Source organism: Zootoca vivipara, chromosome 5 (genome assembly GCF_965207765.1).
Source record: "Zootoca vivipara chromosome 5, rZooViv2.hap1.1, whole genome shotgun sequence".
NCBI classification, from domain to species: domain Eukaryota; kingdom Metazoa; phylum Chordata; class Lepidosauria; order Squamata; family Lacertidae; genus Zootoca; species Zootoca vivipara.
In genome coordinates this window covers 13,040,448-13,603,815 of record NC_142588.1, presented here as the reverse complement: position 1 = coordinate 13,603,815, position 563,368 = coordinate 13,040,448, and the positions used below count along the sequence as shown (strand labels likewise).

The window sequence follows — 563,368 nt, the reverse complement described above, 5'->3', positions numbered from 1 at the left end:
CCAGCAAGTGGCTGAAGAGGGGTTTATTGCTTGGGAACTGCGGATCTGGGATTCTCCCTTATTTGGATTAAGCCTACAAGTGGCTGAAGTATTTGGCTTCTTTTCTCTTTCTTTTTTGGGTTTTATTGGAGCGAACTGTGGATTAAGCCTATAAGTGGCTGAAGAGTTGCGAGACTTGGCTTCTTTGTTTCAGGTTCCAAGGGTGACTTGACTGTTGGAGGGATAAAGAAGGAACTTGCTAGAAGGGTTTGATTTAATGTAACTAGAATCTGCTGGTTCTCTGTCTCTGGGAGTGGAAAAGTACTGGTAAGACTTGAGGTTTCAGAGTAATCCACCCAGTGGCAGACGGAATAACTGTTGATTCTAGGTATTGGAATTTATTACAGCGCCATCTGGGGGTGGTTGGGTTATTGCAGGTACACTGTAGGAATTTATTAATACTGGTCCCCCTAGTGGTGAAGAGGGGAATTTCCCCTCTTTTCTGTTTTTTTGTAGAAGAATGGCTGGTAAAGAAGAAAAGAAGTCAGCAAGCACACCAAAAGATAGAAGAGGTTCAAAGCAAGAAGAAGTCAAGGATTTAGAAGCTCTATGGCAAAAAATTAAAGATGAATTTAAACACAGTGAACAACGAATGGATAAAAAATTGGGAGAGATCGATAAGAAGATTGAAGGAGCTGTGGGAGAATTATCAACCCAAATAAAAGATTTGTCGGTGAGATCCAAAACAATGGAAGAAACAATCAAGAAGACCCAAAAAGAGGTAAAGGAGGTTAAAAAAGAGACTGACAAAGTGAAAGATAGTATGAAGAAAATGGACCGGGCACATGAACAAATGCTTGATAATTTGGCATTAATTGAAATGAAGCAAAGGCAATTGAATTTGAAATTAAGGGGTATCCCTGAAGAATCGGGAGAAGATATTAAGTCAAGGATAATTGCCGAATTGGCGAAATGGATGGGAAAGACGGATGAAGAAGTGAGCCAGACAATTGTGAATGTATTCAGAATTAAGGTAAAATCAGCAAAGGCCAAGGCAAGGAAAGCACCTGGTGATTGCGTGGTGGTTCTCAACACAATGGAGATGAAAAATGAGATTTTAAGTTTGAGCTTCACCAACAAGCTAATCATCGGAGGCAAGCCTATAATCGTGTTTAAAGAAATTCCAGGAAGATTTTTGAAAAAACGTGACAATTATAAAGCAATGGTGGCCCTGCTTAGGAAAAATGGAATCCAGCATAGATGGGAATACCCCGAAGGAATAATGTTTTTCTATAAAGAGAAAAGACATGTGCTGACAAGTATGCATGACATTGGGAAATTCTTGAGAAAGTACGAAAAATTTTTGGGAGAGCTGAGCCCAGACCTGGTTATCCTAGCTGAAGCGACTGCAGAAGAGGAAGAAGAACCAAAACCACAAAGAAGAAGAAGAAAGAAAAAAGAAGGAGAGGAAGAGAAATCAGAAGAAGAAGAACAGAAAAAAGAGGAAGAGGATAAAGAGTCAGAGAGTGAAGAAGAGGAAGAAGATAAAGATTTAAGTAAAGAACCCGACCAAGACTAGATAAAATCTTATCTTCCTGATATTAGGAAGTAAAATGGCATCATTGAAGATACATACTTGGAATGTACATGGATTGAATAACAAAGTGAAAAGAAATAAAATTGATCATATTTTGAAGAAGAAAAATTTGGATATAATCTGTCTTCAGGAAACACATGTGGCGAAAAAACACAATTATATTCTTAGAAATAAAAGGTTGGGTAAAGAATTTATAAATTCAGTAGAAAATAAAAAGAGAGGAGTGGTTTTGTATATAAAAGACAAATTGGATCCAAATCTGATGTTTAAAGATGAAGAAGGAAGAGTGATAGCGGTCCAAATATCGACCCAAGGAGAAAAAATGCTGGTGGTGGGAATCTATGCACCGAATGAGAACAAAGCGGAATTTTATAAGAATTTGGAAGAAAGGTTAGCAGAGTATATGGACCAAAAGATAGTGCTTATGGGCGATTTCAATGGAGTGACAGTACCAGAATTGGATAGGACAAAGAAAAGGAAGAATGAAGGCAAGTTACCAAAATCCTTCTTTGAATTGGTAGAAAACCTGGGCCTAGTGGATATTTGGAGGTTAAAGCATCCTACGCTTAAACAGTTTACATTCTTTTCAGAACCAAATCAAAGTTCTGGAAGAATTGATCATATATGGATCTCCAAAGAACTAGTACCCAGGGTGAGTAAAATAGAGATAATACCACGAACATTATCAGATCACAATTCAATATTTATGGAAATGAAAAGCAAAGATCAGAATTCCTTTAGGTGGAGAATGAATGAGGAGCTTTTCGAAGATAAAGAGGTGGTAGTAAAAGCTAAGAATATCCTGAAAGATTATTTTCATTGGAATCTACATAAAGACACTGGACTTGATATGGTATGGGACGCAAGTAAAGCAGTAATGAGAGGCTTTCTAATACAGCAAAATAGTTTCCTGAAACGAAAGAAAGAAAAGAAGAAGGAGGAAATCCTGAAGTGTCTCATGGAAAATGAGAAAAACCTGATAGATAAACCAGAGAATCAACAAATCAAACATAACATAAAGATGTTACAGACACAATTCTCTATGTTGATCAGTCAGGAGATAGAATGGAAAATAAAGCAGATGAGACAAAAAAATTTTGAATCAGCGAACAAAACAGGAAAATTATTGGCATGGCAATTAAGGAAACGTCAAAATCAAAATATGATAGTGAAGATAAATATGGAAGGAAAAGTGACTGAGGAGCCAAAGGAAATAAAGAAAGCCTTTCAAAAGTTTTACAAAGAGTTGTATTGTAAAAAGAAAGAAGAGGAGAAGAAGATCAGTGATTATTTAAGCAAACATGGACTGAAACAAATCCCAGAAGAGGAAAGAAAGAAACTTAATAATAGGATAACAAGGCAAGAAGTACATCAGGCAATAACGAGAATGAAAGTAGGAAAAGCCCCAGGACCAGATGGATTATCAGCAAAATACTATAAAGTTTTAAACGGACAGCTGATACCGATTTTAGAAGAAGTGATGAATGATATTCTTGCAGGAGGAAAGATCCCAAATACATGGAAGGAAGCGTATATTACATTGATTCCAAAACCAGGAGCGGATGGCTTAGAAGTCAGAAATTATAGACCAATTTCTTTATTGAACAACGATTATAAGCTTTTTGCAGACATTATGTCCAAGAGATTGAAAGAAGTTTTGAATGAAATGATACATAAGGATCAAGCTGGTTTTCTTCCTGGTAGACAGTTAAAGGACAACGTCAGACATATAATAGATGTAATAGAATATCTGGAAACCAAGATAGATAAGCCAGCAGTATTAATGTTTGTGGATGCAGAGAAAGCATTTGACAATATATCTTGGCAGTTTATGAAGAAAAATCTGGAATCGATGGTTGGCAAAGATTCTTTTTTGAATGGGATTGAGGCAATATATTCAGAACAAAAAGCAAGATTGATAATTAATAACACATTAACGGAATATTTTGACATCACAAAAGGAACTAGACAGGGGTGTCCCTTATCCCCTTTATTATTCATCATGGTCCTGGAAGTACTATTGAATAGATTAAGAGATCTTTCAACTATTAGAGGAATTAAAGTAGGTGCAAAGCAATTTAAAGTGAAAGCCTTCGCGGATGATTTGGTCTTAACTCTAGAAAATCCTAATGAAAGTGTTGCAGCGGCTATAGAAGAAATTGAGAAATTTGGACAATTAGCAGGATTTAAATTAAATAGACAGAAAACAAAGGTGATGGCAATGAATATGACGAAAGAGGAAAAGCAAGAGCTACATCTAAAATATGGTTTTGATGTGGCAAAAAAAGTAAAATACCTTGGAATATGGATGACAGCAAAGAACATTAACTTATATAGTGACAATTATGAACCAGTATGGAGAGAAATAAAGAAAGACCTGGAAAGGTGGACTAATATGAACATGTCATTCTTAGGAAGAATAGCAGCAATTAAGATGAATATCCTACCTAAAATGTTATTCTTATTTCAAACTATACCTGTGGTGAAGGGTACAAGACAATTTCAAGAATGGCAAAAGATTTTGTCAAGATTTCTCTGGCAGGGGAAAAAACCTAGAATAAAACATAAAATCTTGGTAGACAGAAAAGAAAGAGGTGGTTTCTCCCTGCCAGATTTAAGACTTTATTATGAAGCGTCTTGTATGTGTTGGATTAAAGAGTGGATAACGTTGAAGAATACTGACCTGCTAGATTTGGAAGGTTTTAACAATAGATTTGGGTGGCATGCATATTTATGTTATGACAAAAAGAAGTCTCATACTGGGTTTACCAATCATGTGATAAGAAGATCTCTGTACGAGGTGTGGGAAAGAAATAAAATGCTGTTAGAGACCAAAAAACCATGGTGGGTTTCACCAGCAGAGGTATTAACAGTGAAGAAAGTAAATATGGAGGGGAGGTGGGCCACTTATGAGGAAATTTTGATAAGAACTGATAAAGGATGGAGACTTAAACCCTATGAAGAAATTAAAGGAGTTTTAACAGGATGGATACAATACCATCAAATAAATGATGTTCTTAGGGAAGACAGGAAAATAGGTTTTGAGGACAAAAGGTCCAAATTCCAAATAGAAGTGCTAGAAGGCAAAACAAAGCTTCTGTCAAAAATGTACAATTTGTTATTAGAATGGTATACGAAGGATGAGTTGACAAAAGAAGTGATGATCAAGTGGGCAAAAGATTTTGGGCACAATATTGATTATGACGCGTGGTTGAAATTATGGACTCAAACGTTGAGATTTACAGCATGTACTGCTTTGAAAGAAAATGTGTATAAGATGATGTATAGATGGTATTTAACACCAGTTAAATTAGCCAAAATGTATAGAATGAGTGACAAAACTTGCTGGAAATGTAAAGAGAGAGATGGTGAATTTTATCATATGTGGTGGACATGCGATAAGGTAAAAAGATTTTGGGAGATGTTATATAATGAGCTGAAAAAGATGTTTAGATATACTTTCCCAAAAAAACCTGAAGCATTTTTACTAGGAATAATGGGAGGAGAGATTAGAAAAGAAGATCAAGTATTGTTTATGTATGCGACAACCGCGGCTAGGACTTTGTTAGCCCAAAAATGGAAATTACAAGAAATTCCAACGATTGAGGAGTGGCAGATTAAAATGATGGACTATGCTGAACTCGCAAGGATGACTTGCAAGATCCGCGACCAGGGGGAGACAAGGTTTCAAAAAGACTGGAGTAAATATGTGGATTATATGGAGAAAAATTGTAGATCTTTAAAAACACTTGCAGGATTGAAATAAATCCTACGAATTGACCAAACAGTTAAAAAGGAACTGCAAAAATGTAGTAAACAAGAAACCCGCATGAAGGGAGGGGGGGAAGTCGTAGCTCGGCAGAGCAAAATGTTAGATGAAAATTTATAATGTTGTGTATAAAAGAATGTTTTTTTTATTATTTTAATTGGATAAATTGGAAATTGAATAAAAATTTATTTTAAAAAAAAAAAGAAGTGGCCTTGTCATGACCTGGAAGCTGTACGCCGGCTCCCTCGGCCAATAATGCGAGATGAGCGCCGCAACCCCAGAGTCGGTCACGACTGGACCTAATGGTCAGGGGTCCCTTTACCTTTACCTTTAAACATTTTTAAGGCGATAAGCAAAAACGCTGGGCTGGAGTATGAAAATGCAGAATGCTAAACAAACTAATATTTTTTTCCTGGAGGGTAATCCTTTCACCCTTAAATGTCAGGCCGTTGTGTTTCTTGCTAGTAGACAAGCACCGGCTATTAAGAACGTTCTTATTCTGTTTTTGTCTCAACCTTCCAGCACATACCCCTCAAAGTTGCTGTTTGAAATCCATCGTTTGAAATTAAGAGCCACCGTCATTTTGACTTGAGAACTGTTTAGTCAAATCTACCTGCCACCGAGTGACAACAGTCACAAAATTAAAAGATGCCCTCGGTGCCCTTACCCGTGGAAAAACATTTTTTCGAAAACATCCCTAACCCGCAGGGTCACGATTACACCAAAAATCTGACGTTATCCAATTCACTGAAAAAATGGCGCCAAACTATTGCAAATTCTCCCCTGCAAGGTTTGGCGGTGCAAAAAGCACCTTTTCTCATAGACCACAAAAACCAGCCCTCAGTGCCTTAACCCGTGGGAAAACATTTTTTTCTGATTGCTGCAGGCGCCCCGGAAATAATAGCTGACAGCCGCATCGGACATTCGGTTTCCGAAAAACGTTCAAAAACCGGAAAACTTACTTCCGGGTTTTTGGCGCTTGGGAACCAAGGCGTTTGAGAACCAAGGTACCACTGTATATCGCCCAACTGCCTCCCGCCTTCCAGTTGTTTAGGTACTATCTCAAAACTGGGAAGCTTCTGTCTCAACTGGGCAGCCACTGAATCTGCCTGTCTCTCTGCTTCAGGAAACACTGGAAAAGGGGGGGGGGCGGGTGGCGCAAGTATTCCCCCTCCTCTTCTGTTAGAAGCTGATCTTCCCACGCTTGCATTTCCCAATCCTCCACTCTAGACCAGCCGCTGACACTGTGACTCACTTCAAAGCGGGCCCAAATGCCAGCACAAAGCCCCCCCCCTTCCAATACTTGCCAGTGAAAACACCATGTTTCACAGGACCCCACAAAACGAGCCCTCACCGCCCTAATCCGAGGGGTCAAGATTTTGCTGAAATCTGACGTCTTTTAATTCACCCGAAAGCAGCGCCAAACACTGGCAAATGCCACCCTGCAACGTTTGGCGGCGGAAACTCTATGCTTCACAGAGCCCCCCAAAATGAGCCCTTGGAGCCCTAAGCCAAAAACCCAATCTTGTCCGAGCGAGGTTGAAATTTATTGTTGAAATGCTTTCTTCTTTTTTGTTATGATCTAAAATGATAAATAATGTAATAACAATAAAGAATATTCACCATAGACTGAAGGGGAAGAGAGAGCAATATAGAGCAATGAGCCTAGGAAAGGAGAGGTCAGGAAAAGTGAGAGGGGGTGTGGCACAACTGCAGCCTTAGATTGTGAACACCATACTTTCCCATGTATAAGACGCCCCCATGTATAAGACTATTTTTAGGGACTCAAATTTAAGAAAATGCAGGGAGATGGCTCAGAGTTGTTGAGCTTTTTTGGGTGGGGGTTGCACGAGGTTGTTGAGCTTTTCTTAGGGGGTATTGCCGAAAATTGCTCACCAGCACGCGGCACAAAATCCGCCTCTTGTCTGTCCCCTTGCCGGCAGAAGCTGCCAATCGCCTGCCCAATTGCCTCAGCATTAGCCAATCAACACCAGCCTTTGATGTGGCAACCAATAACACGCCCAATAGCTGCTGACAGCCGCAGAAGCAACCAATTGAATGCCCACTCTATGAACTACCCATGTATAAGACGACACCCCCACTTTTTAGCATAATTTTTAAAGAAAAACAACTAGTCTTATACATGGAAAAGTATGGTAATTGCATAAAAAGGGATCAGCAGCAAGTCCCAACAGTTCAATGAGACTTGCTTCCAGGAACGGTTATTTATGGGACTGTAGCCTAAGCAGCCCTTAATAGTGGAGAATCAGGACTCGAATCCAGAGCCCAGACCATACATATATATATGTTAATGCTGTGTTTGAGGAAACAATTTAGCATTGATAAGCACATGAGCAGACAATGTGAAACCAAGTCAGGGTTAAAATAACCCGATTTGACCTTCCCACCACAAGGAAATGAATTCTGGCATGCTTCATGTAAAGACCCCGGAACATGTGGGATATGTGTTTGCGGCTTACATCCGCCGCAAAAATACAAATCGGCTTTCAAATTTCATCACAGTTGAGCTTTGAAATAATCAAAGAGTTGCACTTCACATGCTTCACCCCAATGTCCACCGGCAGCCGTCCGTTGAGAATCTCAATCTAATGAAGCCGTATTGATTTCGACTCCTTAAGCCAATATTGTAATTAGGCTTAAACAAAATGCTCTTGGTAGGTGTGCCCCCCCCCCCCGGTATTGTGCACTTATAAGATTGGCAATTTATAAAGAGTGACATATCCATTAAGATCTAGATAGTCTGGCAACTAGACCAAGTATTTTAGCCAGTTAACAAGTTCAAAACTGCCACTAAGGGAATATGCAGAAATGGTGAAACTTGGCGGAAGAGTAAGAAATCAAAATGGCAATTTTTGTTATAAAAAAATAGAAATGGTTTGTTGAATATTTACAGATAAATTATAAACAGATTAAAACATTGACAGGATTATTGTAATAACCTGTGGTTTTATATTTAAAGATGATGAGTAAATGAGCAAATTAAGCTAATTTGGGTAGGCAGAAGATATTAAAAACTAATTTAAAGAACTGCAGAAAGAGGAAGTTTTGAAATGTCAAAACGACTGTAAAATTAGTGAAAGGTATAAACTTGAAAAGTATATAAAAAAATTCAAACAGCAAAAAAAAGAGAAAAAAGCTCAAAACTGCCAGCCATATGCAGTTCTGAAATTTGAGATTCTACCAACGCTCAAGCAAAGTGGAAGCTAAAAACAACTTTTAAAACAGGGCTTCTTTTCAGCAGAGACCTGTATTTAATATTAAGGTAAAAGGGACCCCTGACCATTAGGTCCAGTCGTGACCGACTCTGGGGTTGTGCGCTCATCTCGCATTATTGGCCGAGGGAGCCGCCATATAGCTTCCAGGTCATGTGGCCAGCATGACTAAGCCACTTCTGGCAATCCAGAGCAGCACACGGAAACACCGTTTACCTTCCCGCTGTAGCGGTTCCTATTTATCTACTTGCACTTTTGACGTGCTTTCGAACTGCTAGGTTGGCAGGAGCTGGGACCGAGCAACGGGAGCTCACCCCGTCGCGGGGATTTGAACCGCCAACCTTCTGATCATCAAGCCCTAGGCTCAGTGGTTTAACCCACAGGACCATGAAATGCAAATTCAGGGAGTCTCGGCAGTCCTAGTTCATAATCTTACCGTAAGATCCAGTAATTAGTAGCAACAATTTTTTTTGGACATTCCTTCATGTACCTGCTTTGTCTCATTAGAAATGACCAAATGAGTGCTGTAGACATGCAGAATTAACCCAACCCCAGTGAAAAAGGAGAGGCAGCCTGCTCTGTATATAAGTACTGTTGGCTCACAGGAGCCTTGAGAAATTGAATTCTCATCACTCAAGTCATTCGCTTGTGGCATGTAGCTTATGAATGACCATTCTAGATCCTGAAAATTTTACAGTGTAAAAGCTGGACTCAAGGGTACTGGTCTGTAGTGAATTTGGTCTGTAATAGATGACTCTTCAGTTGAAAGGTGTCTCTGGCGTACTGTGTTTAAAAATAAAAATAACTTTTATATTTAATGCTTAAATTGTCCTAACCTACATATAAAGGGGGGGGGGGTTAAAATATGTATAACACACAGGACCCAGTCATCTAAACATTTTAACTCACCTTAGATTTTATTTAATGTTTCAATAGCTTAATACAACAAATACAAAATATAAATTAAATCAGGTTTCAAATTTAAGCAAAATCCACCTTTATTTACACATCTGTGCTTCAAACATTTCTGCAGTAGGAATATTCAAGCCTTCAAATAACACTATGTTTTCTAGGGGCAAGAAAAGAGTTCCAAAGGAATGAGTCTGCGCCAAGCACCAAGTCAATAACATTCAACCAGCCTTTGTTCTCCTCGTTCCCTGGTTACACTGAGCATTTACTGTATGACAGAAATAGGACTGTAGAACCAACCCCTTTTTTAATGGAATCTCAAGCCATGTCAGGTCTCTTGGAACACAAGCAGAGGCCTCCACTACAATGGAAATGAATTCCTTGATATTAGGTCATCTTGGTATACCCAGAAAGGTTTAAAGATGTCTAGGGACATCTCCAGACTGTGCTTGGCTCTGCAATCTACTCTGGATGAAGTTCAGATCTCCCAGTTTAGGACTTCATCAACAAAACAAAACCACGCAAAGATGTTCTCAGTTCCTAAACAAAAAAATGCAGTATTATAATTTTTTACACAACCCAATTTCGTCACAGTGTCTTTAGGCACGGCACTGTTATATAAGTCAACACTTAGAGGATTCCTTTGCATTAATACTTTGTGCTTTCCTTTACTGTACAAGGAGTAGTTGCGAGGATAGCTGGGTATATAAATATATTGATTTCTACCAATAAAAATTTATAATTAGCACACTACAGATTGAGTAATGAATTCTATACTGGGGGTAGGAAGGTTTGAGTATAGTATTGGTTTATCCATTTCACAGCAAAGTATCAAGGAAATAATCCAAAATTTATTTGAGGGGGGGAAACACCTTCATCAAATTGCAATGTAGTGTTAAGGATACCTCTTATCAACAGTCTGTATCAAGTCACAGCATTTCAAGATGGGCATCATTTGGTACCAAAGGCAGGCAGACATATCTCACTTGGTATAGACCACAAAACTACAAACCAAAGAGTGGGCAAAGCAATTTGAAGTTGGTTACTGTGCACTGATATTTGGTAAACAGATGAGATGTTCTGGTTATTGCTTGGAATCTTTCAGACGCCTTGCTCTGAATTTTGTCTCCTTTACCACCAGCATTCCATACACTAATATACTATACAAAAACAAAAAACCCACCCCAGTGCCACTTGGTAGTCTGACATAAATGACAAGTGCAAAATGCTTTTCTAAAGATTGTTGTTTAAGCACATTCAAAACAGAAATGATAAGAATTCCATACCTTACAACTCTCCAAATTGGGAAAATTTTGGGAGGGTTGATGTGACATATCTTCCCACAGAAAATACATGTGGAATTAAACCAAGGAAGATATACAAAGTATTATATTACTATTTTAAGTACAATAATCCCTAGGATGGCTAGTTTAGAAGTGCAAATATAGTCCACAAAACGACTTCTAGGAAGATTTTTTTTGGGGAGGGGGGGGGAATGTATTTCATACTAAATACTATTCAAGTAATTGTTTACTTACTACATCAAAAGCCAAGATGTTCTGGTTACTACTCTGCTCACCTCTTATCTGATTCATCGTGTGAAGTAAATCTATCTAATCTGGGTCACAACTGACTGCAAGTCTATGCATATTTCCAAGTAAGTCCCACTGAACCCAGGCTTTGCTCTAACGGAAGGTTGTAAACTAGGGTGAATCCTCCTCTGTGGTGGTGGTGGTGGGGAGTCCCTGCACATAGAAAAATAGCAGCTATGGGGAAAGGGTTCTAATAGTCTCCCCTTCCTGACGTTCTAGTTGTCTGTGTGGGTTTAAAAATAAAAAAACGGGGCAATCCTTCATTCAGCCTTAAGTGGCATGGCCCAGGCGCACCACCTCTGTTAGAACAAAGAACATTGCTCCAAGTAAACAGGCATAGAATTACGCTGCATGTCAAATCCCATAGGAAGCAGCTGCTCTTAACAATAACCGGATGGAAACCATTGTGTTCCTTTGGACAGTTTAATATTGTGCAGCCTGCAATGTAATGTAGACCTGAACTGTAAACTTTTCAAACACACTGTTGCGGGTGTGCCCTTTTCCTTTCCAAAAGGAATCTGTAAACCTAGGGAGAGGCTGTCTCTGTCGTGAGTTCCCAGTGGCATTTCGAGAGCTGCTTTAAGCAACCGACCATACGTGCCTTCAAAGGATGCTACATTTCCCCTTTCCCCATGCAGCAAAGACCGGGGGGCGCGGTGGGAAGAACGGGATGGTTTGCCACTGCAGTTGGTAGAAGCACCTCAGAGCCTGCCTCTATACTGGTGACAAAAAGAAGACCATAGTGCATTTATTATGTATACTTCTGGACTACCTGCTGCCCAGATCTTCAGACACCAGTCAGTGCATACTAGCAATTCTGAACATATCCTGTGCACCTTAAAAGCCAAAGCAAAAAGGAACGTTTCTGCAAAATGCATTCAGCTGGATCACTGACTCTGCAATAATTAGCAGTTTGTGAATAATAAGGCATGCTCCGAGACAACAATGTTTTTTTCCCCTTTTCAAGTGGCACGTAAAGATACTGGAGTGGTCATTTAAGTGTATAAATATTGTAATACTGTGATGAGATCAAGTAAAGCCAAAAGCTGTACAACAGCAGTTATATAATTTGCAGCTACTTCTAATTTGCAGATTTGCAAATTTAACTACACTTATTTCTAATTCATCACATTGGCCCGTGCATTTCTGCATATAAGTATTAATCCATGTGCAGCAGTGTTTTACACAGAACCAGAAAGGAATGTTTACACGGTCTATTATCGCAGTCTTAAACAAAGGCAATAAACCTGACACCCTTTACTTCTCTTTAGAGCTAACCTATTAGTAGCTCTCGGCTATAAGAGCAATATATACCTTTTAGGTCTGGTTCACTTGTTACCAGGAAGAGGCACTGGGGAAAGGGCATAACTGGCTGCCAGTGGCAACACTGCATCATATAACTTCTACCTGAAAATTCAGTGTAATTATTCAAAAGATTTTCAGCATACAAGATAGCTGCTGATCTTCTGTGTTGTAGACACTTAGTGTATTGCATGGAAATGTTCCAATAAATTCCTGCGATAGTTTGGAAAAGCTTACATGGCCATTTGAAAAAGCAATGTCAGCATCAACACAAACTACCTACTCTGAAATTATCTATTTCAAACTCATTCTTGAATCTATGTGCTAATCACAATTACTGTTTTAAACTAAGGTGTCCTTTTTTGAGCATTTACAAAAGATGGCTTAGGTGGTTAAATGCAAACCTGAGCAACTTATCCAAGTTATATTTCACAGAAAAATGTTGTGTGTTCCTCGACTGCCAAGTGCTACACTTTCAGGATTCCTAATACTTTAAGCTCCAGCTCTTTTCATGACCATAAGAAAACTCTGTGAAGAAAGTGATATCTACCACAAAGGTTAAGCCAATTAAGGTAGTTTAACTTGCAAGAACTAAGAATACAAAGAAAACATTCAATGAATACACTATCCAACATTCCTCAGCTAACCGATGAAATTTCAACATCTGTTAATGCTACATGGAGCCTTATGACAACTGTGGTAATGGGCAAAGTAAAATGATTTGTATGTACTTTCTCAAAGCCACTGTTCAAAACCTCGTCATTTGCCCAAACAAAATAAAAAGAACACCACGCTTTTCATTTATCTCCTGGGACATCGTCTGCTACTACCCCCAATTTTATGGTATTCTTCTTCTAAGAGCAGTGTTTTAACAGCATGCAGAGATTTTTGTTAGTGTTTAATACTGTGTTCAGAAGGAAGAGTTGTGGCACTAAAGCTAAGTCAACCTCATTTCAAAAAGGATAAGGTGTTTATTTCTCACCGATTTACTGAAATGTAAACAAGGAAAACCTCGGGATGGTACAATAGCATGAAGTCATGTGATCCAAGTCAATGAAGCTCTGTTCACGGTTGTCGTTTGGGTACCAAGACAGCAACTTTGCCCCACACAGCACAATTTCTTTTACTAAAGGCTTTGGGGCCCCTTTTTGTCAGGGTGCAATTCCCTCTCATGATTTCCCCTCCCAAATTGCACCCTATTCTCATTAGGCAAACAATTATTTTAAAGGTATGACACATGTTAGTTTTTGTTTGAGACAGCTAGATAGGTTGCACTTGATGTTATATAGATCCGATGTCTTTCCTTCATCCAAAGACAACTTGAAGTTCTCCAGACGTTAAAGAATTAGTGGCTTAACTTTGCTGCATTTCGACGGGTGCCTTGTAGCCTTGCTGCACATGAATAACATACCCCTTTTGTGCAGCTGTTCCCGTAGAAAGTTAATCACAAATACTTCACAAAGATGTGAATTCAAACTAGTCCTCTTTAGCCAATTAACCTTTTCAATATCGATGGCTTTGCGAAGGGCCAGCAATACTCATTTGGAACGGTGCCATTTACGTTGCATTCAAAAAAAGAGAACATAGGAAACCAGATCCTGGCCCTCCTACTCTGTTGATAGGCTCTTGTATTTGCCAGTGTGTGGTAGTACAAAAATAGTCTCGTGGTGATGTAGAAGGCAATGAAGACATCTATGGAGTAATGTTCATGGGCTGCCAAAATGAAGAAGATCCCAAAGAGATTCAGCACCCAGGACAGTGTGTGCAAGAAATTCCAGCTTCTTGGCGTGTCTAAGGAATAGAGAAGAGCATTCAGCCAATCACAATTTATCAGGTTTTGCTATCATATGACAAAGGGGTGCCCTGGATTGACCTCCAACTAGGAGCAATCAGGAAGGTTAGCTATCGTCTTCTGGAACTGTCAGCTTCCACATGGCTGCAGAGGGTAAGGGAAGAACAATGCCAGTCACCAGCCAGAGGACCAAGGGCTGCTTCGAGGTTCTTCCTATTTCCTTCCATAAAGGGAACGACAGCAAGGCCCTCACTAGGGCTGGGCATTATCTGGTTTTCAACATTGTGATATATCCTCAGCTAAACATCATGATAAAATGATGTATCACGATGTCTGAAATAAGGTGGAACTATGCAGAGGCATTGGCCGGCTTCATGGTTTCCCCCACATTTGGATTTTGGCATAGCAAACACAAACACACACACACCATGATTCACAATATATAGCCAGGTCAAAAATTATAAAACCAATATCACAATATGGATTTCAAACCAGTTTTGGACAATTTATTGCCCAGCCCTAGCCTTCACTGAGCTGAAAAGCCCATTTAATAACTTGCCTTCTTGTTACTTTGCATTCTTTAAGACATCTCCCCCGCAACACTTTCTTCCTCCACTCCTCTTTCTTGGTGTCTTTTAGATTCTAGGATGGCCTTGTGTCTTTTCTTTGACTAGCTTACTCATTTGCTAGACACCAATTAAGCACTGAACACAGTAAGTAAAAAATCCCCATCATCCCCTCCCCCCATGTAGCAATAAAACATTGTTTTAATGTAACATCAGTACACGGATCATGAAGTCTGGTGAAACTGAAATTTGCTTTGCTTTCACTTTCTAAACAGGAATGACAGATACAGTATCTGAGCATTCATAGCCATTTTAATCCAGTCAATCACAAATCCCACTGCCAGTTAGGCAGCTTTTGTCCCCCACAAATGCTTGTTTTCCCTTCACTGAAACCTTCACCTGCTATGTAGGAAAATAATTCACAACACCAAGATGCAAAAAAAGGAGTGACATACTAGATTCATGATGTCATTTCTTGTACTTACATTCAGTGACAAAGAAGTTGAGCATGGTTAGGACAACCGTATGGCCGCTGAACATGTAGTCTCCACAGGTATGTACTCCTGTTAGCGTCATGCCAAACCCACTCCAGATTGCAAAGGCTCGCTGAAGTTTTGCCCACACGTTGCCATACAACTAGAAACAGAAGTGTGCAAAACAAATAAATGAATAAGGAACACATCAAGAATACTTGAGATGATCTATCAACTTTAGAACAGCACTGAATTGGCCCCTAGTTCACATAGCATGGTTTCCATAGGTAATTGAAACACAGTTCATTTTGTTTGTACATTTGGTCTATTTACATCTACACTTAAAAATACACACCAAGCATCAAGTCTCCAGGATTTTCCCTACTTCCCACAAGGAAAGCACCAAGCTTTAACCTTCTTAGAGATATTCAGCCTAAAAATACATGTTCACATTTTGCCCCTGAATGCATCGTGCTCTAAACATACACATATATAATGTATCTTCAGAGTAACATATAATCAGGTTAGAAAGGATGTACTTTCACAGACCTTGCTCTTTCAAACACTCTTTTCCGTTTTCCGAATGCATACAGCTTTATCAATATTGAACAACTTAGCATTTTAAAGTGTTCAAAGTGCTCCATATACATTCTCTCAGTATTCTGTGCAACACCCTGTAGGGTAGGTCAGTATTATCTCTCACCCTCTCCTTAGATTGCTAAGAGCACTGAGTGAGTTTGTGGTTGAGAAGAGATTTATGATTGTGTGAGACCTCTACAGAATACCATAAAAAAGAATTGATTCAAGGCTGGAGTAGATAGCGTGGGATCAGTTCATTTCTCAATTTCCTTTAGTCCAGGAGGCAGGATGAGCTATCTAGCTTACTCCGTGGCTTTAAGATGCAGTCATCCCACTCAACTTATGCTACCCAGTATTTCAGACTTCCCAAACCTGGTGCCTTCCAGATACTCTGGACTGCAACTCCCATAAGCCCCTGCTAGGATGGCCAATTGACAAGAATGACAGGAGTTGCAGCCCAACACTATGTGGATGGTACCAGCCTGAGGCTGCACTAGAATTTGTTGCCTTAACATGGAAATATTGAGAGTATTCCAGAGAACTTGTGTTGCCTAAATAGGCTAAAGAGAAAGGCACATTCTGGAACTTTATTAGCCTACTGCAGCAATTTCGACAACCTGCTTTCAACATAGATGGGCTAAATTTTGGGGAGGGACCCTAGTTTGGTGGTAGAGCATATGCCTTGCCTGCATGAGGCTCCACATTCAATCGATGCCAGCTCCAGTTAAAGGCGTCAGTAGCAGGCAATGGGAAAGACCTTTGTTCAGGACCCTCTGCCAGCCAGTGGACAATATCAGGTTAGATCAGGCATCCCCAAACTGCGGCCCTCCAGATGTTTTCCTACAACTCCCATGATCCCTAGCTAACAGGACCAGTGGTCAGGGATGATGGGGATTGTAGTCCAAAACATCTGGAGGGCCGAAGTTTGGGGATGCCTGGGTTAGATGGACAAATAGCTACCTTTTGGCAATTCTAATTTGTTTGTCCTAAGTTTACTTCTATTTCAATGCTGTGGCCAATGCAGAAGTAAACCTCAGAATTTGGGTTGGGCAAATGGTTGCTTACCTTTCCAGAACACTGCAGATGTTGGCCTGGCACAGATAATGAGGTCACAAACATTGTAATGCAACGCAACAAGAACACTGTCCCCATAAGACTGCATAACCGCCGTAGAAGGATCGACCTAGAAACAAGCAGGAAAAGTCTGAGTTGTTCAATGGAGGGCTTGGATGCAAAGATGTTAACTTAAGGAAGTTATGGGATGGAAAGTTTTCAGGTCCTTCCTCTGTCTCAGCAGCTCACCCAAACATACTCAGGAATCCCCTCCCCTGCAATGACCCTCTAGAGAGATTTTTCAGAGGTACAAGTGGCTGCAATGGGGAGGATAAAACAGTAACCTTTCCTTCGGGAAGCTTCCTTAGCTTTTCTTAGGATTCACGCTTTTGTTTTGACATGGCTCACATGTTACATTAAACCATGGCTTTAAAACATAAAATTTAATGGAAATGTGCTGGTTCATGCTATTGAAAAGTTCTCACTCCACTTAAAAACAAGCTGTGATTTAACATGAGTGAGCAGGGTGCTAGCAAACACAGTTTGGGGGTTCTCGCTCTACCATCTCTCTCCTCAGCAATGCTAAGCACAACCAAAATACATTGGGAATAAGCAATGTGCTACAGTTTGCTACACAAGCCTGGGACCATTTTCTCATACCACCACACCACTTGCTCAACAGTTTTATGGGAGTGATGGAACCACAGTTCCCATTGTTGCACATCAACCTCTCAACATGTGTAGTAGCTGCCATGGATTCAACCTGCTATTTGTTTGCATGGTGTGGACTTTAGTGTTCCCTCTTAATAAGGAATCAAGTCTCCTTCTATTTCTATTTTTCTCCAGAACTGCAGCACACGACAGATACACACAAGATCTTCAAACAAGGTTGTCTGCAATTTCCAAAATAAAGACAACTGAACTATACCTGTGTCTGTGAAGTAGAAGAACGAGCAGCCAGATGTAGCAGAGAACCACACCACATACTTCAGTCATGGCAAAAGCCCACGGTATCCTAGGAACACTAAAAATGGAGGAAAGGAAAATCAAGATGCTATGTGCTACTTTGACATCTGCAATTTCTGGGCAAAAGAAATGCAGACAATGGGTAAGAAGCACCTTACAAAAAAAAACAACAACACCCCATTTGATTTAAAACTGAAACTATCGTTTAGGTACCTAATCGCTCAGCATAATTTCTAGCATAGCTGATTGGTTTCAAACAAACTTGGCATTTGCCAGAAAGATCACATTTTTCTGCAGTTTAGTATCTTACCCTTCTTAAGCTTTGCTTTACTGCCCTAAAACTGGGGAAAGTGAAGCAGCAAGAAGCAAAACAGCCGAACCATTTGCTGAAACTTCTGTAGCCTTAAAATCAATGGGTTCAATAGGCTCTGTTGAAACAAACAGATTTTTGGAATTTGATCACTAGACAAAGCAAGAGCTTGTTCTAGTAATCTTAAAAGTGCAAAGGCACCCTTGTTCTATCCTACCCAAGAGGGGGCCCCGCCTTGGGAGACAGTTGGCCTCCACAGTGCTGGGGAAAGAGAAGAAAGGGAGGGAGGGGGAAACTTGGCCTTGCACCATAAATTCACACCATGTATCTACAAAAAAAGAGCAAGAGTCTGCAAGTAATATCTGACAGTTCCAATTTCCATGTCTGCATCCTAAGCATAATCACTCTCTTCAACAGGAGAGAAGCAGTAAATGCCAGGTAATTCGATTCAATACTCTTTTGCCAAATTACAAAATCAAAATCTTCATACATTTTAATGGAGCATCTACTTACGCTTGCCTGCTCCTCAAAGCTATGTTTTCCACAGTTATATTTGAATACTGTTGACTGGGGCTAAAGATGCTTTATCACACAATCAAATCAGCTGTCTTTTCTGAACTTCAGTGCTTTCTTGCAATATCTTTTCTTCTCTAAGCCGAGTATACATTTCCTTTTACTATTATAGCCCATTTCTTTTGGGCATTTACTTGTCTACACACTCCCTTCTTGTCCTTCACATTTTGTCCACCATTTAACAAATGTATTTCATGCCTGTTTCTTCATTTAACAGCAGTTGAATGCTGCACCATCAACAGTTCATTCTACCACTCAATCATCCTCTTATTTTACAAAATGATAACCTTCTCTTCAATGCACATACTTGCAGGGAGGCTAAGAATGCATACAACAAATAAGAAAATCAAGAGGACAAGTACCTAAAAAGAGCTGAACAGTAATGTGGATTTTCCAGGGGGGGGGGATGAATATTATGATTTGAACAATGTAATTTACATTGGAAAATGTTCCATTTACTCTAGAAATCTTTTGATGCCCTAGTGATCCAATCCAACATATTTTACTTCCATTTAGAAAAAAAGCTAAGCTTTGAAACAGCTAAGCTTGTTCAACATTGTATTTGTCATTGACATTCATTTATTTTTATGGATATATTTATGAGACGGAACATCACTGGGTCCAACTAACAGGACCACTAAGAACAGAAACTCACCGGCAGCACAAAACCAGAATCAAGTTCTGAACTCTGAGAAGACAAGCAAGTCTTTGCCTGGTATCAAAAGGGGATAAAGAGCACCAGGCAAAGCTCCCTGGGAGAACACTCCACAAGCGGGAGGCCAAAACCGAGGAGGCTCTGCCCTCAGATACCACCTCCTTACCTCCCACGGCTTGTGCATCCAGACAAGAGCAGCCAAACTTGACATTTGCACGGGCAGACACAGACAGAAACAAGTAACCCTTCAAATATCCAGATCCCAAGCCATTTCAAAGATAAGCACGAGCACTCTGAATTGTCTGCAGAAACAGAACGGGAGCCAGTGAAGCCCCATTGTTCCACTTTAAGCAGCCAATTCCAATTAGCAGTTTTCAATCAGCCTTCAAAGGTTGCCCCACATGTAATGCATTAGGGCAGCTTACTCTGGAGGTCACCAGAGCATGGATAACTTTGGCCAGGCTCTGGAGAAGTGTGTGTGACACAAAGTTGGGAGGGAGCTCACTCAAACCTTTCGGCAGTGGGGTGCGCCCACCGGTTTTCCCAGTTCCTTCCTCTCAAGATTTCTGCCTTCTGCTAGCAGGAATGAAACCTAATAGTGTAGCTTATTGTCCTTCAGCCAGTGTAAAAGAACACTTAATTTTTCAAACACTGCCAGTAAACAGCCGTAAACATTTCAAAATGCTCTTAAATGTCCTTTCCGTGAATATTGTTTTAAAAAAGCACAGAATGGAACAGATACCAACATATCACTCAAAACATCATCTAATCACAAAAAGGAACATTGCAAAGGAATGAGAGCCAAGAGATCAATTTAACAGCTAAAATCTGAGCTACTGATGACCTAATCTGCAATAATAGTTCCTCTTCTATTCAGCCGCTTGCCTCTTGTTATTCCATCTACTATTCAGCAAATTGTAATCATGGGAAAGTTTTGGCTTTTTTGCTGGCCTACGAAGTCTATGTATTAACATTTTAGCCTTGTTTTCAAGTGCTTTTGCAAACACTGCCCACAACCCATACTTCTTGGGAACAGAATATGTGCACTGTAACACCACAACAATATGCAATCGCTTCAGTCGAAGCTATTCTGCAGTCACATGCCTTTGCTGCTAAAAGGGTAATAACGAAGGCCAGTCACTGAGACGACTATTGTAATCTTCTGACCTTGTTTTCCTGATTATGGTTTCTATTCTAAATCCTTCCTTGGTGCCCTGATGACAGTAATTCTATTCTAAAGCAATATCTAGCATCCAATAGTTTCTCTTCTTGCGCCCTGCTGGGATTTTTTACAAAAGCAGTTCTTTAAACAAATAGTGCCCACATTTAGTATCAAATTTTGTAAATGTTACATTTCCTGACTGAAAGTCAATAATAATGCGCCATGGCTAAAGAAAGGACAATTTCACCCCAGCCACCAGTTAAGAGGACCAAGGGCAGTTGCTGACAGATTGCATTCTTCGCTCCCAGCAGGAAAATGCATAAGACTTCCCAGCAGCTCTTGAGATCACTGCTGTAGGGGCAGCTCAGCGTTTTGGAGGCGTTTATAAAATTGTTTTGGAAAATTCCACTTTCTTCTTCTTGCGGCGTAATCTTAAAATGGACTGTGGTTTATTTGTTTCAAACAAGCCACGCGTGATAAGGCAGAAATAAACAAGGGCAAACTTTGGTTTATTTGTTGCTTACCTTTCATGGCTTCTCTGAAACAAACAAACCATGCTATCAATAAGCCATAGTACAGCTTCAGTGACCAGAGTCTGGAGGGTGTTGTGGGTGCAAGGACAAAGCATGTTCTCAATTAATTAAACTATTCTTTTAAGACGAACTGTGACTTATCATGATGTGCAAATCAGGCCACAGACAGTTAAGTCATGCATCATGGCTAGCCACTGCACGCTCAAAGAACTGGGGACAAGTCCACCATGAGCCTCTGAATTCAGGGAGACGAAAAGCAGTGCAGATGTTGTGATCTAGCCATTTCCCATATTTCATGGATTTGCATAGACCAGGCATCCCCAAACTTCGGCCCTCCAGATGTTTTGGACTACAATTCCCATCTTCCCCGACCACTGGTCTTGTTAGCTAGGGATCATGGGAGTTGTAGGCCAAAACATCTGGAGGGCCGCAGTTTGGGGAAGCCTGGCATAGACCTTGAGGTATTTTCACAAAAAAGTGGGAAATAGCTGGTCAATGAATTCCCCAAAGGTGGTGGGAGTTGTTAGTATCCAGGGTGCTTACAACACATGCTTTCATGGAAAAGAAAAGAAAAAAACTGGGGGAATAATTTTATAAATTCTTATTTTGTGAAAAAATAATATATATATTTTTAAAAAATTAAGAATGGGAGAAGCAACACGAAATTCTGCAAAACACCTAGCTTGGCAGTTTAGCAATTCTGATTTTTAGCACTTTTTCCTAAGCAGGTTAAAGCACTTACCTGTCTAGGAATATGTCTGGTAGTGGTGGGTATGTCTGCATGTCAGGAACTCTCTCGTGCACGATAACCATGACAAATGATGTGAAGCCAAACACAATAAAAACATATATACAACTCAAAGCTGTCTTCCAATACTCTGGGTTCAGTCTTCGCATAGGATGTTTGTTTTTTCCATTTGCATACTGATACTGGTCAGTGTTCAAATCGGCAACAGGCTCACAGTCATCACAATCCCGTTGAACCTCGCCATTGCAAAACCAGTCTGTTCCTTGAAGGGAGCCAGGCGACAGGGAACCAATGGGACTATCACTGTTATAACCAAGCTCTTCCAAAACTTCAATGTGGTGCTTCTGTAACTTGCGAATTGACAACATGAGCCGTTTGATATCACCTAGAACCTTGATTTCCAGAGGAGGAGACCTCAAGTCGTATTCAGTCAGCGTCAGTAATGTAATTCCATCTAATCTGTGCTTGTCACACAAAATTTCCACATACTCACAGAAGCCTTCTTCCTTCAGCCATTTGGCTACATGCCTGGTAGACCAACGCTGAATGCAAAGCTGGCTGTTGCCTTCCATCTTCTCTACCTGCTAAAAATCAGATGTTTTAAAGACCGAGAAGATAGTGCCCACATCAATATAGCATCAAGTTCTCAATGTTCTGGGATATAGCTTTAAAATGTACTTCAGACAGACTTTCCTATGAAGTAACAAAATTACATTGTATTGAGTAGATCAGCTACTCCTGCTTACCCTTTTCAGATTTAATTTTTACAGCCCAGAGACCTAGTGCTTCCCAACTGGTGACTAGACTGTCTGCTTAGGATGGACTAACTGTATTCTAAATCAATTTACTCACCTACAAAAGCATTTTTTCCTGGCCTGTCCACCCACCCACACCTTTCTTAAACAATGGTGGCATACTGATTACATGGAAGAACTGCATTTCCCTGACCCCCGTTTTAAAGGAACATTCACAGCCAATTAGTCATGGGACAATTCTTACTCATCTTGAGCAAGTGGTTATTTCTGAACCTGATATATTATGTAAAAGTGTCAAACCCAACTCATTCTGAACCCTGACTTCACTGAGGAAGTTGACCATGTGACGCAATGCAGGCCATTCTCACTGTGGAGGAACGGCACATCTCCAACTAGGAGGTCCTCTGCTGTGCCGTGTTTTGCCTTTCCAGACAGCATCTTCTTCTTTCTTTTCTACCCACCCCATCTCCAATAGCTCTGTAGTATTACTATTGCTATTATTATTAATTATAAAATTTGTATACCACGCTTCATCTGAAGATCACAGGATGGGTCACAACAGAAAAATAGAAAACGAGAACACAAAATACATAAGAAAAAGGCAAAAACAAGAAAAAGCTTCAAAAGAATTGGAAAACCATGGTGGTAGGATAGAAAACTAAGCGCAGCCATTTCTGAGATAGCATAAGCCTGTGTATACTCTGATTATGGCTTCAGTGTCTGTTAACTATTAGGAAAATACGTGCCATTTTTACAGTAACGTCTACAAGTCAGTGTTAGAAATTTAGATATGAAAGCTAGGAGCTAAATGGCACCTTGAACCTAGGTTATGGGAGCAACAACAGAATGTCCAGGCACATATTTTTTTAATAAAAAGAACAAAATGAAAAAGCTGAAAATGAATGAACTGCAGTTAAAATATTATGTTCATTTTTCACAAGGTCTAGTCCTTATGCCTTCCCCCCTAATATTCTTAAGTGGGTCTCTTCTCCAGTCTTCAGAGAGTAGCTGGAAGTGGGTAGGCAGAAAAAGCTCCTCCTTTCCTTCCACTCTGCAGTTTTAATCTGAAATCTTAGGCACGGTACTGCGCCCAGAGCTCAGAAACTGCTTGCGCTAATGAAATTCCCTGTTGCAAAATGCACCTAGAACAATGGGAGTTTTGAACACTGCTCCAAGTTCAAGAGATGCTGCTATCTTACCCTCCCAAGGGCAGGTACCCTCACATCACACTTCACCTGTCCAATCAGGCCCAGTATACTCTCAATGTCATGTAATCTTTGGAACACTAAGCCAGAATATGATCAGAGGAGGGAAGTGGTGATGCTCATCATGGTAGTCAAAGTAAATATACAGGTGCAAGTGACTAACATGTCTACATTCAGAAACATGCAAGGAATCTAACTGCCACCAAGCCACCCAAATGCTGACCTCCTTGACCCAAACACTGGCATTTGTGCTGATGAGTGTGTTCTTCTGAGGAATGTTAGTTGGTTTTGGTCTGAGAAATAGGGCACAGAGTCTTGTGATATCTTAAAGACCAACACATTTATTATGGCATGAACTTTCATGGGCAGCACCAGAGTAAGGTCTGTTTCTTTTTTAGTTTGGATGATCTGCATGTGGAAACCTCTCTCTGCAGTGACAATAAACTGCCATGAAAACTTAGATGGTGCTAAGGGCAGGACAGAAATCTGTAGATTCTTACTTAAGAAACTTACTTTACTTACTTACAGTACTTAAAAGAACAATTGCAACAAAACAAAAACTCCACAATCTCAAGCCTTCAGAAGATCACTTGCACATTCATGTAAAGGTAAAAAAAGGTGAAGGACCCCTGGACAGTTAAGTCCAGTCAAAGGCGACTATGGGGTGCAGCGCTCATCTTGATTCAGGCCAAGGTAGCTGGCGTTTGTCCGCAGGCAGCTTTCCAGGTCATGTGGCTAGCATGACTAAACTGCTTCTGGCACAACAGGACACTGTGACGAGTGCCACAGCCCACGGAAACGCCGTTTACCTTCCCACCGCAGCAGTACCTATTTATCTACTTGCGCTGGTATGCTTTCAAACTGCTAGGTTGGCAGGAGCTGGGACTCAGCAACCGGAGCTCACTTTCTCATGCGCATTCAATACATTCATATATCACTTAACCAAGAATCTACTTTTCATTTTCTACTGACATTGCAAATTGAGTTTCAACATTTTCTTGCCTGAAGGGTTACAAACGCTTCAGGTTACAAACTCCGCTAACCCAGAAGTAGTACCTCGGGTTGCGAACTTTGCCCAGGATGAGAACGGAAATCATGCAGTGGCAGCAGCAGGAGGCCCCATTAATGAAAGCGCGCCTCAGGTTAAGTAAGAACGGTTTCGGGTTAAGAACGGACCTCTGGAACAAATTAAGTTTGTAACCCGAGGTACCACTATATCCTAATCCTTACTTCAACCAATGCAGACAAAAGGTTCAGAGAAAAATAAAATACAGACTCACCAGATTATTCTCAAGATTTTTCAGAAAAAAAATCAGAAGACAGATACCTAAAGGGTTGACCAAACAAATGCTCTTGATGCAGAAATGCTTCAATTAGGACTCCTTTAGAAGAGATGTCAGACAACAGGTTCTTTGCTTGGCAAAGCAGGAAAAGGAGCACCATCCTTCAATTTTCACACAGTATGAGTCACTCACAATGCTGATCAAGCATACATACACTCATACATCAAAGGTCACATGTGATAAGTCTTGTACTTGGGAGTAAGTCCACAGTGAATTCCAAACACTGGAAAGGTGGGAGGGTCAAATGACTGAAGAAATCATGCTCTCTCAATGGACTTCCCAGATAATTATTTGTCAGTAGCTGTTTAATTTTTTTCGCTACATTTGTACAAGAACATGCACTCAAAGCATATTACAAATCTTGTGTAAGGAACAGTTAACTTAACAATTATTTCATACAGCTCCAGAGGAAACAAACACAACAGTAAAAAAATAGTAGATGTCAATCTGTACTGTAAACCAGAGACATTACAATAAACAAGGGAAACTCCTGCTCTTAGGCCCATAATCAGTTGCAAACAGTGTTACAAACTGAGATATGAAAGCTAGGAGCTAAATGGCACCTTAAATCTAGGTTATGGGCGCAGAAACAGAATGTCTAGGCACCCTTTTTTTAATAAGAATACAAAGCTGAAAATGGCAGCTAAAATATTATGTTCATTTTTCACATGGTCTGATTCTTCCCCTGCCCACCCCCTCATATTCTTAAGAGGGTCTCTTCTCCAGTCTTCAGAGTGTAGCTGGAAGTGGGGAGGCAGAAAAAAGGTCCTCCTTTCCTTCCACTCTGCAGTTTTAATCTGAAATCATAGGCGCAGTACTGTACCCAGAGCTCAGAAACTGCTCACGCTAATGAAATTCCCCATCGCAAAATGTGCCTAGAACAAAGGGAGCTTTGAACACTGGTTGCAAACCAGAGAAACTGTCATGGGAAATACATGTAACCAAGCCTACACCATAACCTGGTCTACTGACTGCAACAGAATGCTTCTTCCAAGCCTAATTTCAGTGAGGAAAAAGGACTCTGTGGATGCCAGGGAAGCACTCTGCAGGTAGGTGTGGACCTTCTGAAACCATGTTGATGACATCTGCAAACAGGTTTCACCTGCTGGGTTCTACACAGGGTTAGGCCAGCACCTCAAAATAGAACCAACTACATCTAGACACTCATCAGAAGAAACACTGTGCTATACATGTTGGCTACTTAGGTAAATACCACGGCTTGCTCTTTCAAATAAATTTACTGGGGAGTAGGCCCTGCTATTTGAAGCAATACATTTGTCCCCATTTCAAGCAACACGTGGCCCACCTTTCCCAAGATGATCTTCATAACTGCACTTGAAACAAAGCAGTGGCACAGGAACAAAGAGACCAATCAAAATAAAAAAGCCAAAGGAATGTGTTCCCTCAGCTCTCAGACAGAAGAAACTGCAAACAGTTCCAAAGAATTTCTATCTAGTTTTGCTTTCTAATAATTAAAGTTGGATTACAATATCAGAGACAGTATCAAGCTTAGTCATCATTTGGGACTGGTCACGTTTAGCAGTAAGGCTACCAATTATAGTAGTAAGGCTACCAATTATAATCATTTCAAATATGCAGTAGATGTGTAACAGCTACAACCTGGGAAAGATTCCAAATTTTATTTGGCCAAATATGGCCAAAACATCCAGATTTTGAATTTATTTGAATTCCTATGAGATCTGTGGAGGGTAGGCTAAACATCCTCTATTTGGGGTTTTTCTATGCAGAGCAATAGTAAGAATTCAAGATAAGATAAGATATCTTTATTGTCATTGTCCCCTTGCGGGAACAACAAAATTACTCGGTTGCTACATCCACTCAGAAAAAGCATTCTGCATAATCCAAAATTACTACAAAACCTAATTAAAAACAGTAAATATGATACAAAATAACAAGTAAAGTATCAGCAATTTTAAAAATTTAAGCCATCAAATCCACCTACCCCCCAAATAAAAAAAAATAGAGACCTACATGGATGTTTCCTTCCAAAATGCTTGTTTCCAATTCATCCAATACTCTTCCTGAAATTCCTGCCCCCTGCCTGATTAAAAATAAGTGTGTAAATTGGTTTTACAACTATAAAGTTTAGCCAACTATAGCAAAGTACAAAGACTCATTAAAATACACACTGCCAGTACATATAAAGAGCTGGAATAGAGTTATGGAAGGAATAAATACCCCTACTTTTACAAAATACAGAAGGGATGTGACTACTGAGAGACCATCCAAGTTATTACACCTGGTCTGGTTCTTAAATAACTGTCATAGCCACTTGCTATTCACATTCTAAGCAAGACAGATTAATTCATGCAACACCTACTGTATTAAGTGAACTGCACCTAATTTGGACAACAGCCTGGATTGAAAGTGGAATGAGGTCAGGAGGGGCTGTGCTGGTAAATAGACAGTTGGAAAACACATACTTATAACAAATAAAGCTGTACTCGATGGATGTAAGGATATATGACATTTGACATGATTGAGAATTGCACAGCCAGAGACGAGAACTTTAAAGTGGTCAAATCGGAATGTGGGAAATAGGAGAACAAGAAGAAGAAGAAGAAGGAACGAGACATGAGAATGCTCTTCAGGACGTCCAGACTATGGGAAGCTCGGGGGGAATAATTTGAACTACAATTTGGCTCTCTCTCTTTTTAGTTAATTGTTTTTAATTGGAATATGGTTATATGTTAATTGGCTGTTTGTATTGGAAAACTAATAAAAATGATTTTTTAAAAAAGTTAACTGCACCTAATTAAGTATTACAACCAACTCTGTAACAACTCCACTGATATACTGTATGTCGGTGGCAACCTATTGCTTTTAACCTTATTGAGCATGGTCCAGGCCATTTGCAATGGGTACATGACTGATGCTTTGGATGTTCTGCTTGTCTACTTATTTAAATTGCTTTTATTAACAGTGATGTTACAAGGCAAGCTAAGGTTTGTTTTAATAAAACAGATATAAATAACACAAGTTATACCTGAATTTTCAGAAGCTAGTTAAAAAGTACATACTGTGCTATAAAAACTGGATTGTGTGTCTTCACTGGCTGGTTACACTGATCTTTCTTTTATATTTAGTTACCAGGATATCCAATCCGATATGGCTTTCAAGAGAAAGAAGACATTGAGCCTCCTGCAGAGGGAGAGCTTGCCAATATACTGTAGAAAAGGAACATGTTCACACCTGAAGCTATCTAAGTTTCAAAACTATTCACATTCAGCTGATACAAAAGAGGCAATGCTGCACAATACACAGAAATCCTTGGCAGGGGAACAAACCTCGATTCCTCCAATTTCTCAAAGTTAATGACACTATTTGATTTCTCACACCTGTTTGAAGCAGTGATATGCCAACTCTAGATAGCAGAATTACTCCCATGATCTTATATTAACAGAGGACCACCATTTAACAAGCAAAATAATTGCAAGCAAGTTGAAGGATTAAGAAACATTAAGGGCCAGGTCAAACAAAAGACATGACAAGTTAATGTCCATAATAAATGTCTACTTGGGTATATATGAAAAGCCACTTGTCCAAATGTACATAAATGTTTGTGCGTTTCACAGAGTATGCCATTTTTATGCAGTTCACTAACCAATCTACTCCAAGGGCTAAGTATGTGGAAGCTTCCACACTTCTTTGCCTTCCTGGTCCTCATTACAAGTGCCAATGTGTTTACTTACTCCAGGAAGAAACACTAGCATAGACACACATATTTCAATGAAAATTGATCTTAGGACTGCTGACTGATGTAATGACAATCTAAGTTTATATTCCAAATGTTAAATGTTTTATGAGTATGAATGAGTGGCATAATGCAATCTATACATTACCAAAAAATGTGATATTGATAAGCAGCAACATCCTCAATACATTCCCCTGCTCTACAAAGGGGAAAAAACGAAAACCTACTTTTAAGTAATAGCTGTGCTTTAATCATCATTGTCCTACAGATCTACTGAATAATATATGGCAATGATTCGCAGGCTGAATCAGCTCAATAGCAAAGCAGATATACACTAGACTAGAGCAAGCAGAACTGCATGATCTTTCTTCATTTCACGCAACAGGAAAAAGCTGGGAATGCCCCTTTGATTCTCTGCTAAGCAAGCTGCCACAAGTTTTCCTTACATTGGCAGCACCCTTGCAGGAAATCTGAAAAAAGGAATAAAGTTTAACTCAGCAAACCTGAAGAACAAACAACTACAACAGTTCCAAGTAATGCAAAAGGCATCGAAGGGAAATTTATAGTAACCCAAAGCTTCTGTCACCTATCTGGTAGACACACAGCAATGTTACTTGGAAAAATACAGGCTTACTTTTCAAGTAATTCTAGAGTGTTCCCCAGCATATAAAAGTATGCAAACTCAGAAAGCTAACCAAGTTATTTGAAAGGCATTTACTAGTATTGCTACTAAAAATTACTGGGCATCAATAAAAAAGAAGAAGATGTGACACCAACTAAAGCAGTATGGATATGATCTTGCAATTTGATCTCTCCTGCAGGAATGAGATATGAAGAATGAAGGAAAAATGGTTTCCCCCTATTTTTTCAATGGGGAAAAATACATTGAGGAAAAGTGGAAACACTTTTACACAATACTTTATCTCTCTTAATGAAAAGTGGAATATTTGCAAGATCAACTTGTGTAGTGAAGTACAATGCACATATTATTCCATGAACCCTCACATTAACCGGTAGGAGCTGTCCCAGGATACAGCAAGACTTCCTTACAGAGAAGATGGCAGGACTCACCTGCAGGCTGCAGCCCTGTTATTCTAATTATTTTAAAGCCCTTTCACCATCTCCCTTTAAAGCAGCCTGGGAACACAGAACAAAAGCTTTTACAGCTTATGAAAATACTTGGATAAGATACAATATTGATTGCTGGCACTACTAGCAGCTCTCCTCCCATGCCAAATAGTAGCTGGGAGGCAATTTTCCTCTGGAGCCTGATTTCAAGCTCATAGCTGCCAAATTTTCCTTTTTCTCGCGAGGAAGCCTATTCTGCATAAGGGAAAATCCCTTAAAAAAGGGATAACTTGGCAGCTATGCAAGCTGAAGGGTAAAACCCCTTCATATTCTCTGCCACCCCAATTCTGATTGCCTCTGCAACTGCAAACTGCAGTTTAAAAGATTTCTGCAACACTGAATTGTTTAAATGCTTCATGCAACATGAAGTTTGTCCCAAACCCACTGAACTTCAAATGCCAATACAATACAGGCTGTTGTTGATTACAAAATGCAACAGCCAGAGCACATGTTGTTAAACAGCATGTTGAACATTTAAGTTCAGGTAAAAGATAGCATCTCAAAGGCAGTGATCATTGGTGCCAATTAGGCCTGCAGACACAGTCAATATTTTATCTCTAATAGGTTGGGAGGATATGCTTTCCTCCAAGCAATTTCACATACCCATGGACTTATCCATGACATCAAACCCCAAAAGAGTTTCATACAAAAGACTGTTTCCAACAAGAGTTAGCCAGGTACTCTTGAAATGCAGAAGAAGGGAGTGATTATTTCCCATCTCCTGCCCTTTTGCTCCTGGAACCTGGTATTCTAGAAAGCTGCAATTGTACTCCAAAGGTCCAGGGGCATAAAATAAAAACAAAGTTGTAAACCCCCCCCCCCCTATAGCATATGCAGCGTTCAAAACTCCCATTGTTCTAGGCACATTTTGCGACAGGGAATTTCATTAATGCAAGCAGTTTCTGAGCTCTGGGCACAGTACTGCGCCTAGTATTTCAGATTAAAACTGCAGAGTGGAAGAAAAGGAGGACCTTTTTTCTGCCTCCCCACTTACAGCTACTCTCTGAAGACTGGAGAAGAGACCCTCTTAAGGATATTAGGGGGGTGGGCAGGAGAAGGATTAGACTAAGTGAAAAATGAACATAATATTTTAGCTGCAGTTTGTTCATTTTCAGCTTTGTATTCTTGTTGTAAAAGCGAATGGATCCAGGCTTTCCTCAAAGTAGAAAAAGAACAAGGTGATCACACAGAAGAGTGTACCAGCAGCCACTCCCCCTGTTGGTGCACATCATTCTGGCCGCCCTGGAGAGGCTGCTTCCCAGACACGAAGGTGCTCTTCAGTGAGCAATTTAAAGCTGCGCCTTCTGCCAAAAAAATAATTCTGAAAAACAACCCTGCCGGATTAAACTTGTAAAGTTTGGGATGTTTTTTTGGGTGTGTGTGCATGTTATTGGGTGGTTGTTGTTGTTTTTCTTCTGATTATGCATTTTATGGTTTTATATTCTGATTGTATTGTGTGAACCACCCCGAGACCTCCGGGTATAGTGCAGTATATAAATTCAACAAATGAAAATAAATAAATAAAAATAATAAATAAAGTGTCATCCAGCCTACCTATCTTGTGTCCGGAATACCCCAGTAAGCTCACAAGCAAGGCAGAGATAACCACCCAGCCAGTGCTGGAGCAGGGCTGTTTTGCACCCCTAAACCAGCCTATTTTGCAGCCTTAGACCACATTATTTTGATTGATTCTATTTCCATGCCACTTTTTATTCAAATCAATCCCAAAGTGGCCTACAAACAAAAGATAAAAATAACATAATGAAACTTATGAAAACTGTGTACAGCATAAATGGTATAGAACACTTAACAAATCATCGGTAAAACAATCCCAAATAAACAATTACCATCTATGTTAACACTATTAACAAAACAACTAAAAAAATAAGCTAAACATCACAGTTACGCCCTTAGACCAGGCTATTTTGCACCCTTAGGCAAGGCTACCAATTTGTAACCCCCCCCAATCAATCAATTTCTAACTTCATTTTTCAAAATCAAGTATCTTGCAGAAACGATAGCATCCTTCAAAATATAAAATCCTTCGAAATAGGAAAGCCCGCGCCCCGATAGATAGAACCCGCCACCCCTTTTCTTCGGCTCCCTCGGGAGACGCAGTAGCTAAGCCTGCGAAGGATAGACTGCTCCCGGCTGTGGAAGCTCCCTTCGGCTCCACACAGCAGCGGTTGCGAAAGGCAGAGCCGGTCGGCCGGCCAGCGAACGAAACCCGCCTCCGTCGCCTCCCCTTCACACGCCCCTCAGAAGCCGAAACTCCCCTCGCAAGCGCCGAGGCCGAGCCAGCCGGAACCTACCCGCTCCCTCCTCGCCGGGCGACGCGGCCCCGCTACGTGTCGGTAGGGAGAGGCCGAGGGCTTCGCTTCTTCGGTCGCCGCCGGTGCGTCTTCGCCATCGCACGGAGGGGTCGCCACTGAGGCTGAGGTGGCTGTGAGCCGGCGGCAGCAGGGACTGCGGAGCAGCTCGACCCTGCCAGGCAACCGACCCACCCACTCACCAACCGGTCGCGGCCACGTAGCGGAAAAGGCAGGACCAGGCACTGACGCAGCTTCCGCAAGAAAACAAACAAACGAGGGGAGGAGACGGGGAGCGGAAGTGGGCGGGGCTGACGGGAGCCACGCCCATGTCCCCACCTCGCCTGCGCGTGCAGGATTCGCGTGCAGCCTGCAATTATAGTACTGTACATATGTTTGGCTTAAAGCAATTAATCAGCAGTCTGGTCTGGTGCAATGCATTTTTTTGTATTTGTTTTCTTTATCATCATTATTTTATTTTGACAAAGTAATAATCATAAATAAATAAGAATAAAAATGTGACCATTCCATTGTAACTATCCAACCTCCCAAAATGTCAACACCTCTTGCGATGGTTTGACCCCTTTCCGTTTTAACTGTACAAGTTTGACGAACACCCTCTATATCTCTTCCAGATCATTTCTCCTTTGTATTCCCCGTCTTACCTTAATGGCACATGTTACCGTAATTTATCATTAATAACTATATCCCACACCTCTTTATAGCATTCTTCCATTTTATATTCTGCTTGCCCCTTTTTTGAATTTGTTTTCTTCTTTTATTTAATAATTAAGAATAAAAATTTGCACCCTGCACCTGAGACCATTCCATTGTAACTATCCAGCCTCCCAAAATTTCAACACCTCTTGCAATGGTTTTGCCCCTTTCCGTTTTAACACTACAAATTCGACAAACACCTTCCAGATCTCCTTGAAATCATTCCTCCTGCATATTCCCTGTCTTACCTTAATCACAGGTGTTAATTTATCATTAATAGCAATATCCGACACCTCTTTATACTGTTCTTCCATTTTATATTCTGCTTGCTCCTTCCACTTCCTAGCTATCATAGTTTGTGGGGTGCAATGCATCTTTCTGAAGAGCTCAGCATTAAATCTCAGCACGGGATGCCCAAGGCATGATGGAGAACAGCACCAACCAGGAGAAGGTAGAGATGACATTTTACAAGGGCAGGAAGAAACACCACAGGCAGAATTAATTGCCCCACACAGGAAGGAGGATATAGTTTGAGTGCCTCACTTGTAGTTCTATAATGCGTCAACACAAATGGAAGTTATTACTATTGCAGTTGTTGTATAAGGGATTATGATGATGACCGGAATGTAATGGAAATTAATAAGATTTTGGAATGCAGAAAATCAACCATCAATTCTCACATGCGGGTGGCCACCTAAATAATATAATTAAGTATTTGAATGATTGGTTTTTAGTAATTTTATTATAGGTTGGTGTTGTTATAATGAGGCTTTTATTGGAACGTAATTGAAAACTAATAAAAATTATTATTAAAAAAATAACGATCTCAGGACAGGGTGTTGGACTAGATGGGCCCCTGGCTTATTCCAGCAAGCTCTTCTTAGGTTCTGAATATTCATTCATTCTTCTTCTTCTTTTACTACTACTACTATTTCTACTTCTTCTTCTAATGGATATCGTCCTTTGCAAAAAGAAAGAAAAAAGCTTCATCTTATGCTCTGTAAAGCCCACCTAAGACTTGCAAAATCTTCTTTTCTTGCACTGCTGCTCAGCTTGCCCGTCCAATCCATGGCAATAATGTCTGAATGAAGAGTGCTTGATTGAGAGGGAATTAAAAGCTCCTGTGCAAGAGAACGCATGAGACTGGAGAGATAATCTCTGGCAGAAATCATGCTTCAGTGTATTTCCTTTTCTGTTCAGCAGATTTTGCCTTCAGCTACAATGACCATTGCTGAAGGACTGTTTGCTTTCAGGGGGCGCAAAAATGCCCGCCCTTGATTTAACAGGTTGCATGCTTTACTGCTGCCCAGCACCTGTCCAATAAATTCAAAATGACAAGCGCACAGGCTGAGAGAGCACATTAAACAAGCAAGCCTGGACCACTTTCTCAGGTTTCAGAGGGAACAGTTGCTACTTTAATAAGGATGGCTGAAGAGTGTGCCTCACTCCCCAAAGACCCTGAATGTTCTGGAACATCCACAGCTGAGACCCCCACTGTTAAAGATCTAGAACAGCTCCTGAATACTGGGAGGTCTTCCTGTAACCATGTTGATGAAGTATGGCCTAACCTTTTCTTAGGAGACCAGTAAGTATATCTCTGTGGAACAGCTCAGCATTTTTTTGGCAGTCCTTAAGAGCTACCCCGACATAACTATTGCAGCCAAGTCAATGCACCTTCCAAGGAATGTGTCATTCTGTGATCTGATTGGGTCCAGCACCTTGTTATGCATGACTACCCCTCATTTAAACCAATTGGTCATTCTGACACGTAACTGGTGGTAGGATTGCACATAATCGTGGCTTCTTTGAGAAGACAGTCTTGCAATTAATTGTTACGCAGCCCTAAATTTACAGTATGTACTTTACAGTATGTACCCGGTACTTTATTTTATGTGCATTCAGAATGCCACACAGAATCTGGAACAAAATGTTGGATTCCTCAGTGCATCACCTTTCTTCCCACCACCTATTCCTTTAAAAAAAAAAAAGCAATTTCTAGCCCTCACAGTTGCGGCAACACATGGCTGAAGACCATGCAGTTGGTATATGAAAAAGGCAAAAGAGTTCAGTCAGTGTGGCTTCCATCCCCTTCAGAGAGACCTAGTCCTCCCTTGTAGCTTCCCATTACCTTTCCCTGACTGCTTCGGTTGCTTTAATTGTCTAGCTCTGTTTCCAGTGTAAACACACTTCTAGAGTTGTTTATTCATTCTCAGTAACCAATTATCCGTCCCATTGCCGGTGAGGCTGAGTCCAAGATCACCCATTGAGTTTGATGGTTGAGTGGAGATTTGAACCATGGTCTCCCAGGTCTTAGCTGGGTACCCTAGCCATGACACCACAGTTGCTCCCAAGTCCATGGATGTGCTGAACTGATTCAGTGCCTAACGTAGGGTTGGAATATCACTTGTAGTTTAATGGTGAACTTTGGACACAATGGAGAGGTAAAAGATTTGGACTATCATAAAAGATGCAGGAGGAAATGATTAATAACAGGACCCACAAAGCAGAGGACGGAAGTCCAGGAGATTCCTTGGAATCTTGTTTTTATGTTGTATGTTGGACTGTAAAAATTTAATCTGAAAAACAAAATAAATAAAAAAGATTCAGCGCCTAACACTGCAACATGGGGGTTTCCAACAAAGCTGAATGTTCAAATATCGAGGACAGGCAAAATGAAGCCCTTCGCTGCACAGCACAAAGTTAGATTTTGGAATCTGCTCTCACAGTGACGGCATCAACTTAGATGGCTTCAGAAGACAATCAGACAAATTCATGGAGGAGAAGGCTATCAATGGCTACTGTGTTGTGCCATCAGTCTGAGACAGTATGATTCCGAATACCAATTGCTAGAACAGCATGTTGTACTAGATGGGCGACTAGCTTATTCCAGCAGGCTCTTTTTATGTTCTGAATATTCATTCATTAAATCTTACTGAAATATTTATTCCTTAACGTGGGCTATTTTCTTCATAGAATGTGCGTGGACCCGGACCACAAGTTAGAGGGGAAAGCCTGAAAGGAAAATGGGACTCTTCTCGTATCTGCCTGCCTCTCACTTTCTGTTTTGTCTTTTCTTCAGTGTTACGGCACACAGCCGATTTGGTTTATGGAAAATGGGCATTAGCCATGTTCTAAATGCTGCACACGGCAAAATATTTTGCCACGAATCCCATGATTTTTACGGCACAACGATCGAATACTATGGTGTACCGGCCGATGACCTTCCTGATTTTGATATGACTCCATATTTTTACCCCGCGGCAGAATTTATACACAAAGCCTTGACCACACCAGGAGGTAGGGAATCAACATGCATCACAAATGTTCATATTATGTCGTGTTGTGTTGGGATTTTGGCACTTCACTGCCATTTCTTTCTGGAGAGCTGGAGATTTTCAGCTCTGGTGTTGCTGTTGAGTTTGCACTTTATAGTCTCATGGACTTAAATAGCAGATATTTAAGGTCATGTTTAACTCTCCCAGAGCAATAAGTAAACAGTTACCCCATTCAGGACCAGGGAGTCCTCCACACCCACCCGCCCCCTGTCCCCCCAAAACAGTACTTCTGTCTTGTCACGATTCAACCTCAATGTATTTGTGCCGGACTTTGGCGGTTCTTACTCAGCATTTCCATATCAGCTGCAACAGATAGCATCCCTCTCCTGTTTCTTCATTTACCATCAACTGCAACAGTACTATCCAATTGATTCTCCCAGCTCATAGGACTCCCAAACGAGATTATGGCTGCAGTGCTTGGGAGGCTTGGGCTCCAATCCTAACCCATTTTACCCAGTAGTAAGTAAGTGAATTCAATGCTGGTTATGCCCAGATAAGTGGGGTAATGATTGCAACCTTTACCCCAGGCCAGTTTTGTTTTGTTTTTAATAAAAAAAAAGTATTGACCAAGAAAAACAGACAATACACACAAAGAAAACAAACAAACAGCAACAGGCTAATAAAAGTTCGACACAAGGAGATTTTGATAATCAAAAGAAACATAACAAATATATTAAAGCTACAAATATAAATGAAAGTAACGCAAGCTAAAAAAGAACTTTGTAAGATAAGTGATGTGTAGTGACTGGGAAGTTAACTTTTTTAATAGAATCAGTTGTATATTGGAATCAGTTGTATACTAAGATCTATACAAACATTGTATCTTTTTTTTCTTTTATGGTGTTGTATTTTAATGAATTCAAATAAAGATCTTTTTAAAAAAATTTAAAAAAAGATACATAACAAATCAAGGAGCGAATGAAATGGGTACAATTATAAAATTATAAATGGGGTATAAAACACATATTAGGTTGTGCAATAAAAGAGAAAGAAAAAAAGAGGTTTTGCCTGTTTATAGACACTGCCAAACGAAACCATCTTTTGTAGAAATTCACCTGTGTTTTACCTTGTGTGTTTGTTTTGCGAGTGTGGATTAAGACCAAGCAGATCTCAAGTAACCAAAACTTCACACAAACTGTGTAGAGCCCCACAATTTAGGTATAAATGAGAATAAGCTGCCTAATTGGAGACTAAACTTATTCAGTATTACTGTACCTGCTGGGATTAGATGCAACAATTGCTAAAAGTACTTGTTTAGGAAACATTTGAATTCTCTTTCTTTGGTAGTTTAAAATGCCACCTTTAAAGAGGCTTTAAAAAACAACAACACGTTTCCTTCATTTGCAGCTAAAATCTTCGTGCACTGCGCAGTGGGGATAAGCCGGTCGTCTTCGTTGGTGCTGGCGTATCTCATGATTTACCATCACTTCTCTTTGGTTAAAGCCATTCAGGCAGTGAAAGAACATCGGTGGATTTTCCCCAATCAAGGGTTTCTGAAGCAACTGAGAAATTTGGACATTCAGCTAAACAAATGCAGCACTAAGCAAGAGAGCAAGGAAACAAATGCCTGATGATCAGGAAAGCAGGTTATTTTCAAGCTTCAGTGTCATGGAATGTTTTCATTAAAGTGTGTTCTTCGTTATCTTTTTCTATCATCATCAAATAATAATAATAATAATAATAATAATAATAATAATAATAATAATTTTTATGTATACCCTGCCCATCTGGCTGGGTTTCCCCAGCCACTCTGGGCGGCATTCCACAGAAAAATAAAATAATCGATTAAACATTAAAAGCCTCCCTAAACAGGGCTGCCTTCAGATGTCTGGTAGCTGTTTTTCTCTTTGACATCTGATGGGAGAGCATTCCACAGGGCGGGCGCCACTACCGAGAAGGCCCTCTGCCTGGTTCCCTGCAACTTGGCTTCTCGCAGCGAGGGAACCGCCAGAAGGCCCTCGGTACTGGACCTCAGTGTCCAGGCAGAACGATGGGGGTGGAGACGCTCCTTCTGTCTGTGCTCTCTCCTCTTATATATATAAGATTTTCTATGGTATGATGAAATAAAAATATGCCGGTGGGGGGGGGGGAGAACCCCTGGACGGTTAAGTCCAGTCAAAGGCAACTATAGGGTTGCTGGGAGCCAATGTAGTTCTTTCTGGACGGTATTAGATGGTCTCGGCAGCCGCTCCCAGTCACCAGTCTACCTGCTGCATTCTGGATTACGGTAATTGTAGTTTCTGGGTCACCTTCAAAGGTAGCCCCACGTAGAGCACATTACAGTAGTCCAATCAGCTGACTGGCGCTGGGAGCTTACCTTCAAATGCACCTGGTTCTAAGTCAGCATCCTGCTTTGAACAGTGGTCAGCCTAATGCTTCTGGGAAGTACAGAACTGGGCCCTGAAGGGAACAGCCTTCTCCCACTTGCGGTACCCAACAACTAGTCTTCAGAAGTAAACTTTATCTGTGGGGATTCCACTAAGCAAGAAGTCAGCAACCTTTTTCAGCCGTGGGCCAGTCCACCGTCCCTCAGAGCATGTGGTGGGTCGGACTATATTTTTTGGGGGGGGGGGGATGAACGAAGTCCTATGCCCTACAAATAACCCAGAGATGCATTTTAAATAAAAGGACACATTCTACTCATGTAAAAACACACTGATTCCCAGACTGTCCATGGGCTGGATTGAGAAGGCGACTGGGCCGCATCCGGCCCACGGGCTTTAGGTTGCCTACCCCTGCACTAAGCTATCGTGGCTTAGAGTTATAGATAGACCTATCCTCCAAGATGTACGAGTTGTCTCATATTTAGGCAGCATGGTAATGGGTTATTACCCCTTTTATTTCAGAGTATGTGACATTAAATCCTTCGTTCTACAACTTGATCAGCCATTGTTGTGCTGAAGTCACAAATTCATCAGTTTAAAAATAAAGAAATGTATGGTATCTGAGGGAGATATTTGTATTGAAAGTGTTGCTGTATTGAGCTATTTTTTAAAAAAAACAACAACACCACCAGCAAATGCTCTTAAAACATATTGCTTTTCTGCAATTTAACCTTGAATGTGTCAACCACACCTTTGGACCTTGTTGAAATCTTACTCTCTTCTGAAATCAAATTCCCCCAACCTGCTCTAAAATATGAAATAGTGCACCTGCATTTTAACTTGTCGGCTCAGGTGGATTCACTGATGAGCAATATAATATCAGCAAGCACAGCAGGAGTGTAGAACCCTTAATAAATAACGGTTTTGCTGCTTGTGTTGCTCAAAATCCGTAATCCAGCTAGGAGAAGAAGTGATCTTCGGAAGCATCATAATCCACTTACTGTTCTGCCTCGCCATTACCATGTCTTTCAGAATCTCCTGGTCCATATGTCAATACTCAGTTCTACAATCTGGAATCAGATTTTACTTTTTGTGCATAAGGCATATAAAACTCATTGCACCTTGCACGTTCTTTCTAATCCACGATCCTTGTGTTGCTCAGCTTGGCAGCCAAGGGTCCAAAGGGAAAAAACTAAAAAAAAAAGCCCGTTCAATCCATGGCAATAATGTCTGAATGAAGAGTGCTTGATTGAGAGGCGGAGTTCCTGTGCAAGAGAATGCATGAGACTGGAGATATCATCTCATATATTGTTAAATTTTCTGTTTTACAATTTAAAAAACTCTTTTTACATACTTAAGATATCAATGACTTCCCTTCTTTTTCCATGGTTCATTTTACATATCATAAATCCCTGCATGTTTTACAAAAAATATACCAATCAGTATTCCATTATTGCATCCATCAAAACTTAATTACACTGTTGAATTTATCTTAATGCTGCCAGCATTTTCAGCTTAATGCAATTATTCCCCATATTCAATAAACGTTTTCCAATCTTCTTTAAATGTATGTTCTTCTTATTCTCTTATTCTATATGTTAAGTCTACAAGCTGTGCATATTATGTCAACTTAAGTTGCCATTCTTCTTTGGTTGGTACCTCACTCGTTTTTCCATTTTTGGGCTAACAAAACACGGGCCGTAGTGAAGAGAAGGCTTTGCTAATTGTATTATTGAGCCAAATCTAATCATATAGTTTCCTATTCCACTGATGCCTTATTTCTTAAAATGCTTTTCAGTGCCTCTGCATCTCTGCAGCAAAGTGTGTCAAAGTGCAAAGCAAAAGGAACAGGATGCCCAGCTCAAGGCCGGATGATGGCTGGCTTTGTCTGACGCTATCAGTCTGACGTGCAGAACAGGCAAGATAAGTCAAGGCTGCCTGAGGATGCTACTAGGGCAGCATGAGTCAGCATGTGTACGCACATGGCGTAATGTGTTTATGACTGGACACAGGAAGATCCATATATGGACTTGTGACCCCCTTGCGTGCGCACATTTACAGAGCCCAAGAAGTGTATAAGAAGCTTTGCAATTTGTGCTTCTTTACTCCTGTCGTGAGCTTGACCACCAGGAGTCTCTTAAATTTAAGAATTAAATTCTTTCTCTGGAACTCAACCCCGGTATCGTTTTGACTATCTTTGTCCTTGCCTGGGCGCAACTTAAAGGACCCTTAGTAGGTGATAAGGCTACAGTAGTAGCAGCATACATAAATAACCTTTTTTGACACCTGGGAATTTCAGGCTGAATTATCCCCAACAAAAAGGACTCTGGTTTTTTTGGGAAAGTACTTCTGAACATTTCCCCCCCCCAATTCATTATGGATCATTTCCCAATATTCTTTTACCCTTTTACAAGCCCACCACATATGAAAGAACGTTCCCACCATCTCTTTGCATCCCCAGCACTTATCTGATTCAGTCTTATACATCTAAGCAAACCTACTCAGAGGCAAGTGCCAACTGTAAATCATTTTCAAGTAGTTCTCCTCTGAAGAACAATATGCTGTTGCGCACTGTAAACTTAAAAGTTGCTTTTCCAGAGTTTTTCCCGGAGGTTAAAATCTAGATTGTGTCCTATATCTATTGCCCATTGTGTCATTAAGGCTTTAACAAGCTCGTCTTTTGTTTCCCAAGACTGGAGATAGCATCTCTGGCAGAAACCATGTTCCTGTGTGTGCGACGGTGGCCATTGCTGAATGACTGTTTGCCTTCAGGGTGTGCAAAAATGGCACCTCCTTTCCAAGCTTTGATTTAACAGGTTGCATGGTTTGCTGCTGCCCAGCACCTGTCCAATAAATTCAAAATGACAAGCGCACAGGCTGAGAGAGCACATTAAACAAGCAAGCCTGGACCACTTTCTCAGGTTTCAGAGGGAACAGTTGCTACTTTAATAAGGATGGCTGAAGAGTGTGTCTCACTCCCCAAAGACGCTGAGTGTTCTGGAACATCCACAGCTCAGACCCCCACTGTTAAAGATCTAGAACAGCTCCTGAATACTGGAAGGCCTTCCTGTAACCATGCTGATGAAGTATGGCCTAACCTTTTCTTAGGAGATCTGTAAGTATACGTCCGTGGAACGGCTCAGCATTTTTTTGGCAGTCCTGATGAGCTCCCCCAACGTAACTACTGTGGCCAAGTCAATGCTCCTTCCAAGGAATGTGTCATTCTGTGATCTGGTTGGGTCTAGTACCTTGTTATGCATGACTGTACCGCATTTAAACCAACGGGGCTTTCTGACACGTGACTGGAGGAAATTGCATCTTAACATATTATCTGATTTTTGCAAGGCAGTGTTGCAATTAATTGTTAAGGAGCCCGAAGCAGTTTATCTTTTTTATTTTGTGCATTCAGAATGCCACACAGAATCTGGAACAAAATGTTGGATTCTTGAATATATCATCTTATTTTTTCTTTTAAAAAGCCATTTCTAGCCCTCACAGTTGCAGAGACACATGGCTGAAGGCTACAGAGTTCAGTCGGTGTGGCTTCCGTACCCTTTAGAGCAGTGCTTTTTTCTGGGGGTATGCATACCCCTAAACATTTTGTGAATCTAAGTTTGGCCTCATTGAGGAGCAGTATTTAAATATGAGGAGGAAAATGAGAGTACCCCTAAACATTTTTTTTAAATAGAAAAAAAGCTTTAGAGAGACCCAGTTCTCCCTTGTAGCTTCTCATTGCCTTTCCCTGGCTGTTTGGGTCGTTTCAATTGCCTCGCTCTAACTCCAGCGTAAACCCATGTCTAGACTTGTTTATTCATTTCCGGTCTTTATAGATCTGTCCAGTTCTGGTGAGGCTGAGCCCACAGACGTTTCGGGAATAAGCAAGCCCAGCGAGCATTCTGAGGCTGATGGTATCCAGGCAGGGAGGACAGTGTTTCTGTCCAAGGTCAGGAACCATGAACTGGCAAACAAGGGCAAAAGACATGCAAAGATCACTGGGAGCAAACCAACTATTTCAACAGATTCCTTGGTCTTTTTTTTAGTCCATGGACCTGCCCACCTCCTCCTGGCTCCACCTGCTTCCCAAGGATCTTATTTAAATATTACATTTATACCCTGCTTCTCTTCCAAGGGACTCAAGATGGCCTACACAATACTTCCCACTCCCCATTTTATCCTCCCAATAAACCAGTGGGGCAGGTTAAGGCTGAGAATTGGTGAATGGCCAAACTCACCCAGTGGGCTACATGATGACTGAGTGGGGATTTGAACCCTGGTCTCCCAGGTCCTAGCCTGACCCCCTAACCACTAGACCACACTGGCTCCCAAGTCCATTGATGCACTTAATGGATTTAGTGCCTAACCCTAAAACTCAGGGACATCTAAGGAAGCCAGATGATGGAAGATTCAGGACAAACAAAGTACTTCTTCACATAATAAGACATTAAATTATGGGATCTGCTCCCACAAATAGCAGTGATAGCCACACCCTTGGATGGCTTTCAAAGAGAATTGGGCAAATTCGTGGAGGACAAGGCTATCAATGGCCGCTAACCCTGATTACTATGTTCTCCCATCCCTGTCTGAGGCAGTATGATTCTGAATACCAATTGCTGGAAACCACAGGAGGGGAGAATGAAGTTGAGCTCAGATCCTGCTTCGTGCTTCCCAGAGACATCTAAGTGGCCAGCATGTTGGACTAGATGGACCATTGACTTATTCCAGAATGTTCATTTCATTACATCATAATTGAATTTTCTGTTCCCTAACATGGGATATTTTCTCCATACCGTGAGTGGATCTGAGCCACAAATCAGAGGGAGATTCCTGAAAGAAAAAAGGGATTCTTCTCCTACCTGTTAGTCTGTCTCTCACTTTCTGTTTCATTCTTTTTCTTCAGCGTTATGGCTCACAACAGATTTGGTTTGTGGAAAATGGGCATCAGCCATGTTTTAAACGCTACACACGGCAAAATATTTTCCCAAGGATCCCACGAGTTTTATGGCACAACGATCGAATACTATGGTGTACCAGCCTTTGACCTTCCTGATTTTGATATGACTCCATATTTTTACCCTGCGGTAGAATTCATACACAAAGCCTTGACCACACCAGGAGGTAGGGAATCAACATGCATCACAAATGTTCATATTATGTTGTGCTGTGTTGGCAGTTTGGCACTTCACTGCCATTTCTTGCTGGAGAGCTGGAGATTAGGGGAAGATTTTCAGCTCTCTCATTGCTTTTGGCAATTACTTGATGGCCGCCTTGTGGTGATCACTGAGCACCTTTTGCCCTTTGCCTCTTCCCCGACCTTCTCTTTGTTTTCGGGCAGAGATTCTTTGCTTCTTAAATTCTCTGCCTACCTCCTGCTTCCATTTCTCTACTCATATGTATGCTCATCTGGTTCCCATTTCTTTATTATTTGTACATAGCCATAACGTATTGAAGGTTCCAAGTGTCTCCAAGGCCTGTGTGTCATTACCTGCCCCTCCTCTCACACTTGAGATCCTGATCACCTTGACGTCACTTTGCCATGACACATTGGAAACCACCCATGTTTAAATCTTCTGTCCTATGTCACTGGTGTTTTTTTTCTGGACATGGGTGGCACTGTGGTCTAAACCACTAAGCCTCCTGGGCTTGCCGATCAGAAGGTCGGCAGTTCGAATCCCCGCGATGGGGTGAGCTCTCATTGCTCTGCCCCAGCTCCTGCCAACCTAGCAGGTGGAAAGCATGCCAGTGCAAGTAGATTAATAGGTATCGCTGTGGCAGGAAGGCAAATGGCATTTCTGTGTGCTCTGGTTTTCATCATGGTGTCCTGTTGCGCCAGAAGTGGTTTAATCCTGCTGGCCACATGACCTGGAAAGCTGTCTGTAGACAAACGCTGGCTCCCTCGGCCTATAGAACCAGATGAGCGCGCAACCCCAGAGTCATCCATGACTGGACTTAACCGTCCAGGGGTCCTTTACTGTTTACTGCAAAAGAGCTGTGAGGTTTTATCACTGCTTGAGAAAAAACAATATAAGAACCCTTGTTGCCAAAAACAACTAGATTCACTGTTCTTTCGATCTTGTCCTAAGTACATTTTAAAACTGCAGTTTATCCCAGCACTGAAAATTCATCAGAACCCAACAAAGAAAACTGTTAAACATACGCACACACAAATACCTGTACATACACACAGTGCTTTTTTCTGGGGAGACGCACACATACCCCTAAACATTTTGTGAATCTCACAGGAGAAGAAACTAAAAAAATTTAAAATTTTGGTTGCTTCTCTAGCATGGTGAATCGTCAGTTCTGTTGCTACCCCCGATGGCGGCTTAATTTCCTTTCCCTGTGTTTCCTGAGTCTCAGGCAGGAGCGAGCATTTACATAATGTGTGAAGCAGTGTGGAATGTGGATGTGTGGTGTTTTACTGATGAAAGTTTGGCCTCATTGAGGGGCAGTACTTCAACATGAGTAATGCATGTTCTTTGTACTTTTGTCCATTTACTGTATTTATTTTCCCCAATCTATATATAGAGAGAGAGAAATGTAAAAAGGGCATGTGGGTGTGTCTCCACTTTTCACCAAAACCGTTTGACCTATTGAGGTGAAATTTTGACACAACATCACATGTGAAACTGAAGGATCTTATAAAGTTTGCTAAGACAGATGTGACACCTCCATCAGATAAAACCCTCAAAAACCCCTGTTTACTGAACTCACAAATCACCCTCAAGTGCATGCTGGGAGCACAGGAGATGTTGCAAAACAGCACCCTCTAGTGACGGCTACACTGGTACTGCAGCTAGGAAAACTCCCCTCAGAAGCTGCATCTCCGAGGGCAGGGCCAAATCATGATGTCACCCCTAGACATGCTATAACCGCCAAAACGGTGAATACCCCTCAAAGGCAGACCGCAGGAGACAGCCCGAACCCCACCGCCGCTGCACCCACCCGAGCCAAACCACCCCCATTTCAACTCACCCCCTGTTTCCGCTGGCACTACAACAACCCCGCAAGGCAGGCCAGGCCCAACGGCGGCCGCCGCCGCCCCAAGCCGGACCTCACACACCCAATACCTGACATACAGGCTGGGGAGTGGGGAGTCACAGGGATGAGCTGAGGGGTGGGGGGAGGGGGTACAGGGAGGGGACTGGGACCAGTCACAGGGATGTGATGGGGAGGGGGGGACGATGCCTCATGGGTCGGGACAGGGTGGGGACAGTCACAGCGATGAACTGGGGGTGAGAGGAGGAGGGGCAGAATAGGTCATGGGTCAGGACAGAGTGGGGGGAGTCACAGGAATGAGCCACAGCAATGTGTGGTCGGGCCAGCTAGTTTGAACTATAAAATGGTGATTTTTCTTGAGTCAAAATGAGAGTACCCCTAAACATTTTTAAAGAAAAAGATCACCACACACACGCATATATACTGAAAATCTGAACAATTATTAATTTCTGCCAAACATTGATTTTAGCTAAACTGTGAAGTGAGCCCAATAAGATTTCCATTAACTTGACACAAACGATGTACTGTAGGGCCCCACATTTATGCACGAATGAAGATAATATCAGAATTGGGGACTAAATTTATCCAGCATTACTGTAACTGCAGAAAGTTAAATGTACCTGTTTCAGAAATGGTTGAATTCTGTCTTCTCTCTAGTTTAAAAATGCCATCTTTTAAGATGATAAAAAAAAATGTGGTCTACTTCATTTTCAGGCAAAATCTTAGTGCACTGCGCAGTGGGGATAAGCCGGTCGTCTTCGCTGGTGCTGGCGTATCTCATGATCTACCATCGCTTCTCTTTGCTTAAAGCCATTCAGGCAGTGAAAGAACGTCGGTGGATTTTCCCCAACCGAGGGTTTCTGAAGCAACTGAGAAATTTGGACCTTCAGCTCAGCAAATAAAGCATAAGCAAGCATACAAAGAAACAAACCCCTGATGATCAGGAACGCAAGTTATTTTCAAGCCTCCCTGTCCCGGAACGTTTTTATTAAAACATGTTCGTTGTAGTATTTTTCTAATAGTAGCCATGCTCTCAGAAAAAATGGCTATTTCGAGGGGTGTTAGCAGGGTCCACCCATGAGGCAAGGCGAGCCCCCACCACCCACCAAAAGCAACCTCTACAGCGACCTCTTGGCAAACCAATAAACCCCTCTTCTCCGCCAGGAAGGACTTTCTTACAAATAAGCAGTTCAATAGTGGGGAAGATTGTCTGGGAAAGAAGTGGACTTCCCTTCTTTAGAGGTTTTTAAGCAGAGGCTGGATTGCCACTTATCAGGAATGCTGCAGCGACGGGTTTCCTACATTAGCATGGGATTGAACTACAGTGGTACCTTGGTTCCCAAACGCCTTGGTACTCAAACGCCTTGGTTCTCAAATGGCGAAAATCTGGAAGCAAGAGCTTTGGTTTTCGAACGTTTTTCGGAAGCCAAACGTCCGATGCGGCTGTCAGCTATTGTTTCCGGGGCACCTGCACCCATCAGAAGCTGCGCCATGGTTTTTGAAGATTTCGGAAGTCAAGCAGGCTTTTGTTTTTGCTATTTATTTTGTGTTTTTGTTTTTGAGGCTTTTTCAGTTAATTTTTTTTTTGTGACTGTGTGGAACCCAGTTCAGCTACTGATTGTTTGATTGCGTGACTGTGGAAATGGATAAAAGCCCCCCCCCCAATCCAAACAATGATTATCATCAGTGCAGGTAAGGGAAAAAATGTAATTTTAATTTTTATCATCTACAATACTGTCTTATCTATTTTATAGTACAGTACATTGATTATTGCTTTCATTTTATGTATGGATCAATGGTCTCGCTAGGTAGTGAAATTCATGTTAAACTGCTGTTCTAGGAGTTGATTTTAAAAGTCTAGAACGGATTAATCCGTTTTGCATTACTTTCTATGGGAAAGTGCGCCTTGGTTTTGGAACGCTTTGAACGGACTTCTGGAACGGAGTAAGTTTGAGAACCAAGGTACCCAGTGTAGATGACTTTCCAGGACCCTTCGAACTCTATGATTCAACTATCTTCCATAACGATCTTCAGAGGAGTGCAAAATAATAAAATTCAACTCAAAACAAGTATTTTTCCCTTTTGGAGGAAAAATAGGATGCTGATCTCCACTCGTGCTTATTGCATTTTGTGCTGTCGTGTCAGCAAAGGCTGTTCCCACGTTAGGCATGGGAATGGGCAGGGGACGAAAAGGGGACAATGTCTCTCAAGAGGCGCACCTGCTTCTCCCTGTCAAATGTCGAAAGGTAACTGGAGCTCATTGGGGCTCTGCAACGACTGTGTATCACCGCATGACAGCGGACGACCCATTTCCAAAGACGACCGCCTCCTTTTGCAAAATGATCAGCCGCAGATCCGCTGCACCCTCCGTCAAAGAGTTGGAGCATGTGATGGACAGCTGCAGGATGGAATTAAATGAGATAGATGAAGTGTGGCCCAATCTTTATATAGGCAACATGTAAGTGTGACCCGGAATGAAGCTGTGGCTTGAACGTGGGGTAAAAGGAAGGTACGGCAGTGTAATGTTATAACCAATGAATTCACATTGCTAATGGAGGACAGATCTGTGCACGCTGAAGTTAAAGTCTGAAAAGAGTTTCCCTTGTTTTTCTCTGTTGCTCAACATGCATGGGAATTCCTTGACAACCTTCATAACAGAAAGCACATTACAAAAACCTGTGTATTACTGGGGCAGGAATGAATGATCAGCACAGATGGTCCTATCCCAGCGATATTATTATGTGCTAAAATTAAAAATCTAAATTCTAGTGAAGGAACCCACCCTCTGCATTTGCGCTGCCCAGTATGTCCTGTGTTAGATACAGATTTTTTTAAAATTAAAAATAAGAATTTACAGTTGGATGAGAACAAGTTGTGATATGCAGACAGGTGGAGAAAGATGCAAAGAATGTAGACAAGGTAGCCTAGCAGAGTACAGAAATTCCAGTGGCTACTGAAACCTTATACTGGTGAATTTAAAATGCACGTCTTCAAGAAACATGAGCGGTGATGGACTTTCTAAATTGAAGGTTGAGTTTCTCAGGAACCCTAGCTGTGGGCCTGGTTACAGATTGTTTGTCTGAATATTCTATTGATTAGTTATGTGTTTATGCATCAAGAATTCACTGCTCTATCCATAGGCAATTTACAAATACAACTCATGTTGTTTTATCCTGCTCTGTATTTTGAAAGTATAATCCTCTTGAGTGATTATATGCATTTTATATTGGCAAATATACGGTGGATTAATTATACAGTTAGCATGCACTTGTCAACCTTTGATGCATAAAAAAAAATCAGATCTGAACCCTGAGGTAGGAAATAGCATAGTGTGCTCAACTGATCCCAACCTTTGCTCTTGAAAGGGATGCACAACCACTAGACTGAGCCTCTGTTTTCAAGGAAAGATGCTAGAGAGTTAAATGGTTTAGATATCTGCTAGAAGTCAGATGGCTGAAGGCAGAGGTTCTGATAAGCAAACACAATCCAGTCCCATCATGGCAACTGGCACGTTCTAAATTCTGGTGCAGATAGATTTCTCACTAATATTTCAGTGCAGCAGTCTGTCCAAGAGACGATCTGAAGTGGGGTAACTAAAGACATCCGCAAAATAAAATAAAAAAATAAAATTCTGTGTTCTTGCAAATTTGATACACTCCATCATGTGAAAGTTCTCCAAGTTACATTATCCCCTACCAAATTGTCTGGGTTGAGCAATCCTATACTCGCCGTTATCACAGAAATGCCACTGCTGCACGCCTGTCTCTTCTGACGCCCACTCAACCCAGGATGGGAAGCCAGGATGAGTCACCAATCAGGGGCAGAGGCATCCACATGGTGAGCCAAAATACAAGCAGCAAATGACTTTGGGATGATCAGAGCACTCCCCCAACAGCCCCATCCAGCATTGCAAAATGCTAAACGATACTACCCAGCGCCCACTCCATCAGCTAGCATAGTACTCGACAGGACACAGAGCTGGGAAGCTGGTGACAATATTTCAAGCTCTAACAGCGGAAGGGAGAACTGTTATGGCCCCAAAAGGTGGAGCGCCTGGGACTCAAACCTCTGCTGCAGACGCCACAGAGGAGCTCCCTTGTCACTCAACCACAGCAATAACCACATATGGTCATGGCGCATTAGTTCCCTGTGCCCCAGTCCCATAGAATCACGGAACATTGGAAGTTGGAAGCCACCCCGAGGGTCATCTAGTCCAAACCCCGGCAATGCAGGAATCCTGCCACAGCATTTGGCTCCATTGTCGGTCACTTCCTGTTACTAGCTGTTAACAGCATATTTTGTATAAAACTGTGCTATTTAAGATGTCAATGCAGCGCTTGCTATTGGTCAAAACGTCTAATACAGGGGTCAGCAAACTTTTTCAGCCGTGGGCCGGTCCACTGTCCCTCAGACCTTGTGGGGGGTCGGACTATATTTTGGGAAAAAAAATGAACGAATTCCTATGCCCCACAAATAACCCAAAGATGCTTCTTAAATAAAAGGACACATTCTACTCATGTAAAAACACCAGGCAGGCCCCACAAATAACCCAGAGATGCTTCTTAAATAAAAGGACACATTCTACTCATGTAAAAACACACTGATTCCCGAACCATCCGCGGGCCGGATTTAGAAGGCGATTGGGCCGCATCCGGCCCCCGGGCCTTAGTTTGGGGACCGCTGGTCTAATAAGTGAGCAGCAATAATTCATTAGGACCACATGTTCCAAGCTTGCTAAATAAATCATCCAGTTCCTCCGATATTTGCCGCCTCAGCCTCTTATCGGAAAGAAGAGTTATACCCTGTCACCGAACCTTTCCCTTTGCATGCTCCTAGACTATTTAATTCATCTGACCATTTAAAAGCTGGTGTTGAACTAATCCAGTGTTAATAGAATTAAGTAGATCTGACCACACTGAAGTCTACCCTAGGGAATAGAAAATATTACTTTAAAAAAGTTTTTTTTAAAAAAAAAATAGTTTCCAGCAAAAAGGTACTGAGTTAGACTCCATTAGTTTAGCAACTAAAGGAACTCAGACTTGGTAGAGATCTGGAGGAATTGTTCCACTTTAGGAAGTTTATACTATTTTTGCTATTGTTGTTGTTGTTTAGTCATTTAGTCGTGTCTGACTGTTCGTGACCCCATGGACCATAGCATGCCAGGCACTCCGGTCTTCCACTGCCTCCCGCAGTTTGGTCAAACTCATGTTCGTAGCTTCGAGAACACTGTTCAACCATCTCGTCCTCTGTCATCCCCTTCTCCTTGGGCCCTCCATCTTTCCCAACATCAGGTCTTTTTCAGGGAGTCTTTTCTTCTCATGAGGTGGCCAAAGTATTGGAGCCTCAGCTTCAGGATCTGTCCTTCCAATGAGCACTCAATGATTTCCTTCAGAATGGATAGGTTTGATCTTCTTGCAGTCCATGGGACTCTCAAGAGTCTCCTCCAGCACCATAATTCAAAAGCATCAATTCTTTGCTGATCAGCCTTCTTTATGGTCCAGCTCTCACTGGATGTGAGGGACAGGGGATATCGCGAAGTCCCTCCCCTCCTGAGTTCAAGCACATCCCCGAGCACAGGGGAAAGCAGAGGGAGCTCCGATTCCAGTGAGGAAGCAGGAAGTCGGGTCCGAGGCTCAGGCAAGGTAGCGGAGCCAGGGTCCCAGGTGGGACAGGAAGGGGCAAATAAGGGGGGGAGACCCATCCCCCCAACTCCGGAACTACGCAGAAAGAGGAGGGGCAAGAGGATGGGGCTTCCAAGGCTTTTGTGTTGGGGAAAGACGCGCCAAAAGTCATTCGGAGGTTCTGAAACCGACTGACCACATCACTCCGTGTAAATAGCAATGACTTCAGCACTGTAAATACGCAGCACCAATAAAAGAATAAAATGCAGAGCTGCGTAGCGTCGTTACTCTGAAGTAGCCCACTCCGGCCACTGTGACAGCAACCTCCGAATCTTTTTTTGGGCTACTTTGGAGTTGCCGGGATGAGCGTGTCAGAGGCGGAGAGATGGCGGCAGATCGCGGAGAAAGCCCAGCAAGACCTGCAGCAGCTGTCGCTGCAGGCGCAGGGGGAATTGAAGGCAGCTAAAGAAGAGACTAAGAAGGTCCAGGACGACCGGCTACAACTTGCGGAACAGGTGAGAGCGCTACAGGAAAGAGAGCAGGAATTAAGGGCGGTGGCGGTAGACCTCCAAAACAAGCTGGATGCAGAGAAAAACAAGGCGGGAGGGGCACCCCAAGTCCAAGTGCTGCCAGGAAGGAGAGCCGGGACCCTAGTAAGCAAGTTCAATGGAGACCCGAGGGAATATCAGGGCTTTGAGACTGAGATTGTGTATGCTCTTGAGCTGCACCACGATGAGTTCCCTGATGATGAGCACAGGGTAGCGTTTATTGTGGAGCACCTTACCGGGGCAGCCAGGGAGTGGCTAAGACCGTTAATCGCAACAAAGAATCCTTGCATGAAGAATGTCAAACTATTTCTAGAAGGTTTGAAAACGATGTATTCGTCCGATAGTCATATGGACCAGACTAAGGAGGAACTTCATAATTTACGCCAAGGAAATATGACAGTTCGCGCGTATTGGGCGAAATTCACCATGCTGGTGCACAGACTGGGGTGGGAACTAGAGTCACCCCCAATGCAAGCGGCGTTCTACTTGGGGTTGCATGAGGAGGTGAAGGATGAGCTCTCGAGAGGTCCAAAGCCCAGTAATATGGATCAGCTGAGCAAAGCGGCTCTGGCGGTGGGGGTGAGACAGGAATCCCGGTGGAGCGACAAGCAAGCAACGCGCACAAAGCGGGCTTGGTTCCCACGGTCGCAGGAGAAGCCACTCCCCCAACAACCCTTTCAAGCCACGCCTGGGGCCAGCCAGGACCAGGAACCCATGCAGATTGATAGCGCGCGCGCGCGGGCTTTTCAAACCCCAGCGGCGCCAAGACGCAAGGAGGGAAGGGGTGGGAATTGCTTTCTCTGCAACTCCCCCCAGCATCTCGTCAGAGACTGCCCACATCGCAGGGAGTGGCAAGGAAAGGCGGGAACGGTTGTGCCCTCCCCCACTGACGCAGCACCACAGCAGGGAAACGGGAAAGCCTGGCTGCAGGAAACAAGGGGCAGCAGCCAGGCACAGTCAGCAGACAACAGCCCCAGCCCGCCCACCCGCACAGAGAGGAGCAGAGCCAGCCCACCCCTCCCAGAGCAGGAGTGGTTCTAGAAGTGACGCTCACGCTCCCAAATGGCTATCCCCTGACGGTCCTCGCCCTAATTGACAGTGGGGCGTCAGCGAACTTCTTCTCGAGAAACTTTGCAGAAGAGCACCAGATCCAGCTTCTGCAGCTGGATTTTCCTCTGCACGTGGCAACCATTGACGGCAGAGAGCTGCTGGGAGGGGCCATCACTCATCAAACCCCCCCATGAGAATGACGGTGGGAAGGCACTCAGAGACACTGGCATTCAACGTCACCACCATCTCAGACCCCCCCATCGTCTTGGGCATGAGCTGGCTGGCGCGCCACGACCCCTCCATCAGTTGGCACCAGAGATGCATCACTTTTGGATCGGACTTTTGCCTGGAACATTGCATGCAGCACCAACCAGGGGAGGGGCCTCCGATAGCCACGGTGGCCACCATGCACGTCAAAGGGGGTGAGGCGATACCCAAGCCGTACTGGGACCTGCAGGAGGTCTTCAGCGAAGCGGAGTCCGACCACCTACCCCCGCACAGGCCTTTTGACTGCCAGATCAACCTGGTGCCAGGGGCAACTATACCCCCAGCCAAGCTGTACGCCATGTCAGACCAGGAACTGGAGGATCTGCGCGCTTTCATCGACAAGAACCTCAAGCGGGGGTTCATCAGAGAAAGCAAGGCAGCAGGGGGCAGCCCGGTCTTCTGGGTGGACAAGAAAGACACGCAACAGCGCCGTCTTGTGGTGGATTTTAGACGGCTGAATTCGGTGACAGAGCCAGTGGCTTTCCCCATGCCCAGAGTGGATGATCTCCTGACAGCGGCACGCAGGGGCAAGATTTTCACCAAGCTAGACCTGAGGGGGGCGTACAACTTGATCAGGATCCGGGAAGGCGATGAATGGAAAACCACGATGTTCACGCCTCTGGGCTCTTTTGAATATCTGGTGATGCCCTTCGGGTTGCAAGGGGGCTCAGCATGCTTCCAGGCCTTCATGCACCACGTCCTGGGGTCCCTCCTCTTCAGGAAATGCTTGGTCTTCCTGGATGACATCCTTATCTATTCCGATGACCCAGTGCAGCATGTGAAAGATGTCAGGGAGGTCTTGCAGCGCCTGAAGGAGAACCACCTGTATGTGAAGCTGGAGAAGTGCAAGTTTCACACCAAGGAGGTGGACTTCCTGGGCTACAAGCTGTCAGACAAGGGGCTGGCGATGGACAAGGACAAGGTGCAGGCCATCCTGGACTGGCACAGCCCCAGGACGCGCAAAGATGCCCAACGCCTACTAGGCTTCGCCAACTTCTACAGGAAGTTCATCAAGAACTTCTCTCGCGTTACGGCTCCCATCACTGACTGCCTGAGAGGCAAGCAGAAGTTCAGGTGGACACCAGAGGCGCAAGCAGCGTTCGAAAGCCTCAAGAGGGTGTTCGCCTCAGACCAGAACCTGTTCCACGTGGTTCAGGACGCGCCCCTACGCGTGGAGACAGATGCTTCTGATAAAGCTGTGGGCGCCATTTTGTTGCAACTGGACGCCAACAGAGAGTGGAGACCCTGTGCCTTCTTCTCCAGGAAGTTGACCCAGCCAGAGCGAAACTACACGGTGTTTGATCGGGAACTTCTTGCGATCCACGCTGCGTTCCAGCACTGGAGACACTTCCTGGTGGGCGCCAAGCACCCCATCCAGGTGTGCACAGACCACAAGAACCTGGAGTTCTGGAGAACTGCCAGGGTGCTCAACCAGCGGCAGATACGGTGGGCAGAGTTCTTCTCGAACTTCAACTTCTCCATACACTACATCCCGGGAGAGCAGAATGTCAGGGCGGATGCCCTCTCCCGCAAGCCAGAGTACATGGAGGAGGAGGCGCCACCGGCACCCAGGCACATTTTCCCCCCGTCAGCATGGTCCTGCGGAGCAGCAGTGGTGAGCGAGGCAGAACTCACAGCACTGACGGCAGCGGATGAATTTGCCAACCGCATCTTCAGAGAACTGAGAGGGGGGGGAGCAGGCAAAAGACTTTGCAGAACGCAGGGGGCTGCTTTTCTACAAGGGTGCACTGTACCTGCCCACCACCCAGCTTAGACGTGCGGTCCTCAAGCAGATGCACGACAACCCAACGGCGGGTCATTTTGGGAGGGACAAAACCACTCACCTAGTCATGAGACACTTCTGGTGGCCAGGGGTGCGGGAAGATGTTCGAGACTATGTACGGGGCTGTGACACCTGCCAGCGGGCAAAGGTGGTCAGAGCAGCGCCACCGGGCTTGCTGCAGCCCTTAGCCACGCCACACAGGCCGTGGGAAGTGGTGTCCATGGACTTCATCACAGATCTGCCTTCTTCCAGGGGCAAGACCGCAGTGTTGGTGGTGGTGGACCTCATGTCCAAAATGTGCCACTTTATACCGTGTGCCAGGGCGGTCTCTGCAGAAGAGACAGCCAAACTGTTTGTGGATCACGTATTCAGACTGCATGGATTACCTTTAAGGGTTATTTCGGATCGTGGCCGCCAATTTGTTTCCAGGTTCTGGCGGCGGCTCATGAACCTCCTGCAGGTGGAGGTCAGCTTGTCGACGGCTAGACACCCGCAGACCAATGGACAGGCGGAGAGGGTCAACGCCATTCTGCAGCAGTACCTGAGATGCTACGTCAGCCAGCGGCAAACGGACTGGGTGGATCGCCTGCCACTGGCAGAATTTGCCTACAACAATGCGGTGCACGTCTCCACAGGGGTGTCGCCCTTTAAGGCCAATTACGGGCGCGACCTCAGATCTTTCCCAGAGAGGGAGGGGGAGGAGGAGGAGGAGGGCCCACAGGCTGAGGATTGGGCAGAGGAACTGGAGACGGTGCACCAGCAGCTCAGAGAACATTTGGAGAGGGCCAAGGAAGCGTACAAAAAGGGGGCAGATCGCCACAGGCGACAAGGGGAGGTCATCAGGGTGGGGGACAAGGTTTGGTTGTCCTCGGAGGGCCTTCCCACCAGAGGGAGGTGCAAAAAGCTGGCACCCAGACGGCTGGGCCCCTTCACGGTCACGCAACAGGTCAACCCGGTGGCATACAGGCTGGCACTGCCAGAGGACATGAGGGTGCATCCAGTGTTTCATAGATCGCTGCTGTCGCCGTACAGGGAAAGCAACAGGCTCCGAGACAGCGAACAAACCCCCGAGGGAGGGGGGGAGAGGGGAGGCAGGGAGCAACTCAATGAGGCCACGGCCATCCTTGATTCACGGAGAGGGGTGGGGGGCCTGGAGTACCTCATGGCATGGGAGGATGCTCCACCGTCCCAGAATGAATGGGTCCCGGCCACTCAGATACAGGAGGAATTCTTGGTGGAAGAATTTCACGCCCTCTTTCCCCACAGACCCAAGCCCTGGCACATGGAAAGGGAGGGGGAGGAGGAGGCACGGGAGAGCAGCTCACCATGGCGCTGGGAAGCGGAGTTTGAGGAACCGGGAGACGAGGTATGGGTGTCACCGAGATCCACCCAGTCAGAGGCAGAAGCAGATTGGCAGCACATTTTTACCCCCACGAGTTCGGACGCCACGGACTTTTTGGGATTCCAGTCCTCCCAGGCAGAAGGGGGGGGCTCGCAGGACTGGGGGGAGGTGTTCACACCGACGGGCTCGGAAGGTACTGAGTTCTTAGGCTTCGAGTCGTCCCCGACACCTGGGGGGGACTTGGGGAGGGGAGAAGGAGAGCTTGGGAGGGGGGTGGATGTGAGGGACAGGGGATATCGCGAAGTCCCTCCCCTCCTGAGTTCAAGCACATCCTCGAGCACAGGGGAAAGCAGAGGGAGCTCCGATTCCAGTGAGGAAGCAGGAAGTCGGGTCCGAGGCTCAGGCAAGGTAGCGGAGCCAGGGTCCCAGGTGGGACAGGAAGGGGCAAATAAGGGGGGAGACCCATCCCCCCAACTCCGGAACTACGCAGAAAGAGGAGGGGCAAGAGGATGGGGCTTCCAAGGCTTTTGTGTTGGGGAAAGACGCGCCAAAAGTCATTCGGAGGTTCTGAAACCAACTGACCACATCACTCCGTGTAAATAGCAATGACTTCAGCACTGTAAATACGCAGCACCAATAAAAGAATAAAATGCAGAGCTGCGTAGCGTCGTTACTCTGAAGTAGCCCACTCCGGCCACTGTGACACTACCATACATCACTACTGGGGAAACCATAGCTTTAACTATATGGACCTTTGTCGGCAAGGTGAGGTCTCTGCTTTTTAAGATGCTGTCTAGGTTTGTCATTGCTTTTCTCCCAAGAATCCAGTTTGGGATTCATCTAGTCCAGCCTTTCGCATGATGAATTCTGCATATAAATTAATGCTATACTCATTTATAATCAGGTGCTGTTAGTTGCAGAAGATCTCTTTGGATCTCGTATTCATATGTGTTTTTCATCTGCTACTACCTGTATCTTTCCTTGGCCTTTTGTCATTGTTAAGGATTTTTCTTGCTGCATTTTTTTTTGCTGTTTATCTTAATCTAATTTGTGTATGGGCTCACCCACACTTCTATTTGCCCCAGTGCTTCCCTGTAGTTTACAACTGAATTGGACCAAACACAGACCCTCCAAGTGTCCCTATTTTCCAGGGACAGTCCCGGATTTACAGAATCTGTCCCAGTTTCTGATTTGATCCTGGAATGTCCTGCTTTTCCTTAGGATGTCCCTATTTTCATCAGAGAAATGTTGGAGGGTATGTAAACAGCTATTGTGTTTTCCGTGAATTGCCGTTCGTTCCAATTCAGTGGTAAAAAGTGTGTTTTCCAGGGGAAATCAGCAGAACAATTGCAAAACTGCTCGACCCACGTCTAGAAAGGATCGGACAGGGGGAAACTGCTATCTACTTAGAGACCAACCGTTTCATGCATCTGAAAAAATATCCTCAAACTACAAATGCTCCTGTCACAATAAATCTTATTAGGCTTTAAGAAGCCGCAGGACTCTCATAAGTTGCAACAAAACTGCCCCACTGGAATACGTCAGTACTGTATTAATTTATGAAATGTAGATTTCAGATTCGGTGATTCATACTACTATAGGCAGATCTGCCTTACTGGAATTTCATCCTACCCTACACTCTATTTAAACTTTCCCTGACACGATCAATAGGACGGAAAGAGATGCAACCCTTTCGGATCAGCGGAAATCATTTTGAAATAAGTATCAGATGAGATCCTGCCAGGGGAAGCTTACGCAATCCACAGGATTGTCGTAACATCAGGACCATACCCTATCCATATGTTCAAGGAGCCACGAATGAAAGGAAGCTTCCCCATTATGGAAATAAAACTACAAATCCAAAGAGCGATTCTGTTAGTGCAGCCTGTCTTCATTCCGGAGACGTAGACCTAGTATAACATTGGCACATTTCACATGCAACATCTGTTTCAAAAGGAAGGATGGTGACTTTCTGTGTGTGTGTGTGTGTGTGTGCCCTTCCCGTCCAGATGAAATTATGACTACATCTATATGAAAACATTATCCACAGCCCTCGGCTCAGAAAGCCCTTCATCTGTGCCAAGTGCAGCTCGGCAGCAGTTCACGGCAGGACACAGAGAATGCCTTGCGTTAATGATGACACATGGCGATATTTGTGCCCTTCGAATGTGATTCTCCCTACTGGAGGAGGTTTATCCAGATAATCGGTTCAAAGTGTGCCCTCTATTGCATCAGCCTTTACAGGAAAATCCTGCAAATCTTGATTGTGTGACAATGTCCCTCCCTCCCCAGGAAATAAGACGCAAGACACAGAGAATTGAATTTAAGTGGGTGAAAATGCCACAACTTTATTGGTTTCGGATGTTGAGCGGTATTGGCTTAGGCATTGGAACCTAACCGGCTATATCCGACTGTAACCCGTGTGTTACAGTCTGGGAGAAATTAACCACCAGAAAGGAGCCCGGTGATGTACATCTACTGAGACACCCGGGGACGGAAAGGCTGAGTTCCCGCCTCCGGCTTGTTTAAAAGAATGGAAGCCCCGCCTCTCGACTGACCCTATTGGTCAGCCCGGGTATGACAGAGGCAGGAAATCTTTTTTAAAGAAGCACTTTAAAAAAAATGTTGGTTGGGGGCAAGGAATTCATATTTCAGAGGCGTATCTAAATAGCAATTTTCTAAACAGATACCTGAAAGTAGGCAGGGATGATTCCTACCAAGCCTCTACTGGCAGGCAGTTCCACAGGACAGGTCCTGCCACAGGAAAGGCTTGGCCCACCAAACCTCAGGAAAAATGAAGATGCAGCTTTGGGTCTGGGATCTGTGGCAATAATGATAATGATATTTCTCTAGGAATTTGAAGTGGGATTAGCAGTTGTGTTGCCTGCTGAAAGGAATGCATATGGACTCACTATGCTCTTCTTACTTATTTGTTAATAATAATAATAATAATAATAATATAAATAAATCTCCAACGCTTTTTCATAAAACGGAAACTAAGCCCTGTATCACTGTTTGCACCATGATAAGATAAGCATAACGGATAGAGTGTGTGTATATATATATATATATATATATATATATATATATATATATATAGTTAAATTTCTGTTTTACATTTTAGAATATTCACTTAAACAACCTTAAAATATCAATGACTTCCCTTCCTCTCTTTCCGAGCTTCATTTTGCACAACACAAATCCTTGCATATTTTACATAAACTACCGTAAACCATTCAGTATTCCATTATGACATCCATCAAAACTTATTTACACTGTTGAATTTATCATAATGCTGGCAGTGTTTTCAAATAAACACAATTCCCCCCATATATTCAATAAACATTTCCCAATCTTCTCTAAACATATGTTCTTCTTGTTCTCTTATTCCATATGTTAGATCCGCAAGCTGCGCATATTCCATCAGTGTAAGTTGTCATTCTTCTTGTGATGGTTAGAGTGTTGGACCTGGGAGATCAGGGTTCAAATCCCCACTCAGCCATGTAGACCACTGGGTGACCTTGGGGCAGTCACCATCTCTTAGCTTAACCTAGCTCACAGGGTTGTTGTGAGGGTGAATCGGGGAGGAGGAGAACCCTGTAAGTCACCTTGAGATGCTTGGAAGATAAAGGTTGGTATAAAGGTAAAGGGACCCCTGACCATTAGGTCCAGTCGCGGATGACTCTGGGGTTGTGGCGCTCATCTCGCTTTACTGGCTGAGGGAGCCGGCGTACAGCTTCCGGGTCATGTGGCCAGCATGACTAAGCTGCTTCTGGCGAACCAGAGCAGCGCACGGAAATGCCGTTTACCTTCAGGGACCGAGCAACGGGAGCTCACCCCGCCGCGGGGATTCGAACTGCCAACTTTCTGATCGGCAAGCCCTAGGCTCTGTGGTTTAGACCACAGTGCCACCCGCGTCCCAAAGGTGGTATATAAATGTAATAAATAAATAAGGACATAGGATTCATTTCTGCTAACCTCCCCACTTTCATATCTGTTTCCTGGCAGCACAGCGGCACACAATAAGGAAGAGCTAAGGAAACGGGGTATTACTCACATATTGAATGCAGCACATGCTGCCTGGGGAAGCAAAGGTAGCCAAGCGTTCTATGGAACAGAGTTCCATTACTACGGAATAGCAGCAGAAGACTCCCCAGACTTTGACCTCGGCGTACATTTCCGCCCTGCCTCCGAATTCATCACCAAAGCCCTAAGTGTACCAAACGGTGAGTGCCTCGGGATGGAGCAATGGAGAAGTTTCTGAAACAACAAGGGGCTATTAGCTCTGCCTAAGGCATGATGGAGAACAGCAACAACAGGGAAAAGATAGAACATTTTACAAGGACAGGAAGAAACACCACGGACAGAATAATTGCCACACACAGGAAGAACAAGGATATAGTTTGAGTGTCTCACTTGTAGTTTTATGAATCATCAAATGTGTCAACACGAATAGAAGTTATTAATATTGCAGTTGTTGTAGAAGGGATTATTATTTTGACCGGAATGTAATTGAAATTTAATACACCTAAATTATATAATTTGGTATTTGAACGATTGGTATTTGTAATTGTATTATAATTTGGCATTGTTATAATGAGGCTATTATTGGACTGTAATAGAAAACAAATAAAAAATTATAATCAAATGGTGAGTAGCTGCCCTGATGGAACCGCTACACTGACGTTTTAGGTATTAGCAGCATCGTAGCATGGGTTGCTGGTGTCCAGGGCAGACAAGCAACCATTTTGAGGTAGGTCACACTGAAAGACAAAGTGAATGACTGGCCCTAGGTCACCCAGTGAGCTTAAGAGCCACTTAATTCTTTGGATTGCTTTAATACAAATCAGGAACCCCCAAAATCCCCTACTGCAACTCCCTCTGGTAGCCTGAAAGAGCTCAAAGGAATTCCCATTTGCTCTCTTCTTAAATCATTTCATCTCCGTTCCAGGAAAGATCTTGGTCCACTGCATTCTAGGCAGAAGCAGATCAGCAGCCCTGGTTCTGGCTTACCTCATGATCTGTCAGAACTTCTCTCTGGCTGACGCCGTCGGAAAGGTCCTGCAGAATCGAGCCATCTCCCCGAACCGAGGGTTCCTGAAACAGCTGCAAGACTTAGATCTGGAGCTACGGTACAAGATCAGGCTGTGTCAGCTTCTGTAACGTGAAGAAGAAAGCAAAACGGCAAAGTGACGACACCTGACAGAGAGCTTGGTTTCCGCTGCCAATCTCAGCGATTAAACTTGAGGCTGTGTTATTTATCTTCCCAGGAATTTCAAATGCTTACCGTAGTTTGGGAGCGGACCTTGACATCTAGAACATCTAGATGCTGGTTAGGCGCTTGAATTTTCTGGATCTCTTTAAGGATGATTGAATTTGAAGCTTGTAAGATTGAGAAGGGGCCACAGTGCCCCCATAGAGCATTTCACAGGCAGCTTTCAAAGTGCTTTCAGATTTTTGAGAACGCTCACATATACGTAGCATCTCACTAATCCTGGCTTACAACAACTCTGCAAAGATAAATCATTATATTTAGATAGATATATATAAGATTGTACAAGTAAGGAGCTTTTTGAATCCTAGCCATTATTGCTGGAAAGCCCTTTGCGCTGAAATAATAGTTATCTAAAGAACGGATGTGGGTGGCGCTGTGAGGATGTGGGTGGCGCTGTGGGTTAAACCACAGAGCCTAGGGCTTGTCGATCAGAAGGTCGGCAGTTCGAATCCCTGCGACGGAGTGAGCTCCCGTAGCTCAGTCCCTGCTCCTGCCAACCTAGCAGTTCGAAAGCACGTCAAAGTGCAAGTAGATAAATAGGTACCACTCTGGTGGGAAGGTAAACAGAGTTTCCGTGCGCTGCTCTGGTTCACCAGAAGTGGCTTAGTCATGCTAACCACATGATTTGGAAACTGTATGCCGGCTCCCTTGGCCAGTAAAGCGAGATGAGCGCCGCAACCCCAGAGTCGTCCACGACTGGACCTAACAGTTAGGGGTCCTTTTACCTTTACCTTTAAAGAATGGGAATGCATTTAAATCTCAAAATTGTAATGTGTTACTGGGGGTGGGTTTATCTTTTAAAGGGATAAAATAATCATAATAATCATAAATAAATAAGAGTAAAAATGTGCACCCCACCACCAAGACCATTCCATTGTAACTATCCAACCTCCCAAAATTTCAACACCTCTTGCGATGGTTTTACCCCCTTTCCGTTTTAACAGTACAAATTCTACAAACACCTTCCATATCTCCTCAAAATCATTTCTCCTGCATATTCCCCGTCTTACCTTAATGGCACATGTTAATTTATCATCAATAGCAATATCCCACACCTCTTTAAACCATTCTTCCATTTTATATTCTCCTTGCCCCTTCCACTTCCTAACTATAGCAATTTGTGCAGCTGTCAGTAAATTTGTGAGCAAGGTACTCACAGCCTGCGAACCTTCCACCCCATCATAAATTGATAACAAGGCTACCTCTGGACTTTCGGTCAGCCTTAACCCAGTGATTTCTGTTATCTCCTTAAACACTTTTTGCAAAAAATAAATAAAAAGAAATTGTACATACTGTATTTACACCCCCACCACGTGAACATAATTCCCAGTTTCCTGGCATACCCTCCAACATAACACCGAATATTCCTTGTTTATTTGATCTGACTGGTGTTAAATACCAAGGGTGGATGGATTTCTGGGGAAATACAGGGCTGGTCTTTCCATGAGGTAGTGAGGTGGCCACCTCAGGTAGCATCACTAAGATGACAGAGCTGTGGGTGTTGTGCAGCCTGCGCTGTGCCACAAAAGGATAGGCACACATTCCTGGCTTAAAAGGCCGCAGGTTCCTTTCCCCCTACTGCATTTCAAGTTGCATTTGCACTTGCTGCAAACACACACAAGAGTGGACAGGAAAGTCTTCATCCAAGGCACATTACCTGCCTGGTTTCACTGTGCCTGGCACTGTCCCCTGTCCCAGTTGCTCAAGGAACATATCTCCTGGGAAGAAATGGCTGCTTTGGATCCCTTCCTTTTCTGGCGCATCGAAAGGGAAATCCTTCTGGATCAAGACAAGGGAATGTCAGGGACCATGCTGAGGAGGGCTGCACTGAGGAGGAATGGTGGGAACCTCCCCCTGCCCCTGGATCTTCCCAGGAGCAAGAGGACAGTATAGATTTGGAACAGTGGTTTGCAGAGGGGCATAGTTCAAAAGGCAGAAGCTGGGAAATACTGGATGGGGAACAGGTAGGGAGAAGAAACACGGGGGGGGGGGAGTTTACAGATTCCCTGTTTCTGGAAGTCATTCCACTCTCCCCAAGGTCAAGAAGAGCTCAGAGAGTGGCAGAATAGAAAGCACACAAAGCACAGATTACAAGATGTAGAAGTGACATAGATTAATAGGGATATAAGAGGGTGGTATCCTTAATTGGGAGCACCACCATTCTAGGAGATGCGTTCTTTGTTCTCTCGCTGTGATTATTAAAGTTTCTAACTGGTAAGAAGACTCCTTTTCCTTTGTTCTGCTTATCTACTGCCACGGGTGGAGGAAGCCGATTCCCTGAAGCCTGACAGAGAATGTGTGATGGCGAATTTTGGATAGGGACTTCTGGTCTGCAGGAGAAAGGAGCCTAAAGCGCGGTGGCAGAAAGTTCTTCGCAGTAAACCCTATTGATCAAACACAGCTCCAATTCATTCCTGTAGGCTTTGCTCCAAAGAACTTCCCACTGGATTTGGCTGTAAGTCTTTGGATTTTTTTAAAATATCCGCAGGCTGTTGCACAGTGCAGTCAGATGCACACCACAACTGATGGTTGGCATTATAAATATCTCTGCTCCGTATCACTGTGGCCCATAGCAGCTGGAACAATTCAAAACCACTACAGAATTAGTAGTACCCCGGCATCCTCCTTTTACTAACGGCGTGAATAGCCATTGCCTAGGGAGAAGTTATCCTCTTTTCTTTCAAGGCTAAAGGATCGTTTAACATTCATCAAAGCTCCAGACGCTATGGTGAGATGCTTCGTCTTGTCTGCCAGAGACTTTTCCCTGCCTGGATTTTTTCAAAATAAAAAAATTCCTTCCAGTAGCACCTTAGAGACCAACTAAGTTTGTCATTGGTATGAACTTTCATGTGCATGCACACTTCTTCAGATACACATTGGATTTTTTCAGGCTGGGAAACTATATTAACAACTTTAATATTTATTAAGCAGCGTTTATAGGACACCCAGAAACAGTGTTCTCCGGCTGGTTAACATCGATGAAACATTAAAATACCGTATAATAATAATCACAGAACAATAAAAGCAACAGACAAGTCCCATTATGAGCAAAATAGCAAATCGACATATGTCTTTGAGGCTATTGTTGTTGCCATGAACTGGACTTTTCTAGTTTTGGGAGACTTTATCATCCAAAAAGGGTTTTGACAATGTCTGCCAGATCACCCCTGCCCTACAACCCTAGTGGGCACTGCTCAAAGAACTCTTTTTTTAAAAAAAAAACCACCACCAACCTGTTTATTTTTCGTTTACAAGCACTAGAGAACTCTTAAAAGATTTGCAAGAAGATAAGGGCAAATGACTTTGCTGCAGTGACATCTCTTGCCTGCTCTTTTGAAAATACTTGTCTTTATATATATATATATATATATATATAAAAACACAACGTCAAAGTCCTGCTTTCTTAATAAGGCCTTTTCATTGATTAAAAAGTTTTAAAACCAATCCATTTGATCAAAATAGCATTGCACTAAAAAAAGAGAGAAAAGCGAATGAACAAACAGTATGATGAGAACCCATGGGCTCTTAAAGCTGCCTGACAATTCTGTGTCTGAGTCATGCTTTCTCTGCCCATGAACTGCTCACAATTTCCCTGCCACACCACCCAAGCCATGCTCTCCCTCCCTCCACCACACCCATGTATTTGCCAGCTCTGTGGTGGCCTCCAAGCAAACATGATGACCAGTTTCCAGTGTGTTCGGCCATCTGAGTCATTTGCAGTGCCTGCCATTAGTCACCTTTAGGGGGACATGGGTGGGGATGTAGTCATTCAGCACACATAGGGTGCAGCAAAGGAGCAAAGGAAAGAGTAAAGTCTAGGAAATAGCAGGGGGGTTAGAGTGGATCTGGCACCCATCTTAACACCCTAAATTCATGACATTATATAGTGTTAAGGATCAGGGGCGTACCCAGGATCAAAACTAGGGGGGGCAAGAGAGGGGAAGAGAGAGGGAAGGAAGGAGGGGAGGGAGGGAAGAGAGAGAAGGAAGGAAGGAAGGAAAGAAAGAAGGAAGGAAGGGGTGGGTGAGAGAGAGAGAGAGAGAAGGAAGGAAGGAAGGGGGGAGAGAGAGAGAGAGAAGGGAGGGAGGGAGGGAGGGAGAGAGAGAGAAAAAGGAAGAAAGAAAGAGGGGAAGGAAGGGTAGAAGGAAGGATGGAGCTCCCGCCCGCCCCGCCCCCAGCTCAGGCTGCTCCTCCCCCCTCCCACGTTCCTGTCACTGGCTGCGACTTTCCCCCTTCAGGTTTTGGAGGGGAAAAGTGCGGGTTATGGTCCGTAAAATTTGGTAATTTTTTTTTTCATTTGCTTCTGGGGGGGGGGCAGCTGCCCCCCACCCCTCGCTGGGTATGCCCATGTTAAGGATAGGAAACACACACAGAGAGAGATACAGAAAAAATAAACTGAAGTCATATTTCATTTAGTCTATGGTTACCAGACGTCCCCGTTTCCTGGGAACAGTCCCCAGATTTACAAATCTGTCCCCGGACAAAACTGTCCCCGGAATGTCCCCGGTTTTCATTTAATGTCCCCGGATTTATATTTTAAGTGTTGTAGATTTATTAGTAGGGAATGAACGTTTCGTGATTGGTTCAACGGCACAAGGCAAAATGGCTGGCGCCACGGCACGAGCAGCTGCTGAAGCCAGCCAGAGCCAACTGAGCTACCAGGCTGGCTCCAGGCTGCTGAGACTGCTGCTGCCACCGCCACTGCCGAGGGGGAACCGGGAACGCCCGGCGTCTCAACTGGGGGAACCACTGACCCCTCCCACAACTCAAATCAAGCTGGGAGTGAGAGTGCCTGGCCACCTGGCTGACTGCCCAGCAGTGCTCCAGGGCCAGGAAAACCCTGGAGCTGATGCAGGGAGGAGGAGAGGAGAAGGAGAAGGAAGAGAGAGAAAGAGGAAGGAGGAAAGAGAGGGGAGCCCCGACCTTGCCACGTTGCAACCGCCACTGAGGAAGAGAGGTGGGAGAGCACCGGGAGGGCAAGGACATGTGGCCGAGCCCAGGTCCGACCCGTGCCTACTCCACGGCGGCTAGCACTCCAAGAGAGCAGGCTGGGGCCCAGAGGAAGGTCGCGCAATAGAGGAGACCACAGAAGAGAAGATATTACTTCTTCAAAAAAAAAAAAAAAAACCAAAAACTTTTTTTAATAACTTTTTTTCTCTTTTTTTAAAAAAAGTGTTCCCGGATTCTTTGAAAAAAATCTGGTAAAATTAATTTAGTCCATACGGTTAAAACAGTAAATCTAGAAGCTTTATAGTGGTCCAATTAAATCTACGAATCCAGTGGGCTTCACAGCAAATGAAAGTTCAAGAATCTACTATTATAACCAGGACCCACAGAATTCTGTCTTTAGTCGGGTACAGCAATTCTAATTTTCAGAATTCTGTTGATCTTACCTACATATTAACAATGAACAGGGACACCAAACAAGGAAGGCCATGCTATCAGTGTTGAAATTGGGGAATTATCGTCATAAGCGAGAGCAGCCATTTCGGTTATTGCTTCCTCTCATTTCTTATGTGGTCGCAGAGCAACATCTAGTGGCCAAAATGCAATCTCTAGCATTCTCCACGGCTGCCTTGTAAAATGAAATATTTCTAGACAATGACAAGGCACTGGCAAAGCCTTATGGGATGGAGAGGAGGGGGCAGAGAGAAGAGGCCGTCAAATTTGAGATGGTCTCGAACAGCACAGCGTGTGACGCAGTAAGTCTGTCTCCTTTAAGAGTGTGGACTGGGGGACCTGGTTTAAATCTCTAGTCAATTAGGTGATATTTAGGCAAGCCCCCCTCTCTCTGCCTCAGCCCCTCTTTGGTGGCCTGAGGATATTTTTATTGGCCTAATTTACCTTCTGATAAGTACCCTTACCATATGCTTTCAATGAGTCCAGGCTAAGTAGTTCGACTTCACTTTGCTCAATCATAAGTAACTTGCCAGGAGAACATGGGTGGGCATGGCTGCATGCAGGCGGAAAAATCTATCACTGCAGACCAGGCGTTAGCTTGTTAAAGATTCACACTCTTCAGACAGTGGGTGACACTTAGGAAGACCAGACTGGCAAACTGCTTCCTTGAAGCTCGCTCGAGTGACACCTTTCCCCATGGGTACCAGTTAAGTTAAAAAAAAGAGAGTAAAGGACCCCTGGACGGTTAAGTCCAGTCAAAGGCGACTATGGGGTTGCGGCGCTTGTCTCACTTTCAGGCCAAGGGAGCCGGCATTTGTCCACAGACAGCTTTCTGGGTCATGTGGCCAGCATGACTAAACTGCTTCTGACATAGCGGGACACCGTGACGGACACCAGGGTGCACAGAAATGCTGTTTACCTTCCTGCCGCAGTGGTACCTATTTATCTACTTGCGCTGGCGTGCTTTTGAACTGCTAGGTTGGCAGGAGCTGGGACTGAGCAACGGGAGCTCACCCCGTTGCAGGGATTCGAATTGCCAACCTTTTAATCGGCAAGCCCAAAAGGTCAGTTGCTTAGATGAAGACCACAGCGCCACTGGCATCCTATCTGTTATGGGTGGATCACAACATTTGGTAGGCACGCATGCTTGAAACAAGACACACAAACACACACACACACAAATCATACTGCAAAAGGTAATTTGGTGTCAGCGATCCACTTTTTCTGCCCACCACGGCAGTGCTGTTAATAATAGCCTTTGTATTTTAGTAGCAGTGCAGAAGGCCATTTTGCCAGGAGCCATCTTTTAACCTTCTGCAATGCAATGAAATACTTGCTGAAATTCTTTTGCTAACTCAACGATAGGATGCTGAGAGGCTGGCCCAATCCTGCTCTGTCAATGGATAGGAAGCCCTGGGGAGCACCTCTGCCACAAGCCTCATCCCAGGTTGAATTTTCATAATCTTTAGTCGCCTGCAGCTGGTGTAATCTCACCCTGAAACTCCTGCAGTTACCCAGAAGGTATTCTTTCCCTCGTTCTCCTCCAATTACAGGATGCAAAGCGGCCCGCACTGCTTGAAGTGAGGCTTAAAACCGCAAGCACTTAAAATAACAGAGTATCAGCAACTTAATCCACAAGCTCGCAGAGGAGACACGCTGTTTATCCCCGTGTTGGATATCAGCGACTAAGAAAAGAAACGGAGCAAGGAGGAGGAGGAAGGCCGGGAATACATTACTCACAGCAAACACAAGGGAGCCCAGAAGAGAGTCCAAGGAACTTGCAACAAGAAGACAGAATATTCAGTCACAAAGAGGTACAATGGTAAAAACTCTCCACAACTGCAGGAGGGCATTATGCCCAACACCTTGGAGGAGGCAGTGGTACACTCCCTCTCAAAGAGGTCCTCTCTGGATCTAGAGATTCTGGGAAACTACCATCCAGTCTCTAATATTGTTTTCATGGACAAGGTTGTAGAAAGTCAGTTGCAGGTATGCTTGGAGAGGGATCTAGGTCTCTTCCAGCCTGGTTTCAGGCCCAGTAGTGGCCTTGGTCTCCCTGATTGATGATCTCTATCGGGAGAGAGAGAGGGGTGTGTGTGATCTTCTTTATTCTTCTTGACCTCTCCTGAAGACACACCATTGACCATGGTGTTCCTCTGGAGCAAATGGGGGAACTGGTAGCTGGTGGTGCTTATTAAAACGGTTCTGCTCCTACCTGCATCGTCACTCCCAGGGGGTCGTTGCTTGGCTCGCGGCTTTTGGGCTGTGGGGTCCCAAAAAGGTCCGCTCTGTTTCCTATTAAACTGTTGGGAGCTGCCGTCTGGGGATTTGAAGCATGGTGTCATCAGTATGCTGTCGATACGCAAGTCTATCTCTCCATTCCACTGGAAACAGAAGAGGCTGTGAAGGTGTTGAACAAGTGCCTTGGGGCAGTGATGGAATGAATTGAGGGCTCAATAAATGGACACTGAACCCAGATAGGGCAGAAGTGCTGCGAGTGGGTGGTTCATGTGTCTGAGAATTTAGGTGCACATCCTACTCTGAGAGAGGTTATGCTCCGCTCGAAGAATCCAGCTCATAATTTAGGAGCACACCTGGATTCAAAATTTACACTTTTCTGTAGCTAGGAGTGCTTCATGCCCAACTTACGCCAGTTGGGTTCCTATTGAGGATATTCAGCGAGCCAACATGGCAGTGAAATGGGATTGAGGATTGGAGTGATCATTCTGTGATAATTATGGCAGTGGACAAAGCTATATTGTAACTTTTGAATATATTATGATTATGATTATAAAATAGGCTAGTTCACCAACCACAGCCATTTCTGGACCAGGTTGCCCGACCTCAGTTGTTCATGCTGTCTTCCTGCTTGGACTACTGGAATACACTCTACATGGGACTGTCCTTGAAGACAGGTTCCTATTCATGTGGAGGAAGCCTAAAAGGCCATTAACTTGGTATAGACAAACTTCCAAATTGCCCCCCTTAAAAATCAATTTTTTAAAAAAGTATATTTTATTGGTTTTATAACAAATACAAATAGATATAAAAAGCATGTAATATAAGAAAAAGAAAAAAGGCAAAAAAGAAAAAATAAGAAACCGCTCCATGTGCGTCCCTCCCGAAGCTGCGCGCTCGGTGGAAGAGGACGACCATCCCAGATAGAAGGAGTGTACCGTTCTTCGGTCAAGGGTATACGATACCTGAGCTCCCCTGCTAGAACCTCCAAACAAAAATCAATTTTTTTAACCCCCCACCTCTCTCTCATTTCCCAAAGGCCATTTTGGTTACACCTGAAGCTCATGAAAGCACAAAAGCAGGTATGAGCCATGCTGGAAACTCTGAAAGTCGAAGCCGTTATGAGACACCAGCACTTTCTGAATTGCAGCGGCTAGTTTGGAGCAGAGGAAGTTCCGACAACCATGTGGATCAAGTGTGGCCAAACCTCTACCTTGGAGACGGGTAAGGAAACTGAAGGATTGCATCTTGTTACCAGTCAGAAGGAGAGCAGAAGCTTAAAAATCCTACAAAATAGCAGCAAACAAATTAGGATCTTAACATCCAAATTCCACAAAATAGACTAGTATAAACTGGTTCTGTAAACGAACTCTGAGAGCCAGTGTGGTGTAGTGGTTAAGAGCAGTAGACTGGTAATCTGGTGAACCGGGTTCGCCTCCCTGCTCCTCCACATGCAGCTGCTGGGTAACATTGGGCTAGTCACACTTCTCTGAAGCCTCTCAGCCTCACTCACCTCACAGAGTGTTTGTTGTGGGGGAGGAAGGGAATGGAGAATGTTAGTTGCTTTGAGACTCCTTCGGGTAGTGATAAAGTGGGATATCAAATCCAAACTCTTCTCTTCTTCTTCTATCAGAAATATGGTCAAATTAAAACCGACATAACATTTAAATGCTCATTTGAAAAGGGAAAAACACAGATCAACCTAAGTACAACTAAAATGCCTATGCCTTACTTCCTGGGTGGGGCAGCCTTGGGTGAAAAGGGAAAGTACCCCTTCCAAGTGTCCCTATTTTCCAGGGACAGTCCCGGATTTATAGAAGCCACCCCAGTTTCTGATTTGATCCCGGAACGTCTTGCTTTTCCTTAGGACTCTCCTATTTTCATTGGAGACATGTTGGAGGGTGTGAGGCGAGTAAGGGCAATGTAATAATAATAATAATAATAAATAAATAAATAAATAATAATAATAATAACAATAATATATTTATACCCCACCCGTCTGGCTAGGTTTCCCCAGTCACTTTGGGCAGCTCTCAACAGAATATTAATTATTATTATTATCATTATTATTATTAAAAGTGATAAAACATCAAACATTTTAAACTTCCCTAAACAGGGCTGCCTTCAGATGTCTTCTAAAAGTCAGATGGTTGTTTATTTCCTTGACATCTGATGGGAGGGCGTTCCGCAAGACAGGCGCCACTACCGAGAAGGCCCTCTGCCTGGTTCCCTGTAACCTCACATCTCACAGTGAGAGAACCGCCAGAAGACCCTCGGCACTGGACCTCAGTGTCCGGGCTGAACGATGGGGGTGGAGACGCTCCTTCAGGTATACTGGGTCGAGGCCATTTAGGGCTTTAAAGGTCAGCACCAACACTTTGAATTGTGAATGTAACACAGAGAGACCTGTAGTCCAAAAGAAAGAGGGAGAACAGAAATTATTCCTCCAACTGCATGGCAAGGGAGGGAAGCCGTATAACTGATACTGCCTGACAGAGCAGGTTGTAAGGAGCCATGGTCTGGCAAACAGGGAATGTGTTAGGAATTAGAGCAGGGACCAAAAAGGAGGGGTATTAGTTATGGAGATGAGACACAGGTGCTCATTGCTTCTTGCTTCCTTGAGGCTCAAGAGGCCTCTTAAATAAGCCCATGTCAACATGGAGCAGGAGCAGCCGCAGCGACCCTTTATCATCTTTTAACAGATGGGCAGCTCGAAGCAAAGCCATTCTGCAGAGCCTCGGCATCACCCACATCCTCAATGCAGCAGACGGGCCGTACAACATCAACACGGGCGCTCGATATTACAGAGACCTGCCAATCGAGTACTACGGGGTGCAGGCGTTTGATGACACCTCGTTTGATATCAGCATCTTCTTCCAGGATGCTGCGAATTTCATCCACAATGCCTTGAAGGCTACAGGAGGTAAGAGGGAGATAGCGGGAGGAGGAGCGGCCTTCGAGATGCGAGAGGCACTCGGTTGCCAGCTGCGTGGGCCCAAAGCTGCTGCTGTTCCCTTTAATCTTGCCGCATTTAGCAAGGGGCTTAAAGCTACTTAAGGATGCTTTGCTTAATTGGCCTTTCTTGCTCAGGGATGGGCTTCCCCATACTAGATCTCCAGGAAAGGAGGAGGAGTGGCATGTGGGGTTGTGACGGCAGCTTTGCATGCAGAACTGGAGCAGGTGAAACTTGTCCTAGGGTAGTGATAGTAGGTGGCGTGGATAGCGTTGCTTGATTAATTTCTCCCTGTCTGGCTGAAGTTGAAGCTGCAGAAGCAAGGCTAGTTTTGAAAAAAGCAGGAAGTTATTCCCGTCTCTCAAATCCTACATAAAAAGTTATTGGGCTATCAACCAAGCTGAGAATTGTTAAAGTTGATTAACCACCTCTCTTCTCGTTGGCCAATGCTGACTTTACATAAACATGCATAACTCAACCATCTCGTTGTAGGGATGTGGGTGGCGCTGTGATCTAAACCATGGAGCCTCTTGGGCTTGCCGATCAGAAGGTCGGTGGTTCAAATCCACAGGATGGGGTGAGCTTCCATGGCTCTGTCCCAGCTCCTGCCAACCTAGCAGTTTGAAAGCATACCAGTGCAAGTAGATAAATACGTACCGCTGTGGCGAGAAGGTAAACAGCGTTTCCGTGCGCTCAGTTTCCGTCACAGTGTTCCGTTGCGCTAGAAGCGGTTTAGTCATGCTGGTCACATGACCCAGAAAGCTGTCTGTGGACAAACGCCAGCTCCCTCGGCCTGAAAGCGAGATGAGTGCCGCAACCCCATAGCCGCCTTTGACTGGACTTAACTGTCCAGGGGTCCCTTTACCTTGATCTTTACCTTCTCATTGGCCAATGCTGACTTTACATAAACATGCGTAACTCAAGTTTCTCATTGTAGGTTTCTTTTTACGATAACCCAGTGCAGGGCTTCTAAAGCTCACCACCAGTACATAGAATTAGCAGGAGGAACTGCATCTCATCATTGACCCTGGGTGTTGTATGGAGTCCTGTTCTGCCTCCGTCCTGGAATCTTCAATCTTTTCCAGGGTATCTTCAGATGGGTGTACCTTCAGGGAGAGAAATCCTCCCCACAATGACTATTGCATGTCAAGGCCCCGAGGCCTCCCTCTTTATGTTGAATAATAACACATGGGCACTGTATATTAGGTTAATGGGCAAAATTTAGGCCACAACTTTATGGGTTACAGAATGTGAGTGGTATTGGCTTAGGCATCGGAATTGAACCGACTATATCTGACTCCTGCCCGCCATGCAGGAAGTCTCACAAGGGTTAAACCACCAGTAGGGGGAGCCCTGTTGATGTACACCAACTCAGAGCTCCCTCAGGGTCACTGGAAGGTCGTGCCATGGCCCTAGCCTCCACCTGGGCTTCGGACAGGAACCACGACCCCCAGATTCCTTTAACGGAATACCCTTTAAATTGGAGGGGCAGGTGATGGCCACACCTCCCCTCCCCCCAAACTAGGCTTTACCAATGCCTAACCGCCAAACCTTACAAAAGTTGTGATGATTGCTACGAGGTAGGTGAAAACCAAATGGCCAGTGCCAATTTGCCAAGTGGAAAAATTCCTACCAGGCCCCTCAAGGGCGACCAACTGAAGTCCATAGCAAGGCCAATATGACGAACGCATGAAAAGAGGGCAAACCAGAAGGGAGACCCCCCCTAGCCGCGTGGCTGCTTATAAAGGGATAAGCCATGCCCCCCCCCACCAACCAGGGTCTCCCTGGCCCAACCTCCGCTGTGTGTGGAGGCCATGTGGCCTGTCCGCAACACCACCCCACCAGGAAGTGGAGCGGCCTTATCAGTGTTGGCCCAAATTTTGGAAGCCCCGAAGCTTGAATGCCTTAAACAGTGCTATTTTTCTAGAAAAAGAGGTGCTAGAACTCACAATGAACATTTCCCTTGTTCTCTTATAATGGCAATGTCACCCACCTGAGAGGAGCCGGAACTGAGTTGCAATGAGTTCCAGCCGCGGGCAGGGGGGGCAAGCACTGGTCTTAACCTTCTATGTTCCACATCAATTAAATGCTGTTCTTTTGTTATTTCTCTGCAGGCAAGGTATTTGTCCATTGTGCCATGGGGTTAAGCCGCTCAGCCACTTTAGTGCTGGCCTATTTGATGATCCATGAAAACCTGACACTCGTGGAGGCCTTGAAATCGGTGGATTCAAACCGAGGGATTTGCCCAAACACAGGGTTCCTCATCCAGCTACGAGCCCTGGACATCAGATTAAATAATGAGAAGAGAGGTGCCTCGGCACTCTGAGGAAAACATAGTGATGCAAGCCCTATAAAGACAAGCAACGCTGCAGCACCAATGCTTAATTTGGAATAATTACTTGGTGGAGAGGGTGGGGCAGTTCTTTAACTTCAATAAAAATAGAAACCTGGACTGAAAGGAAATTTTCTGTTTGTTTTTGATTGCTGATATACAATTTGTAAGGGGATCACAAACTATTCTATTCTCTAAAGAAGTTTCCCATAATGGAGAAGTGGCCATTAAAAAACCCAACCATTTAGACATTAAAACAAAATCAAATGAGCCAAAGCTTTTAAAGGGTTTTTTGTGCATGCTTTTATAGAAAACAATGTTTGTGTAGTGCTTCATGAACATTGTATAGTAATTTCTACAACCACTTAGAGGTCTTAAGTTTGAGCAAGCAGTATTTAAAATACAAAACAATATATAAACAAATAAATGTAAAAATAAACAAGTCCTTTCCTGCAAACTCATCTTCTAATGCTGCAGTTGCAAATGTTGCTAGACTACAGATTCCATCATCCCTGATCATTGGCCATGCCGGCCGAGACTGATGGGTATTGGAGTCAAACAACATTTGGATGGCTGCACATACCCCATCCTTGATCTAATAACATAATCTGTTTTACAGTGTCATGTTTTTAGATAGCTATTCCAACCCTGAACCTATGACAGAGTGGATTGGCAATATGAAATATATATAATACAGTGAGAGTTAAGTTTAGTGCAATTTGAAATTAATCCACAATCCTAAATGAGATTTTGGCATGTGCTTAGATTCCCACACACAAAATAAGGTGGCTTTAAAAGCATAGGTACGTTCTCATTGATCCTGAAGTGCTTTCACCCCAGAAATTAGGGTCTGATCCTGAACAACCAGAGTGCCACTTTGTTAGGCTGGAAATAATCCAGCTAAAATCCATTAGGGAAAAACAATCATTTGGTGGATAGGGTGGGAAAACAGAGGTGTTACGATTCTCTGCACCAGCAGATGTCAGTATAAATCCAGCGATTTATAGGAATGAAAGCCCATAGATGACCTATAAAAGATCTCATTAATTATATTAACAGCTGTAGGCATTATTTACTTATTTCAAGGTGATCCCTCACTGGTTGGGCTGGCAACAGTTACGATTTTCATTGTGACATGAGCGAGCTCCTCCAAATTACTCCCTTACCCCCCCCCCCCCGCAATTATTTAATGGCCATTTCAGCTTTGATGGTCACTGCACCTGTCCCCTTCTCTGACATAGCATGACACACATTTGCCACCTGCATCTGACTTCATAAAGGATTTGTGAGGTCATATCCTTGGCATAGCAAGGAGCCCATAAAATGTGGCATAGCAAGGAGCCCATAGTAACCTCACAGTTACGGAGCTGTCTCCTCTTTCGAAGCATTTGCAGCTTTGTTCTTAATCAAATATATGACAGCAGACGGAGCATTTCTCTTTACCACCCCAGTTTCTGCTGGCATAAAAAAAATATGCAAGCCTTGCTATCTGTTCAGTTGCTTTCCCCACATCCTCTCACCTGGGTAGCAGGAGTGGACTCTCAAATAGCCTAGGATGCCCTGATGATGCTAATAATTGATAGCTGAGAATCTGTTCAGGTCTGGGCTCCTCTCCATCGCTGGCCCAGCTGCCTGACACTCTGAAATGTTTGGGAGTCCGCTGGAAGAACACAGATCATGGTTTATAATTAACACAATTAAAAATAGCAATGGAATAAACCGAATGCAGCAGGACAAGGGGAGCTGTTGTGTAACCAGCAGCCTGGGAGGAAACGCCAGGAGAGTTGTCATCATCTAAAACAGTCGAGTGCAGTCAGCGGACCTGAATCCCCCCCTCCAAAAGGCAAGTACTTTTAAGCTTGTTGACAAACTGCTACTCGCAAATTCAGTGCATGCATTGCGGGGTAACACAATGCTTTCAGGGCGGGAGCAGTCGGACAACTGCAGCTGTGCGCCATGCCGTGTTGTTTGTTGTGAAGGACGTTCAGATAGAGAGTTGGTTGTGGAGTTGCCACTTCGTCGCAATTTGGACCGCACAACATGCACCGGTGCAAATATATGTGGCAACCTGTCTGTGCAGAAGGGGAAATCCAGTGCTGGCTGTTTCAAGGGTATCTTTTGAATACATATATGAAGAGAGAAAAGCTTTAGCCAGGCTGATTTCCCCGTCCCCCACGCACAAAGGTATGACCTTCTAGATACGTATCTGGGATCAGTGTTAGACACCGAGATATGAGAGCTAGCAGCTAGATGGCACCTTAAAACCTAGGCTATGGGTGCAACGACAGAATATCTAGATGCACTTTTTTATATATAACAAGAATACAAAGCTGAAAATGAATGAACTGCAGCTAAAATATTATGTTCATTTTTCACATGGTCTGATTCTTCCCCTGCCCACCCCCTCATATTCTTAAGAGGGTCTCTTCTCCAGTCTTCAGAGTATAGCTGGAAGTGGGGAGGCAGAAAAAAGGTCCTCCTTTCCTTCCACTCTGCAGTTTTAATCTGAAATCTTAGGTGCAGTACTGCGCCCAGAGCTCAGAAAATGCTCACACTAATGAAATTCCTCATCGCAAAATGCCTTTGGAATAATGGGAGTTTCTGAACACCCATTATTCTGACTGAAAAATCTGAGTGAAAAATGTGCATCCTTACAAACTTCAAATCCCTGATTTCAGCAGTGAGAGCACCTGGCTAATTGGTGCATAGCTCGTTTATAGTTTCGTAACAGGAAGAGGGTTTCAAAACATTTTGTGAGAGCAGAGCAGGAACAGATTTTGTGGGACTTCTTGGGCAGTGACTGGCTGAGCTGCTCTAATGTCAAAGAGGGGCAGGGCGGGCAGTCATTGGCTGAACAGGTCAGATCCTAAAGATGGGTGGAGAAGGAATGAAAGTCTATGGAAAGAGGGGCATAGGAGGCGAGGAAAAGTGGGGGCAGGGGGATATATAACCAGCACGACCTGATAAGTTGGGAGGTTACTGAGAAAAGAAAGTTGCAGTAGGTGATGGTCTGGAAGAATAAGGACAGAGGTGAAAGGCTTGAGCGAAGAGTTTGAGAGAGGAAGAACATCTCGGGTGGTGGTGGTAAAGAAATAAGAGAAATCCATAATGCTGCAGAGATGTAGGGAGCTGAAGTTCACGTGTTGATTTGAAACAAGTCCCATATTGGGCTTGTATTGCTTTAGTAGCATGCAAATTTCAGATGCAACCATTATGTCTTTTAAATGCACTGTTTGTGTTTGAGCATATTCCTAAATCTGGCAATTCACTTGGAATTTAAAAATCACATGTTGACACCCTGTTCTTCCATCTCAACTCTGAGATGTTTAGCAACAGATTGCTTGCCTGAAAAGCTGACATTTAAGAGCCGGAAAGATCCTTCACCAAAAATTTGCTTTAGCTCTTGGGGATTTTGTGTATGTGTGTGTTTGAGAGGGCGAGAATATCTGATGTCGTATAGTGAATGTTCTCAAGCAAAATGGGATTTGCAGCGTTCAGTGAATTGCAACTTAGAAGGAAGCCCCACTTATGAATTTAATTAGACTCACTCGCAGGTGTTATATGATTGCATTTGTTTGCATCTTTACAAATGTTCTCCTACAGAGGAAATGGGCTATCTGTAAGTCTATTTAAACAGGAAAGATGTTAAGATATGATAAGCAAGATCATGAAACTCACACTAATTTCTAGTAAGTGTCAGCATGATGTTCACACTTATGCAAGCATTTCACATCCTCCTCTGCTCAAGTTATCAAAGGGTTTATTTTTAGCAAGACATATTGGGGTTTGCAGGCTCACTCTGTACTTGACGTTCCTTGTCTCCAAAAAAGACGGCTTTGCACTTCCCACTTCTTCAAATTGCTGAAAGTTTAAAGGGCCAGCTTTTACAGGATTCTGAGGATGACTCATGTTGCCATTTCTAATACCCTATTTCTTTACGAATATACATTGGCCAGGAGTTAGCAGGCAGACTCCTAGAGTGATCGTACTCATCTTTAAAACAGCTGCTGTTGTCCCCCAATAATAAAACACAGAGCTCCTGCAGCTACCTTCCCCCCAGGTAGCTGCATGGAACTTAATATTGTTTGTTTGCCTATTTAAGGTATAGCAAAAGCAGGAGATCAGGGCCCTGCGGGATTTGACATCTTTCCGCAGGGCCTGCAAGACGGAGCTGTTCCACCTGGCCTTTGGGCTGGACTCAGTCTAATCCCCCCCCCATTTATTTTTTGATGGAACCCCTCATATGAGATTTTGTATATAAATTTTCCCTCAGCTCTTTCTGCTGGCCCATGTAGGACCAGCATGGATAGTTGGCCCCGGTGAATACCCTATTTGACGTTTTCTCCCCTTATAGCTTTGATCTAGGCTACCACTAAAACGAGGCTGCATTTTAAGCTGTATTTTAAACTGTATTCTAACTTATATTTTAACCAACTGTTTGTTTTTACTGTATTTATATTCAGTGTGAGCCACCCTGAGCCCGGTCTTGGCCGGGGAGGGCGGGGTATAAATAAAAAAAATATTATTTTTATAAAATTGGTTTCTTTGGCTCCCGCCCAAGCAGACAGGAGTCCTGTTCATGGATTGAGCTCAATGGTAAGAGCATATGCTGCAATCGCTGGTCTCCAAATAAGGACTGAGAAAAAGGCCTTGCTGAAACCCTGGAGGCCAGACAAACAGCGTGTGAATGGAGCACACTGGTGTGTTTACTTGGATTGTGCTTTTGTCCTGCCTCTGATGTCAAACCTCCTTCCTCAAGCAGCCACAGGTTGTCTGCAGTTGCCTGAAGAAAAACTGCAGTTCATGAGCTCCTGACCATGTGTACAGCCTCCACACAATTAGGATGCCTGCAGATAAAAAAGTAAAGAACCTCTGGACGGTTAAGACCAGTCAAAGGTGACTATGGGGTTGTGGCACTCATCTCGCTTTCAGGCTGAGGGAGCCGGTGTTTGTCCACAGACAGCTTTCTGGGTCATGTGGCCAGCATGACTAAACCATTTCTGGCGCTACGGAACACCATGACAGAAACCAGAGCGCACAGAAATGCCGTTTACCTTCTTGCCGCAGTTATTTATCTACTTGCACTGGTATGCTTTCAAAATGCTAGGTTGGCAAGAGCTGGGACAGAGCCATGGGAGCTCACCCCATCCTGTGGATTTGAACCACCGACCTTCTGATCGGCAAGCCCAAGAGGCTCAGTGGTTTAGACCACAGTGCCATCCGCATTCCATACCTGCACAACTGTGTGTCCCTATCACACAGAGCTCACACATTGGAGTTTTTCTTCACATAACTGCAGACAACTTGTTCTTTGAAACAGGAGATCTAACATCAAATGTGGGGCTAAAAGTGCATTCCACTCCAAGCAAACACAGTAATGCCCAACGTGTGAGAACTGGGCTTGTGTGTCTCAAACAGCAGCAGTTAGACATTACCCAGCATACAAAGACTACTATATTAGCATGGTTATATAGGAAACTTGTTTTAAAAACAGCAGCAGCAGCAACTCTTAGACAAAGGTAATTTTGCAAATTGCCTCTGAAAAAAAACATGAATAGCAAATAAGCAGACCCTCCAAGTGTCCCTATTACCCAGGGACAGTCTTGAATCTACTGAAGCTGCCCCGGTTTCTGATTTGATCTTAGAATGTCCTGCTTTTCCTTAGGAGGTCCCTATTTTCATCAGGCAAATGTTGGAGGGTATGGAGTTATGTCACTCCCCGATCCAAGGAGATAAGTAACTATGCAACCTTTAGAAGACATCTGAAGGCAGCCCTGTATAGGGGAAGGTTTTAAATGTTTAATGCTTTCTTATGTTTTATATATGTTGGAAGCTGCCCAGAGTTGTTGGAGCAACCCAAGCAGATGGGTGGGGTAACAACAACAACAACAGTTATTATGGAATAGGCCATCCCTATTTTCAGCCAAGAAATGTTGGAGGGTATGACATAAGGTTGAGCCAAAAAGGCACGGTTCTTTTTGTGACCCATATTTGGTAGCTTCAAAAAGCACTGCCCCATTCAGTATCATTTGGGAACTTGGCGTGAAAGGGTGGGCAGAAGCATTTGCCCATGTGGTGATTTCAGAGTGAGGGTGATTAACTGCTGTAGCCTGAACCTCAAGCTTGGAGGTGGAGGAAGAGCTGGCCAAGTCTGGGGCTGCTGTACCACTGGCTGAGGAACCTGCAGCCCCCAAGGGATCCTGAGCCCTGAGCCCAAACTGTCTGAGGAGCAAAGTACTTTCCACTCCACCTTGCTTGCCCACAGGAAAGAGAAGTGCTTTCCTTCTGGATAGATAGGGGCTAGCCCTTTAAGGATGTACACTATTCAGGCAGAGGGGTGGAGCTTAGGAGAGGGACTAGTGCAGACATCCCCAAACTTCGGCTCTCCAGATGTTCTGGACTACAACCCCCATCTTCCCTGACCACTGGTCCTGTTAACTAGGGATCATGGGAGTTGTAGGCCAAAACATCTGGACTTTCTTGGAATTAGTTGCTCCCTTGGAGCTCTCCGTGGTGCTGCGACCATCAGCTTGCCTTTCAGAGAGAGACCTGCTGTAGGCAGAGAGAACATCTGTGCCTTGTTTGGCTAGGATCACCCATGTTGCCACATAAGCCAGATGTAATTGGCAACATGGTATCATGATGTCATCACATTCGCTACAGGATCCCTGAGTGGTCGGGATCACACAGCAAAGGAGAAAGAAGGCTGGCTAAGAGGAGGAAAGCTTGCCAAAGTAGCAGGAGCCTGAAAGCAGTTACTAAATCAGTGTTTCCCAAACTCCGGCTGTTTCTGGACTACAATTCCCATCATCCCCAACCACTGGTCCGGCTAGCTGGGGATGATGGGAGTTGTAGTCCAAAAGCAGCTGGAGACCTAAGTTTGGGAAACCCTGTCCTAAACAAAGGCAAACTTTTACATTATTTGAGACATGTTGGGTTGCAAAATGTAGGCACTGTACACTCTGTAGAAATTAACCTTGAATAAAAACAACGCCCAGTGTTCATGTAGCATATTTAAAATGCCGACAGCACTTCACATTTTCTTAGTACTCCTTACAAGAACCCCAAAAGGTAGGGTAGTATTATTATCCCACCCCCACTGCAGATGGGAAGTTGAGCCACTTAGCGAAGATCACCTAGAGATTTGAACCAGGGACTTCTGGGCTCCCACCCATAGCCACTACACCTGCCAGAGTCCTGAATTGCACATTGGCAAATCACCCTAAGCATTCATCACAGCTCTAGCCAAGACAAAAAAGTGCCTCTTTATGATGGATTTGCAGGGTTTTATGTTGTCCCTTCAGCTAGCTGCAAAAGCCTCCTCCCTCTACCCTTAGCAGTCCTCAGTTGCCTTGTGATATCTCCCGTCAGCTCTGCCCCTTGACTTTCAGTACTTACCACCAACGCTGCCTTCCTTCTGCTTTTTGTTACATCTTTACCCTGCTGTTTCACTGTCTGTGTGATGCAGGAGGCAGAACTCGCAAGTCCCAGAGCTGCCTTTTGAGATGCAGGTAATTATTATGTGCATCTGTTATTATGATCTTGGCTTCGCTAGGTGGAAGGCATGTTGCTGCCGCTGTGATAAATTTGCAGCCCTGCTTTTCTGAATTCCCTTCCCCTTGATACTGAGTGCTGACTGCTTCTAATTCCATCTTATTTTTAAAAAAAGATCACACACAGTCTTAATCGCTACCACACAAGGCCTCCTAGTAAATATATTTCACAGGATTGAAATATAAAGGATTGGAGCAATTATTCAGAGAAAGCAAAATGCAAGTGGGGAGGAAGAAATCAAATGGCACTTCTGTTTCCTCCCACATTCCCTGTGAGTCTAAAGAGACAGACTGCTCAGGTTTTTTAGATTTACAGCAGAGAATTGCTTAACCACAACGATGGAAACCAAACCAAGAATATTTATAATCTAGCACAGTCTCTCTGTACTACTCCCACAATTCAAGTATTCACAAGTCCAGGAGGTATTACACACCCTCCATCATTTCACCAATGAAAATAGGGATGTCCTATTCAATAATAATAATAATAACAATAACAACAATCATCATCATCATCACCCACCCATCTTACCGGATTACCCTAGCCACTCTGGGCAGCATCCAACATATATAAAAACATAATAAAACCATACAGGGCTGCCTTCAGATGTCTTCTAAAGGTTGTATACTCACTCATGTGACACCCCCCGAGCCTAGGAGATAAAGAGGTAACACATTTGTTTCCAAAAAATTCTCATTTTCTAATTTTATTGCCAAGTATTGAATATTCAGAGAATATTCCAGTACCAGTAATTTGGAGAAATGTTGGAGTTATACGACGCCCTTCCCCCCAAGCCAAGGAGATAACTCCATACCCTCCAGCATTTCTCCAAATTACTGGTACTGGAATATTCTCTGAATATTTGATAGTTGACAATATAATTAGAAAATGAGAATTTTTGGAAACAAACACATTTTGGTTCTAGAATCTATTTGACACCTCCCTGGTTTCCATCTCTAAGATGCCCCTGTCCACATCCATATAGTTCAGACAGTTTTGCAGCATTTCGGGGTAGCCAGGAACTTTCGATTTCTGCCATACAAACTAGCCCCTTCAGCTTTTCTACCTTCCCTTGCAGGAGCCTCAGATATTCCTTTTCCCTGCCACATTGCTCGGACTAAACTCTCTTGCGGCCACATTTTCTTCCTTGCATCTCAGGGCTTGATAATGAATTATGTCTCTGGGAAGAGGCAGGTGGAGATTCCATCTATTTCACCGCATCGTTTAGCTTGCACTGCAAGGATGAACTAGCTGATCCCCAGTCCCTCTGGGCTGGCTTGACCTTTGTGCTAATTTGATTTATTATTTTTAGTGCATTATGCTACACTCAGCCTTCTCGGCTGTAGCAGGGGCTGTATGCTAATGATTTATGGGAGACATCTGGGATTCCATGGGCTAGCATACAGATTGTGTCACTGATATCCGAGAAGCCTCCATTGATCCATCCCAAAAACCCAGCAAAGCAACAGAGTGTCAAATTCCAATCAGCTTCAGTTCACAAACTCTAATTGAACAGGTGGCTACAACTGTTCTGGAGTTGACCGTATCCCATCTTTTAAGAATAAAATCAGAAACAGACGAAATGCATTCGTCCTCATTTCCCACCAAAAGATGATCTCCATATTCTATGCCTAACTAACAACAGCAGGGAGGAAAGTAATCTTTGCCACCTGCTCCAAAAGGGGTGGGGAAGCCTGAGTGCCTTGATTTTGAGATAAGATGTTTGGCCCTCCTTTGCCATAAAATAGTTGTCCAGGGGTGCGTCTAAACACAGGGGGAAACTGTTAGAAATAAGTAAGAAATTAGATCATTTTAACCAAAAGAAAAAAATCTCTATGGAAAATCATGCTTGGAAATTTCCTGCTCTCTGGTGCCATCTGGTGTTTCATGTATATAGCACATTCAAATCACTGTTTCTTTACTAATGTTAGCTGAGTCCCATGCCCCATGTGGCTGACATAAGTTAGTGCTGCCACAGTCAATCAAAATTTTCATATTTGATTTCCTCTCCCCCCCCCTGGTTTGGCTAGGATGGCCCATGTGAAGAGTCCAGGAAGCCCCACCCTCCCTCTCAGCTGGAGTTTCATGTTGCCACATAAGCCAGATGTGATTGGCTATATAGTATCATGATGTCATCATATTCGCTACAGAATCCCTGAGTGGTTGGGATCACACAGCAAAGGAGAAAGAAAGCTGGCTAAGGGGAGGAAAGCTTGCTAAAATATCAGAAGCACAGCCTGAAAACAGATACTAAATCAGTGTTTCCCAAACTTGGGTCTCCGACAGTTTTTGGACTACAGTTCCTATCATCCCTGACCACTGGTCCTGGTAGCTAGGGATGATGGGAGTTGTAGTCCAACAACAGCTGGGGACCCAGGTTTGAGAAACACTTCTGAGTCTAGTCCTTACTGCTTCCTCCATCAACACATTGGAAAGACTGTTGCTCGCTATCCAGACATGGGAATAGGTTAAGGCTGAGAGAGATACTGGGTGGTCTTGCATCAACCAGTGAGCTTCATAACTGACTGGGGATTTGAACCCAGGTTCCACTGGCCCGAGTCTAACACACTTCCACATTGCCCTCCCCAGACCTTTTTGATACGCCCGATTGTGACCTTTGCAAAGAGGCCATTGTTCTAGTGCTGAGGCTTAGCCAGACAACTTTTACAATTGCATCCAACGCAACGGGAGCAGCTCAACTCAATCTGCCCTGGGCTGCCCTGCAAAGGCACATGAACCGAGAAAGGCATTTATACGTTGTGCTCAGTGTGAGCCTCTGTAACTTCGTTTGACCTGAACTTGCTGCCAGATCAGCTGGCAGGCATTGTGGTAAGTTGGGCAATAAAATAAATAAATAGCATGCTGGGGGATAGGGCAGTAAAAAGATTACTCAGTGTAGGGACAAATGAGGTCAACAGAAATAGCAACAGGGCTTGGCTTTAACCTTGATAGAATAGTCAGAAAGTCTCTTAAACGACCGTAGTTCCTAGGGCAGCAGTAGAGAATCATTGGGACTCCAAATCCCATCAGTAGCAGCCAGCATAGCCAATAGTCAGGGATGATGGGAATGGAAGCTCAACAACACTGAGAAGGCTGCAAGTTCCCCGCTGCTGCCCTGGGGACTCATAAACAACTACAGTGGTACCTTGGTTCTCAAACTTAATCCAGTCCAAAAGTCCGTTCCAAAACCAAAGCGTTCCAAAACCAAGGCATGCTTTCCCATAGAAAGTAATGCAAAATGGATCAGTCCCTTCCAGACTTTTAAAAACAACCCCTAAAACAGCAATTTAACATGAACTTTACTATCTATTGATCCATAAAATGAAAGCAATAAACAATGTACTGCAATCACACAATCAATCAATCAGTAGCTGAACTGGGTTCCACACAGTCACAAAAACAAAACAAAAAAAGCCACAAAAACAAAAAACAAAAAAACCGCAAAATAAATAGCAAATACAAACAGATTTCAGTTTCACACTTAAAACAGAAGTGTGGCACTCAAAACGAAAGCCTGGCACTCAAAAAGGAGCATATTTGGCTTCCGAAAAAAGTTCCCAAACTGGAACACTTACTTCCGGGTTTGCAGTGTTTGGGTTCCAAGTTGTTTGAGAACCAAGGTACCACTGTAGACTTCAAGACCGATGCCTCCTTTAAGAGGGTGGCTTTGCTGGAAGATCTATTTCATTGTCCCAAGTACAGACAGAAATAACCCTCCAGTGTCTTGCAAGGAACACAAATTGTTGACATGGTATTTTACAAGCATATTCAGAATCCTTGTGGGGAACACAGTAGCCATAAGACCTTGCTCCCCACTGGAGGGGATGGGACAGGATGGAGAGAGAAAAATTACTCATTGCTAATAATATGCAATGGATAATTTAAAGCTGCGGTGCAGATAGATATGCCCTCAGAACGGCCAACTCTAGTTGGAAATGTGACCTTAAAGCAAACAGATGTAATTTCTTGAGCGTTCCTGCTTACTTTGGCCCTGGGGTTCACTATAAAACTTGGATCCAAATTATGTCTGAGCATACTGCAGCAGGCATCTAGCCAAAAATATCTTGTTTGAATAGTTAGAACTGACTTCACAAGTTGGATTGAAGCTAGCCCAAATACTTTTGCAAGCCTTTGCCCAACTTTCCTGGAACCCTGCTTCAACCAGTTTTGAACCACAATGGTTGAAGGAGCATATGTCTGAGAGATCAAGAGACAAAGAATAAGTTAAAAGTTGGCCTAAAATATCAGGCATATTAGAAGAAGTGTGAGTACAGTATACATTTTTGGGCAGACTTCATTAACAAACTGGTACAGCAGACCGATTTAAAAGATGAGAATAAGAAACTAAGAGAACCCAAAACTGGCAGATTCATCCAGAGGATTTATGATCAGCTCATATTTGGAAGAATTGCCTCAATCCAGGGACCATTTCCTCAAGAGAAAACCTACAGCTCCCTCTTCAGTGCTTCACTAAGGAAAAGGAAAAGTCCTAGTGAGATATTTACCACTTTCTGCACCCAGCCAATCACAACCCACTCAGCTAGTTATAACAGCTGTCAAAAGTCAAGTTCATAAGTGGCTGGATGTACTCTTCCAAGCATACTGCCAGCATCCTCTGACTGCAATAAACTAATCTAGGCTGAAGCAACCAGAAGGGTCTAAGATATTATATAATTGTCCTCCATCCAATATAGCAACAATAAAAATACAGTCATACCTCAGTTTAAGTACGCTTCGGTTTGAGTACTTTCAGTTTAAGTACTCCACGGACCCATCTGGAACGAATTAATCCACTTTCCATTACTTTCAATGGGAAAGTTCGCTTCAGGTTAAGTACAGACTTCCGGAACCAATTGTGTACTTAAATCGAGGTACCACTGTAATCATCATCATCATCATCATCATCATCACCATCATCATATACAGTAGTAATACCCCACCCATCTGGCTGGGTTTCCCCAGTCACTCTGGGCGGCTCCCAACAGAATATTAAAAACACGATAAAACATCAAACATTAAAAACAACAGGGCTGCCTTCAGATGTCTTCTAAAAGTCAGATGGGTTGTTTATTTCCTTGACATCTGATGGGAGGGCGTTCCACAGGGAGGGCGCCACTACCGAGAAGGCCCTCTGCCTGGTCCCCTGTAACCTCACTTCTCGCAGTGAGGGAACCGCCAGAAGGCCCACGGAGCTGGACCTCAGTGTCCGGGCTGAACAATGGGGGTAGAGATCCTCCTTCAGGTATACTGGGGCGAGACCATTTAGGGCTTTAAAGGTCAGCAGCACCAACACTTTGAATTGTGCTCAGAAACGTACTGGGATCCAAATCGGAATTGGATGCATGGAAGTGATTTTCTCCTCAAAGTGCTTTGCAAATATGTCTCAGCATGGGACTGAGAGTTCAGGTAAATTATCTGGCAGGAGGCCATAAGGAAGAAATGACTTGAAAGAATTCTGCTGGTTGCCACTCTGAAGATGCAGACGTAGTGGCAGAGAAGGAAACTGAATTTGCGGCCATCCCTACCGCAGATTGCCACATTCAGGAAGCACAGGCAAGCTAAGGAGGTGAAATCCAGATGGGAATGACATAATCGCCATCAGCGTGATTGCTGTATATGGAAATAGATTTCTTCCCTCTACTTTCCACGGCAGTAGTGTAACTAGGGTGGGAAAATAGGGACACCCATCCTGGAAGCTACCTGGGCAGGTATTCAACCTGGGCAAGAACCCATTCCGATAGTTTATATAATGCACTGAAAGCTATTAAAATAAGTTTACATCATGTTTCCTTTTCAATATATAATAATCAGACATGTTTTTCACAAAGGCAGGTGATGGCTTGGTCAGAGGGTTTAGGGAGTGTCGGCAACCTGATGAAATGAAACAAACCCACCCACTGAATATTTCTGGCAACGAAGGAACGGACTTGGTATTTCATCATCATTTTATTTGTATGCCGCCTTTCCATAGTTAAAACAATGCTCAAGGCAGCTTACAGCATGACGAGATTTACATAATTGCCAACATAACAAAAGTCATAAACAATATATAAAACACATCAGAAAGTACACAACCAAATGGAAAACAGTTTCCACATAATTCATGAAATCTAAAACTAAGAATGCAGCATTAATATCAATCACAATTTAAAACGACATAGATAAAAAATAATTTTTTAAAAAACAAAACAAAAACAAAAATGGAGCCCTCTTTGCCCAGCAGCAGCCGAAGCCCTCGTTTATGGAGCCTGTCAGGCCCCGCCCCAAGCCAGGTGGAGAGAAGGAGGGCAGGGCCCTTCAGGCTCCCAGCAGGTCAGTCCTGATAAGTTCACACACTTGCTCCAGATTTTGCCCAGCACTCCCTGCAATGCAAAGGTCCCTCCAGAGGTCGCTCCTTTTTTTCTTTTCATTTAGACTGCCTGCACTCCTGTGTCCATTTACCCGAGAGCAAATTCCATTTAACTCAATGAAACTCATTTCCGAGCAAACTTGCATAAGATTTCACAGCCTACATCTTTTCGCCTATTACATATAATCCTTTGAATTTGTGTTGTGCCTTGTTTTTTTTGGGGGGGGGGCTGCAGGGGAGCGCTTGCAGTCGGGAGCTTGCCCGAAGCATAGGAATGACAAGCTTTTGGGACTATTCGATGCTCACTCTAATCCTCTAATTCCAGGGAGCCCCTGGAATAGCTCCTCCTCCTAGAGGCTTATGTTACAGGGGAGTACTGCCATGGCTGCAATCATTTCCCTTCCATTCAGACTGAGTGACAGAGACTGTCATTCCTACCTTTGTGTTGTTGAGACAGGATTACGGCCGCCTGCCCTGCTCAGAGCTGCTACCCACAGTGACAATTTGGAAGCTCAAGTTGATACGCAGCATCCGCTGCCTCCTCCGATTCAGACTGGGTTGCCATTGGGCACATCTCACCAGTATCAGACACTGGTTCGAAGCTCTCCTTTCATCGGCCCCAACCAATGAATTGTGTGTGTGTGTGTGTGTGTTGTGATCTCACAAACCATGTCCTATGTAGTGACATCACAATGAAGGCAGTGTGCTGCGTGATTTGATTGTAGCTCACCATGACAGCAGCCTTTCCAGAGAAAGGAAATGAGCGGGGGGGGGGGGGGACGACAAAAAACAAGTGCCCACACCAATATATGCACACATAAAACAAGGAGCAAAAATACCCATTTGGTTTACAGATTGCCAGGGATGTGTGAAGGCTGCTTGAGAACTTTCACATCTTACCCAAGTTGTGTATTGCTGCTGTTTCTAAGCTCCCTTGAAAGTTCCCAGATGCTTCACTTGAAAAATGAACATTCCAATGTGGGTTGAGTTTCATTTTAACATGCACTTGAGACGCTTGTTTTACATGAGGCTGCCCTTTTCTCACAATCTCAGTTCTCAAGACTCCAGATCCTGGTTTGTTCATTGTTTTGTGCATTTATGCCCCACCTTTTCCCAGGGAGATCAAGGTGGGGCACGTGCCTCCCCCCAAAAAACCCACACTATCCTCAAAGTAACCCTGTGAGGTAGGGCTAGGGCTAAGAGACAATGTCTGGCCCAAGGGTGCCCAGTGAACTTCATGATCAAGCAGGGCTTTGAACCTTAGTCTCCAGGGTCCAGGGGCGTAGCAAGGGGGGCGATAGGGGCGGTCTGCCCCAGGTTCCACTCGGGGGGGGGTGACAGTCGGCGCCCCACCCAGCGACTCCCAAGGCGAGCCCCTCCAGCCTCCCAGTAAAAAGCCCGTGTGAGCTTTTTACATGGAGGCTGGAAGCTCGAGAGTCGGGGGGCACCAACTGTCACCCCCGTCCGGCTCCAGGGTGGCACCCGCCCGCCACGCCGAGTGATGCTTTCTAGGCTGGAGGCTCCATTTAGGCTCCATTTTGAAGTTGCGGGGGGTGCGCGATCCCCCTCTACGTAGTACGCATGTGCAGCGGGATGCTGCACATGTGTACAACGTAGAGGGGATCACACACACCCGTGACTTCAAAATGGAGCCTAAACGGAGCGTCCAGGCTTCAGGCAGATAGCCTGCTGGTGCGGCGGGTGCGCTGCGCCAGCGGGCTATCTACCTGGAGCCTGAACACCCTGTTTAGGCTCCGTTTTGAAGTCACGGGGGGTTGCGATCCCCCTCTATGTTGCACGCATGCATCATTACGTAGCGACGCATGCTCACTACGCCGCTGCCTGGGTCCCAGTTTGACTGGCTAACCACAACACCACACTGGCTCTTAGCTGCAGCTGGAAAGTGATTCAATAGAAGTTTCTATTTAAATATAACAACCCCCGAAACTTTCCTAAAATTAGGGCTTACCTAAACTTTCAGCAGTAATTCAACAGCACTTTCTAAATGGATGAAAGCCAAAATAACATTCAGCAGACAGTTTTGCAGCCGCTTCAGTTACAGGGTCCCATCTTGCAGTCGTTGCTCTGCCAAATATTTCACCCTCTTCAAAGGAAATATGGTCTGGAGGAGAATGGATTGCAGTGCCTGGTGGCCACTCGTTTCTTTGCCTCTCCTGCCAAAAAACCAAAAGCAGGCTGTGGGGATCTCTCTTTCTCCAGATGATGACTTCAGCAACACCTAGAGCTTGGGAAGGACACAACTCCCAGAGCAGGTTTGAAATGTTTGTGTTTCCTCGCAAATGCCGGTGACATCATCGGCACCGGAGGACTTGAACTTCACTTTTGGCACGCGAAAGCCCTCTGGGTGACTTTTACACCAGGCGTTCCTACTCTTGATGGATATTGATGTAACGACGCCTGTAATTAAAGGATTGTATATATAAAGGATTGTAGATATAACACATGCAGATGTAGTTAAATGCATCTGTGTTAAAATAGCACAGAACATTTGTAACTGGACAAGGAAATCTGCCAAGCAGCAACAAAATGTTTCAGAGCTTTCAGCAACACAAAAGAAAGGGAAATTAGGTGCTTGTCCGTGGATTTGTCAGAGTACAAGCTCAAAACAACATTAGCATGGGATTTGCTAGGGTACTCTATGCCGTCACTTGGGGCATTGCATCTTTATATCTTCTTCTTCTTTGGTGATCACACATAACCAAGTAAGATTGTCTTCCATGAACATGGTCTTAACAGTGAGTCCGTAAGTAACTGTGGAGGCCAATTCTGGAGCCACACGTCCTTCTACAGTGGGAACATAGGTTTCCTCAAAGCCCATGACACCTTTGGCAAAGGCTGTTCTCAAACTGGAGCGTTCGCAGGCCAGTGTTTCCCAGTTGTCAGTGTTTATACCACATTTTTAAAGATTTGCCTTGAGACAGTCTTTAAACCTCTTTTGTTGGCCACCACCATTACGCTTTCCATTTTTAAGTTCGGAATAGAGTAGTTGCATTGGAAGATGATGCTCAGGCATGCACGACATGACCAGTCCAACAAAGTTGATGTTGAAAAATTGTTGCTTTGACACTGGTGATATTTGCTTCTTCCAGTACACTGGCATTAGATTGCCTGTCTTTGCAAGTGATGTGTAAAACTTTTCGGAGACACCATTGATGGAATCTTTCAAGGAGTTGGAGATAGTGTTTATGAGTGATCACTAAAAGTCAGCATGGGTTTCTGAAAAATAAGTCATGTCAGACTAATCTGATCTCATTTTTTGACAGAATTACAAGCCTGGTAGATGAATGCTGTGGATATAGCCTATCTTGCTTTCAGCAAGGCCTTTGACAAGGTGCCCCATGATATTCTTGTAAAGAAGTTGGTAAAATGTGGGCTAGACAATGCTACCATTCAGTGGATTTGTAACTGGCTGGCTGACCGAACCCAAAGGGTGCTCATCAATGGCTCCTCTTCATCCTGCAGAGAAGTGACTAGTGGGGTGCCACAGGGTTCTGTCTTGGGCCCAGTCTTATTCAACATCTTCATCAATGACTTGGATGATGGGCTTGAGGGCATCCTGATCAAGTTTGCAGATGACACCAAATTGGGAGGGGTGGCTAATACCCCAGAGGACAGAATCACACTTCAGAATGACCTTAACAGATTAGACAACTGGGCCAAAGCAAACAAGATGAATTTTAACAAGGAGAAATGTAAAGTGCTACACTTGGGCAAAAAAATGAAAGGCACAAATACAGGATGGGAGGCACCTGGCTTGAGAGCAGTACATGTGAAAAGGATCTAGGAGTCCTGGTAGACCACAAACTTGACATGAGTCAACAGTGTGATGCAGCAGCTAAAAAAGCCAATGCAATTATGGGCTGCATCAATAGGAGTATAGCGTCTAGATCAAGGGAAGTAATAGTACCACTGTATTCTGCTCTGGTCAGACCTCACCTGGAGTACTGTGTCCAGTTCTGGGCACCACAGTTCAAGATGGATACTGACAAGCTGGAACGTGTCCAGAAGAGGGCAACCAAAATGGTCAAAGGCTTGGAAACAATGCCTTATGAGGAATGGCTTAGGGAGCTGGGTATGTTTAGCCTGGAGAAGAGAAGGTTAAGGGGTGATATGATAGCCATGTTCAAATATATAAAAGGATGTCATATAGAGGAGGGTGAAAAATTGTAGTCCCCCCAAATTATAGTCCTTCAAGATTCTTTGGAGGAAGTTGTGAGAGTTCAGCTCTCATAAAACCGATATGTTTGAAAGATCAGACATGCTCCGCAGGGAATATTTCCCTGCACGGACACTACAGACGCACAGCCATCGAATACCAGGGGACCCAAATTAATTCTGGCTCTGCACCCCATTGCATCTGGTCACCTTATACCAATCATGTAAGTGGAATGAAAGCTGCTTTTCGAAGAGCCCTCTCCTAAATCGGGAGACGTTATTTGGATTCCAGCTGCTGGGGAGATTCTCTTACAAACAGTTGGCTGCTCGAATACTTCTGCGTCCCAAGAAACCACCGGTGGCTCGGCTTTCAAAGCCAGCCAGCCCTACTCCAGTCATCACTGTGGGCTGAGTCATTTTGCTTACATCCCCGCAGCACTCCCAACAAGCAATAAATTGTGGCTGCAGGGAGGCAATCAGGTTAAGCAGTCAGTCACTAGCCCCAATAATGGCCACAAGATGTGAAGTTTGTGGAAAGGAGCCATAATGGAAAGAGAGAGCTTTCCTTGAAATGGATGGTGTTAGCCTGGCCCTGGGGGGCGGGGGGGGGAGGAATCTCCCTGAAGCCTGTTTCCTGAAAAAGACCTAGTTCTTCTGAGGCAGTAAACTTTAGGATGTGCCATTTAATGGGGGCTCCCACAACTGAATATTCCTCCATACCAAAGTTTCCACTGTACAAAGAAACTAAATACTACGGCAAACATCCTGGCTTTTAAACCACAACCTCTCATTTTCCTATGTGTAGGGAATTGTTTTATAATTAAATTCCTACCCTGTGGAAAAAAAAGTGGGGTTTAAATGTTTTAAAGAACAATAAACTAGGAAACACTGGTAATCAGTGAGGCTAGCACGGAGCTGGCATGATGTGGCTTGCTTTGCTGGTTCCAGATAGTAATCCAAGTTTCTGGACGATTTACAGGGCAGGATCAATCCAGAGTGCATTGCAGTAATCTAACCTGGAGCTGACCACCTGGAGCTGACCCAGGTGAAGACATCAATGGCATACCAGATAGAATCGGCAGAAGGCACTCCTGGTCACCCCCAGATCTATAAGCAGAAATGGAATAAGCAGCAACCCCAAACTGCAAGCCTATTGGACGAGGGGATTGAGAAGAAAGTTAAATATTTAGGAGTATGGATAACAGTTAAGAATACAGTATAAATATTTTTAAGGACAACTATACAAGAACTTGGAGAGAAAGAAAGAAAAACTTAGAGGTGTTGGGAAGGAGGAATTTATTGCTATTGGGAAGGATATCAGTAATTAAAATGAATGCATTGCCAAAAATGTTACTTCCCCCCCCCCCCCCAATCAATACCCTTGATCAGCAATGTGGGGCACTTCAAAGAATAGCAAAAAATATATTACTAGATTTATCTGGCAGGGGAAGAAGCCAAGGATAAAATATAAATTGTTGATAGATTCTAAAGACAGGGGCGGATTCTCCCTACCAGATTCAAGATTATATTATAAGGCATCCTGTCTATGCTGGATAAGGGAATGGATATTATTTTAATGGATATTATCTCGATGTTTTAGAGCAGTGGCCCCAAACTAATGCCCGGGGGCCGGATGCGGCCCAATCTCCTTCTAAATCCTGCCTATGGATGGTCCGGGAATCAGTGTTTTTTTACATGAGTAGAATGTGTACTTTTATTTAAAATGCATCTCTGGGTTATTTGTGGGGCATAGGAATTAGTTCTTTCTTTTCCCCTGAAATATAGTCCGGCACCCCACAAGGTCTGAGGGACAGTGGACCGGCCCCCTGCTGAAAAAGTTTGCTGACCCCTGTTTTAGAGCTTGAAGGTCATGATAACAGTATGGTTGGCATGCATATTTTTGGTATGAGAAGGTTAAAGTATATAGAGCTTTCTTGAATCATGTCATAAGAAAATTGGCGTACGAGGTATGTGAAAAAATATATATATTTGCTTGAATCCATTTCTAAAAGACCTCCAAACAGTGGGGTCAAAACTGCTGCCACCTCCCTGACACTAGATGGCAGAAATGAGATTCTGCCTAATTAGAATCCCCAAACATGGCCTGGATTCGAATCCCCCCCAATCCCCAATTCATAGAATTGGAAGGGACACCAAGGGTCATCTAATCCAATCCCCTACAATGCAGGAATCTCAGCTAAAGCATCCATGACAGATGGCCATCCAGCTTCTGCTTAAAAATCTCTAAGGAAGGAGATTTCTGTAGCAAATCCTACTCTTACAGGGCAATCTTTAATTTGTATGTATACTGCTTTGAAGCACTGGTTAAAAGTGGGAACAACAAGAACAGTAAGACATAGAAGATACCCAACAGTATACCATGATTTCTTTGACTCTAGGAAGTTCAGGGTGGTGGACATGATTGGGCTGACAGGGAAAGACTGGTCCATGGTTATTCTGTAAGATTTACGACTAAGTAAGGATTTGATCCAAGGTCTGCCCAGTCTAACTCTCAGGCCACTGGCTACCAAGAGGTCCAATGAGGAAAGTCTCTCTCCATTGTCTTTCAGAATGTCTTGGAATTCACTAAATGGGGATGACTTGCGGCGGCCCAATATACGAAGAGCTTCGAGCCTCACTTCCAGTAGCCAGGGAAGCTATGAAACCCCAGAAATGGGGGAACTCCAACGCATGTTGTGGTCGCCCATTCCCTGCCGCGGCAACGTCAACGAAGTCTGGCCTAACCTCTACATTGGAGATTTGTAAGTAAACTGGCTTAAACGGATGACAGCAAACATTCTGCCCATGTTATAACAACTTCCAAAGGCGGAGAGAAGGAAAAGACAGGCAAAAGGCTTATTCTGCCATCTTGTCCTTGTTTCCACATGGCATCACAGGCCTTTGCCTAGAAGCTGAGGTTATATCGCAGACTACGACTGGTATTCATTAGAGCTGAGGTTTATTAACTTACTTTAGGTTTTTTTTAAAAAAAAACACCAGACTTTTTGGGTTGATTCTTCAGTTGGAGCAAATTTTAATCCCAAAAGACATTGTTTGTTTGTTTGTTTTAGGGATTTTTGCTTTGTTTCTGTTGAGTTGTTGTAAGACAGCATTAAAAAGAAAATATCTCTACAGCTGAAAAGGCTGGCAGCATTCAGATAAATTCAACAGTGTAAATAGGTTTGGATGGAGGCAATAATGGAATACGGAATGGTAGCCTATAGTTTTTGTAAAATATGCGCAGGGATTTATGATATGCCAGATGAAGCATGGAAAGAGAAGGGGGAAGTCATTGATATCTTCAGGATGTAAAAATGAGTAATTTAAAATGTAAAACAGAAAATTCTATAAAAATTATATACAAAAAAAGAAGAAAATATCAAAGATGGCTGCCTTTCTAACAATGAGCAGTAGCTTTTGTTTATTAAGTCATAAGTCATCTGACATTTCCTTCAACATCCCCCAAATGTTACTATGCTTTGGTAATATACAAATATATTCCATGGCTACTGAGCATGTTCAGACCTCTTTGAGCTGCTTTTGTGTGTGTGTGAGGCCCCATTAGATTTTATATATTTACACACACACACACACACACACACACACACACACACACACACACCATTTTTACTCCAATTGTCTTGACACTCAGTGCTCATTAATTTTGGAGGGAGTGGTTGCCATTGCTGCATTTATTGGATGATTTGATGGATTGAATGGGTGATATTCAGTTTTAGCTATATTTGGAGCAGACCCGTTTAAACCCCTGTACTTAAGTAACCAAATCCGTCCATTTCAATAGGTCTGCTCCAAAAATGGCTTTGCTGGCTATCACCCAATGTTTTTTTAAAAAAATGCTTTTGTGCTTCTGGAGTTTTCACGACTTCATTGTGTTCCAAAGCGAGAACGTTTGGTTGAAAAGCAAATTGGAGCCTTCCAATAAATAAATTAAATGCCAGCATTAGTGTTGGGAAAATCCCAGACATCCAGGCACCATGCTGAGTGGTTGCTTAAAAGCTTGGTTCTTGCTACTGGGGTGTGGGTTTGGTTTTTTGTTTTGTTTTTGCAATTAAAAATGGGACAATGGCATCTAAGCTATTTGAAAGCATTTCCCAACACTGAAGAGTAATATCTCTCTTCCCAACTCTGCTTTCCCACTCCAATACATAAAACCATGCAGCAAAAACCGTATGAATAAGTTAAAAACAGACATCAATTAACAGTTATGGAAAGATGTATTCTTAATTGCCTGCATAGGCCCGGAGGAACAAAAAAGTTTTCAGGAGGCATTTAAAAGCTGAAACAGAAGGAGTTTGCTGAATGTTGGCAGAATATGAGCCAATGACATGATAACTTATTGTTTTGAAGTGAGCCTCACCAGCTTGAGGAAGACCAACAATGCTCCCGTAGACGGTTAAGGTGGGATATAAGGTTCAGGATATCCTTTGGACCTAAGTTGTTCAGGGCTTTGTAAATTAATGCAAGGAACTTGAACCTGGCTTGGTATTGCACAAGACATGTGGTTTAGTCTGATAAAAGGCATCATTGCACACTGGTCTCCTGGTCAAACAGGTTTAGGAGATTCTAAATCTAAAAGCACAACTCAGAAACCTGCCAAACATATGGATGGTGGGTTGTTGCACATGCGCAGCATAGGAAACAGGACGGCTGATGCGTCACCTTCCATAATCTTCCAAAAAACAAATACACACCAGGACTGCATTGACTTGGCATGTTCATGCTTCCCTAACGGTTAATTTCCATATTGTATTCAAGCTTTGGCACCATGTAAAAGCCACTTCCAGAACTAGTATGAATACAGTGCAACTATGGTGCAAATTTAGCACTCCTCCCCATATTATTTGCAAAGGGATTTTTTCCCCTGGAAGCAAGAAACATGGAAATTAGCACTAAACCGTTACCATGCTCTGCTATACTTGCAGAAGAGGTTTCTGCATGGTGTGAAAGCTCAGTATAATGTGGAAGTTAGGGAAAAGTCATGAAGATGGAATAAAGCACCATGTGGATACAGCCTGCCTGGTTTTCTATGGCGGTGTTTCCTAAACTTGGGTCTCCAGCTGCTTGTGGACTACAATTCCCATAATCCCTGACCACTGGTCTTGCTAGCCAGGGATGATGGGAGTTGTAGTCCACAAGCAGCTGGAGACCCAAGTTTGGGAGCTATGGGTTCCCAAACCAGCAAGGGTATTAAATCTAGCATGGTCTAGAATAGGCATCCCCAAACTTTGGCCCTCCAGATGTTTTGGACTACAATTCCCATCTTCCCCAACCACTGGTCTTGTTAGCTAGGGATCATGGGAGTTGTAGGCCAAAACATCAGGAGGGCCGCAGTTTGGGGATGCCTGGTCTAGAAAGTTAGCAGTTAATACGCTAGTTAATAGACAGCATATTAGCGCTGGATGTGGGGAACCTGCCTGGCTAGAGATTTGTTGTGTGGTCTTTAAGGGTCAGGAAGGATGGGTGCAACTAGCACAAATCTAAGGCAAATACTCTTTTCCCCACAGATATATAGCCCGTGATATAGAACAGCTTCGCCGAATGGGTATCACCCACATAGTAAATGCCGCTGCTGGAAGGTTCCATATTGACACAGGGGCCAAATTCTACAAAGACCTGCCTGTGGATTACTATGGAGTTGAAGCGGACGATGACCCAAAGTTTGATCTCAGCATTTACTTCCACCCAGCTGCTAAGTATATAAGAGCAGCACTGAACTCTCCCAGAGGTAAATATAACAGGCAGGGCAATCTATGTCATCTCTGGTGTCCTGGCAGCCTTACTGCATTCAAAGCACAGGTATGATGTGAGTGACTAAAGGACTGGCCCCGGTCCAAGAAGACCTGGGTTCAAATCACTGCTTAGCCATGGAGCTCGCTGGGATGGCTTGGGCAAATCCTTATCCCACAGCATCCCTAGTGAGGGTGATACAGGGTCTGGAAGCCAAGCCTTATGAGGAATAGCTGAGGGAATTGGATATGTTTTAGCCTGGTAAAGAGGAGATATGATAGCCATCTTCAAATATCTAAAGGGCTGTCCCATGGAGGGTGGAACAAACTTGTTTTCTCCTGCTCTGGAGGCTAGGACCGAAACGAATGGATTCAAGCTACAAGGAAGGAGATTCCAAGTAAACTTCAGGAAGAACATTCTGACAGCAAGGACCTCACACAAGAGGTGAGGCACTCTCCTTCCTCAGAGGGTTTTGAGCAGAGGTTCGATGGCCACCTGCCATGTATGATCTAGTGGAGATTCCTGCATCACTGGGGGTTGGACTTGTTGATCCTCAGGGTTCTTTTCAGCTCTACAATTCTATATTCAAATGGTCCAAGTGTCCATGAGAGATGCAACAATTATTGCCCCATTTAATCCTGATTTACCTCTTTCAATGGAAAATCCATTCAAAATAACAACTCCCCTGTGAAAATGGTAAATCTGAATGAATTTGGGTGAGGAATTTGGGACAGAATTTTGATGAGGACCATATTGTGTGGACTGCGGACACTATCTTTGCTATGCTCTATGCCGTATAGTGGCATTCAAACGAAAACCGAAGGTTTCCAGTCTATACTTTTTGTGCTTTCCTTGTTTGAAGCTCAAATTGAAAAAGAGAAGCACACAAACTTAGATTCTTCAACATGCCAAGTCGTTTGACATTTCAAAATCACAGAGATACACTGAATCATTTTGAAATCTAAAACACCAAATTAAGTTAATTGAACCGTCAGAAGGAATACCCAGCTAGATGTCTCTGTCACCTTCTTATACAGCTATATTAGGGATGGGATTCTGGTTTCTTCTCATGCCACTGAAGGGAAAAGGCCCCAGGAGAGACCCCAGGAGAATTAATCCTCCTTGGACATGGCTAATTAAGAACTCTCCCTTTCATCGGGGTGGCAGGAAACAGTAGCTGCATTGCAAAAGAGATAGGACACAATTGGGGCTGAGCTCCTCTGCATGTTACCATCCGCACAATAAGACCCACTTTTTGTGAGGCAGCTGGATGAACTGGTAGGTCTTAAGATTTTAACAGGCTAAGGGAAAATGACAGAAAGTTCTGATATTTACTGGTAAGAGTCAGAAAAGGCATTCAATCAACATCCATATACAGTGGTACCTCTGGTTGCGAATGGGATCCGTTCTGGAGGCCCGTTTGCAACATGAAAAGGCCGCATCCTGAAGCGCTGCGTCTGTGCAGGCGTGTGACATAATTTGGCGCTTCTGTGCATGCATAAAGCACAATTTAGTGATTCTGTGCATGCACGTGCTGAACCTGGAAGTAACCCATTCCAGGACTTCTGGGTTTGGTGCATCCATATCCCGAAAAGACGCACCCTGAAGCGGACATAACATGAAGTATGACTGTATCATAATTTGCTGGTGAAGGGCGCACACCAGGATTATGACACGAAGATTTCTGACATTCCCCACTGGGTTTCACAGTCTTGACCTACTGGCAAGTCTCAACATATACCATACCAAGAAACCTGGGGTCTTTTTACCCTAACATATATGCAATGCTCTTGTCTTCTCTTCTCTTGCAGGCAAAGTCCTAGTTCACTGTGCCATGGGCATAAGCCGCTCCGCCACCCTTGTGCTTGCCTTTTTGATGATCTGCGAAAACAAGACCCTCGTGGATGCGCTAAAGTCCGTGCGGGAACACAGAGGAGTCTGCCCAAACTCTGGTTTCCTCAGCCAGCTCCGAGAACTTGACATCCGGTTAACCAGTGAAAGGGGACAGTCAAGAGGTGATGCCTTGGTGGGTGCCCTGTGCTGTGGCTCAAGACGAAGCGGAAAGTCAGAGGGACAAAAGGAGGCAAATACCTGAACTCTGAGTCTGTGTTAGAAGAGGTGTCTGGGTAGTGAAATGAAAAGAGTTAAGTATTTCTTTGATGTTAGAAACTAAGTCAAGATTAAAGGCCTGCCAGGCATTTGGCATACATGTTTTTGATTGATGTATGGACAGGTGAGGACACTGTTGAAAGGGGCCATAACTGCAACAGAAGAATTAAATATACAAAGGGAAAGAAGGCAAGGCTAGGTTATGGCTGAGTCAAAACAGGAGAGGCTTATAGAGGAGAGCAAAGTGATCATAAATCAATAGCATTATTCGGTGAAACAAAAGGCTTGAACAAAGTTATTCTGTCGTTTCCAAGTCTGGCAATAACATTGCCAGTTGAGCATTTCACATTTCAGCAAGGAGGTAAGCTGGATACAGCCAGCGGGAGAAATTCAAAGGAATCCATGTACAGAAAAGCGTGAAATAATTACATTTCTTTAATCTGGAGCACACTGGCCTTCACACTGGTGGGACCCACAACTGAAAGGTGCCCCAACCGAAGGGTTGGATTTCTGGCACCACTGAATTTGTCATACTCTAAGAATTGTTCCACAGCAAGGGCAGCCATTATTGGACTACCACTCCCATCATCCCCAGAGAACATGGCCAATGGTTGGGAATGATGGGAGTTAATTTTGTTTTATTTATTAAATTTCTATACTGCCCTTCATCTGAGCATGACAGGGCAGTTGACGATAAGAGAGACACTAAAATACATAACATAGTAACCAACAAAAACAGCCCCTCCACACACAGTTTAAAAGACCATTGGTAGTCTAATTAGCCAAAGGCCCGGTAGAAGAGGAATATTTTTGCCTGGCACCTAAAGGCATGTAGCAAAGGTGCCAGGCGAGACTCCATGGGGAGAGCATTCCACAAGTGAGGAGACACCGCAGAAAAAGTCTGCTCTTGTCGCCTAACAACATGTGGAGGGCTCCACATCGACAGCAGTGACAGCTGTCTTTTTAAATCTTCCATGAAGCTAAAAGCAGCTAGGAGGCGGCACTATTCATTCTTGCCCTTCCCGCAAGGAGCCCATGTTTCCCCTTGCTATTTTCACATTAATCCCATAAATATCAGGCTGGGTGTGAGTGGGCGGGTGTTGCGACAATCTCAGTGGCAAGAGGGTATCAAAACATACGCCTTGAATATCAACAGCCAAACAGGAATGGCACATTAAGAAAGAGATGGTAAAAGGTAAAGGTAAAGGACCCCTGGATAGTTAAGTACAGTCAAAGGCGACTACGGGGTTGCGGTGCTCATCTTGCTTTCAGGCCAAGGGAGCTAGCCTTTGTCCACAGACAGCTTTTTGGGTCATCTGGCCAACATGACTAAACTGCTTCTGGTGCAACAGAGCACCATGATGGACGTCAGAGCACATGGAAACGACATTTTCCTTCCTGCAGCAGCGGTACCTATTTATCTATCTGCACTGGTGTGCTTTCGAACTGCTAGGATGGCAGGAGCTGGGACAAAGTGACAGGAGCTCACCCCATCGCGGGGATTCGAACTGCCGATCAGCAAGCCTGAGAGGCTCAGTGGTTTAGAGCACAGCACCACCTGCCGACCCTCTTCCAGGGTGTGACTTATCTCACTCAGGGGGCTGCTATTCACTAAAACAAAGACCTTGGAAGACCCCCCCCTTCTGTTTGGCGCTCGACCCACTGGGCCTTTCAGCACCAACCACAGGAGCAATTGGAGAAAACTTGGCTATTAGCTCTACCCACCCGCAACCCCCCTCTACTGAAAGCCCTAACCCTGCCCCAGGACCAGCATTTCCAAATCAAAAGTTGGCAGCCACCGCGAGCGTCTTGCTCCTTCCTGCTCCCTCCTTCCTTCCTGGCTCAGCTCTTTCCTCTCCATCTGGGTTTAGTGAGTTAAGTAACTTATTTGGCTCTGCTTTCTCCCTCCTTGGCTCTTCAGTTGACTGATTTATTACCTCACTTTCCTTCTGCAAATAAAGCCCCGTGTGCAAAAGCCAGGAGGATAAATAATACAGCACAGACATTTAAAACACCACAGATTCTAAACAAAAAACAGGAGACCTGCTTCATCTTAAGGTCATAAACTCCCACTGCAATTTTTATCTTACGGGAACCCTTCTCCCAGTGCGCACACACGCAGAGGAGGAAAAAGCAAGAGAAGTCTTTCCCCTTCCAGAGAGCTCAATTTCAGCCTTATTTTAGCTCACGGGTCACAAATTATTATTTTGATTTGATCTCTAGATTCTGGCAAGGAAGGTTATTGCAAAGTGACTGCCTGGAAGGACAATCTAAACAATTCTCATCTGCACAATGTTAGTTGATTTAAATGTTTGCAGATTTTTTTTAAAAAAAAATGCCAATTGCCCAAACACTGGTGCCACCCTCTATGGAAAACACAACCCAAGACCTGGCAAAAAGAAAGAAAACTAGTTGGTTTCATACTGACCTGAAGGTGATTTTGTTGACTGACAGCCTGTCACTCTCCCTGAGTTCTGCCCTCTCACAACAGGCAAGTTTTAACACCTGGACAACACTAGCACCAGGCTATATTGAATCACTATTAACTTTGGTTTCTGGATATGAGGAAGTCCCCAGAGCTGAGGAAGAGTCATAGCTCAGTGCTAGAGCATCTGTTTTGCATACAGAAGATCCCTGCCAGGTAGGGTTGGGATGGAGCACTGTCTGCAGACCCGGAGCTCTCCATGGTGCTGGGACAACCAGCCTACTTTGTTCCCCACTGTGTGCTCCTCAGAAACAAAACAGGAAACAAGCCACAACAACATTGCCCTGGTCATTACCAAAGAAGGAAGCAGTGGAAGATGGGAAAGGGTAGGGAAATCAGAGGAGCCAGGATTGGGGGAGCACACCCACAATAAACTACCCTTTTGTTTTGGTTGTCACAGAACCAAACCTTCATGTCTTACAGGAGAGGAAAAACAGACTCTTTAACATCATGCACACAAAAGCTCATACCAATGACAAACTTAGTTGGTCTCTAAGGTGCTACTGGAAGGATTTTTTTTATTTTGTTTCGACTACGTCAGACCAAAACGGCTACCTACCTGTAATCAGTTACAGCTGTCTTAGTAGCATTGCCAACAGGTTGGGATTGGCTTGGGGCACATAAGGAATTTCCAGTTCCTGTGAGACAATCTACCACATATATCAGGCAGGGCATGTGGCACACAAATGCACTTTCCCGAGTGCAGCGAAAAAAATAATACAAACATGGCCAAGGGTTGTGTCTGCATCACACTTGTATGTGCAATCAAGACCTATGTCAAGAAAAGGCGGGTTCTGCAACTGGAAATGCATTCTACAAACTGAGCAAATTTGCATGACATCTCATACGGTGCGTAATATATTTTGCATTTTAAAAACTATCTTGTGTAATGTATTTGGGCTACGGCTAATCTTGGAGGAAAAAGGCACCGAAACCCCTCAAATTCTGGGGGTTTGGAGGTTTCAGCAGTTATGAACCACATACTTCCAAAAGTATCAAAGGAAGGACCAGAAACATATATAATCTGAAAGCTGAGAGTCTCAGAAATGAGGCTTCTGCATCCGGTAATGCATTCAACACGTTTCCTGCATTCCTGAACATACTCCATCAAAGGGAATTTGCTAAAGAACAGGTATTTATTTGTTCACTTTTATAGACAAAGAATTTCTTGCCTGCTGCTCATTATATAATCCCATGGCGGGGTTACAGTACTACACAACAATAAAACGTCATTGCAGTGAAGCCAACGCAACACAGCTTATAAAAACAATGATGTGGAATGAGAAGCGGTCATGGAACAAATCATTCAGAAAGCAAATCCTAGGCTCCTGAACTAGGCAGTGTGTTGGACAGACCTGTGTCATATGTGCCCTAACCAAGATACCCATCAAATGTGGTACAGTCATTGCTCTGATGAGCGTACAGCTTCCTGCAGCGAAGGCTACCAAATCACCTCCCAACACTCTGAATATCACCCTCCCCCTCTAGTTTGTGAAAAGCCACTGACAAGGGTGTTTTTGTCCCCTGAGAAATCATCCCAGAACTTAACAAACAAATCTTCTATCGCTATATAGAGAAAATGTAAAGGCAAAAATATAACTTCAATCCCTTTCTCGTGCAACCTCCAATGTTATGACTCATGGGTAAAGGACCAGGACCCCTGGACGGTTAAGTCCAGTCCAAGGCAACTATGGCATGGGCGTACCCAGGATCAAAACTAGGGGGGGGCAAGGGGAGGGGCCAAGGCACGGAAGGGGAGGGGCCACAAAGTGGGCGGGAACAGCGAACTCGCGCTCCGCCGGGCTGTGCCCCTCCCTAGCAGCAGGGCTGGTGGGCGGAGGCGGAGCCCAGCCCAGCGGAGCGCGAGTTCAGCGTTCCTGCCCGCCGCGCCGCGCTCTCTGGTTCCCCGCCGCGCTTGGCCTTGCCAGAGGGAGCTGGAGGGAGGGTGCGGCGCGGTCCGGCGGAGCTGGAGGGAGGGTGCGGCGCGGTCCGGCGGGAATGGCGAACTCGCGCTCCGCCGGGCTGTGCTCCGCCTCTGCCCACCAGCCCTGCTTCTAGAGTAGGGCAGCTGCCCTAACTTGCCGCATGGTGGGTACGCCCTTGAACTATGGGGTTGTGGCACTTATCTTGCTTTCAGGCTGAGGGAGCCGGCATTTATCCACAGACAGCTTTCCAGGTCCTGTGGCCAGCATGACTAAACTGCTTCTAGAGCAACGGAACACCGTGACGGAAACCAGAGCGCATGGAAACGCCGTTTACCTTCCCGTCACAGCGGTACCTATTTATCTACTTGCGCTGGCATGCTTTTGAACTGCTAGGTTGGCAGGAGCTGGGACAGAGCAACGGGAGCTCCCTCCGTCACGGGGATTCAAACCGCTGACCTTCTGATCGGCAAGCCCAAGAGGCTCAGCCCATGTACCTTACGACTCGCAGGTACACTCATCTCTTTCTTATTCACATTTATGGGACGTGGCCATCCTGCTTTTGACATTCCTAGTGGTCCTTCACATCCACTTCCCCCACATTTTCTATCCATGTACAATCACCTGCCCCCCGAAGGACTGCAGAGCATATCAAAGCCCCCTTGTCCGCCGGTGCTAATATGCTCCTGTTGTTGCTTTTCATTCCATGTGTTCCAGGGATAACTCTGCTTCTGAGGCACGTCTAGCAACACCATGCCTTGGTATTAAGAGGAGCTCATGTGCAGAATAGCTTTATGCTTTACAAGATCACTTGTGATGTCCTAAGGCCGAGGAATGTACAGGCACTGTTGGGAAGCGTGTCAGCCAAAGGTCTTGGATCCCAAAAGTTTGGTCAAGTAAAATAATTTTTTTTAAAAAAATGCCCAATGCATTTACGAAATACAATGCTGACTAACAGAAACCGGGTTTAGGGCACTGAAGTCACCAAGCCATCCTGGGTCCCGTATAGACTGGCGGTTTTTGCGGGTGTATTCTGCAACATATTACTGATGCAATAGTAGTGCATTAGTGGTGGATTCATATGGGAGTATCCACACATTATTCTACTTCAATAGTTGTTCAGCAATGCTTCCCTAATGCTTCCACATTTCTGCATTCTGGAGGTAAGGTAAAGGAAAAGGACCCCTGGGCGGTTAAGTCTAGTCCAAGGCGATTATGGGGTTGTGGCGCTCATCTCGCTTTCAGGCCGAGGGAGCCAGCGTTTGTCCACAAGACAGCTTTCCAGGTCATTTGGCCAGCATGACTAAACCGCTACTGGCGCACAGAGGACTGTGACAAGTGCCAGAGCGCACGGAAACCCCATTTACCTTCCTGCCACAGCTGTACCTATTTATCTACTTGCACTGCCGTGCTTTCGAACTGCTAGGTTGGCAGGAGCTGGGACAGAGTGACGGAAGCTTACACCGTTGTGGGGATTTGAACTGCCAACCTTCCGATCAGCAAGCCCAAGAGGTTCAGTGGTTTAGACCACAGCACCACCAGCATCCTTATTCTGGAGGGGCACTCATGCACAACAGCATAACAAAAGTGGGACAAAAAGTTACAGGATTTCAGCAGGAAGTTACAGGTCATGCAACCAATGGAAATGGAGCAGTCTGTCCATTCTGAACACTGTTAAAAACAGGGCTGTAAATAACCACCTTGATGCCATCATAACCACAAATCTGTGGCAATTATACTTTACAGAAGTACAGTTTAGGGAAGCTTTTAATGTTTGATGAATTTCTGTATTTTAATATTTTGTTGGAAGCCGCCCAGAGTGGCTGGGGGAACCCGGCCAGATGGGTGGGGTATAAATAATAAATTATTATTATTATTATTATTATTATTATTATTATTATTATTATTATTATTATTATTATTACAGAGTTGCCCTGAGCCACTTGGCCCTTTTTAATAGTTCTCTTCCCCCCACCCCCCCTAGAAGAACCAGACAACACTTGCATTTTAAAGTTTAAAAACAGAATATTACTCATGGGCGTAGGCAGGGGGGGCAGGAGGGGGCAATTGCCCCCCCTAGAAGCAGGGCCGCTGGCCAGCCTGCCCCACTGCCCGCCCGGTGCCGTCTCCCTTCTCCCTGGCTGGCTGTGGGGCGGGCGGCGGGAAAGCACCAGAGCCGCGCAAAGCGTTTGGCTGGCTTTCCCTCCCTCCGCCCCACAGCCAGCAAGGGAGAAGGGAGACGTCCCTTCTAGCCGGCTGGCTGTGGGGCGGGCAGAGGGAAAGCCAGGCAACCGCTTTGTGTGGCTCTGGGGCTTTCCCTCCACCTGCCCCAGCGATTGCAGAGGGGGAGGAGGGGATCGGAGCAGCCCGATTTCGGGCTGATCCTGGCTCCCCCTCGGCCCTGCCGATCGTGGAGGGGGAGGAGGGAGTCGGAGCAGCCCGATTTCGGGCTGATCCTGGCTCCCCCTCGTCCCTTCCGATCGTGGAGGGGGAGGAGGGAGTCGGAGCAGCCCGATTTTGGGCTGATCCTGGCTCCCCCTCGTCACTTCCTATCGCGGAGGGGGAGGAGGGAGTCGGAGCAGCCCGATTTCGGGCTGATCCTGGCTCCCCCTCGTCCCTGCCGATCGCGGAGGGGGAGGAGGGAGTCGGAGCAGCCCGAAATCGGGCTGCTCCGATGTGGCCCCGCCCCCGCCCCTTGGCTCTCCGCCCCCTGCCCCCCCTGATTTTCATCCTGGCTACGCCCCTGATATTACTTTTCCTTGCGGTACTTTCTCCTGTCAGATTGAATGTACAAGTGAGGTAGGTAATATTTACTGTATGTCACTGAAACGTATTTACATGAATTTGTATCTGAGATTGACTGGTATTTACCGAGTGGCTCTGAGGCAGGCAGCAGCATAAAACAACACACTTGCTGCTCTCACTGTTAAAACTCAAACAACAGCTGATACCGTGTTTCTCCGAAACTAAGCCATACCCCGAAAATAAGCCATACCCCGAAAATAAGCCATAGTGATAAGCAGTTTAACCTTGCAGGTTAAACTGTACCATACTTAATAAAAAAAATAAGACACCCCCTGAAAATAAGCCGCCATGTTTTTTTGAGGAAAAATAAATATAAGACGGTGTCTTATTTTTTGAGAAACACGGTAACTGAATAACTGGGTGGGGACGGGGACGACTGCCTCAGTAAATATGGCATCACATTATTCTATGCTACAGAACTAACCCTTTGCATGGCATTTTGGATGCACCATTCCCACAAAACCATTACGGATGCACAAATTAACAAGGATGTCTGCAGACGCCCTTTGTTGCCACAAACTCTGTCTCCTTCGAATCAAGGAAACCGCACAATTTCAGGGGTTTTCAAACTTTCCCAGGCAAGCTCATGCCGGTGTCGTCTCATAGCTAAGAGCGAGCTGGAAATTTCCTGGTTCGTATCTCCTGAGTCATAAATTCAGCAGGCAGCCTTAAGCCAGCCACTCTCTGTACACATTGCAAAGCAGCCACATGTAAGCCACACGGACGGCTGGGAATTCCGAAGGCTTCCCTCAAAGACAGACAGAGACAGCTGGAGAAGAAGCAGAATCGCTGGTCAGCTTTCTCCATCCCCCAATACTTACCTCTGCTTGTCTCTTTAGCATGCCATGCTCCTTCCACTCCATCCCTGAGGGAAAATGGGTCATGAAATGAGGGATAAGGCAAGCAACAGGCAGGGGGGGGGGGAATGTGGCCAAGGGCTCTACGAACCAGGAGCTTCAGATTTTTTAACCTGGCTGGATCTACGCAGAGAAGGGGGAAAATGCTATAAGTAAGTCATAAATTAGACTAGAGCATTATAACTAAAGAAAAGAAAAAACCCTACGTAAAATCGCACAAAGTTTTTTGCTCCTCAGCACCCTCTGGTGTCTCATCTTTACAATGATATAACTGACTGAGTGTAGCTGAGGCCCCTGTCTCTGGGAAAGCCTGCATCCCTCTCAGCAGCAATCGCCTGGCTTACATGAGGCTCCATCGGAATCAGGCTATTAAGAGTCAGATATGCTTCCTGTTTTCCTTAAAACCGATTTTAGAAAGTCCCCAGTGGTTTTCAGGATCACAGCACCCAATGGCAAGAGGCTTAACTACTTCCCTGCCCAGCTACGACCTCCCTTCCACAATTACCACCTACATGGCTACAGGGCTTATTAAACTAAAAAGACAAGATGTTCCTATTGGCATCAACAGGAACTTTTTGTTTTTGTTTTTACAAAGGCTCATAGCTCCACAGGAGCAGGAGAGCAAGGAGGAGGGAGAATGGAAAGGAAAAATCTCCCCTTTGCTAAAATTCTAAAAACACTTGGTCATGAAATGAATGTAAGGCAAGCAAGAAAGGTAGTGGCCACCTTTATTAGAAATGTATTTAAAAAGATGGAAATGAATATTGCCGCCTACCCAGCACCATCAAAAACATACCCTTGCAACAACTTGCTCTTAGGGAAGACGCTTCTTGGGCTTTACTACTTTCTTACAATTGCCAGTGCTTTTTTCTCAAGAAAAATAGGTGCCAGAACTCACCATGAAGTTGTTACAGTAAGTTGCCAGGTGACTTGGGGCAACCCTGAACAGATACTGGTGCCCCTGGTTCTGGTGCAGGTCAAATAAATGTGCTGCTGCCTCCCTCATTCTTTTAAATTCAGGTGGATGGATAGGGCAGCTTAGAAGGGACCTCATGCAAACATGTGTGTGCAATTGTAGAGGCTTGGCTGGGCAGCTTAAAGCCTGCCACTGCAACACGGGAGGTGGATTGGAGAAAAGGAAGTATGAATTGGCCCTACGCTGTAGCTTGATCAATCGTGGTTAGGAGCTAGGTGGAGTCATAGAATCATAGAGTTGGAAGAGACCACAAGGGCCATCCAGTCCAACCCCCTGCCAAGCAGGAAACACCATCAAAGCATTCTTGACATATGCATGTCAAGCCTCTGCTTAAAGACCTCCAAAGAAGGAGACTCCACCACACTCCTTGGTAGCAAATTCCACTGTCGAGCAGCTCTTACTGTCAGGAAGTTTTTCCCTAATGTTTTGGTGGAATCTTCTTTCTTGTAGTTTGAATCCATTGCTCCCTGTCCGCTTCTCTGGAGCAGCAGAAAACAACCTTTCTCCCTCCTCTATATGACATCCTTTTATTTATTTGAACATGGCTATCATATCACCCCTTAACCTTCTCTTCTCCAGGCTAAACATACCCATAAATCTTTTTAAAAGTGTAGATTTGCACACTCTGCCCAGCTTCGGTTTCGACTTCCAATGTTCGTTTGGGGCTTCTCAGAAGTACGTAAAGGCAGGAAGCGGGCTGTGGGGAGCGGCAGTCCGCAATGGCGCCCGTCTGAGAGGTGCCGGAACTGTGCTCCAGCTGGAAAAAAGCACTGGCAATTCTTACTGTTGTATGCACACAGGTGCAAAATGACCTATGTGCCCGCACAGACTGAGAAAGGGTAGTGGAAAGGGAGGAAAAGGCTGGAAACACACAGCCCTGCCAAGTTCCGCTCACCAGCGGGGATGGCAGACAACAGAAGAGCAATTGCTGAAGTAGCAGGAATGTCGAGAAGCTAACTTTCCAAACAGCACCGAGAAAAATCGGAATGACCCCTGTGAAATAAGGCTCCAGTCTGAAGGCCTCAGTTCTTTTGCATCAGTTGCATATGTTATGATGAAAGGAGACAGCTTTTTGGCATTCTGCCTCCTGGCTTTGCGAAGATATACAAACATAGCACTGGGTGCAGCACTAATAAAAGTGCCTCTTATCACGGTTTCAGATGCATCCCACCTTATTAGCCATAGTGCCCCCCTCCACAATCTACTGAGGAGGGGGGAAGCCTCTGACTTCCAATGACTGGCTGTTACCATCACATTCTTCCACACTGAAATCTCTCCAGCTTTCCTTGCAGTCTCTGACCTATCTGCAGTTGACACTGTTCCCAGATTTTGGAGGAGTTGACCAATAGATTAGACACTACCATGTGTCAGCAAAACAAACAAACAAACAAACAAACCCAGAGTCCTGCTCCCAAGGAGTTTAGAATCTAAAATTAGAAAAGAGGACATGAGAGACAAGCAACATGACAGGTCATCGGGAAACTGGAGCAACAGAAAAAAATCAGCCCTATAATAATAATAATAATAATAATAATAATAATAATAATAATAATATATTTGTACCCCATCTGGCTGGGCTTCCCCAGCCACTCTGGGCACCTCCCAACAGAATATTAAAAACATGATAAGACATCAAACATTAAAAACTTCCCTATACAGGGTTGCCTTCAGATGTCTTCTGAAAGTTGCATAGTTCTTTATCTCCTGGACATCTGACAGGAGGGCATTCCACAGGGTGGGCACCACCACCGAGAAGGCCCTCTGCCTTCACATCTTGCAGTGAGGGAACCGCTAGAAGGCCCTCGAAGCTGGATCTCAGTGTTTGGGCTGAATGATGGGGGTGGAGACGCTCCTTCATGTATACTGGGCCAAGGCCATTTAGGGCTTTAAAGGTCAGCACCAACACTTTGAATTGTGCTCGGATACATACTGGGAGCCAATGTAGGTCTTTCAGGACTAGTGTTATGTGGTCTTGGTGGCTACTACCAGTCTAGCTGCTGCATTCTGGATTAGTTGTAGTTTCCGGGTCACCTTCAAAGGTAGCCCCACGTAGAGCGCATTGCAGTAGTCCAAGCGGAAGATAACCAGAGCATGCACCACTCTGGCGAGACAGTCTGGTAGGGTCTCAGACTGCGTACCAGATGGAGATGGTAGACAGCTCCCCTGGACACAAAAATGACCTGCACCTCCATGGACAGCTGTGAGTCCAAAATGACTCAGGTGACAGTTACCCCATCCAGGACCAGTGAGTCCCCCACACCTGCTTGTCCCCTGTCCCCCCAAAACAGTACTTCTGTCTTGTCAGGATTCCACTTCAATCTGTTCGCTGCCATCCACCCTCCAACTGCCTCCAGACACTGAACAGCACTGACCAATGTTCATAATTTCCCTCCAATTGTTCTTGCATGCCCTATTCCAAACCTGTGGAGACTTACATTTGCAGGACCCAATATCTGGATATGACGACTATTTAATAATTTAAAAAGGGCTGCTTCCAGAAGCCTGTCCTCTTGTTTTTGACCACTTTTGCTTGACCTCGCTTGCAATCGAGAATGCAATTTAAAACCCCAAGCTGGAAAGGTTTTCTCTCATTCAAGATCCATTAGGATGTTAAAGTAGTTCTCAAGAACCATTGTGGTTTAAATTGGGTATATAACGTGTGCATTTTTGAAAATGAGCCTCCCTCCTGCATTACGTTTAGCTGCGGTGACTTCACTATTGTTACAGATTGTTACAGACCCCTCCCCCTAAACCCTAGAAATTAATAAATGGTAGGATTTTGGTTATTTGGGATTTGAAGAAGAAATGCAAGCTGCAGGGGATTTCTTGGGCTAGCCTATGCAAAACTCTCTGGGCCAAGCTAGGGCCATTAAGAAACAAGGCAGGGTCATTGAAAGCCATTGGCAATGCAAAAGAACTGTACCTCCCTGTTGCCCTGAGGTTTGAACAGAGCCTGGGGATTTGGACGGTTGTCGAGGTAGCTGGGTGTGAGGGGTCAGCAAAAGAGTTTTGCACAAGGTTTGCTGGGAAGAAAAAGAAGGAAGTTTGGAATCCATGTTGGGCAGGCTGGCTGAAGGTTGGCTGGAAGAGATGCCTTGGAACATTGGGCAATAGAAATTGGTCATTATATAGACATGGCAGCATGGGGATGATTGTGGAATATGGATATGAAATTTATAGCATCTTATGGTCTAAGAGAAAATCATATGAAAATGATTTATCAATGGTATCTAACACCAAGTAAATTGTCAAAAATGTATAAATCTAAATCAAATAAGTGTTGGAAATGTAAAAAGAAAGAAGGTTGTTTTATCATATGTTGTGGTCTTGTAGTAAGGTTAAAGCTTACTGGGAAATGATATATAATGAATTGAAAAGGATGTTTAAAATAATGTTTGTAAAAAAACAAACAAACAGAAACTCTTCTTTTGGGAATTATAGGGACAGAACTACTAAAACTGTATAGAAACTGATTCATGTACGCTTCTACAGTGGCAAGAATGTTACTTACCCCAAAATGGAAAGAAGCAGAAGTCCCAGCAAAGGAAGAATGGGTACAAAAGCTTATGGGATATGCAGAAATGGCAAAACTTACCAGAAGAATAAGAAACCATAACAAACTTTTGATAAAAGAATGGAAATGGTTTGTGGAATACTTACGGATAAATTGTAAACAGATAAGAACATTGGCAGGATGTGACGAAAGTCCTCTACTTTCCGTCTTTATTGTACAACCTACTTCTCAGATTGTGCAAGGCTTTAATGGGGATGTCCTGAGGTAAAGTTCACTCCCACTATCCCAGTTATTCTCCTTATGAACCCCCTCACAACGCTTGGAATTTAAAGGTAAAATGAAAGTGCTTTTCCAGCCCAAAACGTGGCACGGTTTCTTTTAAGTTCTGAGGGGAAATATGAGACTATTCTTAATGCACACAACCATAAGGGGTTCTCCTCACTCGAGCTTTCCCCCACTTGAAGCTTTCCTCCCACCTGAGGAAACTTTGTGTCACCCTCGAACCAGTCTCCTTCTTCTTCCTCCTCTCGGTGCACTCAAGGGACAACAACCTATCCTTTCTGCCTTAGAAAAGAGGTTTTGTCCTTCTAATGAGTATCCCCACCAGTTGAGCCATGCTGGAAAGATCACACAGAAGATAGTACACATGGAACTTTAATTTAACATTTAATGGCTTATGAACTTAATGGTTGCATTCAAGGTTCATGTGTACAAGCATGTGGTTTCAATGGAACTGTTCTTGTTAAACTTATAACTTCAAACCTCACCAATTCCTCACCTAACACTACTCTATAAACCTATTCTACCATCACCCACGCTCACACTCTCCTGCTTCACCTCCCTCTCTCTCCCCAACTGCCAACTGTCACTAACGGCCCTTTTCTCCTCATAGAATGTTCGTAACCCCGCCCCCAAAAGCATGTGATGTAACTCAGGGTAGGAGATGCATTAACCCTTATACATCCAGGCTGCGACCAAATATATCATCCTAGGGTTATTTCGTTACACAGGATTATTGTAATAACCTGCAGTTTCATAAGGGTATATATTTAACGCAGATGAATAAATGAGCTAATTAAGTTAATTTGGATATGCAGAAGATATTAAAAATAAATTTAAGGAACCGCAAAAAGAGGGCGGAGGAAGTCAAGTTTTGAAATGTTAAAATGATTGTAAAATTAGTGAAATGTACAAACCTGAAAAGCATATATAGGATGAGATGCCTTGGACTCCATGGCTGCACTGCTGTGGGGTACAAGCCCCTCCTGAAATGACCCTGCGGTAAGATCTCAACTCCCTCCATACAAACTGAAGCTGTAAATAGGTGGATAAATGGTATTTCTTATAGCTACGACAGTCTCTGACGTGTCTCAAATCTCCACAAACCCTGGGTAAATGCCTGAAACCCCAGGGACGCTTGCTACCGCTCAGCGGAGAGAAACGGCGGCACCCAATTTTTGTAACATTATTATTAATAATAATTTTACCCAGCCACTCTGGACAGCTCCCAACAGAGGACTAAAAACAGAATAAAACTTCAAACATTAAAAACTTCCCTAAACAGGACTGCCATCAGATGTCTTCTAAAAAAAGTCAGATAGTTGTTTATTTCCTTGACATCTGATGGGAGGGCGTTCCACAAGGCGGGCGCCACTACCGAGAAGGCCCTCTTCCTGGCTCCCTGTAGCTTCACTTCTCGCAGTGAGGGAACTGCCAGAAGGCCCTCAGAGTTGGACTTCAGTGTCCGGGCTGAACGATGGGGGTGGAGGCGCTCCTTCAGGTATACTGGGCCGAGAGTTGGTGCCTGGTCCAAGGTTACACAGTGAGCTTCATAGGTGAGTGGGTGTCGCTGATCTGATACTCTAACCACTATACCAGGAGTAGGTGACCTCTGACTCAGGGGCTTAACTGGGCCTGGCATAGGTCCCCATTTGGTCCATGACGCTATTTCCCACAAACTATGGCTGTGACCTCTGATCAGCTGAATGGTGGTTACAGAGAGCCCATTTGCAGCAAGACAGGCAGGTAGCTCCATCCATATATTCAAATTTTCCCATGATGTGGCAGGGGATGGGGAGATTAAAGAACCAGCCCACCTGTCAGATCCTGTTCCCCACCCCAAGCACACACTAGCTAGTATAAGTAAACCTTTCAGACATCTTTGTAACTCCTCTTCTGTGCAAATACTTATATGGTAACATACCAGTAAATACTTTCCAATTTTTTTTAAAAAAAAAAAGTTCTTCAAAACTGACAACTTTTAATGATTTTCAAAATGGGCTTCTTTCCAGCAGGGAAAAAGCTCTTTTCATTTAACATGATCCGACCATCCTTAGCTAGGAATTACTTGTTCAGTTTTCCAGGCAACTGGCTGTTACTTGATAATTCTGACAGAGTTTTCCAGGCAACATCTGTTTCCACTTGGGCTCTTTTCAGCTTTCAGTTGTGAACAACAAAAACGAATTTTCATTCCATGTTCCCCATCCCCAACTGGCATCTGCTTGTGATGGCAAAGTTATTGTTATGCTGGACATTCCGGTCATCACTTAATACTTTTGAATCATAGCTATTTTTAGATCCTAATTAGCCACTTTTGGACCACCCCTTATCAGTCCTTGAGGCATCTGCAGCACAGCTAAACAGTTTCTTCTGGAGCCAACATCAGAAGGAGAAAAGAAACAAACCACATCTCTCCACTTAACAGAATGAGAATATTACTTGTGCGTCTTTTTGTTTCTCCATCTGCTCTTTGTTTGCAACCACCTCTGTGCTCCACCAAAGTTTCGTTGTTCCATCAAGTACTTTTTAGTTTGCTTGCAAGATTTGGATTCTCACTCCATCCAGAACAATTATTAGGACTACGAACATCATTCCCATTAACACCAAGGTTACTTCCCAACAATATAGGATTTCTCAGACTTCTGTATCTCAATTAGCCCATGCCTTGAAGTTGCTATGAGAGATTTCAACTTTTACCTTCTCCTGCAGCTTTGCTCTCTGCTTTGAAGCAGAGAAGAAGCACTCCAACACTCTATGCGACTTAACAGTGTTCACAGTGGATTCTAAAACACAGTCATCATGCTTCAAATAAAATGAAGTCTCTCCATCGCTAGATGCCTCCCATGTGACCAATGCTAGCCAATCACATGAGATCCACTAGAGAACTCTCTAGAATTCAGTTACCAACCAATCAAATTTAAGCACATAGTAACACATACAAGCAATTACAATTTCGGTGGATTAAGTTGCTATATTTAACATGAACTGAGGCAATTGCGGTGTTGCTCTTAACAGAATAATCTGAGTTTTGATGTCACTGTTCGTTTAACACATGGATTGGTTAGGGAGAAATGGGAGCCACAAGTTACAAAAGGTGTTGCACAAAACTAATATGAGGTATTAGATTACGTAGAATGATGCCTAATGACAAAGCCAGAATATAAAGCTCCTCAAAGGGTTTATGTTCAGATTAGCCATGCTAATCTGTTGCAGCTGAAAACAACAAAGAGTTTTGTGTCACTTTAAAGACTTGCTTTATATTTTATATATATTTTAGCAGGAGCTTTTTTCCAGAGACAGGAGTGTTAGAGACCATGGTTTCACATTCCATTACAGGTGTCCATTAACACAGCAAAACTGGGATTCTTACGTTATATCCAATTACTTCTTTTGTGAACGATCACTTTGCTTATCGTAGCGTTTACACAGACCTTCCCATTTCATTGCTATTTGATCCAATTCTTTTCTGACCCTGTGACAATTCATCTAATGAAGTAGACTTAAGTCCACCAAAGCTTATGTACAATACGTTTGTTACTTTTTAAGTTACCACAAGGCTCTTTATAGATTTGATTATATCTCCTGTCCCAATAGTGGGCATAAACTGAAACAATTCTTTTGTTATAATTTCTCCTTTACTCGGTGTCACTTAAATTTATCGGTATTTTCCTAGCCAGTTCCAAACATTTCCTAGTCCGTACATAATTGTCTCCCCCTTGTTATCAATTAAACAATTTTAAGATAAAGGCCGTGGGGCCGTGAGATTCCGGGGTAAATCTCACTGAACTGAGTTTTTTATTTTCCTGAGTAGAACTGCAAATGGTTCAGGCTTCAAGGTACAGGAGTGCAATATATGGTCCAGCAAGATAACGCTTTGGAGATTTCAGTTCATCACAAGAAAAGCTCTCCATTTCATTTGGATCCTAACCAAGCACCCTCTTCTGAGATTAAAAGGAAAACTGCTCTACAACCGGGCTTCCGTTCTTTTTTGATTTCCCTGAAACCAAAAGGCAAGTGCAATTTTGCTCAAGGTTTTTCCAGAAAGATTTGCAATAATCACTTGCAGACAGAGTAGATATTCAATTGTTCGCCCCTTCTGTACAGAGAGAAACATACTTCACTTGCTCGTCCTCAAGATTACCCTCATCTTTTTTGCTTCTAATCTCTTTAAGCAAATTATGAGCTGGGACCTTTGATGTGTGTGCCAGCCAAAGTAGGCCTAACTCATTCCTTGCTCGCTGGTGGAGCTGTGAGCATCTCCCATCTTTATGAGTGTGGATGATAATTACTACTTCAAAGCCCCTGCAGCGATGTTGAGCTCTTTGAAATTCCCGTGCTGAGTGTGTGCTCTGTGGGCCAACTCTGCTAAGATGTATTAACAGCTGCATTTGAATGCTATCTCCTCTCACAGTTTTGCTGTCTTTCACAATAAAACCATTTCTTCCCCACTTCCAGGATTTATTATATTCAACAGCAACCCAAGATAAGGAAGGGGATAACCTGTTGTCCATCCCTAACTGCAGATACCATAAAACCACCAGACCTGTGGTTTGCTTTTAAATGTTATTAGATGTTTGAAATGTGCTTAGATGGTCTTTTAATTGTTTTGAAATGCTTCTGGTTGGGTTTTTAAATGCTTTAAATATGTGCCATTCCGCTCCCCTCCAAACTGTAGTGTTTTAACTTTCTGATGTTTGCTGCCCTGGGCTCCTTTGGGCACGGGGCGGCAGTACCGAAATGTAACTTATAAAAAAATTAAAATAGGGATTTCACCAGAATTTGAATATAAATAGCACAGAAATGAACTTATCCAACTAACCCTGTCTGCTTGTATTCTAAGGTGAGCTTGTTGCCCCAGAAATGTTCTTCTGCCTATGATTTAAGTTGAGAATATTGTAAAAGCATGCTCCGATTCGGTTTCTGCGCAGAATGCATTCCTAAGACACACACTGCATGGAATGTTGACTTTGTAGTTTGGCCTTGAGAGCCAACTTACCAAAATATTTTCCAGAATTGGAGCCCCCAATTCTGATCAGGAGCATGGGACAGGGGATAGGGTAGCTTTAACCCTTCGCTCCCTGCTATGTTCCCAGCTAGCACACACCCCACCCTGCAATCGGCACAGTCAAAATGGTTCAGTATAGTAATTTAAATCACCGAAATTGTAAATGCTTGTATGCATTCCTATGTATTTAAAATTGATTTGTTGGTGACTGAATTCTAGAGTTCTCTAGCAGTTCTCATGTGATTGGCTAATCTTGATGATATGGGAGGTACCGTGTTTCCCCTTTTTTAAGACACCGTCTTATAACTTTTTTTCCTCAAAAAAACACACGGTGGCTTATTTTCAGGTGGTGTCTTATTTTTTATTACCACATAAGTACCGGTATGGTAAAGTAATCTACAGTACATTTATCCAGGGTACAGTACATTTATTTATTAAGGGTGCTGCTGGCGGGGCTGGAGCTGTTGCTCGGAGGCGCAGTGTCCAGCCTCGCCTCTTCCTTGGTGCCCTCCAGAACTGCGCCTATCACTATATCTTATTGCCAAGTCTTGTGGGGGGCGGTGCGGAAGTGACACCACCCGCTTGGCCACCTCCTGCGATGCCAGAATGTTCCCAATCGGAGGGGAGGCAAAGCGTGGTGTCCAAAAGCCCCCCCCCCAAAAAAGAGCTGGGTCTCTGAAGGTTTGTAAGTCCTACACACCAGATCCTCCTCCAGGAGAAAGAGAGAGAGACTATTCAGAGCCCGCCAGAGCCACTCCTCCTCCAGATTTGCAGTGGGTCTCTTGGCAAAACGAGACGGGGAGGGGATGTCAGTTTTAAAAAAAGCCAGAAGGTGCTTTTTAGATATAAAAACAAGCAGAAAATGAAATGAAGCTATTCTGAACCACCCTATGGCCATAGAACATCTGTAAGCAGCATTGCCCAGGAAGATACCATTACCTTCCCCATTGGGCAAATGTACACCCGACTGGAGCCACTTTATGCTTCCAAAAGCATCAGATTACATGCCATGACAGTTCACAGAAGAGTTTGCCAAGTCTGCCTCTACAATCTTCACATTTGAACTGTCAGTTCCTTTACTACTTTATTGGAAGTTTCATGTTGTGTATGTCACACCACCGGCCCTGCCTACTCTAGCCCTCAGCTGCAGTGCAGGATACTACGGTATATTGTAAACATCAGTGTTGAAGCAAGATTCAACCATGAATTCACTCAGCTCCTGAACAGGGAATTGTGGAGTGTGTGGGGAGGGGGGGGGGAGAGAGAGAGAGACGCATGCACACAGAGAGATGTGCACACAGGGGGGGGGGGGAGAGACGCGCGCGCAAACACACACACAGAGAGACAGACGCGCACACACAGAGACAGAGAGACACGCACGGGGAGAGAGAGACGCGCGCACACACAGACGGACGCGCGCACACACAGAGAGAGAGTGCGGCGCTGCTTTGCGCTTTGTCGGAAGCGGCGGTGGCTGCAGCGTTGACAAAGCACGAAGCAGCACCGCACTTAGGGGAAGATGGCCAGGGAGGGGTCTGCGGGGCCGAGGCAACGTGTGAAAGAGAGGGATGGCGATGAGGAAGCGGGGAGTGAACCGATTGGGGCTTTAACATGCCCGCACGCGCAAAAGGGAGGCTCGGAATGTGGAGATCGTTTCTCTTAAAGTGGCGCAAGTAACGAGCCTCTCTTTCCTCCTGCTGCTCGTGCCCTTGGTGCTCCGTGCGACGCTGCTTCGCGCTTTGTTAGCGTTGCAGTCGCCGCCGCTTCCGGGCGCCGACCCAACCCGACCGGCTTCCTCCTCCTGCCGCAGCCGGCATTGCAGGAGCTGGGTCCTGCTGGCTTGTGCCCTCGGTGCTCCGTGCAGCTGCTGCAGGCTTTATCGGCTGCTGTGCTGCCGCTTCCGGGCACTGTCCAGACACGGCAGGCTTCCTCTTCCTGTAGCGTCCGGCGTGCTGGGTCCCACTAGCTGGCTGGGGCACTTGGTGGTCTTGCTCCGCGCGGCACTGAAGTATGGCTTATTTTCAGGGTATGACTTATATGTCTCAAATGCATAAAAACCCTGCCCTGGCTTACTTTTTGACTATGTATTAAAAAAGGGGAAACACGGTATCTAGTGAAGGAGAGACTCCATTTATGTGAAGCAAGATGACTGTGTTTTAGAGTCCACTGTGAACACTGCTAAGTTGAAGAGAGTGTTGGAGTGCTTCTTCTCTGCTTGAAATAAAAAGAGCAAAGCTGCAGGAAAAGGCAAAAGTGGAAATCTCTCATAGTAGCTGCAAGGCATGGGCTAATTGAGATACAGGAGGCTGAGTGTTGAGCTCTGGAAAGAGAGGAAAACACAGCTGTTTGGAAGTTATAAGAAGAGACTACTAACCCATGTTTAGATAAGCATGTGCCTGTAAATACTATGTTTTAATTCATCTATGCAAGTAAAGTTTTTGAATGTTAAAGTAGGAACATTGGTTTAAATTCCAAAGAGGGGTATCGGTCATATATACATAGCTGTCAAGTTTTCCCTTTTCTCGCAAGGAATCCTATTCGGAATAAGGGAATTTCCCTTTTAAAAAGGGGGAAAGTTGACAGCTATGCATATATATGATTTGAGCTTCTTAGCTGCAATTTCACTACTGTTACTTCAACAAAAATGCAGCCAGTGAATTAGAGACCCTAGAATAAGTATTTCATATTATACCATGCTAGTAGCTGCAACAAAGGGGGAAAGATGAGATCAGTCCAGATCAGGACTGTGGTGTGGAAGGGGAGAGTTAATTTCCCCCTTAGCACTGAGCTCCAACCAAAATTGCCTTTCCTCAAGGCTTCTTTTATTTTTTATATACAGTGGTACCTCAGTTTACAAACAGTCCCGTTTACGAACGCCTCCGTTTATGAATGGTGTGGACCTGGAAGTGTTTACATCCGGGTTCCGCGGCGTTGGATGCGCAGACGCAATCTGCGCAGCTCGCGCATGCGCAGAAGCACTCTATCGGCGCTTCACACATGCACAGAAGCATGCCTTCAGTGAGCGAATGCCTCTGTTTACGAATGCCTTTGTGGAACGGATCGCGTTTGTAAACCAAGGTTCCACTGTTTATATATTTTATTAAATTTTCTGTTTTACAATTTAAAATACTCATTTTACACCCTTAAGATATCAATGACTTCCCTTCTTCTCTTTCCATGGTTCATTTTACATATCATAAATCCCTGCATATTTTACAGAAATATTTTACAGAAACTAAACCATTCAGCATTCCATGATTGCATCCATCAAAACTTATTTACACTGTTGACTTTATCTTAATGCTGCCAGTGTTTTCAGCTCCCATATATCCAATAAACGTTTTCCAATCTTCTTTAAACGTATGTTCTTCATGTTCTCTTATTCTATATGTTAAGTCTACAAGTTGTGCACATTCCGTCAACTTAAGTTGCCATTCTTCTTTGGTTGGGACCTCGCTCGTTTTCCATTTTGGGGTTAACAAAACATGGGCCGCAGTAGTAGCATACATTTTCAGCCTGAATTATCCCCAACAGAAAGGACTCTGTGGTTTTTTTGGGGGAAAGTACTTTTAAACATTTTTCCCCAGTTCATTATGGATCATTTCCCAATACTCTTTTACAAGTCCACCATACACAATTATTCCCCATATAGTCAACCTCAAGGCTTCTTTTACAGTGGTACCTCAGTTTAAGTACACAATTGGTTCCAGAAGTCTGTACTTAACCTGAAGTGTACATAACCTGAAGCGAACTTTTCAATTGAAAGTAATGGAAAGTAGATTAATCCGTTCAGACGGGTCCGTGGAGTACTCAACCTGAAGCGTACTTAACCCGAAGTATGAGTGTAATTGGTTCTGGAAGTCCGTACTTAACCTGAAGCATACTTAACCTGAAGCGAACTTTCCCACTGAAAGTAATGAAAAGTGGATTAATCTGTTCCAGATGGGTCCATGGAGTACTCAAACCGAAGCATACTTACACCGAGGTATGACTGTATTTAACAAATTAAAAATTGTCCAGATATCTGGTCCCAAGTCACAGATACTATTTCTGACTGACTCATTCAGAATCATAGGGTGCAGTTCATCCGAGAGTGATCCAAAACACACCCTTTTAGATGCAAGAGTGAAGTGTGCCTTCAATTTTATTTGAGACACACACACAAAAAAAACCCCTCACAGCTCTCAGATGCGAGGATAACATTGCTTTGGACGATGCAATTAAATTCTAGAATCTTCAGCTCACTAAGGCAGAACTTCAAGGGGGATGTTACTGGGTGTGGAGAGCAGTGAACATCTTCCAGATGGAAAGCTGCGAGTAACTTGTAAAACGGGGCTCTTTGAAAACCAATACTCTTGCTCTTGGGTTCATCTGCAATAATCCAGGAAAGTTATAGCAGTGCTAGAGTAACATGACGAGTCTGAAGCCAGCATGTCTGCGCTGGAGATGCATATGGATTTACTTTACGTTTAACCTGACCGTCGTTCAGCAGAAGATAAGGAAGTTCATGTATATATATGCTTTTCAGGCTAATGGTTTTGGCATGCTATCTGCACTGCCATGCCACTATAAACATCCATTAAGATAAGCTTACGGTATGTGATTCTAGTTGTAAAACTTCCTATGCAGTTGTGCAGGGGGGATCGTTTCCCCCACAAATAACAGCATATTTTGCAATAAAAAAAGGGAAATCTGCCAGCCAGAGAAAAATAATCTTTGCAATCAGAACTTCACTCGGAGGCCTTGGGTGCATCCAGATGTTCATTGCAGAAGTTCATTCACCACATTTTGTTTTGATTCATTAAATGTTCTCTCCGGAATCTGGTGCAGGGAAAACCAGTTCTGCCAGTTTGAGGCACTGGCCAGGTTGTGCCAAGTGCCAATTGGCTGGTACTCGTTACATTCGCAGGGAAACAAAAATGCTTGTTTACAAAGCTATTGTACCACTTATAAACACCATCACCAACTCCTCGAAAGATTCCATCAACGGTGTCTCCAATGTTTTTTACACATCACTTGGGAAGACAGGCAAACTAATGCCAGTGTAGTGGAAGAAGCAAAGATCACCAGTGTCAACACCAACTTTGTTGGACTGGTCATGTTGTTCAGATGCCTGATTATCATTTTCCAAAGCAACTACTCTATTCCAAACTTAAAAATGGAAAGCGTAATGCTAGTGGTCAACAAAAGAGGTTGAAAGACTCTCTCAAGGCAAATTGAAAAAAATGTAGTATAAACACCGACAATTGGGAAACACTGGCCTGCGAGTGCTCCAGTGGGAGAACAGCCTTTACCAAAGGTGTCATGGACTTTGAAGATGTCCGAACTCAGGATGAAAGGGAGAAACATGCTAAGAGGAAGGCACACTTGGCAAACCCTCACCATGATCAACTCCCGCCCAGAAACCTATGTCCCCACTGTGGAACGACATGTGGATCCAGAATTGGCCTCCACAATCACCGACACACTGTTAAAGCCATGTTTATGGAAGATAATCTTACTTGGCTACAAGTGATCGCCAAAGAAGAAGGAGGAGGAGGAGGAGGAGGAGGAGGAGGAGGAGGAGGAGGAGGAGAACCCATTACATCAAAGGTCCAACTGGCCCCTCCTCAGTTTGCCAGAGCAGCTTGTTGTGGTTATTTTTTATTTTATTTTTAATGGGTGTGTGTGTACACACGCGTGCTTATGTAGGAATGGAGAGAAATCTAAGTGGGTTATCACTGAAAGTTGAACCAACCTAGTCTGTAACTACGGTAGTCTAAAACAATGCAACAACAGAAACACAGGCATCTTTTCCAAAGCTCAGAGTTCTCTGAATATTGTAATGCAGTTCTCCAGTCAGCGTGTCCACATGGTAGGGTAAGTTGTGCATAAAAATGCATATGATAGTGAAGGTGACATGCACAGATTCATTATATTAGGGGAAATTGCTTTAGAATTTTACATACATGCTGGGAGAAAATTGTGCTGCAATGCCGGTGTGTTTCCATGAGATGGGCCAATGCTCTGATTCAATACAAGACAGCTTTCTCTGTCCCAGTACGCAATTCCCTGGCAACAACTGAAATAACACACTGATCTAACGAGGGAACTTGTTTTTGGTGACTGCATTTGTAATACTAGCTGGGGAGCCAGATTTCCACACTACCAAAATGGTGTCCATCGTTCAGTGGAAAAGCATATACGGTACCTCTGAGATGAATGTCATAAGTTATCTCCAGTTCAAAGGTTGCCACATGTTTGAGACATTGGAGAGCCTCTGCCAGTCAAAAAAGACTATCCTCAGGCAGGCAGACCAATAGCCCAATAGCCTGACTCCACATAAAACAGCTACAGATGCTCGGGACAATGGCTATGAACTATTCCTAGGATGCTACTCAATTTCCAAAGTTTGACATCTATTTTATATACACAAGTTTGTTTTCCGAAGTGTTCTATGGCTGTAGCTGGTTTAGGCTTTTGTCCTGAGTCTAGGACATTTGAAAGTAAAACAGGCTCAGGGCTTGCCCAAAACATTTTGCCATTGTCTAACACACTTCCCCGCACTTGACAGGAGCAAGCTACCTTAAAGAGACGCAGGACAGGCCCCCGCTCTCTGCATTATTCTGATAGCAATATAGAAGGACAACAGTTCTGGTTTGGCCTCACGGCTGAAGGAAACCATCATCCACCACAGGGTAGGCCTAGAGATTGATGTTCAAATGTGAATCATGTGACTTTGGGCAAGCCGCCATCTCAGCCTCAGTCAACCAGGGCTTAGAGACGAATAAATGTGAAGGAACTGCCAAATTAGTCACTATGTCCTTTTTTATTATTATTGAACTATGTTGCACACACAAACCATTAGAACAAAACTTACAGTCATCAAACAGATTAAGTAAATAAAAAAGAATAAAAAATTAATAAGTAAAATTATAATATAGAAGAAGAAGAAAGAAAGAAAGAAAGAAAGAAAGAAAGAAAGAAAGAAAGAAAGAAGTATGAAATAGAAGAAAAGGAGGGGGGGGAACCAAAAATGAAGAAAAGCATATGGCTCAGAAAGGGAAAGCATTCATTCCCCCCCACCCTGCCCAGACCCATCCTCCCCAAAGGCACAGCCCTCCTCCACTCAGCATCCCCGTTCCTCACCCCAGACGTCACAACACCTCTCTCTCTCTGGTCCCTCCCACGTGATGGTCATCTCTGGTCATCTTCCTCCCGCATGATGACACCCGTCACCCCGACCCCTCTCTCTCTTCCACCCGCACACCCCATGTGCATCTTTGGAAGGGCCTGGCCTGTTCCCCTGGCTGGGCAATGCTAGGCGATGCCATGTTATTGTGATGTCACAGATAGTCTGCAGCCAATGGCAGCAGCTGAGGCATCCTCTGCTGTGCTGCTTTGACATCCAGCAGATGGCGATGTTTTTCTGAAAAAGCATGTTCTTACCTGTCACAGATGAGACATCTTCTATATAATCTAGGTATATATAAACATTCGTGTACGGTGTGACAACGTTGTGTCAAATTTTCAAAGCAATCGGTCAAGTACTTTCGGAGATTATTGATTTTGAACAAGGTCATCTTTACATTTATATAACTGTGGGACGTGGTTGGTGCTGTGGTCTAAACCACGGAGCCTTGGTCTTGCTGATCAAAAGTCGGCGGTTCGAATCCATTGCTCGGTCCCAGTTCCTGTCAACCTAACAGTTCAAAAGCACGCAAAAAAGAAAAGAAAAGTGCAAGTAGATTAATAGGTGCCGCTCCGGCGGAAAGGTAAACAGCGTTTCCATGCGCTGCTCTGGTGTTGGTGTTCCGTTGCGCCACAAGCTGCTTAGTCATGTGGGCACATGGCCCGGAAAAACTGTCTGCAGAGCAGACAACCGTCGACTCCCTCAGTCTGTAAAGCGAGATGAGCACCGCAACCCTACTGTCATTCACGACTGGACTTAACTGTCAGGGGTCCCTTTACCTTTACCTTTATATATAACTAGGATACCAGTAAGGGACCCAGGTGGGGCTGTGGGTTAAACCACTGAGCCTAGGGCTTGCTGATCAGAAGGTCAGCGTTTCAAATCACTGTGATGGGGTGAGCTCCCGTTGCTCGGTCCCAGCTCCTGCCAACCTAACAGTTTGAAAGCACGTCCAAATGCAAGTAGATAAATAGGAACCGCTACAGCGGGAAGGTAAACGGTGTTTCCGTGCGCTGCTCTGGTTCGCCAGAAGCGGCTTTGTCATGCTGGCCACATGACCTGGAAGCTATACGCCGGCTCCCTCGGCCAATAATGCGAGATGAGCACACAACCCCAGAGTCGGTCACGACTGGACCTAATGGTCAGGGGTCCCTTTACCTTTCCCCCTTTTTAGGATAACAGTAAATCATTCATTGTTAGACTAATATTTTACAGATTCTTAAATTAAAACACAGAGAACTACATAAGAGGTTTACAAGCAGCATGAAAATTTAAATAAAAAACAATAAAACAATAAAACAAAACTACTGCCTTTCTTAATATTTATGTAATTATAGGAGGGGAGTCGGTCATGTGTATCCTGACCTGGAGTCTGAAGAGGAACAACCACAGCTCAGGTTTGGCACCTCGGGTAGCTAGGCCAGAATGCCTCAGTTGCTGGTGTCCAACTGAGTGTAGTGTAGATCTGAAAGCATTTCCTGACAAAGCAGAACCCGGTTCTCTACTGAAAAATGGGCGACAGGTGGTATAACATAGTCGCTTGACCAGCTTGGCTTCTAAATTGTTCATATTTTCAAGGCAGCAACAGGAGAGGTGGAAAGAGAAAGAGCTCACTGCAATAAACCGTAATGTCTCCGAAGCAGAATGCTTATCCCTAGGAGCCAAGAAACATTTGGTTTAATTCTAGAGAGGCAAAAGGAGCATGCATTGTTTTGACAGCAAGGGATAAACAAGAGTATCCATTTCAGTTTAATATTTCAGACACTCAAGAAGGTATCAGTAACAGAACAACAAGAAGCCACAATCTATTCATGCTCATACAATCCAACTGGTTTCCAAAAGCAAAATTTATACTGCAACTCTGAAAACGGGAACATTTCATCGTTCACATAAATAAAACCACAGGGCCACAGGTACCTAAAAAACAGCCAGTCTGATTCTCAGACTAAGAGGCTGGATCCTGAATATACGAAGTGGCAAAGAGTCAGGATGTTAGCTGAATTTTGCTTTGGTCAGCCCGTTGGAATAAGCAGTGCTTGACTTTGATATATGTATTATAGAGAGCAGCAGCAGCTTTGAAAAAGTAGCAAAGTTAGTAATAAAAAATATTTAAGCTAAATGTGGTTGCTACATTAAGACAATGATTTAATAATGACGGCAACAACAATTTCAAAACAAGGACAAACTCTTTCTTTAATTGATGCCAATAATTAATAAAAATAGACCATACTTTATATTTTGTTTGTTTGAAGCATTTCTGCACTACTCTTCAGTCTCCCAAATGTATTCTAATTCTTCCAAAGCAAAATTTGCCTTTTCAGTGATTTTCCTACACCAGTTTTGCACTTGCTAAACTATACCACTTGCTGGTTACTAAAATCTGGGCAACTCTTCAAAATGTTTTTATCTTAATTCGAATTGTGGTTTACTTAATATGTCATTTAAATGTCATAACAAAGGGCTGTAGATAAATGGAGGGGGAAATACAGCGAATTTCAGAAACACTCAGTTTACGAACACATTAAGGTGCCTTTCACCAACTGAGACTCTGTTGGTTCATTTTGCCCAGGGGTCAGCAAACTTTTTCAGCAAGGGGCCGGTCCACTGTCCCTCAGACCTTGTGGGAAACCGAACTATATTTCAGGGGGGAAAGAAGGAACAAATTCCTAGGCCCCACAAATAACCCAGAGATGCATTTTAAATAAAAGCACACATTCTACAGTACTCATATAAAAACACGCTGATTCCCGGACTGTCCACGGGCCGGATTTAGAAGGCGATTGGGCCGGATCCAGCCCCCGGGCCTTAGTTTTCCTACCCATCATTTAGCCTGTATTAGCTGCTCTATCTGCCAGGGCTTTCCAAATCTGGGTTTCTCTTTATGCAGAGCATGTCGTCTTCCATTGAGCTATGGACCCTCCTATGTTTTGGCAGTCATGTCGTAATAGCCACCATTTCCTGCTTGCATTTTTTTGTGCTATACTTGCTGTAAAAAATGTAAAAGGTAAAGGACCCCTGGACGGTTAAGTCCAGTCAAAGGCAACTATGGGGTTGCGGCGCTCATCTCACTTTCAGGCCGAGGGAGCCGGCGTTTGCCCACAGACAGTTTTCCGAGTCCTGTGGCCAGCATGACTAAACCACTTCTGGTGTGACGGAAACCAGAGCGCATGGAAACGCGTTTACCTTCCCGCCACAGCGGTACCTATTTATCTACTTGCACTGGCCTGCTTTCGAACTGCTAGGTTGGCAGGAGCTGGGACAGAGCAACATGAGCTCACTCCGTTGTGGGGATTTGAATCGCCGACTTTCTGATCTGCAAGCCCTAGAGGCTCAGAGGTTTACTGTATGCAGAGTTAAGTGAATGCTGCTTTCAGATTTCAGGTTGCCTTGAGGTAATACTAGCTGACCAGAGTCTTGGGCTTAACAAAAGAAGACTAATAGCTTGGGCTGTTCTTGTGATGTGCATCCATGGGCTGTATCTGCTGGGAGAGTCAGAGAGCAGTTCTGAACAGACACACACAGATAAAGGTGAGTTTAGGCTTTGCCAGTCTTTTCAGGGTGCTAGCTGCCTTGGATGTGGGAAGTACTGGACTTTGGAGTGTTTAAGCTGCCCCTCTACCTACACTCAGCCTATATACTTGTACATAAAGTCAACATCCCATAAGCCTCCAGTGACCAGCCAAAACAAAACCAAAAACTGAACCCGGGTAAGCACTGAAACCTCTCACTGGTTGAGCCAATTTACTTGACGTATTCGGCATTGGCTTCTGAAGGAAGATCAGCTAGTAAACCAACCGTAACGGTTGCCCAAGAATGTCTAATCAAACTTTAAAATTCCACCATGGACCTGGCTGTGCTTTTCAAAAAGCCGCAGCTCAAAACCACATTCAGCAATGTTTATTTCCTGGATGGGAAACAGGCTACAAGGATGGAGCAGAAAGGAGAGGGAAATGGTACACTTTTTCTGGGTGCGTTCGTTCAATCATATTTGATTTGAAATAAACAACTATCTGACTTTTAGAAGACATGTGAAGGCAACCCTGTTTAGGGAAGATTTTTATGTTTATCGTGTTTTTAATATTCTGTTGGGAACTGCCCAAAGTGGTGTATAAACATATTTGTTGTTGTTGTTGTCGTCAAAATGCCAGGTCTAAATTCTAGAGTGGGGATTGCTAACCCTTTTAGGACCACAGAAACATATTTTTTGAGTGCTACCCCTCTTTTGCTTCTCTCCTTCCTCTCCCAGATCAGAGCCACCCCCTCTCTAAAAGACAGAAAGAGAGATGTATACATAGGCACACACTTCAATTTTCCAAAGTAGCTGAACAACAGCTTCCTTGTCAAGGAGAGGCAAGGAAGGTAATTCCCCTGGGGAAGAGCGTGGGCGATTTCAGAGGTTTTCCAGGCAGTAGGCAAAGGCCTCAAGAGCACAATCAATATATTCCCAAGCCTTTGAACCCGCGTTCACTCCAGTTCCCGCCACCATTTTAAAAGGATCAAGCACTGTTGGTCCGGAGATGGAAAGAAGATAAAGTCCCTACAATGTAGTCTTGAAAGATCTACATTGGCTCCCAGTACGTTTCCGAGCACAATTCAAAGTGTTGGTGCTGACCTTTAAAGCCCTAAATGGCCTCGGTCCAGTATACCTGAAGGAGCGTCTCCACCTCCATCATTCTGCCCGGACACTGAGGTCCAGCACCGAGGGCCTTCTGGCGGTTCCCTCGTTGCGAGATGCCAAGTTGCAGGGAACTAGGCAGAGGGCCTTCTCGGTGGTGGCGCCTGCCCTGTGGAACGCCCTCCCAACAGATGTCAAAGAGAAAAACAACTACCAGACCATTATTATTATTATTATTATTATTATTATTATTATTATTATTATTATTATTATACCAGAGAAGAATGGCAGATTAAGTTGATGGATTATGCCAAAATGGCAAAAATGACCGGAAGAATCAGAAATCAGGAAGACCCAAATTTTAATGGGGGAAATTTATAATTTACCTTAAAAACCATTGTAAACACTTAAAATTGTTAATGGGATTGGAATAACACTCGTAGTTCAATGGTGAATTTTGGATATAATGGAGATGTAAAATATTTGGATTATTATAAAAGATGCAGGAGGAAATGACTAACAATAGGACCCACAAAGAGGAGGAGGAAAGTCCAGGAGATTCTTTGGAATCTTGTTTTTATGTTGTATGTGGGATTGTAAACCTTTAATCTGAAAAACCAAATAAATAAATGTATAAAAAAATTAAAAAGAATCAAGCTCTGGGGTTGGGTGGGACCCCTGGCGAGAAACCCTGGATAACTGCTGCAGTCTAAGTAGACAATACTGGGCCAGCTGGTATAAGTACTCTTACAATAGATAAATAATAAATACTTATAGCGTTAGGAGGAGCAGAGAAACCCTGGCAGCTCCAACGGGTTACATACTTTTGGCACTGTGAAAGGGATAGCTGGTATGGCCTCTGACCCGAGGCTAGCACAGATCCAACTATGCCTTTTCGCACACCACTGGAGCCTGCACACGAGCCTCTCTGCCTTGAACCCTGATCTGCTCCGGCAGCCTGGAGTTGCTGAACTGCCGAGGCCATTGGTTTCAGGTCACATTAGGGAGTCGTTTTAGTAGCAGATGTAAAGATTCTCCCCTTTGAGTGGGTATCACACAAGGTCAGTCAGCAAATCCTACTCTAAAAATAGATGCCAGTTTCAAAGTTGGCAAAGATTTCCTTTGCCGTCCCTGTCACACTCCGAAGATCCACGCTACCTACAGCTCCTGGATAAAGTCACAGGTAAGACAAGATGAGAGACTGCTGAACTCCCTTTTCGCCCTTTCCCTTAAAAAATGCTGGGAGAGGACAACCAGGCAAGGGGGGAAACTGAGCATTTAGCTGTCCTTTCAAAGGAGCTGGTGGCTTTGTAAAACCATTTCAGGGCAGAGGCACAAGTAATATTAGAGATTCATTCATTTGGGGATACAGTGAGGTCATTCAGCATGCCAAAATATTATACAATGAGCTGCACTTCTTTCTTTCTTATTGGACGAACATTTTTATTGTTTATGCTAAACTGAGATCTGTTTTGGGAGATTTTAAAATCTACTCTGGGGATCTATTAGATGCTCTCCCCTCCCTTCTCCCCTGCTCTTCGGCTCTTTATTTTCTTTCAATTCCCCTTCACTTACATCAAATTCTGTTGCCCTGCTTCTACTCTAGATGGCTTGTGTCTGTCATTCAGGAAATTTGAATGCCTTATGTCAGCCAACCCAGCTGAACTGGCTTCATGTTAACCACTTGCGTTGGCAGTGGAGACCAAGTGCAAAAACGATATTTTTTAAAAAGAAATTGCTGGCCTGGCGAATATACAAGGGAGTAGAGATGCAGACAGAGGGTAAAGGAATAGTGACATAAAAGAGATTATACTCAAACTCATTTTAAACTACAACTGCACGAGACACACAGAAAAACCTCCTCACAATGTTCTTCTAAAAAAACAACCACCAAAAACAGTATCTGAGAAATTCCAATGATAAGGATTGAATTAACTTTTTTGTTGTTGTTGTTTTAAGAAAGTTAAAGAGGATTCTTTTCAAAGAAGCTATTGCCATTAAATCAACCCAAAATCAATTTGGCAGGATTCTTAGCAGTATATTTTCAGACATCGATCTTCCATTCATTTTTTAGTTGTTGTTGTTTTAGTGGGACATGTGAAGTAAAGTCATCCCTGCGCCATGTTTGCAAATATTGCATCTTTGATCAGATAAGCATATTGAAATCCAGGGCCTGCCTTCTCTCCTAATAAGTGACAGGTACCTAGTGAGCCACGAGGCTCCTTTGGGTGGTTGCTAGGATTTGCAAAATATCATGTAACTGGAGTAGCACTTTAAGGTCTCCACAGCAGGAGTGCCATTTTGAGAGGGCAGTGGGGTTGTTGCACCTGCTCCTATTTCTCCTGCCATGCCTGTGGTTCCGCTTTAATACAGAAATTGGGTAACTGATCTGTGTTGTCAAAAATGTTGCTATAGTTACTATGAGCTAGAAACAAAAAGTAAATAAAACAAATACTCCAAAAACGCATTGCTTCAGCATTGTCCATTTTAAAACTCAAATATACCCAAGAGGTGGCCCTTGGACCTTAACTGAGACTCTTGCTCTCCCATCCCACCCCATTCATCATGCCTTGCAAGTGTCCCAGAAAAAAACGGGACAGGACATCCAATTTTCTCATGCAAGAGCACGGTGGCCATTGGGGGTACTGTGATCTCATGCCGAAATCTCACCCCTCCAATGCGCTTTTTTGGGGGGGGGAGAGATGCAATTATGCAATCCTGTGCAGCGCTCCAAAATGTGCAAGCACGGCCCCCCAAAAACACGTCTTTTGGACTCCATAATCTCACACTGATCAGACGCACATCCCAGTTTGGGGACTCTGGAGGTTGGAAGGTTTGCATTCAAACACACCATCTGTCTCCATATCCTAACAATATCTGATCTGCTGTGCTACACATGGGCAGCCATAGGAGTTGCCCTGTGGTGCCCCAAAGGGTTCCATCTTGTCCCCTGTGCTATTTATCATCTAAATGAAGCCTCTGGGTGTTGTTAACAGGAGATTTGGAAGTGCCATCAATTTCAGGAGACACCTAGCTCTATCTCTCTATCTCCACCTGAATCAGGAGAGGCTGTTGAGGTGTTAGCTTGGAGGAGGTGATGGGCTGGACATGGGCCAGTAAGCTGAATCCTGAAAGACCACCTTCATCCCTACAGGTGCTTAAATCAGCTGTTTATTCCACTACCCTCAGAAGATCGTGGGGTGGTGACCTGGGAGAGGGGATTTTCTGTGGCATCCCCTAAGTTGCGGCTCTCCGTCCCCACCTGGCATCTTCATTAGACAGCTTTCGGGGAACGCTGAAGACACACCTCTTTTCCCAGGCCCTTGACCCTTGAGATGTGCATTTTTAGGACTCACCTTATTTCTGTGATTGTAAGTTGTTTAAAACTGTTTTTCATACTGTGTTTTAATTGTTCTAACCCACCCTGGTACCTTAGGGTGAAGGGCGGATAATTAATACAACAGCAACTCCCTAGCAAACTTTGGCAAACAGATCAGGATGAATGCCCTATAAACAGGCTGCCCGGAAGCAATGTATTTGTAAATAAGTTTATATGAAGCATGATGGCTTCTAAAAACAGACAGCAAATCCCCAGAAAATAGCACCCTCCCCAACACAATGCCCCCAGTTTCAACTATCTCTAGAAATAAACCCACAGCTCTCTCTCTAAAACTGCTGGGTTTTGTCTCCTGATGGGTCTCTCTCTAATAACTTGAGAAATTCTGGGCCATCAGAAGACTGGTCAATAGCTTGTATTGGGGCTCATTTACACTTCAATATTCCCATGCAATTTCTGCAAAATAGCCAGCCAGCCAATCATAATTGCCAAGTCTCCCATTTTTCATGGGAAACCCCCAGATTTTAATCAGTTTCCCGCTGTTCTCCCGAATGGGAAAAAATCCCGTAAATCTCCTGGATTTCCTACCTGCCAGGGAGGCTCCATTTGGGGTCCTGCTGCCGCCTAATTTCAGGTGCCCAGACTTGGGTAGCGCGGCACTGGAAGTCGCTTCTACGCATGTCTGGATATGCCTAGAAGCGACTTCCAGTGCCGCTCCACCCATGCCTGGGCACCGAGAATCAGGCAGAGCGGCACAGGAAGTTGCGTAGAAGCGACTTCCGGTGCCGCGCCGCTGCTGATCCCCCATTTTTCAGCGGGAGATAACCAAGTATCATGGAATTTGGTTACCAAGGTATAAAAAGCCTATCCCAAGAGAACACCAGCCAACCCATGCATTTTACTTTAATTTGTCCATTAAATTTGTTTAAAACATCATCCTTTATTACACCTCTGTTTGACAGTTATTTTTGTGAACTCCCCAAAAGCAATAGCTTAGGTGCTGGCCTCTCCCAAACATCTTCCACAGTGAAGACCGAGACAGATTTTTTTTTTTTGCATGTTTTCAATTTCCGCATCTTCCTTTGGTATTTCTTTCATACCTTATTCTTCAAAAAAAGTCCCACTCATTTGCTGGTTTCCTGTCTTTTTAATGTACAGTATTTAAATATATGCTTTGCTAGAGTTGCCTTGGACACTATGCTAAATATAGCATCTGTGACTCAGCTCTCTTTTGACTAGATCCAGATTTGATTCCAGATCTGAAATATTTCCTCTTCTGAAATTAACTGAGTGTATGAAATTTTCTGAACAATTTCCCATCCACATACCTTTTAAATCTGTGAGCATTCAAGTCATTGTTCCCAAGTGATTTGAGGTCTTTCACGAGATCCTGGGTATTGCTCACACAAATGTGTCTCTTGACCGCGAACTAAATTTGCATTTATGCAATCAATTTGATGAGAGTGGAAGCCATTCTTGTAAGATCTCCTTTAGCTGCTTCTCTGATTTTTTTTAAATGTCTGTAAATCACCATCAAAACTTGGGTTAGGGGAGTATTACTATTTTCCTGACAAGTAATGGTTCTATGGCTAAATCTGTTTCTTGTACAAGTTCTGATTTATGGCCCTCTGTGCCTTCCTTGACATATACATCAATGCACTTCCCAACCCAATACAACTTTACTCTGCCCTTTTCATGGATTTTAAATCTAGAGATAAGCATCTTTTTGTTCTGCTAGTGTTCTCTGATAAGCCCAGAGAAGCCTTATTTTTTTCCTGTAAGCAAATGTCAGACACACTGCTTCCCCTAACTTGGCTCAATCTTCTAGCATTAGCATAGACACACACACATACATACATTGTGTTATCCTTCTTGAAATGTTTTCATTGTGCGTCATTTACCCAGTGACACTGCAGCCTATTTTATTGTCTGCCATTAGTTTCCATGTGCTCACTGTCAACTTCTATCCTCTCTTCATTGATTTATTGCCTGTCTGTAAATATACCACTTTCCTGCCAAGGCACTCAAAGCAATTAGGGCCCTAATGGTGGCTCAGAATGTTTTAGATCATCTTCCCCCAGCAGATGAGTCATCTTGAACGGGATGCCATTCGGCTTCTGTCAGGCTTTTCTCTGGAAGTCAGCTGAAAAGCTGCTCCATAATTGTAATATGATTATAATTATCATATTATCATCACACCAGAAATCTGGTTCCATTACAGAAGTCAAGGGCACAACGCTACCAGGAAGTTGCCCTATTCAATCTCCGCCGAAATTCTTTCTTTGGCGATCACTCGTAGCCGAGTAAGATTGTCTTCCATAAACACGGTTTTAACAATGAGACCGTAAGTGACTGTCAAGGCCAATTCTGGATCCACACGTGCTTCCACAGTGGGGACATTGGTTTCTGGGTGGGAGTTGATCACGGTGTGGATTTGCCAAGCGTGCCTTCCTCAGCATACTGAAGCTCTATGATGGAAGTTATAGTAACCTTACTCTTTGCTTTCAGCCTGCTCAGACTGAAGAGCTTTCCATCTGTTCGATATATGATTTCTACTCCAGTGGGGAGTTTCCCTTTGACAAACTGTAGGATCATGGCAATGGAAATAATGAATAGAGTTGGGGCAATAACACAACCTTGTTTAACACCTGATCGCACTGTGAATGGTTCTCTTTGAGAGCCATTGTTATCTGTGATTGTTGCTGTTATATTATCATGGAGGAGCCGAATGATGTTTACAAATTATCTGGGCATCCAATTTTCAGTAGGAAAGTCCACAGGGCATTACGATTTACAGTGTCGAAAGCCTTAGTCAGCTCAATAAACACCATATACAGGGGTTGGTTTTGCTCTCTGCATTTTTCTTGAAGCTGTCGAGCGGTGAAAATCATGTTCACTGTCCCCCTAGAAGGCCGAAAACCATTTTAGGATTCAGGAAGGGTCACCTCAGTTATTGTTACGAGACGTTTTGCTAAGATCCTTGCAAGAATTTTGCCGGCTGCAGCTAATAGAGAGATGCCTCGATAGTTTCCACAATCAGCTCTGTCACCTTTTTTAAAAAAGAGAGTGATAATTTTGGCATCCCTAAAGTCTGCTGGGATTTCTTCTCTTTCCCAGATTTTTTCGATGAGCTTGTGAAGTTGTTGTGTAAGTTCAATTCCGCCCACTTTGAAGATTTCGGCAGGTATCCCATCAGGTCCACTGGCTTTGTTGTTTTTCAGTTGGTTATTAGCTGTACACAACTCTCCCAGATTTGGAGATACTGCAAGCTCATCTCTAACTTGTTATTGTGGAATTTGTGAGAGGTCCTCAGCAGCTACAGGGGAATTAATGGAAGCTCAACAACAAGACAGCGAGGGGAGAGAGAATGGAGAGGCTTTTTTTTACTTCCAAAGCCCCTAAAAACCCAGCCACCGCTTCTAAATTGGAGTTTTGAAACCTCAACACAACTCTCAGAGCCCCTGCCTGCCTGTGGGGAAACCCTATTTGTCCAGTCCTACCTATTGGCAGACACAGCCAAAATTCCATGTTTGTAGATGCGCATTATTGTGAGGCAGAAGGTTCGCCATACAAGTCCAGCTACCAAGAGCTAGTCTGACATTGTTTGGGTCCATAAAGAAAGGTAAGCGGGGGGTGCTGGCTTCACCTCAGCAGCAGCCTTGCTGTAGGTCATATTATTATTGCGTTTACTGTGGAAATGACCAGTTTAACTGCCTCACAATGAGCATTCTAAGCCAAAAGCCACCCACCGGTTAGGCTCTCTTGGAGGAAGCCGTATTTAACATATGGAGATTGACTAACTTCTGGCCCAGGAGGTTACTTCAGAAAGGGGGAACAGGTACAAACCTAGACAGCTATTGGAATGAGCACTTTTCTCCCCTCCTCCACCCCAATTAAAATGTCACCCTGGACAGGGGCGAGTGCAAATAATAGGGCTGGGATCGGATTTCTTTCTAATCACTTGAAGCACTTTGTGAAATTTGGCAAACGCAACCCCTAATTACTCCACGGTATGTGTGGTGCTGTTGTTGGTTGTTGTTTTTATTTAAAAAAAGGTTTGAATAGAGCCAAGTACTTCAAACCTTCAGAAACACAAAAAGGATTTGGATGTTAGGTCCTCAATATTTGACTAACCTTTCTCACAATACCACTGCTTCGGCTTTTTTCATTCCAGAGACGAGAGGTTGAGTTGGCCAATATTTCAAATTTTTCATTATAAGCTCCTCCAGAGTCAAAGCAGAAACATATGTTCTGCCTCAGGGCAGAGTGAAGCCGAGATGCCTCTCATCCATAAATCTCCAGTTTAAATTACCCCCTCCGTGCTGCAAAAAAAAGCGCCACCCAGAGAGGTGCTTTTCATCAGTAAGAAATTGTCATATAAATAACCTTATCCCCCCCCCTTTTAAAAACTCAGTCCTAATAGGCCTGTTGTAAGGTACGAGAATGACAGTATCATCTCTAGGGAGAAGAATTTTGTTCACTTGATCTCTTAACAGCAACCTCACCTTCTGCTTGGTGTTGCAGGTTTTTGGATTTTGTTTCCACCGTCATCCATCAAACTCTTCAATGGCCCTGAAATCCGGGAAGATCAGTGCTTACGCAGCTGTGAAAGTGGACCCCAATGGGGACTACTGCACCCCTGGAGCATTCGACCTGGAGAGGCTCTTCTGGAAAGGCAGCCCAAAGTACACCCATGTCAATGAAGTCTGGCCCAACCTCTACATAGGAGATGAGTAAGTTATGGCCTCCAGTAGCCATGCAAATGGCCTCCAGTAGTCATGGAGATCATTATGCCTGTAATGACTGGATCACAGTGGAAAAGTGGCTCTGACATCATCCTCTCTGGGCTATGCTGTGCACATGCAAGAGTAGATTGTGTGTAGGGTAATTGAAAGATATTTATGGGGCGGGAGGTAAAAAGAAGGAGGGGGTTAGAGGTTTGGACTTCAAATGACCCCCTCAGAGAATTTGTCCCTTCTTCAAAATTCTAACCACTCCCTGCCTGTCTTATGTCAGCATTTGCTTAAAATCTGTACACATACTGATCCCCTGCAGAGCCGTGTATGGAGAAAAAGCAGCTTGGGCGGGAAATGTCTTTGAGTGAAAGAGCATTGGTGGGAAAGACACCCCTGGGTCTTCCCTCCCCACGCCCGCAATGCTGCGCCTCTGCTCCAAATCAAAGCCTCCCCAAAGCTGCTTTACATTAAAAAGAGAAGAAGAAACCCACCAAAAACTTGCATTCGTTTTGGTGCAACATCTAATTTGCCCTTCATTCCTTTTGTAATAGAATGCTGTTGTAGACACTGCCCAGAAGGAATGAAACTTTTACAAGCGCTTTCAGACATGTAATAAACAAAGCTTCGAGTTTCATGGGATGCTGCCCCTTCCAAAGTCTTTTGCTGGGGAGCTGCAAGAATGTAATGCCAAGAATTGGACACTTTTGTGAAAAAGCAGAGTTTTAAAAATAGGTGGTGCAGGGCTCCTCCTTTTCAGAACCGACACTCATATCGAACCTCTACAGAAATGCCTAAAAACTGCTTTGTATTTTCAACCTAAGTTTTAAAAGTGAGTGTCCTATCATGCAAAACTTTTTTAGAATTTATTTTTAAAAGAACACATGGATTTCACAATGTGGCAGCTTAATTAAAGGCCAGAGCCAAGTGACTAACAGAAAGCATCAATTCAGACACAATATATCAAACTTCTTTTGGGGTGGGTGGGGGTGGGGGTGGGACGGAGATAGTTCTATTAGGAACCCCTAACAACAAGGAAGTCCAAAAATGGGATTACCAGGAGGCTGTTGTGGCTGTTACCTAATCTAGTGGTTTTCACGGGAAAGTACTTTTGCAGCTACAGTTGATACAAAAGGGACTTCTCTCCCGGGCACTTCCTTTGCTGCCTTTAAACAGCAAGAGTGTGTGAACAGAAAGTCTGCTATTGCAGACCCTCCGAGTGTCCCTATTTTCCAGGGACAGTCCTGGATTTACAGAAGCCATCCCAGTTTCTGATTTGATCCCAGGATGTCCCACTTCTCCTTAATTTTAAGTTCCTGCAGGATCTGGGTCCTAGCAGGCAATCACCTCCCTGTGCCCTTATTAACCTGTTTTAGTTAGATAAATGTTTGCCCATCTAACTCACTGCGATGCTTTGTTGGCTGGGGCTATGGGCACTTTGCCCGATGGGGCTCCCTCTAACATGTGGAGCGAATGCCCTTGCTAGCTACAGCAGGCATCCCTGAACAGGCAATTTCATGGTCCAGCCTCTTGATGGGAACAGTCTCCACTGAAAAGCGTAAGCCATCCCATCCAATACACGTTACATTCAATGTGTGTGCCATCCGGGTACCTGCATACGCCATAGCTGAGTGGGCACTCTTTCACACAGTTATAGAAATAGATGGTGCTTGTGTTCAGCATACCATTGAGGTGGGGAAGAGACGAAAGTGATGAGTCATAGAATCAAGAGAGCTCTGGTGTTGTTCCAGCAACAGCCGCCCTTCAGCTCAGCCTTAGAAAGGAGCAGCATAAAATCATAGAATCAAAGAGCTGTAGAGTTGGAAAGGACCACGAGGGTCATCTAGTGCAACCCCCTGCAAGGCTGGAAACTTTTGCCCAACGTGGGTATCAAAGCCATGAAGGAGCGCCTCCATCCCCATTGTTCAGCCCGGACACTGAGGTCCAGCTCCGTGGGCCTTCTGGCGGTTCCCTCACTGCGGGAAGTGAGGTTACAAGGAACAAGGCACCCACTCTCTGGAACACCCTCCCATCAGATGTCAAGGAAATAAACGACTATCTGACTTTTAGAAGACATCTGAAGGCAGTCCTGTTTACGGAAGTTTTTAATGTTTGATGTTTTATCACTTTTTTATTTTTATTATTAATATTCTACTGGGAGCAACCCAGAGTGGCCGGGGAAACCTAGCCAGATGGGCAGGGTATAGTAAATTATTATTATTATTATTAGATCTTGAGATTAAGTCTTGTGCCATGCCAACTGAGCTATGCTAGCAGCCCTCTGCAAGTAACCACAGTGCCCTTGCCTAACAGCCTCTTATTGCTTTGACCCAGGAAAACAGCCCTTGATCGCTACAGCCTTGAGAAAGCTGGCTTCACCCACATCCTCAACGCAGCTCATGGCCGGTGGAACGTAGATACGGGACCAGAATACTACAGGGACATGGACATTGAGTACCACGGGGTTGAGGCAGATGATCTGCCCACCTTCAATCTTAGCCAGTTCTTTTACTCTGCTGCTGAATTCATTGATAGAGCACTCCGGAATGAAACAAGTAAGGAAAATGGGCTTCCATCCTGGCGTTATCTGCAACGGCCTAACTAGCATGGTGTGTGAGCCTGTCGCACCTAAGACCATGACCAGGCATGGGTGTTTTCTCTAACCCTGTGAGCCTGTGTGCGTATGGGTGGGAGGAGGTAATCTCTTGCAGCTACTATGGATGCTGCATCCCCATCTGCCCCCCCCATTTAAATCACCCCCATTCAGCACCACTCCTTCCCTTGTGTGGCTATGCTGCTTAAAAAAAACCAAAAACGGACACATAAACTAGAACAAGCAAAGAACCTCTGAGTATAGCAGAAGGCAGAGCATAAACAGCCTGCTCCCAAACACTGAGAGTTCCTTCTGAAGCAGGCAACAAATCTCCCGCTTTGAGCACCTCGTTTTAAAAGCTAACCATTTGAGTCAGCTACCTTAATGCAGGACCTGAAAATAGCATAAGCTCTTGGCAAGCACTCCAATCCTGCCAGGACGCTTTGCCCACTCCCTTTCATGGGCAGTGGTGGAAGTGACCGTGGTCAAGGGACAGGACTGTTTCACCTATTGGAGCTCCTCACCACATGTAGACATGGCAAACTGGATACACACATTTGTCACATATTAGTGTGCCCCTTTAAGAGATTCTAGTTTTCCCAAAAATGAATGGAGTCTGGGACAGCGTCTCCATAAGCCTAGATCCACTTTGAAACTGCAAGAGCCAGTTGCTCACTAGGTGCTGTCCGTGGTGCTGTAACAACCAACCTGCCTTTTTCCGAGGGCTCCTCCAAGCAGAATAAGACAAGAGTACTTTGAAATCCATGTTCCTGAGCCGCGCCAGGTGGGCTTTTCAAAATCAATCACCCCTACCACACATTCATGATCGGGGTGGGGTGGGGTGATCCTCCTTTAGTTGCAGTGCTTATGAGCCTGGCAGAGTGCTTAAAGGGTTAAGTCTGGTAAGGTGAGGTCTAGAGACCAGATCCTCTCTTAGTCAAACTGCAAAAGGAAGAGAACTGTGCCATACCAGAATAATTCATGTCATAAATCATAAGCCAATCTAAATACGATAAATAACTCAGCAATTTCCAAATCGTTCATCCTTCCCTTCCACCCACCTCCAATTTCCCAAACCCCCACTCCTTGTTAAACTAGGGGCTGCTAACCCCTGTCCCAGACCAAGTAAAGGCCTGATCTGGCTTTTTTCTCTCCCCCTTCTCCAAGAACCCAATTTTTGGAAGTGGCAGTAAAAAGGGAAAAAAAATTAGTAGGTGTGCCACTGAGTTGGGTGACCCAAACAGCGTGATGAGGATGCAAACTGCCTCTCCCCAGTCACCATTTGGTAAGTAGGGAAGGGGGTGATAATTTTTATCTTCTGCCAACTTGCATGGATCACCTGGGGGCCCTTGTGCATGTGTGTTGTGCCTGCACACAAGAGTGTGGGGTATCCACATCCACCACTCACATATGACCCTGTGTAAGTAGAAAAGTAAAGGTAAAGGACCCCTGGACGATTAAGTCCAAAGGTGACTATGAGGTTGCAGTGCTCATCTTGCTTTCAGGCCGAGGGAGCCGGCGTTTGTCCACAAGACAGCTTTCCAGGTCATGTGGCTAGCATGACTAAACCGCTTCTGGCGCAATGGAACACCAGAGTGCACGGAAACACCCTTTACCTTCCCGCCAGAGCGGTACCTATTTATCTACTTGCACTGGCATGCTTTCAAACTGCTACGTTGGCAGGAGCTGGGGCAGAGCAACAGGAGCGCACTCTGTTGCACGGATTTGAACCGTCAACCTTCTGATCAGCAAGCCCAAGAGGCTCAGTGATTTAGACCACAGTGTCACCTGCTTCCCTGGATTTGCCCAACACCAATGGCAAATGGGTAAGTGCCAGTGGCAAAGAATCTGAATGGTTTCTCTCTCTTTTTCTTCACTTCCACAGGCAAGATTTTGGTCCACTGTGCCATGGGTCGGAGCCGTTCAGCTGCCTTGGTCTTGGCGTATCTCATGATTTACAAGAACATGACTGTGGTTGATGCCATTGATCAAGTGCTCAAGCACCGGTGCATTCTCCCAAACCGTGGCTTCCTGAAACAGCTCAGAGAACTGGACATAAAGCTGGCCCTGGAGAGGAGCAAAGCCACAAACGGGATTGAGTGCAACCAAGAGGCCAGCACAGAGACGGAGATCTAACATTCCCTATTTTCTAGAAAAGAATTAGTTTTTAAAAGAAATGGGAAACTTGAAAACAATTAGGTCAAGGGAGTCATTTGCTACCAAGTAAAGCTGGGGGAGTGGGGGCGGGGAAGAGACTCAGTAGCACTTCAAATGCCTTAAGCGTATTTGCAGCTTCAAAATGCACTAACATGGTAGGGGGTCTTCAAAGAAACTTGAATAGGGAACTTGAAATACACAGAGAAGGCTTCCTTCATGCTGTTTTTCAGAGCTTTCTTTTACAGAGGAGGGGGCTTGGGAAGCAACCTGATAACCCAGTCACCCAAAGAGTCAATCAACAGGGCATAAGAAGAAAGGACCAAACGGGATTTACAAAGAGTCACTGCTGGAAACTGTTTGTCACTTGTTTTAACTTTGTGGGTTAGGAGGCCTGCAATTGGCACCCCTGTATTTCAGTACATGCACAAACACACAAAACTGATGGGGTTGGTAGATGGACCTTGCTGGGTCCAAATCTCGCCCTCAAAAACAGTGAAAGAGAGTATTTTGTTATTTGCATAGACACCAATGAGCATGTGCAAATGGTCAGCGACCACCTTTTCCATTGTGGGAAAAGGCAGCAACTCTTAAAAGCCTATTGACGAATCCCTTTCTCTCTGCTTTATCATGAGCAGCTTAGCATACTATCATCAAACCAGGAACATAGTGGGCTGTGTTGCCTGCCATCATCTGTATGGAAAGACAATGTGAATGAAATGTTCAGAGACTATGCCTTTCCTGGCCAGGGACCTAGTAAAGCTATGTTGCAGGGGCCAATAAGGCCATTAGCGGAGGGACCAAAGTCACTGGATAAAGCCCAGCACAAATTTGACTGCAGCTATCCACACAAATATTCACCCTAACTGGTCCTCCACCCCAACAGGGACACAGGAGGGTGCAAACTCTCATTTCAAGTACTAGGCGCACAATATAATGTCTCCACCATGCCCTCTTTGGAGGACAAGTTTAGAGCCCATTGCAAAAGTTGTACATCCATTGTGTTTCCTTCCTAGTACCAGTTTTGATAGCTGCCAGTTGTAGAAACTAAGGCAGCCTAAATATGTGTGTTGGACTCACATCCACAACCGTTGGGGTGACTTCAACCCTGCACTAACAGAACCTTTTATCTTCCAGTCCTGAAATACACATTCCACAAGGGAACACAATATATGCCCAAGCATAGTTTACAATTCCAACCACTTCTCTTGGCTTAAGCCTTCAACGAAGCCACAACATATCTGGATTGGGGCACCTAATGTAGTGTCCTCCAGATGCTGCTGCATGTTAATCAATCAACCCCAGCCAACATGACCAGTGGTCAGGGATGATGGGAGTTGTAGTCAAACAATATCCAGAGAATACCACGTTGACCACCTCAGATTTAAACAAAACCATCTGGGCAACCACTACTCCAGAGGTCTTCTCTAACCAGCTGTCCAGCATCTGCAAGGCTGGTAGCTTCAAATTAAATCCAGAACATCTCCCAGAAAACAGCTTCTTATAAAGCCAAGCTTAACATCCTCTGAAGGGTTTGCAAGATCTATGGTAAAACTCAAGTCTCCTTTACTTTTATTCCACATCTTCATGAAGAGTTCCCCACATTACACCAAGGCCCTCTCTCCATACAAAAGGTATTGCCTTCTGTCTACTGTGACCTTCACTTAGTCACTGATCCTCCAGGAGCCACACTTAAAAAAAGACAACACGAAGTGGCAAAAAGTATGGTATATCATGTGAACCTAGTCTCAGTTTCTTCCAATGTGTGTACAACTCTCCCTGCACCCCAAGCAATTAAGGCTCTCTTTAAGAGCCATTTATGTCATTTACAGGTCTTTGGGTTCTCATATATCAGTTAATCAAAAAAGGACTAAACGGTGCTAAAGTGCTATTCACCTGTTAGCAGGCAGGGCCATTTGTTTCACTTCATGGTACTAAGTGCTCTGTGAAGGGGGTCTCCCCCCCCCCCCCCGCAAAGGTAGGGAAATGAGGGACCTTGGCAGGGAAAGCTCTATCACTCTAATCAGCATGAGCGCTGAAATACTAAAAGCTGTGATGAAAACAGCCAGCACCTCCATCCATTATGTTCCACTTTCCAGTGACCTTTCATTCTGGGAAACAACAATTGCACTTTTGTGTAAGTTAAGCAAGTCCAGCCAATGATTAAGGGCCAATCTGTGCCATATAAGGGCCTGATGCTTCTAGCAATGTGAACAACACGAGGTACTAGGGAGGCTCACGTCTAGGTCATGGGGTAGAGCCAATAAAATGGAGTCATAATAATAATCCCAGTTTCTAGATCCCCCTTACTGGAATACTTCTCCTAGTGACCAGGGTCCAAAAATGATGAAACGAGAATCTAAAACTTTTGCCAAGCATTGTTAATACAGGCAACGTCTTTACATTTCAACATTAATTACACATACACTTCTCCCCCATCTATTTTCCCTACAAACAAGAGCTCTTTGAACTTTACGCCTCAGTTTGCCTCCGACGGCTGATGCAACTTTGCAAAAGAGGCTGACACAAAAGACTTCAAGTAATGATTCAGCAGAATCTTGCAAGGGATTCATCAACTAAGAGGAGATAACCAAAGGATCCTTTCATACATTAATGTATATTTTTTTAAAGCTGTGAAGTGTAAATGCATCAAAAGTATGCGCTTGGAAATATTATCTTACAGGTACCCTGATAGAGGAGCTATGATTGGCCATGTTGCAGGTAGACTTAGAGTAAACATTGGGTTGCCTCTGCATGATGTGATGCCACAGGAGTGTGAAAAGGCAAGGGGGTTTCTGTAGTGGAATTTCCTGAACCCAAAGTCAGGCTGCAACACTCAAGCTGATCTTTGATTCCTGTGTTCAGAACCACAAACCTTTACCGAAGAAATCTTGGTTGAAAGACAAGATAATTGCTAAGACCCTTTGAACAACTAAATACTGAGCACAGTTTAGCAGACAGCTAGAAAAATGTCTCCTAAATGGTAGAGGAATTTTCCATTCATAATAGGGCTCAAGACAAAGTATCTGGTATTTTAAGTCCGTCCCCCCCCCCCAGCTTGTGAGAAAAAGGCATTTTTCTTTCAGCAGCAAAGAATGATTTCTATTCAACACTGTAAACTATGTTCCTGCTCAGTTCCCATTCATTTATAGAACTCATGCAAGAGTTTGCCACCAAAGTGTACCCAGAGCTCTTGCTATACAAGACAATGACAGATCACATTGATGCTTTGTCTGGGACTTGTAGCACTTCAACACAGAGTATCAGGACCCAACACTCAAAATAGATATGTGTGTTTTCTTGCTGCTGCATAAATTTGCTTGATGTGTACTGCTGAGCAATAGTACATATTTTCCCACATCTAGCAGTCCCATCAGTCACAGCTGCTTCAAAAAATACTACTGTACTCCACTTTATATTTGCATTTGGAGACTTGTTGTTGTTTAGTCATGTCCGACTCTTCATGACCCCATGGACCAGAGCACGCCAGGCACTCCTGTCTTCCACTGCCTCCCGCAGTTTGGTCAAACTCATGTTGGTAGCTTCAAGAACACTGTCCAGCCATCTTGTCCTCTGTCGTCCCCTTCTCCTTGTGCCCTCCATCTTTCCCAACATCAGGGTCTTTTCCAGGGAGTCTTCTTTTCTCATGAGGTGGCCAAAGTATTGGAGCCTTAGCTTCAGGATCTGTCCTTCCAGTGAGCACTTGGGGCTGATTTCCTTCAGAATGGATAGGTTTGATCTTCTTGCAGTCCATGGGACTCTCAAGAGTCTCCTCCAGCACCATAATTCAAAAGCATCAATTCTTCGGCGATCAGCCTTCTTTATGGCCCAGCTCTCACTTCCATACACACGTTAAACCATAGCTTTAACTATACGGACCTTTGTAGGCAAGGTGATGCCTCTGCTTTTTAAGATGCTGTCTAGGTTTGTCATTGCTTTTCTCCCAAGAAGCAGGCGTCTTTTAATTTCGTGACTGCTGTCACCATCTGCAGTGATCAAGGAGCCCAGGAAAGTAAAATCTCTCACTGCAGCATGCAAAAACACACTCTATGTAGGGCCATTCTGAAAGCAAAGAGTGCTTCAACACAAGAAGGGGAGAAGGAGGAATCCCTAATTTTACAACAAGCGACACCCACCAAAATCAGCTTTATTACATTTTTCAATAAGCATTTAAGCATCTCAACAATCTATTCCATTGCCTGTAGGCTTTTCTCTTCTTTTTAAAGTCAAAACAAAGTTGCAAAGTGTCAGAGCAAGTGCTATAAAAAAGAAATCTCTGCAAGAATTTAAAGTAGCATTTCCAATTAATTACATTTTCCCAACAGCAAAATTGTTAAACCCAACGTGCCAACCCACCTATTCCCCTTACCCTGGCCACAGCACTCATTTGGAATTTGAAAAAAACAACAACAGTGGTTAAAGTTCCCTAACTTAAGAGCTGCCTGTCAAAATGTGTATTGCCGTGAGCTCTGGACCTACAACTTCTTCCTGTTGCCACCATCAGTCCAGCCCAGAACTTCCTTTCCTGGTGATTTTTCTTTGTACACTCCCATTGATTTTCCCGTTCTTTTATTCTCAAATCCCTAATTACCGGTAGTCCCCTGGCTGCACCTACCGTAATTCTCAGTTCCTAGGTTTACCCCTTCCCCCACTGGTTACATTAATGTTCAGTCCCCACCCCCTCCTTCCAAAACTCTCAGGTTTAGCAAATGGTTGGAACAAGGGAGATGGGGAGACCAAAGGCGCTGCTATCTTGAGACAATTCTCCGGAAGCTGCATAAACCAGCTGTGGCCTACTTGCTTTGTGTATCCTGCAGTTACCACAACTAGGCACAGTCCCACAAAACTGCTAAGCCACAGAGGAAACGAGCACAAAACCATATCACTTACTTGACATGAACATCAGTTCTGCTGGGCTTTTTGAGTCATGTTTAAAATCTTTGTAAGCATCCATTCAACTTTTAACAATCAGGAGACACCACACCACTCAAGGCTAGCTCGCATTTCTGCCACAGCATTGGCTACAAACGAAGTGAGAGTGGTGTGGAGGTACCAACACCAGGGTTGGGAAGGTTCAGCATGTGTCCCCCACCCAAAGATAAAAGCTAGAGAGGAAGCAGAGGGGGAGGGCAGGCCTGGACCCCATTATCAGCAGAGATACTGTCAGGTCGACACAGAGGAACAATACACTTCACCATAACCTTAACCTGTTGGGATTGCAGTCAATCCGGTGGACTCAAGTAACCATCCCTGTAAACCATCTGGGGAAAGTTCATAGCTGTTATGGAGCAACCTATGATGATGAGTGTTTCCTGCTTGGCAGGGGGTTGGACTGGATGGCCCTTGTGGTCTCTTCCAACTCTATGATTCTATGGATCTTGACCTGCGAGGCTGGTTCCCCATGGATCTGCAGATCAGACTCAGGCCTCCTGGGGTCCTGTGTTCCAGACTCCTTGCTGGACATGTCAGATACACTTAAGAAAGGTGCATATTTTTTTAATCACTCTTTTCCTTGTAAGGCAATATGCCTGCAAAAGCAGATGAGCATTTCTAGCCGAATGAGGGAATGCATAAATGCATATATGCATGGATATTTCCCAACTGACTCAGAAGTGGAAATACAATTGAACTAAACATATGCTTTTGGGGGGGGGGAGAAGAGGGGGGAGACTTAATCTTCCACTTCTTCTTCCCCTCCGCTAACATATGATCAGCACAACTGTTGACAATCACTCAAGCTTTCTACTGCCATCTATGACGTTTAATAAAATATTTTGGTCGATTCAGATTTTAAAACTCTTCACTTTCCTTGCAGTGGGCCGCATTAGGCATCGAAAGATATACCGCCAAGCAACAGAAGGCTTCCAAAAACAAGGAGGCTTGCAAGATTCCCGTCTTGTGAGCCGCACCCTGCGACCAAGAAGAATTGACAATGTGGCTCATCGGTCTCTACGCACGTCAGACAAGAGCACAAGAGGCTAAAAATGGCTCATCATAATTTATTTTATGTTAAAATGTACAGCTTGTCTTTGCTTTATTTAAGTGACTGGCTAAAAAGGTAACATAAATAGTGTCACTGGGTCTAGTTTTATACATGAATCAAGCCACTTTTTGGCCCTTACAGTCACTCTGTACAGGTACAAAGGCTACAAAAAAAGGAAGCCATATAAACAGACACAAATACCTTCTGGTGTTTTTTTTTATACATGCGCTCTTGAAGCTTCTTTTGATCTATTCACACGCTACTGCTCTATTTACTTTTCTTAAAAAATAACTCCAATATTTTATAAAGATAGAAAAATCTACAGATGGAATGAAAATGTAAAGTTAGAGGCATTTCCATAAAATAGCAACTTTACACCAAATTCACTTTTTTTTTAATCCTGCCAAGTATCTGGACATATATGAAAATGTTTCAAAAACTTGATAAACACTGATATGCTTTTATCAATAAGGTTTGTATTAAAAAACAAAACAGTAAGCTGCCTTTTCCCCCTACTCCAGAGGGGATCTGCCACCAGAACAAAAACAGGGCTCACTTTTACATCAAATATTTACCAATCAAGAATGCAATCCACCAGGGCACTCTCTCCTGTGCCAGACCCATAGAAAATAACCATATTTGTGCAAGAGCACAGCTGACACGCGAGAATTTCCCAGTGGGTTGCACTTAAAATGTTTGACTCAATCAATACTGGAATAACTTTCACAGCTTTTTTAAAACAAGATTTAAAAAATATAATTAACAAAAATATAATTTTTTAAACCCCTTAAACTGGGGTAACCTAATCAAGGAGGGGGGAATCACAAATTAAGAAATGGCTTACTGTTAAGCACAACACTTGTACAGTACTACGAAACGCACTGTCACTAACAAAGACATTAGCGGCATGCGAAAGTGTCACCTTGAGGAACAAAATAGTCCATGAATGCAATGCAAAAAGGCATTTACATGGTGGAGGAGATGGGGAGGGGAAGGACAGAACAGGAGGAAAGCTCACAGTCCAGCACAACATCAGATATACTCCAAAACTATGATCCACATTTCAAATGGGAGCAGGCACATAAAACATGGCTGTGAACCATCAGCTTGTTTCGCGTGTTTGCAGTACAATGACGAAGTTCTTCATCATCACAGAACTTCAGTTACGCCCCAAAAAAGCAAACAAAGCAAAATTACAAAACAAATGAAACGAGAACACATTTATATAAGGCCTTCCGCTGCATACAGTTTTTTTTTTAATGGTGCCTACAAATGTTTTTGCATTCACACCAATTGCTGGTTTTGAAATCGTATTCTCCAAAAGGACATATTTTTGTGCCGGTCAAATCCTAGCATGCCAGTTTGGTACACCAACCGTCTCCCCTCCCCACTCCCCCCAGATCCTACCTACGCATGTAAGAGCTATTCAGAGACTGTTTAGACATGCCGCTATTCATGTAACCATGATGTGCTGGCGGGGTATACATCATGTTGCTGTGGGGATTAGTCTGCATTGACTGCTGGGCATATGGCTGGCTTCCCATCATCCCCATTTGCATCTGCATAGGGTACTGGGCTGTTTGATTCATATAACCATGGTTTGCATGATAGGCTCCATTCATCATCTGTTGGGACATACCAAACCCATTCATAGCGTTAAGGGGGTTCATGTTCATGTTTACGGAACTGACATTGTAAGCTGGAGCTGGCATTAAGTTCACACTCATGTTCATGCCACGCTGCATGGTTAAGGTGCGTGCAGGCCCTTGCATGGTCACTGCCTGCGAGGTTCGCCCATAAATCTGTGGCTGGTGAGCTGCTGCCGCTGCAGCCGACGGCAAAGTGGCCGACTTAGTCCTAACCGAAACATGGCCCTTGCCAGGCATCTGCGTTTGCAGTCTTTGGGCATGGGACAGGCCAATATTGGATGTGGCCATGTTGCGCTGCAAGAGGGGTGGTGGCAAATTCATGGGAGGCGGAGTGAGGTTAGGGGGCGGAGTCATTGTGGTCTGGACCTGGCCTCCCCCTGGAACTGGATGAGGAGACTGAGAAAGCTGAACGAGTCCTGTGCTACTAAGAGTAGACAAAGAGGCACTATTTGCATAGGAAGTGACAGCAGCTGAGTGGCTGTAAGGCAACGAATGGTCCATAAGTGTGTTGGTTAACTGTTGCAATTTGGCAAGGCTGAAGGTGGCCGACGGTTGTGGGTAATGCCCTGCTGCAAAGTCACTCTGACCCATTCTTTCATACAAGCCAAGGTTGGCATTGCCACTCTCTGCGATTTCATTTAACTGCATAGGTGGGCTGAAGTTAGCAGCCATGCTGCACTGCGGAAGCTGCTGGTTGCTGCTCGGGGGCCTTTCGACAACACAGCCTTGAGGCGACTTCACATTGCAAGGAGGGGGAGAGTTGATGCTGGCGTTCTGCATCATGCTACAGCTTCCATTCACGTTAGACAGCTGCTGGGTCACCGCACAACTACTCTGAGTCATGTTGCTAGATGTGAGGTTGCTGTACGAACAGCTGTTTTGCGAGTTGTTTCCACAGATGCTGTTGCCCATCGTAGAGTCATAGCTGCTTGGGTTTTCATAGTTTTCAGTTGTGCTCTCAATGCTACCCAGGTCGCTAAATCCACTATCGACAACCTGCTGCGAATGGTCGGAAACAGAAGGAACGTCCATCATGGGACTGGTTTCCATGTTCTGCAAAGAGGGCACAGAGATCGCACTTTGATCGGGGCTGATTTGAGCATAACTGGTCTCTAATGGAGGCACATTTGGGCTATTAACAGAACGAACTGACTGGCTGGGATGGGACTGGACGGATGAGACAGGGCTACTGTGATCAGACTGCTGACAGTCATCCAGTGTGGTCATCTGTGGGCTTTGGTCAGTATTGGCGTAAGTCTGCAGGCTTCGACATGCCTCTTGAGTCTCTACACAATCCTGGAATGCATCTTCCTGTTCCGTTGTTTCCTGCGTTAGAGACTTCACTGCCTCCACTGTTTCAGAGTCTATCTCCATGGTTTCAGCATTTGTGTCCTTGAATGCAGAATTTAATTCATTACGGTCAGTTTGGTTTTTATTATCTGTATTTTCATTACCCAACTCGGGCACAGGCTCTGGAATAGCAGGAAGCTCTTTGTGCTCGCTGTCACATTCAGCTGCAAGGTCAACGCCACAGTCCATTAAGTCTTCCTGGCTTGATTTACCACTCTGTTCACTTGGGTCTAAAAAAGACTCCTGATTCCCAAGTACATCTTTGAGAGCTTCTGCTGGTACTTCCACCTGAGTTTCCACTTCCGTTGGACCCATGTGACTCTCATCCTCATCATCAGCATCATGATCCTCATTGCGAGATTGTTCCTCCTCCTCCTCCTGCTCTTCTTCCTCCTCCTGCTCTTCTAAATGCTCAGGCTCATCTTTATCCATTTCCGTTTCCTCTTGTGCGTCTTTATCTTGATTATCCACACTTTCCATTTCTTCTACTATGTTGTTTTCTTCTACTTCTGCTAAATCGTTTTCTGCTTGTTCTGTCTTGGGTAACTCCAGATACTCAGATACTGCATCTCTCGCTTCGTCCTCTTGTGGAAGGACGATTTCAGTGTTCTTAACCTCCTCCGTAACAGCAGACGCCTGGCATGCGTTGTTTTCAGCTATCTCTTTCAATTCCTCTCCCAATGCCTGATAGTCAGGCTCCATAGGAGTCTCAGGTGGAGTGTACAAATTAAGTTTAAAACCTGGTTTTCTCTCTTTGTTTTGTCTCCTTTTGGATGGACATTGCTTCACGCCTTTAGGCCATCCTTGTTTACATAGCATAGGTTCAGGATTGTCTTTATCATCATCTTCCAGGACGGCTACATCCTCTTCTGCATTAGCTGTGGGATAAGGAGAAATGGGGATTGGGGGCGGGGAGAGAGAGAAGAGAATAAGTTTATCATGTTATTCTTAACTGCTTAACAAAACCCTAGTCAAAGAAAATATATACTACTAACCATCTTATTCTAACCATCTCTAACAGCAACATGTTTGCACACCACCCACTTTTGGTTATTATTTAAACAGAAAAGCAGGGCACAAATATTGCTATTAGGTAAAAAAGAAGAAGAAGTAACCCTTTACCTTTATTACTATTAACTAAACATGGAAATTCATGTTGCTTTTATTGATGCATGCACACACGGGGATAGCTATGGAACATTTATCCCATTCTAGACTCTTTCACTACAGTCAGTTGATGTAAGTGCACATTGCTGGTGAAGGGCATACAATTAATTTGCTACTTGTACAAATGCACATTTTATCCACCTCCATTCAATTTTGCTTTCGTTGGTTTTAGAAATTTTACACTGAAACAGTTGAAATTTAAAAAAGGGAAGCTACAATGGAAGAGAGGTTCAGATTACAAAAACAGAAGAGGTATTTTTAATGTAGGCTTAGTGGTCACATTTATGCAAAGTCACATTTGTTATCCTGTATAGTGATCAAATCCAGCCAAATAATTTTATATTGCGAAGATCACATGAAGATTGCTCTGTGCTGTTTCTTACAGATGTAATAAACTACGGTAGGACTATTTTATTTGGCAAGTGTCTGTTTCTCATCACTGAATGCACATTCTTAAGACATTCAAAACATGAGTATCATTTATACTTGTGATTGGTCAGGTGTATTTCTGACCTACATATCTGGCCAACCAACTCCATTGAAGCTTGTGAAGTACATGTCTCCCTAATCCTAATCAAGTTTGAATATTCCTAAACTGCAAGGATAATTAACACCCTCCTTAACATTTGTCTTAAGAAAGCATAGTCAGAAATGAAAAAAAGAGAAGCAGACCTGAATTGCCATCTTCAAATATAGTGAAAAACTGCTGTAAAACATCTCTGAGCGGGAAACTCAATGTATATATGTATGGCATGCATGCATGCCTGTTACGCCAGGGACGCCAGCTCAGCAGAGGAGGCTGAGCGCATATCTGAGTGTGGCGCTGGTGGCCAGTTCCTTCTCCTCCTTCCACAGGGGGGAAGGAGGGTGGAATCAGCATCCTGCTGGTGGCAGCACCAGGAGGAGGTAGAGAAGGAGCCACTGGCCATTGAAGCCATGTGGCCATCACATTCAGCTCCGCCTCGGCTCCTCCTGACGTCAGGACATTGTGCCATGCACAACACCGTCCCTCCAATCGCCCTCACAAGCTGGCACCTCTTTGTGACAGAGTCACATTCTACTTTTGAGCACAGAATACATGTTGGACAATGGAAGATAAAGAAAAATAATCATGGGAATAATTCCTTGTTTAGAAGCCTGTACCATCCATTGAATTCAATTTATATAAATAAAAAAATTCCTTCAGTAGCACCTTAAAGACCAACTAAGTTTTTATTTTGGTATGAGCTTTCGTGTGCATGCACACTTCTTCAGATTTATATATCTATATATTTATAGATATATAAATAAGTTAACTGTTTCTTGAAAGATTTCTACCTCCTGACACATCTTTTGTTTTACCAAGCTTGTTCTGCAAAATAAAATCTTTTTTTCTCTGCTTTCCCCCCTAAGTCTCTTAAGTACCAGAATTTAACCAAAAATTAAGCAGTAGTTACTTTATTGGCCCAAATATAAGCCACACCTTTAAAATTTGGCGTCTTGGGGGAGGCTTAGGAGTGGTGGGTGGGCTGGGCACTGTTGCCCTGCACTGATTCCTGGAGGGGGGGGTTGCGCCGCTTTGCCGGTGGCGTAAGGTCGCGAATATAAGCCGCACTTTAACTTTTCACGATTGGAATTTGGGGGGAAAGTGTGGCTTATATTCAGGCCAATACGGTACTCAAGAGGGGGTTCACCACACTCAGCTGAAGTGCTTTCTAAATGCCAGCAAACTGTAACAAGCATGTAATATAGAATAAACCTCAGCCTCTTCTTATCAGATCCAACATTCAGAGGACAAACTAAAGGCATTAAACTGTACAACACCTCAGTTTAAACGTTTCACTTTAATCTATGCTAGCAGTAGACATATTCCCATGCACTTTACAAACACAAGGAAGGAGAATGGATCATCTTGCAAAGATTCACAAAGCTGTCTGGTTTTAGGAAAAAACAAATGTTTGTTTCTTAGCATCCAAAGCTAAGCAATGTTATTCAGCTGAAGCTGAACTATGAGCTTTGAACAGTAACCCTTCAACAAATTGAGTGCAGAAACCTAGGGCTACAGAACTAAATATTGGCACATCCATCACCCAGTCATGGAACCCAAGGGTTTCTTCATGTGTGACATTTTTCTTTTTTTAAATACAATTTCCCTATGGGGGAAAAAAATGAACAGCACTGCATTATCAAGTGAGGTGTGGAAGTTTGTTTTGCCATGAGTACAGAGATCAGGCATCAGAGCATGGGAGCATACATGCCCTTGCTTGTTTGTTCGCATAGATTATCTCAATGGAGAAAAAATGTCCAATATGTTTTAGCCCTAGTAAGTTGGAGCAGTCTTCTCTGACATGGCACCCTCCATTTGTTCTGAGTGGAAGCTCCCATTGGCCCCAGCCAGCTGTAAACTTAAGCTGCTGGAAAGTATCATGCATTTGTGTTTATATAGTGAACAAAACTTTGCCACATTGTAAAAATGATCTTTATTTTGATTACCTAAACACTGCAATTGAGAGGCAGCACCCCAACATTCGGTACCGCAGTTCAAAATATATTTATTGAGCAGTTTCCCAATGTCTGGTAAGCAGTTCCTGCTAGCATATAAATTCTTTATATAACATTGTCTTATTGTTTCCATCTGGTATATTTAATCGAGCTAATTTGGAGCATAATGCAATTCTTTTACCAGTAATTACATTGACTTCTCTAAATATTCTGTCTCAAAACGTATGTGCTGTTGGAAAAGTCCACAACATATGCATGTAAGAACAGAATCTTTGGGAACTTGTTGTTATATGTCAGGCATCCCCAAACTGCGGCCCTCCAGATGTTTTGGCCTACAACTCCCATGATCCCTAGCTAACAGGACCAGTGGTCAGGGATGATGGGAATTGTAGCCCAAAACATCTGGAGGGCCGAAGTTTGGGGATGCCTGTTATATGTTGTTTTTTGAGGGTTAGTATTCCATCTATGTATTGTCAATAGCATTCTGCCTCATACTGTATATGCTAAAACAGACTTCAAGAAAAAGGACAGCTCTCAAATCTGTAGCTGAAGGCAGAGAGGATAAGCCTGTGGCTTGAAGCAGTAGTAATGTGTTGCAATGGGTAGCCTCTCCCCACAAACTACAGGCAGTGTGTTGAAATGGGCTCCTGAAAGGAGAGGCTTCTATCCATGATGATCTGCTGGGAACTTGAAAAGCATAATCTATGGCAAGATTCACCAATCAAGGCCTTCACATGTGCAGAGAGAGACAAGCATGTAGAATAAAAGTGAGCCAAATGTTGCTGGACTCCAACTCCCATCAGCCTCAGCCAGTATGGCCTGTAGTCACGGAGTCCAGCAGACCTGGGGGGACACAGGTTCCCCACTCCAGTTGTAGAAGCAGCCTTGCACATGAGGTCCTCCCTGGTGGGACTACAGGAGCTACTGTAAAGGTCTGGAGTGGAATAGGGGCCCAGGGAACGCACTCTATTACACAACCATTGAACTTAACAATATCCTAGGGACATCTATGCATTGAGAGATCTCTGTGCCTGCATTGCAACCTGCATGATCTTTGGCTGCCTGTCCTTGGGGAAGGAGCAGCTTCTCTAGGTGACTCCAACTGCCTATGACTACAAGGAAGTGGGAAGACACTCTACTGGCTAGGAAACTGCAGTACCAGAGGTCAAGTCATTTGAGAATACTCCAGAGACCCTAGATTCAAGAGGAAGACTGCCAGTTACTGACTTGTGGGGGCCCTCTACAGGAAGTCCTTCAGAATGGCAGCATCACATTCCTCCGACTAAACGTAGCCCTCTGTTGATGTTTCTCGTCTGTTCAATTCAATGTGAGCCAATTTGCATGCTTGCTGCATCCCAATTACCCAATCCTTTTACCTGATTCAGAGCAAGCTGCTGGCATGTGGCTGCTTCTCTCTGTGCTAGCTTTGTAGCTTCTGCTCCCTTGCACATTGGTCTCCTTCCTTCTCTGCCAACTAACAGGTTTGGGGAAAGTAAGGGAACGGGCCAAAGGAAGGCCAAAAAGAAAGCAGAGGAAAGCAGCCCACTCCACTGTTGTGCTGAAGAGAACACTGGAGGGAAAGCACAGGAGACAAGCCCTCCTAGTGAATGTTGGAATAACTGGAAGATGATATAAATTGTAGGCAGCCAGCCAGCCAGCGCTACCCAGTGGAGGAGAGAATATTCCAACCTCTCATCCACTGAAGGAAAACTGTTTTATTCTACAGTGGCAGGACCAAGCATTCTTCAATTTGAAAGAAATTTCACAAGGAGTTGGTTACAGAATATGAAAAGGAACCTTGCAGATTAAAATGGCTAAATTGCAGTTTAAGGAAAGGGGAGAAAGAAAATTTAAGAAGCTATCCAGAATTTCAATAAAAGCAAGACACAGGACCAAGTGTCACTTGTCAAAAGGGCTTCACAGTTTAAACAACAAGCTGCAAAGTATATGTTAACAAATGGTACCAAAGCTATCACAAGTCTAATTCCTTTGAACTGATGTGAAAACAGCCTGTGAAAGACAATTGAAGACTCAATCCGATGCATGTTTATTCAGAAGCAAGTCCCACTGAATTCACTGGGGTTTGCTTCCAGTTCCATGTATACAGAACTGCAGACAAAATCTATTTTGCACTCACCTCTGCATGGAGTATCGTTTTGGTAACAGTGATTGTCTTTCTCCTGCTCCTCCTCTTCCAGCTCATTTTCTTCCTTCTCCTCAGACTGACACTGGAACGCTTCTTGAGTCTCAGGTTTAGATTCATCCTCTTCCCCATCTATCTCACAAGTGGGTTCCAGCCGTGCCATGGGCTGCTCTTCTTCCAAGTTATCAAAGGGCTCATCCAAAACCTCTGTGGTTTCAGAAATGGTCTCCGTCGTAACACTGCTATTAATCTTTCTGCGTTTACGACCCCTTTTCTTTTTCAAGATGAAAGGTCTCTAAAAATAATGTTAAAAATGTGAAAGTTGGGCAAAGAACCAACATCCTTTCTGCTAAACCAAACAAGTTTTGTGATGTATACTCACGGCAATCCAGCCTACAGGACAGTTCAAATGTCACTGGCTCTGTTCCAGCTAACTCTTCTACATACATTCCTCTTTACCACATTTAAATCTCAATCTCTGTTATTCACTCAAAAACAGCTCTAATGTGCTTTGGGAGCTGCTGCCAAATGCTAACATCTCCACCAAATACTTTATTGAATAAGAACACCAATACCAGTGTATACCACAGTGAAGAACAATGTGGACTAAGGCAACACAACCTACTGGTGCCAAAACAATACCATAGTTGCCTCAATGCGTATTTATAATCTATTTAACTCTAGCTGCACATACAACTTAGTAAAATAAAAAAATTCCTTCAGTAGCACCTTAAAGACCAACTAAGTTTTTATTTTGGTATGAGCTTTCGTGTGCATGCACACTTCTTCAGATGCGAAGGTATCTGAAGAAGTGTGCATGCACACGAAAGCTCATACCAAAATAAAAACTTAGTTGGTCTTTAAGGTGCTACTGAAGGAATTTTTTTATTTTACTTCGATCCAGACCAACACGGCTACCTACCTGTAAATACAACTTAGATTACACAGAAATGTAATCTGAATATTCACAGTGAAGATTCTCTAAATACTGTAAATATTGAAAGCCAACTAAAAGCTATGCTAAAGACAGTATTTGTGCTATTTCAAAGTTCATAGTTTAGTGGATATTGAATTAATTTAGGATTATAAACTGTTACTATGTGTGAGCAAGAGACCAAAGGGTAGTTAAAAGGTAAAGGGACCCCGGACCATTAGGTCCAGTCGCGGAAGACTCATCTCGCTTTATTGGCCGAGGGAGCTGGCGTACAGCTTCCAGGTCAGCAAACCAGAGCAGCGCACGGAAACGCCGTTTACTTCCCACTGGAGCGGTACCTATTTATCTACTTGTACTCTGAGGTGCTTTCGAACTGCTAGGTTGGCAGGAGCAGGGACCAAGCAACAGGAGCTCACACCATCGCGGGGATTTGAACCACCGACCTTCTGAACGGCAAGCCCTAGGCTCTGTGGTTTAACCCACATGCCCAATGCAAAAGGTGTGACTATGCACGTCAATGTATTAGCTAGTAAGAAAAAGAGGGAACATGACCAAGACTAGAAGGTACTTCTTCAGACAGGGCTAATTTAGGACTGGGGTGAGACACATAAGAAGCATCCTAATGCTAATACCTAACCTATTTTGTACTCCTGAATTCTACTATGCCGTAGACTAGCATACTGAACCTTCAAAAAACAAATATATGGTATTTGAATGGCAACCAGCAGAGGGCAATATTTTTATACAGCTCTTGATTTTATTGGTAAAAGTCTAAATGGAATGAAAATTATTAGACAACATACAGGAAAGGCAGGCATTTAAGATAGAAAGGGAAATATAAATGCATCCACCTCCAAAATCAGATCCGAAAGACCTCAGGTGGAGTTCAATGTTGCACTATTATGATTGCTTAATTAGTGCAAGCACTTCCGCTTGTCAGATGGAACAATCTCCTCTCCTCCAGCCCTCGTAAGCAGATTTTGGGGGTGTTCAGGCTGCATAAAAGAGGGAAGTCCCATTGTGCTAGCAGGACTCCTTGAACTGGCCCCTCTAGTAGAGAAAGGAATTTAGGGCTGATCTGGAGAAATTAATCAGCTCATCTTCCGTGAAATGGGTATTCAGAATCAGATTACAGAATAAAAATGTTGGATCAAAAGAGTGGTCAGACTACATTTCTGCTTTGTCTTCAACTCAAGCTGTTGGGCATGTTTTGTCTTCTGTGAAATAGATTATTGCACAGAGATTTAGTTACTTATTGAAAACATATGCATCCTTATGAGTCCACGGCGTGCAAAGTCCTGTTAAGAGTCTTTGGACTGTCATTGTAACAGTGGAGTCTACCCCAATTTAAAAAACAACTGACCTTTCTCTTCACAGCAAGCATCTGAGGTTTTGCCAGCCTTGGAGGAGAATTTTGACGATGCCCATCCACATCCTCCTCTTCTTCTTCCTCCTCTTCTTCTTCCTCCCCACTGCTTTCTTTTGGTAGATCAATGGACTGCCCTCGCTCTGCTAATACTGTTATGTTCTCTGGAGGTCGCAGATACTTGTTTTTAGATTGCACTTTTGCAGGCAATTGCCTATTAGCTCTCGTCGAGAACAGCTCTTGCTCTTCCTTTTCCCAGCAGCTTGCTTGTTCCATCAGTCGCTCAGCCTGAGGGGCAGAGAGGTTAAAATAATGGGTCACCAAAACAGTGCTTAGCTGTTATTCTTTTAGTTCAGCTTTTTTAAAAAAAGTTACAATAAGTCAACCCTGATTAGTGCTGAAAGCTACCCAAGCAACAGCATCTAGGCCAATTCATCCTGGTGGTTTTTCTAAAACAGTCAGGATAATAAATCCCAAAAGACTGCATTCCATGGGATATTTAGCACTATTAATGAAGCAACAAATTGATTTTAGTTCTTCTAGCACTACATTACAAGCCCTCTGACATGGATCACTTTGAACAACTTCATAAACACAAAATAATTGATTGACACCATAAGCTTTTGAGCACTGCACCCAACTGGCTCAAGTCCATGCATGTAATAATACTTTAGAAGGGGGTGGGGGCAGAATAAAAACTATTCCATATTGATCTTTCAGGTTTTTCAGGCTTTATACCCACACTCCAAATTTCAAGGTTTACAACTTCTCTCTCAAGCATTTGTTCCAAACAAATAGATAGTACTGGAGTCCACTAGCTTACACTATTTCACTTCTTGAAATATGCTATTTTTATAGCTTAGCACCAATTATTTGTGAAACAAGGAACAGAATCTTGAGTTTAATTTTGATTATTCCCCTTCCTTTGCTGCTCATATCATGTGTGTCAGAGCCATTCCCCTTCACACCAGATAATATAATACTGTAATGAAAATTCAGCACACGTTTTCCTCTCTGTGCTATTGGCTATAATTCTGGGATATACCTTGGCCGCTTCATGCCTTGACTACTGCATCCTCCCTCCTTCTGGCCCTTTCTTATTGCATTCCAAACAGCTCACCTTTATCCACAACTCTGCTGATAAAATCTTTCGCCACTCTCTTATTATTCAGATGATTAAGACAAGCTTCCCATTCTTTCCCACACCCAGCACTAAATCCTCATCCTTCTCTTCAAAGCTCTATATGGCCCTTACTTTTCTACTCTCTTAAAATGAAACTACCCTGCCAATTCTTTGTCCTGCTCCTTCTTGCCTACAACTCCTTCTTAGAAGATTCACAATGCTAATTCGACATGGTATCATTCCTCTATCACTCTTTACTCAAGACCCACCTCAAAACTCCCTCCCTCCATGAGGTCTTTGGCTTAACCCTTAAGGCCTCCTCCCCAATTGAAATAAAGCCTCATAATGTGCAATGACATTTGCTTGTATTCATCTCCACAGGTTCATTTCCACTGTCTCTGCCTCACTTCCTCACATTGTCTAAATTTAGATCTTAAGCTCCTTGTCATTTCCTTATGCTACTATGTAGCACTATCTAGATCAATGGAGCTATATAAATAAACCCAAGAGCATGATGTGCCATTACCCAGCTTGCCGTATGAGCAGCTACAACATCTCCTATCACTTAATATGCTACACCAGTTGTCTTAGACATATCCACTTAAATGTTTAGGATTACATTAGAAGACTTAGTGTGTGTCCCCCCCTATTACCTCTTTTTCAGCTTCTCTCTCTTCCTCTGAAACTGCTGCATTAGGAACCAAAAGAGGAGTCCACCTCAAGCTTTCTGGATCTACTTCATTCATGCGTGGGTTGGTTTTCAGTTTCTCCATGTGGTTTGAAATCAGTCTCTCCCTTCTAATTACTATAAATCTACAATTTAAACACACCAGATATTAAGAAATATAAAAATATACATAAAGCAGATGGAAGCATATGTTTAGTTGTAACAAGTTTCGATTTGGGAGCTTGCTTATTAATTAAATGCATATCCACCTTTCCACGAGAGTGTGCTCAAGGCAGCTTATGGAAAAGAAGCCATTTATAACAGTCTATTACTCCCATTAATAAAACAGCCTGAAGTCCACAGACAATTAAGATAGCCACAGATCAAGCATCATAGCATAACTATGCTAGGAAGACAGAATAGGTCAAAACAGGTTACAACAGGTTACCTAGTACAAACATGCATGAGGTTTGATGAAACACCAATAATAAAATGAGAAGATGGGGGGTGGGAGAATGGATGAATTGGCAAGATCAGCTCATTCTTTATATATCCACACTGAAAATGGTGGTGCGGAAGGAAGGACAGATACTTGTTGAACTTTCCAGTAAATCTTTTTTCTTTCTTTAGAAAACAAGTCTCTCCTTGGGAATGACGGGCATGTATGTGTGTGTGTGTGCTGGGAGATAGGGAAACAACTCATGGATGTGCTACTCAGTTCTGGATTGAAAGACTCTGCATACCTCTTCTCTCAAAGGTGGTTTCCAATGAAGAAGGTCTACCTTGTAATACCTGCTCCATGTAAGGGGGCATGTCCACATTGCTGCCTGACATATATAGTGCTGGGAGGTAAAGACTTTTTCCCAGAAGACGGTGGCAAGTGCTACCCTCTCACTACGTGGGATCATTATAGGGCACAGACTCCCAGGAAATAACCGGCTGTGGAAATATATTCCTGCTGTCACCTGACTGTACTGACACTTTTTCGTTTTTGAAAGCCACAGTGGCCGAAAGAAACACTATGCTTATGAACAGGCTTTCTCTTACCTATACTGTACTTTCTAACTTGTCTATGCAGTTCCAATGAAGGAGCCTCTCTGAATCCAGAATGTCCTCCACAGGCACAATTGTGACTGTAAACCCTCATCATATGGGCTTCTCATATGCAAAAGGGAGATCAAAAGCTAGCAAAATGTATAAAATGGAAGCAGGCAACAGGGCTGCAATTCAGAAGGTAGCTATTCAAGCAACAATAATGTTTACTGACTTTTCTTCTTTTCTGTCTATCATGCTGTGGTGCTGCAGGGTGGTGGCAATGTCATGGGGACACATTCCTGTTGCTCGGCTCATGCCCTTGATGCTGATCTGTTTCTCATGATGGCAATAGAGATATTCCAAGACGACACTTTTCCAATAGGCTAAGTAGGAGACACGACCCAGATCAGAGAGTGGCTTTTCAGGAGATCCTGCTTGTCCCTCTCTTCTAGAAAGTAAGTAACCTAGCAGAAGAGGCGGAGGCAAAAATCACAAATATGTCACCAATGCAATCAGCCACAAGTGTTTAGAACCCATCCTTTAAAATAATAGCCATTCAAAGCAACAGTAAAATGAGTATTCCACAGCAAACAGCAACATCAAAGAACACTGGAGAATATTTTTCTCAAGTTTCTCATACCAAAGTACAGCGGAACCTCGGTTTTCAATCCATTCTGGAAGACTGTTTGGCTTCCAAAATGTTCAAAAACTGAGAATCAATGGGCTGGCTGCAAAGTCAATGGGGAAAAAATGAAAAACGCGCCTCGAAAGCTGTTCGATTTCCAAGGCATGTTCAAAAACATAAGCAATTACTTCTGGGTTTTTGGCGTTCGCGTTCCGAATTGTTCAGCTTCTGAGACGCTCGAAGACCGAGGTTCCACTGTACTGATGAGTGAACTCTTCTTGGCTTGCCTCAAAACTCATTCTTCCCTCAGGCTTTTTTAAAAAAAGTTTATTTAAGAAATGGATGGAGCTCACACATACCCCTTCATCTGCTACTCCCCACACACTTTCTCAAGCAAAACAGAAAAACACAACCCCTTCACTTTGAGAAAAGGAGGAGTAATTGGTCACTGAGAAAACTCGCTGAAGATTACACATTGGTCTATTTCTAAATAAATGCTATTGCTTTCAAGCATGCTCAGAAATATTGTTTACTGCCAGGGAGCATGGGATTTGGTCAGTGGCAGTAAGCTTCTGAATACCAGTTGGTGGAAACTGCAGGAAGGGTGAATTCTCTTGCACTCAGATGCTGCTTATAAGTTTCCCACAGGTATCTGGTTGGCCACTGTGAGAACAGGGCTGTGGACTAGATGGGTCATGCATCTAATCCAGCAGGATTGTCCTAAATTCTCTTCCTTCTACAAAAAAACTACAAATCCCATGCTCCCTTCCAAAACATGCCTAGGAAGCCCACAACACCAAGAGTCACTCATCTCTCTTTTCAGAGTTAAGTTTTTCCTTGGAAAGGAACAGTTGAACTGGTAGAGAAGGCTGGCTAGCAGTAGAGTGGAAACTCACTTCAAGCCAGATAAAAATTCAGTGGGACCTGGACCAAGGTAAAAAACGGGATGAGACTTTCTGAATTGGAGGAATTTGTATTTTGGAGTCTCCCAACTGGAAATTAGCATAATCATTACACAAAATATATACAAAGGAGGATGACCTGAACATTCACATCTGAATTTTTATTTTTGACCAGATGGAAAAATCCTTTTAGGGAGGGAACTCAACACAAAAAAACAAACCTTTTTGGTTTAATTCACATGAACCCTGAAGCTTGCAAGCAGGGCTGTCAACAGGGAATCCAAGATAATCCTATTGATCTCTCTGTCCTACATGCTTTTTCTAATGAAATGTAACAAGGAACTCAAAGGTGTTAAAATGTATCCATAGCTACAGCTATAAAAAACCTGTTTGTTTGTTTGTTTACAAAAACATATCCTTACCATCATTTAGTTTATAAAATCCAAATAAATGAGTTATCCAAACAAGGAAGCAGTAATCACAAATATTTCTCTGAATGTTAACGTCAATATATTGTACCTGTTAAAATCTTCAGAATATGAAGAAGCTTAAGTATAAAAACAAAGCAAAGATAATGACATACACACAACACTAATAGTATATTTATAAAATGAACTTTGCTATTAGCACTAACACCAGGCAAGTATTTTTTTCTATGCATCCATGTTGGACTATCCAATGAAAGAGCTAATAAATAATTACAGCTTCCTAGTACTGTATTTTAAAGTCTTCATCGTGGTGTACATTAAATTTCTGTACAATTTAGGCATCAAGATTCTCTTCCCTGCCAACTTCTAATATTGTCACATGACTTTTTGAACTAGGAACTCTTTCTGTAAGTACAACAACAACTCAAGTATATGCGCAATGTAAAGCTTAGGTTGTGAACCCATATAGACCGACCCCTTCTAGACCGACCCCTTCTCCTGACAAATGGATTTTGTTTCAATTTATCAAACAAATCTGATGTTTGAACATGAGGTTTGACATCTCTCAGAATGCTGGCTTGTTACACTCAACATTTACATAGCACTTCACATGAATTATTGTGCTGTAATTCTTATAATAAGCCTGTAAGATAAATCAGCATTATTTCCCCCATATTATAGATGTTGGAATGAGGCTGAGATAGTGGGTTGACTAGGACAACCAAGTGAGACTCAAATCAGAGATTCCCTCCATCACTTTAGCCACCAAGCTACACTAACTTTCAGCAAAATGAAAATATCTACTACTGGAGATACAGCATCATACAGACATATATTTATGGGCTCAAGTTCTGATACAACAAAAATTCAAAAGAGCTAATACTTTCAAAACCTATTATACCGGTAGTTTTCTAACATGAGCAATAGCTTGCTAACAGGAGCATTTATTAAAAATGACACACCGAATGGCAAACTGTTCAAACTGTTTTCTGGGGAGTCCTAGGGTTCCTTGGAACTTTTGGGGTTCTTCAAAGAAACATTATTTTCGGTAAAAAAGCAGGATATGCCCACTGCTCCCAATCTTCCCTTCTAGTGCGCAGCTTCAGGAGAGCTGGGAGAGTTTGAGGGCACACCCAATTCACATGAGCTAAATGGTGAGGCCCAAGAGGCTTGGCCAGTGCCCTAATTATCTGCATGAACTAAAACATGTCTCAGAATCCTCTGCAATGTACAAGGCGTCTGTTGCAGAAAAGTCAATGTAGAAATTGTTCCCCGAAGGTGTAAAGTTTGAACTGTACTGCTTAAAGGAAATATAACCTGCTTCAAAATAACTGAAATTCTGTAGACTATAAATAGCTACCCAAATTTGCACTCTGGCCTGTAGGATTCTTTTGGACAAAATTCACCACCTTCCTACTTTGGGGCTTGGAGAATTACTATGGACTTATAAAGGAAGGTAGGAGTAGTCTTTCAGAAGCTCACAGTACAACAAAGTACCACAACACTTTGTGACTTTCTGCTCCTACAGAGGAAGGCAGCTTCTTCTCTAGCACTTGCAACTTCACAAATGTCAACCTAAGTACGCGGAAAGCAACAACACATTAGCTACAAGGCTCAATTTACTTACAGCATACATTAGTTAATTGGTTGTGTGATTTAAGTTACATCCATTAAGTTAAACTTACCAAAAAGATTCCAAATAATTGATCTAAGTTGCAGGTAAATAAAAAACATTGATCTTGGATGCTCGTGTATTTATCCTGAAGTATCTGAAATAAGTACAACATGTCCCTGTTAAATAGATCACTCCAATGCTGTAATATCCATCTTGTCTAAGCAATGGATATCCTTAATCCTATAGGATTCCTCAAGAATCTATAGCCTAATTGGAGAATAGCCAAGCTGGCTGTGTTTTAATGAGCACAGTATTATGTCTGCAGCAGACAACTGTTAGATACAATTGCTTGTTACAAGACAAAATGAAGCTGGTGCCTTCTCTTCAAAGGAATATATGGCATTAGACCAAGACTGCCAGAGGTCTATATATTTTTAAAGTCTGTAATCAAGCTGTTAGCCAGAGGAACAAACATTTAGCAATCTAGCCCAATCACCTATCTTAATTAGAAAGATCAATCCAGATCACCATGGAATTCCTAGTTTTGTCATACTAATCTGTCAAATGTAAAGGTATTTCATCAGACCAAAAGATCCATTAAGCTCCGTACTATCAAAGCTGACAGACTGGGGTGAAGAAGGGAGCTATGGATCTCAATTTCAGTCCTCCCAGATCTCAGACAAAGGCTTCAACCTGTTCTGTCATCCAGAATGCTTCAATAGTGCAAGAATAAGATCTAGGGCTTCCATGCTCACAAAGCATGCAGTGAACTCCATACCCTCCCATATACTGTATTTCATTACATTCATCACGTGGATTAGTCAATTAGAAAAGCAGCACTATGGCTAGAATAGAACAAAATTGAAGAAAACTCATTAATGCAACTATTCTGGGCAGCTCATTTTACTATCATTAACTTTTTAATCTGTGATAAAATTCTTCTGCAATCTACACAAGCAGATAAACAATGCAGACTTTCTGCAAAATGCTAACTTTAACATGGTATCTGACATCCAGTTTATCATGCTTCAAAGCTAGCTAGATATACCCTGCTCTGGCCCATTTCTATTCCCAGGGCTTAAACTATCAAAATATTTGCATACAGCTGTTAAAATTTCCCACAATTCACAAAAAAGCCTATGCAGAAAAATCAAGTCTCTGGGGGAAATTGCCTAACAGCCCCTATCAGCAGAAGCCCTGGAAAAAGACATCTGTTTGCACAATGGATCTTCCACCCCCACCCCCGAAAATGGTTGGGGGGGAGCTAGGAGAACCCCTCAGAATAACACAGGGATGGGGAAAGAGAGGGGAATCATTCTCTCTGGCAAGCTGCAATGTTTGTGGGCCATTAGCACCCATTCAATGGGAAATGCCTCCCTTTATCTAGCATCTGACACATAAACACAACATAACTCTTGATTTCGGTCAGAAACTATTTCCCAGGATCAACCACTAAGATCCTCATTTAAGTTTCCTGTCTTGGAGCAGGGGCAGGAGAGTGGTAGAAGCAGAGATAGGCATGTAGGGAAAATGGCTGCATATTTTTAACCATAAAACACAAAAATACTAGGCTGGTCATTACCTTAAGATTTATAATTGGTAGCAGACAACATCAATTCCAAAAGCACGTCTTCTTTCTTCTCACGTGACAGTCCAACCAGCATAGATAGAAACCTTTGTTGGTTCTGTAACTGCCGACTATCTGGATGAACCAATTAGCCATGTATCTTTAAGAATGACATTCACAGCCCAGTTGGTTCATCAAGACAATTATACACTATTCACAAATATCAGCCACCCATGACTGAAAAGTGATTGGCTGCCCTAATGAACCCAATGGATTCAATGTTGTCTTTAAAAAGCAACAAGTTCTTTAAGACCTACATGACAATGGGGTGCCACTGGATCTAAATGTGTTTTGACAACTGCAAAGTTATATATAAAAACTGAAACAGTTCTTTAGAAGCGGTGTTCATATTGGTGTTTGCAGTACTTTACTTGATATTATACAAGAAACTGAGATGTCTATACAGCACATCAAACATAAGAAAGTATGCCTCCTATTACGTTAGGACAATATTTATGATATCATACATTTTGTAATAAAACAATACATACAACACTCACATACAGATCCATGGAGGTGATTTTATTTCTGTGATTTAATGAGCTAAGCCATAGTTTGGACCTGGGCAAATGAGTTGTAAGTCTTGGTTACAGCTCGTGTTTTGTCTGGAAAGAGCTAAAGGGGATCAAACAAATGGAGTGGTGTATTGGTTCTGAATGAAAATTTGATGTTCTTGAGCTTTATTTATATTTATAAACTGCCAACTACTAAGAAAAGTATCGTGGTGGAGTATACCAAGGACAATAAAATAAAATACAGCACCAAATGACAAACAATGAACTGAATCAATTCTCTAAAAATGCTTGATGGAAGCAAAAATGTTTTTAACAGTTGACAAAAGATCAGAATTGCTGGTGCTCATCTAATTTCAATAGGAGTAGCGGTTCAAAATACTGCTGAAAGACTTTACTTAAGCAGAAGGTGAACGAACATGTGGCTGCCACAGGATGGTCAAGAGGGCTTCTTTAGATGCTCACAGTGGTCTAGTATAAAGGACAAGGCAGTCCCCGAGTCCTGAAAGACCTCCTTTGCACGACTTTTCCAATCCAGCCTGGGATGGTGGGGCCCTAACTGACTCCAGCAACAAACGCTGAGACAGCTCAACAGAATCTTGGGTTGGGGCATTGTTTGGGTTTTTTTGCCACTGTATTATTATTATTATTTTGTATCTTATTTTTAATCTTGTTATGATTTGGTTGTGTACTTTTTGATGGGTTTTATTTATTGTTTGTGATGTTTTTTGCTTTATTTGTAACTATGTAATTTTGTCCGTGTTGTAAGCTGCCTTGAGCCTGGTTTTAACTACGGGAAGGCGGTTTACAAATAAAATGATGTATGTGGAGGCAGCCTGGTTCTGGGTCATTTAGGGCTTCATACACTAACAGCAATTATCTTGAACTTAGCTCAGTAATATACAGGGAGCCAGTGCAGAGCTTTCAGCACCAGTGTAATATGCTGATGTGGGGTTGTTCAAGCCAAAGGTTGGGTTGCAGCATTCACCATCTTCATCAAGGGCAGCTCTATGTAGAGTTCATTGTAATAGTTCATTCTAAAGCAGGCAGCCCCAAACTTCGGCCCTCCAGATGTTTTGGACTACAATTCCCATCTTCCCCGACCACTGGTCCTGTTAGCTAGGGATCATGGGAGTTGTAGGCCAAAACATCTGGAGGGCCACAGTTTGGGGGTGCCTGTTCTAAAGGTTAACAAGGCCTGCACCGCTGTGGCAAGCTACTCTTGTACAGGAACAGCTGTAGCTGGTGTACCAGCCCAAACTGGGAGAAAACACTCCTGGCCACTGTGGACAACTGTGCCTCCTATATCTAGGAGTGCTCCCAAACTACATACCTGCTCCTTCAGGGAAAGTGCAACCCCATCAAGGACAGACAACTGGCCTATTTCCTGAACTTGGGAACCGCTCATCCACAGGGCTTCCATCTTGCCTGGATTCAGCTTCAGTTTACTGGCCCTCATCACTGACTCCAGACACTGATCCAGGAACGCCCGGCCTCACCTGATTCGGATGTTAGAGAAATAGAGCTGAGTCATCGGCATACTGGCGACACCTTGCTCCAAATCTCCTAATGACAGCTCCCAAGTAGATGTTAAAAAGCATCACAGAAGATAGCACTCTATGTGCTCCCATAGTGCAAAGGCCAGGTGAGCAACGCCGGTCGCCCAATGCCACTCTTTGTAAACAGGCCTGTAGGTAGAAATGCAACCACTGAAGTACTGTGTCCATACCACAGAGCTGGTCCAGGAAGATACCATGGCTGATGGCATCAAAAGCTGCTGAGAGATTAAGTAAGAGCAACAAGGTCATACACCCCCTTGTCCCTCCCCTGATAAAAGATAACCCGACTGATTTGTTTCTGAAACTAGATCTGAAAGCAGCCTGAAATGGATCGAGATAGGGATCTGACAAGTAATAGGTGGGAGTTCTGATCCAGCAAATCACTCCACATGTTCCCATCTGTTCTGATACAGAGCATGCCCCATCACTAAGACAGACTTGAAGCAATTATGACCTAAGCACAAAACTGATGACACTGGTTGGAGACACTCAGACTCTCCAATAGAGTTGGAGACTCTATTGTTACAGGTGAAATCCTACTGTATCAACTTCACCAGTGATTATATTTGACAAACTAGAGGCTGCGTCTAAATTTGAAATGCATGAGCAATGTTTGCCCCCTGTACAAATACACAGTTAAATACCAATCTCTCAACAAGATATCTGTATCCCTTTTTCATTAGTGCTTCTACTGTTGGAATGTTAAAAAATTAGTGATAAAGTGGGTGGCAATGTATCTTTTTTTTTTTACAATTGGCAACTCGCTTCTCTCCGTTTGTGCTTTACCCACTCACTGCATGGCACACAGCGCCAGCAGAATGAACACTGGTATATCACAATCACGTCACAAAAAATGGGTAGTGTCCCAAGTTAATGTCATTGGGAGTTTTAATGAACATGGTGTCAGCCAGGTAAGACATCTACATTCTCAGAGAACAATCCATTAAAAAATTGTTTCTCTGCCATTCATCCAAACTGTTGTGTAGATTCCTGTTCATATTCTTTTAAAAGAAGACACGATGTCACAGAATGAGAAAGTGTATCTGAAGGTTGCTTCAACATAATGAGCAGGAGTAAGAAAGACGATTGGTCATCAGGCATCAGTCTGCTTGGGGTCTGACTTGGAGTACTTGCAGGAAAGTATTACATGCTATGGTTTTGTTTTCAAAATCTAGAAACTATTTTTACATTTCCTGTCCTTTTATAAAAACCAGTAAAATCTAAGCATGAAGAACAAAGCAGAAAACAAGTAACCAACCATTCATTCTTTTCAGAGCCTTCAACAACAACAACAAGCAGCAGCACCCGGAAAATGATTGGACAAAGAAAGTTGATTCATTATGTGCACTCAGCATCTCAATGCCCAGTTTGCATTCAGAATCGAAAGAATCATATGTACTGAGTGGAAGGTCCTATCCGCACCATCTATAGCTCAAATCTCAAAAAATTACAACAAATTTTACCTTTGCATGAAGGAACACCCAGCTAATTTTGGTTCATTGACGTTTTCCTTTGTCTACTATACAATACAAATGGCATTTTGAGCAAGTAGGATGAAACCAAGCAGTTTGCAAAGGCAAGAGTGAGCTAAAAACACACACAGAGGCAATCACCTCCTGCTTTATGCTGCTCCCTAAAAGTAAGCATTCGTTCTTTTCGTCATCTTAGACTGGCTGCACATTTCTTCTCCCTACCTTTGGTGGGATGCTAAGGAGGGAAAGAGTATTGATTTTCTTGATCAGAGTCATCCCATTGTCCCAATCTTTGGCAGCTCATTATTCTATTTGGGAACTGTGTTTATTAGCTCAAACTAGAGCCACTTAGTTTTTCTCCTAGACAGCACAAGACAGAACCTGACTTGTAGGTCTGACTTGCTTTTATAGGGTAGGAAAGCCTATTCACTCTTCTGCTTGCACTTCAGTACAAAAGTCATTTTTAATACTTCAATATCTCTAAATAAGAGGGAAAGTTAAAATGGCCCTCTTTGGCAAAATATTTGTGGCTCAATGCCCAGTGTATTAAGCTTTAAGCCATGATTTAGTCAGTGTGAGGAGAAAGGAGCTTGACCGCAGTGCATAAAACCTTACCCCACAACTAATAAATAAATAAATAAATAAATAAAGTCAGATCCATTTCCTGCCCCTACAGAAAGATATGGTCCTTGAAGCAAAGCAGGAACATGGGACACCAGGAAAAGGATCACTTTGCTGCTCGGACCAGAAAACTAGTCTGTCCTGGAAATTTCAACAGGGTCAGGGATTGTCACAGGGATTGCCTACTGCAGTTGAAGAGGCTCTTGGCTGGCATGGCTCATTGTCCCTATTTAAGCAAGAACTTGATCGTGGAGCACAACCAAATCTTTACCACAATTTCAAGATAGGCTGTGGGCTATCAGCAATTTACTATTTATTGTAAATTCTGGGCTGCTTCCAACAAAATATTAAAAATACAACAAAACATCAGACATTAAAAACTTTCCTAAAGAGGGCTGCCTTCAGATGTCTTCTAGAAGTCAGATTAGTTGTTTATTTCCTTGACATCTGATGGGAGGGCATTCCACAGGGCGGGCACCACTACTGAGAAGGCTTTCTGCCTGGTTCCCTGTAACCTCACTTCTCGCAGTGAGGGAACTGCCAGAAGGCCCTCAGAGCTGGACCTCAATGTCTGGGCTGAATGATGGGGGTGGAGACGCTCCTTCATTTACTTGGGTAATATATTTAAATAAGCACAGGAAAGCTAAATTGTTGAGTTTAATTTTAAAAAATTAATTTTTTTTATTAAAAAATGAAGTTTAACATGCTGTTCTCGCTAGCTTGCAAATGACTGTTTAAAAATAGTTGCCTTTGGGTATTTCCAAATTACAACAGTATTTTAAGGTGTATTCATCATTTACTTATTTGTCTTCCTCAAAGGTATCAGTCAATGGCCACCCTTCTAGCCCCAGGACTTTTCTCAATTGTCCATACGTACTGAAAGTTGTTTGCATACCTTGATTAGGCAGAATTTCATTCCAGCTGATCACATGTCCAGGACTGTGAAGAGTAACATATGGAGCTCAATTTGGTAGTCAATTAATGAGCATAGTTAGAAATTGAGCTATTAGTGCAACATATGCAAACCACGACGAGGACTGCCATGCTGGTTTTCTTCGCTTCATTATACAGCCTAATGACATGCATTGATGTCCTACAGCTTTCAGTCTGTGTGCCACTAAAGTTGAAAGTCCACAAAATGGAAAGTGGAAGCTGCAGACTCGTGTTTCTGAGATGTGCAGCAAGAACAGCCATTAGAAAACACAAGCAGGCAGGATAATTGTGAGGGGAAATGGAACAAAATCAAGGGGAAATAAAACTAATCATTGAAAATGATTAGTACTTGCGAAAATACCTGTTCTTACACTATTTGGCCACCCAAATTCTGGCTGTGGCAACATGAACGGTGGGCATCAGGTTCTCATATCTGATTCCTGCTCCACTCCTCATTGGTAGAAGTTAAGAGTGGAAGATCTCGCATGTATCTCCCTAACCCTGAAACAACTGCTAGAGCAACAGGGGTATCTGTAAGCCTGGTGTATGTGGCCAATCTCATCTTCAGGGCCAAAGGATCATCTGAACTGCCTACAGTATGAAATAATTCATATAACCCTTGCACTTATGAACATAATTTTCTGCTATTTGAATAGATTGCTGCACATGTCCTCAGAATATTGTTACCGTAATTGCTGTATCTAAAGAGACTGAAGGGCTGTAAGTATTAACACACTAAACAGAACATCTACCCTTCACACAGCACTGCATTATCTGAGCCAGAAAAACATAGTGAAGTGCTAGAGTAGCCAAACTTTTTATTAACCATTTACTGTATCTATATTCTGCATTTCTGCCAGGGCCATTCAGGAAGTTTACAGTTACAAGTAATGCAAGTAATCTGCGAACAGGATGCAACGGGTGAGCAAGGGGAAAGTAAAGTAAATGAACTAATGAACAAAAATCATTTCAGAATGCCCAGGTAAAGTGATCACTACAGGAATGTTCTGGGAGAGGAAGACCTGATGTGAGACTTTTCTCTTTGACTCAGCTAGGTGGAATGGCTGCAGATGGTGGCAACTCTGTGAGCAGAGCAGAGACCTCCTAGTCCAGAGTTCCCCAAACTCAGATCTTCAGCTGTTTTTGGATTACAACTCCCATTATCCCTAGCTAGCAGGACCAGTGGTCAGGAATGATGGGAATTGTAGTCCCAAAACATCTAGAGACCCAAGTTTGGGAAACCCTGATCTAGTCTAACCCATCTAATCCACCCTCCTGAATTTCTGTCCTCATGCAACTGTTTAGTTTTATTGATTTTTTTTGTGCTGTGGATTTTAGTGTGTTTTAATTGTTTATCACCCAAGGGACTCTAGCTATACAGCGACTGGCTAAATAAATAAATCCACAAGTGGATCTTCAAGTCCAGGGGCTGCTGTTGCTCCTTACTTCCCTTGTACTACAATTTGATGAAATCAGTCAATATTGTCACACAGCCTACCAGAGGCCTCTATGGACATTCTGCAAAGCCTAAAAAGTGCAACATAGATGCTCACTATTAAAGCCTTGCAGCACAACCCAGAGAAGCCTCCACTACATTACAATTTTGATGATTTTACTGACGCCACCCTTCAACACATTAGAAGCCTCTGCTTATGAAGAACAAAGCCCACCATAGCTTATACCCATTTATTTGGACCCCCCCCCAAAAAAAAACTATGTAAGCAGTCATGTTGTTCCACTAGAGCATGGGTAGGCAAACTAAGGCCCGGGGGCCGGATCCAGCTCAATCGCCTTCTAAATCTGGCCTGCAGACGGTCCGGGAATCAGCATGTTTTTACATGAGTAGAATGTGTCCTTTTATTTAAAATGCATCTCTGGGTTATTTGTGGGGCATAGGAATTAGTTCATTTCCCCCCCCCAAAATATAGTCTGGCCCCCCACAAGGTCTGAGAGACAGTGGACTGGCCCCCTGCTAAAAAAGGGTGGGGCAAATAAAAAACAGCATAAAACTTTGATTAGAACTCAAGATGTGCTTAAATATCCCCCTACCTCAATTACATTCTCAATTCATTCTTCACAATAGGAATTTTAAAGTAATTTTTCAGGCAGAGCAAGTAAATTTAAACAAATTTCATCTAACCCTTTTCAATATGATGCAGATTATTGCTTTTCTTCTTTTATCTTTCTGGCCTTATCCCCCTACCACAATGCAATGGTTGAAACCAACTAGAGGGGAACAACCATCTCCCCCGTCCCACCACAAGGATGTCACTATGAATGACATTCTGTCATAATGCATTGTCCCCATTGTGTTCTGTCACAGGAATGCAATGCTGCACAGCAGGGAGCCAATGCCTTAGCAAGGCTCTTTGGGAGGAGTTTGGGAAACTCTTTGCTGTTTCGTATTCGAAACAAGTATGATACAATGCATTTAAATTCACCTGCACCCCATATTAATATAACCTTGGCCTTTTAACCCCAAGCCTCCTTCAGCTTCATTTAAAAAAAAGGGGAAAAAAAGAAACCAGCTGAAAATCACAAAATACTGAGCTACCTTTTGAGTTTCACAGAACTCTCTCTCAGGTTGGATGTAAAAGAAGAAGTGGGAGGGGGGAAAGGAAAAGTGTGTTGTTGGTAAAAGGTTGGAATCCCTGTCTGCAATATATAGTAGGACATAGTGAGTCTGGAACCTTCTCCCCTTCCCAAACATAGCTTGTGCCTTGGGCTGTGCCAAAGCACACTGGGGCAAAATATGTAGTTGTTCAGATCTCCGTGAACATCCCTTGTGAGAGAGTGTGGTGGGGAGTTCTAGGAAGGTAACACTCTTCTCTATGGGATTCGTTCACCTTCTGAGTGAAGAATTCACTGGACATCTAGATTTAAATAGATGCAGACACCTTGTCCTCCCAGTCAAGTGAAGCCAGAAAGATGCAAATTTCAGGAACCAGAAAAGCCTTGGAGAAGCTTGTCCTTCTGTCTCCCTTAAATGGGGTATCAGTGGGTGAGTTTGCTGAGGACACACATCTCCCTGAAAATGGGTGCCTGCTGTGACAACAATCTGCCAAAACTTGCTGAGGCAGAAGATGCAGGGTGCTTGAAGGGATGGGGCTGCCTCCTTCTATCATAAGCAGGAAGCCTAACACATTAAGTATGAAGCAATAACTCATGATGGGCAACTGCCAAGTAAGAAATCCTGTTGGCTGCTACCTCCCTTCTTAAGATTTATATTTGATCTGCATCTTAATCACCTTGTATGCCCCTCCACCGAAGAAAGCCAACCACATACATACAGTGCTATATGTTTACTGTGAAGCTTTAAAAATAATTGGGTGCACTAACACATGGCTTCCAAAACCTGGCTTTCATGGCCTCTCTCCAAACTATAATTCAAAGTTCAGTTCAAAAAGTCAATGAAATCACTGAGCTGTGGCACTTGCCTGTTGAATTATACTATTTGTTTTATCAAATTGTTTTTTTACGGATACTGAAATATTATGAATAGCTCCAACATTTTTAAAATTATGTCAGATGGGCAACTGCATGATGAATACAAGATATAAACCCTGAATACCAATTTATATATTGTGCAGCAAATAGTAGCTTTTACTTCAGAAGTGAGTTAATGACATTCTTTAAAAAAAGAATAATAAATTGAAACATTACGCTCTCTCATCATAAGCATTGTTCAGCTAAAATGTACTCCATGTTAATAGACTGGGAAACTAGAGAATGCCTTGGACTAACACCTTCCTTTGCTTTAATCACAAATAATTGCTTCTCTTTGTACTAATGAGCAGCACAAAATGAATGCAATTTAGACAATTCATTCAGCGTAATAGCTCTGAGAGTTAATATTACTGCAGAGAGACACATTCTCAATTTCCTGCAGTACAACAGAGGCACTAGATTTTTCACTTGAGGGAGCTTTTCTGCCACTTCACAAATAGAAATAGAAAGCCCATTATCTGGTGATAAAAAAACGAACAACAAAACAGGTTAAATAAAGTTTTTATGTAGCTGTATCCTCATAACCACCAGCAGCTCTCAGGATTATGACTGTAAGCAAAGCCATTCACTTACTGAAATCAATGAGAAATCTTCCAAATCCTTGCCTTTGGTACTGGGGCATGATCATTATGCAGGAGACATTGTACTTCTGCTGGCAGAGCTTTTCCTGGGGGAAGGAGAAACAGATCAAGTATGTCAAAACACTGCTGAAGTGGGCAATTCCATACACCTGCCTCTGCCTTTGTAAAATAGCCCAGTAAGGTAAACAGGCAGCAGGTCAATACGAAAATAGAGTAAGCCCCTAGAAAGTAATGTCGCTGGTGAAGTATGACAGCAAATCAAATGTATCTTCCAAAAAGATTTATTTTACGAGATGACACCTCAGAAATTAACAACAGAAAAATACAAAAGGAACTGCATGAGTGAATTTCAAATTCAGAGAGTGGAAAGAATATATTTTTTCTCATGCTGCCCTGACTTTTGTGTCAGGAATGTACAAAAGGGAGATGATACCTACACGTTTGCTGAAGACAGCTGTTTGGATCATAAGTAATGGCCACATTAAAATAACTTACTGCTTTTCGCCAGCATTTCATCTGTCTCTCAGCAAATACTTCTAACTGACAGAACTGCTTATCTAAAGTAATATTTGAAACACATGCTGCTTTCATACAGTCAGGTGCATCCACCTTTGAATACCAAGTAAATTTCCATCAGAATATGGCACAGACCAGAAAGAAATATAATTTGATGTCTACAAAAACAGCAGAAGGAAAGATTAAACCGGCTGCCTAAAACAAAGCCAAACTCAGTAAGATGCCAGTGCAGTGGGATCTTCAGGGAGCAGAAGTCATGCTGGCAAATACACCCCAGAACTCTCCTTGAAATCCAGACCACGTGTATGAGTGGACTAACAGGGATAACTCAAAATCTCAGTGCCTCTGTGCCACTAACCACTATGCATCAACAAGCCAAGACGGCTGCTTCTTTACAAGGAAAACCTCAGAATAAACTCCAGTGTAACTTAACTACCGGTAAACCACCTAGACTGTCTCACTTATTCAAGCTGTCTTTATATGCACCTTCTATCTTGTCTCCTTCTTTGCCATTCCTACACTAGGCCAGGGCTGTGGCACTGGGACCACTTGAAATTGGCCTAAGGCTCAGTGGCACGTCCCATTCCACAGTTTAAGAAACATTTAGAATAAACAACCAGACACAAGACAGACTGGAATTAAAACTTGGGGTGGGGGAGAGCACTTGTTGTCAAAACTACAAACTATTATTAAAAGATGAACATAGCTAGAGCAAATTATATATATATGACAATGTAGACACTGAGTATACAGGGGGTGGAATCTCATGAGAAGACCTTAAATTTTCACTAAACAACAATAAGAGAAAACAGTAATAAAAGGCATGATGTGATGCTATACTACCTGAGTAACAAAACAAGTACAGTAATAACTATAACAAAACTGGAGTGCCAAACAAAACAGGAGATTTGTCACACCTGATGGAAACATTCTAAAGTGAAAAAATACTTTAGAATGATAAATAAAGCCCAACAGAGAATAGTAGAGATCTTAAAATGATACTGGCATTGTATTTGTTTGTAATCAGAAAACAGTGTTTGCTACCGGTTGATATTATGCATTCCAAAACAGCAGTGTTATTGCTTTGGCACAAAAGCAAGATATTCTCATAATGTTAAGATCAAACTTTTACCTTGGAGAAGTATCCAACTAAGTGACATCCTTTCTCATCATTCTTTGTGAGAACATAGAAAAGGAATGGCTCAACATCATAATATAAAGTTTTGTGGTCCAGAAAGAGCTTTGCTAACAAGCAAAGATTTTGGCAATAAATTTTGCTCATATTCCCATCAACCTATGGAGGAGAAAATTTCGCATATTAATATTTAAGTATGGAAGTGGATCACTGCACATAATATTTAAAGTGAACAAAACCAGATTTTTCTCAGAATCTCAATATTATATTAAATATTAGGCCATTAATATTTTTTTAACAAGTAACTTGTAAAATATAATTTTGATTTGTGGCATTACAAAAGTTTATTCCCCTCAAATTAAAGATACAAATTTGTAAACATATCATTAAAGATACGCTAAGCTGCTGGGTTTTGAAGGCGTTGTACTAGATGGAGGATAAAGTGAGTAACATTATTCTAAGTTTCTGAAGTGTTAAGTCTGCAAAGAGGAAGTTACTTTGGTATTATATACAATCAGAAGTTGTTACGGTAGATACAAAAGCAAATACTATCTTCAATGAAAAAAATGTTTCCAAGATCAGTTGAAAATAGTGTCACTTTCAGATTAATTCTTCACAAATTACATTTCTTTGATCCTAAATACATGGATAGAAAGATCAAAGGATGTAAAATAGCTGCTGCTCTTTACTTTACGTAGGGAAGGTCGATACTTCCTTGTGTTCTTTCTTAAGCATGCTTCTACCCTGTTTCTCATATTTTAAGGCATCCCCATAAAATAAGCCATAGCAGGATTTTTAAGCATTCAAGGAATATAAGCCATACCCCGAAAATAAGACACAGTGATAGGAGCAGCAGCAATGCCGGCCGCGGCAGGAGGAGGAGGAAAAAAATAAGACATCCCTTGAAAATAAGCCATAGTGTGTTTTTTTGAGGAAAAAATAAATATAAGACGTGTCTTATAATATGAGAAACACGGTACATTGAACGAGTATCCTTCTTCTTCAATTTATCTTACTTGCTTTCCATCATTTACTCTTTATCTTACCATATAGCCTGATCTGTACAGCAATAGATTACACAATACAGAATTTCCTTTTACACAGACTACTGGTCTGAAGTTCCTACCACAATTCTTCTAAACTTCTGCTAGGGTTAAAATAGATTTCCAATATCAGTGGTCTTCCAGGGTTCTAACATAGTGGGACAGGTTTACTTGGGAAATCAGGAATCTTTCAGGAGAAGATGGAAAACCACACTAAAATCAAAAGTGTTCCTCCTTGAACAACAAATAACTCATGGGAAATGGGTACCCTCTGGAGCCAAAAACATTGTGTGTGTGTGTGCGCGTGCGCGCTTGGGTGGGTGGGGGGTCAGGAACACCCACATTACGGATAGTTGTGGGTGGGGAGATTAATACATTTACTACATTCTTACTCTTCAACTAGCCTGCAGTACTACTAACACAAATAAAATGCTGCCTACCTCAAAGACTGAAAGGTCCTTCCTCCTGTAGATTTCATTGGCTGGAGGATGAAACCAGCCACACTTCTTTGCGTGCCTTAGCAAAATATTTTTACTTTTCATATATTTAAGACAGAATTCACACAGGAAAAGCTTTGATAGTCTGTTAAGTTTAAAAATCAGAGCAGTTAGTATACAATTATTTTTATTTTAAAAAGACAACATTCTTAGTCAACCAGGGCACTATATATATTAAACAAGCAAATAAAAAAACAGACAAGCTTAAAACATATCATACTTCATAACAAGTTGTTTATTAAGAGGCTGGAGTCATAACAGTTCTGTTGAGGTATTTCCTTTTTTAAAAAAAATTCTTTATTGAGATTAAAATAAAAAATATAACAAAAAAAACAATACAAATAATATAAACAATACAAATAATATAAACAAATAAACCATACCTAAAACACAAATTATACATAACCAAAAACTTCTACATCGAATATATCAAATAAATAGATTAAATCCAATATGTGCATCCTTCTTCTGTAAACCGACTTCCACTTGTCTTCCTCCCGGGCTAATACACTCATACCTTTTTACACTGCTTCACTTAGTTTCCCAATTTTGATCTGTACAGAATATTAAAAATCCAAGTTTTTATCATGGGACACTGCCTTTTAAGATATTCCCCATTTTTTTTCCAAATTTTGGATGAATTTTTTTATTACTGCCCCCTCTAATTGCATTTGTTAATTTAGCTAATTCCACATAACTTAATAATTTTTCTTGCCATTCTCCAATTTTGGGGGTCTGCTGAGGTATTTCCAAGTGCCCATAAATTCTAGCTGGACTTGGGAGCAAATTTATAAATAATAATAATAATAATAATAATAATAATAGTAATAATAATAATAATAATAATAATAATAATAATAATAATAATAAACCAGCTGTGAAGTCAAATCCCATCATAATATTGGAACATTGTTATATGTATTGTGAAAACACATCAATGTTATGATTCTGAATGAAGTTATCTACAGTATTCATAATTCAGCCTTTATCTAAATTAATGAACACCTGAATTTTTTTAAAAAATAAAACCTGCAATTAACAACCCCCCACTTTCCAACTTTTTAAATGACTTTTTAAATAATACAGTTGCATTTACAGAAGATACAAAACAAAGAAGATAAACAGAAAAAAGGGAAGAAGGAGACAACCGAGATAAAGAGAAGCTAGAAAAAGAGAAAAATAAAACAATAAAAAAGAAACAAGGCAACAGAAAAGAAATACTCTGATTTTCCATCTGCCAGTCACATAAAAGAGAATATGATTATTTAAAAACTTGGGTCAATGCGAACATCTACCACTTTCTGTTAATCAATATTTCCTCCCAGTTAAGGTGTCTCAGAATCATTTATTTCCTTTTCTCATAGAAAGTCCAAGACTAATTGTCATTCTTAATAAATGTTAACCATATTTTTCCTTCAATTTAACTTCTATTAATTCTCACCACCATTACTCCATATTGAATAATATAATTTTATCTGTCCATGTAACACATTGAGCCGATATTCCATTTTTTTCTTGTTATATATCCACTTGTTCATGTCCAGTTTCATATGCTCAGTTCTCTTACTTGTTATATTCCATTTCCTGTTGTATTATTCCATTTTTGTTTCTCATTATATATCTGCAAGTTTGTGTCCAGTTCTGTGTATTCAGTTCTATTTCCTGCTGTAATCTATTTTCTGTTGTGTTTACAATGGTATCCCGATCTCCTCTAGGACCTTCCATTTTTGCTTTTTTCCAGTCCTTTTCCAGAGGCAATACCATAACTTCAACATCACCATTCTCTGAATTCACTCCAAATCTGCTAACGCTACAGAAAGGCCAGGAGTGAAATCCCAAAGCTTTTTTTTTCGCCTCTCAGCTCCATCAACACTATGTCCAGATATTTCTCTAAATCACCATTTGTAATCTTATCTTCTACTTCCCCAAATTCTTGTATGGGGGTCATCTCCATTTTCATACGATGATCTGATTCCTTGAGTATGATTTCTTGATCCAGTCCTGCCAACTTTTCATCAGTTTGATCTGGAGCCTCTGCATATTCCCCTACCTTATATTCCTCTGGCTCAATTATTCCATTATTGTCTGACTTATTTTCTTGCTCTTCAACATTCATCTGATCATTCTTAATTGTTCCACCATCAACTGCTGAACAATACCAACAGTCGCTGGTTGATCCAAAAGTACTTTTGCCATACTGGATACTTTTTATGTTCTGGATATTATTGGCCATTCAATCCACGTTAGTATTTCCTCCTTAAAAACAAGCACTAGTCTTTGACTTCTTCAGCTGCAGCTGTTATCTCTTTCTTATGGTTAAAAAATAGTTATCCCACTTTCATTTTCTCCAGCTGCTTAGCAGCAGGGAAGAAACAGAAAAAGGTGCTGGCATTTCTATGATCCGCTTTAATCTTTCTTGTCAACCATTCCCAACATTAAAGGGATGAGTTATGGGGGAGACAGAGCTGCTAGGCTGTATGTAAGAGCACCACTGTGAGAAAGGTTTTTTAAAAAGAAAAGGAGGTGGAGGTGGAAGCCTGCCGATTTTCAGGTAAATCTCTCCGCCTCTCCAATTTTGTTTAACTTTTTCTTTTGACCCCTCCAAAAAATGATGAAAATATAAACCATTATTTGATCACTGAGGAACTGCGGCCCAATTTCAGGCAAAAGTAGAGCATACATGATGGTGAGCACATTGATGGCAAGTCAATTCCTTGACACGATATTGTGAAATAGGAAGCTATTTATTATCAACATTACTGTTTGCAGGGCTTGTCATATTCTATCCATGGCAAAATAGTCTCAAAATGTTGAACTATGAAGATGAAAATTTTGGTACCAAGAAAAATAACAAATTACATTTTACAAATATGTGGATTTTCTAATTGTGGACACTTTGAACACTGTTGAACTCTTAATTATTGATGATTATTTTTGATGTTTTAAGAGCACTATCTCAAGCTCCATGTCGGGACATGCATGAAGTAATTTGGGGCTAGCCTTTTTTTCTTAGCCACAAAAGGGCGTGCATGAGGCATTCTGTACCGAAACAGGCTTATCTGCAGCCAATATATATTTTTAATCTTTGATTTTTTGGCAGTGCCAAGCTGATTTTACAGCAACATTCGAAGATAATATGCAAGCTAGGAAAGAAAGAGAAGGAAAGTTATGAAGTTCTGGTTTCACTGCATGTCTGAATTTGAGAAGCTTTGCAAGTAAGTTGTAAAAGTAATATTTTTGGAGCTATGAGATGGTGTTTGCCATAAAGCAGTTCATAGGTTCATTCTCCTTACCTTGCATATTCTTGTGGGTAAGGCGAGGAATACCATGTTTGGATCTCATATTTCCCAAATTCTATCACTGAAGGGTAGCGTCCATTTGTTTCTCCACCATTTTTACAACCAATTTTCTATTAATCACAATTAAAGAACAAAAGTTTTGAAAGCGCAATAGAATTTTCCCCCATCACATTCCACCAGTAAGGCTATTACACTATGTTAGGTGTTAGGTGGAGAGACATCTGTTTACAGAGGAATGAAAATTAGCACAAACTACCAGTATCTACAGTACATCCTTAAAAATAAGGACCTCTTTCAAGACACTAAAGTGCTGTGAAACGTATTAACTCTGCACCATGCCTGAAGCTATATAGAGAACTTCCCATTCAAGTTTACTTTTACCCTAATGAGATATTTGGGTTCCAGATTAGATGTATACCATTATATACAAACTAGCCTCAATAAAAGGGGCATTAAGCAGAACTAAGCAGTAGCACAATTTCCTCCTCATATCAAGCAACAAGTTACCGTATCAGTACTGTTCACATGGCTGGCACATGTGAATCTTACCTCCATTGCAAGTTCCTGGGCCTGCTTAAACATTTCCAAATCTTCTTCTGTAATAATATCCTTTCTTCCCACCAGAAACAGATCTGAGTTTTCTTGTTTGATGCTTATTTTGATTTCTGTACCTGTTGTTTAAAACCAGCAGAGAGTTTATTCACCACCATTATACAACAAACACCTTTTGCAATCAGAATGTAGCTCCCAGACCATTTCCTGAGCAACTACTGCTTTAAAATCCTGCTTCCCACTGATCTTTCCACAGTTGACGTAGCAAATCTTTATTATAGTATCTACTAAAACATTTGCAGATTTATTTTAAATAAACACGACCAGGACAAACAGCAGCATTTTCTTTCATGCCTTAACTTAGAATTTACACTCTACTCCTACCCAATTAAAAAAAAAGACATTTTGAATACAAAACTATATCAAACAACTGAGACAGCAGCATAGATTTTGCATATCCTAATCATATATCTGAACCTCTAAGAAAAAGAAAACAAGCTTTCAACACTAAAACAATCTTAGGCAAAACTATTTGAAACAGATTAGAAGAAACTAAGGCAAGGAATAAAGACTTTTGTTTCTTCAAGAAAAAAGGAAAGATTTATTTTAAAACTGGGAAGAGTAAATTTCACAGCAGTACAAATCCAGTGTTGTGTAGCAGATGGAATGTGTCATGGAAAAGCGATGGAGGAGAGGGAAATGAAGAGTTGAAATGGTCATCCTAATAAATGCCATCAGCACTATGGCCAGAGAAAGGGCAAGGGACAGCATGGAGTGGCTACCAATACGCTACTACAAAAGGCATAAAAGCAACATTATGAAGACATTGGGGTGGGTGCTAGTGCCACTACATATGCAAAAAACTGACAAACAAGGCGGTACAGCATTAGTTGGAAAAACAATTTGGAGATTTAGTCAGCATTAGTTACAAGGTCAAAGTTCATTGCTTTTGTATGAGAGTGAAGTCAGAAGAGAAGTAGCCAAGACCTGTGTGACAAAATAAGAATTTGGATTTGGACGGGACGCAGGTTTGGTTGGCGCTTTGACCTGTTGCTTACCATCATCCTGATCAGGTTTAATCCTTCCGTCTGCCAAGTTCCCCTTCCCTGGTGAGGGGGTCCCCATCTGAGGGGTCACTTTATACTTTAATCTGCCTAGAATCCTGCGCTTTTTAAGGAAGGTTGTTTGCTTGAAGTGACCAATTGCTTTAAAAGCACGTCCTCTAGACATACCCCATCCAGAGGCGGAGGCATGAGAAATAAACCTACTTCTAATCTCTTTCTTTCCATAGAAAGCAGTTTTAGACTTGGATGTGGAAGAAAACGCTGCTTTACGACGCAAACGCTTGGGCGGTGCATAACTCGGGTGCCCCTTTTTTCGAGAGTGTCCCTGAGTGGAATAAATATGAGAAAGTCCATCAAAGAGTCCCTTTAGCTGACTGTTATTAGGAAGGCTGCTAAAGGAGGGTGCGCTTGACTGACTGGAGGAGCTTTGGGGAGAGTTAGAAGAGATGGAAGTGCTGGATTTTTGTGAACTGGGGCTCTGACCAGAGATGGGGGTTGGGGGTGGAAGTGAAGAAGGTTTTAGCTTTTGTGTGGTACCTGTAGCCAACACATGAGAAGTACATGATTGTTTCTGAGAGGCCATTTTCCTTGGACGATAATGCTTTGAAAAGTCTATTATTTCACCTCGTGATCTGCGACCATCGGGTGACGGTGTAAAAAACTTAGTAAGGCCATCAATAAGCCCTTTGGTTTTCTTGTTAACGTTAAGTGTAGAGGCAGGTATGTAGGTGGAGGTGGTGGTGGTGATTTTGGTGGCGGTGGCACCAGGCCAGGTGGGGTCTGTAACAGCCAATCTGCTGCTTGAATCCTTCACAGATGCAGCATGACCAGATGAAGGTGTGGTACAGACTTTAGTCTTTTGACCCCTACCAGGTGACCCCCTTCCTGTGAATGCATTCATGGATCCTTCATCGCTGGTTACAGACCTAGCAAAAAATATGGAAATTTTTAAGAAGCAGTCAGCATTAACAAACCATAAAAATAAACGATAGCAAAACTGCATATGAATTACTCATGCTACTTTGCTTAAAATCTAAACAACATCCTAACAGCTAAATACTGCTGGTGAAGCCTCACCAAATATAGATAGATATACATGTTAGTTCAAAAGCATCAGAATTATATATGTTGTTATTTTTGATAGTGTCAAGACTAAATGATGGTCGTCAGAGTGGTCTGGGGGGTTAAAAGGTTTAATTAAGGCTTGTGTTCAAACCAACTAAGCCATCAACTTCCTCGATGCTTTGGGGCAAGCCACATTCTCAACATTTGTCATAAAACAGTAAATATAACAGCGGCTCCACAGAGTTATTGTGAGGACAAGAAGCACAAAGGCTGTAAAGCACGCTGTCTATTAAATAAGAACTATAATAAGTGCAATTAACCAGTGCAGTTGCAACAACTGTGCTCAGCAGAGAGAGATTAACAAAAACCAGAAATACACATCTCCCCCGCATCTCCTCTCCTTTTTTTAACTACAATTAAAGAGACTGGTCAGCCTCAGGATTAACAACTGTAAAGGCAAACTATTATAGTCACTCATCACAGCCCTTTCTCACATGAGTTCAGCTGCTGGAAACATTCTAGAGCTCCAGCCAAGGAAACTGGTGTTGCTCCACTAATCTTATATGGAGCAACTAGGAGCTGCCACCACAACTTTTACTTGCTCCACTCACTAACCACCCACCATTTTGCCACCCCTCGCCCACCTGACCAAACACCTCCCCCACAGCTGGCCCCAAAGCTCACGCCAAACCCCCTCCCCCTTCTCCCATAGCTCATCCAAACAGCTCTCGTCTCACGACTTATTAAATGTTTAATGGAGGGGGGTCCAAATTACTCTCTGAAGCACCTCCTTTAAATGTCACTCCATCAGCAGCTCACCTGGGCTCCATCATTTAATGGAGGATGGGGACGTTTCAGACAAATGACTCCCCAAAGCATCCCCACCCTCTTTAAAAGTCACTGGAGGATGGTAGAAAGTGCTTCAGAGAACAGTTCGGCAAATTGCTCTCTGAGGCTCCCTAGTCCCGTTCAATGTTGCTCCCTCCTCAGCAGCTTGCCTGGGCTGCTCACCATTTGCAACACTTGCTTCCTTGCCTGCCCGCCATACTCTTGTCCTGTTGCAGTTGGTGTGGCTACTTAGTGTCAGCTAGCTACATGAACTACAGTGGGACCTTTACAAAAGTAAAGATGTAAAAGAGAAAACATAAACTCCAGATAGAGAAAGCTCCCTGAAATACTGCCAGTGTGTTTTTTTCTTTTAAAAAAATGTTTAGGTGTACTCTCATTTTCCTATTCATATTGAAATACTGCCCCTCAATGAGGCCAAACTTAAATTCACAAAATGTTTAAGGGTATGCATTCCCCTGTGTACCCCCAGAAAAAAGCACTGGATACTGCATTTGGTTTCGGTTATTCATCCCTCTCTTCAAGGCAAATAGCCAAAATCTTCTGTGAGCAAAAGTACATGAGCTCCTGTCCCTAGATTAAATATTCCTGAATATTTTTGCACAGTTTGTAGAAACGATATGTGAGACTGCATAGATGACCATGCAGTAGAACATTTCCAAAAAGCAGCTGTCCTGCTAAGACAGGGTCTAAATGGGTCAAAGTGTATTTCAGGTTTTTAAAAAGCGTAAGTATTTAAGGGGGGGGGGCATAAGTCCAGCTAAGAACCGTGCAGAAGGTACAAATAAAAAATGATAAAAGGAAAATAAGAACTGGGAAAGGTTTGACATGAAAGCCGAGAAGCAGTACTGAGTTTTACTGGGAAAGTGCATCTAGCTTGATTAAGGAAGTGCTGATTTAGCTAAAGGCTAATGCAGAAACCTAAAGCTAATGCTGAAGAACAGTCAACAAACGCCAAACCAAACCAAATATCTTATATTTGTGATAAATGCAAGCAACCAGGAAAGTTTATCAAACTGAAACCAACACAATGCTGCATAATTATTTCACATCAATTGTATTCTCTTCTCATTTCCATCATCTTATTATTGTTAAGCATTATATATTTTGTTTTGATAGTGGCGAAACTGAAGTAATGAATATAAACAGATTAGAGAGGGAGCAGCCTGGGGCAACCATCTGGTTTGCTGATCTCCAATAGCCAACCAACCCTCCATTTGGCCCCAAATGCATTCCCTACTCCAACCCATTACTGAGAATGGCTAGCAGTTAACAGTCACAATCTAGTTAAAATCTCCTAAGCCTTGCCCACATGTTGTTCGAATATTTCAATGCCAGAAGTTCAGCTCTGTTACTATAAAGCCTATCACTTGGTGCCATATATGCTAATAACCATCTGCCTACAGAGGTTAACAAGCTCCTGATGCTATATGATTTCACATTGCTGTTCAATGCCACAATAAAGGTCCATTAAACAGTGCCACTGCACAGTCAACTCTTTTAGGATGAATGATTCAGCAATGCACAATATTTGTGTCATTTAGTTAGGTACATTTCATTAAGCAAAATGGCATACACCTTTAAACACCTACTCACACCTCCCACAGCAGAATTTATTCTAAAATGGATTCAACAAGCTATGATTGACACTCTAGAGGTTCAATATTAATTTCAACCTTTATATCTATGTTAAATATACGCACCATGGTACTGGTACCACATGTCATCTTCCCAATGTTTTACAGTTTCAGTTTACATCTGATGGAAGTGCCACCACTGAGAAGGCCCTCTGCCTGGTCCCCTGTAACCTCACTTCTTTAAGTCAGGGAACCACCAGAAGTTTAGTAGAAGGAATATGTACTAACTTGGAACAACCCAGCAGTGAAACCATTTCTCATCGTAAGCATCTGCCTGTTAAGTGCAACACCACCAAAATGTAGAAGACAAGCTAAACCCAAAAACACTTACAACATTCGTTGCTTTAGTTTATTTTTTGGTCGCCCAATAGGTTTTGTGTATCGCCGCTTTATCTGTGATGCTCTCTCTTGAAGTAACTTCCTTCCTTTTTTCTTTGGTCTGCAGACCTGGCAAATCCACATCCCTGCATTAATGATTCAAAAAAGATTTCGTTCAGGTGAAAGTGCATGAGCATCAGGTTCCAGCCATTAATTCTAGAAATTTCTCAATGAACAACAGAGTGATGCTGGAACATCCAACGATAGGAAGGAGGTTTGTAGACTAGCAGCTCTTGGGTCTGTTACCAGGAACCTGAAGTCACGAGACAGCAGCAGCAGATAAAGCAATCTCACCTACTGAAGAATTTCAACACCCCAATTGTCAATGTTTATGGTATTTTAAATATATTGTAACCCATGCCAAGAACTCTTGTTAGTAGGTGGGGTAAAAATATTCCAATAGCACAGTGCAGTTGCAGAACCCATCTGTATGACTGTCCATGGACTACAAACAATGATTTTGCAACTGTGACTCAGGTCCTGGCAATACCCAGTCTAGGCACAAACTGATGTCCTATGACTTTTAGGAATGGCTATTATTTCTAAGGCTGAGAGATGGTAAATTAAAGTCACTGGGACTGCTGGCCTACAAAACAGCAAGACTGCAACTTGTCTATTTTGCTAGCATGCTGAAGTGCAGAAGACAAGCTGGTATGTTTATTTTAAGGATACCGTTAACTTTTAAAAGCTTTAAATTAAATATTAGAATAGAATACAGATGACATTGATGATACAAAAGATCATTTCCTTTGCAATAACAATAAACTGATTGCCTGAATCAGAATGCTGTAACCAGCATTATCAATACCGAAAGTTTTTAGTGGCTTGAACTATAAACGACAATAATAAGAATCACATTTTGATCGGCCGACAATATTGACAGGTTACTGTCACCTTCCATTTTAACATTACAGGTAACAACAATGTGAGCACATTTTCTTGCATTCATGTGATAAAGAAGGTGAGCTATATTTACGGACTTCTTAAAAAAAGTCCTATTATTTGAAAGGTAATTTGGTAGAAAATTAAACTTAGATGAGGGAAATCTGAGCTAATGGTCCATGCTCTGCCACAAATTTATACTGTGACAAATTCTTAGCTCTCCAGCTACAGAAGCTGCTACAAAAAGACAAGAACAACAAAAAAGAACCTGAACGGCCATCTTACAATTCAAATGTACTGTATTATGGAAGCTATAAAGAATACATAGAAAAAGAGGGACTATTTCAGAACCCTCCATCACAAACACATCAATGTATCCAAGAATGAATAGCTTATACATAAATAATTCACTGAATCAGTTCATAATACTGAACTGAAAATCAAGATATACATGGAATGTACAAAACATACATACATACAATCAAGCCATATACACTGAAAACATTTTCAGAGATCACCTTTTGGCATTCGGGAAAGAGGTGGGTCACAGCACTCCATGTGGAAACCTCTATCACAAGAATCACAGAAAAGCATATTATCCTGAAATTGAAATGGAGGGAAAACAAAAGTAATCTTACAAAAATATTTTTTCATGGAGTAACTAGCAAAAGACAAAAACAAACAAACCATCATCCCTTGCTATCATTTTCACTCTTTTAAAAAAGCAATTCCAACTAGGCTGTAAATGTGGTTCAACCAGACCTAAATAATTAGACCAAACATTATATATTATTTGTAATAAGGGATTAAAACTTACTGCATTTTTGCCTTGGATTCTACAGGCACTGCACGTCTTGCATTCAATACACTGCCATCTTAAGGCTTTTACATTTGTCGTCAACTCCAGACAAAATTTCAAACAGGATGGATGTCCTACAAAAAGGCAGTATTCATACATGAGGATTATTTATGTTCCAGATCACCTAAAGCTCTATGACATCTTCTCGAAGTACTATTTCATCAGTACATCTTCTCTCTCATGGACAGAAAGAGAGGCAGCTGCAATTACAAGACTGCCCAGAGAACCTCAATTATTTGGTGTCTAACAAATGTAACAAATAAAAAAGTTATATCCCTTACTATTCCTACTCAGAGTAGACTTATTTAAATGAATGGACCCAAGTCAGTCATGTCCATTCATTTCAATGGGTTTTCTCTGAGTAGAAGCAGTGTTAGAAACTGGGATAAAATAGCTAGGAGCCAAATGGCTCCGGGGACCTAACAGTATGTCTAGTCGCCATTTGGGAGGGCGCCATTTGAGAATTCCAACACTTTAGTTGCAATTCACATAAGAGACACATTGCTGATATCACATTTTTATCAGAAATTGTTAATACATGTTTAATTTGGTGTTGACAATAAAAATATTGGTACCATATTTCTGTTTTCAAAATACTCTACAGTACTCTTTATTGTTAAACTCCTTAACATATTGTCTATCCTTAATGTATACTTTGAGGCTTCAAAGCACATACATCTCAGTAATCCTTGAATGTTCAACTACTACTATTGTGAGCTTTAAAAAATGTATCTTACGTGCATTTTCATTGTATTTCAACTCTTTTCTCTACGAGAGAGAGAGAGTTAATTTGTGGCTATGCACATATATGTCTGGATGTAGTAATTCAAAATTATTCCTGCTTCCAGTTTTTTATTTATTTTCTAGCTCTAATTTACAGCAGCACACAAGCACCAGACATGCCTCAAGTGTCGTTTTTACAAGGTGCCCATTCAGCTTCAAGTATGTTTGGAAGAAGCCAATTATCTAGAACTATTTCAAACTAGCTTCAGGTTTGGTTTTGGCACTGAAACAGCTTTGGTCACTTTTATTGAGGACTTGCATCAAAAAAGGGACAGGAGTATGACCCTGTTTGTTCCCTTTGTTCTCTATGTGGCTTTTGAAGCCATTGAGCAAGTTACCGGTATCTGTTGGGTTTGCTCCTTTTGGGACTTATTTTCTGGGTTCTGGACAATGAGCATGATGAAGGATTTAAGGCAGAGCTATCCAAACTTTTCATGTTGGTGACACACTTTTTAGACATGCATCATTTTGTGACACAGTGACACAATTTTACCAGCAGACCAGAGGCTAAACTAACCCCTTTCCAGCCCTGGGAGGAGTGTGGGGTGCATTCATGCAACACACCTACACACTGCAGCCAACACACTAACGTTTCATGTTTGGAAAGCTCTGATTTAAGGGGTCAATCTTATTACCATAGAAGCTTTTGAGATACACATAGTGATGGGCCCTTTATCTTCCCTTTGAAGATGGGCATCTTCAAAGTATTACTGTACGTATTATGGGTATCTGACTGCTAGTCAAGAGAATCCTGGTTGCTCCTTAAATTAATTAAAATCAAGGAAAAAAGGATAGGCATTGCACCTTGGAAGCTGTCCTGTCTGGGCTGGAACACCACATAATTTTTGGTTAATTGGAATGAGGCTTTGAGAAGCAAACAAAATTGGGCTAAGGAAATAGTAGACTGCAGGTTAATGTCTTTGTTTTCAATATGATTCACACGGTAGGTGTGAATGGTTTTATGTAGCAGCTTAAATTGCCTTTGCGATGAATGATAGGTCTCCATCTGAGAAATGAGGTGAGCTTTGGTTTTTAAGTATCTCTTTGATTCTGGAACATTGCGCTCACTGGGTGCCTTTCATCTGAGGCTAGTGAGTTTTTCCACAGATGGCACTACATATGGTGGCAAAGTCCCTTATGAAGATTTAATGAGAAGGAAATTATTTAGGGGATGAAACTGGAAGGGAACAACCAGTGTCTGGCTGGAGATTAGAAGTAAGAAGGATTTCTTTCGGAGAAACACACAAAGAAAGTTGGTTCCCCCCGATCCTACTGTAACAATTTTTAGTGTACTGTACATCATTTTCTCTCCATGAATCACTCTTTCCCTCTCCTACCTTCTTTCTGGGATACTGAAAGCACGGTGGGTTGGTTTTCTTGATAGACAGGAGACCTTGCTTTTGGCTTCTACCTTAAGTCATTTTGGGAATATTTTTGTTCTGCTGTTACCAAGAGGAAACTTCGTCTAGCCCAATAGAGGTTAATTTTTTTAGTTAATTTTACCCTTTCTTTTATTTATTTATTTGTTTTCCTTGATTTCCATGGACTATTAATTATTTTTTCAGGAATCTTCTAACTGGAAAAAGTAAATTGCATCACAACAAACTTGGTAGATACAAGCCTTTTGACTATCTTGTAATTTAGGCAGTTATTAACTAGTTTTGGCTCCAGTGACTGCCTATTTCATTAATGAGTTCCAGTGTTCTTAGCAATTTGCTCCTCTGCACTCAACAGCCACTTAGTTTACACTCTATGTGAGAACTAAAGGGCTCCCCTTTCTCAGCAGGCTGCAAGGAAGCTCCACCCACGTTAGTCATATGCCCCAGCTCTGACCACTTTCCCTGAGGGTATTAAGCCCCCTCCCTCATGCCCTATGACTGCTTTAACCATGTGTTTTAAGACAAGGTTTTTGTCACAGAAAATGTATAGCATTATAATCCTTATGCCTAATACTCTGCAACATTAAATAACGGTCATATATATATATACATATACAATATATTAAAAATATAAAAAATACTCAAATACAAGACACATTTCTGCACCTAAACAGTGCTTCTTCAAAAGAGGCAATAAATATCTTCATGTTGTTATGAACTGCTGCTTGGCTCTGATCTCATTTGTGTCTGGTGTCCTTCTGACCTGGCCCCTCTCTCGTGTTCAACATATTCATCTCTCCCCTCAAACAACTGTGACACAGACACCCTTATGCATGTCTACTCAAAAGTAAGTCCAGTCCAGTCCAATATGATTATAGTCTAAGACAGTGGTTCCCAATTGGTGGCCTGTGGATCCCAGGTGGTCTGTGTAACTCACCTGGGGGTCTGTGGCACCAATCACAAAACAAAAGGTACCACAGAGGTTTCAAAATTTTCAAAAGTAGGGGGGCCATGGCTTGGTTTTTGAAAAAACAGGCTCTGCAGAATGTAGATAATTCGAACAACTGATCTAAGACATTTATACCTTTGAGGCTGAAAACTTATGTGCACATACCTGGGAGTAGTCTCAACTAAGTAGTGGGTATTATTTCTAAGTAAACAAACATGCATAGCTTGGTAAATTTAATAACTATACAAATGGTACAATTTTACATGATAACATACTTACGAATTACACTTTTTAAAAAAACAGAGGGGGGAAGCTTAGTTTAGATTTCTTTAAAAGTATTACCGTACACATATTTCAGTTTTCCCATTCCCAGTTTACTGAATACTAGTGACTTCTTACAATGATTTAAAATCTTCCAGAAATCTATACCCTCATCACTTAAGTATCACATATTTTGACTCCAAAAATGCATTGACACAGTAAAGAGATGACATACCCAAAGCATACCTAAGCCCAAAGTCATTTTCATGAAAGACCTCTGAACAGCATGAAGATTGGGGTGTTTTTGTTTTTTTAAAAATGATGTCACCTGCAGTTAAGGTTTAGCCATCTGGCAATTTGACTGCCAATATCAATGTCTGATATTGTATAGCTAAATAATGCTAAGTAACTAATTAAACATAATTTACCTTTAATGAGGCAAAGAGAATGCATCAGTGTTAATTCAAACTGAAGCTGAACCATGAAAGTTGGGCGCTTCCAATTCTGCTGTTCCTTAGAACTGTCAGTGAATTGTTATAATGCAAAAAAGCTGATTACATTATGCACTGATTAATGAAATGTTGTATTTGCAGACAGTCAGAGCATAATGAAAAGCCATATTTGCAGACAGCCAAAGTGTAATAACCAATCTCCAAAGAGCATCTTATACACATTTAATAGATACCAAATTAAATTGTATTTTCATAAGTGAATTGTGAAGCCAACAGATTTTTTTCAGACATCTGCAAGAACAAAAAACTACATCTTTTTTTGGGGGGGGGCTCTTGGCAAATGCATCCCTCATTTATGAAATAGATCATATCATCTTAAAATGACATCAATCTATGGTGGCATCCAGATGCAACGCCAAGCTATAAACTGCAGTTAAGCACATTAGTCTGTACACAAGCTGCCTGCTCATGGACAGAACTTGAATTCTCCTACTTTTCTCCTTTCCTCCAGCAGGGATCCTCCAGCAGGGATATGCTCAGCTTGTCACTCTGTGGTTTGATTCCCCACTGGAGAAAGGGAAAAGAAAAGTAGGAGTGCTTAAGCTGTGTGCACTAGCTCATGCACAAACTAATTTGCTCAACCGTGGTTTATGTTATACTGTTGCATACCCCCCCCCCCGCTAAATTCTTAAGTCTTAAACTGTAAGGCTTGCAAACGCAATTCCATCCCAACGTTTAGGGCCACTATGCAAGACCACTGTTTACCTATGTGATGCACGAAGCACATGTAGGCATTGGGTTTTATTCAATTAAATTCTACTCAGAAGACCCATTGAAATTAATACGCCCAAGTTAGTCATAGTCATTCATTTCAATGAGTCAAGTCTGAGTAAAAGTTACAGCCCATAAAATTTATATACACATGAAGGGGGGAAAGTAGCCCTTAAAAGGAATTCTACAAAACGCACAGGTTTTGACAACTGAGTTCTTTAACACTTGAAATGAAGACAACCATCTCTGCTGCTAAGACAGCAACCAGCAGCAGTATGTATTTTACAACTAAAGAACAACCCAGCAGACCAACCCCATGATATGGATTATATAGTACCACATAGTAAACTATAAAGTCAAAATGGTTTTCTCTTCTCTACGAGATAAGGCTTTTTGGCTACCAAATTATCACATTCTTCAGTTGTATCTCACTGCCTTGTATGCCATTTTTGCATATAGCATGGCAGAACTTCATAATGTCTTTCAATTCTTTCACAAGCACTAAACTACTGTATTGTGAAACATAAGGACTACTACAGCATTCAACCCTCTGTACCTGAATTAGATGCTCAGAAAACAAAATTCTGACCTCCTTTCAGGGTTAGAACTTGTCACTTTCCATTTAGCTTTGAAAGCTGGTTACTGTACCCACCCGCATCACCAAAAGTCGGGCAAGAATAGATAGATATTTCAGGACCACAGCAGGATATCCTAATTCTCAGCCCCACAAGTTTAAAATGATAACAGAAAAAAGAAAAGCAAGCAAGGGTTTATTTGAAAAAAAATGCTTTCAAGTTCACATATGAGGAATTTACTTTCTTCATAGGCAAAGTAGACTATCCTAACATCTCTTGATGCTTTTCATAAAGCAAAATAAGTAAGTGCTAGGAAGGAAAAAGTGACAGTAGTAATAATTAAATGCATTTTTAGAGTTCACTTTTGGTCTCATCCAAAATACATAAGGTAAAAAGAAAGTTAACAAAGAAAGTCAGAGAACTATACACGAATCTTCTAAAGTGTACATGTCAAAAGCACAGGAAACATTTCATTTTTATATACCATTTTAATTTAATGACTGGGGGTGGAAAATGCACATTTTGAACCTCATAAGGGAGAAATGTTGCTTTGATGGGGGAATACAACAGGGCTAACTAAGCACACCAAATTTCTCTGTCCCAAAGATACTTTTCTTGTTTTGTGCCTTTGTGAGTAACTGGTAGCTATTCTGACAGTTTTCAAAAGCTGGCAGAGTGAAACTGATAAGAAGTTACATACTTGCTGACTTAACATATATTTGTGGTGCTGAATGATGTATAAACATTAAAATCTCAATTTCTTCCAGCAGACATAGCTATAAACCACATTAAATTATTAGAATTTTTTTTTAAAAAAAAAAAAGGTAACTAAAACTCTGAACACACAAAAAGCATAATGGTGAGCTTTAGCTAACACTTTAACTCTGTGAATGGAAGGTGCTTCTCTTCCCCCAAAAGGAAAGCAGCACTCACAGAGGGAACACTTCAGCTCACAGAAATGATGTACCACACCCTCAAAGAACCACTGGCTTGCAAAAGCACTTGTAAAAGACCGCAAAAAGCTCTGCCTAATTTGGTCAGTGAAAGACTTACCACTACTGCCACAGTCAGCACAGGAAAGGAGTTCTTCTGGCTTTTTCTCACGATTTGATTCTTTTGTCCCCAAACAGAAGCTACATATTGGAATGGGATCTGCTCGTGGCTAGGGAAAGAAAGTGTTGAATCAATTATTGGTTCTCTTGCATACATAATCTTTTTTCCTGTTTTTGTGACCTCAAAATGTTACTCTCTTTTATTAAAACATGTTAGGCTTTTGTTTGGCAATGCAGAATAAAAATATCCTTAATATAGCCTCAGTTTACTAATACTAGATATTAATACCAGTTTGGTGCTTTTTCTTAGAATACTGAAAAAACTTCAGTGTAAAAATCATCTGTCAACATTTGGTTCTTCTTCTTTAATACACACACACACAGTTTTGAATACCAAGAAATAGCTGTGGAGACTGAAATTAAGAAACAGGTTCATGAACAGAAAAAGCTGCTTATAATAACTCTTTCCTTACATGAAAACCAGGCAATATTCCCCTCATCCACAAAGAGATCAGTATCTGTCATTCTTAAATTACACATGAACTATTTTCACACGTATGGGTTCATAAATTATGTAACTGTGGAGCCACCACAGAGCAGCTCCCTTCCTACTATCTGGTAGAGCCCCCTGTGCCACAGGCTACCCAGTTTAGCGGAGTCCCACAGCCCTCAAGAGAGGTCTTTTCAGGGGGCCGCTGGGTGAGAGGAGAGTGTGGCAAAGTCATCTTCTACTGAAACTACTGATTTCTCTGGATCCAACCCAATATCAAGAGGGAAATAAAAAAGAGAGAGAGGAAAGCTCCATTTTTAATAATTCCTTAAAACGACGAAGCTGACTATTTAAGGGGAGAAGTAAATACCGTAGATAAGGAATCATGAGCACATAAGCATGGAGATTGGTGTGATAGTTTAATAAGATTGGTGTTTGAGAAGAGGCGAAACCAACGAAGAACAGAGAGTATATACAATGAAAAGAGTACAAAACCATGAAAAGAAATGGTATAATAGTAGAGGAAGCCATGGAAGGAAAACAAGTATACTATGATTTTTCTGTGAACAAGCAGAAGAATTGTGAACAGACTATGCATTTTAACTCTGAGAGACAGGAAGACCTATCAACAAATCAAAGATTTATTGCAGTTACTGACAAGTAAAAAAAAACCCCACTTAAGCCAGAATTTCAAATATTAAGTCAATGTTGTCCCAATCATAATCCCATTGTATTTACAAAACTTTTGTGTAAAAAAAACAAAAACCCTCAATCTCTTAATTGCAGAAATAAAAGATCCAATTGAGTCGAATATTTCCTTAACTCCAACATTGATTTCAATGCGATTATCTCCATAAAACAGACAGTATATTAAAGCATGTGTAACAGAAATTACCTACCATCAGCTAAAGGAATTGCACTGGCTTCCTATATGCTACCAGGACAAGGTTAATGTCTTACTTTTATAAACACCTTAGGGCCAAGTTATCTTCAAGATCACCTCACTCCTATGCCCTGGACCAATCTTTGTGTTCAGCAGATGGGTGCCTGCTTGAAAACACAATCCTTTTCAGTAGATTTTTGAGATGTATTCAAATTCTGAGAAAGCACAGCACTCTTCTAAAGAACCAATTCAACTTATCTTCACAAAGCCAGCCAGTCACCTATGTGACTATAGTTACCTTATTTTGGAAAATATATCTCACGCATGACAGAGTAAATCTCTGGATACAAAAGATGCTGTCCTGAAATAGAAACCCCTTAGGCAGAAAGAATTGTGCTTAGACTGGTATACCAGATGTCAGAGCATTTCAACTTACTTTACTAACCAGATAAAATCTGAACTACGACAACTAGGATACAACTATAAAGCAAGTTTAATACAACATCAATAAATGATTGGTTAAAACTCAAACAGCAACACAGAAGCTAAGCCAACTAATCCAGTATCCACAATTTATGAACTAATGTCAATATAATTCAAATTACATTAGTTTGAACATACTGAAGGCTGTGTTCCAAAGACCAGTAAGAAAAACAGTTTTAACAAGAAAGCCTACTAAAGTAACTACATCCAGGCTGAAAGCCTTAGTCTGCAGCTGAGCACATAAAAAGTATGACCCAATTATTCAACACACAAAAACACATTTTATGATAACCTAATTAATCATAAACACAAAGTTTCAGACATTACATAATTTTACAGACTTGTTTTCCATCCTCTGCCAAACATAGCAATTTATACGAGACATAAATCTATACCTGAAAAGTAATATCAACAAAGTATAGGAGAGGGGAGAGAATACTACTATTATTTTAAAAAGTAGCAAACGAACTTTTACTACGTAGGGCACTTTTATAAGGATTTCAAATGGTGAGGTTGGTGTTATAACCAGGGGTGGATTTCCCATCATCATGACCATTGACCACACTGGTGGGAGCACAAAGGAGTTGGGAACAACCTCTGGAGGGACCGCAGCTTAGCCACTTCAGCCCATTCAAAGGGGGGGGGCAGGGACACCAGTAGTTCAAAATTCACCAGCCACAAGCACACCTGTCATCCACCTGCCTTCATATTTCATGTAATCATATCTTTTGGGATACGGAAACTATAGTCTAGCAACTGATTTGTCACAGGACAGAAGTTAATCAACACCTGCTTAATATCAGATACAAAACCTTAGAGACAAATCCCTGAGAATATCAGTCGTAACATGTGAATGAAGTCTGCAACGCTGGAAAAAACAGCTGGAATAATCTAACAGCAAAAGTTGTGTTAAGTACTATAAGCCAAAGAATATGAACACAGAAACATCAAGGTCTCTCTTCATCACTGCTGCCTCACCTGGCTGCAGTCTGGGCATTTACTACAGCCCTGTGATTGTGTTAAGAAATTAGCCAGGCATGTTTTGCAACTGGCACAGGTTCAATTGGGACCACGCGGAGATCTTTGGATGTCAGGCTGGCGAATGACATCTCCATCTGGCTGGTCCCTCTAGCTTTCTTAAGCAGGTAAGCAGAAGGGCTTATATATTGCATTTATATCCCACCCTTTTCTCCAAGTACAGTCAAACCTCTTCTTACACCCGCCTCCACTCGCGTTCATTTCACCCAAACATCCGCGGCAAACCTGGAAGTAACTGGAGGGTTTGCCGCTGTTTGCGCACGCGCAGGAGTGGTGATCGCTGTTTGCACATGCGCAGAAGCGGGCAATCGCCGCCTGCGCACAATGGCGCCTCTCCCAGCAACCCATTTCAACTTCCAGACGGGCCTCCGGAACAGATTGTGGTCATGAGTAGAGGTTCCACTATATATGCTTCACCCCCTCCTCAGTTAATCCCTACAACGATGACCCTATGGGGTAGATTAAAAGGCTGTGACTTGCCCAAGGTCACCCAGTGAGTTCCACCAAAGTCACTGCTAGGCCAACATGTGTTACATTTAGTTTAGCAAATTATTAATTTTAAAAATGCCATTTTTAAGGGAGTGAGGAAATTAGTATGTAAAATATGGAATGATTAAGAATCATTATAGATACATATTCCAGGTGACCAATTTGGACTAGATTTACTATGAAAGCTCTTAAAGGGTTGTAACTCCCACTGTTCAAAGACATGATATATACTTCTCTAAATTTTCATACAGCTGAGTTTAAAGGATAGATCAATGTGCTTTCACTTGACTAAGCAGTCCAATCAATAGTAACATGGACATTCTGCTGTCAAATGCAACATACTGTACTGTTGATACCATCAGCTCCCACAGTAGCTCCCCACAGGGGTTTTGTGTCACAAAACCATGCTAGCTAGATCCTACCCATCCATGCTCCGAATAACACTTAAGATTAGTTTATTAGATTTCTTCTATGTCTTTTTGACTCAAGGCATGTTACAACAATAGACAGAGGCCACTCTATGCACAATAAAGAATATTCCCGTCAAGCTACATCATGCTAATTGTCTAAATTCTGGTAGAGGGAGATCATTCTTTTAATCAGCGTTTACAGATGTTATCTGTATTGCCTACCACAGCAGGAAAAATACATGAAGTAATGTTTTAACACATTTCACATGTGTTCGTAAGCAAGCACCCAATTGGGATTTCTTCTCACAACAGCTGGAACCATTAGAATAAATTCCAAAGTCATGATTGATCACTAATCAGCATAAAATACACTTTTATAAATTAAATTTGAGCTAATGAAGATTGCATCTTATTTCAATAGGTTCTACTCAGATATATTTTAAACATGCTGTTTCAAATAACTGCTTTAAGTAAACTTGGGTATTTCACTGTAAGCCACTTTAGCTGAAAGGAGAAGCAATACCCAGATGTGTAATACTACTCACCAAAGTAGTGAGACTGCAGGAGTGATAAAACAGTGAAATATTAAGAACTACAAGCCAAAGAATGCCAAAATACAGATGTCTTACATCTGGGTCAACAAATTCACACTGAAGGAAACTATAAAATGGAGCCAACAGTTCTACCAAACTCTAGAGAACCGCAGAAGCAAAGCACACCTGGCATTTCTACATTGCACACTTTTCAATCCCCTTTACAACTGTGCCAAGTAATTTTATTTCAACAGGTTTGATGTAAACAAAGAGGGTTTAAGATACAGAAACAACTGGAACTATTCAATTGATTTTAAAAGGCCAGCCGAAAGTAGAAAGATTCTAGAAAAAACTTAACCACACAGAAGGATTAAATTATACTTAATGCCAACAAACCTTTTTCCTTAAATGACAGAAAACTACCTTGAGAAAGAGAGCTCAGACACAACCTGACATAGCTAATGTTACAGGTAGGTAGCCGTGTTGGTCTGAGTCGAAGCAAAATAAAAAAAATTCCTTCAGTAGCACCTTAAAGACCAACTAAGTTTATATTTTGGTATGAGCTTTCGTGTGCATGCACACTTCTTCAGATACCAAGAAGAAGTGTGCATGCACACGAAAGCTCATACCAAAATATAAACTTAGTTGGTCTTTAAGGTGCTACTGAAGGAATTTTTTTATTTTGACATAGCTAATGATTGACAAACTTCCCTTTGACTCATTTCAGTCATTTTCCTCAAAACATTTCTGGAAAATGCAAAAAGAAAAGGCGAAACCCTTTAGGTTTTTCATGAAAAATCAGAATGCAGATGAGTGGAGCATCATTTTCAATTAAGGAGAGAACAGCAAAGCCTCTTCTGTTTCCAGTAAGCGTTCCCACCCCAAGTCTTCCTTCCCCTTCAGAAATATGATGGGGATTTGGTTTAGTACAGTGAAACAGGCAGGGAAGGGTTCCTACGAGCAGCAGGGGCAAGGCCTCAGGATAGGAGTGCAGATAAAGGAGAGAACAAAACAAAAACTATGGAACAGGTTCCAACAATACAGTGGTTCCTCTGGTTAATAACTTAATTCGTTCCGAAGGTCTGTTCTTAACCTGAAACTGTTCTGAACCTGAGGTACCACTTTAGCTAAAGGGGCCTCCAGCTGCTGCCGCACGATTTCTGTTCTCATCCTGAAGGAAAGTTCTTAACCCAAGGTACTAGTTCTGGGTTAACGGAGTCTATAACCTGAAGCGTTTGTAACCAGAAACATTTGTAACCCAAGGTACCACTGTACAGTATTAGAAACAAAATCTGAAAAAATAAAAGTGGAAAGGCTCCCTACAGAAATATAGCTTAAATCCTCAATTCTAATAGAAGAGCTGAGAAGCAAAAAAGAATGATCCCAGCCGACTCTGTATGTATGTGTTTGGCTTAAGTTGCCTCCTGAGGAAAAGAGGAATGAGAATCATGTTCCTGGCTAAAGCTCTAGAATGTTCCTGAAACTGGCTCTGTGTAGGCATCAAATCCATGTGTGTAACTCAGGAATGGGGAACCTGTGGCCCAACCAGTGTTGTTGTAGCACGACTCTCTCCCATTGGAGGTTTTCAAGTAGGGGTTGGATGTCCATCTGCCATGGATGCTCATTGAGATTCCTTCACTGCAGGGGGTTGGACTAGATGACCCTCAGGGTCCCTTCCAACTCTACAATGCTATGAAGTGTCGCTTGCTCCAACTATCATGGTGAATGACAGAGAAGATGGATGCTGTAGTAAAACAACATCTGGAGGGCCGCAGGCTCTCCATCTCTGGTGTTAGTTGCAGCAAAATCAAGAACTAGACCCAGCCTTAACTTTGGAGCCACTTTATCACTCTACAACTCTTCCATTAAATAAATAAACAAAATTTATTTAAGATGATAAACTTTAGATGATAAACTTTAAAAAGAGGCATGCAGCAAATTGCTCCCTTCAAAGGCAAGCAAATCCTGCCAAAGAACAGTTCTCATTACCCATGGTACTTCCACAAAGAAGTACAGTATCAGCCTTATTAAATTACAACTATTTCAACAAGGTTAAGTACTCAGCATTTAATTTGAAGTATTTCCAGGTATAACACTGTCAGGTCAGCTTAAACAAGCCAACAGAGGCCTAGAGCCTAATTAAATATTAAAACAGAATCATTCACATCTGTTTTTATCTGAGAATGAAGTTACTGTACATCACTTGGAAGTAGTGCTCATTAATATACTCTACACATATCTCTCAAAGGTTACAGGAATACCAATGTTTTCAGAGGGATCTGTCATGAAACCTGCACAACATAACTAGAGAAGAGGACACTGTTTCTTTCCGCAATATATCAATAGTTCTTTAATAACAAGAGACAATCAAACTTGGCTATATTTTAAGTTAAAAGGGATAGAATCTCCAGTGAAAATAAACCAGTTACATTTCATAGGAACCCTTTTATCACTCATCTTATTTCCTTAGGTAAATCACTTGATAACAAGCATTCAGGAAGATGGTTTTGATCCAGGAGTAATTAAAATGAACAGCTGTCATGTTCAATTAAAGATCCATCACGCTTTTTGTTTTCATCTGCAAGGCAGTTTTTAATTGGTCTTAGGACCATATATTTAAAACACCAGGCATTTTAAATGAAGTTCCATGCCACAACAATGGAAAGAAGAAAAGTGATCTGAATTCGGTATGCACTGCCTTAAAAGTCATGTTTTTATTTGTACAGTGCTTCTGTCCCTAAGTGGCTTGTAATATAAACTTTGCTGGGGTAGGGACAGAGCGATAACAGCCCTTCCCAACCTGGTGCCCTCAAGATATTTTGGATTGCAACTCCCATTCAAGCAGTACCAGAGGGCAGCTGGAAATATAGAGGACCACCATGCTTTTTAAAAGGGGGGAGGGAGGAAAGAAATAAAAAAAGCCTCACCCACCTCTTAAGGTTAAGGGAAGGGAAGACAGAAAATCTCTTTAAAAAACTGGGAAATTGCCTACCGTGCCCCCACAGTCTTTGGGAAAAAATTTATTTCTTTTCTTTTTGCCACTACCCCCCACAAATTGCCTGGCACTGGAAGCAGTTGAGCAGTAGGCTATATCTGTGGGTTCTGTGGGAAATTTGTGGTATAATATTAAAGCACTTTTTTCTTGAAGCTGCTTCCCCCCGCCACCCAGTTGTTCAGAATCCATACACTGCTATACCCACAAGTGCTATGGACAGCAGAAGGGAGGGCATTCAAAATGGTCACCTTGTCCAGAATATTGGCAACATCTCCTTGATTTATGACTCAAATGAACCATAACGGTATGCTCTGGAGACTTGTGCTAGAAGAATGAAATTTCCTCCTGCAGCCTTGCAAGCTCTCAAAATCTGCTCCAAGGGGTTGAGGGATCCTCCAGAAAAGATTGGGAGAAGAGAAGCATTGGAAATGTCACTGAGCCAGTGGAATGCTTCACTACATTTGAATCAATATTAACAGTTGTAAAGATGCTCAATGCAAAACACTGGGTGGGAAATCCATGCTTTTACAGTGTTTCTTTATAAACAGTGCCTCAACTGAGGCCTTGATCAAACTTTGGCAAGAAAAACAACATGTGAGCATAAACCCCTGAGAGACAAAGATATCAGAAGTGTATATGACGTGTTTGTTTGATACAGTGTGTGTCCTTTGGAAATCTATTACTAAAGCAAAGATTTGAGTGTTCAAATCTTTAGATGGCTTGTTTGTGGTGGGGTGGAAGGCATGTTATTGGAAAGAAATGAAGTAAGCAGCCATGAGCATATCACAATGGCATATTGCCATGATGTTCAAGCATGAAATTGCCAAAAATCTGCAGTCTACATGTGTCTTGCTGCAGCAGGGAGCTGTAGGATTGTCAGTTCACCAAACTACAGTGGTACCTCGACTTATGAAGACGATCCGTTCCACGGCTGTCTTCGTAAGTCAAAGTCTTCGGTTGTCGAAGCACCACTTCTGTGCCTGCGCAAAACGGCACGCACAGTCAACGCACGCACAGAAGCGCGAAATAGCGCTTCAACAACCAAAGACTTCGACTTACGAAGACGGCCGTGGAACGGATCGTCTTCATAAGTCGAGGTACCACTGTACCAAGGAAAAGGGAAGTTGTTGAGCTACCCCATGGGTACAATCTAATATAAATGTGATCATCAATATGAAACACAAATAGTTGAGGCCCATTATGTGTGGTATTACCAAGGTATATATGTGCCTACAAATGTTGTAAAGGAGAGCTATCTCTTATTTGCAATCAGCAATGTGGATTTCATGGAGGATACGCCTGATAGGAAAAATACCCAACATGCAACTGCACTTGTAATTTATTTATCTACAATAATTTATAGACAAAAGGTCTATACAGCATATAAAAGATCCGCAAAGTGTATAAAACACAAAATAAATGATAAAATGACAGCAATAAAATCCACAAATCTGAAGGACTTACAAAATTAAAAATTAAAAAGCAGAATCATTACTCACTGAAGGATTGTCTAAATAAAAATGGGTCAGAAACAAGTGTTGGTCCATGGTATGTATTAGAAGGGAATGTGAACAAATACAGCTGTATGAGATAAAGTGGTCTGTCAAATAACCAGGTCCTAAGTTGTTTAGGGCTTTATATATTAACAATAAAACCTTGAATCTTTGCCCAGTAGCAAATTGGCAGTCAGTGCAGATCCTTTATTGCAAATTTTCCTGCACAATTATGCTAGGTATTATTTAATTGCCTCAGAGCCAATATCAGATTAGCCCAAGTACTAGAATTTCCTCAGCCCATCCAAGCACAACCTACATTTTGCAAGAAGAATAGCTGTTACATGACCTTGCAAGAGGAATCCTTACTGCCCTTACTAGCTTAAAACAACAAGCTTCAGCTTCATGATGATCAGAGAAGCGACGCATACATTCAAGATCTTTGAGGCACAGACCATAATGAAACATTTTAGTTCACTCCAAAGGTAAACACAAAACTAATACATTAATTGGCAAAATAGTCCTTGGTACTAAAAAAAAACTGCAAGTTAAAGTATGCCTTGTATATTTTGTTTCAAAATTTGCTTTTCAAAATGGTAATTGTTTGCATGATAGTATATGATCTCTCTCAATGTTCTTTACAACAGTTATGCCTGGCATAGGTTCTGATTGTGTTAGTATTGTTACTGTAACAAAGGACTTGAAAGAAAGAAGCATGTTTTGATTAGAAATGTCTTGTTGGGGGAACATAAAATGGCAAGTTGCTGATATTAATTTCAGAGTTTTAATGTTGAAAACTCTTTCATTGTGTGATATAGGTCTAGTAAGACACAACTATTTTATAACCCTTGCTGTTAAAAATATCTGTTATGATGACATATATTTTTTGATTAACCTCATATTTAAGTTTTTATTGTGCAATAAATGGACACCAGGAGGTGATACAGCAGATGAAGTTTAGTTATATGCATGGCAAGCATACAATTCAGTTTCTTTCACAGGATGCAGAAATTTGGAGAAGGTGGGATTTGAGAGCTGCATATCTATAGGAATTGCAATTACAGTTGTACCTTGGAAGTTGAACGGATTCCCTTAAGTCCGCTCGACTTCCAAAATGTTTGAAAACTCCTGCAGCCAATCAGAAGCTGCGGAAACCCCGTAAGACGTTCGAGTTCCAAAAGAACGTTCACAAACCAGAACAATCACTTCCGGATTTGCGGAGTTCGGGAGTAAAAATGTCCAAGTTCCAGGGCATTTGGGATCCAAGGTACGACTGCTCTCAATATAGTAGATTGGGTAACATAGATACTAGAAACTGAAAACAGTATTTTAAAACATTGCCTTAAATCATTTTAATTCACCTAAAAGAGGAAGTGTTTCGTAAAAGGTTCTCTCACTTTCCACTGGAAAAAGGGGAAATTCTGGAGGGAGGTTGAAACACATACATAAACCCCCATTGTTCCTCTCAAGGACCCTGCCCTTCACTTTCTTCCAGGTACAGTATAGAAAATTAGTTTCACAAAATCTTTGCAAAGAATTCCTGTGACTTCAGAGAGTAATGAAATACACTCCCATTTTCTTATGAGAGAATGTTATTGCCTTTCAAAGCAATCTATTTCGTTTCATTATTCTTTAAAATAAATACAGTATACCAAGTGCTCTAGAATCACAGTAATCACTCTTAAAACAATCTACATAATGTACACTAGTGAGTCTAAGTGAGCCCTGACAAGGCTCAAAATGCTTTGCCCTGCGGCCAACATAAACTTGATTTCAAAAGCACTGTACAGTAATTGGATTTAAGCAACAGAATTACTTAGAGAATCACATTGAGTGGTACAGTTTTTACAGTAATAGATTAGGCTAAAGAGCAGCATGAGATTCATTTACCTTAAAGTACCATGAATTAATATATTTAGTCCCTGTGATTGTAGTCTATAGGAACACACTTACCAATCTTGCATGTCGCAAGTGACAAGTAATTGCCGAAACCAACTTATACAGGGTTTTAAAAGTTTATTTTATTTTAAAGTTGTTAGACGTGTTAACCTATAAGAAAGGTTCCAATATCCTTCACGGGACAATAGATTTAGGGAAAACAAAATGTCACAAAATAGTAAAGATGCTTTTAAGTTTTCCAGACCTTTCCCATCACACTAGATTAGGCATCCCCAAACTTCGGCCCTCCAGATGTTTTGGACTACAATTCCCATCTTCCCCGACCACTGGTCCTGTTAGCTGGGGATCATGGGAGTTGTAGGCCAGAACATCTGGAGGGCCGCAGTTTGGGGATGCCTGGACTAGATAGAAAAGAAAGCAGAGGGGCTGAGGAGAAAAACAACAACCATGAAGCTGTGTTCAACTCTCTCTGAAGGAGCAGGTGCATTGTATGGAGGTTCTTGTGGGTGTCACTGGAAGTTTAAGTGTTCTCAGTTGCTAGGAGTACGTTTTACCAGCTTGGGCTACTAAGACAGCTATCACCATTCCTGGATCAGGAAAGTTTAACAGCAATTGGCCATGCACTTGTAACCTCAACCTTACTGCAAAACGTGCTCTATTTGAGGTTACTGTTGAATTTGGTTCAGAGAATGCAGCTGAAGCAGAATGCAGCAGTTTCACTGCTTGTGGGATCAAACAACCACCAGCGTCTAACTCCTTGCTTGTGGGATTTGAACTGGCTGCCAATCTGCTACCAGGCCAAATTCAGGGTTTGAAATAAGGCCCTGTACAGCTCAAGACCAGGTTACTTGAAATACCTTCTTATCCTTCATTTAAGTCAGTAGCTCACTGCAGTCTGAATAAGACTTTCTACTTCGCGTTTCAAAGATAGTAAGAAACCTAAAGGCAAAGGTAAAGGTACCCCTGACCGTTTGGTCCAGTCGCAGATGACTCTGGGGTTGCGGCACTCATCTCGCTCTACAGGCCGAGGGAGCCGGTGTTTGTACGCAGACAGCTTCCGGGTCATGTGGTCAGCATGACTAAGCTGCTTCTGGCAAACCAGAGCAGCACACGGAAACGCTGTTTACCATCCCGCTGGAGGGGTACCTGTTTATCTACTTGCACTTTGACATGCTTTCAAACTGCTAGGTGGGCAGGAGCTGGTACCGAGCAACGGGAGCTCACCCCGTCGCGGGGATTCAAACTGCCGACCTTCCAATCGGGAAGCCCTAGGCTCAGTGGTTTAGACCACAGTGCCACCCACATCCCACATAAGAAACCTACTCTATGGTAACTTAGAGCAGGGCTTTCGGTGTGACTGCCCTTGTTCTCTGGAACAGTATTCCTGTCAATTTACGAAAGGCGCCCAATATCTGCACTTTCTCGGAAAAACTGAATACATTTTCCCCCTACAAGCTTTCTTAACTGGATAAATATGTCTCTGCCATGGGTGTGTATTTTGAATTGTTTTTAAATCCAACTTGTTATTTTTGTGCTGTTTTTAACATTTTTTATTTTTATTATATTGCACACACCACCCTTGAGATATATATGCATGGAAGGTAAATTATAATAAACAATAAATATATAATCTACAGTATCTTGGATTTTATACATAAAAATCTGTATCCTTGTTGGACAGAGAACAGAAGGGCAGTCATTAGCTAAAAGTTTTTTGCCAAGAGCAACAATATCCCTGCCAACTACCGTAGGATGAAAAGTACATCAATCCACACCACTGTACTGTTAAAGATTATGATATTCTCTTTACTAGTTAACTTAAGAAATAGGAAGAAATCCCCTTCCAGCACTTCCTAAAGATGAGGATTTTTTTTAAAGCTGCTTTGATAATTGTTAAAAGGCAGGAAGAGTTCATTGGTGGAAGTGTTCATATGAAGATATTAAACTGCCTTCTCCATTGTTTCAGATAGACAGTCCTGTGCTAGACTTGCTTTCTTCTCTGAAAGTGACTCTCTGGGGCCTCAGATATTTTTCCTAACCCTGCTACCTTTCATTGGAAATGCCAAGAGCTGAATCAGCTGAATCACCACTGAGCTGAAGTCCCTACAGCCACTGATATCCAAATCAATCAAATTTGCTACTTTCCATGAAATTTCCTTTCTGCAAATTACTTGCATTCCAAGTATCTCTATGAGAAGGAAGTGTTCCTATCAGGGTGGATAAAAAACAATTGCGTTTTTAAAAAAAGTAAAAGCAAATGCATATTTCAGTTATAAATACCTTCCCATAAAACTAACATGGTTTCAAAATAATTCTGAATATACCAATTTACTAAAACTGAAATTGTTTCCTTATTTTAAAAAAAGCTGCTTTTCTTTATATAGAAAAAGCTGTGGGGAAAGCATGCATTGTACAACAGTTGATGTCCATACTTTAGAGCTTAATGCTGGGGCCAGCGGCGATCAAACCATGACAGGCAATCCAGGTAATGTCCTCCATTTCACAAGGATCACCCACTGAGCCCATGTGAAGGATTTTTTTTACTCCTAGTTTATGCCAAACTCCTGAGCCCCTGCAATTGACGAAAGATAGCACACACTGACTTTCATCTCATGAAGAAGGTTTAAGGTTTATTAAATTTGTATATTATTTCCCACTTAAATTTGTATTTTATTTGTATATTATTTCCCACTTAAAAGTCCCAAAGCAATTTTGGAGCAAGAAAAAAAAATTAACAAACATTTATGGACAGTGCGTGACACTTTTTACAGCCCAACCTTATGCAAGTTTCCTCAGTAGTAACTTCCATTTTATTCAGTGGGGCTTGTTTCTAATCACCTGAGGCCTTTTGTTGTGTGCCTCCTCCATGAGAGGTCTGTAGGGTGGGAACACAAGAACGGGTCTCCCCAAGGAGATTAATTAAAGGTGCACATGGAATGGAATCTTAAGACTTTAAGCAGTAAGCTGTCTTAGTATCTTTACATGTATGCATGCCTTGTCTGTGAGCAAGGCATACAGTACAAAAGGCATGAGAGCTGCAAGATTAAAGGTTCTGAAATATACATTTAGATTACAAATCAATGGGTTGGATCCAGACACACACGTAGGTCCAATTAAATCAGTGGTACTAACTCAAGACCCTTCATCTGAACAAGTCTGAGTATGACTATGTCTGGATCCAACCCAATATGTTTTAATTTGAATGCATGCCTGCTCAGGATTTATACTGCCTTGTTTTAAATCAACCCACCCTGATTCCTGCAGAATGTTTGTACCACAAAACACTAATATCAGTGCTTCAAGTATACATACTGACAGCAAAGTCCAAACATAGATCTTTTTTTAAAGCACATAAAGAACAATTTGACGGAGCTGAGAGGGAATACTTAAATCTTCTAATTTCCAGGATATGTTTAATCTGATCTCCAACGTTTTGCATCAGGAACCTGTCACCTGTATGGCAGGGCAGCGGTGGAGCACATTTGGCTCTCCAGATGTTGCTCCCAACAGCTATAGCAATCATGGCTAATAGCCAGAGATTATGCAAGTTCTAGTTCAGCAATATCTGGAGGACCAAAGATTCCCCACCTCTGTTATATGGCACAGAGAGTCAGAATACAACAAAGTGCCAGTTCATCCTCTTTGTAAAGACTCCACAGAATTTGCAACCAGCACAGGCAAGCACATGCAAGCTCTCATGACTGCCAATAAGTCCCAATTGCAATGTGTTGGCCCAAACTTCTGCAAAGTCCTGCAGAGCAGACACTATTATTCTCTAATCTTTGGGAGGGGGGAGAGGCTTGGCAAACAATTAAAGGAGCTTTTAAGACACTGTGTTCTCACTCTCACATACATTTCTGGCACAGCCAACTCTCCAGTATTTGGTGGGGTGGGGTGGGGGGAGGGGAGAGGAGAGGAGTGAATGCTTATTGCATACCCAGACTTGATTCAGCCAGTCCTGGCATCTTTTTGCCTAGCGCAAGACATCTGCTGCCCCGTTCCTAGAAGTATTGATGGCTCATGCCAACAGATTTGTGGACAGCTGGCTAAAGTACCAGGGGAGTGGGACTGGCAACTAAAATTGCTGACAAGCTCTGTCTGCCCTTGATTATTCCGCTTCAAGGTACTTTGGTGGGGTGTGTGTGTTTAAAATTATAATTTTACAAGGTAAAGGTCCACAAGTCTGTTTAGGTGGCAATCTGTCACACCCTTAGCCCTAGTAGGCTCCAAAAAACAAATGAGGACATACACTGAATAAATGCACTCATGTGTAATGGATGGGAAATCAGTACAGTACTTGGATGTGGCTATGAAGCATCTTTACCTAGTCCTTTAAAAAACAAAAACTTAGTGTGTGATAAAAGACACATTTGCGCAGTTTCACTTGAAAGGAAAGAAGCAGCAAGTCACCAAATAAATTTTACAGTCAATCTGAAAGTTGATGGGGGCTTTTAGGAAGCACATCCATTTGTAAGTTCCTGTACCCCACACTGGCCCGGGTTTATGTTTTTACACCATCTGAATACATATAACTCCATAACTATGAAGGCTTTCTTTTCAGGCATGCCAGGTTTATTACAAAACCTGACAGGTTGGATTTCCATAAGTCCGGAATATACAGGCTTCATAAACAATACAGAAGTTGGAAATGTTATTTTAATGTTCAGCACTCATAAGACTAAAGTGTGGTTCTTCCAGACCTCAGTAAGTTGAAATCTATACAAGAATACATACCATACAAGAATACATAACACACTAGTATTGACTTCTTCATTTTCTTGCAGAGTTAGTTCTAAATACTGTATAGTAGTAGTATATGAGTCAAATATATACAGAAAAATAGACAGTCCAGCTGGAACCAATAAATTGCAAAATCAGAGAACTTTAGCAGCATAAAGCCACACAAATAAGGGAAATGTCAGCCTTCCATCTTTCTATTAAAAACAATTACTTTGGATAAAGACATTCAGCATACTTCACTTTCAAATTCTTTTGGAGAAGAGCTATCTATCATTCAGCCAAATATAGGACCCTGCAAATCATTTTTACTAATCATGCACAGTAGTGTTAAAATGAGTTTTATTTTGTGCAAGGCTGAATACCTGGCACCAGCCTGGACACTCTTTGGCATAATCATTGCATACAAAAGGGGGGGGATGTTGGGTGAGAGACCCTAGAGCAGCTGTTCAGTGCCTGAGCTGAGGACCTCAATGAATGACAAAAGGTTACCTTAATTCAATGAGATAATCAGCACACATCCACCCACTATGAAGGGAGTTTCTACCATCTGCAAAGCGACAGGCCTAACTGCTTCTAAAACAATTGGAAGCATGCTGACATGCCCTCATGTCAGCATACATTTGTCTCTTAGCAACAGCTTTTTTAAAAGGCTGAACTCTGCAGAAATTTTAAGAAGCATCCTTAGCCAATGACTTGGTAAGCAGCTTTGATTACTCCTGTTTGCTGAACAGATGCCCAGCCTCACTGCTGAAATCTACACAGAGCAAACTTTTATACTTAAAAAGAGACAATGGAAACATTATAGCTGTATCACCTACCCTTTGTACACAATGACCTTAACAACATAAGAATTCCCTAGGCAAAATTCTCTTTAAAAATTAGTCATGAATACAATGATTTATTTAAATATTGTAAGTCAGCTTAACATAAAACATAAGGAGAAGCTCCCACCTCTTACCATTTTTCTTTAATTTTATTATCTGAAACATTTCAAAAATATTTCAAAACCTTTCAAAAATGTTTCCTCCTCCAGTATTTTTCAAGTAAAAATAATTGGGTTACGTCTATCTTTGTATTATTAGCTCTAAAAATGCTCTTGCTATTGAAATCTGATGGAAGTAAGACAGTCAGAATTCCAGTATGTACTCTAAACAAATACCAACTTACCACAGGTTAAATATAAATGTCATTCAATCATGACAACCATGAACCAGAAGTTAAATAAGGTTAGACAGCCGTATTTCATTGTCTATGGTCCAAATTACCTGTCCTTATAGTTTATAAAAGCTGCTGCACCAGAGATCAGAATTTGGATCACAGTGTTAAAGAGAGGATGGTAAAGCTGTGGACAAGATTCCCCACCCCCCACCCCCAATATAATATCTGCTGTTTGGCACAGAATGAAAAACTTGCAGGGTTTAAGTTTTTAAAACTTGTTTGAAGTCTTCACCTTCATGGTTAATAACTTCTGGGGCTGGGATTTGTTTCAGGGATGCTACAAAAGCCCTGATCAACTCCAGCTGCAGCTACTTTCATAAAAATAAATTTGAAAGCTCAACATGCAGTATGGCCCTAAATGATAGCTTTACTTCTTTTTTTAAAGCCATGAAGTTGTATTGGGAAAGGTTACGTTTTGGTCACAGGTAGTAAGTCATGCCAGACAAAACTCATTTCTATTTTTGATAAGAGTTACAAACTTGGTGGGTCAGGGGAATGCTGTGGATGTAGTATATCTTGATTTCAATAAGGCTTTTGATTAAGCCCCCCATGATATTCTTATAGAGAAGCTGGTAAAATGTGGATCGGATAACTGTTAGCTGGATTTGTAGCTAGTTGACTGACAGAACCTAAATACAGTGAGAAGAGATAGAATAGCCAACTCCATGGGCGTACCCAGCGTGGGGCAGGGGGGCAGCTGCCCCCCTAGAAGCAAAAAAGGGGGGAAATGGTATAAAACAGCTCGTGGGGCGTGCTGTTGTCAAGGCAGTTCACCTTCTTGGTCAGGTACACGATCTTGCCGCAGCGGGCAGGGCCGTCTTAACTATACCAGCCGCCATGGTCCGGCGCCCTGCCAGGCAGGGCCAGGCACAGTGGGCAGCTGGAGAGCACGGCACGACAGGCAGGGACGCTGCCAGCTATGCTCCACCTCGGCCTGCTTGGCTGAAGCGAAACGGCAGCAGCGGCAGCAAAGCTGCCTCCGTCGAGGGAAACCTGGACCTGGGCTAACTTCAGCTCACACTCCTTCAAGTCACAGCGAGCACAGCACAGAAAGTGCTGCCCCACAATGCTCCGCGGCACTTCATGAGGTGCCGCGGAGCATTGTGGGGCAGCACTTTCTGTGCTGTGCTCGCTGTGACTTGAAGGAGTGTGGGCTGAAGTTAGCCCAGGTCCAGGTTTCCCTCGATGGAGGCAGCTTCACTGCTGCTGCCTCGTTTTAGTCACCGCTGCCGGTAAAGGAGCGGGCGAGGCAGAAGCGCAAGTGCGGGTGGCTCCGTGTGCCGCCTCGGCAACGGCTGGAAACGGCCCCCTCCCCTCTGGGGGGCGTGGACGTTGACCTCGCCTCCTGGGGGGATCCCGGCTATGTCATCGCCAGCTAGCCAATCAGGTGGCATACCCCCCCTAGTTTTGATCCTGGGTGCGCCCATGGCCAACTCCAAATAGGGCTGTTACAGGATGGAGCAAATTTGTTTTCTCCTGCTCTGGAGGCTAGGACCTGAAGTAATGAAGTTACAAGAAAGGAGATTCTGATTAAACATCAGTTAGAATTTTCTGACAGTAAGAGCTGTTCAACAGTGGAACAGACTTACACAAGAGGTAGGGGGCTTTCCTCCCTTGAAGGTTTTAAAGCAGGGGTTAGATGGTCATCTATCATGTATGATCTAGCTGAGATTCCTACATTGGCAGGGTCCCTACCACAGGCAGTTGGACTAGATGACCCCCGGGACCCCTTCCAATTCTGTGATTCTATGAAATCTAGAAAGAAGAATGATCATTTACTGTAAGATAAAAAAAGTTCATGGCTTTATGAAGTGCTTTTGAGATAACATGGAAAAATTACACAATAAAATTGGAATGTGTGCAAAGCGATATTCACTTAAGTCCATACCATCCTTTAATATATAAAATTATATGCTGTGCTTTGGCAGCTGCAAAAGTTGGCTTTAAGCCATAACACATGTGTAAAACATATAAGTGCAAGCTGTGTAAATATGCCAAACCACACTATTTCATTTGCTAGCTAAATTCTACATGCTCTTAAAGCAGTATAGCTAAGGTGTGGAAAGAAAGTAGGTATGGGATATATCATTTCTTCCTTGGGGCTTCAAGAATTTCCACATACATTTTACATTCTGACATGGGAGTCAGTGTCATCATAACTGCTCAAGGGAACATAGTACTTCCCATTATTGTTACAACCACTTCCTCTGATTTTAAACTGTACCCTCTCTGAACAATATTTACATGTGGACACCCTGAGCATAATATTGCTTTTTTAAAAAAGAAAAGAAACTGACGTGTATATACATAAACATGGGGGGGGGGGAGGTGAACTAATGGAAGTGCAAAACTACAATACACAGACTACCACTAAAATACACCATAGGCAAATTTGTATTTTAAAACTCCTGAATCCAACATTATTTGCAAAAATCCCAGCAACCAGCAGGAATCACACGGTCCAACCAAAATTGCAAGTGGTCCTCCATTACCCGCTCTTGTATTAAATGAACTGAGAAGAATATAACTTAACAGTTGAAGAAAGAAGCCTCACAGTACTACAAGACACATATTGTGGATTTTCAGTGAAAATGTGTTTCCTTGCCAAGTATAACAATACATAGAAAGTGTGTGAAATGATCATGTTTTTACCATATTGTGCTTCAATATTAAACAGTGAAATTTGTTTTTATAATAGCTTTTCTAACTTGGCTTTATAAAAGATTGGCTTGGATTTAAGCTCATGCCACATTCCACCTTATCATAAATTGTTTTGTAAAGCAAGGTGCCATTTGTGGTAGAGGGAGCTTTTGGTCAATAAGTTCAAAGACTGTCTGGGTATAAACTAGTTACGCTATTCTTTGGTTCCTGGCTACGGTCCACCAAGTATCCCTGCCAAACCCGTAGAGCACAATCATCTAGTGAGGCAGAGGTACAGTGGTACCTCGCAAGACGAATGCCTCGCGCAACGAAAAACTTGCTAGATGAAAGCTTCTAGCAATTCTTTGTTGCCTCACAAGACGCGTCTTGCAAGACGATTTTTTTTGGCCACTTTTTTTTTTTTTTGCCGTCTGCCGATTGATTCCACAAGACGAAAATTTTCGTAAGATGGCACGACCCGCAGAACAAATTATTTTTGTCTTGCAAGGTACCACTGTAATCCTAGGGAAGGAGTGGGGAACTGGATCTGGCCGGCCAGATCCCTAGCCCGCCCACCCCCTGCTTGGCTGATGGCACCTGTCAATCACCTGATATCATTATTACATTAGATAATTGACACTGACAGTAAGTCCTGCTTGCTAAGGAACCATCACAGGTTCACCCTAAGTTCCTTGATGCAGCGGTACCTATTTATCTACTTGCACTGGCGTGCTTTCCAACTGCTAGTTCGACAGGACCTGGGACAGAGCAACGGGAGCTCACCCCGTCGCGCAGATTCAAACTGCCAACCTTCTGATTGGCAAGCCGAAGAGGCTCAGTAGTTTAGACCACAGTGCCACCCACTTCCCCGGCAGGTAAATATGCTGGTCTAAAGAGACTTGCATGACACTAGGTAGGCCTCGATAATCAACTAATTGTGAGAGTTGCAATGTGTCACACACAGAGCTATGTGAGCCCCAATAATCAGCTGGTCATCATGTCACCTAACATTGTGACAGATTCTGTTGAGCCTGTTCTAGAGGGGGGGGTGGGGGAGAAAAGGATCCAGTCCACCAGCTAGATCCACTTCCTCATCCCTGAAGTACAAATGTATTTTCTTAGGGGAATGATATCACGAGCGCACAGATAGCTTTTACATACTGTTTTAAACTTTATGTGTGCTCGTCCTTCCATGTGGCTTCCTAAGCAGAAAAGATTGGATCTATCTCCACAGAAGGTTAGCAACAAGTGAGACCCAACAAACATGCAGTTCTGGACTAACCATAGCAGCTCCAGAAAGGTACGGGAGAGTTAATTTGGTGGTACCACTCAGCACCTTCATGTAAGTACCATTCATAAAAGTGAGTGCAAACTAGAATAAATGAGTCCAATAGCCCTGCTGATTTTAAGGGTTACCCCAAAGTGATAAAGACTGACAAGAACTAGAGTCATAATCCAATGGATGACAATACCTTGAAATTAACTGTAGGAAGAGACCATGGGGAGATACCTAAAGGGAATCCATTACTGCATTTCTTTGTAAAGTATACATTTTCCTCTAATGTATACTTTAATATCAGAGAGAAACCATCAGCATTAAAGGATTCAGTATTCCATTAAATTCCTCAGCTGGAATGAAGTGTAACATAACAAACAGAAATGGATCCTCTAGAACAGACAGGAAATGAGAATGCAGTGGTGCCTCGCTAGACGAATGCCCTGTAAGACGAATCTTTTGCTTAACGAAGAGATTTTCTGAGCGGAGGTTGCCTCGCAAGACGAATTCGTTTTGTGAAAAATTCGTCTAGCGAATTGCGGTTACCCATAGGAATACATTGAAATTCAATTAATGCGTTCCTATGGGCAAAAAAAAGAATTTAAAAATAATTCAATGCATTCCTATGGGATTCGCTAGACGAATTTTTCGCAAAATGAATTGACTCACAGAATGAATTAAATTCGTCTAGCGAGGCACCACTGTATAGGAAGAATCTTCAAGGTGTCAAAAGCTAAAAAGGGTTATTTCCTCTTACACTTCTTAAGATACACGCACAAATTTCAAAATCCTTGCCCATCACACCACATCCCTCAGTGCAAGCAGCAATGACATCACATAAGTAGCAGCAATTTCTGCACAATTAAGAATTAAATTTCAACCACTGAAGAACCCATAGTTTATCTACAAAACTACACATTTTTAATGAGGTGGGGTGATTACACATGTAGAAGACTACAGTTCTTCAGATTTCCAAACTTTTCACATTTGCTTCAATTGGCACAAATCTTGAAGAGCAACAGAGCCCAATAGAACTACTGCCCACCCAAAAATAATTTAAGAAAATAAACATTAAGGAAAACCTCTCTGAATGATGCAATCAAGCTTACTAATATGGTAATATAAAAGTGAAACTTCCTCAAATATAAGCAAAACATATTAATAATGTTTCCTGTGAAACCCCCAAATGAACATGCCTGCATTGATATAATCTTTACACACTTACCTGGTCTTTTTCATGAGGCAAAAGACTGACAGGTGGGAGAGACATTGGAAAAGAACTGTATTTAGATGTTCCTTTGCCTTCCAGGCTACCATAGTTCACCCTATACTGAGGTCCTTCTTTCAATAATCTCCCATTATTTACAGCGCGTTTGGCCCCCAATCGTAATCTCCGTTGAAACACAGGGTTGTTGAAAATACCTGCAAGATCATGTTGACTTCTCAGGTATTTTTCTATGTTTCTGAGTGATGAGCCATTTGGTTCCTGGAGCCCTTCAATTCCTCTGCGCAGAAGTTTATTCCAATCCACATTCCGAAGCTCATTACAGGCTCCCCTAGATCCTTTAGCAGGCTTAGAAAGCTCACCCAGTTTAACAGATGAAAAACGCCCAGGATTATCTGGGTCCTTGTAGGAAGCAAGGCCTTTGTTGGTAACTTTGAGAATAGAACCATCTTGGACACTTAGCTCCAGCTGTTCTGAAACAGTCTTCTTATCTAATCCATGGGATGCGCACACAGCATGACAAATTCTCTCTTCAGATGGTCTCTGTTTTTGCCTTTTAACTTTTTGTATAGCTGCAAGAATCCACTCCGTGTAAAGTGGGTTGGCAAGTTTTACCATGGTTGACCAGTAATTTCTTGAGAGCAGGCGTTACCCATAGAGTTCCTCTCTAATCCTATTAGTGAGCATTCCAATAAGTATTCAACTCAGGAAGAACAGACCTCTTCATGCACTGTAACACCAACTCAAGAATCCATCCTTAGGATATCATAAAAAAGAGATGATGCAAACGTTTCTTTAAAATCCTTAACCAACATGAAAAGTTGGAATCGTTCTGCTATACCAGATGGAATACATCTCTGCAATTTGATGGACTTTTCTTTCTTGGCAATGCAAGTATCTCCGAGTCTTCACAAAAGCCTAAAGTGATTTTAAAAAGATGGATGTAGTTAGTCTCTTTAAAACAAAAGTCCAATGCTCAACAAGAATGCAGATGTATAAAATATTATTTTTAAAATTCCACCTATACAGGTCATGCATAGCCAAGATATTGAAGCTACTAACTAAAATTTGTGAAGGCATGCTGCACGGGAACAGGCATGCTGCCCAGGCATGCTATACATTCCTCCCTTAAATTTACACTCCAGACCTCGTATCAAAGAGCAATTGAAAATCCATTAGTAGACAGATCTTCTAACTTACTGAGCTAAAATAGTGTGTGCTTGTCTGCAAAGAGTATCTACTTTCAGTCAGAAAAAAGTAGAAACCGGTAAGAATCATGGTTTCTCAAAAGGAAATCCCACTAGGTTTTATACACACTTACTCTCAGGTCCCATTAGATTTGCAGCCTTCATGCAATTTGTAAAACCTAGGCTGCATACTTATGCATACTGACTCACATTGCCGGCACCAACACTGATCTTGGATCCTACAATGACTCCAGAGGCAAAGCCTACCACTCTGATTCAGCTTGTAAACAAGGCATTACTGCAAAGCACTCTTCCTTATCTCATCAGAACATGTACCATAATTTCTACAGTAACATTTTCAACATCAACAAGAATGATGCTGAATGTCAACTTCTCTTCCATTCTCCAGGTCGAAATCTATTCATGCCCATCAACCTACCGGTAGCATGACAATTTTCTATACCTTCTGAGAACCCTTTCCACATCAATTTACCTTTGGAGTAACCCTTGAGTCTTGCTGAGGAGTCTGGGGAATGTTCTAAGATTTCATACTCAATTTACGTGGGGCACAGAAAGGCCCAGGAGACCTGGCAACTGTTCCCAACTCTCCCCTATCCAGATATTTTGATGAAATAGTGGTTGTTAAAAAAAGCTGTCTTTCAGGGAATCTTGTCCACCATTACTGATCTTCTAATTGAGAAACTCCATAACCTTTCAATGAACCCCTGAGTTATCCTAAACATATGTAGAAAACCTCAACTACGGTCCACAATGTTGTCAGTCTAAGGCAAAGGTAAGGTAAAGGACCCCTGGACAGTTAAGTCCAGTCAAGGTGATTATAGGGTTGTGGTGCTCATCTCGCTTTCAGGCCGAGGGAGCCGGCATTGTCCACAGACAGCTTTCCTGGTCATGTGGCCAGCATGACTAAGCCACTTCTGGCGCAATAGGACACTGTGACGAGTACCACAGCCCACGGAAATGCTGTTTACCTTCCCACCGCAGTTGTGCCTGTTGATCTACTCACACTGGTACACTTTTGAACTGCTAGGTTGGCAGGAACTGGGACAGAGCAACGTGAGCTCACCCCGTCGAACCACCAACCTTCCAATTGGCAAGCCCAAGGGGCTCAGTAGTTTAGGCCACAGTGCCACCCACTCCACCATGTTGCCAGTCTACATTAACCCACACTTGAAATCCTCAACCAAATGGACTAGTAACTATGGAAAGAAGCCAAGAACTCTGCTGGTAACTAGGTCTCTGAATTCAGCAAGGATAGACATTTCACCTTCCTCTGCAACACAGCTAACAGAATATGCAAATTCTACCAAAGACAAGTTCAGCTTTAATTATAGAACCTTGCTGCTCTAGTCAATTAAGAGAATCAATTTTATAAATAAGTTTCAGTTTTGAGGCAATTTAAACTCTGTTAGAAGTCTGAGCAATAAAAAAAAATGCTCTCCATAACTCCCGCAGTGCAATCTAAACACAATTACTCAGAAGTAAGTTATATTGAGTTCAATCAGACTTATTCCATAATAAGTGTACTTAAGAGTAAACTGCTAATCAAAAACAGCAAGTCTGATAGTATTACAGCTGGGGCAAGAGAGATAAAAAGTTATACATCCACTGAAGGCAGCCATAGCTGTAAAGTCATTTGTAAGTTTATATTACTGCACTACTTTCACATATACAGCATCACTGTTGCCAATAAATTCCTCAATACATATACTGTACAGTAGTAGGGTCTTTGCAGTGCAGTCAGAGTACTGATTCAGGTTACAACACACAGTGATGGACTCTATGAAGTCAATAAATTTGTGTTGAGCCATCATCATTGCACATTGGGGCTATTGGACCACATGAAATGAGATCTATTGAAGCAGTGTGGGCTTTTTTTGGAGTGGGCCGGATGCATAGCACCATTTTGTTCTCCGCTGGCACCACTGCAATTGCTCCTTTTGTAAGAACCTGACAATAAGCAAGCATGATTGTTACAAATTATTATAAGGCAGTAAGAATTCTCACTCTCAACATCAGGGAGACTTTTCAAAAGTAAAAGCATCTACAGATTAAATCAGGGGTCCCCAGACTACGGCCCCCGGGCCGGATGCGGCCCAATTGGCCTCCCAACCCGGCCCGCGACGGCGCAGCGGGCACCAGCCCGAAGCCCGGTAAGTCTGGGGACCCCTGGATTAAATCCAGGATAACACATTATAGGTATTGTACAGCAGTTGATTCAGGCACCTAAAGGTGTAAAGGTAAAGGTAAGGACCCCTGACCGTTAGGTCCAGTTGCGGACAACTCTGGGGTTGCGGCGCTCATCTCGCTTTATTGGCAGAGGGAGCCAGCGTACAGCTTCCGGGTCATGTGGCCAGCATGACTAAGCCACTTCTGGCGAACCACAGCAGTGCACAGAAACGCTATTTACCTTCCCGCCGGAGCGGTACCTATTTATCTACTTGCACTTCGTGCTTTTGAACTGCTAGGTTAGCAGGAGCAGGGACCGAGGAACGGGAGCTCACCCCGTCACGGGGATTCGAACCACCGACCTTCTGATCAGTAAGCCCTAGGCTCAGTGGTTTAACCCACAGCGCCACCCACGCCCCTAAAGGTGTAGAGCAGGTCAATCTAAATAGCTTTAATTTTGCAATTCATAAACTTGCACTCGAAAAACAGATAAAAAATAATTTTCTAAGGCTAGTTACACACCAGTTGCTCATGGGACTCATCCTTTCTAACTTTTGAAAATCAAAATTGAAGTGGTTAAAGGTGATAGTAAACGGCTGCAGAATTGAGTGGTGGCTTTCATATGTGAAGGAACCACTACAAAGACTTCTATCCAAGCAACTCAAAGACAAGGCTTTTCAATGGAGTTAGTTCACATCAAGGTTCAGTTGAGTACCTCTGGCTGGGAGGTGTGTAAACACACAGCAGGAGAGCAAATAGGAACACACACCAGTCAAACAGAGAGGGAGTTTTGATGTGCATGGACTCCAATTCTCAAAAATCCTTTCTTCCTGAAAGGGGAACATAAGGAGGATATCATGCTTCCATGTGCAACACTCACAGGACACAGTGAGAGTATTGGGGAAACCTCTACCATATGTTGGAGACCTCTATAACTAGAAGAGTGATCAGCTGGTTAGAAACTGTAGCTGCCTTTATTCTTTACTTACATGAAGGGGCATCAAATGATTTTTAAGGAGGCTGCGGCGCCCCATGCCCCTACTCCTTGAGAACACTTGCAATTCTCTGTGTCCTACTGCTGCCACCAAAGCATTAGCATGGATAGCTGAGGCAGGGAAACCAACAGACATTCATTCATGCACTACCAGGCAGGTTCAGGGGAGCCTATACACCCATTTAATCACACAGTGTCCTTTCACATAAGTAACCTGTGAAATGGAGTCATGGCTGAAGCATTGGGTGACTCATTTCACGTGTGGGTGATCTAAAACAGAATTCCCATGCCACTTCACGTTCCAACCAAGGAAAGATTTGCTCTGCAGGAATTCTCTCTCACACTCTCACACACACTGTTATCAGCTTTACAGGAAAAAGCTCCCATCCTGCCAATGGAAGCTTTTTTTCTCTAGGACTGACAGGAAGATCTTTGTCAGAACTCTTCCCTCTCCTGTGCTGCAATCCTAACACAACCACCCCAGAACCTATTATACATATATCCTATCACAAGGCACTTCCAGATTACTATTTACGGGTGGGAATCAGTAAGATATCAGCAACTTCAGGTTGCACAATTAACGCTGATCTAATGCTCTCGTGCTACAAGCATGCTTCCCCGCTCAAAGGACCTTTAGCGATAAGGAAAGTGACAAGATAAATCCAGTGAAAAGTGTGGGATAACAACTGCTTGGCATGCCATCTAGCCTCCCCATAAATAAATCATGCTCAATAAACAGACAACATTGTCTAACCTCTCCACAAACTTTCTGCAAACAGATCAGGATGAATGGTCAATTTTCTATAATGTTAACACCCACATCCAATGGTTTAATAAGTGTTAACACCCAAGTTATCTTTACTTTCAACCTTAATTTTTAAAACCAAGTGTTTAATTGGACAAGCAAGTATATAATAATATATATGGAAACTTTAAGTAACTGACACTGTAAAACACTTAATGAAATTCTTCAAATGGGTCTAATGGCGTAATGTTTCAATAAAGAAACAATATAGATGAAAATATAAGAAAGAGTAACATGGCAAGTGTAGTAAGAACTTTTGAGGGTATCATAAAAAGAAAGCCTTGAATAGGTTTTCAATCCAAGATCTGTCTTACTGGATAACCTGTGAATTCACAACTTGGCACAGGTTTTCTGGGAGGGGGAAAGGTTGATAAAACAACTGGTAGAAAAATCTCTGAACAAGAGCGGAGGGAAAAATGTATCAAGAACCAAAATTATCTCTATGTGTACACATAAGAGAAAAACTTTATAAATTATTCTATCAATGGTACATGACTCCACAGACCAAATACGTACATGCAGTGGAGAGTGCTTGGAGATATGGAGCCTCAAAGGCAGATGTGAAACATTTGGGTGGAGTTGCCAATCAATTAAAATATGTTTGGGGGGGGTGAGGTGGGGAAATTGTATCAGTCATGACATCTCATAGTCCTTATAATATCATCAGGAATCTGATTGGATAAACAGGTCAAGTATTAGGACGTAATAAAGAATTTAATAGCTGTGACTCTTCTGATTTTGCAAAAATGGAAAAATAGGTCAACGTCACCAGTGAAAGAATGGCTGGTAAACAAACAAACAAAAATGGAGGGCAGGTGTACTGTATAAACTTTCATAATTATCAATATTGAATTATACCAAACAATATAGATTTTTTTAAACAAACAAAGAAATGGAATTCTCTAATTGAATTCATGGAGATTATTTACAACATAAATATTGAGGAGCTTTTCTATGTGGTAAATCAGCATTTTCTAATTCTTGGATGTTTACAATATTGATATTTACAGTGATGCTTAGAAAGATAGACAAGACACACATATACGGCATATTTTTGTTACATCCATGCAATCATCGTAGGTTCTAAATTAAGTTATGAATAATAATGATCATACACCTGCTATGTTTTTATGGGAGCCAATGAGGGAAGAGAGCAGGGCTTGCCATGTAATCGCAGACAAGTTGCCTTAGGGATACTTCAAGCCCTCTTGCTGAACTTTCAGCCTTCATTTTTCTAAAATTAAAACCCCCAGAGCCCTCATTCTCCACCCCCCAATTCCTGCCCTCCTCCAAGTGCCATTTACGGAGCTACTGACCAACAAACTGACTTCACTCATATACAGTACCACTTTCCACGGCAAAGTGGGCCACGGCGGCTCGTGAACGAAACGTCCAGCTCCTCACAATCCTACACAAGTGAAAAACGCAAAATAGCAAAATGCAGAGCTCGTCAGTCAACGTAAACAACCAACAAACAAATGCCAAGTACAACAATATTTGGAGCGCATTTGCACAACTATGGCAGGTTAAAAATCAACCTTTAATAGCAAATGTTAGGTAATAGATAATATGCCATATTTACTCGAACCTAATGCACCATCAAACCTAATGCGTACCTCCATTTTCGGAATCTTGAAACATTTGGCCCCAAAAGGTGAGCATTAGAGTAAATACGGTAAATATGTTAATTTGTATATGTAGAAGATATTTAAAATATATTTAAGGAACCGCAGAAAGAGGGGGAAAGAAGTCAAGTTTTGAAATGTAAAAATGATTGTATAATTAGTGAAATGTATAAATCTGAAAAGTATAAATGTTTTCTTAAAAAATGAATAAATAAATAGAGCAATTACAGTATATCCAGACTCAGCGACTCTAATAATGATATACTGCATACCTTTCCCTTTTTACGTCCTTGTTCAATTAAACTCTTCTTTTTTAAAAAAGGGGGGAGCACAAGGATTGAGTTCAATATCACAAAAACAAAGGCAAGGCAAATTATGGCCAGTGAGCCGAAGAAAAACGCATTTTAATAATAATAATGATGATGGTGATGATGATGATAATAATAATAAGGTAGATATTCACTTTATATTAAGCCCTATTAGTTAACTTCAGACTCTTATAATGATATATACCGGTAATACCTTTCCCTTTTGACTTCCTTGTTCAATTAAACTCTTCTTTATTTAAAGGGGGGGGGGGAGAAGCACAAGGTAAGCAATTCCATATTGACTCCAAAAACAAACAAAAAACTCACACGAGTCAAGGCAAAGTATGGCTGGCAAGCCGAAGAAAAACGCATTTTAATTAATTAAAATAAATAACAACAACAATAATAAGGTGGTTGACATTCACTTCATATGCAGCCCAATTAGTTAACTTTCAGGCGCCTCCCCTGCTTGTTTCTTCCTTTAGGTCCCCCGCCCGCCTCCTCTCCCTCAGGCGCCCCGGCGGATCCTCCCCTCATCCCCGCGGGGCGAAGGCCGGCCGCCTCATTCCCGCCACTCACCTCACCGGCGGCGGGCGGCCCTCGCGACCCGCCCCCGCGGCTTGGGAAGCGGCCCACGAGGGAGGAGCCTCGGCCGGGAGATGCCGCAGCTGCGCCCCCTGCTGCCGGCGCCCTAGACAGCGAGCTTCCCTCCGCGCCGCCGCTCTCGCCTTTTCAAGCCGCCGCCATTTTGTCTCGCAATCAACGCGACGCATCCCTACCTTGCCGTTCCCCGCCTCCTCCCCTCCTCGAGAGGCTGGGCTAAGTCCCGCCTCACCAGGGGTAAGCAGCCGCCTTCATTCGCGAAGCATCCCTGTCCATCATCTCCGCCTTCTTCCCCCCCCCCAACACACACCTTTCTCCGCCGCGTCCACAGCGATTGGAGGGCGTGCGACGTCAATCATGCCTCTTAAGGGAGCGGGTGGGAACGCACTTCTGTGGCAAAGGCTCCTCGGAACGCGGAGCACCGCCTCGTCCCCGGTTCTCATTGGAGAACGGTTACTAATGGAAAAGGTGGGAGGGGGGAGAGGCAACGAGACAGCACAGATAGGCTTCTTATAGGCTGCCGCGGCTGTCCACCAAGCAGGTTCTCCTCCACACACGTACCCCCCGCTGAAGTTTAAAGCGGCAGAGGCGCCTTATCGCGGGAAAGGAGGGCGAGAAGAACGCTTAAGCGTGCCTGGAGCGGACGGGCGCGCGACACACACTAATAAGCGCCCGCTTATGTCTTTGAGTTTCACGCCACGTGCCGCCGGAGCCTTTGGCTATCCACCCGGTCGGGCGAGACTTAAAAACATGTCCTCATCGCGATTCGGAAACCCGCCTCCCCTTAAGGTGCCTGGCACAGGCGGCAACAGCAGTAGCAGCAGCAACCCTTCGCACGACCGCAGCATAGCGGACAATTGATTCCCAGCTACACGACCATATGCAAGTCCACCGCCACCGATATACATGTATGCATGCATGCACACGCAAACCTCCCAGCTATATGCAATGCACCCGGGACTCCCCCGAACCCGCCCATTTTCTGCAGAAAACAATCGCTGCCTGTAAAGACACACGGTGGGGGGATGCAACACGCACGCACACACCAGATTGCTTTCGGCAACCGCCCCGCCGCTCTCCCAGCCCAGCCTGCTGCTGCTGCCGCGACTTGTCCACCCCCACCCACCCCCCTCACACCCTCCGCCCTCGAAATGCAAAGGGTCACTACAATACAATCGCGCGGACCCGGCAGAAGTGTCTGTAAACACGTGCACGGGCCTCTCTGGCTCGTAGAAAGCTTTGCAAAAGTCCCCGCACCGATCGTCAACAAACCCCTTCCCCGCGAAGCTAGTAAAAGCAGAAAGGGGAGTGGGGGGGGGGAAGGACAAATAGATATTGTTGCAGGACATTGCAACCTTGCCATCCAGCTCCCGAACGCGTTCCAACACCCATATACGGTACCATATATGGTATAACAGTACTGTATACGGTATACACGCGCTCCTGCAACTCTATAACCTCATTGCTGCAGGCTCTCGGCCCCGCGTCTCCCCCCCCCCCCCAACCTTTGCAGCTTGCAAATTGACCTCTTCTTTTTCCTTTTCTCTCTGCTCGGGGATGTTTCTGCAGAAGCGGTTCGGGCGAAATGCTGCCTCTTCTGCTGCTGCTGCTGCTCCTCCTCCAGAAAAGGCGATCGCGGCGGCGGCGGCAGCTCCTCGCTGCCTTTTCCCTCCGAGCCAGGAGCACAACCACCCTCGCGAGCCCTTTCCCCCTCTCCGCCACCCCCTTTCCCCAAATAAACGAAGAAGCCAGAAGGAAATTGGGAAAGGGGTGGGGTGCGGGGGGCGAGAGAGACAGAGAGTGCGGGAGGAATGGATATAGCGGACTTGGAATTTTTCCCCATAATGTTTTTTTTTTTTTTTGGCAATCAGAGCTTTCCGTTCTTTCTTTTTTGCGCCCCACCAAATCACACGCATCGACATTACGAGGAAAAATTAATACCTTTTTGTCCCCTCCTCCTCCTCTCGCCTTTGCGAAGCCTCTCTTCTTATTCTCCCCTCCCCACCCCAACCCCAAAAAGGGAGGGGAAATCACAGAGACGTGCGGAAACATAGATATATAGAAATATATTTACACCCCCGCCGCCGCCCCCCAAAAAGGTTGCAAGCAAACAATCAGATTGGGATTTGGGGGGTGAGGTTTCAGTACGTATTCAAACACAGGGACGCAGAATTAGGATTGTTCATCCCCTCCCCGCTCCCGCAGCCTGTCTCCCCCCTAAAAAAAATTAATAAAAAAAAATCCTCAAACCTTTCTTGATGCTAAATGGCCGCAGATCGCAAGGACTGGTTCTAAAACACAGGACTTGATAACAGCTAATTGAAAGGTTAATCTACATAGGCTCTGACAGACGAGGTCCCTCCCCGTTTCTGTTTTTTTTTTAATCTGCTACTGGCAAGTGGGAAATTGAGCTTCTTAGGAACAGGGGGGTTGATGGAGGGTTTGCTTCTGATGAGCCCCACCACCACGCCAGCCGGGTTCACACGTTAGGTGGCTAGGTGAACCCGGAATTGTTATTTTGATACATTTTTAAATGCCCCCAGCCTGGTCTTAAAGCACAGTTTACTCAGAAGTGAGCCCCTCTGATTTTATGGAGGCTTGCAGCATAGCCTACTCGGAAGTAAATCCCCAGTGTTCAGCTTCCTCCTAGGTAAACATTCGTAGGATCGCATCCTTTCTTTCCAAGGGTGCATAGAACTGCGACTGCTCAATTAAATAAAAGGCAGCGAGTACATAATGATGGAGAATCAACACTCCGTTTAAAGTTTCCCGTTATTAATCTTATTGAAGGAATTAGGACTTAATATGAACCAGACAGGAGGGCAGGTGAAGTGAGATGACATTGATCCGAATTCCTCATTCAGCACCTCGGTTTAAGAACAGTCCTGTTTACGAATGATTCGGTTTATGAACTCTGCAAAACCGGAAGTAGTGTCCCGGTTACCTCGGTCTAAGAACGGAATCCAAATGGTGGAAGGGTACTGTCGGCGGGAGGCCTCATTAGGGAAAACGTGCCTTGGTTTAAGAACGCTTTTGATTTAAGAACAGACTTCCGGAACAAATTAAGTTTGTAAACCGAGGTACCACTGTACTGAGTCAGGCCCTATTGGGCTCTCCAACCTGGAACTGTGCACTCTAGCATTCACCAATCTGTGTTTTGGACTACAACTCCCATCATGCTGTGCTGGCTGAAGTTGGTGGGAGTTGTAGTCCAAAAACATAGGGAGGGCGTCAGGTTGGCAAAGGCTGATAACCTCCGACTGGCAGTGGTTCTCTTGGGGCCTTGGAGCCCATAGATGCAGATGGGATCCTCTATAAAAATGTGGATATTTTTGTTTCTCTTCGTAGAGCAATCCTTTATCCACGTATAGACACATTTTTCAGACATTCACCCTACACAGATGTTTGACGCGTTCGTTCCCACCAGGGGAAGATTTTGCCATCGAGTTTGCGCAGCCAGGTTCATTTTCACAGTGAGAAGAATCTGACGGAACAGATTTGCTGCTTAACGAGTGTATTTTGAGACACTGCAATTTTCCTGGGGTGAGGACAGAGCCGATGTCACTCAGGGAATAAGTGGACTCCAGCAAGCCTTTCTGCAGTTGGCCACCACACAGTTGAAACCTGATGTAGCATTTGCTACACCTTTAAAGCACATTTGAAGCATATTTTGCCCCCCTCAAAGAATTATGGGCCCTGTACTTTAACCCCTCACAGAGTTACAATTTACAGCGACCCTCAACAAGGGGATTGGATTTTGGGAGTAACAGGGAATCAGTGGGAGGTTTGAAAGCAGAATGGACATGTTGATTCAAGGGGGGGGGGAATATAGGTTTAAAAATAGAATTCCTGGATGCCAAGATCCAGGTTTAGGGCAAGTACTCTTTGGTGAAAGAACCCCAGCACAGCTTTAAAATCACAAAATATACAGCAAAGCAAAGTGTGGAAATATGGGCTGTTAAGACTTTTAAAATACCCCCTTGTGAGTTCCAAAACTTCCATCTTCCCCCAGCAAAGGGAAAGACCACATGTTTAGTAAGTTAAAAATTGGTTTACTTACAATTTTTTCAAAGGTCAGGTTCGTGTGGTTTTCCATACACCAATCAGAAAAGACACAAAGGCAGTAAAACTTGGCTTAGTTCCAAAGGGGTGACAATTCCTAAATTATTGGTCTAGGAACACAATAATGGCTTGTGAAAGCCATGCATTCTGGTGTGATGAGTGACAGGAGAACATGCACAGAGATATCAAATGGAAGGAAGGAAGGAGCTGGGGCTAGTGGGGTGAGAGGGGCAAATTGTTGGTTAGGAGAGTGGGGAAGACATATCAAAGAGTTGAGGATAGGAATAAGTCACAGAGAATTCAATGCAGAGTCTAAAGAACACGTGGGCGCAAATCAAGTGAGAGGAGAAACAAATGCTTGCCTGAAAGCCACTGGATCGAGTGACTGCAGGTTCTGGAAGGAAAACAAGCACAGAGGGAGATGTGATCAAAAAGAGAGAATCGCAAAGCAGAGAGACGAGGGACGGAGCAGTTCTTGGCGAAGACGAGATCGAGAGATTGCCCAAGCAGAGTGTGGGGAGTAAGAAATCGAAGGAGACTCTTGGGGATAGAAGATAGGAGGCAGAGGAACTGAGATCACCAAATAGCAAAATTGGTGGGGTATGTGATTGCCGTTGTCAGAGGAAGAAGAAGAGGCAGGCACCACCATCTGAAATGCAAGCGTGGGGGAGGGGAGCCAGCCAGGGGTGCAGAGGCCAGCGGAAGCATCCCCAAAATGGACTTTAAAAAGCGGGTTTGGAAGATGGCCAATAGCACCCCCGAGAGCAACATAGTTCTGCCCTGAACAATTATACGTTGAATGAACCTACCTGCCAAAGGCACAGATCCCTTTGGATTTCGTATATTAAATGGGGTGTCCCGTACTGGTTAAGATGGCTACAGTTATTCATCATCAACATCATCATCATCCTCATCAAACCTTTTATAGGCATCACATACAAACATCCATAACAAATCAATACAGAATTACCACCTCCCCCGTGGCACAAAACATTAGCCAAAAGAAAAGAGGCAAAGCAAGTCGCTAGGTCTCCAGGGAGATCAGACGTCTGCAATGTGTTTCGACAGCAGAAAACCAAATAGAGATATTTGGCGACTAACTTGGTGAGCTCCTGATCATTCCCCAGTAATAGAAAATGCATGACCTCCAACTCTGGTTTCCATTTGGGGATGCAGAGTTGGTCTAGGAATTGCTGGCGGAGATCAGCATATAGTTTACATTTAAGAACCATATGCGTAAGGGTTTCCACCAGGTGGTCTTCACAGGGGCAAATTCTTTCTCCTTCCACCATGCCCGAGAACCTTCCCCAAAGGAGGTTTGATGGATTTGAGTTGAACCTGGCCAGCGAAAATGCCCTTCTTTCTTGGAGGTTAAGCAAGAACTCAAGATAATTCTGGTAAATTTCATGTGCCCAAGAAAGTTGCAAGTTGAACATGTTTTCTCTGCTGCTACTGTTAGTTCCTGGCGTTCAATATCCCACAACCTATTTTTTATTATAGCCCTGGCAGATGGTAGGGACATCGGTCACAAAAGTTCCACTGACAGCCCAAGTTGCTGTACCTTTATGTTAAACTGTTGTAGCCCTGGGGAAGGAAAGGGGTCTAACAAAACTTTGCTGAGGAGAGGATCTTTATCTGTTGTAAGGCAGGTGTTTAGCCAGCATAGAAGAAATCTCACCCAGGCGACAGTCTCTACCTTGTGCTGACCTCCCTCTAAACACAAGGCTTGCATAGGGTACACATCGTGGGACAGCAACAATCTTAAAAAGGATAGCTGCCTGCACTCATTCAACCAGCTGGGTAAACCCTAGCAGCCAGACTGGAATTCCATAAAGCAATTGAGCTAAAAATTTGGTGTTGAAGACCTTAAGGGCAGAGGGGAAATGCGAATTACCTCTTGTTATGAAGAAACACATTATAGCCTGCATAGACATCTTACTGGCATTCACCGCCATTGCACGATGTGAGGACCATAGAAGCCTATGATGGAATGTAATTCCCAGGTAGTTGAATTCGAATACCTGCTGAATGGGTTTTCCACCAAATACCCAGTGGCTACAGTTATTATGAGGTATAACACACAACTAATATTATAATACTTAGGTGGCATAGCATTTTTATTCCACTTCATTGTTACATGATCAATTGAAGCACCTTCCCCGCCCCCCATATTTTGAGCAGCGATCTGTAAAAATCCTCTTGACTTGAATCATAATTGGGTCACAAATTGCAAGCATTATTCTCGAGCACTCAGGGGTTTCTATACTGCTTTTTGCATAAAACTCATTGCTCTTCTGCACACACCTCCTTCGAGTGAACAGGGAATGCCAAAGAGCACAGGTTACCATGAAGATGCAGCAGCAAACAAGAGCAAGCCTAATAAAAATAGAAGGTAAAACGAGACAATCCTACCCAGCCAACTTTATGCCCAAATGTGAGCGTTTCGCTTCTTTATTAATTCTGTTTCTTACGTTTATATCCTCACTTTTTCACCAAATGGTTCTCAAAACAGCAATACCGTGTGTGTGTCTCAACGGCAGTACAAAGTAAAACAAAAACAGAAAATCAAAGCAGGTAAAACACCAACCCAAACAATCCAATAATAAAACCAATTACAATGTTTTTGCATCAGCTCATGGTCCGAAAGCATATATCGAAATAAAATTCCATTTTCCTGTCATCAGATGGTCTGTCATCCAGAGTCTGGGAGCAGCCACTGAGGCTGAAAACCAGGATCTTCAAGGGAAAGCAGAGAAGCAATTCAAGAGATGGCGATTTTCAGCAGGGAAGGGGCAGGGAAAAGTATTAAGTACCTCCATCCTGCGGCTTCTCTGTTGAAAATCACTTCCTCTAGAAAATCACTTCCAGCAAAGAAGCAGCCATTGGGGTTGACATAAATGCATTTGCATATAACACTGGTAGTAGCTGGTACCCACTGAATTTGTCTGGGGACAAACTGAGGTGGGTGGGGCAGAGTTCCATTTGCCCCCAAGGACCAACCTCCACCATTAACACAAAGTTCGGTGCAAAGCATCCAGAAACAATAAACCACACTTGCACATGTCTATCCAGCTCTACTGACTTCAGCCGGGCTTCCTCTTGGGTAAGTAGGTACAGCTCAATCATATGGAGGAACAATCTTAAATGGGTCTGGGGATTAGCAGATCATAGTGGAGTGGCAGAGTCATAGCCACACCTAAAACCTTGCCACTCACACTTGCCAAAGAAGAAGGTGGGTGCTCAAGCAGAGGGGCTCAAGTCAAGCCACTTTCAGGGGAGTGAAACAGCTTTGGATCCATGGTTCAGTGGCGTAGCATGGGGTGCCAACTCCCAGGGCCACACAGTGGATCCATGGTTCAGTGGCGTAGCGTGGGTTGCCAGAGCCTAGGGCCTAACAGAGCACGGGGAGCCACAGAGATAAGAGAAGAAGTTGTTCTGTTGTCTGGAGAGGTCACTTCCTGGATTGTGTGGAGAAGCCGTTTTCAACAGAGCCGAGCCATGCAAGCGCGCAGCTGCATTGAGGCAGCACTGGGTGTTGAAGTTTTGCACCCCTGATAATTTTGCACTCTGGGCAACCACCCCTGCACCCCCACACTACATTGTCTCTGCTCATGTAGCACTCTATTTCAGGCTCCTGTGTGGCTGTAGTTGCTCAGCCAGCCATGGTTTTGGGGAGGCACAGCAGTGGGACACATTTGCCAAATCCTACCTTCGCAAGCATTGCTTACCATGGGGCTAGGATTCTGCTGTTAAAAAACCCGTAAATGGGGTTGCTGAATTATTTCCCTGCTTGCTAACCTTCTGCTGCAGCTCCCCCCGCCCCTCCACACTCAAAGCAGTCTTCATACAGTGTAAAATTGTGTGGGCTACTTACATAAATATATTGGGAATCAAATACCTCCTAAATGCAGATTCTCCCTCCACCCCCACACATGTTTCATCTCTGCAAAAGCAATAAAAACTATGAGCATGCAGGGTATTGTATCAAAATTGTGGAGGATTGCAGCAACACTCATTCACATTATTTGCCAGAGTAGCATTATAATTTATTGAAAATCAGTACATTGCAGCTTGACATGAGTCACAACACAGCTTGGGAGAGTCAGTAATTGCTATTTTCTGTCCCAGAGAGAATAAACACATTTCTCCCAACATAATAATTCAATGCCTCTGACCTTTTCTCTCTCTATACGTTACAGAGGAATGTTTTGATATTTGACGATCCGAGATGAATTCTGCAAATGGACAAAAAGCTCAGCGATTCCCCCCCCAGTGAAGGTGCATTGGGGTGGCCAATGTTCAGATGCTGTTGCCCTAAAGCTGCCGTGTGGCCAGGGCTGATGGGCGTTTGACTCCAACAATATCCAGAGAGCATGAGGTCACCAACCCCTGATAGTTACCTCAATATGATTGTCAGTATTCACTGGTGTACATCTGGGAGCAGGGGACAGATATATATTTATTTTGGGACATTCACAAAGTTTGTCTGGGTTCTGTCCTCTCCCCCGTGCTTTTTAACATCTATATGAAGCCACTGGGAGAGATCATCAGGGGGTTTGGGCTGGGTGTTTATCAATATGTGGATGATACTCAGCTCTACCTCTCTTTCAAATCAGAACCAGTGAAGGCGGTGAACGTCCTGTGTGAGTGCCTGGAGGCAGTTGGAGGATGGATGGCGGCTAACAGATTGAGGTTGAATCCTGACAAGACAGAAGTACTGTTTTGGGGGGACAGGGGGCGGGTGGGTGTGGGGGACTCCCTGGTCCTGAATGGGGTAACTGTGCCCCTGAAGGACCAGGTGCACAGCCTGGGAGTCATTTTGGACTCACAGCTGTCCATGGAGCTGTCCATTAATCTGCATTCTTGTGACAGGGCCAAACAATTCCTAGTTTCATCAGACTAGTGCAAGTTGCACACATTGTCTTTGTATACTTGGAATGCGAGGAGGAGCACTTTGTCCTAAACCCATGAGTGGAAAGCAAGCAAGCAAGCGTTAAAATAGGTACAAAATGAAATTAAACAGGAAAGAAAGCCAATGCATTTTGAGCTACAGTACGCACTTCTACAGGACGAAAGCTCATTTTAAAAACAATAATAATTACAAGTTTAGGGAAGCTGTTTAGGGAAGCTTTTAATGTTTAACAGACCAATGTATTTTAATATTTTGTTGGAAGCCGCCCAGAGTGGCTGGGTTTCCCCAGCCAGATGGGTTGTTGTTGTTGTTGTTGTTGTTGTTGTTGTTGTTAATGCAAACATAGGGTACCGTTCTGCATGTGGCTTATTGTCTCTTATTGAACCTGGAAAGCACAGTTGGTTAGTGTGGTGCTGAAAATGCCAAGGTTGCCGGTTTGATCCCCGTATGGGAGAGCTGCCTATTCCTGCATTGCAGGGGGTTGAACTAGATGGCCCTCGTGGTCTCTTCCAACTCTGCAATTCTATGAAACTGATGGGCTTCAAAGTGTTTAACTCTGGCAAGTTGGCTCCCATATTCTTGGTGGGGCTCATTCGTGACCCAGAAAATGCACATCCTCTTTTGGAGATGTGCAGCAAGAGATATTGCCTGCTGCTCCCATGGGAAGATCACATTATGGAAAAGACTGTCACCTAATTAAGATAGAAAAGAGGGGGCATCTGTAAACCCTCAAGCTTCTGTCAGCTTCTAAAAGAACTAAGTAAAGCTAACAACATTAAACATGTTTTTTTGCAGCCAAACTGGTGGATTTGCATAACCATAAGGGCACTTAGTATAACAGGGGTGTCTAGATGTTTGAGGCTGGAATTTTCCTTGCTCCCAAGAGGGTCTTCCAGCAGTACCTTTCAAGATCAAAAGCATACATTTATTACGCCTATAGAAAGAAGTTGTATGGTCCAATTCGCCCTACCCTGTGAATGGTCTCGTTTCCCCTACATTGTGTCTCTTCTTAAGAAACTCTCCCCCAACCACTAAAGGCAAGGACAATTAGGTGAAAACAGTTTTCCACTTCCCAAAGAAGCAGACAATGTGCCTCACAGAGGACAAGGCACCCGTCAAATGCCAATTTCAGCTCCAGGACCGGAGAACTAACTGGATTTGGAAGAGTGGCCCAAAACCTCGATTAGGAAAGGAAGCAAACATGTTGTAGGGATGGGTGTTGGGCTGCATGAAGCATGCAAGGGAACGTCGTCGCATAGCAGCAGCAGAAAACTGAACTAGAAATCCCCAAACACAGCAGAAAAATACTGAACTGATCTGACCATACTTGGCTACAAGGATGCCTGCAGAAGTGTCACTGTTCAATCAATGCATTCAAAACATGCTATGGTTTGGTCTTCAGTGATGTGCTGGTGGGCTTCTTCACACGCCAAGCTCCAAGAAATGGCATTGTTGTTGTTTAGTCGTTTAGTCATGTCCGACTCTTCGTGACCCCATGGACCAGAGCACGCCAGGCACTCCTGTCTTCCACTGCCTCCTGCAGTTTGGTCAGACTCATGTTGGTGGCTTCAAAAACACTGCCCAACCATCTCATCCTCTGTTGTCCCGTTCTCTTTCCCAACATCAAGGTCTTTTCCAGGGAGTCTTCTGTTCTCATGAGGTGGCCAAAGTATTGGAGCCTCAGCTTCAGGATCTGTCCGTCCATTGAGCACTCAGGGCTGATTTCCTTCAGAATGGATAGGTTTGATCTTCTTTCAGTCCATGGGACTCTCAAGAGTCCCAAAACTATTTGTTTTATATAGCCTACAATCCTAGTAAAATTATTAGCCATGATGGCTGCCAGTAATGAGTACCTTTTGCTTGAAAAAAGGAAAAGAGACCTTAATTGTGTAAAAAAAGTAATAAAAAAATACGAGCAACAAAATGACAATGCAATTTGACAAATGCAACATATTCTGTGTGAAATAAAAGTTAGAGGAAGACGAAAATAAAATAGGTTCCACGGCAATCCTTTTTATTATGCCGCTGCATTGCTACCTAAGCTTCACATTTCTCACTGGAAGCTGCTCCTGTTGGAAGAAACAGGAACATACAGAAGGGAAGACCTAGGAAATGCCTCACATTCTTTCCTGCTGGTTGCTTAACAACAGTGGTTAAGTGACTAAGCAGCACCTCAGTATTTGCCTAATAAGCCTTGGACCATGGCCTCCATGTTTTCCTTTCTAACTTCCTTTATAAATACCCAGTTTACTCATGTTTACTCACCTCTAGGCACAGGAATAGCTTTTCTCCTTGTGCCATCAAATGTTTGAATCTGTAGTTGTGGGTGGAAGGGAGGCCAGTTGGTGGTATGGGGTCTTTTCACTGTGCTGTTGTATTGTGAGGGGAATAGTGGTTGTATGAGGTTCTTTTCTTTTCTTTACATTGCAATGTATTCAAAGCAAAATTCCAAGTATGGTTGATACTTGGCCAATAAATTATTCTATTCTATTCTATTCTTTTTTTTTTTATGAAAGCTACGTAAATGAATGCAAGGATGAACTAGAAATCATCCAAAGTCTGAACCCAAAATGAAATTAATTCACCCTAGTTCACCTGGCAACTATAGGAACTAGTTCCAGGTGTTGTTCAGATATTTATGAATCAGTTCCATGATCCCCGTTCAACTGAGTGAAGCCCTGATAAAAAGGGCACCTTGAAATGTGTCTCAAAGAAGCCAGCACAGGCAGGGAGATGCGCCAAGTGACCCCACTCTGTCAGGAAGCACGTTCACATTGTCTAGAAGCTCCAGGGGATACAAGCATCAAGGGCAATCACATTGCAGCAGGTAACGTAGCTTACATTTCCCATAAATATTTTCTTTCTTTCTTTCTTTCTTTCTTTCTTTCTTTCTTTCTTTCTTTCTTTCTTTCTTTCTTTCTTTCTTCTTTTTTTAAAAAATATTCCAATAAATCAATGTCTTTGGAAAATTTCAGTGGGAAAACATTTTTTTAAAAAAGTAATGGGTCTAGGCAAACCATTGCCGAGCACATTGCAATCTCTTTATTTCCAACTTATTGCGAGCAACACGAACCGTTGAGAACAAAAGCACCTTGCTTGTAAAATATACACTTCAAAACCCCTGCCAGCCTGCTAGTTTTGTAGCAATAAGGCCCTTTCAAGTCAAAGGAAGTTACTCACCTAGGCCAAGCAGGAGATGAGAGCTGCTCTGGGCCTCTGAAGGTGTTTGAATTCTGGGAAACAAAGCAGGAGAAATCAAATAAAGGTTTTCTGCTCCTCAGGTGCCTTCCTTATCTGAGGCACCTCAAAGGCCTCTGTGCAAAGCATAAGCAAATCAGTTTTGCCAAACAAAAAGTCAACGTCATTCGCCTTGAGCTTTCCCCATTGATTCTTGGTTTCTTTGAACTAAGTACTCAGGTTGCTTGAGACATTTTCCCTCAAGTGCCTGAAAAACATTAGAAATATATCCAGCTTGCAGACAACATACTCTCTTTTTTTTGTAGAAGGGGAAACCAAGGGACCCTCCATGACATAGAGGTATGCAGCATGAAGCCAGGACCTCACTCCATGTGGGAAAACCTCAAGTTGCAACTCCCACCCAGCAGCCCCCCCCTTCTAGAAACTGATGTAATGCTCACATGGGGAGAAAGTACCACAGCGCCACTTCAAGAACAACCTCAAGGTGCACATTGCCTTCGAAGAAGAAGAAGAGGAGTTTGGACTTGATATCCCTCCTTTCACTTCCCTTGTTGTTGTTGTTTAGTCGTTTAGTCGTGTCCGACTCTTCGTGACCCCATGGACCATAGCACGCCAGGCACTCCTGTCTCGCACTGCCTCCCGCAGTTTGGTCAAACTCATGTTCGTAGCTTCGAGAACACTGTCCAACCATCTTGTCCTCTGTCGTCCCCTTCTCCTAGTGCCCTCAATCTTTCACTTCCCTTAAGGAGTCTCAAAGCTGCTAACATTCTCCTTTCCCTTCCTCCCCCACAACAAACACTCTGTGAGGTGAGTGAGGCTGAGAGACTTCAGAGAAGTGTGACTAGCCCAAGGTCACCCAGCAGCTGCATGTGGAGGAGCGGGGGAAGCGAACCTGGTTCACCAGATTACAAGTCCACCGCTCTTAACCACTACACCACACTGGCTCTCTTAATTGATGGTGGGTTGATTTGGCAAAGGTCCCTGGTTCCTTGATGTGAACTAGCCACCACCCCAAGCTCGGATGCTGGCAACCTCTTCACTACCTGACCCTTGTCCTGTGAAAAATGTTCAGGAATTCCACCTGAGAAGCTAGGCCAAGTCTCCACATGCAGAATAATGTTATGGGCCTCAGCCCAGTATACCTGAAGGAGCATCTCCACCACCATCGTTCAGCCTGGAGACTGAGGTCCAGCTCCGAGGGCCTTTTGGCAGTTCCCTCCTTGCAAGAAGTGAAGTTACAGGGAACTAGGCAGGGGGTCTTCTCGGTAGTGGCATCCACCCTGTGGAACGCCCTCCATTCTGATGTCAAGCCTGATGCCCATTCTGATGTCAAGTCTGATGCAACTTTCAGAAGACATCAACAGGCAGCCCTGTATTGGGAAGTTTTTAATGTTTGATGTTTTATTATGTTTTTATATGTGTTGGAAGCCACCCAGCCAGATGGGAGGGATATAATAATAATAATAATAATAATAATAATAATAATAATAATAATGTATTACTTCACACCACAAGTGGGAAATACCATTTTTGAATGCTCCCCCACATTTTTAAAAGAACCCCCAAAGTTTTAATAACCACCTTGTAAATAGAAAAATAGCACATCAAGGCTAAAGAATCTAGCCCTGCCCTTAGTACTGTATGCTGGTTTTCTTTTAGCAGTGATCTATCTACTGTACCATAATAATGGCCTGCCATTTTGTTCTGCCACTTGGTATTTGGCACTGCCTTGCTGTGACAATCTTCTGAGTCATTGAGAAGGCAAGAGTCAAGCCGTCCCATAATCGTACAAAGAGAGTCAACATAATCCGTAAGAAGCCAAACAGACCTAAAGATAAGAGTGGGCAGTGATGGCCAACCAAACCCAAACTTTTAAATTAGTATAGTGCACAGTCAAGACAACAGAGAAAATAAAACCACCTTCTTCTACACTTTTGAACTACAAATATGAAGCTGTGTACAAAGTCAATCTCTATTTAAACATGCCATTTCTTCTTTTAAAGGTAAAGGTAAAGGGGCCCCTGACCATCAGGTCCAGTCGTGTCTGACTCTGGGGTTGCGGTGCTCATCTCGCTCTATAGGCCGAGGGAGCCAGCGTTTGTCTGCAGACAGCTTCCGGGTCATGTGGCCAGCATGACAAAGGTGCTTCTAGCGAACTAGAGCAGCGCACGTAAACGCCGTTTACCTTCCCGCCGGAGCGGTCCCTATTTATCTACTTGCACTTTGATGTGCTTTCGAACTGCTAGGTGGGCAAGAGCTGGGACCGAACAACAGGAGCTCACCCCGTTGCAAGGATTCGAACCACCGACCTTCTGATCAGCAAGCCCTAGACACTGTGGTTTAACCCACAGCGCCACCTTTTATCCCAGGATATATTTCTACAATGGCTGATGGGTAGCTGGTGATCCCGAGTTTATGCTGTCCCTGGTATTAAATGAAACGAAACGGTACTATGTCTTTTTTTTTTTAAAAGTAACCAATTTCTGATGTACCGGGGTCAACATGCAGTTGTTCTTACGGGTTTTTTTTCTCTCTCTGAAAGTGCAATTGTATTCCACCAGTAAAACCTGCTTTACCAATGGTTTATGGGCAACATTTGCAGGGGCTAAAGTAGCTCTGGTCCGAAACATTGTGCTGCCTGAAACTGAGGACAAAGAGCAGGCACTGCCTCTGCCCCCATGAACCCCTGGGCTAGCATTTACCACGACCCCAAATGGTTGCCCCATTCAATATCAGCTCCTACCATGACCTGTCCTCCCTCGATGGCTCTACCTAAAGAAGGCCACTTAACCCTGGGCTCAAGCCAGGAGCTCCCAACTCTGGATACAGTGTTTGCGATGGGCAGGTCAGACGTAAAGTACCCGTTTTGCTTCTAGAAGGTCCCAGGTTTGACCTCTTGCAAGAGTCCTGCCCGAAGGCCCCAGGGTGCTGCTGCCAGCCAGTGTCGACAATCCAGAGCTTGATGGGCCGAAGATCTGACTCCGGATGACTCAGCATCCTGCGCAGCTGTCAGAGGGCACACCCGATTTCAGGAGGGAAAGTCACCGTAAACAACATTTCATTTAACAGAAAGGGGAAAGAAATGCTTTCTCATGAGGAAAGCTGCAGGGAAATGAAACTACGCCTCTCTCTTTTGTTATTTCATGGGATACAAAATGAGGAGGGGATCAATCAGAGCAGGAGCGGAAATCCCCCCTCCCAAATACAAACAGGAGCACCAGCTGCATCCTTCAAACCACTAAATTAGCCAGTCTGTTGATGATGTTGTGTTTTTTTATTATTATTTTAATTTTTGTGTGAATTCGATAATAGGTCACAGATCTCCTGGCAACTCATGAATGAGGCTCTTTATGGAAGAATTCACCTTGGAGTGGAGCTGCTGGCAGATGCACTGGGCTCTTTCCATTAATTAAGCAATAGGGGAGAAAAACGTCCCCCCTCCCCATCACCCTCTTCCCCATTCTCCGGAGTAATCGGAGCCTGAGCTGTTCCTTGCTACCCGTTTTGGCCTCAGTTGCCCTTGGACTAGTCAAGCCACCCCCTTAATCATTAGCAACTTGTGGTGAGGGGAGGGAACAAAGCAGAGGGAAGGCCAAAAGATTTTTAGTTCCTTAGTTTAGAAAGAAAGAAAAAAGGTACCGGTAAGTGGCAGGGGGAAGCACGGCTGTGATGTATTTGATGACAGAGGAGAAAGAGGAGAAAGAAAGGGAATAGGGAGAAGTTTCTCTTTCTCTTCCTCTCTGTCATAACATGAAAACTCAGGACATCCATTAGAAGATTTGGCACAGATAAACGTAAAGACGGGGCACGAAGAATGGGATACGCGTGGCAGGAGAGGATGGCAAGTCAGGTGGGAAAATTCAAGGACAATCAATATGTTTTGGGAATGATTTGTGTTAGATATATATATATATGCATGCAAGTGATACAGAGAAAAAAGGAGGGAAGTGGGGGGGTACAAAGATATGTATCATCATCATCTGTCCATTTGGTCATTGCTTTGTGACATTTTGGTTAGCCATAATCTGATTTTTCAAAATAAAAGTGACAGTACAGTGGTACCTCGGTTTATGAACACAATTGGTTCTGGAAGTCTGTTCATAAACTGAAGCGTTAATAAACTGAAGCGAACGTTCCCATTGAAAGTAATGGAAAGTAGATTAATCTGTTCCAGACGGTCCGCGGAGTACTTAAACTGAAGCGTTCATAAACTGAAGTGAACTTTCCCATTGAAAGTAATGGAAAGTGGATTAATCCATTCCAGACGGGTCCACGGAGTACGCAACCTGAAGTGTACTTAACCTGAAGCATGGGTGTAATTGGTTCCGGAAGTCTGTTCATAAACTGAAGCAAACTTTCCCATTGAAAGTAATGGAAAGTGAATTAATCCGTTCCAGATGAGTCTGCGGCGTTCATAAACCGAAAATTAGTAAACCGAGGTGTTCATAAACCGAGGTTCCACTGTACAACACTCAGCTATGCATGCTAACATGACTTACCTCTTCCTTTGCATTAACTTATTTGGTCCAGGTCTACCTGTCCATTGCTTCTCAGTGGATGGACCTGATGTCGACCTACAGGTAGACTTGGCACCCAGATGTCTTTATACTCCTGCTGAAACCTGTACCGTAATTCCTCCTTTGAACCCTGTCACCCTTTCTAGGACTTACGGTAACTGAGTGAGCTCTTGCTACCATCAACTTCACAACCCTACACTGCATTTTGTAAAAACAAAACAATACATGTTAGAATAACGATTCTGGCGTACACTTTCATACAGTATCCTGACTTCCCGCACCCTCCAGCAACATTGGAACAATACTTTGCAGAAGTAGTGTAACTTGTGATCTCTCAGCTCCCCCCCACCCTGAAATACAAGTATAACAATGATGGACTTTATCTGCATTGGCAGAGCAATTAAAAAATATATATTTACAAACTAAAGGACACACACACACCCCGGGCCGGCCACTTTTTGTGTATGTGAAGTAAGACCAAAGTTTGATCATGGACTCTGGTACCTTTTGTTTTGGGGTTGTTGTGCTACTCCCCTGTCCCAGCCACACTAAAATTCTGAATACCTCAATTGTTTTCACTTCTCCACCAGCAAAGACCAGCAGAAAAGGCTCAAAAAGAAACCAAAAAGTGCTTTCTCCAAGAGTCTTAAGCAATGGGTGTTTCACTTTAGTCGTTTCTTTCTCTCACTGGCTAGACTAGCTTTCCTAAATGTCAAGCATTGGTGTGACTTCAATCACTGGCAAAAAAATACTGAAAGTTGCAGCATTTGCTGATCTGGGGGCCAAACCCACATGACTGCTTGTTCTTCAAAGGAAGCAGCAGAGAGAAAAAAGTGTGGGGCGGGGAGAAACAAAGGCTGCTGGGAGCCTGCTAAGCCACACCCACTGGCAACTTGAGCTCAGGGCTCAGGTTAACCCTTTCATGCACGTGAGTCTGTAACTGTATATTACAACACCACAGAGAAGATGTCTAGATACACAGCAAGCCAAGCAACCTATTTAATTGCTGTGCAATGGGTCTTCTACATCTGGAAAAAGTGGGGAGAGGGTTCATTATATTAAAAGGAAAAGTAGGATTTTCCGAGCTCTGGGGTGAAAAGTGGGACACCAAAAAGGAAAAGCATGAGGAGGAGGAAATAAATTCAGGCTGAAAGGAGTAGCGGTTGAAAGTCACATCTCTAAATGGCTCCATTGGCCGATCATTTGGTGTAACCAGAGCTGGTTCCAGCAAGTTTTCACACTTCAGTGAAGCTGAGCTCGAATTTTTCTGACTGCGGAGCAGAAGGCGATCCTGTAATAAATGCTTCATCTTTCCCCAATCATCCCAAATTATTCACATGAAAGATCCTGTTTCCTCTCTTGGACTCTAATGAAGCTCCCGTTGAACCAATTATTCACTTGCTATTCATGTATTGTCTCACAAGGAAATCTCTGAAGCGGCATCATTAGGAATAAGAGATGATTGGCTTGAGGTGCCCCCCCCCGACAACTTCCCATTTTTGCTCCAAAAGTCATTGCTTTGAGCTAGCGATTTACAGTGTGAAAATCTGATGGGAAGCGATAAAATGCACCCAACTGCAGCATTGAAAATGGCCATATAATTATGCTTCTCATGACATGTATTATTATTATTTTTTTAATGATAAAAGCAAAACAACCCCCCCACCTGTGCTGGAGATGAGGAAATGCTGAAAAACAACACTTTTACTTTAGTGGGATATTTATCCAGCAATTCAACTTATTTTACACTTTGCATTTGTCCTCCAGAGCACAACCATATACACTGTATGTGAAATGTGTGTTTGGTGCATGGCTGATGGGAGTTGTAGTCTCTCGCATCCAGATTGAGGATGGCTTGCTTTCGGTATGTTAGCAGCATGTATCAGGGCTATAGCCATCCTTGAACAGAAAGTTGCCTTACTACAACTGTCCCGGGCTTGCAGGGGAGGGGGCTCAAGAGGAAAACAGCTCCAAGCATTTTAAAAAGGTAAAGGGACCCCTGACCATTAGGTCCAGTCGTGACCGACTCTGGGGTTGCGGCGCTCATCTCGCATTATTGGCCGAGGGAGCCGGCGTATAGCTTCCAGGTCATGTGGCCAGCATGACAAAGCCACTTCTTGTGAACCAGAGCAGCACACGGAAACGCCGTTTACCTTCCCGCTGTAGCGGTACCTATTTATCTACTTGCACTTTGACGTGCTTTCGAACTGCTAGGCTGGCAGGAGCTGGGACCGAGCAACGGGAGCTCACCCCATCACGGGGATTCGAACCGCCGACCTTCTGATCAGCAAGCCCTAGGCTCAGCGGTTTAACCCACAGTGCCACCTGGGTCCCATCCAAGCATTTTAGGGGACCCGTTAAATATTTTAAGACGACTCGTCAAAGTGACAGACAGCTTTCGTAGGCATGTTTTATGTTTTGGCTCTTTCATTCTATGCTGCTTAAAACAGCACTGTGAAGTAGCCTTCAATACATTCGCTTGTCTGCTTGTCTTCCATGTTAGTGGTTGAGCGTGTAGACTAGCCGAGTCAAGGGACCAACGTCCCTTTGCGTTTTACAGGCCACCAGTGGCATCGTAAAGTGCAAGAGTTTGGCTTCTTCTTGCTGCAGCGCAGAACTGCCTGCCACCTCCCAGCTTGCGACATACATGTGCGCAGGCAGGAGTGGTAAAGTACACAAACCTGAATACAATACACAATACAACCAGCCTCAAGCCTCAGTCAATAGCTTCTGTTTTGAAAGGCAGCTCAGGTCAGCCACATTGTGATTGCGGGAGATGACCTGCCGAGCTGCGGCACATTATGATTTGTGGGTTTCTAGACTGACTTGGCTCCATTTTTACTACTCATTTTCCCTCTAAGGAACCAGGCTGTTCAGCAGCTTGGGCAGCTGACGGCTATTAACTGTCACACTCCAGTAACCAGGGGATAGTTAGAGCGGCATTAAATATTTGCACGGTGCAGAGAGGCTGCACTTCATCTTGCAAATCCCTGGGCTGCGGAGCACTTGAAGGAGACCCACCTTATTGCTATTCTGATCGCTCTCCTTTTCATTAGACGTGTGAAATCTGTCAGCTCCGTGGGCACAACCAAAAACTTTGTCCTTTATGCCCGTCCGGCAACACATGAATAACCAAGGCCACAAACCTTTATTTGGGCTGCTTTCTTGGTGAACTGACTTTAATTGCTTCCCCTGAACACTACACTCGCAAGGGATCTTTGTGAAACAGTATTCCTCTTCCATTATAAAGCTGAAATCCCAGGGCTCTTTTATAGATGTAGTTTACAGGGTGCTTGACGAACCCTAGTAGTCTGATGTACAAAAGGGGTGCATGGGGGTGGGTGGGCGGGCAGTGCCACTTTGGGAGAAAGCCCAGCTGCAAGTACAATGCCAGATCAGAGTATAGAAGGATCATAAATAGGGCTTTGTGTACTTCATGCTTCATTGTTTTTTTAAATGCTCGAGTCATCCAAAATCTGCAACTTTAAAACATTATAGAAACGACCATTTGTTTCCTATTACACATCCTTTCTCTTGGTTTTGATCATCACGGCGAGAAGCGGGATTTCCTTGTCCTGAGTAGAAGAGCAGAACTTGACTGGCGGGAGGCGGTGTCTGATTTTCAGAAGGGGGAGGCTCAGCAAATATAGTTCTGGAACCCATTGCATAGCATACAGTATATTATTAAAGAAAACCAAAGGCCTGGCTTTTTTAAACTGTTAAGGAAGCCAGGAATGCAATCAGGCCAATATACATGGCTAGCGGGTTTCATAGCTGGTTTCTGCACAAGACTCAGAATGTCAGAATTGGCTTTGATATAGGTTATGATCCACTTGATGAGAGTGGTGTTTCTATTCTGGCTTCCTCCTAAGCACATTCTCCTTGCCCACTGGCTCCGCGTCAAATCAGTCTTTCAGAATCCATATTTCCGACACCTTCCGTTTTTGTTATTATGGAACCAGACCCTCAGCTTTTAAGAGAACAAGCTTTCTTGGCTTCTTCATAAAATACATTTTTCCTCCTTTTCTTCTCAGATGTTTGATGCAATGGCCAATTCAGGCTCCTAACATATTAGGAATATGGTTCAGAAAAAAACTCCTCTTGCAGGGAATGATGAGCAAAGGAAAAATATTTTGGGGGGGGGAGGGGAGAAAATCTTTGCAACCATTTGGGATGGTGAAGTGCTCACAATAAGGCATGACTATCTGAAAATGATTAGTGTCACTGGCCCAGTCCTGTGGAACACCCTGCCAATAGACATTCAGTGCCTATTTTTAAACACCTGCTGAAATCTTTCCTATTCTGCCAGGCCTATGCAGGCAATTAAGAGTATACCTTCCCTCACAATGGTCTATGGGTGTTTGCTTCCCATGTCTTTTTGCTTTTAACTTTCTATGATTTTATCGTTTGGTTTTCTGTTTTTATATTGTTGTAAACCGCTGTGCTGTATATCCTTATGATACAGCAGTTGGGAAACCTTTGTTTTTAATAAATAAAATAAAAAGACCTTAAAGGTGCACGTATTTTCTCCAGGCAGTAAGCAGACTACTTAGAAATAGAAATCACCATAACACATGCCCTCCACCCAGCAAGTGCTCATTATTTGTTTAATCCACTGAGATGCTCACATAGTAGCAGTCAGCGGCTGAAATTAAGACTCCTCGCGCCTTCTTTGATCTTTTGTCAGGCTAACGAATTGTATAATCTCCCAAACCCTGCAAGCTCAGGAAGAACACTTCTACCTTTCGAGTACCTGTCCTGTGTTTCCTAAATAGGAGCTATATTTAACTACAAGCCAATCACATGATCACCGAACAGGAACAGCATGGACACACGTCGGCTTAATGCTCCCGAGCTTTGCCTGCCACCAGTTCTTTGCAAGGTGATTTCTTTCCAAACCCCAACATGTCCGTAGTACCACGGCTTAGTCAAAGATTTCCTCATGCAAAAGCTGCAATCCTTTTCTCTCACTGTCCGGCTGCCATTCTTCGAGAGTTTACTCCCACCTATATTGCCGATTGTGGTCCTGACAGTTTTATTTCTTTCTATTTTGGCCTCCTCCCACCTCAAGATAAGAATTTTTATTGTTCAGTGTGGGGGAGTGCTCTGCAACCCCCCTCCCACGATGATAAAATCAGCAGAAGCAGAGTTATGCAAAAAATTGAGGAATGAATCAAGCAAACAAACAAGAGAGAAGGGAAAAGCATGCAATTTATTTAAACGACGCAAATTTATGCAGGTTGCAGAATTCAGCTATGCTTGGCGCAGAATTTCCCAGGTTTCATTTCAGTTTTTGCTTTGTTTTAGTGCATGTGCCACACAGCCCCGGATAGAAATCACACCCTTTGTAAAAGGATGAAGAGCTGGCACATCACCGGATCAAATATTGTGACAGTTGCCCAAAAGGGGAAGACATCAGAATAAGGCATCAGAATAAGACATCAGAATAAGACATCAGAATACCACTTTTTCATGGCAGCCCAGCATTTAAAGAACCACGCTCAATGTTGGCTGTCCAGGCTGTTGCTTACATAGCCAAAACAGAACCACCCACACTCAAGGGGGAGGTATTAGCACGGTTGGGAAGCCCCGAAGTTTGCAGAAATACAAAAGAACATTAGGGAGGAAAAAAATCTTTTGAGTGGGGGAGCACACCAACCTCATGAGGACTGAATGTGGTCAGTGGATGCTCAGTGGCCAGAGATAGCTAACAGATACAGGTAGAGTTGGAAACAGAAAATTCGGTGGGAGCACTGACTAGATGGTGCAGGCTGCCCTTGTTTATATATCCAATTTTGAAGTTCTTTTTCTCTCTGTGCTGACATTTTAAACACAGAATTTTGGTATAAATGGAGGTAGAGACAAGGGGAAAAGCTAGATTTCTTTGTAGTGTGTGATTCAAGCTGTTTTGGTAACCGTATATACCTCGGATTTGCACTTTTCAAGAGCTGCTTCTTAAATGTACCCTTTTGACTCTGCCACTAAGAGTGTTTGCCACCAAATACGGTAATATTCCACACCCTCTAGCACCTTGCCTTTGGCGAGGGAATTGAAAGAGACAGACCTCACCATATGGTCCTGGCTTAAAAATATAATCCATTATAAAGCCACTAAGACCTTTAGTTTGTACTCCAGGGACAACCCCTAGATATGAATTACTGATACAGTTGAACTGTCTCTGTATTTGCTGGGGGTGTTTTTTATTGGAAAGTTTGTAGTTCTTGATAAATAACACCCAACCTCTTCCCCCCTTCTTTCTAAATGATGAAGCTGTTCTCAGCATCAAAGGGACACACACACAAATTAAAACAAAATTAAAAAAAAACACATTTGATATGCTAACTCACTCTACTTTCTGTCATAAGGTCACACAAATGAAAAGCCAGAGAACAACTGTATCACAATTGTTTTATTTATCCGTATCAAATTACATAGTAATGAATGACATTTTTGGAACATCTCCTCTTGAATACTGTCATACATACAAATAAAAGATCTCTCACTTACTTGAAGTACATTATTTGTCTTAAAACTGTGCGTTGAAATAAAAAGATTCCATTTTGGCATATCCTGATGAGAAAATCTGCACGAATATTTCTGTACTTCACACTTTCACAAATGTATAATATTATCTGCTTTGAGATGCATCCTTCAGCTCGCAACAAGAGAATATCCTGTTATGGGCTTTTATTTATACCATAAGAATACCCTGATCTTGCCCTGGAAGAAATGAGCCCCCTGCCCCCAATCTACAAGATCCTGTGTTTACTTAGAAGCCTAATCCTAAACCTCCCAAATTCAGCAAGCTTGCTCTGGACCACACAGCCTTGGGTTAGCTCCCTGAAACATGGGCAAATTCCTATGTCATGCAGTGGAAGCAGGAAGAAGCCCTGTGTGTGTGTGAATATAGCACACACAGGAGCAAACAGTGCAATTCCTCGCATGAGTACATTGCTGTTAATTCAGTCTTAGGCCAATTAAAGTTTTTGAGGATTTCTCACCTGCTCAAGCCGAGCAGGATTGGGTCAGGGTAGAATATACCAGACGACTATATTAGAAGAGCTCACATCACAGCTAAACAGGGGCAGGTGTTTTCCTACAGAGTTGCTCCTAGGAACTGTACGAAGGGAGTACAAAAGTGTCAAGCCGAACAGAGCCTGGCCCCTCAATGCAAAACGTGCAAGACACCGTTGTGCTGGAGACAGGGAAAGGGCACTCATACAGAGATGTGCGAAAGGTAAAAGTGAATCCAAAGTACAGAAGACTCAGTGCAGGGCAGCTGGGGAAAGGGGTCAATGGAGGGAAGGCAGGCAGTGTCTCCTCTTGACTCTCGGAGGTTGCCCAAGTATCAGTGGAAGTCGGGCTTCTCTGGGAAGGTGCAGCCAGAACGCTTTATGATCACGCTGGCGGCGTAGTGTCCTGCGCGGATGCACTCAGTCAGCGGCCGGTCATAGACAAGCTGCGAGAGGAAGCCTGCAGGAGGAGAGGGAAAGGAGGCATTATGGAGAGAGGGCTGGGGACCACCCAGGAACGTGCTGGGAGGCGGTGGTTGGAAGGCGACCGTTCTTAAGCCTGACACTCACATCAACTTGTTTTTTGGAGTCGGAGGCATCTACATGCTTTGGTAGCTAACTACAGCTAGACTAGCGCTTCGTCCATCCTCTGAATGCCAGGCCACGCAGTTTGGGGCTCTTCAGCAGATACCCAGGAAGAAAAGACCCAGGAAGAGGGAAGACCAGTGGGATCAGCTGAAACATCTGACTTCAGTCCACATTTTAAACTTGAACCAGCCTACTTCACCAGTCCCAGACTTTTATGCAGACTGGAATATACAACTATGAAATGGAGTGGGTGCCGCTTTGAATTTTGCTGTGCCATTTTGATTTTAAAAAGACGCACACAAAAATACCTGTTTTGCAAAACAACCCCACCCCACAAGATTATTGTCAGAGGGCCTGGTATGGCTACTCTAGAGTAACGACTCCAGCATGGTCTTTTAAGGTTTTTATTAAGTGATGATTATTTACAGTGTTCAGAGCAGTAAAAATGCATCCTTAAGGTGAGGTGTCTGAACTCCCGAATGGCGATTGGCGCGTTTTCTTCCAGCACCACAGCTTTGGCAGACCCAACCTCTTCCCCCTACGTTTGCGTCGCAATTCGGGAGTTGGGGGAATTGGCCTCCCCCCTGTGTGTCCAACTTCCTGTCCCACCTGCGGCCTGGGCTCCACAACCTTGCCTGAGCCTCGGACACCACTTCCTGACTCTCCGCTGGAGGCAGAGCTCTCCTTACTCTCTCCCGCGCTTGGGGATGGGCTGGAACTTAAGATGGGAGGGACTTCCCTGTATCCCTCGTCCCTCACATCCATCCCCCTCCCAGGCTCCTCTCCCCCCCTTCCTAGTGGCTCTCCGCTTGCTGGGGACGAGTGAAACCCCAAGAAGTCTGTGGCATCCGAGCCTGTGGGTGTAAAAATTTCCCCCCAATCCTGCGATCTTTCTCCTTCCCCCTGAGAAGACGGGAATCCCAAGAAGTCAGTGGCGTCAGAGCTGGTGGGAGTAAAAATGTTCTGCCAGTCCTCTCCTGCCTCTGACGTCGTTGACCTCGGTGAAACCCACACCTCTTCTTCCGTGTCCTCAAATTCCGCTTCCCATCTCCATGGAGAGCTGCTGCCTGCTATCCCTTCCTCCTGCCCCTCCCCCTCTCCCTCCCTTTCCATGTGCCAGGGCTTGGGCCTGTGGGGGAACAGGGCGTGGAACTCTTCCACTAAAAATTCCTCAGGTACTTCTGTGGCTGGTATCCACTCATTGTGGGACGGCGGAGTGTCCTCCCATGCTATCAGGTACTCCAGTCCTCTCACCCCTCTCCTTGAGTCTAAAATCTCAGTTGCCTCATTGAGCTGTCGGGCGTCTCCCGTCTCCCCCCCTCCCTCTGGAGGCTGATCGCTGTCCCTGAACCTGGTACTTTCCCTGTACGGCGACAGCAGCGATCTATGAAACACTGGGTGCACTCTCATGTCCTCCGGCAGTGCTAGCCTGAAGGCTACCGGGTTGACCTGTTGCGTGACCTTGAAGGGGCCCAGCCTCCTGGGTGCTAACTTCTTGCATCGCCCCCTGGTGGGAAGACCTTCCGAGGATAACCAAACCTTGTCCCCCACCCTGATGACCTCTCCCGGTCGCCTGTGGCGATCTGCCCCCTTCTTGTACGCTTCCTTGGCCCTCTCCAAGTGTTCTCTGAGCTGCTGGTGCACCGTCTCCAGGTCCTCTGCCCAATCCTCTGCCTGTGGGCCCTCTTCCTCCTCCTCCCCCTCCCTCTCCGGGAAAGATCTGAGGTCGCGCCCGTAGTTGGCCTTAAAGGGCGACACCCCTGTGGAGACGTGCACCGCATTGTTGTAGGCAAATTCTGCCAGTGGCAGGCGATCCACCCAGTCCGTTTGCCTCTGGCTGACGTAACATCTCAGGTACTGCTGCAGAATGGCGTTGACCCGCTCCGCCTGTCCATTGGTTTGCGGGTGCCTAGCCGTCGACAAGCTGACCTCCACCTGCAGGAGGTTCATGAGCCGCCGCCAGAACCTGGAAACAAATTGGCGGCCACGATCCGAAATAACCCTTAAAGGCAATCCATGCAGTCTGAATACGTGGTCAACAAACAGTTTGGCCGTCTCTTCTGCCGAGACCGCCCTGGCACACGGTATAAAATGGCACATTTTGGACATGAGGTCCACCACCACCAACACTGCGGTCTTGCCCCTGGACGACGGCAGGTCTGTGATGAAGTCCATGGACACTACTTCCCACGGCCTGTGCGGTGTGGCTAAGGGCTCCAGCAAACCTGCTGGTGGCGCTCTGACCACCTTTGCTCGCTGGCAGGTGTCACATCCCCTTACATAATCCCGAACATCCTCCCGCACCCCTGGCCACCAGAAGTGTCTCATGACTAGGTGAGTGGTTTTGTCCCTTCCAAAATGACCCGCCGTTGGGTTGTCGTGCATCTGCTTGAGGGCCTTACCTCTCAGCTGTTTGGTTGGCAGGTACAGGGCTCCCTTGTAAAAAAGCAAACCCCTCCTTTCCTCAAAGTCTTTGGCCTGCTCCCCCCCCTCTCAGTTCTCTGAAGATGCGGGTGGCAAATTCATCAGCTGCTGTCAGTGCTGTGAGTTCTGCCTCGCTCACCACTGCTGCTCCGCAGGACCATGCTGATGGGGGGAAAATATGCCTGGGTGCCGGTGGCAACTCCTCCTCCATGTACTCTGGCTTGCGGGAGAGGGCATCCGCCCTGACATTCTGCTCTCCCGGGATGTAGTGGATGGAGAAGTTGAAGTTCGAGAAGAACTCTGCCCACCGTATCTGCCGCTGGTTGAGCACCCTGGCAGTTCTCCAGAACTCCAGGTTCTTGTGGTCTGTGCACACCTGGATGGGGTGTTTGGCGCCCACCAGGAAGTGTCGCCAGTGCTGGAACGCAGCGTGGATCGCGAGAAGTTCCCTGTCAAACACTGTGTAGTTGCGTTCCGGCTGGGTCAGCTTCCTGGAGAAGAAGGCACAGGGTCTCCACTCTCTGTTGGCGTCCAGTTGCAACAGAATCGCTCCCAGAGCCTTGTCCGAAGCATCTGTCTCCAGGCGTAGGGGCGCATCCTGCACCACGTGGAACAGGTGCTGGTCTGAAGCGAATACCCTCTTGAGGCTTTCGAACGCTGCTTGCGCCTCTGGTGTCCACCGGAACTTCTGCTTGCCTCTCAGGCAGTCGGTGATAGGAGCCGTGACGCGAGAGAAGTTCTTGATGAACTTCCTGTAGAAGTTCGCGAAGCCTAGTAGGCGTTGGGCATCTTTGCGCGTCCTGGGGCTGTGCCAGTCCAGGATGGCCTGCACCTTGTCCTTGTCCATCGCCAGCCCCTTGTCTGACAGCTTGTAGCCCAGGAAGTCCACTTCTTTGGTGTGAAACTTGCACTTCTCCAGCTTCACATACAGGTGGTTGTCCTTCAGGCGCTGCAACACCTCCCTGACATCCTTCACATGCTGCACTGGGTCATTGGAGTAGATAAGGATGTCATCCAGAAAGACCAAGCAGTTCTTGAAGAGGAGGGACCCCAGGACGTGGTGCATGAAGGCCTGGAAGCATGCTGAGCCCCCTTGCAACCCGAAGGGCATCACCAGATATTCAAAAGAGCCCAGAGGCGTGAACATCGTGGTTTTCCATTCATCACCCTCCCGGATCCTAATCAAGTTGTACGCCCCTCTTAGGTCGAGCTTGGTGAAGATCTTGCCCCTGCGTGCCGCTGTCAGGAGATCATCCACTCTGGGCATGGGGAAAGCCACTGGCTCTGTCACCGAATTCAGCCGTCTAAAATCCACCACAAGACGGCGCTGTTGCGTGTCTTTCTTGTCCACCCAGAAGACCGGGCTGCCCCCTGCTGCCTTACTTTCTCTGATGAACCCCCGCTTGAGGTTCTTGTCGATGAAAGCGCGCAGATCCTCCAGTTCCTGATCTGACATGGCGTACAGCTTGGCTGGGGGTATAGTTGCCCCTGGCACCAGGTTGATCTGGCAGTCAAAAGGCCTGTGTGGGGGTAGGTGGTCGGACTCTGCTTCGCTGAAGACCTCCTGCAAGTCCCAGTACGGCTTGGGTATTGCCTCACCCCCTTTGACGTGCATGGTGGCCACCGTGGCTATCGGAGGCCCCTCCCCTGGTTGGTGCTGCATGCAATGTTCCAGACAAAAGTCCGATCCAAAAGTGATGCATCTCTGGTGCCAACTTATGGAGGGGTCGTGGCGCGTCAGCCAGCTCATGCCCAAGACGATGGGGGGGTCTGAGATGGTTGTGACGTTGAAAGCCAGTGTCTCTGAGTGCCTTCCCACCGTCATTCTCATGGGGGGGGGGTTTGATGCGTGATGGCCCCTCCCAGCAGCTCTCTGCCGTCAATGGTGGCCATGTGCAGGGGAAAATCCAGCTGCAGAAGTTGGATCTGGTGCTCCTCCGCAAAGTTTCTCGAGAAGAAGTTGGCGGAGGCACCACTGTCAATTAAGGCGAGGACTGTCAGGGGATAGCCATTTGGGAGCGTGAGCGTGACTTCTAGAACCACTCCTGCTCTGGGAGGGGTGGGCTGGCTGTGCTCCTCTCTGTGCGGGTGGGCGGGCGGGGGCTGTTGTCTGCTGACTGTGCCTGGCCGCTCCCCCTTGTCTCCTGCAGCCAGGCTGTCTCGTTTCCCTGCTGTGGTGCTGCTTCAGTGGGGGAAGGTACAACCGTTCCCGCCTTTCCTTGCCACTCTCTGCGATGAGGGCAGTCTCTGACGCGATGCCGGGGGGAGTTGCAGAGAAAGCAATTCCCGCCTCTTCCCTCCTTGCGTCTTGGCCCCGCCGGGGTTTGAAAAGCCCGCGCGCGTGCTCCTCCGATCTCCATCGGTTCCGGCTCTGGGCTTGACCTGGGCGGGTGTGGGGGCGGGCCCTGGGGTGGGGTTTGGTGATGTGGTCTGTCCTGGGAGCATGGGAACCAAGGTTTTGCTGCGCGCGTCGCTTGTTTGTCATTCCATCTGGATTCCTGTCTCACCCCCACCGCTAGCGCCGCTTTGCTTAACTCATCCATAGTTCGCGGTTTGGGACCTCTTGCCAGCTCATCCTTAACGTCTGCGTGCAAACCCATGTAGAAGGCTGATTTCACTGGCTCACTTTGCAGATCCCACCCCAGTTTGTGCACCAGCATGGTGAATCTCGCCCAGTAGTCCCTAACTGTCGATTTTCCTTGTGTTAAGTTATGAAGCTCCTCTTTAGTGGCCTCCATTTCACTGTCACTAGCGTACATTATTTTTAAAGCTTCTAGAAATAATTTTGCGTTCTTCATGCAAGGATTTTTTTGCGCGATGAGCGGTCTTACCCATTCTCGGGCGGCCCCCGTCAAATGCTCTATGATAAAGGAGACTCTGTGCGCGTCATCTGGGAATTCTGCTGCATGCAATTCCAGCGCATAATTTATTTCTGTCTCGAATCCTAGGTACTCCCTAGGGTCGCCGCTAAACTTGGTGACTAGGCTCTGTCCCCTTCTCACTTGGACTAGCTGCGGCTGGGGCACCCCCCCACCTCTAGCGGCTTTCTCCTCTTCCAACTTTTTCTGTAGGTCCAAAACCATCACCCTTAGCTGTTTCTCAGTCTCCTCTTTTGTCCTCACCTGGTCCACCAGCTTGTTCAGCTCCTCCTGCGCCCCTCGCGCTTCCTCCTGAGCGGCATGCAATTGCTGCTGTGCGTGCGCTGTGAGGTTCTGCAGCTCCTGCTTCGCTGCTTCGGCCTCCAGCCTCCAATGCTCAGCCTCTTGAGCGCTCATCGCTGCACTCCAAAGTAGCCAAAAAAAGATTCGGGAGTTGCTGTCAGAGGGCCTGGTATGGCTACTCTAGAGTAACGACTCCAGCATGGTCTTTTAAGGTTTTTATTAAGTGATGATTATTTACAGTGTTCAGAGCAGTAAAAATGCATCCTTAAGGTGAGGTGTCTGAACTCCCGAATGGCGATTGGCGCGTTTTCTTCCAGCACCACAGCTTTGGCAGACCCAACCTCTTCCCCCTACGTTTGCGTCGCAATTCGGGAGTTGGGGGAATTGGCCTCCCCCCTGTGCGTCCAACTTCCTGTCCCACCTGCGGCCTGGGCTCCACAACCTTGCCTGAGCCTCGGACACCACTTCCTGACTCTCCGCTGGAGGCAGAGCTCTCCTTACTCTCTCCCGCGCTTGGGGATGGGCTGGAACTTAAGATGGGAGGGACTTCCCTGTATCCCTCGTCCCTCACAATTATTTTAGAGGAAAATGCATTGAAAAGCATATTTTTTAAAAAATAAATACGATTCTTGTTCATCTTTTTAAAATACAGTAAGTCGGCAACTTATGCACATTTAACTTGTGTGCATTCAGCTTTACACATGTGGCAAGAAATGAAATGAAATAAAATGGGGAGGAAAGGGGGTGGGATCCAGCAAAAATGACTTTAGTAATCCCACCCACCATTGAACCTATTGGGTTTTTGACTGTACACCATTTCGGCTTTAGGTAGCCTACAATTCCTGGAATATAACCTAACCCCCACAAAAGTTGTGGGCTTATAGTATGGAAAGGAAAATTAGATCAGAAAGGACATATGCATGGGAAACTGACACAGAAGAATGACTGGCTGATCCATTCATCCATCCCTAGCTAGAGACAGCTACACAAAATAAAAATCACATTTTAAATACAAACTATTTAAAGAAAGGGAAAAAAGAGTCTCAAGTATGTGGGTGATAGAGAGCAGTCAAATGAGCAAGTCATGGACTCATGCATTCCTTCCTCTCCTTCCTTCACATGCTCCAATGGTTTGCACTGAATAGGAAGAAAACATTGTTGGCTGTTACATCCAAACAGTGTGCACTTGTCCTCCTAATCGGAACTGGAAGCTATTTCTAAATCATAGTTTCCAAATCTGCTTTGGAAAGCAACCAGAAACCGTAGCTTGCAGGTTTGGTTGTAACAGCAAACGATGGTTTGTTCTATATAGGAAGTACAGAAGTTGGAGTGACTGAAGAATGGGCTCACTCATGCAATCTCAGACCATGTGCAGATAAATCCATGGTATCTGCAACACTATAGAAGATTTAATAAGATTTCACTCCCAGGTCCCAGAATAGACCTCCTCTCTACCTCCAACTGTTCACGGCTGTCAGAAAAGGTGCTGTAGAGTGTGATGGGCTGTGTGGAGGCCAGAACTCTTGAATGACCACCTTAGACTTAAGACAAAACCTGATTTTATGAAGACTACAGGATGCAACACAGTGACTGACCACCAATTATGCCCGTGTTTAGAAAAAGGAAACCACATCCCAACGATGGCACGGTCTCTTTTCATATACAGTGGTACCTCGGGTTAAGAACTTAATGGGGCCTCCCGCTGCCGCCACAGCATGATTTCTGTTCTAATCCTGAAGCAAAGTTTTTAACCCGAGGTTAACTATTTCTGGGTTAGCGGAGTCTGTAACCTGAAGCGTCTGTAACCTGAGGTACCACTGTATACTTTCCCCTCAACCTCCATCAACGGCATAGTTTGGTCAAAGAGAGGCAAGACCCACAAGAAGGGAAGACCCAGCCTAAGTCAGATGACATCCCCAATGCATTACCAGGAATCCTTCATATTCCCATAAAACTTGTGCTCAGTAAATGCTTTCACTAAGCCAGGGCTCATCCTACTTTTGGCAATACTCTCTAAAATTAGAGTCTATAGATTCTGGCCTACTAATTGGTACCTTTTTTCTAATGTTCCCAAATGGCCCAGGAACCAGGCTTTTCCATTGCTCATTTCCCCTACAGCATCTCCTCAAAAATGCCAGTCATAGTGACACTTGTGACATCTGTTTCCTATTATGACACCACTAAGTGGGGAGTTCTCAGCCCAGGCCTCCCGCATGAGTGTCTGGGCGCACTGTGTGTGTCACCTCAACCCATGTCATATGGATGCATTTCTCATTAGGTTTCTCCCTTTCATTACATGCTTATGTGAGGTTGAGATTTACAACATGACAAAAGCCATTTAACCCAGATGCTGCCCTTTTAGCAAAATATCACCATGTGATATTATAAAAATGTAAACATAAACCAAAGTGCAGCAAAGACAAGGGTAGACAGCCAATACGCCGTGAAATGTGGCAGTGTTTTACAAAATAGGCTTGTCCCAGCCACAACTAATGTGGAAAAACCCTATAACTGCACACAGATGGATGGTTCTCACAGACACTTGATCATCCATTCAAACATTTTAAATCTAACCTCGTTCACACATTTAGTATACGAGAGGAAGGCAAAAGGTCAACTAAGTAGGTGCTCTAGTGGCAATCAGCACAGTGAATCCCACCAACACAGTGTTTCTCAAACTTGGGTCCCCAGCTGTTGTTGGACTACAACTCCCATCATCCCTAGTGAGCAGGACCAGTGGCCAGGGATGATGGGAGTTGTAGTCCAAAAACAACTGGACACCCAAGTATGAGAAACACCGCTCTAGCGCAAATTGGTTCAGGGTGGGTGGGGTCTGGACAGTCCCCCAGAGCAGTGCATGGGGGAGGAGAGAGCATTCTGTTATGCCGGCGGAAATGCTTGCGCTAACAGAACAAGGGAGCACAATGCTGAATTCCTCCCAGAGATTTCCCCTTGTGTGTGTGTGTGTGTGTGTGTGTGTGTGTGTGTGTGTGGACTTGGAATTCTGAGAACTACCATGGATCGGTTGGTCGGCGTTAGCCTTGAAAGACTTGCATTCTAGGTCTTACTCGACTGTGAGGCGGATGTTGGATGTTACCATTCAGACAACCAGAAGACGGGAAAGTTCGCTTAATGCAGACAAAGGGCTTCAATCTTGGATATGCACCCTAAGGATGCCTAGAAATTGTAGTGCTTAATTTTGGGCGTGGGGTGATGATTGGGAGGTATGTCAAGACTCAAGCCTGTTCAGTAATACCACCACTCTCCATTACACCCCCTTCCTCTGATCATAGATAGATAGATAGATAGATAGATAGATAGATAGATAGATAGATAGATAGATTCTCTGCAGTTAATAGTGACAGGAAAAACCTCTGCTCACTGTATTTTTGCCTATTATTGCTTCATATAGTCCAGGGTTGAAACCTGGCATTGAATGTAGATGTTGCAGCCAAAGTAGGAATTAAGCTCTGCAGAAATATTAGGAAACCTGTTGTTAAGAGAAGCTTCTGGTTTCTGTTAATTATTGAGTATTAAGCAGTCATGAGAAGCACAATGCTAAGAACACAGGAAACGTCCGTCCCCTTCCCAATTTGAGCCAGTCACTTGGGCAGATTCAAAACAGGTTTGTTTTGACAACGTTCTTCTAGACAACAATGGAGATTGCGATGAATGTAGATCAGAGGGCCTAGGAAAGGCTGCTGCCATCGCTGGGAAGAGAACAAAGTATTCCCAGGACAGGAGGAGAATACTTTGGGTCGAGTGTAAAGACCACAGGAATCTCAATGATGCACCATCTTCTACCTAAGGTTGCCAGGCACCTCCTAGCGGTGGCAAGACATTCTCCCTACGGACAACATCGGAGCAGCATGTCTGCACAAAATCAGATGGTTTCTGAGTAGCACAATGAAAACAATCTGCTGTCCGTTAACTTAACATGCATTCTTACAGGACAAATCACTGGATACAAGAGAGAGAGAGAGAGCGTCAGGCACGGAAACCCAACTGTCTGGAAGGCCTGAAGCTTGCCAGCAAGTTTCTAGGTGGTTAAAGCTCAAGAGCTAGTGGTGCCTTGCATGTATATAAAAATTAGGCAGATAAAAACAGCAATTTCTGAGTCAGTGTGTCTAGAATGCATTAGGCAGGTTGCCAAACGCACACAGACACAGAAAACAGAGTTTGGCAAAGAACAGGAAGAGTTCTGCTCTCCCCTCTCCCTCAAAGATGAAAAGTAAGTGTGTGTTTGTGTGTCCCATTTTGGCCAGTGCTCAAGAACATATACAAAAATAGCAAAGGGTGGGAAGGATCTTACAGACTGAAAACACAACAGCCATTCCTCACGACATCTAGAAATAAGACTCTTCCAGCCCACAACTCTTTAATGAACAGCCCACCCCGGCAATCGGAGGTCTGGTTGCATAGGTGCTCAACTTTTCCGGGAATCCTTTCCAACTGTAGTGCCGTGAGAGGTGCAGTGTGCGTGTGTGTTTGCATTAGAGATCTTTAACGGATAATTATCCGTATTTTAACCCATTTCCAAGATTCTGATCTCAACCTCAGCTCCTTTTGCCTGTCCCAATAGGTTTCCAAGTCTGCTAGGAATAGTGGGAAGACAAAGATGGCCACCCCTCCCAGGTGTTGCATATGGAAGAGCTGTTGTAATTCTATTCATATCTGTGTGGGTGAAAATCCTGGGCAAGATCCTGGCTCTGGTGTTTAGCTGCTGCTGGCTCTGTAGGGTGTTACATATAAGGGGCCTGAACTTTGGCAGCTGGGCTCCCATTTCCAAGGTTCTCAATCACACAGGGAGCCTCTCTGTTGAGGAAGCTCAGCCCCCAGTCCATGCTTTTAAATAAAAAAGCAAATTATAAACAAGAATTTTTACGGTGGGTTTTTTTTTTTTTTTACATTAAATGTGAAAGCTCAGATGGTTCAAATTATGAGACCTAACAGTTAAAAATCAAATAAAAAGCCTGGAGTTCTGGCAAGACTGTTTGGCTGAAAAATGTTTTGCCATTGCTGTCAAAAGATGTTTACTTTTAGGCCAAAAGAGGAATAGAAAAAATATTTTTTTATAAAGGAAGACCCTAAGCCAAATGAATTCGGCTTTGATAGAGAAAGCTGCTGGTGTTTGTCAATTTGTAATAAATCTTTTCCATCAATTGCATATAGTTTAATGCGTTTCTGCACCCCTGTTTCTGCTTCCTTAAATACTTTTTTAAAAAAGAAGAAGAAACATTCATGCCAGCCCATGAAATGGGGCTTTAGCCTTGTTTACATGACAGATCTTTGAAAAGTTCAAGCTGCAAAGGACTCAAACGTTTTCTTTTTGTTGTTAAAAAGACAATGTACTAAATATGAAACCATTGCCACCACCTTTGAATGCTCTCACTGGCATTTTGCATCACATTTGGTGGAAACAGCTGCTCACCCCAGCCAGCCATGTGTTATTTATGAAGGTGCTGCTGTGATATTCAATCATCCCCCAGCTCTTTGCTAATAGCGCTCTGATTTCTGGAAGACTTTCAGAGTCGCTGGCATGGATGATGGGCTGCCCACGAGGCAGGTCAACTGCAGTTAGGTGGTCAGGCACTCAGAGCTTCACGCAGACGATTTGCCATCTTAATCAGTGAACAAACCAACTAACACCAACACGATGCAATGTCAACGATTTAATTGTGTGGCAGATGGCGGCCGTGGCAGCCAAAAATTATGGCCGATTTGCCTTTATCAGACCCAGGCCCGGCTACTCTGAATCAAAACTTGCTTTCTTTTTAGTGTTTTAAAAGATGCAACTTGGCATCTAATTTCATGCCACTAGGAATGGCAAATAACTTTTAACATTAAACATTCCGGATTCGCCCTGCTGAAGTAAATTGGACCATGTTTGGGGTAGGACTTGAGGTTTGCCACATATTTGGCAATTCGGTCCATGGATTTTCAAAGAGTTGGAATAGATCTTCTATTTCTTAAAGGGCCCTCTCTCTTCTCTAAAAGGTGGAATGCAAACCTGTGCTTCCCCTCCAATTACTTTAATACGAATGGCTGTGAGTGACTTTGGACTAAAGGTGCCCCCAGAGTTTGTATGTTTGTATGAGTGACGTCTGAATTCTCTGCGCATGGTTTCAACACAATTAAAAAGGGGGAATTCCAATGGACCCCTGGGCAAAATGTGCACCTGAAAAATATATATGGAGCTCATTTTATTTTGCTGTCATTCACTCATCCTCTGTCCTGATTTGTTGTGAAGCCCAAGGTTGCCTCCTGCTGATTTGACAAGCATCTCCAAATGTTAACTTGGCATGGTACCCAGCAAATATTTCCAGCTGCCATTGATCTCTATCCTGCTGTACTTTGTGTGACATCAAAGATCCCAAACCCACATCCCTCTTTGCAAATAACTTTATCCCAGAAAACATTTTGTTGTTGGACAAAATAAACACTGGGGAGAAGTCCCCCATGATATTCTTGCGGAGTTGGTAAAATGTGGGCTGGACAAGGTAACTGTCAGGTGGATTTGTAGCTGGTTGACTGACTGAATCCAAGACGTAAGTGGAAACCACTGCAAACCATCCCTTCCCTCACCAGCCCCAACTCAAGAGCCGTGTAGTTAGCAGATTTTACAGCTTAAGGATTATATCAATGCTGGTGGTCAACAAAAGAGGTTTAAAGACTTTCTCAAGGCAAATCTAAAAAAATGTAGTACAAACACCGACAACTGGGAAACACTGGCCTGCAAGCGCTCCAATGGGAGAACAGCCTTTCCCAAAGGTGTCATGGGCTTTGAAGACACTCAAACTCAGGAAGGGAGAAATGTGCCAAGAAGAAGGCACGCTTGGCAAACCCTCATCATGATCAACTCCTGCCCAGAAACCTATGTTCCCACTGTGGAAGGATGTGTGGATCCAGAACTGGCCTCCACAGTCACTTACGGACTCACTGCTACAACCCTATTTTGGGAGATAATCTTACTCGGCGACGAGGGATCGCCAAAGAAGAAAGAAAAAGCTGTTCCACTAGGGCAACAGAACTTTCCCTTCCTCTCATCTTCTCCCCCTGCCCTCCACAACCTTAAAATCTGCTCCGCATAGTTGCAGGACCAACTGGAGCAGATTTTGAGGGCACATGGGGAGGAGAGAGGAAGGGGAAGTCTGTTTGCACAAGCAGAACTCCATGCATGCAGTGTTCGATATGACCTTAAATTTCTTGCAATTCTAACTCATCCCCTGGCAGCTTCACTTAGCTTTCCACATCCACGACAGACAACAATGAAAAACTGCAGTTTGGCTCATCCGCCCTGACACCATGCTAAGGACTTGCTTCCCCCTCACCAAGTGAAATCAATACCATGTTTGAGCAAACACACTTACAGCTTTATTAGGATGTCTTGCTTGTTCTGTAACAGCTACTTGAAGCTGTGGTGGCAAATCGACTCAGCTCAGTTAAACCTAGAGAGCTGGGTAAAGAGGCCCATCAATAAGGTTGTTATAAAATACTCTGCAGGAGTCCGGAAAGCTGGAACAAACAGCCTGAGACGCGTCAATATTTTTACTCAATATCAATATTTTTCATCTCCAAGAATGAAAAAAAAAGCACAATGAGATCATTGCTTATATCAAATGGACCGCATGCTAAATAGTAAATGCCTCTTTCCTAGCCGAGTTTGACCCAAACACAACATTTTAAAAGATTTCCCCCACATTTTGCTATCCATTCAACAGTTACACAAGGAGAGCAGAAAATATAAAATTTGATGTAGCTGTGGCAACAGAACAAAGTCAAATGGGAAAGCAATGCACACATGGCTCTATTGCAGGCTTCCTCAAACTTGGCCTCCAGATGTTTTTGGCCTACAACTCCCATGATCCCTAGCTAGCAGGACCAGTGGTCAGGGATGATGGGAACTGTAGTCTCAAAACATCTGGAGGGCAGAGTTTGAGGAAGCCTGCTCTGCACCTACTTAGTCTTAGTTTGGGATGGGGATGGTGGTTAAAGGGAGTTAGGGAGAAGTTTAAAGGAAGAGAGAGGCCGCTGCATAATGCAATTCTATGTATAAGGTCAGTGTGGGAGAAAAGGTGGAGCCATTAAGGGGGCAGGAGACCTCTGGGGAGATGACAGAGATGGAGCTGGACGGACAACAGTCTATATCAGAATAAAGGAAGGGAAAGGGTATAAAGGGCTTTGCAAGTAAGGACAAGGAGTCTGGGTCAGACCAGGAAGCTGACAGGAACCCCATGTACAGATTCAAGGAGTGGGGTGTCACACAGTCCAAGCAAAATGAAAAAGGTGACTGGCTTTGGGCATCGGAAGTTCGGCACCAGGAGCGAAGGTGGGCTTGTGACAATGGAAGGGCACATACAGAACGGAGAGCAAGAGGTGTGTGGGGATGTTGGCCTCGTACAGGTCTCTGCTGGAATCTGAAAGTCCACCCCTGATGGGAAGGGTGGGAAGGCCAGAGCTGAAGTGATGGGGGAGGCAAGCACAGTGATTTTAAAAATAATTACCCTGTTATAGCAGCATAAGAGTTCTCCCGTTCATTTGGAAATGGAATCTGATTCTGCAATTCTCATTTCTGTGCGGGTGGGCGGAAGTATTTGGTGATTCCAGATTTAGGACTGGGAAGCCTCTACCCCCAACAAAGGGGACGCCAGGACTAGACTACAATGCGGCTATCCGGAACGAAGGAGTCTGTCATCAAAATTGCAGTAGACTGAGATGTTACAGGAGGAAGGAACAAGGACATCCTTCCCAGACGCCCCCCCCCCAACAGAGCAATTAAGTGCTTACAGAGCACAGCATAGGAAGGCTGTGGGGTGGGAAGTAAAAAGGTGTTATTTATTCCTTTCCCAGCTCCCAAAGCTACAATGCTGTCTGGAGCCCACAGCAGGAAAAGCTCTCTTCCTCCTCCTCCTCCTGTGTGTGAGGTCCCACTTGCTAATACTGTATCTTTAAATGTGGCTGGAATCTTTAAAAGGAGAGGCAGCTTCTAAATGGCGATAACTGGATTAGAAAATCCATAGCGCTGTACAGCCAAAACATTTATCAAAATAATAAGGATCTTTCAAATATGACAGAGAAAAATCCACCGAAAGCATATAATTTGGCAATATTTAGTTTATGGAAGGCCAGTTACAGAGACCAAGAGGCCTCGGAGAAGCCTGGCTCGAGATATGGCATTTATCTTGGTGGGTTAAGAATGACACAAATTGCCAAGCACGGCCATAAGCGGGAAGCTGGAATGACAGCCAGCCCTTTCCAAGTCAAGACAGATGCTTCATCAGAAAGTTCAGCTATTATACCAGGGGAAACAGGCTGTCAGTCAAAAGGCTGAATTTTTATTTTCAACGCTTTATACAGCTGCAATAAGAGGATCCTCAGAGTCAAATCAGACGCCAGTGTTGAGCTAATCTCTTTGGCACTTTATCTTCACTTGGAAGGAAAGAGACCATAGCTAAAACATCCTTTGCTCTCCGCTTCCCCCCAACCCTGCCATGCTTCATTCATGAAGATCTTTAGAACAGAAAAAGCTATATATATTTAATGAATGACACAAAGCTAGCTAGCAGCTGATAAATAATGAAGTTCCTCAGAGCAATGCGAACATTTAAGGGATGTATTTCAGGGCTCTGACATGATATCCAGGGGGGGGGGGAAACCTCTTTTATAAATAATATTTGAAAGGGCTGTTGAAAAACAGAAGAAGCATAAGGAAGCTGTAGAGAAGTTGTGTTAACAACAACAAACCCAGAAGCAGCAGATATTATAAGCCTGGCCAAGATATATTTCTGAAGCACCACCAGTGGCAATGCGTTCTAGTAATGTATCTCTCTGGCACACCAAATGTGTTTTTCTGCAGTGTGCAAACTCCAACCTAGAGAACGAGGCAGAAAATGAAGATCTTGCTGGAAAAGCACAAAGCACACTTTAAGGCTTCGATGCACACCTTAAAAGATCTCCCAACACGGGTTCAACATACTTTGCCAGCTGAATAATAGCTGCTGGATAGTGTAGCTCTCCTGGACAAAGAAAGCAAAAGCTTTTATTCAGCCAGTACAGAAAGAAGAGCCATCCCACTGATCTAGGCCGGATGTGGAGATCATACCCGGAATCAGGAAGCCAAATTACAGCAGAAATATAGGAACTAGTAAGAGGGAAGGTTTGAGCACTTTAAGACAGGCAACCCAAAGGCACATGCTTCTGAACTGTGCAAAATGCTGGATTTCGCAGAAGCTTAAGCTTGCTAGGGTTCAGCACTTAAAAGGGCACTGTCATGCTTTAGCAGCTTTAGAGAAATTTTATAATTCAGCTATGCTACAAAAGTTCTGTAAACAAACAAAAGGAAAAATATTTCCCTTCCAGTTCAAAGTGTGTTTGCCATGAGACACCAGAACAAAACTGATCCCAATTACAGATGACCAAATGTCCACATAGTTTGACAGCTTCAGTTGGTCCTGTTGGCAGCTTTCTCTCACACACCCTTTCCCTGCAAAATAGGACCTAACGTCTTCCTTAGCTCATACAGCGATGGAAAACAAATGCTAAAGGGCAGTGGTAGAGAAGATGCTAAAAGCTGCTCCTAACCCTGACACTGGTAATCCATGCCTGCTCCACCCCAGGTAGCAGGGATGTGATATGCCCAGAAAAGCCTCGGCCCAGTATACCTGAAGGAGCATCTCCACCCCCATCGTTCAGCCCGGACACTGAGGTCCAGCTCTGAGGGCCTTCCGGTGGTTCTCTCACAGCAAGAAGTGAAGCTACAGGGAACCAGGCATAGGGCCTTCTCGGTAGTGGCACCCGCCCTGTGGAACGCCCTCCCATCAGATGTCAAGGAAATAAACAACTACCTGACCTTTAGAAAACATCTGAAGGCAACCCTGTTTAGGGAAGTTTTTAATGCTTAATGCATTATTGTGTTTTTAATATTCTGTTGAGAGCCGCTCAGAGTGGCTGGGGAAACCCAGCCAGATGGATGGCGTAATAATAATAATAATAATAATAATAATAATAATAATAATAATAATGTATTATTTCATACCACAAGTGGGAAATACCATTTTTGAATGCTCCCCCACATTTTTAAAAGAACCCCCAAAGTTTTAATAACCACCTTGTAAATAGAAAAATAGCACATCAAGGCTATTGTGATCTATCTATCTGTACCACAATAATGGCCTGCCATATTGTTCTGCCACTTGGCATTTGGCACTGCCTTGCTGTGACAATCTTCTATGTAATGTACAGGTCCACGTTCCCTCCATCACAGACAGTTGCTGCCACTTTATTTGATCCAGCCAGGTCCTCCTGCTGTCCCTCTCTTTTTCTGTTCATCTTCCTTAGACCAAAAGACTTCCAAACAGAAGCTTTGTGTTGCTTCCAGTGCTCAGCAGACATTTGGATGCTCTTGCAAACTAAGGGGTTGGCTCATGCACAGAAGCATAATGTTTACAGTTACCAACGTATTTAGTTTGTCTTGATAAAAAGGAAATGTCATCTGCCATACAGCTGAGTTAAAGCTGCTCAAGAAGGTCACTGAAGACATTCTGAGTTTTGCATTTTCCTGAATACTGGTGTGCTTATGAGGATCAGTCAGATGTCTTAATTCTGCACTCAATCAAGATTCTTGCCATTAAATGTTTCTGTGCTTTTGAACTACCAGGTTATCAGTGACAATGAACAGCATTTCTAGGCTGTTAAATGAGGGGCATATTTCCAGGTGAGGCAGCCTTTTCTCTATACCCTCTTTATCACCCTCACTCATGATGCCAGCCAGAGAATTCCCTCGAGAGCTGTCAAATAATCAGTTGGAAGGGATCCCGAGGATCATCTAGTCCAGTCCCCTGCAATGCAGGAATGTGCAACTGTCCCACACATGAGAATTTGCATTCTTTGTCCCCACTTTACAAACAGACAGTGCTCTCAAGTCCTTTTTCTGTCTTAGCGGAATCATTCAATTCTCCTCCCTTATCCAAATATTGATTTCTTTAAAAACGCACATTGTGCACTGCAAACCTAGTAAACCCAACTAGAAAGCTTCCAGCTTTCCACCATTTCTTGCTTAACTTTCTAGACTTCCATACAATTTTTCTGTCTGACCCCCTACTATTCAGTGGCTGCCCCCCATTAAACAACAACAACAACTCATTGCTTTCAATACTTTCCTGAAGGCAAGGCAATAAATATTTTAGTCCAAGTACAGTCGTACCTTGGTTTTCAAACAGCTTAGTTCCCGAATGTTTTGGCTCCCAGACATCAGAAACTGGGAAGTGACTGTTCTGGTTTTCAAACTATTTTTGGAAGCCAAACGTCCGACAGGGCTTCTGTGGCTTCTGATTGGCTGCAGGAGCTTCCTGCAGCCAATCAGAAGCCATGATTTGGTTTTCGAACGTTTTGGAAGTCGAATGGACTTCCGGAACAGATCCCGTTCTACTTCCAAGGTATGACTGTATTGCAAATAATTCTTCCAGGTTAAAATATGCCTTGTATGAAAGTGATTGATAGGTGCGACATAACATGGAATTGGGCCTTATAGGGCTTGCTCTTGAAATCAATTCTTTGGGTGGTGTTTTTGAAAGAAAAACTTGTCAGGTTCCCCAGAGTCTAAAATGATGTGCCATAGATCATGCAAAGGATAGAGCCTGGCTGGGCCCAACGGCTTAGGGTGGTGGCTAAATTTCTGAAACTTCAGGTCAAACCCTGAGACTCCGCAAGTCTATTTGGAGAAAAGCTAAGGTCCAATAGGATGCTTTGAAGCTCAGTGTAGTGAAAGCCTTCAAAAAACATATTGCAAGACACAGAGATTGCAGTAACCAAGAGAACTTGTTAGGGCTTATGTTGAGATATTTTGAACCACAACAGCTACAAAAATATAGATGTAACACTCTAATGCAAAAAAAAAATATTACGGTTGCAAATGGATATAAAAGTAGCAGCAGATGTTACTTTACTTCTGACTTTTAGCCTTTGTTTTTTAACTCTTTGTAGTCTTTTTGTATTCGCACATCAACTGCCTAGGAACCAGACGCACAGAAGAGGAGGGAAAAATAGTTCAAACGTTACACTTGGTTATTTACATACTCTTTAATATTCACCACAACTTGTTTAAAAGAACAGCAACGTGCTAAAATTTTAAAGCCACGAGGGATTCTGAGTACGCTGCATAACATATTTGATGCAGCTTGTTTATGCAACATTCTGACAGATACAATTAATCTCGTGAAAACAATGTGGATGCTGCATAGGAGCACATTATCTTTAAAGCCACAAAACACATTTTTTCCCTGGGAGAATTAGCAGTCTATTAAAACACAATCTTAGGAGGAAAATGGAAGCTTGAAAAGAACCATCTGACATTCTGTACTTCAGGAAAGGAACACCCTGCCACCACCTGCTCATGTTCTCTAATAAAGGATGGAGGGGAGGCACTTCTAAATAAAAGGGATAATGCAAATAGTACGTACCTCCCACGAAGGCATCTCCTGCTCCATTTGTGTCCACGATCTCGCTCTGGTCACTAATTAAGACCGGGAAGGCTCTTACTTCATTTTCTACAAGGGAAGAGGGGGGGGGTGAGAAAGAAAAAGATGCCTGAGGATACGATTTGATACCATCCAGAATTACTACGGTGCAAAGAAGGAATGATGGCTACATAACAATTGCTTCCCAAAGCACCCCAGTTTGAGCATGGATTAGATCAGAGCTTCTGGAAGCCAATGGATGCAATAAAAGATGCCTTGAAACAACCTCGGCCATGCGGAGAAGCAGTAAAGAGCATTGCCTCTGCGCCTTTCCAGACAAAACACATTGGAACAACATCTGCTTTGAAGAAAAAGCGACCCTAGGTGCTTGGCTTGGTTTTGCGGCCTTAATGGAAACATTTCCTAGTCTTGGTCCCCCTCCCCCCGGTATTACAGTTCTGCTAGCCGACTGTTTCAAGTGATTTAAAAATTGTGTACTTGAATGTAACATTCTCCATGTAACTTGCAATGTGTGGGTACAATAATTTTGGAGTGTTGGGGTCACAGATTAAATACGTACTACTAATTAATCAGCTAGGGCCTTCCAGGGGGTAATGCCATAAGGATGTGATAAAAACATAATTACCACCTTGTTAATGTGTAAATTACCAGAGTCATAGAAGGCTATATAAGTTCTGTCTCATAGTCATTGAAGGAATACACCGATTGGAATGAGCTTTGAGAGGCAGATGAAATGGAAAAAACAAGCAACTCCTCTCCCAAGAGACCATAGGAGCTTTCATTGGTGAGTTTGTTTGTTTAAAAAAATGTACATAGGTACCACTATAAGGAACGTGGCATCATGATGCAGCACACTACACAGTTGTCAAAATGTTTAGGAAGATTGAGAGCAATCATGCAAAACGGTTCAAGCAAGGAAGTTGGATAGAGCCTTGTACAGCTCCTTCTGGCAACTCCTGCAGCCAAGCTGGTGTCAAAAGTGCTCTGCTTTCCTTTGGACCACATCCGTGAGGCTGAGCAGCCCAAGACCTCCGTACACAATGCCCAGGTTTACGCCCTGGGGTGGTCACTCTGGTGCTAACACAACAGTTTGACTTCACCCCCGGAGGCACACTCCATTGTCTCCCGAGACAGACGGCTGCCAACAATTTCCCCCCCCCCCCCGGCAGATTGCGGTAGGTACCTGTTTACTGAATCTAATCTAATAAATCAATTAAAGGTAGCCCAGCTTTATACACATGGTAGTCTGCTGGCTGGGTAGATATCCCTCCATTTGCAGCGCATTCACTCTGAACTATTGCCATTAAAGCAGGGGAGGCTACAAGGGTCACGCACCTAAGAAGGGTGGGCCAATGTAGAAAAATGGCCAAGCCTTCTGCATATTTTTAATTGAACAGCAATAGAAAAGAATAAGTTACAGGTAGGTAGCCGTGTTGGTCTGACGCAGTCAAAACAAAATAAAAAAATCCTTCCAGTAGCACCTTAGAGATCAACTAAGTTTGGCATAGGTATGAGCTTTCGTGTGCATGAACACTTCTTCAGATACACTGAAACAGAAGTCACCAGACCCTTATGTACCCATTCCCACCACCCTTCTGAGTAATACCCCTCCCCACCCTCTGACTATACATAAGGGTCTGGTGACTTCTGTTTCAGTGTATCTGAAGAAGTGTGCATGCACACGAAAGCTCATACCTAAGACAAACTTAGTTGGTCTCTAAGGTGCTACTGGATATTTTTATTTCGTTTAGAAAATAATAAATTGACCCACAATGGCAAGCACCAGCAATGAGTTCCAATAATTAATGCCGTTTATTACGCATGCACACACATAGTTCAGGTCTCTCACCCAGAAATTTGCAAACTGATGGTTAGCTCATCGAGTTACGCTTGTTTAAGTACTGTGGGTGGAAGTGAGTTGTCCGTAAGGGGCGGGGAGAAAATGAATGGAGGCAATCTCAGCTGAGCACTGCCAGGAAACTTTAGAGTGTTCTGGAACTGGTGATTACAAGAATCATGAGAAAGGAAGGGTGCAGCAGGGAGACTGCAGAGACCTCCATGAACATCAAAAACAACGAAAACCCTCCGGAAGTGCCCCTAAGTGCTACAGCACTGTGTTTCCTCTCCCAGCCCTTTGTGCTCGAGTGCTGTAACAGAGAGCGCATGGTTTTCCTCCCGAGCCCAAGTGAGGAGCAAATTCACACAATAAGAAGTGTGTGCCTGCAAGAGATGGATTAGCCAGGGCTTGGGCTGAGTGGTCCTGAGCAGGCTGGTGCCCCAGCCAGCCTCAGCAGCAACACAAGGGCTGCCTGGCTCTTCTCTCTGTTCCAAGCAAAGTGGCAAAGAATCAGCATAGTGACAAAGACTTGGATCTCCTCCTCACTTCACACCGCACCCTGATGCAAATGGGGCAGGGTGTCTCTATACCTGCTCTCTGCAACATAAAAAGACTCCAGGAGCTCCAATCATGGCATGCCCATATTACAGTAGTTTGACCCTTAGGATAAAGGAGCAGAAACACATAACAGGGCTCAAAGGTGAATTCCAGCCCTGGTGTCCCGCTCTGTAGAAATTAAGGGCCAGCTACTCTCTTCCTTGCACAAAGCAAGTCATCCCCAAAAGGTTGAAGCTTTGAAAGACACTGAACATAAAAAAACTCAAACACTAGGCCAAATTTCATTCATTTAATTTGTATGCTGCCCTTCGTCTAAAGATCACACAGCGGTTCACGACATAAAAATCCAAAGTGAGAACACAAAACCCCGTCCCACAAACACATTTAAAAGGCCACAGAATGCTAATTAACTAAATGCCTGGTTATAGAGAAATGCTTTCGCCTGGAGCCTTCATTACATATCTTTAGGCACCAGGCAAGCCTCCCTGGGGAGAGCATTCCACAAGAGGGGAGCCACCGCAGAAAAGACCCATTCTCATGTTGCTACCCTCTGGACCTCTCGTGGAGGCACACAAAGATGGGCCTCAGATGATGGTTGCAGGGTCTGGATCAGCTCATATGGGGAGAAGCATCCTTGAGGTACTGCAGTCCTGAGCCGTTTAAGGCTTTATGGGTAAAAAACCACACTCTGAATTGGGCCCAGAAAGCAAACCATATAGGCATCATCATGCAGGCTCATCTCCTCCCCTGCCCCAAGGCTTAATTTTTGTGAGAAATCCACCCCAGAATCTGTTTCATCTGAGCCCTAAAACATGCAACATACCAATTAAGCAAAGTGTCCGTTAAACTGTGTGCAGTATATTTTCTTCCTTTCTGAAATTATCACAGGAAGGGTGACAGTACAGAAGGCAAGAACATACTTGCATTGCCATCTTTTGCTCTCCATTTAGCAGTGCTCAAGGAATGCCCAAGGCCAAGATGATCAATGCTTCTCCCACTGTCTTCAATGGATGATCCAACCAAGTTTGAAAACATCTCCACCTTTTGTTACACATTTTCCAAAGCTTACATTTAGCACTTCCTTTGTTTGGTCCCATCTTGCTAACATTAGGATATAAATTCAGGATGTGAACCAGTCAAAGGCATGATATTGCATGCCACACATGCTGCCAGACACTTTGGGATTTGTGCAGGAAAAAGATATTGTTAAATTTAGATAGTAAAAGCACAGCCCACCAAATGTCTTGCTCTAGGATAAAGCTGTATGGTTACTGGTGTAGCTCACGTGAGTCTTCTTTTATGTCCCACAACATCTCCCAACCCTTACGGGAATAAACTACTTTTGACACACGAACACATTTCACACACAGAACACAAGCATTTCAGACAAACAGGGAAAAAACCCACCCGGATTTCACCTTGCCTTTGGAATTTGCTCCACTTGTCAGGCTGATGTTTAGATTACAATTGAAAAAGCACCCTCTCCCCCAAGCTTTTTACAGGGTTTGTTGCTGCTGGCACTACCAAATTGCAATTAGTTCACTGTTTTTAAGTTTTAATTTCTGTTGTGGTTTTACAGTGATGTCTGCTTACCTCCTACTGTTAGCCACTTTGAAAATTCATTTAAAAGGAGGGATATAAATGTTTTAAATACAGGTAGTTGTTAGCTGATAGCTGTTGATAACACTACCATCTAACAACAGAGCAACTTCCCTCCCTGCCCTCAAAAGCCATATAAAATAGATGCAGCATGAGTTAATCACGCAGAGTGTGAGGGATAGTGGTTAGAGTGTCTAACTAAGACCTGGGAGATCCGGGTTCAAATCCTCACTTGGTCATGAAGCTCATTGGGTGGAGCCTTCGGCCAGTTACTGCCTCTTAGTCTAACTTGACCTTACAGGGTTGTTGTGGGGGATTATACAGCATGGACTATTCTGCGCTCCCTAGGTGCATACAGAACTTCCAACCCAAAACTTGTATATATCCTTGAAGTAAGTTTGTAATGGTCAATTTAGGCTTGAATTAAATATCCACAGGGGATAGGAGACAAGTTTTGTAAAGTGTGTGTGTGTGTGTGTGTGTGTGTGTGTGTGTGCGTGCGCGCACATGCAAGTTGCTTGATCTTATTTTGATGCCATGTGTCACAACATTTAAAAAGAGCAACAGTTAATATATATTGGAAAGGTCCATCTTTGCCCACTGGGTATGCTTTTCATAGAAGCTGGAATTGTTCCACTGAGCTGCCAAAACACACACTTCTCCATGCTATCGACACAGCCGCTCAAGTCAGAACTACAAGTTTCTGTTTATCAGCATCAAATACAATATAGGGTTATCAAGACAGCTGCAGCAGAGAGAAAAAAGACAAAATACCTGCACATATATTATGCCTTTTGAAACGAGAATATAACGAAATCCACAATCAATCAGAAACAGTTGAAAATGCAGGCAATTCTGACTTGTAACGCAGCTCCCCTTTAACCATTAAGACCTAGATAATTTGTGATAAATACATTTATTTCATATGGAGGAGGGTCAGATCCTCCTCTAGTTTCTAATGACACTGTTTCAGAATTAGTTCCACAAAGATCAGTGTGGTTTTCTGTGATCTTAGGCTTAGAATTTGCCCATTAAGATGAAGGAAAAGATTCATCTGAGGTCTCCAGATGTAAAGTCCGATAGTATATCCCTATACAAATTACAGTATAGCAGAACATGTGCTAATGTATAAAGTTACTTTTGTAAGGGTAAACTCTCAAGTGCCAACACAGCCCAGTTCCTAATTTGGATGCCATGGAAAACTGTGGTTAAGTGGCTTCCTGACTTGTTTGCCAGCTAGAGAGACAAATGAAGCAGGCAAATGGTACAGGTAGGTGAACAGAGCTTCTGCAAATATTGGGTTTATAAGTTAGGATTTGATTGTCTGAACACGGCTGCAGACATGCCCTACTACAGGTATACATTTAAACCCTTATTTCTGATTTTATCACTGATGTGTTTAGTAAAATTACAGGGTTATAATCTTCTTTTGGTTCCACCAATTCCTCCCTCGGGCTTTGTAAACTCTGTTTCCTTTAATTAAGATCTCCGCAGACTACTAATTTATTTTCTGCTTCTAAGAACAGAGGTTTGCTTACTAAGTAGCTTTTCTCAAGACTCATGTAGCTTTTATATCTATATGGAGGAGAAGATGATGCTTGTACAATGAGATTTGAATTTTGTGCTAATCCCTAAGGGTTAGATTCAGCTCCCAACTACCTCAAAACATGGAGTAAATCACACTGATCTCAGTCGAATTAATTCTGAAAGAGTGGCATTAGGAACCAGTGAAGGATCTGACCCTCCAAATGAAATAAATTTATTCATCCTAAATGAGTTGTTGATTGTTCCTTTGATAATTAAGTACACAAGTCTATGATCCTTTTAGGATCACCTAATTAGTATCCAAATGATTTCACTTAATTGCTGCTGTAATTGGAATGTATAGGATTTACCTCCCTTCAAAATAATTATATGCACATTTTAGTATAAATTATGCAACAGTTTATTTAGTTTATAGATTATTTCCCACATATGGAACACAACTCATTAGGATGCTAGTTATCATAATCACAGTTTTGACAGGCATTTTCTAGCAAGAGCTCCTGAATCATGCGTTTGCACAGCAAACCTTTAAAAACATAGCTCTGGGATAAAGCTACACGTAAAAGAAACAGAACGTGGCTTAGTAAGATACTCCCCTCCCCAACAATTTACAGTAAAACCTAAAACTTTAAAAATACACATCATGTTGCTCAATATAACTAGGCTAGAAGGCATAAATTAAAAATACCCCTCTTTCACTTTTCAAGAACGTAGTCAAGTTTATGACATAGCCTGTCATTTTAAATTACCCTTATTTCAAAACGTTTCTTTATAGCACTATTATCTAACTGCATTTTGGTTTTAGGTTTTGCTTTTTGACCCATTAATCTATTTATTATTTTTTAAAAATACCCCCCCTCCAAATTTAAGCAAGCATATGTGGAAAACAGCATGTTGGGAACATTCTGGCAAAAGGACAAAAACTAAATACTTTGTCAAATCTGTGGACATTTTTCTCCTTGGAGCTACTAATTATTATGAATGAAGAGCAAAGGGAAGAAAATAGAAATTGATTTACTGTACAGATAAGGGGCTACATTATCTGTGTGCGCTCATGCAGCGGGAATTGTCTGAAATCAATTGAGCTGTATCCTTTCATTTACTGTTCCTGTGTATTTGGCCTAATGTTCTGTGTTACTCAAATTATCAAGTCAACAAGCTATTGAGTTACAATAAGGGTTGATGTGTTTTGCCAGTGATAGGCAAAATGTTTGTGGGGAAACCTACTGCCCAGCCCGACAAAGTCCTCTAATGCAAGTTATTTCCTGCAATTTTTGAAATCGTGGAGATGATAGGACACAAACATGGGGACCCCTGACCTCCCCCATCAGCAATGGTTCACTGGCATGAACCCTCTTGTTAATTTATGCTGAAAGTAATTTTCTGTAGTGTATACTTGTGACTTGCAGGGAGTTTTCTGTGGTGTTCTCTGAGAGCCAGCCAGAAGCAGAAGATTAAAACGGCACTTCCTCCTTGCAGTAAATTGGATAGCTGAGAAATTCCACACCATTGCAATGTTTCTCAAATTTGGGTCTCCAGATGTTGTTGGACTACAACTCCCATCATCCCTAGCTAGCATGACCAGTGGTCAGGGATGATGGGAGTTGTAGTCGAACAACAGCTGGAGACCCAAGTTTGAGAAACAGCGTAGGCGAGGATGGGAACCTGTGGCCTTCCAGATGTCTGACTCCAACTCCCATCAGCCCCGGACAGCATGGCCAATAGCGAGGGGCAACAGAAGCAGGTTCTTCAATCCTGCTTTAACATAATGATTCAACTATCTAAGGCTTCAACGCTCTTTGGGAGTGAGGCCGTGCCATTTTGCCTTTAGGCCCTTCTAGGCCTTTGATTCTGGTTTCTGTTTGCAAAAATGAAAATCTACCAGGAGAGTTAAAGATAACATGGTCTTACGGGTGAGACTAGCTGGAATTACCTTTTGCCAATTGCCTTTAAATTTAATTTATTTATTTGCAATTTCACAGCTGTACTTGAAAGCGAATTTTCTAAAACAACCAATGACACGACCCTGAACTCGAACAGATTTTCTTCTTGCTATATATTTTTTTGAAGGCAAGATGTCCTTTCTGATATGGAGATGAAGCAACACGGTGCCACATGTACAAAGCGCCACATTTATACTGGCACCTGTTTTCCCCCACAGGTGTTTATCATCTTTTGGCTCACCTTGTTCTGTCAACATTTCTTTTATCCTTGGCTTTGTTGCCATTTTATTCCTGCTGACTGCCGAGACAGCTACTTGGGTAAGCTCAGCGTTCATCAGTTCCACATGCAGCTGAACACTGTTGTGTTTTTCAAAAAGGGCACATCTTGAATCTTTCTGCCAAGATGGGAGCGCTGAAGGCTTTTCACACAAAAAATAAATGCCGGCAAAGCCAGATCAAGCAGCCTGTTATTCTGTGTTAGCAGCCTTGGTGCTGCAACCAAGACATTAATTGATGAACCAGCTTCTTCAGAGAAGAGCAGGGGGTCAATGAAGTTGTTAGTTCTCTTCCTTGGCAATGTTGCATGAACTTTACATCTCCATTTACAATTGATCCAGCTATGATTATGATGATGATTATTTGAATTTATATACTGCCATATACCCAGAGGTCTCAGGGCGGTTCACAGAACAAAATAATAATAATTAAAAAAAAACCACTAAATGTATAGTCAAAATAAAAACAACCCAATAACCCCCTTGCCTCAAAAAACCAACACATTTTAAAAGGACATAGGCGACTTTCTATTCATAAATTAGCCAAATTTACAATTCTCTTTCCCTGCCTTAAAGGGTGCTGAATTGTCACTTATTAGCCAAATGTTCATGACTATGAATAGGAAGGAAGGGATTTTTTTTTGCTGCTGTATGCTCCACATAATGGCATGCATGGAACCTCCTTTTGGGATTCTTGTCAGCGATGGCCATGTCATTCACGGTTGTGGTACAAGACACATTCTGCTTTCAGTAATTCACTGGAAGATGGAATACTGCTACCGGTATGTGTTGTTTGTGGGGGTTGCATTTTAAAGAGGTACGGAAAACAGCTGCCGGATAACTAACCGGAACTAAACATTTGAACATATTAAGGCAGCGCTTCGCCATCTACACCAGCTTCCAGGCCCAATTCGAAGTGCTGGTTGGGGCATTTAAAAGCCTTTAACAATTAGGGACCAGGCTGCGTGCCAAAAAACCCCTCTCAAGTTTCTATGTGGCTTAGTACGTAGAAAGAAGCAATAGTTTCTCTGAGGGACAAGCATTTCTTCTCCAGAGTTCCAGTTCAAGACTGTTACAAACAGCAGCCTAGGGAGTAACTATACCACTCCCAGTTCCTTTCTGATTAACATCCTGCCAGATGAAAAGTTCTAGAGAGCTGGAAAACTTGATCATTACTTTGTGACATAGAGGTACCAAGCTCATTTGGAGCCCCAACGTAGGTTGTGGCAAGACACTTCCTCTGGTCCTAGAATACAGAGTGGAAGACTAAAGAAAAGGAGACTGCAAAGCCACAGCACCCTTCAGGAATTCTAGGGTAGGAAAAGGTTTGTTATAAATCAAGAGATCACTCCTACCTACTCTACATGGCTCCTTCAGTGGCATAACTGGAACGTTATTGGTGGGACTCATCTAAGGCATTGGAAAGCCTGAGGTGGGCAGATAGTGCAAATTGCCCTCCCTCCTACTGCAAGTCTGGGAGACCATAACAATGGATATAAAGAGCATCTTATGTTTCAAGGCTACAAATAACTTTTGAATCTGGAAGAAAGTAACTAATCATTTGCAAGCAAGTGAGCAGCATCACATAGTTTTTACCCTGTAGATCAGAGCACGTAACTCTGATTTGGGTCCAGCTATGTCAGTTACCTACTGGGCTCAAATTAAAGTGCTAATGTTGGCTTTAATGTTGACAGTGAGAGATTTTACTTTATTGGGCTCCATGATCACTGCAGATGGTGACAGCAGCCACGAAATCAAAAGACGCCTGCTTCTTGGAAGAAAAGCAATGACAAACCTAGGCAGCATCTTAAAAAGCAGAGATATCACCTTGCCAACAAAAGTCCATATAGTTAAAGCTATGGTTTTCCCAGTAGTGATGTATGGAAGTGAGAGTTGGACCATAAAGAAGGCTGATTGCCGAAGAATTGATGCTTTTGAATTTTGGTGCTGGAGGAGACTCTTGAGAGTCCCATGGACTGCAAGACGATCAAACCTATCAATTCTGAAGGAAATCAGCCCTGAGTGCTCCCTGGAAGGACAGATCCTGAAGCTGAGGCACCAATACTTTGGCCACCTCATGAAAAGAGAAGACTCCCTGGAAAAGACCCTTATGTTGGGAAAGATGGAGGGCACTAGGAGAAGGAGAAGACAGAGGATGAGATGGTTGCACAGTGTTCTCAAAGCTCCTAACATGAATTTGACCAAACTGCGGGAGGCAGTGGATGACAGGAGTGCCTGGTGTGCTGTGGCCCATGGGGTCACGAAGAGTAGGACACAACTAAACGACTAAACAACAAATAATGTTGGCTTTTAAAGCCAGCTCATTAATCAGGTCATCTAAGGCAGTGCTCCCCAACCTTTTTATCGCTGTGGACCAGTCAACGCTTGATAATTTTACTGCGGCCCGCTGAGGGGGGGGGCGTTTATTGTTTATATTTTATTTAGATTGTTTTGATTTAATAATTTTAATTTAATTGTATTTAATGATCCTTAGGCGGCCCGGTACCAATTGATCCACGGACCGCTACCGGTCCGTGGCCCATGGGGTTGAGGAACACTGATCTAAGGAATCAACTTTCTCAACACTTAATTAGGATCAGTTTCAGAAGTCTTGTTCTATGTCCTACTGATACATGGAATTAGACAGCAAGCACAAGACAATGGGACTTATTTGTAGCACCATGGAGGTGGGATTCCAGGAAAAACGACTTTGGCGATAGCAACCACCACTGGATCCAATGAGTTTTAGTTATACAATGGTACCTCGGTTTACAAACACAATTGGTTCCAGAAGTCTGTACTTAACCTAAAGCGTACTTAACCTGAAGCAAACTTTCCCACTGAAAGTAATGGAAAGTGGATAAATCTGTTCCAGACGAGTCTGCGGAGTACTCAACCTGAAGCGTACTTAACCCGAGGTACGGGTGTAATTGGTTCTGCAAGTCCGTACTTAACCTGAAGCGTACTTAACCTGAAGCGAACTCTCCCATTGAAAGTAATGGATAGTGGATTAATCCGTTCCAGACGGGTCCATGGAGTACTTAAACTGAAAATACTCAAACCGAGGCGTACTTAAACCGAGGTATGACAGTACACCGTTTTGGCTTTAGGTGCGAACCCCGGAATGAATCCCCTGTGTAAGTTGCTGACCTACTTTATACTGAATATCTTTTTAATTCAAAAAGCTTTCAGTACAGTATTTAGTTAGATACTGCTTGCTTTGCTTTTAATTGAAACGATATCTTCATGCTGCTACTTTATTATTCCAGTTATAGTTTTGCAGTTTTATTCTGCATTTCTGATTGTATTGTTTTATGTTTTGGTAACACACACTTTGAACATATACCACCCGTTTTCTTTCCAGGTTTCTAGCTCAATTACACATGCTAATCTTGTGTTATTGAAAGCCTCAAGTAAAGTGTCTAATGATTCTGAAACCTTTAAACCGTTCTGAGCAAGTAAGACAAAATCCTCTGGCAAGAGCCACAAACTAGTCACAGTAAAAAGCAAGCAAACATCCCCACCTGTCAATGCAAGGAGTAGTAAAAAGGAATATCATTAGTAGTTACTGCTTGCTGAAGTGCTTGCAGATGGAATTTCAAGAGATCCGTATAGAAACCGGCAGAGTGCAATAGGTACTGTAATCTAGCTGACTATAATTACACAATTATTGGTGGATTTGCTGTTGATAAACAATGCAAGCATTAGGATATTGTGGGTTGGTGGTTTTTTTTTTTACAATGAAGTGATTAAGAAAGCTGTTTATCCCCCTCCCACTATATCCTGTTAATAAAATCGGTGTTGCAGATGTTCATGTATGCGGCATTGATGTTTAATGGTGCGTGATGCTCTAGGTGGTTCCCATAACCTCGCTTTGTCTGGTATGAGCTTACTCAATTGATATGATAATAGAGAAAAGAAGGCTGAAACAAGCTGGGCTGTCCTAGCACAATTTGCATAGCTTTTAAATTTGCCACTATTTGATAGCCAACTGCTTATAGAATTCTTGTTCAGTTGTCACTGACAACAATATATTGTACAAACAGCACTATGGAACTGCCTGAGCAGGTGGCAATGCGAAGGGAGAGAGCAGAGAATAACCAGCTTATTGCAGTTTTTATATCTGTTATCCAAATTGAATTCTGCTACTTTTGTGTGTGAATAACTTCTAACATCCACCACATTTGGCCCAGGGCTTATTAGGGTTTAGCATGCAAATATTGCGAGCCGGATTTAGAATACTATGATTCACTAAAATATACACTCTAGTTTCCCCTCTACAATGTCAATTTATTTTGTTTGTTTGTTTAATCTGCATGCCCACCCTTCATCCGAAGATCACGGGGCGGCTCACAACATAAGAATACAAAATGAGCACAGAAAATGCATAATAAAAGACAAGCAGAAATAAACCAACAACCCCCCTCCAACAAACACATTTGAAAGGCCATAGAATGCAACTGGTGTCTCAAAATTAACAAAACATGAGTCAATGTATTAATTCAGAGGGAATTAATACAAAGGCACCTGACTTCCACCCATTTTATAGACAGGAACTTGCGTGAACGTCTGCATTTTCATGCTTGCGCATGAGCAACCACATTTCTTTCTCCAAAAAAACTGACTGCAAATACATGTGATGCTGCTGAAATGTTGCGTGCAACTGTGTGACTTGGGGCTGGGAGAGCCAATCTTCGATCTGGCTGTATTTGTTCCATGCCAGAGCTTGAAATGGAGGCTTTGAAAGAGTGAACCCCCCCAAAAAACCACGACCAAGGTGCTATGTCAGCTCACAAGCTCACCTGCAGGATCCCCAGTAACATTTGTTAAAAATAATCAAAGGATTGTATAGTGATCGTATAGTGGTTAGTACTCTGTGTTGTGAAGACAGCATCCTGGATCCGCTACAGACATATAAAATACCACCGGCCAGGCCTCTGCTGCCTTCTGGAACGCAACCACCTGCTTATATTGGACAAGTTTCCTGCTTCTAGTCCTTCAGATTCTCGGCTGCCACTTTTAGACTTGAGCTGTGCCTCCCCTGGATCACAACATTGCCTCCAACTCTGCTGGGTCCTTCTTATAAGCCCTGTTTCCGCAAGAATTCCCACAATTCTGTTTCAACTCCAGTCACAAGATGAGGGCTATAGCAACAAATTAAAAATGGAAATTAACCAAAGTTTTCAGGTAATTTTTCTAAGAAAATCGAGACTATACAGTATTTGAAACCTATACATGGTGTGAGGGTCACCGAGGGATCAAGCCCCTCCACCTCCAAACTTTAGCACCTTCTGTACAAAAGGTGAGCAAAGAGAATATCCAAAGATGAAAACAGTTAAGAACCATTCCATACATAACCTTCTCATTTTGTTTTCATGAGACTGTAAAAGGACTATTAGGAAGTGTAATCATTGTCATCATCAAACACGGAAAATGTATGACTCCGGTGGCATCAGCCGTAACTAAATATTAAATTATTTAATGTAAACTCACAAGGACCTGAACCAATGGCCGCTTTGTCTAATTGGATGACTATGATGTGAGCGATCAAATCCCAAAGGCAGTAAAGCAATTTCTGTGTGAATGTTTGTGTGGAGCAATAATAGCAAGCTGCATAAATATTTCACATTAAGGCTTCAAAGCATGGGTCTTTTGCTTGACAGAATTGTTAACTGCGGCCAAAGTATGTTAACCATATATCTCAAATCTATAAAAAAACAAAGCAGCAAAACATCATCAACCAGAGGTTGTTTTAAAAATACTGAGGCAATCGAAACATTGGGGGGGGGGCAGCATGTGCTACAGTCCTCCCGAGACTGCATCCCTTTAAAATGTAGGGGGAAGAATCAGCCAGATGTTTGGCATAAGGCTGTGCACATTCAGAAATGATATGGTCTCAATAGCATTGTTCCACACCCCTTTCTGAACATCTGCATTAGCTCTCAATAGAGAGAGCATCAGTAATAGTTTGTTGCATTACTAACAAGAACGTTACTGCTTAATAAAGACACTTATTTGTAAATTACCCTTCCCAGAATGCTTAAAACACACATGCACATTTGAGCTTAAATAATACCAGAACTGTATTCAATTGCTAATGTCTTCTACAAGGTAAGGCATGCCAGCAGATTTAATCACTGTTAACTAGAGGTTTAAATTCAAACCAGCCTCAACCTTGGGCAGTATGACATTATCAGAAAACCATTAATGGTCTGAAACAAAAGAGATGCACATTAATAAAAGCAAAAGCGTACGAAGGTAAAAGAAAAAGAAAAAAAGAGGAAGTTTTATTAAAAGTATTGATCATGACCTAAGGCACCCCAGACATTGATCTTTCTGCATCCTGCAAGAAAAAAAAGAAGTTAACAGCAACATATTATTGATCTATCATTAAGCTGGCTACAGAAGTCAGCTTTTAAATCTGAGTCTGTTATTACTGCAGAAGAAGGAAACTTGATAAATTTATGGTATGGTAAATTCATGACGTCTGCTTTAATTTCAGTGCCTAAATTTACAGGCAATCCCACTCCCCTTAAAGCAGGCATCCCCAAACTTCGGCCCTCCATATGTTTCGGCCTACAACTCCCATGATCCCTAGCTAACAGGACCAATGGCCAGGGAAGATGGGAATTGTAGTCCAAAACATCTGGAGGGCCGAAGTTTGGGGATGCCTGCCTTAAAGGAAATGACAGGGGCTGACTAATTTCAACACATCTGGATTTTCCCTTTATTACTCTCTCTATATTTGATTCTGCATTGTCTTCTGGTACAATGAATGTCAGCCACTATTATGAATATCCGAGTTGAAGAAAGGGGAGAAGTATGGGTCCTACGGTATTCCAAGGATTTGCTATAAGAAGTGGAGCCCTTCCCTTGGGAGCAACTATACAAAATTTTAGGAACGTATTTTAGCAAACAATACAAATGCAATATAAACACACATTTTCTGTGAGTGTGCTTCTATTGGGCTGTAAGATTTCACCCTACCCATAACTAATGGTGAAGTATCATTACAAGTGATTTTTGGGGGAGGAAATTAACTCCTGGGGAGGAAATTAACTCCAGTGATGTGGAACACCATCAGAGAATTCTGTCCTGGTATGTACATTCACAGGAGACCAGAGATGCCACACTGAGGTGGGGAAATTGACACAAATCCCTCTTCCACGTAGGTAACGTCCTGTGTGAGTGTGGGTTTCATACAAACAATCTATTATGAAAAGGCTTTATTCAAGCAATCTGCAAGGAGGTCCTGAGTTCAGGTGGGAGGCTTCTGATGAGATAGAGAGGCTTTCACTGCTCTTGAACTGTGCTATTAAAGTACTAAAGCCCTATGCATGAAAGAACAAGGACTACATTTGGATTCAAATAGTTTTAGGTGGAAGGGTGTCTTTTTTGGGGGGGGAGGCAAAACCCCCTAAGACCACAGCTTTCCCACACAATTGTCTGCTGCCCCACCTTTCATAGTTGACACATCTTTGCCCAAGACAGCACTTTCGGCATGTTTTTTTCCAGTACCTTTGAAAAGCTTGTTAAAATGCAAACAACTTACTGTTTCGATACACTGACCAATGGGTACCATTTTATAACAAATCGGCAAGCTATCTCTTTCTAATGCCTTGTCTGTCAGTGAACAACTTAACCTTGGCCTTGTCCAAAATCGAAGGAGCGCACGTTTTATATGGTGTCTTAGCTAATCTATCTGTAGAGCACGTTAATGTCAACCTAGTTAGAATGAGTTCCTTCCTCAACCCAAACTTAACAGTTTTAAAGAAATAATTCTCTGGGTCTGGATTATATTTACCGTATTTTTTGCTCTATAAGTTGCACTTTCCCCCTCCTAAAAACGAAGGGAAAATGTCTGTGCATCTTATGGAGTGAAGGCACTGGACGGCAGTGGGATCCCTCAAGTGGAGGGATGCCTCTGCCGCCGGAGCTATGGCTCCCAGCGGTGGTGGAGGGACGAGCAGCCCGAAAGCGGGCTGCTCCCCCCTCCTCCACCACCAACAGCAGCTGGGGGGGGGGCGGGCTGCTCCTCCCTCTGCCACTGCTGTCGACAGCAGCATTGATTCAGAATATTTTTTTATTGTTTTCCTCCTCTAAAAACTAAGTGCGTCTTGTGGTCAGGTGCATCTTATGGAGCGAAAAATACGGTGAGTTATAACTGGGGTATATCTTGGAGGATAAAGCCGTCAATGGCTACTTGCCATGATGACTAGGTACTACCCCCAAGAGTTGGAGGCAGTATGCTGCTGAGTATCAGTTGCTGGAAAACCTACGTTGCACTCAGGTTTGCTTGTGGGCTTCCCATTAGGCATCAGATTGGCCACTGTGAAAATTGGATGCTGGACTTATATGGGCCTTTGGTCTGATGCAACACATCTTTTCTTCTGTTCTGGGCTGCACGGTCTTCTGGGAGAATGCCATCTATCCTCATTAGATATTTTTTGTCAGTTTGCATTTCTTAGTGCAGAAAGTATTGATCTGATGTGTAGAGATTTTTCCTATTCTAATTAATTCAAGAAGGTTCTTGAAGCTTCTGTGTGTGAAAGAAACAAGCAAAGGTTCGTGATGTTTGGGTTATTCCTTCAGAGAAGCTGAGTACAGCTGGTTTAAACTGGTTCTATTATCTCTGTCAATCAAAGTCATGCTGACTATAAAAGTAGGGCCAGAAGGAGCCTGGGTTTCATTCTCTCTCTCTTCTGGTGTGCTGCTCTGTATATTAAGGTTTAGACTTATTATAAGTTATTGTAAGTTTAAGTTAAGTCTGCTGCAACTGGACTCCTTATGGAAAGTGCCAATCCTGAATGTATTGGATTTGTGCTCATTTGCCTTCAGTAGCAGTTAAAGCTCTGCTGGATGATGAAATACAATTACCTCTGGTCTATTTTTGGGGGGGAATCCTGCAATGTGTTTTTACTCTGCTAACTATACATTGGAATCTGCTCTGGATCAATATTGAGTAGAATTTCAATGACAGTTTTATTCTCCCAAAGTCAAACATTCACTGTTATCTAAGTTACTTGAGCCACAGGACAAAGGCTAGATTATGAAGGCAACTCGTCTGCTGTTAAAGAGTAGAGCATTCTCCCAACTGGATGGCTTAAAGCACACACCTTCATGAGCATGCTTGTAGTGCCCACTGCTATTAGCCCATCTCTCATAAACCATTTTATAATGTACAGTTTGAGGGGCTGGAGGAGGCTGATCCATATTCAAGAGGAGAGGAAGGGTGTATGAGTGTGTATGGAGGAAATAATAACAAATTGGTATATCTTTGGAGAATTGCCCCACAGGCCATGCATTTTTATGTTCTTAATCATTATTAAACGACTTCATGTCACACACTGCCTGGTGAATGGCTGCGTCCTGACACAAGAACGAATTACAAATGAAATGGAAGATCAAGCCGTATTAGAGGGACTGCCTCTGGGAAATGAAAATCTTTAATTCTCTTTTATTATTGACATTTATTTGGCTGCCACGAATAACAACACGGCAAAGAGATTCGGCTACGCTTGTGTGCTGAACAGCTTATCCCTGGGCTCAAAACCGACTTAACATTTATCATGTTTGCTTTTGGAGCTGACACTGTGGCATACACTTCTCTATCCATCTTGAATTTATTAGGCATATTTAGTTTTTTTTTAAAAAAAGAGGAAGGGCATCCCTTCTTTTGACTTGATTTTAATAAGGAACAAACAGCACAGTTTAGAAAACATTAGTCCGCAAATACACTTCTAATTACAAAAAAAGAGAGCATTTTAGAGTGGATTAATGGATATCCTATCATTTCCAGCTCGAAGAATGAAACAAATGCTTAGTGACAGAAGCTACTAACATGTATGCATAAATGGCCCTTATTATCATCTTGGTTCAGGCAGCCATAGAAGGCAGGGAGGTTTGTTTAAATTCTGAAGTTGTCCCAGAAGGAATGGTCATAAATTAATTTGAGAGGGAGCAGACTGCTCTCATACTGAGTTTTTAAAAGCTGGTTTAAGACAAAGCTGACTCAGAAGCAGAAGCAATATAGGAAGTCCCATAGCAGCAAAACTGAACATTGTGTATTGATACGCTGTGGGGTTATGATGCAAGTGTCTGCCATGATTAAAATTCACATTCATTGTGTGGATAGCTCCCGTATAACCTCTATGACCTATGAAATATCCAACAAAACTCTTGCCACTGGAGTGGATGTTTTAGCAGTAGTAGCGGTAAGGTTAGGGTTATGAAGCTCAACACCATAGAGAAGCAATAGAGTACTGAACCGTATGTACTGTAAATACATTTTGCTGCACAGAAACGAATGACAAACAACATTCCCTGCTGCATAGGTTAGCAAGCTACAGCACCGTTTAATAAACAAGCATGGGCAATCTAAATTAAAAAGAAGACATAAAGCCCCCCCCCCCAGACAGTCATGTTTGTAATGCTTAAATTGGAATATCACATATCATCACTTCTTCCCCACAAAAGTACCTCCTGCCCACTTTCAGAGGATGGGGAAATTGCCAACTGGGAAACCCTTAGAGTGGGATTTTCTGCATTTTCAAATAAAAGCAACTGGAAATTCACTTCACAGTACACACTTTCATTTCCATTGCCGCCTCTTAAAAGAATTAACTGTTTAAGCAGCTGTTGTATGATGAACTCCTGCTCGTGGCCAAGATAATTCAGTAGCTAATGCTCAATGTATAAAACCAGAATAAAAATCATTTGAATCAATATTTTCAACCTGCTTTGTAAGAAGCAGCTTACATCACAATATACATCACTGATCTTAAAATACACACACACACACACACACACACACACACACAAGCAGGTCTTGTGCCAGGCTGTACATGCAAGGATGATCAAAATTCCAAGCAGTGCTGGATTGTGGCCATTAGTACAATAAACTCAATTTTATGCAACATTTTGGAGAAGCAAAATATATCCAGTGGTATTCCCTCCGATGATGGGGAGCATCTGTCAGTGGAATGGGGAGGAAGGCAATTTATGGTGATTCTTCCCCCATACCCCAGCCTCCCTAAAACTTGTTCTGAAGGCTTCCCCCATCAGCAGAGGAAATACCATTGGATACTAACCAGAGTATATTAGTATTAAGATTTGTATTGTTATAAGTAATTATATCATCACAGTTTTCAAGAAACTCCTGAAGTACCATAGTACTAGTTCTGTCCTACAAAAGCAGGATTCCCCTAGATTTAAGCCATAGCTAACATACACTCAAATGTTCAGCCAATCTTCTCTTTGTTTCCCAGGAGAACAGCTGTTCTGATGCTTCTTTGCCGGTCCGCCCCCACCTTCTTTTTCACAACTGTACAAGTGCACTTCATGCTCATGCACCATATATTCCAAATCTTTAATCAACTTTGTTCCTTGCTCAGAACCCTTTCATTTGTCTGCATCCTTTCTGAAATGTGGTGGCCCACTGAGACCCAACCAATGCTGAATGGAGAGCTATTCCCTTATATACCTTGGATATAAGGCTTAAAAATTACGTACCTGTGGCCATAATAGTGTCTTCTTTCCCTTGGGTGAATACGACAACCCGCTGTCTTTTCAAGTTCGCTTTTGGCAAGGCTTGTGCTTTCCGGGCTATCTCCTTAATATCCTCAGTCTGGGTAACACAAAAAAGAAAAACAAAAGATGTATTGTACGTTAATACAAAACAGCACACTTGAGATTATAACTTTATTTAAATAATGTAAGAAAATTACTTCAGATATGAAAACAGACTTTTCCATTTGGCTTCAAACTGTGGTTTGAGAACCTTGTTTGGTTCAACTAACTGTGGTTGGATTCAGTTTGTTTTAAGATGAATGTGGGAACATCCACTCCACTTAGAAATAGGAGTGAAAAAATGTTAAGAAAAGGCGGCGTAGGGCACAAACCTACACCAACAAGGGTCAGTGAAAGAGAAAACACTACTTTCCTGATCTCTCTTGCATTTCTAACATACTTGGATTAACGTTTTCCAAAGCTGTACCACTTTACTCTTGACACTAAACTTCATGTGCATTAGTGTTGCCTACATTTTTCTAGAATTACAGTGTTTCCCTGTAACTTCATAATAATACAATTTTTCTCACTGTTCTCCCCAAAGTGAACACACATACCGGTACCTGCATTTATGTCTACTATGCATTTTAGGCAGCTTGCAGCACAAGGCGGGTGAGTCATGGGTTTCTACCCCAACCCTTGCTTTAGCCCTTACCCCTTCGAATGGCTTTCTGTTCACTGTCAGCCATCATCCTCATTGGCAGAGAAGAACAAAAGGGGCATCATGGATAGACTGGAAACAAAGATCTGTACCAAGTGATATTGGACAGGAGTAAGTCCCTCACGCTAACAGAAGTGTTTTCTGTCCCTGCCCTATGAGGCCTTAGGCTACCTCCTATAGTTACTTACAGATAAGCCCAGCCTCCAAGTTGTTCCTTTATTTTAGCTAAAAAGATGGAATACCTGTCAGTGGTGCCTGATCTCTCCACCTTGGACAATAAGAACAAATAAAGAATCAGGGCACAGTACTTGTGGAATACAGGGAGAGCACCAGTAAAACCAGGTCCCTTTCAAGCAAGGTAGGAGAAATGAACTGCCACTCTATGGGAGGCATAGCTGCCAAGTTATCCCTTTTTAAAAGGGATTTCCCCTTATGCTGAATAGGCTTCCTCGCGAGAAAGGGGAAAACTTGGCAGCTATGATGGGAGGGACGACTCAAATATCTTCTGGGAGTGATGACCTTTTCCCCCTGCCTTCAAGTGATAAGAGGATGACAAGCCACTTGGTGGCATCCCGGTGCCCACTTGAGAAAATGAAAAACTGAGTCTGAAGAATTTGACGCTATAGATGCTAGTGAACCTAGGCTCTTTGGCAGTGCAGAATATGGGGTGAAAATCCTCCACACGACTCAGTTCCACTCTTGCAGCACTGTGGGGATGGGAGGAAAAAACCATGAAGGCTGAAGAAATTACATGGAGGAAAAGGTTAAAGTCCCCCAGAATTATTGTTCTAATCAAATTTTGTGCCTCCTGTGTCTGATTAAACAAATAAAACATAGAGGAGATCCAATCAAAGATTACCCTCATCATGTATAAGTTGGCCCTCCTTTGGTACATTCGTTTACAATCTGTCAGTGTCGTTACAGATAAATCCAATCTATACTAATAAATCCAAAACTCTGGGATGATTGTACAAATCAGTCCAGCTCTATGACATACAAATTCTTGCACCTTATACTGTAAGCTGTTATCTGTTTAGCATGGTACTCTTATATTTGAAGCGGTTTTAATTAACTGTGCCCAGAATCCCACTAAGACCAATTTGACTTTCTTGCAATCCTACATCAAGTACAAAAGGCTCTTCGTTTTAAATCCTTAGCAGGGACATCTTTTAAGACATGTACCAGCAATTCCCATCACCTAGTTTGCTTTTTGCTTTGCCCTACTATGGCCTGGTTTGCGTATCACAGTAAGCCACACAAATATATGGGCTCCTAAAGAAGAGCTCTCAGCTGTCTTGCTTCTTCCCAGTCTTTTTTTCACCCCCATGAAGCACTAAGATAAGGCAAGCTTTGGCTTAGCATGTCATCTGATCCAGCTCGCTCCTTGGTAACCACAAGCTGTAGCCAAGAACAAGCCTTAGTTACAGCTCGTGGTTAGGGAGGAGAGAACTTAACCACAAGTTTGGGTTCAGATAACTTGCAAATCCAAATCTTGGCTTGTGGCTCAGTGCATTGCGGTGTGGGAGTAAAACAGACCTTACCCAGAGCCTGCATAGTCCCAGGAAACCATAGATCATCTTACAGGGGGTTATGTTGCTTATCTCACCAGCATGCAAATTGCCTTTTTTCACTGCATATTTCTGAACCCTTTTTATTGCCTGAGATTCCCGCCCCCCCCCCCTTTTTGATTTTTTTGTTAAAATATATATTATCCAAAATGTAGTGCCAGGTGTAACTGACCTTAACCAGGAAATAAAACCATTATTTTATTTGTCTCCAAAGTTTATGGCAGACTAATTTAAAAAGGCAAACAGATCATTTTATTAGAAGTTCCCACAGAAAGGAGGGAATGTAGAGCTGTTTTTGGTGGCAGTCATGCCTCTCCCATAATGTCTAGTAGTAGTCAGTCAGTCAAAGTACAAAGCTGCAGGTTTTACAAAATTTCTCTATGAAGTACAAACAGTTATGACAATCTTTTATTGCATCTTCTTTTGAGTGTTATACAAGTAGCTTGCCAGGCACAACGAATACCTAAAAAGGACTCTCTGCTCCCAAAGGAACCTGCCCAGTCATTAAGTACTTCTACACAGGTCTTTGTCCCCAGAGGCACATTGGGTGGTACTTTGAGACAGGTCCTTTTCTGTGGTGGCACCCCAATTGTGAAATTCTCCCCGGGTGCTAGTTTTGGGTGCCATGTGAAAATGGTTCTCTATGTCTCTACTTACAGTTGATTGCAAAGTTTGCTCTTTTTGCTACCATGGAATCATACTGCTCTGCAGTTTTATGTTAATTCTTTATTTTAATCCAGTTTTAGACAGCTTTTTGATCAACATACCACTTTAGAGTGAAGGTGGGGAGAGTGGATTTTCCCTCCAAATGGAAAGCCTCCCTGCACTTAAATAACTAGCACTAGTTTATGCCCTCCCAGGACGCATTAGTTTTCTAAGTGGATGTAACCCGCTATGTAGGGGGAACCTTAATAATGTGGCTTCCTCACCCAGCTCCAAAGTGGTTCAGCCCATTATCAAATATTACCAGAACTCAGACCTGTGATATAGCTGTTCAAGTAGTTTTGGGACTCTGGTCTGAATCAGAAGCACAATTTATACTAAGAGAGGATGATCTTAGTATATAGGTTGTGCTAAAGAAGAAAATGCGCTTATTTAGTATTTCTTATGCTATAGGTCCTAACAGCAACTGTGTACAGTGGACATCCAGGCAGCTTCTGATAATGTTCTCAAACAGCAGTCAATTAGAGCCCTTATTCTACTATAATTTCCCCTTTAGTTTTCATGCTTCTAAAAAGATGTAATGGTGAACCATTTTCATTGCTCCCTTTTTGCTGTGAGGTTTGGGGAAATGTTAAAGTTACAGAATAAAAACCCTCAATGGACACATTATCAAACATCATACATCACCGTTGGCAGATCTGATATGTCACTTGCTGCCAAGCAAAGGGGGCAATATGGGATAAGATCACAATCTCTGTGCACTTTGCTAATGCAGTGAAATCAGACGTGGCAGATTTAGGATGTTCAGCAGAAACTGTGCTAGGAAGTATAAGAAAGTGCTAATGGAAAGGTTAATAAAAAGGTGTTTGGCAGACATTTGCAAAAGCATTTTGTCACTCGGTGTTAATTTAAACCAGGCATGCCCCAGCTTTTCAGCTTAAGGAAGAAATGAAAACATAGAAAGGGCAAGACTAATACACAACTTCTATTCTTTGCTGTTCTACTATACCATAGTATAGATTTCAAATAAATTGTGCTAAATCATGAAGACCTAAAACACTGTTTTATTTGACAAATCATGTTTATTCTTGTTTATTCTAATAGACATTGTAAAAAACAAACACCTTTCAATTTGCATACTCTTCATTTCTACAAATGCAACCACCACAAAATAAAACTGCAAAGCATATTGCGTTAACATTATAAAGATGGTGCAGATGTGTGTTGCTTTTGAGTTATCTTGAAGCAATCCAAATTGGACATACACACAAAGACACACCACAGATGTGCTTCTCTTTCTTTTCCTTTGTACTTGCCCAGACCCAAAGGAAAGTATCAGATCAGCGTATGGTCCCCTAACTGTGTGGGTCTGATAATGCAAATGGGAACTGAACAGCCCAAGCATCAGCTTTCTCGATGCATTTGCCTGATGAACAAAACACTTGAGGGGTTAAGGCAGATGCACATGTACAGAAAAAGGCTTCATGCACATTGGACTGCAAGGATCGCTTAATATCAAACACATTGGCTGTCACGTTATATAGTGTCTGGTGAACGCTAGGAAACAGTCCCCATGTCCTATAGGTAGTAGTTCTCCTGATCAGGCTATCGGGAAATGGAGTACTGATAAACCCTCCAGAATCTGAAGCATTCGCAAATAAAAATACTAAAGTCAAGAGTAGACCCTCTAAAAATGATGCACAATAGACTAAACAAAAGACAGAGACTGTGTGTGTCTGTTAGGAGATTGCACATTTGTACAAACCCAGATGGAAAATACCACTTGTGCCTGTTAACAAAAGAACAGCCCACTTCTCCAAAAGAGACTGAGTGTAAAAGGCAGGGTTTACGTTAATCAGCTCTTAACAATTCCACATACCACCTTACTAAAATTCATTTGCATGACGATAATCCACATATGGCAGAGTTTAAGTTATTTAAAATGGTGTTATATTTCAGTATTTAGTCCTGCCTCACCAATGCTTTAGCAGTGGATCTTTATGGAGTGTAATTCAGCTAATGAGGTGGCTTTTTAACTGAGCAAACTGACAGGCCCCATATCTGCAGAGGCAGCTTGAAGCCGTGCCCAACCTCTCAGCTTCCCAAGAGGCTTTTCAAAATTCAATAAATAACATCTGTAGGCGATGTTGGGTGCAGACCTAGCAGAGTGCGTCATAACACTGAGCTGGCAGAACAAAGAAACCATGACGACTGCCAAGTTTCTATGGCAACTGCTGCGAGGCTTGGAGAGTATAATAGCACATCAATCACTGTCCAAAAGAACTTCATTATCAGCAAGGGAAAAAAAACCCTTTAGAATCTGTTTAGCGTGCAACATAGGTTAACTCACCTCAAAGCCTTGCGCTCTAGCAAAAGAGGCAGCTTCCTGAAATAATAATAAAAAGGGAACAGTTAATTATAAAGTGCTAGATAATAAAGAAATAACACATTTGGAAGCTCATTCAGGCAGTCTCCTTTTACATAATTATCTCAATATGCCCACATGCAGTTGTTCAGTTACTTGCGATGAAAAGGCTGCTTCTTCCTCTGACAAGATAGCAATGAAGTGTCAACACACTTCAGAGAGACAGAAGGAAAATGTGTGCTCTCCTCCCTACTGGCAAAGTAACTTTGGACTAATGGCCTTTAACAGAAAAGGGTACAGTTAACCACAGGACTTTTCGCTATTAATCATTTCTACCACACTTCCCAAAGGCCACAGCAGTGAGGCTGGAGAGCCAAATTTACAAACAGCACCCTTACCTTTCCCCAATAACGTTTAGGATCGCTTACCCCATGTTGTGACTATACCGCTGGTAAGGAAATTAACATGTGATGAAATTACAAATCAGGGTAAATGACCCTTGGCTGTTTCAGAGGAGAGCAGAAGAAAAATACAGAGGTGCCATTTCCAGCATCAGTTCAGTATAGTATGAAACATGTTGTTCCTTGCTCAACCTAACACCGAATTTTAACTCAGAACTGCTAAAAAGATCGGTCTACTTTATAGGTTTACAACCTTTTTGAGTCCACAGCTCCCTTGAGCAACTAAATTCTTTCTGCAGCAGCCCAGATATGCTACCCCTGGCCTGCAGAGCTGGCATCTTCTCACCCCTTTTTGAATGCCCTCCCTTGGAGAGTGTTCCCTCAGTCTCCTCTCCTCTCCCCTCTCCTTGGTAGTCTTCAGGGCAGCCGCAGCTGCCCCCCCCCCCAGTCTCTGAGCTGCCCCCCTGCCCCAAAGAGAGGTACCTCCTCACACTGCCCCACAGGGGTCTAGAAAGCATCCTCTGGCCAGCTTCAGAGGCACCATTCACCTGGGGAGCTTGTAGCCAGGGTTGCTGTAGCAAACAGCTGTGCAAGCCTTTGGGAGGCAGAGATGTGAGAGGACATTAGAGGAGGGAGGGAAGGAAAGAGGGGCCGAGGGCAGTGTTGCCCACGGGACCCCTGACCATCATTCAAGGCATCCCAGGGTGCCACAGCACACTGGTTGAAAACCACGGGTCAACTTGAAGGTTTTTAAGTAGAGGCTGGATGACCATCAGTCATGGATGCTTTAGTTGAGATTCCTGCGCTGCAGGGGGTTGGACTAGATGACCCATGGGATTCCCTCCAACTCTAAGAGTCTATGATTCTATGACCACACCTTTTCATCACATTTGCAGGCTTCCTGTAGGCATCTGGTTGAAAACTGTGAGAACAGAGTGCTCAGCTAGGTGGGTTTTTCGGCTGATGCAGCAGGACTCCTCTGATATTTTAAAATCATACAGTTTGCTTACAGCTTTATATAATAGTTATAAGCTTTAAAATATAATTTCAATCAACAACATTCATGGTATCATTGAAGGATTAGCCTGGTGCTTAGTTGCAAACATATTGAAAGCTATTTGTCATTGATTTCACATTAAAGAACCCCAAGTGTTTCAAATAAAACAACACATCCAACCATTAATGAGAAAATCCCTTAAAACAGTTTGATGTCTTATTCACAGCTCTAGGCAACTGAACTCTTCTTCATCCCTCAAGTAGGACTAGAGGATCAGAAGGTCATTATTTCATATTTGTATCAAACATTAATGGCTCCCCTTTGAATGTGTAATTTTAAATACAAGCACAGAACAGGGGAGAAAGCAGTAATGTTATTTCCTAATTGGTTCTAATATGAAGACATCACTGAAGATAATTGACATATACTGGGTGATATCCAGTGCTGCACAAGTGGATTTCCCTTTCCTTTCCTCACCTCTGCTGCCTCCACGCACCTCCAAATCTGATCCAGAGGGTCCTCCAACGCTCCAAAGCAGATTTGGTGGCTGCATGGAGGTGGCAGTGCAGAATATAGTAGAGGAAGTCTACCTGTGCAAGCAGAAGACCGTTCCTCGAGCAGACCTTCAGATATCCCTCACTGAAAACGTACCATTTGAAAAGATTAGAAGACATAAAAATGAGTACGTAATGCCAAACCATGGGTAAGCATGAATGCACAAGTGTGCTGGTACTCAGAGGAAAAATTGTGGCTATTTCGCTCCTTCTCCACATGCCCTGCTGCAGAACTAAGACATGGTTTGGCTCAGCATCACGGCAAAGCCTGGGCTCATGGTTTGTCTTGGCCCAGACAAACCACGAGTTATAGGGCTTGCTGCTTGTAACAAATCATGAGCCCAGATCTGCACAGAGCATTAGCTCCAAGTACTGTGGCGGCAGCAGCATCCGGACAGCAGCAAAGCAGCTGTGATTTTTTTCTGTAAGTACCTGCACACAAGCATGTTCCCACCACATGTCAACTGGGCCAACATATGAAACATTAACATATTTCTATGTGCAGAGCCCCGCTTGTAATAAAGCTTTTACTTATTTTCCAAAGTATCTTAATCATTTCCCCTGTTACTCACATTTCACTTCACAACAGGAGGTAACTTTTGGCCAATCTCACTATCACTTGTTCAGTTTACATTATCACCGGTGCCTTATTACCACTCCATTTTGCAGGGAAATAACATCAGCGGAGAAATAGTGATCTTTGCAGACTACTAAACATAAGCAATGCAAGTATATTCGGCTGAGAAGGACTGCTGATGAGATAAATGGGGCACTGCAAAAGAAGTGATCTTACAATGCTCCCACGCATTTCAGCGGGGCCTGTGTAGGTAGGAGAATTTTCTGGCGGATTGCGCCGCAAATAATTCAAGGAAGTATTTAATGTGCACATGTTTCTCAGGCACCGGTGACAAGGCATTCTGGTGGACATTCTAAGAAGCTGAAGTGGGAACAAACAATTACTGCAGCAGGAAGCTGAAGTTAATAAAAACCTGATAAGCTGAGAAAGCACACTTCCTCAGGCTGATCACTGAAGAAGCAGAAGGCCAGCCAGGTTAGCCTGAACTGAGTTTGACAGAAAAACTGAATCACAGCCTTAACAATTGGGTTCCAGCAAGGTTAGCCACATTGGCAATTTACTTACAAAAGATTCTCCCCCCCCCCATCCCCGTTGTCAGTGGCATTTGCTAGCCCAGCTGTCAAGGCAAAGTGTAAGGTTCAAAGGTATCGTGCCGTGTATTCTTAGAGCAGCATGCAATTAACAAAGCCAAGGCATACATGGAGTGGGTGGGGGGGGAGGGAAGGAGCCTGAAAGCCTCCAAGATAAAGAAATGCACTTCTAATGAACTACAATAAAATCCAGAAAGGCTTAGGTGGGACTGGGACACAGACGATGCAAAAAAAGGGGGGGAGGGGGAGGGAGAGGGAGAAAAGTAGTAATGGAAGCCATAAGTCCACAGAAAATAGGAACAAAAACTAAACAAGATGTATTGGAGCCAGATGATATTTGTAAGTTTTTAGTCATGCAATTGAAAAAGGAAGTTAGAAGTCTATCCTGAGGTGAGAGGGAGGGGAAGACATTAACATCTGTGCCAAACTTTTATTTGGCCAGGAATCTCTGATACTGCTCTGCGCCTATCTGTGAATCAATCTGTAGAGTGCAAGTTATTTTCAGTTGTTTAAAATACTTTTTTGCTTGGAAGATGGAGTTTTGTGCTGCTTTAAGGGCTATTGCAAGCACCACAGTCAATCTAGGCCCAATCCTGAGCATACCTGTAAGACTGACTTGGTTATTATAAACATCTGTTTGTAGTATTCATGCTTTACATTTGTGGTTGTATGCTTAAAAATTTGAAGTGGGAGAGAGCCCTGAAGTTGCTATGGTGCCAGACAAAAAACTCTGGTGGTGGAAATCAGAAGTGAAAGGGGACTGTCCCAAATGCTGTTAGGTGCCATGCAACAAGCACAGGTGGTCCCAGCTCCCTCCTCACCTCCAAACCTTCTCAAATATGAGAGCAGCCATGTCTGCATCAGACCAAAACTCTATCTCAGGCATCCCCAAACTTTGGCCCTCCAGATGTTTTGGACTACAATTCCCATCACCCCTGACCACTGGTCCTGTTAGCTAGGGATCATGGGAGTTGTAGGCCAAAACATCTGGAGGGCCGCAGTTTGGGGATGCCTGCTCTATCTAGTCTAGCATCCCATTTCCCAAATCAGTCAATCAGATACCTTTGGGAAGCCCACAAGGAGGATGTGAATGCAATGGTTTTCTCCTCTGGTTGCTCTCCGCAACTGGGATAGGGTGATATGCTGCCTCTGTAACTGAAGATCATGATGGCTTGTAGCCATTGATAGATTTATCCTCCATGAATTTGTCCCTTTAAAACCCATCTAAGATGACATCACAATACTCCATGGCAACAGACATATGAAATGTTTGCGGCATGCCATACTTTCTTCAGAATAGCTGTGATGATTTTTCTTACTGTACAAACAAACATGGAATGTTGGGTCACAATGCTGGAGCAAGAAGACAAGGGTGTCCCTTTTGAGAAATGACATGTTTGGCCACGCAGGAAAGCAGTAAGGCCGCACACTTAATCTTTACCCTGTTCTGTAGCCAACTCCAAATACGTCTTGTTGCTACTTAGTTTATACCAAACCACATTTTCTGTCCAAGGGGGCAGAAAAAAAATCTAATCTAAACACAGAGGAAAAAAGACTGGGCTTCCCTAGACCTCAGCAAAACTACCAATGCCACCATGGACAAAATTGCCCATAAATAAATAAGAGTCTATCTCAGTACTCAATTCCCAAAGAAACACCAGAATTTTGGGACATAATTATGTTCCTTTAAGCAGCATTCCAATGCACCATACTTCTTTTTCTTCACATTCCCATCCTTTGCTCTTGCCTCAGAACTCATATCCGCTCTGCTCCATATATTTCTTTCTACCATTCCTACTTCTGCGGCATTTTCCAAGGTGCTTATTACACGTGAAGAGCACTCCCCCCAGCTTGCTGTAGTATATGATGACAATAGCTGTAAGATCAGTCCTTCTGCCAAACAGTTTCTCTTGCCTCCTTTAAATCCCTCCTGCAGAATTTCCTCTCGCTCTCCCTCAGAAGCCTCTTTGGCTGCCGCAGAAGATTGGCTTCTTCCATTTGTTCCAGCTTAAAAGCACCTGCACTTTTGTGTGAATTTTATTATAGCTGGTTTCCTGGTATTTCTTAAGCGGGACTACCTGTACTCCAGGAGGTGGTTAAATTTGCTACATCCTAGTCAGATTTCCCATCTCTTCTTTCTCTGACAGCTGCACTCAGTACTTTTAGGAGTCATGTTTGCTCTACAGTTTTCGGCTTGGGGTTCACGCCTTTGCAACGACTGCTGCTAATAGATATTTGGCATGTCCCAAACAGCTCAGAAAGTTGAAAATGAAAGGATGCCTTTCAGAATTGATTGGCCATAAGTGCAAGATAATGAAAGAAGCAGTGGCCCATCTGTGCTACCCCCAAAGGCACCTAATACCAGGCTTCACATATGGGAGAAGGTAGTCAGGTTAAAATCTAACCTCAGAGAGGCAGCAACATATGGCGATTGCTAGGGTAACAACAGGCAGCGAGGACACTCCCTAGTGCAGGTGATAATAAGGGTGATAATATCTATATTAAAGGCTTTCCATTTTCTATCTGACATCAGGATTCACAAAGGAGAAGGGATTAAGGAAATAAACAATCTTCACAGAAGCTTTACAGCTCCTGGGAGAATTCAGCATTTTCGTTCATGCATGGCGTGTGACAACAGCAAAGCAAAGCAAAAGAAGGAAACACAAAGCCATAACCGCCCCACCCCAACACCAAAACACACAACCAGCAACCCAATCTATTCTTTTTTTTGGGGGGGGGGAGACAGGATTTGAACAGCAGTTGTTCTTCAGCCTTGATAAACTTTCTCTGTTATCCAGACCCACGAGCAGCGCACACTGCTTCCATCCTATTGCTTTAGCTGCGCAGATTGGGTTTCAACGGGAGACTTACACATTGGTACCTTTTCCCGAAGCCCCTACTCTTTGCCCCACTTCAGATCGCAGCACCGTTTATAATTAGTTGCATTTTAAAATGCAGGAGAAAACCCTAACAATCTAACTTGTTTAGCAATAATGAACATTTAAATGCACTGCAAAGTTGTTGTTTTAAGCATTTTTTAAAAACCAAATAGCACACAGAAATTCACACTGCATAGAAACAGTGTGCAGAGGAAGAGCTGTTGAAATACGTTCTGTCGCTTAAAGTTAACTCTCACCCTTTATTTTCAGCAGAACAGCAGCCATTTATGCAGGAAACTGGAGATAAAACTCAAGAGATAGCAATAAAAAAGGTAACTGCTATTTGTGGCAGGCTTCACTTTCATGTTGTTTCTAGTTTTCTTAGGTAAGTAACAATTTCCCTTATTTTGTTCTAGCTTAAAAGCACTTATACTTTTGCACAGATTTTTTACCGTAGCTGGCTCTTTGGTATTTATTATGTGGGACTATCTATACTCCAGAAGGAGTGAAGTGGCTGGAATGCAGCTTGTTAATGCTCAGTTTATAACCAGATGAAACCTGTTTAGGGCCACATTCCTAAACACACTTAAAATTAATGGGACTTGCTTCTAAGTTAACATAGGACTGAGATACCAGACACAACAAAGATATGAGAAGTCAAAACTTCCAGGAGCAGAACAGTTGTGTCTTAGCGTACTTCTAGGTCCGAATGCCACATATACTATAAAATTAAAAACCAAAGGTCTTGGTCCAGAAGAAGCCCAGGCGATGATGCTCTGTGAATCAATGCCAACAATTCTTGGCCTTGAATTGGTATATTTGTGAAGCTATTTTGGTTTTGCTGTATTGCTACAGTTAATTTATCCTTATCCCCCTATTTGATTTTTAAAAAACTTAAATATAGGTAGTGTCCCCCCCCCCCCTTTAACATTAGTGATAGCATTTATTTATTACAGGGCAAGTTTTTGCAAGAGAAACCGCTCCTTTCCTCCACAATCTTCAAAAGGGTACCTTCACTGAGGTTTTGCAACAGGTCAGTATAATTAAATGTGGTAATTTTAGTAGGTAAATACTAGAGAGTGTTTTTTTTTAAAAAAAAGGCACATCATATAACAAAGTTTATCAGATATGAGTCATGGGACACCCAGTGCATTGCTCCCAAACTGCATGGAAACTTCCTGAGGAGGAAGGAGCAGTGGTGGACTTGGGGCTCTCAAATTTCAGTGGCGCCCCGTGTGATGCTAAAATTTGGCACCCACCTGCCTCTCACACTCTGTTCTATAGCATTGTTGTGGGACCCCCTGCAGCGTGTCACCCGGTGCGGCTGAACCAAGTTGCTACTCTCTCCCAGCCAGTGCAATAAGAATGGTGGCATCCCTCCTCTCTCACTCTACAAAAGCTTGGTTATTATGTTTCAATCCCATTTTTAAAAAGTAGTTCAACTTATTTCTTCTAATTTACACCCCTCATATAATGTATGGTATCAAGTTTCCTAATCATAAAGGGGGGGAAAGCACTCGTGAGACTCGCTCGCCCTGCAGGAAAGTTGGCATTGCAAACATGCGCTCCTTTGGAGCATTTCCAACTGCAAAGGTGGCATCTGGATCTTAGCAACAAGACTGCACCCCACTGTTTGGGCTCCTACTCTGGCTCCCCTCATAGCTGCCACAAGCCCTCCCAAGCCTCCACCTGAGGCTCTCCGCTCTGCAGCAAAGTCAGGGGGGAAGTGCTGGCATCCCTGGTTCCTCTTTCCATGAGAATGAAGTGCAGATCCCTTCAACTCAGGCTTCCACCAATCAGCCCCCCCCGCCCCCCATTTCTTCCTCCTCTGGACTAGTCAAGGTCCCTTCCAACTCTACAATTCTATGATGGCAACTGATGAAATGTAGAATATCCAGCATCTAAAATAAAACATTAAGACCCTGCTATGAAGCTCTCCCTACTTGGCAGAATCTCAGCTATCAAAATGAACCTATTACCCAGGATGCTGTTTTTATTTCAATCAATGCCAATTGTTAATAACTCAGGCTGCTTCAAAGAATGGAAGAGGGGCATTTCTAAATTTATCTGGCGGGGGGAAAGCCAAGAATTAAACATAAAATTATGATAGATACAAAATAAAGAGGAGGCTTTGCCCTGCCAGATCTGAAAATTTATTATGAGACAGCCTGTCTGTGCTGGTTAAGAGAATGGAATACATTGGATAATGCAGACATCCTGGACTTATTGGGTAATGATTAAAATTCAGCCGGCATGCATGTTTTTGGTATGGGAGATTTAATAATTACATAATGCTCCTTAACATGCTTGTGGGACTCCTACCTATAAAGGGCTTCAGGAGCACAAATAAACACAGATGAACCAGCCCCAGCTACCCCCCCAAAAAAACCTTTAAGATTATCTTCAGGTGCTCAGAAGGCAGGTAGATTATCATGAAGAAGCAAGGAATGTTATTATCTCCATGAAAAGAAAAGGCTAGATTAATGTTCTCTTTGTCCAAAGAGAAAGACATCAGTTCTGAAGTTTGACACTCTCTAGCAGTGACAGTCTGTGCTCCTATTATGGATGTGCTGATTCCCATTTTTAAAAAATACAAATTATTTTAGGAAGCCAGGAAAATAACTAAGAAGATCATATTGCATGGAGTCTAAGCTGCTTCAGGTTTCCAGAGGCAAAATTTAAAAATTCCAAGGCTTTTGCTATCATTATTTAGCTGCATGCTATTACTACAGTCTCATTAATAATTATTTCCTTACTTAACAGCCTCACAGTTACCTGCCAGAAGATCACAGCTGAAAAGAAATCACTTAGAGCTAAATTGCCACTGTATCCATCTGCAATAAGTTGCAACAGCTCTATGCATCTGAGCCATATTGAAATTCTGCTACAAATAATAACTATTATCTAGACCTGTATTTTGTATCCCCAAACTGTAAAACCTACGCTACCAGCACTTCCTCCCTAGTCCAACATCTCTCATATGTTTTTGGCATACAGTTTATTATAATCTATAAACATCTATATAAATAGGACTGTTTTAAAAATCAAGGCACTGCATGAAGAAAAAGAAACCTTTCTCTTTATGAGATTCCACACTTCAAAAAGTATTGAAATGAAAACTGGTGAAGGATGATTAGAATCAAAAATACTACAGACTGAAAAGAAATTAGCACAATGTGAGCTGCCATTAAATCTAACCTAAAAGGACTTTAATGAGCGATAGATGTTTGAAAGAATGTAGAAGACTGCAAAAAGATTACTGGAAAGAGTAATAAAATTAGGACTAAAATCCTGGGGTTAAGAGGCCTTGTTTCATTGAAAGAACACAGATGAATCATATCACATTTTTCAGAGCATCTTTTTTCCCCTTTACACAAATGTTACGGGTTTGGACTGATTGCAATGAATGTGTTTTCCATCTTACTTCCTCTCTTGAAAATGCATGGATGAACAGGGCCCATTTTCAGACTTGCAATGTAGAATATATCCCAAATGCACTCTGTAACTGCTTCCAAAAGAAAAACCTCACGACAAATTAATAAACGATCCCCCAACAAAGTGGTGACTTAAACTGAGGTCTCATTAACTTCTGATGAAATAATGAAAACTGCAATCAAAAACATAAAAGAGATATTAAATTAAGGTGGATACACAAATCTCTGGAAGATCATTACAGAATTTATGTTTACACTTAGATATCTAAGTGTAACATGGGAATGGAAATATTAATATTTAATGCAACAAATAAAACTTATAGGAGAAATTCAAGGCATTCCCCAAGCCACAGAAAAAAGTTTCATAAGATTTTAAAAATTAATGATCAGTGTACACAGAAGCAAGTTCCTTTAAATGTCCAGAAATGCAGCTTCTTTCATCTACTGCAGATAAAGAAATTGAGATAATTATTTTTCTAATCTGAAGGTATGGGTCAACTTGGCAAGTAAGATCTAAGAGAATGCTGAAAACTTTTGTGTTTGTTTTCAAAGGGACCTAGAGAAGCCCTAGATGGATAATAGTTTGAAGCTATGGGTAATCAAAAGTTTCTTAGTGGTCCAGGAGAAATTATCAGGGTTGTAATCCCCTGTTCATCTCCTGACAAAAGCCATTGGCCTGAGTGACCGACGCAGTTTCAGTTCCAAAACCAGGGCAGACACAAGATTCAGAGTTCATAGTTCAGCTAATCTGTTCTCCTGCATGTTCTCCTTCTCCTAGCCATTCTGTATTTGTGTCTACCATCCATATGAATTCAAACCACCTGCTTTGGCCAATGAACACCATAACAAGATAACAAAAAATTGGAAAACGTAATTAATAATCTTTGCTGTGAGTCCTGGAGGACCTTCTCCCTGCAGGGGTGTAAAAAGGGTGGACAGAGGGGTCAGACTGCCCCGGGTGCCACTCGGGGAGGGATGACAAGATGGCCCCTGCCTCCCCCCAGCTGTAGAGCGGCTGAGGGCATGTGCAGTCCATATGGGCACTGCTCACGTGGTGTCCGTATGGGCTGCCTCTCGCATGGTGACAGTACGGGCTGCCACACATGTGCATGCACATACGGAATGCCCGTACAGACGCCTTGCGCAAGCAGCAGCCCGTGCAGAGTGCGCAAGATGCTGCACTGCCCCTGATGCCGGAGAGGGTTCCTTTGCCACTGTCTCCCTGACATGCCTGACGTGGGAGGAGAGGACTCCAACTACAGGAGCTGGGGCTGCTAAGGAGGCCAGAGACCATCTCATCTGTCTCATAGTGCAGGCCCAGGTCACCATTGGCAGCATTGGTAGCAGATATGTTCTGTGCTTAATATTTTATTCTCTTGTTAATTATGCTGTTTTAAATGTGCATTTTATATCTGACTTCCTTTAGCAATGCTTTGTTTTGAAATATTTAAGATAATATTTTAGTTTCCTGTTAACTGTGTTGCTTTGAATGTCTACTTTATATTTGACTTTCTTCAGTAATGTTTTATTCAAGATTTTTTTTTGATGTTTCAATTAATGTGATGTAAACTGCTTTGAATTTTTCTTTAAAATGTAAAGTGGTATAGAGAACAACAACAACAACAACAACCAACAACAAACCTCAATGATGCTTGTTAAGTAAATGTTATGTGTAATAATAATAATAATAATAATTTATACCCCGCCCATCTGGCTGGGTCTCCCCAGCCACTGTGACACATATAAAAACATAATAAAACATCAAACAGTAGCAATCTGATCCAATATAAAAGGTCACAATAACTTTAAAATAAACAACATTCAACAATCCATCGGAATCTGATGGTAAACAGTAAAATTATACATCAGCAAATAATAATTAAACAGTTTGTACTTATCAATAAAGATTTACCAATCTATAATCAATAAAAATAACAGCAAATCACAATGCATAAAATACCACAAAACATACAAAACCATGTAAAAGGATCAAATAGAGAAATAAGGACACACAACTTCTAAAACTATTTTTAAAATATCTCTTCCAAGCTGTTTCTGCTGTTCTCAAAATCATGTATTCAGGAACGTATTCAAGGTTTTGTTTGTTTGTTTGTTTTAATCATTAAATTCAATCTCTGGTATTTCCAGATAAACTTGGGTTTGTCCCCTGTTTGAAACCCTGGCTGCCAGTCAGTGTACGTAATATTGAGCTAGATGGAGCAATGGTCTGACTGGGGGTAAGGCAGCCTCCTATGCTTCTACGAAGCAGTTCTAGAAATGGGGCGAGGCAGTGCAATCTAGTCATCCTGTGTAATATTTAGTTTTATGTCAAGAACCAGTAGTGAAGTTGTGATGACTAGAACATTTCTGTTTGTTGCACAAAGAGTAAAAGAGGCAATGCAATGGCTTACTCCTGCCACCCCCAGCTTCTAGGGCTTTGAGTTGAGCCTCTTTTTGAAAGAGACCCTCTGGGGCCTGGCCTTAAAGCAACATTTCCAATACACTGCAAACATCTTAAAAGTTTCTATTAAGTCTGTCCACATCTGGACAAAAGGGAATGCTGAGCTGCTCCGTATCATATTACCAATTAATGTTTAAATAGCCCTTCCAATTATATGATTTAATTTTACAACCATTTTACAAATTGGCTTAGGTACAAAGATAATGTAAATTCTGCCAGTAGGCTTTATTTATATACCCTTAAAGGCAGAATTTTATTTTTTTTTGAAATATTCCCGGAGTCGATGGGAGAAGTGGGGCTCTGCACTCCTCAGCAGAAAAGGAAATTAGAGGGCCCCTTTCCCCACTATTTTCAAATACTTTGCTCTTTCCAAGAAAAACAAGTTGTAAATGGCTGGAGCAAAAGCTCTGAATTCCAGCTCCTAGAAAAAAACACAGTTGCTAATTAACTGAATTTTTTTTTCTAATGTAAAGAAGAGTGCTGTTAAAAATTATGCATCAGCAAATATGGGATTTATACTTATTACATGATATAATAAATTCAGATGCCAATAAACTGTGTGCCAGTTATCAAGGGGAGTGATTGCATGACCAACACAGGGAATCTGAAACACACTACATGTGTGGAACACTCCAGATTTGTATTCTGCTATTCTGGATATAAAGCCCCCACAATTTTACTTTTGAGTGTGTTGACTTTCTCGAAGAACTAACATTTCGTTGCTTTCCTTTACATAAACAAAGAGGACGAAAATGAATCTTGAAAGTTTAGAACAGAACTTTACTTGTTTTTAATTGCCCGTGCTCACTAGGAAATTCTAGCTGGTTGAGTCAGCACATCATTGGAACTATGTTCTTATGGCGCAAATCCAATAATAATTGAATAATGAAATACATCATTATGACCAGGGCTGGCTCAAGACATTATGCTGCCTAAGACAAAGGAGAAGTTGGTGCACCCTCATTCCATGTTCAGAAAGGAAATGGATTTGTAATTGAATCTTACTTCAACTGGTAACAGGGTAATGTTCCTCCAGTGCACCTGATGGCAGTAGGTTAATTTAGGAGATATATATATGAAAAGGCCTGTGGTACACTAAGCTCTGATCTCCCACAGATGGGAATGGCTGGGGGGGATCAATGTCTGAGGTGCGTTGGTGCTGACCTCCAACATCTGCCACCCGAGGCGATTGACTCACTCTGCCTAAAGGTAGGGCCAGACCTGATGGAGACCACCAATAATCATTCTGCAAATCAGAAACAAAGTAATTCACAGCAGGCCATGTCTATTCTGTTGTATGGCTCCAACAATAGCTACAGCTATAATAGACTGGCAGTTGTAACTGAACAATAGTTAAGAACACAGTTGCACTCCCAGCAATCGTGGGATCATGATAGTTTTGGAACATCTGCTGGCAGCTTTTAGCACACGAATTGTAGTACTGGATACTTTGGGGGACCAGATACCTATTTATGCTATTCACGTTTTGCTAAAAAATGTTTTGTTTTTTAAAAGACAACTGGGTTTGTTTATTATTCAGCAACGTATGCAACAACTTCAAGCTCAATACAAAGCCGTTGTGTGGAAAACAATAATAGTTTAGTTAACATGTATTTTTTTCTAGATCAGCATAGGAAAGGGGTGGCATAACAACAACAACAACAACAACAACAACAACAACAATTTATTATTTATACCCCGCCCATCTGGCTGTGTTTCCCCAGCCACTCTGGGTGGCTTCCAACAGAATATTAAAATACAATAATCTATTAGACATTAGATGGTTATGGTAACTATTATTTTATCATGAACACCAAAGTAAATAGGCTTATAAAACATGAGCAAGCTGGGCCACCATGAAAGAAGCTATTGTCTTAGAACTGGCACAAGTACTTCTTCCTTTGAAGTCCTTAGATCCAGAAATAAATATTTGGTGTGTCCTATCAGTTTATTCCAGCAAATGTGGTAAGGTGATATTTTACCTGCTCTTGAAAACCTTCTCGGACAGTACATTACTACTGAAGCAGCCCATTAAGAGAATCTACAACTAACTGAAAGGCTGTGATTAGCAATGTTATGGGGTACTTATGCTAATACCTTTTTAAAATTCTTGATCAGTATTCATAGGAGTATGCCTGCAGATCAGCCCTATGAAGGAAGTTACAGTGCAGAGCAGACTTAGAGCTTTGTCTACGGGCTGTTTGTACTTGGCTATAGTCCCTATGCATGCATGAGGGCACTGCAAAGTTTGCAACCAGACAGCATTCAGGTGCCATTTGCGTGAACCAGTGTCTCTGCGTGGAGGCTGCATTCATGGTCCTTGAAATAGCCACAGCGCTTTGGAAAAGGGCTGCCACTGTTGTGGAAATCAAAGGTGCCATTTATAGAGCTCCCATATGGAAGTCCTGGTTCAACCCACATGGTATCTTCATGGGAAAGCTGCCTGGTGATGGGTTTACTGGCAAGCTTGTGCATTCTCAAGGTACCCGTGTGATGTTTTAACATAATGGTCTATGGCCAGAGGTCCCCAGACTACGGCCCGGGGGCGGATACGGCCCAATGGACCGATTTATCCGGCCCCCGGCAACCCCCACCGCCCGCTCTTAGCAGCGTGACTCAGTGGGGCAGCCCACTTCCAGGTCGCCAGATGACCAGAAATAGCTTGCGTGCATGCGCATGCATCATTTCCGGTGCACTTCCGGGTTGGAGGAGGCCCGTGCTCATGCACACAAGCCATTTCCGGTTCTCCAGCGACCTGGAAGTGTGCCGGAAATAGCATGTGTGCAGGTGCATGGGCGCGCGCTCCCCCATCCTCTGCGGGATCAGCGCTTCAGGCACTGGCCCGAAGTGCAGTAAGTCTGGGGACCCCTGGTCTATGGCTCTTAAAGTTAACACATGCAGAATTCACATTTGGTGGTGACGAACGCCGGCAGCCTGTCTAATCTGTGTGCACTCCGGTTGATACTTCGTTCGACCTGTTGCTATCGTACTTTGCTGACTGCCACAGGAGCCTGACAAACAGAGCCTCAAAGACCATATAGACTGGTTTCGCCTTTTGGTATTTATTTGTATATGTTATCTGCTTTTGGCTTCTGTTTCAGCGTTTGTATATTGTTCTCTTTTTGTTCTCTTTTTGTACTAATAATACTTGAAAATCTGTTAGCAGCTAGAGTTGAAGAAGGCCTCAAAATGGAAGTATAAACACATTCCATCAATGAAACAGTGAACTGATCAATTATGGAATATTACAAACTTTGTTACGTTAACAGCCTTTGTTCATGCCAGAAAAAAAATCCAGAAAGAAATAATAATCACAATCAATTATTGGAATTATTATATTAGATACTGGACTATTTCTCATACATTATTTCTGAGTTGTTGGCATCTGTCTGTCTCGGGAGACAATGCAAGCGTATGCCTTTCAGGGTGAAGTCAAACTGTTGACAGCTCCTGCTGTGGTTGTAGATACCAATATGGGAGACATGTCTTGTTGCAGCTGGGGAAGATTAAGACATCCGGTTGAGCTGACGCAGGTGTACTATGGTGTTTCTTCTTTCTGTGCTCCTCACAGTGATCATTCCTCCTCTAGTAACTGCTGTGGCTACACAATCTGACTGATTGTCTCCAGGCACTGTGGTTGTTTGCAAGGGATTCCCACATGGCAGGGTTAATGTTGCCAGCCTTCATGTTTCACTTGCAGACATCTTTGTAGCGTGAAGTTGGACTGCCAATGGGCCTGGTACCTGAAACCAGCTCTTTGTGGAAGACGTCCTTGGGGATCCTGCCATCTTCCATTCTGTGGACATGACCAAGCTGGCATAGATGTCATTGAGACAGGAGTGCAAAAATGCTGGAGATGTGGGCTTGGGAGAGCACATATTTGTTTGAGACCCTGTCCTGCCATGTGAAGCCCAAAATCTTCCTGATGCAGTGCATATGGAATGTGTTGAGGCATCGCTCCTGGTGGAAGTAAGTTGCCCACTTCTCACTACCATAAGGCTCAACACACAATCTTGGTAGAGCTTCATCTTGATATTCGTTGTTAGCCTCACCTTCTCCCATACCCCTCTGGAGAAAGGAGCCATTGCCATAGCTGCCTTGCCAATACGCTTGTCCAGTTCAAAGTCGAATGAAATTGCTGGTTCTGTTGCACAAGTGGAAGTCATGAGCAGAACAGCAGCATTGGCCACAACCCTGTATTTTCCTTCATTTAGTTCCTTTCATTTTTCATTTTTCTCTTGATCACATTTATCCTACTTTAGATGCAGTTATTGCACTTACTGTATGTATTTGAATTTATTAATATAATTATTTCATTTACATCCTGCTGTTTAAACAAATTGTACTCAATTTGACTGTTTAAACAGTCAACCACGAAAATGATCTACTTTAAAACACAATAGAAATACCTTCAATGAACGAAGCATAGCAAAAAGCATTTAAAAAGCACAAAGAAGCCCCAATAAAAACAGCAAAAAATAAACTAAGAGAGTTTACACTTTTCTAAAAGCCTGTCCAAACAAATATGCTTCCCATCTGTGGGGTGAAAAAAACTTTCAAAACCCATCATATTACTTAGCATCTACAATGGGCTTGGTTTTATAGCTATCTGTAGCCTGTCAAATATAGAATTAAATGCTCCGATCTATTAGATTAACTGTCTTAGATTTAGGCCTCTGGCTTATCAAGGAAAAACATAAACAAACTAAAATCTTAAATCCCAGAAGTTGTACAATTTTGGCAACATGTTGGAGCTAGGTTTAATTTTTGCTTTCAACATCTAATTTTACTTGAAAATGTTAATCCTGAGACATTAATTTATTTATCTTAAGAACATAAGAAGAGCCTGCTTGCTGCCGGATCAGGCCAAGTCTAGCATCCTGTTCTCACAGTGGCTGAACACAGTGGCCCGTGGGAAACCAGCAAGCAGGATTTGAGCCCAAGAGACCCTTCCGTCCTGTACTTTCCAGCAATTGGCATTCAGAAGCACTGCTGCTTTCAGTTTTGGAGCAGAACATAGCCACCTTCTTACATTTGTGCCCTACCCTTCTTAAATAAGTGTCTAGATGTTCTTCTTCACCCCTCTCCTGTGCTCAGTTTCCTTTTTTTCTCTCTTCTTCTATATTCAGCCTTTTATTTTCTTGTCTGCTGTTTGCTCTCACAGCCTATTGACTTATTTTTTTACACCCATTTCCCTCCATTGGGTGAACTAGGGAGGGGAAATTGTATGTGTGAGTCGTGTGGGCTTTCTCATCATTATGTGCTTGTGTCTATTATTATTTTCCAGACTACAGGTGGGTTGTGCATTCTCAGCATGGGGGGGGGGGGGGGAAGAAGAGAGCCAAGCTGGGAGGATCTGAGAAGAGATGCTCTGAGGAGTCTGCCTTCAGTTACGGGGCTGTTTGAAACCCCTATTACAAAACTTGGAGGAAACAAAAATTCCTCATAAAAGTTACAGATAATACAAAAGCTTGGACAATTTGACATTAAAGAAATGGTTCTGATAGTCAAAAATGGTATTAATAATCAGGATTACTAGAATGTAGCACAGTTACATTTTAGAAAGAGGAAAATCAGAAACTTATAAAAATGAGAAACAGCAATGCGTTTCTTTTGCCAGAAAGGCAAATGCCATTTCAGTTTCTATGACAGGCGGAGCAATTTCAGTTTCATACGATATCAAGTCCAGTTTTCGTCACTACTATTTGAGGAGAGCCTAGCAGTTCGAAAGCACGTCAAAGTGCAAGTAGATAAATAGGTACTGCTACAGCGGGAAGGTAAATGCCATTTCCGTGTGCTTCTCTGGTTTGCCAGAAACGCCTTTGTCATGCTGGCCACATGACCTGGACACCGGCTCCCTCAGCCAATAACGCGAGATGAGCGCCACAACCCCAGAGTCAGTCACGACTGGACCTAATGGTCAGGGGTCCCCTTACCTTTACCTCTATTTGAGGAGGATACAAAACAAAGAAAGACTGCAAAGATCAACCAACATGCAAAAGGATTAGGAATGGCATATCGGAGGAAGACAGGCTGGGGTCTGGGCATTGATAAACTGAAAATAATAAAATTAAGAGGCTCGTTCAAATATCTAAATGGCAATTCTAATGGTGAATGGGTATATTTCTTTTTCTTTTGGAAACCTGTAACAACAAAAGTCAGGTGAGCCCCCTTTTTTTTTACTCCAGTTGAAAAAGGTTTTGCCTCAGTACAATTACCACTGAGGTGGCAAACTCATGTGCTTTTGGTTCTTTGTGCAGTTTTGGCAATTATGTCAATTTTACGGAAGCACCACTCCAAAGGCGCTGTAAACTTTTAACAGCCAAATATTATTCTTACCTCTGAAAAATGCTAGTGCACAGCAGAATATTCTCACAATATGACACTTCATGGAGCTTAACATTTTTATTTTAAATTTCCTTATCTAAGAAGCATCTAAGAAGGATCAACATGCAGCCAGAGAGCAGAGAGCAGCCATTGGAAAATATATTTGTTATTAAGAAGAAACGCTTGCTCTATACCACCGCTCACCTCTCTCCAGTACATTTTTCATGGTGGAAACATTGGTTTTTTAAGAAAGGGTGGCATAATTTCTAAATTAGGGTAATAGAACAGCTCATAAGGTGTGTGGTTGAAAGCAGCATTAAAGTATCTTAAATATCTGTGCTGCAGCTTCTCCTTTCCCTCACAGCATACTAGGTATATACTAGAATACCTACTGCACCTGAATTTTTACTGGAGCAATCGAGGAAACAATGCTAAATAGGAAGATTAATTGAAACAGGTGAGTCACAAAGAAATGTGCTGTTATATTTAGGATGATTAATTCCAAAGTGATTCAGATCGTTTCCAGTAACAGGGCTTTTATCAATGGCGGCGATAAGGCTAAGCTATGATTTTTAAGTATTTCATCTTTGTAAAGCTGCTGCAGCTAGCAGAAAGGAGGGGCGCAGAAAGAAGAGATTTGCTCCATAGCTGAAATAGCCCAGGGGTGCTTCAGAATCCTTCCCACAGCACATCTTTACAGCATGCCATTGACATTATGAACCTCCCCAGCACTGTAGAGTAGCTCATTTTCCAGCCAGAGACAATTTATCAGATACTCAGGCTGTGTGGAAGAAGATCCCTGTTAATTTAGCAGGAATGATAATGGTCCCACAACCTTTTGATAATTGAAAATTCAGTATCTTCCACAGAAAATAATGGATAAAATGATGTAAAGGATCCAAACTAGGTTAAAAAATAATAATTAAACCTCTAATGAAAGCAGCCTTCTTTGGGTGCTGCCCCACTCTTCTCTGTATTACACGTTACTGCAACAAGTTACTATTTGCTTATGGTGCATTGAGAAGCAAACCAGACATCAGCATCTATGAATCTGTCTTAAATGTCAGTATCGGTTTTTATTTTATTTTATTTTATTTTATATCCCGCCCTTCCTCCCCAAGGAGCCCAGGTTAGAGCAATTAGATTAGAAGATTCCCTCTTATACACATATTTCTATTATTAATTAGAATATGGAATTGACTCCCAAAGCTTACAAAATGTCTTTAATGGATACAGTATTGGCATTATTAGGGACTCTGAGGGAGGGGAGAGAAAAAATGCCAATTATTATTATTAAAACTATTACTACTACAAAATTATGAAAATGTACGGTACTTAGTAATAATAAAAATAAGAAAATGTTGTCCTCTGTGGAGTTCATGTGTTTGACACACTAATGTTTGGCAAGCCTAATATTTCCAAACATTGCTTTTTGTAAGATTCCCCGCCCCATTTTAACATGAGGACTCTGGGCGTGTTATTCGCAAACTGTTTCACGACTACATAAATTATTTGCGAGAGGAAATTGTTTCATTGACAGCTTGATCTTTGACTTTTATGTGTGGGCAGGGCTTTGCAGCTGGATTCTGGCATAATGTCAAAATGGCATTAATGAGCAACTCTTTGAGTATGTATTCTTGCAACTGTGCCAGGTTTTCATTATTTTAATTTGAGGAGCCTGAAAAAAACAACCCTACCGCCTATGGAAGATGCATGTTCAAAACCAGGCTCAGTTGTGGAAACACCAAGTCACTTATTTATTTAAAACATTTCTACACCACCTTTCATCTAATGGATTCAAGGGCAGTGCTTTTAAGACATAAAAACAATTCAAATGTACAAATACAATAACATATTTCATAGAGACTGAGAAGCGGCAGAAGATTATCGAAACTAAAAGCTGACTGAGCCAATATAACCCTTTAAACGGTCAGAGGAAATAAACATGTTTCAACCTGGTGCCAAAAAATGTACTTCCTGCACCAACTGGACCTCTTTGGGGAGAGCAGTCCACAGGGAGCAATGACAGAAAAGGTCCTCAGTGCATAGCTAACTCAACTCCACAAAGGAAGCCACTGGGTTTAGTCACCCTCCTCCAGCCTTACTGGTCTTCTTCGGTACAGCATGGAGACAGGGACCAGCCCCAAACCAACAGTGTGAGGTAGAACAAGCCAGAGTTCTTAGCTCGCGTAGTCACAGGAAATAAGAGGGCCCTACAATCTAAAACCAATACAACCTGCAGTTTGACCTCATGGCAAATAACCACGGATAAAATGATCTACCACGACTCCACTATATCCTTTCAAAAGAAACATCCAAGCTGGTTGCCTTCACTTCATAATGTTCATGTCCAACCCCCTCTTGTCAGGCAGTAGTTTTGCCTTTAATAAACTGAGCTGAAAAGGCTGGCAGAAATATAGGCCAGACTATGCCACCGCAGACTTTTCTGCTTCTGTTGAGCCAGGGAGGTTTCATCATGTAGCCCTCAGGGACTTTTTTGGCAGCATTTGACACCCCCACTCCACCCCGCAGCCCTCATGCTGCCTTCCCAAAGCCACGTAAGGAGGCGCTGGGTTTGGGGAAGGAGGCATGAGGGTTTTGACAGGTCCTGGAGTCCTCTTGCCTCCTTCCCAAAGCCTAGTTAGCACTTTCCCAGCTTTGGCAGTCCCTGGCAACTTTCCCACCAGTACTCGACAAGGCGGTGTGCAGCCTGCAGGTTTGGTGTCAAAGTATCCTTGTGGCCCACTTGGTATGAAAAGTTGGGCCGCCCTGGTCTAGACGTACTACAACCCCTTGGCCACCATGAGTTGGACACCCACGACTTCTACCATGTTTGCAACAATCCACCTTCTGATACTCATACTCCTTTCTGCTTACAAAGGCAATAGCATTTTGCTCATCAAGCACACGCCGTTTGGACATAATATTTAAAGTTTATGTCCTCTGACAACTTAAATAGCTCTGATTAGTACTGAAAGTTAGCTTGGGTTGCAAATATCTATTGAAGGTGAGCAGTTTTGCAGATGAATTAAGCAGCAACTTGTGACAAAGCTGTTACCATCAGGAGATAATTGACCTTATTTGACTGTTAAGCATCCCGAGGCAAAGTTGAGTGTGCTTAAATCCTGGCAGGTTAATTATCTAGTGATTACAGTAGGCTTGGAAGGTATTATGGCTAAGAACCATTTGCAAAATGACACTATCAGAAAACTAAATTTAATAATAATTAAAAGAAATGACAATAATCAAGGTCGCCAGTCATGTATCGCTGCATAATGAGCACTGAATAGCCATAATTGGATAGCAGCAATAATTACTTTTATACCAAATAGCCCACGTTTAAATTTATTATGTGAAGCCTAGTTAATAAATATCAATGAGCTAAAATTGCAAAGAAGTGATCAAGGCATCAGTTCAAATGTTCTAACTGATCTACTTCACTGAGCTACTGAAGTGGGTTTCAAAAGCACCCGTGCAGCTCATAAAATATGGACATTTATATCTGAAGAAATCATCAATGTCATTCAGATGCAGTTGGGTATTCAAAATTAAAATGTGGTATTTAAAGCTAGTTTGTTAATTGCTTTCAGGTGATAAATGACAATAGATTTTCAGTCTGCTGCTTTGAACTGTAATTTCTCTGCATCTCAAACCTTAGCTAGCATCTTTTTTTTCCCCCTCCAAAGGGGCATTCTGTGAGTTACACACAGCTAATCATTCCCACTGTGCTTCTCCCTTCACCAATCCAGGAGCAACAAACTATGAGTCCTGGCTTAGCGTAACATGCAAACCATTGTTTATGGTTTGTTTCTCCCAAACAAGCAACGATTGCTAGGTCAAAAACAAACCTTGGGTTAATATCATGGTTTGTTTAGAGAAAAATAAAACGTGTGCAGATTTGCATGTCACGTTAAGCCAAGGCTCGTGGTTTGTTGCTCCTCATCTTAGTGAAAAAGGAGTGATTCAGCAGTGTGCACTAGGACACTGCTAATTCACAGTGACTCTGATATGTGCAAGTGGCCAGTGAAGATATTATGTGGATTGAAAGCAATCCACAGAATCAAAACTATCCTGCAGACGAACACTGAAGGATGGGTAAGCAGGTAACAGATCTGCACTGGGTAGGTCACACAGGTACTGCGGTGGTGGCCCAAAGGGCCACAATAAATGTGATAATGTGTACTACTGGAAATCCTTGAGTGCGCTTCTAATAGAGAAATTATGGTAACCTGTTGCTTTATGAAACTGATGATTTTGCAAGTTGCCCGCCCCCCCCCCAAAAAAAAATTGGGGCAGAAATACAGCTAATATGTGAATCACAAAGATACAGCTCAAAGCTAGAACATAAGTTGCTACATGGTGCAAATGGCTAAACGTAACACAAGTTCCCAACATGCATACTAATACACAATGTAACAGAACACGGTGGGAATCAAAACTTAAATCAGCAGAAATTGCCAGTGCTTATTGCGCATGTGTATTAAACATGAAATGAGGTAATGATGTACATGATTGGTGAAAATTGAAATGATTTGTTTGAAACTTTATAAATACTACTGTCTGGACCACTGGACGGGGTTGCAGTTTTGTGGAACAATCCGACTGTAACCTACTGCTTTGCAATAAACAACGTTGGACTCCTAACTCCTCATGTTTCTGAGTTTTACAGTACCATTTCCATTATATTCCACCTAGTGTACTCTGTGTGAATTTCAGCATACATCAGAGGCCTCTAGGAGCCTCTGGGCCACTCTTCCATTGTGCACAAGGAAGGAGAGAGAGGCCAAAAACAGATCTTTCTAATGACCAGTCTGTTGAACCTAGAGTGAGTTTGCAAATAATCCCCACAAAGTTATCAGCAAAAGGGGGCTAGGCAGGGTAACTAGCCTGAAAACATATATATAGATGGTAGTAATTTTGAACCTATAAGAAAAGCAATAATCAACTTCTATAGAAAGAGTCCATGTTTGGTTGCCTGGACACAATTCCTACTCATACCAAGCAACCAGCTGTCTGCAAGACTGGATTACAGCCGCTTTTTACATTGGAGAGGTATCTTGCACGCCGTAACAAAAGTTACAACCAAACATATTTATCAATAAAGAGCAGAAATCAGAGTAGATGTTCTAACATTATACGCCGCTATAGGCCAGCAACACTCACCGTCTCATTCCCAAACAGGACGTCAACGTAAGGCAGAACTTTCATCATGGGCTCCTTGTAGAACTGGCTAATAAATGGTGCAGAAAGGTTCAGAGTGAAGATCTTGTTGTTTGCAGAAGCCTGAGATGCCACTTTCAGTATAGATTCCGGCGATACTGTCAAAAAGAAACCCTGCAAGCAAATGCAGAATAAATTGTTATTCAAATATGTTTTTTTTAAAAAATAGTATTTCTGTTGTGGAGGGGAAAAAGAAGCACACAAAGAAATAAGATGCCACAGTACCCCCAAATTCCCATTTCCTGGAGCCGGTTCACGGGGATACCATGGTCAATGGTATCAAAAGTCGGCAAAAGATCAAGAAGTAGGAGTGAGGTCACTTTCTCCCTGTCCCCATTCCCTGCAAAGGGCAACCAAGGCCGATTACGGAACAAATTACAGAACTATATGTCTAAAGAAGCCAGAGGTTTTGATCCTGCATTAGTCAAATCTGGTGAGCTGGGCTTGTGTTCTCTTTAAACAACAGCCATGTTGTTTTATTTTTAATAGGGGGGGGGAGGAATACTGTTTTTATTATTCATTTCTTACTTTTCACTTCCTGAAAAGGCAGCATAAACAAAGAAATAAAACACTTTACTTTTTCTGATAACAAAATAAAGGGGAAACCATTTCTATAATTTAATGCCCAATGCAAAACTCAAGTTGAAAAGCTATTAACACAATTCCGCGCACGCCTCCTCAGCCATAATTCCCACTGAGTTCAGTGAGACTTATACCCAAGAAAGCATGTACAGGAACCAGTGTCTCGCGGTGGGGGGGGGCTTGTTTTGCCCAAGAACCAGAGTAAAAATACCTAGAAAAATCCCAAAAGGTTTCTGGGATTTAAACTTTCGTCTGCTTGATTTGCGCATGCAGCTTCTGCCTAAGTTGCTTCAAGCCTTTCTTATATAAAATAATTACAAGCTGCTGTGAATTATTTACAGCATGGTTACATTTCGCATGTAATACCTGGTAAGTTATGTTGGCACTTGCAAGCCGGTGTGTTGAATTTGGATGTTCGTATAATTAGGGCCACCTTTGATGACTGTATAATTATGGACAACATTTACATAATGCATACAAGCAACATTTTAAAAGCGGAGTGCCTCACCCCTCTTTTAAAAGAAAAATGGCACAGCCTGAGTTGGCTTAATTTATTATAAACTACTGATTATGGAGCATAAATCTATGGAAGCTTGTACTATATTGCAGAGAGAGAGAGTTGTGAAAGAATTGTTGCATTAAGAAAACACAAAACATAAGAAGCTATCAGGCAACCTCAGCACATATAATCCTGAAACGTGCGATGATTAAGGCTGAGTGTGCCAAATACTGCTCTTTCAAAATGTGCTTGTTGTTGTTTAGTCGTTTAGTCGTGTCCGACTCTTCGTGACCCCATGGACCAGAGCACGCCAGGCACTCCTGTCTTGCACTGCCTCCCGCAGTTTGGTCAAACTCATGTTCGTAGCTTCGAGAACACTGTCCAACCATCTTGTCCTCTGTCGTCCCCTTCTCCTAGTGCCCTCAATCTTTCCCAACATCAGGGTCTTTTCCAAGGATTCTTCTCTTCTCATGAGGTGGCCAAAGTATTGGAGCCTCAGCTTCACGATCTGTCCTTCCAGGGAGCACTCAGGGCTGATTTCCTTAAGAATGGATAGGTTTGATCTTCTTGCAGTCCATGGGACTCTCAAGAGTCTCCTCCAGCACCATAATTCAAAAGCATCAATTCTTCGGCGATCAGCCTTCTTTATGGTCCAACTCTCACTTCCATACATCACTACTGGGAAAACCATAGCTTTAACTATACGGACCTTTGTCGGCAAGGTGATGTCTCTGCTTTTTAAGATGCTGTCTAGGTTTGTCATTGCTTTTCTCCCAAGAAGCAGGCGTCTTTTAATTTCGTGACTGCTGTCACCATCTGCAGTGATCAAGGAGCCCAAGAAAGTAAAATCTCTCACTGCCTCCATTTCTTCCCCTTCTATTTGCCAGGAGGTGATGGGACCAGTGGCCATGATCTTGGTTTTTTTGATGTTGAGCTTCAGACCATATTTTGCGCTCTCCTCTTTCACCATCATTAAAAGGTTCTTTAATTCCTCCTCGCTTTCTGCCATCAAGGTTGTGTCATCTGCATATCTGAGGTTGTTGATATTTCTTCCAGCAATCTTAATTCCGGCTTGGGATTCATTTAGTCCAGCCTTTCGCATGATGAATTCTGCATATAAGTTAAATAAGCAGGGAGACAATATACAACCTTGTCGTACTCCTTTCCCAATTTTGAACCAATCAGTTGTTCCATATCCAGTTCTAACTGTAGCTTCTTGTCCCACATAGAGATTTCTCAGGAGACAGATGAGGTGATCAGGCACTCCCATTTCTTTAAGAACTTGCCATAGTTTGCTGTGGTCGACACAGTCAAAGGCTTTTGCATAGTCAATGAAGCAGAAGTAGACGTTTTTCTGGAACTCTCTAGCTTTCTCCATAATCCAGCGCATGTTTGCTATTTGGTCTCTGGTTCCTCTGCCCTTTCGAAATCCAGCTTGCACTTCTGGGAGTTCTCGGTCCACATACTGCCTAAGCCTGCCTTGTAGAATTTTAAGCATAACCTTGCTAGCGTGTGAAATGAGCGCAATTGTGCGGTAGTTGCAGCATTCTTTGGCACTGCCCTTCTTTGGAATCAAAATGTGCTACTAAACGTATAATTAGCCAGTTTTCCAGGCCCACAAGGTGCTACAACACCTTTGAGCCACAAGATTGCAACCGTGATAGGAAATAAATGAGAACAAAGTGATGCCTTAAATAATTTAGATGAACACACAAGTAGCAGGTCTTTTCTTTTTAAAACTAATTTTAGAAATTTGGGTAATGCAACAAAAAATATCTTTTAGATTCCTGCAGCATGGGGAAGGAAGGAAGTTGAAAAGAATAGTTAACAGTATAAAAGCTCAGCTAGACCGTACACCACCCATTAGCAGACATTTGAGCAAGTCTATGAGGATTCAATAATATTTTGCAAGTGTAAGAAACTGTAAAAAGCAAGAAGAATTACTTTAAAAAGTGGAAATCTTTCCCAAATGGGAACAAAATGGGAATAACTGTACATACAAATACAGTTTGTATTATTTTAATCGCAACAAAGCCACATTCTGTCATCGCCATTTCAGACCTCACCCATATTTATTCATTATTGCCACCTTCAGAATTTTCTCCTCAATGGGATGGACGAATTTAGCAAAACAATTTTGGAATGTTTTTGTCTACAATAGGTTCTCAGGAGCAACCGCCCCACTCCTGCTGAAAAACTAAAGAATCCTAAACTATGGCACGATCTAACTAGAGAATCTTAAATTATGATACAGCCTATTTCCAAAACCTCCAAAATTCCAGTTTTGCTGCTGCATACTAACCACATGGCTGATGCAACAATGGCAGACGTTTCCTTGAGTGTGACATATTGGATAAATGAGCATTTAGTTTTGAAGAGAGTTGATAATGTTATCACTTGATTTCTCTCATTAGGTTCTGGAAGTCATTGCTAGTGGCAAAATCAGAAATCATGGCTGTACTCAGTGATGTTTTTTAAAAAGCTCTTTGGCTGAGGTTGGGAGCACTTGTTTTTCTCTACCCAATTATTGTTAACCTTTAGAACAGTGTTTCCAAAAGTGGGCGATATTGCCGCCGGGAGGGGGGTGCTGGAAGGATGCAGGGGTGCAATTGGGTGTGTGTGTGCGTTGAATAAAACATTTGATAAACTGTATACGTTTCATCTGTTGTGCAATGACGCTTACCAATGTAACATAGTTGTATTTATTTATTTCCAAATAAACACACAAAATGCAAGAGTTATAACAAATATAGATGCATAAAAAACACAAATTTGCCACTGCATCTTTCTGTTTGTTCACTAAAAGAATATAGATTTCCGTGGGGTGTGGGGCACTGAGCATTTTTGTTTCTGAAAAGGGGGTGGTAGGCCAAATAAGTTTGGGAACCTCTGCTTTAGAAGCTAAATGAACTTTGAGAAAAGTAAAATACCATGACTTGGCGGAGATAGCCTGGGACACAAGCATCCACAGCCATGCTTAAACATTGCTTCCTCCTCCTGTGGATTTAAACGCACTGTGCTTACAAGAACCACTTTCAAGTGTCCCATTACCAAAAATGAAACACCACTTAGTACCCTTAAAGGTTAAAGTTAACGAAGCTCAGGGTCACACCAGAAATTTATCATGAACCTCGCTTCAAAACATCAAAGTCACTGGCAACCAGGGTGGGGGACTCTGAGTGGTGCTCTAATAGGAAATTCCCTTGAACAGCAATGTAGACGCAGCCAGGATTCTTCATGTTTATTACATTTTAAAACCAGATTTTATCTAGTACTTTCAGCAAAAAGAAATTGTTGGTTGATTCTTTGATTTTCATTGATTTGATCCAGAATGCAGTTGTTTTAAATTGGACAGAGTACGGATGGCACGAAAGCAAAAATTTCTCTGAGTAATGATTTTGGCTTGCTGCAGTTTGCATTGTTTATTTTAATGGAAGCATGGCTTCATAAGTGGAAAATGACGAAGGTTTTAGCTATTGTTTTATTTCAAGCAGGCAGTGTTCCCATTTTTGATGAAAGCTGAATTTCAAACACTTTTCTGTACCAAAGTAAAAAGCTGAACTGTCAGTATGTGTGCTTATATTGACCCTGACATTTTCTTTTAAGTAAGTGCCAACATGTCAAAAGGAGAGGGCTGCTTTAAGGCTGGAACAGTTTCATTAAGGCTAAAGCAAACTCTTAATTGTTGCCACATTGGTATTTATCATTACAACAGCTGCACCGCAAGTTCTCGAGATACAGCAGCGAACATTAAGAACATCAAACTGTTATCTTATACATGCCTAAGATTATGCTTTAGAGATGCACATCCATTTCGAATTAAATTCTATGGTCACAGCCCAGGCAATGGCTTCAACATACACTCAATGGGAAAAGCTCCTCCCTTCCTTTTCAACAGCAACTCTCCAAGCAATATCACATACCACTTTCGAAATTATTAGTGAGTTCCAAAATGGGCTCGCTAAGTTTTCTGTCCAAAGCACTATTGGCATATGGAAGCCCAGGAATGGTTCCACAGCTGCCTGTCCTTCTCCTTAGGCTGCCATGGAAAGTTTGCATTAATACAGCCCAAGATGTCCGGGACCTTAGCCCACAGAGAATTCATGGTACAATGCATATTTCAAACTATCCCCGTGTAAATTGTACAATGCACTGAACTGCTTCTGCAATCATAACAGCCTAAGAAGAGCCGGCTGGTTGGGAATTCCCAGATGTCAAAAAAAGGGCTATTTATATATACCACCACTGCGGCCCGTGTTTTGTTAGCCCCCAAATGGAAAACGAGCGAGGTCCCAACTAAAGAAGAATGGCAACTTAAACTGATGGAATATGCACAGCTTGCAGACCTAACATATAGAACAAGAGAACAAGAAGAACATACGTTTAAAGAAGACTGGAAAATGTTTATTGAATATATGGGGGGGGGGACTGTGTACACTTGAAAACGTTGGCAGTATTAAGATAAATTCAACAGTGTAAACAAGTTTTGATGGATGTACCGGTATTAATGGAATACTGAATGGTTTAGTTTATGTAAAATATGCAGGGATTTATGATATGCAAATTGAACCATGGAAAGAGAAGATATTTTAAGGTTGTTTAATGAATATTTTACATTGTAAAATAGAAAATTTAATAAAAATTATAAACAAAGAAGAGCGTGCTGCATCAGGCCAATAGCCTACCAAGTCCAGGATCCTGTTCCCACAGTGGTCTACCATATCCCTATGGGAAGCATGCAAGCAGGAGCTCCTTCCTCTCCTCTCCTTCCTCTCCTTCCTCTCCTGCAGTTTCTAGCCAACTGGTTTACAGAAGTAAAATAAAAAAATTCCTTCAGTAGCACCTTAAAGACCAACTAAGTTTTTATTTTGGTATGAGCTTTCGTGTGCATGCACACTTCTTCAGATAGAAGAAGTTTACAGAAGAATACTGTCTTCAACACTGCTCTTACAACTTGACCCTCTTTGTGAACATCACCTTTCATTATATCATGCCTTCTTCAAAGCAGCTCAGGGAAGTGAATACACAAGAAATTTCCTTTTAAAATAAAATTAAAATTCAGAACAACCCTGTAAGGTAGGTTGACCTGAGAAACAGTAAATGTCATTAGCTGGGATATGAACCTGTGTTTAACAGCTGGGACAAGATTTAGCAGGTTGGGAACATTATATGTCAAAAAGGACCCACTCTCTCTCTCTCTCAATTTATTTTAGTTGCTAGGTTACCGGCTGAAAAAGGAATTGTTCCTAACAGATTTGCAAGAGGTTAATTTGGATTTTCATCATCCCCAGCTTGCTCTTATTACTGGTTAATCCAGCCTTGAAAGCACATAATTATTGCTATCGGTGTAAGTATTATCTTACAGTAAAGAAGCACAGACTAAAAATATTCCCGCCGTGTGAAATCAGACTTTGTTGCCCCGAGGATGTCCAGAGGAACACTACACAACCCTTCACCATATTTACAAGAAGCTCCACACAGTCTATAGGAGTCCTGAGAACATTGCTTTCTGATTATACTTTGGCCTACCTCTCACTGAGATGGCAAACCCATATCTGCCCTGTACTATGTAAGATTGCAGGTGAGGACTAGCATAGTTGAAAAGCTTCTCCCTACACAATAAGAAGATACTACAGGAATCCAGTTCTCATTCACATCCACTACTCTTTATTCCCATCTGAACAACACAGAAGGATGCTTCCGATTTCCCTCTTTTGATAAGACTACTTTTCTCATGATGCAATCTTTATTATAGCGAGATAATATGCTCTCTCTTTGGGGCTCTTGAAATTTATTCTGAAGAGGGTGACAATGGTTTTGACTAATATTTTTCCATGTTTTGTGCTGCTGTTACAGCATGAAAGCGATCAGCATTTGAGATAACATGTGTAATTATCTCTGTGCACACACTATCAAGATTACTCTTTAGGAAATAATGAATGATTACTTTAAGATGGCAACTGGTGTGTGCAACGGAAACAGAGTTAAATATACTTTACACTAAACAGAAATTCACTGAAAGCAGCTCAGAAAGCCAAAAAGTTACAAGAAAGTGATTTAAGGGGGTTAATTTTAAATCATAGCAATTGCTTTTTTAAAAAAAAATGATTTGATTTTAGTGTTTCAGTAGGCTGGCATATTGGACAGGAGTCACTTCTGAGATTCTCATGGGCAGAGGAAGATAAAGCAACTGAAGCTGAATTGGACAGATAAGGGAAAGAGGGATCAGATAGAATCATCAAACTGGAAGGGACCCTGAGGATCATCGGGTCCGACCCCTGTAATGCAGGAATATGCAGCTGTCCCATATGGGGGTTGAAGGGCTGACTCCTCTCCCAGTCCTCCTTTAAGCTGGGCAGTGGGGGGACTCTGGTTGTAATGCCAACAAGTCAGGAAGTCTGACAAGTGCTGCTGCATAATGTTAGGTCAAAGCGTGGGGGGAAATAGGCATAATCCAAGACTGGGTCCTAGATCTGACCTGGGTAGATGAGCTGGGAAGAGTTGCTTTATCCCAGCTTTATCCAGCTGGGCTTTTGATGTAGCACCACCACAGATCAGGCAGGTAGTGCTGCCTTGGGGTTTATACTGATTCCAGCTTGAGGTCTTGATCATGTTCTGGCTTTCAGTGTCTGCATCTAGAGGCAGATTTGAGTCAACCCCATTACCAAATAGTCGCCCTGGTTGAGTTGGGGGATAGGCAATGTTGAGAACTTCAGAAGGCTTGTGCTAGAGGTCTACAACCACCATATTGCAAAGGTATGGCATTTATAATAAACACACAGTCTCTAATCACTCTAAATAATGACAGTAGCAGCATTTACAACAACAACAACAAATCTGTTTATTGTGAGGACCATGCCTGTACACAAATATCAACAAAACAATAATTAAAAATATTAAAATTCATTGCATACTATCCCAACAAAACCTTCATCCCACAAAACAGGAAGAGAAGGAAAACAAGCAACGAGTTAAACAGACGATGAAGGGGTCTTTACATTGTCATCCATAAATCTTTCCCTGGCTTTCAGGGACCCAGGTGGCGCAGGGACCCAGGTGGCGCTGTGGTTAAACCACTGAGCCTAGGGCTTGCTGATCAGAAGGTCGGCGGTTCGAATCCCTGTGACGGGGTGAGCTCCCGTTGCTTGGTCCCAGCTCCTGCCAACCTAGCAGTTCGAAAGCACGTCAAAATGCAAGTAGATAAATAGGAACCGCTACAGCGGGAAGGTAAACGGTGTTTCCATCTGCTGCTCTGGTTTGCCAGAAGCGGCTTTGTCATGCTGGCCACATGACCTGGAAGCTATACGCCGGCTCCCTCGGCCAATAATGCGAGATGAGCGCGCAACCCCAGAGTCGGTCACGACTGGACCTAATGGTCAGGGGTCCCTTTACCTTTTACCATAAATCTTTCCCTGGCTTTCAGCGCAAAAACCGCTACCGCATGGGTAATACGTGGGTTTGCATCAACTAACAAAAATGTTACTCTATCTTCAGGATTGATTATAGAGTTGGGTATAATTTATAGTAAGCAGCATTTACTATAAAATAATTATTGCAATCAGATAATAAGTATAATGATAGATTCCTTAAATATTAGATTGTAGAATTTTTAATTTTCATGATGCAACAGCTACCATTTCATAAGTTGTAATGCTTTAATTATAGTGGGTGGGGAGGTAGGGAGTCCCAACCAGAGACTCCCTCCAATGCTGGCCAAATCATGCCCCCCCCCTTCTGAAAAGACAAGTTAAGGTGTCTCGGCCCCAAAGAGGTTAGGGAGCTAATTTGAGAATGAATCAGAAAATCAAACCATGGTTTCGTCCAGCCTTGTTCTTACTAACTATAGTTTAAACAACCTATAATTCCCTGTGTCTGGACATCATGTTTAAAACTGGAAACAGATGTTTCTGAGCTCCTCCTCAGTCACATAAAAGAGAAAAAGAAGGGAGTAGGGATCCAAAAGCTCATTGCAGCTCATTCATGTAGCAGGAAATGATGGTTTCCTGTTATGTCTGAAACCAATCCTCATGCTTTGCCAGATTTCTGCAGATTAAGGAATCACTATTGCAAATGCATATTGGAATCAAAGCATGAAAATGGAAACACTTGCGATCTCATACCGCATACTTCAATATGTCTGAATTATGAAAGGATTTGCTATTAAGGCTTTTAAAATTATGTAGCTATTATTAAACTGTTTTGAATTATATTCCATACAGATATACTATAGATAACACAATAGATGCATTTATATTTTTGCTTGGTGTTTTCTCATGCTCTGCTGTGTCCCCTTTGAGTTTAACAAATACCGAGAAGAAATGCACAAAATAAAGTGACAATGACTGTGAACAGACCCTTATCTTACAAACAGGGAAACAGGAATGTTTACCTTAACTCTTGTAAGGTAATAATGATGGAGACAGAGGCACCTCGCTAGGGATGACATTCTATGCAGAACCACCACCGAAAAGGCCCTGCCATGCATCAATGCTAACCAAGCAGCCCCCAGCAGCAGCAGCAGCAACTAGGTTTGAGACAGCTGATATTGGGGAAGGCACTCTTTTAGGTACTTGGGTCCCAAGACACTGGAGAGCTTAGTACTAGCACCTTGTACCTATTGAGCTTGGTAGCTCACTGTCAGAGTTTTAAGTCCAGTGACACCTGCTCCTGTCAGGTTGCCCCACTTACCAAGGCAGCAGCTGCATTCTGCACTGACTGTAGTCTGTAGCCTCAAGACTGACTTCAAGGGCAGCCCCACATAAAATGCATTATAGCAGGCATCCCCAAACTTTGGCCCTCCAGATGTTTTGGACTACAATTCCCATCTTCCCCGACCACTGGTCCTGTTAGCTAGGGATCATGGGAGTTGTAGGCCAAAACATCTGGAGGGCCGCAGTTTGGGGAAGCCTGCATTATAGTATTCCACATGAGAGCTATCAGAGCATGGACAACTAAAGCCAGACTATCCTAGTCCAGAAACATCTGTAGCTGATGAATCATCTAATCAGAATTATGCCTAAATTGGGCATTAGTAATCCAAGCCACAGAAGCCACTTGATATTCTAGTGATAAGTGGGAATCCAGAAGTACTCCCATACTACTAACATCTTCCTAACCCCTCCTAGAACAGGTTAAACACCTAACTCCTGGAAATGGGAACCACCCACTCACAATACTTTCATCTTTCCATTTATTGCCCCCCATCTTGTCCACCACTGCATCCAGACAACTGTCTCAACACCTTCACAGCCTCTCTTGATTCCGATGAAATGGAAAGAGAGGTCTGTGTGTCATCAGCATACTGAAGACACCATGCACCAAATCCCTGGATGACAGCTTCATATGGTTTCCTGTAGATGTTAAATGACACAAGAGACTGAATGAATCCTTGTGGAACCCCACAGCCCCAAAGCCATGGAGCTGACCAACAGTCTCCTAGAACTACTTTGCAGGTAGGAGCAGAACCATTGAAACACAGTGCCTGCAATTCCCAGCTTCATGAGTCACTCCAGGAGAACACCATGGCCAAAAGGGTCAAAAATTACAGAGAGGCAAGTAATTTTGCATTCCCCCATCTCACTTCCCAAAGAGATAATCAAACAGGGCAGCTGAGACTGTTTGGGCACCCAAACCTAGCCTGAAACCAGACTGAAATGGTTCTAGAAGCTGTGTGTGGAATGTAAGAGATGCTAAAGTGGCAGAGATTGCTGGGGACAGGATTTCCCTAGAAATTTTGCCACCCAAAACATACTCCTGCTGCAGCTTGGCAGATTCCATAATCTCCTACCTATAATTCTACAGAAAGCAAAATGCAGTTGTTGTGCAGCAGTTAAAACTCTTAGAATTGACGTGACTTTAAAACAAAGATTCTTCAGGAAATGCCACCCTCCCTCCAATCTCTACTAAAAGTGTCATATGTAATTATAAATTTTCACCAAAGATGTCAAATCCTTACGCTAATCTTCACGCAGTCTGACACTGCCATTCTTCAACCTTTACTGATGCGAACAGTTATCACTTTGTTTGTATGTCACCACAGACAACATAATCAACAGTTTTCATATCTTACTGTTCATACATTTTGTTACAGTGGATTCTGCACATGCTGTCTACTTTTGTTCGAGTATGAAACTTGAACAGGGAATAGTTATCTAGTCTGTGTTAAACATTTTAATACAAGATAAAGCAAAAGACAAGTTTAAGGTTGTTGTTTTTAATAAAAAGATTCCATTATTAGATGCTCTGTCCTTATCAAATATCATTCCAAACCTATACAAATGCAACACAATAGGAGACTTTGTTTGGCGTTAGTGTCTTAATTTGAGGCAAAACTTCTACTTCCCTTTACTTATAGAAGGAAAAGGAGTAAAGGCAAATTTTATGCCTTAACTCTTCATGGAGAAAGAAATTAAATTTTGAAAAATACTGATAAGGCAGCTATGACTTCCCCTTTTAACATCTTAGTAAGATTTAATCACTCTCTGGCTGAACTGCACTGAAATCAGTGAAAGCCAAATAATAATATACTAGCACTCTTGAAGAGTTCATAATAACTGCAATGTGGCTTGCACAGGAGGACTTCCTGGGAACCATTTTAACAGTTGGACTGGGTCGGTCGTTCCCTATAGGGTCACATGTATATCATGTGCTTTGAGGTTAGTTTGATCCCCATGGGAGTTTCTATAGTGATGGTGGCCTTTGTCCATTGCCTGCAAGTGACGTCCCTAAACAGGACAACCCTCTTTCTATCAGTGCCTTTTCTTTTACTCTGGATGTAATCCCAACGCAAATTTCGTAGTGGTTTCTCACCGAGACCTGCTGAGGCTGAAGGAGTGCTACTCCTTCGACACAAACTTCACACAGATGACAAAGATGATAACCTGAGCTACCAACCAACATTCAGATGCCTAGAGCCAGCTCTGCACTCCAACGCCAAAGTCCTAAATCTTCAAGATTCAGTACAGCAAAACAGATGTGCAACCTAGGCCAGATTCTTAGCAAGGGGGAGTGCAGCAGGCAAAATTTACCAATACTTTCATATTTCCTCATCCCTTGTCGAAAACCAAGACAGGAGGAGGAAGCATGAATAATTCTTCCTCACCGTCTGAAGACTGACTGTCCAATCGCAAATAAGGAACAAATAAGTTGAGCTAATGCAGCTAAACTCATTCCTTTCCAGAGCCTCTCTTCCACCAGCTGCTGACTACAGAGGGCCCAGAGCTCCCTACCCATCTCTCTTGAGGCAGAAACATTTTTTTAAAAAAAATTAAATGCACGAGCAACTTACAATATTTTAAACAACCACCTACATACATTAAAACAGCATACACACACACACACACACACACACACACACACACACACACACACACACATATATATATATGAATGACAATTCTGTTTTTTAAAAAACTAGATTAAAGCATCCCACCCATGCAAAAAGGCCATAGATAATTAAAAGCCAAATGTCAGATGAAAAGGGTTTTTTTTTGTCTGGCACCTAAAGACAGGTGTAAATATGTAGAAAAAGAACTGGGTCATCTTGTACAACTTTGCATTCAAAAGAAGCTGTATTTTTTTTTTTAATTCACTCGTGACCATTTTTTCTTGACAGTTATTAATATCAGCCACTAGCCTACCTATAAGCTGCAGTCATTTTTACTCCATGAGCCTGTGGATAATGAGCACCATTTCAACCATGAGTTGCTGGCAAAAGAATTTCCGCGCCTGCGCAGGAGGTGGAGTTGCAGGCGTCACGATCCGATCACGCGCACAGGGGCTGAAAGCTCAGCTCAGCCCCTGAGTGATTGGGGGGTTCCTGCCTGCATCATTTGAGGACCGACCAACCCTGTCGGCCGGGGGCCTGTCCTGCTTCCTTTAAGCAGGAGAAGGGCGGGAACCTGCCCTCTTTCACCCCGCTCACCAGCTGCATCGGTTCACCCGCCCACCCACCCACCCACCCACCCTTTAGGCTAGCTTTGACCTTGCTATGGACTTTGGTTGGTCGCCTTGGTTGGCCTGGTAGGACTTTTCCCACTTGGGCTAGCCAAGGGTTTTTTCCCGCCTACCTTGTAGCAATTCGTCACAACTCTTTGTTTTGGCAGTTAAGCATTGGAAATTGCGTTAGAGCTGAGGAGGGCAGGTAGCGCCATCACCTGCCCTGGAAATGGAGGAGTATTCCGTTAAAGGATTCTGGGGGCGTGGCCTGGTTCGAAGCCTGGGGAGGCTAGGGCCTTAAGGCACGCCCCTAATGGTGATCACAGGAGTTCCGGTTGATGTGCATCACCGGGCTTCTTACTGGTGGTTAAGTCTTCCTGGATGCCCAACACATGGGTTGGCGTCGGATATAGACGGTTAGGGTCCAATGCCTAAGCCAATACCGCTCAACATCCGTAACCAATAAAGTTGTGGCCTTTTCACCCATTTAAATCTATCTGATGTGTCGAGTGTCTTTATTCTCATGGGGAGGGAGGGACATTGCCACGCAAAGATGGCTATTTAGAACACAGTGCCAAAACACAGTAAATAATACCAAATGAAGAGAGTATTCCAGTGAACAGGAAAGCCTGCAAGATACCAAACACAGGCACCAATCTGCATTTCACTAAAATCAATGGCAATGCTCCAACAGATTTTAGGGTTCCAGATTGCACCCACATTTCTCAACATAAAATCATAATCACATCACAAAAGGACCGTGAATCCTGAATAACATACATATATATTAAAAGTACTCAAGAAGTGTGATATTAATTAAATTATTGCATTTCTCCTATAACCCCATTTTAATGAAGACTATAAATTTCAGTTTTCCCTTGCTGAAAATCTTACTTATATGCATAATAGTTTGCTGGAGAAATAATAAATATATGTAATAAAAGTTTTTTTAAGGCTTTTTAAGTTGGTAAAACCCAGCAAATTTAATTATGTGCTTTCTTTGCCTTTTAAACACAACCTTAAGAGAGTGTTCTGTGCCATAAATTTGATCTCAAAAGGCCTGCTGCAGTTCTCATTTTCCACTGTTTTTCCATTGGGCATTTATAGGGGTTTTTTTGTGTTACAGGGGACCAGTAAAGTGTAGAAGTAATCCTGCAGTTCCTGTGTATGAAATCAAGCTATTCCCTATTAGGTTATTACTTGTGTCCAAGACATTTTTTTAAAAAAGCAATCGAAGCACAGGCTTAATACCATAGGTGTGATATCCCCCCCCCACTCCCACTTTTTTTTGGTAACACTAACCAGATCTAGACATTCAAGTGCTGAAACAAAACAATTATTTTGCTGAGCCTGTTAAGGTGGCTGGGTGTACGTCTGCACTAATTGAAATCACAGCATGGCTTTTCAGGATGGGAACTGCATCAAAAGCACACAGAGGATGTGGAGATCTCAGATGTGTGTCTGCATTCTCTGAAGCACAAAGGAAACCAGATGCTATTGTTTATGCTCCATCCTGATGCTTCACTAAACCAATGACATAATGCGGAATGCTGTAATCTAAGTGTCCCCATCCCTTAATGAAAAGAAGGAAAACCATAAATTAAGGCAGTGTTAGAAACTGAGATATGAAAGCTAGGAGCTAAAGGGCACCTTAAACCTAGGTTATGGGTGCAACAATTGAATGTCTAGGCACGCTTTTTTAAGAAACCTCACCACATATGTTTTTTTTTAAAAAAAAAACCTCCCACAATGTGATCTCAGTATGGTCACAGTTGGGTAACGGGATTTTTTTAAATTTATTTTTTGTTCCCTTATTAGATGTGGTTTGGGAAAATCTGAATTAATTATGGGAGAAATGTGGGTTGCCAATTTGTGTGGGGGCCATCAAAAAAACTCTGAGATACAAGAAGCTTCAAATCCACATTAAATTCTTGTGTGGACAAGCCCACATAGAATTTCTTTACTGGGGCAACTTTGCATAATTTTGGAAAGATTTCTCAAATAAAGCTGAAAACCACCCAAACCATCAAATGTTTTTAAAAGTGCTTCAAAAGTGCATGTAAATTTTGCCTTAGGGGGACTGAGGTGCCAACTGCTAGGTTTAATAATATAAATTTCCTTCAGTTTTGACTCTACATTCTTTGCTTTGTGAAGCAAGTTGAAAGATATGGCCACAAAGTTTAAACAAAAGGGTGTTCATCTAATTGGAAAATAAACCTAAACACACAAATGTCAAAGCAATGGTTTGGATCTCCTCTTGTCTTGGCATCGTGGTATTACATATGTCCTGGATAAGATTACAGACTACCTTACAAAACTAGGAGGAATTTGTGAGATTCAAAACAGAACTGGTCTTTAAAGTTGAGAACCCTCAGTGCTATGGCTAATCTGCACAATAATTCAACCGCAAAAGTTCCAATTACTAACAGATACCATATGCAACTTTTAATGAAAACTGCGTCAAGTTATCTCTGTCCATGGGATAACATTATTTACTACTTAACATTTCAAGCTAACTCGAAATTAGCTATTTGGAGGTGAATGAAAGTAAGGCCATCACGTTGTACACAGTCTGAAATGAAGCTGCTTATCTTGACAAAACACATTTATTTTGGAGAGTAAAATAGATCATCTTAATATATAGCTGAGGTGCAACAGGATTGTTGCATATAAAATGATCTAATCCCAGGATAGGTTTTAAAAAGTTTTGTTCCTAAAAGGAAACAAGAAAGGCAGATACACAAACACACAGAGGGAAACATTATATGGCCTTCAACCTCTGGTTAAATAATGTCAGTATGTAGAGAATATCCACGCGACCTGCCTCTCCCAGGTAAAAGAAGAAACAATTTGTCCAGCAGGACTTTTGACTCATACTTGCGAAGAACATACCGCAGGAGAGTAATTCAAGGGCAAGGCAGCAAACCCATTTATGGAGAAGGTCAAAACATACAGAAGCATTTACAGTAACAGACAAATCTTCATTTCACCTGTAGAAAGCAGCAAGAATGCCAAACTTGCTTCAGCAGTGGTAAAATAGAAAACTGAGAGGGAAACCCTCTTTACTGGGATCTAAGCATGCCGTGGTGCCAGGAATTTCCCTCACTGGCTCAATCTGGGTGCGTACAGCCCATTTACAGCCCCAATAACTTAAAAAAAACACCTATTGTCACTTGTTACTAAAAAGATGTATTGTGGTGTTTTCTCGTTTTGCATAACCATCGCTGGTTTCATCACAAAACTGTAGTGTTGGAAGGGACCCTGAGGATCATCTACTTCAGGGGTCACCAACCTAAGGCCCATGGGCTGGAAGCAGCCCGCAGAGGCCTTTTGACCAGCCCACGAGCCATTCCCGAACCGAGCTGCCCACTCGTATTCTGCGCTAAATCAGAGCAGTGCAGTGCAGGGACTCGCTTCCGCGGTGCTGGAAATCGTGTCTGCGCAGACGCTGGCACTGGAAATCAGATGTGCGCACGCGATCCAGCCCACAGAGGGATCTCCACAGGAGCGATCCAGCCCAGGCAAGATAAACCTTGCTGACCCCTGATCTAGTTCAACCCCCTGCAATGCAGGAATATGCTGCTGTCCCATATGGGGAATGAAACGGCAACCTTGGCATTATCAGCACTACGCTCTAACCAACTGAGCTATCCATGTGTATGATATCTTTGCTACTTTAACAATCCTGTTTCAAACTCTTCATATGTACTTTTCATCACCTATCATTCCAACCCCCCCCCCGAAGTAGTTTAATAAAACATTTGAAATTTGTAACATCTTTGACATAGAACAGCAGATGCTGTTACCACGCTTCTGAAAAGGTTTTATAAAACCAGAGGGTGTGAGGGAAATATCATAAAATGATAGAAGCAATTTTTAAAAGCAGAATTATTGAACTATGATAATTACATTAGATGAAACGCTTTATAAAGGCTTTTAATTGTCTTAAATTTGTGGATAAATCCACCCAGGAGATCACACTCACATCAATGAACTGCATTATACCAGCAAGAGGAACCTTGGACCAAAGCCAGAAAGAGCAAATACAATGGACCTCACTTGGCTGCAAATTACCAAAAAGCAAAAGAGAGAGAGAGAAAGTGACAGAGCTAAAGTGACACGTTTGCATTGTGGGGAAAAGATCAAATATTGATCAACCAAGCTGAGGTAATTAGAATGGTCGTCAAGGAGATGAGATGTACATTCTTACTTCCACTCAAATGCATCTTTGTTTTACACTGAATTTGCTATCTGCTTGGAAGCATTTCAAGAATTTGTGCATTGTCAATTAGCTGCACATGTGTTATGCTCATTGTTTGTTTCAAAGATATAAAACATGTACGTATTCAGATTATATTACAGGGTTTTAATTTGAACATTTCTGGGCCTATTGATTACGAAATGGGGCTGCCACCAAACTTCCAGTCACTATTGGGTAAGACTTAAATTGAATATCAAGAACAAAACGGATGACACCAAACTGTGACTTAAGGCCTGAATTTAAAAGTGGCACTGAACATAATATCTGTGTTTATGTAAACATGCACAGGGCAAGATTTACCCATGGATGGGGCCACTTTGACATGTGTCTGCCAGTCACCATGTGTGCAGTTAGCATGCTAGGAATCCCGTGTAGAAACTGTTGAGCCAATCTAAACATGTTCTGAGCATGTGAAATGCCACAGAAACTTAATAATAATAATAATAAACAAACAACACATGTTCTTCCTTAAAAATCAGTTCAAAGCTGGTTAGAATCATGCGAAGCCGCAAGCTTAAGTGCAGGGGATGGAAACCTGTTTCAGCAGAGGTCTGCATTCCTTCATGAGCATCCTTCCAGGGGTAGAATCACAGAATTATAGAATCACAGAATTATAAAGTTGGAAGAGACCCTGAGGGTCATCTAGTCCAACCCCTTGAAATGCAGGAATCTCAACTAAAGCATCCATGACAGATGGCCATCCAACTGCTGCTTAAAAACTTCCAATGAATGAGAGTCCACAGCCTCGTGGGGGAATCCATTCCACTGTTGAATGACTCTTATGTCAGAAAGTTCTTCCTGATGTTTAGTTCAGAATCTGAATTTAGACTTGAATCTATTGGTTTGAGTCCTACCCTCTCTGGAGAATAATAGTAATAATAGTGATAATAATAATACATTTTTATTTATACCCCGCCCTCCCCAGCAAAAGCCGGGCTCAGAGCGGCTAACACCAAATATAAAACAACTGGTTAAAATACAACTCAACAATGAGACTAAATACATCAAAATTAAATTAAAAATTAAAAAAGTAAAAAGAAGGAGAAAAAGCTTGCTCCATCTTCCATGTGACAGCCCTTTAGATATTTGAAGATGGCAATCATATCTCTCAGCCTCCTCTTTTCCAAGTTAACACACCTATCTCCCTCAAACGTTCTTCATATGGCTTGGTTTTCAGACCCTTGATCATCTTGGTTGCCCTACTCTGCACACATTCGTTTGTCAATACGCTTCTAAAACTGCGGTGCCCAGAAGTGGACACAGTATTCCAGGTGTGGTCTGGCCAAGGCAGAGTAGAGTGTTACTATTACTTCCCTTGATCTGGACACTATCCCTTTGTTGATGCAGCCTAGAATGGCATTAATTTGGGTTTGTAGTTTGTTGTTTTTTTGCTGTTGCATCACACAGTTGACTTATATTAAGTTTGTGGTCCAATAAGACCCCTAGACCCTTTTCACATGTCCTACTGGCAAGCCAGATGTCCCATATCTTATATTTGTGCAGCTGGTTCTTCCTGCCGAAGTGTAGAGCCTGACATTTGTCCATATTGAATTGTATTCTGTTAGTTTGGGTCCAGTTCACCAATCTGTTAAGGTCATATTGAATCCCAATTCTGTCTTCTATGGCATTAGCTGCCGCCCCTCCCAGTTTGGTGTCCTCAGCAATTTTCATGAGCAACCCCTCAATTCCTTCTTCCAAGTTGTTTATAAAGATGTTGAACAACAGCAGATCAATGGATGTGACTTTTATCATTGTACAACTTGCCTTCATTCAAGCCTCACAAAAGTCAGACATTTCTGTGTGCACACAAACACACATGCCCATCTGTGAAAGCAAGAGGCATTATCAACGGCCCATTCAAACCAGGTAAACACACTTGAAAAGGGCATAGAGCAGGGCTGATGAGGGGAGTCCTGGGAGGTGGATAGCGAGGGTTGGGGGATCATGTTCAGTCTCTGCACACCTGCTTAGTGGGGAAATAGCCTTTGAATTCCGTGCGTCGGCATGGCCCACATTAAAAAAGCAACCTGCACCCAACTACACCAACATTTTACCTGCACCTATTAGCAGACCATTCTTCCCATGGGTTAACTAATATCTGAAAACAGGCCTGGGTCATGGAAAGCTTTGCCTGAAAACAAGGGCAGACTGATTCACTGAACAATGGCTAAACTCAATCTTTTTCAAATGCACACGCAATACGAAAGCTGCTCCCCAATCAAAGAATTGCAAAAGCGGAGCAGGACTTTATGGCAGCAAAGGATTACAGACTCCAGTTTCACAACAGCAGCAATCAAAATGCAGTCTTTAGGAAAGTTGAATGGATAAGTGCGTTACAGCCATGCTTTTTCCATAGAAGAATGGGATATTGGCACAGTTAATACATGAACAGCACACAATTCAGAGAAAGAAAATAGGAATTGCCATGCTGAGCCAGATCAATGGTCCTCGGTATTCTGTACGCCAACAGCAACCAGCAGGAAGATCCCCAGCAGGATATGATGCCACCATTATCTATCCCCTGTTGCTAATTCTCATAGAAATATTGGCCAAGATCCAAAGAACTAGCTAGAGGGGGCTTTGAACTTTTGTGTTTTCAACAACTGTCCCTGTGCCGCATGGCAAAGAACTCTGAAAATGGAGCAAGACTTGAAATCAATGTCTGATAATAAACTGGAGGTCAGCTGTTCAAAGAAAAGAAGTCAAAAACCTGACTTGGGGCACATAGCCCCAAGTAGCTCTTTGGATTTCAACCAGCATTTCTGAACATGGAGACGACACACCTGCACTCACACACCACAGTAACTTGGCTTTATTCGGATTCATCTGAAATCTGCTGCCCAGAAGGAAGGTTTCAGTTCCTGGGTCAAGAATAAGGAGCCCAACTATCAACTGGACAATGTGAAAGAATACTATTCTTCCCTCCAAAATAGTTCTAGCCCTTAAAAAGAAAAAGGGGGGGTTCCAAAGGTTTGAAACTGCAAGATTCAATGCAAGACTATTAGAAATGAAATGGTATCTGAAGAAGTGTGAATGCACACAAAAGCTCATACCAAAATATAAACTTAGTTGGTCTTTAAGGTGCTACTGAAGGAATTTTTTTATTTTTATTAGAAATGAAGTAAGCAATACATTATGTTGGCCTGGCACAGGCTGATTACTATGTATGCTGCACTCTTTGGATTTTATACTAGTTCATGTTTCGTTTCATTTATTATGTATTTTTAAAATTATCTGTGCACTGCCTTGAGATTTTCTAAACAGTGAAGTGGTACACATATGCCCAGTGGCGAACGGAGCCGCTTGGCCACCCGGGGCAGCAAAACTGAAGGCACGCCCAGGGGGCAGGGTTGTCCGCAGCGCACATGTGTCATGACGCACAACGTCACAACTCATGCGTGCTACGGACACCCCCACAACAAACCTTTCCATGCAGGGAGAAGGGAGGCACAGCAGCCCTGTGTGTCCCTCCTCCCTGCGCGCAAAGAAAGCGGCAGCCATTTACACGCGTGTACAGGCTTACATGCGCCACCAAGCGTGGGCGGGGCGGGCAGCCGCGATGGCTCCCTTGGGATCACGCTGCCCGGGGCGGAACGCCCCCTTCTTCCTACGCCCCTGCATATGTCCTCCTTTTCCTCCCCCTTTCTTTCTCTTCTTTTCCATTATCAGAGACCATCAGTTGTTGAGGGGCTGAGGCTGAATAACACCTGGAGGGCCACAGGTTCACCCCTCCCCTGTTTTAGAGCAGCTCAAGCTCAAAGTCCGTTTGAGCAAATGGACCTAGTTGTGTGGTTCCTTGGATGGTGATTTTACTTGCGTTTGGACTCTACTATGACGCCAACAGTAGAGCATTCTGAGAGAACACTGTTGAAAACGGTGAGACTTGAAAGGCTCAACAGAGAGCTCCCGCAGTATATTCACACCTAACAAATGCCTTTGGGTCATCTTTGCCAACAGAAGCTTTACACTTCGCTACTTGCTATCAATGAAGGAAGGGGAGCAGAAAGCACACAAGCTTGAAGCTTGCCATCGTATGACCTTCCAACAGAAACCATAAGTGTCTGAACTGGGTTGTGTTGCATTTAAGAACCAAAGGAACCAAATGAATCCATTAATGCCATTTTCAGCTGAAAGGAGAAAATCTTCTGCTGGGAAAACTGATCAATGCTTTGGTGTCCAACCTAAGCTTCTTCATCATGATAACCCAGAGCAATGGGCTGCTTTTCCAGACCCCATTATCTGTTTTACAGATGAAAAAAAAAACCGCTCTATTTTCATGGAATTAGATTAATGTTCCAACAGGAAATACTTCTGAGGTTAACCTTGCTCCATACTTTTAAAAGCTGGCTGTAAACTTAAAAGATAAGAGGGGGAGGGGGAAGAGAAGAGAACTGACAGGTCTGTAGAAAAATACTGTTTCCTGGAAAAGCTGTCAAACAACACTTGCTTTAAGGGCACTGTGCACCAGACACCCAGGTCTGGTTTTATCAGACATGAGGATTTCAGGAATACCAGTTTGTTCCATAGTTCCATAGCACCTTTGGGCTAGTCCTTTTCCCCTGCAGTTTTATGGTCCCACCCCACCCCCAGCATTCCCTCAGTTGTACACTAGTTGGTTGTGCCTCAGAGTAACCATAAACTACCAGACCTGCATTGGAGCCCATTGCCACTATCAGTGGTGCAGTCATTTTTCAGTAACATTTCTGAGAAATAGACTTTTGAGCCTTGTTGTCAAAGAGTACTAAAATTTCAAAAGGCAAAAACGGGAAAGTTGTGGCAGAGGCACCTTGAAGAAGAGTGAACGGAAATTAACGTCTCATCTGAAAAGAACGTTTTTGTGGCATGCCGGATTTGGAGATTCTTTATTAAGAACCTGAAACTACCAACGGATGAATTTAATAGTAAAATAATCTCCACAATATAATCAACTGCAGAGTTATTGCGTAATATTTAGGATAATTTAAAGGCCAGAATACAAGGAAGTACAGATTTTAAGCAATAGCCAAAATGGTAATTGCAACTCCACTGTGGCATGAGCTAGTACAGTGGAACCTCGGTATATGAACACCTCGGTTTACAAATTTTCGGTTTATGAACGCCGCGGACCCATCTGGAACGGATTAATTCACTTTCCATTACTTTCAATGGGAAAGTTCACTTCAGTTTATGAACACTTCAGTTTATGAACAGACTTCCGGAACCAATTACACCCATGCACCCACGGGTTAAGTACGCTTCAGGCTGAGTACTCCACGGACCCGTCTCGAACAGATTAATCCACTTTCCATTACTTTCAATGGGAAAGTTCGCTTCAGTTTATGAACGCTTCAGTTTAAGTACTCTGTGGACCGTCTGGAACAGATTAATCCACTTTCCATTACTTTCAATGGGAAAGTTCGCTTCAGTTTATGAACGCTTCAGTTTATGAACAGACTTCCAGAACCCATTGTGTTCATAAACCGAGGTACCACAGTAAAAGGATTCCAAACGTCTGCAAAATTGCAGATAATTGTGTAGAAATATTTGTTGTGGAAAGGTGAAAATGCAGTGCAATTACTAAATAAAGCTAAAATGTATGCAAAGTATTTATGTATGGGAATCCCAAGGTTTTAGATATTAAAAAACACACAATGCTTTTATTTGTAAAGCTTCAAGGTGGTAGATAAAGTGTAGTTCATGAGGCAGATCAGAGAACCTTCTGTTCCATTTGCTACTTGGCAATAGTTAAGTTTACTGTAATAGCCACTGAAAGCTATAATTGCTAAGTTTTGTCATCTGGCGTTTATTTGTGGTTTGCAAGTGGTAAGAAACCAACTCATTTCACCTTCAGAAGCACTTGCTTACATTTGTGCAAAAACTAATAGCTTGGTATTTCACACAGGAAGATGTATACACATATCTTGTTACTGTCATAGAAATGCAAAAAGGATAATAGAGTATTTTCAGGCATGTCCTTGAACTAAGGGTAATTTGAATTACTTAGTAAGAAAACTAATGGATTTAAAGCAATTACATTACTAAAAGGTATGCTTCAAAATGTGACTCAGTTGTTTCATTGTTCCTCAAATAATAATTTTATACCAATTTACATTTCTTTTGTGAAAATTGGATCCACTGCTAAACAAACATTTCAGCATTGTCAAAAGCTTGCGAGATACGGGTTAAGTAAAGATGTCTGTTTAGGTTATTTGAGTGCATGTGTACACAGTCCTATCATTTAAGAACTGTGAGTTTGTGATTCACAAATAAGCTCAGCCCAGATTCCTATTCACTTAACTTTATTCATTCCAACATAAACAAGAATCCAAGAGACATTATTTTCAAATGAATATCCAATGCTAATGAACAAAACCATTCCAACTGAACCTTTTAGTCAAACAATATTATTGCAGGGTTGTATACCTTAGTCTGCTATTCAGTTTTTCATAAAATTATTTGAGACTCTGACTTTGTTTCTACTGAATACAGATGAGCATTAAAGCTCTAGAATGTATTTCCTACACAAATGCAATTTTTCTGCAATATGTCAAGATTAAATTCACTGCAGATGTGTCTGGTTTAAACCTGGCTAGATTACTTTTACACCAAACTTGGATTTACTTCTAATGCCATTAATGCTTTTGTGTTGATTCACTACAGCAAACACTAATGTCAACCCCTGAAGAGCTAAAATTCCCATATTCACACAAAAACTCATTTTACAATTTCACCCTACATTTTTCATAAAAAGGCATGTCAGTACGTTGTGGCAGATATCCAGTTTTTATCTGCTGGTTGATGCACTAAGGACCATTTAAAACAAAGCAATTAGTTGCGAGTGTGGTTAGTTTAACAAGATAATATCATCATAATCCATGGTTTGAGGCTGGGTTCTTAAGAAATTCTCTAGAGTTTGTTTTAAACTAGAATCCTTTGTCCAAATGGAATGTTAACTGGTAAAAATGAAATTAAACTCTTGTGGAGTCAATCCCCAGCTGCATGAAAGAATAAGGGATGTGGGGGTAAGAAAGTATAATGCTTCAAAGTTTTTGGAGGGTCAATCATCTAGCGCTAAACCATGATTTACCATTTGTGTGGATGAAACAATTACCCTCAACTTTACAGAAGCTGCAACATTGACTAAGACTGATCTTCCCAATATTATTTGCAAGAATTTCCCTCGTTTATAACAACATCAATAACACCAAGCTATTTAGCTGAGTTTTAAATCAAAATGAATAATGGACAGATGTAACAAACTTTGTCTGAGATTTTAATTTATACTGTACTTAACATGGATGTGAAACAAATTATGAAGTAGCAAGAGAAAATGACTAAAAGAAGGGAAAATTCAAATCTGACTAATTCCTTAGTAATTTTCCTCAAATAAGTAAAGGCAGGCTTAGACTTTTTAAAATAAGCAACCAGGATATGGATACTAAGGAAAGGGTTTCATAATGCTTGCAAAAAGTAAATTTTGGAAGACACCTGAAGGCAGCCCTGTATAAGGAAGCTTTTTAAGGTTTAATGTTTTATCATGTTTTTATATATGTTGGAAGCTGGGTTGATTTCAAAAAATTCCACTGGAAAAATGGAGCTGGCAGTATTGAGTCTGTGGCTCATGTGCTTCTGGCTTGCACCCTGTATAAAGATTTGAGGAGTGAGGTTATTACCCCTCTATTATTGTCGCTCAACCATTTTTCTGGTAATGCAAGAAATGTAAATGTGTTGCCACTGTCTGCTGGTGTTACACATTCTAATATTTTAGGTATGAAATAATGTATCTACTTCACATGTCAACTATTCATGTATGTTCTTTAATGCTTCTAGTCAAGCTTCCAAGTATAAATTTTATACCTTTTATTTATAAACTGCCTTCAGATTTTTTGAATATTGTCCTGAAATGTTTGCCAGTCTTTAAATGCCCTTAATGCATTATACTGTATTTTTAGCTCCATAGGACGCACCTGACTGTAGGACGCACTTAGTTTTTTGAGTAGGAAAACAAGAAAAAAATTTTTTTTTGCTTTCTTGAATTGTCCTAGGCATAGCAGCCAAATCCTAGAGGCCTAGTGCCTTTACCCCCCCCCCAATTAAATAATTTGCAAAGGGGGAAAGCTCCATTTTTGAGGATCAGCTCAAAATTGTTGAGCTTACCTTGCGAAGGAAAAATATCCTGTTTTTATGGGGTTCAACTCAAAGTTCTGCAGCTTCTCTAGGAAAGGAAAGGGACCCATTTCTACAATTTCCAGACAGATAATCTAATCAGCCAGTCACATGTCGCTGGGGAAACAAGCAGCCTCTTCTCTGCAGACAACAATTGAGGCCTGGGCAAGGGGCTGGGTGGGATGGGAAGGGAGTTAGCTCCCTTATCTCCCCCCCCATCTCTTGCAATCAGCTACTGAGCAGGTCCTTTCAACACTCTCTTTCCCTCTTGTTAGCCTTTAGCTCTTTCAAAAAAAAAAAGCACGATCTGCCTTTGGTCCCTGGGCAATTTGGCTCCAGGGACCACACATTCACTCCATAAGATGCACAGACATTTCCTCTTACTTTTTAGGAGGAAAAAAGTGTGTCTTATGGAGCGAAAAATACGGTAAATCGGTTGTGAAAGGTATGAGTAAGGAATGGGTGTTTAGCTTAGAAAATAACATACTGCTGGCAGAAAATAAGCATCAGGCAGTGTTAGCTACGTCACTAAATTTGGTATTCCAACACTTCCAAAATAAAACTGGCCAAAGACTCCCGAGATGTCTAATTTACATGAAACTATAAGAAAAAAGGCTTAGCTAGGCCCCTGGGTGACCTCAATCACAAACAAAAAAACCATAGGGCACTTCAACGGGTTTTTCCCCGCAAAATCCACTCAACATGAAGTCACTTGACAATAAGCATTTCTGTGTTCCCTAACTTACATAGCCATTTTGCCAAATGAATTTATGATTCTGCAACTAAATAAATAACTGTATTAGAATGTTGCTTTTGCTTGCTAAAAAAAGCAATGGGTTACCACCATTCTTTTAATATTAGCTGCTAAGTTAATAGAGCTTGAACAGAAACTAGGAAACAAACATATAAAATTAACTGCACATTTTGATCTAATTCAGGAATTTGTATCAATTTTTTCTGTACTTTAATCAATTAGCTTAAGGCTAAATTAAAAGCTAGAATACATTATTTAAAATGTTAATATTTATATCAGTGTTTGGTTTGTGCCTGTAAACTGTTTCTCACTGTAGGCCACTGCTGAGTTCTTTTACCATTTCTAATGGTGCTCCTCAAACATAGACAAGGCACAAAATACATTAAGTCCAGTCATGTGATTTTTACTCATGTCCAGAAATGACGGTTCAATTAGGCAGATAAGGATCTACAGCACTTTGCTGAATCTGTTTGCAGTCCAGATTTCTAGTTTACAGAAGCACTTGGGGACATGATTACTTCTTAGAAATGGACGCTTACTACAGTTTTATTGGTGTCCAACAGGAATTTCCTTTTTACTCATCAAAAAGCCAACTAATCTTACCATATCAATTAATGTTTCCAATTACTCCTCAGTCTATAAGTCTTCTTTCATAATGGTTCAACGCCCAAAGGTTTATTTACACAAACAAATACCACATCTATGGGATTTATGTAATCGTCAAAATGTTGACAGTTACAGAAATTCTCAAGAATTTATCAAGTGTGGAAAGAAATGTCAGAAATACTTACACTGTGAGATTTTTTTCCATCAATAATATGGAAAACAGCAGAGCAAACAAGAATAATATAGGTCTCCCTTCAGAAACATGCCCAGTAAAGATGTTTTTCAGTTATATATGGCCTCTAAATGGACAGGAAGCTCATGCTGCCAATGTTTTATAGCCATCCTACTGAAATCGAAGAGGGCTGCAATGAATTCACATTTTGGTTAATATTTTAGCTCCCACTAGTGAGAAAATTGATTCCAACGATAGAACAAATATTGCATGAACCAAGATGATCAACTGAAGTACTTATCTCATAATCATGCTGGACTCCAACACCACTGCTGTGAAATTACATTTCTTTCTCATTATTAGATATCCAAAAGGTTTGCAAAATAGCTCTATCAACTCTGCTCTGTTTCAGATTAACTTGACACAAAAAAACTTCAATGGAGATTACTGATAAGAGACATGTCTTTAAGCAAGTGTTACAATGCAACTGATAACATAATGGAATACAGTGAAGTGCGAGAAAACCAGAGTACACCTACTGCAATTGCATGAATAAATGAAACACTCATTCAATACAGCACGACTGGATTGCTTTCTGCTTTGAGGTTATCATTGTTCCATTCGGCAGCTATGCTATTGGAAACTTGGTCAATCTCATTGTAATCTAATCCTTTGCTTGAACTGGAGAACCATATGATTAATTGGTTTTTCAGTCTATGTCATTGTTGTTCAGAATGTTCCCTTTTGTTGGACAACTTTCGATGCAGAGTATTGGTGGTAGCGTTTTAAGAAAACAATATTTTTGTTCAACTGTCTTCATGTTCTGAGGTGGAAAATGCTGACCAACTGTTGTTAGATAAATCAGGATGGCACCAGAAGCCATCCTGTCTTATGTTTATCACTTCAGTCTGTTCTGATCAAAAGGTTTTTTTTCAAGTTGCCATATAATGTTTGATCAAAATATACGACTATGTGCTACTGTAGACACCGCATGATGTCAGCACAAATAGTGTTAGATGTTGGGACAGACATTATGGAAAAAATACTTACTGACTGAGGAGATCTAGCATTCAGATTAAAAAGTATTTCCCCAGTTGCTTTAATACCAAACTTTTCTCAAAGAGGGCCGGGTTAGATGAAGTGAGCATGCGTGAGTGCCAACCAAACCTGTTGAGCTTTTTTAAGGATTTTACCCCAGGACATATGCTGCCAGATTAAATTGGCCGGCGGGCCGAATTAGGCCCCCAAAACGGCCTTTGGACATGCCTGGGGGATAAGGGAGTAGAAAGTAGGGTAGAGACTATGAAATTCAGAGTCCTGTTTTCACCCAAGGAACAATCTTGCAAATGAAGCAATGCCTGAATACAGCCAAGGTTCTGCTACAATACAATTTGAACTGGAGACTATGTCTGCATTATCCCCAAACCATTTCTCCTTTAAATAAGACTAGAAAGCAGATGACCTTAATAACATGTCAGAGTTCATAAAAAGCCCATGAATAGGAATCAACAAAAGATGAGCAGCTTTGGCTGTACGAACCAAGAAATCTGGTGTGGACGCATTTCTCCTTTTTCATATGATTGACAATTAAGTTTGACTAGTAGAACAGCAACAGTGGCAACTTTCTTCAAAGTTGACTCTCTCATCCCCATTCCCTTCTAGGAGTACAAATATTTATTTTTTAAATTTACATTAAAATAAGAGTGAAAAATCAGATCAGGTTTTTTAAATGCCTCTTTAGTTTTCTTGCCTTACAGACTTCATTACCCAAGAAAAGTATTCTTACAAATTATGGAAGAAGAGTCTGCATCAACATGGATTTATGTATTGAAGTTTCCCTGCCTAGCAGGACTGTTTTCAGTCAACCAGTGTTATGCAGTTAAAGCAGCTCATTCCCAATAGATCTGAGTTTCAGCATCTTCCTAATGAAATAAAGACTAGCCTTTTGCTTCTCCCATGTGCATGGAATGCATTTATGTATCTATAGAATTGGGGGTGGGGGTGAGGACTTGATAAAGAAACATTATGCCAATAAAGATGACATGCTGCGTTCATCTCTGTAGGTATCTGTCAAATGCAAAACTGTACACAACTATCTTCAGAGTAATAATGATGTTTTATCATTTTAATTATAAACACTTTTGGGGGGAAAATCCCCCAAAGTATATGTGTTGGGGTGGTCTAAATTAACTGTAGTTTGATAGCCCAAGGGTAGCAGAAATAGATTGAGCTAGCAAATTTCATAGTAGTTATAGCAGCTGTCTTCTTGCCTCGGGGAATCTGGGTATTTAACAAAGCAGACAGCTTGGCACAGGCATCTGATTAGCAACATGCCAATATGGCTGGATAGAATTTGCAGAGGCTCTATTGTTCCAGTATTTGATTAAACATCTGGAGAATTCTACTATTATATATTTCCCACATATATTCACTCACAATAATTTTGCACAGGTTGTCATGTCTTCCTTAATACTAGTAACAGGGCGTGGAGTCGCCCACGGTGGAGCAGTAAAGATGAATGAGGATGCACCGCAAATGAAGTTGTTTTTTTAAAAAAAGCAGAAAGGGCAGAACGTGAGAGTATGTTTCTAAATCACAGATCCATAAAAGCATTTAAAAAATAAATTCAAAGACATTCTATGAACAGAGATGTGAAAGTGAGGGTATATGTTGCAAGAGGAGTTTTATCATAACTAATACAAAAACAACTGTTTAGAAAGCTAATAACTGAGCTTCCAAAACATATTTGGCATACAGTCTTTGAAAATCTTACTACTCCTTGGGCAGTTTCTGAACAGCAAACTTTCAACAAAGAATCAAACATGCTCTCTCTCTCTCTCCTTGTCTCTCATGCTTTATGCATACACCACAAATTATTGGGGCTTGTCGGCAGAGTTCAAAGCACCAGAGTCTCTGCAAACTGCCTTCTTCATCTAGAAGTACATTCTTTTACTCTATCAAATCCATCTGAGGTAATAAGACTTGATGTTTTATTCAACAGAGCTGAGGAAAATTGTTGCACAATAGGTTAATTCAAAATGGCAGCATAGAAAATGCATCTGTCAGTGGGGATCAAATTACAGGGCAAGCTCCTTGCGATGCTTAGAAAAACAAGCCTGCAGTTTTACGGATTATGTGCACGCATGTGTTTAAAGGGGTGGGAAAGGAGCTAAATATCTGCACTAACCTCCAATTAAAGTCAATCATAAAAACAGCCTATTTAATGAGTGCAGATTTCTTTGGGTAATTATAACACCAACCAGTCCCCCCCCCCCCTTTTAAATCTGTAATTCTGCCTTCTTGTTATTGCTTGCTTTGTCATTAATCGCCTCAGGACCTTGATTTCCTAGCAACAGACTCTGCCACCAAACATTTGGCTCTTGTTCAACATTTTCTTTGTGAAAAATGGCACTGCTGTTGTTGCTGGGCTGCTGCAGCTAGACTGTCTCTCTAAGTGCTCTAATAATGCATTCTTTTATTTAAAAGAATCACACGAGAAAAGGATGAATGCCCGTGCCTCCCTGAATAGGGAGCAAAAGCAAGTTTACCTGCAATTTAAAGTTTGCAGCAGCCGCAGGAAAATAATCTGATAATTTCTCATGAATGCTATGATAGCACTTAAATATAAAAAAGGTCCACTGTCTGCCGCATGTTGAGGAAAATGAGGAGCAACACCTGCCAAATGTTATGTATCAGATTTCTTTTCCACCCAAGGGGACAAACTGGCTGGCTTGGATCCAGTAGGGCTTTTCTGCCTCTTCCTTCCCACTGTAGTCTCAGGCACCCCCCCTCCCCACAAAAGAGCAGCTCCCAAGAGCGAGGTCCCTTCAGAACAGAATGGACTGTGGCTCACACAAGGTGCCCCTCACAAGTCCCCACCAATTCTCTTCTCCCACTAACAACTCCATGCTATTTCCAACACAGCCCCCGCCCCACAAAGATTTTTCAGGTGGCGGAAGGGGCTGCGATGGGGAGGATGATACAGGAAAGATCTGCTGTGTTCTACAATCCAAGTGCTTATGTGGGACCAGTTCTAGCCATACCTGGTCCACCCCGCTGTGCCACAGACCTGTTTAACAGGGGGCTGTACAAATGCAGGGCTGCAGGGAGAAAGGTTAGCATGCTCCAGCGGTACCTGTATGGAGGTGCAGTAAGATTTTGTACTGTAGGTACAATTGCAGATGGTTTCTGAATAACAGTTATGCCCACCATTCCTCTCCCCCCACCCATTCTTCTTCTTCATTTCAAAACTTTCTAGTCTTCTTACAGTTTTTAGCTCATTGCATTCAGTCCCAAGTGTGCCATTCAGAACAGACCAAGATATAGTAATTTTGAAATGAGAAAACAGGCCGGCGGGAGGGGGGAAGAGCATAAATTAAAAATGAACAGGCTACTGTGGAAATATATATTCTGAAAAGATGTCTCGAGCATATGGCAGAAGCGGTTGATGTTCTGTGCTGCATATGATCTTTGCAGGATAAGCATTTACAATTATTGATGCAGCTTTGGCCATATGCAAGAATCAACAACCACCACCATGGAAAAGCCAGAGCACTGCACAATAACAGGCTGCAGGAGACATTAACACTAACTGAAGGAAATAACTTTTTTTTAAAATGAATTTGTTTCTCCCGGATAATCCATTTTCTACACTTCTCACCAGCTGTTCCCACATGGCTCAGGTAACAGGATGGCAGCAGCTGTCATACAGAATCCATATATTATACGCACATTACGTTCTTTAATCTGCCCTAGCTGCCTCCTATACTTGTTAATTGTGATCAGCATTAACAACATCACAGCAAGGGAAACACAAATCCGCAATTTATAGCACACCAGAATGCAAGTCTACATAAATATGTGAGTTGGGTTTCCGTCTATCTTGGGCGAGAGTAAAATATCCGTAGAATGAATTCTAAGCATTTCCTCCTCAGCTTCACTAGAACAGTGTTTCCAACTTGTGGGTCACGACCTCAATTGGGTTGCAAAGCCTGTGCAAGAGGGTTGTGGCTTTGAAAGTTAACTCCAAACAATTATTGCTCTTAATCCTTAGTTGGTATGATGAATACCTCTAACAACTTTTTGTTTTGCTGGCATATTGTAATGCTGTGTAGACAATTGTAACCAAGCGTCAGAAAGGCTCAAGTCTTATATTTTTGGCAGTGAGCTTATTCAAATTTTGGCTTCATGTTACCAACTCAGTTATCATTGAGTACCCTGAGCCTGCTGATGAAGCACTATCTGTGCTGCTATTTGGTAGCACGTATCTTTGCATGCTAGGTTTTTCATGATTTTATGATTTTATTCTGTGAACTGCCCTGAGATCTCCGGGTATAGGGCGGTATATAAATTTTTAATAATAATAATAATAATAATAATAAAGACAAAATACTGCAGCAGACTATATACCTCAATAATGATCTGTGGCTATGTGTGACAATCATCAAACACCACACTGACCTACTTGTTTAGCTATCCCACTGATACTTGCCCACATGGACTTCATTGTGAATAAAGCTATTAAAAACATTATAGCTAACACAGCTTTTATAAGTGTATGTTTTAAAGTAAAATTTTAATGGCTTATGAAGTAATAACCTGTGATCAGATGACAGCTATTCTTACATTCCCATTAAGAAAACAACAACCAGGAATAAGTTTGGAAGTTTTTATAAAAATGAATTCCACATTAATAAAAGCATTAAGTAATTTTTTGCTTTCTGATCATTGTCTAAAATTCCTGTGACAATACTAAATAAATTTGGACTTGTGTGTTGCAATACCAAAAAGGTTGAGAACCACAGTGCTAGAAGATGGCAGGTCTTGGCATCCCTGCAGATTCCAAGAAACTGCTCAAAAGTAAGCCATACATAAAAATGTAAACGAGATGTACAGTTAAGAGTTCAAATGCTGAATTTGATTCAAAATAGCTTCCCGAGTTCTTCATAAGTGAATTAAAGTAAGTCAACGTTCATGTCAATTAATCAAGACACAGTGCAACGGAAGAGTCACTTTTAGCACCCACAAAATATATGCCGTACTTGATGCAACTTGTATGAAAATGGTCAAAGTGTTGAACGCAGGTGCAAAATTAACCAAACCTACCGCGATATAATAAACTTGAGCTTTTTCCACCAAGTTCCAGTTCTTTTCTATGTCAAGATGCTTTTCCTTTTTATAACAGTTAGCAGCAGCCAGGTTAGCAACAAGAGACCTAAAATGACAAAAAGTAGTCAACATGATCAGATGGAACAACTGAGCCACAGTCTCATTCCTTTTGCTCCTACAAACTAATAATAATACTTAGAATTTATTTAGCAAGCTGCTTCAGATACTGTTCCTTCTTGCAACCCTTACAACAACCTGTGATGTAGGTCAGTTTTATTCCCATATTGTTGGTGGGAGGGGGCACTGGGGCTGAGAGGCTGCTCTGACTAAGGCTACCTGTTCAGTTTATGTGCAGGAGAGGCAAGAGGTTCAAACTGGGGACTTGTGGATTTGTACCTCAGTCTTCTAGCCACTTGTGCCAGCTTTCCAAAAACCTCCTACAGATATGGGAGTGAAAGTTTCAAGAGAACTTTCTAGTACAGTAATGCTAATTGGGATCAAGCAGGGAAGCAAGCTGCTGCTTTTGATGCTGATGCTGTTGGTTGGTTACACGGAGGCAAATTTGTAAAGATGGGGAAGAGCAGCAAGAAGAAGAGATTGTCAACAGCACAAATGGAGAGGAGAAGGAACTTGAAGTCAAAAGCACCTCAATTTGGCTTACAAATGCAGCTGCAGACATCTGCCATATTCCATGTCAAAATAGGAATTTTGACCTGGAATATGGCAGAGGTATTTGTATCCCAAGGAGAAAGATGACCTGTTGTCACTTGTGATGCAGGCAGCACAGGTTCCAGTTGGCTCTTCGCTCTGCTCATAATAATGGGCATCCACATGAGCTTCTTCAGCTTTCTTCTTCAAAATTGCACCAAACTTATCCGTTCCGATGCACCCAAAAAACGTTGCAGCTTTGTAAGGGCTCTGGATCATCCACTGCAGTCAGAGACAGAGAAGGAAAAACCAATTCACTTCAATTGCTTGGAATCAAATTGTTGTTGTTATATGTATGTCCAGCACTTGGCGTTAAAACGAGAAGTCCAATAGTACCACTGTAATACCTTTGAATTCCTTCAAATCCAGATGGACTTTAAATCATTTAAGTTCAACCTCCCTCAGCCTGGGAACCTCCTGATATTGTTGGACTCCAGCTCCCTTCAGTCCAGTTGTAGTCCAGTTTAAGGCTAACGTAAACTGCAATTCTAACCACTCTTACCAGGGAGGAAGCCCAGCTGAAACTTATTTCTGAATATACATGGCTAAGATTGTAGCTTTAGTCTATCAAAGTTTTGAGGGTTTATTTTATTTTTTACAATCAAGCAGTATATAAATTTTATGAAATAGAGTGAAATAGACATACTGATGTAGTTTGGGAAAATACAAATAAAATATTACCAATTATAAGCAAAATCAATAGATCTTTAACAAACATACCTTTTTGGACTTATGCTCCAAAAATGCAGAACCAGCAGTTCAGCTACTCTGAAATAACTGCTAAACAAAACTGCAAAACAATCCCAACCACCCCACTCTAAAGTTCGCTAACAGAAGCTACATAAACTGAGGCTGCTGAAGAGTCCAGAGACCATCTTGTTTGTCTCTTAGAGCAGACCCAGGTCATGGAGCCTGAGCTTCCACTGCCACTGCCTGCCATGAACCATCATTGGCAGGATTGGCAGCAGCAGCAGCAGCAGCAGCAGTTATGTTATTATTGTAATTATGCTGTTTTAAAGGTGCACTTTATATTTGACTTCCTTTGACAGTTTTCTTTTGAAATCTTTACATTTGCGTGTGCTAACTTTGCTGCATTAAACATGCATTCTGCAGTTGACCTCATTTGCAATGTTTTATTTTGAAACCTTTGTGATAATATTTTAGTTTCTTGTTAATTATTTTGCTTTGAGTGTAAACTTTATATTTGACATTTTCAATGATGTTTTATTCTGGATTGTTTTGTTTGATGTTTTAGTGTGTTGTAAGCCAATTTGGGTTTCTTCTTAACAATATAAAGCAATATAGAAATGAAATGAATAGTGATAACAATAAAAAGAAATGTGAGAAAATACAGAGATATGAAGGGACCACAAGGGTCATTTGGTTCAACTACCTGAAAATTTGGTTCAACTACCTGAAAATTGTAGCAATAAGTGAATACCATTTATCCAATGCCATATACTATTTCCTCTGGCAATCCAATATAGAAAACTAGAAACTTCACAAATAATCACCAAAATTCAACAATTTCCTTGGTTCCAGCGGCTGACTCCTCTGGAATTCAGGGCTCACCCTGCCTTCATAATCCCTTAAGCATAAGGTCATGTACTCCTTGCCCCTCCATATGGTGTGAACTCAGCCTCACAATAGGAGGCAGGAGGCGATCAAGGGCAGCACATACCCCAGAAAGAAATCACAGTTCTGCAGCTTCTCTAGGAAAGGGAAGGGACCCATTTCTACAGTTTCCAGACAGATAATCTAATCAGCCAGTCACATGTTTCTGGGGAAACAAGCAACCTCTCTCTGCAGACAACCATTGAGGCCTGGGCAAGGGGCCTGGGTGGGGCGGGAAGGGAGCTAGCTCCCTTATCTCCCTTCCTGATCTCTTGCAATCAGCTGCTGAGCGGGTCCTTTCAACACTCTCTTTCCCTCTTGTTAGCCTTTAGCTCATTCTAAAAATAAAAAAGCACGATCTGCCTTTTGCCCCTGAGCAATTCGGCTCCAGGGACCACACACTCGCTCCATAAGACACACAGACATTTCCTCTTACTTTTTAGGAGGAGAAAAATGTGTCTTATGGGGTGAAAAATACGGTAATATGTGACACAATGCGAGATAAAGTGAAACCATGGTGGATGCATCAACCAATGGGCACCATAATTTCTCCTAACTGCAGTTGGTAGTTTACACACTCAATCTATATTAAGAATAAAGGCTACACCTCTTCACCACCATATTACTAATATTGTTTCCTAATACAGTAGAGATTTATGCAAATGATAATGTCAGAATTTCAAATCAGCCCTAGTAGTAGTAGTAGTAATACTAATAATACTACTACTACTACTACTACTACTAATAATAATAATAATAATTTATTATTTATACACCTCCCATCTGGTTCAGTTTCCCCAGCCACTTTGGGCAGCTCCCAATCAAGTGTTAAAAACAATACAGCATTAAATTTTAAAAACTTCCCTAAACAGGGCTGCCTTCAGGTGTCTTTTAAAAATAGGATAGCTGCTTATTTCATTGACATCTGATGGGAGGGCATTCCACAGGGCGGGTGCCACCACCGAGAAGGCCCTCTGCCTGGTTCCCTGTAACTTCGCTTCTCGTAATGAGGGAACCGCCAGAAGGCCCTCAGTACTGGATCTCAGTGAACGATAGGAGTGGAGAGGTATACTGGGACAAGGCCATTTAGGGCTTTAAAGGTCAGCACCAACACTTTGAATTGTGCTCGGAAATGTGGGAGCCTATGCAGATCTCCCAGGACCAGTGTTATATGGTCCTGGCGGCCACTCCCAGTCAAGCTGCTGCATTCTGGATTACTTGTGGGAGATAACTAGAGCATGCACCACTCTTGCGAGACAGTCCGTGGGCAGGTAGGGTCTCAGCCTGCGTACCAGATGGAGCTGGTAGACAGCCGCCCTGGACACAGAATTGACCTGCGCCTCCATGGACAGCTGTGAGTCCAAAATGACTCCCAGGCTGTGCACCTGGTCCTTCAGGGGCACAGTTACCCCATTCAGGACCAGGGGGTCCCCCACACCCACCCCGTCCCCCCAAAACAGTACTTCTGTCTTGTCAGGATTCATCCTTAATCTGTTAGCCGCCATCCATCCTCCAGCCACCTCCAGACACTCACACAGGACCTTCACCGCCTTCACTGGTTCTGATTTGAAAGAGAAGTAGAGCTGGGTGTCATCTCCATACTGATGAACACCTAGCCCAAACCCCCTGATGATCTCTCCCAGCGGCTTCATATAGATATTAAAAAGCATGGGGGAGAAGATGGGACCTCTCCCCTTTCTAAACATGCTTTTGTTTGGAATTCATGTAGCCTCAAATACTCCCCCCCTCCAATACTGGCCTTTCCCGGCCATCAAGGTTAGGCTTTTTGTTTTAAGTTCTTTGACTTTGTACCTCTTCTGATGTATTTCACTGTTTACATTTTTCTGATCTAGTAAATGATTTTATAACATGTTATTGTGTTTAGTTATTTAATTTCTCATGCTATTATTTAAATTGTATACACTGTTTAACATCAAGCTGTCTAGAAATTTCGTATTAAAATAAATAAAATCCATGTTCTGAATATGAGTAGCAATTAGGATTTAAGAGATTAGGAATGAATAAAAATAGATCTTAGTACCGGTATGTATTTCATAGTACTATAAATACATGCTTTAAAGTTTCAGAGCATCTTACATTGTAGGTTCTAATCAGTTCTGCTGCTTCATACACACACGATCAAGTCTGTTTCTCCATCCCAGCTATAAGCTGTTCATTCAAATTTCATGCATAGCAACATCTGAATAGCAACTAAAGACTACGGTTGGAGATCTCTCTTATCTGTTGGGTAAAATTTTAAATGCTAAACATATGCCTATCAGCTTATATCTACAACAGTTATCTAAAACAGGTGATAAAGGTTAAGTGAAAGTTTATTGACAATGATGAACTCTGACAGCCTCTATTCAATTACTTCTTCCTTCAAGGTGTCTGTGATCAAAGCAAGAAAGTCGCCCCCGCCCCCCGAATCACAAGCTGTTTGTTCGGATTGAAACATCTGGTCAATATTCCCTAATGCTGCAGTTTTCATGTGGTGTTAGCAATAGGGTAAGTTTCCTCTCCTTTAAGTCCCATAAGTGAGACACATATGGCTGATCATTTGATCCAGAAAGGATTCAGTTCACAGCACCATGTACAACTCTCTCTGCACTTTATGGTATTTTAAGTCTGCTCTGTCATTGCACTCCATCAAAACTGCAGTCTGTTACAGGCTTCTGCTATAAAAGCCTGCAAACATGACAGAGCTTAACAGCATTTGACTATGGGAGACAGAAAGCATGTAGCTGTCTTTAAAATGGCAGATCTTCAACCCCTGCTAAGCATTCTCAAAGTGTAGCAAAGCAGAAAACAATATAAAGACCCTGTAATAATATCTGTTTAAAAAGTCATTCATTATTGTCATTCTAACATTTTCCATTCTGTAAGTCTAAACTAATAGAGCATCTTCTTTTGCCTACCAAAGCCATTATACGATTCATAAACATTGGCATTTAACATCATTTACATTTAATTTAGAAAGGTGTTACTAACAAATTACTATTTTGCATGTTAGTGGCACTTCACCCTCCCTCCAAATAGTGAATGCAATAGGGCTAATTCCCAAAGAAATTTACACACTACAACCTCAGTGTTTGAGGCAATCTTACAGAAAAGTTTGCAATCCAGAACAATTTTTACTGAATTGCCTGCCTGCATGTAGATATGTCCATCATTTATGGCTTAGAAAAGAAAGTACAGTGGTACCTCGACTTACGAACGACTCGACAACCACTCGACTTACGAGTGGGGCAAATGGCCGCACGCTTACGAATTTCTTGACATCCGAATGGAAACCACAGCGGTTTTAGATAGGGTTTTTTCGACTTACAATTTTTTCCGTTTCCAATGCATTACTATGGGAAATCGCGTTTCCAATGGCACTTTTAGACTTACGAATTTTTCGACCTACGAAGGTTCCTTCAGAATGGATTAAATTCGTAAGTCGAGGCACCACTGTAAAATATCAAAACATCCTAGGGGCACTTCTTATCTGCCACAGGAAGCAAGGTAAGAGTGCTTCAGCTCTCAGTGATTTTTGCATCTATATAATTATCATTTATTAGTAAAAGTTAGTCATGGATGTTTAAGCATCAATGGAGATCTTCCATATAGAAATAGGTGTCTGATCCTTGTGATCGGATAGCAGCAGGAGGTAAGAACTCAAAGCTTCTTGGAAAAGTTAATTGAAACTTTACAAATTGACATTTTGCTTGTTATGTTTCAATCTTTACTTTGTGTTTTACTGTTGTTAGCTGCCTTGAATGCCAACTGGTGGAAAGGTGGGGAAAAAAATTATGTACAAAAAGTAACATCAGAGATGTCAGTGATTTCCGTCACAATATCAATCTAATTGAAAAACTACAGCTTCACCCATGGTGGAATAAGCCATCTCTCTCTCTCTCTCTCTCTCTCTCTCTCTCTCTCTCTCTCTCTCTCTCTCTCTCTCTCTCTCTCTCATAGTTCTGTAACCTGATAGGCTCCAATACAGTGAGGGGGGGGGGAAGTATTTGATCCCCTGCTAAATTTGCCCGTTTGTCCTCTGATGAAGAAATGACCAATCCATAATTTTAATGGTAGGTTTATTGTAGCTGTGAGAGACAGAATAACAACAGGAAAAACCCCAGAAACCCAGAAGACAAAAGTCAGAGATTGATGTGCATTATAATGAATGAAATAAGTATCTGATCCCCTATCAACCAGCCAGATGTCAGGCTACCTGGTATCGTCACTGTATGTAACGAGCTGAGATTAGAAGCACCTGCTGTAAGAGAAGGTCTTACGTGTAATCCCAGCTCGTTACAGTACTGAACCAGCACAGAACTACACGGGGGGGGGGGGGAACTTGTCAATGACCTCAGGGCAACTGGGACCATAGTAATCATGAAAACAGTTGGTAACACACCATGCCGTGAAGGGCTGAGATCTTGCAGAGCCCGCAAGGTCCCCTTGCTCAAGACAGCACATGTACAGGCCCGCCTGCAGTTTGCCAATGCACATCTGAATGACCCAGAGGAGAAGTGGGTGAAAGTGTTGTGGTCAGATGAGACCAAAATCGAGCTCTTTGGCATCAACTCAACTCGCCGTGTTTGGAGGAGGAGGAATGCTGCCTACGACCCAAAGAACACCATCCCCACCATCAAACATGGAGGGGGACATATTATGCTTTGGGGGTGTTTTTCTGCTAAGGGGACATCGAAGGGACGATGGACGGGACCATGTATCATCAAATCTTGGGTGAGCACCTCCTTCCCTCAGCCAAGGCATTGAAAATGGGTCGAGGATGGGTATTCCAGCATGACAATGACCCAGTCTCCAGACCTTAATCCCATCGAAAATGTGGAGGGAGCTGAAGGTTTGAGTAGCTACACATCAGCCTCAAAATCTTACTGACTTGGAGAGGATCTGCAAAGAGCAGTGGGACAAAATACCTCCTGAGATGTGTGCAAACCTGGTGGCCACCTACAAGAAACGTCTGGCCTCTGTAATTGCCAACAAGGGTTTTGCCACCAAGTACTAAGTCATCTTTTGCAAAGGGATCAAATACTTATTTCACTCATTATAATGCACATCAATCTCTGACTTTTGTCTTCTGGGTTTCTGGGGTTTTTTCTGTTGTTATTCTGTCTCTCACAGCTACAATAAACCTACCATTAAAGTTATGGACTGGTCATTTCTTCGTCAGAGGGCAAACGGGCAAATTTAGCAGGGGATCAAATACTTCCCCCCCCCCACTGTACATAGCCAACTCCAGGGGGACATGGGTGCTTGGGCACTCACAATAATATAACTGTGGGGACTGGGCACCCACAAAGTCAATAAGCAAAGCCGGAGAGGGGCAGCCAGCCAGTCTCTGTGGTGCTGCCTCCGAGAGAGAAGCAGTTCAGCTCCACTCACTGCAGCCAGCCAGCTTTTCCAGGAGTGGGAGCCTCGGGTTTGGATAGTCTCTGCCTCCACATCCAAGCGCCCCCCCCCCCCCAGGGAACAGTGCCTCGCTGGCTGCGGAGAGTTGGAGGAAGAGAAGCTGCTGCTGCTTCCAGGCAGACATGTGACTTCACACGAACATAGCTGCATGTAGTGCGTGTGATGCTGCACATCTGCGTGGAGGCAATGGGCACCCACAATCCTGAGGCCGAGATGGCACCCCTGCTCCACTACAGATGCACGGATGCCTCCCAGTCCAATTTGGACCATTCATGCAATGTGCCACAGCGAAGGAAGCTTCCACAGCTGTTCCAACAACTTCAAATACAGGAATATGTACAGTACAAAACAGCTTTCAAAAAGTGAAGGCTCTTCAGCAAATATTCAGATTTAAAAAGGGGCATCTTAGGTCCCTCCAGATCTAGTCATCTATAGCACAAGGAACAGATTTCCCCATAATAGTGATTCTTAAGCAGTCATTTATACAATGCAAATAACAAGGAAATTTTAAAAGCCTCTACCAGAACCATGAGACTCATCTCCTTCTGTACTCTAACACAGCTGTAACTCAGCACATTCATCCTGAACAGACAACAGGCAAACAACATGGAGCATATTCAAGATACTCACTACCTAATAATGCTTTTCCTTGCTTTTTAACTTACAGACAGCTACAGAGGAATGGGAGGGCATCTGTATCAACACATTGAATGTATAAGTACAGATGCTTGTATCAAAAAGCTTGTCCTGTAAGTGTCCTAATAGTTGTTTTAATTTCACATAGGCTGTAAAAAAAGCCTCAGAATTCAGCTTCTAGAATGCTAAAGCTACATGGAACAATGGGTTGACCACTATGATGTGATGCAAGACGGATTGCTTTGACACATCTGCATCATCAGAGCCACTGTGACATCAGCAGATACATTAGCCAAAATTCTGTGGACATTGATCACAACTGTTGTGCTGATACTAGCTAGTAATTTTAGTTTCATCCAGAGAAGAATAGTCATAATACCACCAATAAAAGATGCAATTAATGCAAATCTGCATTAAAAGTCATTATTAGAAAAATGCAATAACACCCCGAACTTTAAAGTAAAGTAGTTCATCACGAAATGCTGTCACTGTTTAGTAATTTCACTGTTTCTCCAGTAGTTAAAAGAGAAACAATACACTATGTAATTTCTTTGCTAACTACTCTACTAATATGTTAATGATATCATTACATGATTTCACAAGTACAACATGTAATTTCATTTATTTATTCTCCATAGAGGCAGTGGGAAGGTGCAGATTAAGAGGCTGTCAAAATGGTAAAGTGACAGCTCATGCAAATTTATTTTTGCAATCTAGCATGTAAGGAATGCAAATGCTAGTTAAAACAAAGTAGCTTCAGGCACTCAAGGTGTGCTTCAGGCATTGCATAAATGGATGAAAAATGCTAACAAATTAGAATGTCAAAAGCAAAGTGGGGAGGGGAGGAAATTGAGGGTTTTATTTAAATGGCATTAAAATGATAAACTGACGGTAAATCAAGGCAAATATAAACACACGTGGGGTACTTTACCATCCCCAAACACTGTCGGAATTACCTGAGCTGGCACAGAACCAGGACAAGGAACAACTATAATGAATTTGGATTTGATTGAAAAATGAACTGCTATGAATAAAAGTTATTGTGTGTAAGCAATCTCAATTGTGTTTGTTAGCAACTTTCATCTTTGCCTCCTCGTTTTGTTCTGGAACACTTTCATAATGTGCTTGTTCCCTATCAGCTGAAAGCTTGGGCAAAATAATCACTTTGGGACACTATGCATGTCAAGATAAAGATGCACATTTGAAATATGCTAAAGGGAGGGGGGGGAAGCTGCTGGGTGTGACAATTAGGAGTGTAGAAAGGGAAAGATTAAGAACCTGTTTCCCCTGTCACTTCTCAGTTTTTATCTGCCTCTCGAAGCAGCTTTTCATGCTTAAAAAAGCGGTGATTCTATGTGGTTGCATGCAACATAGTTTGCCCCTTAGTATTCAGGCAGCCATGACCCAGGTGGCGCTGTGGTTAAACCACTGAGCCTAGGGCTTGCTGATCAGAAGGTCGGCGGTTCGAATCCCTGCGACGGGGTGAGCTCCCGTTGCTCGGTCCCAGCTCCTGCCAACCTAGCAGTTCGAAAGCACGTCAAAATGCAAGTAGATAAATAGGAACCGCTACAGCGGGAAGGTAAACAGCGTTTCCATGTGCTGCTCTGGTTCGCCAGAAGTGGCTTTGTCATGCTGGCCACATGACCTGGAAGCTATACGCCGGCTCCCTCGGCCAATAATGCGAGATGAGCGCGCAACCCCAGAGTCGGTCACGACTGGACCTAATGGTCAGGGGTCCCTTTACCTTTATTCAGGCAGCAACAATATATTGCTTCATCCCCCCCCCTCCCCGGAACTAGAAAAATTGACATATTTTTGTGACTTTGGCGTTGATTCTAATAAAGGTCTTATTCACCTGTAAATGTGGCCGCTTTATTCTTACTGACCACCACGACTACCTTTGCTTTTTATGTGCCTTGGAGAATACAAAATTTAGCTGTTCAGGTTGGAGTCTACAACCATAAGGAGATAATCTACCGCCTGAAGGTGTACAGGAATCTGAGGGTTACATCACCTCCAAACCTTAGGTAATACTATATTATTTAGCTTCCATTGGCTCTTTTACCTAGTACATAATCCATAAACAAACCCTGGCCTTGCTAGAATAAAGACTGCCCAGGAACCACTGTGTTTCATTTAAGGTTCAGGACAGATCTGGGTTACAAACCAGATTTCCATTTCCTTCAAATAATGGGGGGAAATAGCCATCCTAGGTGTGCAAACAGTTATCTCTAGCACCTGGGAGGGACTTAGCTGGCATTCTCCATCTTGGAACAGAGTCTACAAATTGCAACTTCTAGAACACTTTCATCGTTGCAACCTGTCTCTCTCATCCCACACTTCATCTTTGATGGATGAAGAATTCCAGAGTTTGTCATATTTTTGTGACTTTTTGGCTGATCCTAATGAAGTTCTCACTCAAGGGGAGACTTTGGAGTTTTTCCTTCTTTGGAGTTTTTCCTTCTTTGGAATGCAGTAGTGTCACCTGACTCTCTTTGCATAACTATGCATTTCTAGAGCAATCTTTCACAACCTGGAGCTTTCCAGGTGATGTTGGACTTTTTTTTTTGTCTGGTGGAGATGCTGAAAAGCTTAGCACTATTGGAAGAAGCAAGAAACCAGCCAGGAAGGTGGTTAGACCTTGAGATAGAGAGGGAGTAAAAAGGAGGAGAGACAGCAGAATAAGAGCTAAATAAATACTTTTATATCACTGCACAATATGTTGGACAGGTCCTCATCAGACAGAGCATCTAAAAAGCTACGTTAAATGGAGATGACAAGAGATGAAGTTGTAGGGCTCATTGGCAAATTAAAAATTAACAAGCCACCAGGTGTGGATGGCATATTAAATATTTCAAATGTGATGGCTGATCTTCTAACGTCAAATGCAACGTCACTATAATTGGCTTTTATTAAAGGACTGGAATGAAGCCAACATAACACCAATGTTCAGAAATGCTCTGTGGTTTTGTTTAATAACCCAAGTTGATTACTTTGGGGCTCTTCTGATGTAACCTTTTCCTCCAAAAGAGTGCTTTTAAAAGTATTCCTTTGGAGGGAATGCACATGGAAGACATTATAATGTAATCAAAAATCATGTGGATTTCCCCAGAAAATATCTGAGCAGGATAGCAGATTCTTCCTGTGTCTTGCTTTCATAGGTTTGGGGATGGAAGTCCACGTGAATTTAAAAGTTCCATGTTTTCCACATGCATTGCATAGGTTTATGGGAATTATTCCATGTGGAGAAAAAGAGTATGTTAAGATCGGATCCATTTTACTTTGAGACAAGCATGTTGTCAAGACACCTAAATTTGATTGTCACTTCTTACTATTTCCTTACTGCAAATCTCAGAGGTAGGAGCATATCAAGTGACCCACTTCAGCATTCCAAGACACTGACATCGGTACATCAATAAAATTTCATCCCTTAACAGCAATCGTTCTGTGTTATGATTGATCTACTGAGCCAGCACCATGGCAAGAGACCTACGGTTTTTCTTGTATCCAAGACAAAGAAAATATTTGGCCTTCTAAAACATATTTGTTAAAATTCCTGTTCTGAAGCAGGATTCTTTTTAGAAAACTGTGACACATGTAGGAAAACAATCTGGTTCTAGTCACTGTTGCAATTAAATACGACTTGCAATATGATAACTTCAGTTTTTAAATGTTTCCCTTCACTGAAAGCCAAAAGTAGCAATCCTTGATCCAAGAAAGGTATCTAGTTTCCTTTTTAATCTATTATCCGTTGTAATAATGTCTGGGGCCTTAATGAATGATAGCAGTACTAAAACCTTTGTAGAAACATAAATACTTTGGTAGAAATACCTTAATCTATTTCTAAAATAGCTACATTTAAAAAAGACACCCCCCTTTTTTACACTGCATATTTAATGCAAGTATCCATATGGAAGCTATTAATCCCTAAAATGTTTAAAGCCATTTTAAGTCACAAAGATTATGTGACCTTTAAAAGTTATTCGGCTTTCAGAACAGTAGAGCTTTGAAGATGGCAAATTATCAGTTTATTTGGGGAAGCAAATAGAACACAATCTTAAAGTGAGTTATACATTAAGAATTAATGGTATACAAGAGGAGGTATGTATTACAAACCAGAAGTAAACCACAGTTAAGGAAAAATTCCCCAGCAGTTGCATCCCAACATACCTAAAACATTTCCGCCAATGAGACAGCTTGGTATTTTATTCTGTCAACTAATGGCTTAAGGCAGGCATCCCCAAACTTCGGCCCTCCAGATGTTTTGGACTACAATTCCCATCTTCCCCGACCACTGGTCCTGTTAGCCAGGGATCATGGGAGTTGTAGGCCAAAACATCGGGAGGGCCGCAGTTTGGGGATGCCTGGCTTAAGGTATCATAGTGTTGATAACTCAGCCAACTGACTGTTTGTATATAGTCAACTGACTGCCCACAGAATCAAATATTTCAAAAATGCCATAGCGCCTCCTCAGAAGGAGGGTGGGGAATCCCTAACATAGAACTATACTACTACATTGCCAACCAAGTGCACCACATAATCCCATACATTCTAGAAGACGAAACAAAACTGTGGGTACACCTGCATAGAGACATAATTGAAAATACCCCCACCACAGCATACACATTCCTCCCAAGCAAACTAAGGAAAAACCCCACAACACTAAACAGGTTCACACAGACCATGCTGAAAGCATGGAAGGAAGAAGCAGGCAAACTGCCCCCAACCCAACCCAATCCTCACTAATCCCCCTGGCACACCACCCACTATTCCATAATGCAGCACAAAACTTCCAGAGGAAACTTGGGAGTGACAGGAGGCGACAGCAGTAGCAGCATCCTGCAAGGCCTTACAGCGGCAATGGGAGATGGCAGCAATAGCAGCGGCAGCCTGCAAGGCCTTGTGGGGACACAAGCAGTGGGGCTTGCAAGTCCTCCTGGCGGTAGCGGGGGGCGGTGGCAGAAGCTGTGGGAGCCTGCCTCAGCAAGGCTTGTAGGCCACCTCTGCTTCTGCCACAGTCTCCTGCTGCCACTGCATGGCCTCGCAGGCTGCCACTACTGCCACCGCCATGACTGTTGCCACCACAACAAGACCTTGCTGGCTGCCGCAGCTTCTACCACCCCTGCCCACTGCTGTGGCAAGACTTCACAGGCTGCTGATTATTGTGCCCCTGCAGCCAGCCTGGCGTTGCTTCTGCCCTCCGATTGTTGATTCTGCCACTGCCAGGCTGCTGCTGCTGCTTCTGTGCGTAGCAGGCCTGCTGGCAGTCCCAGATTATTTGTATTCACTATGACTCATCACCATACTTTGGATTGTCCTGAATACCACCATTTGGTAGCCAAGCCCCAAACCAAAAGTCTCATTTGGATGCATTTTGGCTTGCCTGCTGCTGAAAGTGACCATGAGGTGATTGGTAGTATCATCATTTATCATTTTTAGACCCTTAAGCAGTAGCAGGAGATTGTCCTGTTTGCCTCTGGGTAGTTCCTTATTTATTCATATATCACACTGTTTAGCATTTTGGCTTGCCCGCTGATGAAACTGAGGGTGTGATGATTGATAATATTGTCATTTATCTGTTTTAGTCCCCTAAGTATTAGCAGTTGCTAGGACATTGTCCTGTTCACCTCTGTATGGTTCCATCCTTATTTCAGACACTGTAGTAGATTGCAATGTTTAGCTGGTAATAACCCGTTCTGGACAATATATTGAGGTATCACCCAGCCCTACTGCCTGGTGCAGAGGTAGACAACCTGGTGCCCTCCTGAATTGTTGAGCTATAATTCCCTGACCACTGACCACGCTGGCTGGGGCTGATGGGAGTCATAGTCCAGGACCAGGAAGATCCAGAATCAAATCTTCATTCCGAATGAAGGTTATTGGCAGAAAGCTGGCTCTTCAGTGAAACACAGCATATTTTAAACAGCAAGAGTCTTAACAAGTGGATAATTAAGGTAGCAATTCAATTCAATTCAATATATTACCCATCAGTTTTTTAAGTCCTCACAGGAACTAGGATCCAGGAGTTACCTGGTCTGATCTCTAACAAGGATCAACCTTCTGAGTGCATCTGGGTAAGCCTGCATTTCTATTTTTTGCCTTCTATTTTTACGCCTTTAAGCTCTGTAACATGTTTAGCTCTCAGATTCTGAATATTTATAAATTTACTCAGTGCTTTTTTTCTTAAAAAATGTTTAGGGGTACTCTCATTTTCCTACTCATATTGAGATACTGCCCCTCAATGAGGCCAAACTTAGATTCACAAAATGTTTAGGGGTATGCATACCCCTGCGTCCCCCCAGAAAAAAGCACTGAATTTACTAATCGAATGAGGGTAACATTTATAACCTTATGGTGAAACACTGTGCAGCTCACTAAAAACCAGCCATTCCTAGGAAGTGCTAGAAACCCAACCTCCAAATAAGTGATCTTGCTTATTATTTCTGTACAAAGAAAAGCAGTATAGTACGACTGCATCTTACACGGGGGTTCAGCTCCAAAGGTTCTGTGGATATGCAAAAATGTGTCTATTCAAGCCACCTCCTTGGAACCATCCCTGCATGAGTGTTCCTAGACTTTGGAGCCCCCATGTCTGGTAAAGCAAGGAAGAGAGCTTAAAATCTCTTTTCGCACTGGGAAAATCCAGTGTAAAAATAGCTTTTAAGTTTTCTGCCTTATTTGCTTTTAACTTGCAGAATTTCAACCAGTCAGTACCAGGAATGGTTGAAATCATGCAAATTAAATGGACATAAGATGCAATCGTACTGTAATCAATTATTTTAACACATTCTTTTTCAAAGTTATAGTTCCAAAAGCTGCAAGAGAGTGTTGGTTCCATGAAATTTTTGGTTTATTAAGCTTTTATTTAATTGAAAAACTATGTTCCAATTGGAGTAACCAATTACTTTTCACAATTGTTTGGAAGGGGGGATTAATTATAAAATGATAAACTTGAATTAAAGCAATGCTATGGAGTGCCTGGCGTGCTATGGTCCATGGGGTCACGAAGAGTCGGACACGACTAAACAACAACAACAAAGCAATCAAATGAATTTGCAAGGCATTGAGTAGAAGTACAATTGGAAACTTCTTCCACAGAATTTAGTTTACAAGATGTTATCACAACTCTCTAAACCATTTTCCTACTCTTAATGTGGCAACTTCAGAAATCCTGAACACAAATCTTTGTAACTGGAGTATACCGGTATTTGGATTAATAAATACTGGTCTGAAATCACAATTGTTTTATAAAAAACTGTGAGTATTAAGAAGCCTGATGAAAGCTTCACTATGTCTATTGGCTAATAAAATTTAAATCACTCTTGAGTAACCTTCTAAGATAATACCTCAATAGGTTGTTAACACTAGCTCATAAAACAAGTTATTATTTTGAATGAGTAAAATGAAAATTCTATTCATTTTCCAATGGTAGTTTCACAGAATTTAACCTCCAAGTCAGACTGAGACGTGGTGGCAAAAATTAATTTATGCTTTGTTTTAACCTTACAGACCTCAGCATTATACAGAACTCTGAAGGGAAGAAATGCATGTCTCAAAACATATTAAGCAGCAAAAAAACTGCATCTCATCAAAATTATATAGTGGTTTTCAGACAATAGTTAACAACACAATCATATACATGTCTACTCAGAAGTAAATCTCATTTCATTACATAGCATTACTCCAGGGTACATCAACATAGAAGCATAAGGTATTTTTAGTAGCGTTGGGCAATATATTGATATAGTGTCGAAAACCGGTTTGAAGTCTATATCGTGATATCAGTTTGGTAATTTTTGACCTGGCAATATATCGTGAATCATGATGTTAGTGTGTGTGATATGCAAAAATCATGATGTGGGAAAAACCATGAATTTACAAAAGCAACCACTTGTGCTACAATTGTGAAAATGGACACAGTACACATGACAGCAAAGCATGTTTCATGTTGCCCTATTAGAAATACAAGGCAGCATTACCTACATATTTCAAAAAGTAATTTAATATATAACACTGGCTCACAACACCACTGTATTTTACTATTTATATTTTGTTCAGCCATTCATAGGAAATGAGAGTTGTAAAATGCTTTGATTACTTTACTTCCCAGAGGCACAACCAATGAGGCCTGTGCAGCAATGGGACATGGTGAGGACATGCCATGATTGAAGTGCATAAATCATTCTATGATTCCAAGGGAAAATAATTACAATGTTGCCTAGCTATGCTAACCTAATACACAAAGGAATTTTTTGCCAATACTTATTCATCAATGACAATTTATAAAATAAAATTACATCATGTGTATTAATTCTTTGTTGCTCTCAGCTGCAGTTAACGACATGGCATTGTTCCATGTCCATTTCAAATTGAGAAAACACAGAGATTAAGAGTGCTACAAAAATTTGCCGCAAAATGCCTGCAAGAAAAAAATATTATGGAGGGGTAAGGCAAATAAAATAAAATAAAATAAAATAAAATAAAATTCTAACCTTAGCCTCTCCTCACACACACACAAACATGTGTTCACTGAGCAGAAGAGTCGGCACACATTGTCAATTTAAGATGGACTAATTAATAATCCCTATGACAACTGTGTATGCATCCTATTAATATGCTACCTTGTTTATAAACAGGCACAATACTGAGATAACACATCTATCATCTATAAAGATCATCTATGCCAGAAGTCCCCACTTAGAGAGATATCACACTCTAAGTGGAAACCTAGTACAGATGATTACTTCAACTAGGGGCAGGGATCTATTATAATACAAGACTTACGGTAATAAAAGACTTACGGTAATACAAGACTTACGGTATAATACAAGACTTACGATGCTTTTGAGGAATTCTATTCAGAGTTTATAACAGGAGCTATTGTTTTTATTAAGTTATGCTTACGTTTCCAATAAGTATCTTTGCTTCCAGCAAACATTGGCTGTATAAAAGCCACTGGTGTTGCAGAAAAGAAAAGAAAAACAAAAGGGATTGTATCCAACGCTTCAGTTGCATGTGGGGAGCAGACTTCAGCTTGCACAATGGGCCTTTCCATTCCTCTCCTCGCCCCTGCAGTCTGGGTGCACTCAAAATGTGTTCTAGGATGGGGGGGGGACTCTTTGGAGCAGAGTCTAGGGGTGTGCTCAAGGCAGGGGAGAGCAAAGGAAAGTACCACTGAACACAGCCCTAAGGCTGCAATCGTACATACAGCTTAAATACCAGCAACATCAATGGGACACGTAACTCTACGCATCTTTTCTTGGAAGAAAGGCTCGCTAAATTCAGTGAAGTTTGCTCCTTGGAATTTCCATACACAATCTGCTTGGACACAGAACTGCAGCCGAAAGGAGAAGCAACATTCTGGCATAGCAAACCTGTGTCACATTTTTGAAGCCAAGTGCCATGTACTGCCATGATAGCACAGCAGGGAAATGGGATGGGATGGTATATACAAAACAGTAGGCTAAGTATATAAAAATGACCTCTTAGATTTAAGTTTAACTGCAAATAATATGCTGGTAAATGAGGCATGATCTACATTATGCCGAGAATTGGATGGCATTTAATTTAGAACGTAGTAGGTGATAACGTTTCAAAATCAGACATTCATCTGTGCTATTATCTTAACACCACAGAAGCCATTGCTATCAGCATTATTATTTTTTCATTTCTGTGATTGTCCTCCAGTGGATTCTCAAGAATTTCTAATAAAAGTGAATTGTTGTACTAATTAGTAAATCACTACTAAAAAAAAAAAGCTTTCAGTATAGTTTAGCCTGGATAATATTACTTTATCATCCAAATGTTAATACATCATAAGGATGAATTATACTGGTTTTCAGTGTTTTTACACACAAAGACGTAACTGACAATGAAGCTCGCACACCTTTAAAGATCAGTTTTACCTGCAGAAACAAAGCCGGCACAAGTGGTTGCCTTTAGTTAGCTTACCCGTACTATATCAGAGAGAATTGGAAAACTAGAGTAGCTACTACTTTTAGATACAGCAGAATTCAAATAATTCCCCCCCTCTTTGAAAATACTCTGATCATCTTACTTGCTTCAGTGCAACTAAGTTGCAGTTTTGTGTGGCTTTATAAAAAGCTTCCTTTAAATGAACAATCTCTTCCAAAAATTGTTCTATGGTATTTATGCATTTTTCTTTCATACAAAAAAAAAAAATCCTAATAATACGCTAGGGCTGTGGTTTTCAACCAGTCTGTGGTGGCACACCTGGGGTGCCTTGAATTATGGTCTGGGTGCCGCGCGCAACGGTAGCCTCTGTCCCTCTTTCCTTCCCTCCCTCTTCTGAGGCCCTCTTGCATCTCTGCGTCCCAAAGGCTTGCACAGCGGTTTGTTGCAGCAGCCCTGGCTACGAGCTCCCCAGGTGAATGCTTCCCAGGCCCCTGTGGGGCAGAGTGAGGAGGCACCTCTCTTTGGGGCAGAGAGAGGCAGCTCAGAGGCCAGGGTGATGGCAGCAGCTGCCCAGAGGACTCACAAGGAGAGGGAAGAAAAACACTTTGTATTTTGTTAGATCCCAACACTCCCCACTCTTCCTCACTGCTTGCTGAAGGACAAGATAAGAGTCCTGTTTTGTTTAGCCAGAAATCTAAAACAAATAATAAACAGTGTGTGTAAAAGGAAGGTGGAAAAAATGAGTCTAAATTTTAGGTGACCAGTTATCTTATACTGTACACTATTGTTGGCAACTACACAGCCCATCAACAACAGTGCTAGAGTTATGTTCCTATGATCTAAGATAAACAAGATTATGAGGAAAAGTTTGTAAAACAGCTACCTCCTTCAAATTTAATTTAATCTGAGGGATTACAAACCTGGGCCACTTTAACGGAATTCTGAGTCGATCCACCAGCATGGTACTCTACTTTGAACTTTTTCACAAGTTCTTCAAATCTGTAAGAAATCACAGGAAGAGAAGAGGGAAAAAAGGAAGTTACTTTTCTTTATTTTCCACACTTCAGAACGTCACACTACAAAACTATTTCAAGCTAAATGAAATTCAAGTATACTAGCTGTTGTTTTTTTCTTACAAGGGGGCACTTAATAAACACACAAGCACACACTTCACCAGTTCTGGCACTGTTTGAGAATCCTTGCTTAAAAGAGAAACAGCATACGCTGTGTGCACAGGCCTCTATCAAACAACATATATGTATTGTTTCTTACAGCCATGTTTTTCTTTCAGCAATTTTTCTGGCTGAACCACTGGAGTTAAACCCATATTCTCAAACAAATATATACACATGCTTGTGTGTTCTGGCGCACACACAAGCATGAGGAAAGTTATTTCTTTTCTTTTTCTTTTCCAGTATAAATGAGATATTTATTTGAATTATCTTATCTTTATCCAGCTTGAATCTGAGCATATACCCAAACAACTAATTTCTCATATGCCGCTATATTAAGCCCTACTCCAGCTGATTATGCACCTTTTAAGTTCTTTTTATATTAAGTCCCACAGCTTTACTGGAATTGCATCTTCTGCTCGACCCATTTAACTCGTGCACAAATTTATTGCATATGTCACCCAAGCAGATGTGGCTGGAGTCAGAGCAGACACCATGGGGCCAAATTAATAAGGACACGAGGATGGAAGGAAAAGGTATCCCACCCGAATATCTATTTATGATGCCAAACTTTCTCATTTAATAGCTATTTTACCTTTCAGTACAACATTAAGAATTATGGGTGAAACCAATGCTCCCAATCTTCTTAAAGAATGGTGTTTAATCAGGTGGAGGCAGCCCCTATGGCAAACCCACGCGCCATGCTGTTCTGGATAGTCCCCTAAACCTATGGTTCAGGGGCACATGGGAAAGGCAGGGGGAACTGGAGGAACAAACCAACTTTCAGATCTTAGTTTATTATGTTGGCATATTTCCACCACCTGTAGTTAAGGTTAGCCACAACTTGGGATTTATTATATTGAAAATCACAGCAAGCAATTCTTAAGTGAAGTAAGTAAATACTAGGATTTAGGTGCAATGTTAAACTGCAGTTAATCTAAAGCTGAAGCAGACACTTTTCATATCCTCCTGATGACTGTGGTGGAGGGAGGAGGGGTGCATACGCATGACACTGGGCCACTGTGTGGCTTTTCCATGGTGCATATTGCGACTAAGCTACATTCACAGTTATGGATATATCAGAACAGTCATAATGATCACAGGCTGCACGGGGGGGGGGGGGAGGAGATAAATGTTTCTGTTGATTAGAGCTGTACTAGAAGAGAACACATATGCAATAATTGATTTCTCAGAATGTTTTTATAGTACAACGAATTCAATTTATCTGGCTGATGAAAAGATTGAGAAGCTTATTGGGTGGCAGCTTTTGGTAATAGAAATACAGTACTGATCAGAGCTTCCATTGTGATACACACTGAATTCCCAAAGAAAAATAATTTTCTGAGCTCTCAAGGGTCTTTAGAAACTACAAGCAGACATATAGCTATTTCCCAGTTCTGTGTTATTACAATAATATCTACCATTTCCCCCCCACCTTTCTACTGCAACTGCACTGAAAGCGGCTCATAATTCAGAAATGAAACAAAATTACAAACGAAGCAAACAGTAAATAATTAAAATAGCAGTAGATTAACATAGCATAAAAGAGATATTAAAACAGGAAGAACACAGTCCTCATAGCCCAATAAAAAGCAGGCAGTGATGTATCAGATGTATCTCCCTAAGGCGGCTGTTGCACAATCCAGATGTTTTATCTGAGAAAGTCCTGTGTCTCATGCATGTTTGCAGCACTTCAGATGGAAATAGGACTTGGAAGATAGTCTCCAAAGAAGTATAGTGTTCTTTGGCAGGCAGTGGTTCCAGATATAACAGAGGACTTTGAAAGTTTCTCTCTCTCTAAAAGCAGTATGTTTGCATACTGAGGAGCACTACAAGATTCAGAATGTCTCCTGGATGTTTTGGTGACCGCCAGGAGTGTATTTAACCATATTCTCCTGGTAAATCAGCCATACCTAACCTAAACAAATCAGACCAGACCAGCCATTTAGGCTCTAATCACCGCCAAATTGAATTAATGCAAATTGCTCTAAATCTACCCATAAAGATAATTCAGAAACTTCAGATGGCCCAGGATAAAGCTGCCAAAGTTCTGGCTGGGCTCGGGAGATCAGAACACACTACTCTGAACCTTTACCTAACTTTGCTGATTTATCCATTTGTTTCTGGGCTCTATTTAAGGTGCCCATGTCATCAGCTTTCTCCAACCAACTGTAAGTCCATTTTGTCTTAAGCTGCAAGCTGTTCACCCCAACCAATCCAAAACTGCCTCCAAAAACAAGTTCAGAATTTCTTCTACACCCTAAAAATAGACCAAGGAAAAGTAGCCGAGTGTCAAATGTAAACTGATGGCATCAAAGTTAAAATCTCTGGGTGATCTTACCCAATTGCTACATGTAAATGTTAAACAGCATTGGAGACAGGATGGGACTCTTCAGTACTATTCCACAAATAAAGCAGAAATCCTCCTGCATCTTCTAGTGATGTGAAACCCTTATTGTCCTATTTAGGATCCCCTTGTTGAACGGCTAAATAAGGTACAGTGGTACCTCGGGTTACAAACACTTCTGGTTACAGACTCCACTAACCCAGAAGTAGTACCTCGGGTTAAGAACTTTGCCCCAGCATGAGAACAGAAATTGCACGGCGGTAGCAGTGGGAGGCACCATTAGTTAAAGTGGTACCTCAGGTTAAGAACGGTTTCAGGTTAAGAACGGACCTCTGGAACGAATTAAGTTTGCAACCAGAGGTACCACTGTATTCTAAATCAAACAGAAAATAAAGGTAGCAATGATTGCCCTTAAGAAAAATTCCAAAATCTGTATTATGGGAATATGTTATGACTTGGAGAACACTGCTATTTACTTGTTCAACAGTAAGATTCTAATCTGGAGGACAAGGATTCTATACCACTTGAAAACTTCATTTTCTTGGGGAACATTCCTTCCAACTGCATTCTATTGACTTTTTGTCTGGCACAACTCCTAAAATTAATCTCCACCATTGCTAACAAAAAGCCTGCCTAGTTCCTTTTGATTCCTGTTTTTCACTTGCTAAGGAATCAGTGCGTAACAGGTTAGCCTAATAAAGGTATTTATAAAGGGTAAAGGACCCCTGACAGTTAAGTCCAGTTGTGAACGACTCTGGGGTTGCAGCGCTCATCTTGTTTTAAAGGCCAAGGGAGCCAGCGTTTGTCCGCAGACAGTTTTTCCGGGTCATGCGGCCAGCATTACTAAGCCACTTCTGGCACAATGGAACACCAAAACCAGAGCAGCACATGGAAATGCCGTTTACCTTTCCACCGGAGCAGGACCTGATTATCTACTTGCACTTTTTGGGGTGCTTTCAAACTGCTAGGTTGGCAGGAGCTGGGACAGAGCAATGGGAGCTCACCCCGTCACGGGGATTCAAACCGCTGACCTCCTGATTGGCAAGCCGAGAGGCTCAGTGGTTTAGACCACAATGCCACCCGCGTTGTATTGCCCTAACACAATTTTTGGATTTTTTTCTTGTGGGCCAAAATAGCTGTTTTTACTTCTTTTGTGAATGAGAAAAATAAGGAATTTAAAGACGATTGTTTTTATTATCTAAGATGTCACGTAGCACTGACAAATTTATGTGCATGCTTCTATTTGCAACGTTTATTATTTTTAACATGTCATAATCTCAAAAATAAATTTTATTCAGTGTTCAACAGCATTTCAGGGCTTCATACATGGGAATTCTCAAAGATGAAGAGCAAAGCAGGGAGAGACTTTCAGGTAATAGCAAATAAAATGCAGCTTTTTTCATTTTAGGGCTTTTCACAAAACACATGGTTAAAGGTGGCTGACTTTACTGAAAAGAAAAAGTCTTTAAATCACAATCCTTAAGAGCTAATGTTTTAACCTTACTTTTGTATCGATGTTACTTTTTCCATCTTGTTCCAATAATGTTTAAATGCAACCATATGTGGAAAATGTTCTTTTGGCGTCCATCAAACTGACATTTAAGTGCATTTTTTCAACCTCTAATGTTTGTGGTAAGTATTTCAAAGCTATGAACCTTCGAAAATGCACAGGCAAATTGTCTCTTTCATATATTAACATTTGGTCTTCATAACATGCAACCTGTTTGGAATTACTGACTTCTGATTTAGTTGCTATTTGTTTGGATGAGGTGGTTTTGGAAAATATAGTATTTATTTGAGGTAATGCTAGTTTGCAGTAATAAATACTTCCAAGAGGAGTTGCAGTTTTCAGAAGTGTTCAACAGAAAAGGATAATCAGCTGTTTTAACTAGTAGTATATGCAGAGTCCTAAATGCAATCACCTTCTTAATGCAGTTAGTTGCAAACCATGGTAATTTTCTCTTTTAGTAAAAGGGTTTTCTTTCATTCCTAGGAAATAAAGAACCTGAGTGCAATCCTATACAAGTCCTCTCAGAAGTTCCATAGGGCTTATTTGCAGGCAAGTATGTATGGGATTGCAGGCTTAGGGAGGCAACAGTTATAGGGAAGAGACTTCCCTATAGATGTTTACCTATTAACAGCCATTCTTCTTTGCCTTTCTTCTTTTCTCTGTGAATGGCTAACTGGGTTGCAAGTGTCTTACGCCAAGCCAAATGTCCCTAACATGAATAGTCCTATCATTTAGAGCAGGCACCCCCAACCTCGGGCCCTCCAGATGTTTTCGGCTACAACCCCCATGATTCCTAGCTAATAGGCCCAGTGGTCAGGAATGATGGGAATTGTAGTCCAAAACACATGGGCGTACCCAGGATCAAAACTAGGGGGAGGCAGGGAAGCCACGGGGCCCAGCCACGCCCCCCAGCCACCCGATTGGCTTGTGATGACATGGCAGGGATCCCCCAGGAGGCGTGGTCAACGTCCACGCCCCCCGGAGGGGAGGCGGTGGTCACCCCGAGAGAGAGACCAAGAGAGTGGCGGAGAGGAGCCTGGTGGAGGTGGCAGGGAGGAGGAAACACACGCTCTCCCTCGCACACAACACAACTCAAGCGCTTTCTCTCCCGCCCTTGCCGCTGCTCCTCAGACTCACTCCGCTCTGCTCCTGCTGCGAACGCCAAGTTGCGACCACCGATTGCCGCCGAACTTGCCCGCAAGTACAAGGGCGAAGAGGGTGAGAGGAGCCGCTGCAGCCTCTTCCTCCTCAGCGTGGAGAGGTCGCTCCGGAGCCCGATCCTGTGACAGAGGCGACCGTGGCGAAGTGCGCACACACACACCCCCCTCCCCGCCAAAGCAGCTCAGGTTGGCTGGCTATGATGTCCACGCCCCCCCCCCCCGAGAGGAGGCAGCGGTCACACGGTTCTCCGCAACCACTTTTCCCCGCTGGCCACTTTTTGCACTGAAAAAAAAACAGTTCAATGCCACAGCTCACAGCGCGAGCTGTAATTTATACCTTTTCCCCCTTCCTTTTTAGCTTCTGGGGGCGCAGCTGCCCCCACGGGTACGCAGATGCCAAAACATCTGGAGGGCCAAAGGTTGGGGGTGGCTGATGTAGAGCAAAAGATGATAAAATCAATGCGTAAACTAGGTATGTTCAAATAAATGTGATCTTACTTTACTCCAGTGTTCCTCTTTCTCAATAACATTTCAGCAAATACCTGGCCCCAAAGAAGGATAAAGATTGAGCTGTTCAGTGTAACTTCCCCCCAACTTTTTGTGTTTGTGGTTTTTTTTTTTTATAATGAAAAATTCCCACAAAAGGCTTGCAATTCTGAGTGGAAAACGGGCACATCTGTTGGGGGTACTTAATATTTCACTCTTCATCTGTTTTACCCTCACTCCAAATGTCCTGTTATTGGCCTTCTGATATTGGGATGTATAGAAAGGAAAGGCAGGAGAAGTTTTGAATCAGCATGGCCACAAAACACATTGAAAGGCTTAAGCCAACTGTACTTGCTATGCATGTAGAAAACAGGGGTGGCTAACCTTTTTTAGCTGGAGGGCTGTATTTGCTGTTGACCAAACCTCTCCCAGGGGCTATCTGTGGCAAGTGTGGCCAATCCAGAGAGTATGTTGCAAAAGTAGGTGTTGCCACACACACACACACACCACACATCCTCTTTTGCACCCAACACACAAATACTATCCACACTTAACAGAATTTTCCTCTCCATCAAGCTCTCTCTGCTCTAGGAAGGGGCGATGGGGAGGAAAATCATCCACTCTCCACATGACAGAGAGAGAGACAAGGGAAAACCATGGAGAAAAAGCCAAACTATGTAGCAGCACCAAGTCTTGACCTCGCTCCTCCTTTTCCTCTCTTCTCCGTGTGTCTGTTGCCTGTTGGAAAGGAACACCACTGAGAGACGTGATGGCTACTGATCTGGCAGCACCAAAATACCTGCCAGCCTTGACAGCGTATCAAAGCACTCCAGAAACAAGAAAATACTCTCTGATCTGTTCTGGTGTTTCACCAGGAAACATTGGAGCAAGGTGGAGCGGGCCTTCCTGTTTTCAGGGTGTTCTCAGTGGCAGCTGGGGTTTTAGTAAATTTGGCCAAGGGGATGGAGAGGGCTTTTGAAAAGGGCTTGGGGCCAGGCAAATCAGGTTAATAGACCCCCCCCAGTCACTCCTAACCTAAAATATTTTACAATGCAATACCACCTTAACATTTATGCAGTCCAAACCAGCTTTTAAAGAACCTTGTTTCAAAACCTGAATAATTCATTCAGGTGGTTCCATGTTCTCAGATGGTTACAAGCTCACATCACTTTACACAGGGCTGCTTTTGAAGACTGCAAGTTCAGTATCCTTGCAGACAACACAGCCTCCTGAGGGATGTGGACCTATTACACAAATGCCTCAAAGTCTTAATTGTCTTTTGAGAGTTTGTATTACAGTTTAATCTTTGTACATAACTAAATTTGCTGCTTTGAACACATCCTGCTCCAATTGGCCCAACTGTGAATCAGAGCCCAATTTGGATTTCATCATGGGGGAGCCAGCAAGGCAAGACTTGAAGGTTCACAATGCATTTGTCTATGCTTGTGAAGCTGACAACCCCTCCTGCATTTGCAAATACAGTAACATCTGCATCAGCTAACAAATCCACTGCTGCTACAAAATTTAGAATTCTAAATCTGTCTCTCCAAGTCCTGTCACTTCAGATGAAAGTGTTGGGTGCTATATAACGACATTGGGGACTCTTGCAATCCAGTACAATTGAGCACATTTGATTCAACGCAGAGTGAAAAATTTAAAACATCATTCAACTTTTAAGCTAGAAATGCAATTTGCCTTTCAGTTAAAGTGTTTGTTATTTCAGGTCTGCTACCAGAGAGCTGTATGGCAAGGGAAGCTGAACTGCAGGGGGGAGGGGAATAAACACCCAGAAAATGTAGAATTAATAACCATAATCCAAATTATGTAATGCATCAGGTGAAATTTAATTTCCCATTTCCTCCCTGGAAGAGTAGGTGCTGACTGACACTGCAGTTTCATCTACTTACTTAGTCCAATCACTGTGGAAATGTGTTTCAGTAACAAAAACACTTAGTATTAGACTCAAAGAACAGAATTAACAGGAGCCAAGTTTGAGCTCTTTTCATATCAAGGACAGGTTCCCTTACATTGTTTCTTATTTTAATATTATGTATGATAAGATTCCAAGGGACACAGGTGGCACTGTGGTCTAAACCACAGAGCCTAGGGCTTGCTGATCGGAAGGTCGGCAGTTCGAATCCCCACGATGGGGTGAGCTTCTGTTGCTCGGTCGCAGCTCCTGCCCACCTAGGAGTTCAAGAGCACGTCAAGTGCAAGTAGATAAATAGGTACCGCTCCTGGCAGGAAGGTAAACGGCATTTACGGCGCTGCTCTGGTTTGCCAGAAGTGGCTTAGTCATGCTGGCCACATGGCCCGGAAAAAACTGTCTGCGGACAAACGTTGGCTCCCTTGGCCTATAGAGCGAAATGAGCGTGCAACCCCAGCGTCGTCCACGACTGGACCTAATGGTCAGGGGTACCTTTACCTTTTTTAATGATCAGATTCCCCTTCCTATCACCATCAGCTGTCCCTGCTCCTATTTTGTCTTTGGAGATGCCTTCTAAACATTTTAGCAGGGATCCAGGAAATGTGAGCAGAATACTGCTTGCACTTCTCCCTTCCCCACTGCAACTTCCAGTACTGAGGGTTTAGGGTCCTTCTGGAATGGCATAAGAAGAAATTGGGCAAGGGCAAGCCAATACAGATTGTACATCCCATGGACCATTTCCCCTGGAAAGTGTGTACCTTCCCTGGGAGGTGCTGGGCCGCCCAGACAACACAACACCCCTCCCTGCCCCCCCCCCCCGGATTTGCTGATATGGTCCAAAGGAAAGCAGAACAATATGTTTGGCACCAGCTTGGATGAAGTAGTTGCCAGAAGAAAGCATACAAGACGCCATCCAAGCATCTTAGGGACTCCACTCTAGACTTGTGTGGGGTTTATTCCTTAGCCTTTTCTTCTCTAGAATATATCCCACAAAGCAGCAGAAGCTTAGGATCAGAGTTTACCTTCTCCTAGATGAGCTCCCTTCCTAGGTTGATGAGCCCCATCTGCTCCTTACTTCCCTCTACAGCACATGCAGATACCGCCTTCTTGACCATTACAACCACTATTGGTCTCGTCTGCTCAATCCGCCAGAGCCTGTCTTCACATGCAGGGGAAGTCCCTAGCTCTCCAAGGGTTTGAGACCCTCACTTGGTTTAGCTGGCCAGTCAAAGCCGTTCCTGGGGTGTGGTAACTGTTGAATGCTGACAGCTTCCAGGAGCCACAGCTGAGAGCTGTGGTCCCCCAAAGGAGGAGCATAATGTGTCCCCCACCATAAGTGCTCCCCGTCCCCTAACACTCCATACACAAGGTATTATCAATTAGTATTATTTTATTATGATTACTATTGATGAATTGTACACCACTTTTCAGACCTCTAGCTCCTGCCCCAATATAAGTAATTAGACCATGGGAGGAGGAAGCAGCATGGGACATTTTGTGAGCATCCTCAGAGCTCTTTGCAAGCATTCAAAAAGAAAACTTGCAAAAGACTTGACCCCTTTTGGGACAAGAAGCAAGGTGCTCACACATCTCCAGAGAGTACACAACCAAGCAGGATTAAGTAAAATTATTTCATAAAAAGATTGAATATCAAATTTGTCACTAGTTTGTGATAAATATAAACAAAAGATTATCCCCCACCCCTTCATCTCCATTAACACCAGTAACTGATGATCCAAAATGACAGATTTTGGGAAGCATCAGATAAATGCATAAATGCGTATGCCGCATTTTGTCTTTAACCGATATTAATACCATTCAATCATATTCTAGATGAAAACAAATTAAAGATGTAAATTCTTCGTGGTTGAAGTAGTTTTGGATCAGATCCTACTTAGATAAGAGGAAATACTTAACAACAACAACAACAACAACAACAACAACAACAACAACAACAACTTAACAAGCTTACAAGCTTGGAACAAGAGCAAGTGAAGAATTTACCCTGATATTAATTTTGTTTACAAACACTTTTAATGTTTGGGACTGAAATTAGGCACATGCTGATCTTAGACAATTTCAAGTTAAATTTGGATTGTGGCTAAACCAAACTAACTTAGATCCTTCACTATGAAGCTGAAGTAATTGTTCTAAAGCCTGCCAAATCAAAACATGCAAACATACAAATGCAAGCTGCTTCTCCATTTCATTAACATGTCAGCAAAGTGACTAGAGTTTGTGTACTAGTGCTGGGTGAATTATGCAGCTAAAGTTTCCAATGTGTTTTGAGTTTAACTCTAGGAATATTATGATGCAGTTTCCAATGTCTAAGCTAAACCTGGTCTTTTCTTAATTTGCAAGAGCTAAACAACTCTAAATGCTGAACTGTGTCCTGCTATAAGAAAAACTCATAAGGTATTAATTTCTGTCTTCATATGAGTCAAGTTTAATTTTGTGTGAAATATTAAAAATAAGTTTTGAAAAACTTGTCATATATAGCTCTATTAAATGTGCTTTCCCTTCAGTAAAATGTTCTAATTAAAATCATGTTAAGAGTACATTATCAATTATAAAAGAAAATGCAAATGGTGTTCAAGTTCTTATTTTATTCACAGAACAATCTATAAAAATGTTTAAGTCCAAAGCACAAAATGAAGCGGGCATACCACCAAGTAACATCTGATATTAAAGAGTGAGATTTCATTCAATATCGAAGGTGCTCCAAGCCCTTGGTGAGTTTCACTGACTGTTTCCTTACCCTTTCTAAGCTTGGTAACTTTTTTCAAATGGGGTATCCAAAATTGTCCATGGTATTCCAAGTGTGGCTGCACTGTAGATCTATATGCAGATTTATTTATTTATTTAAATATATATAAACCATAATTTCATAAAAATATAGCAAGGTTATCTGCACCATTCAAAAAACCTTGAAAAAAATCTTCCATGCAACAGAGGAATAACTTAATCTTATTTTATTTTTGTAGCCTTGAATCCCAGTGATGATAAAGAGATTTTCCAGCAAACAAAAGGAAATTCCTTGGAAGTTTTGAATCTGTCAGATGGTGTAGTCCAGGATGGTGAAACTGAAATATCAGAGAACCATCTAAAGCAGAGATGGGAAGATCTGTAGTCCACCAGAAGTTTCTGGATGTTGCTCCCATCATTACTGACCACTGACCATCCTAGCTGGGCCTTATGCAAACTGAAGTCGTCCAACATTTGGAGAGGATGTCCCCTATCCAATATACCGTAAAAACACAAATTTGAACTTGCTCGCTTCCATCAAAGAATAGTAAGCATGTTCTCTCCAATCTGCTGCATTAAAGCTCAGCTGCAAACATACTCCAGCTTTGACTTCACTAATATCACCACCCACACTTCTGTCTAATTGGTAACAATAATACACACACAATGGTTTGGTGCAAGACACATCAACCATGAGACCTGTAGCAATTCAAAATACAATGTTCTCTGTCTGTCTGTCTGTCTGTCTCTCTCTCTTTTATTAAAAAAAAACATTTTATTAATTTTCCGATAAAACATCCAATTAATAAATCCATCAAATCATAATCCAATAAAAAATAAAATAAAAATAGCCAAATTAAATTAATTATCAGAGCCCCTGCACCGCCCCAGCCCACAAGTGCAGGAGGGAGCACAGCCGCTTCCGGCGCCTGAATTGAGGTGCGTGCCCAAATGCAGGGTGAGAGGGCGGCTTTCGGGGTGCCCAAGCTATTATGCTGGCCCCGGAGCAGAAGGGCGCCATTGCCGAATTCTGCGAGTGACTAGGAGGTCATGTTTTCTGCTATCTCTGCACTGTAAATAGTATGCACAATAAAACCCTTAAAGACAAAGCAGACTGGAGCGTCTTTACTCGAGAGTAGCCGCAACAATCCCCTGACAATTACTATTAATTTTAGTTTTATATCATTACACTCAAGAATATAATAATAATAATAATAATAATAATAATAATAATAATAATAATAAATTTTTATTTATACCCCGCCCTCCCCAGTCAAAACTGGGCTCAGGGTGGCTAACACCAATAAATTACAATAAGACATAAAAAACCCCAATCAATTAAAATACAGGTTAAAATACAATATAAAAAATTAAAATTTAAAATTCAGCCTCATTTTAAGTAGTCCATAAATCAAAACCATGAGGGAGGAAAACACAGGGGTCAGACTGAATCCAACCCAAAGGCCAGGCGGAACAGCTCTGTCTTGCAGGCCCTGCGGAAATATGACAAATCCAGCAGGCTCATAGTCACCCAGTATAAGTTTCCCAATCTTGAAGCCACTTGCTCCTCTTCCCAGAGAAGCAATCAACAATTTTATTGACTGTTGTTTTACCTGCTATATTTCTTCCAGTCTCTCCAGAAAGATAAAGCACTTTTTCCTCTCAAAGAAATAATTCATCACTGCAGTGTACTCTCTTTTAAAAGCAATTTGTTTTCCCTTACACATATTAATTACAGAAATACTGTTTCAAGTAAATCTGAAAGAGCATGACAGGGGGAAAATAGCTCTGGTAAGATCACAGGAATGATGCATCAGTCATCATTTCTGGCAACAGGGGAAGCAATCAATATAAAATGGTGATGATGTTAGATGCTTATCACAAAATTAGCCCCCCCCCGAAAAAAGCTTAGTAGGTAATACACACAGGTGCTGCAAACCTACCCACACTTACCTGGAACAGAGGGACTTATTTCTGAGAAAACATGCATAGGATTGGTTGACAATATATTATATCAAATTAGTTAGACAGAGAACAGTGGTAATGAAGGAAACTTTCCAAACCCCAGTTTACTTCCCTCCCCCAGTTCTTTTATTTCAATCACCATACATCCTGGCCAGAAACATAGGGCAAAGTTTAGAGCAATGGAAAAGGGGGGAAGTGCCACCCACAACATTTAAGTTGATGGACCGTATTATTATCAATCTTTTAAATACCATTTCTAGCATGCTTTTAGTACTGAGCCTTCTTTGTACTCACAAAAATGGGAGGCTGACGCCCCATCACAACCCAACAGCAGCAGTGGCAAATGCACTGGGTGGCATTTTGGAGGGGGGGGGAATTGTTATCATGGAGCAGCTTTTATACAAATTATGCACACAGTCCAGGTTATCAGCTTGTTCAAATGCTCCCTTTGTGACACCAAAGTCTAGTAACCAATGTCTCTTCTAGCCTGAATACCGTTAAACGCTCTACCAACTCTGAACATAAGACAACACACTTTTAAAGCATGATACCAAAAGACAGAGCAGGGAGGTGAGTTCAGACCCGACTCCCAAGTCAATACATATTTAGACTTAAAAGTTCCTTTCTTGAAAGAAAAGTAGACTTTCTCCAGTTGTGCATCACAAAAACATGGAAGCCAAGCTCTGCTTCTCCCTTAAAAGACTAGAAAAAGATACATAAAAAACTATTCAGAAAAACACACACTTTGCACTCAAAACGTGTCAGCTTGCTTTTAAGAAGAAAACACAACTTTCTTATAGCACTTTTGATAATATTTCCTCTTCTTTTTTCACTATTGAGGCACAACAATGAATAATGACTGCAAAGATGCACACAGGTCACCTTACTGAACAGAAACTGCCTCTCAGTTATTTATCTGTTTCTTTCTACAATTTATGAGGTTCAGTAAATGGGAGGTCTTGACTATGGGACTTTAAATACTGCAGAAAATAAGCTTGATGCAGATGAATGCCCCACCTCAAGGTTATTATAAAAATGATGGCTCTCGCAGCAGCAAATGCCAACATAAAGAACTGAGAGATCATTAGAAACAGCAATGAGTATCCTGATTTCATTGAAGCAAAGTGAGATTTCAATCAAATGCAAAATGTTAGTAAACATATATATAGCAGAGAATTTTATATTTACCGTATCATCCAAAGGTATCATGCTGTCCAGGACATATCACAATAAACAATACAGTCATACCTCGGTTTAAGTACGCCTCGGTTTGAGTATTTTCAATTTAAGTACTCTGCGGACCCATCTGGAATGGATTAATCCACTTTCCATTACTTTCAATGGGAAAGTTTGCTTCAGGTTAAGTAGGGATTTCCGGAACCAATTACACTCATACCTCGGGTTAAGTACGCTTCAGGTTGAGTACTCCACGGACCCATCTGGAACAGATTAATCCACTTTCCATTACCTTCAATGGGAAAGTTCGCTTCAGGTTAAGTACGCTTCAGTTTAAGTACTCCGCGGACCCATCTGGAACGGATTAATCCACTTTCCATTACTTTCAATGGGAAAGTTCGCTTCAGGTTAAGTACGCTTCAGGTTAAGTATGGACTTCCAGAACCAATTGTGTTTGTAAACCAAGGTACCACTGAAAAATTAAAACAATGCTAAAATGTGGAGGGCAGGTATAAAAATTTCTTTCCCCCCCCTTTCTTTCTTTTTCTTTTTTACTGTTTTAAGAAAAGCAGTAAACCCTCACTGCCTTTGTATTTTTATGGATTTGAACTGATTGGGTGTTTTTTTATGTGCTTCAGTAAGTCTCCTTGAACACCTGGGAGGTGGAAAGGCATAGTATAAATACTGTAAGAAATAAAATACAGACAAAGGCACCCTTGTGTCATCTTTGAAGAGCGTCCCTGCAGTTTTGTGAGCCGCCATTGCTTTGTAAGGGCCATGCATTTTGGCTCACTATCCAACCCAACGGCCAGGTTCAGACATATGGCCAGGTAAGCTTTGTGGTGCTGCATGCCTAGCCTCCTTTCAAGTCCACATCTTCCAACTTCTCCTCCTTGCTGCATGGTAGGAAAAGTTCTCAAGCTTTAACTTTACGGCAGCTTGTCACATCATCCCAAGTGGGAACTTTTGCTAGGGCTGCAACATTTAGTTGGAGATGTCAAAATAAACGTTAGGACATCATTGTGCCCTGAGGGAATAAGGTTTTAGCTATGATGCCCAGAAAGATAGCATGGCTATTAATAACATATGTTTTTCCACAGTATGGAATGGCTCAAGATCAATAGTGTCAGGGCCTGTTACCTTCAAGTACTGACTCCCCCATACTTAGGAAGAATATCTGTGGAACTTATTTCAAGCAATGAAATCCACATACCTTAAGGACAGATGCAGAAGCAAAAAAGTGGTTTTTGATGGTACCAAACTGAAAATATAGAACTCATTACTTACTATCTCCCCCATTAGATGTTGAACCAAATGGGGAAAATGTTATATATGCTGTTTCTATTCACGGAGGTTCAATTTTGTGATCATGACTAACTGTTGACAGATGCATCATCCATGAATTTGACTAAGCTGGTGGTCATTGCCACATCTTGCAGCAGTGGATGATGGAACTTAATTATGTGTGATGGGGGATTTGAAAGGCTTGGATCCATACTCATGTACAGAAAGGTGTCAAACACATATAAGAAATGCATCCCAGCATTCTACGCATGGAACCAAATTCAGATTACACAATTAGTCATTATCTGAGTGATGTTACATACCAAACGACTCACAACTAGGCTCAGGGTTTGCGCATAAAGCTGAAATCATGTGTAGACAGAACAGCCCCGGAATTGTCCCCACAAATCTTTCGAAGCCAGCGAGTCAAGTGGGCCTTGCTCTCTCTCCCTTGCTCCTGCAAGATCTCATGACAGTCTCCCAGAGCAAGACCTTCCCAAAGTGTGTGTTTAATTCGTGTGATTTCAGCTGGCCGTCTACCCAGTGCACAAGGCTGCCATCACACAAGTTAAACACATGCAATTTGTGAGTCAGCTGTACAGTAGCTCCCTCATTCAGTCACACTGTTGAGAATACGCTCCTAAATCTACTACTACGCATTTCCCTTTCACATGCAAACTGCCTTTTACAAGGGAACAACACTGCTATGCTGTGCCTTGGGACGTATTATTAGGATTTGCTTTGCCATCAAGCGTCTGTTGGGCTTTGATACCCTCACACCAGTGATGCAACTATACAAAAAAAATGTGGAGAGACTTCAAAAAATGGTTTGACAATCTTTGAGTTGGAAGAGTAGCAGCAAAAATCAAATAGACTGTTTACTTTGACATACAATTTCCTTCCTGTTTCATCTGAATTCCTCAAAGCAGGTATTGTCTATATACTTCCCCCCCCCAAAAAAAGCCTCACTGAAAGCTTTAATGGATAACCATTGATTGAGCAGGATACTTTTAGGCTCGACCTAGACACATTAAAGAAGTGTTTCCATTTAAAATATTGTAAATTTAAACAGGGAAAACGGGTAGAGAAAAACGGGACTCCATGCCGCCATCTGGTGGCACAATGTTATACTGAACATACAATGCACATAAATCACTTTTTCTTGGGTTTTTTAGTACCGTTTTTAGTCAGTTTGCCAATACGTTGGCATAATTTATAATTATTTAATAGTGAGTAGATGACCCATTTTTATGATTCTGTACCCCCACTATCAGCTCACTAGCTACCCCAGCATGGTTCCACACATTTAATGAGACAGTTGTGATTCATTTTTTTTTCAAACCCAGGGCTCACCTTTAACCCAAACATGCATTTTTTGGGGGGGGGCACTTCTTAACTTTTGGCCATGTAATTGTATGATGGCAGCGCTGCTGCTGTGACCTACCTTAGGTCAGCCTGAAACCCAGTAGTGGGACCCACCTGTTGGAAGACCACAACAATGAACTATGCCGGCTTGTCTGTGAAGAACAGTTAACTTTTGTGAGCTGCCGCTTACTATTGCTAGTTCAGTTTTTAAGAGAGTGAATCTGTTTACATTCCTAAATTTAACAATGCATTAGGACATGGAACAAGAACCACTGTTTTGAGCATATCGTTTCAATTGCGTCTGATCACAGTTCTAATTTTACCCAAGAATTAAGAAGTGTCACTCATACTTTTAAGATGAAGGATGAAACCTATTAATATAGCACACCCTTGAATACTGTCTTATGTGGTCTTCTCAGCATTACAAGTATCTTTATTTTTCCTCGTTATTTGAATGTCCCAAACCAGTTAATGTGCTAAATCTGTTATCCAAGTCTGAACCTGATTAATGATGCACTGTAGCTAAGTGGAATTAAATTAGTGTATAATTGATTAGTACGTAATTGGAACAGTGTTGTAGATTTACCAACTTTAATTAGGATAGCTTATTACAGATAATTTATGTTAGAATATAAAACAAATTAGAAACAAAGTGGTGAATCAGAAGCTTAACTTTAGCTAAGGTGAACACTTATAGATTTGAAACACTCTATATACTTAAGGCTTGCCAAGTTCTTCAAGACAAGTAAATCATATCAGGCTAAGCTATTTAAAATGCCAAATTGCTGATTAACCTTTTACCCTGGATTTTCTAAACAATCAGCACTGTTTATACTAAATTAGTATAAAACAGTCTCGCAGAAATAAGTGCACTTGCATACATCCAAACCTGTTCAGTCTGAACACAAATAGCAGGTCAAGCTAACTGATAATAGACACGCATACTAAAGTCTTTTATAAAACCAATTTAGTTGTAATCATAAATTTATTGATAGAACTAGTTTTCTTCAAAAACGATGCAGCAAAAAAAAGCAACGGTTTAGTGGTAAGAAGACACTGACAATACAAGAACTAAAACAAGACTGTTGGACATGAATTGCTATTAATTACCATGAGAAGAACAGCCACAATTATATTCATTATCTTGCATACTAATTTCACTGATAATGCCTGAGATAATATGCATCCGGCAGGTCACGTTTCTAAAAACCTTTACACAGTACAAATTGCAAAGCTTTTTCAATGTTACCCCTGCCTAAACCAATGTGGGCTACTTAGGTTAGAATAATCTCATCTATCTAATCTTCTTCACCAATAATGGAATTAGCTGTATGCTGTACCAGTAATTTACAAAGAAAGCAAAAAGGTTAATATTACACAGTAGGCCAGCTGAAGCCATAATGCTTAACCAAGGTGAACAAAATGTTACACAAAACTCAGATTCATATATATATATTTTGAGACCTATTCACATAATCAGTTCTCATATTTCCATAAAGTCAGAAAATAAGGTGATAAGGTATCACGAAATGTATTTCAACAGAAGCAGAAGCACACAGCTTGAAAGTGGTGATGTAAGTGAATTGGACTGAAGAGTCAGCTACAAGTTCACTAGTGGAAATCAGTACTCATATGAGCAGTGTAATAGCAGAGCTTGTACAACATTACAACTCCACTTCGATGTACAGCGAAAATCACTGCAACTTTCTACTTCAGGTGAGTTCATGGCTACATCATTGCACTGCTCACCTAAGTAGGGAGTGCGCATGATCAGTGGTGATTTGCATAAGTGAGCCGGGAGCTCAATGTGGGAACTGACTCAGTGGATGCATACAGTCAAGTATCATCTTGCATTTGTGTGTGCATTTGGCTTAACACAGTCTAGGAGGCAACTACTTAAAAATTAGTAGATTGCTGGGACAAGTGAATAGACACGACCATTTCAAGAAGCAGCAACTGACTTACTATTTCACATTCCAAACACTCCACATGACTACATCTTACCTGCTAATCTGGTTTGGTAAGACACAATGCAATGATACACCGAAGACAAACTCCAAGACATTATGACACATCAATCAGCAGTCTTGGCTTCAATCTTCCTCCATTTCAATAATTGTCTTTTGCTGTACTTACAAGCATTTAGGTTAGCAAATTTTAAAATGACTACATTTAAAATTGTTTCCTGAAGGAAAACTGCTATAATTTGTCTTGCAGCCTACACACATTACTTGATTCACAGAGTCAACACACTTCGCTAAGTTTCAAAGTCATAGAGAATTCCGTTTTGCATGACATTACAAAAATGTTTGCCATTTGACGGAGCTAGGTTTTTTGTCTTGTTCGTTAAGGAACCAGTTTGCATCTGCATAGGTAAGCAAGTCCTTTTCATCCTTAAAAATATTGTGTTTATATGTGTGGGGGGGGGGTTATGGAAAATGGGGCAATGGAGAAGGAGGACTGCTGAATAATGCATACGATAAGTGGGACCTGCAACAAAATATACAATGTAGAGTGCTCCTGTTTTGGCTAGCTGTGTTATCTTCTAAGATACTCTATGCCACTCTACCCAACCCCACCCTGAGTTTCTCCCTCCTATAGCCAGTCAGTATTCTGTGCTCAGGGAGCATGCTTAGTCTAAACAGAATAATTTTTTTATTCCCCTGCCTTCTCCCCCAGCTTGTCACAATACATAAACGGTGCTTCATAAGGTTCCATATTCTAATGAGTTAGACATTAGTATAAAGAACGTTTACTGGGTTTGCACTCTTTACCTTGTCAGTAAGATCCGCCTGGCAAACTAGCTTCAGGCCATTGCTTTCGTTACCAAGCATATTAATCATGAATCCATACATGTCTGTCATAGCTTAGTACAGCTTACAATTGTCAAGGTGTCTATGCACAGCCTCAGAAAGCTCATCTATCAGTAAATAAAGGAAGCCCTTCTTTGTTTACTGGTTAATTCAATTTTCAAGCAACTCCCAGAAAAAGTGACTGCTATTCCTTTCTAAACCAGGAAAGCATTCTAAACCAAGAAAGCGTTAAGAGCTCCCTCCATCCTCAGGCTTCTCAGCCATGTTGCCTGACTATAAAACAAATTCAAAACTTTACTCAGAAATTATTTTTACTGGAATATTTGTATATATTTAAGGCATGAAAACTCAGCACATAAACTTCATACATTATTTTAATTAAGAAAATGGAAAATTGTCCACATGCTAACTTCAGCATGCCTGAAATAAGTGCCCCCTAGGGATAGTGACCAGAAAAAAGGCAATTACATGTTTGATGTTTACGTTTGAGTAGTCTTCTGTCATTTCCAGTTGTCGAAAAAGGCCTTGTTTTGTATTCATTCATTGTGTTACTAATAGTTTTCTGCAACTTGATTTATAATAAAAATATTTCCAAAATTTCAGTAGTGTCAGAATTGATCTCTACATAACACAAAACAAGGTGGTAGACTAAGGGTCTGTAGGAGGAGATCCTCTGTAGGGCTGCCTCTGAATTTGGTTCAGAAACTTCAGTTGGTGCAGAATTCAAGGGTCAGGTTGCTCGACTGCATTGGCAGCCAATTGGTTTCTGGTTCCAATTCTGAGTGCTGGTTTTGACCTATAAAGCCTTAAACAATTCCGAACCACGATACCTCAGGGACCATCTCTCTCCATATGAAGCTACCCAGACTCTGCAATCATCATCTGAGGCCCTTCTTCGTGTTCTTCCTTCACGGGAGGTCCAGAGGGTGGCAACATGAGAATGGGTCTTTCCTGCAATGGTTCCGTTTGTGGAATGCTCTCCCCAGGGAGGTTCATCTAGTGCCTTCATTATATACTTTTAGGCACCCAGGCAAAATTATTCCTCTTCAAGCAGGTTTATACCCTTTTAAATGTGTTTGTGGGGGGTTACTGGTTTATGGGTTTTGTTTTATTATCCATTTTGTGTTTTTATCTTGTATTTTTATGTTGTGAACCACCCAGAGATCTACGGATAAAAGGCTGTACACAAATTTAAATAAATAAATAAATAAATAATTTTGAATACTAATCCCAAAGCTGCTGCACGTAGCATGTCAGAGTCAAATATTTAGCATGCCCCTTTCCCTGATATTCACTGCACAGAAGGAGCTTTTCTTGGTGGAGCATTCAAAGGTGCATGCCTGTCCCCAGCCTTCAGTCTGAAGCAGTGTAATTCAAAATGCTACCACCTTATTCAGTATATAAAGATGAGCTCTCATGTCCAATTTGCACAAAACAGCTTGCCCAAACTCATCACATGAGACGCTGGTACTTATGGCCAAAGCTGAGGTTCCATATCATGGACAGTAAATCTTAAGGAACTTCTCAAACGTGCATTTCATCAGTCTATTGTCAAAATAAAAACTGCTGGACTTAGAGACTTGTTATTTGTACCCAATCAAACTACCATTGGGATATTAAGAGGGGCAGTAACATTCACTCCACATGACACTTTACCCAAAGGTCACGAATATATAGGAATGGAAATCCATGACATATGGGGAGAACAGGTAAACAAGAAGGAGTTAATCCTAGATCGAGAATCTTAAAAAACCCCCAATATTTTTCAGGACCCTGGACAGGTCCCACTGAGCAGACTTGTTCCTGTGCATGCTTGCTTTCAACCTACATACTCTCTGGGCGGATCTGCCTCTCATGCGCTCTGACCCTGCAGAATGAAGTGTCTCAAAGGCACCATCATCTCTGGCCTGGAGCCTTGCATTCTGTCACTCCTCTGCTTACTTGAGTGGGTTGCCTGGACCTGTGAACAAGATCTGAAGTCCTAGTTCTCAAGTCCTCAGGGGTTATGATGACCACCCCTGCGGAAAGCCAGCCTTGAGGCTTATGGCTTGGAGGGTTCTGTGTGACTGGGTTCCACTCCAGTGTCAAGTCCATAGCAACATAGTGGAACAGAAGATCTCAAAGGCAACCCCTATATCTTCCATTTGAAATTGATGCAAAATAACTCCACTTGAGGATTTGGGAGTGCTCGTGTTACAGCAGGCAGCACTGGGCTAGAGGAACCAATAGTCTGGGCTCAGTACAAGGCAGTTTTATATCTATATGTTATGTATTTTCATTCCGTAATTTTATTGCAACTGTACTTTCTTCTGTTCTAGTAACAGCTCTAGCTCCATAATTTACTTTTCCCATTCAAGTACTCCTGTAGCCCACTTGAGCTAAATAAATTACGGTATCTCTAAGTATGAGGAAGCAGTTTCTATTATTCAATTATTAAATTTAGATAATTTTTCTAGCAGTTTGATTCAATGCCACTAATAGACCACTTTCAAGTCAATTTGATGCATGCAATTTACTATAAGCATGTCTCACTATTACAAAGCTAATCAAATTGGTTTATCAATGACCTCAACACTATTATAAGCTCAAAACTGAAACCAAGGGAACCTTAAGTCCATTGTTGCTTTATCGTCAGACGCACTGATACATAGAGATGCATTTACTAAAGTTTAAATACTTTAAACTGATTTCTTACTCTTGTTTAATGAAGATAAACATAGTAGTACTCCTACAAATTCCAAAGACTTCCAAATCCTCACTAACTTCATTATTACCCTTCAGTCAATTTAACTTTTAGTTACAACAACCTATTTGCTTTATACAAGTAATGACTTTTCCAGTCATTAAATGGTGGGAACCCACTGAAGCAAAAAATATGACCACAAACAGACACACAGTGTTGGATTTAAAAAATGCCCTCCACAAACAGAAGACTTTGGCTCACGAAAAGTCTTGTACCTTAATCTACTGCACAGTATGAAAGAAATGAAAACTATATCAGAAGATGCTCTTCTGCAAAAAGAACAAGAATAACTGCTAAACAATCTACCTATTATATACCTATTATATAGCACAGGATGAACCCTATCACAAGTCTTTATGGAACAGCACTAATACCTATTTTCTATCCACACAGTTATTTGAGCCTATCTGAATGGGCTTCTTTCCACTACAATTTTAGCATGCTTGATCTTTTGCTTCTTTTTGATGCTTCTCCAGTCCACAACATCATCAGAAGCTGTTGTGGGTCACACATCTCCACTGCGCACTTTGTCAAGATTTACTGTTGGTCAGGTCAGCCCCTAATGTTCTGCAATACGTGCAAAAGACACATCTGGAATTTGAGTAGTGCTACTGGAAACAGAGTTTGAGCCATTCAGCTTGCACCACTTTGAAAAGGAGCAAATGTATATTTCCAAGTGGAAACAGAAACCCCACGTTGACCATAGATTCTACCATTATTATGCAGTCTAGAATCAAACACACACATGTAGTATTGTACATATATGTACTCATCACAACCAATTTTCACAGAAGATTTAGGAGACATGAATATGGAGTAAGTCAATAAACATAGCAGTACAACATAAATAGCTTTTGGCATTAAAGGTTTGTTTGAAAAAGAGAAGAATCAGTATCTGGAAAGCACCAGGACCTCCATGGAATGCACTATGACAAGATGTGCCAAAGAAGGAAATTAGAAAAAATCCCTGGTAGATAAAGTTTTCAATGACAGCTAGTTATGATACCAATACAATATGATTGAAACCTATGCACATTTAATCTGCATGATTTCAATTTTACACAGATGAAGGCCGGCCAGGTGAAACCACACAAATTACACGCACAGAGGGTGGAGAGCTAAAAAACACTTTTTGCAGAGGGCTTTCTCAGTGCAGAAAGAGCTATTAAGCTCTCTGCCTCGCTTACTGGGTACTGAGCTGCTTTCGTAAGATCTTGGGAAAATCAGATGGCCCTACAAGATCTCATGAGAGCACCTCAGAGCCTGGTATGCAAGACAGAGAGCTTTAAAGCTCTTTGCCTTGCTTTGGGAGGAAGGCTTGGGACATAGCTCTGGAAAAATAGGGATATTCATGTGGGGGTGGTTTGCGTATACACATTTTTGCATATATATTTTTTTGCATATAAGTGTGCCATCCCCATATGTGTGTCATCCCCAGGACATAACCCCTGTGCAAGACATGATCCTACTGCAATCCTCTGAATACTTGTTGCTGAGAAACAATGGTTTATCGTGCTCATGTTGTACTTGCAAATTTCGTGTAGGGATCTGGTTGGTCACTCTGGGGGAAAAGGGTGCTGAACTAGCTAACCCTGCATAATTACAAACTTCAAAGGGCGTAGCTTGGGCTGACCCCTCAGGGCACCTATAATATCCAGACCTTTCTTTAACATAACTATTGGACTGAACTACAGATGATAATTCAGTGTGTAATTTAGAACTCCGGCTAAATACCCAGTATACGAAGTGCTGGTTTGTAACAGAAAATCAATTCAATGCCTCCCAAATAAAGCTTGCAAGTGGAACAAAAGACTGGCACAAGCATGAGGTGGCTGAGCCATTTTCCCTCTCCATTGTCTTCATTAAACAAAAAATACCCTCTTAAACCAAACAGGAAATGTATTTCCCTTTTGTGGTGGTGACATTATGTGCGATGACTGACTACTGTAGCCTTTGTTCTTCTCCCAATCTTGCCATAAAAGTGTGGTTTGTGGATTCTCTAGTTTTTCATTCAAGGCATTCAAAATGGATCCCATACAAAAAAAAAAAGACAAGACACTTTGCAATATATTCTAGCCATCAAAACCAGACAGCTGAGCACTTAAAAATAAAATGCAAACTAATCAAAATAAAAGAGAATAAAAAGGAGTGTAAATCATAATATTAGCAAACTTCAGCTTCTGTGGGAAGTGAAGTACATTTCAGTTTTTCCCATATTGTATTCCAAAAGATATACAATTCGGCTTCTCAATCCCTACCCTATTATTAAACTGCAGCCTTCAGATGGAAGCACACCTTTTCATATAATTGCTTACGTCTTGAAATGCAAATTTATATTGAGAACACATCTTTCTCTCTTACTTTAAAAAGTGAAGGGCTTTCAAAGCCTATTTACCTTCTCATCTGTATGGTGCAGTGCATTGTATTTGCATAAAGGAGTCAAAACTTTTTACCAAAAAATGTAATAGGTAGATAATGATGCACTCCCTGCTGTTTTAAAAGACAGCATCCTTGTTAGAAAGGCATTCCAAGTGACAATTTCAATAACAATATCTCTTTGAGGATAATTAGACATCATATGAATATGCAGATGTTACAGAGCTGACTGGGTGCATGTCCCTTTTTCCAGGCATGCCATCACTATTAAAGTGACTATGTTGTAGAATGGCAGGCTTCCTGCCAAGCTTATTTTAAAGATCTGTTTTATGATCCTTATTTGAGCTCTGCAGATTGTGTAACCCGAACAGATTGAATGGGGGTAGCAATGAATTATTTTCCCTGTTGTTTAGTGGTGCAATATCATCAGGTTTCCTTTTAGCAGGTCTCTTGTTACACAGCTTTTTCAATTTAATTTCATGGTGACCACATTAAACAAATCGCATAACAGCAGCACCATCAAGTGGTGGTCTATTCACATTCATTCAAAGTGACTGCATCCTATTTTTCACTGGCGACTTAGCAACTGCAACGTCCTAAAAGAGTTGAGATAAACTAAAGGGATTTATATTAAGTACAGGGATCCAGGTGATACATAGTTCAAAGCTGATGAGCTTTTGTAGAAGAAGCCAGCACGTTATTAATTCATTGAAGTGGTTTCAATAAGTATGTTGCACATCTACAGAAACATTGTATGCTTACTTATGTCTCTGTTAGGCAGTCCACTGTTGCTGCAGACTGGTCATTTTAGGTTAGAGCAGTGTTTCCCAACCTTGGGTCTCCAGCTGTTTTTGGACTGCAACTCCCATCATCCTTGGCTAGCAAGCCAGTGGTCAGGAAGTTGTAGTCTGAAAACATCTGGAGGTCCAAGGTTGGAAAACACTGGGATAGAGGACAGTCTGGAAGCAAGGACAGCCCTGATTCTCAAAGCCTGCAAGAGATAAAATATCATCTAGGCTGGCTTGTGGACCACCAATATGCTGAAATAGTTTTAGCTGTATCCTAGACCTAACAGTAAGCAACTCCCGGGTACCAGGTTGGGTCTTTTTGGCCAAGTTTGGTCTTTTTTACCTTCTTCACTTCTTTGTGTGCATACTATAGTTTTTTTTAAAATGCCCCATGAAACTCTTCAGGTGAGAGTCCCTGTCCAAGAGAAGTGGAACAAATTCCTCATAAGGGGAATGTTTTTTGACCAAGGATGTTTTAGTTATAAAAAGTTATAAAAACCATACAATTCTATTAACAGGGACCCTCCAGGTCTCTTTTTTTCTGTGCACTCATTATTACATGTGCTCAGGATGGTATCTGAATGGTTACAACCGATCTTGCTTTCAATACTGTTTGTGCCTGCAAAGGTTTCAAGGTGGTCATACTGCTTTGTTCCCAATCAGTGCAAGTCCTGTAGCTGTTTTCTGAAATGCTGCAACTTCTTATATCACAGGTGCTCAGGGTGAAGAAGAAGAAGAGGAGTTTAGATTTGATATCCCGCTTTATCACTACCCAAAGGAGTCTCAAAACGGCTAACATTCTCCTTTCCCTTCCTCCCCCACAACAAACACTCTGTGAGGTGAGTGGGGCTGAGAGACTTCAGAGAAGTGTGACTAGCCCAAGGTCACCCAGCAGCTACATGTGGAGGAGCGGGGAATCGAACCCGGTTCACCATATTACGAATCCACCGCTCTTAACCACTACACCACTGGCTCTCACACTGGTGAGAGGGGGTGGGGTCCCACTTTTGTTGCACTATAGTGCAAGAGAGCTCTTCCGGATGGCAATAATGCAGTAACACTGGGAAAGCATCGCAGAACAACTAATAGAGTGGAATGGTGTTTGGACAGTCCATTATAAACCCACCACTAATGCATTATTAATTACTAATTGCCAGTGCAGTCAGGCCAGAATTGGTGCAATATGCTCAAACCGTCTTTCTCCAGTATGCAAGCTGGCTGCTGAATTTTGTACCACTTGAAGTTTCCAAACAGTTTTCAGAGGCAGCTCAACACAGAATGCATTGAAGTAATCTAACCTATGAGCTGAACTAAAAATCGTATAGTGAATTCATGGCAGTGGTAAAGTTTGAACCTTTACCAATTCCCAATTCCCAGCTCAGTGCTAAAGTAGCTCTGAGAGCACCTTTCAGGTTTCCTTTTTTTTTTAAGAAACAGACGAACTGAAACTGCCAATCCAAGGTTATGTAACACTTGCACTTTTATTCTAACAAGCCAGGATCTTGCCCAGTAAAAAGCAGACAAGTTTACAATTGCACACTTTTGAAATAAACCGTAAACAAAAAGGAAGGAAAAGGCAGCTTCCGGTGATCTTATTCCAAACTGAAGTGCAATGGAATGAGCCTGGGAATGTATGCACTATATGGTGTATTTTTTGGGGGGGGGTGTTCTTAGCTGATGTGAAATATTCAGGTGGGCAGATGGTCACAGTGCAATATCCTGCCTCCCAGTTGAAAAGCATACACAAATCAACTGCACTTTAAATGTACATCATGACCTCTAGTGGCATCATCTATGTACTGTAGCTTATTAATTTCAAAATAAACTACACTGCACTTTCAAAAGTCTAACTTGTGCATTTGCATCATCAGCACAGCAAGATTTGATTAAAAGAAAAGAACCAGAATAATATACGTCTCTCTCTCTTTTTCAGCAGCTTGGGTACTGCAAAAGTGCATGGGCAGCATGGGCAGGGGGAAGACTTACAGTTAGCAGTAAGAGGAATAGGTCAATCCTAGCTGCAGGAAACTTCAGTTCCATTCATAGGTTAATTCAATCCAGTAATTAAAAGTCCAGAATGTAAGGCATATATTAAGAGCTTTTGCCCCCCATCGCCAACAGACAGAAATCTCTCAGTTCCTGCCAATGCTTTTGCCAGAACCCCCTTCGCGTAGGATAGAATCTACCTGTGCAAAGATATGCAGGGGGACATAGCTGCCACACCGAAATGGGTACAGAATGCATTTGGGGTGTGTACCTTCTTTCACTACGTTGAGTGAAGTACCATGCAATATATTTCTCATAACACTATCTGCTTTAAAACAGAGCTGTACACATTTTGTAATAAAGAACTAAATCCAAATTTAACATCGAAAGGCGGCTCAAGTTTTGCCATTTGAACAAAGTAGTTATAACAAACCTGTGTAATCTCTTTCTGATACCCACAAGGAAAAATTATTCAGAGCACTGAAGCACCACCTCTGACCACCAGAAATCTACCTCAGCTCCACACCACACTGCCCTCAATCTGAGATTTTGTGAGAAACTGTTTTCAAGTTTATTTTCACATGCTATTAGCTACACCAACCTTTCCTAATCTGTTGCCCTCCAGATGTTTTTATACCACAACTCCAATTGTGCTGACTATGGTTGATGAGAATTATAGAAAGAAAGAAAATCTGGAGGGCATACTTACTATAAAAACAAAACAAAAAATTAACATCCACCCACACCTGTTAATATTTGCAGTGGAAATATAAAGCTACACCATTAGCAGTCCAATTCTATACAAAATTTTGAAAGGTAAAGGTAAAGGACCCCTGACAGTTAAGTCCAGTCACAGATGACTCTGGGGTTGCGGTGCTAATCTCGCTTTACTGGCTGAGGGAGCCGGAGTTTGTCCGCAGACAGTTTTTCCAGGTCATGACTAAGCTGCTTCTGGTGAAACTAGAGCAACACACGGAAACGCCGTTTACCTTCCTGCTCGAGTGGCACCTATTTATCTACCTGCACTTTTTGGCGTGCTTTCGAACTGCTAGGTTGCCAGGAGCTGGGACCAAGCAACGGGAGCTCACCCTGTGCGGGGATTTGAACCGCCAACCTTCTGATTGGCAAACCCAAGAGGTTCAGTGGTTTAGACCACAGTGCCACCTGCATCCCTTATACAAAGTTAGGCTTAGCCAAAACAATTTGTTAGAATCAGGCTGCAAGATACTCTATAATTACTACTCTCCATGTACTCCACATTTATTTATTTTTACTGAAATTGTGACTGGTTTTTTTGCTGTTGTTCTCAAAACTGTATTTTCATTTCCTCTCCACTAATGTCCACTTTCATAACCTACAATTTACCAAGGCAGGCTGTTGAAAACCACCTAGAAAATTTATCATATCCACGGCCTACATTTGTAGCAAGCATCCACACCAGCCCCATGGCTGCCAATACATGCAGAGCTGGCACGCAGAGATTATTTGGCTCGCAAATGGTATGATCCCATGCAGAAAGTCACAGCATACAAACATTTGACAGCCTTTGCACATGGGATTTAACGTACAAAAGTCTTCCAGAAAGCTTTTCAAAAGTCGTGGCGACTTTGCAGTTCTTGTTTTACATCATTAAGACAGTAAAATAAACATGCTAAGCATTGGAAATGTTTTAAACATTTGCTATCTGCTGTGTGTGCTCTTCAGAATTCAAAGGATGACATATCTGGTTTCTTGGTTCCATAGCTTGGCAACCTGACACAGTGAACTGACTACATTGCAAGTGTAAGATCAATTAGAAATCAATTGTGGAGGGATTCAAGAATTATCCTCTACAGGGGAGGCTTTCACTTCCACTAGTGTTGAGTCATGAACAGCATATTGTCATACCAACACTTCAGCATGTGTTTTGAAGTGTTTAGGACTAGCAGGAATCTCATAAGGTTCCTGGCCACCAATATCAGTTTAAAACAAGTGGTCGGGTTTACACTTTCACGTGCAAGTAGCTAGGGGAAATCTCCTCTTCTGCTGAAAGATAAAAATGCATTTTTTTGTTTTCCTTCTTCCTAGATCCTCTGCTACCACAAGGAGGGATGGAGAAAGAATGTCATCTATCTAGCAAGCAACTGCCCTCATGCACAGGTCTTTTAATGAAGTCTCAAGAGGTTAGTGGAAGTTTTTGCTTTAAAATCCAAAAGCTTCTCTACCCTCCTTCTGGTGGTACTATCCTCACTCACTCACATTTGGGTTTCACACAAGACAGTAAACATTTTGAAGCAGTAAAGGTAAAGGGACCCCTGACAGTTAAGTCCGGTCACAAACGACTCCGGAGTTGCGGTGCTCATCTCGCTTTACAGCCCGAGGGAGCTGGCATTTGTCCGCTTCCACAGACAGATTTTCCAGGCCATATGGCCAGCATGCGTATGGAAACGCCGTTTACTTTCCTGCCAGAGCAGTACCTATTTATCTACTTGCACTGTATGCTTTCAAACTGCTAGGTTGGCCGGAGCTGGGACTGAACAACAGGAGCTCACCCCATGGCAGGGCCTTGAACTGCCAACCTTCTGATCGGGAAGTCCAAGCAGCACAGTGGTTTAAACCACAGCGCCACCCAAGTCCCTGTGTTTTTAGCAGGCTGTGTTGTTCTTAAGAAGCACTCACTAGTGCTTCTGTAAACTCTTTGGCTGTGAGGTGCTGATGTTCAGCTACTGCATCTCAGTCACTTCTGTGCCAAACTGACCTACTAAAAAGAGACATTTCAGAAATCCATCCTCAGTTATAAACTGAGCTTTATGGGGAACAAACCAGACTATTATCTCATTTAGTCATGAGTCAATCATGTGGCAGCCCGAGAACCACATCCCAGGCACGTAGCTGTAACAGGCAATTTTGTAGGCATTTTGAAAACCTTATAAAAATTTATCTGATCGAAATGCTTTTTCTTTAAATTACAAAGATCATGATACTATAGAAACTCTTTGGGCCACCTAGCAAGCTATGGCAAAGCGCAAATTAGTTATATGTACTCCTAAGTGCTTCCAGAATACCACGTGAAGGGATTAACTAACACTTATTTATGAAGAGATACCCAAGCCTCACAGACAGATTGTTCATGCATCTGCCTGGTGAAATTGTGTGTGTGTGTGTGTCAGAGATGGAGGGAGGGAGGGAATTACAACCCCCTGACAGAGTATTGCTCATGTAAGCACATTCTGTCTTTGCCCAAGGCATATTTTTGTGTGTCCCATGTTTTAAAAATGACACAAGCATGTAGGCTGCATTACTACGCATATTTTCCTTGAACTCAATGAAGCTTACTATATAGACATTCATGGGAGTGACCCTCCTATACCCTAAAAGTGCCCCTCAAAAAAACCCCAACTATGCACACAATTGGTGGGGGTGGGGTGTCACTGCAGTCCAGACTTGGATATAAGGGTCACATAATACAGCAAGTTACCAATTGTCTGTGGCATAGTCATCTCTAAGTTGGCAAAAGCTTCATCTACTCAATTATTGCTTGCTGAGAACCAGGTATTAAAAAGGCACAGAAATAAGCTGGGAACTTTAGCCTTTCCCTTTAAAGAAGATAATTCTTCATTGAACAGAAAGGCAAGAATTAACCACATCCATCTGAAATTGGGGGGGGGGGGGAGGACATCACAATATGGAGGAAGAAAGGATCTCCCTGTCACTTCTGCACTCTCACTCACACCCTTCCATAACCTTTTAATAAAAAGGACTACAAAGCTGTTAATAGTTCAAGAATATTATAGAGGAAGGGTGCTATCTGCTACAATCTCAAAGGCGCAGTTTGTTCACAAACAGAAGTGCCTATTTTATTACAGAAATGGGAGGTCAGATCTGCAATAATGAAAACTCAGCATGAAACAGAAAGTTTGGACGCTTTCAAATGGACAAATATCCCAGAGACACATGCACAATACTTTGTATGTGTCCAAAATAAGAACTGCAGGTAGGGGGAATAAATTACCTTCTTTCAGCTGGGATTTTTTTATATATATATTGCTGCAACAGAACAAATTTTAGAAATCAAAGTCCTTAAACATGCAACTCAAGTTCACTTCAAATATTCTCAGGAAAAAGATGTAACAGAGATTCAATGACATTTGTGGGGTTGCTGTTGTTTTAAAAAAGTATAAATCATTCTATGGTGTAAAACTGTACTTCTTGATTGAAGTATAAAGAGTATTTTCACCAAACAACTGATGAGCTCAAGTGAGACATTTATATTTACCATCATCATGTTTAAGAATCTTCATTGAATTATTATGTTCAGTGGAAGAGAAGCCACCAGAATGGGCAGCTAAAGAAAGAGTGGTAAAGCCTGTATTAATGAAGGGATTCTTGCAAATAGGAATGGAAAAAAATGTTCAAGGAATAAGTCAGAGGCTTTTCCTCCCACATTACGGAAAGGATAAACAGCACTTGGAAACAAACATAATTTTATGTGAGTATTTTTAAAACCAGACAGACACAGGTCATCCTCCACACTCCAAAACAAATAGAAACTGGAGTACAGTTCTCCTTTTACTTAGTTTTTCCCCATAACATGCACGGTTTAAGATGACTGCAGCCAGTACTTTTATTTTTAGTCTGCCCCCTTCATGTAAGTCAACGTGTCAATGCCATTGTAATAGCAGCGGCATATTTAGCTGTTGAGAGTAGTTGAACTGTAGAAAGATACAATGCTAACATTTTATCTAAGCTTTGAAATATCTTTCAGGCCTTGCCATTTCCCACTGTGCAGAGCGAGGTCCAGTTCAAACATCACACCAAAGCTTTGTTAAGAAAGGAAGCCAACTAGAATCAGAAATGATGAGTTTGACATGTTTCCAAACAAGAACAAGCTTATAGCAGGATTGAGTTTATGAAGCTAAGAGGAAGGCAGGCAAAAGAGCACAACCATGGTTTGAGCCAATGCTATTTTAAGTTTAAGAACAGAAGCTGCTAGATACAATTATCTGACTTTGCAAAATATCTTTTTATTGATGTCAATAGTATTTAAAGGGTACTTCTAACATTATAACTAATAGCCACTGTGAGAACAGGATTCAGGATTAGGTGAGTTTAGTTTTTTAGCAAAACCATACTTACAAGCACAAAGGAAGGTAACAGTTGCAAAAGCTGTGTATGCTTGGTGTGTTTTTGCTGGAACATGCTGTCATTCAATATTCCCACCCTCCCAACCAGCATGTTTTAGAGTTCTTCATCAGAAGTTATTAACTTGCAGATTTGATCTTAATTCATTATCTAACTTCTTGTCTGTGCGCACATTTCAAATAAAAAAATTCCTTCCAGTAGCACCTTAGAGACCAACTAAGTTTGTCATTGATATGAGCTTTTGTGTGCATGCACACTTCTTCAGATTTCAAATATCATCTTTTAGAAAGCAATATAACATCTCTCCTCTCTCTCTGTCACACACACACACAAAAGACAGCATTCAAACATATGACTGCAGCAGCCAAGAGAGCAAAGCAATTTTCACCACGACCACATCATAGTTTTAAAAGAGCAACTTTCCCAGCTAAAAACGGAGAAGCACAATTTTAAGAAATAACTTATTTAATATCTTACAGCTCTTTGTGTTTCTCCTCTGCCAAGATCTGGTCATTTGGTTTCAACCCATATCTGAAAATAGAGAGGGGAAAAGAGTTACTGAAATCAGAAATTTACTCAAATCCATTTTCAGTTTTAGAGCCTGGGAGCAAAAATATAACTGACTTCTTTATTATGTACTGGACACTCTAACATAAGTTTATAATAACAATAACCAACATTACTCGTATTGTTTATTAACCTGCTTCCACATATGTGATGTACAAAATTTAATTTTAAAAGCTTTAAAACAGTTGCAAAGCAGCACAAAAAATTTAACAGAATATGATTTTAAGGGGAAAAAACAGAAAATGTACACCTATGGGAGAGAGACCTTCTCATTCATCTGGAAAATCGTATCATGATACTTCTTTTTTTCCTTTCACAGCAACATCTACGTATGCACATTTTTTCTGTCTCTATCAAAGCCTCTACTTTTAAGACAGACACAAAACATTTAATACATTTGGGCTTCTAATTCATGGATCCATGTCACGTAAAGTGCTCATTTTACAAAATAAAGAAGGGGCTTAGTTTCTTCAGTCTTTCACATATATATTTTTCTTCTTGCCATTGTGTACTATGAATGGGAGCTACTCTTCAAGAAGGCAGGCACTATAGTTTGGGTGAACAAATTCTGAGAAGGATAAGAAGTCTCTATGCATCGTCCATAACATAATGCCATTTTCCTCCATCGCATGCTAAGGAAGTACTGTACAAAGAAAACAAGCAGAAGTAATAAGTCCATAAGGCTTGCAACCAAACTTCACTAGCACAAGCCACCAACAAACATCAATTGTCAAAAAGAAATAACGTGGCTCCCCTTCCCCATAAAACACATGTCAATACAAATAACATCCCCCCCCCCCCGGCAAGAAATGCTGAGCAGCAAGTGGTTGGGATTCCCTGCAGAAGAGTTCATCAAGAAAAGGAAATGGAACAAATTATCATTAAAAAAATGTCTCTTTCAATTTCATCTCTATGTTGAATGATTGTGTAAAAGTGTCATTATTGTTTCACTGTACCTTTAAGAGTCAGGAAAGATCTAGTGACTGGAGTTCTGCAGCTGTGGAGCAGCTCGACAGGTGTTTCTGTGAAGCTGATGATGCAGGGTATATCAGGGGTGTTGTGTGCTGGGCGATTTCCCAGTGTGCTCCTGGTGGGTGGTTTGGTTGTGTGGGTGTTTTGTGTAAGCCTAATTTCATTTTTGTTATTTTTACTTTCTCCATTAAACCAAGCATTTGTTTAAGCCTTGGTATGACTCTATTTGTAAGTCCCTCAACCAGCTTCTGCTGATGCAACTCAATTGCTTCTAACCCTAACACTCTAACCACTTAGCAATGCTGTGTTAGTTTTTCAGCAAGCACTGTTTTCTAAACCCTACCAAGCCAATTTTGCCTAATTAAGTGACAATCTCTCTTCCACAGAAAAGTAAGCTCCATAAGAACAGCCACCTGGTGGTGAACTATCAATGGTTTGAATAGTATGTTTTTATTAACTTCCTTAAATAGTGGCAGTAAAGCCAACTCAGCACCTTTAACCACTGTGAAATTTAAAATGTTCGAAATTGTGTAGGAAACATCACCCCAAAACTTAATAACGACCTGGCACTCTCACCACATATGAAGATAGGTACCATGGGTAGGGCAAACTCTCCAACAAAGAGGGGATACCGAACCACAAATGTGATGCAAATGCCCTGGTTTCAGTGACTGCTCCTTCAATAGCTGAGATTGGTGGGTACCCTCCTTTAAGGCAAAGATTATCCCATCTCCTTCAAATATTCTCCCCTCAGTATATGTTTCTCAAATTTCTCGCAGTCCTCCCTTGTCACAATACTGGTGGTCTAGAAAAAGCCAGTGAAAGGCTGTGCTTCACTCATTACCTGACCTGGGTGAGTATGGCACAATTTTTTGAAAACAGTGAGGGACCTCAGAGCATCCCATTTTCTAAAAGGTAAGTAGCTGCTAAAGACAGCACTTGCATCTTTTGCCAGCACAAAGCATGTACAAGTTCCAACAGGTTCACTAGCTGCTGAATAGTAAGAGGTTTTTCCTTTGTGCAGTAGCCTACTAGAGTGATTTACGCTAATGACCCATTTTCTGAACCTGGGTGTGTGCCCTGTATTTGTCCGTAAGTACCGTATATTCCGGTGTATAAGACTGGGTATATAAGACGACCCCCAACTTTTCCAGTTAAAATATAGAGTTTGGGATATACTCACCATATAAGAAATACGACCCGGCGTATAAGACAACCCCTGACTTTTGAGAAGATTTTCCTGGGTTAAAAAGTAGTCTTATACGCAGGAATATACAGTATTCCCTTTGCAGCACTGTGGCATCAGAGTGCAATACATAGCAAATCACATATACCACCAAAAGGGTACAGAGCTTGCAGCTAAATTGAAGGTCAAGTTTCCAGAACAACAGCCAGCTTGGGCCCAATACTCATCACTCACCCACCCACTCACTCGCAAAACGTATTGGAAATTAGGTTTCCAATAAATGGATGTGTGTGCATTTGAAAAACAAGGTGTATATGAATCCTCTTAACTGGCTAAGCAATTTTAAGTTTTATGATGGCCACCTACTTATGAAATACATCCTTCATTTTCCCTGCCTTCCAGTGAAACTGTTTAACTTACTAGCCTCTGATCCAAGGCTCACATTCACAGATAAGCAGCTTTTAAACCAGGCCTATCCAACCTATTAGTCATTATATACTACTGGCTCCATGAACATAGCTTCCAGACTTTAAAAAAATCAGTTCTGGTCATTAAAAATTAATGGACATTTTCAATGCACATTTTGAGTCTATTTATTTCTGAACCAATTCCATTTTGATGTATGAGGTGCCCCTCAGATCTTAACTACTTTACACTAAAGCAGTCATAACAAACACTTTCCCTTTTCTCATTTTAGAATGATTATGCATGAATGTTAGAAACTTCAAGATTCCAAGCTGGACAATGAGCAAATTATAAGCAAGCAGCTGCAGCCAAATGAAATATTATGGTACTTCAGCTCCTTTCCAAGCACTTAAGAGACACTTTGGAAACTAATGATCCTTGACTGAAGTTAGCATTTGGAAGATAAGACTTTTAATGGAGGAAATGGCTTAGATACATAGTACAATGAGAAGCAAGCTACATCATATTAAGCCCATCCCTTGGTAAACATACGGTAAAATGTGGATATTAGAAAATAAAGCCTGAGTTATGTCAGACGCTATTAATGAAATCCCAACAGGCCCAAAGCCCAAGGCATACCAACTGCCTAAGTTACAGGTAGGTAGCCATATTGGTCTGCCATCGAAACAAAATAAAAATAAAATAGAAAAATTCATTCCAGTCGCACCTTAGAGACCAACTAAGTTTGTCATTGGTATGGGCTTTCGTGTGCATGCACACTTCTTCAGATACCTGAAAATGCACATGAAAGCTCATGCCAATGACAAACTTATTTGGTCTCTAAGGTGCAACTGGAAGGAATTTTTCTATTTTATTTTTATTTTGTTTCAAGGATAGTTTAGACAGCCAAAAAAGGAGAATTTAACAAAAAAGGAAAACGCCATATCCATTATCTTATTACTAACAGGGTTGAACGTTCTAAACAACTAGTTTTGTTTGTAAATAGCACCCAATAGCAAGTCATGCAATATGTCAGAGATATAATAGCAGCTGCAAAACACACTTATCTGATTGATTGATTGATTGATTGATTGATATACCACTGATGTTATCAAGGCAATCCCATATAATTCATATAATTCAAGTGTCCGTATGCTACTGAGGTGGCATGGAGCCAGATCACAGGGCAAGCTGCATAGCATCTAGCAATTTCTGTGTGCAGTGACATGGTTGCTGACCAAGCAGCAGAGTTTGCTCTGGCCGCCATAGGAATTGCTGAGTGTAACTTTTCTTTGGGTGTTAGTGGAGTTTCTGCTGAATGATGATAATTTTAACTACAAGCAAAGGCAGAAATATATACAGCATGCAGCACAATGATGTACTCAATACAGTATCTCCATTTTCTTTTCCATAGCATTTAGGATCAGTTACTTCGTTTTGTGGCAACATTGTGTTAAATGCTTTCCTGCCCTTGCCAGGGGATATTAATGATGCTGCATGAGAAAATGCGCAATGGCAGGATGTTACAACATGTGATGAGCAAATCTTCCCAGTTATGCAGGAGAACTCAGCACAGAATGACAATTTCTGACAGCATCCCCACGTCACCAACACTTTGACCCTATACATGCATTATTTGTGAAACTATAAAACCATATTTTCACCTTCAGTGAACCAAAGGATCAGATTGCTCACATATATACACCCAATTGACCTTCTTTATTCTTTATATTGTATTTTTATGTTGTGTGAGATTTATGGATGGAGGGCAGCTGGTATACAAATTTAATAAATAAATAAAATTTAAAGGGAGCCGGTGTAATCCTGCTACTAATCAAATTTGCCCTGTGGCAGTCCTGGCACTAAAAGAGTTCCTTCAGGTACACATATCAATATCTTGTAGCCAATGAGCCATCATTTCAGCTGTTTTTTAAAAAATAAATGTTTTCCAAAGACCTGACTTTTATCAAGTCAGTGGAAGTTTGAAAGAGCTATTGGCTTCACAATTAAAGAGTTCAATGTAAATTACAATACAATAGCTTCTTGTTACATATACATCTTACTAGTCACTAGCCCTTCAACCCGTTTGCGAGATATTCACTTCCTTTTATTATATGGCCTAAAATATCAGTATCGCTTTATGTAGTTGCGTTTTATGACATATAATTATTTCTGTATAGCTTAAGTTTTGAAACTGCCCATTCTATCAAGCAGGCTCACTCTTATCATGCATTTGGACAACAAGATTATAAGCTGCAATCAATACTGTATAAGGTTTAAAGAGCTTTTGAACTTAACACCAAAATAATAGGTTTAAATGATTAAAAATGGATTGAGAAAGCAAGGAAAGCCTAAAGCCTGTTAATCATTTCACTGTGGCCAACTATGGTGCATTTCTTACATTCAGACAGGCCTTCGTCACTCTGGGTTGAAATACAACACAATACTGAGCCTTAAAATAAATTATGATTGCCCAATGGAACCAGAGGATTAGGAATTCAAGGCAAGAGACACAAAAGGGGCTTAAGCATCTCCATGTGTGGATACAAATACTACAATCCAATATCACAATTATTTTTTATGAGAGGTGGCAAAAAGAAATAGGAACTATGACCCCTTGTATTCTTTGTAGTTTATTAAAAACTTTATCTTGTCTGCCCTGCTGGCCTCATTGAAAAGCAGAAAGATGAAAAGCCTTGTAATAGTCTCGCAACAGCTGTTCAAAAGCTTCATGTGGTGACTGCAAGTAGTTTGCAAACTCCCAGCATTAAGCTAGTGTTACCACCCTTTGAAGGCACACAGAAACATTGGGGATTGGAAGTGAGGAAGAGTCCAAAATTCCCATGCAAATCACCTCACCAACAGGTTGAAAAGGGTGATGACATAAAAATGAGTAAAATGGAACATTAAAAAGAGTAAAATGGAAGCTGACCTGTACAAAATTTGAGGATGGACAAGGTCCGTTTTAATCTGCTACCCTGTAGGGGCATACAGCAGAGCTTCCTATTTCCATAAAACATGTTGTAGTTATATCAATGTACAACTGCCTCAGAAATTAGGAAGTTAAACTTAGGAACTCTGCCCAGAAGCATAAAATTCTCTAAATGCCCCAAAGGGGGAAGTTAAAAATAAAGCATTCCAAGTTTCAACCAATTATATCACATCTGCTCAAGGAGTATTTATCCTCAGCCACAAAGTCTTATGCCAAAAGCCACACATATGAAAGGGTACCAAAAACAGACAGAGGTGCCTTAGTTCTTCTCAAAGTGGCAAGTTATGCAACAACATAAAAGAGAGGTTATTTTGATTTTTAAAAAAATAGCAAGAAAAGTCATGATTTCCAAGCTAAGGCAATGCTAATGTTGAATTTTAAATTTGCTTTTCTTTTAGAAGCTGAAATTAAAAGTAACTGACAAACTACATTGTTGGAAAAAAATTAAGTAGAATATTTTTCTTATGTAAGTACCACTTATCCTTCTTACTACTCCACTAATGCGCCCTGTAGCAAGGTCACATAGTATAGTTGGTTAGTGCATAGTGCTGATAAGACCAAGATTGCAGGTTCGATTCCCGCATGGGACAGCTACATATTCCTGCATTGTAGGGGGTTGACATAAATCAGGCATCCCCAAACTCGGCCCTCCAGATGTTTTGGGACTTCACTTCTCATCATCCCTGACCACTGGGTCCTGTTAGCTAGGGATGATGGGAGGGCCGAGTTTGGGGATGCCTGATCTAGGTGATCCTCAGGGTCCCGTCCAACCCTACAATTCTATGATTCTATAGAGTATATGTATAAAAATAACTGGGAAAGTGGGGAAGGAGGGGAAGAACATTGAAAGTTAAGTTGTTAGCCATGGAAAGTGTTGAGTCTGAAAGGATTCCTGTGTCAAAATAATCTTGCTCTGTTATTTTCCTTATTTTAAAAGAGTTGGTCACTGTAAGTTGCTAAATACGGTAGTCCATGAGATTGGATTCCCTACCGAGCCTGTGCTTCAGCTGTGTCTAGCATGAGGCCTGTTCATAATGCGGATGCTGAATAAGTTTACCTACCTATGGTTTCAAATCAAGGCATACAAGCACTAAAGTGAAAGGGAGAAACTCATAAGGAGAATGCAAGCTTCTTTTTAATACCCTGCATCTCCAAGGAGAACCGTCACACTTTGAAGAGTCTGGTTTTAGAGGAGCTCAAATTTAGTATATAATTCTCGGTTGAGAATGTAAGGTCATATTTTGTTCCCCATCTCATTTTCTATAGAAGGACAGAAGCACCTACAGTATTGCAGAGTGAATAATAAAAGACTGGCAAAGCTAGGGTTGGCAGCCAGTCAACTGACCAGCCAAGCATTGTTCCAAGAATGTCATTGTATAGACTGCAGTTTACTTTTAAAATTTTCATTACTGTATGGTGTTATTTGTTAAGTGGAGCAGGAGTGAGGGCAGATCACCCTAACCCTATCATTCAGGTGCAAGCCTAGCAGACTAACAAACCTTCTCCCATGGCAAAAACTGGAACACAAGCAGTCATCAGCATCAAAGGCCCAGGGGAGTGTCAGATTAGAAACAGATACATCAAGGTTCATATTCTCACCCAGCCATAACATTTCATTAGACGGCATTGGGTCAATCATCACAGTGCTGCTCTGGAGAAAAATCAAGGGTGGGGAAGGAAGCTATGGGTGGTCTTCAACTAGGTTTTATTCAGAGTAGACCCAGTGAAATTAATGGACATGACAAACTGAGAAGGAAAACTCTGGTGCTAAACCTCTGCTGCCTTCTGGGACATCTGGAGATGGAGGCTTTATATTTTAAAATGAATGCCATTGTTTCACAGATGTTATTTTTGATAATTAGCCGAAGTATCAAACCTGCTCATATGATTCTTTGTCTTCATAGCACTAATTCTTGGAGCTAACTACAGTAACTTTGTCAGAGAAACCCCTGCACAAGGGCTTCTGCTTACAAAAAGGGGTTTCCCCTTCTGCACCATCTAAAATTGGCTTGGGACACACACACCCAACAGCATACTGGGAGAGGGGAGGGCGGTTGTTCCATCTGGCAAGCTGATATGCTTGCTCAGACAGAATGTTCAATGTATCGCAACACTGAATTCGACCATTGATCATTATTTAACCAGATTTTTTTTTGACAAGTCAAATGTCCAACCCCAAAATTGTCTATCCTAATTAATTTTATATTCTACTATCCCCCATCATAGAGGGACGCGGGTGACACTGTGGGTTAAACCACAGAGCCTAGGGCTTGCCAATCAGAAGGTCGGTGGTTTGAATCCCTGTGGCAGGGTGAGCTCCCGTTGCTCGGTCCCAGCTCCTGCCAACCTAGCAGTTCGAAAGCACATCAAAGTGCAAGTAGATAAATAGGTACCGCTACCGCGGGAAGGTAAACGGCGTTCCGTGTGCTGCTCTGGTTTGCCAGAAGTGACTTTGTCATGCTGGCCACATGACCTGGAAGCTGTACGCCAGCTCCCTCGGCCAATAACGCAAGACGAGTGCCGCAACCCCAGAGTCGGTCATGACTGGACCTAATGGTCAGGGGTCCCTTTACCTTTATCCCTCATCGTAGCTGAAAAGGACAAAATACCCATCATATATTAAATGCACTCCAATACATAAATGGCAAAAAAGAGCAGCTCTTCTGCATTCAGCTTGCGTCTCCACTGCTGTGAGTCACAGCACTTCAAGAGTGGAACCAGACCTTTGGACTCCTCTCATCTGGTTCCCTCAGTTTGCCATTAATACACTGAAATTTAATTATGACTAATGGAACATCCCTACAACCTGTTTTTCCTTTTTCCTTTCCAAAATCAAAAGAAAACCAAGTTATTAGTCATGTACTTCATCCCCCCCCCACTCATCAACTCCACAGAGTGTTTTTTTCTGAATGTGTCAGGGTTCCCTCACCCCAAACATGTCTGATTCAAGAACTTCATTTGAAGATAGAAAATTAAATAAGCAGCCACTTCAAACATATGCGTCCTTAAATTAAGAAGCCATTTACATATGACCTTTGCTTTTTTTAAAAATAAGATTGTTATCCTTGAGAAAGGATTTTTTGTATTTTTCAAATATGCTTTGCATAGCATTTGTCGAGTTTAAGAGCTTAATGAATAATTATAACCCTGCTTGTATTATGGTTAACTAAGCTCAGTTTCTATTTCCAAGTTTAAATATCATCAGCACATCTGCTCACCGGATGGAGCGGGCTGGGCTGGGGAAAATCAGTGCAGAACCATGGCAAGTATCCATTCAAAGAAAAGCAGGTGATCAATCCTCTGCCGCCACTATGCTCCACAGGAGCATGATGTCACTTCCATTCTGCCCAAATTGCCACACCAGTTTACATCTCCTGTTGCTGGCAGCGAAGAAACTGTGTTGATATTTGAATTCATTTCGTTTATGAACCACTTCCTGTTTTTAAAATTCTGTAGCAATTTAGCAATGAAAGCATCAACAATTAAGACCGTTTCAAGTCCAGTACAGTGGTACCTTGGTTTACGGACGCAATTGGTTCCGGGGAGCCGTTCGCTCCCTGAGCAGTCTGTAAACAGAGCGCCACTTCTGCGCATGCGCAGATCGCTTGTGCACATCCAGTCCGCGGAGTACTCAAACCGAGAATACTCAAACCGCAGCGGACGTAAACCGAGGTATGACTGTACAGATATACGGTAGATAGGGATTAAAAGCTTCCAAGGCTTGTTGCAAAAGAAAGGTCTTCAATAGGTGCAACAAAGTAACAGAGATGCCACCTGCCTGTTAAATACTTAGTTGCTGAAGTAAAGCTGCTGTTTCATTTCAAAGCGCTACTACAAATGTTCCATCTCCGCAAGCATATCAGCCCTGCTATAAGCCTGGGTCCTGCTTACATTAGTTATAAGTATTAACTCTAATCAGGCTGCCTAAAATAGGCCACTCTCGCATTAAGCAATAAACAGCAGCATAATTTCAATTTGTAGTTCTCTATTCCATTAGTCATTCCCCCAAACTCTCGCTGAAAATAATTATAAGATTTTTATTCCCAATGGGAAAACACGAGTTGCTTGTTACAAATAAACCAGAAATGTTTCTTTGATTTCCTAAATGTCAATAATTTTGTTTTAAATGTGTTTTGAGTTTGCATGTTTTCTAAAATGGAATAATCACAGGTTCTGTTTATACTGCCGGGGGGGGGGGGGAGAATGCAATTTAGAAAAACTGGATTGGGTGCAAACTTAATCATGCTTTGAGAACGCTGTTTCCATTTATCTGGATGGGGCAGGGAAGGTCAACATTACATAAATCCAAGGCAGTCAACACTGCATCCACCAGAGAAACTAACCAAGATCTGATTACTCCACCAGATCTCTATGTATAATGACATGTGTGGACCCAAGATTGGAGACAAATTATAGAGGTGAGCTGAAATAGCCTGCAGAGGAGCTTGTTACTATTCCTACCACACTTTTATGAAAATCACAGTACTGTACCTAGAAATCTCAAATGGTTGAATACTTGTATCTGTCATCAGTGGAGCATAACCAGGCCCTGCTCCATTCTGTATGAATTTGGGGCACACAGGCTAGGTAGAAAGATTTGTCTCTGGCTCCGACACTGATGATGATTAAGCACTGGCAATCAAATACAGGCAGCACAGCAGCAGCAAACATTAAGACTGCAATCCGAAGCCCAGTTATCTTGAGTAACTTTCATTCTTAGGGTGAAAGTAAACTGCCCCTTGTGACACAGTCTAGTACAGGGGACCCCAGACTTACCGGGCTTCGGGCCGGTGCCCGCCGCGCCGACTGCGCGGCGGGCCGGAGAGCAGGGGAGTGCGCGCCCGTGCGCATGCACACACGCACACGGTCGGGAAAAAATCGCTGAAAATCGCTTGTGCGCATGCGTATGGGCCTCCCCCGACCCGGAAGTGCATCGGAAATGACCTCTTCTGGGTCGGGAGAGGCCCATACGCATGTGCACAAAGGATTTTCGGCATTTTTTTGCCGATTTTGAAGATCACCGCCGCGCCGCGTGCTGTAAGAGCGGGCGGCGGCAGCGGGCGTCGTCGCGGGCCGGATTGGGAGGCTAATAGGGCCGCATCCGGCCCGGGGGCCGTAGTCTGGGAACCCCTGGTCTAGTATGTAGTCCCTAGAACATAAGATAATTCTAGTTACAGGTAGGTAGCCGTGTTGGTCTGACATAGTCGAAACAAAATTTAAAAATTCCTTCCAGTAGCAATGACAAACTTAGTTGGTCTCCAAGGTGCTACTGGAATGATTTTTTGTATTTTGTTTCAACAAGGTAAGATAATTTCAAACAACCCCGAACAGCAAAGATTCATTAGAGTTGGTTCTTTTGCCTTGTGGGCTTCAAAAAGTAAATACAGACAGAGCAGGGTTGGGTAGTTGCTTTTGCAGACTTATCTGTGAGGTCACTGTAATAATAATCCCACTGACTGACACAGCATGGAACTCTCCCAACACATACATGTGCAAGACAGAAAAACAAACTGTTTTTCCATGCAAGGAAAAAAACCCCACTATAGTCAATAAATGGGAAACTCCATTCCAGTCAGACTCTGAATGAACGAGTGCTTCAACAAAATATGATCTACAAAAGTGTATTAGAATGCCTGGAACATAATAAGTGAGGTACATAATTAATGGCCTCCTTGTTCTCTAACATAATTTTATTCAAACATTTTGGAAGGAACAAGTGATATTATAGGGGTAGAACTACCTAAACAGTATAGAAATTTATTCATGTATACGACTACAGCGACAAGAATGTCATTTGCCCCAAAATGGAAAGTAGTCCCGACGAAAGAAGATTGGATACAAAAACTCATGGATTATGCAGAAATGGCAAAGTTAATTTAGAATATGCAGGAAATGATAAATATAAATTTAAGGAACTTTTTTTGAAATGTTAAAATGACTGTAAAACTATTGAAATGTATATAACTGAAAATCACAAATAAAAAATTATTCTCACAGGGTGATCTTGAACTAGTAATACTCACTCAGCCTAACCTGATATGGTTGTTGCAATACTGAGAATGTATAACCTCCATGTACTCCACCTGATTACAACATTGCAGCAAACCATCAGAAGTACCAAACTGCAACTCTGCCTTTCAGTCCTACTGATGGAAATAAAGTCCAGTTGTCTTATATTCAGCATGCAAATAGAAACAAAAGTGTAGCCAACAATCAATGGATCGATGTTTAAGTGTAGCAAAAATAATGGATATTATTAGCTTTACCCTGGGGCCACATCTGTTCTCCTATTCTCAAGCCTCCCCAGGCCCCCAAGTTTATTGTAAAACTCAAAAATCAGAACGATAGCCAAAAAGGCTATCAATTCATGTTCTCTCAGAAGCAGAAAAAGGTCGGTGGGGGGCGGGGGGGGCAGATCTGAAATAAAGAGCAGTTGCTCCTGAAAATTAAGTTCTGCCTATATCAAACAAACAAGGAACACAGGCTTTGCTGTCCCTGTGCTTGTAGCTGAGTGGTAGGATACATGCTTTGTAAGCAAAAGGTAATAGGTTCAGTCCCTGGAATCTCTAAGCAAGTCCTATCTGAAACCCGGGAGCCATTGCCAGTGAGCACCATCAATAATGGGTTAGATGGACCTATGGTCTGACTCAGTATAGAGGCTTCCAATGCTGAACAAGCATTTTTTTGAGTCAAGTTAAGGCCCATTGCACAAGACTGGTTTATTGGAGAAGTAACATGCATGGCACTGGAAGCATGGACTTCAGGACTGGCACACCTTGGCTGGGGAGATCTGCAGCATGCAGGGGTCCCCAAACTAAGACCCGGGGGCCAGTAGCGGCCCACGTGAGCCAATTGTGTGACCCCCGACAACCCCACCGGCCGCTCTTATCGGCGCGCCGCGGTGCGGTTGCCCATCTCCGGGTCGGCACGGCGCCAGAAATAGCTTGTGCGCACGCATGGGTTGGAGGGCGGGGAAACACGCTCCCATACTCACGTGCACAAGCTATTTCTGGTGCCGTGATGACCCGGAAGTGCACCGGAAATGATGTCTGCGCATGCGCAGACGTCATTTTGCGTGCTGCGCCACGCCAGAAAAAGCAAGTGCGCGCGCATATGGGAGCACGTTTCCCTGCCCTCTAGCCTGCCGCGGGATCGGCACCAGAGGAACTGGCCCAAAGCCAGGTATGTTTGGGGACCCTTGCCCCAAAGTATTTCAATGTTTTATTGGGACTGGTTTTTCATTTCTGTTGATAGAGTCCATCAGACTGATTTGAAAGGGAACCTCTTTCCTTAAAAAAAAAGAAAAGGATTAGTGTCCAGTTCTAATGCCATTTAGGCTCTAAGGGTGCATTCAGAGGTGTAACCTTCTAGATAAGCTGCTCACGGAGGTGGTAGTCTTTACCAGGTCCATTTATCTATCCATCATTATTGCTATTGTACTTCCATGGAGTTTTGGAGTGAAGTGTTTTATCCTCAAAGCATCTCCCCCCCCCCCACATTTTATTATGGAGGGGGATTTCATGCTGTTCCTTCTTTTGGCAATGGCCCAATCCAACCTTATTAGATCCAACCTACCCAACCTTGCCTTTCTCAATTGTGAATTTTGATCATTGTACCCATTCACTCAGGACTTTGGCAGTTTCTTTTAGTGGAAATCTAAGCTGGCTATTTTCCTATTCTGCTTTAAGATATGCTTTTTGGCACGCTGAACTGAAGGCATACTGCAATTCTGCAAGCTCACAGTTATTGGAAGGTGAGTTTAAGAAACTCACCTAGAATTTGAAGAGAAAGATGTACTGTGAGATGTTCCCACAAGCTCCACATTTAACTTTGTGGACAAATTAAACATCGAAAAGGTTTAAGACTTACTTGTCAAGGAAGTCCTTGTCCACAACCGCACAGATATCCAGAAGAGGATTTCCCATTCCAAAAAGCACATTTTCACTGAAAGATAAAGTTGTCAGAGTTATTCAGTTCAAACAATTGCAGCATACTGGTAAAACAATTTTAAGATCACAAAGTCACCGCTGCCACCGGTGAACTGATAACGATTATTTGAGATAGAAACACAAACACCACATAGCTTTGTGGAGGGTGGGGAAAGAAGAGATATAATGGGCCTAAGCAAAGAAACCAAACAGCATTACACTTTTAAAATGATGGGGGCTGGGGTGGGGGAGCTTGATTTAATCCGAGGGCAGCATTCCGCCACGGGGAAACAAGGTGTGCCAGGGGGTGTGCAGACACAAAGCCCAAAGTGGGCAAGGCACTCCTCTCTCTTTCTGCCACACCCTTTTCCTCCTCCGTGGCAACTGGGTGAAATTAGGCTGAGAGTCTCATGTTGCAGTCCTGCTTTGAAAAGTATTTCTGCACTACTCAAGACACCAGAACCTGCCTGCATCTACCCACACCACTGTGCTGTCTGAAGCAGTTAGCTTCACAGTGTAGCATGGTGAAGCCAGCCTTGTGCCCTCTGTTCAAGATGAAGGTTTTATTTTATAGAGAGGACATTTCCTCTCTATAAATGAAATGATTATGTCTGCTTATCATATGAACCGGGGGGACACCAAATTTAGCCATAAAATGGGGAGGGTATGTTTCTGATTTAATAGTGATTTTCACAATCAAAAAGATCAAGTAATCACAGGGTATTCCTATAATCTTTCTAGTTTCATGGTCAGAGGACTGAGAGCAACTAAATCGTACAGAGCCAAGTCCTGAGCTCATATTCAAAAGACAGTTTTAAGGTAGCAGCCAATAAGTTGAGAGCAGTTGTTTAAGAAACACATCACAACAAATGATCCTGAATTCAGGCCCCTAAGTGAGCCCCACCGACTTCAGAAAAAGCTGTTTCCATGCTGTAAATTTAGGATTACAGTACAGTATTTAGTAATGTAAGCTAGTTCACAGTTTGTAAAACAGTGTTAACATAGCAAAGCCAGGTATTAATCATTTGCCAGCTTTTATTGGCTGCCACGTCACTTAAGGACAACTCTGCTACCAGTATAAGGTAGTTAGAAATAGAAAATAAAATTAATGATAGATTATGCACATTTTAAACAATTTAAAGGGCTTCGCCTCATGGAGTAACAAAGTAGAGCTATGTAAATGTTCTATCAGTGCAAGGATTTCTGCTTGTGCAACAGAATGCTCTCCTTGAGCTAATGAGAAATGTTAGTTGAATACGGCCCACAAATTCAGAATTCCGTTCAACCATCACAGTATAAGCTTTTTCTCTATTTACCTGAATGTCTTTGACACATATACTCTAGTCCTGGGCTCATGATTTGTGTGCCAGAATCCAAGTCAGCAATCAATGTTATACACTCTCTCATCTCTTTTTGTAACGAATGACCCCACACTGTGTCATACAAACAGAAGCAGAGATTAAATAGAGTTCTGGGCTAGGATTGGGGAGACAAGGGTTCAAATCAATGCTCAACCATAAACATTACAGGGTAATGTTGGGCAAGTCACTCAACTAACCGCAATAGAAATGTTGTGAATAAAGTGCTGAAGACTACCTGTTAGTTGCCCTGAGGCTCCTGGATCAATAAGTGATCAGGAGAAGAAGATCAACTTTGGAATTTTTGCTTATGAATGTCTGAAGTTGCAAAAAAATAGACAATATCTCAAGACTTTTCTTTGCTGTGCCTGCAAGATTATATTACTAAAATCTTTTTTGCTAATAAGTTATTATTGTTCTTCCCAGCTTCTCATGAGATCTTTAGAGACTGCCCAGAATTAGTTTCTGCTGTGTATGTCCATCAGTCACATACTTCCATGTAAAAAAGCTTAGGGAATGAAATGGGAGTTTTAGGTAAGCATGTGTCAATACTGAGGTTATCACCCTGGTCCTATTAAGAAAGTCCCAAATGAATTTAATGGGGTCTGTTCTTGGGAAGGTATATCTAAGATTGCAATCTTAATGCAAGTGTTTTATAATGCATGGAGTTAATTTGCTTGCTTCCTGCAAACTTAATCTTACAAGTCAGGAGCAGAGACGTGGAAGCAATTTTCCTCAAGTCACTGAGTGAGTTGCATAACTGGTCCCCCCATGATATGAAAATGTTGCACATCACTTGTGGGGCACAGTCTTGCAAAAAGAGTCAAATATCACTCAGCACTTCAGCTGCCAGCTTCTTTAAAAGCAAGGACTACAGACATTAAATCAATCAGAACGAAAGCTGTTCTATTCCTAGAGACATCTCAAAGCATGTTGGCTCAGTGTAATCTGGTAGTTGAACTGAATCATTTTTTCAGAGGGATACTGGTCTGTGCTGCTCAACTCGAGGCAAAGAGATATCTGATACACCAGATACTGCTGGTGCAAAGAAAAGTATCAGAGAGATATCCTTAACAGATAAGGAAATTCTGGAGTTGCAACTTTATACTAGTGTACATGTTCCAGTTCATCCCATGGTGTCTGACAAGCTATGAAGACCCCAGCTAATTTGGTGATTATTTGCACAATGGAAATTACTCAGGAGGATTCTTTTCTTTTCGAGAAACCACAGGGAAGCGATCTACACAAGAAAGGTCGATCCATTTACAAAGTGAACCACTTGGGGCCAGAACCATTTGCTCCTAATAGCATTAAGCCTGTGATGGAGGGGGGAGGAGGAGGCTATTTTTGCGAATTCTTTCTCCTCTCTATGCTCCCTGAAAATCTGCTCTGGAGGAGGTGGGTGGGCTCTGGAGCAGCATGAGGTGATGTGCATGGTTGGTGAGTATCACCTCCTGCGTTCCTCCAGCATGAAATCACCACTAGATCTTGGTCACTTCCATGAATGGAGCACACCTACCATTCACAGAACTGACATCCCTTGAATCCAACTGCTGGAATCTCCAAGAGCTGCTTCAGTATCAAACTTTTTAGTGGATACACACTGCAGCCCTGGATTATGTACATACTAAAACTCAAATTTTAAAAGCTGATATACATTGCCAAATTTAACTGCCTGGAAGGAAAGGGAAGGAAGCTGCCATTTGCCATCATCATACAGGAGACAAATGTTAACTCTTCAGATGCAGCCACATGTGGAGAATAAGTCTCCCAATGGGCATTAACCATAGTAGCTAAACGGAGTCTGTGTTCAGAAGCAGTATCTCTGTCCCCCAGAAACTGGGAGATGTTGAAATTGACTAGCAGAAATTCAGACTAGAATTCAATGTTTCCCAAGTTTGGGTCACCAGCTGTTTTTGGACTACAACTCCCACCATCCCTAGCTAGCAAGACCAGTGGTCAGGGATGATGGAAATTATAGTCCAAAAGCAGCTGGAGACCCAAGTTTGGGAAACACCGGACTTGATGGGCCTTTGGTCAATTGAGCTTTCATCACAACTTTATTCTTCCTTGAGGAGGCCCTCAGAATAGTATTTTACTCAGCAGCCAAATCCAGATTTTAATGCACTTGTATCCAAACAGTTTTCAGCAAAACACTGAAGTCCCCAAGAAAAACAATGTTTTCTAGTTTCCTTGAAGAGAAGATTTGTAAATGGTCTGAAATACAGTTTGTCCACCATTACTGGTCATTCCCTGCAACACACAGCTTCAGAATGCCTTCTAGGGGGCACTCTTAGTTTACACAAAGATGGCTAGTATCATTGGACCCAACATGAATTTAATGTGCTTCCTGGAATTTTTTGCAAGGTTCTCTGCAATACATCCTCCAAGCATGCACTTTTATATCAGCAACAAACATCTATATTTTGGGCACAAGATACTGACAAAGCAGGAAGACAGCAGCATGCCAGAATGCCTTGCTCACACTACTGCTGATGCAAGGGGTTCTTCTGAGCTACAGAACCGGTTGTAACTCGCAAGCTTGCACTTACTCCTTTGCCCAAAGAAGCTGATCTTTGAAAACATCTGAGCCGAGAGATCTAGAAATTCAGGACAAGAGTAGCAAGTGTTGAAGAGTTGACTCTTCACTCTTTTCTTAATTGGGAAGCCGAATAAATTAATTGACCCCACTCCACCCCAGAACGGCAAGAGCCTGCCTTTGGGAAGAAGCGATGGCAATTCCATTAAGTCGGTAGGCATTTGGAAGTCAACACCAGTTAATTAAGTTGAATTCTTTTTTAGAAGAAGAGTGCTTCTGGCTTGCACTCTTTATAAAGATTTGAGGAGTGAGGTTATTTACCCCTCTGTTATTGTCCATCCTGGGTCGCTCAACGATTGCTTTTAGCAGATGAAGATGATCAGGTGACAGCAAAAACTGCAAGGTTTTTAACAATTAGAATAAGATCTATTATTTGATTGGTGAGGTAAACCCTCAAAATGTATTTTCTATAGTTAAGTTTTTACCTCTAGGTAAGTTTTTAAACGTTTGATGTTTTATCTGTTTATAATATTCTGTTGGGAGCCGCCCAGAGTGGCTGGGGAAACCCAGCCAGATGGGTGGGGTATACCGTAAATAATATATTTTATTTTAGCTGATGCAAATAAAGATTCCTTTTCTTCTAAACTCAGCACGTGGGCATCCTGAAGCTTTTCGTTGCTGCTCCTTCTTCTCAATTACATTTTTTAAAAATACTTTTTTTCGTGTTGTGAACCGCCCTGCAGTCTTCGAAAGAAGGGCGGCATACGCATTTAACATACATCGTCACCATAGGAAGAATAACCGCGACACGGGTGTGCAGGCATTTCAAGGTGGGGAAAGGGAGCGAGAGGAACCAGGAAGGCGGCGGAGAGGATGCCAAGCCGCCACCCCTCCAAAAAAAAAAAGAGATCGCCGTTATCCCCCCGCCCCACGCTCCTGCATACACACGTACACGCGCATACACGCAACCCCCAACCCAATGCAAAGCGCCTCAGAGCCGGTTCAGGTGAAAGGGCGGCGGCGGCGGCTCCCTTGTCCTGGGGGAAGCCTCGCTGGCAACGGAGCTACCTCAAAGTGGGCATGGCGATGCTGTCGCTCGGGGGGGATCCTCCGGGGCTCGAACCTGACAGGCGGCGGTGGCGGGCAGCAGAGACTTCCAAACGAGCGCCGTCCTCCGTCTCTTCGACACGCCTCTCCCTCCCTCTCTCTCTCCCCACAGCGACTCGACTGACGGACTGAGCCGCCTCAAGCTGAGGAGGAGGAGGAGGAGGCCCCGCCACCTGCCAATCCCCGCCTCCCGCCGCCGCCATTGGCTGACACGCGGTGGGCATGAGCAGAAGGGGGAAAGCGCGGGCCGGCGGCCGCTGGGAGCCACAGCGCGCCTCGAGGCGGGCGTCGTTCGGGCGGCCTCGAAACCGCCGGCCCCGGCAAAGGGGTCGCGCCGTAGTGGCATTCGCGGGTCTGGGGGGGAGGCGCGGGGTCCGCCATGTCGGGTGCTGGCGAAGGTGGAGGGCGCCATCTTTGCTGTGGGCAACTGACAAGCGCATCTAATACCATACAGCCTCTCTCCGCCCCACCGCACACACGCTTTCTCCGCCCGTCGCGGCTTTCCCTCTTCTTAAAATTTAAAAAAAAAAAGACAAAGGGGTTTTTTCTTGGCTGCCGGGTTCAGCCAGGCCTCCCTTCACGTGGCGAAACAAGCAGGAGGGATGGGGCCTCCCTTACCGAGCCACGCCACGCGTTGCATAACCGGAGTTATCGATTTAAGTTTCTGGGGAAATGCTGGCTGACGCAGTTTAGATGATAAAAAAGATATTTTTGGGTGGGGAAAACGTAGCACAAGTCTGCGCAATAGGTCCACAAAGCCTTCTTCGCACACCTCAAATACAATCTTCAGCACCCTCACTTCACTAAACGAAGCTGCTTGAATCTGTCCCATCCACACGCTAACTATGGTCAAAAGTGCTTGTGCAGAACAGGGGTTTTCATCATTGGACACCTGCCACAGGTGGCATCTTGCGGCATCGATGAGGAATTGTGACAGAGGCGATTTTGCACAAGAAGTTTAAGAAAGCAAGACTCCTTCCCTGCCTGATGCTTGGTTGTTTCCTCTGCTGGCTTCCTTCTATGAGCTCATCATTTTAGCTAATTTGCCAAGCCTCAGAAGGCGGCTACGGTATTTCTATAAACAAGATGTGCAGTATTGGTACGTACGGTCCAGTCAATATATGGACTGTCTCTGTGGACTGCTCCTCTGAAAATCAGCTGCCCAGATAAATTTGCAAGCATCCTTCAACTCCCCCATGATAATATGACAGCAACAATTGCAGACAACAATGGCTTTCAAAGTGAACCATTCACAGTGGGATCAGGTGTTGTGTTATCGCCCCAACTCTATTCATTATTTTCATTGCCATAATCCTACACTTTGTCGAAGGGAAACTCCCCACCAGAGTAGAAATCATGTACTGAACAGATGGAAAGCTCTTTAATCTGAGCAGGCTGAAAGCAAAAAGTAAGGTTACCATAAGTTATGTCATAGAGCTTCAGTATGCTGATGACAACGTAGTGTGTGCACACTCAGAGAGGATGACCTCCAAACCATCCTAAATAACTTCGCAGAAGCTTACAAAAAGCTTGGCCTATCACTCAACTTCCAAAAAACCAAAGTGCTGCACCAGCAAGCACAAAACAACCCTTCTGCAGTGCCACAAATCCAGCTCAGTGGTGTAACACTGGAAAGTGTTGATCACTCCTCCTACTTTCCACAAGGACTGACATTTATGCTGAAATCCAGCATTGCCTGAGCTCTGTGAGTGTGGCTTTCTCCCGATTGAAGTACAGTTTGAGGACTGGGACATTCGAAGACAAACTAAAATGCTTATTTACAAAGCTATTGTACTACCAACATTACAGTATGCTTGTGAAACATGGACCGCTTATAAAGACCATCTCCAACTCCTCGAAAGATTCAAGCAACAGTGTCTTCAAAAAGTTTTACATATCACTTGGGAAGACAGACGAACTAATGCCAGTGTACTGGAAGAAGCAAAGATCACCAGTGTCAAAGCAATGATTCTTCAACATCAACTTTGTTGGACTGGTCATGTTGTTCGGATGCTTGATTATCATTTTCCAAAAGCAACTACTCTATTCCAAACTTAATAATGGAAAGTGTAATGGTGGTGGGTCAACAAAAGAGGTTTAAAGACTCTCTCAAGGCAAATCTTTAAAAATGTAGTATAAACACCAACAATTGGGAAATACTGGCCTGCGAGAGCTCCGGTTGAAGAACAGCCTTTACCAAAGGTGTCATGAACTTTGAAGACACTATAACTTAGGAAGAAAGGGAGAAATGAGCTAAGAGGAAGGCACATTTGGCAAACCCTCACCGTGATCAACTCCAGTCTGAAAACCCATGTCTCCACTGTGGAAGGATCCAGAATTGGCCTCCACAGTCACTTACAAACTCACCTTACTCGACTATGAGTGATCGCCAAAGAAGAAGAAGAATTTGTACATAAAACAACATCTGTTTGTGGTTGCCTATCTCCAAAGAGTAAACATGCTAGTAGTTTGGTCCAGCAGAAGACAGCATCCACCAGGGCCGTCTCAAGCTGGTCAGGCATCCTGGTGCCGTGGTGCGGAGTTTGCTCTGGCGCCCCCGTCCTGGTGGGCGGGCGCAGCACGCAGCGCCCTCCTGCCAGCCGGCGCCCTGGCACCCCGCGCCACCAAGACTACCCCTAGAGCCGGGTCTGGCATCCATATGAAAGTAGGAATCCAGTACTATTTTGTAGAGAGTTGGATCCCTAAATTATTGCAGCAAAAAGTGAGTACAATAGCCTTTACTAACCTTAACCTCTTCTGCTTTTTTTAAATGCTGTTGTATAAAGGTATGATTGGGCTATTTGTTTTGAGATACACAAATTAATTTGTTATTCTAACAGATAACATCAGTACAAATAATATATGCAGCAAAACTAGCCTGACTAGAATACAAGTTGTTTGAAAGTCCCTTGTAATATCTTTACTTTCAGGGGGAAAACACAAGGGACCTACCAAGCCTATTTGGATAGCTGGCCAGGAAGGATTTAAAGGAAAACAAATTCAGGAGCTGGGTTTGCAAAGGGGTATTGATGTTAGTCTGCTGAAAAAACAAAATCCAAGAGTCTTGCTGTAGCTTATAAACTGTTTTAAGAGGCCCCCATCAGAAGCACAAGCTTGAATCTGTGGACTTGGGCCTTTGGTCTGGTTGTCTGGGAAGCTAAAAGCAAAGGATTCTCATCTTATTTGCTTAAGTCTGGAAGACTACAATGCCATACATACTGTAGATGCAGTAAAAAAGAAAAAAGATTACTTTTTAAAGGGATATATCTCTTTGTTATATGACAAGTGCTTGGCTTTAGGAAAGTAATCTGAGATTTAAGTTAGATGTGCATTTTCTGTTCCGCAGAAACTAATATCCATTGTAGTCTGGGTTTTTTTCTTCTGCCTCCTCCTTACAATGAAAGGTTAAGTAATTTGATATCTGCAGTGCAAATGAGCTTTGCCCTTTTCAAACTACAGTAATTTAACAACTTTGAAGTTGTGAGAAATGCTGTCCTAAATTACCTAAAGAAAACATTCAAGTAGAGAAAGAGGAATCTAAAAAATCAAGCTTGTTCAGTATTTTGCAATAAAATAAGGATGTTTATTCGCTAGCTACAAACTTCCAGAGGGGCAAATGTTAGTCTGTTGCAGCAAAAGCACCATAGAGTTCAGTAGCACCTTAAAGATTAATACATGGCATAACTTTTCAGGGGCTAGAATTGCATCAGGCCTCAGTGTACCACAGCCTATCCTGGCCCTTTAAGGCAGTACATTTCTAAGTCTGCACTCCACTGTACCCAGGAGAAATTGAAGCATCTCAGATAATGCTGCTGGTAGAGTTACCAGCTTGCAACCTAGATGTATTGCCTCTTTATGGACATCAGGGTGGTTTATGAATGGGAGATTTATAAATTCAATTTAAAGAGGGGGCAGAGTGATAGGATGAAAAGCATATATCTCACAGAACTGCAGAAGCCTGAAAGAAAGAGGGGGGTTTGGTGGCCATAATAAATTAAGAACAGACCAATTATAAAGTTGGGGGAGGCGAGGTGGGGTTGCCAACTGTCTAGAACAAAAGTAACTTATTGGCTTTTTTTTTTTTGCCTTTAAAAGCAACTTGCACTGCCTGATTTAGCAGGTGATTTTTTTTTCCTCAGCATGGAACAAACATAATCACCTATTAATCAGTGCGCATCAAAAGGTTTTAAAGGCACATATTTTAAAAAGCCACTTCCAAAAGTTGGCACCCTAACACACAACACCAGAAGAAACTGTTGGCAGCAGGAAGGCAGTGCCTTGTAAAGCTATGGAAAATTGTAGTACCTGACAAAATTGTTCACTATGAAGCTATCCAGGCCCAGCCATTGGTAGAGATCATTCCCAGCACTTACGTGCTGGTTTAGCCAGGGACCCTGGAAGTATTTTTAAGGCTGGCAGGGAGAGGACTCAAGGCACAATATTAAATATTAAATTAAGAAGAGCTCCTGGCTGTTCTGGAATGATTACAATTCATGAACATTTTAGAATATTAGAAGAACTAGAAATCACTATTGCCCTCAACTTTTCTCCTCTTTCTACAGATTAGTGCTCCGCTCAGTTTGGCTCCTCCCTCCATAGCAGAGCATATAAGATAGAAACCAAATGGCTCCTTAAACCAAGGTTACAGTTGCCAAAACGGAATGTCTGGTTGCCATTAGGGGACAGGACAGCCCATATCTCGAGTCCTGTGTCCTGTTCTGGACATCACAGTTTAAGGAGGATATTGACAAACTGGAACATGTGCAGAGGAGGGCAACCAAGATAATCAAGGGTCTGTAAAGCAAACCTTATGAGGTACGGTTGAGGGAGTTGGGTATGTTTAGCCCGGTGATGAGAAGACTGAGAGGAGAAATTATAGCGGTCTTTAAATATCGAAAGAGCTGTCACCTGGAAGAAAGAGCAAGAGAGGCTAGGACCCAAACCAATGGCTTCAAGTTGCAAGAAAGGAGATTCCAACTCAACAATAGGAAAAACTTTCTGACTGTAAGAGCTGTTCCGACAGTGGAACAGACTCCCACGAGAGGTGTTGGACTCTCCTTCCTTGGAGGTTTTCAAGCAGAGGTTGGGTGGCTATCTGTCATGGGTGATCTAGTGGAGATTCCTGCATCCCAGGGGGGTGGACTGGATGACCCTCAGGGTACCTTCCACCTCTATAATGTTATGATTCTATGATGGTGCCATGATTGCCATAAGCCCCGTTTTACTGGAAGCCTTAGTTCCATGTATACAAGAGGGTTCAGCCTTCACATGTACAAGGAACACACATATGGAGAGTGGTAGCAAACCATACACACATCATATGGATATTTTAAGGCACACCTGCAATATCATGCTCTTCATGATGAGGAACCCAATTGCCTACATATGCATATATGTATGGACATAGGCATATTTGAGACATGTCCACAAATGTGCATACAGCAATTTGGGGTGGGTGGGTGGGTGGTAGAGCCCCTGCCTCCTGCCATAAGTGCTTTATTGTTCACACAAAAGCAATTCCTGTTGTGCGATTACTGAGTTTAAGATTAACAACAAAACCCTGTGCAAATTTATTCAGAAGCAAATCCTATTTTTGTGCAGTGCAGCTGACTCTCAAGCAAGCAAGCAAAGGTTTGAGTAGAAGCTCACCTTAAAGACCTGTTAAAAATTCATCTTTTTAAGTTACTTTAGATGTGAATTATTGCACCGATTAGAAATGAAGCCACAAATTGGATCAATCTCCTTTCAGCACTAATCTCCTCAGATTTGACAAAACCCCTTACATTGTTTCTGCCCATTTGGCCTCCTCTAATTGTAAAGCTGCCCTGACTGTCAAATTATAACAGTGTACAAAGTTCACAGTTCTGACATTCATTCCTCTGCGCTCCAGCCAACATTTTTAAGAGGGCACCTTTTCCTTCAGAAACTTACCAAACTACTCTTTCTAACCTTCCCCCATTCTAGGCCCGTTCCTAATCTCAGTTGGTCTGATACAGACTTTCTGGGAGCCACAAAGGGTATGTTTATGTGGGGTATAGTGCCTAGAGTGTTGCATTAGGCCAGGCATCCCCAAACTTCGGCCCTCCAGACGTTTTGGACTACAATTCCCATCTTCCCCGACCACTGGTCCTGTTAGCTAGGGATCATGGGAGTTGTAAGCGAAAACATCTGGCAGGCCGAAGTTTGGGGATGCCTGCATTAGGCTATGAAGCTTACTGCATGGCCTTGGCCACACAGTGGATTAAATGAAGATGGTGAGAACCATGCACATTACCTTGAGCACCATGGAGGAAAAGGTGGGCTGTAGTTGCAAAAAAAAAAAGGAATAAATAATTTACACCTAAGATGGATGTGCACAGAAGGTCTGTATATAAACATGAGCACACAAGTGTATTTGTCAGGCAACCCTTGCCAGAGCACCCAGTTGGCCACTGTGAGACTAGATGGGCTTTGGTCTGACCCAGTGGTGGTGTTCTTCTGTTCTTAAACCAGAGTTTTGTCACAAGTTTGGGTAGGCTTCGCCAATCTAGTGCCTGCCAGCTGTTTGGGGCTACAACTCCCATCAGTCCCAAACACCACATGGGAGCAGAGCAGGTGACAGATGTAGTTCAGTTAGACTGAGTGGAGACACCAGGTTGGGGAAGCCTTTGCTAGAAAGACAAAGATGCAGGTTTGCTACCAGTGTTCAAAATTAGCCAGGCACCAGGAACATTTTAGACCTGGCTATTGGCCACTTGCAACCAAATGTAGATGTCTTGGCGCCTAACATCTCCACCATCTGGAGGTACATGCCTGGGGATTAATGGATCTCGATTGTTTTCACACACCAGTACCACACACTGTAGAATTCTATCAGTTATATTTTACCTGTACAATCAGAATGAATTTCAGGAACCAATTTGCTTTTTCTGTGCAGCCTGAGGAGCAGGAATGTTAATTGTTATAGCTTGTCTTCCCTTACCCCACCCCACTGCTCTGCTCACAGTTGTGAATAATATTATTACGTTATGAATGGTCCGTGTTGCCATTAAGAAAAAGAAGTAGGAATAGGCCAATAAATTTGTGGATCAAGTGACTTTTATTCTGTAAATTCTCAAAGTCCTTAATCTTGCTCAAGGTTGTTATCTGAACTAGTCAGATGTTTAACTGAGAATCAGTAAGATCATCATTTGAAAAATAAGACTTTAGAGCCAGATTGCCTACAAATGGCAACTAGGCATTCCTTTTTGGCAACTGAAACCTTGGTTTAAGGAGTTATATGACACCTAGCTTATACACCTGAGTTGTTTGCTGCCAAATGTATATTTTACAGGAAGCTGCAGACAGTTGGGACCCATGCTAACAATGCTGTCTGATTAACACACATATTTGCAAACACCTGTTTGTTGCCACCAAACTTCACTTTGCAAGTGTACCTTTACAATATATTCCGTGCACAAACCGTAATGTCTAAAGTAGCCCCAGAGGGGAAACTCGTGGAGCGAATCCTTGGTGCTGCCCTGTGAAATAACCTCTCTCAAGCCTGAACTTCCTCTGCTAACTCGTCTTCCTCTTTTGCCACAGCTCCAAGAAGTTCACCAGAGCAGACATCCAGGCGTGCGCGATTAGGCCACGTGGAGCGAGCGAGTCCCTACACGCCTACCGCGTAACTGTCACCAAAAAAAAAAAAAATCAAATGGCACACACCACGAACGCAGCCTCCGATTTCCCAGCCATTAGTCTTGTATGAACAATAGAACATTTCCCCTCCTGATTTCATTGCGCCGTCAAACGTTCTAGAATAATGGCAGGGAGAGTAGGAGGAAACAAACAGCCCGAATAACCTACGGTATTCTGACATATAAATAAATCACCCTAGCCGGCGGGCAAGAGAAGAATGGCCCTCGACTCCCTGAAGCGCAAAGGATCGCTTTCAAGGCAATGCAGACCGTGCTCAGGGCAATGCAGACTCCTGCCAAAGAAATCCAACCTTTGCTTCCAGGAGAAGGTCACTAAAAACCATGCCAGCGGATAAGCGCTCGTGGTGCCGTCGGGGCCCCGTGCAATCTATGGGACTTATGGCACCGAAATGCCCCTTCCTTGCCCATCAGGCAACGCTGGAGGACCTTGTTAGGCGCTTCCCACCACCCTACTACTCTCTGAGCCTCGAGGGTGGGCTGGGTGGGAGCCTGATCGGCATCTCGTTTGATCCAGGCGCGTCTAACTTAGATCGATACGATCCCATCCCCCTCTCCTCCGTCTTTTCTCCCTTTACCTAAGCCGAATGGGCTCCAGCTTCTGCTTCTTGGCTTGGGGCGCCTCTTCTGCCATCTTCATGCTCGTCCAGCGGCCGCCTGCAAGCTGCTCCCAACTCCAATGATTTATTAATTTTGCAGACAAATTTGCCCAGTTCCTTTCTGGGAAGCCGGCAGGGGGGAGGGGGAGGGGGAGCAAGAGGGGGCGGGGAGAGAGTTACGCACAAAAGCGCGCAGGGTAGGCTCGGCGGAATGCCTGATCCAGCAACTGAGGGACTGCGCGGGCGTTGGTCTTAAAAATAAATTTAAAAAGGCTGAAGGATTTGGCCCCAGATTTTCAGGTAGGACCGGCGATGATGCAACTCCCAATTCTGCGCTTGGGTGCGCGCGTGCGTGTGCGTTGTTAGCAAAAAATTGCAGCTAAGGATAAAAACGCGCCCAGCGAAGTTCGCTGCGCTCCAGAACTCCGGAGCCAGGATGCATCGTTCCCTTTGAACTAGGAAGCGCATGGAGATGGCAGGGACATTTCTAGGAAGGCAGGCGCCCGGGCCTCTTCCAACCGCTGCTTGCATTTCAGTGCAGGCAGTTTGCGAGGGCGCCCTGCCGGGGTGTGGTTAGCGATGGGGCCGGCCCCATCGGAGGGCTTCGCAGCCATCTTTTTGCCAGCGCTGCTGCTGTGTTGCTTGTGTCGGATCCTGCTGCTCTAGAGTCAGTTTTCCGCTTGGAGGGTGAGTTGGTGGAAGGTTCGTGCGTAAAGGCACTTAGTTGCGCGTAGTAGTTACGTTTCAGTTGGAGGTTAAGACTGAAGTGGCTGCTTAGGATACAGTCCCTGACCCCCGCCCCTACTTTCCTGGGAAAAGCCCCGCTGCCTGCAATAGGGCTTCTGAATAGGCATGGTGAGGCTTGCGCTGTCGGTGACTCTTTGGGTGGTACCAGCTGGTTAGAGAACTAACAGATGTTTCTCCAGGTTGCTTGTAAAAAAAATGCGATTCCTGGAAATGCTAAAAATCTTGCTGCTACTTCTGTAATCCTTTGCTGAACTAGTTTGGTGGTATTTTTAACTGTTGCAGGTTTGTTTTGAGTAGGGAAATGAGACTGAGAAACACAGCTGGTCCCGAGGGTTGCATGCACGTTCACCGTTGAGCTAATGAAAGCAGTATATAACTTAATTTCATGAGGGCTGTGGTTCTAGGTGAAGGAAATAACTGGGCTGTTTACTTGTAATTTGGAAGATGCTTGTTTGTCCTTTAGGCATAGCAAGAGGTAAAAAGCAAAAGGCAAAACAAAAGCAAAAAACCCAAACACCCATATAAATCTCCTCCTCCAGCAGTACTGTAAAGTAAAAATAACTGTAAAGTTAAACTGGTCTGCAGACTTTCAAATATTGGTTGGTGTTGGCTAAGTCTCGGGGTTTTGGGTACCCCACAAACAAGGGACAGGCAGATCTGAATGGTGTTGTCAACACCTTCCCTTCTACATCTGAAGCTCTTTTTAGGAATTAAGGGTGCTCTTGTCTGCATGGATGCTGCACAAAGCACCCAATGAAATATTTCATTATTAGGCTGGGTTATAGCAATTGAAGTCAAAAGTAGCTTCTACTTTGGGGGATGGTGAACACTGTGTTTAAAGCACATAGTGCTTATTCTATTGGCACTGGAAAGGTGTTTCTATAATTATTTCACTACCTCTGTACAGCTGTCTACTGAATTTATTTGCCTTTAGTGTAACTAGGAGAGGAGCAATGGAGCACCTGCTGTGGGTAGATCCTACTGTAGTAAAACATAGCTGTCAACTTTTCCCTTTTCTCGTGAGGAATCCTATTCAGAATAAGGGAATTTCCCTTTAAAAAAGGGGGGGGGAGTTGACAGCTATGTAGTAAAGAGTGCAAAATAGGCATCCAATATGTTGACACTCGTTAAATTAATCCTGGGTGTATATCATATTTCCTTTTCGGTATAAACTAATGTTCAGAACGGTAGTTGAAAAGGCAAGTTCCGCTGACTCAGAGGGTTAGTCTGGGCAGTGGACCAGGTGAAGTGGTCCTGTTGCACGTTTTCATTGGCTGCATGCAGCGTTCAAAATTAGCCAGGTGCATCTTGCACCTGTCTATCGGCCACTCATGGCCAAGTGAAGATACCTGGGTGCCAGGATGGCACCTGACATCTCCAGCATCTGGCTAGCAACATTTTTTTGCTGCCGTGCTATGTCACTGAGTCAGATTCATTTTCAACTTTGCAATCTTGCAAAACAGAAGGCCTTTAAACATTCCATTGGTGCAGCCGGAGCAATAGCTTTTATATCTCAGTTTCTTTCATAGTGAAGGACAGTCATAACCATATGACAACTAGCCAGCTTTTGGCAGATCAATTTGGGAGCAAGAAAAACTGAAATGTGAGAAATGTGAGATGTGAAAAATTGAAGATGTGAAAACTGAGATGTGAAAAATTGAAAATTAATTGGTAGCATCCTTAAAAGCCCATGAACATTTTCATCAGGGCCACTGGCAGAAAAGGAAGCTCTCTGTGATTACGTTGCAAATTGCAAAGATCTTCCAAAGACGTTAATGGTTGTGTAATGTATTGATAGGTGTTAAAAAGACATTGATCATGTAGAATTTTCTGTTCAGCCTAGAATAATAGGGCATGTTTTCAGGATGATACTGACTTGCCCGGAGGCTTACACAGTATTGAGGTGAAGAACTTGCCTCAAGCCCTGCAGATGTTGTTGAACTCTGTTTCCCAGCAACCCCCAAAAAGCTAGGCACCAAATGGCTGCTTAAACCAGGGTTATAGTCGCCAAAACAGAATGCCTGGGGGCCAGATGGCTCAAAAGTCCTATTTTTCACTACAACTTTTTGGTTCCTGAAATTCATTCTGATTGTGCAGATAAAATATAACACAATTCTACAGTGGTGTTATTAGTGTGTGAAAACAGTCAAGATCCAAGGATCCCCAGGCATGCACCTCCAGATGATGGAGACATCAGGTACCATCCTGGTGCATAGGCATCTTCACTTGATCACAAGTGGCCAATAGCCAGGCCTGGCAAATTTCAAACGCTGCTTGCAGGTACTGTATTGTACTGCAGTTCCCATAATTGCTGACCACTGGCCATGCTGGCTGGTGCTAAAGGGAGTTGGAGTCATAGTATTATACCGGTAGCACTGTAGAGTTGGAAGGGACATCAAGGGTCAGCTGGTCCAACCCCCTGCAATGCAGGAATCTTAACTAGACCATACAAGAGAGATAGCTATCCAACCTCTGCTTAAAAACCTCCAAGGAAGGAGCATCCACAACTTTCCAAGGGAGTCTGTTCCACTGTCAAACAGCTCTTATGGTCAGAAAGTTCTTCCTGATGTCGAATAACATCTGGAGGGGCAAAGGTTCCCCACCCCAAATCTACTCTTCAACTTGCTTGGTCCTTCTTGGTCCTTCAACTATCCCTCTTCAACTTGCTTGGTCCTTCTTTTGAAGCTCTGTAATTTAGTAGTATTAACTGCAATTTGTGCTACTGCTTCTGAAATTTATCTCTTGAACATTTACTTGCAGAGCCTAATTCTGATTTGATACACAAATAAAATCTAAAGGCTTTGCCTAGCTAGCTATTACTATTTCCTCCTCCAGCTAAGTTCCATTATTACACTGAAGACGGTATCAATGAAAGTCTGTGCAAAAAAGGGTTTGTCGACATAGCAGACAAAGAATATGACTTGCTACTTTCCCCAAGGCTGAGATTTTCTAACTGGTGTGTTCCTTTAGTCCTGTTAGGTTCCTGGAAAATCTCTTGTCATGGAGCTTTAAAACATGTGGTTTTACTGATGCTAGAAAAACCTTTCATAAACCGGCTGTGTATCTAGTAGTAGCAAATTTATTAAACCGGGTAGCACGCTTTTTAGTATTTAAATAACACATTTTACAGTGGCATATTAAACATAATAAAGCAATAGGAAATAAATGGGGCACTTCAAAATTGCTACTACCATTACTCTGATTTGTTTATCTTTGCTTCAAAGCAGCTGTCAGTAGAACCCAGATGACTCCCATAAACCAGTAAAAATTGCTGTAATGAGAAACTACTCGGGTATTTTGTAAATAGAAACCTCTAGTGAGTTTAACATAGGACTTTCCATACGTTGACTCCAGCCAAGTGTTATTTAGCTAATCTGCAGATTGTTTTAGATGCAGCTCTGCAGGCAAATTTTTCTGACTGCTAACTTGGATTACCTTGCAGAAAATTCTGAGTTTCAAAGGGTGGGTTATACCACTGACCCTCTTCCAAACAGCACACAGCAGTTATGTTTATACACAGCTTGAGCTACCTCTTCTAGTGCATATAATTTGCAAAAAGTTGCAGGAGGGAGGGAGGGAGCAGATCAACAGCCCGAAATAATTGTTTATTTGCATTAATGTGTGTGAATATGTCTCCAACAGAAAATGATCCACAGTCTGTTTCTTATAAACTGTTCTGGTGATATATTCTTGGAGAAGCACTGGAAGAGCGTTGTCAGCCAATCTGTGTGTGATTATTTCTTTGAAGCTCAGGAGAGAGCGGCCGATGTTGAAAATGTGCCTCCTGTCATCTCCACGCCTCACCACTACCTCATCAGCATCTATCGGGATAAAATATTTTTTGTGTCTGTCATACAGACAGAAGTGCCACCACTCTTTGTCATTGAATTCCTTCACCGTGTAGCAGACACTTTTCAGGTTAGTCTGTGGGGTTTCAGAGGGCAAACAAAGATCTAATTCCTATGAGTTGCGGGCCTTGGGGAAGTTCTTAGCCAGGCATAGGCAAACTCGGTTCTCCATATGTTTTGGGACTACAGTTCCCATCATCCCTGACCACTGGTCTTGTTAGCTAGGGATGATGGGAGTTGTAGTCCCAAAACATCGGCAGGGCTGAGTTTGCCTATGCCTGTTCTTAGCCGTGTGAGCATTCCACAGGGTGCTCAGTTGCATTTAAATATACTTGTCACATGCTCTGGCCTGGTTGCCTGGAGCAGGCTTCCTCAACCTCAGCCCTCCAGATGTTTTTGCCCTACAACTCCCATGGTCCCTAGCTAGCAGGACCAGTGGTCAGGGATTATGGGAATTGTAGTCTCAAAACATCTGGAGGGCCGAGTTTAGAAGCCTGACCTGGAGGATTTCTCTCCCACTTTTATATACAACAAGCATTTAACTTTTAGAAATGCTTTGTTTTGTACAATTAGCTAGTAATGTAATGAATTAGCACAGTGTGGGTGAAATTGGGTAACTAGAATAGAAATAATTTTAGTCAAATATAAAAACAAAGTGGTAGTTAGCTTTTTTTTATTGAGAGAGGCTATCAATAAGAGGAGCATCTGTCTATATTAGAGGTGGGCAGACTTTGACAGGTGGGAAGGGCAGCTCACCTGAGAATTATAGGCACCACTCTAATGTCACAGGTGGGTTGCCCTGCCCACCTGTCAGAATTCCTTGCAGTCCCATCTGAGCATGGGAGAGCAGGGAAACAAGTAGACATCAGTTTTTGCAAGGCCTGCTCCATTGCATTGCGATGGAGAAAAAATACCAGGTCTGCTTGCTTTTGCTGCACTTAGCAGTTCATCTTAAGTGTGGTTCAAAAAGCTTGCAGAACATTAGGCTGTGGCAGTTGCTGAATATCATGTGGTTTTTAGGTGAAGGGAAAGCTTTTAACTGGAATAAATCGCCTCCTTTGCATCCTCTGCTTGGTTTAGGATTACTTTGGAGAGTGCTCAGAGACTGCAATTAAAGACAATGTTGTTATTGTCTATGAGCTTCTTGAAGAAATGCTGGACAATGGCTTTCCTCTGGCAACGGAATCCAACATCCTGAAAGAGCTCATTAAACCTCCCACGATCCTGCGCTCCGTTGTCAACTCCATCACAGGTACCACAACACCTTCCAAATGCAACTCCTCCTTAGCACTCTTGAAATCAAAGGCTTGACCACTTTGTGCTTCTCCAAATTTCTGTTGGTTTGTGCAAATTCAGGAAGAGAAAACTTTGAATGTTTCTCTGTTTTAAGTTCCTGAGCTATGAGAGCAGGATCAGATTGTGAGCATTTTCACCCCTCCCATTCTGAAAATCTGGTGATATCTGCTGTTGGGAGGGAACAGTTAGGAATTGTTACTTTGTTGTTTTTCATTCCTGACTCTGCTCTCTGCTGTGTGCTGTGTGCAGTATAATATCTTCTGTAGACAAGATGGCTAAGTGAGAGGCTGTAACACTCACAAAGCCAGATCTGTAAATATGCAGTAGTTAATAGAAATAAATGAGGAATGTTTTGAAACCTCTACAAATGCTTCTGCTGTTCACTGCTGATTTGGTGCTCATAAAGCCCAGTTATGAGTCCATGATTCCCGGGTGTATGCTGAAGGTGTTCCAGACGTCCTGCCCAGGCATAGGGGCCTAAGAAGACCTGGACAGATCCTGGCATTTACCCACATATGGTAGCAGGCGGATGGTTGCTGGTAGCAGACTGGTGGTTGCAGATGGCTATTGATGGTTGGATAATTGGATGTTTCTGATCCATTTCCATCTGATGCTGCACATCGGAGTTGAGCTGTGAGCTGAAGCTGTTTTTCAAGCTGCTGTTTGATTTACAGAAAGGTATGTTGCTGGCTGCCAGGAAGACAGCAGAGACGCTTTTCCAGTTTGCCTGTTAATTGTGCTGAGTGGGGAGAGAAGTTGCTGAGAGAGTCAAGAGTATTTGGGGTGCATGAAGGGAAGTGTCTTGCTGTTAACTAAACACAGGCATGGCTTCTGCACATTCTGGCCAGATGTCTCTATCTTTTCCTCTCCTTACACCAGAGACCTATCCTACATGGCAGGTCAAAATGAAAGCACTTTTACAAAGGGAAAAGCTTTACCATATTATAGAAGATGACCCCCCTAATGAGGATGATGATGGATGGCCAGCGTGGCATGAGGCAGACATGAGAGCCAGGGGGACAATTATTCTGAGTGTCCAGGACCAGTTGTTGGTCAACTTGGAGAACCAGCAGACTGCACGGGCTGTTTGGAATAAACTTCGAGATATGCATCTAAGACAAAATGCAGGATCCAGTGTGCTTTTCTTTAAAAAGCTGTGTAGGCTGGAATTGCAGAAAGATGGTGATTTGCCCAGCCATCTAGCCCAATTAAAACGTCTCAGACAGGATCTTGTCCAGCGAGACTTAAATATTTCAGAAGCTGTTTTTGCAATGCTTATCATAAACAGTTTGGATGAATCTTATGATGCTGTAGCTGCTCAATTGTCGTCTTTGCCCAATGACCGTCTAACAGAAGATTATGTGTCTAGCGTGCTCTTGAATGAGTGGGATCGCAGACAGACTGCTAGAGAAAGCAGGGACAAGGCTGTTGGAAATGCCTACAAGCCTTCAACAGGGGAAAGTGAAAGTGTTGCAAAAGCTCTTAAAATGCGCCGCTGTTTTTCTTGCGGAGAGGTCGGCCATTTTAAAAATCAGTGTAAAAACTCTTCAAAGAAGAAGGGCAACTTCAAAGGCAAAGGGGGAGGAGGCCGAAAACCCCAAGGGCCAGCTGCATCAAAGGCTTTGATTTCACGCAGTTCTAATCAACTCACACGTTCTGTTTTTGTTGTCGACTCAGGAGCCACAAGGCACGTGGCCAATGATAAAAATCTCTTTCTTCATCTTGAGAAACAGGGAGGAGCAATTCATCAAGCGGATGGAACGACTATTAAAAGTTTGGCTCAGGGAACGGTTTCTTTGCAGAGCCTTAATGCAACAGTTAAAAATGTTATGTATGCTCCTCATTTGCAGGATAATCTCTTGAGTGTTTCTCAGCTAGACGCTCAAGGATTTAAAGTGGTGTTTGCAAACTCTCGGTGTGAAATTCTTCGAGATAACAAACTCATTCTTTATGCTAAGTGTGTTGATGGTTTATATGTATTGCCTTTTGTTACAGGTACAGCTGCTGGAGCAACTAAAGAAACTGAAAAGGCATGCTGTAATATATCAGTAGATAAGAATGAGAAATTGCATAACCATTGTATTCATGATTATCATCGTTTGTTTGGTCATTTGCATTTCCAGGCAGTAGGTAAAATGCAAAATATGGTTGAGGGCATGAAAGTTCAAAAGTGTCCTTATCATATGAAATGTGTCTCATGTGCAGAGAACAAAATTAAGCAAGCTCCCAAAGGTACAAAATCTGGGAGGGAGGTTAAGAAACCTTATGAGATTGTGCATGCAGACTTGGTTGGACCTCTAGCACTCTCTAGAGGAAACTCATGTTATTTTTTGGTTCTGATAGATGCCTATTCTAGATATGTTTGGGTCTATATGTTACAAAAGAAGTCTGAAGCCTTCTCCAAGTTTCAAAAATTTTGTGCATGGCTCAGGAATGTTCACGATGAGCATGTACATTGTCTTTTTACTGACAGGGGTGGAGAATTTTGTTCAGAACAGTTTGAAAACTTTACTGCTGAACAGGGCATAGAGCACATGACTGCCACGCCCAGATCTCCATGGCAGAATGGTTTATGTGAAAGAGTAAACCAGACCTTGCAACAAGGAATTAAAACTCTGTTGCATGATTCAGGCCTACCCAACCCCTTCTGGGCTGAAGCTCTATCGTGTTTCACCTATATTTACAACCGCAGGTATCAATCAGCCATTGATTGCACCCCATACGAAATGCTGTTCAAAAGGAAACCGTTTGTAAAACATTTAAAAATTTTCGGTTCTGAAGTTTGGGTGCACACTCTGCAAGGTGACAAACTGAGCAAATCTGGTCAACATGGCATTTTTCTAGGTTATGAAAAAGGTTCCTATCGTGTGCTGATGACAGACACAAACACAATTAGGCTGACCAGAAGCATGGATTGTAATCCAAAATGGGACAAAGTTGGCATTTTTCAATGTCATCCCATTTCAGATGATGAGGTGGTGAAACCAATTAACAAAGAGGCAAACCCTGTAACTGATGCTGATGGTAGCACAGATTCTGACACTGATACAGATGATCAGAATGAAAAGACCTCTCTTAAGATATCAGATGGGTCTGACACTGATCTAGAGGTAGAATCTTTGCCAGATACAGGTCACCATTCTCCCAAGGAGGAGGAACCAGACCCAGAGGATCCCAGAGTATTGCGTAGATCTGAGAGAACTACCAAGGGACAAGCACCTAAACGATTTTCTAAAGAATTTGCTAAAGCTGCTATTTCAGATATGGCTACCACTAGGAACCCAAACTCAGTTTTTGAACCAACTAACTACAAAGAGGTTCAAAATTTACCTGAAAAAGATGCTGAACCTTGGCTTAATGCCATGAAAGCTGAATTGAATTCCCTAAAGCAAAATGACACGTGGGAATTGGTTCCAGCAGAACCAGGCATGAAACTTGTAGACAGCAGGTGGATTTACAAAACCAAGACTGATCAGACTGGTAAAGTGGTCAGATATAAAGCCAGATTAGTTGCACGTGGTTTTTCTCAAGTTCCTGATCAGGACTATCATGAGACATATTCACCGACAGTCAAATTTGAGACAGTTAGGCTGTTGATGAAAATTGCTGCAGAAGAGGGCATGACCATATCTCATCACGACGTAAATACTGCGTTTTTGTACGGAATTCTCAATGAGAGTATTTACATGTCACCGCCAGACGGAGTGCAGATAAAAAAGGGAATGGTGTGTAAATTAAAAAAATCCCTGTATGGTCTAAAACAAAGTGCTCGATGCTGGCACACTAAGCTGACAGAAGTGCTGTTTTCCTTAGGTTTCCAGCAAGGAAAGGCTGATTCTTGTGTTTTTGTTAAAGAATCTAACCAGCACAAATTGTACTGCATTTGTTTTGTGGATGATATTTTGTTTTTCTGGAAGGATGCAAATATTTACAAAACCACTCTTGCAAAACTGCAAAAGCATTTTGATATGAAAGACCTAGGGGAAGTCAGCAATTATCTCTCACTGGAAGTAGAGAGAAATAAGCAAGGTGATGTTTTGCTGCATCAATCACGTAAGATCAATGATGTGATTGAAAAATTAAATCTGACAGATGCCAATTCTGTAGACACCCCCATGGTCACAGGGTACCAACATGATACTAATGCTAATGTTTTTCCTGACACTACATTGTTCAGAAGTGTTTTGGGTAAACTTAGTTTTATAGCAAGGTGCACAAGACCAGACATTGCTGTTAGCGTAAATTTGCTCAGCAGATATGTAAATCAACCTACAGTGCAAGACTGGAAGGCACTGAAACGCATAGTTAGGTATTTAAAAGGCACTATGCATTACAGGTTGAAGCTTACTAGCCAAAAATCTGGAGGTCTTGAGATCTATGCCGATGCCAGTTTTGGTAGTGATACAACTGATGGCAAGAGCACCTCAGGTGTGTGTTATTTGTACAATCAGTGCCTATTTGATTGGTCTTGTAAGAAACAGGCAACAATAAGCATGAGTTCATGTGAAGCAGAACTCAACGCTTTAAATTTTTCCCTCATGAATGTAGAGTGGTTGTTGCAACTATGTGAGGATATGAGAGTAAAAATTTGTTGTCCAGTTCAAGTTTATCAGGACAACAAAGCCTGCATAGAACTAATCCATTCAGAAGGGTGCAAGCAAAGAACAAAACATTTGCTAATCAAATTGCACCGTGCCAGAGAATGCATTCAGAAAGGAGTTGTAAAAGTCTCATATATGCCAGGGAAAGAAATACCTGCTGATGCTTTGACTAAAGCTGTTAATAAGGAACAACTTGGTATATATGTAAAGAAATTGCTTTTGTGCTAGATTTTCATAATGGTCAGAATGAAAGGGGGAGGTTGTGAGCATTTTCACCCCTCCCATTCTGAAAATCTGGTGATATCTGCTGTTGGGAGGGAACAGTTAGGAATTGTTACTTTGTTGTTTTTCATTCCTGACTCTGCTCTCTGCTGTGTGCTGTGTGCAGTATAATATCTTCTGTAGACAAGATGGCTAAGTGAGAGGCTGTAACACTCACAAAGCCAGATCTGTAAATATGCAGTAGTTAATAGAAATAAATGAGGAATGTTTTGAAACCTCTACAAATGCTTCTGCTGTTCACTGCTGATTTGGTGCTCATAAAGCCCAGTTATGAGTCCATGATTCCCGGGTGTATGCTGAAGGTGTTCCAGACGTCCTGCCCAGGCATAGGGGCCTAAGAAGACCTGGACAGATCCTGGCATTTACCCACACAGATAACTGGCTGCGGCTGATGAGATTTGCACCAGCCGTGTTGGCTGCTACTGCAAAAGAGGGCCAGACCTCTTATTCCGTGACTGCTAAATTTATCCGGTGTCATCATTTGCTTAGCGGGGGCTTTGTCAAAGAACTATGTAGTATTTACCAGACCAGCCTATCCACTTGATTGTTGACACTCTCAAATCACTCCAGATGGCGCTGAGGCTAGGGCTGGGCAATATATTGATACATAGTTCAAAACCAGTTTGAAGTCCATATTGTGATATTGGTTTCATAATTTTTGACCTGGCAATATATCATGAATCGTGATGTATGTGTGTGCTATGCAAAAATCACAAAGTGGGAAACACTGTGAAACCAGCCAATGTCTCTACAGAGCTCCATCCTTGATACATCAAGATGTTTAGCTGGTTATATATCGCAATGTTGAAAACCAGATATCGCCCAGCCCTGGTTGAAGCAAGATTTTCCTTTGCTATGTTGATTCTTCTGCAAAGATTATTCATCCATATATACACGTTGGGGAAATTGGTGCACAGTGCCTTTAAAGATAATGTATGCTTTGTTACCAGTTTACCTCGGACAGATGTTAAGCTAACTGTCATGTAGCTTCCTGAGTCCTTTGTTTAAAATCAGGGTTACATTGCCTACTTTCCGGTCATTTAGTAAGGAGGGTGGTTTTGTGTGTCTGTGTGTATGACAGGTTTTAATTTGTTTTCTTTGGATATTGATTTCTTACTGGTTTCTTTTGGCTATTCTTGTATTTCCAAGGCAGCAGCAATGTGGGTGATACTCTTCCAACCGGGCAGCTGTCAAACATTCCCTGGAGAAGAGCAGGAGTAAAGTACACCAACAATGAAGCTTACTTTGATGTGATTGAAGAAATAGATGCCATTATAGACAAATCTGGTACGATGCTTTCAAGTGTGTGTTCTTATCCTTGGCAGAGTGAAATGGAAGACTTAGAGTTGGGGTAGTGCTTCACAAATAGTCTTCAGTAATATCATTTATATAGTAGCTTGGATTTCGAAGTGCTCAGTGAAATTTGATATCTCAGTAAGCCTACCTTACAGGGCTGTTGTAATGTCAATATTAACTACTCACTTGATGTAGATAAGGGGCCAAGGCCGAAACTGAATGACTTTCTTAAGACCACTTAATGAGGTCATGGGAGGAACAAGATTTAGAACTGGCACAGCTTGTTCTTCTAGCAGCTATGCCACAGTTGCTCAAAAACATCCATCAGTTGTGGCAATTCAAAAACGTGTATCCCCAGGGCAAATCATATCCAATGAACTGAAGTCTGCCTGAAGCACATTAAATTAGTTTATTCACTTGCATCGTGCAAATGACTCCTTAAGGCGGGATCTGCTGATAATCCTCTTTTAAGAGATCACTCTGTGATCTTTCCTTCTTTGCCAGGCTCCACAGTCTTTGCAGAAATTCAAGGGGTCATTGATGCCTGCATCAAACTCTCGGGGATGCCTGATCTTTCACTTTCTTTTATGGTAAGTCAAGTTTTTGTTTATAGTGTGTGTGCATGTTCGTTCTAAATAGTAGTAGAGGTCTGCATTCACTCTGCACGCAAATAGAACCCTCCGTACAATTGTGGATCCTCAAGCAGCTGATTGGTGCTGTCAGCGAGTTCCGCTTGGGAAAAAACAGTCAGGATCTCACTTTGGTTCCTGATTGGTCTTTTGTAGCCATGTAGACATATGATATCAGGTGTGGGAGCAGGTGGGCATGGTTTGTGGGGAAACTACCCAAATTACTACTACTAGTAGTAATAATAATTTCTATACCACCCTTCATCCAGTGATGACAGGTTGGTTTGCAATATAAATTGAGGCACAAGCTTGGCTTAATCAGGCTTATGGGCCAAAGGTTCCCCCATCCCTGCCTTAAATGAAAGTGAATGAGAGGAATTGGAAGTAATTGTGCAGGAGAGGGTCCCGCTATCCCAGCACTAGCCGTGTTGGACAGACTCCCAGCAGTGTGCCCTTTGCCTTGTTACTGTTGCTTCCGGTCGCTCTGGCCAGCCTAAATCTGGGTGAGTGAAGGACCCATGATCTTCTAGATTATTCAACCCATGAGAAGGGGACTGCCGTCTAAGCTCCCAGTCTGCACCACTCAAGCATCAGCCTGCCTCCCCCCCTCCTGTTAACTTAAAACCGGTACTGTATTTCAAGCAGTCAGGGCAGTGTGGAGGGAGCCCTATCCCTGGGTGACAGAGAATCCTGCTGTGCCTCAAATTCTAAATGCAGTAAGTTCATTAAAGGAGAAATATATAAATGGCAGTGAGTATTTATTATTCACTAGCTGGCCCTGCCACGCGTTGCTGTGGCATTGTTAGTGAAATTTTGAAGAAAGGAAGAAGTCAGTTAAGGTATTCAAGTGAAGTATTTATTGTTGTATGTTTTGGCCGTGGTAACGAAGACGGAGTTGGCGTTGTAGGGGTTTTGGTGTCTTCTTGGTGCGTTTCTTGTAGTAGTGGTGCGGTCTGTATTGGACGTCGTTGTTGGTGTTAATGGTGTCTTTGTTTTCACCTAGTCATTTGGTGGTGGGCGAGGATACTTTCGTTGTTAATACAGTAGGAGTTCCTGTGTTGTATAGTTAAAGAGTGAGAGGAAAAAGGACTAGAAAGAAATGTTAAGAATTATTGTAATTTAAATAGGTAAGTGTTTTATATGTAGTGTAGTGCATGCGGTGAATGTAGTATGGGAGGAATTTTTATAGAGTGTGTTAAAATCTTTATAGTGGAAAGTATGATGTTGTATCTTACCTGGGCAGTCCTCCGTGGAATGGAAGGGATGTAGGGGTCCAAGGTAGGTGTTCATCTGTAGTGTTGTTCCAGTTTGGAGGTTGTGGAGTGTGTTGGTTGGGTGCTCTCTGGGATTATTTCCTTGTTACTTGAGCATGAGTTGCCGTGGTGGTTGTTAAGAAGTGGGGGGGGGGGGAATAGAAAGAAAGGTTAAAAAATCTTGTAATATAAGTTGGTGTGTGGTAGATATATAGCGTAGTGGTGAATTTGGGATGGATCAAAGTTATAGAGGGTGGTTGTCATTGTAGAGTGAGGGTAAGATGGAGGTGGTAAGGGGTGTGGCGGTGGTTGTTTGTGTGGATGTGATTGTTGTAGTTGGGAGGAGTTGAAAATTATGAAGGTGTGTTGCATAGTTTTGGAAACATCGAGTTGGTAAGGGGTATTAATTTTGTGTTTGTGTGTGTGGTGTTTGGGTGTGTAATGTGTGAAGTTGATATGGGAGGAAGGTATTGAGGGTGGATGTTTTTTTGAGAATATCGGGAACATGGAGGTGGTGATGGGTATGGTGGTGGGAATTATGTGGGGGGGTATTGTAAGTAGTGTGGGTGGAAGATTTAACGTCTTACCTGTGGAGTGGTTTTTGGAGTGTATCTGATGGGTTGGTTCTGTCTTGGTGTTGGAAGAAGATAGTTGATGTCTTGAAGTGTTGTCTGTCGTGATGAATGTTGTTGTTGTATAAACAATGTTGGATTGGACTTGATCGGGGGGGGAGGGGGTCACTGGTAAGTGATCTCCTGGACGGGCGTGGGTTCCTGGGGAGCGGCCTGGTCTCGGATGTGCGATCTCTGAGGTGGGCTTGGTTCCCTGAGGAGCGGCTTGGTCTCGGGCAGGTTTGCTCTCTGTTGGAGGCGTGGTCTCCGGGGCGTGAGGGATTGTAGGAGTATGTTTGTCCCTTGTTTGTTGAATGTCCACTGGAGGGTGCAATTTTTTTGACCACAAATCCAGGTTTTTACCTGTGTTAGGTGTGTCAGCTGGTCAGTGTAAGTGCATGATTACCTGCTCACATGTGAGTTTGAGGTTGTGGCCAAATTTCAGGACGATCGGGTTAGTGCTTGTGGGAGAAAAGTGCAGAATAACACACATGCACCTTCACCATTTATTTTTATATATATATATATATATATATATATATATATATATATATATATATATAGATTTAAGCGCCAACGTGCACAGTCATGTACAGAGAGTCACTTTGGGGCTCCATGAAGTGCCCAGAAAAAAGGAGTTGTGTGCCCATGTGGGGCAAAAGATTCCTGCATTTGCAGGGGGTTGGACTAGATGATCCTCATGGTCCCTTCCAACTGTATGATTCTATGAAAAATAACTTGGTAAGGAAATGAGTAACAGCCTAGGGTTGATCCACCGCCAAAGGCTAACTGAAGCACTTGCAAGCTGCATGTAGGGAATGAGTCTATTATAAGCGCCAGGAATCACCTCGGAGGTGAGGCAGACGTGTGTGTTATGTGACACAGAGGGACTCGGGTCTATCACAGTTTGTGTGTGGTTTATACACAAATGAACGTGAGGGATAGATCTTGGCTCTTGAGAGTTGGAGCACAGCTCTCATCCAAAAGCATTAATCATTAACTAGTGCAATCCTATTCATGTTGACTCAAAAGAAAGTCCCACTTAACCCTAAATTAGTTTGCATAGGCTTGCGGCTATTGTCTCCCCCTATCTTCCAAAAACATTATTAGTTGGCACATGACGGTGACTTGCTAAATAACAAGCCAGTGAGTTTAACTGGGCCAAGCTTTGAATACGTCTAGATTTGCCAACATCAGCTTAGTCTAATGAATATGAGAGATAAATATTATGATGCGCCAGGATGAATCATGAAATCCTAAAACTGTAGACTTGGAAGGGACCCCAAGGTCATCTAGTCAGTGTTTACTATGACTGAGAAAGTGTTTATCTTGATTCGCCTTCTATAGAATCCAAGACTCCTGGATGATGTGAGCTTTCACCCCTGTATTCGATTCAAGCGCTGGGAGTCGGAAAGAGTGCTCTCCTTCATTCCCCCGGATGGAAACTTCAGATTGATATCCTATCGAGTCAGTTCACAAAAGTAAGTCTGAAGGGGGGCTGTGTATACAACAGTTGTCTTTGCTGTCATCCATGATCCTGATGAACTCTCTTTAATCTTATTTTGGTGCCATACGCATGCTGATACCTTTCTGTAGCCTCCATAGGACAGGTCTTAGAAACATGGGCTAATACTGCTTATTATTTCCGTGCCTAACAAAGTGAGCAGTTCTATGTGCAAAGAATTAGGCAAATCCCTACCCACAGACTCAAAAGTGGTTTTGTTATAAGGATCCCAGAGTTTGCTGAAAGCTAGTTTACACTGTTGATGAAGGAAAATGACATACTCTCTCCAGTTCACATACCCATTCACCTGTTGTCAAATGAGGGTGGGTGACATTTTGGTGGTCCCCCCAAAAATTTTTAGAGGTAAATTCTTTTCAAAGGTTAGGATTTTTTTTTACCAATGGTCGGAGAGTGGCTGGCTTTTTCTCTAATGGTAATGGAGGTTCTTTTGGTGACTGCCATTGCCACCCCCCATGGCATGTATGTGGGTTACTCAGGGAGGTGGATGGCAGTCACTGAGACAAATTCCTTTTGTTGTTATTTTTAAAAGCTGGAGAAATCAACCCCAGCTATGCAGAACAGTTCTGTGGCAGAACATTGCCAAGATTCAAAGCCATTTGTCCAGGAGATGCCATCTTGCGGCAATCTCTCATGTCCATTTAGTATAACTGTAAATTGTGTTTCTTATTATTAGTTATTTAGTTTTTCCTGTTTTATTGACTTATTGCATAGTTGTATAACATACTCTGTTCTGAAGGGGAGAAGGTCATGGTTGCCTGGGAGTGGGCCCCAGCCAGTAAATGGCTGGGACAGTTTCCACAGTGGGGGGATGCACTGGGACACCTGGTCTTAGTGATCACGGGTAGGAGGAGGAGTTACACTAGGACCAGACCATGTCATTACTGAGGAGGCAGGTTTAGTTATTGCTTGAAGACTATCCCTGCCTCCAGGTCTGGTCTTGACCAGAAGGATACTGGAATCAACAAGGGAGACCTACATGACCTTAAGGTGCTGCTGTGCGATGCCAGGTCAATGATTCCCAAGACCACAGCCATCCACGACTTGATCATGGATGGAGGAATTGACCTGGCATGTGTAACAGAGATTTGGTTGGACGAGGCAGATGGGCCTGTTCTTGCCACTGCTTGTCCACCAGGTTTCTCTTATGCACAGCAACCCAGGTCGTATGGGTGGTGGGGGGGGTTGCAGTGGTTTTTAGGAAGTCATTAGTTTGCACCAGGTGTCCTATTGGGAAGACACAGTTTTCTGAGTGCATGTTCTGGGAGTTTGGCAATAGGGGCAGTATGGGATTCATTTTGGTGTACTGACCTCCCTGCTGCACCAACGATTCCCTGCCCGAGCTGCTTCAGGTCGTGACAGATGTTTTCCTGGAGACACCTAGTTTGGTTGTCCTAACATCCATGCTGACACGACCTTGCAAGGGGCTGCTTGGGACTTCATGGAAAGCATGGCCTCCATGGGGCTGTCCCTGAATAAGTTTGGCCCAACTCATAGCTGCAGACATGCCTTAGATCTGGGTGGGAAAGAGAATGGAGAGGCTGTAAGGCAAACTAGATTTGGGCTTGATTTATAACGCAGGGAGAGAGAATCATAGAATTGTAGAAGTGGAAGGGATCATGAGGATCATCTAGTCCAACCCCCTGCAATGCAGGAATATGCCGCTGTCCCTTTGGAGGATCGAATTTGCAACCTTGGTGTTATCAGCATCACACTCTAACCAACTGAGCTATCCAGGGAATGCAAGCGGAATCAGGAGTTCACTGTTCTGACCACCTGACTTCATTCATTACAAGCCTCCACTTCCCAATGTGTAAAATGAAAAATAACAACATCTCATTTTTGATATGTGCCCACACGGTTAATGACTGCATTTAATCTCCTTTTTGAATATATAGTTTGGTGGCCATCCCAGTATACGTGAAGCATGCGATTGGCTTCAAGGAGAACTCATCTTCGGGAAGATTTGATGTCACAATTGGGCCCAAGCAGAACATGGGGAAGACGGTGGAAGGAGTCCTCATGACCGTTCACATGCCAAAAGCGGTGCTCAACGTGAACCTTACAGCCACACAAGGCAACCACACATTTGATCCTGTCACCAAAGTAAGTCCAGTTGTCCTCTGTGGGTTATATAACCCACCTTCTGTGGGTTAGAGGGGCTTGCTCCAATGAAATGAAAAGAGGGGGGGTGATGCCTGCCATGTGTAATGGAGCATTGGACCAATTCATATGGCCGCTTGACCTTCTCTAATCTCTGCTTAAGTGTGCTCCCCTTTGACTGCCTTATGGGATGCTGGGAACACGTGACAAGACACCTTTGGGTTGTATTCAACACTGTGCAAGCAGCATTCTGCTAATGCAGCAGGACCCCCACTTTCTCCCTTCTCCCTGCGCATCCCCCAAAATCTCCATCCAGGGAGTGCATGGAGGGGGGGGGGCTTCAGAGGAGAGGAGATAAGGGAGAAGTTCCATTGCGCAAGTGGAAATCAGCAGCCTAGGATACAAGCTCACGCCTCATACTTGAGCTTTCCTTGCTGTTTCACACAACTGCTTTACTTGTATACAGCCTTGCCAGCGTGAGCTTAAATGCCCTGTCATCACACACACACTTACCTAACACAGGGATGTTGCAAGTGTAGCCCTGGCTCATGGTTCTCGAGCAAATGATTAGAAATAGCCAGGTTAATGACACTGGAGAATTGCACAGAATTTGGAGTCCTGTAAATCTTTCACTTGAAAGGGCAAGGCCTCGTGACCGTTGTCTTCCCTGTACATCCCATTGACTCCTCATTTTTCTGTTGATTTCTTGGCTGGCCAGAAACATTGCAAAAACAGCTGGGTGCAGAATAAAACCCAAAGATTGCTTATTGTGCGCGGTAGTTATTTTGCATTCCACTTGCCTCGACTGAAACAAATGTTTCTGGCCAGCTTTTCTCCCTCAGCTTCTGAGTTTGTCCTATTAAGGTTACAGTCCCAAGTACCCGATTTAGCAGTAAATCCAACTGAACTGTGAGGCTTACATCTGAGTAAACATGGATAGGATTAGGGTGTGAGGCTGCATTCATGCACATGAGCCCTTGTAAATCCTGCTCAAACAAACAAAGAATTCCTTCCAAGCAAACAGGGTTAGGAGGTGAGGATCAGGCTCATTCTTGGAAAGAGCCCCAGTGGAAGAATATTCTGTTGCTTTCTTTCCCTTGTTTCTGTTGCTTTTTGGTTTAGAAATGTAGGTTAGGAGCTTGCTGGCAGCAACAAAGCCATTTGCTTCAGGGTCCTCAGCCAGGCCTTTAGTGCATATTGTGGGATTTACTCATGAGCGTAGAGAAGAATAGGGAAAGGGGAAAAGAAAGACAGACAGACACTTTGACCTGCAAAACTCTGGTCCGAAAAGAGAGAGAGAGAGAGAGAGAGAGCGAAGGGACCTCCTCGACCAGGCTACTTTAATCACACAATAGAATTGCATCATAGAATTCAAAACAGCCAATCAAACGCATCAGCACATCCCAAAAAGGTTTCACGTGGGAGAGGATCAGGTAGCAGAGAATACTGAGGAAAAACCAGGAAGGCCTTTCCCAGGCTACAGATCTATCTGCACTACAAAAGAGAATGCATACTTGTAAAGAGGAAAGAGGAGCAGTAAAAATTCCTGAAAGGATTAGGCAGGAAGACAGCAGAAAAACAGATAGGTTTTACTACCTCCAGAAAAGCAGGATAGTAAAGGAGTGCAAATGGTACTTTTCCTGCCTGCACCAAATGGTTTAGACAAAGGCTTCGTGCCTGCTTGAAACAAATTGTTGTGGATGCCTGGAAAAATCATCAGGCTACCATAAAACGTGATTTTCAAAGTATAGACAATGGAGACAGCATCCTGTAGAATTTATATCGTAGATCATATATTCTATGACCCAGGTGGAAGGAGTCTGATATGGTGAATTGTTAATTCAAATCCTCCTCCTCAACCACACACATTTGATCATAAATATTATTTATTTCAATAAATCCCCTGGGATGCTTAATGCTACACATATCCTGTCCAACTTTTGCGAAACAGTTTTCTCTGTTTTTGCCCTGCTTGAAAGAGCAGGTGCTGCATAGCGAGAAAGGCAAGAGGCCTCTGGTTCAAAACTTCCTGGAAGTGGGGCAGGGTGCCTTAGCCAGTTATTTAAATCTCCTCTTCAGCACATGCACACTATAATATGGGTGTGACAATGTTGACTTTGTTCACAGGAAAAGCAGTTTGGAAAGGCACTACTATCACTACCGTTTGTTGTTTAGGTGTTAACATGGGATGTTGGCAAAATCACCCCTCAGAAGCTGCCCAGCCTTAAAGGGCTGGTGAATTTGCAGTCTGGAGCGCCCAAGCCAGAAGAAAACCCCAACCTGAATGTTCAGTTCAAGATACAGCAGCTGGCTATTTCAGGTAAGGTGCTTATCCCATTGGCCTGGAGCAGGACTTAGGGATGAATTTCTCTCCCAAACTTCAGGGAACATGCAGCAGGTTGGGGAGGAATTAAGACTTCAGTAGCATATTTCAGTTCTTGAAGGTGACATGCTTAGATTGATTGGCCAGTTCCTGCGTTTCAGCTCACAAGCACAGCCAAGAAGCAGGAGAGGGGCTAGCTTTCTCACCATGTGGTGGCTCACAAAGTATACATGGTGGGACAAACAGAAGGGGCAGCAAACTGCAAGGAAGTTGAGCAAACTGCAAAACAGATGTAGCTCTCACCAGCTCCCCCCCTTGCCACTTTCTCTCATACAAGAGAGATTGTACTGTATGATGATGTAAAATGTGTTTTGCAGAGGAAAAAAGTACTTTTATAAGGAGATAATGTTTGTGTGAAGTTTGGGTTTAATTCTAAAATCACTGGGCTGATTCTTTTTGAGAAACCTGCTGCAGCTGGAGCTTTTTAAAATAAAAACAGAAATCTGATTTAAATCAGTTTATCTAAAAGTATCCACGCTATCTCCTGCAATAAAGGCCACCCCCTCTACCTCTTATCTGCCACAAATGGCATTTCGGTAGTCTGTATAGAATGTGGGACCTGCAAAAACACTGCAGTTTGTCCACCAGGAGGAATGCCCCTTTTCAATGCACCAGCCACTCCTTCTCCAGAATACCAAGAGCTGTGTTGTTAGGGCAATTGTCTCTCTTCCTCTGCACCACCCCTTTCCTAATTGGCACTTCCCACCTCCCAAAGGTCAGTGAGCACGCTCAGTCTTCATTGGGCTCTTCTTGGGTGGGGTTTGCCCCCTTTTGAACTTCAAATAAGTTTTGCATTTCTGCACACTGCAGAGTTCATCTGAGCACACTGACCCAGCCTCCTTGTTCCTTAGCAGCCCCATTTTGGCTCTAGTCCTGTTGATAATCAGTCACCCAGGTTTGCTATTAGAGGAAGGAGCTGTCTGTTTTGCTGACTGCAGAACTGGCTTTGGGGCACAATCCTGGCATCCACCATAAAGAGTGTTTTTCCACTTATAGCTATGAAGATAGCAAATGTCTGATGCCTGCTGAAATCTTAAAAGTCTCAGAAGTGGCTGAAGATTGCCACTGCCTAAAGGGCTGTGTGTGGCCTCAGAGCCCTGCGTAACATTCTACTGTGTTCATATTTTAGTGGGTGGTTCAGAATTTGTCCTATAATATTGCAAGATGAGCACTTATAGACAACATTTTATCTTTGTAGTGTTTTGAATTCTGCATGTTTTAATAACTAAGTTAGTGTGACATTTTTATAGCAAGTGACAAATGCAATGAATAATAGCAGCAGCAGCAGCAGCAACAACAACATCTATCTCCGTGGCTAGCAAAATGGGGCTAATTTGAACAAATTCAGCTGTTCATGGTGCAGAATTGTAACCTGAAATTGACACATACCCAGCTGACCTTTCCCAAGCTGATGCTCTCTAGTTATTTTGGACAACATTGCCCATTATCTTTTACCGCTGATTATGGCTGATGGGTATCCAACAACTGGAGGGCACCAGCTTGGGGAAATAAAGCTCATTCCAAGTTATATCTCCCCTTTAAACTGGGGAACTGGCTACTCTGAATGATTGACGTGCTGTCAGTAGTTGTACTAAACAGATTTTTTTCATGAGGGGGTTCCTTCGTTGTAAGAGCTGTACTCTGTTTAAAGATAGTGTCCCTAAAACCTATTTTGTTCCTTATTTCAGGGTTAAAAGTAAACCGCCTTGACATGTACGGAGAAAAGTACAAACCGTTTAAAGGTGTGAAGTACATCACAAAAGCAGGGAAATTCCAAGTACGAACATGAGACACAAGATCCCTGCTTTCTTGGCAGATCAATGTTGGTTTTCTTGGGCTTCCCCCACTACCAGTTGAGGGGGGGAAACAAGATGACTTAGTGACTTCAGTTACTCTAGATGCCAGTTTTAACAGTTCCTCTTGATTAGACTCATTCCCATGTACTACACCTCTTCAAATTAAATCATAGTTTAAATAGGTCTTTATATATGGCTTTGAAATTAACTTTCTGTAACAGTTCCCTTTTGTGGGCTGGTGGGTTAAATGACTTGTGATTGCAACCGGGGACTGTCTGCAGAGCCAGCAAACATGGTACACTGCCAAGCAAACTACCAAAGCGCAAGAGGAATGCAGGAACTTCTGGACACAGAGGGACACACTCCGACATCGCTGAAGGTAACTGACGTTCTTCTTACAGCCTATTAGAAAGTGACATGCCATAATACTCTTTCCAAGTCCTATTCAGAAACAAAGGGGAGGGGCAGAGTGCACAGTCCTCTGGCCAGAGGGATCTGCAGTGGTACGAACAAGGCTTTCCCTGCAATGTTTACAACATGCTGCCTTTCAAATCTAAACTGTTTTTTGCCTTATCAGCCTGTGCATTCAGCAGACATTCTGTAGCCAATTCTGGATTTTCTACAACTTGCTTTACTTTGAAGGTAAAAAAAATGTATGGTAGTGGAGTCTTTGCGTTGTCCAATAGGTGCCACCACTTTGGAAACATTTTTGTTTTCCTCTACGCAATTTGTTTGTGCCATGCAAACCTCAAGAGCAGCTTGTCAAGGTTGTACTATTTGTAATGAAATAAAAAGGGAATTCAGCTGTACTGCCTTGTCATTTGGTTAATTGAGTTAATGAAAGCACATTGTGTACACATTTCAGTAAATGGTCGTGCATTTAGTGCTGGCACTACTGTGCCAAACAGTCTTTATTCAATGAGCAAAGTCATTTCCCCTGGAAATACTGACCCAAGTGGACTTTTTATACAAATGCATTTTATTTTGTTTGAACAGAACAAAGAAGGTTGAAAATATTAGCATATACAACAAAATTCTGGTTTATAAACAAAGGTATTTAGTGGCAAAATGCTCCTAACTGACATTCAAGTTTGCTTCATCTTAGGTCTGATGAACAAGTGTTCAGGAAAGCATAAATTGCATAAAGTGTGGAGGATATTAACTTCTATAAAAGACTTTAGAACTTAGTAAAACATTCTGAAGAAATATCCAAGGCAAATATGAGTCAGAGCTTTCCTTCAAACATTCCTTAACAAAAAGCAGTCTTTGGTATAAACCGTCATGTAATTAAAGGCATTAGTAATATTGCATTAATACAAAGTCAAGCTATTAAATGGTGATGATTTTAAAAGCTCGTGATGAAAAGGCTGGACTATATATTGGTAAAAGACATTCCAAGTCTCCTCTTCCTGCTGAGTTCCTGCAAGCCAAGCAAAGGCAACAAGGCATCCAGACTAAGGCTGTGATGTTCCCTTTCATCTTCTGGTTGTGGCTACTTAGTGCCAGAAACCTATGTGACAATTTTGAGTACCGCGCAGTCACAAAGTATTCAGGAAAGGGTAGGCAAGCAAATTCCCTTGCTCTACACAGTTGGAAAAAAAGTCATTAAAAGGTCATTTCTGGGTTTGTTTGTTTTTAAATTTCCTTTTAAAATTGCACCAGAAAGAGGGGGCACGGAAGTTAAGTTTAAAGAAACTTTTAACAAGTAAACAGGTGCCGCCTCTTAGCACTTCTAACTTTATAGGTCTCCTGAGCATGAACTTCTGTTGCGTGACAGCATAGGGGCACTGCAGCATCAGTACATAATTTATTTGCAAATACACAAGCAATTCAGAAGTAGGATTAGTGATTTGCGCAGGAACACTGGCCTGCAAAAAGACAAGAGCTGCTCTTTCATTAGTGTCAATGGCGCTTCTGCGAGAGGTATCTCTGATGCACGGGGCCCTAAATTATCTGCGCTACGCAACTGCAGAAGAGTACAAGAATAAAGTCATACTGCTTCAGCACTAAGCATCCTAGTTTCCCTACCATGGTTGAAAGAGACCGTTCCATTTGCCAGGTTATTCAACTGATGAGCACTGGATTTGAGGAGTGTTTCACTGTGTAAAAGGCCAAAGTGATACTTATTTGTGTTACCTCATAGGAGATGTTCTGCTTTCGTACCTTCTCCAACACATCCCAATGGTTATTGGCTAGAACAGTGAAAGAACTGTTCCGCTGCTAAAGCAAGCAGGACAATCATAATGAAACCTGATATAAACACACAATTTTGTCCTATGGGTATAATTAAAAATAAAAAAGGACAGGGAGGACAAGCAAGACATAGCCTCATGCCAGTGGGAATAGACTTAAATATAATTTAAAACTCTCCCAGCTGTTTTGTTCCTGACCAAAGAGTAAAGGGATGCTGCATAATCTCTCCCTGCTCCCTCTCAATTAAATGCCCCGAACGGTTATTTGTGGTCAATTTCAGCACCAATAAAGTGTTGAACTGACTAGTGGCAGCTGCTCCCAGATTTTGATGGCTTTGAGATCCCTATTGGGCAGAACAACAGCAGCTTTTGAACACAGCACCTCTTCCCTTAGAGCAAGGGAAAACCTTTGAAAGAAATGAAACAAACTCGGTAACACACCGGTTTTAAAAAAGTTAGAGGAAAGGGAGCAGAAAACTGAAGTGCTGGACTGTTCTGTCTTCTGATTGTCCCTCACAATAAACAGCTAAGCAAACCAGCTTCCCAAGTTTTCATCCATGCTAAAGTGAAATCTGCATATACTGCCTCTCCTAGAAAACCACTGGAATATATGCTGCAGAACAGGGAGGGGGAACTGAGGTTACGGAGTTCATGAAAACGGGAAATATAAAAAACCCTCAAAAGCAAAGAGAGAAGCTCGTTGTTGTGAAAGCTAATTGTGGTGAGGTTAGATACCAAAGGTAGCTCAGCACACTTATGAAAGCCCTTAAAAGAGGGAGTTCTAGGGGAGGGGGCTAATTTTAATCGCTCAAGCACCTTTTGGCTGTTTACAGAATTCTCTTTGCCCCAACAAGGGGGTTTTCTATAAAAGAAATATGCTTAGGGGGAAGGCAGCGCTCTACTGGTACCAAGGAGTTTTCCTGACCCAGCGTAGAGTGAATCCAGCATCTGTTCTTATTTTGATGGAGGCGGCCTCAGCTTCCCGAACTGTTTCCTTGACAGATTGCATAAGGTTCTGGGCGTTGTGAACCAACATCTCCGTGGCCTGCAGAAGAGAGAGTTGTTTGAAAGCAATTTTTTTTTAAAAAAAGACACATAACACAGGCATTTTCAGATGACAACCTGAGAGGCACGGCTCATTTTTAGAATAAAGAGCATCAACAAAAGAGGCTGAACTGGCAGCAAGCCCATTCTAGTATGTGGGCATCTAACAAGGTCTCAAGAAGAGCATCACTTCATGCTAATATTTAAAACCTGGCTTTTCATCAAGCGAGGGCATCTGAAGACAAGCTGTGTGCTTCAACAGTATCAATCCAACCTGAAAATCATGATTCTAAAGCACAGCCCAAATGACACCAAGTATGCAAACATCTGACAGATGTTTTTTATTTTAGTGGCATTTTCTACTCAGCCTCCCTGTGCTCCCTAATAGGAGCTGGAGTGGAGCAACATCAGGGGGTGGCAGGAGACCACATCAACTACCTTGCCATAGACCATTCTGGAAAATGCCAGCTGTAGGCTCCAACTGTTTTGCCCTATATGTGCCAATACAGCTCTTAGCTGCACATAGTGATCTCTGACTGTGTTAGCAATGATTGGAACATTCACATCCAACAGAGTAAAAAGAGTGCTGATAGACAAGTTCTTGGGGTGTACATTCAGCTTCTGCTCTAACCCCTCTCCAGCTAGCTTTGCAAAAGTATTTCACAGAATTGTAGCGTTGGAAGGGACCCCGGGGGTCATCCAGTCCAACCCCCTGCAATGCAGGAATCTCAGCAAAAGCATCCATGAGAGATGGATGCCCACCCACTTGCCTTACTTTTAAAAAAAGAAAAAGAACATGCATCTTTAAGAAGAGCCCTTGTGGCTCTGGGAAAGGCCCACCCAGCACCCAGGCAGAGAAGCCCATAGGTGAGGCATGAAGAAACAGTCCCATCCTCCGTTGACAGCCTGGCGCTCCCACCCCAGGAATTTAGAGCTACATTGCCTTTGAAAATTGAGTCCCTTTATCTTAACACAGCTACCAGCCATGAAGATCAGTCCTTCAGGCATTTGTTTAATCCACTTTTGAAACCACCAAAGCTAGTGGCCACATTTTTTTAATGGAAAGCAAAATCTGACAGTCGCAGATAATAAGGCTTGGGATAATTGTCCCCAATAGCAAAACAACATCTGCATTGGATAGTGATACAATCTGGTGGATTGCGGCAGCATTCAGGCAAACCAAAGAACCATTCATTTTTATCCACCAGAGGGTGCTAGTTAATAACAATTTAAACAGGCTGTGGGGAATTTCATTAAGCAAGAAACCCAGATCAAACCTTTGGATTATAAATTATATTTTGTTGCAGGACACGAACACAGCAAAAACAGGGACAGTTTGCCACTGAGTGTACTTGACAAAAAAGCACATCCTAGTTTTCTAATGGGGGTCAGTTCGTCACAGTCACACTTGTTTTGAATCTACAAAGTGTCACGTGCGCAGAAATAAGCATACCTTTAGCCACACCTTTCAGTTACTCCAGCAAGAAAACTTACAAGAGCAAAAGGTTAGCAAGGGAGGCCCTGCTGGCAGCTGAGATCGTTTCACCGATTGTGCAAAGCCTGCTTGCCTATGCAGTGTACAATTCCAAGCTTGCAGCACACGAACACCACCCTTGTGGCAGGCGTGAGAATTACCTGTTCAGACTCCTCATCGCTGATGTTAGTGCGGCCCAACATGGTGGCTTTGACAGTGGAGAGGATTTTGAGTTGCGTGCTAATGGTTGGGATTCTCTCGCAGACCTGCATGAAAACAGAATTGCACGGCTGAGAAACTGTCTAAATAAAATTATACCACTGTACTTGTGTGTGTGTGTGTTTTCAAAAACAGCAGTGGCGAGCATATATGTTCATTTTCCTTGGTAATTTTCCACACATCTTCAAGCCACCCATGTTTTTCTCGAGAAACATGGCAAGCTGCTTCAGTGGTAGGAACTAAGGTATCATCAAAGTTCTCTATTTCCTCAAGGATTTGTGGGGAGGTTTGGGATCACTTTCCAGCATTATTATTATTGATATACCACCCTGATATCAGGGCGGTTCACATGCTCTAAATACAAGATAAAAACTGAAATAAGTAGTTAAAACAAAAACAACAAAACAATAGCTCCCCCCAACTCCCACAAACACATTTAAAAGGCTGCTTTCTTTCTTTGTCACAAGTCGTAGAAGATTCAGAGGACCAGCTATCTATTTGAAGGCTGGCACTTGCCCACCCTGTTCTGCAACGCTCTCTGCAGAAGCGGCTATTCCTTGCAGGCCCCTTGCATTCAGCTGCACTGTGCTGTGCTTGCGGCAGCGAAGCATCAGGGTGAGGTGGTGCAGGGCCACAGAAAGCACAGCTGCTCAGGGAACTAGATAGTCCTATATCTGTGAGACCCTAAACTTGTCTGGCCAGAATTACAATGTCATGCAGGAGAAGGACTGGTAAAACTGGGGAGGAGATAGGACTGCTGTTCAGACCGGTCGAGAAACAAACAGGCTAAACAAAGCTGTTGCCGGGATGAAAGACCTTGGCTGGATAATTCTGCCTTCTGTGGCCTTACTGCCGCATTGTGACCTGGCAATCTTAAAGTAGGCCACAGGTCCAAAAGAACAAGGATGGCAAATTTGAGCAAGCCAGCCCACTGCTTGGGCTCTCAAGCAACCCCCTCGCTCCAAAACAAACCCATCTCTCAGTGGTGTGCGGTGAAATAGAGGTACAGTTAGGGCCAGAGACTACAGCCTGCAAGGATGACCGGGACACTGCATGTGTGACGTCGCCGTGCAGGTGAGCATCACACCTCCCTCCCTGAACTGGGCAGAAGCTTCCTGGGCTTTCGGAAGGAGACGTCAGGGGAACATTTAGGAGACTAGCCTAGTAAGGTGGGGGGGAGGTAAAGGACCCCTGGATGGTTAAGTCCAGTCAAAGGCAACTACGGGGTTGCAGTTCTCATCTCGCTTTCAGGCTGAGGGAGCCGGCATTTGTCTGCAGGTCATGTTGCCAGCATGACTAAGCCGCTTCTGGCACAACGGAACACTGTGGTGGAAGCCAGAGCACATGGAAACACCATTTACCTTCCTGCCGGAGCGGTACCTATTTATCTACTTGCACTGGCATGCTTTTGAACTGCTAGGTTGGCAGGAGCTGGGACAGAGCAATGGGGGCTCACCCCATCATGCGGATTCGAATCGCCGATGTTCCGATCGGCAAGCCCAAGTGGCTCAGTGGTTTAGACCACAGTGCCGCCCATGTCCCTGCCACCAGCCTAGTCCCCTTAGTCCACTGACCGCACGCCATCTCTGTTACTAACGCCAGCTCTTGCCGCTTCCCTGCCTTCTTCAGGCAGTGGCTCGTGACCCACCTGCAAAAGGTTTGTCCTGATACGCTTGTCAGTGCACTGCTTCGCGACCTCCTTGGCCAGCCTGGTCACTTCATCAGAAGCTTTCGCGATATCCTTGGCACACTGGATGAGAGCCCGCTTGTTCCCGCTGCCACCTCTTACCAAGCGCGACATCTCGGCCATGAGGAGGGCCATCCGTTTGGCGGCGGCGATGATGTCGTTGCCCTGGAAAAAAGCAAGGGCAGCCATGAAAGCTTGGGAGCCAGACATCGATCCGCGCCGTCACCCCCGTCTTGTAAGCAAGCCCTCGCTCTGGAAGGGCAAAGAAGAGACGGTCTGTGCGGTGCAGATGCCGCTCCACAAGAGCACTGGAAAAGAGCTTTGCCCCAAAGGCCAGTTGTGAAATACTTTCTCCCCCCAAAAAAGTGAAAAACAAGCTTTGGCCCGTAAAAATATATATATATGTTGTGGATACACAGTGTTAGTTTGCTGCTGAAGTGAAAGCGGCTAAGTTCAGACACTGTTACTTTTACCAGTTAAACATCTATCCTTTTAATAAGGGTGCAAGAAGATTGCCTTAAGTTTAAAGCAGGGGTGGCCAACTCCCAAGAGACTGTGATCTACGCACAGAGTTAAAAACTGTCAGTGATCTACCCCCCCTTTTTTTAGGAAGTAGGAAGGCCCATTTTGGGGGGGTTGGGGTCAAAGTTGTTGAGCTTTTTCAGGGAGGAGGTAAAATGTTGAGCTTTTTTTAGGGGAGCCACAGTTGTTCAGCTTCTTTGGGGGGAGCCAATGATCTACCGCAGACGTCCAGTGATCTACTGGTAGATCATGATCTACCTGTGGACGTGCCTGGTTTAAAGCATCCAGTGTTATGAAGGTGAATATTCTTAATATCAACATATAAATGGACATGGGGCATCCCAATTTGGCACTCTACAGTCACAGATGACAACTATTCTGAGGGGGACACAGCTGAGGGAGAAGTCAGAGCATCAGTTATTCCTTTTGATCAGCTGTATGTGTAAAAAGGCATGCTTAAATGGTAGCAGTTTTTTTTAAAAAATGGTAAATTATTTTTAATAAACCGCCAGTTATTCCACCTCTTCTGCAAGGTGTGTGCATATCATCTGAAACCTCAAAAGAGAAAAATCTTCAGAATGTTTGTTTTAGTCATTTGCAAACATAGGAAGCTATTATTTATCAACTGGCAAACTCTCCTGTCGTGAAAACCAACTACCACTTAATTCATCAAGTTGACAGCCTCGCTGTAAGAATTTCCACCTTCCCTCCACTTAGGACGATCTCATCTTCCTTCAGTGGAGAAGAAGGGGATTGGCTGAACTTGGACATCATGCTAAACTATAGGTTATGCAGCTGGCTTAGCAATACAGTCGTACCTTGAAAGTCGAACGGAATCCGTTCCGGAAGTCCATTCGACTTCCAAAACGTTCGGAAACCAAAGCGTGGCTTCGAATTGGCTACAGGAAGCTCCTGCAGCCAACCGGAAGCCCCATCGGACGTTCGACTTCCAAAAATAGTTCACAAACTGGAATAGTCACTTCTGGGTTTGCGGCGTTCGGGAGCCAAAACGTTTGAGAACTAAGCCATTCGAAAACCAAGGTATGACTGTAGTTTGTTGGGGGTGAATGAAATCGACAAGCTACAGTTAATCAAAAGTAGTATCAAAAGTTTCTGAACTCCTGCCTGCTCATGGCCACACCAGAGCGGAAGTGGGAGAGTTTGCAAACTTGAGGCTGAACTGCAACCATTCAGTTCAACTTGTAACACAACTTTTTAAAAGTCACTGTTCTGAGAAGGAGGGCTTTATTTTTTGAGGGACAATATAAATAACTGGTTTTTGAAATAACATTTCTCTATGTTAAATACTATAGCTGCAAGGGTATTCAAGAACAATGTAATCAATTAAAAATAAATCAATCTGTGCAGTATTTTTGTGAAGAGTGCTTAGGTAACATGACATACTGACCAACAGCAGTGAGAAAATAGGAAAAAAGTGCCTGGAATGTAATCTTTTGCATGCAGGAAAGTGGCTGTTAGGCATTAGGACTACCGGGAGAAAAGTGTCTGTAACAACGGCAACAACAAAAGGCACACACTGTGATGATAGCTGCGGAAGGGGACTTGTGGTCCTTACGGACATATATTCATTCTGCGTTGCAAAAAAACCAGCATGTTGTACACATTACAAAAGGCTGCTGAGTTGCAAAAGTCTGAAGAGCCATATCCTTGTTCAAGAGTCTCTTCACACATTTTTTTTTTAACCAGTGCACTGAAAACACTCGTGTGTGTGTGTGTGTGTGTGTGTGTGTGTGTGTGTGTGTGTTTTTGTACAAATGAAATATGCATGTGCAAACATGCATGTTCCACCACACAAACTGCATATCACCATCGCAGGAGCAATGAGCCAGGGTGCTAAACATGTGCTTGCTTCTGTGATGAGTAACGGTTAAGGGTGAACTGCCAGCCCCCTTGAGCAACAAAAGCCATGCGTCTTCTCGGCTGGTTTCTGAAGAGTAGAAGGCAAAGCAGAGTGTAAAAAGAGAGTGGCCTTCGCCCCACGAGGCGAGTGGTGGCAATGGCAGGTTCCAGGTACCATTTAAGGGAGAGAGAGATCTAATCCATGAAGCACAATGCAGCAGTATGTTCTCATGCACATCTCACTTAAAATGAATGGGAGGCTTCCCCATTCATTTCAAGGAGATTTGCAAAGGAGAAAAAGTGCGCTAAATTGTGCCCCACATTAACCTACACATGGAAAAACACCATGTGAATTTTGCGCACAGGCACCAAAATATCACCATTACTGACTGAAAAGACAATGAAAGAAAGACTCATTTAAACAAAAAAAAAGGGTTTCCACACATACATACCTAAATTTTAGTACACAGCCACACACTTAACTCCTTGCAGCATGCTAGTCCCAAAAGCGAAAAAGTGACCCGACAGCTCCCAAAAACATTTGTTTGCAATTAGTGCCAGCAAGCTCAGGACTAAGATCGCTCCGACCCACAGACCGAGGATCTCCATCAACATCATGGGTTTTGTATTTTTGAGAAAACCCAACGAAGTCTGAACTTAGCAACCAACACATTCAGCATAGCTTGTTGACAAAAGTCCTCTCACCATGGGCCAGCCTTTTTACATTACAGCCAAGTGCAAATCAGCAGGTCCAACTCCTCGGCAACGCCGCCATACCAAGCCATTCCTGGTCGGTCCAACGTTTTTAGTGGAAGCCATTGATAAGAGGCGGAAAAGCACAATGATGCGTGTTAAATGACTTCGGGAATGACAACGACGACTCCCTCACAATCTGGAAGTCACTGAGAGACTGTCAACCATGGCTTCACAGGTAGTCAGCTGGTTTGTACATATGTTTTGTTTTGTTTGTTTGTTTTTCTCTTCCCTTTCGAAAAAGAACCACTGCCGTGAAGAGACAGGTAAGGCAGAGAGCAACAACAGGGAAAGGAAGCCTTGATTAAGAAGGAGAGTAAAACGAAGGAAGTTGTGAGCCAAATGAAGCTTTTAAGCCCGGCCATCATCGCCAGCAGGCCTGTCAAAAACATGTGAAGCCACTCTCAATCCTCAACAATGAAGTGCAGACAAACTCGAGTTTCATTCCAATTCAGAAAAGAAAAAGAAAGAAAAAGAAAATGGGACCCGGCAAGGATCAAGAGTGAATGCGAATGTGTCAACGTTCCAAAATGGCTGGATGCAACGCGGATCAGTCGCCAGGGGGGAAATGGAGGAAGTACCTTACTAGACCACTTGGTGGCTTCCCGGTGCAGAGACTGAGCAGCGGCCAGAATGGGCTGGTTAACGGGCTGGTTGGTTGGCATTAACAGCAGCTCAGGCTCGTAATCATCTTCAATGTCAGAGGGGAGAGTGAATTCAACATCTGCTTCCTCCTCCTCCTCCTCCTCCTCCTCCTGATCTACATCTACATCAGCCTCAGGGGCTTCCTTAACCTCATCAGTCACATCAGGCTTCGCAGGTTGGGCGGGGAGGGGATGCGGAGGGGGGGGATGAAGAAACAGGGACAGTTAGTATAAAGAAGCAGGATCTGGTCAAAGAGCAAGAACTGAGCTGGTTTTAGTAAATCCCTTTATTCTGGAAGGCAACGGAAGGAGGGGCAGGGAGGAAGGGATGCAATTCCAAGGGAACACTTGACCTGAGAATCTACAAAGGCTTCAAGGAGAGAAACACAAGAGTTTAGAGAAAGCACACCAAGAATCATCATCGTTTTCCACTCCAGGTCCTCTCTAAAGTGTCTTCTATTTCACCACAACATTCTTTTCTGGCAAGACAATGGCGCCACGGAGACAGGAAAGGAAAGGAAACAAGAAACAAAGCAAGTGCAACACTTAAAGATTACTTAGGGGGTGCAAGAGGAAAGTTTCGAGATGAGGCTTGAGTGCTAAGAAAAAACTGCCAGGAAGCAGAGACGCCAGGGGCTGCTTTCTATGCCCAAAAGAGATGGGAAAGGCCTTGGCGCAAGACAAGGCAAGGACCCCAAGCAAGTTTTGGGTGCTCTTAAGGGTGGGGAGTCTTCTCTTCTCATGAGGTGGCCAAAGTACAGTATTGGAGCCTCAGCTTCATGAAATCAGCCCTGAGTGCTCACTGGAAGGACAGATCGTGAACCTAGGCTCCAATACTTTGGCCACCTCATGAGAAGAGAAGACTCCCTGGAAAAGACCCTGATGTTAGGAAAGATGGAGGGCACTAGCAGAAGGGGACGACAGAGGACGAGATGGCTGGACAGTGTTCTCGAAGCTACGAACATGAGTTTGACCAAACTGCGGGAGGCAGTGCAAGACAGGAGTGCCTGGCGTGCTCTGGTCCATGGGGTCACGAAGAGCCGGACACGACTAAACGACAACAAAGGGTGGGGACGTGGCAGACCTGACCCTACGGAGCCTCACGGATATGAATGGAAGTTGCTCTAGGGCTTTTGTGTGTGTCCTTGTTGAAAAGAACTCCTATTCATTTCAGCAAGGTTTGCACAGGAGAATTTGCAAGCAAATCGTGCTCCGCGACCATTATTTTGTGGCGGGAAGCTGTGGGTGTGGGTGGGGGAAATGGGACAAAGATGCCATATGGATTCTCCAGGCACCACCACGTCTTGGTCCAGGCCATGGAAAAGGAGGTTATGGTGAAAGCAAAACACAATGCAGGAAGGAAGTCAGGACAGAAAGCCAAGGGATTGTGGAAGAAACAGGAGGGGCTGCTCATTAGAAGGACATGATCAGTGTGTTAATTGTTAGCAGACAGAAAGTGATGTTAGCAGCACACAAAAACACAGCCAGTCGGAAATGTTTCTGTTAGCAGGAGGTTAATGAGATGGTGCCAGATTGTTTTGCCACAATGTTGTTCTACAAAAATCCAAATGAGGATTTTCTAATCGTTTGTCAAGAGTATCCTGAATCACATCCTGTGGGAAGGATGTCTCTAAAAAACAGAACAGCTCGGTATTATCGCAGCCAATCTTCAGGGTACCAATCCATTACAGAAAGAGAAGACAAAAAGGGCAAATGAAACACCGCCTTTTCAAGTGCAACCAGACCCACACACAATTATCACATTTTATTTCAGTTTGGGCCCCCCCCATCCCCCACGTCCTTCACGAACCCTTCCCCCCCCCCATGTTTTTGCATGTTCACCCTTCCTTCTTCAAGAATAGCGGCTTTTGGTATTAAACTTTCTCTCCCCCCTCCCCTCCAATTACTCAGTTTATGCAATTATATGCTCCCAATTAAATCAGATGCAGCTTAAGGTGGCAGTGTGGGGTTTCATCTCTTTTTGCTTTCTTGGCAAACACAGAGGTTAAATGCAGTGTGTTGAGTAAAGGCCATTTCTTTTAATGAGGACCAAGTGGTGAAGTCTTTCTTTTGGGCAACCTGAAACATCTGCTTAAGAGATAGCAAGCACTTATGGACAAAAGCAACTTGCCGCCTTCTGGGGAATCCAAATTATTGATCCCAATGTGACCCCCTCCCTTCTCCGTCCTGATCCTACAACTCAAAATGGGGGCGGGGGGCGGGGGAACGAGCTGTGGGGGAAACGCCTGAAAGTTAAAGTGCGTGCATTTACTAAAAATGAAGGACATGTCAGTTTAAAAAATATTGGGTGGTGGTCCAACCAAATAATTCCACTCTTTTGGCTGTTGAATAGAACTTTCCCTCCCTCTCCTCTCCCACCTCCAAAACATGCTCCAGAGGGTTAGGGAAAACCCCAGAACATATTCAGGGGGACTTTCAGGGAGAGGAGGGGAAGAGGACGTTACACTGCACAGCCAAGAGTGCTTGTGCAAATCGGACCTGGGTCATTCATGCTGTCCATAACCCAAAGTGGTTCAAAGCATTAGGCAATTAAACCACACACACACTTGCCAGTAAAAGGATTTGCATTAACAAACCATTTTAGGGACTCCATTTCAAATTTATTTTTCCAAGTTGCCAAGTGAAGGATTCTGTGGAACTCTGTGCACTTTCGTAGATAACATGGGACTGATAAATATCCCCCTCTTTCTGTCTCACTGCGTTTGAGTAGCACAACAGCCAACAAAAATAGTGTGTATATCCTAGCAAATGTTCAAGTATCACTGGGAAGGAGGAGAGAGGGCAAGGCAAGAAATTTATTGTCCGGGAAGAAGGAAAAATTAAATTGGCAGAGCATGAAGAGAAAAGAGGGGAAAGTTAATTTGCTACGCAGTCGGAATAAACAAGTAATACACAACTGAAACTATTTTTCACAGCCAGCTCAAAGCAATCTGCTCGGTTTTTGCGCCTCCCCTCAGAGCCAGTGGCTTCTATACACAATCTCTTCTGCTGGAACAGTGGCTCAGACTGTAGCCATTTATTCTCCACCTACTTTTGAATACCCATAAACTCACAATATTTATGTGCAGGGGAAAAAAACCCCACATTGCAGCCATCTTGGGACAGGGCACTGCAGATAATGTTCTCTTGAATGGAATCACCAAGATACAGCAGTTAGGTATCAGCTTCTCTCAACAGCTGGGTTTATTTATTGATCCCACACACACCCCCAGTGACCTTAAAAGTTAAAAGCTCAGAAGGCACCAAATCTCAAATACAATATCTACCAGGACAGGTTTTAAATGATATTTTAAAACTACATTTTAAACTAAAGCAAGTGCAGTGTAGTGGAAAGTGTCAGACTTAAGATCTAGGGTTCAAAATCCATACTCAGCCACGAAGCTCGCTGGGTGAAATTGGGTCTCTCAGCCTAACCTACCTCACAGGGTGGTTGTGGGGATTAAATGAGGAAAAGGGAGAATGACGTATGACTCCTTGGATAAAAAGGTGGGATATAAATTAAATAATATTGTTTTTCTCAAGCATGCTACTCAAGTCAGTGTGTGTGTGTGTGTGTGTGTGTGTGTGTGTGTGTGTGTGTGTGTTTTCAGTGTTGCTTTGCTTGGAAAACTTTGGACTGTTTGCTCCCCTCTTATCCCTTCCAAAATTAAAATCCGTCAAGGTCAAAATGATACTTGGTTTGTGATGAGATGGAAACCCCCCCCCCCCAAATAAAACTCATTTGCAAGGGTTGGTATCGATGTTGCAGCAATCTTAAATGAACCTGGCAAACATGGCAAGATGTTTGGCACCCATGTTACAGCCCCCATTCAGAGGTAAGTGTGGGTATTCTACATAGCCCCTCTACACTGACCTCTGGGGCAGTCCACTTCTTGTGACAGTCTGGTGGGGCAGGGGAGAAAGCTTGCGGAGCACAAAAAGGGCAAAAGGCAGGTGCTATGCGCTTAATTCCCCAACTCAAGCAGAAGGTCCCGCATGCTTGCGTACATTCTTAAGGCTCATTTCAGCTAAAGGCTCAAGTACGGTGAGGTTTCCCTCCCCCTTCTTGCTACCGCTAAAGTTCTACATACGCCAAGGTGTGGTTATGAAACCTGTGCACAATAAGAGTCTTGGGAATAATTCTATAGTTTTAATGAAATGATGGCATGTGAAAAGTCCCATGCTTCTATCGGTAATTTGCAAAGGTTTAAAAATAGCCTTGATTGATCGGCAAAGCTTGGTGCCGCTTCTGAAAAAGCCCACTTCTGGGTAGACGTGTGAAAAGGAGAGAGAGAGCGCGCAAAATATTGTGGATATTGTTGGAGATTACACACCACCTTTCCAAAGCATTGTTGCAGGGATGGGGAAACGTGCAGCCCTGCAGATGGACTCCCGACTCCCATTGGTCCCAGACAGCATGGCCAATGGGCAAGGATGATGGGAGTTGTAGTCCAGCATCTTCTGAAGGACCACAGGTTTTCCCATTCCTGCACTACAGAGTCAGCACAACATAAAGGTTTTCATGGCTTCGTGGGGAGGGGGGGAGCAACTCTGGACGCAACAGCAGAAAGTCATTTTTAGATTGCCTCTATCCTAACTCCTGCAGCATTATCAAGTTTTTGTTTGTTTGTTTTCAATGCTCTTCCAGAGCACACTGGAAACCTTTGTGGAGTTTCTCACTTCACTTGGGTGAGACAGATTGGTTTTCTCCCTCATCTGTTGGATTTGACCCCCAATTCCAACTCACCCAGGGCATAAAATTTCCTGGCAGCCTGAGGAAGGTTTTAAAGTGACGTCTTTGCACAGCAGTGATAAGAGCATTCCACGTAAGGGTGAGGATTTGCTAATCAGCAATTCATTCTCTAAAAAGAGCCCAACCTCTGAAGAGCTATACAAACAGATCTGCCTACAGCGCTGGGGTATCCCCGAGTGACATCAATGCAATACCCACGAAACACACCGGTCTGCAATTTCTTTGGGTTAAAGGGAGAAGCAGCAGTTAAGCAAGAATACAGGGATGCATTGGCCGTTCTTACCTTGCTGGACCACTTTCTGGCTTCATCGTGGAGCTGCCTGGCAGCCATCATCATGGGCTGGTTGAGCACCTCCCCAGCCTTCTGCTCTGGGAACTCTTCATCCTTCTCTTCAGGAGGAGGGGGCCTGGGGGGAGGAACCTCGCCCTCTGGCAGCGGCGGCTTGGGAGGAGCAAGTTCGTCTGTAAGCTAAGGAAGAAAGGAAATGGGTTGCAGCACCCCAACGCAGAGATCCAAATGCAAAATGGCCAAATCTATAGCAATTCACAGAACTGGGAATTTTCTTTTCTTCCTCCCTCCCCCACCCCCAGCTTTTGCACCTGAGTTGCCCATCCATTTATTTATTTATTTATTTATTTATTTATTTATTTATTTATTTATTTTATAGATATTTATTAGTTTTACATATAATTATACACATCAAACATAACAATTCCAACAAAAAAGAAAAGAAAAAGAGGTTCTCTCAAACTTTCTGACCTCCATGGGTCCTATTTCTAAAAATTTGTTCCTGCATCTTTTACTGTAATCCAGGCATCCCCAAACTGCGGCCCTCCAGATGTTTTGGCCTACAACTCCCATGATCCCTAGCTAAGAGGACCAGTGGTCAGGGAAGATGGGAATTGTAGTCCAAAACAGCTGGAGGGCCGAAGTTTGGGGATGTCTGCTGTAATCTATTATAAATCCACAGTATCTATAAGGGCGTGGGCTTACAGGGAACAGCCACCCCTCATCAACTCCAGTTCTTCGAACGGCTCTGACAACAGCGGAGGGGACAATAAAAGTCTTAAAGACAAGATGGTTTGGAGTGTCGTTGCTCGAGGGTAGCCAGCAACACCCCTGACAGAAAACTTTGTGTTACTTTACAAGTGTTATTGTATTTCCGCTAGTGATTTCAACTGTTTACAGTGGTCTCTAAGATACGTTATGAAATTATTCCAGTCCTTAATAAAAATTTGGTCTTCCTGATTTCTGATCCTTCCCAGGATGGGGAATTTTCACTGCTTTGGGCAAACTTTCCAAACTCAAATTCACCATTGTTTTGCCAAGGTGAGAATAATGTAAATTAAGACACCTACCCAAGAATATGATTTACATACTTCCTGGAGGGTTGGACCAAGCATGAATTTACATAATCAGCCCTGATTTACACAATCCAGTAATATCTATGTTAAAATCCATTATGCTAGACTTTATGAAATGATCTCTTAAATTAGCAACTGTTAGCAGAAACTTCCTTCATCCCTCTCCCTTGGTTTTCTGATCTGCTAACCAGCAGGAAGAAGAAGAAGAGTTTGGATTTGATATCCTACTTTATCACTACCCGAAGGAGTCTCAAAGCGGCTAACATTCTCCTTTCCCTTCCTCCCCCACAACAAACACTCTGTGAGGTGAGTGAGGCTGAGAGACTTCAGAGAAGTGTGACTAGCCCAAGGTCACCCAGCAGCTGCATGTGGAGGAGCGGAGACGCGAACCCAGTTCTCCAGATTACGAGTCTACCGCTCTTAACCACTACACCACACTGGCTCTGTAGAAAGGAAATTGTGGAAAGGGGGGGGCATAACTAACTTTCTTCTATAGAGAAGGTAATCCAGGTTTTTTACTAATATGCTATTATATATTCAACTCCTGGATTCAAATGCCCATGTTTTCAAGACAGCTTTGAAAGGCATGGACAGTGTTTTCTGAAGTCTAAAAAATGTGCACCTACCCACCTTTAAGTTCTTCCTATTAATGGATGTGTTCACAACAACAGACCCCCGAGTTCAAAGTTTGAAGCACACATTTGGCTTCAAACTGCTGCTTTTCTCAGCAAAATACACAGACCCAGGAGTCTGTTCTTTTCTTGACACTTTTCGGTTGGATTACCTTCATACAGAGGGCATTGTACTCAAGGGCCCCAAGTCCAAATCTGGCTTCGCAAGATGCTAAAGAAACAAAACTTGGGGACGCAATCTTGTGTGTATGCCAGTGTGTATTATATAAGAACACTGTGTGACTGGAATCAGATTTCAGCATTAAGTGATTCCACCCACACAAGGAAACCACAGCCATTTAAATAATTGAAACTGGCTCAACCAAATGGTTGCAGATTACCTCTGTCCTTCCAGAGCAATTCTACATAACACGGCACTTACGTGAAGTTGCTCAAGATCAGGAGGCGGAGGGGGGAAGTCTGGTTCCTGCGGCTGGAAAGCTTCTCGGACTTTGGCCACAGCTCCCAGGATCCTGTAGCCGGAATCAAGGAAATTCTTCTGCAAACCTAGGAAAGGCAACACACACAGAGAGAGAGCTTAGTATTTAGTTTTGAAAAGTCAGGAGTTGGAAAAAGCATCGTTGTCTAATGCTTACCGGGATCAGAAATGTTGCCTGCCACAGCTTTCGCATCCATCACCATTGGCGAAATGGTTTTGCTCAGGTCATCAGAGGCAGCTTTCACAGCTTCCCGAAACTTGGGGTCCTCTGAGTTTTCCACCTCCTTCTTTGCCACCAACAAAATCCGGTTTGCTCGCCGGGCAATGCTGGTGGCCCCGGCGACAAGCATCTGCGGCTGAATGTTGGCCATCGCGACTTTGCACTTGTCCAGGTCCTTCTTAATGGCCTCCTCGGAAGCATCCAACAGAGACTTGGTATCAATTGCTTCATCCACCATCCCTAGGGTAAGAAGTTTACAGATTTACCTCCCTTCATGTACATGGCAAGGGGAAATGACCCTGGAGGGGAAGGTCACCCTTAAATACAGGATGGAGTTCTGCTACCTAGGCCAGGTCAATTTGGCAGGGTGCTGATTTGGGACAATCCCGATTATGAGCATTTAAACTCTTCTCACTTGGCTCTTGCCACCAGAGGGCCTCCAAATTCTATCAAATCCTCAAACATGAATGGGTTTCATTTACATAACCGGGGGAGAGTACATTTTTGTACTGCAGATAGTGGAAAACACGCTAGATCAATGTTTCCCAAACTTGGATCTTCTGCTGTTTTTGGACTACACTTCCCATCATCCCTGACCACTGGGGTCCTGCTAGCTAGGGATTATGGGAGTAGTCCAAAAACAGCTGCAGACCCAAGTTTGCGAAACCCTGTGCTAGATTTACAGAAAGGGAACTCAGTGGGACAAGGGAACTTGGGTGGAACTTCAATATGTAAAAATGGATGCCACATTTCTTCCCTTAACAGCATCTGTGTGCAAACACAAAACACATCCAAATCTATATAGAATTTTGCCGTAATGAACAAGTGGTTGAAATAGAGTTGCATTACAATAATTTATCCAAAAGTTGTGATTGTAGGCTGCCAGTGATAAGGCCAAGACATATTCCAAACAAAAGTATGGTGCAATGTTCTCCTTGAGCCCACTGTGACTTTTTTTGAGTGGGGGGATGACTCTTCCCTTTCTGTCACATGCTTATGTCAACTGCGTGAAGGAATTGCTCTTCCCTTTCTAGTTTCCTTTCAATTATATCTCAGGTTCGTCATCAATGATTTGGGGCTACAAAACCATGGCCACACACGCCTCCATTTTACCTGTCATTTTTTCCACATTATCAATCCACTGGTTCTTCATGGTCTCAAAGTGCTCATAAGCAGCTTGATTTCCAGGATTCCTTAGAAGGATGCGAGCGGCAGATACTACCTGCCAATGCAAAAACAACTTAATATGATGGCAGTAATGATGCACAGGAACAGAAAGTAAGTGCACTGGAATTTATTTTGCAGTGCAGGTAATCTGAAAGTTAAGCATCTCTTATCTGAAAGGGGTCCCAGTTTGGGGAGTTTCACAAAAAGTCTCCAATTGAAAGATGGATTTATACCACTCAAGAACACTCTGAGGTACAGTCATACCTTGGTTGATGAACGCCTTCTGAGTTGAACGTTTTGGTCCCCGAATGCCCCAAACCCAGAAGTGAGTGTTTGCAAACGTTCTTTGGAACCAAAATGTCCCATGTGGCTTCTGATTGGCTACAGGAGCTTCCTGCAGCCAATCAGAAGCCGCGTCTTGGTTTCCGAACATTCTGGAAGTCGAACGGACTTCCGGAATGGATTCCGGTAGACTTTCAAGGTCTGACTGTACTGAGAATTTCCAAAGAGCAGAATTCCCAATCATGACATGGGGACTGCACATACTTTTTTTAAAAATCACCGCCTTTATTTAAAAGAAAACAAAAACAAAATAAAGCCAAGAAATTATGGAAGTTTCTAGTGCAAATAGTAATTGTTAAAATACTTTCATCACATGAACATAAGTAGACTATTACACAATAGCTTGTAAATATTACTTCTTCTATACAGGAAATCCTTCAGATTTATTCCTACTCCAAGTACACGCTTCCACAGTAGGAAACAGACGCCCACGGGATCTGCTTATCCAGAGACCCAAGTGTGAAGACTGACCAAAGAGGGAACATATTCCGTGACAGTCTGGTCAGTGAAAGTAATAAAGATTCGCCATACACCATAAAAAGCTGTCAGGTCCTTCTTTCCTTAGAAGAATACGGTGGAAGATTATGGTGCTCTCTAGTTTTCAACTGAGTCTCAGAGGAATTTTAAGCTGCTACTGAAAAACACAAAAGGGGCAGGCATGATCCCAATGATGCTATGAACCACACTTGTGGAGGCCGTCAGAGGGAAAGAAGTTAACGCCAGACACCCCTCTGTTATGCCTGGATCCAGCTCCCACTAAAATTCCCTCTTCTTGCAGCTTTTTAGATTGTAGCTTAACTTCTAAAAGGTCTTCTTGGCTGAGAAGTGGGACGAAGCTATAAAATAAATGCAATGTTTGCCTGAAAGTGTTCATTAATTTCAATGGGACTTAGAAAGCAAGTCCTTAAGACTGCTGTCAAAGCGAGCCTCTGTTTCCGAAGGTTCAGCCAACCTATGCATACATTTTTATGAGAGTCCTCCTTTTTTATAGATTTTGAACTTTTTACAGACTCCTAAAAACAATCTACCATTTAAGGAAGTTACCCTCTCTCAACCTCTTGATTTGTGTGCTGTCTTTCACACAGAATCATCTCATCCTAATAGTTAAATGCTCATGTTTTATTCCTGACTCCTTCTCATTCAATGTATTTCAGATACTGGCATCTCCAACCCCACTACATGCTTATTGGAGATGAACTCTCCGAATAGAAACTGAACAAATGAATTTTTCATCCAGGTGAAGTTTTTGGTGGCTGCAAACCGAACAAACTAAACCAGAAGTGTGCAGATCTTTGGGCAAGGATTGGCAAGGATTTCCGACTTCCAATTGTTTAACAATAACAGCAGCAAAATGACCCCCATTCCGTGGCATAAATTATACTATGAAAATGAACGAAGACGGGGGTAACTGAGAGTGGTTGTGGCCATTGTCAAACAACTGTGAGCGCCGATCAAAACCGGAGTTTCGGACAGTGAGAGGGAGAGATACCTGAGGGGTGAGCTCTCTTGCGGACTTCACACTGGCTTGTATGCCTTCGACAGTACTTTTGTTGGCTGTTCCAACCGCAGCGGCCTTTTCCGCAGTAGCTCCAAGCCTGGCAGCATGGTTTTCAAAATTGGCTGCCCTGTCATCAAACACCTGAAAGTTGAAATACATCAACAACCACAGATTTAAAAATGCAGCCAGTTCAGGATTTTATACGGGTCCCCAAGCAACTCACGCTAACCCGCTCAATTACAGACTCGGTGCTTCAATTAAAGTTAGTTTAATCAAGGATGAATTTACAGTTCTTTGGCAATTTATTAGAAAACTAAAACTGTTCAGCAGAGATACCGCGACAGAACTCTATTTGGCAATTCTAAGCCCTGGTTTAGACACACAAGGCTATGGTGATAATGGCGTGAATGTGCCATGATAGATATGAGTGCCAAAGACAGAGCTTTCCTCAGGTCACCTGAAAAGTGCGATTCTTTTCAAGGAAGATGGTTCAAACAGTCAGTTGTCACCAACCTGGTGCCCCCAGACTCTGAGCTTCCATTTAAAAAATAAAAGTAAGCTCTTCTAGAAAGAAAGACATGTGACAAAATGCAAAGGTACCCTTCCATGTGATTTCTGTGGAATGTGAGCGGCCTGGCTGCCTTGTATATTTTGCCTGCTCCTGAGGAATGCTCCCTCAGCAACAACATCTGGGTGTGATCTCCATTGCCAGGACCAGCAGGACACAACTGACTTCCCGTGATAAGCATAATGTTGTTGGGGTGGTTGTCTCTCTCATTTTGTTAAGTCACACAACCCAAGGCAGCCATTTTGTGACAGGCACCCGCAGAACACTCTCAAGACTCAGAATGTACCCCTACTCCAAAACATTTGGCTACACCTGGATTAAGATATAGTAATGTTTCAAACTATGGACACCAATTGCATTCTTTCTCCTCAAGGGTGGTAGGTAGGAAACCATTTAAGTATGAAACTTTTTAAAAGTCTAACATCTGACCAGCGGCATAGCTAGCCACTCGGGCACCTGGAGCAGCAACCTGCTCTGTACAGTGTGTGCGCAACGTCACTGCACATGTGCTGTACGGAGCGGGTTGCCGGCAGCAGCGCTCGAGCCCCGTGATCCTCTGCTCACGGCTGAGGATCCCGGCGCTGGAGCACCACCGGCAGCAAACCATGAGCAAGCCGCGGAGTGAAGTTTTTTTAAAAGCTTTGCTCTGCAGCTGGCATGCTCAAGCGGAGGCGAGGGAGGGGCGTCAGCAGCCCCTGAGCAGGAAGAAGCAAAGCACGCCGGCCGAGTAAGTGAGCGAGCAGCCAGCCACCAAGCGAGGCTTTTTACCAGGCGGCGGCTGGCTGCTCGCTTACGGGGGGTGCACCAAGTGTCACCCCCCTCCAGGGTGGCACCCGGGGCGGCCCGCCCCCTATGCACCCCCTTGCTACACCACTGCATCTGACTCTTACCTTGGCCTATCCAAAATTATATTTGCTCACTGTAACTTTAAGACTGGTGCATGCTGGGAACGGACTCACCTCGTCCCTGTTGGGGGCGTCTGGAGGAGCAGTAGCCGCGACTGCCAGCAGTTTAATTGGCGTCGTCGTGTCGCTGAACACATCAGATACTTCCTGGGTCATGGCTTCTTGCATCCTTGATTTAAGATCCTTAATAGGAATAATAATAATAATAATAATAATAATAATAATAATAATAATAATTTACTTATACCCCGCCCTCCCCAGCCAAAGCCGGGCTCAGGGCAGCTAACACTAGATGTGAAACAACTGATTAAAATATAACTTAAGAACAAGATTAAATACATTAAAATTAAAATGCAGCCTCATACGGAAGGAAAAGGGGGAAATGGGGGAGGGGATCAGGTTGGCTCCAGGCCAAAGGCCAGGCGGAACAACTCTGTCTTACAGGCCCTGCGGAAAGAAATCCAGTCCCACAGGGCCCTGGTCTCAGGAGATAGAGCAGGGGTAGGCAACCTAAGGCCTGGGGGCTGGATCCGGTCCAATCACCTTCTCAATCTGGCCCACAGACAGTCCGGGAATCAGCGTGTTTTTACATGAGTAGAATGTGTCCTTTTATTTAAAATGCATCTCTAGGTTATTTGTGGGGCCTGCCTGGTGTTTTTACATGAGCAGAATGTGTGCTTTTATTTAAAATGTATCTCTGGGTTATTTGTGGGGCATAGGAATTTGTTCATTTATTCCCCCCAAAATATAGTCCGGCCCACCACATGGTCTGAGGGATGGTGGACCGGCCCATGGCTGAAATTCCTCTCATTGACCCCCACTACTTCCACCAAGTCGGGGCCAGTGTTGAGAAGGCCCTGGTTCTAGTTGAGGCTAATCTGGTTTCCTTTGGGCCTGGCACCTCTAAGGTGTTACTATTTATGGACCTTAAGGTCCTCCACGGGGCATACCGGGAGAGACGGTCCCGTAAGTATGAGGTTCCATGTAAAAAAAGAGAAATTAATGGGTTTGCCATGATGAAGTGTGGTGCAAAAGTAAAACACTGGATCTGAATACGGACAGCCTAGGTTCAAACCAGACACAGCCAAAAAGCTGAAGTTACAAATAGGAGACCTTCAGAGATGGTGAACTGAGAAGGACCATGACAGCAGAGCCCCACTCCCAATTCACCATCTAGCTAGATTCTTAGTCTATACCCCTAACCCAGAACACTAAAAAAGGAAACCTAGGAAAGGAGAGGTTGCTATTAAGAATGTGAGGTGGCTGACGGGGAGCAAGACCAACATGGCTCCACACTAGTGCTCTTGGGCTTGCCAATCAGAAGGTTGGATGTTCGAATCCCCATGATGGGGTGACTCCCGTTGCTCGGTCCCAGCTCCTGCCAACCTAGCAGTTCGAAAGCACGCCAGTGCAAAAGATAAATAGGTACCGCTGCAGCGGAAAGGTAAACGGTGTTTCCTTGCACTCTGGTTTCTGTCACGGAGTCCCGTTACACCAAAAGCGGTTTAGTCATGCTGCCCACATGACCCAGAAAGCTGTCTGTGGGCAAACTCTGGCTCCCTGGGCCTGAAAGCGAGATGAGCACCGCAACCCCATAGTCGCATTTGAATGGACTTAACAATCCAGGGATCTTTTACAGTTTACCTTTTACTGAGCAAGAACAGGGCCCAATCCACAAGAGTTCTGTGAGGAGCTCTATGCCCCAAACTGCCAAACGTCACTTCCTTCAGGAAATGGCCAGCAATAGGCGGTGGGGGTCAATGAGAGGAATTGGAATCAAGTTAAATTAATGGAGGGTGCACAGCAGCAAAAGAATGTAGATTGTGTCCAAAGCGTTTGTCTATAATCTATGTTGCAAAGACCAGTAGCTTGAACAGGAAGATTCCCTGGCTTTGTTAGTTAACGCATATGGACTGGCAACACTCTGTCCAACAGGAGCTCTTCCTTCTCTTTTCAAATACTTTTATTTACCTTCAACGAGTCCTGCAGCTGAGCAGCAATTGCCTTGGCTTGAGGAGATTCCCCTTCGCCTCGTGCTGCCAGGTCAGCTAACTGGGCAGCCAGTTGTTCCACACGGTCACATTTGGCGAGCAGGTCCTGGCGATAAGGTCCCAGCATGACATTGGCAAGACGGCGACCTTCGGCCACAAGACCCCGGATGGCAGCCTGACCTGCATTGAAAGTTATTCATCTTGCTTAATTTTTGGAGCGAGAGAAATTAGAACAGTAGTTCCACCACTGTCCGAGACCAGGCTGAGGAGTAAGTACTGCTTTGATGAGGAATGGTGGGAGCCTCCCAGGAGCAGTGGGGCAGTATAGATTTGGAACAGTGGTTTGCAGAGGGGCACAGTTCTGAAGACAAAAGTTGGGATGAACTGGGGGTTAAACAGCAAAGTGAAGAAGAACTGGAAGAGAGAGAGCTAACAGACTCTCTCTCGCTGGAGAGTGTCCAGCCTATCAGTCCAAGGTCACGTAGAGCAGATAAGGTGGCTACACAAAAAGCACAGTGGTTGTGAGATCAGGTTGCAAGGCGTGGAAGTGACTGGGGGGAAGTGGGTGGAAACCTTAATTGGGAACACCGTCATTCCGAGAATGGCTGCTTTGTTCTTTTGCTGTGATGGTTAAAGACTAAATGGTAAGCAACTCTTTTAGCTTTGTCCTGCTTATCTGTGGCCAAAGGGGGGGGGGAAGGAAGCCGAGCACCCGAAGCCTGACAACCACTCACGAAAGTAAAGCAGAGTTGCCATTGTTAAGCTATAGTGCCAGCATAATCACTACCTTCCCCTAAGTACTCTGAAATGCTACCATGCTGCAACACGTCCTCCCTAATAACTAGGCAGCCCATTTTTCTCTGTAGTTTTCCGGGCTTATACGAGTCAGCTTTGGGATGTCCCACCTGAAGTCATCACAGAAAAAAGACCACTTGTGAAGGGGATTTCTGTGCAGGTAAATAAAAAAGCCTCATGGTGCTATTTAGATTTTTATTTTGGGCTGCCCGTGGTTTTCAATTAGTCATTATCCAGTTTGCCTGAGCTTTCCCATCATTTATTTATCTTATGGTTAGCAGAGAGTGTTCTTTGGTGTTTTGTTGGCTTCTGCTGACCTCTGTCCTGTCTTTTCCTTCTTTAAGATGCCTGCATTGCAGAGGGTTTGATTAGATGACCCTACTACTACTACAACAAATAAATAATAATAATAGTAATTAATAATAATAATAATAATATATTTATACCTCGCCACTCTGGGAGGCTCCCAACAGAATATTAAGAATAAAGCGCTAAAACATCAAACATCAAACACCAAATAAAACTTCCCTTGTGGTCCCTCTTCCAACTTGACAATTCTATGGTTCTTTGGCTTGCCATAATAGAGAGCTGCCGGTTCCAAAGGAGGGAGGGATGGTTGGAAATGATAGTTGGAGCAGCGATTTTGCACTGAACCACTAGGTGGACCTCAACTCCCACCTGAGATCATGTTCACACACACAGAAAAACTAAAACACTCACCTACTCCACGGTCATCAACTGTAGGGTTGTCTATCCATCTCTGAGCTTGCTCAATCTTCCCTTCTAGATGGACAGCAGCCTTGGCAGGTCTGCTGTTTGCAACAGCCCTGTTGGTTTTAGACTGCAAATTCTGCAGCGACGTCGCTATTTGCTTTGCTAATGCACGGGCTTCGGGAGAATCCCCCTTTCCACTGCAGAGAAGAAAAAAAATCTATTAAGGAAACTTCATTAAAATCAGTTCAAAAAGTAGGTTGGTTTCTGTTAACAAGACGTTTATGTATTGTAACTGTGAATATGCTAGTTACTACGCTTAACTGCATTTAACAAAGCACTGTGGTCTGCATTTTCACAAAGGGTGAGTCAAGGCAATCTTTTAAAAAGGCAAGCAAGTAGCTAATTGCCAAGGCTTCTTCCAAATAATCCTGGGGAATGGTAGCTGGGCAAAGAGAATTCTGTTGAGAGATCCATTGCACACACATCCTAAACCGAGCTGGACCCTGCGATCATCATTTGAGGACGGTTTTCATGTGCCTCCTCTGCTAGAATTTCCAGAGGGCAGCAAGCCTTTTCTGTGGTGGCTCCCCATTTGTGGAATGCTCTCCCCAGGGATGCTTGCCTGGCACCTTTGTTACATCTCTTTAGGCAAAAACATTCCTCTTCCCCCAGGCCTTTGACTAATTGAACGATCTCTGGCCTTTTAAGCTGTATGTGGGGTGGCGGGTGTTGTTTTTCTTATGGTATGTATTCTTTCTGTTTTACTGCAAATTGCCCTGTGATCTTCAGATGAAGGGTGGTATAGAAATGTAATAAATCATAAAAACAAAAACAATGATTCCCACAGTTGTGTGGGAAGAGGAAATGGCCATTGAACTAGTTCCAATCTCTGGTGTGGACAAGCCGAGAGACGCTTTCCTCCGCCAACACAAGCTAATGGGACAGCCATACAGCCATAGTGCTAGCCAGTCAATGAACGCACAAAGCAAACTACATAAAGAGTCCATGAAACTGAAGATCAATGGAACTTACATGGAAGCAGCCATGCCCACGTCAACTGCAATACTCACTGTTTCCGGAGGTCCGACAACTTAGCAGTCAGCGCCGAGATTTCTCCAAGGGACCGCAAAATGTCGTCTCGCTCTTTGGGGTCCTCGCAGAGCTCTGCAATTTTCCTGGCTTCAGCCATAATGCCTCGAACATGTTCCTCTCCTTCGCTTCCCCCATGAGGATCTGCCAGCCAGCTCTTGATGCAAAAGGAACATGTCGACACACAATGATCCACTTACAGCAGGCATCCCCAAACTTCGGCCCTCCAGATGTTTTGGACTACAATTCCCATCTTCCCCGACCACTGGTCCTGTTAGCTAGGGATCATGGGAGTTGTAGGCCAAAACATCTGGGGGGCCGCAGTTTGGGGATGCCTGACTTACAGTATCTGAACCTTCTGTGGTGCAATAGAGTCTGAAATGCTATTGTACTCCTCAAATTTAGCTAAGCTGTAGACGAGAGCTATAGACTCATTATAATGCACATCAATCTCTGACTTTTGTCTTCTGGGTTTCTGGGGGTTTTCCTGTTGTTATTTTGTCTCTCACAGCTACAATAAACCTACCATTAAAATTATGGACTGATCATTTCTTCATCAGAGGGCAAACGGGCAAATTTAGCAGGGGATCAAATACTTTCCCCCCTCACTGTGTTATTATTATTACTATTGAAACAGAAGTGCATCCTTGAAAGTCACACCTTTGCGGGAAGAGACCTTAAAAATGCCATGCTAGAACACTCCCCTTTTCTCTCTTCCACCTTGACAGGTGAATGTCAGAACAGGAGTCTTGCTCCGCAAACAGCTACTCTTCAAGAAAGATGAAGGGCATGACTTGCAAGAAAGTGCCCAAGGCTTTCAAGTCCTTATTTAAGAGCCATTGGTGGACAGTCTTTAAAGCAGGGGCGAGGAACACATTGCACTGCCGAAGATGCTGGACTACAATGCCCCGTCAGCTCCTCAGCACTGACCATGGGGCTAGCTGGGTCTCATGGGAGCTGGTTCCCTGTCCTCCCTTTAAAGTCAAACAGCTGCAATGGCTGAAACAAAATAGGATGCCCTGGCTAGAATAAATCCAAATTATATTATTAATATTGATTCACTTCATCACAAAAACAATACAAGACACTGCTGCAAAATGCATATAAAACAACTGTGTATTTAAAAATGATTAAGCCAAAGCAATTTGAAACCCATTCCAGAGATTGACTGGGGTAAAACAACTGGAGGGGGACCCAAGAACTAACTTGTATGCTAGTTTACCAGGACTAGGTTTACAAGAACTGGGAGGAATCATTTGCACTGCGATTACCTGAGCTGCATCGATTTTCTTTGCAATGGCCTGCTTGGAGTTGGTCATAGCCTCCAGCTTGCGAGCTGCATTTTCCACTTTTGCTGTGAGTAAATCCAAGCCTTGGGACACTTGCTGGGCCTTCTGCAAGGCCAGCGGTGTAGCACCTTGTCCTCTGTTCAAGGGGAAAGAAAGGCATGTAAAACCCAACACACTCTTGCACAGGGGTCAGCAAACTTTTTCAGCAAGGAGCCTGTCCACTGTCCCTCAGACTTTGTGGGGGGCCAGGCTATATATTGAAAAATAATAATAAATGAACGAATTCCTATGCCCCACAAATAACCCAGAGATGCATTTTAAATAAAAGGACACATTCTACTCATGTAAAAACACCAGGCAGGCCCCACAAATAACCCAGAGATGCATTTTAAATAAAAGCACACTTTCTACTCATGTAAAAACACCAGGCAGGCCCCACAAATAACCCAGAGATGCATTTTAAATAAAAGGACACATTCTACTCATGTAAAAAAACGCTAATTCCTGGACCGTCCACAGGCCGGATATAGAAGGCAATTGGGCTGGATCTGGCCCCTGGGCCTTAGGTTGCCTACCCATGCTCTTGCAGCTATAAGCCTATTGACTTAACTAATCCCATAGCTCAGTAGTTGCTGCTGATTTATACAAGAAGTAGTATTGTAGGGTGGCAAGCAAGAATTGCAAATGTGGGGGGGGGGAGTTGTCTCTACCCCCAAAGGCTGGTGGCCTCAATGCCTGGGGCAGGGGATTGGAGTTACTCCTGCCTGCACCACCTTTCCGACTACAATCCATTCCTTTCAGACGGCACTTTGTACTCTTTTCCTTGCTGCAATGAAATTTGCAGAGGACAACATACTTGGTGTGCTGTCACAACGTTGATTAATAAACCACTCAGTGAAAGCTGCCCATTTGCTGCCAATAAAGCTAAAATCCAAAGGAAGCATTTCATGCATGTTGAACTGTTAAAGTTACTTTGGCTTAATTGGAAAGCAAGTTCTGAAGACACCGGGATCCATTCTCCAATCCAGATATGAAAGCTTAAGCGTATTTTTTTTCTAGACAGTACAATCAGGCCTCCACAAATCCACTCATCAGTTCATCAACGACAAGTCCCCCTGAAAGGTTCTCAGTGTGACATTAAATGAGCATAATGCTCATGCTGCTTCTGCCAGCTCCAAGTCGCATAATAATTTAAGATCTCCCTGCTCTTTCCTGCGTTCTCTGGCAGGCACAGTACACCAGGTGGAGGAGAGGGTTCAGTGGCAACCAGAAATGACAGAAGGCTAACAAGTCATGTGAAAATTCATGTATCCCCGAGTGTAGTTAAGATCAGAACTAGAATGCAAATGTGAAATGAAAACAGAAAGGCCCTTAAATGAGAAACTAAATAAGCATTAAGGGCCAGAATTTAAAAGGGGGCACCTGCACGATTCAGCTACTTCTCCCCAACACAAAGCCATCTTTATTTTGAAATGGAAGAATGTGCACATAAGCACTTCCCTTTAAAATTGGGGAAGGTCTATGCTCCTTTAAATAAACAGGAGACGATGCACACCCAAGTCAACATTAGCAAATATGAGATCTTCCAATTGACCAAAAGGGATCTTGACGTGATAATGCATCAGATCGCATTATTTAAAAGAAGAACAAATCAGCAACAACTGCTCAGTATTTTAATACACAGAAGGTTGTAATCAACAGAGCAATGTGGCCCCATTGAAGTCATATAGGTTTCAATTTGTCACACCCATTGATTTCTACAACTGAATATGCCTTTGGTGAATTCAACTCACAATCACTTGTGCATTTGGGTTTCCTGAATGAGTGGAGGAAGAAATAGCACAAAAGGAACAGAAAGCTATGGGCAAGACAAAACTGTGCATGAACTAAATTACAGGAATCCTCCATGAAAATTATGGAGGCAGGAGTGGCAGAATGCAGGGCAGAGACAACACACAGAAACATGATGTCCACCATCATTGGCAAAATAAAGACATTTAATTCATAATTTTTGTGTTGCTTTCTTAGAACGGCAGGATTGCTACTTCATAGTCCCAGGGTTAAATGTATTCAGTTAGCAAGAAGATGTTTACCTAGCTCGAAGATCAGCCACTTGGTCAGTCAATTGGCCAAGCATTTTACAGGTTCCTAGAATCTCTCTGCGTTCTTTGCCTGCACAGAGCTCTCCAACTTTTCCTGCTTCATCCAGGATCTGCCTTATGGCTTGCTCGCCAGAGTCTCCTAGGAAGCAAGAATGTGGGAATGCAGACAATGAAGACTCATGCATTATTTACACCGGGGGAAATTGCTGGGCCTATCAAAAGCTATGCAACGTTCAATGAAGGGAGGAAGGAACATTTACTGAATGTGTTGTACAAGAAATATAATCCATCGTAATAGAAAGAGCGTACTTGCAGCAGGGTAATGTTCTAGAAACAGGCGTATCATTTCATCGGATTAGGTATAATGCACGCCGCTGGAACCCAGTTAATTTCAATGCTAAGACTAAAGTGGGAAGTTATTTTTCTCCTGCATAATTTTAGAGAAAGAATGATACACATGCTTTTCAAAAAATTTCCATGTGTTTCTGTTCTTCGGCTTGTACAACTTTTGGACTACAACTCCCATCATCCGTAGATAGCAAAGTCAGGGACGATGCTATCTTTACAACTGTGATAGCGCCATCTCCTGGAGGTTCTCCAGATGTTGTTGGACTACAGCTCCCAGCATCCCAGACTGTCGGCCACAGGTGTGGCACTACCATTAGGTAGAACTGGGCAACTGGCGGGCAGATAGCAGTGGTGTGGCATTGGAGAACACAGATGTGTAAGCCATGCAGTCTGTCCTGCACCCCTTAGGTTTCCCTGCTGCCTCCCGGTGTTGTGAAATATACTGTTCCATTGCCTGTCTTGAAGTACAAGTCTACCAGTCTTGATGAGCTTTGGTACATGCCACGGGACTGGGGCAACCATGCCTTCCTTTGCTTTGCGTAGCAAAATGTCTTGGGCCAACCTTGATTGGCCATGCTGGCTAGAGCTGATGGGAGCTGAAGTCCAACTGCAGCTTGAAGGCCACAGATAAGCTACCTTTGCTTTAGAGCAGGGTCTCCAGCTGTTTTCGGACTACAACTCCCATCATCCCTGACTTTGCTATCCAGGGATGATGGGAGTTGTAGTCCAAAAACAGCTGGAGGCCCAAGTTGGGGGAAACACTGCTTCAGAGCATGTGACATGTACCCGGGCCATAAAGTATACATGGTATAAGCAAACTTCCAGTTTAGTTTGATCTCCTGTCCAAAGCAACATCTTTACTTTACATCTGGAAAGGAAAATAAACAAGATTCTTCACAATCCAAATCCAGTAATGTTTCATGGAGTTAACTCATGACGGCACGACATATACACTGCACTTTTATAGGTTTTTCTTACGGGTTCCAGTGAATAAAATAGAGATGCAGAATGTGATCAATGCTCTCGAGAGCCAACATAATCAAGTCAAGCTGCAGAGGCAGCATTAAATTTTTTCAGTTACCGTGTTCCACTCTTGTATGCTTATTTTAATGTAGGACACATTTCGGAACAGCAGAGCTCTGCTAGTACGGTAATAAATATGCGACATCTTTCCAAGAAGAGCAGCTGTACCAGAATGCTAATTTGGGAAGGGTTCCGAACTAAATAATTTGGATGGTAAGATAAACAAAGCTTTCCAAACCACTTAGCATAGAATCAATTTGTTTTGCATTAATATTTGAAAGAACAGTGTCTTAAGAGCTTCCATTTGGAGTGCCACCGTCATGCTGTAACTGAGTTATCACATCACATACTACCTTACAGCCTGTTGTTCAGCATCCCAAGAATCTCAGCTTTCATTTTAATGATAATAACAGTGCTAAGAGTGCTAGCTGTTTAAAAGGGTGACACTTCCATGTGCCGGATAGTTCTTTGCCCTTCCCAACTATTTACAAGAACAAAATATGTTATGGAAAAATAAAAATAAGCTTGGTGTATATTGGATGGGGGAGGGAAGGGCTTAATTTATGCAGTTTGCATATTCTTGGTACAGAATTGTCCTTGGTACAGAATTTTTGGCCTTCCCCTCTAAGTGTGGGTCCAATTTTGATCAATAGCAGCGAGGACTTAATGTTACCTGCTGGAGCGCTGGGGTCTCTAAGCCAGCCCTTGGCTTGGTTCAACTTGGAATCTATTAAGGCCAATGCTCTCTTCATAGCTTCTGTATCCTTTTAGAAAGAGGGGAGGAAAGGCAGATGATCTTAATCATGTCCCACAAAATGCAGGTATGGGTACAACGGCAGAAGCACAAAGTGAAGCACAACTCGCAGAGGAACCAACGACTTAATGTTAAGTATCAAACACATTCCTGTCACTCAAAATGCAGGAGGTCACAGCATGCATTGTTTTAAGGTTTTATTTCCCAAGCGTACAGCAACTCCAGAATGAGGTATGGCTAAATGTTATATATTCAATTTTCAAAAAATAAAAAAAATAAAAAAATGAAACAACCACACAATTATCTGCATGCATTCTTCATTTTTCATCGCCCGCTAGGAGAGTGGAATAGATCCAGTTCGCTGTAATCTAACACAGGTGTCATGGATGCAACCCAGGTTTAGAGGAGGAAAGCACAGAGGCCAAGGCAATAGTACCAGGTGTGTTTTTTAAAAAAAATAAAATAAAAAATTATTAATTCATCCATTCAAGCACTCACAGTCATACACAGTCACATATGCTCTGCAGAGATAATAGTTATATGGCTGCTCGGTCTAACCAGGTGGCCAGCCAAGTAGCACAGATGGGTGGGTGGTGCTGGGGAAATGATGGAAGATTCATACTGCTCCCAGGGGTGCTGCAGAAGTTTCTGCCCAAAAATACCTTTGTCCCCAAAGTTCTCATATTCTACTCCCTCTGTCTCTTGATATATGACAAGACATCACGATTACGGATGTGACCACAGGTCACATAACTTTCAGAGTTATCAGGGTACCTCTAGGAAAATGGGTACCTCTGACCTAGAATATGACATATCTTCCAAGGAGTGCTATTTTTTGAGTCTGATGTTTTGCTTAAAACAAAGTCCTATTTATTTCCTATTTTCCTTTTTTTTTGCAATCTCATCAAGCTCACCTTTATTTCCAGCTTCCAATCATCCTTCTAATTCATGGAGTTCATACTGATTACATTTAAAATCCCCTAAAATACACGAATAAATTTACAAAAATCTTCAGAGGCTCATTTTGCAGAATCATAACTGACTGATTACTTATGAACTGCAACATCACATTATAAGCTTTCAAAAAAAACCCAACTGCAAATCTTCTGCTTCTTACTATATTATCTCTCAGTTAGTTACAGTGTCGTAGCTTGGTTTGCCAATTCCCGGGGCCAACGCAGAGGTGGGGGTGGGTGGGAGAGAAATGGATGGAGTATGCATGCACATTCAACTACCTAACAATATCACCCAGGAGATCGCAGCCACAGAGATAAGAAAAGAAGAGTCGTTCCGTTGTCTGGAGAGGTCACTTCCTAGTCTGCGCCCCCCACCCCCAATGCCACTGGTTAGTTAGTTGCTTTATCTTGCCCAAGGCAACCCAAAGAGACAAGCAAACAATTCACAGAGAAATTCATGCCTGGGCAAGATCAGCAATATGATATATACTGCAAGCAACAATAGCAAGAAATGCAGCTTTAACATACTTGTTTCACAGGAAAAGAGCCTTCAGAAGTAGGCGGCATGATCAAAGGATGAATGCAAAAGATTGATTTGTTTTTAATTGCTTAGAAAATGCAACTTTTCCTCTAGGAACAGGCAACTGGCTGACCAGGGGTTCACTCTGTTTCCCAGGCTGGCCCTCATCCAAACCCAAGGACACGGACCCCTCTTACAATGCACCTCCGGTAATTTCTACCGCTTGGGCCAGGATACAGGTGAAGGCGATTCTCCATCAACACCTCTGCAGCAACAAAAGCTGTATCTGGGACTTATGCTCCCTAAGTGCTTGGCGGTGTGTAGCTTGCCGTCCGCAGGGATTAGAGATGCTTCAGGAATTCTTAGGTGACATTGGAGGGGAAGCGGCCTAATCTGAAAGGTCTGCCAAAGTTTGTGTTGGTTCATGCTGAGGAGGAAGGAGTTACAAGGACCTTTTCCCTGTGCCATGGCAGAGAAGCAAGTTGTCAGGTAAAGCCAACACTACTGGCCTTTCAAGCTCTCACGTGATGCAAAATAATATGGCCCCTTCATACAGATGACTTGCCAGCCAGACTCTAATATCTATGAAGTGATATAGCCTGGAGAGCCTGAGCCATATCTGCATTTCATTACCAAAAAAGGCAACACTCAAAGGAACACACCAAGCCCAACTTTCTGACATAACTGCTAAGTTAGTCACCACGTATAGGCTCTCCAACGTCTCTTGGTACCAGGATCCTTGGAGAGCAAACAGCCAACTACAGTGGAACACCTTCTAGGAATCTAATTCACATACTGCAGACTAAAATGGGAGGGAGGGGGAAACCCATGTAGTCTGCTCATAATACACTACACAGCATCTAGATGCTTACAGGTCAAAATCAAAAGGGCAACAAGGATTAATCCGAAGAAGGTATTCCATTTGCCGCTTTGGGATTTTCTCTCTAGGAACTAATTAGAACAGAATCACACACATAGAAAAAGCACAATATCATTCCCCTAAATCTTCAAAATTCAAATCCCCCCCCCCAGGACAAAAGCAGCAAAAACATGATGATGATGATGATGATGATGATGATGATGATGATGATGATGATGATGATATAGGGTCTCCTTATTTTCATTTGAAATTTTTTGGAGAGCATGGGTTTATGTGGCATGGGATAATATTTCAATGTACACACACCTGCATTCTGCAATGGTACAATCTTAGCAGTACAGTCGTACATTGGTTCTCAAACGCCTTGGTACTCATACATTTTGACTCCCGAACGCCGCAAACCCCAAAGTAATTGTTCCGGCTTACGAACGTTTTTTTGGAAGCCAAATGGCGGATGTGGTTTCCACAGCTTCCGATTGAGTGCAGGAAGCTCCTGCAGCCAATCAAAAGCCATACATTGGTTTTCGAACGTTTTCAGAAGTCGAACAGAGTTCTGGAACGGATTATGTTCAAGAACCAAGGTACGACTGTATGTGCTTTTGGCTTTGACTGCAAGTAGAAAACTTCAAGTAGAATTCCTTTAAAATGGTCAGACTTAAAATGTTTGCATAACCATGCAAAAGAAAATCTGTTGGTTGTCTTACAGTGCAATCATATGTGCAGAAGCAAGCCCCACTGAGTATACAGTCTTAGGTGTGGCTGGGGGGAAAGCAGGGCAATGAGAGGATAAACAACAACCTTCTTAGTCTGCTCTCTTACAGATCAAGAAATTATATCACTGACAAGTAATCTATAGCAGCAAAGCTAAGCAACAAGCTATAAGAACGCCGATTAAATATTATAACCCTGCACAGAGAAATATTGGTTGCAATCCAATACATGCTGAAGAAGCCCCATTGCTGCCCTATGGGGGATGTTGGTCCATGAATACAAGCCATTCAATAGCAGAAAAGACAAGGGGAAACTCCACATTGAGCTCCTGGTTTGCAGCTTAATAGTTGGAAGATGTGGGTGGATTTCTCAGGCAAGTCAACACTTCCCTTCTAAAAAGGTATAAAGTCCAGGAATATACTCCTTTGTCTCTACAGCAGCTCCCAATGCAGAGTACCAAAGCTCTCATTCTGAAAGATCTATCGGTTGAGTAAGTACCTTGGCAGTTCAGCGATAAATATACACCAGAATGAATTCTAATTGCCAGCAGGTATTTTGGGGGTGGGTGGGGGAAGCTTACTAAACAGGAAATGGGAGCTACAGTCAGTATTGTTCTTGGGCATCTTTCAATCTGAAAGCCTTTTCATTTCAGAAGATGCCCCTATTTACAATGCTGGTCGGGGATTCATTACCTAAAAAGGTACCTTTCACAGGTGCTTACGGTATTACATGATATGCTCTCTGTGAGCCCATTCTGATATCGCTGGCAGATGAACTGCTCCCCTCTTTTAGAAACCACATCCACTCCAAATGCCTAAAAAGGTGGGTTTCCCCCTAACAGGAATATTTGTAATACCCAAATACGGACAATGGGGGTGGGTTGGTAGAAAGCCATTCAGCAGAAAAATACCAGCCATTTTTAATAGAAGGCAGGATTTTAAAAATGCCATGGGAAACCCAGACAAGCTCCTAGGACTTGGATTGTGGCTGTATCGGATTCTGGACTGAACAGTTTTTGTTGCTACAGCCAGCCTTCTGGAAAAAACCTATAAGAATACATATGATATCCAGCACACACACACACAGCTACCTTCCTCGGTTCACGACAATCAGCAGTTGAATTATAAATACTAATCTCCCTGTGATAAAAGTAGTAGTGGTAGTTTTCGGAGAAAAATAAAACCCAGCTGTTTCCAGTTACATGGTAGCCCCATTAGTGTTCACAAACAGCCGCCTCCCTTTCACAAAACTGAAAGTATGTCTGAAGCATTTACTGACTTTTTCATTTTTATTTTGCTTGGGGAAAGCAAAGTCAATGCAAACACCTACTGCAAGATATCAAGATGGTTATATGTTTCAGAAGCAAGAATCCCAGGGGTAGATTTCGCATCCACCAGGAAGCCTGTCATCATTAAATCCACATTAGCACGCCGTGAGATAGTGCGGGGTGGCTGTCACCACCTCATAAACAACTCCATACCTCACATCCTAGCTGGCAATCCTTTAAGTGAACCTTAATACTTTAGGAGTGAGTACAGTGTCACAACCAACACACAGGAAAATGCACAGCACACAGTCTGCACACGGCACGACAACAACAACTCAGGACCATGCTCTTCTGTTTTAGTAGGAAAGGTAGAGGTTGTGGGTTGCGGAAGAGGGTCTTACCTTCTAAAAGGCGAGAAAAGAATAATAGAAACGGAGGAAAGAAACAGAAAAACAAAAGGAATCATGAAAGGTGGACGAAGTATTACTTCACAATAAAAGAGTGATGGATATAAACTAATGGGCTTTGAAAGTTGTAGTCCTCAGGCCACAACAGCCTCTTTTTGGAAACAATGGATTTTACCCCCAACCCCTACATACTGCTAAACGAGTCCTTAGGGGTTTGCCTCCGCAGCTATCAACAACAAAAAAGTCAGGAGTGTCAGTCAACTGAAAGGCAAGTCGATGTGATTTCCAAAGGAAGAAAAAGAAAGACCACAAGTCTTTTCTTATTAAAATTCAAGTGGGTTTCAGACTTAACTTGCATTTAGGAATCGTGGAAAGGCAACAGGCATGCACATGCAAGCAACCCGCTCTGCACTGTTATCTTTCAAAAGTCAAGTAAGATACCTATTCCTCAACCACCAGTGGGGAAGGAGAATCCTCAGACTCAGGGCCATCTTAAGCATGTTGGGCGCCGTGGTGCGGAGATCGCTCTGGCGCCCCCGCCCCGTTTCTTGCCACGGCTGGTGGGCGGGCGCACCGCACAGCACCCCCCCTGGCAGCCCTGCGCCACCCAGCCTTCCCCTGCTCAGACTCCCCACTTTGGTCTCAAAATACTTGAACGGAGGGAAGGGGCCATAGACCAGTGGTCCTGCACATGGTCATGGGTTCAATCCCTGACATCTCCATGAAGGACCAGGAAGGAAACCAGAGAGACTTTCTTTCAGCAAAAACAGACCTAATGAGCTGGATGGTCTAACTGGATGTAAGGAGGTTTCCTATCAAGCGGAGTGCGTTGCCATTTACAGACCCTCAGTTTACACTTCAGGAAGAGGAGGACTAAACATCATTCCGTCTTTTAGGTTTCCTAACCAACTTGGCCTTCTAGCTAAAGGATCTGCAGTGGGGTGTGGGGTGTGGAGCCCACCCTCCACTTTCAATTTCATTGTCACCGTGTCCCATTTTTCAAATGTTTCAGGGTTCTCATCCTCCAGCAAAATTAGTTAAATGCATCCAATCAGTGGAATGTAGAATTCTGCACTTTCGGCTGTTCTGGTTACTTATGTGTTTTTTAAAATGATATTGAGAATAAGAATTCTTAACTGCATTTTACAAGGAGGTATATAGGTTTCTGAAAACAGTACTATCCCCTTCTCCCCACTTGCACTGATTCTCTTAATCAATTATCTTTACAAGGGCAAAGATAAGTTTGGCATCAGGAAGCCAAGGGCAAACTTGGGTCCCCAGCTGTTGTTGGACTACAACTCCCATCATCCCTAGCTAGCAGCACCAGTGGTCGGGGATAATGGGAGTTGTACACAAATAGCCAGGGACCCAAGTTTGGGAAACACTGGCTAAGGGGATGCAGAAGATTAGTTTGCGTTCATTCAGTGGTGCAACTAGAGCAGGACCTTAAGGTCAAAGCCCATGGCCCCCACAGGCCAACCCCCTCCCAAATAACCACTCGGAGAGTGGCAGAGGCAAGCGTGCCCTGTTGTCAACACGTGGGTGAGATGATGCTGACCATCGCACCATTTTTCCCTCCGACTTCTATTGCATTTTATAGCAGGTGGGGCAGATGAGTGGACATGTGCATGTTTAAAATCGCTCATTACTTTATTATTAAAGGTAAAGGGACCCCTGACCATTAGGTCCAGTCGTGACCGACTCTGGGGTTGCGCGCTAATTCTCGCATTATTGGCCGAGGGAGCCGGCGTATAGCTTCCAGGTCATGTGGCCAGCATGACAAAGCCACTTCTGGCGAACCAGAGCAGCACACGGAAATGCTGTTTACCTTCCCGCTGTAGCAGTTCCTATTTATCTACTTGCATTTTGACGTGCTTTCGAACCCCGTCGCAGGGATTCGAACCGCCGACCTTCTGATCAGCAAGCCCTAGGCTCAGTGGTTTAACCCACAGTGCCACCTGGGTCCCTATTTTAACTGGGGAACGAGCACCATTTTGTGGTTGAAAGGGAAAATATATTATTATTATTAATATTAATATATTTTCCCCTTTCAACCACAAAATGGTGTTCGTTCCCCAGTTAACATGCTGCGGCAAAAGCAAACTCTGTTTATTCCTGCAGTTGTGGTGATTTAAGTGAGTTTAAAAGGTGAAGCAGCACATTCTCAGGGTATTCCTTTCTCTCTCTCTCTTTTTCATCAGGGCTCGCAAGCTGTTTTTTGTTTTGGTCTTTTGCTCTAATACACAAGTAATGTAGAAGCAGGTATAAAGAAAAGAATGACAGTGAGGATGGGGAGAAGAAGAGAAATGTGAACATACATGGCTACCTAAGGAGCCCACCCCTACCATAAGACCATTAAGTCCAGGAACTATAACTTTCTATTTGCACCTCCACCTACATTCCAAGGTCACTGAACAAGTATCTTTTGAGATCCTTCAGTATACAAATAATTCTGGTGCTTTTTGTGTGCGATTCAAGAACTGATCTTCCTACAAAATGAAAAAAAGAACTGTCTTCTTGTATAATTTACTTGCATCAAACATATCCGAGTTCATACCACTACGGAGTAAGTTCCATTGATTTCAAAGAAACTTGATCTTAATTGAGTCAAGTCACTTGGGAGTAAGTGCTACTGAAAATCAATGGGCTGCTATAAAAAACTAGAGTGCCTCAATTCAGGTTATGAACAAGTCACAGGCTTACAGGCTCCCCTCTTTCATTCCAGTTCCGTTCTAACTAGACTTTGCCATGGCATCCAAACTGGCAAACTAAGGCTAGAACTTTCCAAACAAGAATTTAAAACAAAATATCAGGGTTTGAAGTGTGGGTTCCAATTCTGGTTTGCAGGGCAAGTGCTAAGCACACGTCAAAATTCGGACATCAGAGCAAATTATGATTACAGCGCCACAGGAAACAAAGAGGGAATCTGCACCCAAGGGGGCAGGGAACAGGGCACTCAAGCCCATAGTTCAATTCCTATCGTCCAAACCATGGCTTGGAGGATCACACAATTTGAGCTATTTACTTTGTTCTCCTAAAGGGATGCCAAAAAATAAAATACAAATACAATTTCATTGTATGAAGGAGGCATAGCAATGCTGTAATATTCTTAATACAGTGGTACCTCTACTTACGAATTAAATGCGTTCCGAACGCACATTCGTAAGTCAAAAAAAATTGTAAGTCGAATCCCATAGGAATGCATTGGAAGAAAAAAATCCTAAGTAGAAGCAACCCTATCTAAAAATTCGTAAGTAGAAAAAAATCCTATCTAAACTGCATCCAAGATGGCGGACGGAGCTCCATTCTTAAGTAGAAACATTCGTAAGTAGAGTTATTCGTAAGTAGAGGTACCACTGTATAGCTCACTTACTTGTTACTAACAAAGTATTTATTAAACACCATCTTAAAGAAGGTATTTTACACCAAATCAGCCAGCGTCACCTTGTGACTTGTTACAAGTAAGGATTATGTTTTCTTGAAACCAGTTACAGTAACTGGGACTGGATAATTCTAATGCTGTTATGAAAGTGGACAACAGACCCACCTTGCTAGCCCAAGCATCTTCATCCCAGGACGTGAGTTGCAGAACACGGATGATTTCATTTATTTCCCCACTCATCTTCTCCACTGTAAAGTTGCGGTTTTTCAAGGCCTCCTCTACTCCTTGGCTTTTGGAATTTTTCGTTGTTACAAAAATCTTCATAGCTGCGAAGGTTACACAGCAAAGCCTATCAGGTGGTTATTATGCAATATGCTGTACAAAATGCCTCTTTGAATAAAACCAGGAAGAGTAATAAAGTTATGATCACAGCAGATCCGGGATGGGCAGAAACCAGATAAGAGATATACAGGTCAATCTCTGGGTGATTTGCAGCGGATCTTCAAAGCTTCCTGGGGCCAAACTGTTTGACAATAGCAACAACAAAGCAACTTCTTTCCAACTAAAATCTGGCTGCTGAAATGAAGGAAGCTAACCAGAATAGACTTTTGTGCCAAAGGACTGTGAGCTGAGTTCAGTTCTGATATTGAAAACTAATTCCTAAGCTCAGAAAGTGCATGGGGGAACCCTGTTCTTTAGTTCTCATGATGTGGCATTTGCACATGGTTCTGGTTGGTAGGTCTTGTTGATCTGACCAAAAAGAAAGTATGGATCAAACAAGCCTGGTTTGAGCCACACACAGGAAGAACAAGGATATAGTTTGAGTTCCTCACTCGTAGTTTTATAAATCATTTAATGTGTCAGCATGAATGTAAGTTATTAATATTGCACTTGTAGTATAAGGGGTTATTATCATGACCGGAATGTAATGGAAATTAGTAAGATTTTGGAACCCAGAAATAAAGCGAATAATCAAGCCATCAATTCTAGCACCTTTTCTAAATTATGGAATTCTGTATTTGAACTATTGGTATTAATAATTGTATTATAAAGTGGTATTGCTATAATGAGTCTATTATTGGATTGCAATTGAAAACTAATAAAAATTATTATGAAAAGCGAAGCCTGGTTTGTGCACCCCTGCAGTAGATGATCATTTCCCATTATGTTTGGCGCACTTAACAAGGATGCATGTTTAAGTTTCACAAACTTGAATTGTTTGTGACGTCCATCATAGCCATCAATGCATGCAATGCTTCTGCTGCAGCCTCACTCAAACTGCCCAGTTCATGCAAGGAATACTGAGTTAAACTCAGTGCAGGACCAGCTGAATGCATGGCTACCCAAAGTACTGGCCCCACACAGAGGGAGGCCCTCCTTGATCCTAAGATACCAGGATGCAACCTTTAGATCACCAACATCTTGAATTGCACCCCACCATCCTCTGTTGTACTGGAAGAAGTCATGGGGTACATATGATATCAGATCACATGTACCAGTTTCTCTTCCTGTGGTCACTTTGGTCGCTTGCGAAGTTAGGTTGGTCCTTACTTTATGTCTCAAGAGCTTAACCGACCTGCGCTAAAAACTAGGGGGAATTCACTGCTGAAGATAATCTGCCAGACCCATTTATGTCTCTCTGAGACGGTCAGCAGAAACTTTAGCTTCTGTCCAAGGTTTCAAGGGTTGGGCAGCTATGACTTAAAAGTCAGTTTTGGTTGCCGTCTCTTCTTATAGAACGTTTTGCTTTTACTCGGTTTCCTTTCAGACGCCTCAGCTAAACGTAATTGCATTTTGATAAATTTGTCACTTTGTAAGCCTGATAGCGGGAAAGTGGGGTGGGGGTGGGGGTGCGCAGAATAGATAATTACTGTTCAAATTAAATCCGTGGCATTCTGGCAAGCAAAGATTTGAAGCTAATTAAAGTTACTATGACATCCAGTTTAATTTCAGGCGTTTTCAATTCAACGAGAAACAGGAGGTGCTCGATTTCTGTTTATTTTTCAAGCTAAACGGGCCTCTACCCACCAACAGCAACTGTAATGCTTTGTAAGGAAGGTTTTGGGGCAGAGGAGGGCTATAGCCCATGTAGTTTAAATACAAAAGAGCAGCAGCACCTATGGTTTCCTACCCTATGACAGAGCAGGACGTACTATTGGATATATCCTTCTCTCCTTAGTTCTCATTAAACAAGGGAACCAGTTTGTCTACCTCAAGGAGAATCAGGCCGTAAATAAAGTGCTCAGTTACAGAGAAGCATCGCAGATATAATCACATATAAATAGCCCATCAGTTCACATGTCTCAGCGAGATCAGCTCCGAGAGCTTAAATAGGAGACACACAGGATATGCAAGCCAGAATTTGGGAGGCACAAGCTTCCCTTCCAAGACAGCCACAAATAAAACCACTCGCTTAACTTACCCATAGTTGGTTTACAAGGCACGTTGAAAGCTTCCGTTTCCAAAAGCCTTTCGACGTGCCTTTACCGGAGCAGCTTTATTCCCATGTGGTTTTATGAAATGGGCACAAACACAACCCAATGCATTTCAGAGCACTTTTTAATCTTGTGGAAAAGCAAAATAAATAATAATAATAATAATAATAATAATAATAATAATAATAATAATACTACCAGAAATAAGAACCGGCAGTAGCTCCTTCACGGTGTTCATGGAGTTCACCAACATGACTCTGTGTTCCTGGTGAGTCAACTCTTGCTGCCGCTCATCAATCATTTTGGCCATCTTGGTCATCCCTATGTGAAGGGAGTCAAGGAAGTCATGATGCGATACGGTATTTCCCTGACGGTCTCGCAATTTCAAGCAGGAGAAGATTACGCCAAACGGCAATTTTAAATGTTACATTTCCGCAGTTGCAAAGATGCTGTACAACTATTCATTCAAATAGTGTATCCCCAGTGTTCAACGGATGGTATTTTCTAAGGCAACTGGCTTTTTTAAAACACAAAAACCAATACTAAATCAAGAGATCGGGTCAGCAATTTGTGACCCTTTGGAGGGTTAGGGTTAGGGTTAGGGTTAGGGGGTTAGGGGGTTAGGGGGTTAGGTAGTTAGGGTTAGGCAAACTCAGCCCTCCAGATGTTTTGGGACTACAGCTCCCACCATCCCTGACCAATGGTCCTGTTAGCTAGGGGTGATGGGAGTTGTAGTCCCCATGATGGGGTGAGCCTGGGGCTCGGTGGTTTAGACCACAGCACCACCCATGTCTCTTTAGTCTTCTATATACACCCAGCCATTAGGCAAACAGCAGCCCTCTCCAGGTGACAGTACAGACCATTTGTGAGCTGCCCCCTTTCACAATCTCCTGCGCTAACTTAGAAACACTTTCATTCCCATCAATCAAGTTGCAGCTCCAAGTGAGGGGGATAGAGTTGGAGATCGGGAGCTGATGACCCTTGAGGTGCACATTTGGCAGCTCTCTTCTCCACAAACTATTAGCTCAGGTGGTCAGGGCATGGTGCTGCTAACTAGGTCATGGGTTTGATCCCCCATATGAGTGCATATTCCTGCACTGCCAGGGGTTCGGCTAGATGATCCATGGGTTCACTCCCATCTATGTGCCATTAACAGAAAACAATGCAAGCTGGCCAGTCCCCCAAAGGACTATTTGGCAAGCGCACTTGGAAAAACAAGGCCTGCCAGATGGGTGGGGGATAAATAATAAAATTGTTGTTGTTGTGTTGTTGTTGTTGTTTCCATATTTAGGAAAAAACAAAGCACACACCCTAACACTGGTGACATGCTAAGATGAACGCAGTAAGCTATTTAAAGTTGACTTGGGGTGGGGGGTAAGAGAAATGTCCTAAATCACTGCATTTAGATTAAATTCACATTTGTATCATATTTTGGGGACCCAGGTGGCACTGTGGGTTAAACCACAGAGTCTAGAGCTTGCTGATCAGGAGGTCGGCGGTTCGAATCCCTGCAATGGGGTGAGCTCCCGTTGCTCGGTCCCAGCTCCTGCCCACCTAGCAGTTCAAAAGCACATCAAAGTGCAAGTAGATAAATAGGGGACCGCTCCAGCGGGAAGGTAAACGGCGTTTCCATGCGCTGCTCTGGTTCCCCAGAAGCAGCTTTGTCATGCCGGCCACATGACCCGGAAGCTGTCTGCGGACAAACGCCGGCTCCCTTGGCCTATAGAGCGAGATGAGCGCCACAACCCCAGAGTCGGACACGACTGGACCTGATGGTCAGGGGCCCCTTTACCTTTACCTATCATGTTTTATGATACTGTTATATGCCAGTGTAATAGGCAGTACATAAATATTTTAATGAAATAAATAATAATAATATAATGAAATCATAGAGCTGGAAGGGACCACGAGGGCAATCTAGTCCAAATCCCTGCAATGCAGGAAACTCCCCCCCCCCCAATGTGGGGCTCAAACCCACGACTTTGAGATTAAGAGTATCATGCTCTACTGACGGAGCCATCCAGATGAATAAGGGCACTTCCAAGCCAAAGGATTTTCTCAGCTGTCAGGCATTTTGGTCAGTATACCCAGCATCTGCAAAAATGGACCCACGCTGTTCCAATACCAATGCTGATCCCAGCTATTCCAAATGGTCAACTGGAGAGTTGTAGTTCAGTAGCGGATTATGCACTTTGCAAGCTGAAGGTTGCAGGCCCAACTCTCATGCATCTTAATAATAATTTTATTATTTATACCCCGCCCATCTGGCTGTTTCCCCAGGTACTCTGAGTGGCTCCCAACAGAATATTAAAAACAGAATAAAACATCAAACATTAAAAACTTCCCTAAACAGGGCTGCCTTCAGAAGTCAGGTAGTTGTTTATTTCCTTGACATCCGATGGGAGGGCGTTCCACAGGGCGGGCGCCACTACCAAGAAGGCCCTATGCCTTGTTAACTGAAGGTATCAACTAACAGGAGTGGGAAAGGCAGTCAGTTCAGAATAGCCAGGTGATGCTTAGATCAAACAATAGCAGCTGACTCTAAAGTACAAAATATAAAATACAAAATTTCCCACATTGAATGGCACGTCAATCAGAAACACGATCAGGTGAACAAAAAAAATCATTTCCACGACGTAAAAAGGCATGATGCTACTAGTCTTAATATGTTCCCAACTTAGTACATTGATTATATTTATTCTCTGAACTATCGTCTGCACATCTCTCGGGAGACAGTGATCCAAATATTATGAGCTTCATACCAGAAAAGGTCATGCCCCAAAAGGTGGCAGCAATAGGAAGGAGATAACTCTGGCCGCAGCCAGCAGACCAAGATAGCCAATGAAAAATAAACAACCACAGCAAAACTACTAGAGCAATTGAGCAAAACAAAACACGTAAACAAAAAGGACAGGAAACGTTTCTAAAACAGAAACATGGAAATTATTTGCCTTGATTTTTATGCTTCTGTTTTTAAAAAAACGTTTCCTTTCACTTTCATGCCATCTTGTTTCTGTGAAATAGAAATGCATGTCAGCATATCCAACGTTAATGATGCGTTTAATTAGGAAGGGAATAACAAAAAAGATGAACAGTTATCCAATGCAAATGGGCAGCCTATGGGATTGCAAGAGTAGAGGCAGATATTGGAGCAGCATCCCGTAATTTGGGCAAGTTTGGGGTAGAGTTGGTGGCCCGAGTCTAATTGTCCCACAAATTCTTCAGGCCACACTACATTCAGAAAGTGAGAAGAGAATATAAAGAAAGCAAGACCTGCCAGCAAAAGGCAGATAGAACTCCCAGAATAGAAGACACATCGACTAGAGTAAGTGTTATCTAAACAGAGGCCTCCACCAGGATAAAATATACATTCCAAGTCTTGAATTTATCCAGCGCCTTGGCTAGGCAGGCCTACAGCAAGAAAACTCCACTCCCTACGAAGTCCCAGAAAATTACAAAGTCAGACAATAAAAAAGGGCGGAAACCTCATTGACCTCCAAGTTGAGACCACAGCACTCACTTAAAGGAATTTTTGACAGCTTGATGTATTAAATATCTGAAACAGCTGCTGTGGGCAATGCTTTACATTGTCTCTGGCTGCAAGCGACACGGTCTCACCCCATTTTTGTCCTTCATCTGCTCTTAAAAATTCAGTGTTTCTGCGTACCTCTCTGGAACACAGAGTCATGCTTGCTTCTTTCTCTACCTCCATTTTTTTTAATCGATATTGGAGAATCCCTTGATTTTCTGCTCCATGTAGAGCTATGGTCGAGCTAGCTGGGGAGTGCCTGTCTGCTCGTCCTGCTTCTGAATTCCTTCCTGACTCCCTTTCTGGGTCAGGAACGGTTTGTTCCTCTTGGCCATTCCTCAGGGTCAAAGTGGATGCGACAGAGGCATTTGTGTATTTGCTTGCCTCCCCCATTCATATATAAAGTGGGAAGGGGGAGAGGTCTAGAGGGGCTAAGTTTAACATCAGTAGGGGCATGCCAGAAGAAAAGAGCTCCTGAACTGAGTCCGGCTAGAAGGAAAAGTCCCTGAGACAATGGGACCCAGGGAGATAGGGCAGGGAAGAATCCAAAGCTTCTCTTTAGAGGTTAAGGATTTTGTGATCCCATTCCGTCCCCCGCTCTCCACTGCCAATTTATATGTGGATGCTGCAGGCGCATGGTTTAAAAACAGGGCTATCACTGTCATAACCCACAAATAGTGACTGTTTGCCAGCTTCAGCAGACTGGTTAGGGGGGGGGGAAGAGGGTTATGCGCCTCTCTATGCTGCTACCACATCAGGGTCAATGGTTCACAAAGTATGCAGGGGACGGCACTAAGCGCAAAGGTTTTATTCATATAGCACCTCCAGGGAGGTAACACTTCTCACACTTCAAGAAAACACATAGGTGATATATTATAATCAGCATTAGAAACTCAGATATATAAACTAGGCGCCAAATGGCTCCTTAAACAAGGGCTACTATGCTCTTTTAAAATGTGGGTTTTTTGGGGGGGGTTATTGGGTTGTTGTTGTTTTTATTTTGATTATAGATTTTGCGGTTTTATATTTTGATTTTATTCTGTAAACTGCAGATGATGACGACGACGACGATAGCGGTTGCTAAAACGGAATGGCTCAAAAGCCGTATTTTTCAAAATGGCTTCTTGGTTCCTGAAATTCATTCTGATTGTGCAAATAACATTTTAACTGATAGAATTCTACAGGATGTGGTATTAGTATGTGAAAACAGTCAAGATCCAAGGATCTGCAGGGCTTTCACCTCCAGATGGTGGAGACATCAGGCACCATCCTGGCGACGGGGAACCTTCATTTGGCCGCCAAGTGGCCGGTAGCCAGGCGCAAAATGTGCCTGGCGAATTTCGAATGCTGATTATAAACACAGGGACCCCACAGAGACCCTGAAGTTTGCAATGCCCCATTTCGAGCCAACGAATTCTAGCTCTAGTTACTCTCACAAGCGAGGTGTGTTCATTTGCAGTGGCCTTGCACCCAGTACTGGGCACGGGCTGGCAGGGGCAAGGCTTCAGGCAGAGCCTCTTGGTTCGAACCTGGAACCTTTGGCATGCAAGACATGAGCTTGGCCACTAAGCAACGGTGCCTCCCATAGCTCAGGAGAGAGAGAGAAGGGGGAAAATCTCCACATTATTCAAGGTGCTGGGTAAAACATTGCTAGAATGCACTAAGAGGAATACTGGGAATGTCTAACCTGGCCCTAGGTTCTTTGTGTACGTGACCAGGTCCTCCATAGTTTCCACCACCTCTGCCACTGTTAGGTATTCCAGAATTCCTTTGCAGACACGAATGATTTTACGGACCTTAAATAATAATAAAAAAGGTAATCATTAGTGTTTTTTTTCCTTTTATCACAACGAGCCAACATGACTTCAAGTTAAAGGCACTGTTTCTGATCAAGAGCAGAGCATGCACAACGTCAGTGGCAATACGGAGAGACACGCCACAGCATGGGGGAAGTGATTTGAACAAACACCCACTGCTTTCCAGCATACAGTGGTACCTTGGTTATCAGACTTAATCCATTCTGGCAGTTGGTTCAACTCCAGAAACTGTTCGAAAACCAAGGCACAGCTTCCGATTGGCTGCAGGAGCTTCCCGCACTCAATCGGAAGCCGCGTCAGATGTTCGGCTTCCGAAAAACATTCGCAAACCGGAACACTTACTTCTGGGTTTGCGGTGTTCGGGAGCCGATTTGTTCAACAACTAAGCCATTCCGAGAACCAAGGTACAACTGTATTTCTTTTCAGGGCAACAAACATGTGTTGTTCCGCACACTTTGCAATAGGTCTGTTTTCCCTCACAATAAAACACCACGTTTAGTTGCTCTGGGATGAATGTCTGGTAGGTGCAGTGCTCTACCCCAGGCATCCCCAAATGTGGCCCTCCAGATGTTTTGGCCTACAACTCCCATGATCCCTAGCAAACAGGAGCAGTGGTCAGGGATGATGGGAATTGTAGTCCAAAACATCTGGAGGGCCAAAGTTTGGGGGTGCCTGCTCTACCCATTACCCATCAACAGAAAAAGATGCCCGCAGAGTTGCACAAAGCTGCCTCCTAGGTCGCTTTCCCCCCATCGTGTTCTTTCAAGTAATGTTCTCTGTGCAGCAATGAATGCAAAATCCCTTGAAATAAAATGCAGGCCTTCTATATTTAGATGCTATATGAGCACTGTTGAATGTGTGAAATTAAGCACAGCACGGGAGAGAATGTTTCATTTTAAAGCTTCAGCCAAAAGTTGCATTATATTATCGTTTCTTTAATATTTGCAGCGTGACAGTGCAAGTTTGAGAACCCGCTACCAAAATCACAAAGTTGGGGAAAGAGTGAGCCCTTTCCAGAAATCAGCTTCCCTGAAGGCAAATTAACTGCTCCATAATTTCAAGAGCTATTATCTTGAATGATATCAATAAGGAATGGGAGAGTAATTGCTAATAAACCAGGCGCCAAGGATACTCATAGCATGGCTGATAAGCTTCGCTTTAATGCACCTCTCCTAAGCCTCTACAGTACTAACTAAAAAGCACTGAAAAAATACAGTCATTGTCTCTGCTAAGGAACATCTTGCATTTATTCTCAATGCCAGGACCGCATGGTATAATGTTAATTCAAAACATGCAGAAATAAACTTCAATAAAGAGTACTGGTGAGAAAAATCTTACTTTAAAAAACACGTACAGTCGTACCTTGGATGTTGAACGGAATCTGTTCCAGAAGTCCGTTCGATTCAGAAACCAAAGCGCAGCTTCTGATTGGCTGCAGGAAGCTCCTGCAGCCAATCGGAAGCTGAGGAAGCCCCGTCGGACGTTCGGCTTCCAAGAATAGTTAACAAACCGGAACAGTCACTTCCGGGTTTCTGGCGCTTGGGAGCCAAAACGTTCAAGAACAAAGCTTTTTGAAAACCAAGGTACGAATGTAATACCATCATGAAAAGTTGATTGATGCATTTCACACTTTTCAATGCTGTGGTTCAGACAACTGTTGGGGGCTTTATAAACAGTGTTTTATGAAGTCAGGAGTGCTCTCCCTTTTCCTTCCCACTCTCTTGTGATGTGCAGATTTTAGCCAGAGTCACTCTACCTTACTTTCCTGGCTTGTTAACAACATTAAGCCAGAGCTCAGAGCCAGTTTGGACATAACAGGGAACTCTGGCTTAATACAAGCCGGAGAAGACAGGAATTTTGCGCATGGTGTGCAACTCAGTGAGGGCAAGGGAAAACCCTCCCCAGCCCCAATACTCATTCCTGGTTTTATGAATCATGCTTTTATAAACCACTAATGCAGAAAACAATATCCAGGCAAGCGCTCTAAATTTGCAGCCAGGTATTGCGTAGGTGTTGCTAACTGGCATTAGAAAGCTCACCTCGGCCTCATCGAATGTCAGAAGCAAGTCCGATGTTCCAGAAAGGATTCCTCTTGATCCGTCAATGAGGTAATCACGAGCAGGTACTGAGTAAGGGTCCGTTTGGAGCATCTGCGCGGCCTGTACAAGCTTTGTGCAAGCATTTTCCACCCTAGGAGGAAACATTGTGAGAAAGAAATTAATGTCAGTCCCGCTACCTGTAGGGGACAGACGGGAGCCAACTCTGGAGCAGTATGACTACAGACCAGTGCTTCCCAAACTCTCCAGCTGTTTTTTTGGACTACAACTCCCATCATCCCTAACTAGCAAGACCAGTGGTCAGGGATGATGGGAATTGTAGTCCAAAAACAGCTGCAGACCCAAGTTGGGGAAACACTGTGATAGACCATCTTCCTTCACATTGTACACAGATTATTTAACATATCCTCTTTACTCCTACTCCCACGGCAGGGTGCTTTTTCTAGTTAAAATGTAAAACACAGAAACAGAAGATTGGTCCATCTAGCTCTTAGTACCCTTAACCCTGGCTGGAGGCCCTTTTTCTTGGTTTTGGACAGGAGTGATTCCCAGCTGCTGGGATTAAAGTCTGAGACCTTCTGGATGCAAAGCATGCACTCTGCGCCTGAGCAATGGTCCTTCCTCTTGCATAAAGCGGGTTTCATTTGAAGCATGTATGACATATGTTAAAAAGGCCAATGTTTAGGGAAAACTACATGTTACATGCCAATGTGCATTTAAAAACTATTAACCGATGGCCTGTTTTGGTTTAAAAGTTGCTTGCTGGAGGCAGAGGGGTAGGACCCAGTTTTGTCACTGAAACAAACCTTCACAGACACCACCTTCATAGGTGGAACTATGCAGCAATAGGGCACGTTGAATTTTTCAACTTTCATATTCCAAAAATGAGGGGTACTAAAAAGCTGTAACATGACTTGGGGGTTCAAAAGATATTTCAGTTAAATTAATATAATTTAGTTTTGCTTGGCGAGTAAACTGTGTGCGAAATTGCATAGAAATCGTTAAAAATGATTGCCCAGTACTTGCAGTTATGTTATATTATTATTATTATTAAGCATCACCTGACATTTTCAGAAGGCAACACTAAAATTATTTGGTTTTCTGAAAGCAATTTATGTGCTTCTTCAGCAAATGTAGACTTACGAAGCTAAATGCTGCCCAGTCTCAAAAACAGCAGGTTTGAATTCCTCACACCCAAAAGCTTATTGTTAAGACCCCGCACTGAAGAAATTTGCAAAGTTATGTTTCACTCCCTAAATGTTCACTGCCTTAATGCAGCCAGTCTTAGCAGCTCACTCCACCTCTTCTTTCAAGGATTGGCGGCAGGAGGGGCATGTCACTTGTTGGGACATCTGCATACGGTAGCTTCCATTTGTTTATGAACCTCTTGCCTTGCTCATGTACCTTACCTCCTCCTCCCCCCAACTATCACCCCAGTGGTATTTGAAGGACCATCTTGCCCTGAGGGGAGGGGAGAAGAAGAAAGCTTGAGGAACTGTCACCAGCCTGCTATCACTCTGTTCTGTTCTGTTTGGAATACAAAAATCTGTGCATGACTCATACAAGTTTGGCATTCAGAGGTTGTTGAGTTGTTGTTTTTTTTAAATTATGCTTTAACCAAGGAAAATGACTCCCGATAGTCTAGACCATTGGACCATCAGCTACGGCAGGCTGACATTATTTGCTGGCTTGAAATATAGTTAAAACAAGCCATTACTTTATATGAAGAATTCTAAGTCCAAAATTATTAAAATGCCATTTGTGAAACGGTTACATTCCTTTTATTCACAGTGAGCTTTCTAAAGCGTCAAGTCTGAAATCAGACAATATGCTCTCGCAATGTACACAATAATCTAATTTCCCAGAGCACTAATCTGAGCACTTTTCGTAGCTCAGGGACTCGGAGCTGCAATATAATTCTCACCTACAGTAATTTTTTGATCAGCATAATGCAAGAGCAGCATTCAGCTGGAGCCAAGACCAACTTGTTGATAAAATCTGTGGATTTTGTCGAGTTCAATACACAAAATGATGTATTGCACTGACAGCAAGCTACTGGACGTGCGAACTAAGCTGTAACAGAGATGAGAGAGTAACATCCTATTTACAAGCCAAATTTAGCAAAAGATTAAATATAATTCATTTGGCTGGTTTTAGATAGCAGCCAAGTATCTTGTAAATGCCACTAGAGCTGTGTGTGCTAAAACATCTACAGTGATACCTCTACTTACAAATGTTTTTACTGATGAACGGAGCTCCGTCTGCCATCTTGGAAGCGGTTTAGATAGGATGTTTTCTACTCACGAATTTTTAGATAGGGTTGCTTCGACTTACGAATTTTTTCTCCCAATGCATTCCTATGGGATTCGACTTACAATTTTTTTCGACTTACGAATGTGCTTTCGGAACGCATTAAATTCGTAAGCAGAGGTACCACTGTACATCCTTTCCAGATAAAAACACAGCACTATTCATTTTTTTAAGGTAGAACTTCAGTCTCTAAAATGCTATTATTTCTGCAGGAGTGAACGTATGTATCATTCTCTTGCCTATCGCACATCATTTCCTTCAAGTTCTCCTATTTGTGCCTGTACAGATCCTGACTTTGGTTAACTTCCTCTTATTCTTATGGCTAATCTGATTTTACAACTGGCATCAAGGTTTGACTGCTTACAAGCCATAGTTATTAATCTTGAGGTGCTAAGAGCGCATGGTACAGTTGCAATGCAGGCAAACAATTCTCATGGAGATGGTAGAGCCATCTCAGGGCTATATATTACAGATAGTTCACATCACTGAACCCCTTTCCCATATGCAATTAACCCCTTCCACATAGAAAATGGTGTTAAGGAGAAGGTTTCAGCCTAGTCTTTTCCCTAACTAACAAGCTTGCTCAGTCAATTTTTTTTACGCATGGAGGAACATTCATCAAGGCAAGCCCTCACCTGCAGTCTTCAGTGATACAGCCCCAAAAGATATTTATTACCTCAGTGTGAATATAGCCAGCAACACTGGGAACACAACATAGGTTGGGATCCAACACAACGGGCCAGAGGGTTGGGGTGGGAGTTCTTTGAACAGCTGACTCCCATGTCATAACACAGGGGTCCCTAATGTAGTACCCACAGCCTAAAAGCAGCCAGGCCATTTCCCCAATTTAAAACTACCTCCCTTCCCCCCCAACCACCAAAACAACTGCTGTTAGCTGGGGCGGGGGGGGGGGGAGAGACAGGGAGAGAAAGAAAGATGCAATGTGGGTCCCCATTTCCCTTCACAGCTGCTTTGAAAGGTTGTTTAAATAAAATAAAGACTGCAGGGGGAGGGATAAGGGTTAATCATCCCAGAGCAATAGTCAAGCGAAAAGAGACCTCCGAGACCTGATCATGGATCGCCCATGTCACAACTTTTGTGTCCACCAGTTTCAAAAGTTGCTGGTTATGTTCAAGGGCATTTTCAAATCCTAGACCCTATCTGTGCTATCCGCTTAAAGCAGTATCATGCCATTTCCAACAGTGATGGCTTCCCCCAAAGCATCCTGGGAACTGCAGCTTGCTAAGGGTGCTGTTAGGAGAACCCTGTTCATCTCACCTAAATGCAGTAATACCAGGCCCTCCATGGGTCCCCATTCTCAGATTAACAAAAGCCATCCCAGTTTCTGATTTGATCCCAGAATGTCCCGTTTTTCCTTAGGATGTCCCTATTTTCATTGGAGAAATGTTGGAGGGTATGGAGTTATATGACCCAACCCCCCCCAAAAGCCAAGGAGATAAGTATCTATGCAACCTTTAGAAGACATCTGGGATTTTTTTTAAAAAAATGTTTAATTGTGTTTTCTATATATGTTGGAAGCCACCCAGAGCAGCTGAGGCAACCCAGTCAGAAAAGCGGTGTGTAAATAATAAAAGTATCATTGTTACTGTGTTATGGAATAGGATGTCCCTATTTTCATGGGAGAAATGTTGACGGGAATGTAATGCAATGTATTATACTCTGATTCACAGTATGAATTCCCAAGACATAATAATAATAGTAATAATAATAATAATAATAATAATAATAATAATAATTTATTATTTATACCCCGCCCATCTGGCTGAGTTTCCCCAGCCACTCTGGGTGGCTTTCAACAGAACATGAAAATGCAATAATCTATTAAACATTAAAAGCTTCCCTAAACATAATTAGATCTTCCTATGCTTTAGAGAAAAGGTTGGATGTAATCACAGTGCAGTGTATCTTATATTTAAAGCAGGCAGAGCAGTTACTAAGCAAATATTCAAAATAATCCACAATGCAAATAGATCTTCATACAATTTTCCATTTAGCTTTCTCACTGCCCCAGATTCCCACCTCCTGACAAAGGCATTCATGTGCTTGAGGAACATCTTTCTTCCCCAGATCATGGGATCCTCCCTCCCCCAACAATTTAGCAAAACCTTCATCTGTCTTAACTAATAAAGAACACACACTATTCAGAAGCTGGCCAGAAACAGCCATTTTCAATAAGGAATTTGTATTTGACATTGTCAAGGAAATTGGCTGAATGATTACAAAAGTGATTATTTCGCCTTCAAAACCTCCAAAGAGAAAATCATTATATCTTTCGCACCGACGCATGAAGTTAATTACGAGCACCAGTCAATTAGCTTTCAGGTATCAAACAAAATCAGAGCCAGACCAAGGGCACACACAGAGAAAAGCAGACACACCACAACTTGACACTGTCAACCAAACTAAAAGGGACTTTTATCTTGGGGCCGAAAATATTATTTGTGCAGCTAATTGTTGGAGAACTCTATACTGAAGAAGGGGGGTATTGGAACAGCTAAGACCCCATTACAAAGTCCAGTCCAAATTAACCCAAATCTCTGATGAATAACATGAATTTTCATTGCTAAACTCATATATATATATATATATATATATATATATATATATATATATATATATTTCAGATATTTGGACATAAGCCCGGTTCTCCCTGAGGTGGTCAACCTGTGTGAGGGCTGTACCACATAAGACCACAAGTGGAGGTTCACCACACAGAATTAAAAAAAAACCTCCCGGCATACAGTGTAGGGGAAAAAGCATCCTGATGTATTAGTTTGCTATGTGCAGGTATTTTTGCTTGCTTGTTTGTTTACTGAGAAGCATTCAGTCAAGTGAGGTCTCACTTGCACTCCAAAATAGTACGGCACTGAAAGGTTACCGAGGCTTACATTTTCTAAAACCACTATCAAGACTTGCCATGTTTATTTACTTACTTAATGAACGCAGGAGGCATGTCTCTCTTCAAAATCTGGTCTTCCGTTGTCTGTACGGTTTCTTTTCCAACCTGCAGCAGGAGCAAAAAAAGTTGTTGTTTTTTTTAAAATCACCAGCTTCAGAATTGCAATGTAAATTTCTTAATGAAGTCAAAATATGAACAGCAGCTTTTCCTGTTCCCATGGTTTACTACTTAACTGGCAGTGCTAGAAACTCATATATATAAGCTAGGCGCCGAATGGCTCCTCAAAGAAAGGTTACAGACACCAAAGTGGAATGTTGAGTTGCCATTTTGGGGCAAGATGGCTCTAAAGTCTTATTTTTCAAGTGATGGACTGACTGTGATTAATTCTCATTTAAAGATCTGGCTAGTTCAGGTGAAAACCTTGAGCTAGGTTAAGAGCTTTGGGAACTTAAAAGAAGAAAAGTCACTTGATTCAGGGACAGTCCATATATATATTGGCCGATTCCGGCCTCTTTTTCTTAATGGTGACATGGCCCATTCATAACGTAAGACTATTCTTCACAACTGTGAGCAGGGCAGAGGGGTGCAGCGAAGACAAGCTGCAACAACTAACTACAGTGGAACCTCGGTTTTTTAGTGTTTCGCAAGCTGAACCTTTTGGAATGCAAACCCCAAAAACCCAGAAGCAAATGCTTCTGTTTTCAAAAGCGCCTCAGAAGTCGAACGGCTTCCGCCGTGTGTTTTTCAATTTTCTCAAATGAATTTGCCGACAGGCCTTTGCGCCTCGGTTTTCGAACGTTTCGGAAGTCAAACTGTCTTCCAGAACGGATTACATTTGAAAACCGAGGTTCTACTGTATAATGTTGTTCACTGTTCCTGCTCAGGCTGCCCAGAAAAAGCATTTTAGTTCCTGAAATTCAATCCGATTGTGCAGGTGCAATATAACTGATAGAATTCTACAAGATGTTGAATTTGTATGTGAAAACAGTCACAACCCAATGATTCCCAGGCATGCACCGTGACCTCCAGATGGTGATGTCACCTAGCATCCAGGCATTTTCACTTGCTTGCAAGTAGCCGATAGCCAGGTGCGAAAAGCTCCTGGCACCTGGCTAATTTCGAACACTCCTCTGAAGAGGAGAAGGATACCCAAGGCATTGGAATGAAGCAGACTAAAGTGACAGCACACTAGCACGGTCACAAATCTGAAGGGTTCCCATCTAACATGGTCGCGTTACAAGAATGGAATGAAGCATATTCGCTGCAACAACCAATTCCTCCGTAGCGCATGCTTGTGGGCTTGGGCAGAGAGATGCTGCAGCAGAGGGGTTCTGGAACAGGAAGCCCATGGGTAAAATTTGAACCTAGAGCTTACTGGATGGCTTTGGGCAGGCCACTCTCAGCCTCAGCCCCACATCTACAATATAAATATTACGACTGGCCTGCCTTAACATGCTTGCTAGAAGGCTTGTCACAGGGGAATGTAAGCGAAACACTTTGGGTACTTGAAAGCACTGTATTTCAACATGCAACCATGAAAAGCGTTAAACGCCACTGAATTGCTCTTTGCACTACTAAATCACTTAAAATGTCCGCGAACAAAATAAATGCACCAATGGCAAGCACACTCCATTCTCTAGCAAAAGACTTGAGACCCTTCTTGACTGGTTCATTAACAAACAAACTCTACAACACCAATATGAAATTATCAGCTTTGTTTAAATATTGTTGCGGAAAACTGGGCTGTACACCTTCTGTATTTTTATGCTGGGAACAAGCTCTTAAATATTTACTACACCAACGCTATATCACAATAAATAATAATAATAATAATAATAATAATAATTCATGAGAGAATATGTTATGTAAGTACGAAACAGAAGCTGCCTCCTAGACTGATGCCTGGGGGTAGGGATAATTGGAAAAATCTGGAGACCAGCTTGTCATTGTAGTGTACCTTGTAGATTTCTGACATTTCAATCACTCACTTACTCAGTGGATTTCCCCCTTTCAATCTGCTTCAGTTTGGATCAGCTCAGAAGGAATTGTGCAAGCCATTTGCTAGCTACTAGTTGTCGAATCAAGCAAAATCCACCATTGTCATGTCTCAGATTCCTCCTTTCACCAGCAACATTTAATACGTGGATGTGCCTTATGGGACTGCGCGGTACCTGGTTCTCAACATCACAATATGTTACCAGCTAAACATCACAATATACTGATATATCACGACGTCTGAAATAAGGATGGAGCTATGTTAAAGGCATTGGCTGGCTCACAGCTTTTTCTGCATTGTGTGTGTGTGCTATGCAAAAATGACATCATGATTCACAGTATATTGGCAGGTCAAAAATTATGGAACCAATATCACAATATGGACTTCAAACTGCTTCTGGAAGTTATGTTGATGTATCGCCCACCCTAGTGCCTTACTGCACACAGTGCCAAGGAGAAACTGTGCTATCCCTGGCCCAATGACCACAATAAACCCAAGGAAGCCAATATTTGGCATCTTGCACCATAACTGGTGACTCAGAAGTCATCCCTGAAGCTCCCAATGATATGAGTCAGGGGGCAAGGAGTTCTTTTTCCTCCTTCACGTTCCTCATAAAAGCCCACTTCCTGTTATTTACCCAGAGCTATGAGCAAAGGGAGGAATTCAACATTGCACCCCTCGGATTGTTTTGCTGGAGCAAGCAAATCCCATTTCGCCTGCCCCCATGCATTGCTCTGGGGGGTTCTCCTGACCCTCAAGAGCTTATTTGAACCCTAGCCACTGCAACATAAATAAGAATTTGGGTTCCCGGTGGTCAGAGCAGCTTACAGTCGAAATGTCAATATGGGGGCACAACACCAAGGAAAGGGATGAAGTGGTGAATGTGAGCAAATGCAACAGTTTCATACTTAAGGTTCATTTTTGTCTGGGGAGAAGGACTGGGCGACTAAGCCACAGACGTCACACGAAAGGCTACTTTTAGAAGCAAGTACTTCCAGTTAGTGCCACAAACTACAAGGAAGCAGTACTATGAAATCTCTGCAAGCCACGCAAAATACTTCCAGCCTGCAAAAGGAAGAGAGGTGTATTTTAGGAGTGTGGATGCACTGAAATTACTATTTACAGCTCTACTAACACAACACCTCCCTGCCCCCATTTTCTGCAGGTTATTACTGTATATAAATACATCTGGACATTCTCTTCTTGCACAGTATGGATCCCGGAATGTGTTGAAACAAAAGATAAGAATACAGAAGGACACACAGGCTCACTTTCTCTTTCTCTCTCTGCAGGCATGCATGGCAGAAATGCTTCCCCATTTGGACAGCATGGGAAAGGGTTTTCCACGGATACCAATATATGATAAAGCTCGTCTGTGCAGGGAGGGACTCTGGTCTGATAGGGCCCCTCCCCACATGAAATAACTCTGCAAAGAAGTTCTACATAGAATCGTGGAATCACAACATTGTAGAGCTGGGCGGGATCCAGAGGGTCATCTAGTCTGTTATAAGAATTTTAAGCTCTCAAATATAGAATAAATATTCATAAATGCACACATATCTAAATATATGAACCATTGTCTGAAATAATATGGGAGAGCAATCCTGAAGCCATTTTGACTCTCCCAGTGACCTCATAATATTCCTCTGCAGTAAGGGAGGCAAATGGGGAAAGCCTTCCCATTGTCTTTTTGCTTACAAATCCTGTCTTAAGGGTGTATTTGTGCATGAATCGGGTGAGCCTGTTACCGGGATTCAGGAACTAAAGTATTAACCATCATAAAAGAATGGTCAGACTGCCCAGGTAATACAATCAGTCATTTCTGCTATAGACCACCTCCCTCTGTGATGTATGGAAGATGTTTTTTGGGGGGTGGTGGTCTTGGGCTACAGGGCGGGCAATTTCAAAAGTATATATGAGGGCTTACGCACCATTGTTCAGGGTTCTTCTCCCTCTTGCGTGTGGCGAGTGGGGACCCTGTTGCAACAGTTCCTTGAAGGCTTACTGGCTGCTTTGCTTCTCAATATACTCTGGTTAGCCTCTGTTATTTTATCCTACCGATAGGGAACCCACCTAAGGACTCTGTACAGCCTCTGGAATACCCCATAAGGGAAAGGGAGCAGTTTTTCTTCAACAAGTCCCAACCCCCTGCATTGCAGGAATCTCAACTAGATCTAGTTCAGTTGGTCATCCAACCATGGCTTAGAAACCTCCAAGGAAGGAGAATTCCGCCACCTCTCGTGGGAGTCCATTCCAGTGTCAAAGTCCTAGTTATTCTGGGTCTTGTGGACTGTTGAGGACATGGAGGAAAACAATTCCAGAGGGCCTCATCAACTCATTTCAGCTGAGCATCAAAGACAAGAACTGCTCTCTTCGCTGCTCTTTTGCATTTGGAGGTGGTGGTGAGAATACACTTTTGCCTAATCAGAGCTTTCCCAGATGTTCCCATTGTTTTTTATGACCAGCCCCTTCTTCTTTCCCAAGGGGAAGGAAAATAATATCCATGGCGAGGTCAGCTGAAGACAGAAAAACGAAAAGTCTAACGTTCTAATTTTCAATTCGTCTTGAATAGGTTTTCAGCGCTGCTGCCGTTCTGACAATCAAACAGTGGGAGGCAGGGAGAGCCACGGGAACAGAACAACAGCCTACGATGATTACCCTTTTCCAGATTTGCTCCATCACACTTGACATTTCAGACATGCAAATACTATGCCAAGTGTTATAATGTACAAAGCAGAGCTGTTTGGGTTGGGTTGTTGTTGGTTTTTTTAAGTCTTTCAGCAGTTTTATTTTGCTTCGACTCAGACCAACACGGCTACCTACCTGTAGCAGTGATCACATTAGTATCTACGTAATCTGACACACACACCCCACAATCTGTTGCCAGCTGCTAAATTGATTGGGATGGGGGCAAGGATTCCTCCTAGGAAAGGCTTCCAATAATTCTATTGAATAGATCGGAGGTAGGCAAACTAAGGCCCAGAGGCTGGATCCGGCCCAATCGCCTTCTAAATCCGGCCCATGGACGGTCCAGGAATCAGCATGTTTTTACATGAGTAGAATGTGCGCTTTTATTTAAAATGCATCTCTGGGTTATTTGTGGGGCATAGGAATTCATTCATTTTATTTTTCAAAATATAGTCCGGCCCACCACATGGTCTGAGGGACGGAGGACCGCCCCCCCCAAAAGGTTGCTGACCCTTGGAATAGATGCACCTTTATAACACACCGCCATTTAACTGGAAAGAATGGCCAGGTCATTACTATTATTATTCTTATTTTGCGTTTCAGGATAAATATAGACGGAAACCTTATAGAGAAATGTCCATGACAGCTTGGTGCAGATGTGTGACTTGTTCAGTTTCCAGGCATATGGCCAACCCAAAAAGAATACCATCTTCTGTCCTCAACTGAGAGGAAGTTCATGAGAGTTGTTTCCTTACAGCAGCATTTGCTGCTACAAACTTTATACAAGCAATACTGCATGTAAAAATAAATAAATATTTAACACTCTGAAACCTTAACTACACTAAATTTAAAATGCTATTATTTATCCTTAGTGCATTTATGTGGCATCTGTCCATCAACACACTCAATTCTAGGTTTTAGTTTTCTGCTGGGTTTCTCCTGAACTACTTTATTCTATACAAACACGCATGGAACATTATAGTTCCAACCCTTGTGCTGTTAGCAGCCGATGAAAGATGAATTCATATTTAACTGATAGTTATTTAGCTAGCATCAGCATCAGATATTTATTTGTTATTTAATCTGTTTAATCTGTTCTTTAATTCTTAAGACAGCTGGGGAGCCCCAATGATAACACTCTCTATGAATCATTTGTTTCCCACCAGATTGTCAATGCTGCGTCTTAAAATCAGAGCAAACTTGAGTAAATATTTGGTTTGCAGGCTTGATAATGCTTTTGTGTTTGGCTGGCTGTTTTGACAACTGCCTTTAAATGATAAGCATGTTTTGCATGCTTGTGCAAAACTACACAACCCCTGCCCCCCCCCAAAATAATCAACCTGCTTAATATCCACACGATAAACAAGAATTGGTCAGAGAGAACTAAATGTGATATATTACAGAGAGCTTTTTAATGATCATGGTGAGACTATAAACCACCAAAATTCAGAATATCACTACACACAAAGTATGTCAAATCAGGGGGAGGGGGAGACAACAAACACTTTCCATTTCAGAATACAAGGAGCCAGAGACTACTATTGTGGGCTACATCACAATTTAACAAAATGAGTGAACAGCTCACACTGGCCCAATAAAGAACAGGCCTTTAGCCACACAGATACAAATTTGCAGAACATGATACATTTTGTTGCAGATTTTGTCATTTTCCCCCCCTGAAGCTTCAGGTTTCTAGGTTCCCTGGCTCCTGAATCCTGCTGATTGTAAATTATATGAAACTGCCTTCACTACCGTTGCTAAGTAAAGGAAGAGACGATGTCAGGCAAACAACACAGAGCAAGTGACTGGTTTTCCTATCAACTGACAGGAGTCACTCACACAATGCCTCAGGGCAACCAACTGCCTAAGTGTGTTGTCGGTATCAGGAAAAAATATGGGAGGAGGACACTCCTCAAAAGGTCGAGGATGTGAAGCATGAAACTGCCATTTGTTTAGAAACTTGGCTGAAATCCTAAAACACATTTACCTGGGAAGAAGTCCCACAGAACTCAGTGGGAGTTACTTACCAGGAGGCATGCCTAGACCTGCGTTAAAGGTTCATCTGCTGCATCTAAGAGGTAAGGCGATGCTACTGGCCATAGGCAGGTGGGAGAGAGATAAAGAATCATGGAATCGTACAGTTGGAAGGGACCCCGAGGGTCATCTAGTCCAGTGTTTCTCAACCAGTGTGCCTCCAGATGTTTTGGGACTACAACTCCCATCATCCCTAGCTAGCAAGACCAGTGGTCAGGAATGATGGGAGTTGTAGTCCCAAAACATCTGGAGGCACACTGGTTGAGAAACACTGATCTAGTCCAACCCGCTGCAATGCAGGAATATGCAAATGACCCATACAAGGATCGAACCTGCAACCTTGGCGTTATCAGGACCACACTGTAACCGCTTTTGAAATGACTGTATGGAACTGACCTTACGCTACGGACTTAAAGCTCTATCACTTCCTCAATGATCTGTTGGCAGATTTTATCAATAATCGCACAAAGCAACAACAAATATACATCCCCACATTTCCTCTTTAAATATACTCTTTAGCATATTTCTCAGGCAAAACAAAAATCTGCAGGGTTTCTTCTTGGCACGGGGGGGGGGGGGCAGGAGAGGGAAGAAAGCTTCAGTCCAGCAGTCCACACCACAGATTTAACCCAGTTTAACAGCCATTTCTATCTCCCTAAGTAAGCATGTGGTATCTGTAAGCAAATGTGCAGAACGCTTACCAAACAAAATAAAATAAAAATGTGGTTCTCAGGATTCCTTGGGGAAAACCAAGGCAGTTAAATTGACATGAAAGTGGTATAGATGTTATTTCTTCTATGTGTCTTCTAAGTTTTAAGGAACTTGGTGCTATTGAATCTGTCTTAAAATATTTACAAATAGTCCACTAAAAATAAGCTTTGGGTCTGTTTGAATATAACAACATTAAATGTGCTCTACTGACCTTTTTCCTGAAATCAAATATTTCAACTCAACTAAACTTAGCTACTGGGGGGTGGTGGAAATATTTTTATTGCATGTACAATTAAATCAGCCAGGCCTTGGGCTAATTAAACCATCTATGAGGGGCATTTTTTGGGTTGGATAGTATGATATGTATGCTTGTGTTTTATATTGTAACCCAGGGGTCAGCAAACTTTTTCAGCAGGGGGTTGGTCCACTGTCCCTCAGACCTTGTGGGGGGCTGGACTATATTTTTTGGGGGGGGAAATAATGAACCAATTCCTATGTGCCACAAATAACCCAGAGATGCATTTTAAATAAAAGCGCACATTCTACTCATGTAAAAACACGCTGATTCCCGGACCATCCATGGGCCGGATTTAGAAGGAGATTGGGCCAGATCTGGCCCCCAGGCCTTCGTTTATCTACCCATGTTTTAACCCCCTCTGTGATCTTGGATGAAGGGCAGTATTTAAATTTTATAAACAACAACAAAAATTATGATGATGTGTACTTTTCAATTATATTATACTGAATACAACTCAAATAACCATGTTGATTTAGGGTATTAAGAATCTCCCCCCTCCCCATTTTCTAAGTCACAATTTTCTGGGAAACCAGTGTCACTGCCCAGCATCTCTTGCCAGTTCACAGCTTCGTGTGTATGTGTGTGTGTGTGTGTGTGTGTGTACCTTCCTGCAAAGAAGCAGGATCACGGACTGTTTTATTCATTAAGCAACCAAAAATTCCTAGCAACCACAGTCCGGACAGTCAATGTGTGAGCCACACTGTCACATGCACAACACAATATATTTTTAACAGTGTTACTCGTGTGCCCATTTTACAGGTTCAAAAACAGTTAAATCAGAATGTATCTATATTTTTCCACTGTCAACTCAAACTACTAGCAGGAATTTACACAGAGTTCCCTAGCGCATCCATGATCTGGCAATGCAATGCTCCAACTTCAAACCCATCAGCAGAACCTGGGCCACATCGTGATCTGCAACATTACAGGACTCGATGCTTAATAAAGGCAGATGCCTGCTAATAATTCTCACCCTTTTCTGGTTTTGATAGCCTTTAGGAATTGTGTGCTAGTAAATTCTTCCTAGCTTTGCCCAATAAGGAACATTAAATAGTTCCTAACTGGGAACCCCCCCCCCCCATGGCAGCACACAGAAGTTCCAACACAAAGGAAGGTGGGGAAAGTGAAAGCAAACAAACAGAATTTCTGCCCTAGCCCTTCACTTTGATGCCTCTTCTTCACTGGCAAACCATTAGCTCAAGGTGACATTCCAGTACTGTTAATGTAAAAACAGATTAATTATTGTGTCAAAAAGCAAAGCATCTCCCCACATACTGGTTTAATTACATTCTCTCCCCCCCCCCCCTGGCATTTTTATGGCTCATCTGTCACTTAGATTTATTATGTGACTGTCAACATCCTTACCTAGACTATCAAAAATACTGGGTTATATCACTCCCCACTCAGAAGCTGAAGCTAAGCTGCTTCTCTCTCTCTCTCTCTCTCTCTCTCTCTCTCTCTCTCTCTCTCTCTCTCTCTCTCTCTCTCACACACACACACACACACACACAGAGAGAGAGAGAGAGAGAGAGAGAGAGAGAGAGAGAGAGAGAGAGAGAGAGAGAGAAGCTTATTCCCATCAGATCCTTACAAGGAAATTGTCCTCAATGGATGCCTAGTTCTTTCAAGTGTCTCCATCGGCCTCTCCTACATCCTGCCAAGACTGCTAGCCCAGAGAACAAAGATTTACACTGTTGGCAGACCAGAGTTGAACTGAACCACTTTGTAGCAGGCAAGCAGGCAGACAGACAACTCTGGAATCACCCATCAAAATTTACTGCAGCCTATTCATCAGGACAAGAGAGAAGATCTGGCCCTGAGAAGCAAATGAACAGTGAAGCGAGAGAACAGCTGCAGTGTCTCCAGACAGCCTCAATCTATTCAGCGCTTAAGATGACGGAGGAAAAACCTGCAGAGGAGCCAGATTGAGAATCCAAGAGCCAAACCACGCACGAAAAGCGAGGCCTGTGGCTGAATCCCATGTTTTTTTCCTCAATGCAAAGTGGCACTGCAGGGTGGGTGGGTGTTAATTTGACTGGAGAAGAGTTGTTGGAGAATGGGGCTTTTAATTCTCTTCATTGCCCCACACTAGATCAGCACTTCACGTAACTCACACCAGGTTTTTCTGATGTTACCTGGTATGCAACTTTTAAGTGCAGCAGACTGGCAGAATTGCCAGCAGCCGCAGTTCACCTATCCCAGAAAGTGTATTTTCTGAAACAGAATTTCTGGAATAGGAAGTCAGCAATATTTGCTGGACTGCCTACCCCTGGTCCCACCAGGCCCCCACACTGAGATCTGCCTTGGAGGCCCTCCTGGGCATGCCCACTTCCTAGGGAGCCACAGGTCAATTCTGTGTCCAGGGCAGCTGCCTACCAGCTCCATCTGGTGCGCAGTCTGAGGCCCTACCTGCCTGCAGACTGTCTCGCCAGAGTGATGCATGCTCTAGTTATCTCCCGCATGGACTACTGCAATGCGCTCTACGTGGGGCTACCTTTGAAAGTGACCCAGAAACTACAATTAATCCAGAATGCGGCAGCTAGATTGGTAACTGGGAGTGGCTGCCGAGACAACATAACTTCCTTGGCGATCACTCGTAGCCGAGTAAGATTGTCTTCCATAAACACGATTTTAACAATGGGTCCGTAAGTGACTGTGGAGGCCAATTCTGAATCCGCACGTGCTTCCACAGTGGGGGCATTGTTTTCCGGGCAGAAGTTGATCACGGTGTGGATTTGCCAAGCGTGCCTTCCTCTTAGCACGTTTCTCCCTTGCGTCCTGAGTTTGAGTGTCTTCAAAGCCCATGACACCTTTGGGAAAGGCTGTTCTCCAACTGGAGCGCTCGCAGGCCAGTGTTTCCCAGTTGTCAGTGTTTATACTACATTTTTAAAGATTTGCCTTGAGACAGTCTTTAAACCTCTTTTGTTGTAGAGGTTAAGAGCGGTAGTCTTGTAATCTGGTGAACCGGGTTAGTGTCTCTGCTCCTCCACATGCAGCTTCTGGGTGACCTTGGGCTAGTCACACTTCTCTGAAGTCTCTCAGCCCCAATCACCTCATAGAGTGTTTGTTGTGGGGGGGGGGGGAAGGGAAAAGGAGAATGTTAGCCGCTTTGAGACTCCTTAGGGTAGTGATAAAGCAGGATATCAAATCCAAACTCTTCTTCTTCTTCTTCTTGGTGCTGCTGACCTTTAAAGCCCTAAACAACCTTGGCCCACTATACCTGAAGGAGCGTCTCCACCCCCATCTTTCTGCCTGGACACTGAGGTCCAGCTCCGAGGGTCTTCTGGCGGTTCCCTCACTGTGAGAAGTGAGCTTTCAGGGAACCAGGCAGAGGACCTTCGCGGTAGTGGCACCCTCCCTGTGGAACGCCCTCCCATCAGATGTCAAGGAAATAAACAACTATCTGGCTTTTAGAAGACAAATGAAGGCAGCCCTGATTAGGGAAGTTTTTGATGTCTGATGTTTTATTGTATTTTTAATATTTTGTTGGGAGCCACCCAGAGTGCCTGGGGAAACCCAGCCAGATGGACAGGGTATAAACAATAAATTGTTGTTGTTGTATTGTAGAGTTGGAAGGGACCTCAAGGGTCATCAAGTCCAACTCCTGCAATGCGGGAATCCTGCCCACAGCTGTCCCTGGGTGGGCTCAAACCACCAACCTTCTGGTTAACAGCAAAAGACACCGACCCACTGTGTCAGAGAGATGTAATGTTGCTGGTCAGGAGGGACAGGAATTTTGGCATGGTGGCCTCACAGCTTTGAAGCACACTCCGCCTAGACCTGTGATGAGTGACTACATTGCAAGGTTTTTGGAAGGTCTTGAAGGCTCATTTCTTTTTTTACTCTGTGAGCAATGTTTTCGGCTGGGTTGGGTATTATGTCTAAATACGTTTTATTCTTGTTACACTTGAAGTCACAACACTGAAACAAACTATCTCTATATTCATTTTAGGATTTGTAGCAAAAGAAACAGGAAGCGTTTGCCAGGTTGGTGGCAAACAACTGCCACAATGTAATCTGCGACTTGTTATCTACAGCTTAACTCTGAAGAACTGCTAGTTCCTGCACATTTTCCAGGGAAGGACACCCTCCTCCCGGACTCTGGAAGTTGAAAATGAGCAAGTTCAAGATGAATATTTTCACAACATCTAAATTAGCTCTGTACACTTTGCACCCTAAAGCTAAGATCTGAAAATTAGCATCTTTTTAAAATAAATCAGGAATCAACAAATGCAGTCACTCGCCATAGATGGCGTAGCATCTACCTTTCCCAACTCTGGCCAATTTCCCTTCCCTCCTCTCTGGCAAGAGCAAAGAAGGTCATCGTGATGAAGTTCAGGAAGACCTTAATGTGTATCATTGATTGGATCATCAGGACAAAATTATAAAAACGGGAGATGGAGGAAGCGGACAGAAGCAGCAGCTCTCAAGTGCACCACTTGAAAATTGTGCACAGGGGACACACACAACAGATGACTTAATAAACCTTTAGTTGTTGTTCTACAAATCAAAGCACATACATAACTCAATAACAACTGCAGCCTTGCCTTTGTCAAGAGCAGTGTTTCTCAACCTTTTTTGGGCCAAGGCACACTTGTTCCATGAAAAAAATCACGAGGCACACCACCATTAAAAAAGTTAAAAAATTTAACTCTGTGCCGCCCTATATTGACTATATAATTATGACTGTAAGAAACACTTGCCAATTGCTGTGTTGGTTGCAATCTCCTGTAATAAGGCTTCAGAAGCCGCTGATTTCTCTGCCAGCACAATCCTTTGCTCAGCAAGTTTCAGGTTGAGCTCATCCAGCCAGCTTCTTTAAGTTTGTCTAAAACCACCCTCCCGTGGTGGTGGCTGTTGAGAGCTGCGCTCGCCCCGCGTCGTGACCCAGCCAGCTTCCTTTTCGGTGGGTCAGTGCTCACTATTGGCGGCCGCCAGGCACGTGACAATGCAAATCGCCCTTCTCGTCGCCGCACGTCGCAGCACACCAGCCAGCGTCTCACGGCGGTTGAGAAACACTGGTCAAGAGAATCATGGCAGAACAGGATTTCACCATTGCCTAGCAGAAAATCGCCAGCTACCAAGGCCAGCCAGAATTTGTGAATCCCACAGAAGGCTTACAACACTCTACAACAGGCATCCCCAAACATTGGCCCGCCAGATGTTTTGGACTACAGTTCCCATCATCCCTGACCACTGGTCCTGTTAGCTAGGGATCATGGGAGTTGTAGGCCAAAACATCCGGAGGACCGCAGTTTGGGGATGCCTGCTCTACAATCTCCATCACAAACAAGGATTGGCCCACCAAGTTCTATGCAACACTAATACATGTGTCGCAGCTAGTGATGCAAACGCCTAGATTTTGCAGCAAGCCAACATGAACTCTGCGAATGAAGAAACTTCCTCACAGAAGTAGCCTGGCTTGGGGGGGGGGGGCGAGACTGCTAACTCAACTATACAGATACTTGCAGAGATTAATTGTCTCTGAAGAAGAACACGCCATTAACCACTAACGCCACAAATAAATCTTCCCACCATCCAGTGTGCAGCCCTCCCTCGATGGGCTTTTGCGAAATCAGCAAATGCAATTACATCCTATCATGAAGCCACTAAGAATGGGGAAAAGCAAATGTTTCAGTACACTCTGCAGGTACAACTTACCCACAGGTAAGTTAACTGACTGTTTTAAGGTGGAAGAGAAACCACATTCTGTGGCTAATGCCTCCCTTCCCTCTGGTTTTAAAACCACAAATGTTGCTGGGGGGGGGGGGGGCTCAAGAATGCGTGTGACTGTGCAATACCCCTCAAGGACTGAGCAAGAATCCCAGCTGGCCCAGAATGAATGCCACAATATTTCCTCAAAGAAATAATGATTTTTACATATTGTTTTCTTTCTGCAGAGAATACTCTTGTGTACAGTTCAACTACCAGTAACAATTCTTATTGGGGTAAAAGCAACAGATCATACCTTTTGACATAAATGCAGTCCATTTAGTTACCAATTCACAGAAACTTTTCTCCTAGAACATTTGAGTGCAGTTGGTGGAATAATCAAGTGCCTCATCCTTTGCCTCATGATCTCCATTAATTTTATTTTTTTTATACAGTATTTCCCTCCCATGACAACCATGCTTCAAAAAAAGGAGTTCTCCACTATCTAGCTACAATAAGTTTAGCAGCAAGTTTGGACCCCCATTAATGACTTTACTTCACAAATTCAAAACACATGAACCCATAATTGAGACATTTTTCCCGTCTATCAACCAATCAGCTCATTTGCCAAGCATTTCCGGAATATAACAACAACCAGACAGACTTGCATAAACTTTGCTCTCAGTCATGTTAAGAATGTCCTAACATGGATGCAAAGGTTATTCTTCCACAGCAGGAACCACGGTTGACAAAGTGAAGATTCACAATTACAAAAATAGTAAGCCAGAAGGAGCTTTGATGATAGCCTTACAGAGAAACAAGGGGAGTTTAAAGACCAAAGCACTATTGAATTGTTCAGGTGAACTCACATAGCAGAGTTTGGCGTAAGCTTGCAGTATAGTATTGTCTTCTGCTTCCATAAAGCCCAGTTCCATGTAGAGCAATTCCTTTACGACTCAACAGATGCAAAGCAATTACAATTTCCTTAATTGTTTCATTAACTCTCAAAACAAGATTTAGCCTCAAACTAGGACTGATAACCAGAAACAGACTGCATAAAATTCGTACAGCCCGAGGATGTGGACAGACAGCCATGGATGGCTGAGGTCAAGCTGGGCATTTGACATTTGCCCTCACTGACTTGCTGAAAGCAGCCGGAAGAGGCTTGGCCAAGAGGGCTGAAAAAGCGCAAAATGTTTCCTAAGGAGTCTGAAGGAAGCCATTGTTAAGATTTTCAGTGAAAGAGCCCTCTTTAAATTTCACGGTGCTGGAAGATTGCAAGCCAGCCCCCCAAATTCCCTTTCTAGGCAAGGTGGTGAACCAATTCCAGGGATTGCTATACCACTTTATATCCCAAAGCGGTCTATATCACATTGAAACATCAAGTAAAACAATCCAGAATAAAGCAAACTCAAGCCTAAAGGAAAATATTTTAGATCCTTCTCTAAGTGACATTTTGCTTTCTCCATATTTTTTTAACCTACATAATTTATACAGCTGCCCCATAGCAGAAGTACTCTAGGAAGCCAGGGTGGTGTAGTAGTTAGTGTGGGTTGAGTGCTCATCTCGCTCTATAGGCCGAGGGAGCTGGCGTACAGCTTCTGGGTCATATGGCCAGCGTGACTAAGCCTCTTCTGATGAACCAGAGCAGTGCACGGAAACCCCGTTTACCTTCCCGCTGTAGCGGTCCCTATTTATCTACTTGCACTTTGATGTGCTTTCGAACTGCTAGGTTGGCAGGAGCTGGGACCGAGCAACGGGAGCTCACCCCGTCGCAGGGATTTGAACCGCCAACCTTCTGATCGCCAAGCCCTAGGCTCTGTGGTTTAACCCACTGCGCCACCCGCGTTGATTTGGAATTCCTTTAACATGCTTTGCTTCCTTTAACATGGCCAAGGGCCACTCTATAACAGCATCCACACCCTTTACTTCAGAGCAAATAGATAAGATCAGTATGGCGACATTAATCATCTGCCTTACTTTTAGCAACTGCTAGAAACCTGTACTCACATGGCCCTTGGACAGCTATAATTATAAATCTGAAAGATCATGACCAGACCCTTCTCAACATTATTGGGATTATTTTTAGATTACTTCCTGATAACAGCTACTTTTTCAGAGGAGTGTTAGACTCAGTGAAATAGTGATCCGAGTACACACATCTCTTTAAGAGTTGGAGCTTTGGCGCAGAATATTTCTCAAAGCAATTAAAAGGCAGGTAGACAGGAGTGCATGAGCCTGTATGGCGCTCATATGCTCCCAACTGGGTGCAGATTATTAGGAACATTATACTATAATAATAATAACAATAATTTATTATTTATAGCCCGCCCATCTGGCTGGGTTTCCCCAGCCACTCTGGGCGGCTCCCAACAGAATTAATGATACTACTAATAAAAAAGCAATAAAACATCAGACATTAAAAACCTCCCTAAACAGGGCTGCCTTCAGATGTCTTCCAAAAGTCAGATATTTGTTTATTTCCTTGACATCTGATGGGAGGGTGTTCCACAGGGAGGGAGCCACTAACGACAAGGCCCTCTGCCTGGTTCCCTGTAACCTCATTTCTCACAGGGAGGGAACCACCAGAAGGCCCTCGGAGCTGGACCTCAGTTTCTGGGCTGAACGATGGGGGTGGAGACACTCCTTTAGGTATACTGAGCTGAAGCCCAGTACTGCCTTGAAATCCTGAAAAGGTCCAAAGTTTCCCTTGACAGAACGGTCTAAAATTTAAAAAAATTGCAGTGGCATGCCAGCGAAGTCTCTGAGAGCCAAACTAGATACAATAGAGTTGGCCCCACGTCTGAAATTCCTGCATCGCAGGGGGTTGGGCTAGATGACCCTCAGGATTCCCTTCCTTTCTATGATTCTATGTATGAAGCAGTGCAGGTGAGGAGATCCAAACTCTGAGCCCCCACCAGCCTGTTTTGTCTGCGTGTGGTTCCAATATAAGAAGTGAACCCAACTGGGGAGCGGAGTACCAGCGACAACAGAACGCATAAATGCAAGGCAGGGGAATGTTCAGCCCCTCTCGCCTCCCCACTCCTATTGATGTAAACATTGGAAGCCCTGCTTTAATCCAGAACGTGGAAAACATATGATTCAACAAGCTTCATGTCAGCTTTGGTGGTCCTCTGGGGAAGGGGGAAGCAGAGGAAGAGATCACTGCCTCTGAAGGAGTTATGCTATTGGTGGTGGAGCAACAAGTGCTATAGCTCCAGAAGGCCTTTGTCCTGGGAGCAGAACTTCCCTCTTGGCTGCTAAAGAAGAGAGACTTCTCCCTCTCCCTCCAGAGGCTGTATTATTCCAGCTGCCGCAAAGAGACAATTAGGGTGAGTAATTAAATTTTCTTCCACTTGTTTATGATCAAGGACTTGCCGAGGGAAACACTAATTTACTAGAACCTTCTCCTTCTGATAGAAGCCACATTCAGCAGAAGAGGCTTCTGTTTTCCTTTAAAGCAGCTGCTTGTTCAATAAAATTTCTTGCCTCCTCCAGAACAGGACCACTACTCTGAACAGCATACTACTTAAGAAGAGTCTCTGAAGTAAGGCTGTCTGAAGTGGTTTAGAGGTTGGACGCACCCCAAAACAGTACATTATTTTGTTGACTTCTGGATACACAGGCAGAGGTCAATTCCAATGCAAGCTCTTCAAAACGGTGAGATAATCAATAAGGTTAACACTGCCAGCCAATCACTAATTCCAGAAGATTTAAAGAACAATATCAAATCTACAGTCCAGACAAGTTATAGTACCATTGCTGGGAGTAACACACACCCGACCCGACCCTCTCATGCATGAATGGAAAGCACTTCCTTGCAGACACAGAGGAGGGAGAATACTTCCTTCCAACAACATCCAACCTTGCAGGACTGCTGGGGTTCAGAAGGTACCGTATATGGAATTGCGTCTGGTAAAAGGAAGCAGACGAGCCCATGTGTGCAAACAAACGCTGCTTTGAATCTCATCCAGCATGCCAATTATAATTTATGAACTGAGTACAGTACAACCAATTTTTAAAGAGAGATCTAGTGCTGACCACTTGCAGGGAGTAAGCTCCATTAAATCCAATAGAACTTATAGTGTATAGGATTACACAGTTGATGGCTGTATGGTATTTCCTCACTAAATCTGACTAGCATAGCCAACGTGCAACAAACCTTTCCAGTAAATGCAACTATCCCAAACGACGCAAGAATGCATACAAGATTTCTGTGTTCGTTTCATACAGGATTTCAGGTTCCTGACCTCTAAAATTAAGATTCAAGTCAAAGTGAGTTATAGTCCAACAACATCGTCTAAGGGGGGAAAGAATGAAACCCATTCACGACTGCCACCATCTTCATGCTAAATAAAAGTAAAGGTAAAGGTACCCCTGACTGTTCGGCCCAGTCACGGATGACTCTGGGGTTGAGTGCTCATCTCGCTCTATAGGCCGAGGGAGCTGGCGTACAGCTTCTGGGTCATATGGCCAGCGTGACTAAGCCTCTTCTGATGAACCAGAGCAGTGCACGGAAACCCCGTTTACCTTCCCGCCAGAGTGGTACCTATTTATCTACTTGCACTTCGACGTGCTTTCGAACTGCTAAGTTGGCAGGAGCAGGAACCGAGCAACGGGAGCTCAGCCCGTCACGGGGATTTGAACCGCCGACCTTCTGATCGGCAAGGCCTAGGCTCAGTGGTTTAGACCACAGCACCATCCACGTCCCTTCGTGCTAAATAATCAGACCTAAATGAAAAGAGCAATAGTTTGGAACTTTGTTTTTTTTAAAAAAAACAAAATGCACTACATTTGGCGGAACACCCATATCAGAAGTTCAAAACCGAATTTAAACAACATGTGATGTGTTGCAAAAGTTGTATGTTTCAGTTTTTATTGTTGTTCTTACGTTTAATTTCCTGACTCAACTGCATTCCCCTTCAAACGAAATTCCACATCTCAGATTTCAGTCATCTTAAATAATAAATGCTACTTTATGCCCTGAAGCACTACCACAAGGGAAACTCCACACTTAGCAAACGTTGGAGTAAATGCTGAAAACACACCTACCATCAAGAAAAGAAAGAGAAAAAAGTTAATTTTACATCACTTTGCACATACATTTGCATGTCTTTGACCTTAGTTCAGATTAAAACATGATTATTATTATTTTTTAAAAAATGGGTACCAAGTTCAATGTTGCAACTAAACAACATTTATATATTACTTATATATCCTCCCCCCCCCCAAAAAAACCCTCAAATAAATTCTTCAAATAGCCTTGCACATCCTTTCCCAACCTGGTGCCGTACGGATGTTGTTGGACTACAACTCCCATCAGCCCAAGCCAGTATGGCCAATGGTCAGGGATCATGGAAGTCCAACAACTGTTGGAAGGCAATAGTTTAAAGGAGAATGTACTTGCATAATAGGATACTGTCATGTAACAAGAGTGTTTGCAAATACAGTAGTACCTTGGGTCCGTTTGTAAACCAAAACAGGTTGTAACCCAAGGCACACTTTCGCCGATGGGGCCTCCAAAAATTTTTTGTTCATAATCCAAAAAAAGGGTTGTAATCCAAGAAAAAAGGTTGCAAACCAGGACACGTAATCCAAAACGTACGCAAACCAAGATACCACTGTATTGGTTTGCTTTGGACCTTAGCAAAATCATGACTGGTGTGAGTTTTGAACTTACACTCAGCTTACACTCTTTATAGTGAAATCCTAAAAAAAAAGGAAGTAAGGCCCACTGAGCTCAGTGCAATTTACACGTGAGTAAACACACATGTTTACTATCCTAAATCAGCTCCTGATGCACCTCAAAGTAATGAAGTGTTTTTAGAGAGCCAATACAATCCTACCCTGCCACACTCAAACATGCACAATTCAACAAGCAGAAGTTTTCAACACAAGAGCTAAAGCATTATCCTACCTGTTACTAAAATTTTTGCAGTGAAGCACAGAATTAATTTCAATCAACAGACAGCCCCAAGCCCAGCTATCCAACGCACAGAGACCTCATTAAAGTTCCATGTTTGAAAGCAGAAAACGAAAGGGTTAAAAAGTGACAAGAGCGCTTCTTCCCTGACTTGAATTCATGAAAAGTGATCCAACCTGTTTATCCCCCACTTGCAATTTTAAAAAGTTGGCTTCTGAAAGAAATTGGTTCAGTATGGCTCCCTCAAGAGATTAGCACTGGTTTTTGAACATCAACAATACTGAGCTACGATACAGTGGCGGAACACATCGGGTAAAATGTAACCTCAGCATCCGTTCAGAAATAAATGCTGCTAACATGCCAACAACATATCCAGACTCATGCAAGCTATAAAACCTTGCAGGTTGAAGAAAGTTGGTGGTTTGCTTCCCCTGCACCGACAGATGCAACAAACCAACCACATGCAAGAGAAAAGCGCATGTAAGAAAATCAGTTTTAACCACTTCACCGCTAAGGAAAAGCGATTGGCAGTATAACGTAGGAACAAGCTCCACCCACCACCTGCTATTATAGAAACATAGAAAACATGTGTAATATTCAGAATCAGAATCCGCAAACTGTGTCATATTCCTGGCATTTAGATACCAACAAGATGAAATAAGAACATAAAAAGAGTTTGCTGGATCAGGCCAATGGCCATCCAATCCAGCATCTTGTTCTCACAGTGGCCAAAGGGAAACCAGGGAGCAGAACATTTGCACAAGAGCCCTCTCCCCTCCCATGATTTCCAGCAACTGGTATTTTTAAACACTGCTGCTTCCCAACTGTGGGGGCAGAGCATAGGCTAGTAGCTACTGATAGCCCTCTCCTCCAGGAATTTGTCTGATCCTCTTTTAAAGCCATCCAAGTTGGTGGCCAATAGATTCCAAAACAAATTCCGGTGCCGTGAGGTTGTAAGCAACTGTTGCAATTGGGGCTGTTGAACTAGCCGTCTAATTAGCAGCACACACAAAAATCAATCAATATGAAAGGATTTACAACTCTGCAAGAGACACAGGTGGCGTGGGCTTGAACCGAAGATATGCGCCAAGCATTATTGGGCTTTTTAGATGTGAGAGATCCCCCACCCTTGCAAAAGAAAGCACAGAGAGAACGTGTGTCAAATATGCAGCATGATGAAGCAAGCAAGGGCAGTATATGAATGGGCAACAAGAGTTCTGAATGGGCAACAACAGAAGGGGCGGGGAGAGAATCCTGCATGAACTCTATGGAGAAAAGGTGGAGAAAGAACAATACATACACAAGACTCAGCTATACAGCTGCAAATAAAACTTTTCAAACGTGTTTTAAGTGCAATATACAATTTAACACTAGATGGCGGTGGTGAGCCTTATGGAAAATTCGATGGGTTTTTTTAAAACACGTTTTTAAAAAAGCATTTTCGTGTGTATGTAGATCCCACCACAGTCTACCTGAAGAAAATGGGAGAACTGGAGAACGCACATACACTGTATTATCTACCAACTCTGGTGGTTGACGACTGTCCAATACAATATTTTGGGAGTCGGAGATGTTTTCTGCAGCTGTTCCACTTGCAGTTCGCTTCTATCTGCCTGGAAGGGGAGTGTGGGAAAAGCTAGAAAGGAGAGTGGGGAATGCGTGCCAAGACCAGAAGTCGCAGAGACTGAAGCTTCAAAGGAACAGTAGCTCAAGTAAGCTTCATAACAGCATGGTTTATTCTCACTCGCAAAGCAAAGGTGTAATAAGGAAAGGGAAGGTCTTGTCAATGAAAGGGCAGGAATGCAAAGGGGGAACCCTACACCCCCTACACACAGTGAAACTGATCTAACACAGGAAAACAGTTCGTAAAGAATCTAAATCCTTTTAAGGATGCAGTAAGGGGAAAGCACTGTTTGGACCTGAAAGGATAGGAACTTTATCAAAAGAAAGTGGTGATTCAGAGTATCTAAGGCCTAGGGAAGGGGGAAGGGGTAGAATAGCCGGCTGAAGGGATGATCAAGGTGGATTTGAAGGGGACAACACGGTTACTACAGGAGCAAACGTAAACATGAGGTACTACAACACTACAAGGGATGCGGGTGGCGCTGTGGTCCAAACCACTGAGCCTAGGGCCATTGTTCAGTCCCAGCTCCTGCCCACCTAGCAGTTCGAAAGCATGTCAAAGTGCAAGTAAATAGGTACTGCTCCGTCAGGAAGGCAAATGGCATTTCCATGCGCTGCTCCGGTTCACCAGAAGCGGCTTAGTCATGCTGGCCACATGACCCAGAAGCTGTCTGCGGACAAACGCCGGCTCCCTCAGCCTATAGAGCGAGATGAGCTCCACAACCCCAGAGTCGTCTGTAACTAGACCTAACAGGGTACCTTTACATTTACAACACTAGAAGCAGAAGTGCAGAGCCTTACAAGAGCTTCCTTTGGGAACAGGACAATGCTTTAGAGGGGATGGAAAGTTGGAAAGTTGAGGACAATGCAGAGACATGCAGGGCAGGGGAAGAAATGGGAGGAGAGGCAGCTGTGCAATCGGTCCCTTGTTTCCAGATTCCTCAGCACCACAGGGCATGCTCTCAAAGAAAATGACCCCCCACCCCCACCCAGAATTCGCAACAGTTTTAGTAGTCTGACCTGGTATCAAATAACAGGTTTAAAAGGTAAAGGACCCCAGGAAGGTAAAGTCCAGTCAAAGGCGACTATGGGCTTGCGGCGCTCATCTCACTTTCAGGCCGAGGGAGCCGGCGTTTGTCCACAGACAGCTTTTCCGGGTCATGTGGCCAGCAGGACTAAACTTCTTCTGGCGCAACGGGACACAGTGACAGAAACCAGAGCGCATGGAAACGCCATTTACCTTCCCGCCACAGCGGTACCTATTTATTTACTTGCAATGGTATGCTTTCAAACTGCTAGGTTGGCAGGAGCTGGGACAGAGCTGGGACAAAACAACAGGAGCTCACCCCGTCGGGTGGGATTCAAACCATTGACCTTCTGATTGGCGAGCCCCAGAGGCTCAGTGGTTTAGACCACAGCGCCACCCGTCAAGTAACAATGCTTAGGGGCAAAGGGGTTGGGGTGGGGTGGGAACAGCGAGAGAGTGATGCCGCCCCTCTGTTATTTTTATTTTTTTTTAATAAAAAACCTCCTTCACAGAAACACAATAAGACATTATGCCAATAATACATTCCCACTGTCATAGCTGGCCAAGACTGTGCAAGAAAGAGGTGGGGCAGGGAACCGGGGCTTCACCATTCAGAGGCAGCATCAGAAAGTGGTGCAATCCACTACACAGCACAGTTGGTAAAGCACAAGGCTCTAAAAGTCAGGGTTGTGGATTCAAGTCCCACGCAGGGGCAAAAGATTCCTGCATTGCATGGGGTTGGGCTAGATGATCCCTGGTGTCCCTTCCAACTCTACAATTCTATGATACTATGAAAAGCAAGCCTTGCCAGGAAGCTGGAATGGGGCCACACAGTGGAAATATAGTTCAGCGGCAGAGCATCTACCCATGTGCAGAAGGTCCCAGGTTTGGCTGCCCACCCCACCCCCCAACATCTCCAAATAGGGCCGGGAGAGGTCACTGTCCTGGATTCAGTGTAAGGGAATACTGAGCTATGTAGGTTAAGGATCCAACTCAGCCTAACAGTAGCTTCCGACATTCCTAAGAGGAGGAAGTAAGAGAGCCAGGAGGAGAATGCAAGATGGCATGTGTAGCATTCTCTCTTTGCAGACGAGGAGGAAAATGTGGAGTTTGAGAAGAAGCAGAAACACCCAAGACTGGGACATATCCAGATCCTATCTACCTTCAGCAAGAAATTCACAGAAATAACTTTGAATGATACCTGTTGGGCTTACTTTTAAGCGCTTCATAAAACATGGAGATCTATAAATGAAACTATTCTGGTCTGCCACGGTATGGGAAACAGCTCTTTAAGGGAAAATTATCTTATAAGTAACTGGTCCTGAGAGGCCAAGACAAGGAGGACAAATTTATTTCTACTTGGTATGATTTTATGGTGTATATCACTAACAACCCGAACAATCACCTCCTCCAGCTTTCAAATGGATTTGGCTGCTTTAATTGGCAAGAACTCTTTGGCCTTTACGGTCATCCAGGGATAGTTTGAGGTTATATTCTGAGAGTTATGATTAACACTCTCCGTTAAGGTCCCGTTGACGTATTTATAGCCCTGGCTTATTCTGCTATCAAAAATACGCTTATTATTCTGTATTCTTTCGATTCCGTAAGCTTTGTGAATCATATTCTGAATCACTCGGCCTGCTGACCTGCGATCTCTGTTCGACTTTAAACTCAACTAAAATTAACTTTTTTTAAAAAAAAAACCCTATTGCTTTTTTGTTGTTTGAAAGAGGGGCAAAGCAAGTTTGGGTGTGTCAAGGAACTAAACGGGAGTTTGATAAGGAGGAGGAAGGCAGAAGGGGAAACTTGTCAGGAAGCCTTGGAAGGAATTTTTCCTCCCTCCTTCCTTTTGTTGGGTGGAGGGAAGAGAAGACCTTTTAACCTGGAAAGTCAACATGGGACAGCTCAGCCATTTCCCAGCCAGTGAGGCAAAACCAGGAACACACCAAGGGGATTAATCTCGACTCCTCCTGCAGTGAAAACTTCGTTGCTGCCAGAACTTTTTCTTGCATTCCCTAAACGCTTTTTTAAAAATGTTTGCGGGGGAGGGGGACTTAAGGTGGGGCCCGATTGAAGTTTGCTGGGACACACACAGAGAGGGAGAGCAAGAGGGTTGGGTGTGTGTTTTCATTCATTCATTTATTTTAAGGGAGCCGCGTTTCTTCCGCAGTGAAATTAAGAATCCCGAGCCTCCCAAGGCAGGCAAGCAAGCAAGCAAGCAAGCAAGCAGGCTCTGTCCCTCTCAACTCACCCGGACCAGGTTGCTCACGGCGGCTTGCACGGCGGCCACGGGAGCGGTGAGATCCGGGATGGCCTTGCCGTCCACCTCGCCCTCTTCGTGCATGATGACCAGGTGGGAGATCTGCTGCGCCACCGGCTCCAGGATACTCTCGATCGTGCGGGTGTGGAAGACAGGCATGGTTGCTCAGGTTCCCACGACGGTGCAAAGGAGAAGCAATATATTTATGTAACTTCTGCGAGTGAAAAGCGGGCAGTTCCCCCCAGGTTTGGAACAAAACTGTGTATAGATTGCAATTTATCTTCTTCTTTTCTCCTCCACCCTACCCAGCTTCCTTAAAGAAGTCTCCGCGGACGCCGAGCCTCTCCCGCAGCGGCTTCCCAACTCCTAGCCCGGCAGCGCTGACTGACGCCCCTTCTGCAGGCAGGCGGCGCTTTTCAGCCGGCGCAGCCTAACCCGTTCCCTGCCCTTCCCTTGCATTCCTCCTGCAACCCTGGGCAGAAGGGGACCGTCTGTCCCCGCCTCCTCCCCGCCTCGGCCAATGATGGAAGGGCAACGCTCGCTTTCATTGGAGGAGCGCCCGCGTCGATCTGCATTCCGACTCCACCCCTGGATCCTCCCTGCCCTCGCCTCCTCCCCTCACCTTCTCTCTTTCCAGCTCTCCTGCCCAAAGGAGGTTTGGTTGCTCCGACACTGGTTTTCCCAGCGTTGGGGGTGACGTCAGACATTCTGGAGTCCATATAAGGAGATGGTGAAAGCCAGGGCGTTTGGGGGTGGGAAAAGGAGGATTCCACAGCGGGGGACGACCCCTCCCCCCCCGCGCATCCCTATCCCTACTTACGGCTCCTTCGGAAGCATATAGCTTATTTGTAGCCTCAGAGGCTGGTTCCATGCGCGTTTACTTGGAAAGATGATTTTCCAACTACTTTTAGTGGACCAAGTTAAGTGTGCAAGAAGATTCCAGCCTTCTGTGCAAGGAAAACAATTATTGGGAGTAATATGGAGCACAGGGAGTGGGGCAGATCATGTGCTTGCTAGTGCCAACGCTCCACCCAATAAGTCAAAGTTTTAAGTTTATTTGTTGTGGCAACTATATCGAAACTTATTTGGGGGGGGGTAATACATTTTAACAAACATGTGTATTACATTGTATTTCAACATTGGATCTCGGCATATTTTGCACAATATGCACAGAATACTTTTATTTCCTTTTTGGATGAAATGACCAGGATGGTTGCAACAACAAATAAAGTTAGACTTTGTATAATAAGTACGGGTATTGTGCAAATCAGCCTGCTTGATGGTAAAGGCGGCTGGCAACAATGAGGGGAGTCAGGGTGCCAACTCTCTTGACGGGTTGCGCTGGCACAGGGTCGGTGCATTTATTGATGCACAGGAACTGGGCAAATGGGCAAATGCTTTACCCATAGCAACCGCTGTAGATATTTTGGTCATTATCGCTGATTATTGCTAGATTGGGTTGGACAGCAGCAATCTTCAGCTGTTAAAGGCATCCCACATACAGTACTTTAAATCTGTTTGCTCTGAAAGTGCGTTGTGGGTGTGCCCCTTTTATAGAATCGTAGAGTTGGAAGGTACCCTGAGGGTCATCTAGTCCAACCCTCTGCAATGCAGGGATCTCAACTAAAGTAAAAAGTTGATATTGGATCTTAAACTGGACATGAGTGTGCATTATTCCAAGGAAAGGGATTCTTTAATGTCTGTATTTAGTCTTGCACTGGGAAATGGAATTTTATTCACTTAGTCTGTTTGAACTGGGCAGGCCAAGTTGTCTTTTCAGTAGGCAAAAGCTACTCTTTTGGACTTGAACGGGAACTTGACAGTATCAGTATCTCTTAAAGCTAAGTGCTACCCATCTTCCTGTCAGTTTTTTAAATAAAACCACACATGCCATAGCAGGAAGGGAGGGGCTGTAAAACCACTTCCCTCTTTGCCGTATGCCTTTGAAGAAATGACTTGCAGTAATATTTACATTAAGGTGCAAAGGTAACTCTGATGTGCCACCTTTTACAACACATTTATGTCAAGGAGTTGCACAGACCTAAAGATCTTTCTTTGATGTGTTGATGACTGACCATTGTTCCATAACAGAATTTCCATGTGTGAACATTCACCAACTTCCTAGAATTATGAGCACCTTTGCAGCTCCAGACTCTGGTACCCTGGATCTTACAACAGGGGTAGGCAACTTAAGGCCCAGGGGCCAGATGCACAATCGCCTTCTCAATCGGTCCGGGAATCAGCGTGTTTTTACACGAGTAGAATGTGTCCTTTTATTTAAATTGCATCTCTGTGTTATTTGTGGGGCCTGCCTGGTGTTTTTACATGAGTAGAATGTGTGCTTTTATTTAAAATGCATCTCTGGGTTATTTGTGGGGCATAGGAATTCGTTCATATTATTTTCCAAAATATAGTCCATGGTCTGAGGGACGGTGGACCAGCCCACAACTGAAAAAGGTTGCTGACCCCTGATCTACAGGGGTAGATCTGGCTAGCCAGAGGAGGACAGTTGGCAAGTTGCTGCTTATGAACCGTACAGAGCAGATTTATACTCACATTGCAATTGAAGGTATAGGCAGCATGTCTGCCATATCCAGTGTGTGCTCAGCCTGGAAGCGGGGGGGGGGGGGGACAAAGACAAACATTAAAGAGCATCCCTGGAAATGCCACCAGGACCCATCAACGAGGGACTATGCCATCAACAAAGCCCATATGCCACTAACACATAAAGTAGCCAGTGAACTTGTGAGAATGAGTACACACCCAGCTCAAAGCCCTATGAAAGCAGCTGTGTGCAAGCAGGTGTACATGAGGGTCTGTGGGTTGGTGTGACGGGATAAAAGGAATCTCAGAAGTGCTACCCCATTCCCCAGCTGAGATGCACTGACACTGATCCTAGGGCCAGCCCTGTGACTAGGGAGAGGGAGGCAGCTGCCTCAGGCAGCAGATGCTGCTGGAGGACACGTAGCCTATCCCCTGCATCGCCCTAAGCTAACCTTCGACCATCAGGTGCAAAAGGAGTGTGCAGTCCATTGACAGTGTGGGGAGAGCAGTTCAATTGCCAGAGCCGTCAGCTCCTGGTCCAGAATTGGTACATATGTGTGGAGTCTTGCCATTCATCTTAAGCAGCTAATGTCTTTGAACAGCCCTGCGACACCATGGCAAGCCTGAGGCAAAGAAGGAGACCAGAATATCTCAAGGACCACCTCTCCCCATATGAACCGACCTGCAGCCTGCAGTCACCCTCTGAGGCCCTTCTTTATGTGCCTCCTCCACGTGAGGTCTGGAGGGTGGCAACACAAGAACAGGCCTTTACTGTGGTGGCTCCGTTTGTGGAATGCTCTCCCCAGAGAGCCTCGCCTGGCACCTTCATTATAAACCTTTAGGTGCCAAGTTAAAGCATTCCTTTTCAACCAGGCCTTTGGCTGATTGACATCTGATGCCCTTTTAAATGTGTGGTGGGAGGGGGGGGGTTATTGGTTCTGTTCTGTTCTGTTCTTATTTTTATTATACCTTTTGTGTTCTTTATGTAGGGACCCGCCCTGAGATCTATGGATGTCGGGCGGATACAAATTTGATAAATAAGATAGCACCCTATCCAAATTCCACATACATAAACCAATTGGACTGACAATTGAATCTTCAATGTTGCCTACCCTACAGCATTTCTCTGATGAAAATAGAAACATCCTATACAACAACAACAACAAAGACAACAACAATATATACCCTGTCCTTCTGACTGGGTTGCCCCAGCCACCCTGGGCAGCTTCCAACATAATATAAAAACATAATAAAACATTAAACATTGAAAAAACTTCCCTATGCAGGGCTGCCTTCAGATGTCTTTGAGAGGTTGTATGGTTACTGATCTCCTTAGCCTCGCATAACTCCATACCCTTCAATATTTCTCTGATGAAAATAGGAATGCTCTAAGGAAAAGCAGGACATTCCAGGATCCAATCAGAAATCAGGATGGCTTTTGTAAAACTGCGGCTGTCCCTGGAAAATAGGGACACTTGGAGGGTCTGGTGTTTGTGTCCCCACCCCACCTGAGGAAGCAGGGAAGATTTGGGGCAGGGGGCAAAGGAAAGGCAACAGTAGCAATAGCAGGGTGTGTAGGAAGAATATTCAGGGGCTACTGTTGAGGGACCCAGGTGGCGCTGTGGGTTAAACCACAGAGTCTAGGGCTTGCTGATCAGAAGGTCGGCGGTTTGAATCCCTGCAACGGGGTGAGCTCCCGTTGCTCGGCCTCTGCTCCTACCCACCTAGCAGTTCAAAAGCACACCAAAGTGCAAGTAGATAAATAGGATTCTGGCGGGAAGGCAAACGGCGTTTCCGTGCACTGCTCTGGTTCGCCAGAAGCAGCTTTGTCATGCTGGCCACATGACCCGGAAGCTGTCTGCAGACAAACGCCGGCTCCCTCGGCCTATAGAGCGAGATGAGCGCCGCAACCCCAGAGTCGGACACGACTGGACCTGATAGTCAGGGGGCCCCTTTTTACTTTTGAGCCTGTGCTGCTTGACATGGTTGCTTCATTCCAATGGTAGAGCCAGCCCTGTGTGATGCTCACACCCCTCCTTGACTCCTTGACGGAAGAGAACCTTGTGGTTTCTACAGTTCCATGATTCTATGATTTTATTTTGTTCCAGCAAAGTTATTCCTCTTTTGTTTCATTTAGTGGTTATACAGTCTCCGGCACACGGGAGTTTGTAATTGGATATAAGCTCTTTTGGGAAGAAATATACCAGAGGCTTCATAAAAAAATCTTGGGGGATAATTCAAACATCCCCCCAAAAGGCCCTTTCATGATCGTACTGGAGCCTGTAACATTGTTGCCTATTTCAGTCTGATCATTCACTATTAATGGCTGTGAGTTTAAGCAGCCTTTGCTGTTCTACATCACAAATGGGAATTATATTCGATTTTCATCATGCCAGAGGTTGCATCCATTATTACTATTTTGCATTCAAAGTAATTACTCATTTACTCACTATGGATTGCAGATAATAAGCACACAACAGTGGAGAGAATTGGAATATAGTCCCTTCATTTATGCGACCTAATCATCCATTGCATTCGATGATAGGGAAATATGCAATCTTTGATGTAAAGATATCACTCCAGGCTCTTGAAACATTTTTAAAAAGAAAAAGAACTAAAACTGCAAGCAAAAGACCCTCCTGCTTTTCATTTTTAAGAACACACACCGGTTTATTCATTCAGAGTTCAATGCTGTGATCGTATAGGTTCTGCTGATAGAAAACAGATGTTCTTGGGCTTTGTAAACAGCTACTTTATATGGAACACAGCTTCTTCTGCTACTGTATGCGTAAAAATACACAGCTATAGACCTGTGAACATGTTTCATGGGTTGTGAAGCGGTGCACATCCAAATGCACATTGGAGTACTGTATGTGGAAATTCTGTCTCTCCACTAGTTATTTTATTGTCAAAACCTTTTGATTTTGGGAATCCAACAGGACTGAAAAACAGGCGAAAATGATCTCAGATTAATAAAATACACTGAGAGTGCATTCCACCGAGAGCAATGCCTCTCAGGCCTTTGGCTAATTAAACAGTCTGTGGCCTTTTAAACTTTGTGAGTGAGAGGTGTTATTGTTTTGTTTGCTTTTATGTTGTGTGTTTATGTATTTTTATACTGCAAACTGCCCTGTGGTCCTCCGATGAAAGGTAGAAATGAATGAATGAATGACTGCAGCTAGTAGCACTGCACTTGAGTGTACTGTACAAGAAAACGGACACCTGCATGTGAACTGTCCATGCACATTGCATTGCTTCCAACAGAGTGACCACCTGGTTCTGTGTTTGAGTGTGCATTCCATTCAGAGCAATGCAGTGCAGCAGAATGACCACCTCTCCACTCAGATGCTCATTTGGTTCAGCCCAGGCACCCCCAAACTGCAGCCCTCCAGATGTTTTGGCCTACAACTCCCATGATCCCTAGCTAACAGGACCAGTGATCAGGGACAATGGGAATTGTAGTCCAAAACGTCTGGAGGGCCGAAGTTTGGGGATGCCTGGTTCAGCCTCTTATTTCACTTTATATCCGATTCTAGGTGAAGGAGAGTTGTACTTGGGGAAGACACAATTAAGGGTGTGCATCCCCCCAAGGCCAATGTCCCACTCGTCTAGTCTTTTAAGCTGTAAGACAGGGGTAGTCACAACATGGTGCCTGTCAGTTGTTCTTAGGCCAAAATTCCCTAACCAGGGGCTGGCCCTGCTGTGAGGAGGCAACCCCCTTTGTAGCTTAGAAGGTCAGTTCTCCATGGAAGAAGCAGGCAAGAGGACCGAAGCCTTAAGGAGATTGGGTTTTCTTAATGCAAGATCCTCCTAGTGTCCCTACTTTCCAGGGACAGTCCTGGATTTATGGAAGCCAGCCCTGTTTCTGACTTGATCCTGGATTTTTAAAAATGATTAATGTTTTATTATGTTTTTATATGTGTTGGAAGCCACCCAGAGTGGCTGGGGCATCGCAGGGGGCTGGTGGGGGGGAGTTTGGATCCCCTCGCCCGCACTGCTTCATACATACAATCATAGAAAGGAGGGGAATCCTGAGGGTCATCTAGCCCACCCCCCTGCGATGCAGGAATGTCAGACGTGGGGCCGCCTCTATCGTATCTAGTTTGGCTCTCGGAGACTTCGCTGCCATGCCACTGCAATATTTTGAATTTTAGACCGTTCTGTCAAGGGAAACTTTGGACCTTTGCAGGATTTCAAGGTAGTACTGGGCTTTGGGCTCAGTATACCTAAAGGAGCGTCTCCACCCCCCATCGTTCAGCCCGGAAAATGAGGTCCAGCTCCAGAGGGCCTTCTGGTGGTTCCCTCCCTGTGAGAAATGAGGTTACAGGGAACAAGGCAGAGGGCCTTCTCGGTAGTGGCGCCCGCCCTGTGGAACGCCCTCCCATCAGATGTCAATGAAATAATCAAATATCTGACTTTTGGAAGACATCTGAAGGCAGCCCTGTTTAGGGAAGTTTTTAATGTCTGGTGTTTTGTTGTATTTTAAATATTTTGTTGGAAGCCACCTAGAGTGGCTGGGGAAACCCATCCAGATGGGTGGGGTATAAATTTATTATTATTATTATTATTATTATTATTATTATTATTATTGCTAACTGGTTTGGGGTGGGTGGGCAAGCTGGGTCAGGAGGGGTTGTGGGTGGGGATGGGCCTTAATTATTTCCCTCTGCTGCCAACCTGTTTAGAATCAGAGACCCCAAAGCCTACTATTCAAAATGGGAGGAAGACTCCAGGAAGCACAAATGGAAGATTTGTACCCATTGCAAGTAGCAGGCACGGAGGATTCCCAGTTCTGAATGGGACACAGTGGGGCCAAAAAAATGAAAGAAGTGTACCCTCTTTCTCTGGTACCAGTGGCGTGCAGTGGAAATTTTCACAGGGAAACATTTAGGGCCAGAGGCGCTAGCTTGTAAGGGGCAAGGAGGGAGGGGTCGATGTCATGGGTGTGATGTGAAATCCTGACATTGCGCATGTGAGCACTGCACCTCCCTAAGCCAGGCAGAAGCTTCCTGGGCTTTGCAAAGGAGGCACCAGAGAACATTTAGGGGACTAGTCCCCCGAGTCCAGTGACTGCACACCACTGTTTGTGTCCATCGCAAATAGCAGACGTGGAGTGCCAGCTCAGATTGGATCACAGTGGGGGTGAAAATACAAACCACATTCCCTGGTTCTGATCCAGCTTGCTGCCGCAGGCACCCTATACAATTGACACACCAGGGCTAACCATACGGCAAATGTTGCATCTAGTTTGGTCCTTATACAGCTGTCTCATAATTCAGCATAAGGGTTATACTAATATAGCATTCAGCAAGCAGAGAAAAGCAGTATGTAACAGGAGGAGGGAGGCAGAAGCACTGGGGGAGTGATGTTGAGTGCAAGAAAAGGACTGTTCTAAGTAAACAAGAGTGTCCCTACTTTCAGCCATGAAATGTCGGAGGGTGCCTAGTAATTCCAAAAAGAAACCACAAACTTAGTATGCCTTTCTGGCCTCTCCCTTTGAGTGCCAACTGCTCTGGAATACAAAACATTTTACTAACCGTATTGCATTCTAAGTGGTTTATCTTGAAACAGCATGGAATGAAGCAACAACGATAGCAGCATGAGTATGGATCGGAAGAATGTCTGAAGGACAGAAAGCAGGTGTTGTAAGGAAATAAAGCAAATCCACATGAGGCCAAATATAAACTCTTGGCTTGATTGTATTTGAGAGTTAAGACAGCTCTTGCCTTTTCTAATGGCACAAAACAAGTCTACCCTATCTTGTCTTGTATAGCATGACACAGCAAGTATGCTGTTAAAATACACAGAATCGTAACTCGTGGCTTTTCTAAACCCATCTTTTTCTGTGATCAATATGCTGGTGTCTCCACTTCCTATAAGGGCTGCTCCTTTTGGAAGTTAACGTGTCTTAATTTTCCATTTCTAGTGCACAGTCCACACATACTTCTTCTTTTTTGCATTTTCTGAGTGGTGTCAAAAAAAAGGGGGGGAACTGTACTCTGAAACAAGTCTAACTGAATTCAGTAAGGCTTACTCTCTAAGCAAATACGCACAGGACTGCAGCATTAAGAAATTAGGTTGGTCTAGTCTAAACCGGGATGGGGGTTTCTGCCTGAAACAGAGCTCAAATGCTCCCCTACAAGGGCCAAAACTGTTTTCTTTTTCTTTTTCTAAAGAGTCTTGGTGCACTATTCATTTCCTGCTTTCACATACAGTGGTACCTCGGTTTACAAACACAATTGGTTCCGGAATTCTGTACTTAACCTGAAGCGTACTTAACCTGAAGCGAACTTTCCAATTGAAAGTAATGGAAAGTGGATTAATCCGTTCCAGACGGTCCGTGGAGTACTCAAACTGAAGCGTACTTAACCTGAAGCGAACTTTCCAATTGAAAGTAATAGAAAGTGGATTAATCTGTTCCAGATGGGTCCGGGGAGTACTCAACCTGAAGCGTACTTAACCCAAGGTATGAGTGTAATTGGTTCCAGAAGTCCGTACTTAACCTGAAGCGAACTTTCCCATTGAAAGTAATGGAAAGTGGATTAATCCGTTCCAGATGGGTCCACGGAGTACTAAAACTGAAAGTACTCAAACCGAGGCGTACTTAAACTGAGGTATGACTGTACTCCATCCACCCATGGCATCACCTGGAGCAGGTACTTCACCTTGTCACATGGCAGGCCCTGTTCTTTTTGGCCTGTCTGTGGGCTGTATGTAGAACCAAGATGACAAGATAAGGCCTGCATTGGGCCAGGCTCATTCTTGTTTTCTTCTCTCACTGGAGGTCACCTCTCAGAAGTCAAAGCATCTACCACAACGGCAAAGCAAAACCTGGCTGATACCTACCATTCATACTCCTTCCTCAGCCCCTGAGTTCTTATTTACTCCTTAAAATATAAATGTAACCACCAGACTACATATCAATACAAAGCAGTTGACACCCAACTAACCAAACAGGAGCAAGCCAAAGAGTTACCCAAAATAGCGCAGAAATAAATATGTATTTACTTGGCATATAAAAGCTGATGAAAGTCACTCTCCCTGGGGGACATGCCACCACCACAGGGAAATTGCTATATCTTAGCTTCCTTATTTCCTGGGACCTCTTCCTACTTAGCTATCCAAGCCACTGTCTGTCCCACATAGCTGTTATCATGTCTGGGCTCTCTCACTCTGTCCGGTTTTAATCCCAGCCAAACTGGCCTTTGCTTTCCCTTCAAACTGTTTGTACACATTCAGGTGCCAACATGAATTCCCTGAGCAGTTGGAATGTTCATGAATATTCCATGGCATCGCCAAGCACTACCACAAATGTGCTTCTTTTCCAGTGAGGGCTGTTCTGACAGAGTTAAGAGGTCACATAATTGAACTAGGCTAATCCGCCACCATTCTTTAGTTAAGTATGCACTCCAGAGCTTTATGAATCCACAAAGCTTTTTATTTGCCAAACCACACAAGAACAACTACCCAAATAATAGTTTGACAAGACTGTTGACATTTTTCTTTATGCCACATGGAACTAGGAATGTTGGAGAATTCTGGCTAAAAGGGAAATGGGAGTAGAAATTGCCAATGTTTGCTTATTCGTTTCATTTCCATATTAGTATTTCTTCTTCTTGTTTTCCAACTGCAAATATGATACGCAATAGGTAATGGTCCCCATTTGCATTCTGGAAAAACATAAGTTTAATTAAGTCTATAAACCTTTGCCAGCATGGACAGTACGTTGAGCAACATAGTTTTTGTCAGAAGCTAAACTGCAGCAGAACGGAAACAGAGCTACATGCGACAAATGCAGGGCAGAATGTAAATAAATATCTTCTTACATTCCTACATGGAACAGAGAAAGTCAACATATGGAGAGGCAAATGAAAGCTCAATAAGATATTCTCAGCCTTCACGATACACACCTACCGTGTTTCTCATATTATAAGTCATGTCTTATAATCTTTTTTTCTCAAGAAAATAAGCCTATGGCTTATTTTCGGGGGGTGTCTTATTATTTTTTTAAAAAATTACAGTATGGTACCTCCCCTGTCCGGCGCCCGGAACTGGCTGCTGCTGCGCTGCTGGGCGCGTTGTCGGCGCTTCAGCAGGGCACGCTGCTGGGTCCCACCGGGTCGGGGCTTCACGCGGCGCGCGCTGAGGCTCTTGCCGGATCCCGGCTCGGAGCAGCGCGCGCTGCGGCTCTTGCTGCGTCCCGCAGCGCCAGCGCCAAGCGCCAACCCAGCAGCGGGACCGGCGGGGACCTGCAGCGCGCGCAACAGGAAGAGGAGGGACCAGCGAGTGGCAGCCGCGGCGGCCAATGAAGGCTCGGCCGGGTGTTTTTTGTCGTAGCTGCGTCCCGCTGCGTCCCTCCTCTTCCTGTCGCGGCTCGGCGCCCGGAACTGGCGGCTGCTGCGCGCGTTGTCGGCGCTTCAGCAGGGCATGCTGCTGGGTCCCGCCGGGTTGGGGCTCCACGCGGCGCGCGCTGAGGCTCTTGCCGGGTCTTGCCGCCGGGTCGGGGCTCGGAGCAGCGCGCGCTGCGGCTCTTGCTGCGTCCCGCCGCCGGGTCAGCGCTTGGCACGGTGCATGCTGCTGGACATTTTGGAGGGGCAGCAGCAGCCGATTCCAGGCGCTTACAGGCATCTTCCTCTTCCATGGCGCCATCCAGACCTGCTCCCACCACTACGGCTTATTTTTGGGGTATGTCTTATATTTCTTCAACTCAGGAAAATCCTGCCATGGCTTATTTTGTAGGGATGACTTAAAATATGAGAAACACGGTAATGGATAATTCAGGAGGTTAATCTCTGGCTGCTTTTTATAAAGAGAGCTACATCTTTGTGTCCCTTTTACTCTACTGCTATTCAAGAACTGAGCAATGACAATACAGATTCTTATTACATCCATAGGTTTTCCAAGATGTTTCAATCATAGATTGAAGTTGGAAGAATACATCTCAAGGTCAAATGAGAGTGAGGCCCTCTTTACATTTTTAGCTGCCTCCTTGCAATACTCCCATCCAAGGCCACTGGAGTGGAGGAGTGGGGTTGAGTCCCAGTGGGGAGGGGGAATTGGGGCACCCAGCAAGGTGAACTGGTTAAAAATCTTTACACGGGATATAAAATAAATTTATGGTCTCATTTTTATGTTAATAATAACCATGATAATGACATATAAAAAAATGAGCAGCCACACCATCGTTGCTTAACTAACCATACACTTTAGACTTGTATGTGTAATACAACACAACGCGCATCACACACCAGCTTTGCTGTATTCACACGGTGTTCACTTAAAAAACATGCAATTGCGACTGCGAATGGTAAGATGAGTCTGTGTTGTCTGTATCAAAGCACAGAAATGAATGTATAGAGTCGGAAAATGCAGATACAGTGGTACCTTGGAAGTTGAATGGAATCTGTTCCGGAAGTTCGTTTGACTTCCAAAACCTTTGGAAACCAAAGCGCGGCTTTTGATTGGCTGCAGGAAGCTCCTGCAGCCAATCAGAAGCCCCAGAAGCCCCGTCGGATGTTTGGGTTCCAAAAAATGTTAGCAAACCGGAACACTCACCTTCTGGGTTTGTGGCGTTCGGGAGCCAAAACATTCGACTCGCAAGGCGTTCAGGACGCAAGGTACAGAGAAAAGAGATAAAAGACGGGGTGACCCAGTAGGTCATGGGCAGAACAGAACCACAGTATCATAGTATCATAGAGTTGGAAGGGACCCAGAGGTTCATCTAGTCCAACCCCCTGCAATGCAGGGATCACAACACATGGGTCCCACCCAAATTGAAACTGTACCAGACCCTACTTAGCGTTGCAACTGTGCTAGCAGTTTTAGTGCTACATCACTAGAAGGTGAAGCAATGGGGAAGAAGGCCCATAGTGGAGGGGAGCGGGGTGTCCCATAGTGGTGGGACTTCAGGAAAAAAATGTTTATGAAGATATTATGTGCAGTAAAAGGCTAGAGTTGTGACTAATCCATCCCCAAGTGCACCTTTTGTTGTCTTAACAACATGTGATGTCGCCAACCTACCCACAACTGCCCATGTTGTTGCTTGTAATATAAGCATGTCACAAACCAAAGATAAAGCAGGATGAATTACAAAATGTGTCTTTCAGAGCAATTAATAGAAAAATTCCACGATCAAAGCAACCGCTGAGATAGCAACGCTTAGCACCTGAATTACGCAAAGCTTTTAATCTTCCCAGCATTCTATAAACAGGAGCCAAACCATGCGAGGCATTGGGGAATTGGAGGAAGCATACAGTTTGCAAACAGAGAGCAGCTAAAAGGTTTCTCTTACATGCCTACGCAGAGAAGATATTGATGTCGGTTACCCTAATGTCTGGGTCAGAGGGGATATTGATACAATTTCCAAGAAAGTGCAACACTGCAGCATCTTTGCTCTTCTTGTTGTTATCTATTAAATTTCTGCAACCCGCTTCATCCGAGAATCACAGGGTGTTTTACATGGTAAAAAACGCAAAAATGCAGAACACAGTAACAAACGAAAACAATACACACACACACCCATTTGAAAGGCCATAGATTGTTTAATTAGCCAAAGGCCTGAGAGAAGAGGAATATTTTTGCCTAAAGGTAAGTAACGAAGGTGCCAGGCGAGCCTCCCTGGGCAGAGCATCTCACAAACGGAGTCACGGTGGAAAAGTTCACATTCAAACAATATCAGCCGGTTCAATAGCCATGATCTCATTTGTGTCTGAAATGTATTTTTGAGAGATGTTGTAAAAGTACAGGAAGACAGAGGGCTAGTTCTTATCATGTATGGACCACGTTGGGCTACAGGTGGAAGCTTGCACAACTGAATGTTTCTCAAAACCAAACATCTCTGCCACAGAGAGAACGAGAGATTGTGGAGCAAGTTTCTACTCTTGCCTTCTCTGGCAGGCTTGTTTCTCTCTGGGTGCAGGGTTTTTTTATCTACACATTTGCACTCTAAGCACAGATAGTGCCTTGCCTTTCACATTACTCTCATAGTCTAAGCCAGCGTTTCTCAACCGCTGTTCCGCAGCACGCTGGCTGGTGTGCCGCGACGTGCGGTGACGAGAAGGGCGATTTGCATTGTCATGTGCCTGGCGGCCGCCAATGGTCAACACTGACCCGCCAGAAAGGAAGCCGGCCGGGTCACGACGCGGGGCGAGCGCAGCTCTCAACAGCCACCACCACGGCCTCGGACGTGAGAGGCAGCCGGCGGGTGCTGCTGCTGCTGCTGTTTGTCTCGCTCTCGCTGCTCTTGCTGGCGGTGCCCGGGGCTTGGTCGGCGCGAGGCCGTGGGCCGACAAGCAGAACAGCCTCCGGAGGGCAGCCAGCAGCGTCTACGAGGGAGTGAGCGGCCTCTTCGGCGAGGAGCACGTGCGCGCCCTGCAGAAGGTGAGGCGCCTGGCCTGGACTGAGGAGGGGCAGGCCCGTTGCTCCCGGGGGGTCGCGCGGGTTCCAATGGATATTTTTACAGGACACATCTTTATGGCAATATTTCTCCTCCTCTTTCCCAAAGCTCAGTGCAAACGACTGGAGGGTGGTTTTAGAGTCTAAAATTTTGTCTAAAATTTAGACAAACTTAAAGAAGCTGGCTGGATGAGCTCAACCTGAAACTTGCTGAGCAAAGGATTGTGCTGGCAGAGAAATCAGCGGCTTGTGAAGCCTTATTACAGGAGATTGCAACCAACACAGCAATTGGCAAGTGTTTCTTACAGTCATAATTATATAGTCAATATAGGGCGGCACAGAGTTAAATTTTTTAACTTTTTTAATGGTGGTGTGCCTCGTGATTTTTTTCATGGAACAAGTGTGCCTTGGCCCAAAAAAGGTTGAGAAACACTGGTCTAAGCCATCGTCAAGGTACCCTACTAGAATGCTACAGAACCAGAATGGTGGGGTTGGTAACCACACAGAGTGAATTTAGGCCGATTCTAGACATATATAAAAAAAACGCTGTAAAAATGCTTTATTAAAAAAGTTTCAAAACATATATTTAATTTCCCATAAGCTCACCATCGCCATCTAGTGTCACATTTGTATAATGCACTTTAAAAGCACTTAAAACGTTATATCTGCAGCTGTATAGCTGAGTCGCTGGTGGTTGTGAAACTTTGGACTATGTCTGTTGCTGCAGAACTCGACAGTGCTCAGAGACAGCACAGAGGTTTTCCAGGACCCACCTTTCCTGGGTTCCCGGATACATGGTAGGAGCAGTCTAGCTGAAAGGAAAGCTGTGCTTACTTTATCCAGTATGAATCCAGTGAGCCATCTGGAATTCCTTCCTTCCAATTGGCTTCCTAAGAGTGGGAGTGATTATTGAAACTCTGCATCGTGTGATTGGATCATTTGGTTGCTCTGGGTTTCTCGCGTCATCAAGACTGATATTTCCAGGCTTGGAAATACAAGTCTGAGGGCTGTTCATATTGCTGACCTCAAATATGAGGCAATCATTATTGCCCTTACATTTTTCTGTCCAGGTCAGAAATGTGGCGTAGGCAGCTGCTGACACTTGCCACACCTGAAAGTGGCAAGTCTGAAGGCAGTTCAGGAACTTGTGGTGCATGAAAAGGACACCCATTCTGGATGGACCAGGGTTGCCAGATGGCCAGGAAAAAATAAAAATCACCAAACTTCCTGTTCTGCTTTTGCATCTGCAACTGAAATTCGGTATGTAGAAATGAGCAGAAGCTTTTTCCTGGCATTGAGATTGACATTAAGGGTGGTCAAATGAACATACTTTGTGTGTTGATGTAAGGAATGGGGTCACTCCAGCTGCCACACACCCACACCCACACCGCTACCACTGTGTGCACTGGTGAAACATCTCAACAGCCACATTTTTAGCTAGTATGTGGAGGGGCTTCCTTCTTCATTCACCTGAGGCATGCACAGGGAGGAAAAAGCATGGGTACCTAATTGAGGGGAGGGTTTCCTTGTGGACAGCAGGATCTAGAACCAATCTAGATGGAAAGCAGTGTGTTGAGGATGAGCATCCACATTGAGAAAAGCTACGTTTTTATGCTACGAACAAGTTAACGTGTACACAGCCCGAGTCTGAGAGAAGCGCACTTTGAGGTGGGGGTCTGGAAAACCCACAAGCAGATTGGCATAGAGCCTACATTGCAAGAGTGAGCAGGAATCTCTACTGCAGCAGAGTTGGGAAAGTGAGGGTTTTCAACCACTGCAAAATGAGCAGAAGCAAAGCAGGACTGTGTGTGCGTGTGTGTGTGTGTGTGTGTGTGCGCGCGCACACACACACACAAACACACACACACACACACAAGTGCAGACCGCTTTCCTCTTGAGGGAGTTAGTGAAGCTTCTGCTCCCTGGCTTTTCCCTTTGTATTGTGCTTGATTTACACAACTTGAGTGTAGCAGTGACTCTGGAATTTAAACAGGAACCCGCAAGGGATTTCTCAGCCATCGGCCAACTTCCAAATATGGGAGAATGAAGGCAGCAGCGGTGCAGGAAACCAGGCTCAGCATGACAGACAGAATTCAGAGCTTGCCAAGGCTTCCACCATATGGGCCCCTTTAGCATTTCTCCTGAAAGGTGCTGTAATGCTTTTGTCAGACCAAGAGGGATCACATAAATACACTGGAAAGCAAAATACCACACCAGCTTAATCACATTTTGAGATCAACCCTAAACCGGCAGCAGTTTAAAAACCGGGGCTCGAATATCTGTTTATTTAGACCCTATGTGACTTCATTCTCTAAACTTTCCTAAACCTTTCCTGGTCTCCCCTCCCCAAATTAATATAAATTCTTTAGACAAATACAGAACCCACAAAACCTAATAGCGATGGAACATAAGCTTCCTGACCTTGCTTGCTTTTGTCCTTATGATCTCATCCAGTCGGCGGGGGTGGGGGGGTGAGGTTGGACCTGAAGTTTCAGGGATTTAACCACCTCAGAGGCTGCAACTCCAGTGGAAGGAACAAACTCCTCTAGGGCGAGGAGTGAGAAGCAAAGGGGGAAGCTATTTTCTGCTTGGGCTGCAATCTTTTTTTTCCTACTCACACAGCCAAAATGTCCCTTGTCAGGGCTGGGCTGTGGACGATGGTATGAAGTGAGCTGCGAAGTTGAGACCAAAGGGAAATCAGGACCAGAGGTAAAATCAGGAGTCAGGTTGTCTGAATCAGAAATACAAATTCAGACCTTGATACTCAATCGAAGTCCCTATGAGTCAGGAAGATCTCTTATACTCCTAGGTGGAGTCAGTCTGGACGGAGGCAAGGTTCCTCACTAGAAGCTGCAGGAACACTGCTCACTACAACAAGAGGTGGTAAGCAGTTACTGTTGAGGTCTTCCTGACCTCCCCGACTTCAACATCTACATCTGGATGTCTGAGCTACAGGCTTGGCAACCTACAATTGCTTTTGTATCAGTCAGAACTGAAGCCCACTGTTGCTGGGGCAGTAGAAGCTGCTGAAATCATATTGTGTCGAGTCTTTGCTTCAGCGGTCGCATGATATGTGACTATTCCTTGAAATCACATCTTCTTAGCCGATAACTGGGTTCAGGGGTTGGGGAGGGGAAAGGTCGTGAGATCAGGCTACAGACTATTCTTAGGACTGTGGCGCAGAGACAATTATTTCACGTCAGTTCTGTCCCTGAAATGGACTTCCATGTGGACGTTATCACTGCAGGCAACTTCCACTGGGATGACATAGAAGAATACGAAGACACAGGGGCATAGAGTGGGGAAAGCTGGGTGTGTGTGCTCATGGTCCTGAGTGCGAGCCAGGACACGATGTTGCTTAGAAGACACAGTTTGGAGTAGGTTGGCATAAGTACAGGCTGCCATAAGTCTGTGGAAGTCATTTTCCAAAACAGCTGCTGGCCATCCTTCTACAACACAAATCTTTCAAGCCAGGGCACCTATATCACGTAGAGGGAAAGGACAAAAGCCGCACACTGCCGAGAACTACAGATCCGAGAAGCAGAAGCTCATCTATTGATTTCAAATAACCAGCCAAACCTTCAGCTGCTGCAACCCATTTAATAATTATAGGTCACTCGTGACCTTTAAAAGGTAATCGATGGCTGCTGTTAATAGAAATAATGTGTCCCTTTTAGGATATCAATTTGTTTTAAAGCATCCTTTGGCAAGAGTGCTAACTAGGTGTCAAGCTTTGACCAGGAGATTCGGGTTTGAGCTACCATCTTCTCGCAGATGAGCATGGCGAAACCAAGAAGATCATGAAACATCCCCTCTGACATGTGCAAATGTGGCTTGAAACACAGCGGGGTGTGTGTGACTTCACTGCATTTCAATACACTAATGTGAACATACACTCAGTAAATAAAAATAAAAGGCAGGCCTGGTGTTTGCAGATTAATTGTTGTTGTTGTTGTTCTTGTTTAGTCGTTTAGTCGTGTCCGACTCTTCGGGACCCCATGGACCATAGCACGCCAGGCACTCCTGTCTTGCACTGCCTCCCGCAGTTTGGTCAAACTCATGTTCGTAGCTTCGAGAACACTGTCCAACCATCTTGTCCTCTGTCATCCCCTTCTCCTAGTGCCCTCAATCTTTCCCAACATCAGGGTCTTTTCCAAGGATTCTTCTCTTCTCATGAGGTGGCCAAAGTATTGGAGCCTCAGCTTCAGGATCTGTCCTTCCAGTGAGCACTCAGGGCTGATTTCCTCAAGAATGGATAGGTTTGATCTTCTTGCAGTCCATGGGACTCTCAAGAGTCTCCTCCAGCATCATAATTCAAAAGCATCAATTATTCGGCGATCAGCCTTCTTTATGGTCCAGCTCTCACTTCCATACATCACTACTGGGAAAACCATAGCTTTAACTATATGGACCTTTGTAGGCAAGGTGATGTCTCTGCTTTTTAAGATGCTGTCTAGGTTTGTCATTGCTTTTCTCCCAAGAAGCAGGCGTCTTTTATTTTCATGACTGCTGTCACCATCTGCAGTGATCAAGGAGCCCAAGAAAGTAAAATCTCTCACTGCCCTTCATGGATCAATGCCTTGTCGTGGCAAAGGGGCTTGAATAACTCAGAGAAGCTATGAGCTATGCCATGCAGGGCCACCCAAGATGGACAGGTCATAGTGGAGAGTTTTGACTCAACATGATCCACCTGGAGAAGGAACTGGCAAGCCACTCCAGTATCCCTGCCAAGAAAACTCCATGGTCAAAGACAACAGGCATGCAGATTAATAACGTTCAGCTATTTATCTTGCTGCTGTTGGGAGGCACTTCCAAAGTGGATTAGCAAATCACTGTGCGGCTATTTCTTGCCTTTATTCCTTGACACAATAATATCAGCCTTGCATAATCCTGCCATATATATATATATATATATATATATATATATATATATATATATGGCGCAATCCTTGTGTTTTTTGTTTGCTATGGACCATGTGCACAGAGCTCCGTAAAAACTCTCCTCCTCCTCTTCCTCTATATGCTAATAAAAACAAACAATTTCTGCAGCCTTGGTTACCTGGGGATTTTTGCTCGCCACAAGCTGAAGGTGTGGTAATTTACAAGCAGACCACAATGTTACAGCAGGGATTCGGGAAACCAGCTCTGTCAGCAGAAGCCCCGTGAACACACTTCCACCCCACCCTGCCCTGACTCTGCATGCCCCCAAAATGTGCTGGGGGTGGGGAGCTTTTGAGAGAACCCCCAGATAAGTGCATGGGGAAAGGAGAGAAGGGATTCTTCCATCTGGCAAGTTGCAATGCTTGTAGAGGCAGAGTGATTGGGAGAGCATGTTGGTAAATCCCACCCTATTTATCATTTATTTCATAAAATTTATATACTGCTTGGTTATAAGAAAAACCTCAAAGTGGTACCTGATATTGGTAGCTGATAAACGCTCTTGTTCACTAGATCATTCGGAGAAACAACTACCAGATGCACAGTCAAGACAGTCCTATGGCTTGGATGGTGGCGTATGAATGTGCCCTCAAACAGTGTGGCAAATACTTGGACCACCTACTGGAATTTTGGTCACTGCATTTCCAAAAGGATATTGCAGGGCTGGAAAAGGTGCAGAACAGGGCAACCAAACTGATTGGGGATGAATAGAGTAACACCCCTCTGAGGAAAGATTATGATATTTCAGGGGTTAGTTAGTTTAGAAGAAAGGCATCTCAACTAAAGTAAAAAGTCGATATTGGCTCTTAAACAGGACCTGAGTGCGCATTATCCTCTGCTTAAAAACCTCCAAGGAAGGAGAGTCCGCCACCTTCTGAGGGAATCCGTCCCACTGTTAAACAGCTCAGAAATTTATTCCTAGTGTTTAGTCAGAATCTCCTTTCTTGTAACTTGAAGTCATTGGTTCGAGTCCTACCCTACAGAGCCGGAGAAAACAAACTTGCTCCATCTTCCACGCAACAGCTCTTAAAATATTTGAAGATGGCTATCTTATCTCCTCTCAGTCTTCTCTTTTCCAGGCTAAACATACCCAACTCCCTCAACCGTTCCTCATAAGGCTTGGTTTACAAATTTATGCATGGTGTAGGAAAAGTGGAGAGAGAGAAGATTCTGTCTCATAACACCAGAATTTTGGGACATCCAATGAATGGTGGGAAATCCAGGGCAGACAAAAGAATGTACTTCACACATCAAATAGTCAAACTATAGTGTTTGCTGCCTCTTACAACAAATAGTAGGGAAATGTTTGGTAATTTTATTGTTCAGATTTCTACATCCAGGTTGGACTAAATAACTTTTACAACCTCAGGTTTTAGAAGAAGTTTCATCTTTCCATAGAATTTCTTCAGTCCTGTGATGAAAAAACTGGTGGCAGAATACCAAAGCCACCTGCTGCATTCAAAAGTAGTTTTTGCTAAATGTTTCTTCACAGCTGATTTATCAACAGCAAGAAGCATTGCTGCACTTGCTAATGCCTCTGCATGGTGTGAGATCCTTCGGGCGCATTCCTATACACTTGTGGGGAGTTAAGAGCTTGCTTTGCTTATCAGCCAGAAGACTGTCATTTTGGTAACTGGTTGTGATCAGTATCTGGAAGGTTTTGGTCCAGGAGAAACGTTTTTCTATGTTTTTTCTTAGCTTTGATGCAGATTTGAGCCTAAACATTGGCAGAGATTGTGCAAAATCTCCCTTTTCATCTGGGGGCCTCCCAAGTAGAATGCCAGCCCAGCTGCTCTATGGATGGAGTGAAATGCTTGTCCAATCCAAGATTCCTGGTCTTTGGTCATACTTTTTACTGAGAACCAGAACTGTAGCTACCACAGAGTATTTACCAATCTAACTGGTTTCGCTGGTCTTCACTGTTTTAGCTGGTGATACTAGAGTCATATTGCATAGTAAAAACCTATTCATACTATCTACAGGCTTTGAATTCTTTGAGTATGTCATTGAGAAGGCAATCATTCCTGGCAGCTTTGACTAAAACCAGCCTTGCCCAACCTGATGCCCTCCAGATACTTTGGACTACAGCTCCAATCAGCCCCAGCCAGCATATCTGGAAGGAAACAGGTTGGGGAAAGCTGCCCTAAATGCACATGTTTTTGAGATGGGCATGCAAAATGACATGACAGTCATAAATAAAAGTTCTGGGATCCAAATATCCTACTACGGCACGTGATTCTTAGGGCTCCAGTCTCCCTCCTGACCAGTCACTTTGGTCAGAGAATTGCTTGTAGCATTCCCTCTTAGCTATGTTGGTACAGCATGGGATTTTTTAACCTCAGGGTTGTGGGTTCGAGCCCCATGTTGGGCAAAAGATTCCTGCATTGCACAGAGTTGGACTAGATTACCCTCCTGGTCCCTTCCAAATCTACAATTCTTTAATTCTATGATACTTCAAACTATTGTGCTCATACTACATTTTGGCTGCAGAGGTTTGGGGGAAAGGCTGAAATGCTCTTATGACATACTGGCCACCACAGATCAAATCACACGAATGAGCCAACTCCAAACCTAATTCCTATTGGCTGACATTTATATGTCTCTTGTTAGCATCTGACTAACACCAAGTACTTTTACACAAATTTATACAAAACAGGGCAATCTGGGTCACACTGTGCCCAGTGAGGACCATTTATATAGCATTCCTCAGCCCAGTCAGTCTGTTCTCTCAACTGGCGGTGGCTGATTTGGTCAGCTCCAAGGAATCTGAGTAGGATCTTGCCAGAAACAAGAAAGGTATTTATCCTCACAGTTTCAGCATTTGCTGTGAGGTTAATCCGATACCCTTTCAGCATTGTTCATCTTCACAGCAAATGTTATTCACCCACAGAATTATGCATATTCTGTCCTTCCAATTTATTTTAACTACTTTACGATCCTCAGAAGATCCTTTCGAGTTTAGGATCTTCGCATAATGAATTGTGGTTTGCAATACGGAAACCATCCTATTGTGAGAGATTTTGTCACATGTTCTCTACTTCCTATAATAGTAAGATATCCAAGGTCAATGCTACAACATTTTGATTTCCTTTCAGTGAGAGGGCACAGGTAATATTTGTTTTATCTACAAACAAACAAGCAGAGCATACTGAAGGCAAACAGCTGCTTTTACACATCACTAAACCTGCATGGACCCAGGTGGCTCTGTGGGTTAAACCACAGAGCCTAGGGCTTGCTGATCAGAAGGTCAGCGGTTTGAATCCCTGTGGTGGGGTGAGCTCCAGTTGCTCGGTCCCAGCTGCTGCCAACCTAGCAGTTCGAAAGCACATCAAAATGCAAGTGGATAAATAGGAACCGCTACAGCGGGAAGGTAAATGGCGTTTCCGTGTGCTGCTCTGGTTTTCCAGAAGTGGCTTTGTCATGCTGGCCACATGACCTGGAAGCTGTACGCGGGCTCCCTCGGCCAATAATGCGAGATGAGCGTGCAACCCCAGAGTCGGTCACGACTGGACCTAATGGTCAGGGGTCCCTTTACCTTTAAACCTGCATCAGATCCTCAGACAGACCCATTGCATCCTGAAATGCTTCACTGAGTGCGAAATCTCTGCCTGCAAACATTATCTCTTTGTGCACACTGACTCTAAACCATTTCTCTGCCCTTTCCAAAAGCTGGAAAGTATCACTTTGATGTGCAAAATTTTAAGAGATTCCCAGTTCATAGGAGACCGACCATCTGTCCTTAATTCCTACAGATAAAACAATAAACTATCATCATTGACTATCAGAAAGCCATCAGTGGAAATAATTGTTGACAGTATATCTTATTCTTGGTTCATTAAAATCACCCAAGACAGAGACCGATCCTTGTAGAAAAGAAATCTGATCACCACTGAAAATTTGGCACAAATTTTGGTATCTGAGATAGCTCTCTGCTTGAGAGAACCGTGGCTAGCAGGCAAGTAAGACAATATTGGACTAGACAGATCAATGTTTTGACTCGGTGCAAGTTAGCTTAGCATATTTCCAAATCAAGTTAGGATTCTAGAAGAGCAGACAGTGCTAGTCTTTTGCAAAAATAAAAAATCCACTGTGGATCAGTGATGGTCTGTGTGGGGAACAGGCCCAGCCCAACCATGAGACAAGGTGAAGCATCTGCCTCAGGTGGCAGAAGCTTCTGAGGCAGCACAGAGTTTAGGATTGTGGTTTACAATAGGGTTGTAACCCTAACCCTAACCCCACCCACCTTGAAAAGCAGCAGTGGGGGGAAATGGGACACACCGCTGCTGGTGGGGCAAACCATACAGTTCCTGGTGTGGGAGGAATGCTTCACTGATCAGATCCTCCTATTTTCACACTATCTCCCTGAACCCACAATATCAAATAAATTCCGGGTGCAGTTTGGCATCTGTTGGATGTGCCCTAATAGAGTTCTGAACGCTTCACTTGCCTCCCAAAGCAATGAAACGAAAACTGGAAACATGTCAAATAGATTTCGTTTATATAATAGCTTGTTTAAATTTAGCAGGACCTAGAGAAGCAATGCAGCAGCAGCAGCAGCCCTGCCTCCGTATAATCATTACTCTCCTCCTGTGTCTGGGAGCATCCAGCCACACGGTGAATGATCTGAAAATGATGATGATAATGGACTAAGGCTGTATGGGATTCTGTCGCAAAATATTTGAACACCTTTTGAATGATTGCTCCTTGGTTCTGTATTGTGCTTGAATGCATTGGGAGTGTACAAGTCCTTCAGGGAATTAAACATGGCAGCACGGGGCTAATGGAGCTACTAAATTTCTCTGAATGGATTGATATGAAACATTAGTGTTGATGTTTACCCTTATTCCTTAAAGAGAAAGGGAGAGAATGTTGCACCTTTAAGAGATCTTTCCTCTTAGTTGCCCAGCCTCAGTTACCATTAGTCATTTGTGTGGAAGCAGAGAAGCACTGCAGAAAGTGACTATTAACATATGTTCCCAGGCACACAGAGATTAAGGCTACAATCCTAAATGCACTTACAGGGAGTAAGCCTAATTGAACTTAAAGGTAAAGTTAAAGGTATCCCTGACCATTAGGTCCAGTCGTGGATGACTCTGGGGTTGCGTGCTCATCTTGCTCTATAGGCCAAGGGAGCCGGCGTTTGTTGCAGACAGCTTCCGGGTCATGTGGCCAGCATGACTAAGCCACTTCTGGTGAACCAGAGCAGCGCATGGAAATGCCATTTACCTTTCCGCCAGAGCGGTACCTATTTATCTACCTACTTGCACTTGACGTGCTTTTGAGCTGCTAGGTGGGCAGGAGCTGGGACCGAGCAACGGGAGCTCACCCTGTTGCAGGGATTCAAACCGCTGACCTTCTGATCAGCAAGCCCAAGAGGCTCAGTGGTTTAGACCACAGCGCCACCTGTGTTGTGTTATTTGGGGGTAAAACTCCAACCCGATGGGACTTTGCAATTGAATTCAGGGTGCCTGCTGACATTCACCGTTTTGTCAGAGAGATTCTAGCACATGCTATAAATTTAGGTTTGCAACTAAGTGGATCTTAGTTTGCAACTAAGTGGATCAAAGTGCTGTTTCCCTGGCACAACAAATGCACTTTAAAAAAGAATTGGACTTTTTGCGGATTTGGACATGATGGTGAAATACATTGAAAAGTGTGGGGTGAACAAATTACTACCATAAGAGACAGAAGGAAAAACACGGCAGATCAGGATGAATGAAGGGCCAATGCTGGTTGTAGTATAACTGCCCCGCAAACAAATCTGCATGAATGCTCAACAAAGACTGGATATCATTTAACCTCTATGTAAGGTTCAATAAACAAGTTGTCTGGAGAAGTCCTCAGAATTTGAGTGCATGGCAGTCATCCTATCTCCACTGCACGACAGAAAGCCCTGTCATTAAAAATAATGCAACATACCTCCAAGGAAACATTATTGTGCTGCTTTGCTAGAATCCAAAGAAGATTTATTTGGAAGGAATTTAACAAAGAAGTATTCAGACTTTTGAGTTACACAGAATACTTTCTTCTGCTGGGTGTTAAAGAGAGACAAAGATGCTTTCTAGCGAAGGGCGTGGTGTCCAGCCCTATCTGCACAGTCCCAGTTCTATAGGGTGATCCTAAGCATTAGTTGCTCAGGAGTAAGGCCTATCAAGTTCAGTGCCTTAAATCTTAAAATGTTCCCTGAGGAAATACCTGCAAGACTTAATTAGACGAGAACTGTGCAAAAGATCTCGAGTTACAGACTGGGCTGACGGGGAGAGAAACAGTGACTCTCTCACGAACAGTTATCAGAGTCGGTCTACAAAGCACTGATCAGAACACATTGGTCACTTTAAGTCAAACAACAGAAACAAAGAAAGGCGGAGTTTCATTCGAGACAGTGCATCAGCTGCAATTTTGAATTTGGTAGTTTAAAGGGCTAATTCACCACACAAAATGAAATCACTTCGGGTAGTGAAAGGTTTGTATAGTGCCGTATTTTCCCGTCTATAAGACGCCCCCCCCGCCGTATAAGATGCCCCCTATTTTGAGGGACTCAGATTTAAGAAAATGAGGGGAGATGCATCCATGTATAAGACGCCCCCTAATTGTTGACATTATTTTTTAGGGGAAAAACCTAGTCTTATACACGGAAAAATACAGTATATTCTTAACTGTCTTCTTTCTCTAGTAACTAAAGGCTATAAAGCAGGCACATCCAACAGGTAGATCGTGATCGACTGGTAGATCACTTGATGTCTGTGGTAGATCACTGGTAGATCACTGGCTCCCCCCAAACAAGCTCAACAACTTTGGCTCCCCTAAAAAAAGTTCAACAGTGTTGGTCTGCACCCCCCAAAAACAGGGCTTTCCTTCCTAAAAAAAAAAGCTCAACAACTTTGACCTGAACCCAAAAAAGCGGGTAGATCACTGCCAGTTTTTAACTCTATGAGGTAGATCACAGTGTCTTGGGAGTTGGCCACCCCTGCTATAAAGGATTGCCTTCAGACAGCTCGGGGGTCAGATAACTCCATACCTTCCAACATTTCTCCAAGGAAAATAGGGACATCCTAAGAAAAAGTGGGACATTCAGGAATCAAATCAGAAACTGGGGTGGCTTCTCTAAATCAGGGTTGCCTTGGAAAATAGGGACACTTGGAGGGTCTGTAATTGTTAGAGCTAAGCTGCTGCTTACTTCAAAATGCAGCGTTCTGAACCTTATCTCAGCAAACAAGATTGGAAAATAATGTGATGGGTTTGCTGTGAGTAACAGAGTGATCTGTGTGAGGCAGTATCTGGTCAGAGCCTCTTGAGAAAAAAGGGACTGCTAATAGCTCTGCAATGTGTTTCCATGTTTCCATGGGGACTAAATTAGACAATTTTCCCTAAGTATCTCTCTCTTCCTCTGCTCAGCTCATTTGGCAGATTGTTCTTTATTTCTTTGGTTGCCTGCCTGCCTGTTGAGACAATAAGCTGATTTATTTGGCATGCAAAAGACTGGCAAGTTGTGTTCTGGCCTAACCCTGAACTATAAGAGCTCTTAACTTCCTTCTCTGGATCTTTTAAGAAAATAAGTTGTGTCTAGGGGTAAGGACCCATAAGTAAGGGGGCACATTTATTTTCCACAAGGCCCATTCCAAGGTTTCTCCCCATTCTGTTTAACCATGTCCTTTCCCTGCCTTGCTCACCCACCTTTCACCGTAAGTTCCCTGGCCAAGTTTCAACAATATAAACATGCAATATGAAGATCAGTTCGAACAATTTACCATCTGAAGAACAGGTGTTCCAGGCCAGGAGAAAGAGGTACTTCTCCTGCATAGGATGAAAGCCATACAATGAAGGCTCCAGATGCACCTCTGGGGTGAGGGATTTTCAGAGATTAGGGGCTGACACAAATAGTGCCCTCTTCCCGGACACACACACCCTCCAACCTCTGAGGGTGGTAAAACTACCAAAATGCCCCCCTTTGCTGATCTTAACACCCAAGAAGGAAGGAGGCTGTCTTTCTGGTATTATAGCAACACAAACCAGACTTCATCACCAAATTGTATTACTGTATTACAATTCTCTGGGAAACCCCTGGGCAGGAAACTTAAGGATGCGTTCATATTACCGGTACCTTTAATTATGGCTCCAGCGCACTCCCACTACAGGTTCACATGGCATTAGGCCACAATTAGGGTTGCCATATGTCTGGGATTTCCCAGACATATCCTGAATACTGCAGTTGGCAGCGGTGTCCAGGCGGAAATCGGCTGAATGTCCGGGAAAATCCAGATGTATGGCAGCCCATGACAGCAGTGCTGTTTTAGCTGATTTTCCATTAAAAAAATAGCTCAAAAACAGCATTTCTTAGTGTTGTCATTGTTGTTGTTTGTTTTTGCAAACAACTTTTCTGTCCAGATTTTCACTGTTTGAAATATGGCAACCCTAGCCACAATCCATTTTTAGCTTTTAGACACAGTTTTTCCTCAGTCCAGCTTCCAGGCTATTTCAAAACAGAAGCAATGATTCTGTTGCGGCATGAACAGCTTTTGCCCACATGCATGTGCAGAAGAAAGAATTACTGTTTGGTGCGATGGCAGGTGGGGAATAATCAGGTGAAGACATCCCTCCCCACCCCCGGTGTGAACAGGAGCAGAAGGAAGTGACTTGGAAATGTAGCAGAAGATGGAGGAAGAACGACCATGTAACATTTCAAGCTTCTAGTATGAACATACTCTAGGACTATAGGGAAAACAAGCAGTTCCAACAACTGAAAATTGTCCCTTATTGCTGGTACATATAGACCCAGGAATGTTGTGCTTTCTGAGCAGAGTACGCTGGCCCAACTGCTCCTAGTGGTTTCTGCTGCCAAAGTGAAACAGTTTCTTCCAGTTCAGTCACATGAGGTGCCGAGGCTTTCTGGGCTTTCCTCTTTTAAAGACAGTACAGTACGTAACACCTCAATGTTGTAATATACAGTTACTGACTCACACTGGAATGCATGAAAGGGTTAACTGGAGCCCTGTGCTCAAGTTGCCAGTGGGCATGGCTTAGCAGGCCCCCAGCAGACTCCGCCTCCCCTACTTCTTTCTCTGCGTTCAAAGACTATGACTTCCAGCTGAAGGAAAACCATTTGAACAATCTCTCTAAAAGGATATATTTTTTTACAGCCTGCATCTTTGCTTACCCAAATAATGCATGATCGTTTTTGCATTGAAACCTCACAGTGTTTGACGCTGCAAATTGTGTACATAGCTCTAGCTTCTTGCTCTTTCTGTGAGGGGAGAGAAAGGGGGACTAGGTGCAATTTATGTATAATTAATCTATTTAGAAAACACAGGGGGAAGTGGGCAATAATTCTCCACTGGAAACAAGACAGTAGAAGTTCAAGACCATTCTCATTAAATGCCCCCTATTGCCCCCACCCTGAGATAGGCATCACTTCTGAGCTTCTAGACTCCACCTTCTGAGCCTCAAGGTCTGAGTTTCAGGATGCCAGACAACCCTAACAATTGATGGTAATGATAATTAACATTACCACACAGAGACATTTTATTTTTATCACCTTGCAAACAGCAGAACAGCCATATTAAGTAATTTAAAGTGCCCTCATTTAACATACTTTCAGGAACACCATCTGAATGAATCTATTTTTTAGAACAACTGCCCCATGTTTCATTGGCAGCCCTTTTAGGGTAGCCTATGGGGAACGAGGTGTTGGGGGTTTTGAGATCAGGGAAAGCAAGCCAAATTCATCTCCTTTTGCAGTAGGATTGCCATATTTATTTATTTTTTAAAGTGTTAAGCTGTTTTTAGCCACCTTTCAGAAATTCACTCAGGATGTCAATTCCCCCTTTCAAATCCCGGTAATCCAGACATATTGGCAGCCCCATTTTGCCGGTCAGTCCTGAGCAAGTTACTTGAAAGGAAGTCCCACTTAGTTGAGTGGGTCTTAGTTGAAATTAAACATCCTTATGATTACAACTTTGGACTGTCAAATGCTAACAAGTACACTGTTCTTTCCTGTCGCCCTGCCAGAAACCAAGCACTCAATACCGGTAGCTATGAGGCTGAATTAATGCCGCTGAACCGAACATCACTTTTTCTCTAATTCCACCCCACCCCACCCTTCCATCATTTAAAAGGAAGAGTCCTTGTGAAACCCTTAGTTTGTGGTTAATTCATGTACAGGCCTCAATTACCGACCTTTCTGAGAAGGTCTTTTACTCAGCAGAGCCATTCTGAAAATGGAGAAGGAAGCTTCTGGGGAGAATGCTTTAAAAACCATACAAAGAAGTGCCTGTTTTACTTGGCCATAGTAAATAGGAATGAACTCGTTTGAGAGTGAAGTCAGTCTTTCAAACGCTCCCTTTTATACCAGCTGAGTGCACTTTTAAAAGTCAAGTTATTCTTTTGTTGGCATTCGGCATTTTGCACTGGTACAGAAGTTACCACATGCTGCACTGTATGTAGCAACAGGATGTAGCACATTGCAGTTTTTGTACATTCCTAGATGTTTTGCAAGATCCGTCACAAGTAAATTTGAGCTTGTCTAGTTTGAAATTTATTTGATACAGGCTGTGAAGAGGCTGGTCTAGTGTACATAGAATCAAGTACAGTCATACCACGGTTTAAGTACGCCTCTGTTTGAGTACTTTCAGTTTAAGTACTCCGTGGACCCGTCTGGAACGGATTAATCCACTTCCCATTACTTTCAATGGGAAAGTTTGCTTCAGGTTAAGTATGCTTCAGTTTAAGTACCCCACGGACTGTCTGGAACAGATTAATCCACTTTCCATTACTTTCAATGGGAAGGTTCGCTTCAGGTTAAGTACAGACTTCCAGAACCAAGTGTGTACTTAAACTGAGGTACCACTGTATTAAAATGTTTTTTTGCTGCAGAGTCTTGGGCTTGCCAACCTTTTTGGACCAGTGAGCACATTTTCAGAGGGCTGTGGGCACCAGTCACAAAATGGCTGCCATAAGGGCACCATATTACACAAATGGCTGGTGCGAGGGGCATGGAATAACATAATATTAAAAATAATACAGTTATATAATAATAATTTATTATTTATACCCCACCCATCTGGCTGGGTTTCCCCAGCCACTCTGGGCAGCTTCCAGCAAAATATTAAAATACAATAATTCATCAAATATTAAAAGCTTCCCTAAACAGGGCTGCCATCAGATGTCCCCTAAAAGTCAGGTATTGTTTATTTCTTTGACATTTGATGTCAAAGAAGCGGGCGCCACCACCGATAAGGCCCTCTGCCTGTTGAAGAGTACATGTTGAAGCTTTCCCAATAACTGTATTTCCATACCAGAAAAGGCTTAACATGTTGAATTTCTGCCTCCCTTGCAGTGGTTAAAGTTACAAGAACCCTGTTTTCTCCCAGTGCCAACCCTAAACCAAAGCCTAGGATGCTCCATTAAACACACAAAGAGACATACATTGAAGTGGATATGTATATTATTGTGCTGTAATTTCACAATGCAGTGGATTATTAATAAGTACCATGTACCGTGTTTCTCCAAACATAAGACACCGTCTTATATTTATTTTTCTTTAAAAAGACACCACTGTGGCTTATTTTCAGGGGATGTCTTATTTTTTCCCCTCCTCCTGCCGCAGCCGGCATTGCTGCTGCGCCTATCACTATGTCTTATTTTCGGGGTATGGCTTATATTCCTTGACTGCTTAAAAATCCTGCTATGGCTTATTTTATGACTATATCTTAAAATAGGGTAAACGGTATTTTAACTCCTATGCAGCAGAGGACATGTCTAAGGCTCTTTACAAAAAAATTCACATTTGCCTCTGTGTGTGTGTGTGGAGAGAGGCAGATAGTTTTCAAAATACACCCACATTTATTGTGTAGTAGTATTTGCAGAAAATAATTCATAGGGACTACCTGATCTCAGACCAAATCACCCCGAAAAGATGCATCTTAGCTGCTAGGGGGAAAGGAAGGGCAAACAATGGAGATTAAAAGGACTAGAATATAAGACAGAAGCAGGAAAGGTAAATTGTTCAGAAGGGTGCCTGAACATTTTTTTTGGGGGGGGTAGCTTTCTTTCAAGGAGGGCTTAGAGGCTTACTTGTTTTTTAAAAAACAAAAGCTTGGAATCTAAGGACCCCAGTGAAAGTGCCTGAGGGGCTTGGTTGGCGACTGGCCGTTGTGTTCTCGCTTTAAACTCTCAGATGAGCAGAGTTTCCCTTTCCACATTTCAGCCAAGGACTGCAGAATCTAGGGATGGGCAGGATGAAGAGAAGATGCGCATCTCTATTCCTCCATCAATTCCATTGGACCCCACTCCTTCCCAACATGCTGAGGACTGAAGTCCTGATTACTACAGCGAGCGCTGTACATTTACATCCTCTCCTGCAGGCAGAGAGGGGGACATCCTTTTTATTTCCTGCAGTGCTCTGGGGCATTGAGGGAAATTTAAATGGAAGCTAAGCCCAGCTGTTTGATGCTGCTGGACTACTGGGCTGGAAAAGAATGAAAGGGGGGTGTCAGCGGTGAGCCCTGGCAACTGCCCAAAGATTTCAGGTGCTGATGCCAGCTCTGATCTTCATTTTACAAAACCGTAGGTGGGATATTTGGAATGTGGCTCAGCTGCCAAGAGGGGGATGTGCCTGAAGAACTCCTAAACCATCTCCTGATAACTATAGCATCTGTGAGGAATGGATGA

General features: G+C 43.0%; 11 protein-coding genes and 3 long non-coding RNA genes across 63 annotated transcripts; 8 read left to right on the top strand and 6 right to left on the bottom strand.

The window, feature by feature from the left end:
• Positions 1-9,472: 9,472 nt before the first annotated feature.
• On the bottom strand, positions 9,473-32,464 carry SAMD8 (sterile alpha motif domain containing 8). 3 transcript variants are annotated; one of them, XM_088670106.1, is made up of 7 exons: positions 32,250-32,464; positions 31,492-31,671; positions 21,786-22,375; positions 17,773-17,868; positions 16,857-16,974; positions 15,225-15,375; positions 9,473-14,172 (listed from the first exon to the last, which is right to left on the bottom strand). In XM_088670106.1, the coding sequence occupies exons 3-7, from the start codon at positions 22,361-22,363 to the stop codon at positions 13,868-13,870; spliced, it is 1,248 nt and encodes a 415-aa protein (XP_088526232.1). In that variant the 5' UTR covers positions 22,364-22,375; positions 31,492-31,671; positions 32,250-32,464; the 3' UTR covers positions 9,473-13,867. The 3 variants fall into 3 exon arrangements, with proteins under 3 accessions (XP_088526232.1, XP_088526231.1, XP_034994562.1); XM_088670105.1 differs by lacking the exon at positions 31,492-31,671 and having other exon boundaries at positions 21,786-22,372; positions 32,250-32,458; XM_035138671.3 differs by lacking the exon at positions 31,492-31,671 and having other exon boundaries at positions 32,250-32,454.
• A 1,859-nt stretch (positions 32,465-34,323) lies between these two features.
• Positions 34,324-37,938, top strand: LOC118096630 (dual specificity protein phosphatase 13A-like). The gene is made up of 3 exons (XM_035138675.3): positions 34,324-34,548; positions 36,043-36,260; positions 37,646-37,938. Exons 1-3 carry the CDS (start codon positions 34,388-34,390, stop codon positions 37,867-37,869), a joined length of 603 nt encoding a protein of 200 aa, XP_034994566.2. The 5' UTR covers positions 34,324-34,387; the 3' UTR covers positions 37,870-37,938.
• Positions 37,939-41,576: 3,638 nt separating this feature from the next.
• Positions 41,577-46,520, top strand: LOC132592180 (dual specificity protein phosphatase 13A-like). Its single transcript, XM_060275035.2, has 3 exons — positions 41,577-41,737; positions 43,520-43,737; positions 46,333-46,520. The coding sequence occupies exons 1-3, from the start codon at positions 41,577-41,579 to the stop codon at positions 46,518-46,520; spliced, it is 567 nt and encodes a 188-aa protein (XP_060131018.2).
• On the bottom strand, positions 43,720-86,840 carry LOC118096633 (uncharacterized). Of its 4 annotated transcripts, none has more exons than XR_015950137.1 (6): positions 75,948-81,675; positions 61,243-61,386; positions 60,287-60,489; positions 58,920-59,050; positions 47,838-48,016; positions 43,720-46,487 (listed from the first exon to the last, which is right to left on the bottom strand). It is a non-coding gene; the product is annotated as an uncharacterized LOC118096633 (long non-coding RNA). The 4 variants fall into 4 exon arrangements; XR_015950135.1 differs by lacking the exon at positions 43,720-46,487 and adding an exon at positions 81,826-86,840 and having other exon boundaries at positions 46,590-48,016; positions 75,948-76,087; XR_015950136.1 differs by lacking the exon at positions 43,720-46,487 and adding an exon at positions 83,048-86,840 and having other exon boundaries at positions 46,590-48,016; positions 75,948-76,087.
• On the top strand, positions 47,787-61,525 carry LOC118096632 (dual specificity protein phosphatase 13A). The gene is made up of 3 exons (XM_035138678.3): positions 47,787-48,076; positions 60,238-60,455; positions 61,181-61,525. Exons 1-3 carry the CDS (start codon positions 47,787-47,789, stop codon positions 61,390-61,392), a joined length of 720 nt encoding a protein of 239 aa, XP_034994569.3. The 3' UTR covers positions 61,393-61,525.
• On the top strand, positions 67,132-74,553 carry LOC118096631 (dual specificity protein phosphatase 13B). Of its 8 annotated transcripts, none has more exons than XM_088670112.1 (5): positions 67,132-67,206; positions 68,458-68,718; positions 70,182-70,366; positions 71,845-72,065; positions 74,210-74,553. In XM_088670112.1, exons 3-5 carry the CDS (start codon positions 70,227-70,229, stop codon positions 74,419-74,421), a joined length of 573 nt encoding a protein of 190 aa, XP_088526238.1. In that variant the 5' UTR covers positions 67,132-67,206; positions 68,458-68,718; positions 70,182-70,226; the 3' UTR covers positions 74,422-74,553. The 8 variants fall into 8 exon arrangements, with proteins under 8 accessions (XP_088526238.1, XP_088526235.1, XP_088526237.1 ...); XM_088670109.1 differs by having other exon boundaries at positions 68,458-68,726; XM_088670111.1 differs by having other exon boundaries at positions 67,132-67,838; positions 68,458-68,726.
• Positions 81,830-100,461, top strand: DUSP13B (dual specificity phosphatase 13B). Of its 4 annotated transcripts, none has more exons than XM_088670116.1 (5): positions 81,831-81,938; positions 93,486-94,386; positions 95,077-95,268; positions 98,032-98,252; positions 100,066-100,461. In XM_088670116.1, the coding sequence occupies exons 3-5, from the start codon at positions 95,078-95,080 to the stop codon at positions 100,347-100,349; spliced, it is 696 nt and encodes a 231-aa protein (XP_088526242.1). In that variant the 5' UTR covers positions 81,831-81,938; positions 93,486-94,386; position 95,077; the 3' UTR covers positions 100,350-100,461. The 4 variants fall into 4 exon arrangements, with proteins under 4 accessions (XP_034994565.1, XP_088526242.1, XP_088526240.1 ...); XM_088670114.1 differs by having other exon boundaries at positions 81,833-81,938; positions 94,292-94,386; XM_088670115.1 differs by lacking the exon at positions 81,831-81,938 and adding an exon at positions 90,090-90,695.
• A 30,430-nt stretch (positions 100,462-130,891) lies between these two features.
• DUSP29 (dual specificity phosphatase 29) lies at positions 130,892-143,418 on the top strand. 2 transcript variants are annotated; one of them, XM_035138666.3, is made up of 5 exons: positions 130,892-131,175; positions 133,147-133,363; positions 137,854-138,062; positions 140,397-140,617; positions 142,541-143,418. In XM_035138666.3, exons 2-5 carry the CDS (start codon positions 133,328-133,330, stop codon positions 142,789-142,791), a joined length of 717 nt encoding a protein of 238 aa, XP_034994557.3. In that variant the 5' UTR covers positions 130,892-131,175; positions 133,147-133,327; the 3' UTR covers positions 142,792-143,418. The 2 variants fall into 2 exon arrangements, with proteins under 2 accessions (XP_034994557.3, XP_034994558.3); XM_035138667.3 differs by lacking the exon at positions 133,147-133,363 and having other exon boundaries at positions 130,897-131,175.
• Positions 143,419-148,794: 5,376 nt separating this feature from the next.
• On the bottom strand, positions 148,795-228,939 carry KAT6B (lysine acetyltransferase 6B). Of its 29 annotated transcripts, none has more exons than XM_035137463.3 (19): positions 226,582-226,784; positions 225,386-225,477; positions 222,986-223,100; positions 218,897-219,814; positions 197,086-197,194; positions 190,821-190,936; positions 190,522-190,603; positions 189,075-189,207; positions 185,190-186,121; positions 184,129-184,250; positions 183,574-183,689; positions 180,224-180,365; positions 178,738-178,899; positions 177,082-177,175; positions 162,940-163,171; positions 161,659-161,818; positions 159,880-160,170; positions 157,577-157,877; positions 148,795-152,669 (listed from the first exon to the last, which is right to left on the bottom strand). In XM_035137463.3, the coding sequence occupies exons 4-19, from the start codon at positions 219,512-219,514 to the stop codon at positions 150,196-150,198; spliced, it is 6,084 nt and encodes a 2,027-aa protein (XP_034993354.3). In that variant the 5' UTR covers positions 219,515-219,814; positions 222,986-223,100; positions 225,386-225,477; positions 226,582-226,784; the 3' UTR covers positions 148,795-150,195. The 29 variants fall into 29 exon arrangements, with proteins under 29 accessions (XP_034993354.3, XP_060131022.2, XP_060131023.2 ...); XM_060275039.2 differs by having other exon boundaries at positions 185,733-186,121; XM_060275040.2 differs by having other exon boundaries at positions 185,820-186,121.
• A 20,746-nt stretch (positions 228,940-249,685) lies between these two features.
• ADK (adenosine kinase) lies at positions 249,686-429,710 on the bottom strand. Of its 3 annotated transcripts, none has more exons than XM_035138686.3 (11): positions 429,608-429,710; positions 416,291-416,365; positions 402,777-402,830; positions 370,256-370,334; positions 351,799-351,971; positions 351,039-351,147; positions 317,921-318,091; positions 294,523-294,558; positions 289,224-289,338; positions 269,938-270,024; positions 249,686-250,767 (listed from the first exon to the last, which is right to left on the bottom strand). In XM_035138686.3, exons 1-11 carry the CDS (start codon positions 429,667-429,669, stop codon positions 250,643-250,645), a joined length of 1,086 nt encoding a protein of 361 aa, XP_034994577.1. In that variant the 5' UTR covers positions 429,670-429,710; the 3' UTR covers positions 249,686-250,642. The 3 variants fall into 3 exon arrangements, with proteins under 3 accessions (XP_034994577.1, XP_034994578.2, XP_088525611.1); XM_035138687.3 differs by lacking the exon at positions 429,608-429,710 and adding an exon at positions 421,315-423,738; XM_088669485.1 differs by lacking the exons at positions 249,686-250,767; positions 269,938-270,024; positions 289,224-289,338; ... (4 more) ...; positions 370,256-370,334; positions 429,608-429,710 and adding exons at positions 380,763-381,172; positions 421,315-423,738.
• Positions 428,917-452,804, top strand: AP3M1 (adaptor related protein complex 3 subunit mu 1). 3 transcript variants are annotated; one of them, XM_035138685.3, is made up of 9 exons: positions 428,917-429,928; positions 434,018-434,293; positions 435,304-435,475; positions 441,552-441,689; positions 442,203-442,288; positions 445,539-445,672; positions 447,612-447,819; positions 449,992-450,136; positions 451,888-452,804. In XM_035138685.3, the coding sequence occupies exons 2-9, from the start codon at positions 434,021-434,023 to the stop codon at positions 451,986-451,988; spliced, it is 1,257 nt and encodes a 418-aa protein (XP_034994576.1). In that variant the 5' UTR covers positions 428,917-429,928; positions 434,018-434,020; the 3' UTR covers positions 451,989-452,804. The 3 variants fall into 3 exon arrangements, with proteins under 3 accessions (XP_034994576.1, XP_034994575.1, XP_088525612.1); XM_035138684.3 differs by lacking the exon at positions 428,917-429,928 and adding an exon at positions 430,228-430,315; XM_088669486.1 differs by lacking the exon at positions 428,917-429,928 and adding an exon at positions 430,228-430,330.
• A 152-nt stretch (positions 452,805-452,956) lies between these two features.
• Positions 452,957-532,202, bottom strand: VCL (vinculin). Of its 2 annotated transcripts, XM_035138681.3 has the most exons (22): positions 531,818-532,202; positions 507,649-507,719; positions 502,367-502,517; positions 500,198-500,306; positions 495,180-495,302; positions 492,712-492,872; positions 484,343-484,433; positions 482,290-482,437; positions 480,179-480,332; positions 478,889-479,064; positions 477,825-478,015; positions 476,290-476,489; positions 474,373-474,501; positions 472,837-472,986; positions 470,952-471,060; positions 469,776-470,078; positions 469,562-469,686; positions 467,427-467,612; positions 462,328-462,558; positions 458,573-458,776; positions 456,867-456,971; positions 452,957-455,232 (listed from the first exon to the last, which is right to left on the bottom strand). In XM_035138681.3, the coding sequence occupies exons 1-22, from the start codon at positions 531,983-531,985 to the stop codon at positions 455,086-455,088; spliced, it is 3,432 nt and encodes a 1,143-aa protein (XP_034994572.1). In that variant the 5' UTR covers positions 531,986-532,202; the 3' UTR covers positions 452,957-455,085. The 2 variants fall into 2 exon arrangements, with proteins under 2 accessions (XP_034994572.1, XP_034994574.1); XM_035138683.3 differs by lacking the exon at positions 462,328-462,558.
• Positions 471,057-473,122, top strand: LOC132592181 (uncharacterized). Its single transcript, XR_009557642.2, has 2 exons — positions 471,057-471,848; positions 472,502-473,122. It is a non-coding gene; the product is annotated as an uncharacterized LOC132592181 (long non-coding RNA).
• A 432-nt stretch (positions 532,203-532,634) lies between the features above and the next one.
• Positions 532,635-539,995, bottom strand: LOC148685570 (uncharacterized). Its single transcript, XR_015949973.1, has 3 exons — positions 539,908-539,995; positions 534,383-534,435; positions 532,635-532,773 (listed from the first exon to the last, which is right to left on the bottom strand). It is a non-coding gene; the product is annotated as an uncharacterized LOC148685570 (long non-coding RNA).
• Positions 539,996-563,368: the final 23,373 nt, after the last annotated feature.

Bases quoted from the DNA above. Each gene is read 5' to 3' on its own strand.
- SAMD8 (XM_088670106.1), bottom strand. From the start codon at position 22,363: ATGGAAGGCAACAGCCAGCTTTGCATTCAGCGTTGGTCTACCAGGCAT. The intron at 17,869-21,785 runs GTAAGTGCTTTA...CTCCATTTTTAG, and splicing joins CCAGACATATTCCTAGACAG to TGTTCCTAGGATACCGTGGG. The intron at 14,173-15,224 runs GTAAGTACAAGA...TCTATTCCTTAG, and splicing joins CAACTTCTTTGTCACTGAAT to ACACGCCAAGAAGCTGGAAT.
- LOC118096630 (XM_035138675.3), top strand. From the start codon at position 34,388: ATGGCTGAAGAGTGTGCCTCACTCCCCAAAGACCCTGAATGTTCTGGA. The intron at 34,549-36,042 runs GTAAGTATATCT...TCTTTTCTTCAG, and splicing joins AACCTTTTCTTAGGAGACCA to TGTTACGGCACACAGCCGAT. The intron at 36,261-37,645 runs GTAGGGAATCAA...CTTCATTTGCAG, and splicing joins AGCCTTGACCACACCAGGAG to CTAAAATCTTCGTGCACTGC.
- LOC132592180 (XM_060275035.2), top strand. From the start codon at position 41,577: ATGGCTGAAGAGTGTGTCTCACTCCCCAAAGACGCTGAGTGTTCTGGA. The intron at 41,738-43,519 runs GTAAGTATACGT...CTTTTTCTTCAG, and splicing joins AACCTTTTCTTAGGAGATCT to CGTTATGGCTCACAACAGAT. The intron at 43,738-46,332 runs GTAGGGAATCAA...CTTCATTTTCAG, and splicing joins AGCCTTGACCACACCAGGAG to GCAAAATCTTAGTGCACTGC.
- LOC118096632 (XM_035138678.3), top strand. From the start codon at position 47,787: ATGGGAATGGGCAGGGGACGAAAAGGGGACAATGTCTCTCAAGAGGCG. The intron at 48,077-60,237 runs GTAAGTGTGACC...GTTTCCTGGCAG, and splicing joins AATCTTTATATAGGCAACAT to CACAGCGGCACACAATAAGG. The intron at 60,456-61,180 runs GTGAGTGCCTCG...TCTCCGTTCCAG, and splicing joins AGCCCTAAGTGTACCAAACG to GAAAGATCTTGGTCCACTGC.
- LOC118096631 (XM_088670107.1), top strand. From the start codon at position 67,813: ATGCTGTTTACCTTCCTGCCGCAGTGGTACCTATTTATCTACTTGCGC. The intron at 67,969-70,181 runs GTCAGTTGCTTA...CATTTCCCAAAG, and splicing joins TTAATCGGCAAGCCCAAAAG to GCCATTTTGGTTACACCTGA. The intron at 70,367-71,844 runs GTAAGGAAACTG...ATCTTTTAACAG, and splicing joins AACCTCTACCTTGGAGACGG to ATGGGCAGCTCGAAGCAAAG.
- DUSP13B (XM_035138674.2), top strand. From the start codon at position 95,078: ATGTCTTGGAATTCACTAAATGGGGATGACTTGCGGCGGCCCAATATA. The intron at 95,269-98,031 runs GTAAGTAAACTG...TTTTCCCCACAG, and splicing joins AACCTCTACATTGGAGATTT to ATATATAGCCCGTGATATAG. The intron at 98,253-100,065 runs GTAAATATAACA...CTTCTCTTGCAG, and splicing joins AGCACTGAACTCTCCCAGAG to GCAAAGTCCTAGTTCACTGT.
- DUSP29 (XM_035138666.3), top strand. From the start codon at position 133,328: ATGTGCATTTTTAGGACTCACCTTATTTCTGTGATT. The intron at 133,364-137,853 runs GTAAGTTGTTTA...TTGGTGTTGCAG, and splicing joins CTCACCTTATTTCTGTGATT to GTTTTTGGATTTTGTTTCCA. The intron at 140,618-142,540 runs GTAAGGAAAATG...TCACTTCCACAG, and splicing joins AGCACTCCGGAATGAAACAA to GCAAGATTTTGGTCCACTGT.
- KAT6B (XM_035137469.3), bottom strand. From the start codon at position 219,514: ATGGTAAAACTTGCCAACCCACTTTACACGGAGTGGATTCTTGCAGCT. The intron at 190,937-197,085 runs GTAAGTCTTTCA...GCCTTTTTGTAG, and splicing joins TGCTGACTGTGGCAGTAGTG to GACATCCATCCTGTTTGAAA. The intron at 190,604-190,820 runs GTAAGTTTTAAT...TTTCAATTTCAG, and splicing joins GAATCCAAGGCAAAAATGCA to GATAATATGCTTTTCTGTGA.
- ADK (XM_035138687.3), bottom strand. From the start codon at position 421,793: ATGCGCTTGTCAGTTGCCCACAGCAAAGATGGCGCCCTCCACCTTCGC. The intron at 402,831-416,290 runs GTAAGTCTTAAA...CTCTATTTTCAG, and splicing joins GACAAGGACTTCCTTGACAA to ATATGGGTTGAAACCAAATG. The intron at 289,339-294,522 runs GTGAGTTAACCT...TGTGTTACCCAG, and splicing joins CTAGAGCGCAAGGCTTTGAG to ACTGAGGATATTAAGGAGAT.
- AP3M1 (XM_035138685.3), top strand. From the start codon at position 434,021: ATGATCCACAGTCTGTTTCTTATAAACTGTTCTGGTGATATATTCTTG. The intron at 435,476-441,551 runs GTACCACAACAC...TGTATTTCCAAG, and splicing joins CGTTGTCAACTCCATCACAG to GCAGCAGCAATGTGGGTGAT. The intron at 445,673-447,611 runs GTAAGTCTGAAG...TTGAATATATAG, and splicing joins TATCGAGTCAGTTCACAAAA to TTTGGTGGCCATCCCAGTAT.
- VCL (XM_035138681.3), bottom strand. From the start codon at position 531,985: ATGCCTGTCTTCCACACCCGCACGATCGAGAGTATCCTGGAGCCGGTG. The intron at 482,438-484,342 runs GTAACATTAAGT...CTTGCTTCCTAG, and splicing joins AGACCCCAGCGCTCCAGCAG to GAGACTCTGGCGAGCAAGCC. The intron at 469,687-469,775 runs GTAAGCATTAGA...TGCCTTTCCTAG, and splicing joins AGGCAACATTTCTGATCCCG to GTTTGCAGAAGAATTTCCTT.